This window comes from Lutra lutra, chromosome 3, assembly GCF_902655055.1.
Source record: "Lutra lutra chromosome 3, mLutLut1.2, whole genome shotgun sequence".
Lineage (NCBI taxonomy): Eukaryota > Metazoa > Chordata > Mammalia > Carnivora > Mustelidae > Lutra > Lutra lutra.
Genome location: NC_062280.1, coordinates 50,626,928 through 51,203,643, shown reverse-complemented (window position 1 = coordinate 51,203,643; position 576,716 = coordinate 50,626,928). Strand labels below are relative to the sequence as shown.

General features: G+C 40.7%; 4 protein-coding genes and 2 long non-coding RNA genes across 20 annotated transcripts in view; 3 read left to right on the top strand and 3 right to left on the bottom strand.

The window, feature by feature from the left end:
• The window catches only part of FMNL2 (formin like 2), a 320,685-nt gene extending 294,582 nt beyond the window's left edge, over positions 1-26,103 (bottom strand). For all 9 annotated transcript variants that reach the window (XM_047721719.1, XM_047721722.1, XM_047721718.1 and 6 more), the window contains exon 1: positions 25,983-26,103. In XM_047721719.1, the coding sequence (XP_047577675.1) occupies positions 25,983-26,099 (117 nt within the window). In that variant the 5' untranslated portion in view covers positions 26,100-26,103. The remainder of the gene's footprint in view (positions 1-25,982) is intronic.
• A 128,975-nt stretch (positions 26,104-155,078) lies between these two features.
• Positions 155,079-172,016, bottom strand: LOC125095386 (uncharacterized). The gene is made up of 3 exons (XR_007125863.1): positions 171,697-172,016; positions 171,267-171,335; positions 155,079-155,348 (listed from the first exon to the last, which is right to left on the bottom strand). It is a non-coding gene; the product is annotated as an uncharacterized LOC125095386 (long non-coding RNA).
• A 192-nt stretch (positions 172,017-172,208) lies between these two features.
• On the top strand, positions 172,209-224,533 carry STAM2 (signal transducing adaptor molecule 2). 2 transcript variants are annotated; one of them, XM_047721717.1, is made up of 15 exons: positions 172,209-172,377; positions 189,136-189,220; positions 191,534-191,609; positions 191,724-191,822; positions 192,776-192,922; positions 195,287-195,356; positions 195,950-196,136; positions 203,267-203,361; positions 205,783-205,862; positions 206,006-206,093; positions 207,082-207,136; positions 216,026-216,179; positions 218,727-218,896; positions 220,967-224,181; positions 224,397-224,533. In XM_047721717.1, the coding sequence occupies exons 1-14, from the start codon at positions 172,338-172,340 to the stop codon at positions 221,196-221,198; spliced, it is 1,578 nt and encodes a 525-aa protein (XP_047577673.1). In that variant the 5' UTR covers positions 172,209-172,337; the 3' UTR covers positions 221,199-224,181; positions 224,397-224,533. The 2 variants fall into 2 exon arrangements, with proteins under 2 accessions (XP_047577673.1, XP_047577672.1); XM_047721716.1 differs by having other exon boundaries at positions 205,780-205,862.
• Positions 224,534-230,663: 6,130 nt separating this feature from the next.
• LOC125095829 (uncharacterized) lies at positions 230,664-245,113 on the bottom strand. Its single transcript, XR_007125960.1, has 3 exons — positions 244,985-245,113; positions 242,631-242,712; positions 230,664-231,081 (listed from the first exon to the last, which is right to left on the bottom strand). It is a non-coding gene; the product is annotated as an uncharacterized LOC125095829 (long non-coding RNA).
• Positions 245,114-245,204: 91 nt separating this feature from the next.
• Positions 245,205-496,561, top strand: CACNB4 (calcium voltage-gated channel auxiliary subunit beta 4). 5 transcript variants are annotated; one of them, XM_047722363.1, is made up of 14 exons: positions 245,205-245,304; positions 245,831-245,914; positions 442,762-442,881; positions 444,739-444,861; positions 451,791-451,921; positions 454,474-454,550; positions 456,068-456,087; positions 456,311-456,391; positions 457,801-457,859; positions 466,432-466,541; positions 471,971-472,122; positions 474,067-474,162; positions 487,777-487,962; positions 490,383-496,561. In XM_047722363.1, the coding sequence occupies exons 1-14, from the start codon at positions 245,245-245,247 to the stop codon at positions 490,641-490,643; spliced, it is 1,560 nt and encodes a 519-aa protein (XP_047578319.1). In that variant the 5' UTR covers positions 245,205-245,244; the 3' UTR covers positions 490,644-496,561. The 5 variants fall into 5 exon arrangements, with proteins under 5 accessions (XP_047578319.1, XP_047578321.1, XP_047578323.1 ...); XM_047722365.1 differs by lacking the exon at positions 245,205-245,304 and adding an exon at positions 245,387-245,604; XM_047722367.1 differs by lacking the exons at positions 245,205-245,304; positions 245,831-245,914 and adding exons at positions 360,018-360,308; positions 362,246-362,405.
• A 4,856-nt stretch (positions 496,562-501,417) lies between these two features.
• Positions 501,418-533,100, top strand: ARL5A (ADP ribosylation factor like GTPase 5A). Of its 2 annotated transcripts, XM_047721714.1 has the most exons (6): positions 501,420-501,798; positions 514,843-514,903; positions 515,359-515,506; positions 517,260-517,343; positions 523,725-523,876; positions 526,754-531,462. In XM_047721714.1, exons 1-6 carry the CDS (start codon positions 501,753-501,755, stop codon positions 526,800-526,802), a joined length of 540 nt encoding a protein of 179 aa, XP_047577670.1. In that variant the 5' UTR covers positions 501,420-501,752; the 3' UTR covers positions 526,803-531,462. The 2 variants fall into 2 exon arrangements, with proteins under 2 accessions (XP_047577671.1, XP_047577670.1); XM_047721715.1 differs by lacking the exon at positions 517,260-517,343 and having other exon boundaries at positions 501,418-501,798; positions 526,754-533,100.
• Positions 533,101-576,716: the final 43,616 nt, after the last annotated feature.

Below are 576,716 nucleotides of genomic sequence, written 5' to 3'. Positions count from 1 at the left end.
TCCAACCTGTTTTACAAATTACCAGTGCTCTTGGGGATCCAAGAATACTCCAAGCAGCGATGCCTCCGATGCAGAAATTATCGCTTAAGAACTCTGTCAACTAAAATACAGAACATTTCAGTTGCAAAGGCATTCAAGGTGTAAAACAGGAACTGTTTAGTGTGGTAATTCACTTTTTTGTAGCCTAATTCTAAGGAGTCTCCAGCAATTAGTTATATTTTCATCACAAAATAAGAACATAAATCCCACTAACCACCTGGCAGTCCAGACTGACAATATACAGTAAGAGGGCAGCCTCCCACATGGAACAAGTAAAATAAAACCATTGCTGGAGCATTTAAACCAGGATACACCACATTTGGAGCTGCAGCTCTTCCAGAAGTAATGGTCTCTGTGCACGGACCACGCATCTTGTCAAGTACACTTTATTATGCCCAATCCTGGAATAGGCAGTGTCCAGCACAGAGTACGTGTTCAATAAATATGCTAACAAATGCAGTTCTTATCTTTATGGGAAAATTTCAGTACATCCAAAAATCTCAATCTATCTTCATCCTCTTGATGGTCTACCCAACTGGCCCGGTCTGTTGGCTATACCAACAATGTGCCAATTTCCCAGGCTCAAGTAAACACAGAATTATTCTCTTCTCTGACATTCTATTGGATCAAGGTTCTGAACATGGGATCTGCAGACCTCTCTGGTAGTTTAGTCTATGAACAGGTTTTGGAAATGCATGTTAATTTTTACAAGTAGAACTATATACCACCTCTGGAATGTCACTGTCTTTTCATCTTTGTAAATGCATACAATGCCCCAGCACATCACCATCCCCCCAAAAATCTTCACTGAATAAAAGAGTAAGTCACATGTTATGTGCTGGGCACATAGTAGGTATGCAATAGCCTATGTGGATTAAAAGGTTTTCAAAAATATTTGTACTTCACTTGATATCTCAATTCTCTAAGTCCTCATGGCTTAAATATATTACTTAAGGTTTATAAAAGGGATGTTCCAGACAAGGGAGAAAGAAGAAAACAAAAAACAAAAACCTGTTTTTAAGAACACTTTTTTTAAAAAAGATTTTATTTTTTTTTTAAGATTTTTTTTAATTTATTTATTTGACAGAGATCACAAGTAGGCAGAGAGGCAGGTAGAGAGACAGAGAGAGAAGATGAAGCAGGCTCCCTGCGGAACAGACAGCCCGATGCGGGGCTTGATCCCAGGACCCTGGGATCATGACCTGGGCCGAAGGCAGAGGCTTTAACCCACTGAGCCACCGAGGCACCCCAAAAAGATTTTATTTTTAAGCAATCTCCATACCCAACATGGGGCTCGAACTCAAAACCCTGAGATCTAGAGTAGCATGCTCCATTTGAGCCAGCACGGCACCCCTCAGGAACCCATTAATAACAAATCCCTCTGCAGGGAAGACAATTCTGACCTCTCAGTAACAACACAGCAAGCAGCCCAGATAAAAACTTGCTTGAATAAAGCTGGATTTATTTCAGATACTAAACAGAAACATTGTAGAAGAAACTTATTTATGTAAGATCAAAGTCTCAGACTAATTCCAAGATCTGAGTTAGTCTCTCCTAGTTGCACAATTCACCATTTTGCCATGAAAAGTACCCCAAACATATCTAAATAGATTAATTTATTGGAAATCCTAGTCATGGAGCCGCTTCAGAAATTCCGCCAAATTTGCTATTGCTACATTAGATTTTTCTTGAGATATGTTTTATGGTCCCCTCATGTTTGGTTTAAAAGTCTGGCTCTCTGGCTGATATCATGACAACATGGAATGGCAGAACAAGAAAGCCTGAAGACAAAACTACCAACATTTTCTCTCATTCACCCCTCAGGTAACCTACTGTTAAATAACTCCTCTGTAGGCCCTTGTAAGGAAAAAACAAACAATATTTGCTTACTGAATTTTAACCTTAATGTTTATGGATCTGGTAGAAATTCCTAAAGGATGTGAAAATTTCACTGAAAATGACCAAACATGGCCTGAATTTCTAAGGAACCCAGTGCTTACCCCTGCTTCTGCTTTCTGTGGCTGAACTCACCCTTCCACAATTAACACACGTAAGGGGAAGAAAAGCCCCCTGAGAGGACAAGTGTCTGAAGCTCCTCATGGGCAACTCATCAACACGCTCAAGCAAATAACCAAGAAAACCCAAGGCTATGAACTCCAATGTAAACAACTTCGAGAACAACAATTAAACCCAAGCTATTTGGGTCTGCTATGGCAAAACATTTAGTGTACAGTATTATCTATCAGATATCAGATACGAAATATTAAAAAGTCAGCCCACCTCTCTGACTTTTCAGAAGCAACCAAAGTGAGTATCACAAAAGCACTTCAGAAACCCTAAGAAACAAGGGAGACAGATGATCAAGTGCTGACATTTGGAGGTATCTTCCAAACAGAAGTCCTCAGAAGAAATTCCAAATAGGTCAAAACCCAAAAAACATATAATCCAGTTAAGAAATGGGCTGAAGACATGAAAAGACATTTCTCTAAAGAAGACATCCAAATGAAAAACAGACACATAAAAAAAAATGCTGAACACCACTCATCATCAGACAATTACAACTCAAAACCACGGTGAGATACCACCTCACACCAGTCAAAATGGCTAAAAGTAACTCAGGAAACAACAGATGCTGGCGAGGAAGCAGAGAAAGGGGAACCCTCATGCACTGTTGGTAGGAATGCAAACTGGGGCAGCCACTCTGGAGAACAGTATGGAGGTTCTTCAGAAAGTTAAAAATAGAGCTATCCTAGGATCCAGTAATTGCACTACTAGGTATTTATCCAAAGAATACTGAAGTGTTCATTCAAAGGGGCATATGGGGGAAAAAAAAAAAAAAACCAAAGGGGCATATGGACGCCAATGTTTACAGCAGCACTATCAACAATAGCCAAATTATGGAAAAGCCCACATGTCCATCAATTGATGAATTGATAAAGATGTAGTATATTTATACAATGCAATATTACTCAGCCATCAAAAAGAATGAAATCTTGCCATTTACAACAATGTGGATGGAACTAGAGGGTATTATGCTAAGCTAAATATGTCAGAGAAAGACAAATATATTATTTCATTCATATGTGGAACTTAAGAAACAAAACAGATGAACATATGGGAAGGAAAGGAAAAATAAGAAAAACAGAGGGAGGCAAACCGTAAGAGACTCTTAATTACAGAGAAACTGAGGGTTGCTGGAAGAGAGGTGAGTGGGGGATGGAAAAAAGGGTGATGAGCATTCAGGACACTTGCTGAGATGAGCACTGGGTGTTACAGATAAGTGATGAATCACTAAATTCTACTCAGAAAACCAATATTACACTATATGTTAAACAACTTGAATTTAAATAAAAATTTTTAAAACAAATTCCAAATGAAATAAGAGCCCTGTAACTCAGTTATCCTCCCATACTGAGATTCAAACAGAGATTTTCAGGAAATGAAATAACACATAACGAGTTGATCATCAAATTTTTTTTTAAGATTTGAGAGAGAGAGAGCACAAGCAGGCAGAGGAGAGGGAAAGGGACAAGCACGTGTGGAACCCAACACTCGGCTCAATCCCACAATCCTGAGACCATGACCTGAACCGAAATCAAAAAGTCAGACACTTAACTGACTGAGCCAACAAGGGGTTCCTAATATAATCAATTTTCACTTACTTACCAGTCAACATCTAGAAACAATACAAAAGGTTTTTAGAATTTAGAGGTTACAGCTTTATTGAAATAAAATTCAACCATTTAAAGGATACAAATCAATAGTTTTGGGTGTAATGATCACCACAGTCAGTTCAGAACATTTTTATCACCTCAACAAGAAATCCTGTACCCTTTAGCAATCACACGCCCCAATTCCCACCCAAGACTGCTCCTTCCCCCAGCCCTAAGCAGCCACTAATCAACTTCCTGTCCCTATAGATTTGCCTGGTACAGGCATTTCATATAAATGGAATCATGTATTATGTGGTCTCTTGTGACTAACTTCTTGGGTTTAGATAATGGGGTTTTTTTCCCTAAGTTCATCCATGCTGTTGTGCTTAACATTACTTCATTCTTTTTATGGCCAAATAAGATTTCAGTTTATGGATATACCACATTTCATTTACCTGCTCATCAGTTGATAAGACTAAGATTTGAGAGAGTGTGTGCATGTGCACACATGTAAGAGGGAGCACGGTGGGGGAGGGAGAAAGAGACTCTTAAGCAGGCTCCACATCCAGCGCAGAGGCTTAGGTGGGGCTCGACTCTTGACCCTGAGATTATGACCAGAGCCAAAGTCAAGAGTTAGATGCTTAACCACCTCAAATATCCAGGTGCCCTGAGACTGACTTTTAAAGGAAAAAATGCTAGAGTCAATAACTTACCTAGTGGGAGTTTTGTCAATAAGGGGGTTTCCTGAAGTCCCAACAGGCTCAGCCTGAGACACCATTAATCCTCACGGATGATTATGGAGGATTATAGCTCTGACTACTGTAAAGCCAGGGTGCTCAGTGCCTCCTGCACCACCAAAGAGAATCTACTACCAAACATAGAATTCATCAGAAGAGACCCTGGAGTCCCTTCCAGTCCAAGTTTCCTTGTCTATAAAATACCACAAATGATTGCACTAAGAATTAAATCTCCTTCAGGAGTTAGCTCATTTTACCTTTGTAACAGAAAAGCAAAATGAAGCCCTGGAAGAAAGTGATTTAAAGGTTACGGCAACAATTAAAAGTAAAATTAAAAGTCAAGCCTAATTCTCCTAATGCCCATTTGACTTTCACCACTGTGAACTGCCTCTTTAAACTGTATTCAACATGATCCTACGGAAATCATTTAGAATGTGGGCCAAGACTCCGCGACACAGATGTTCATCTTGGTGAAAAACTTTAAGAGGCACACAGAGTAGGCCATCCTGAGACTCAAAGCATACGGAACTAGTTAAATTAACTGTGAAATGCCCATCAATGTAACAGTGTGCAAGCACTCAGAAATTCTAGTTAAAGGAAAGATGTTCATGATGTAAACAGAGTGGAGAGTTGTGGGGGAGAAGGGAAAGAAAAAATGAAACAAGATGGGATCGGGAAGGAGACAAACCATAAGAGGCTCTTTTTTTTTAAGATTTTATTTATTTGACAAAGAGAGACACAGCGAGAGAGGGAACACAAGCAGTGGGAGAGGGAAAGGGAGAAGCAGGTTCCCTCCCAAGCAGGGAGCCCAATGTGGGGCTCGATCCTGGGACCCTGGGATCATGACCTGAGCCAAAGGCAGACCCTTAACAACTGAGCCATCCAAGTACCCCAACCATAAAAAACTCTTAATCTCACAAAACAAACTGAGGGTTGCTGGGGGGTACAGGGGTAGGAATAGGAGGGCTGGGTCATGGACATTGAGGAGGGTATGTGCTACAGTGATTGCTGTGAAATGTGTAAGACTAAGGATTCACAGACCTGTACCCCAGGGCAAATAATACAGTATATGTTAATAAGAATTTTAAAAATAAATAAATTTTTTTTAAAAAGAAAAGAAAACCAAACCGTGCTAGCAGAATACATACCAAAAGAGTTAACAGTGCTCATCTCTGGGCAACGGAATTAGAAACATTTACACTTTGGTTGTAAAAGGAATTTTCAAGAATAAATAAAAATTATTTAGGGTTAAGTCAATCCAGCCTTCCTGGTTCAATTGTAAATCAGAAACATAAACCCCGGAAGAGGAACAATTTTTTGAGAATTGTGATACTTTGTTAAGTCCACAGATTTAAGATTTAAGCACACAGAAACAAAATATCAAACCACCTTCCACTGTGAAAATATTTTAGTACTAAAGTCAAGAGGAGCAGATGTGGATCAAAATACACACACAGTAAATGAGACAACTTCCTGTAAAGTTATCAGAAAGTTTTAAGAAGTATACTTGAAACAAAGCAACAAGCCCCAGTAGTTACTCACAAACAGTTTAGAACAGACACCCCAAAAGGCTGCCCTGTGATTTTGGTTTCTCATTTCAGTAGAAGCATTCCACTGAGTAAAAATTAAGTTGAAGATATCAAGCAAAATTGCAAACAAAAATTTGCTAAAGTATGCTATTATTATCCAGATTCCCACCACATATGCAAAACCTCATACATCAGAAGACAGACATCAGAAGTCATCAAAGAATTAAGCACTGTTTCTTTTAAGTGTAGTATTTCCCAGATAAATGTTTTTCTAGAAGGGAAAAAAAAGAGACTATGGATCTAAATATATTAACATACCTGCTCCATTTAAGCTCTCTTTCTCAATATCCTCTTGAGTCTTGATTCTCCACATTTATTATGTAGTCAAAATTTTATAAAGCAAATGTTTCCAATCTTAGCATAACCACAAGGAATAGACATTGGCAACTCATCAAAGACCTAAGTAGTCTTAAGATCCAATCTGAAGAGTAAACAGTTTCTTCAGTTTGGGCCTTATGAGCAAAGGACTTTAAATGATATCTGACCAGGTGGCTTCAATACCGTATTACAAATAATTTCTGGAATTTAATCATCATAGAAGTGCATCTTCTCCATCTAAAAGAGAACCATATTTTAGAAGAATAAAACGGTATAGAAAATGGAGCACAACTGCCTTAACCAAGATGAGTATTGTTTTAAGAAAAAGTATCTTTCATTTCACTTTACAGACTTCACATATATTGGGCCCTGAATCTGAAATGTATTTTAGCATAGGCTGCAACCAAGAGTTTGGAAGACACGGATTCAAGGAGTAATGTGAACTCTCTGAGTGGGCCATGAATGTTAGCTTCCAGAAGATAAAGTCCAGTTCATATGCTAATAAGACAAAAGTGACCAAGTCTAACAAATGAGGCCGCGATTGCGCTCAGACACCTCATGGTGAACATCATGGTCGCTTCCCACACCTTTACTAGGAACGAGCAAGCTGTCTCCAAAGAACATCGCTGCTACTGGGGGCTTACAGAAGCCTTTCATTATGCTTCGGTTGCACTTTCTCCTTTCTGATGAGAAATTAACACAAAGAGTGCAATTCCATTTCAACAGGGAGCCCGCAGCTGGCACTGAAGGATGTCACCTTCGTAAGTGACAGTTACTGCAGGCCCGCCCCACCCTCACCCCCGACAACCCTACCCTCCACCTTCACCAAGGGACTAAGTGCCTAGCCGAGCAGTTGAATGAGGGCTATGGCGGTGAACGACCTAGTTCAAATCCTTCTCAACACTAATTATCCCACTAGTACTGCCTCGTTTTAAGAAATCGACGTAGTGCTCAGTCCGCACAAAGCCCTTAGAAAGTGGGAAGGTTTCTCAACTCTTGTCTTGTAAAAATAGCAGAACCCTCATCTGAGCGAGTAAACAAGGACAGAATATACAACTTTCCCCTTCCTCCAAAACTCCTCAGTCTTTGTAAATGGTGATGAAAATGGCTGAATACTAAGAATTCCTCTCACCAAATTAAAAGATGGATTCAATAATGAGTACTGAAGCCAAGATGGTGCCTTATGTCCAATCTCACCTCTGCCCCTGGTTTAAAACACACATACAACTTCATACTTACTTCCTGCTACACAATTCCCCAACTTCCTTCAGTACTTTTATCTGTAAAGACAGACCACCTATTAGGCCATTGCTACATGTATGAAGTTAAATGGTAAACTGAGGCACGTGTAGCCTAACAGTTCAGAATGGAAACTGAGGGGGCACCTAGTTGGCTCAGCCGGTTGGGCGGCTGCCTTCAGCTTGGGTCATGATCCCAGGGTCCTGGGATTGAGTCCCACATCGTGCTCCCTGCTCACCAGGGAGTTTGCTTCTCCCACTGCCCCTCTTCCCTGCTTGTGCTCGCTCTCTCTCTCTCTAATAAATAAATAAAATAAAGTTTAAAAAAAAAAAAAAGAATGGAAGCTGAGGTGCCAGGAAGCCTGAGTTCAAATCCTGTCACTTACCGTTTGTGTGAATTTAGACAAAGCTGACCAATTTCTTTGCGCCTCAGTTTCCTCTTCAGAAAGACTGAGTGACAGCATCTACTCTCTTAGGTTGTTACTAAGATGAAATGCATTAAAAGCTGTCTAGTCCAGCACAAAGGTAAGTCAATAAATATTAGCTGCTATTATTAAGCACTCCCCAAACGATCTCAACCTATACTCCTTTTAGTCAAAGATAAAGGTCAAAATGGATGGCAACCAGTTTTTTAGTTTATGGGTCTAAATCTTACAACCAAAAATATATGATAAGCTCCTGGATGAGAGCTCACTTCTATTACTCAGTCTCTAACACCACTAAGGTACTAAAAAATATGTAATTACTAATACATAGGCACAAATCTGAGCAGCCTAAGGGATGAGCGCACTAACACCAGCTACACCAGGCAAAAACCCACCTAAGGGATCACTGCAACAAGATTCACGCTAGTTGAAGATGGGTATACCCAGGACCCAGCAATCGTACTTCTAAGCATATCATCTTAAGAGGTTACACAGAGGGCGCCCGGGTGGCTCAGTTGTTAAGCATCTGCCTTCAGCTCAGGTCATGATCTCAGGGTCCTGGGATTAAGCCCCACGTTGGGCTCCTTGCTCAGCTGGAAGCCTGCTTCTCCCTCTCCCACTGCCCTTGCTTGTGTTGCCTCTCTCTCAGTCTCTGTCAAATAAATAAATAAAATCTTAAAAAAAAAAAAGAGGTTACACCTGTGCCTCAATTGACAAGGACTGTAGTCGTAATAATCATAGTAACATTAATGATATGCAAATAACCTTAAGTGTCTCTCAATAGGGTGATACTTGATTCTCATTCTTCAGTGGTCATGGTCTAGAAAGTCACAGCCAACACCTCGCGAATACGGAACCTAAAGGCTTGGGTTTCTGCAAATGTCTGGTCACATCATTACATAAAACGTTCATGGGTGTTTCTGTTGGAAGATACCTCACTTGATATCGCTCTTTGATCCATTAAAATTGAACTCCTAGCCCACCGCTAACTCGGTCCCAAACAAAGCTAATCTAACACACCTATTTCCTTCCTAAGGCACATTTCTGTCTGCTTGAGCTTAAGAATGCTAGAGAGCACCTCGGCACCACGCCTGGAAGCCACCTTGCATATTACGTGGCAGAATCCCCAGCAAGAGGTGCAAAAATGCGAAAAACATGGCACTAAATAGAATGCAAAAAGGTACTCGTTCACAGTGAGAGCTAAAACAAGAAAGCAGAGCGCCGCCTTGTTTGGCCTCGGCTGGGAGGTGGCGTATCGAGTGACTCAAATTTTTCACCACTCTTGGATCCACGAATGACCACAAAAGCACCCCAAGTACAGATTTGAGGGTACAAATAAACTATTGAGTAAGCAAATTCGCAAATCCAGGATCCACAAATAATGAGGACCAACTGTAAATAATTTACAGTACATGCATTCCAGGGCTTGGACTCACAAGCTAAATCACCTAAAGCTGTGTGCATCAACGTGACTACTTCTCAAACCAAAGCATCAAGATTCCAAAGTACACGTGGCCTGGGATACCGCTTCGATAAACTCAAACTGTAAATTATTTTTGCCAAATGTGCACAGGAGTGACATGGGCCAAGTCAGTGCCGTTCTCCTCAGAAGAGGGAAAGAAGGAAGTTGAGGACAGAGGAGCGTGGCCTGTCACACAGGACATTTTATTTTCTCTAGGTAGGTGGATCTTTCATCCAATTATTCCGTCACATTGGGACTGCTTTCTCAACAATACGTCCATTAGCGCTCCTTCTCAGTATTGGACATAAAGTTGTACGAAAGGAGATTTCTGCCTGAAATTACAGCACACATTTGGAGCGGTGACGCCAATCATGTAACAGCATGACAGGCTACAACTATGACAAGGGTCTGTTTGCACAGAAGGAAAGGACGTCTGTAAGAGAGGGAGATGAAAAGGACAGAGACAACAGGTCAAATTTTTATTTCTAGATACACCCTGGGTATCTGCTGCTCTTTTGAGGTGACAGGATTCTCTTCCCAGAAGGAATACAAGCAGCGCAGGGCAGGAAGACCCCAAAGCAAGCTTAGTCACATCAAGAGGAAAAACTCTGAGCCCTAAAAGAATTATTCCTAGGATACAAGAGAAGGTTGGGGAAGTGAAACTCTTGAGTCGAAACTAAAGTAAAAAGAGTTCCTATAGGGACGCCTGGGTGGCTCAGTCGGTTAAGCCACTGCCTTCGGCTCAGGTTGTGATCCCAGGGTCCTGGGATGGAGTCCCACATCGGGCTCCTTGCTCAGCAGGGAGCCTGCTTCTCTGCCTCTGCCTACCACTCTGCCTGTGTGTATGCACCTTCTCTCTCTGATAAATAAATAAAATTTTAAAAAAAATAATAATCATCTAAACCAAAGCTCAATTTAAAAAAAAAAAAGTTCCTATAACCAAAGGCTGGGTATGACCCACCAGGGTCTTATTTTCCCCCGGAATAAAGCAGTGGCATTCTTGGGGCAATGAAAAGGACATCAACTAACTCCTGATTCTGTTTCTGCTCAAGAAGAAACTTCAGGGTGTGTGAGGCTGTGATGTTTCATTTGCAAGTCTCTTCTTTGTTCATTTTTGGCAGTTATGATCACAAGAATTAGGAAAAGGTTTACCACCTCGCCAAAAATACCAATGCTGTGATTGATGTGTGATTCAAAAAAGCTGTCAAAAATGGATACTCGGAAAGGAATGAACCACATGGCTGGGCCAAGCATGCTAATATTTTTGTACCATGTTATAATCCTTTTCATCTGGACCTTCTCAGAGTTGGATTATTACTTCCTTTCATGCAATTCTAAGCTAAGGGCTACAATATACAGCACAAGAACCCTGACAGATTGAGTTCATACCTTCATTACTAAAATCCAAAAATTACAGCTATTTGATATGGAAATGGGACACCAAGAAAAACAGGCACACAGCCTCAGCCAATGACATTTAAAGACCCTCGAGGGTCTGAGAACAGAGAGAATTTTATTTCACACTAGTCTGACAGTTCTATCAAACATTCTTTTATCTAAGTTTTAAAAGTAGAATGCCACTTTAAAATTTAGGGCAAAAGTGACATTTATCAGCTGAGAGAAAAAGGAACAATTTTCCTCACTGGAAAGTGAGAAAAAAGAGAATGTAGGAAGTATCTTTAGAAAAGGTAGGCTCTTGGGATGCCTGGATGGCTCAGTAGGTTAAGCGTCTGCCTTCAGCTCAGGTCACAATCTTGGGGTCTTGGGATTAAGCCCCATATCGGGGTCCCTGCTCAGTGAGAGGTTGGCTTCTCTCTCTGCCCCTCATCCACTCATGCTCTCTCACTTTCAAAATCTTTAAAAAAAAAAAAAAAAACAGGCTCTCACTTCTAGATGGTGATAGTATATTGATCTGATTTGAGACTGGCCTATTTCATAAGCTCCACTTGGATTCAGCAAGACTGACTGTGTAGGATGCAACCCAAGTAAACCAATGAACATTCTAGAAAAAGGGGGGCCAGGGGGTAATTGGGGGAATTCAAACTATAATGACTTCATTACTTTGTTTCCTAGATCAAATGAGGTAGCATAGTATTCTTGATTTGAAACAAGGACGAAGCTTTTATTAAACAATGCTCGTATCTCAATCAGATACGACAGAAGGCCATTGATACACAAGTTACACAAATCCTTTTTTTGCCATTATGAGAATTCAGAATAAAATCCAAATGACTCCATCCATCCCAGAATGGAGCTGGAGCCAAACAAAACTTTAACAGCAATTTCTTCAGAGCCCAGATGGTCATGACCTTGAATGAATTTTCTCATGTGAAACTAGCTGCTTACTGGTCAAAGTGGTCCACTGCATGGTGGTTGTCTGCTCCAATTATGAAAATGCTAACACTTCCATTAGGCTCTGAAATGGAAGAGTCCGATGCCGTGCGTAAGAACAAATGAAGGGAAACCTCGCTACGATGGAGTTGAGGGGCCAGAAAGGGGAGCTCTCGGGAGGTACCATTCCACATCAATTACAGAAAGACTGCCACTTACATACCTCAACAGAAAAGCTGTCAACAGGAAAGAATCAACTAAGGACCCAACAGGAAAAAATGTACACTGTATCTCCTCCAGGAAATCAACCATCTCGACAACTCAGCCAATGAGAAACCTTGAACTCGGGCTTTTCTCCAATGGGACTGACATTCAAAACAACCCCACAGGACTTCCCCCCTCTCCATAAAATAGGGTTCCTCTCCTTTGCTTGTTGGACTTTCCTATGGTTTTGCTGTAGCTTTTATGTCCCAAATGGTAGTTCTCGATTCCCATTTTGCTGGCAAAATGACTGCTGCTTTATTTTTAAGGTTAACAACTGAAGTATCAGACTCCCTTCTTTCCAGATAACACAAAATATACAGGGGCCAGGGATCAGGATAAAATATCCAATTAGAAGGTACACATAATGGATAGGAAACATCCAAAAAAAAAAAAAATCAGTAAGCACAATCGTAGGGTGAGTTTAGCAAGCACAAGTCACCATCAGTTCAACTCTGGGTGCTGTTTCCATTTGAACTTGATGATGCTGTAACTAAAGCCCCATTAGAGTCCAAAGCTTAGCCCCTAAAGTCGGTGCTTTAATGACGTGAAATAGAAGAGGCGCAGAATAATCAGAACCACCACTTTATGTGAAGTGCTTACGGAATGTCACAACTTGACTGTACTAAGCAGTATCATTTAATATCCACAACAGCCCGAACAGGGAGCCCTTGAACTCATCCAATGGGCATGGCTACATAGACTTAGAAAGATCACAACCAGCAAGCAGCAAAATCCTGATTCAAACTCCAGTGTCCTTCCGAAGACTGTACTCAAGGGGCACCTGGGTGGCTCAGTGGGTTAAAGCCTCTGCCTTCGCTCAGGTCATGATCCCAGGGTCCTAGGATTGAGCCCCGCAGCAGAGAGCACGTTTCTCCCCCTCTCTCTCTGCCTGCCTCTCTGCCTACTTGTGATCTCTGTCTGTCAAATAAATAAAGACTATACTCAAGAAACAAGCATTCAGAAACAGTTCAGTTAAATGCCCGTTCCAGGTCCGAATGATCCAATGCCATCTCTTCCTATGAAAAGCTTTAGGTAAGACGGCAAGCTTTCTAGGCAAGTGAGTACAGCACCTGGCTCGGCTTCCGGTGCGTGCAGCCTACAAAAGCAAGCCTCACAGTCCACTACTCTTCAGGGCAGAATCTTCTACAACCTGAAATGTCGTCCCTGGGAATGAGTACTTTCTACTAGATTCTTCCAAGCGATTTGCACAAGCACACTTACAGTCACACCTATTGAATCTTTAAGCATTCAGAAACAGAGCAGAATTCGTTTTGCCTATACTTCATGAATTACAGCTTTCAGCCAAACTCATAAACTTGCCCAGACTCATCAGTTTATCTAAAATGTTCTAAGACTTTACCCTTATATAGCACAGTATCTATTATAGCACACGTGTATATGATAAATACCTTTATAGGTCCTATTATTTTCATTTTAACGTCTATCTCCCCCACTATGCAGCCAACTCTACAAAGGAAGAGATGATTTTTTTTCCTTTTGCATCCCAGCATCTACACAGTGCTTGGCGTGGAGCAAACAATTTGGTGAATGAATGGGATTATAAGAAATCTGCATATTAAAAATAAGCAAGCCCCGGCATCATGCTTACTAATTAACACAAGATAATAATGGTTGTTCCCAACACAAGGAAGCCCAAGTCTGTGGGTTATCACTGGGGGCTGATCAAAAGGCTTACTACACAGCCTTCAAGCTGTAACAACACAGCCATTTTACTAGGGACGTTTAAAAAAAAAAAAAAACAAAAAAACAAAGGTTCAGAGACAGTTGTCTGAAAGACAGCCTTCAAAAAGCCTTCAGAGGACAACTGTTACTAGAAAAAAGCCAATTTGATCGCAAGCTTACTTGGCCTTTACTATTTCAACAGTGGACAGTGGCTTATTCATCCGGTCTTATTTTATCTTTAATTTTTTTTTTTTTGAAGGATATGTATTGTTACTGTTGGTTCTGGGCAGATACCAACAAAATTAATACAGGCTAAAAAGACATTGAACTTACCCTCACAGGGCTTTCAATTTACTTGGAACCATTACATTTCTATTTATCATATTTATATCCTATGTTTATAATTGGGAATCAAAACAGTATGTTAGGCCCAGCTGTAGGGTCAACGAGGTTGACTTCCAGCTTCAATGCCTACTAGAAATGTATGTCCTCAGGCAAGTCCCTTAACTACACTGAGTTTCTCAGACGAAGCAGGGGTGACACCCACCCTCCGGGGCTGCTGAGCACCTTTTCATGTTTTTAAAGCGATTAAAGAAATGCCCAAGAGGAACCCTACCTTGTTTTTGCTGCTATACCTGCACCAAACCCACGTTTAACTTGAGGGCTGTCTTACAATTCTAGGAAACAAATTCACACACACAAGAAAGAAACACATTGACTGATATGGATCTAAAGGCTCCCTGTGATATGAACAGAGCAAACCCACAGGAAAGCAAGATGTTGGAATTCTCCCGCCATCCTCCAGTCACCGCCAGAGGTTCGAGAGTTAAAGGCAGAATGGCCTGAACGCCCAGGCATCTGCACGGAAGCTTTTCTTCTGCAGCTTCTTCCTCAGTTGAGCTCAGAGATTCTCCAGCTTGAACATGTATAGGAATTTTTTCCTACAGTTGTACACCCAGCACTGTACGTGCTGTACCTTCATGGCAACTTAGAGATTTCAGGGATAATTTTAGCTCTGTACGACTTTTCTTGTATTTTTAACTTCAGAATCAAAAAAACCTCCTAGATGTCCTTAAAATTAAAAGATAAATAAGATCAAGAAAAAAAAAATCCAAGCAACAAGCTAGGAGCAAGTTACAGCAAAAAACAATGACCACAGAAACAAAAACACAAGACAAAACGAAAAACACACCTCTCCGTCTCTTGCCTGACCCAGATCTAGCTTCAAGCAGATGAAATCAGCCATTACAAGTACCAGGCTTCAGAGGGTCTTTACTTACAAGGGATCTATCTGTTCATGCTAATCAAATAGTCCATTCTCAAACTGTTAGGTCCCATGGGTCTGGAACAGTGACAATACTGCAGTGACCACTGTGAGAAGTCATCTGATTTTAAGGAGCAGCAGGGTGGTGACCGTGCAAAGCCACTGCCAAGAAACTACTCTGAGTGGGGCTCCTGGGTGGCTCAGTCGTTAAGCATTTGCCTTTAGCTCAGGTCATAATCCCAGGGTCCTGGGATGGAGATCCACATTGGGCTCCCTGCTCTGTGGGGATCCTGCTTCTCCCCTCCCACTGCTTGTAATCCCTCTCTCGCTGTCTCTCTCATCAAATAAATAAAATCTTAAAAAAACAAAAAACAAAAAACCACACCACTTAGAATCACAAAAGTTCATTTGAAAGCACTTTGCAAACAGCAAAGCACCAAGATGCCCATATTCAGAATGTTGCTCCCTTAAACTTGCCTGATTCCAAACACAACATCTTACGGGACATCCTACTGGAAGAAAGCCCTACTCGACAGGGCTACTAACCTGATGACAGTACATCATGACACACTGATCTGGCTTACTGACAGTGAAAAACCACTGATTTTCTTGGCAATTTCACTGCCCTCTTCTCCTAATTCACCAGTTTTCCCGAAGGAGCCAAGTGAGGCATGATACCAACTTACTCTCTCCGAACTCCCAGTAATCTTGGGCACCTACTACACACAAGTGATACCGGGAATACCAGGATGAGTAAGAATCTGTTACAAAGTGTCATTTCAACACAACTGGCAAGTTATATGCAATTAACAGTCAGCCCAGTGTGGTCAGCTACTCAGTTCCTGCCCTGTTTCAGCTCACATCCTATGGTGCCCTGTCCTTCTCTGATCAAGTGAGTAACTGCTGACACTCTTCCCTGAGGCCAAGCGCTGTGCTAGAGAAGGAAAAGCACCAGGGCCTGTAAGACGTGGTCTTGGTCTTCCAGGAGCGCATGATGTGAACTGGCCAATAAAACAGACATAAACGATGGCGGAGAGTGTAATGAGTGGCTACAAAGCGCCACATAAAAGCATCCCTTTATTTTACAGTCACACCTCATACAACATGGTATTTAATCAAGGGCCTGATGAGTAAGAGAAATAATTCATACTACTCCTACAATAAAAAGATCAAAAAGAGGAGAGTGGTTTTTCCCACCTCCCCCCAGCTGATGCTGGCCTGCAGGGACACAGAGAAGAGGCAGGATTTCAGAAGAGCCTCGAAGGCTGGGTAGGATCTCAGTAAATGAGGAGCCAAGGGCGTCCCTGACATGCAGGAGAGTCACTGCGAGCCAAGGTGTAATGGAGGGAAAGTTCTGAGGACAGGGATCAAGCAAGGAACCAGAAGAGGAGAGGGGTCTGGCCAGACTGTGGATGGCTTTGATGAGAAGGCTGGGAGGGAGAAAGAAGGCAGGAGAATATGGAGGGGAACCCCTAACCACAAACAGAGCCAAAGAGCCTCTCAAGTTGGACTGATGTCTGGAATAACAGGATAGGGTTCTGATGGGAAAATGGAGCCAAAGGATGAAATCCATCATCTTATCCCTTTTAATACTTCGAAAGAATCATCAAGATAGATGGCAAAAGCTAAAGGCCAGAACTTAGGCTTGTGAGTGAATTAACATAATTTGTATCTGCAAGGGCAGAATTCCAAGTAGTGAAGCCCAAATTGCAAACGCTCCCCATTCATGCTTTACTCTAGGAATACAAATCAAAATGTTGTCTTCTCAGTATTATGAAAAACAGACGCTACACACACACACACACACACACACGATCCCATTAGGGTTATCAATGAGGAAGTATCTAAAAGCAACCGGAAGATACCACAATATCAATATTTCCTAATGGTCAGGCCTCCTTGGACGGAGGAAATCTCTCAAAGGAAACAGTGGAAACCTTCTGGTTAGAGTCACTTAAAGTAAGACCACAAGGCACGATCCTGTGGTCTACTTTCTTCCACGTTAAGTCTGACCACTTGGAAAGTTCATTCAGGTGAGTGACTGTAGCCAGGGTGGCAAGGAGCCAAGATGAACCATATATGAAGGAAAAACAGGGAAAGAGACTCCGATTCCTGATCCAGGGATTCCAACAGTGTGTTCAGGTTGAGAAAATCCATCAGTCTGTACACTTAATGCTCTGGACCCATTTCTGTTTGTCTATTATTCTTCAACAGAAAGATTTTTCTGAAGGACGGTTAGGAGCTACCATCCTCAAGAACAACCAGAAGATGTTTTTCCATTTCTCCATTACCCACAGAAAACTTAGAGGAAACCACTGGCATTTCTAATAATTACTGGTGAAATAACAAAAATATTGCTGTCTAAGGTTAGTGAAGGACTCCATTCAATGAGGAGTGGGAACTGGTAAATTCAGATGATCCGGAGATTTCTAAACCAAACAAATGCTTTCCAAAAAGCCAGCAATTATGAGACTCAAAACTCTTGAGTGTGAAGGGCGTTGGGAGAGGCTGCACCCTGGCGAGCTGAATGCTTCCACAGACCCAGAAGGCCACACAGCCTGAAACATTCCCTCCCAGTTTGCGAAGGGTGGCCTGATTAGTCAGCAAGGGAATTATGATTTTGTGATAAGGCCTGCGGACTCCCAATTCCAAGTGTGTAACATCCTGGTCCCAAAGCATTTGGACTGAATTGGCCTCCCAGGTTCACCAGGCAGAAGTCCCCATGGGTAACGAATCCCAATTAGTCAAGACAGCACACTATCACTAAGAGAGCGTTTCCTCAGAAAAACCACGAAGGCCGACCATATTGGGGACTGAAGGGGCCAGAAATGAAACTAACACACAGAACTACTCACCCGATTCTCCACCTTTGCATGGGGTCTCCCCAGCTTTCCTGAAGATGACACAGGGCGGTCCAGACCTCACTGAGCAATGCTGTCATGAAACAAAATGGTGTTCTACCAACTTCTATTAGTTTTCCTACTACTTCCCTCAACATTTAAAAAATAATAATAATAAATTCCTAAAGGTAGATGAGCTTATTTTCAATCTTTCTCCCACTGTGAAGCAGTCATCATCTTTACCTATCCCACCAAAATAAAGTTAAAAACCATTAATATTCTTTACTCTTCCCATATAAATCCAAACCTTCTCTTGTCCTGTTCCCAGTTACTACAAAGTTTTATCCAGTCATAAACTCAACTACCTACATTTCCTTGCAAGATTTATTTATATTTCTAGACGAAAATGAGACATTAATTGCTCCTATCCTCTCAATTCAAGAAACCACATATGCTGTCCTCAAATCCCAAACCACAAATGCTAAAGATTATGAATAAGAGGAATGTCTATTTGCTTTTAACTGCTTGCTAAAGGAATAACTAGACTCTTGCATTGAGAACAATCGGCTCATTCTTGACCTACCATCCTATTTATCTTTCTATTCTCAAAGCTAATTGCTTATATAAGCATGCCAATTTGCCCTGATTATAGGATTCTTAATAAATGAATGTTGTTTACATTTCACAAGTGTATTTGAATTTCACTCCGGGAAGCCAAGCTCATCAAGTCTTTGTAAGTGGTAAAACCAGAGATCAAAGCAGAGGCCTGCATTGAACCAACAAACAATTAGGCTTGAGAATAGAGGCCTAAGCAAAAATACAATTGATTTATTGATTTTTCTACTCCATAAGTACACCTTGGGGTCACTGTTCACTCTGGAGCTGTAGAACCTTCTCTGCAGATTTTCATTATGATTATACGATGATCATTTCTTAGTTAATAAGTCTAACATTCAACAGGCTTTGATCTATTTATCTGTGCTTCTCGTCTTGGTGCTTTTGGTTGCAGCAGACATCTTTAAGAGTTTGGCCTTTTACCTCTTCTCCACTTTCACTAATTTTCCCGCAATTTTTGGTACCATTTACACAATTCTTTTCCTACTCTATGGTATTCACCAACCCAAGTGTATTTTTTTGAGGCTCCCAGGTGAGGCCAATGGCACCAAGTTTGAGGACGACTGTTTCAGCTTGTCAATCCCTTTACTAACCTGCCTTAAATGAAGTGTTCAGCCAAACTCCCATGGAAGAAAAAGAAAAACAAGGAAAAGAAGTCAGGTTCATGAGCAAATCCCTCTCTTCAAGACAGGCCCTGCAGGTACCAGTCAAACCTCAGGGCCCAACACCAGGCACAGAGCCAAAAATGTAAACGATCCGACACCTTTCTCAAGGCCAACGAGTTTTTAGCATAGGCCAGGCACGAGGGCTATTTTACCACACAGAACTCGGTTAAGAGAGATTACCTCTGGAGACAGAGAGCAGGGTTTAAAGGCCTCAGCATGTCAGCTTCTGGGGCAAGGGACAGAGGGGCTAACAGCAACTCTTCAAAGAAAAACGTGGACTAAGGTTCTGTGTGAATTCAGTCACTGAAGTCAGTTACCGGCTGTCCAAGAACACCAGAAATCTGACTGGAGGAACACCTCTCGTGTGTCCCAGAACCAAAAAAGTCTGTGGCAAGGTGGATATCTATAAGCTCTGCCACCGGTCAGGATCTTTGTTGCGTGTTTTTAAGACCACAAGCAGAGCGTTCACTTCTACTGTCCACGACAAATACCATTCTACCTCAGGTAGGGATTCCCAGGCATCCTGGCCCACATCTGCAGACCGGCTCAATCCCAGCTCTCAGGCCTCCCCTCCTCCCTCGACACTGCTGCCAAATCACAGTCCACGGAAACTGCATACTCCTTAGTGTTCTAGTGGAAGAGAGGCTTCTGGAAAAGAGGACAGAGCAACTGGGGAGAGGAAGATCACCGGCAGCGTGAGCAGACAGGAGGAAAAGAGGTGAGAGGGGTCACTGCGGCCTACAGGATTCAAGCAGGTGAGAGCTGACAAGGTGTATTAAAGCCCTTCTACAGAAACCATGACCCCAAACCCGGCGGACACAGTCCTGGGATTTGGGGGAAGGGAGGAAACAGGCACCACTTTTTTTTTTTTTTCAAGATTGATTTTATTCATTCATTCATTTATTTTTTTGATAGATAGAGAGCAAAGCAGAAGGGAGAAACAGATGCCAACTCCCTGCCTAGCAGGTAGCCCGATGCGGGGCTCGATCCCAGGATTCTGGGATCATGACCTGAGCTGAAAGCAGAGGCTTAACTGACTGAGCCACCCAGGCATGGCCCTATTTGAGAGAAGAGCCAGCTTGTAACTCACACTCCCTCTTAAGCAATTCAGTCTGTTCTTGTCTAAGGATTCACTGCTTTGTCCCTAAGATTCTTTCCGTAATATTCTTGGTCCAGACCTGCACGCGGCAGGCTCACCTCAAGGAGGGCACCATGCAGGCCAGTAAAGCACCAGCCAAGTCTTGGGTTTGCAAAGAACCTCCAGTCACCAGTATTCCTCATACGACTTCTGTGTGAGCAGCTCTAACGGAGAGCGCACTCCTCACTTGACTGAGGATGCTAAATGTTAAAATACTTTTCCTAAAGCTTATATGACTTTTTGTCACTGACCCTGGAAACTGTATTCTCTAGACCACACAGAACACACCTACACAAGTTCCTGCACAAAGCTCTTCAAAATGCAAAGTCAGCTAATGGATCACAGTGCGGTATGTTCTGGAAATCTTACACTTTCAGGCGCTAGGATCTTAAAAAAAAAAAAAAAAATCTCTTTACTACCTTTAGCAGTTGTGTCAAATTGTATTTCAGTTTACTGGGGAAGAAAAATTAAGCACCAGAGGAAAAAGTTTCACTTGCTCAACCTGGTGCAGCAGATAGGATTCTAGAAACTAGGTTTCCTGCCTCCCAGACCAACGCTATTTGCTAAGCGAGAGGACACAAGCAAAAATAATTCGTATCACCTAAGGATGTGAGAGCATGCATACCTTTCCTTCCCAAAATCCATCTGTTTGTGTTTCTGCCAGTCTCTCACAGTAGCCAAACACTTATATTTAGATAACAGCCTTTGATCAGCTTCTATACTAGATATCCAAATGTACTGGCATTATGGGGGGGGGGGGTGGAATACACCCCAATAATAAGCATATAATCCCAAGATTGGTGAAATAAAGCTCAGAGGTTTAGTACCTAGGATGAGATTGTAATGGCTCAAAGTCACAACACCCCATCCCCTCCCCTTCTCTACCACCTTTCCCGAACAAGAGAAATGATGTGAGAAAAGTCAGCGAGCAGCTGACGACGACTGAAGCGCTCTCTCAGCCATCCATCTGTTCAGCAGACTTCATGGCAAGAGTTTTCCTTGGAAGTGGTTAAAAGGGAACACCACCTTACAGAGGGAAATAAATGTTCAAATTTGACTTTCCTTGTCCTTTCACAAGTAATTACATTTGGGGTACATGCATTGCACTGACAGATTGCTTCTTTCCTCTGATTTTGGAAATCCTAAATTCGCAACCAAGGTGGGTCAAGGCTACCTTGATAGAAAAAATTGAAGTGCACACTTGGACCTCATCACTAATACCATGCCTGAAAAATCGAACAGCCTAGTGAAAATGCCCTAATGTTTGACTTTGAATGTGAAACATCACGGGCACCTCACAGCAATCACTTCTAAGACATTTTTGCCAATTTTATACAGTCTGAAACTGGCATTTATCAGATTTAGAGATTTTTTTTTAGATGGTTTTACTGCTAGCTCTAAGCATTTTTTTTTTCCTTCCTAGTTCAAGGGCCCCAGAAGTGTAATAAAACATAGGGTGAGGGGGCAGAGGGGGGATTCAGAGATCCAAATCTGGGTTAAAAATCCTAGATCAGTTATTCAATAACTGTAGGAGTTTAGGCCAACTTAGCTCATTTTATCTCCTAGAATTCATGTGAGGATTACATGAATATGTAAGCAGAGGGTATACTCATAGTAGGTACTCAAAATGTTTCACTTCTTCCTAAAGCAGAATGACTACATTCACCCTCAGGGCAAGAAGGTGGGGGGGGGGGGGGGACAGGAAAGAAATTGACTCAAATTAATCACACACCAATGTAGTTCCCAGTATCAAACATATGATAATACTGCCCTACACCATCACTTTCTAATTGGTCTTGATTCTGTTTGCAGAGCAGCCTGATATCTGAGATCACACAGAGATACACCAGCTAAGATAGAGGGCTTAAAAGTATCCTTTCCTCCGACATTCCAAGAAAGAATCCTTGACAAAGGCACTGGGGGACTTACAATTTAGTTGCAGACTATGACTTCAAACCAAAAATTAATGAACGGCATGGAAGGCCCAACATAGAAAGAGGTATTCTCGGACAGACACCGTCAACGGTTCACCCCACCCCAAAATAAACTTCATAGCATCATCTTTGAAAATAAAGGACACAAGAGTGTGTGCGCATGCATATGTGTATTGCCAACGTTCAGGTAATGTTTAATGCACAGAGAGCCATGTGGATATTTTATTATAAATGTGTAGGACCCCAGGGACTCCTGGGTGGCTCAGCTGCCTTCGGCTCAGGTCATGATCCCAGGGTCCTGGGATCGAGTCCCATATCGGGCTCCTGGCTCAGTGGCAAGCCTGCTTCTCTCTCTGCCTGTGGTTCCCGGTGTTTGTGCATGTGTGCACGCATGCTCTCTCTTTCTCTCTGACAAGTAAGTAAAATCTTTAAAAAAAAAAAAAAAAAAAAAGAAGTGTAGGACTCCCAAAAATAAACACATGCCAATGTTACCGGAAATATGTGACATGTATTCATCCTAAAGGAATAAAACTAGATGAGTGAATTTATAATTTATGAAAGACTTCCATCAAACAGCATAACAAAAATATCACACACATGTGCACAAAGGCGTATCACCTTACAGCTTGAAAGGTAGCTACAAGGATGCCAATAGCTAAATGTATACAAGGAGTCAGTAGTGTTTTCCCATACATGTGTTTTCTAACTACTATAGCAATACAGAAGACAAGTTTAAGAAGGAGACTCTCCTTAGGAAAATTAAGCTCCTAAGATTTAGAACCAATTTGTACTAGTCTTTAATTGCAGAAGTTCAGTAATTTAAATCTATTTTTAAAAATGTTTTCCTGGGGCACTGGGTGGCTCAGTGGGTTAAAGCCTCTGCCTTCGGCTCAGGTCATGGTCTTAGGGTCCTGGGATGGAGCCCCTCATCAGGATCTCTGCTCAGCGGGGAGCCTGCTTCCTCCTCCCTCTCTGCCGGCCTCTCTACTTATGATCTGTCAAGTAAATAAATAAAATCTTTTTAAAAAGTTTTCCTATTAAAAAAAATCATTACTTTTTACAATTTACCCTTCCACTGATCTTAATTCTGCAATCTTTTACTCTCTTTCCCTTCATACAAATTAATTTTTTAGATTTATACCATTTAACTCATTTAGATTGATGAAGGGGTATGGGGATAGTCATTGAGTTGGTGTGGTCTCAAGAGTTTCCAGAAATAGATGGACTTCTGTCATTATAATTTTTATTTACTCTTCCCCAATGCTTTAAATATTCTAGAGCTTGAGGATGGAATGCTTTTCCACGCCTGAAATGTCTCATTAATTATTGATGTAAGCCATAATCACAATGAGGTGCCTGTACACTTTCCTGCACAGTTCTACTATCTGGTTTTCCTCCCAAAAAATATATATGATCCCTATTATAGACGAAAATAAAGCTAGCATCAATAATGCCAACATGATTCCCTTTGCCCCAGGGTAAAGAATTTCTCTACATATATACTTTAAAACTTGCCATCTAAAATTTGTCCTTCTAGCTTGATCTCCAGATTTAAACGGTTTGAGTTGATTTCTTAAGCAATTCATGAAGAAAAGCAAGGTTGAGAGCATCACGTGTGCAACTCCGGAAAAAAAAACAAAAACTGACCTTAAGAGAAATCACCTTCATTTCTAAGCCCAGAAAGAGGACTTCTTTCAACTCCTCTAGTAGGTTTCCAAAAAGCAGCTGGAGCTGACTAGGGAGAGTTACAGTAAACACCACATCAATGTCCAAATGCATCACTAACCAGAGGGACCCCAAGCTGAGATTTTTCCCAAAAGCTTTTTCTCTATTCAAAAAAGGTCAGCCTAATATTTTTTTGTTCTTGTTTTTTGTTTATTTTGAGAGGCTTAGAATATTATAAACAATTAAGAAAAGGACACATCCAATAATTGTGTATGACACACAGTAGAGCAGAAGAAACCACAACAACCAACCACTGCCCCAACGAGCTTGTGATGCAGAATCATAAATGTCTACATACTAAATTTGTGACTGCTAGACTTCATAATAACACAAATCCACCATGGTAATGATGAAACATTTTTCTAAAGATCAATTCAGATCATGTGTTATTAATCAGCAGAGTAACTAAAAGCTCATGCAAAACACACTATCCCAATCTAGCAGAACTCAATTGCATTATTGTTATCAGGTTTTCCTGTGTCACTGGCCCTTCCATTTCAAGTACACACACAAACACAACATCACAGGATGAAAAGACAGAATATCCAGAGCTAGGAGGTAAGAACCATGTGTCTGGAAGAAAGAGGATTTTGAATAAAAACGTTTGTCTCTGGGAACACAGGTCAAGTACGCACCCAGGCTGCCTTGAGAAGTAATTAAGCCTATGCCTTTCCTTTCAGTGTGTCCCATCTTGCACAACAGTGGGGAGCAGCTGTGGGAGATCAGAGAAAATGCAAAGCAAGACAGGCAGCCTCCTCTATCTCCCCACTGCTACACCAGACTTTCCCCGGGCCTTGAAAAAAGCTGGTGGCCTCTGTTCTTCCAAAGAGCATGAAGTTAACCTGCCATCCAGAACACTGGGCCCCCTCTCAAACGATCCCTTTAGAAAGGCCTGGAGAAAGGCAGTTTTAAATGTCCCTGTCTTCAAAGTTGGGAGGTTACACACCAAAAACCTGCAGCTGACACAAAACTGGCTGCCTTGAGCACAAGTTTCTCTCGTTACCTGGCCTCGTAGAGTTTAGAGGTAACTAGGAAAAGGTAGATGGACAAGTGTAAGGAAGAGGAACGCATAGGCTCTTGCCAGTTTCCCTCCCAACATCCCCTGAAGGAGGCTGGGTCACTAAAAATCGGAAGTCTGGGGACCAGCTGCAGTACAGACAGACTCTCGCTGGGTCGAGGGGGAGGCCGCCACACCCTCTTGAGCTCACAACACTGTCAAGCTCTAGCTGGGAGGGGTTCAGAAACTTAGTCCCAGCAGGAAAGGAGAGAAAGGAGTCTTCGGTGTCTTGGATTTGGGAAGCTAAAAAGCTAATCGCAGATTTCGGAAGGAGCCGGGAACTTGGCTGTGCGTGCTGGAGGAGGGAAGGGGTCGCCCTTGATGTCAGAACAGTTCGAAACACGTCCCCGCAAAACTGCACATTCTTGTGGTTTAAGATTTAAGACCGAAAGAAACGAGCTGAGGCAAGGCTTCTCTCGCGCCTGGGTTTCAGATGCCCCCCTCCCAGCTTAGGGACCCGGGCGCCGCGCAGCCCCGGATTTGCTTATCTTTCCCTTTCGGGCGTGCTCCCCTCCGCCAAGCCCCTCCGCCTCCAAGTTCGCCTTCGCTCGCCGCCGGCCACATGCACCCATCTGCCCTGGACCCCGCGAGGCAGCTGGTCCGCAGGGACTCGGGATTTGCGGGTTTGGGGTTTATTGTATTTTTAAACAAAAAGCCTCAGCGGCTCGCCGCCCCCTTCTTCCCGGCCCGCGCCACCTTTCCTTCACGCCCACGCCGCACCTCACGGGCACACGCGCTGCGAGGTGCTTCTCCCGCCAGACAATGGGCTCAGGGCCGGCCAGGCAGCCCGGCCCGAGCCCCCGGCCCCATCCCGGAACCCCGAGAGGGCGGAGCGCGGGGGCTAGAGGAGAACGAAGAAAAGTGAGGCTGGGGAGGCCACAAAGGGGAAGGTGGGCGCCTCCCCCCTTGGGACAGGAGCCTCGCTCCCGGCGCGGGGAGAAGAGGAGGGGGTGGAGGTCAGCGGCGTCCCCCACCCGGAGCCCCGGGGCCCCGCCGCGCACTCACCAGCACGATGGCAAACCGCTCCTCCAGTTCACCTGGCTCGGGCATCGGCAGCTTCAAAGGCACGTTGTGCGCCCTGAAATCGGTCTGCTGTGAATCCATGCTCCCCGCGTTGCCCATGTTGGCTGCACGCCGGGGCTGGGGGCTGCTCCGGGCCCCTAGCGTTCGCGTCGGAAATCAGAACAGCTCCCGGCGGCCGGCTCCCGCCCGCTGGCGCGACCTGCCCGGCTCCCCTCCCTCCGCTGCGCCCTGGCGAGTGTGCAGCGCGCACCGCTCCCTAGCAGCGCTCCTCGCCGAGCCGCCCCCCGGCCTCCCTCATGCTCTCGGCCGCCCCAGAGCCGTTCCGGCCTCTTTTCCTTGGGAGGGGTCGTCAGGGCGCTGGGCGCCTATCTGCATGTTGCTCCACCGGCACGCCGCCCCCTGCCTGCGCTCGCGGCCAGCGGGCGCGTGGTTCCTCGAACTCGGTGTTCCGCCGGGCCGCAGCCGCCGCTGACACTTCCAGCCCCGCGGCTGGCGAGCACAACGCTCGTTCGGCGAGCACCTCGAGCAGACAAATGCTGCTCGGCGCTCCCGACACAATGCCCCCCTCGCCCGGCCCCCGCCCCCGGCCCGGCTCCGCCCACTCGCCCCGTGGACTGCCGGGACGCGTAGTTTCTGTCCAGTGTCCGCTCGCCGAAACCACGCCCTCTCCGCAGGACCGAGCCTGGGTCAAGCTTCAGAGGCAATCTGCGCGCTTCGGGGGCGATGGTCTGTGACCCTTTAGAACTGCTTCAGTCCAACAGTAGAAATCACTACCTCGTCTACGTCGGTTCTGACATTTAATTCGGCACACTTGACAAGTAAATGATCCAATCAACCGGTGACTGAATGCAGGCATTCTGATTTAACTTTCAGAAGCTGGTTACCATTCAAAAGGCTCAAGTTTAACAGGTCCCCTGAAAAGCACTGGCAACGTCCTCTTTCATGAACTGGGAAATAGTGCTTGTTTTACTGTTCTTTCTTCCTTATGTAATGTACTCTTTTGTGTGATTGAAATGTTTTATAAACAAATATATGCTTTAATGGATTTTTGTAAGTATCCACGGTGAGTATATGCATATATGGTCAGACTCCAGGAGCTGAATGAGGATTCAATTCAAAATAAACACCTGTCGATAGCTATTACTTTTGGGTTACCAGGTGCCTTAATGGGAGAAAAAGAAGATTGCTTCTGCTCTGGAATACTTCACAATCTAGTGAAGGAGAAAATTTACACAAATAAGCATATTTCGTGTGAAATAGAAAGAAGGACAGGGTGTTTGGGAAGGCTTTGGAGGTGATCTTTGGCTGAAGGCTACCTCATTCCTCCATAACAGTCCCAGGTATTTTACAAAGAAACCTGGGCCCAATCTTATCTCTGGGATGCTTTCTAGACTATTACTACCCATTTTAAAAGAGTGGAAATAGAAACAATCTTGTAAGCAGCTTCAGCCAGGTGCTCAAGTTGTAGGTTTCAAGAGCATCCACTGGTTGACTTGTGACTGAACTCATAAGTCATCCTTTCTTAGCTTAAAGAATTTCTTTAATCTTGCTTTGTGTATCAAATTCACTTGGGGAGCTTGTTGTTAAAACTCCACACACCTTGGGCCCTACCTATTATCAGAATTTCCCCGAGGCAAGAGCTGGAGCATGGGCAGGTGTATTTTTAACAAGCTCCCCAGGTTATTTTGATTTGCAACCAGGGTTGTTACCATCTTGTTAAAAATCAACTGCTTCTGGAGAAGGTAACTCAACAAGACTAAACATCAAGGGCCACATTTCTTTTAGCTTTATAAGCCCCAAGATGTTCGATAACTACTTGTTGAATTGACAAGTGATTTTTCCAAAACCCTTTGAAGCAAATACACACAGAGACATATTGTGTGGGTATGATCTATTAAATAAACCATTTCTGGTCTTCTTTTTAAAAAGGGAGAGAGTATAAATAAATCCAAAATAAAAGTCTAAATAAATGCAGTCTGTATTCCAAAACTACACTGTATCAAAGTTAACAGTGTATTGCCAATCAAAGAAAGAATAACAGAGATATAGATACATATACACACACCCCAACTAGAGAAAATGAGTGAAAAAGAAAAGCAGTTAGTTCAAACCAAGCGAGACATTTCTGATCCACAAATGTATTTGTTTTCTTCCCAATCTCTAGACATACACTTTGGCTCTAATTGACACAAAATCAGCCCACCCAGGGGGTTGCCTGTCCGGATGGAAAAGCTGGAACTCTTTTCCACAGTTGAGAAATCCTTTTTTATTACACACTTGTAGTTCCCTCTGGCCATACTTCTGCCAGTAACCAGGACTTTTTCTCCCCTTAAGTCTTATCACATATAGTCTCTCTCATAATCCCACACTTTGAGAAGAGCCAAGGACAAAGTGTGCAAATCCATGAACCAAAAGAACTCAGGCATTTCAAGGTTTGTAATCTTTAATATTTGGTTTTTATTCATGAGTGTTATTTAGTATGTAGATAAACAACACGCTCCATTACATTACTAGGCTTCTGAAAGAATTTCTATCAAAAATCCCAGGACAATATTTGTTTGGGGTAGGATGTGGAGAGGGGAAGAAGAAGACATCACTTTAATTGTAACACTCTTACGTCTTCCCCATAAAATTAAAATCAGGTGATTGTTTTTAAATATGAATTTCATTTTCTGATTACTAATACATATGACTTATTATAGTTGATACTGTAAAAAGCAGGCAAAAAATAAACTTAAAATTCTCCATTCACCTTCCATGGAAATGAAATTTTAGAACTTTTTATTTCATGTACTTGGCATTTGCAAGCTATGCCAAGGATAGCTTGATCAGGAATTCCCCGATTACAATGCAATTGCTTGCAAAGAAGCTCTTCCATCACTCAAAACAAGTACTTCTACAAAGTCAGCTGAGTTTCTTTGGTATTTCCTCAAGTTTTAAACATAAGGAAGTGTTCTACAACTAAGTTCACTTAGCTTCTTAAAAGGGCACTGGTGCAACCCTAAGAAGAGTCTCCTTGTGTGTATAACTATAGGAAATGAGATAAGCTCCCCTGTGATGAGCAAAACCATCTACAGCCCTGAATCAAAACTGTGAAGTTGTAGTAGCTGAGACTTTAGAAGGATTGCTTTATGTCAATTTACATCCACAAGAGTCCTGAAAGATTCATATATCTAACCATATTTATATTTAAAATATTTATTGAGCATTTACTATAAGCCAGATACTGCTATTGATTTTAAACAAAGCTTAAACATGGTTTATTCCATTTCTAAACACAAGTAAGAATGGATTCAATAGTATATTTTCTCATTAAATAAAAAATCTGGAGAAAGGTGGATGCTGGTGTTGGTTCAGCAACTTAGTAAGGCTAGGACCAGTAACTATGTGATGGCTTGATCTTTCCACATACTTACAAAATAGCTGCTAGAGTGTCACAAATCAAGTATGTATTCAAGGCAAATCATGGAGAAGGGGTGATTTCAGCTATTCCTCATTTTCTAGAACCGAATGACACAGTCATTCCCTACTATGGGAAGAAGTGGGGAGTGGGATAAAACCTGGGGCTGGACACATTTCCTTTGCTGATAGAATCAAGATTCAGGTAAAGGGGATATGATAAGAAATAGGTAGGCAGCGACATCTTCTAATCCCTCCCTCATATATTTCATATTTTCGAATAATACTTTACATTTGCCTTCATATTTTACAAAATACTTTATATTTTTACAAAATACTTTTACTTGCTTTATCTTACTTCATCCTGTCCATACAACAACAAGGAATTTAAAGCTCAACAAAATAATTTTTCTCTAGTTTATAGAACAAGTGACATAGTTACAACTTAGGTATTTTGATTCCCAAATCAGTATCCTTCACTGCCTTAAAAAAAAAAAAAAAAAGTTCTTTAAAATTATCATTCACAGGTAGAAACATAACAAGACTTCTGCTTCTGATCAAGATAGAGTAATAGGGATCAGACTAAATGTGAACGTAATAAAATACCAGACAAAATACATTAAACAATGTCCCTCAAGTGTTATGTGTTGTAAAAAGAAGGACAGTGTATGCGGGGGCTTCAGAGATGATCTTGGTCTGTAACTATTAATTCCTCTGTAACAGTCTTGTTTCAGGTGTTTTACAAAGAAGATTGCCTCCTCTGGGAGGCGGTGAAGAAAAAGGATCCCTGAGAGATCAGGAATAAATGAAGCGTACCCTACAATCACCCCAGCTTACTGCCTGGAGAAATTTCTAGACCACCGTCCACAGAGAAGGACCCAGATTGGGCCTACTGGAGCCCCAGACTTGAGAAGGCAGAGGTGAGAGTTCAGTGAACCCAAAAAGGTCAGCGTTCTCAGGACAGGATAGGGGGCGGGAAACAGCTGTAAGAACTCCCAATGTCTGACGAGCTTCCCATTCCAGTATTCAGTTGAGTGCTGGTTAGTAAGGTGAGGAAAAAACTCAAAGCTGATCATTTTATAATAATAAATGAACTCATCAATAGAACATGACACCCAATAATAGTGCTTCAAAATACCTGAACTTCGGGGAGAAATACACAAATCCACAACTATGGTTATAGTTAAATACTCCTCTCTTAATATTTGTTCAAACAAGTAGACAGAAATCAGTAAGGGTGTAGAAAACTTAAAAAATACTATCAACAACATGATCTAATTGATATTTATAAACTACCTCACCCAATAACACAATACACAACTTTTCAAAAGCACAAGGCACATTTACCAGATTGACCTTATTCTGGACTATAAAAATTCTCAATAAATCTTCAATAAGTTTTAAAAGATTCCAATATTACAAATTTTGTTGTCTTGCTACAATGAAATTAAATTAGAAGAACACAAAAATATCTGAAAAAATCCTCAAATATTTAGGAAAAAAAACAAACTTCTGAAAAACCATGGATCAATTAGAAGATTAAAGGGAAAATTATGACATGAAAATTATGAATGAAAGAGAAAACACTGTATATTAAAATTTTGTGGATGCAGCCAAACAGTACTTAGAAATTTAGACCAGCAAGTGCCTATATAGGAAAAGAATAAAGGGCTCAAATTAGTGTCTTTAGTTTCTTCTACCTTAAGAAACTAGAAAAAAGAAGCAAGTGAAAACAAAACAAAGAGGAAGAAAGGAATAATAAAGACAAGAGCAAAAGTCAATGAAATAGAAAACAGGAAAAATAACAGAAAAAATGAAAACTAAAAGCTAGTTCTTGAGAAGGTCAAGAACTAGCTAGTCAGATTCATCAGGAAAAAAAGAAGACACAAATAACCAATATCACAAGTGACATGGAGACAACACTATGTAATTACACATATTAAAAAGGATAATCAGAGAACGTTTTGAACAACTTTATGTCAATAAATTCAATCATGTAGATGAAATGGACATATTCATTCCTTTAAAGACTCAAACTACCAAAACTGATTCAAGATGAAATAAATAACCAGAACAGTCATACCTATGAAAAAATTGAATATATATTTAAAATCTTTCCACAAAGAAAACTAGAAGCCTAAGGAGCTTCACTAGGAATTTCCCCAGTTGGGGCACCTGGATGGCTCAGTGGGTTAAATATCTGCCTTCAGCTCTGGTCATGATTCCGGGGTCTTGGGTCTGAGCCCTGCATCAGGCTCCTTGCTCAGTGGGGAGCCTGCTTCTCCCTCTGCCTCCAACTCCCCTTGCTTATACTCTCTCTCTCTCTCCTTCATATAAATAAATAAAATCAAGAAAGAAAGAGAGAGAGAGGAAGAAAGAAAGAAAGAAAGAAAGAAAGAAAGGGAAGAAGGAAGGAAGAAAGGGAGAAAGAGAGAAAGGGAGGAAGGAAGGAAGTTTCCCAATTACTTAAAGAAGAGAGAATACTAATTCTACCTAAACTATTCCAGAAAATTGAAAATGAATAAATATTTCCCAACTCATTCTGAAGGCCAACATTATCCTGATACCAAAACTGGTCAAAGACATTATAAGAAAGGAAAGTATAGCCAACATTCAGGAGGAATGTTGGTATAAAAATTCTGAACAAAATTTGAGTAATAATACATCATGACCAAGTGGGGTTTACCCCAGTAGTGCTAGATTGTTTTAGTATTTGAAAATCAATCAATGTAATTCCACGTTTTAACACACTAAAACAGAAAAACACATGATATCTCAAAAGATAGAGAATAAGCATTTGATAAAATCCAACATCCATTCCTGATAAAAACCCTCAGCTGATTAGAAATATCAAGGAACTTCCTTGATAAAAGTCATCTACCAAAAAACCTACTACCAATATCATACTTAACAGTAAGAGAATAAATGCTTTCTCCTAAAATCAGGAACAATGTTTAATTCAGCATTGTATGGGAGGTTCTAGCCAGTACAGAGAGAAAACAAACAAAAAGCTATCCAGTTTGGGGAAAAAAATGAAGCAGGAATAATGTTTAATTCAACATTGTATGGGAGGTTCTAGCCAGTGCAACAAGAGAGAAAACCAACAAAAAGTTTTCCAGTTTGGGGAAAAAAATGAAGCAAACGGTCTTTGTTCACAAATGACATGATCTTCTATGTAGAAATTCTTACAGAATTTATAAAATAGTTACTGAAACTAATGTGTGAGTTTGACAAGGATTCAGTTTACAAGACTGATATACAAAATTAAAATATAGGGGTGGATAAAATGGGTGAAGGGGAGTAGGAGGTACAAGTTTCCAGTTATAGAATGAGTAAGTCATGGGGATGAAAGTTATAGAGAATATAGTTGATGGCATTTTAATGGCATTGTATGGTGAAAAAATACACACACACACACACACACACACACACACTTTTGGAGGTGATGGGATATCATTAGCTTGATCACGGTGCTGGTTTCATGGGTATAAACTTTGTTAAACCTATTAAATTACAAACTATAACTATGTATAGTTTATTGTTGGTTAGTTATAGCTCTGTAAGGCTGTTACAAAAAATAAAAGTCAATTGTTTTCTCTCTCCTCATCCTTCAAGGAACTTAGACCATAAAACTCAAATCTCTCTTCCTACCTTCCATGTTAATGTTTATTATTTTAACTCCTCTTTATCTATTTACATTAGCCTTTAGTAGTAGCAATATTACTAGCATGGCAATCCTTAGGTTTACTAGTACGCTTACAAATTCATTTGCTTTTTGATTCCCTTTTTTTTCTTCTACATTTACATTTCATTTTTCAAAAGAACATTCTTTATTATTTCTCGCAATGAGAGTTTGTGAATGGCAAAATTATCTGGCAAAGTCTCATTTGTCCTGTCTTTTTTTTTTTTTTTTTTTGGCCCTCATTCTTGAAATATAGTTTATTTGGTTATAAATAAACATCAGGCTGAAATAAAAGAACATCAGACTGAAAGTTCTTTTCCTTCCTCATTCTAAAGATAGTAGTCCTTTGTCTCCCAGCCCTCATTGTCAGTGATGAGAAATCTGTCACTGTAATTTTCACTTACTGTCTAAAAATAGATATTGGAGGGGTCTCTGGCTGGCACATTCAGTTTAAGCAGCCGACTCTTCATTTCAGCTCAGGCCATGATCTCAGGGTCCTGGATTGAGTCCTATATATCAGGTTCTGTGCGCATCAGGGAGTCTGCTTGGGAGTCTCTCTCTCCCTCTCTCTCTGCCCCTCCCTGCTGCTTGCACACCACTCTATCTCTCTCTCAAATAAATAAATAAATCTTCTAAAAAAAATAGATATTATATCATTTTCCCTCTGGTTTCCTTATTGACTGAGATTTAAATTTCACTGATGAAATTACGGTAGAAGTTCTAGTTCTTTGTGAGTCTGCCTGTTCCTGCTTAGTTATCACTTTTTTAATCTTTCTTCAAATATTTCTGTTTGAGTACAGTTGACACACAATGTTACATTAGTTTCAGGTGTACAACTTAATGATTCAGCAAGTCTATGCTGTGCTCACCACAAGTGTAGCTCCCATCTGTCACCATACAACACTATCACAGTATCGTGGACTTTATTACTTGCTTGTTCCTTTTTAATACTGCTCTATTCCATCATTTCAAGAGATTTTTGGAAGAGGGAAAAACACAGATATGTATTCTGTTCACCATTTTGATAGGAACCTATCATTTGCTTCTTTTGCTTTGTTTTACTAGGCATTAGGAATTTTATTTTAACTATGTCTTAAATAGTGCCACCTTCATAATTTACAAAAAAAATAAACTTAATAGATTCTAGCATCTCCAACATTGTTCCAGAGAATTATTAACTATTCATAGGCTTTTGAATCGAAGCTCTTATCTTGCCTCTATCTCTGAGATTCTACCTCCTTTAGGCCCCTCTGTATACACCATGTCACACAAACATACCTTCAAATTTGGCAAAAATCCATCTGGTCACTTTTCTTTGAACAATTTTCTTTTTAAATAATTTCTACATCCAACATGGGGTTCAAACTCACAACTCCAAGATCAGGAGTCACATGCTCTTCTGACTGGGTTAACACCAGGCATCCCCATCTGGGTCATTTTTGAATGAGAGTAACACAGAAACTTAATTTCATTTACATAAGTTTAATACACATGTGTGAATATATATTGTAGATATATAAAGAACACACTGAAGCTTCTTTCAAAATAGCCAATATATTAAACAAGTATATCACTATAGAAATCAAAACACATGAAAGAAAGAAAGACCAACTAGAGGGAGGGTGGGAGGAAGGAAGGAAAGAGAGAGAGAAAGAAAGAAGAGAGAGGAGGGAAAGAAGGAAAGAGATAGAGAAAGAAAGGAAGGGAGGGAGGGAGGGAGGGAGAAAGAGAAAGGAAACGGAAAAGAAAAAGGAAAGGAAAGGTAAAGGAAAGGAGAGGGGCACGTGGGTGGCTCAGTCAGTTAAGCCCCTGATTCTTGGCTGTGGCTCAGGCCATGATCTCAGGGTCCTGAAACTGCCCCCCACCGTGAGCTCTGCACTCAGCATGGAGTCTGCTTCAGGTTCTTTCCCCTTCCCTCTGCTCCTCCCCTAAATCATGTGTGCTTTTCCTTGCTCTCATATTAATAATGAAATAAAAGCTTTAAAAAAAAAAAAAAGGAAGGAAGGAAGACAGGCATCACAAAATGTGGAGAGCATCATATGAAAAATCAAGTTCAGACTATTTCTTGCCATCCTCCCCCCTCTGTCACCGACTCTCTCTCTTCTTCCTGCATTCCTGTACTGATTGCCTCCTCCAAAATCCTCCTTCACAACCTACTTTAACAAATGACTGGATGGGGAGGTGTTAGCCTGTGATGCCAACAAAAATGGCAACAACAAAGAAATGTGCTGCTGACTTGAAGTGCCTGCTTTTCTTTCAGGGATTCCTCTTAACTGCCCGACTTCGACTTTGTGTTAACTGTCATCCGGGAGGCGAGGGTTCCTAAGCCAGGCTGCGTGGGAAGCCCAGGGAGCTCCATCCACACCTGCCTTCTCTGCAGATAAACACAGAACTCCCAGCCACTGCGGCTATCCATCTGGCACCTTTCAACAGCTTCCAAGTCTGAGAAAACAAACCCTTTAAAAAAAGGTTTTTTATAACAAGAAAGCCCAAAGGGGGCATTTTTGTTTCCGGCTGCAACCATTTCCACCAGAATAAACAACACAGGGAGATTAAGACAGAGAATGAGTCGGAGTAAAACCTAGTTCCACTGATAAATATTACACATATTGAATATCTAAGTTTATGATTTTATTTACTTTTCTCATTTGTCCTTTGGGAGAGTTAAGTTTTAGGGGAGAACCATACATTTCTTTCTGAACACAAGGAAAAAGGAGGCTTATCATCCTAGAAGAAGCGATCAGACTTCCCGAAACCTGTCCTTTCCTCCCTGTCTGGCTCAGCCCACATACATAAAACATTGCCCTTTTTGACCTTCAGAGAAGAATGTTCACAAACTCATGATTATTCTGCCTAGTGAATTTGAGTTCCTGGACTTCTATTTAAATACTAAGGGCTAGGGGCACCTGGGTGGCTCAGTGGTTAAAGCCTCTGCCTTCAGCTCAGGCTGATGTCGGGGTCCTGGGATCGAGCCCCGCATCGGGCTCTCTGCTCACAGCGGGGAGCCTGCCTCCTCCTCCTCTCTCTCTCTCTGCCTGCCTCTCTGCCTACTCATGATCTGTCTGTCAAATAAATTTAAAAAAAAAAAATCTTTAAAAAAAAAATAAAAAAAAAAATACTAAGGGCTAGTACCCTGGTAAAAACGAGTGCTCAGTGGACTAGATCCCTGCTTCTCTTGCTTACTGAGTGATTCTGGGAAAATTCATTAACCTCTTCAAGCCTCAGTTTCTACATTTATAAAATGAAAGTAAATATGCCACCAGTTAATTGTTAAGATTAAGGGAAATAACTTACGTACACCAATTATCAAGACTGGGCCTGATGTATGGTGAGAGGCTCAATAAGACACTTTCTTCCTTATGCTCTTTTCTTCTAGACGGTCATGGACTTAATCTTGGGCTTATTAATGAAGCAATAAAAATTTCTACAGTACCTGAATGGGTAAAGGGAAAATATGTAAATACGTGGTACTTGTTTTAGGTAACAGGAAGATATATTAATATAAAACAGCACATGCTTTGGTTTGCACCAGTGAGTGCTTTCTTTTCTTCCAACAATGAAGCTCGGTTCCGGTGATTCAGTATAATAGTAAATGAAAAATTTAGTGCCACGGTCAGAGGAATCCAAACAGTATTTCCCAAACCTGTATGATAATAGGATCCACGTGGGATGCTTATTGATCTTACAGATTCCCATGTGCCTTCCCTAGAATTCTAATTCAGTAGGTCCGGGTTGGGCCTGGGAATCTGTATGTTTAACACAAACCCCAGATGGTTCCTATTTTCAGCAAGTTTAGGAAACACTGATTAATTGCTTGGGACTCGGGAAATGACTCATCTGCAATTAAGCAATAATGCCTCTACTTAAGGAACAATGCCAAGTTATTTTAAAGCCATTGAATAATTATATACCCTGCTCAAAAAATTGAATTAGCTATTATTTCAATCAGAGGGATTGTTCCATTTGGAATACATTTATACAAAATTTTAAAGTTTTTAAAATGTCACTAGTTCTTCATATTTGCATTTGTTGTGTTTTTTAGGTTTTGGAGGAGGACAAAGCATCATTGTATAAATTGTCCATGACTTATCTAGGGACAGATTTGTCAGGTGTCCAAATTTTGAGGAGGAATTTTGGGTATGCGGTTTTCTTCTTGCCCTGAGACTCACATTTATATGCAAAACGAGGCTGAATAGATGCCAAAGATGACATTAGACACAGAAGAAATCAAATTGTCCAGAGCTACTGAATGTTACTCATACCATTTCGCATTTTGATTTTATCAAATTAGTTTTACTAACAGATGTTTATTGTATTATATCATTCTAATTGCAATCATTTTCCGTACACAATTAAGATCAAAGGGAAGTTCACTGGTGGAATAAAGGGGAGAGGGCTGGGTGGCTAATTAGCAGAACTGAAAGATCTCCCTCAGAGGATGAAGCCCTTTGCCTGCTCTGGAATCACTAGTTACAAACACCTGCAGAGCTCACGCTCTCTCAAGAGAACTGAACTCTGCTAACCTTATCAACTGTACTAGAAAAGTGCTTGCAATGGCGGGGGCCAGACAGACCTGTCTCAGGTCCAATTCACATTGCCTGGTTGCTTTGTTTTGCCAGGTTTAGGGAATGGAAGGAAACCATTCAAAATACTGAACTGAATCTGTGAGAAAGAATCAGTGGGAAAGGCATAGACGCAGTGGACATGTATTTTTTTGTCTGTCCAGCACTCCTTCTTAGAAAATCACCTTCTTCTAGGAACTGCTCTTCCCTCCCTTCTGTGCCATAATTAACAAAGGAGCCGCCATAGTTCTTTAGGTCTCTTGGGCACTGTTGACCTGCTGAAGGGTGGGATTCTGACTCCGGTTTGGCAAAAATCCTTCTCCCCCTCTTTTTGATATTTGGATTTTGGATTAAAAGTGTCCGGTTAGGGGGGCGCCTGGGTGGCTCAGTGGGTTAAGCCGCTGCCTTCGGCTCAGGTCATGATCTCAGGGTCCTGGGATCGAGCCCCACATCGGGCTCTCTGCTCAGCGGGGAGCCTGCTTCCTCCTCTCTCTCTGCCTGCCTCTCTGCCTGCTTGTGATCTCTCTCTGTCAAATAAATAAATAAAATCTTTTAAAAAAAAATTTTTAAAAAAAAAAGTGTCCGGTTACATTTTCTCAGGTGGCTGAAGCTGTAGGCTGTAAAGTTGAAATGTGGTTGATGACCGGGGTGACTGGTAAGTAGAGAGAAAAGAAGCAGATGGAACATGTAGAGGTAGAAGCTGGAGAGAAAGATCTGCCTGGAAATCCTGCTTGTACAGGAAGGAAGCAGTTGCTAAACTGAACACAGTTTGCAAAACTCTCTAAGAATTGGCTTCTTTATCTGCAAAATAAAGGCAATCCTAATAGTATTTATGGTTTAGTATTAAGTGGTTTTGGGGAGGAATAATTATGATAATCGATAGAAATCACCAAATACTGGCCTCAACACACATGGAAAGAGCTCAAGAAAGGTCAACCAGTAAGTGCCCCTAGACATGAGGTTAACAAAAGTAAACTACAGGAGTGGAACCCATATTCAAAGGACAAGATGTGACAAGATTTCCGGCACAGTTGATTAGAAAAATAGCCTCAAATAAAGTTGACATCTGACTACAATTTTAACCCAACTGTCAGAAAAACCTCAGGCATGGTGAAAAGTGGCAACCCCAAAGCAGGGTTAATAATGATAATAATTACAAATAAATAATTTGTCCTGAGTGCTAACTGTAGGCCAGCCAGGAAGCTGAGTGGTTTACATCCTTAATACTTACTGTCACGGGTTTGGTCTTATTCCTATCTTACCAATGAGCAAGTTGATGAATAATGTTGCCATCTGCCTTCAACGAAGACTATTCACCAAGAGCCCAGCATTCCCAGCACCTAGGGCCAGTGTATTTAAGAGAAGTGGCTATCTCTGGCTTCTGCCTGTCGCCTCTGTCCATCAGCCTGTCTTGGTTACTGGTCAGTTGCTAAGCCCATGACAGGGCCATTACCACACTGAAGGAGTGTGAACTCAAGCCAAAGAAGCATATTTCACTTTCCCAGGCCACTTTGCTCCTTGCTCTCTTAGAGTGAGTGTGCTCTGCGGTTCTATTTCAATTTTTCACTTTCCTCTTTGTATGGCTCCTCTGCTTCTGCTGGGAAGCCTCACCCTGAACTCCTTTCTTTCCCAATGGGAGGTCTGTACAGAACTTTCAGCTAAGACTGAATTATCATCTAAATCAGAGTCTATTTTTAGTCTTTGTTTTTTTAATCTGTAATTCTTTTCTTTTTTTTAAAGATTTTTATTTATTTATTTGACAGACAGAGATCACAAGTAGGCAGAGAGGCAGGCCGAGAGAGAAAGGGGGAAGCAGGCTCCCCACCGAGCAGAGAGCCTGCCCGATGCAGGGCTGGATCCCAGCACCCTGGGATCATGACCCGAGCCGAAGGCAGAGGCTTTAACCCACTGAGTCACCGAGGCTCCCCTTAATCTGTAATTCTTGACCGACTTTGGTTCCTATGGCTTTCTGTTTAGTCTCAATTATTGCTTTGCCCCGATTTGTGGGATTGTTGTATGTTCTAATTGGAATGCTTTGTTTGTCTAGCTTTAGCTGTTCCTGATCACAGCTTCCCAGAAAATGCCAGATATATCTCCTCCCTAAACCAGCATATTCTGATTCCTTGCCTCTGCCTTGGAGCTCTTCATTCTGATCTGTCATCTGGTATCTATGACCTCCAGAAATATGTATTTTTTATTTCCCCTACTAGCTTGTATGTCCTAGCTCTAGAATAATGTGCTTCACAGTGTGATTCTCAGTCCATATGCACTTGAATCATCTAGAGTGCTTTATTTTTATTTATTTTTTTAATTTTTTAAACATTTTATTTATTTGAGAGAGAGAGAGAGAGTAAGCATGAGTGGGGAGAGGGGGAGAGGGCAAGGGAGAAGCAGGTTCCTCCCTGAGCAGGGAGCCCGATGCGGGGTTCCATTCCAGGACCCCAAGATCATGACCTGAGTGGAAGGCAGAGGCTTAACATTCTGAGCCGCCCAGGCACCCCATGAGGGCTTTATGAAAATAAACGTTACTAGGTTCATCACCACAAATCAGAATTTCTAAGGTAAGTCCAAGAAGTATACAGTTTTTTAAGATTTTATTTTTAAGTAATCTCCACACCCAACGTCGGGGTGAATCCACAACGCAAAGATCGAGAGTCACCGTTCTACCAACTGAGCCAGCCAGGGACTCCTAGCGTGTTTTGTTTGTTTGTTTATTTGTTTAAGATTTTATTTATGGAGCACCTGGGTGGCTCAGTTAGTTAAGTGGCTGCCTTTGGCTCAGTTCATGATCCCAGGATCCTGAGATTGAATCCTACATAGGCTCCTTGCTCAGCAGGGAGTCTGTTTCTTCCTCTCCCTCTGCCCCTCCCCCTCGTTGATGCTCTCTCTCTCTCTCTGCACTCTCTCTCTCTCAAATAAATAAAATCTTTTTTTAAAAAAAGATTTTATTTATTTATTTGACAGAAAGAGAGAGAGCACAAGCAGGGGGAGCAGTAGGCAGAGAGAGAAGGAGAAGCGGGCTCCCCACTGACCAGGGAGCCCATGTGGAGCTCAATCTCAGAACCCTGGGAATCATGAACTGAGCCAAAGGCAGACACTTAACTGACGGAATCACCCAGGCGTCCCCCTCACATGCATTTCTCTTTTAAGATTTTATCTATTTATTTGACAGAGAGAGAGAGACAGGGAGAGAGGGAAGACAAGCAGGGGGAGCAGGAGAGGGAGAAGCATTCTTCTGGCTGAGCAGGGAGCCTGATGTGGGGCTCAATCCAGCACCCTGGGATCATGACCTGAGACGAAGGCAGACACTCAACGCTTGAACCATCGAGGTGCCCCCCTCACATGCTTTTTTTTTTTTAAGATTTTATTTATTTATTTGACAGAGAGAGAGATCACAAGTAGGCAGAGAGGCAGGCAGAGAGAAAGGGGGATGCAGGCTCCCTGCTGAGCAGGGAGCCCGATGTGGGGCTTGATCCCAGGACCCTGAGATCATGATCTGAGCGGAAGGCAGAGGCTTAACCCACTGAGCCACCCAGGCGCCCTCACATGCATTTTTAACAAGCTACCCAGGTGATTTTTTTTTTAAGATTTTATTTATTTATTTGACAGAGAGCATAAGCAGGAGGAACTGCAGGCAGAGGGAAAGGGAAAAGCAGGCTCCCTGCTGAGCAGGGAGCTGGACCCTGGGATCATGACCCCTGCATACAGCAGAGGGTCAACCAAGTGAGCCCCCCAGGTGCCCCTACCCAGGGGATTCTTATGCATACAGACCTTGGGACCCATTTTATTGTAAGAACAGATACTATAATCACAGATTTTTTTTTTTTTTTAATACTCCAGGTACTTCCAGTTCTGTGCTTAGCACCTGGAAGATTATCACTAATTGCTTCCTGGGTTAAAGAATGAATAAATCTAACTTTAGAAGGAAATCTAGCCATGTGAAATCTTCCCTACTCTAAGGAAATATTTGCAATTTTTATGAAATGTGCCCATAATACCAACTTCAATTAGTATAATCCTCATTCCTTCCTGGGTTAAACTGCTTAAATCTCCTTTGAATGTTACTTCTTCCTAAAATAATGTAATTTAAATTTACTTTGGTTGTGATGAAATATCGTATCAGACTGGTTCAAAACTCTCAAGGTGTTCTTTAACTCATCTTAGACCTCTTCCTGGGTAGAAGCTATTAGAGTTTTCTCCAATTATAACTGCAAGGAAATACCAAAATGATTTTATAAGCCAGGTAAATGTTGTTATAGGGACTACTAAATAGGTTTTAAAGTTTTAACATACTCAACAATTCAACAAATATTGACTGTACTTAAACATTCAGATTGCTATCACAAGCAGTGCGTACAAGGAAGCCAATGATTTTCTATTGCTCCCTGGGAGTATTAATTTTGACTTCTTTATTCAATTAGCTTTGAAAGCTCTTTTTGCTCCCTAGTTGCAGGCCATTTAATGCTGGGTGACTCAGGTAGACACTTTGGACTGCTGACTTTAAGAGACCTCTAGTTCACAGAGCTTCTGTCAGCATAACTCATTAACACTCAAGTTTCCCTCTTGTCTGTTTTTCTAACAGATGTCACCTTGATCTCTTTGCTAACCTTACTTTGACATTGAACAAGTGAAGAACGAAATGGAGCAAAGGTGACATATCTGTGAACTCTAAATATGTTATTGCTTTTAATCTTCACAGTGACCTTGTGAGGCAGACAGTTTTCTTTCACATTATAGAAGAGATAGTTAAAGCTAATAGTGATGCAGTGAACAAAGGCAAAAGAAATATAGAAAAAAAAATTAAATTTCCTTACAACTTACAGCCCACTGAGAAGTGGGCTTGAGACAGGCTAAGTGACCTTGCTCCAGGAACTTAACGGCCTCAATGTTAGTTCTTTGCTAGAGGGAAAGGCAACCTTAGTTTGACATTGGTCCAACCTCCAGGATCCTGTAAGTCTTCTTTAACATACAAACGTCACTTTGGAAACTTCATTTATCTCTACTCCCCCGTCCCATAACATAAGATATATATTAGCTATCATCCTCCAAACATATGGTCCACTGATATATGTCTGAATGGTCTCATGACTAAGGTTTTACTAGATAGACAGTAAATGATTTTATCCTAACAACTACTAGCCCCTCAGGGTCCTGAAAATCTTGCTTCCAAATTCCTCAGAGACTTCTGCTATTCCTAACCCCCTCCCAACTTGAAAGTATATAACAAGTCACCCCTCACAACCCCAGTGTGGCTTTTTCTGTGGTCCCATCCCTGTGCTTTAATGAGACTACCTTTTTTGCAACAAAGACGTCTCAAGAATTCTTTCTCGATTTCACACCGTAACCCTAAAAATTCATGTCAATAGTGGTTGTATAGCTGGACGAAGTTATATGGCTAAGTGGCAGATCCAGGACTCATTTCCCATTTCTTTGGTCCCCAGGCTCATCTACTTTCTACTGTATCATGTTGCTCTCTCATTTTATTTTGCGACCTCTCACACCTTTCTGCCCTCCACCAGGATGTAGGTTTTGCCTTTAGGCACGTGTTAGTCTCCTCACCCTGAATTGATCTCACACAGCAGTTTCCTAGCAATCAGATGTTCTATTGCTTCCCTGTTACTCAGCCACTTTGCTTCCTACCCTCTGTCAGCTTCTCCTTCATCGCCAGTCTTGCCCAAACATAGAGTACCACTTAAAGACACAAAGGAATAATGTAGTTTTCTCTGATGACTTCCATGTGTCCTGTTATGGATATGACATGAATATCAATTAAAAGCAGGTTTGGCTACCTATAACATAAAACCTAACTGCAGTGGCTAAACAAAAGTGGTTTATTTTCCTCATATAACAAGAAGTTTAGAGGTCAGTGTTTGCACGAAATGCTGTAGTGATTTCACAGTTAATGTCTCTGCAATTCTAGTGACCTTTCCCTTCCCTATGATGACAAGACAGCTGCTGTATCTCCAACCATTGCATCCACATTCAACATTAAATGAAAGGGGAAGGGACAGTGTCAGTGGTATTCCTCCTTATTTACCTAAAGCCCATCCTCCTACACAAACCCAAGAGACTTCCCCTAAGGCCATTTTAAGAGCATAGGGCACAAGTCCCACCTCCCAGCTGTTAAAAAGGCAGAAAATCAATTAATGTAATTCAGCACATCAATAAGCTAAAGAAGGAAAATCACATTAGCATATCACTGGAAAAAAACACTAACAAAATCAAACACTCATTCATGATAAAAATTCAGCAAACTAGGAACAGAGGAAATCTTCCTCAAATAAATAAGGATCATCATACACAAAAAACTCTAAAGCTAATATTATACCTAATAATGAGAAATAAGAAGCTTTCCTCCTAATCAGGAACAAGGCAAGATTGTCTCCTCTCACCACTGCTTTTCAAGGTTGTACTAAAAGTCCTAACTAATACAGTAAGACAAGAGAAGGAAATGAAAGGTATACAGACTGGAAAAGAAGAAATAAAGGTGCCTTTGTTTGTAAATGACATGACTGTCTTTGTAGAAAATAGGGAAGAATCAACAACAACAAAAAAACTCCAGGAACTCATAAGGGATTAGAGTAAAGTTCCAGGATACTAGGTTAATATACAAAAGTCTATTGCTTTCCTATATGCCAACATTGAACAAGTACACCATAAAATTTATGTATTTATATATATACTTACATTATATTATTATTATATTATTATATTATACCCCTGATAAAATATTTTTGTATAAATAATTAAATACTTAGGTATAAACAAAATATGTGTAGGTTTTATATATATTAAAAAAATACTATGAAACTTTGATGAGCAAAAGAAATGGAGAGATATTCCATATTCATGGATAGGAAGACTCAATACTATCATCATATCAATTCTTCCCAACTTGATCCATAGATTCAATACAATACCAATCAAAATCCCAGAAAGTTATTTCGTGAATATGAACAAACTGTTTCTAAAATTTATATGGAGAGGCAAAAGAATAAGACTAGCTACCACATATTGAAAGAGAAGAACAAAGTTTGAGACCTGACACTTCAAGATTTACTTCCAAGCTACAATGATCAAGATGATGTGATACGGGTGAAAGAATATATCAGAAGAAATAAATAGATGAGTGACACAGAACAGAGAGCACAGAAATAGAGCCACATAAATACAGTCAACTGATACTTGACCACAGAGCAAAAGCAATACAATACACAAAAAACAGTTTTTTCAAAAAATTATGCGGGAACAATTGGGCATCTCATGCAAAACAATAAATCTAGACAGGCTTTACATCTTTCATAGAAATTAACTCCGCATGGAATATAGACTTAAATATAAAATGTGAAAGTGTGGGGGCACCTGGCTGGCTCAGTCAGAAAAACATGCAACTCTTGATCTTGGGGTTGTCGTTTTGAGCCCCCTATTGGGTGTACAGATTACTTAAATAAATAAAACTTTAAAAGAAAATGCAAAAGTATAAAACACCTGGAAAATAACATAGGAGAAAATCTAGATAACCTCAGATACGGCAATAACTTTTTAGATACAGTACCAAAGAAATTTAATTGATGAAAGAAATAATTGATAAGCTGGACCTCATTAAAATTAAAAACTTTTACTCTGAGAAATATACTGTCAAGAAAATGACAGCATAATCAACAGACTGGGGGAAAATACTTACAAAAGACATACCTGATAAAGGACTTCTGCCAAAAGTATACAAATACTTAAAACTCAGCAATAACAAAATGAACTGTCCAATTAAAAAATGGGCAAAAGAGTCTAGGAGACACATCACCACAGAAGATATACAGATGGCCAGTAAGCATATGAAAAGATGTTCAATATCGTATGTCCTTAGGGAACTGCAAATTAAAAGAGTAACATACTATTATATACCTATCAGAATGGCTAAAACCCAAAAAACACTGACAACACCAAATGCTGGCAACAATGTAGAACAACAGAAACTCTCATTCATTGTTGTTGGGAATACAAAATGGTAAAGCCACTTTCAAAGACAGTTTCTTATAAAACCGAACATACTCTTACCATTCAGTCCAGCAATATTGCTCCTTGTTATTTACTCAAGTGAATTGAAAAATTAAATCCACACATATAAACAAATGAATGTTTATAAGAGCTTTATTCATGATTGCCAAAACTTAGAAGCAGCCAAGATGTCATTTAGTATACAAATGGATAGACAAACTGTTTTATATCCAGGCAGTTGAATATTATTTAGCATTAGAAGAAAAGACCTAAGGGGCGCCTGGGTGGCTCAGTGGGTTAAGCCGCTGCCTTCGGCTCAGGTCGTGGTCTCAGGGTCCTGGGATCGAGCCCCGCATCGGGCTCTCTGCTCAGCAGGAAGCCTGCTTCCTCCTCTCTCTCTGCCTGCCTCTCTGCCTGCTTGTGATCTCTCTCTGTCAAATAAATAAATAAAAATCTTTAAAAAAAAAAAAAAAAAAAAAAAAAAGAAGAAAAGACCTAAGAAAATAAAAATTTAAAAAAATGAAATGACTTATTGAGCCATGAAAAGACATGGAGGAGACTTAAGTGCATATTATTAAGTGAGATAAGCCAATCTGAAAAGGCTACTTATTGTATAATTCTAACTATATGACATTCTGGAAAAGGCAGACTATGGAGATAGTAGATTAGGGGTTGCCAAGGATTGGGAGGGGGCAGAGGGATGGATATGCAGAACATAGAAGATTTTTAGAGCAGTGAAACTACTTATACATTTGTCAAGTCCATAGAGCGTACTACACCAAGAAAGACCCCTGATGTAGACTATAGACTTTGGGTGATAAAAATGTATCAATATTGGTTCACTGAATGTAACAAATATACCACTGTGGTGTAGGATGTCAAGAGATGGAGAGGTGGTAGGTGTGCCGGGACAGAGGGTATATGGCAAGTCTTTGAACCTTCTGCTCGATTGTGCCATAAATCTAAAACTGTTCCAAAAAAAAAAAAAAAAAAAAAAGGAAAAAAGGGAAAAAAAAGCCTCTCCTCTCCCACACCCCAAAAAAAGGCAGAGAAAGGAGAAAATAGGGTTGTCATCAATTATTATTATTTTTGTCTGGGACTGTGAACATTGATGCTGTGAACTAAATTGAAGTGTCTTTTTGTTTTTTAATTACTACATTTATTTATTTATTTATTTATTTATTTATTTATTAAGTAGGCTCAGCACAGCATGGAGCCAATGCAAGGCTTGAACTCATGACCCTGAGATCAAGGTCTGAGCTGAGTTCAATGCTTAACTGACTGAGCCACCCAGGCAACCCCCTAAATTGAAGTTTTACTAGCAAGGTAGAAGTGAGGAAATTTCCTCCCTGATGGTATTTCCAAATTAAGATTTTTTCTGGATATAAATATGCTTCCTTACAATGTTATTGTAATTCCTTTTCTGTTTACTAGATGTGTGTTATGTCATTAGCAGTGTCTACTACCATACAAGTGCTTCCCGTGGTTTCCAACCTTAGTACTGAAAGAACAGCCAAGGGGCTTTGGCCTGGCCTCCCTGTCATCTGCTCTGAGCCACCCTCTGTCTTCTTCATTCTCTTGTGACTCAAGCTTTCTTGTTTACAAAATGGACAACCAGAGTTCCAGGTGCAGCTGTGGTCTTGGGACTTCAGCCACAAGCCAGAGCTGTAGGACAAGGGATTCAGTTGAAGCCCTTGTCTTTAATAGCACCAGGGTATAAAAACCTGTTTTTATCTTTGTTTGAATAAAATCTTTTAAGGAAGTGTAAACAAATGAATCAAATACCATCAGAGCTGCTTGCCTAAATCCAGGATAAGAGAGTGGAACAACTTGCCTAAACTCTTCTAGAACAATTAAAAGCCTTGGGTGGAAACTGCTAGGACATCACCTGCATGGCTTTCCACCCATGCCTCACTTTGGATCCAGCCACCCCTCCAGGGCACCCCCTGCATGGAGTACCAAAGGACATCTTGGCTGGCATCGACTCCAACTTCAACTCTTCTGCCAGGGTGCTGACTGTGTGGAGAGCTGGGACTGCCCCAGCCCACGCTCACTTCAGCTCCAGCCATCCTACCAGGACAGCTTCAGCATGGAGTGCTCCAGGACCCCAGCCCACAGCAGGCACAGCTCCACCCAGCCAGCCAAAGTCACCAGGCACACAACCTACACAAGGAATGACCATATCGAAGACCATTCCTTCAAGTTTAGAAGTAGCTGTTCCACCTAATTCATAGAAACAAACACAGAAAGTCAAGGAACATCAGGTAATAGAGGAATATGCTACAAATGAAAGAACAGGACATAACTTCAGGAAAGAAAAACTAAATGAAATGGAGATAAGCAATAGCCTGATAAAGAATTTAAAGAAATGATTATAAAGATCACTGAGATCATTCAAGGAGAGTGGAACTCAGAACTTCAACAAAGAGAAGTTATAAAAAAGATTCAATCAGAGTTGAAAAATACAATAACTGAAATGAAAAATATACTAAAGCAAATCAACAATAGATTAATAGGTACAGAAGAATGGATCAAAGATCTGGAAGAAAGGATAACAGAAAGCACATAAGCTGAATAGCAAAAAGGAAAAGAATGTTAAAAAATAAAGGTAGGTTAAGAGATCTCTTGGACAAGATCAAGCAAACAAAACATTCACATTATGGGGTGTAGGGAGGTCCCAGAAGAAGAAAAGGGGAAAAAAGTGCAGAAAACTTATTTAAAGAAATAACAGCTAAAAACTCCCTTAACCTGGGGAAGGAAATAGACATCCATTTTCAGGAAGCACAGAGAATTCTAAAGAAGAGGACCCCAAAGAGGTCCATATCAGGATACATAATAATTAAAATGTGAAAGATTGAGGCACCTGGGTGGCTCAGTGGGTTAAGTACCTGCCTTTGGCTTAGGTCATGATCTCAGGGTCCTGGGGTCAAGCCCTGCATCGGGCTCCCTGCTCAGTGGGGAATCTGCTTCTCCCTCTGTCTCTCCTCACCACTCATGCCCTCTCTCTGTCTCTCTCTCTCAGACAGATAAACAAAATCTTCAAAAATAAATAAATAAAATGTCAAAGATTAAAGACAAAAACAGCATTCTAAAAGCAGTAAGAGAAACAAAAATGTCCATACAAGAGAAACCATATAAGGCTGTCAGCTGATTTTTCAGCAAAAACTTAGCAGGCTAGACCAGAAGGGCATGATACAGTCAAAGTGCTGAAACAAAAAAACCCACAACCAGGAATATTCTACTGGACAAGGTTATCATTCAGAATAAAGAGTTTCCTAAACCGGGGTTCCTGGGTGGCTCAGTTGGTTAAGCACCTGCCTTTGGTTCAGGTCATAATTTCAGGATCTTGGGATTGAGCCCTCATTGGGCTCCCTGCTCAGCAGGGGTCTGCTGCTCTCTCTGCTCCTCCCCCACCCCTTGCTTGTGTTCTCTCTCAAAATAAATAAAAATCTTAAAGAAAAAAAAAAGAGAGTTTCCCAAACAAATGTTAAGGGAGTTCTTCATCACTGAACCAGCCTTACAAGAAATGTTAAAAGGACTTTTTTTTTTTAAATCCCCAGTCTATTTATAGTCTCTTTCTCAAATAGAATATAAATTCTACATTAGGGATTTGTCAGTTTTGTTCACTACTGTATCTCCAGTGCTCAGAACTTTTTTTTTATATTTATTTTTTTATTATTTTTTATAAACATATAATGTATTTTTATCCCCAGGAGTACAGGTCTGTGAATCGCCAGGTTTACACACTTCACAGCACTCACCATAGCACATACCCTCCCCAATGTCCATAACCCCACCCTCCTCTCCCGACCCCCCTCTCCCCGGCAACCCTCAGTTCGTTTTGTGAGATTAAGAGTCACTTATGGTTTGTCTAAAAGGACTGTAATTAGAAGAAAAAGAAAGAAAGAAAGAAATAAGGATGCCTGGGTCATTCAGTGAAATAAGCATCAGACTCTTGATTTCAGCTCAAGTTATGGTCTCAGGGTCACGAAATCAAGCCCCCTGTTAGGCTCTGCACAGGGTGTGGATACTTCCTAAGATTCTCTCTCCCACCCTGTCTCTCTACTCCTTCCCCCCAACCCCTACTCTTTCTCTCTCTCCAAAAAAGAAAAAAAAAATATGAATAGAAAGTTGTAAAAGATGACACATATACATAAACTATGGAAGGGAGAGTAAAACAGAAGTTATTTTAGAATGTGTTCAAATTAGGGTGCCTGGGTGGCTCAGCAGGTTAAGCATCTGCCTTCGGCTGAGGTCATGATCCCAGGGTCCTGGGATTAACCCCCTCATTGGGTTCTCTGCTCGGTGGGGAGGCTACTTCTCCCTCTGCTCTCCCTGCAGCTCATGCTCTCTTTCTTGCTTGCTTGTTCTCTCTCTCTCTCTCTCAGGTAAATAAATAAAATCTGGGGCACCTGGGTGATGTAGTCATTAAGCGTTTGCCTTCAGCTCAAGTCATGATCCCAGGGTCCTGGGATTGAGTCCCACGTCGGGCTCCTTGCTCAGCAGGGAGCCTGCTTCTCCTTCTCCCACTCCCCCTGCTTGTGTTCCCTCTCTCACTGTATCTTTCTTTGTCATAAATTAATAAAACCTTTTAAAAACAAGAAGAAAGAAAGATTTAAAGAAAAAATAAATAATAAAATCTTTTCTAAAAATTAAAAAAAATGTGTTCAAACTTAAGTGACCATCAACTTAATATAAAGTGCTATATACTTAGGATGTCATATATCAACCTCATGGTAATCACAAACCCAAAACCTTCAATAGATACATGAAAAAGAAAGAAAAAGAAAGCCAAGCATAGCACTCCAGAAAGTTATCAGTCACAAGGAAAGAAAGAGAAGAAGGAACAAAGAAGAACTACAAAAACAACTAGAAAACAATTAACAAAATGCCAATAAGTACATCCATATCAATAATTACTTAAAATCTAAATGGTCTAAATGTTCCAATCAAAAGATACGGGGTGGTGGAATCGATGACAAACCAAGACTCATCTATAAGCTGCCTACAAGAGAGTCATTTCAGATCCAAAGACAAATACAGGCTGAGAAGTGTGAGGATGAGGAAAGATATTCCATCCAAATGGAAGTAAAAAACAACAACAACAACAAAAACCAAATACAAAAACCAAAAAATCCAGGTAGCAATACTTAGACAAATAGACTCTAAAACAAACACTATAACAAGAGACAAAGAAGAGCATTCTATATTGGTTAAAGGATCAAGCCACCAAGAGAATGTAACAATTATAAATATTTATTCATCCCAAATAGGAGCACCCAAATATTTAAAGCAAATACTAACAGATATAAAAGGAGAAACTGATAGTAATACAATAATAGTAGGAAACATTAGCTCTCCACTTACATCAATGGATAGATCACTAGGCAGAAATCAGTAAGGAAATAGTGCCTTTTAGCAACACATTAGACTAGATGGACTTAATATCTATCTATCTATCTATCTATCTATCTATCTATCTATCTACCTGTCCATCTATCTATCACATTTATCCCCCAAACAACAGAATACCCATTCTTTTCAAGTTCCCATTGAACATTCTTCAAAATAGATCACGTGTTACTCCACAAAACATTTCTCAATAGACTAAAAGATTTAAGAAAATTGAAATCATATCATGTATCTTTTCTGAGCATGATGATATGACTAGAAATCAGTCACACCCCCCAAAAAAGTAGATAAGACACAAACGTGGAGTCTAAACAACATGCTGCTAAACAATTAATGGATCGATAAAGAAATCAAAAAGGAAATAAACAACTACGTGAAGACAAATGAAAATGAAACAGCAGTCTAAATTCTTTGGGATACAGTGAAAACGGTTCTAAGAGGGAAATTTATAGCAATACAAGCTTACCTCAAGAAATAAGAAAAACTGGGGACACCTGGGTGGGTCAGTTAGCTAAGCATCCGACTCTTGATCTCAGCTCAGGTCTTGATCTCTGGGTCGTGAGTTCAAACCCCACATTACTTTAGAAAAAAAAGAAAAAAGAAAAACTAAAATAAACAATCCAATCTTACACTTAAAGGGAATGAGAAAAAAAAATCATGGTTAGTAGAGGAAAGGAAATCCTAAAGATCAGAGCAGAAATAAATGAAATAGAGAGTAAAAATAAAAGAAAAGACATCAATGAAATGAAGAGCTGGTTTCTTTGAAAAGATAAACAAAATCAATAGACCTTTAGCCAGACTCATCAGGGAAAAAAGGAGAGAGGTGACAAATAAATAAAAGCAGAAATGAAAGAGAAGCAACAACTGACACTACAGAAATAAAAAAGATGGGCCTCCTGGATGACTCATTTGGTTAAGCATCTGCCTTTGGCTCAAGTCATGATCCCAGAGTCCTGGAATTGAGCCCCGCATTGGGCTCCCTGCTCAGTAGGGAGCCTGCTGCTCCCTCTTCCACTCCCCCTGCTTGTGCTCTTGCTCTCTCTCTCAAATAAATAAAATCTTTAAAAAAAAATAAAAAAGATTATGAGACTACTCTGAAAAACTATATGCCAACAAATTGTATACCTAGAAGAAATGAATAAATTTTTAGAAACATGATCTTCCCAAACTGATTCAGGAAGAAATAGAAAATCTGAACAGTCCAATTATAAGTAATGAAATTAAATTGGTAATCAAAAAATTCTTGAGAAAAAAAGTCTAGGAACAGATGGATTCACAGGTGAATTCTATCAAACATCCAAAGAAGAGTTAACACTTATTTTCTTCAAATTATTCCAAAAAATAGAAGAGGAAGGAAAGCTCCCAAATACATTCCATGAGGCCAGTATTACCCTGATACCAAAGCTGGTGAGCACAATACAAAAAAGAAAACTATAAGCCAATATCCCTGATGAACATAGATGCAAAAATACCCAACGACAACAACAACAAAAATACCCAACAAAATATTAATGAGCCATATTCAACAGTACACTAAAAGTATCATTCACCACAATCAAGTGGATTTTATTCTGGGGTTGCAAGGATGGTTCAGTATCTGCAAATCAATGACATACACTGCATTAACAAAATGAAGGATAAAAATCATATAGTCATCTCAATAGATACAGAAAAAGCACTTGTCAAAATTCAATATCTGTTCATGACAAAAACTCTCAATAAATTTGCTTTGAAGAAACATACCTCAAAAAATAAAGCCTATATATAACAAATTCACAGCTAACATCATACTCAATGGCGAAAAACTGAGAGTTTTTCCTCTAAGGTCAGGAACAAGACAAGGATGTCCTCTCTCACCACTTTTATTCAACATAGTCCTGGAAGTCCTAACCACAGCAATCAGACAACAAAAAGAAATAAAAGTCACCTAAATTGGTAAGGAGAAGTTAAACTATCACTATTTCAGATGACATAATAATCCACATGGAAAGCCCTAAAGACTCCACCAAAAACCAAAAAATTACTAGGAGTAATAAATGAATTCAGTAAAGTTTTTCAAAATACAAAATTAATACACAGAAATCTGTTGCATTTATATACACTAATAAAGAATTAACAGAAAGAGAAATTAAAAAAACAATTCCATTTATAATTATGCCAGAAAGAATAAAATACCTAGAAATGAATTTAACCAAGGAGGTGAAAGACCTGTATTCTAAAACTATACACATTGATGAAAGAAATTGAAGATGACACAAATGGAAATGAGCTGAAAGAATTAATATCATTAAAATGTCCTTACTACCCAAAATAATCTACAGATTCAATGCAATCCCTATTAAAATATCAACAGCATCTTCCACAGAACTAGAACCAATAATACTAAAATTTGTACAGAACCACTAAAGACCCCAAATAACCAAAGCAATCTTGAGAAAGAACAAACCTGGAGGTATCACAAACCCAGATTTCAAGATATATTACAAAACTATAGCAGTCAAAATAGTGTGGCACTGTCACAAAAGTAGATACATAGATCAATGGAAGAGTATAGAAAACTCTGAAATACACCTGTACTTTATGGTCAATTAATCTATGAGATAAGAATATACACTGGGGGACAGTCTCTTTAACACATGGTGTTGGGAAAACCGAGAGCTGCATGCAAAAGGATGAACCTGGACCACTTTCTCTCACTATATGAGAAAATAAACTCAAAATGGATTAAAAGCTTAAACATGAGACCTGAAACCACAAAACTCCTAGAAGAAAACATAGGCAATCATTCCTTTGACATCACCTTCAGGAATATTTCTCTAGATATGTCTCCTCAGGCAAAGAAAACAAAAGCAAAAATAAACTATTGAGATGACACCAAAATAAAAATCTTTTGTGTAGCAAGGGAAACCACCAACAAAATGCAAAGGCAAGCCGCTGAATGAGAGAAGATATTTGCAAATGATATATCTGATAAGGGGTTAGTATCCAAAACATATAAAGAACGTATACAACTCAACACCAAAAAGCTAACCAATCCAATTAAAAAATGACCGGAGGACGTTTTTCCAAAGAAGACATGCAGATGGCTAACAGACACAGGAGAAGATGTTCGAGGTCAATATTCATCAGGGAAATGTAAATCAAAACCACAGTGAGGTATTAACTTACACCTGTCAAAAAAGCTAGGATCAAAATACAAAAAAGAACAAGTATTGGCAAGGATGTAGAGAAAAAGGAATTCTTACACATTATTGGTGGGAATATAAATTAGTGTTAGCCACTGTGGAAAACAGTATGGAGGTTCCTCAAACACTTAAAGATAGAATCATCATAGGATGAAATAATTCCTCTACTGGGTCTTTACCCAAAGAGAATGAGAACACTAATTCAGAAAGATATGTGCACCCTTTTATTTATTGCAGCATTAGTTACAATAGCTAAGATATATAAACAACCCATATGTCCATCAACAGACGAATAAAGAAGATTCTATAAAGAATATAGAAATGAAATGGGATAGTACCCAATTCTAAAATAGAATGAGGTCTTGGCATTTGTGATAATACAGATGGACCTAGAGAGTATTATGTGAGGGGAAATAAGACAGAGAAAGACAAATGTCATATGATTTCATTTTATGTGGAATTAAAAAAACAAAAAACAAAACAAATGAAAAAACAAAAAGCAGAAACAGGCCCATTAGTACAACGAACAAACTGATGATTTCTAGAGGGGACGGGGTGGAGGGTGGGCAACATAGGTGAAGGGAAGTAGGAAATACAGGCTTGCAATTATGGAATGAATAAGTCACAAGGATAAAAGGTATAGCAGGGGGTCTGGATTCAGTTGTATCGTGGTGCCTGGTGACAGATGGGAGCTATACTTGTTGTGAGCATAGCATAATGCATAGACTTATTGAATCAGGATGTTGTACACCTGAAACTAATGTAACACTGTGTGCCAAGTATACTGGAATCTTTTAAAAATGTAAAAAAAAAATCTGAAACAAACAATACCAAATATTGATAAATATTAAACCCGAGTGACAAATTTTTTTAAAGATTTTATTTATTTATTTGACAGAGAGAGATCACAAGTAGGCAGAGAGGCAGGCGGAGAGAGAATAGGAGGAAGCCAGTTCCCTGCCGAGCAGAGAGCCCAATGTGGGGCTTAATCCCAGGACCCTGAAACCATGACCTGAGCTGAAGGCAGAGGCTTAACCCCCTGAGCCACCCAGGCACCTGACAAATTTTTTTTTAAAAGTGAGCTAACTGAAAATTTTGTGTTCTGTTGTTTGTAAAAATGAGCACAAAGATAGAAATCAACATCAAAATCTCTAAGACCAAATGCATATTAGTCCCAATAGCATTCTAATCAAGGTTTATTTTTTTTTCTTCTTTTTAAGTTTTTATTTTAATTTGGTATAGTTAACACACAGTGTAATAGTTTCAGGTGTACAATATAGTGATTCATCAATTCCATACAACACCTGGTTCTCATCATAAGTGCACTCCTTAATCCCCACCCCCCATTTAACCCATCCTCCCACCCACCTCCTCTCTGGGAACCACCAATGCTTATTTTTAAATAAAAAATTGAAAGGTCTTACTCCTCTCTTTATCACAACGAGAATCTTTTTCCACTCCTACCCTTTCTTGTTTCCTGTTTCCTGGACCCAAATAATTTATTATTTTTTTAGTACAATTACTGGTTTACTTGAACCAAGGATGTCAAAGAGTGACTGAAATAAATAATTCGATTATAATAAAAATGTTTTTTGTTGGAACTAAAGCCGTATCAGCACTGACTTTTAGTAAATGGTGCTTCCGTGGCCTGAGAGTTTCACAGATGTTGTCTCTGCCCTCTGAGAGTTAATCAAAGAATGACAAGCAATGTTGTTGGCATAGACTTATATACGGTGAGTATATTAAAATGTTCGTATGTATGAATTATATTCAGTTGAAGTCCGAACTTAAACCAATATCCTTTAAAAGGAGAGAACTGCAACACAGTAATTAATTAGCGTTTGTGCTTACTATAACAAAGCCCCTTCTTGTCTAAACCAAAGTCTTCTAGGTTTATTACAACAATCAGAGTAATGTGTTGGAATTTCACATGTGTATGTGTGCGTGAATAATGCGGGTCTTAACATTCCTTGGCCGAGTCCTATTCTTAGGTAGTTTTTCACAGAACGGCAGTTTTTACAAAAGCACAGTGTTTTCTCTTCAATGAAGAATCCCAAAAAGAATTCTAATCAATGGCAGACCTAATATCCCTTCTTTATTTGCCATCAGCCTAAGTTCAGGCTGTAACCTCTATGTTTTAATTGTGTTTAAACCAGTATGTAAACTGATATTGTCTCCCTCCTACCTGTGGCACAGAATGACCATTGCAAACTGGAACATTAGGCTCCCTTTCTGTCTTGCTTCTGTTTCCCACTTTCCTAAGTTTCGTTTCCTCATGCCTTTAGAAAGATACAGATGGAATTAAAGCCTCTTATGAAATGTCCTCCTTGGTGGTATGTCCTACTTAAGGATTTTTTGGATCATAAATATGCTTTCTCACAATGTTATTATAATCCTTAATGTATTAATTGTTTGTAATGAAAGTGCATTTCTTATTTAAAAAGAGCAAAATTATGCGTGTGCTGCTGTCAGAGGAATTCTTTGCAATGTGCAAGTCATTTTGTTCATTTATCCCATGGGCACTGATCGAGTGCTCATTATGTCCCAGCACTCTGGGACAGGAACCCTTATCCTCAGAAGTTCACGAAGCAGTAGAAGAAGTAGACTTATAAATGAAACACCATGGCATGTAGCCCTTGCCATGAGAGAGATCTCTCTAACACAGTAATGTAAACCCTGAGAAGGCACACGTGTGGTCTCCTAGGACATGCTATTTGAACAGAATTCTAAGGGTTGCTTAGCAAAACCCTCCTCCTGGCCATGATTTAGGGCCAGAGATCCACCGAGTTTCTATGCAATAGGGAGAACTCATCCAAATTCCAGTTCTAGTGGAAAACTGAGACACCAAACCTATTAGAGAAGCAAGAACTCAGAACAGGGGAAAGGTGGTAACTCTGTATAACACTATTCAACCATCCAACAACAAAAAATCATGTCGTCTATCATCAGCAGATGTTTATTGATTTCTGAGTATGTTTGCAGTAATGCTTATGTGCTAGAAATACAGCGTTGAACAAAAGAGATATAATTCTTCACCCTGATAGAACTTGTATGAGAAGGAAAATAATATTAAAGATTTGGGAAAATATCATGTGAAAGAAGCTGCTTATAGAATAGTATATATAGGGGCGCCTGGGTGGCTCAGTGGGTTAAAGCCTCTGCCTTCGGCTCAGGTCATGATCCCAGGGTCCTGGGATCGAGCCCCGCATCAGGCTCTCTGCTCAGTGGGGAGCCTGCTTCCTGCTCTCTCTCTCTCTCTGCCTGCCTCTCCGCCTACTGTGACCTCTGTCTGTCGAATAAATAAATAAAATCTTAAAAAAAAAAAAGAATAGTATATATATGGTATAATCTGGACTTTATTATATGGGAAAAGACTAAAAGATTACTTTATGTTAGCTTTTGTTGCCTACCAGACTACAAAACATCTTGGTTTAGGCAACAACCATTTATTTGGCTTGAGACTCAGTGGGTTTGTGCTCTGGACTGGGCTTACTGGTAGTTATTCTGCTGGTCTTGATTGGGTTCACCGAAGGATCTGCGTTCATCGGCTACTCAACTAGGCAACTCTCTTTCTGGGGACTTGCCGAGTGTCAGCTGATGTGACAGGGGCAACTAGGCATCAGTCCCTTGTCATTCAGAAGGTTCCCATAGGCTTATTTACAAGGTAGCAGTACATTCCAAGGGCAGCAAGAGAGGGTAATCACAATCATAAACTTTTCTCCAAGTCTCCAAGTCCAACATTTGCTATTGTCCCGTTAACCAAGCCCCTAGTCCGTGGTGAGAGAGGAAGACCCAAGGGTGACCCTCCAGGGAGGTATGAAAACATTTGGAGGCCTTGCTGCAACAATTTAGTACAGATATACACCAAAAAGTTGAGGGTGGTTGCCCGGGTAGTGAGATTACAATTTATGGTCTCTTGTCTGTTTCTCCTTTAATTTTTGACATTTCTTTTGGTAATCAGGAGAAGGAACTCGGAGGCCTATAATCAGAAGCTGAGGATGCCAGGCACTTGCAGCTTGAAGCTCAGTGACAATGCCCAGTGGTTAACACCGGCCACCATGTTTGGGCCCCTAGGAGTACATCATACCCCACTTAGCATGGCTGGACTGGGGAAGAGAGGCTTCAGCAAATTGTGTCTTTGTTCAGAAACAGAGTGTATTATCCTCTAGTCTGCATAGAAGAGAAATTAGAAGATTCAGTTTGGAGTGTAAGAGCAAACACAGGCAGGAGGAAAATGATGGAGGAGGCCCCCTTAGGCAAATTTGAACCCCCTATTGGAGTGGGATGAAATTGGGAAGGAAAGAAGAGAATTCTGTCTCTCTGATAATTTTGGAATTAGTGATTAGAATATTATATTCTGGTGAAAACTCAAACATGATTTTATTCAAAATCTTCATTACACCAGATTTCCAGAGAAGTGGCAAGACTTGACAGGCTTCCTGACATCTTATGGCAGAGGTAGAACTAGAACCGATGTCTCTTGAGGGCAAGTCTGGTGGTTTCTCCCTGTGGCACTGCTGCTCTGAAGACACCTGGTCCATTTGTGAACAACGGGATGGTGACTGGGGTCTCTCTCTTCCCCTCCACCCTCCCTCACACACATACACACACACACACACACACACACACACAGACTGTATTAAGATGATCCAAGTGTTACCATTAACGACGGCGACCATTGGCTACCATTTCTCATGCTGCGCCTTTAAGACTACACCTGGAGGTTATGAGATAAAATACACTAAGCAAGCAATTTGTAAAAGACTTACAGTTAATGAGCACTTGAAAAACATAGGTTGGATTGCCAAGTCAACACTGGTCTCAGGCCTGGGATTTTGCCAGGGGCAAATTATCTGCTACATCGATGGAACTCACTTGGCTTTGCTTGACTTGAGCCTATTAGTATGCTCAAGGCCTTTATCTTGAAAGGAGCATTGAGAATAGAAGTTTCTGTTGCTGCAGTGGATGTTTTATTATTTATCAAGTCCAATGCCATTCCTTTTTATCATGGTCAGAACCAGATATTTTGTCATAAAGGAATATACACAATTACTTCACAAAAATGAACCTGGCTTATTGCATCTATCTAAATATATCTGAGTTAAGGATGTGAGATGGAAGGAAACAAGAAAAAGAGGGAGAGACAGAAGAGCTACTACTCATATGTATCACAGTTTATGGGATTCCAAGAAGGTGTTCTGATTCGGGCCTCATGAAAACAGGTCCATGCAAAAATCAGAGAGACCTCTCTGCAAAGTGTGGGGATCTACCCTTTTCTACCACATACAGATGGAAGAATGAGTTAATGATTTCTGTGTGTCAGGCTAAAAATGACTCAGGCCCAATGATTTGGGTTTTTAACTGGGTAGCTTGAATTGTAAGGTGATTTTCTCACTTTATATTATCTCAGGTGTGGATCTGATGGTCTGCCTAATCGCACCCCTTTCCTTGCATTTGCACTGAAAGCCCACTCAGTCTTTATTTCTGCCACCATGGGTGGAGACTAACGGGAAGCATATCACCTATGTGGTGAAAAGACATGCAGAAAATGCTTTCTTGACTGTTGCCAATGATAAGACCAAAAACTCTAAAACGCGAGGCTACTTGACTATTCTCCACAGCCCCTGAATTGCTGTGAGCTATCTTTGTCTCCAGTCCCATTTGCATTTTCCCATGCTGGTCACACTGTGTGCGTGATTTGCTGAAGTTTCTGAGAGCTAAGGAATCTTTGATAAATGAGCATCTATTCTAGATGTAAGGCATTTGTTTGAAATAGGTTTGACTTTCGATTAATGTTGCATGGGGTTTAAAGATCTCTAACCAATGCTCTGTTTTGTTAAATAGAGCAGCCTTGAAAACGGATGAGGTTGCTGGACACTAGAATCTCTTTGACCTTTGGGCCCCCGAGCCATATCTAAAGTTGTAGCAAATGGGTAGAAACACAATCTGCAAGCTCTTGCTTTTCTATTCCACTCTCCTCTGACTGGTCTTGGAGACACTGGACTCCAAACCCCAACTGCGACAGTTTCTTTAGTATTATACCTATCCAGAATTGTTCTGACACAAATGGATGGATATTCCAAGGTTAAACTAATCTACTCTAGAGATATTCCTGAATTTATTCTATACATAAGTCATTAAAAAATAATTTGAATCATTTATTAACAGTTATTGACTATCTACTCTGAGCCGGGTTTCTGAGATTATAGAGCTAAGTAAATTAAGTCTTTCTCCTCAAGAAGTCCAAAGCCAAACACGGGAGACACATCTATAAACATTATATAAACATTAATATAACAGCTTGTCCTAAGTACAACAGTAAAATTGAGGGACAGTAGTAGAACAAAGGGGCAGTACTTAACTCTCTCCCGAGGCGAAATGCTCAGGGAAGGCCTCTAATGTCCCATTCAGTAGTGTAGGCCTAGCAGATTCTTTAAGGGCTCATGAGGATTATCTAAAGTACATGGAATTAAGGAATATTGGGCTGAAAAGTACCTTTTTTTTTTTTTAAGCGATTTTAGAGACAGCACGAGAGCGAGAGCAGGAGGGAGAGGGAGAGAGAATCTGAAGCAGTTCCCCACTGAGCACAGAGCCCAACTCAGGCTTGGTCCCACCCTTGCAAGATCATGACTTGAGCCAAAACCAAGACTTGGAGCCTTAACTGACTGAGCCACCCAGGCACCCTGGGCTGAAAAGTATCTTTAGAAACGACACTCTCTCTCTACATTTGGCCAAGACAGCTTTTATTTGCCATTCTCCCCAAACATACATCATTTGCAGAACCCTTTGTTCAAAAAACAGGAATGAGAGCGGTGTTAAAGGTACTAAAATACAAAAGTTTTTCCTTTCTTTGGTCTCTCTATTGATTTGTGATGTTATTTTTAGTAGCTATTTAATGTTTATCTAAGTAAAAAAGTTTTCTTCATTATTAGCATGAATTTTACTGTTTATATTTTTTCAATGCCAGCTTTAACCGTAAGAGCATTAACTCAGACACGGAATCACTGAAATTACACAGTTTTTGTCTCATGGCTCCTCTATGCATATGCATTTCATTCTTACCAAAATACTAGAAAAGGTCAACCAAACTAACTCAACTGTTTCCATTTCACTTCACGATATGGGCACATTCTACCAACATTCTTCTTTGCCTTACTGCTGAGTAAGGAACTGCCGAAAAGAAAAGGATCTATGGGCTGCCTTATCTTCTCCTTTCCTTCCGTATCGTCATTTCCAGTGTAAGTGGCTGGCTAAGACAGAGAAGGAACAAGAGTGAGAGAGGACATGATAGGGTTCCTTGTTTTTTGTGTTAAAATGCCATCACCTTCTTTGCACATTTGAAACAAACTGTGGTTCGAACAGAAGCATGGCCTCTTGGGGCTGTCAACACTGCCACTTACTCGGTCCTGGATGTAACACCTTCCGCTTGCTCTGAGTCTCACTACAGGTTTGCCAGAGTGCTGTGCTCCAGAATGAGTACGCCACTCCCAGGGTAGTGGGAGCGCCATATGCGCTAGGAGTATAAAGGAAGAGTGGATACACGTGTTGTGTATGTTTCCTCTGCTCACGTGCACGCTCCACTGTCCCATCGGACATCACTTATAAGACCCGAGTTCAAAGACAAAATCATAAAGACTTTCATGATACCAGCAGAATACCAAACCAAGAGCACAGCTCTGTCTAGAAAAAAGGTTAAAGCTGTATCCAGGCTCAAAATAGACATGTCGAATTCCTGCATATCAGGTTTATGATTTGCCACCATTGCAGCTTCTAGAAAAACTTCCTATGTTTAACCACGGTGATATATTGCTGATTGAGGTTACAGTTATTCCTCAACAATACTACAATGTTATTGCAAACATAATTTACACCAGAATATTGTGTTTTGTGCAGACAAGGGTAACCGAGCTTGGTCTTCTTCACTTAAAGTTTCAAAATCTAACAAGCCACAGTGACAAGAATAGATGTATAAAGTACGTAAGACAATAGTTTAATACTGAATAAAGTCTCTCAATAAATTCCTTACCTATGTAACGTCAGAGAGGTAAGTTTTCCAATTGTATAATAAAGAACAAGTCATTAAGTTTGCATATTTACTTTAATTTTTTTTAAAAGATTTTATTTATTTGACAGAGAAATCACAAGCAGGCAGAGAGGCAGGCAGAGAGAGAGGAGGAAGCAGGCTCCCCGCTGAGCAGAAAGCCCGATGCGGGGCTTGAACCCAGGACCTGGGATCATGACCTGAGCCGAAGGCAGCGGCTTAACCCACTGAGCCACCCAGGCGCCCCTAAGTTTGCATATTTAGAGGTCAAAACACATATCCTCTTTATATAACAAAAGGTTTATTTGTAAAATTGCAGTGGTAGAGTTGTTACTAAGTTTTTTATGCCTGTAACACAAAATGCTTTACCATTCATTTTTTGGGTTTTTTTTTCTTTTTGCTTGGTTTTTTGTTTGTTTGTTTCTTTTAAAATAGACTTTATTTGTAAGAATAGTTTTAGATTCACAGGAGAAATGAGCAGAAAGTACAGAGTTCCCATGAACCTCCTATCTTTGCAAGCCTTATTCTTTAATTATTTTTCAAAGCATCTTTAGAAAACAGGTGAGCCTCTTAACTATGACAATACTTTTGGAGAAACTATGGAACAGAATTTTATTGCTTTAGACCAGACGTATCTTAAAGATCGAGTTGGTGTTTCCTAAGCTTCAACCCCCTGAGTTCTATCTTACAGATTTGGTGATATTCACAAGTTATGCCTCGTTTATCAGTGTAGTGGTTTTTTCGTTGTTGTTGTTTTTTTTTGTTTGTTTGTTTGTTTTTTAACTGACTTACCTGTTAGAACACTTTGGTGGCTTAATTGGTTAAGCATCCAACTCTTGGTTTCAGCTTGGGTCATGATCTCAGGGTCGCGGGATGGAGCCCCCATGTCCAGCTCCAGGTTCAGCAGGAAGCCTGCCTGGGATTCTCATTCTCTCTCCCTCTGCTCCTCCCCCTGCTCATCCTCTCTATCTTATTTGAGAGAGAAAGAGAGAGAGAGAGCACAGAGGGAGAGGGAGAGGCAGACTCCCTGCTGAGCAGAGAGCCCGATGCCAGGCTCAATCCCAGGACCCTGAGATTATGACCTGAGCCAAAGGCAGATGCTTAACCGACTGAGCCACCCAGGTACCCAAATAAATCTTTTTCAAAAAATAAACTGACTCACCTTAATTTTATTTATTTATTTATTTTTGTTAAGATTTTTTTTTAAAGATTTTATTTATTTATTTGACAGAGAGAGATCACAAGCAGGCAGAGAGGCAGGCAGAGAGAGAGGAGGAAGCAGGCTCCCCGCTGAGCAGAGAGCCCGATGCGGGGCTCGATCCCAGGACTCTGAGATCATGACCTGAGCCGAAGGCAGCGGCTTAACCCACTGAGCCACCCAGGCGCCCCAAGATTTTTTTTTTTAAGTAATCTCTACATCTAACATGGGGCTGGAATTCACAACCCCAAGATCAAGATCGCAGACCCTACCAACTGAGCCAGCCAGACACCCCATAAATGTGTTAATTTTATTTTTTTTAAGATTTTATTTATTTATTTGACAGACAGAGATCACAAGCAGGCAGAGAGGCAGGCAGAGAGAGAGGAGGAAGCAGGCTCCCTGAGCAGAGAGCCTGATGCGGGGCTCGATCCCAGGACCCTGGGATCATGACCTGAGCCGAAGCCAGAGGCTTTAACCCACTGAGCCACCCAGGTGCCCCTATGTGTTAACTTTAAATAGAAACTTCCTCTATTCCATAATTAGGAAGGCAATTGTAAAAACTGATGCAGAACTGCAACGGTTACAGAGAAGTTTGTGCATGTACATGTGTATCACCTCAAATCAATTCGCAGAACTATGCCTGTCACAGTTTGGCAATATTGATTCAGTTCAGTATTCTTTTTTTTTTTAAAGATTTTATTCATTTATTTATTTGACAGACAGAGATCATAAGCAGGCAGAGAGGCAGGCAGAGAGAGAGGAGGAAGCAGGCTCCCTGCTGAGCAGAGAGCCCGATGCGGGGCTCGATCCCAGGACCCTGAGATCATGACCTGAGCCGAAGGCAGCGGCTTAACCCACTGAGCCACCCAGGCGCCCCTCAGTTCAGTATTCTTAGCAGTTTTTCTGCTACAATACTGATAAGAGGTGGCGTTCACAACAAGGCACTTCTCCATGGTTATATGTAACAATTTAAAGGCTTTCACATAGATCTGGCAGAACATGGGGCTGGCCTAGTCTCTACATCCACTACATGTCATTTTGCCTCATTTCTTCCACTGATCCTGACACCTCATTAATAGGCAGAGCAACCAAAGCTAGGGAAATCAGGGATCTGCCCAGTTTACACAGCCTGAAAGAAAGCCAGGTCCTCTCCTCTACCCTCCTATCCCAGAACTCTTTGTGGTTTACCACAGGAACTTCCCAACACGAAAACTGAGATAATCAAACGATAGGTTCATGGACATGACAGCAGGAGACTAAAACATAAAGTTGTAGTGTCCTCTTGCAAATGAGCACCAATATCCAAAAATTCAGCAGTGCCTCCTCAAACATCTACCCCTTGGACAGCAAGAAGATAGACCAGTGTTTCCCCAAGTCTGGGACATATGCATGAGACAATTTGGGGGAGTACAAAATGCAATTTTACAAAGCATAGACAGCCATTGTGAGGAAGCCACTCCCTTTTTGATTCTATTTTAATCTTTCTGACATCAGGAGAAAAATCTCTCATATCGTTAAAAACTTATCCTAACACTTGCTAATCTACTTTTTTTTAAACAATGAGAGAACAGGCATCACATTCAAGGCATTGATCAGGTATTTAACAAGATGGTACTTAATTAATGAACTCTTTTCAGTTTTATTATGTGTTTTGGTCTGATCAGGCTGCTATAACAAAATACCAGAGACGGGGTGCCTTGAACAATAGGCATTAATTTCTCACAGTCCTAGAGGCTGGAAAGTCCAAAATCAAGGTGCTGGCAGATTCAGTTCATGGTGAGGCCTTCTTCCTAGCTTGCAGAAAGCTTCCTTCTAGATGATTCCTCATATGAGACGGAGGGAGAGAGAGAGAGCGCGAGAGCAAGTGGGAGCTCTAGTGAGCAAGAGAGGACGAGCTCTGGTTTATTCCTCCCCTTCTAAGAACACTAATCCCACAACAGGAGCTCCACCTTCATGACCAAATCTCAAACCAATCACTTCCCAAAGGTCCCACCTCCAAGGATCATCATGATAGGGTTTAGAACTTCAACAAATGAATTTGGGGGGAACCCAAACATTTAGTCCATAACAATATGTTTTATGGTTACTTTCTGGTTATGATAGGTGACTCAAAAAGTTCTATTCAAAAAAAAAAAAAGGTCTATTTATGGTAGCATATACAACTTATCACTTAAATAATCTTATTTAAATAAAAAAGTGACATGATTTAAAGAAACTCTGAAATAACTAATAGTTCTGGTGACATCTAAATAGGTCAAAAAATGTGGAAATTGGGGCGCCTGGGTGTCTCAATGGGTTAAGCCTCTGCCTTCAGCTCAGGTCATGATCTCAGGGTCCTGGAATCCAGCCCCGCATCACATCGGGCTCTCTGCTCAGCAGGGAACCTGCTTACCCCCTCTCTCTGCCTGCTGCTCTGCCTACTTGTGATCTCTCCCTCTCTGACAAATAAATAAATAAAATCTTAAAAAAAAAAAAAAAGAAAAAATGTGGAAATTGCGTGGAAATGGCTGAGGCTTGAGAATCACTGGCAGAAGTAAACAGAATGAATATTGGTTTCTGCTGTGTGTTGAGTAGTCTCCCAAACATTAGGCATTTGTGATGAAGATGGGAAATTTTAACAAGTCAAACTAACCAGAGGCACTTTTTTTTTTCCTGGAAAATTTTTCACTGGGTAAGTATCATAGTTCATAGTAGTGGGGAAATAAATCACAATGTCACTCATTTCCATGAGCAGACTGGGGAAGGGGACAAGAAAACAAAAAGAAGGTAATTTCAATCCTGGCAAGGTTTCTGTGCCTTTGGAGGGAGGGACAGAAAGTGAATTGACCGCCACTGGGCAGAACATGTTGGTGGCTCTGGGTGTGGAATGGTGGAGTGGAGAAGGAACCAACTATGGGAAGAAAGATGCATTGCTTTGTCACTAATGGGAGGAACCTGATGGTAGGAACCCCCAAAAATGGGCAGAGAGGAGGGAAAAGATGTGGCTGCATCTTTTCATTACCCCCAACTTTAGTAATGTTTTCTGCTTAAAACACTTGATTATTTTGCTGTTGTTTATCAAGGTGGAAAGTAATTGTGTGTGTGGGGGGGGGCTAGATAATGATTGAAGAGTGCCTGTCATCTCCTATTTATGTATTTATTTGTCCCCAAATGTATTCATCACCTGTAAGGGGAAAAGTGCAGAAGTGCCAGGCACTGGGGACAGTAGGGGGCAAAGAGACATAGTTCTGCCATCATAGAATTTGCAACCAAGTGGTGTAATGGCCTTTAAAAAAATGCTGATACAAATGAATGCCATGAAAAACCAAAAGGCAGAACTGTGTGCTGTGAGACTGAGAAAGAGGATTTAATCAAGTACTGCCTCTTGCTGCTCAAATCCAGCTGGCCTCACCTCTATTCCAGTGACTGCTGTGGTAATCAGTTCCAGAGCCGGCTTCCACCGGGTCCTTCCAAATGCAATGCTCACCCCACCTACCCCAGCACCTCTGCTGGGCCCAGGATGTGGGCGACTCGGCTCCTGACCCCGGGCTTCTCTGACTTCACCGTGTGGCATGACTTCGAGAATCCACTGAACACTCACAGGTGTGCAGCCCCAACCGTGGGAGAGTCAAAGCCTTGTAGGGAACTACTGCGTAAATGCTTCCCTCGTACTGAAGTCTGTGGCAGGAAGCATCTAAGATCCATTTCAAAGGGTTCTCAGGAGGTCCTGTGAGAGCAGGCATCCAGTCATTCCCAGCAGCCGTCAACTCAGTGATGCATCTGTGTATTGTCTCCCCTCGATTTCATGATTCACTCCCCAACCCCAGCAGGGTGCTACACCAGCTCATCCAGGCAAAAGCCCATTGTCAAATCTTAGGAATTTTGCCGTTGAGTGGTAAACACAGGCATTATTTAAAATTAAATTATGTTTTTAAACAAGGGTAATAAATATTCAAGATTCCTAATTATTTCACTCCGTCTTATTATTATCTGTGCTCTTGAGGTTATTGACATCTATCACGCTGTTTGGTGGAAATACTGTGTAATGGGTGTGACACTGCATCTGTTCCCAAGTGCACATTCAGTGACATCATGTTAGTAGCTCGATATTAGCCCAGCAGAAGTATCTATACCGCAGAAATAGGCAAATGCTACAAATTAGAATTTGTTTTGTTAATTGCCTAGACTTTGGAAAATGATAGAGAAAATAGTAATAATGTAAATTTAACTTAGAAGTGTGTCAGGTCTCTAGCAATGACATTGTGAATGGCACATAAAACTGTGTTCTAAACGATTATTCAGTTTTGCAAAAAAGTCATTCATACAATTTATGAATGAATGAAACTGACACACACCTTTCATTTTTCTTTTTTTTTTTAAGATTTTATTTATTTATTTGACAGAGATCGCAAGTAAGCAGAGAGGCAGGCAGAGAGAGAGAGGAGGAAGAAGGCTCCCTCCTGAGCAGAAAGCCCGATGCGGGGCTTGATCCCAGGACTCCTCCGGCACCATGACCTGAGCCGAAGGCAGAGGCTTTAACCCACTGAGCCACCCAGGCGCCCCCATTTTTCTTATTAGTATAAATAAACAACATTCATATTGCAACTGTACTTTTTTGTCAATCACAAACATAGGTTGCTTATGGATATAAAAGTTCAGCAAAAATCAGCAAAAGCATTCTGTGAAAATCAATAAGCTATTTGGAATTTCCAAGAAATAGCACTGTACATTTCATTATAATTTGGAAATTTTGTCCTATACAGTAGTCCTCCCTTATCTGCAGGGGCTATGCTCCAAGACTCCCAGTGGATGTCAGAAACTGCAAATACTATTGAACCCTACATATACTATGTTTTTTCCTATACATATATACCTATGATACAGTTTAAATTCTAAGTTAGAGTAAGAGATTAAACAACAATAATAATAAAATAGAACAATTATAACAATATTCTGGAATAAATGTTGAGAATGTGGTCTGTCTCAAACTATCTTACCGTACAGTACTCACCCTTCTTCTCGTGATGCTGTGAGATGATAAAATGTCCACGTGATGAGAGGATGTGGGGTGAATGACATAGGCACTGTGACCAACCATTAGGCTGCCATTGACCTTATAACAATATCTCAGAAAGAGGATCATTTCCTTCTGACCATGCTTGACTACAGGTAACTGAAACTGTGGAAAGTAAAACCACAGATAAGGGGGGGGAATTACTGTACATTATCTATATCCATAAATATGTGAAATAAGCTTCTGCACATGTATGTATACACACATACATTTTTTCTGGAGAGCTGGTTGTTAAATATTCATCAGCTCCTTATCCATATGAAAGTCTTTATCTGAGACTATGCTTTGGACAGGGGGGTCCAAGGATAAGCATGTGAACTTGGAGCTTGATCAACTCACCAGTTAGATGGCAACGAGCATCCTGTTGCTGGGAGTGTGTTGACAACTGACGTGCAGGAGCATCACAGTTACTAAGACTGTAACATTCGGTGATGGGGGTGACATGCAGATGGAAAATGACCCACATAAACCCACTGGCTTATGGGGTAGGTTTAACACTGGAGGAATGATAAAGATTGTGGAACTTGCAGATCTTCGTTCTACCCCCTTGTTAGAGCTTTAGTTCCAGCTGAGAGGCCCAAAGGTATAGGAGATCCCAGGGATCAGGAGACTCGTCTGTTCAAGATTTCACTGTATTAAAAATAGAGTACTGTTTAGAGAACTTTAAACCTCATATAGCATAGAGCTGCCATCTGAACCACTTTCAACCAATGTCCCCACAGGAACCAACGGATAGATGGCCAAATGCATTTCATAAGATTCCCGGAAAGCTCTGTGTGCTCAAGCAACCAGCTGCCCATAACTGTGGTCAATTCAGTAATGCATCTTTGTGTTGACTCACCCTTCCTCTCTCTTTCACTCCCCTGTTCTCACTCCTGCTATACACTTAGAAGAGAGCCTTTGTTTCCAGCTCTGCTTTGGGGGAAACTTGAGTTACATGAGACCTGGGTCTTATTTAGATTGGGAACTGGAGACAGGTCAACAGACCCTGAAAGATCAGGTGACGGAGGCTGAGGGAGTAGAGGAGCATCCACATGAAGCAAATAATTTGTTTCAAAGTCCTACAGTGAGAAGGAGCTTGATCTGGTCCAGGAATGGAAAGAACAGTGAAGTTAGCCTAAAGAAAGCAACTGGAGAGAATGCATGAGATGAAGATGAAGGGTGGGCAGAACCTTGTATTTCTTCCTCACCATGAGAGGATTTTTTTGTCACTAGAAAAACATGATTACCTCAGTCCTGTAAGCGACCACATTTTTTTCTCCCTTATTCCTATTTGCAAAGTCTTCAAAATTAGTGTTGCAATAAGAGCAAAACGGTGACATTGAAGAAATCCTAGCTCGTATTTTTGGCTTTGCCATTGACTTAATGTGTTACCTCAGGCAATTGTAAAACCTCTTTTTTATAGGGTATGGAAACAATAAATATCTACATATGTATAATCCCCTATGCAAGATACAGTGTATTATTATCATCATCGCAAGCTATAAAGGAGGGCAGGTCATGGACATAGTCCATGTTTTGTAGATCAATGAGGTGAAACCTGGAAGCATTTTCAAAGACAAAAAGAGAACACGACAGTTCCACAAAATCCCACCTTTGCTCACAGCAAAATCACAGAATTAGCGATAGGATTTGGATACAACCATTCATATTAACCATCTCCTCAGAGTTCAAGCGATCCAGCCAAAGCCTCAAGAAGGGAAAGACTTTTTGATTTTTTTTCTTATGGATAAAGCCAAAACATGTAACAGAACAAGAATTTTCCCTCAAGGTATTCAATTATCTGATTGTTGTCAATATCAGAGGTGGGATAAGGAAAAAAAAAGAAAAGAATCAGCATAATAATGCTCTCTTTTTTTTTTCAAGATTTTATTTATTTATTTGACAGACAGAGATCCCAGGTAGGCAGAGAGGCAGGCAGAGAGAGAGGAAGGGAAGCAGGCTCCCTGCTGAGCAGAGAGCACCGATGTAGGGCTCTATCCCAGGATCCTGCGATCATGACCCGAGTTGAAGGCCAAGGCTTTAACCCACTGAACCAGTCAGGCACCCCTATAATGCTCTTTTTAAAGCAGTTTCTACCTACACAATGAGTATTAAGCAACTGGTAATGAGGGCCTTCAGCATGTATACCGCAGTGGTATCACTTTATTTTTTAAAAGCCTGCTATTATGGCTCAGATTTCAATAGTAGAAATTCATGTGGCCAGAAATATGATGCCAACAATTAATACCAGGAAGAAGGCCTGTTTTGGAAGATATTTCATATGCATTGGGTTATGTAATACAATAAGCTCACTTCTGTTCCAAGTCTTTGATCCCTTCCCTGGTAAGCACAGATTATTAAAAAAAACTTTTTGAATGTGCTCCGTTTAGACAGACCTCTACTTCTGAGCAAGCACTCACCTGTGATGAATAGCTTTATTTGTCATGATTAACACTGATCAATGTCTATCACACACCTGGAAACCAGAGCAGAAGCCTGGAAGGAGAATCTGGAGGTTTATATAAAGGTTCTCAAAGCATAATGCTTTTATATTTTTCCTTTTGGGCTAGACAAATGACAATTCTCTCACAGTCCTATAACTCACCAGCTAACACAAGATTTTGGTTTTGTTTTCTCTTTAGTTTTCAGCAGTTTGACCCAACCGCATCTTAGTGTGGATGTCCTGGAATTTATCCTGTTTGGAATTCACCAAGATTCTCGAATCTGTAGGTTTGTATCTTTTCCTAAGTTGGGGATGTTTTCAACCCCTCTTTTTCTGGGTACTTTTTCAGTCTGGCCTGCTTCTCTTCTTCCTCTGGGACACCAATGACATGAATGTTAGATCTTCTGTTAGGATTCTGTCGGGTTCCTAAAGCTCTTTTAATTTCAGTCTATTCTCTCTCTGTTGTTTAGTTTGGGTGAAGGGTACTGTTCTATCTTCAGGTTTCTTTTCTTTTTTTTTTTTTTTAAAGATTTTATTTATTTATTTGACAGAGAGAAATCACAAGCAGGCAGAGAGGCAGGCAGAGAGAGAGGAGGAAGCAGGCTCCCCACTGAGCAGAAAGCCCGATGCGGGGCTTGAACCCAGGACCTGGGATCATGACCTGAGCCGAAGGCAGCGGCTTAACCCACTGAGCCACCCAGGCGCCCCATATCTTCAGGTTTCTTGATTCCTCTGTCCCCTCTAGCTTGTTGTCGAGCTCCCCCACTGGCATTTTTATTTGGTTTATTGTATTTTTTAGTTCTAAATATGGTTCTAGTTTAGTTCTAGATGTGGTTCTGCCTTATATCTTCTAGCTCTTTGCTGAGCCTTTCTAATTCTTCAGAGACGCTACATTTTCATGTGTTTCAATTGTTCATTGAAGCATATCACAATGGATACTCTAAAATCCTTGTCAGATCATTCTAACATCTCAATTTCATCTCACTGTTGACATCTGCTGAGGTGGATTTTTTTTTCCCCATTCAATTTGAGATCTTCCTGGTTCTTGATATGACAAATGATTTTCAATTAAAATATGAATACTTGGGGTATTATGAGACTCTGGATCTTATTTAAATATTCTGTTTCAGCTGACTTTCTCTGACACTAATCTAGCAGGGGAAGGAAAGAGGGTAATGCTTCATTACTGGCAGGTGAAGGTAGAAGTCTGGGTACCACATTCAGTTTTATTACTGCAAGGTGGGGTAGTAGTTTCAGCTCCCCTCTGTGACCTCTCCTGACACCACAAGACATACCCCGTTAGCGCCTGGGCTATGGTGAAAAGTCCTAACTTCTCCCTAGACTTCCTCTGGATGTCACTCTAGTGAAGAGGAACAGGGGTATCTTGTTACTGTGTGGAAGTTAGACTTCCTAAGGGGTCTCCAGTGCTATTGCAAAGGAAGAAAGGACCTCCTTACCACCCAGCAGAGATGAAAGTCCCAGCTCCATATTTGTCATTCTGAAGCCACGATAGCTGGGGCATTGGCTAATTTACTACAGCCTGGCAATGGTGAAGTCTAGCCTTCCCACACAGTCTTCCTTTCCGTGGCATGGGCAGGTTAGGGTCATGGTTTTTTCTGTGGTTTCGTGCAATAGAGCAGTTATGTAAATTTTTTTTGACTTGCCAGAATACCCCTCTCCTGTTCTTTGGTTAGATCAGTGTTTTCTTGAGGCTTTTTTTTTTTTTTTAATATGCTCCATTGACATTTCCAGGTTACAAATTTCTTCAGCATCCAATGGGATATATAAAGGAAAAAACAAACAACCCAGGGAATTCACTATCATATCAGGTCCAAGATTTCTAGCCAGTCTGTTTTCTCTCTACTTTTGAGTCTTATTATGTTTTTGTTTTTGTTTTTTTTTAAGATTTTATTTATTATTTGACAGAGAGAGACACAGTGAGAGAGGGAACACAAGCAGGGGAGTGGGAGAGGGAGAAGCAGGCTTCCTGCTGAAGAGGGAGCCTGATGCGGGGCTCGATCCCAAAGACCCTGGGATCAGGACCTGAGCCAAAGGCAGATGCTTAATGACTGAGCCACCAAGGTTCCCCTACTATGTTTGTTTTATACTTAATGTCCAGAGGTTTTAGCTGCACTTAGTGAAAGGAAGGGGGAAAAATACGTTGATTCCATCTCTCTGAACTAGATGGGCTTTTTAAGAAACTGCCAAACTGTTTTCCAAAGTCATGGGTGAGAGTTCCTATCAATGGTGTCTGAGAGTTTCCAGTCACTCTAAAATCCCACAACACTTGGTATGATCAACTTTTTAATTTTTGCTATTCTAAAAGCAATGTAGTAGTATGTCATTATGGTTTTCATTTGTTACCCTTATGAAAAATTATGTTGGACATCTTTTATCATCCGTGTATTTTTTCATCCACATATTTTCTGTGATGAAGTATCTGTTCACAACTTGAAGTCACTTAAAAAATTGAGTTTTCTTATTACTGAACTTTGAGATACTCTTGTACGTTCTAGATTTCAATCTTTTCAGATTTCTGATTTGTGAATATTTTCCAGCAGCCTGTAGTTTATCTTTTAATTTTCTCAGCAGTGTCTGTCAAAGAGCAGAAATTCTTAATTCTGATGAAATCTCACTCATTGCATTTTCCTTTTTGTGTTGTTTAGGAAGCCTTTGCCTAACTCAAGATTACAAAAATTTTCTTCCATGTGTTTCTCTAGAAATTTCAGTTTTAGGTTTTACACTTAGGCCTATAGTCATATTCAAATATATTTTTGTATCTTGTATGAAGTCCTGATTAAAATAGATTGTTTGGGGGTGCCTGCGTGGCTCAGTCAGTTAAGAATCCAACTATCGATTTTGGGTCAGGTCATGATCTCAGGGTTGTGAGATAAAGGTCTACGTCAAGTTCTGTGCCGGACACGAAGCCTACATGGGATTCTCTTTCTGTCTCTCTCTCTCTGCCCCTTCTCTCTCTTTTTCCCCCTCTCTAAATAAATAAATAAATAAAGAGTAGATTGTTTGCATATGGGTTTCCAGTTATCCCAGAACCATTTGTTGAAAAGACTTGTTTTTCCTTTGAACTACCTTTGCCCCCTTGTCAAAGGTCAACTGACTATGTATGTCAGTCTATTTCTCTATTCTATATTGTTCCATTGATCTATTCAAATATCCTTATATCAATACCATGTTGTCTTGATTACTATTGTTTTATAATAAATCTTGCAATTGGGTATTATAAGTCCTCTGATTTTGTTGCCGGTTTACAAAGCTTTTTGTGGGGAGGGAGGTTGCGATTCTTGGTCTTTTATATTTCTTTTTGAATTTTAGAATCAACCTGTCAATTTCTTCAAACAATTCTGATAGTTTGATTGAGATTGCCTCAAATCTATAGACTAAATTGGGGAGAATTGATATCTTTATTTTTTTTTATTTCTTTTATTTATTTCAGAGAGAGAGAATGAATGAGAGGGAAAAGCAGACTCCCTGCTGTGCCGGGAGTCAAATGCAGGGCCTGAGCCGAAGGCAGATGCTTAACCAACTGAGAAACTCAGGGGCCCCGAGAATTGATATTTTTAAAATATTGACTATTTAATCTGTGAGAGTAGTATATCTCTCCATTTGCCATCTTTGCTAATTTCTCTCAGCAATGTTCTATCAGTTGTACATCTTTGTCAGAGTTATCCTCCTGTATTTTATATTTTGATGCTATCATAAGCAATAATTTTTATTTCAATGTTTGATTTTTTTATTGCTAGTATATAGAAATATAATTGATTTTATATATTGATTTTACAATCTTGCTAAAGTCATTTATTAATTCTAACAGTTTTTTTTTGTAGGTTCCATCAGATTTTTGACATAGAGATTCGTGGCATCTTATTAATAAAGATTTTTAGTTCTTCCTTCTATTTTAGATAACTTTTATTCCTTTACTTTCCTTCTAGACTAGCTAGAAACTTCAGTGCAATGGTGAATCGAAATGATGAGATCAGATGTCTTTGTCTTCTTCCTGATCTTAGCAAAAAGCACTTTGTCTTTTTACCCCCCCAATTTATTGAAAAATAATTGAAAAATATAATCTATATATCTGAAAGATACAATGTGATGATTTCATAAGTGTATACATTGTAGCATTACCAACATCAGCATTTGGTCTTTCATCATGAAGGATGATGTTTTCCATAGGATGTTGGTTTTCCATAGATGTCTTATATCAGGTTAAAGAAGTTCATTTCTTTTTTTTTTTTTTTAAAGATTTTATTTATTTATTTGACAGAGAGAGATCACAAGCAGGCAGAGAGGCAGGTAGAGAGAGAGGAGGAAGCAGGCTCCCCGCCGAGCAGAGAGCCCGATGCGGGGCTCGATCCCAGGACCCTGAGATCATGACCTGAGCCGAAGGCAGCGGCTTAACCCACTGAGCCACCCAGGCGCCCCAAGAAGTTCATTTCTTTTTCTAGTTTGCCAAGAGGTTTTATCATGAAAAGGTGTTGAATTCTGTCAAATACTTATTCTCCATATAGTGAGATGATTACATGTGTTTTCTTTTTGATTTATTACTGTGGTGAATGACTTTGATCATGTGTTAAATGTGTTAAATATACATTGCATTCATAAAACAGTTACCATCATAATATATTTATGATATCCCTGAAAAGTGTAGAAAAGTATTTATCATGTTTTATCAGAAATGCCCAAAACGTACTCTTTAGAACATTAGCTCTGTGGCATGTGATGGATGCTATGCGAAAAGAATGGATCAAATTAGTTCGGTAAATGGTAGGCTCAACAGATTTCTTTAGCACAGGAGTTTTAATATCCTAGTGTGAATTGCAAACCCATAAAAGAAGAGAGATGTTACACGCGAATTTCCACATACTTAATTGACTCTAGACTTGTATTTTCTTTTCTTTTTTTTTTTTAAGATTTTTATTTATTTTATTTGACAGACAGAGATCACAAGTAGGCAGAGAGGCAGGCAGAGAGAGAGAGGAGGAAGCAGGCTCCCTGCTGAACAGAGAGTCCGATGCGGGGCTTGATCCCAGGACCCTGGGATCATGACCTGAGCCGAAGGCAGAGGCTTTAACCCACTGAGCCACCCAGGTGCCCCATAGACTTGTATTTTCTTAAATCATGTCTCAAGACTCGATATAGTTTCACAAGACACACTCTGGAAAATGCAACTTTGTATTAGATGGATAGTATGTCTCTGATTCTCTGATTAGACCATGAGCTTGTCAATGGAAGCTGTCATACTGAACTCATATTTGTAACATCCAGTTTCTTCTTGGCATTCTTTCACTTATTCTTTTTTTTTTTTTTTTTTTTTGACAAATACTTGAACTCCTTTGTATGTTGGTTTCGATGCTTGAGGAAAAAAGAGATGAAAGATATGGTTTCTGCCCTCATAAAGCTCAAATTCAAAAAAAGCCCTCAGTTTATATTGGTTGAATCAGTACACAAATGAGAGAACTAATTTTCAAACATAATCAGAAGTCATAGAGCCATTTTTGGTGAAAAAAAGAGACAATACCTAAAACAAACTTTATTTCAAGAGTCTCAACGGTCTAGTAGATAATTAGATCATCTTCTCATTCCATATTCTAGCACAAAGAAATTGAAACATCCAAAATACCAGAGGAATTAATAGGCAATGTCATTTCTTTGTTACATATCTAAGTGAAAATGAAGGGAAATGCTGTTTGGGTTGTACCCTTTTGTTCTTTATGCTCCAATCTTGCCACCGAGGACAGTTGCCCAACTCTCTTTCAAATGAGAGTTACAATCTCTGCCTTTTGATTTTGACCCTTTGTTGAGGAAGGTTTCCCCAACACCAACATTGAATATGTAATCCTCTTATGTGTCTTCAAAGCATTTTGTTTTTAATCTATCAGTATCTCACAATTTTGTAGAGTTGCCTTTTTATGTTTTTGCATGGGTACTGGGCTCTATGAGGACAAGTCATGTGTTCATCTCTGTTCCCAGAATTCAGCTTCAAATACTGTCTGATACAAAGCAGGTCTTCAATGAAAATTTGCTGATTAAATCAACCCCTTTGATTTGGGTCTCTGTCTACATTTCCAGCCTCATCGCCTACCATTCTTTTCCTTGTACTTTTCCTTGCAGCAGCAAAATGTGTAGATCTCAGCACTGAGCTTTGCCCATGCTTCTCCTTTGACCTTGAATACCCTTCTCCTTCCATCCTTTACCCCTTGCCCATTTGCCTGGCTTCCTTGTACTGAGCCTTCAAGATTCAGTTCAGGATTGACTAGGAAGCCTTTAGAGAAGTACTCTTCTCCTGTGTTCCCTCTAACACTTTTCCACATTGAACTGTCATTATCTGCTTACTTGTTTCTATTAGTTTGTAGACTTCCCCAAAACAAGAACCATTTTACTAGTACTGGGTCCAGCATTTAGGAAATGGCCAGTAGATTGGATTTGTGGGGTCCAATCAATTAACCACACAAAAGGTCTTGTGATCCCTCTAGTTTCCTGAGAAACTTCAGCAAAATACTGAACACAAAAGCTCAGCATTTTCTGCATAGTGTATTTACTCCACTTGAAGCTGTATTATTGGTAGGATGATTGGGCATTCTTGAGGGTGCTAACTGCTAACACCCCGGGCTGTGTTGGCCAATATGGTAGTCACTAATCACGTATGACTGTTTAAAATTTAAATAAAATATAATTTAAGTAAAATTAAAATTTATTTCCTTAGTCACCCCAGATACATTGCAAGTGCTACTGGCTATTGTCTAATCACCTCAAAATGAACATGGCCATCAGTGCAGAATGTTTAGGACAACAGTGGTCTAGCCCCTAAGATCCAAAGGAAACAAAAACCAGTCTTTCAGTAATTGTTTAGGAAACAATTCAAGTTGTTTTGTAGACCTAATAATCAACACTGTTTTTCAGAGGGTATTTTAGAAGGTCAGTTTCTTGCTTCATGAACAGCCCAGGTGCTGAAGTTAAAGAAAATAATAAAAGCCTAAGAATTATATTTACAAAACAGTGAACCAAAATGACTGTGGAGCAAATTTAAATTGTTCCTGGGGCCTGAACATACAATCACTTTAGCATAATCTGCCAACCAAGTGTCACTCGTGGTATCAATCTACACTTTGTTTCTAATATCTAAAATGTGAAGCACCATAAATTCACTTAAGAAGGGTCTTTACAAATCTTGAGGGTTACTTGAATACTTGACACATAGAAGGTATTTAATACATGTTGGTTGAAAAAAAAAACTTTTTGGGGGGAACAATCCTGACTCATATATTCAGATGTCTTTTGCAATTAAACTCAAGGATGTTTGACATGTGATGACTCTTGGATTGTTTTTGGGAATTCTTTCCTGCTCAATTAGTTTGTAGGGCCAGAGCGCTGTTGAATTTGGTAATGCTAAAACTGAAAGCAAAGCCAAATTTGTAGTCTACCTGAAAGCGGGGAGGGGAAGTCTTGGCCACTGCTGTCCGTGTCATGACAACAATCAAAACCAGATATCTTTATGAATACTTTTATATTCAAGGCAACAGGTTAAGAGTTGGGGATACTGGAAATTATACCATACGCTCTGCTCTTAGAAAGTATGAAGCTTGAGACAGAACATTGGGAAATAAGATTCAATAATTTAAAGTTTTCTTACAGTGAATACCCCATTATCCTGCTGGACAGACTGTACGGGTATCTGTTTTTGATCACTCTGTCTGACTTTCTCCAGTGTCCAGTGGGTTTTGCAATTCTATCAAGTCTCTTTCTATGTCAACATCTGTAGCCAACCTCTCCTCTCTGTGCTTTCTGCCTCTAACTTAGTTCAAGTCCTAAGATTTAAGTCCATTTGAGACAAACTCCTAACTGATTGCCTGGCTGCTGCTTCTTCTGCTCCTGCATTTCCCTCCCACTACCACCATTTGTTTGATCATACAAAAGGGTAACCTGCTTAAAAATTGTTGGTGGCTCTCTATGTCCTATTGAACGGAAGGCATATTCCTAGACTAGATTGTCAAGGCCTATTTTTCCAGGCTTTTCCCCCCATTGTTGTCCTTCTCGTGATACTCTAGTCAACTTGGAATATTTGTTGTTCCTTAGGCATATACTATACCCTCCTGCTTGTGATCCTTCCCTGTGGGAATACTCTTCTCTTGCCCTCTCATGTCCCCAGCAAACTAAAAATTCACCTTCCATGATTTTGTCTAAACCTGATATAGTCTCTCTAACTCTATAATACGTCACTTAGAATATTTTTATGGCACTTCTCACATTCTGCCTTGTGCTCATCTCCCCCCACCCCTGCCCCACCAAAGAGCTTATTATTTTCATTTTTTTTAAAGATTTTATTTATTTATTTGACAGAGAGAGTTCACAAGTAGGCAGAGCAGCAGGCAGAGAGAGAGGGGGAAGCAGGCTCCCTGCTGAGCAGGGAGCACGATGCGGGGCTTGATCCCAGGACCCTGAGACCCATGACCTGAGCCGAAGGCAGAGGCTTAACCCACTGAGCCACCCAGGTGCTCCTTATTTTCATTTTTGATAAAGATTCTTACCAATATATAACATACATACAAAAAAGTACACAAGTTTTAACTAAATAGCTTGGTGATTCTCTTTCTAATTAAAAACACCTGTATTACAACCATGCAGAGGAACATCACAGGAACCCAGAAGTTTCCTTTAATCCTCTTCTCTGTCATTACTTACAAAGGTAATCACTATTCTGACTTCTAGCACCACAGATTAGTTTTAACTGCTTTTATACTTTATGGAATAGAATCATACAGTTTGGATTTTTTTTTTTAATTTTTAAAAACTTTTTTTATTCATTTGAGAGAGAGAGCACAAGCAGGGGAGAGGCAGAGAGAGAGGGAGAGGCAGACTCTCCACTGAACAGGGAGCCTAATGAGGGACTCGATCCCAGGACCCTGGGACGATGACCTGAGCCAAAGGCAGAAAATCAACCATCTGAGCCACCCAGGCATCCCTATAGTTTGGATTTTTTATGTCTGGCTTCTTTTACTCAATATTACTCTTTAGAAATTCATCCCTGTTTCTAGGTGTAGCAATAGTTAATTTTCATTGCTGTATTACATTTTATTGTATGAATACATCAGACTATATCCATTCTTCTTTCAAAGGCATATTGGGGTGGTTTCTAGTTTGAGGATATTATGAATAATGCTACTCTGAGCATTCCTGTCCCTATGTTTTGGTGCATATATTTAATATATATTTATATATATTTGATATATCTGGAGTCAAACTGATATGTAATAGGGAAGTGTTCATTCTGATGTAGTAGATACTATACCAAGTCAAACCCTGACTAGCAGTGGAAGAGAGCTCCAGTAGCTTCAGATCCTCAACAATTAAATGTTCAGTTAAATATTTTATTACCCATTCTGTTGGATATAAAGTGGTTTCCCATTGTGATTTTAATTTAAATTTCCTTATGACTAATGATGTGAAGCACACTTTTATTGGATATATCCTCTTTGGTGAAGTAACCAGTCAAGTCTTAATTTTCCTTGATGATTTGTAGGATCTCTTTATATATTCTGGGTATAAATCTTGTCAGATGTATATTCTGCAGAAAACCTTATCCCCAGTCTATGACTTGCCTGTGTGTGTGTGTGTGTGTGTGTGTGTGTGGCTTGTGTTTTTCCACATTTATGTCATCTTTTGACTGACATTTTTAATTTTAATGAAGTCCAACTGTGTACATCTTTTATATCACTAATTAGACTAGAAATTGTTAAAGACAGAGTCTGAGTCTTATTCTTCATTATATCTCTCAAAATTATGACTACAGTCATAATTACATAATATAGTATTACATGATATAGTAAGAATTTGATATTTATTGAACTGCACTGCAAAAAATGTGGTATATGTAATAAATTATTTAAAAGGACAGAATCAATATGGAATAGAATAACACAGCCAAATGAAACAATAGTAGGAATTAGGGATAAGCTGAACCATGACAGAGAAATGGCATTTCAGGCAACAAAAATAGTTATGTTTTAATTACAATGGTGAACAAAGAGGAGAAATTCATTGGCCCTTATTTTTCTGTAAAGAACTACTTATTGAGCTCCTTCTATGTGAAAATATAATACATAAATTATTTCATTGATCTCAGCAGCAATCGTACAAGTAGGAACAATTTCCCTCATTTTGAATATGAAGAAACTAAGGCTTAAAGTGGTTAGACAATTGGCCTTCTCAATGATCTTGGGATAACTGCAGAATTATTGACTGAAGCAAGCAATCTACTGCTCCCGCCAGTTAAACTGTAATTATTAAAAAGTCATTGTGTTTATTCCCAAACCTCTTTATGACACTTGTACTTGTTATAGTAATTTGTTAATTTCATTAAGGAGATAAATATGTATATAAACTTACAAAAATCAAATTGAATGCTTGTGAAAAATCTCAGGAAAGGCAAATCATTGAAAAGTCATTGCTATGTGGGGAACTTCCTGGGAAGATGGAGCCAAAGCTCATCTCATCCCTCAGATACACCTAGAAAATACCCACATCAGTCTAAATAACCTAGAAAAGGTCCTGAAGAATGGCAGAACAGACTCTCTACAGCTAAATGTATAGATTGGGCCACATCAAAAAGGTTAGGAAGTCCAGAGACGTGGTCAGTAACCAAATGACCCATAAGACTTCTGTGAGTGAGGGACACTGAAGGCACAAAGAAGGGAAAGGAAAAAACCCCACACCAGGTATACCAGACACAAGGGACCCACACTGAGAAGACAAATCCCCATAATACTTAGCTTTAAAACCTGGAGGGGCTTAACCTCCCAAGTCCTTACAATCAGTGGGGTTCAACACTTGGAACTTTAAAAATCAGCAGACTCAGATCTGGAAGAGCTAGAGGGTAATAGGAAACTGAGTCCCCACTCTTTTTTTTTTTTTAATTTATTTTTTATTTTCAGCGTAACAGTATTCATTGTTTTTGCACCACACCCAGTGCTCCATGCAATACGTGCCCTCTCCAATACCCACAACCTGGTTCCCCCAACCTCCCACCCCCCGCCCCTTCAGACCCCTCAGATTGTTTTTCAGAGTCCATAGTCTCTCATGGTTCACCTCCCCTTCCAATTTCCCTCAACTCCCTTCTCCTCTCTAACTCCCCTTGTCCTCCATGCTATTTGTTATGCTCCACAAATAAGTGAAACCATATGATAATTGACTCTCTCTGCTTGACTTATTTCACTCAGCATAATCTCTTCCAGTCCCGTCCATGTTGCTACAAAAGCTGGGTATTCATCCTTTCTGATGGAGGCATAATACTCCATAGTGTATATGGACCACATCTTCCTTATCCATTCGTCCATTGAAGGGCATCTTGGTTCTTTCCACAGTTTGGCGACCGTGGCCATTGCTGCTATAAACATTGGGGTACAGATGGCCCTTCTTTTCACTACACCATACACAAAGATAAACTCAAAATGGATAAAAGACCTCAACGTGAGACAGAAATCCATCAGAATCCTACAGGAGAACATAGGCAGTAATCTCTTCGATATCAGCCACAGCAACTTCTTTCAAGATATGTCTCCAAAGGCAAAGGAAACAAAAGCGAAAATGAACTTTTGGGACTTCATCAAAATCGAAAGCTTCTGCACAGCAAAGGAAACAGTCAACAAAACAAAGAGGCAACCCACTGAATGGGAGAAGATATTTGCAAATGACAGCAAAGACAAAAGGTTGATATCCAGGATCTATAAAGAACTCCTCAAACTCAACACACACAAAACAGACAATCATATAAAAAAAAAATGGGCAGAAGATATGAACAGACACTTCTCCAATGAGTCCCCACTCTTGAAGAGATAGCGTAATAAACAATCCTCCTGAGATAGAGCATAGAAGCTCTATGGTTTGAAAAATGCCTGGGGTATACAAGAAGATTCATTTACTAACTTCAGAACATGTACTGGAGGGGCAGGGATCTTTAGGAAGCTTGTCCAAGGGCGCCTGGGTGGCTCAGTGGGTTAAGCCGCTGCCTTCGGCTCAGGTCATGATCTCAGGGTCCTGGGATCGAGTCCCACATCGGGCTCTCTGCTCAGCAAGAAGCCTGCTTCCCTCCCTCTCTCTGCCTGCCTCTCCGTCTACTTGTGATCTCTCTCTGTCAAATAAATAAATAAAATCTTTAAAAAAAAAAAAAAAGGAAGCTTGTCCAAGAACAAAAGACCAGTGGACACAATTCCAACCCTCCACACCCCCCCAGGCTAGGTGCACAGACACCTGCAGGGGCCAGTGCAGTACCAGCTATCTCCACCTAGCTTGCTGGGGCACAGCCCATGCCCATGTTCTCTTGCAGACCCACTCCCTCCAATACACCTTCAGCAGGAGTCCACCCGAGTGTCTCACCACAGTGTAGCAGTATGCAAGCCACTCTGACACTTGTCAGCACCACTCCAAAGTGACTTCTGCCCCAGGGAGAGGGGAAGATAACCACATACACAAATTTAACTGCAGCCCCAGCAGTGGAGTGGGGGCAGACATCTGGTTTGACTGCAGGCCCTACCCACTAAAACCTCTCAGGGAACAACATGGGGAAGGTAACATGCAGTTCCATGTTACTGCATCTTGCCAGACACCTGCTCTGACCCAACCAAGCCCATGGACACTCCAGACTGGCCCATTAGCAACACAAGGACAAAACCCTGCCCACAACAGGCAAATAGAGGCATTGCAGATGACTGGGCTAAAGACAAACATGGCTTGGCCACAACAGTAGAGTGCACATTTCTGTACACTAATAATGAAGTACCAGAAAGAGAAATTAAGAAAACAATCCCATTTAAAATTGCACCAAAAATAATAACATATCTAGGAATAAACTTAACCAAGGAAGTGAAAGACCTGTATTCTGAAAACTATAAAACATGAAAGAATTAAAGAAAGAAATTGAAGATGGCACAAAAAAAAAATGGAAAGCTATTCCATGCTCATGGATTGAGAGAACAAATACTGTTAAAATGTTTATAGCACCCTAAAGTGGTTTTTTTGAGGTTTGGTTTTTCACAACCAAAACAAAACAAAACAAAACAAACAAACAAAAATGTTTATAGCACCCAAAGCAATCTACAAATTTAATGCAAACCCTATCAAAGTATCAACAGCATTTTTCACAGAACTAGAACAAATAATACTAAAATTTGTATGGTACTATAAAAGACCCTGAATAGCTAAAGCAATCTAGAAAAAGAAGAACATAACTGGAGATATCACAAGCCCAGATTTTATATATACTGCAAACCTATAGTATTCAAAACCATTCAAAAATTGACACAAAAATAGACAAAACAATCAATAGAACAGAATAGAGAGTGCAGAAATAAACTCATAGTTATAGGGTTAATTAATCTACAACAAAGCAGGCAAGAATATACACTGGGGAAAGACGGTCTCTTCAACAAATGGTATTGGGAAAACCTGGACAGGGGCGCCTGGGTGGCTCAGTGGGTTGGGCCGCTGCCTTCGGCTCAGGTCATGATCCCAGGTCCTGGGTTCGAGCCCCACATCGGGCTCTCTGCTCGGCGGGGAGCCTGCTTCCTCCTCTCTCTCAGCCTGCCTCTCTGCCTACTTGTGATTTCTCTCTGTCAGATAAATAAATAAAATCTTTAAAAAAAAAAAAAAAAAAGGGAAAACCTGGACAGCTACATGTGAAAGAATGAAACTGGACCATTTTCTTGCAGCATACACAAAAATAAGCTTAAAATGGATTAAGGACCCAAATGTGACACCTGAAACCATAAAACTCCCAGAAGAAAACATAAACACTAATTTCTCTGACATTGGCTATACAACCCTTTTCTAGCTATGTCTCCTCAGAGGGATACAAACCAGAAATAAACTGTTTGAACAACATCAAAATGAGAGCCTTCTGCACAGCACAGGAAACTACCAACACAACTAGAAGACAACCTACTGAATGGGAGAAGATATTTTCAAATGATATATCTGATACAGGGGTTAGTATCCAAACCATATGAAGAACTTATACAACTTAACACAAAAACCCACAAATAATCCAATTAAAAATGGGCAGAAGACATGAACAGACATTTCTCCAAAGAAGACATACACATGGCCAACGGATGCATGAAAAGATGCTCAACATCACTCATCATCAGGGAAATACAAATTGAAACTACAATGAGATACCATCTCCGGCCTGTCAGAATGGCTAAAATCAACGCACAAGAAACAACTGGTGAGGATGTGGAGAAAAAGGAACCCTTGTGCACTGTTGGTGGGAATGCAAACAGGTGCAGCAACTGTGGGAAACAGTGTGGAGGTTCCTCAAAAAATCAAAAATAGAACTACCCTAGGATCCAGTAATCACACTACTGGGTATTTATACAAAGAATACAAAAACACTAATTCAAAAGATATATGCATCCCTATGTTTATTGCAACATTATTTGTAATAGCCAAATTGTGGAAGCAGCCCATATGCCCATTGATAGATGAACGGATAAAGAAGATGGTATATATACATACTGGAATATTATTCTGCCATTAAAAGGAGTGAAATATTGCCAAATCTGCAACAACATGAACAGAGCTAAAGCAAAACAAGCCAGTCAGAGAAAGACAAATACCATATGATTTCACTCATATGTGGAATTTGGGAAACAAAACAAATGAACGAAGGGAAAGAAAGAGACAAACCAAAAAAACAGACTCTTAACCATAAGAGAACAAACTGTGGTTACCAGAGGGGAGATGGGTAGGGGAATAAGTGGAAGAGGTGAAGGGTATTGAGATTACACTCCCTGTGATGAGCACTGAGAAACAGAATTGTTGCATCACCACATTGTACACCTGAAACTAATATAACACTGAACATTAATTATACTGGATTTTTTAAATTGCAAATTAAAAAGAAAGAAAAGGAAAATAATGGTCATGTGAATTGAAGGAGTCTAAAAGATTGTGGAGCAATCTTTTTTTTTAATATTTTTATTTAATTTTTTTATTAACATATAATGTATTATTTGCCCTAGGGGTGCAGGTCTGTGGATCACCAGTCTTACACACTTCACAGCACCCACCATAGCACAGACCCTCTCCAATGTCCATAACTTAGCCACCCTATCCCTCCTCCCACACCCCCCCCCAGCAACTCTCAGTTCGTTTCCTGAAATTAAGCGTCTCTTATGGTTTGTCTCCCTCCCCAGTCTCATCTTGTTTCATTTTTTCCCCCAACAACATGGATGGAACTAGAAGGTATTATGTTAAGCGAAATAAGTCAATCAGAGAAAGATGATTATCATACGATCTTTCTGATATGAGGAATTTGAGAGGCAGGTGGGAGGTTATGGGGGAAGAGAGGGAAAAATCTGTGGAACAATCTTAAAAATCTAGACAGATTCTGCATTTATGATGCTTCCCAAGGGGCACCTGGGTGGCTCAGTGGGTTAAGCCTCTCTGCCTTTGGCTCAGGTCATGATCTCAGGGCCCTGGGATTGAGCCCCACATCAGGCTCTCTGCTCAGCAGGGAGCCTGCTTCCTCATCTCTCTCTCTTTCTCTTGCTGCCTCTCTGCCTACTTGTGATCTCTGTCTGTCAAATAAATAAATTAAAATCTTAAAAAAAAAAAAAAAGATGCTTCCCAAGTATATTGACATTCTTGCAGGTCTTTAAAAAAACTAAATATGGAACTATAAAACATTGATTATGGGTGCTGTTTATGAAAGGCAAATAAACAAAACAAAAACACTCTCCAAAACTCCATTCAGCAGACCAACACTGAAAGAAAAGATACTGGTAAACATCAAAAGATTGGCGGATGAATATGAGTTTCTATGTTTTATACAAAACAAAATGTTTTAGGATGTATATGCAACATTTTTTGGTGATTCTCCACTTTAATTGACTCTCCTGATTAGCTGATTCATAATCAGTCCTAACTCAACTCTAGTTAAAAGCTGCTGCTCACTTATATTTACAACAATACAAGGAAGAGTTCCTTGATCCGGGGCTCCTGGGAGGCTCAGTCATTGAGCGTCTGCCTTGACTCAGGTCATGATCCCAGGGTTCTGGGATTGAGCCCTGCATCAGGCTCCGGGCTCAGCTGAAGCCCTGCTTCTCCCTCTCCTACTCCCTCTGCTGTTTTCCCTCTCTTGCTGTGTCTTTCTCTGTCAGATAAATAAATAAAATCTTAAAAAAAAAAAAAAAAGAGTTCCTTGCTCAGCACATGACTGCACATAGTAAGAACTTGAAACTTTCACTAGTATTATTATTATCTGTATTTGGTGTAATTAGGATTAGTAATTGCTGCAAAGTGACTTCAACAAATAAGTGTTAAATGACAAATATTAACCACTCCAAATCACTCAAACCGGATGTGGATCTCAGCTTCTTGCCAAAATATAATAATGTTCATCAAGTCATTGGCTTTTCCCTTATCCAGTATTAAATTCTAGGAAAATTTTTATCGAACAGAGGAAGGATTGGTTTTTGTTTTGACCGTTTGTTTTTCTTAAATCTCATAAACTCTTTTTTTTTTTAAGATTTTATTTATTTATTTGAGAGAGAGAGAGACAGTGAGAGAGAGCATGAGCGAGGAGAAGGTCAGAGAGAGAAGCAGACTCCCCGTGGAGCTGGGAGCCCGATGCGGGACTCGATCCCAGCACTCTGGGATCATGACCTGAGCCAAAGGCAGTCGTCCAACCGAGCCACCCAGGCGTCCCAAATCTCATAAACTCTAGTGTGGCCTCGTTTACATCCGATCCCGGCAGACTTAATAGGGACGGGGGGGAACACCCCAATGCAAGCGACTCCAGCAGAAGCTACGGCCCAGGCATGTTTTTTAGGAATGCTGTTATAAGGACAACGTGTCTCATTACTTCCTCTCCTGACAGGTCCTTTTTAGTTATCGATGTCACTTGTTCCTTCCATCTTTGCCCAAACAAATACAACATTTCAACATTAAAAACACTTGAGAAGCAATGCCTGAATAGAGGAAGCAATGATTTAAAGACATAGACTGTACAAGCTACAACTCATTCCCTCATTTTGCTCATCATTAAGGATTTGGGAGACTTTTTTGTCACATCGGAACACTACTCAACTGCATTCAGGCCAGCTCCTAGGGCTCCAGGCAAGAAGAGCAGCAAGAGGAATGTGGACATCAGTGAGTATGTCCCTGCGTCAGTCCCCACTCATTCTCCTCCCTTATTTTACACCACTGCTCTCTGTACATTTTCTCACAGAGCTGGAGCTAGAGTTAATCTTTAAAATGTGTGATGACGTTGTCAATGTATGCTTTCGCTGGGGCATGTAATCGGAGAGTCAAGCATTTGTATGTGTTTCTGGCACTGAGGAACGTGGTAAGAACTTGGTATGCACTTGACATTGATGAACCTTGGAAACCCCGTGTTACTTTTTTTTTTTTTTAATGTTTTGTAACTTGCTTTATTCATTTAAAATCTATAAATATCTTTTTTAGGCCAAAAATAGACTAATACAACATCATTTTCACTGACTTCCCATTGCATCGATTTGTCACAATTAACCAACACCATATTATTTGACATTTAGGTTGTTTCAAACATCACTGCATGGTTGAAAATCATTTAAAAAGTCACTGCACTGTTCTTATAACTGAAACTTTTTGTACATTAATCGCTGCACATTTTTCAGGAGGAGAGTTAAAAGCCATGTACATAGCAAAGCCTTTTTGTGAGCATCTTCAAGTTTTCCATTTCTACCAGCAGTAATTGAGATTGCTCATTTTCTTACAACTTAAACTTTGTTACTTTTTTTTTAAAGATTTTTATTTATTTGTTTGACAGAGAGAGAAAGATCACAAGTAGGCAGAGAGGCAGAGAGAGAAAGAGGAGGAAGCAGGCTCCCCGCTGAGCAGAGAGCCCGATGTGGGGCTGGATCCCAGGACCCTGAGATCATGACCTGAGCCGAAGGCAGAGGCTTAACCCACTGAGCCACCCAGGTGCCTAACCTGTGTTACTTTTTAAAGCAGAAAGATAACCTAGCAGGTATTTACCAGAGGATTAGATCTCTAGACATTCTCACACAAACTTCTAACCAGATATGTAAGAGTATTATGGATGAGGCCCTGCTGGGAATCCTGCCTGCCACCTGTAAGCACACACATGGGCTCTCTGGTAGCACTCAGAGAACACAGAAAAGGGAAAGAACCATCAAATAACCAGGCCAGTTTCCTGGGCTCCTGATTGCTTTCTTCTCCAAGTGTTACTATCTCATACTCTAATACCTGACTATGCACCACCATATTCCCAACTTTGAGGGCATGTGAGGGAGGGTCTCTTATCCAGGCAGGCTGTGAGCTTCTGAAGGCAGGACAATGTCTTCTTTTCGCTTATAGCCTCCTTTGTGCCTAGCACAAAACTTAATAAAAGATTGATAGATGCTAAGAGGAGGATATAATAGATGAAAGAGATGATGACTGTACGCTGAATGCAAAAAGCATCAAAGACCATTTTGGCTCAGGTTACCAGCTATGTCACCTGCCAGGGTTTTGACCGGCCCATTGTAGAAGTCTTCATTCCCTGGAAGTTGTAGGTATGTCTGGACTACAGATTACCATAATGCGAAGTGAGAGCGGCTCTATAAATGTCCACCACAGTCAGAGTAGGGCCAACTGCCTATATCCTTCTTCAGAATCCAATTCATTTCATCAGGTTTTATTATCACCCAGGCAAGCTGCCAGTGGTACCAACTGAACGACCCAGGTCTGACATGAGGGGTTGAGTAGCTCCAATGTGGCCCGAAGACCTTTTTAACTGAAGGTCCATGAGCAGGGTGACAGTGAGAAAGCTGGCATCAGAGAGCTTAACACAGTGTCTAGGGCCTCAGGGTCAAAAACTTAATGCTGCATGATATACTAAAGCTCATGCTAACCAGAATGAGAGGATTGATGTTACCTTTTAAGCAGGAGAAGCTCAAACAAACCGGGTCAGCCTCACCCTGATTCCTCAAAATAATAACTAATGTTTATTGGACATTTAGCTATATGTGCTTGACACGCATATCTCATTGGAACCTTCTAAACTTTTTTTTTTGAACCTTCTAAACTTTATGAGCAAAATGTTACTTTCAGTCTCATTTGCCAAAGAGGAAATAGATGTGGATCAATTAATAACATGCCTAAGACTCTCTGCTCAGCAGGGAGCCTGCTTCCCCTCTCTCTCTGCCTGCCCCTCTGCCTACTTGTGATCTCTGTCTGTCAAATAAATTTTTTAAAAAACTAAAAAAAAAACAAAATAGCATGCCCAAGATCACATGGCTGGTTAGTAATGGTGCTGGCATTCAAACCCAGGCAGTCTGAATCTATGGCCAATTGTTCAGACAATTAGCTTTTTTGCCTCCCTGGTATTAATCTCTGGTGAATATAGAGGATTTTCTCATTTTTCTCTCTCCTGTCACCCTCACCATCAATAGTCTTTAATAAGAGGCAATTTCAAAAGGTTCTAGGTCTTCTACACTTAGCTGGACTTCTGAGCCTCTTAGAAGTGTTTTGACATTTCCTAAGAGTGAGATGGGGAGTTTTCCAAAGACCTTGGTCCATTTGCAGGGCACCACTCCTGTGCTTAGTTAACATCATTAAGAATATAAAGAACAAACCATAAGAGATTATTAATCTCAGGAAACAAACTGAAGGTTGCTGGGGGGTGGGGGGGGATAGGGTGGCTGGGTTATGGACATTGGGAAAGATATGTGCTACAGTGAGTGCTGTGAATTGTGTAAGACTGATGATTCACAGACCTATACTTCTGAAGCAAATAATACATTATATGTTAATTTTTTAAAAAGAATATAAAGCCCCTCTGACGATGGGCTCAGCCCTCCAGTTATATACAGCCTGGCAAACACAGGTTTCCTTGAATAACCGGAGAACAGGGCACTATATAATTACATGAAAACATGATATAGTTGTCTAGGAGAATGGGACAGTGAATGAGATAGGAAATATAAAAAGATGGCCAGGTAATATTAAGAACCCATTCAAGAGTAGCGTTCACATATTTAAAAGAGATTAGTCAGCATGGTGACATTTTCCAGTCATGCTCAGCTGTGTGAGTGCAGTTGTAGCCTAGGCAGAGCGTACAATACCTGGATTGGGGTTTTGCTAAGCAAGTGTCATAAGTACAGTTGAAATATATTCAAGGGAGTGATTATAGTGGTTGACCACAGAGGTCACTTGCACCAGGTAGAAAAGGAAGATGTGAGGGATGTGGGACAGGTATCAACGAATTGTAGATCCCGGCCAATGGAATCAGGATATAAGAAGGGCAACCAGAGTCCTGTGGAAGATCAGAAAAGGTACGAATCATCTGGGCCTAAAGAGTTGGGGGAGGTTTCCTTGAAAGTGGTAAGATTTAGTCTGAGAATAAAGAACAGATAGGAACTTAGATCAGTTAGTACGTTACTAATACTGCCAGAACAGGCAGTGTTGGCAAAGGATAGAAGATGGAAAACTGAAGGATATCTGAGCAAGGGCATGAAACCTGTGCAGAAGATAATGAATTTAGGAAATAGTAAGGAAACCAGCTCCACTAGGATATGAAGGTCAGGTTGTGGGGTGTAGCGCATAAAGGTTGATAATAAGTGTTGCTAGAAGGTGACTCAGGTACAGGGAGTATAAGGACTGTTTCCATCTCCCAGTTACTCCAAAACAAAACTGTATCCTTTATTCCTTTGTTTGCCAGTGATTATGAATAAGGTCTCTGCAATTTCAATGGCCAATATTGCCCTGGTTTTAAAACCTTGTCACATTATATCAGTAAATTCCCCTCTGCTTCCAACGCCTTTATTGGCTGCTTACGGTGAATTTATGTGTTTGCTTACAGTGTTCTGTATTGAATACATAATTTAGTGCAGCAGAGACCCAAGATATATTTTAAAGTTTCTAAAAACTTAACCAAAAGTGTCCAACTGAATAGGCTTAAACAGTGACCTAAAGATATCATTGCCATTCCTAATTAAAAACAACCACAAATTATTAAGCTTTATATAACCAAGCCAATTCTCCATGTTTCTACATCATTTACTCCTTCAACATTGGAGCACCAACTATAAGCCAAGAATCATGGTAGATAATAAAGATATAGAAAGAAAAGAAATAGCCTTTCCCAGACTAGCGTGTAAGACAAACAAGTGAAAAGGTACTACTAAGAAGATAAGTGCTACAACAGAAGTAAACACAGGGAGCAATGGGAAAGACTTCTTGCCCGGAAGTCTTTGCAGATGAGAAGCCAAAAAATGTTGGAAAGACATTGGCATTTCAGCTAAGCTCTGAAATTCCAGCAGCAGTCATTTAACCAGCTACAAATTGACAGAGGAGGGTTCCTGGGGGAGGAAGCAGCAAACGGAAAGGCTCAGATGAGAGAAACATTCTCCATGAGAGAGGAAGAAAACTCCCAAGTAATTCAGGATCTAGGAGCAGCAAGTAGGGGAGAGTAGGGGAGCTGCGGCAGGAGCAACAAACCTGGTCAGCAGCAACAAGCGTAGCCTCCTTTAAGCAAAGGAGGGACAGTGGAGAATACAGAATCAAAAGCTCATTCTTGTGGCTGGATAGAAAATGGACAAGGAAGTCAGTTAAGAGATTTTTGCAGTCATTCAGATGAGAAATGATAGGGCCTTGAACAAATGGGGCTATAGAGGAGTCAACCAACAACCATTTAGGAAGTGGACTCTATTAGGTGTGGTGACTGATTGATTATATAGGAACTAATGGAGAAGAGGAATCAAGAGATGTTTTCCATCTTCCAAAGATCTCCTAGGGGTACATAATCAATTTATTCCTTAGATCACTCTAGAAGTGTGGAATTCAAGTAAAAAGTTGAGTCATGAAGCTTCTTTTTTCTCCAGGGGAGGCTGAGTTTCCATGGGTTCGGGCTTTAGATTTGTAGTCCCCGGAAGAAAGTTTGGACACACCGTCTTTAAAAAACCAAAACCAAAAACAAACCTAAATCTATTTGTTAAAGTTATTCTTTTTATGATAATTAAAAATAAATTACTAAGCCATCTTATACAGCCACCTACGGAAGCTTTGTTTTCTGTTTGTCCAATCTTTAAAATGCCATGTGGCTGGAACTTACTCAGACACTCAGTACTGCCTTCCTTATCTGATCAGCATGAGGCAGAGTAGTAGCTCAGCTCCCTTTGTCAGCTTCAGAGGGATGAGGAAATAAAAATAAACAGAGCTGCCCAACATGCGTTTGATATGATGAAATCACATGTGTCCTCAAAACAAGAAATACTCTTTGCTATTTTGAAGGTTTGATTTTTTTTTTTAACTAAAAATTCATCCATATGTGCCCAGATTCTAAATGACAAAAGCCATTCATTTCAACTACTTCAAGTGAAATAGAGTCATTGTTTGAAGAAAAGATTATAGGATTATAGCTGTTAAGTCTTTTCCGCTGGGAGCTGACTGGCAGAGAGTAGTCCCTGTGTGGCTGAGCCACAAGGCTGGGTCACACCACGGCCTCAGGCCAGGGTGGGGCACACACACACACACACACACACACACACAGAGAGAGAGCTCAGAAATCATGAGAGACAAAGGAAAAGAGAAATCTGTCATTTAAAGAAAAAAAAAGAAAACCCCTAAAATTCCAACTTTTAGGTTCAAAGAGACAATGTGAGGTGTACAGAAGTGTGATAAGCTGCTTTGTGTCACATCACACTTCTCTTGTCACAGTTGCCATTTGAGTTGCTGACTCAGCTTCCCTTTGTCTCATTTTCTTTGCTAACCCCAGGCAAGATGCTGCGGGACTGGCAGAGTGACCTCTGTCTCAATGCCAAACGGATGACTAAAATAAACATAGAAAACCAAATCCTTGTCTCTGGATGCAAACACCCATTTTGTTCATTTGAGGCTTCTGACTTCCTTTTGGGACTGCTTTCTTGAGATGCCCAGAAGCGGCCTTCAAAGTCTCTTTCTTGTATGAATTTGCTTTTTAAAAAGTTATGTAAGCCATATGTTCAAGATTCTAGCAATAGTACTCATTACCGGCTGGGTTAAAGGCTGCATGGAGGCACAGTACAGAAAATAAAGAGCACATCAGTCTGAATCTCTTGAGGAATGGAAGCTGCTTTAAAATGTGTGCTCATAATTCCTTGCCTGATCCCTGGGTGGAGTGACTTAGTTTTAGTATTGTAGTCACCATTTTTCACATGTGGAAAGGAAACAGACCAGTTAAGTAAGACTGGCATAACATTTTTAAATATATTAGTGTTCACGGAGATTATTTGTTTTAATTATGATTAACCCTTTGACTTTTCCATGGAGTTTTCATGTTATTGCTTTTGCCTCATCCCACCATATTAGGCTAAGAATTAGGTACTTACTTAAGCCTTCCTGAGTTGTTGGGAAAATATTAAAGCCTAAGTAGTTCCACTGTATCAGTTAGGACTCTTGGTTGCAGGTGACAGAAACCCATCTCAAATTGGCTTAAGCAGAAAGGAAATTTATTGGCTTACATGACTGATAAGCCCAGGAGTATGCTAGCTTCCAGTACGGTTGGGTCAAGATGTGTAATAATGACATATGGAATCTTACTCTCTCTCTCTCTCCAAGTCATAGATTTGCTTTCCTTTATGTTGGCTTTCTTTTTGGATATGGTGACAAGATGACTATCAGCAGGCCCAGACTTGGCAACACCAGTAGAAAGAGATTCTATTTCTGGATAAGCCTTTTAGCTTTCATTGGCCTGACTTACGTCATGTGCCCAACCTTGAACCAACCACAGCGGTCAGAGGCTTGCAATACGGTCAGCCTGCTCTTACTGGAGCCCCACACTAATCATAAGGGCGGTTTGAGAAGATGCATAGTTTCCCAAAGAAAAAGTGCGTTACTGATACTGCCGTAACAGGCAGTGTTGGCAAGCTGTCCAAAGTCCAATTTCCCCTTCTTCCTTGCTAACTAAACCCTGATTATGTTTAGGTATTTACTCCCCTCCATGTGGCTATGGACTCCAGGTAAGGGGTTAGGGGGTCAGGAGATTGGCCAGGCACAGAGTGTCAGAGTCCAAGCCAGAACGAGGAAGGCATCCAGTACATAGGACAACTCTGACAGCGTGTTACAATCCTGTAGCAAGGCAGGCATCCACGCAAGAAAGGAGGTGGTGATGGCTTATAGGAAATTGGATCATACAGGGGAATTGAGCAAAGAAGTAATACATTACAAATAATTGGGGTCTGGTTTATCACTGTTGGAAAAGGGAGTTAAAGGTCTAGAAAAGGAAAAACTTGTGAACCTCATAGTAGTGGATTAGGATTAGAGGTATCATTGTGAATTTATAGTTTTTCAGCTTATATAGGTATATACAGAAATAAGTACTATTGTGTGTGTATGTATGTGCATACATATATATATGTATTACCTAATTCTGCTCATGAGAAGGGCCTAGGAATAGAAATACCTCATGGGAATGAGAATACCTAATGTCCAGGTGTTGTCTTCTAAATACCATAGTCCACTGAAAGGATCCAAGGTTCCTTATCAATGGCTGATTTCAGGTCTGGGCAAGAAAAATATGAGATGATCCTGGGATATCTTATAGTGGCAAAAAACAAGGAAGTCCTCAAAAAAGGATGAATACATCTAGAAAGGACAAAGGAACCAATGATCTGGGAAATTTGAGCAACAAGATAAATAATCTTAGGAAAGAATTATAACTCACTCAATAAAAACAAGAGCTCAAGTGCATACTAATATAATTAAACAAATGAGGAAGAAGAGAAAGTCCTTACAGTAGAATTCCAACCAATCAATGTGGAAGAATGATGAAAATAGGAAATCACCATTTGGCAAATGCCACAGTAATAACTATTTCAGGCAAGAATCATCAATGGATGCTAAAATTAGAATAAGAAAGCATAATAAACTGTATCCCAGCATAAAGATCTTCCTTGACTTGTTAGAGTTACATCGCAATAAACCCTTCATAATTTGAAATTATCATAAGCCAAAAATACACTTATGCACCCAATCTACCAAACATCATAGCTTGGTTTAGCCTACCTTAAACATTCTCAGACACTTACATTAGCCTACAGTTGGGAAAAATCATCTAACACAAAGGGTATTTTATAATACAGTGTTGAATATCTCATGTAACTTATTGAATACTGTACTGAAAGTAAAACCAAAACCAAACCAGAATGGTTGTATGGGTACAGAATGGTTATAAGAATATCATTTTTTTATCCCCAAGTTGTGCGGCTGACAGGAAGCTGTGTCTCCCTGCCTCTGCCCAGCGTCCCAAGATTGTTGTACACATATGACTATTCTAGAAAAAGATCAAAATTCATACTTTGAAGTACAGTTTATACTGAATGCATATCATTTTGGCATCCTCGTAAAATAAAAAAAAAAATTGTAAGTCAAGCCATTGTTAAGTCAGGGACCATCTGTAATCTCAGAGTACCTCTCACAAGTTATTTAGTAACTTTACAGTGGAAAAATCTGGCAGACATCACCTGAATCAAGTGACTAAAGTCAAAATCACCAAGATGGGGGATGGAAAGTAGATGAAATGGGTGAAAGTATTTAAAAGGCACATACTTCTAGTTATAAGATCAGTAAGCCCCAGAGATGCAATATACAGCATGGTGACTACAGTTAATAATACCACATTGTGTGTTTGAAAGTTACTAAGAGAGAAGATCTTAAAAGTTCTCCTCACAAGAAAAAAATTATAACTGTGGGTGGAAATGAATGTTAACTAGACTTACTATGGTGATCATTTCACAATACATACATATGTGAATCATTATGTTGTACACCTGAAACTAATATAATGTATGTCAATTATATCTCCATTTTTTAAAAGTTAAAATCACCAGTATTGGGGCAAATTGACATTATGTGCTTCTGGTATGATGCACCAAGAAGAACATCATGTCACTTCCATAGTACTTCGTCTATATTAAGTCTAATCATGAGAAAATGTCACACAAACCCACATGGAGAGATATCTGCAAAATAACTGGGAAGGACTCCTCAGAAATGTCGAGATCAGAAAAGTCAAAGAATATGGAACTGTTCTGGATTAAAGGAGGCTCCAGCCTGGATCTTGCATCAGAAAAGTTTCAGTCATCATAGCTGGAGAAATTTAAATAAGATCTACAGATTATCTTGGGCAAGTAAAATCTATTATTAAAATTAATTTTACCTCTTTTTAATTTTTTAACATGATTACTAGAAAATTTTAAATTATGTGTGTGGCTCCCGTTATATTTCTATTGACTAGCCCTGATCTAAATCTTTAATAGTTTCTTGGTACTCCATGTCACCCATTCTGAACAGCCTCCTAGTTAACCTACTGACTGCATTTGCCAGCAATCAGCGCTTGGGAATACACTCTGGAGACTTGTACTTAGGGCTTGGCAGTGAGGCAGTCCTCAGCAACCTCAGCAAGATAGAGTGCTTCAGAGGAATGAATCTCATTTAGTAGCCCTTGGAGCTATCTATCCTCTTTGTTGTGGTTATTTTTGTTGCACTCCTCTAGAAAAAAGATGGGGGTATCAGTGGGACTTCCAGCCCATAACTGAAGTCAGATAATCAGGGCTCTTGCTCATTTGCCTGATCTCTTTGTCCCACACAGTACTATCCTTGTGGAGAAAGAAGTCTTAGACAACTATTAAAACGTCCTTACCTATGATTTTTATCTTTCATTTTGTCAATGTGATGAATGACGTCAATTGATATGTGGATGTCGAACCATCCCCACATCCCTGAAATAAATCCCCCTTGATTGTGATGTATGATCCTTTTAATGCAGTGCTGGATTCAGTTTGCTAACATTTTATTGAGGTTTTTGTCACCTATGTTCATCAAAGAGACTGGCTGTAATTTTCTTTTTGTGTAGTGTCCTTGTCTGATTTTGATGGCAGGGTAACACTGGTCTGGTAAAATGTGTTTAGAAGCTTTCCTCCTCTTTCATTTTAGGTCTGTTAATATTTGTCTTATATATCTTGGTGCTTCTGTGTTTGGAGCATATACATTTATAAATTTATATCTTCTTGCTGGATTGACCCCTTTATCATTATCTAATGCCCTTATCTGCCTCTTATTATAATCTTTGTTTTAAAGTCTATTTCATCTGATATAGCTACACTGGCTTCATTTTCATTTCCTTTTGCATGGGGTATCTTTTTCCATCTCTTCACTTTTAGTCTGTGTGTGTCCTTACTTCTGAACTGAGTCTCAGTAGGCAGAATATAGATGGATCTTGTATTTTTATCCATCCAGCTGCTCTATGTCTTTTGATTGATAAAGTTAATCCATTTACATTTAAAGTGGTTGTTGATAAGTATATACTCTATGCAATTTTGTTTATTGTTTTCTGGCTGTTTTTGTAGTTCCTCTTGTTTCTTCTTTTTTTTTGTGGTTAGATGGCTTTCTCTAGTTTTATGTTTCCATTCTTTTCTCATTTTCTTTTGAGTATTTAAAGTTTTTCCTTGTGGTTACCATGAGGGTCACATAAATACCTTATGTAAATAGCAGTCTGTTTTTAAATTGATAGCAACTTAACCTAAAACACATTCCAAATTTTTACCTTTTTATTTCCTCCTTCATCCCCACATTTTATATACAAATGGTGATGGATGGTAACTGGACCTGTGGTGATGATCACTTTATAGCATATACAGATGTGAATTCCAAAGCCATATGCCTGAATCTTATATAATAATAACTTATTTTAAAAAGTTGTTACAGGGGCACCTGGGTGACTAAATTAGTTGGATGTCTGCCTTTGGCTCAGGTCATGATCCCAAAGTCTTGGGATAGAACCTGCATCAGGCTCCCTGCTTAGCTGGGAGTCTGCTTCTTCCCTCCCTCTGCCTGCCGTTGCCCCTACTCATGCTCTCTCTCTCAAATAAATAAATAAAATCTTTAAAAACAAGTAAAATTAAATATAAATAAATAAATAAAAAGTTGTTACTTCCACGATGACGGTAGAATCAAGGGAATGGTTCATGCTACTTTCCCCAGAAAAGAAAAGCCCTGCTGGTATACCTCAAAAAATGTACCAGCACTCCCTGGGTTAACAGTCTTTTCTGTGCTTTTGATGAATACACTCTCCATTAAATGTCTGAAAACCAAATTGTTGTGATCTTCAGAAGAAGTAAAAGCTTTCTAGATTTTATCATTTTGACAGGTAAAACCCATCTGCTACAATCAACAATTTTTTAGTATGTTAGTCTCACCACACAACTTTAGAAACACATCTTCCTTCTTTTTAAATTAATTTATTCTGATGTCAGTTTACTGAACAAAGATTCTGGCAATGTCTATGGTATGTTATAAAATTCTTATATGAAGTAGTAGTTTATGAGGCAAAAAACACTGGTCTAGCTGTAAACATCTCCAGGAAATCCCTTTACACTATATTTATGTGACCTTTGTGTCTAAGAACTAAAGGAACAATTAAAGAAGTATAATCCTTGTATTGTTAATTATGTCATACTTTGCAAAGAGGTCAATTAATAGACATCTACTACAAAGATTTTTGTACAACATGGTACAAAGAAGAAAACATATTTCAAAAGAAGCCCAGAGCTGTAACATTCATCACAGATCTTAGTTTGCTTGAGTCTATGTCCCACAGCAGTAGTGATTTGATATGCCAGGGCATTAGGAGTTATCAACCAAGGTACAACCCTTTCTTGAGTTTCTTTTTTTTTTTTAAAGGTTTTATTTATTTATTTGACAGAGAGAGATCACAAGTAGGCAGAGAGGCAGGCAGAGAGAGGGGGGGAAGCAGGCTCCCTGCTGAGCAGAGAGCCCCATGTGGGGCTCCATCCCAGGTCCCCGAGACCATGACCCAAGCCGAAGGCAGAGGCTTTAACCCACTGAGCCACCCAGGCACCCCTTTCTTGAATTTCTTAATTGTTATAGGAAAGAGGGAATTTGTACAGGGAAGGCGCTGATAAATCCATGCATGCATAAAGAATGACCAGACGTATAAATTACAATGGAAAATGAGAGTCAAGGTTTAGAAAAGATTTGGCAATTCTTTTGATGTTTCTATCAGTAGCCCTAGAGATTTATTTTCATTATCAAAAAGTGTTCATGAATGTTCATTGAATTTATGGTCTTATTCAAATTTGCTTCAACATGTAATGGGCCTTTGAATCATGTTTGTTTATTGTACATATTTTATGAACTTGATTAAAATACACACACAAAAACAAAAATAAAAAATCAATCACAAACCAAAGAGTTCATGACCGTTGATGAGGTATATCTTCAAAGTGTTTTCTCTGTACCTTAATATTATGATGAACTCAATGACCTCCTACTCAATTTGATCATTCGATGAAAGGCTTTGGGCTCTATTTATGCGCTATGGTATAGCCTGAATATTATCCTCCTTCTTACACCTGCATCTCTTCTACAGAAAAGGGAAAAAAAACTGGTCGTTTTCATTCAGAGATTTTCAGAACTCAAATTATTCAGATTTTGAAGCTAATGGTGACTAGCTAATGGCGTCCTCTTGGAATCCATTAGGTATTTACTTTTCTACTTAAGTCTGTGCCATACATTCCTGTTGGCTAAAATCTGACCACAAATTTCCCATGGTAATGTCTCCCATCTTTTTGCTCCAGTTAAAATTTATCGATCTCCTAATTTTACTACTGCCATAAAAGGAAATTTGTGTGTGACATTTTCTCCGTTGCAGCTGTCAAGAGCGTCTCTCTGTTTATTGAAACTCTGGAAAGTTTATTGAAATCTTGCTCCTGCCCTTTCTGTCCTTGTCTCTTTGGCACCACGGGTACAGAACACACTAGAACCATGACCGCCAGACCTCCCTAGGATTCTGGAGTGAGTTGCTGGCTGGGTTCAGCATTGATGGAAGCTCCAAGTGGAGCAAAATCACAGGGCCATGCCTCCACAGGTAAAGTTCATAGTTCACAAAGCCATTGTCTAAACCCAATCTCATTTTGGTCCAGAGGATACGGGACACATTGGTTTCTTTTTTGTGTGTTTCTCTATAACTAAGATCTATGTAATCTGATAAAATCTAGACAGACAATTTTGCCTGGTGAGATTTCTTTTAAATTGTGTTTGCCGGGAAATGTGCCAGACTGAAGTTCTTTCTCCCACAGTGGATTCAGTGCAGGCAGCGGCAAGCTGACCTTTCCCACCCTTTCCATTCATACGGTTCTACGGAGAAGACCCACTTTTATTCCTGGTGCTCATTCAGCCCTCAGCCTCTCTGCTGAGCCTACCAATTAGTGTTAATAATTGTGGCCAGAGTTTAAGGTCTGGAGATGGGAACACAACTGAGAGGATGGATTCTTTTCAAGACCTAGATTACTAAGGAGGCATCCAATACAACATTGAAGAGACAATTGCACAAGACTATATAATAGCTCAGGGGAGTTAGAGCTTCAAGTCTGGAAATTTTCTCTGTCAAAGGCTTTTCATGGTATATCAGTCAACTCATTTAATTTGCCTCAAATTTTATTTGCTGCAGTTGGAATAGCATAACAAGGTCAGGCATTTGTTTATGAAATTTCAACAACTGATTAGTTTTCCAAAAAATACTGACATTTAAAATTCTATCCTGAATCCGGATGAAAATTTTGAGAAGCTCACAGTCCATTCTATTTGTTCTCATCCTACCACTAAGATGTGTTTGGTAAAGAATGACCATAGATCAGTAATCTTTTACAAATGAGGAGTGTAAGGCCCAATAAGAGGAAATGATTTTTGCTTTAGGTTAGGTGAGCAGGAAGATGTCTGGAACTAGAATGTTTGGGGTGAAGGGAGCAAGGTAGAATCATTAAGTGCATGGGATTTAGCACTAACCTTGTCTGGATTCAAGGCTTTGCTGGCTGACTTTGGGCAACCTACTTAACTTCTCTATGCCCCAATTTCCCTTTCCAAAACAGAGCTAATAGGAGTTTCTCACTTACTGGTTTGCTCTGAAGACTAGATGAGCTAATACACGCCACATACCTAGAACAATATCTGATACATGCTGTGTAAGAGTTTACTAAACATAAAATGCAGTGGGATGGCAAAGACCTTCTGTTTTGCTCCTTATCTACTTACATGATCTTAAAAAAATGTTTCTTTGAGACTAATTTGTACAACATTCGGGATATTGGGTAACTACTGGAGACCCAGGGTAGGGTCTGGCTGCTTGTCAGATGCACCGTGGTGGAGTTGTGACTTGTAAAGCCTGTGGCATAGTCCCCCCCCACCAGAACTTATTGCTCACCATAATTACAACAGACTTTTCATCGCCTGGGGTTAATGGGTATCATTTCATCCTTTGGTCAGTGTTTTTGCTTCCAAAGATGGATTTGTATTTTTGAAATTTCAGTTCAAGAGGAAAATAATCTCTTCAGTTGGCACATATATTATGGAGATGTGACCATTATAGAGCTATAAAGAAGCATGCATACATGTTTAATGTGCAAATTACATGTGAGAGGTAACTCACAGGGGTCCAAACCTCCGGCTTTAAAACTCATAATGGAAACCAATGAAATATTTATGTGAGGAAGGCACAGACATCATATTTACATATGCCTATTCTACCATGAACAGGCAATTTACACACACATTCACACACACATTACATACATCTCTTTATATAAAATGTGACCCTCTTGCTTCCTTTGTACGTACAATGACAAATAGTCTTTCAAATGAAACATCACAGGAAAAAAATCGTGGAATTGCTAGGTCCTACTTGAAGAGTACAATCAGACTCTGAATCATACATCTAAATTCCAGTTGTATTTATCCTTATCTTCCTACATTTACATAGATGTGGCTTTGTTGGGTGATTACAACTGCATTTTTGAAACAGTATAAAAAGGTTCAGAGGTAGATGGGGTTACTTACATACGTATCTAATTCAGGAATTCTCACATGTCACTGCAGGCCACCAACAGCCCTCCTTGCAATGACAGGTGTGAATGGTGGGAATTTCAGAGTGTTCTGTGCATTTTTCCCAACATCTCAGGAGAGAGGGAGGATGTCCTGGTATGCAATAAGGAAAAAATTCTCCCTCATTCTTATGTTTCCCATGAAAAGATAAGCATAAGAGGAATGTTTCAGGGGCGCCTGGGTGGCTCAGTGGGTTAAAGTGTCTGCCTTTGGCTCAGGTCATGATCCCAGATTCCTGGGATCCAGCCCCGCATCGGGCTCTCTGCTCGGCGTGGGGCCTTCTTCCCCTTCTCTCTCTCTGCCTGCCTCTCTGCCTACTTGTGACCTCTGTCTGTCAAATAAATAAATAAGATCTTTAAAAATAAAAAAAGAAATTTAAAAAGAGGAATATTCCAGCCTCTCCCCATTTCCTCACTTACTAACTCATGAGAGAAATGATTTGTCTGATTGGTGAGTTTTAAAGAAGGACATGTTGGCTGGGCTGGCCCCTTTTGGGCTTTCTTGAGGAGCCAGGAATCTCACATTCTGGTTTGTTCTTCATGTTGTGATAACCCTAGTAGAAAGGGGATTTGGGGGGGCGCAGTTCAATCTGTAGGGAAGGTGGGACATGGGATTGTTGGCAATCTCTTTGGCCACAGATCTAAAGCTAGAGCTGAAAATCAGTAAAGGTGGCATTTTATTTATTTATTTTTAATTTTATTTATTTATTTATTTAACAGACAGAGATCACAAGTAGGCAAAGAGGCAGGCAGAGAGAGAGGAGGAAGCAGGCTCCCCACTGAGTAAAGAGCCCAATGCAGGGCTTGATCCCAGGATGCTGGGATCATGACCTGGGCCGAAGGCAGAGGCTTTAACCCACTGAGCCACCCAGGCGCCCCTAAAGGTGGCATTTTTTTTTTAAAGATTTTATTTATTTATTTGACAGACAGAGACCACAAGTAGGCAGAGAGGCAGGCAGAGAGAGAGGGGGAAGCAGGCTCCCCGCTGAGCAGAGAGCCAAATGCAGGGCTTGATCCCAGGACCCCGGGATCACGACCTGAGCCGAGGGCAGAGGCTTAACCCACTGAGCCACCCAGGTGCCCCTAAAGGTGGCATTTTAATCTTCATCTGTTTATCTCTGTTCCTTCATTCTTACATAGTTTGAATTCAGCAATCTCAGTTTGGATCCTTAAAATGCCCAACAATGCAGAACGATGCGTTAAGATCATGAAAGTTGCACATTTGATGCCTTCTTCACTCCCCTCTCCAATAATTCTGTCACGTAGTATGTTGATCAAAGGTTTCTTGGGTTAAGCAGTGAAGGGAATATAGTACAAATATTGGAATCCCGGGAAACAGAAGACACTGATACATGGCAGGGGATAGAAAGATAATTTGCAGTATGTCACTGAGTAATGCCTTTAACCTGGAGGAACTTTACCAAAATACAGTGATGGAAAAATCTGTAAGATTTTCAAGAAACTACCCTTTTGGGAGCCTCATAAAAATCCATAACACTGATGCCCATGGAAAGACTCTTCCAAGTATATCAGAGGTCTATCAAACTTAAGGAGAAGCAGTGAAGTTCACATCCTTGCAATAGCAAGGTCAAAGCTCCACAGTAATGACAAGGTCATACTCTGAGATAAAGACAGCAGAAGTAGGTGCTAATTAAAGTAACCAAGTGGCAGAAAGCAGCATTAAGTTGAAGGAGAAAAATTTGAACATGTTCTGGGAACCAGCCAAAGGATAGGAGAGAACTTGGAAGCCACTTCTGTTGGCATTAGAAGTCTTAGCCATATCCTTTTGATCTTTTTCCTTTGACTGGGGTAGCGTAAGGAAAAATAGTTATAGATTCAGCCTGTGAGGTACCTATTCTCCAAAGATGGTCTTCCAGTGAACCATGCCTCCCAATACTCATGCCTGTGTGTACCCCTGTTCTTGACTTCTACTGGTTATCACAGAATCAATAGAATGCTCTGAGATTGGTGCTGCATGGCTTCTAAGTAGGCTAGGTCAGAAGAAACCTTGAAGCTTCTACCTTGATCCTTTTGAATGCTCTCTCTAGGACAGCTACCGTATGACCTTTGATTTACCTGAGACTTTCATGCTGTAATAAAGCCCAAGCTAGCCACATGGAAAGGCTATGCAGAGAGATATGCCCAGGTAGTACCCAGCTCTTCAAGCCATCTCAGCCCAGACACCAAGCATGAGAGAAAAAAAACACTCTTGACATCTAGTTAAGTCCTCAGACAACTCCTGATCCAGCCAACATCCAACTTCAACTGCATTAGAGACCCCAAATCAGAATCACCCAGCTGAGTCCAATAAATGCACAGAATTAAGAGAGATAAGAATTTTAATCACATTTAAATAAGAATTTTAAATCACATTAAAAAAAAAAAGATTTATTTATCTATTTGAGAGAGAGTGAGAGAGCACGTGTGAGAGTGTGAACCGGGGGGAGGAACAGAGGGAGAGGAAGAGAGAATCCTCAAGCAGACTCCCCACTGATTACCAAGCTCAGTGCAGGGCTCAATCCCAGGACTCTGACATCATGACTTGAGGGGAAACAAGAGTTGACTGCTTAATTGAAGGAGCTACTCAGGACCCCAAGAAGAAATTATTTTAAAATCATTGATTGTTTGGGTAGTTATAGCAGCAGATAATTGACACAGCCTTCACAACATGGGATATGCAATTGTTTGTAGTAATATAACTGAACTGCCATAGCCAAGAAAGTTCCAGATGGGATTGCAATAAAGTTGGCATTTATGTTTTTACCTAAAGGGGGTATCCATTTGCAGTTTGGATTCCAAACATGGAAGTTGCTCTTCCCTCAAAAGGGAACAAAAGCAAAGAAACCATAAAACCGTCATTCCCATCTGTTGGTCAGAAAACAAAGAGCCCTCATTATTGACTGGCAAATAGAGTAACTCTTGGGAAAGTACGTGACCTGTGGAAGGTATTTACAGGGAATCTTTGAGAATTTAAAACTTTTTTTTTTTTAAGATTTTATTTATTTATTTGACAGAGAAAGAGATCACAAGTAGGCAGAGAGGCAGGCAGCGGTGGGCGGGGCGGGGCTGGGGGAGCAGGAGCAGAGAGCCGGATGCAGGGCTTGATCCCAGGACCCTGAGATCATGCCCCGACCTGAAGGCAGAGGCCCAACTCACTGAGCCACCCAGGCACCCCGAGAATTTAAGCCTTTTTTAAAAATACAAATGTTTAAATCCAATACATAAAATGAATGTGGCACAATTGCAGATGGAAAATAATAAAAAATCCTGCAAAAAATAGTAAGGCTCTGATATAAGAATACCCTCGCGCAGACCACACTGGGATAGAACGCAAACAAAAGAAAGACACAGGACATAACATTAAGTTCAAGAGCTTAAGTTTTGGAATCACAGATCAGCGTTTGAATTTTGTCACAACTACTTACCAGTAGTGTGATCTCAGTCTAGTAACTTAACTTCCATGAGTTCAAAATGGGTAATCTTAGTATAGGATAAAACCATAAATGAGTATTAAATGAAATGATAAATACAAAATGTTTATGACAATTTCTAGAACATAGTAAGTCCTTTTTTTCTTTCAGTGCTATGCACCACGCCCAGTGCTCCATGCAATACGTGTCCCCCTTAATACCCACCACCAGGCTCACCCATCCCCCGATCCCCCTCCTCTCCAAAACCCTCAGTTTGTTTCTCAGAGTCCACAGTCTCTCATGCTTTGTCTCCCCGACCAGTTTACCCCACTTCATTTTTCCTTTCCTTCTCCTAATGTCCTCCATGATATTCCTTATGCTGCACAAGTCATAGTAGGTCCTTAATACAAAGCAGCAATTGTGTTATTCTCAAATGATTTGAGTCATTTTTTGTATTTTTGCTTGAGTAACATAAAAGCCTATCCACCTAGTTAAGGGTTGTTACCAATTTCACTTTGTAGTGATTGTTACAATCTCACTTTGTACACTGTTGTATGAGCTTGTAAGTCTAGTAGTTGATGCTAGTGAAATAGCAAACCCCTGAAGTTTCAATGACTTAATGTAACAGTTTATTTCTTGCTCACTCAGCACCCAAAATGGACACTCCCCATGGGTGAGACTCTTCTCCAAGTGGTGAGTCAGGGAGCCATGTTTGTTCCGCTTTGTTATTTTGCCATCTTCAACATGTGACTTCAACATGGACCATATCCACTTAGATTGAACCACGCAGAGAAAGACTGTAGAGTATTATTCCATGTGGCAGTCTTCTAGGAACCTGGCTTGAAAGTGGCCCTTTTCAACTCTACTCTCATTTTATTGATTAGGAACTAGACACATGGCCAGACCTAACTACAAGGAGTTAGTAGTCTAGCTAAGAGCTCAGGAAATTTGGTAATCAGATAGCAATGTCAGCCACATAAAGTACAGAAACAAAATGACAAGCATATGATAGGAACCAAAAAGAAAAAAAAAAAGTATAACATATTCTGTGGCAAAATGTATATACTCTGCCTGGTAGGTGTTTTTCTTTTTTTTTTTTTTTAAAGATTTTATTTATTTATTTGAGAGAGAGACAGTGAGAGAGAGCATGAGCGAGGAGACGGTCAGAGAGAGAAGCAGACTCCCCGCGGAGCTGGGAGCCAGATGCCGGACTCGATCCCGGGACTCCAGGATCATTACCTGAGCCGAAGGCAGTCGTCCAACCAACTGAGCCACCCAGGCGTCCCTGGTAGGTGTTTTTCTACTCCTAATAATTTTATTCCTAATGTAAAGAATCCTCTAGATCAAGATGTAGATTTGTAGTCCTTAGCTGACTATCATTATCAAGATTCTGGTGCCTAGAGCCAAAAAAAGAAAAAAAAAATGGAGAGAGAGAGAAGAAAGTGACACTTTTAACAGATGGTTGCTTTAATGAGCTTTATTTCTGTTCAGGTGTCCTATATATTATATAAATTCCCAAGTTAAAGGCCACCTAAGTTTTCATGCAAAAAAAAATCCAAACTATATTTTTCTACATGTTTTAGGATTAGTGTCTCCTCAGCAACTAATTTATTGAAATTGAGATGCCATGTACACTTGAGTAGATCATTCATTTATTCATTCAGTACCTTCCCCACATTCAGAGATATAGAAGATATAAGAGAGAGACTAGAGAACACATTGATCTTAAACTGGTCACAGAACTGCAAGTTAGCCTAGATTATTTGGAGAACAATTTTAGGAAAATATAAGGTAGAATAGCCTGGTGTAAACATGATGACTTATTTTCTAGATCAAAATATCAGAATATAGGGGCGCCTGGGTGGCTCAGTGGGTTAAAGCCTCTGGCTTCGGCTCAGGTCACGATCCCAGGGTCCTGGGATCGAGCCCCGCATCGGGCTCTCTGCTCCGCAGGGAGCCTGCTTCCTCCTCTCTCTCTCTCTGCCTGCCTCTCTGCCTACTTGTGATCTCTGTCTGTCAAATAAATAAATAAAATCTTTAAAAAAAATATCAGAATATGTGGTCTGAGAATTTCTTGTTATTGATTGGTGAATTTGTTCATACGAAACTTCACGAACTTGTATTGAATTTGATGTTTCACTGACTACATGATGCAGTGACTTCCAGTTTAAAAGTTGGGGTCTTTTGTTTAAAGACACTCAGGCAGACTTGAGATTCTTCCACTCCATTTCTATCTCCTTAAGGGTAGTCTAAAAACCTCAGGGTACAATCAATCAATCAATCAATCAGACAAAACCTCAAGGTGTATATCACATAAGTAATGTCTTGGCATGGAGGAGAGGATGTGCTTGTCTTTGTGGGTCTCCCTTGAGTTGTTCATTTCACTCTTCTGTTCATTGGCCTCAGTAATTAAAGGGCTCCAGTGACCTTTTTCTCTTGGCTTCTGGGTCCAGCAAGGTGATTTTGCATTTTCACTAACACGGAGTCTGTCTAAGTCAGCTAGTTCAGGCCCCCAGGCCATCCACTTAGGTAGTTATTTTGCCATTTATGCAGCACAGTGGGCTTTGCAAATGCCCAGCTTATATCCTAGGAAGCCATGTAATGGTTCTTCTGCTCTGAGATTCAACTCTTGTCCAGTTTATTTGGAATTTCTTTCTCTCAGCCAGCTACCCCCACTCTACACTTTAGGACTTGGCCTAGGACACTGAGCTCTTTCTCAAAGACGATCCATGGAGAAACTTAGTTATAGACACTCAACTTCTTTCCTACCACCAGCAGGGGGAAGAAATGTACTTCCTATTCTATTTGTGAAGAGACTATTTTTACCATCATGGTGCCTTCTTGGCATTCTGGTTTTCATGTAGGCTGTTCTCTCTCTCTCACACTTGGCTCTTGATATTAAAAATAAAGGTTTTAGAATTAAAAACAATTCACAAAAAACCCACTTTTTCCTCTCTGACTCTGCTTCACTCCACTCAAAAGTACTTTGGCTTTCAGACTATTGCCTCTGTTATGTTTTTTTTTTTTTTTTCAAGTTAAAAGCTTAAAGCCAAGAATTTCATTAATTGGTCTCTGCGTCACTCTAATCTGGAGAAGAGTACATATAAAGTGTTCTTGGTGCTGCTTGAAACATGCAGAAAGGGCAGGGGTAAATGAGATTTTTATTTTCAAATACATGATTTAGTATAAAAATATTTTCTATTGCAGAATTATAAAATATTAGAAAAGAATGAAATAACATGGGTGCCTGGGTGGCTCAGTGGGTTAAGCCGCTGCCTTCAGCTCAGGTCATGATCTCAGGGTCCTGGGATGGAGTCCCGCATCGGGCTCTCTGCTCAGCAGGGAGCCTGCTTCCTCCTCTCTCTCTCTGCTTGCCTCTCTGTCTACTTGTGATCTCTCTCTGTCAAATAAATAAATAAAATCTTTAAAAAAAAAAAAGAATGAAATAACATGAAATTGGAACTGTCCTAGAAAATCCCAATTGTACGGTTGCCATAAATTGCATTGTACGTATGCAAATATTAACTGTTTGCAGAGTTCGCTGTTTGCAGAAAAACTGTTTGCAGGATTCACTGTTTGCAGAAAACTACCAGGGGTCAGAGAAAGCTATATGGTTAGCTACCCAGTTACTGGCAGCATGTAGCTGTGCCAATGGACAGATGGGCCTTTGTGCTCTCTTTAAATTCCATAAAGTGATGTGTTTGCATGTCTTAAGTATCATCCCTCTGATAATGAATCAATGGTTCTCAAATGTGGTGCCTCAGAAGAATAATCCAGAGAGCTCATTTAAAAATGCCTTTTGTTAAAATAGTACAGACTCCTGAACTCTCTCTAGAGATTGATTAAGCCAAAGGTTGGATCTACTGAGCAGTTTTAACAGGCACCCAGATAATCCCAATTTGGGGGAGGGTGTCCTCAGACCACACACACCTTGAGAAACATTGTCTCAGATCAAGGATGGGAAATGCCCATTTACTCAGCTGCCTTGTTGCGTACCCAGTAATCCCCCTAATTCAGCATCATCAATCATCATCCACACATGGATGGCTGTGATTCTGCGGCTTACCAGGGTTCACTTAGCGAGCCTACCTGCTGGGGCAGGTGGGTGCCACCCACACTCTCTCATGCAGAATCAGCATCTCAACACCACCTGTGATTCAAAGATTTGCCAGGCATGTTGGCCATCTGGACACACAGACTCACAGCAGGTAGTGATAGGATTGCCAACTAAATTGCCTATAGAGCAGCAAGCTTTTGTTCAGCAATTGGCCAGTTTCTGTGCCTCGACAGTGAGTTATCATTTTTAGAGATCTGATTTTTTTTTCCTCTATAGGAAGATATTTTCTCTTAATTCTCTCTTTACAAATAGCTGTTATATGTGAAATATTCTTGTTGCTACCAAGATACCCTGAAAATCAGACTGGATTCATTTGAATAGAAGGCATGATAGGAAGATTAAATTTGTCTTCACAACAAATGCAGAACAGTGAAGTGATGGGTGATTTATTATTGTTAATATTTGTTGCTATTACTGTTGCTGTGTTGCTGCTAGCATTTCTTAAAGGATCAAAATTCACTAGAACCATCTCATTTCTGAACATGTAGAAAAACATGAAATCTATTTTTTTCTTCCCATTTTATAACATCAACAATTCCCAAGACACTCAGAGGGTTTTTTTATTCCATCCTAAAGATGTTACATTTTACAAACATTCATCTAGGTGGAACAGATAGTGAGAGCTCAAGTGCTGACTCAAATTGGTTGTAATAATTGGAACCAGGAGAGCTTGTGGGCAATATACCGGACTGGAACACAAAAGGAAACCTGATAGAGCTTTGTGAAAATAAATAGTGCTTATTTTAAAGTGCCATACTGGGAGGGGAATTATTTACTATCACAAATTACAAGTTGTGAAATAAAACAAAATGGGAAAATGCAGGGAGCCTATCTGACTTCCTAGCAGTGAAACTTATTTAATAGTGAGGTATGTTCTGCCAAGAAATAAAAAATCCATACCAAAGAGGCATCGAAAACCAGCCTGAACAATGCACTAGAAAATGTATGGTGAAATCTTTTGGAAAGGAGGAATGGATGGACTGACTAAGCTTAATACCCTTCAGGATTCCATTAAATTCACTGCCCTTCAGCATTCTAGGACCAAATGTTCTAAGGTAAATCATTTCTTCCCATACATATGTCAGCACAGGACACTATTAAATTCAGAAATCTGAAGAAATTAATATAAAATTGCTGTCAAACATAGCGAAGGTGATAGAAAACATTCTAGGAATTTAGGCTCACTAGGGAGCCCACAATAAATCACTGGTCTTCAACCCTGTTAACCTCTACCTGACTTCCCTCTGCCTTCTTCCTCCAGCTTTCCATAGCTTGGCAGCATGTAGCTGTGCCAATGGACAGATGGGCCTTTGTGCTCTCTTTAAATTCCATAATGTGATGTGTTTGCATGTCTTAAGTATCATCCATCTGATAGGAAATTATTGCCTCTGTTACTTCTGCCTTGTTTCGGTCCTTCGGCTAATTCAAATGCCCTGCCCTTCTAACTCCTCCCACTCCCAATCTGATAGGATTTACTGTTTAGTCCATGATTAGGCTAGGGCCCTAGAGACTCAGTGACTACTGTTGCACCTGTGAGTTCCTTATCTACTATCTTGGATCCTTGCTCACTATTATTGCCATAAGTAAACAACCATGATTGAGCAGACCTTATGGCCAAGTTCCAATAATGACAACTACCTTTGCCAACACTTCCTACTGTCATCACCCATGGTCTTATTATGGCCTCGTACCTGTGGGATAAGGTGCTAAGCCCCTCCTCTAGGGTTTTCCAAGGCCCTTCTTCTTTTGTTTTAAATTTTATTTAGTTAACATACAGTGCAATATTGGTTTCAGGGTAGAAATCATTGATTCATCACTTACATACAATACCCAGTGCTCATCATAAGTCCAAGACCCTTCTTAACAGACAATATCTATTTCTTTGCAGGAACACAACTTTACTATGAGTCTGAGAGTCTGTTAGGGTACACTTACAGATATCTAGGTCCAAGTTTGATCAAATGAGTATGATCTTATTGGTCTTTGGTTTCAGATATATTTGTCCAAGGCTTTCAGTCCAAGCCTTTTCGGATTTGGGCCCTTTTCTGTTTCACTACCCAATGACTCTATCTTCTCTTCCTAGTTTCACTTTGTGAATAAACACTGAAGAAATAGTGGTTCTGTCAAGTTCTTTTTTTTTTTTTTTGAAGATTTTATTTATTTATTTGACACAGAGAGAAATCACAAGTAGGCAGAGAGGCAGGCAGAGGGGGAGGGGGGAAGCAGGCTCCCAGCTGAGCAGAGAGCCCGATGTGGGGCTCAATCCCAGGACCCTGAGATCATGACCTGAGCCGAAGGCAGAGGCTTTAACCCACTGAGCCACCCAGGCTCCCCCTCTGTCAAGTTCTTAAGGACTCATCAAGACCTCAGGTACACTTTGCTCAATGTCTTTTACACCATCAGGTCCTACTTTATTTCTAATCTTTTTACAAGATTTGGTTCTGTTCTAACTCTGTCTCATCCCTTTCCCTGATTCTTTTAATTCTCCTCTCTTTTATCTGCTCATTTGGAGGCCCAGAACCCACCTGTTTTTCACAGGCACCCAACGTCTCCCTACTGTGTATAGAGTATGGCTGCCAAAATAACATATGTAAGCACAGAAATTTCCAAACATGGAATACGAGATGTACAGTGTGTCACATGCAAACTAGAGAGTTAGATGGGAGGAAGTCATTCCTATAATTTAAAAAATTAATTTAGGACTTAAAAGTCTAGTCTGCACATGAGCTTACTATAATTGGATTTATCTCAAATGTAGGTGCTCACAAGGAAAAATGCAAGTGGCCATTTATTATAGTGGTGAAATTAAACAGAATGTTAACATGCAAGACTATTGGGGATGAGGGAAAATGATTAATTTTCATTTATGATTAATGGAAATGGAAAGTAGTATGCATTTGGGGAACAGCAATTTGGCAATATCTATTGAAATCTAAAAGGCACATACCTTTAACCCAACAATCTTACTTTAGCAAATATTTATTGAGAGCCTCGTCTATGTTATAAACTAAGAAGATCATATTGAACAAAACAACTCCTGACCCTCATGGAATGAGTATTTGTGAAGCAGACAGAAAAATTAATAAAAATCACCTAGGAGATTAATGTTACTAAACTACACTGTGATGTATGCTACGAAGGAAAAGTGCATTATACACGTACATTGGGAACCTGGTCATATGTGCAGGGTCAGGAAAGACTTCCCCAAGGAAGTGAGATCAAAGAGTAGGAGTACCTCGGGAAAAAGAAATGACTGTAGAAGTTAATGGGTTAAGAGAACGGGAAACATTCCAGACAGGGAGAACAGCACATCCAAGCATTTCTTCCATCTGTTCATTTCTCACCACATCCACCCCTACCACCCTAGTCCAACAGCTAAGCTCATTCCCGTAATAGGATTTTTGCATCCTCTGTCCCCTTTGCCTGAAATGCCCTTCCCCATGATCTCTGCATGTTGGCTACCTTTTCATTTAAATCCCAACTATAAGAGAGGCCTCTTTAGGGAGGATTCCCTGCTCACCCAATAAGGAAGAGCAAGTCAGTAACTCTCTCTTATAGCATGAGAGCATAACATAACAATGAACAATGATCGCTGTCTGATGTTTGTCTTGTTTATTATTTTTACTTTTTGTACGTCTTTTCTCATTCTATCCCTGTAGAATATAAGCCTGATTAGAAGAAGAAACCCTTCCTGCCTTTTTTCATTGATAAAACCCCAGAGTCTTGAGGTAAACAAATAAAGATATTCTGCAGATGAAGGGAGCATGGAAGAACATTGGATGAACAGAAAGAAGGTTTGGTGTGGGTGAAAGGCAAAAACAAAGAGGGAAGGCCAATGCGATGGAAGCTTGGCTAGAGCAAGGCAAGAATAAGCAGCCAAACTCAATTAGGAAGATTTTACAATGATAAGAGACAGTAGCAGCATGATTAATTGGGAGCAGTAGAGATAGGGAGAACTGGATGGACTGAAGAAATATTTAGAAGGTAAAACCATGCTTGATGATAAATGGTATATAAGGGTAATTATTTCTACCATGCAACCATTTGGAAGGCAGTATAGTTCACTAAGATAGAAAATACTGGGGTAGATGGGGTTTGATAGATTATGAATTTAGTTTTACATAAAATGTGTTTGTGGCAGAATTTATGCATCTTGGGTCATGAAGAAAGGAATGGAGTAGAAAATAAATCAAAAGTAATCTAAAAGTAACAAATGTGTTGCAAGCTACATGGCTCTGGAATACAGAGAGGTCTAATGTGAAGATATAAATACAGGTGCCATTCCTGTAATACATGGTGCATAAAGCCTTGGTCATTGATGAGATCCTCTAAAGATGGAACATAATATGCAAAGAGAAGAGTATCTAGGCTGAGTTCGAGGACCTTGCACTAAGGAAAATGTGGTAGCAAACTACATTGAGAAGGACCCACAAAACAGGTAGGAGAAAAGCAGAGAGCCTTCCAAGGAACAGAGAAGATGGTCAAGAAGGTATGAAGGAAAAGAAATGCCCCATTGGCTCTAAGAACACGCTGGTTAAGGGGAGCTTGGCAAGAGCTGGTCTACGGAGGAATCTGTCTTCCAGAAATGCTACGCAAGTCTGTAAAACCACGTGACATTCGTTAAAACAGTGATTTTAGTAGCATGAAAGCAAAACATCTACCTGAAAATAATTTGACTATCCATGGGGAATACCTACATAGATTACGATAGGCACTGTTATGCAATTCAGTCATTGAAAGTGAGAAAATCTATGTATAATGATTGATGATCTGGAAAGATATATAGATTTACAAATAAGGGGGACAAGCACATTATACACCAGTATGGCTAACCTGTTCTATTTTTTGCAAAACCTGCGTAGATAGATCAATATACTGTATAAAAGATGAAACTTGAAGAGTTTGTAGCACCACATGGTTAATGGGGGCTCTTTTGGGGAGTGCTGTTAAATGGTGAGAGCAGAAGGATAAGGGTGGGGGAAGCAGATGGTGGGGTTATAGGTGCTTTAACTTTTTGTATATCTCAAGTTAAGAAAAAAAAAACTGATCGTGTGCTAAACCTTCTCCTTACTTTGTGTAAAAATACATTTTTATAAAAACTTAACCCGATATAAAAGCTGAGTCTATAAAAGAATTGCTTTCAGAAATATGTCAGAGCAAATGGATAATATCACGACAGGCCAAGAAAGTTTAATTGACACATTCACTAATTGGAACCTCTTTTGAAGCACAGAACAATTATGTTTTTAAGTCAAATGCTAGACATACCCAACATGGTAGTCTTCCTTAATAGAAGGAAGACTTGGGGCACCTGGGTGGCTCAGTGGATTGGGCCGCTGCCTTCGGCTCAGGTCATGATCTCAGGGTCCTGGGATCGAGTCCCGCGTCGGGTTCTGTGCTCAGCGGGGAGCCTGCTTCCCTCCCTCTCTCTCTGCCTGCCTCTCTGTCTACTTGTGATCTCTCTCTGTCAAATAAATAAAATCTTAAAAAAAAAAAATAGAAGGAAGACTTGTGCTTTCTGTCTCTCTGTCACTCTCAAATAAATAAATAAAATCTTTTTTAAAAATCGGAATGAACGTATTACAGAACTTTCTTAAAATGCTAGAAAGGAATTTTAAATATATTTCTAAAATCTTTTCCACAAGAAGTTGCATTTAACTTCATAAATGGATCAAGTTGATAAAATGTATAAATCAGCCTGCTAAATTTGCATACTTTATAATTGAAGAGTAACTTATTAACGTGGGTCACTCTCCACAGTTAATTTCAAGCATCTGAAACCTGAAACAATCAGGAAGTAAGAAAGGCCTTTAAAAATATTTTTCTCTCATTACTCTAAAATTCACTAAGATTCCATCCTTTTTTAAAAATCATATGATGTTTATACTTCAAACACAATATAATTTATATTCATAATGTAGGAAGCACCATAGAAGCACATACAAAGAGTAGCTAGATTTTTTAAAAGACACAAAAGCAAATATTGATTTCTGAGAATACATGACACCTAATACCATCTTGAATGTATAAATTGTTTTGTTAGGTGTCCTTACACGTAGCTCTTGCAAGCCAAAGTGCTATCTCAAGCATGAAGTCTTAAACATTTGCTTTTGTGAAATTTTGTAATGTTTAGGAGTCAACACTAAAGCCTAATTTTATTTTTTTTTATTTTTAAAGATTTTATTTATTTATTTGACAGAGAGAGATCACAAGTAGATGGAGAGGCAAGCAGAGAGAGAGAGAGAGGGAAGCAGGCTCCCTGCCGAGCAGAGAGCCCGATGCGGGCCTCGATCCAAGGATCCTGAGATCATGACCTGAGCCGAAGGCAGCGGCTTAACCTACTGAGCCACCCAGGCGCCCTAAAGCCTAATTTTAAACACGCACATTGCATTTGTCTGTGAGTTGCTGAGCTGAAGCACTAAAAAAAATTTTTGGTCCATTATCCTGCCTTTACACAGTATCTGTCTAATCATCCCAAAGGTCTCAGATGCTATTTGATTTTTCAGTATCTCAGTTTATGATGATTTCCCAACTTCCCTTGTAAACTATTCCATTATTCCTGTCTTCAGATTTCCTTTCTCTCAGGATTCCCTTCTCTAGGGTCAACCAGGAGGAACAGTCAAGGAGGACTAAAAGGACTTCAGAATATTCATTTCTCCTTTTTAAAAAAAACCAGTCTTTTAGGGAATTTTACGGTCTGAAGTCAATCAAGAGAGAGTTGGCTTGAGCAGGAAGATCATATAGGGCTGCACTGGCGAGATGGTGCTTTCTCCTGTGAACACAAACAGGATCTCTGTATCTCAGGAGCCAGGCAGTCGATCCAAAGAGTGTGATTGGACAGAATCCTAGGGAAAGGTGGCTCCAAGTGTGCCGCATATCTGACTTAGGTAAGCACAAGCACCCTGCCCAAGGCTTTCCCTGCATCTTCTGGTCTCCCCAGTTTTCGCTAGGATCCCAGAGAGCTCCATACCGTGAGAAGCAAAGAAGGGGAAACACTCTGAAAGTGTAAAGCATTATAGAATTTTTTTAATTTATTTTTTATTAACATATAATGTATTATTTGCCCCAGGGGTACAGGTCTGTGAATCATCAGTCTTACACAATTCACAGCACTCACACTAGCACATACCCTTCCCAATGTCCGCAACCCAGCCACCCTCTCTCTACCCCCCCACCCTCAACAACCCTCAGTTTGTTTCATGTAAAACATTATAGAATCTTAATGGCTGTCTTGTTTATTACCATCCCCAGCTATCCCCCGACCTTCCACCCTTCCTCTCTGTGCACCTCATTCCACCACCACCTGATATACATTTATAAGCCCTTGGAGTTGGGAATACATTTCTAGAGGGTCCTGTTCTATGTCAATCAGATAAACCCCAGAAATGCAATTATTATCATATTAATATATCACCACACAGGTTTGCATTTTAAAAGGAAGTGTCTTGAGATAAAATCTTATCATTAAAACACCTTGGCAAGCCAGAGGGGAAGATAACTTGTTCAAAAAATGGGTCTCATTAGTATTTTACTCGTGGCAATGAGAAACTAAGGAAAGAAAGCATTCTTTTTGTCAAAAGCATTAACCTATCCATGAAAATGCCAGTATGTTGTTTGATGCTCAGAACTGGTTGATAAACTTAATGAGCACTTTCTTTCTAACTTCTGGTTTAGTATTTAATTCCTGTTACCTTTATTTTTATGTGAAAGAGAGCAAAGCTAGTTATATTGTTCTCGGTGCTAATAAAATTGTTGCTGAATCTCTGACAAAGAAAACAGATGGTCCTCTAAAGACTCATCAGACTGCTCTGTCTGCAGCCAGGTCTTGTCTCCTGGATCCTACAAGTTTTTCTGTTTGACGGAATCGACGACGTATATCATGGACATAGTAGAAATGCCAGATTGATTCTTTCAAGAAGGGCATTCTCTCACATTCATGTTACTTGTTCATTATAATTCACAATAGTCAGATGAGAGATTTCTGAGCTGACAATTAGTAGAATACATACATTCCAGCCCTAGATGTACCATCTAAAAGATCAGGGCAAACCGCTTGATATTTCTTAATGCAGATTCTAATCTGCTAAATCCAGGGTGCGGCTTGTGATTCTGCATTTCTAACAAATTCATTTGGTGATAAAGCTGGTTCTCAGGCCACACTTAAAGCAGCAAGGCCTTGGGGCTCGCGTATGGCTCAGTCGGTTAAGCATCCACCTTTGGCTCAGGTCATGATCCTGGGGTCCTGGGATCCAGCTCCATGTCGGGCTCCCTGCTCAGCAGTGAGTCTGCTTCTCCCTCTGCCCCTTCTCCCGCTTGTGTTCTGTCTCTCTCTCTCAAATGAATAAATAAATTCTTTAAAAAAAAAACAAAAACAGCAAGGCCTTAACATATTTCACTCATGTGTGTACATAATAGTAGTTGTACTTACTATACAATGCAACTATGTGAGTAAAATAACAGGTGAGAAGATGTCTGGAAAGTAAAGAAGTGTGTAAGTGGGAAGTTTTATTACTTAAGATAGCACCTTGTTTTTGAAACAAACCCAATAGGAAATTTAACTTTGCAAACTAGATTAATAATTAAGAAATAATTTACTTCTCTTGATGATTCTTTGTTTTATAAGAGATACTAGGGTATTTCTTCAATTATTGAGGTCCTCTAATATAACCAAGCTGATTCAACATTTAAACATTACATTTAGGGTGGCTTAGTTGTTAAACATCTGCTTCAGCTCAGGTCATGATCCCAGGGTCCTGGAATCGAGCCCCGAATCAGGCTCTCTGCTCAGCAGGAAGTCTGCTTCTCCCTCTCCCACTCCCCCTGTTTGTGTTCCCTCTCTTACTGTCTCTCTCTCTCTATCAAATAAATAAATAAAATCTTTTTAAAAATTACATTTAATGCATGGCTTCTCATGAGCACAAATATTGCATAAAACTCCATCCTTTTTTTATTTTTTACCATTTACCTGAATGGATAGATGGCAGCAGTAACACTTTGTGTATGTAAATACAGTACACATTTATTACTAGAGTGAAAGAATTAACACCGGACAGAATGAAGTCTATTACTTTAGAAAAATAGGGAGATTTTAGTGATTCACAAAGAGAGTGTCTCTTTATCAGTTGCAAATTTCTTTATATCATTTTTAAGTCTCTATGTAATCCAAACCAGAACTTATTGAGAAATATTTAAAATAAATAGTTCTAAATTGGTAAGTCATGTGAAGCCTAAATCTTTAAGTTGATGAAGAGAATGAGAGCACTGAATATATGTGGGGTAGGAGGGAAGGTGTGTGTGTGTGCGTGTGCGTGTGTGTGTGCATGCGTGCGAGCACCCACGCATATGTGGGTGACTGTGAGGACTAGTTTTTGCCATCACTAGTTCTTACAAATTTACATTGAGCCAATGAATCTAAAAATGGAAACAGTACACAGATCATTAAGACTGGTAAGCAGAGAAACTGGAAGAAAACCACAGATGTCTTGGATATTGAGGACTAGGAGTTGGCATGAAGAATTTATTAAATTATATCTAAGAATTATACCATCAGTTCAAGTGATTTTGCAACTTGGCCTACGAACAGAAAAACACAAATAAAAGTTAAAATGCCAATTCTTATTCAATTATTATATAGTGGAGAAAAGAAATGGTTTCCACAAGTGTAATTTAAGGAAGAAAAATGCATATAACTTTGCTGCCCTAATTGAGCTGAATAGCAAGAGCCTGACACTATTACCCCCTCCCTTTCCTGGTCAGTAATTGATCAGTTGGAAACATTTTAAAGTAAAACATGGTATTTTCTCTTCCTGATGTTAACGGCTCCTTGTTTATATAACAGTATGTGGCATTGATTATAAAGACATTTGTTGGATTCTAGTTTTATACTTATACATTTATAGGAACACAGCAAGGATTAGGGGATACTTTATTTATTTTCTCAATTTATGGGGTAGTAAAACCAGGAACAAAGAAAGGAGAGAATTCAGAGATTAGATGACAAGGTAGCGGCTTTGACTGAATCCAGCTCGGGAAGACAGTTAACTGTTTCCAAAAGTATTTGTAAGAGTCCTGGCCATAAACTGTGTGTTTGAGCCATAACTGTTGATACTAGAAGTTGTTTGAGGTACACGCATGTTCATAACGGTCCACTTCACAATAGTTAAAAGGCAGAAATAGCCCAAATGTCTGTCAATAGATGAATGGACAAACAAATTGTGGTATATACATACAATAAAATACTATTCAGCCAGAAAAGGAATGACATAATTACACATGCTACAACATAGCTAAGCCTCAAAAGAATATGCTAAGTGAGGGGCGCCTGGGTGGCTCAGTGGGTTAAGCCGCTGCCTTCGGCCCAGGTCATGATCTCAGAGTCCTGGGATCGAGCCCCGCATCGAGCCCCGCATCGAGCCCCGCATCGGGCTCTCTGCTCAGCAGGGAGCCTGCTTCCTCCTCTCTCTCTGCCTGCCTCTCTGCCTGCTTGTGATCTCTCTGTCAAATAAATAAATAAAATCTAAAAAAAAAAAAAGAATATGCTAAGTGAAAGAAGTCAGTCAAAAAAAGGTCATATAGTGTATGATTCAATTTATATGAAATATCCAGAATGAGTAAATCCATAGATACAGAAAGCATATTGGTGTTTACCATGGGTAGGGAGAGAGGACAATGGGACTGATAGCTTAGCAAACAGGAGTTTCTTTCTGGAGTAGTGAAACGTTTTAGAACTAAGGTAGAAATAGTGGTTGCACAACATTGTGAATATATTAAATGCACTGAATTGTTCACTTTTTTTTTTTAAAGATTTTATTTATTTATTTGACAGAGAGAGATCACAAGTAGACGGAGAGGCAGGCAGAGAGAGAGAGAGAGGGAAGCAGGCTTCTTGCTGAGCAGAGAGCCCGATGTGGGACTCGATCCCAGGACCCTGAGATCATGACCTGAGCCGAAGGCAGCGGCTTAACCCACTGAGCCACCCAGGCGCCCTGAATTGTTCACTTTTAAATGGCTAATTTTGTGTCACATAAAATTCAGTTTAATAAAATAGTTTGGGGGGGCGCCTGGGTGGCTCAGTAGGTTAAAGCCTCTGCCTTCAGCCGGATCATGATCCCAGGGTCCTGGGATCGAGCCCCGCGTCGGGCTCTCTGCTTGGCAGGGAGCCTGCTTCCCTTCCTCTCTCTCTGCCTACTTGTGATCTCTGTCTGTCAAATAAATAAATAAAATCTTTAAAAATAAATAAATAAAATAAAATAGTTTGGGAGTGAACGTAAATGTAAACGTAATGTAATTAACACTCAAAGCCTAGTCAGCCATAGTGCCTGGAAGATAGTAGGTGTTCAACAAACATTTGTTGAGTGGTGAATGAATAATAAGATTAGAGTTCTCTTGCCACATGGCCTCTTTTCAGAAGGATATCTTTCAGGTTTGGGGATTTTTTTTTTTTTACCCCTTCTAGAAACAGTGGAATCAAGAAATAGTATCAAAATCATAGAATTGAGAAGGCGATGAAATGTTAGATGACCAATAGTCTAACCTCATTATTTTACAAGACCTACGGATATGACTGGCCTTCTGAGATAACACAACCAATTAGTCTTGTTAGCAGACTGGAACAGGAGGCTCCAGATTTCCAGCTCATTTTGCTACCCCTCACTGCTTTAGCCACAACCCAAGATCCCTGAGAAGGGTGGAGCTTGGTGGAGGAGGAAACAGCCAGACAACGGCTGTAATGAAGTTAATGTACTCTTGTGGATCAGGACTCGGGCCATATTTGGGTGTGGAGGGAACACAGCTGTACTGAGAAGAAGAAAAACAAAGTGGGTGGTAAATAAAGTATCAAAAGTATAAGATGCAAATATCCAACAGTGGATGCAATTCTATTCCCAGGGAGCAAATATCTAGAATTGTAACTCTCTTTCATTAGGGAGGTAAATTTTTCTTGAAAGGAGAAAGATGAAGGTAGGTCTCATTTAAAGCCAAAGAAAATAAATACATGGACACCTCACATAGATTTATTACAACATTTAAGATTTGGGGGCACCTGGGTGGCTCAGTCGTTTAAGAGTCCTCCTTCAGCTCAGGTCATGATCCCAGGGTTCTGGGATCGAGCCCCACCTCAGGCTCCCCACTCAGCAGAGAGCCTGCTTCTCCCTCTCCCTCTGCCTGCTGTTCTTGCCTGCTTGTGCTCTCTATCTCTCTGTCAAATAAATAAATCAAATCTTTTTTAAAAATGTAAGATTTGGTAGAATTTTGGGATTAGGTTCTATTTCACAGGAAATCTACCAGTAGTGTTTATACTCATAGTTTTTAACAATGTAATTTGCTCAAAGGTGAATTCTTTTTTGATTTCTTATCTTGAAAGATACCACGTTAGAATTGCCATTTAAAAAAATCCATCATAACCAGACTTCCTATAAGATAGTTCAGTGGCAGAAGATCAAAGTTATCATTAAAAGGAATACTAGAAAATTTCTTTTTTTACACTGTCAAGAAAAAAAAAAAAGCAGACCAAGCTTTTAAAAAGTCTGTGTTAAGATGTGTGTGTATGTGTGTGTGTTGAAGTTCAGGGCTGATGGAAATGTGCCAAGGACTGTAATACTAAGAACTGGCTTACAGCCAAGTGCTTTTGGTTTTCAAGAAGGCGAGCACGAGCCAGAGAATGTTCTCAGTACTGGTGGGAGGTTATTTGAAGTTGAGGGGGTCAGCCTATTTGATGCCCAGGAGTGGAAAGAAACAATGGTTCTCTGATAATTAGGATAGTAATCCCAGCAGGGGAGCCCATCATCTTTGTTTCTCTGAGACAGAAATGTCTCCAGGCTATGTCTTAATCTCACAAGGGCTCTAACTTTGAGGAATCATGATATCTTTGTTAGTATGCCTCAAGCTCATTCTGCATTGCTTACGTAGCAAACTCCTTCTTCCATGAACAGACATAAAAGAAGGTGAAATTCTACAACTTGATTCTTGTTCAAGGCATCTTGTAAACCATAGCAGTAGTAACACTGCAAAGTCACTAAAATGAATGTGTATTTCTCGTCAGTATACTTAATCTATATTTAATTCTTTTCTATCTTTCAATTCCTTTCTCTTTTGACGTTTTTCTCTTTTTATATAACGTCAGTTGATTCTGTTTTCTATTTCCCCAAATCTTCCTTTCCTCTCTATTCTCATTATTAGAACAGTTTTTAAGAGTTGTTCCTTTAATGATACATACAATATGTTGTATCTTGGCACTTCCTAACTGTAAACATCAAATTCAAAGCTCAAGTTCCATTTTCAGGATTTTTTTTTTTAATGCCGTAAACACTCAGAGGGCACAAATCTGACTTTTCCTAGGCTTAACGTACCTATTTTTTTCTTTACTTATACCACTTAGAGTCCTGTTTCTGTGACTTTATTGAGCTGACGTTCCAGTGTTCTCTCTTCCCTGAAAAAAATTCAGTTTTACTATCAAAGATTCTTTTTGACAGCGACTAGGAAACTCACATTTTAGTGATTTACATATACTCCTAATTTAGTGATATTACTTGAATTGATCTATTTTTAACATTTAGTTTATCTCCAGTTTCTGCAAGTTCAGCCCTTACACTGGGCAAGACCCTTCACTGCTCATGTAGCCGTCGCCTAGGTCCTTGGGCATTACAGAACAAACACAATGGTGGCTGTTAGGAACTACTCACGTCTAGACTTTGCTCCTTGGAGCATAATTCCCTTGGTAGTTCAGCTGAGCTGAAGATCTCTAGTGGGATAAACTAAGTTTTCTATTGCAGATGCTTTTCTGACTCACAATAAACAACAAAATGTTGGGTGGAAAGATGCCATGACAGCAGAAATGAACGCTAGCGGGAAATACTGGAAAAGCAACCTCTTACCATCAACAAGTCCAGTAAACAATGAACAATAAGACGGCAAACACCACAGACTCACTGTACTTATTTAGAGAGGTTGTTGGGTTCTGTACATGCTTTACCCTGAGGTCTAGCTTTCTGGTGAGGCCCTTAATATGCCCAGGGAAACACTTGCGCTTTTTTTAGCTGAAAACTTTAGACATCAGTATTCTAATGAAGGATAATAAAAATACTTTGGATTTGCAGAAACTCTTTTCTACTGAGATCATATTGTTCTAATAGACAAGGACTCTATAGACAAGGATAAGATACTATGAGGAAAACTGAAAAGCCCAGAGAAGTAAATTGAGATGACAGTACAAGTCAGTAGCCAAGCTAGAACTGAAATTTAGGTCTTCACTTATTTCAGAGAGATGACAATTATTTGATGAATGTAGGCAATGCAGGCAACCAATAAAATGTCCTTTGTCCCCCAGATCATCCTGACCAGTCACTGGGGCCTTAAACAGTGCACATAAAAATAATTGGCTAGACAGAGATTCAGAACAAATACATGCAACCAACCCATGGGTAATCTCTGCGATATAGGGGGAAAAAACCCAACATATTTCATAAATATTTTGCTCTTAAGATTTGTATCCAAAAAATTTCATAAAAGCATAATTACATTAAAAGATATGAAGTTTATAAGCATAAGAGCCTGTTTATATTTTTTAAATGAAGATATCATAGTGGTTGTCATAATCACTTCATGCAGAGTATCACACAGCTTGTTGAAATTGCTACGTGTTTTCAATACTTATTTAGCTTTTAAGTTGAATATTCTCCCAATTATAGTGCCAGCTAAAGTATAATGAAAATAGCTTCTATGGGGTTATCCAAGACACTAATAGTGAAAAAGAACTGAAACTTAAGATAATAATAACATTTACAGAGAAGCAAAGGAGACGTTTATGTCATTATGTAAATGTATAACATAAGATAATCTTTCCTTAATTAACATAAATTGTAGACTGAGCAAATTACTAATTCAGTGTAAATGAGCTGGCTGCATAACTGGTTACTTGACATTCAGTTATTTTGCACATGTTTAATTCCATTTTATTTTTGGTTAAGAATAAAATGCATGAAATTTTAAATTTTTAAACAAACCCTTTAGGGAAAAATTGGCTTCTTAGAAATTATAATGGAAAGGTAAAATAGCCATAAATGAAAGACAAAACTTTAAAGAAGCACCAATGATTCAAATTTTGATTAAAATGAGGCCATGTCTTCTGAAGTATGTATCATTAAAATTTCTTGTTTAGTCAAATTTCTAATTATTAAATGAAGTCAATCTCAATTTTTTCTTTGACCCATAATTAACTTTAAAATTACAATTTTATCAGATCTTTAGTGGCTACCTTAATTATTACAACATGCAGTAGTGATTTATCAAAATCTGACATTTATTGGTACTTTTATCCTCTTTACCCTAAAATGCTTGAGCCTTAGAACAGTAACAATATTTTATCTCTTCTAACAATTATGCTATTTTTATGTACTTTTCTCCATATTTTAAAAAACAAAAGTCATTATTATTACTATTCATGGTGTAAATACTCATTTTGATTTACCCAAATGTTTACATCTTATTGTTTTCACTTCTATCTACATTTTCAATTAGGATCATTTTGTTTTTTCTACCAAGAAAAATATCCTGTAGTATTCCCATTAGTGCAGATATGCAAGTGACTAATCCTCAGTTTTTGTTTGTCTGAAAATATCTTTATATTCCCTTTATTATCGAAGAATATTTTCATCGTATATGGACTTCTTTCTAGCTTGGTACTTACTTTTAGTGCCTTATAGTTATCATTGTCTTCTATCTTCCATCGTTTCTGTTGAGAAGTTAGCTGTTAGCCCTTAGCTTAATTACTATCACTTTGAAAGCAATCTGTCTTCTTTTCCTCCAGCTGCTTCTTCCACATCCCTGGCTGATTTCTCATTTTCTTTCTCTTTAGCTTCCCTTTTCATAAATTCTTCTGTCATGAACCTACCTTTGGATTTCTTTGTGTTTATCCCATTTAGAAATTATAGGGATTCATACATTTTTAACTTATCTTTCATCAGTTTTTTGATAAGTCTCAGTTTATTTCTTCAAATACTGTCTCTTAGTCTATCTCACCTTCTTCAGGAATTCAATTATTTGTATAGCTTTTATTTTTCACACTCTATCCTCTACCTTTCAAGTATAATTTTCTATCCTTTGTGTTTCATTCTCAACGGTTCCTTTTACTCTGATGTGTCTAACTGGAGTCTTAGTTCCAGCTATTCATTTCCAGGATACTATTTGGTAATATTTTTGAGCTGTTGTTGTTGTTGTTTTGCTTTTTGTTTTTGGGGAGTTCCTCTTCTTTAATTGGCAAATGTCTCCAGAAGAAAAGTCACTATAAATTACAAGTATACCTTTTTGGATTTTCAGTTTCTCTCAAATATCATTCTAAAAGTCCTTCTGATTTTTTTATATTTTTAAGAAACAAAATTTTTTTTAGTTTTCTTTTCTCTATTTTTATTTGATTTGGTTTTGGCATTTTCCCAGTAGCTAGAGTTGTCCTCAGCAGGAGAATTAGCTCAAATTACTTAGTTGCTAATTAACAGAGGTAGAAGTTGATCCAGTAGTTGGATATATTTTTTTTTCCATGTCTTTTTTTTTTTAAGATTTTATTTATTTATTTGTCATAGAGAGAGAAGCGAGAGCGAGAGGCAGACAGAGTGGCAGGCAGAGGCAGAGGGAGAAGCAGGCTCCCCGCCAAGCAAGGAGCCCAATGCAGGACTCGATCCCAGGACGCTGGGATCATGACCTGAGCTGAAGGCAGCCGCCTAACCAACTGAGCCACCCAGGCGTCCCAAGGATATTTTAGATAGCTAAAGATAAATACATTAAGTTTTGGAGATTGCCAATCATCACCTCATCCTCAATCTAATATATTTCCCTAGAGACTGCCAATCACTCAGGAATGGAAGCTGATTTAGAGCCATCAAGACTGTGGTTCTGCTCTAAAATGGACACATTGGGAGTATTGGGAGTAGAATGTCATTTCTCATGAAGACTATGGATCGGGTATTCTGCACTATATCTATATGTTTGACTGACATTCTTTTTTTTTTTTTAAGATTTTATTTATTTATTTGACAGAGAGAGATCACAAGTAGATGGAGAGGCAGGCAGAGAGAGAGAGAAAGGGAAGCAAGCTCCCTGCTGAGCAGAGAGCCCGATGTGGGACTCGATCCCAGGACCCTGAGATCATGACCTGAGCCGAAGGCAGCGGCTTAATCCACTGAGCCACCCAGGCGCCCGGACTGACATTCTTTAGATTAAAACTGACTGCTAGATATGCATAGATTTTGCCTACATGTTTGCCTCATAAAATTAAAGTCTGATTTGATTGTTAATTTGCACAGGGGTTTCTCTGAAACCAGTGGTTCACTAAATGACGCGAAGGGAAAACTAAATAAGAAAACTATGGAAGATGATGGGGCGCCTGGGTGGCTCAGTGGGTTAAGCCTCTGCCTTCAGCTCGGGTCATGATCTCAGGGTCCTGGGATTGAGCCCCGCATCGGGCTCTCTGCTCGGCAGGGAGCCTGCTTCTCTCTCTCTCTCTCTGCCTGTCTCTCTGCCTACTTGTGATCTCTCTCTGTCAAATAAATAAATAAATAAAATCTTTAAAAAAAAAAAGAAAACTATGGAAGATGATTAACAGCTGATGATCTAAGAGAAGAACAAAATATGTTCTTTAGTTATAAAAGGATAGATTTTATTTAGTGGTAAAGAAAAAGTTGTGTACGATAAGGGCTAGGAATTAGTATTGGTTTCCAAATTTATGGAATTTTCATCTCTGAAAATGCTTAAATACAATAGATTCACATCCATGTAAATGGTTTTAGGAGACTCACATGAAGGTTTGGAGAAACTTTAAAAGTTTTAAAAATTGTTTCCTGAAGAATTTCCTTTAAAAAATAAGACTGTAACACAGAGAAAGCAGTTCAAAGCAGGAAATTTATATCAATAAATTGATAAAACCTGAAAAAATAAGAAAAAGCTCAAATAAATAATCTAAGCTTACACCTAAAGGAACTAGAAAAAGAACAACAAAGAAGCCCAAGGTTGGTAGAAGGAAGGACATAATAAAAATCAGAGCAGTAATAAATGAAATAGAGACTTAAAAAATAGAAAAGATCAGGGGTACCTGGGTGTCTCAATGGGTTAAAGCCTCTGCCTTCAGCTTGGGTCATGATCCCAGGGTCCTGGGATCGAGCTTCACATCGGGCTCACTGCTCAGCAGGAAGCCTGCTTCTCCCTCTCTCTCTGCCTGCCTCTCTGCCTACTTGCGATCTGTCTGTCAAATAAATAAATAAAATCTTTTTAAAAATTTGAAAATATCAATGTTACCAAGAGCTGGTTCTTTGAAAAGATAAATTGATAAAACTTTAGCCAGACTCATCAAGAAAAATGAAATAGGACACTAATAAATAAAATCATAAATGAAAGAGGAGAAATAACCAACATTGCAAAAGTACTAAAAAGTTATAAGAATACTACAAAAAAATTATACCCCAACAAATTGGATAACCTAGAAGAAATGGGCCAATTCTTAGAAACATATGATCTTTCAAAACTGAATCAGGAAGAAATAGGAAATCTGCACAGACCCATTACTAGTGACAGAATTGAATTATAGTTAAAAAACTGTAATCAGGTTGTAATTTTAAAAAACTGCAAACAAAAGCCCAGGACTGAATGGATTCACAAGTAAATCTATGTAACATTTAAAGGAGACTTAACACCTATTCTCAAACTATTCCAAAAAACTGAAAAGGAAGAAAAACACCAAATTCATTCTACAAGGCCAACATTACCCTGATACCAAAACCAGACAAAGGTACTATAAAGAAAAGAAAATTGCAGGTCAATAACACTATGAATATAGTTGCAAAAATCCTAACTAAAATATTATCCAACCACATTCAACAGTACATTAAAAGAATCATTCACTATGTCAAATGAGATTTATTCCAAGGATGCAAAGATGTTTCAATATCCACAAATTAGTCAATGTGATATACCATCTTAACCAAATGAAAGATAACTATATGATTATCTCAATAGGTGCAGAAAAAACATTTGACGAATTTCAACATCTGATAAAGACTCTCAACGAAGTGGTTGGAAGAAACATTCCTCAACATAAAAATGGCTATATCCGACAAGCCCGTAGCTTACATCCATGGTGAAAACTGAGAGCTTTTCCTATAAGGTTAGGAAGAAGACAAGGTTGTCCACTCTCATCACTTTTATTCAACATGGTGCCAGGATATATAGCCATAGCAATAGACAAGAAAAAGAAATAGAAGGCATTCAAATTGGGAAGGAAGAAGTAATACTGTCACTATTGGCAGATGACATAATACTACACATAGAAAACCCTAAAGACTCCACCAAAGAACTATGAAAATGAACGATTCGGTGAAACTGTAGAATACAAATTCAATACACAGAATTCTGTTACATTTCCATATATTACTAACAAAGTAGCAGAAGGAGAAATTAAAAAAAAAAATAAAACAAAAAAAAAAAACAAAAAGCAATTCCATTTATAACAGCACCAAAGAGAATAAAATACCTAGGAACAAACTTAACCATGGAGGTGAAAGACCTGTACTCTAAAAACTATTAAAGATGAAAAGAATTGAAGAAAGAAATTGAAGATAACACAAATGGAAAGATGTGCCTGCTCATGGATTGAAAAAATTTTTGTTAAAACATCCATACTACCCAAAGAAATCTACAGACTTGATGCAATCCCTATTAAAGTACCAATAGCATTTTACGTAGAACTAGAACAAATAATACTAAAATTTGTATGGAACTACAAAAGACCTTGAGTGGCCAAAGCAATCTTAAAAAAGAAAAAACAAAGCTGGATGTATTATAATTCCAGGTTTCACATATACTACAAAGCTATAATAATAAAAACAGTATGGTACTAGCCCAAAATAGACACATAGATCAAAGAACCAACTAGAGAGCCCAGAAATAAATCTATACATATATGTTCAATTAATATATGACAAAGGAGGCATGAATATACACTGGGGAAAAGACAGTCTCTTCAACAAATGGTGGTGGGAAAGCTAGAGAGCTACTTGCAAAAGAATGAAATTGGACCACTTTCTTACATCACACACAAAAATAAACCCCAAATAGCTTAAAGACCTAAATGTGAGACCTGAAACTATAAAACTCCTAGAAGAAAACATAGGCAGTAATTTCTTTGACATTGAATTTAACAATATTTTTCTAAATATGTCTCCTGAGGCAAGAAAGCAAAAGCACATCGGGGAAGGTATGTGCTATGGTGGGTGCTGTGAAATGTGTAAACCTGGAGATTCACAGACCTGTATCCCTGGGACTAATAATACATTATATGTTAATAAAAATTTTTTTTTAATTAAAAAAAAAACAAACTCCAGGCTCCCACCCTGAAGGGGGGATGCTGTTTTATATATAATGTTTTCTTATATACAGTTGGTCCTTAAACAACATGTGTTTGAACTGCATGCATCCATTTATATGTGAATGTTTACAATAAATACAATACAGTACTATATAAAAAAAGGAAAAGAAAGAAAGAAAAAAGCAACAATAAACTATAGGGACTATACCAAAATAAAAATCTTTTGTACAGTGAAGGAAACCATCAACCAAATGAAAAGGCAACCTAGTGAATGGAAGAAGATATTTCCAAATGATATATTGATAAAGGGTTAATATCCAAAATATACAAAGAACATATAAAACTCAACACCAACCCCCCCCAAAAAAACAACCAAACTCAACACCAAAAAATGGCCAGAAGACACAAATAGATAATTTTTTCAAAGAAGACATACAGATGCCTGATCCGTGAAAAAACATTCAACATCACTCATTATCAGGGAAATGTAAACTAAAAACTACAATGAGATATTATTTTATAGACATCAGAATGGTTAGAATCAAAAACAAGAAAGAATGAGTGTTAGCAGGGATGTGGAGAGAAAAGAACCCTTATACACTGTTGGTGGGAATGTAAATTGGTACAGCCACTGTGGAAAACAGTATGGAGATTCCTCAAAAAATTAAAAATAGAAATACCATATGATCTAATAATTCCACTACTAGGTATTTTACCCAAGAAAATGAAATCACTAATTTGAAAGGATATATGCACTTCTTTGTTTACAGCAGCATTACTTACAATAGCCAAGATATAGAAACAACCTAAGTATCCTTTATTAGAGGAATGGATAAAAAAGGTGTGATACACACATACACACACACACACACACTGGAATATTACACAGCCATAAAAAAGGATGAGAGCTTACATTTTGTGACAATACGGATAGACCTAGAGGGCATTATGCTAAGTGAAATAAGTCAGACAGAAAAAGGCAAATACCATATGATTTCACTTACATGTGGAATGTAAAAAAAACAAAACAAATAAGCAAGCAAGCAAACAAACAAAAAGCATAAACAGACTCCATAAATACAGAGAACACACTGGTGGTTGCCAGATGAAATGGAGGTGGATGGCTGGATAAAACATGTAAAGGGGAGTAGGAAACACAGGCTTCCAGTTAAGGAAAGAATAAATCATGGAGATAAAAGGTATAACATAGGGATGATATATTTGCATTACTGTAATTGCATTGTATGGTGACAGATGGCCACCACACTTATGGTGATCAGAGCATAACATATAGACTTATCCAATCAATATGCTGTATACCTGAAACTAATGTAACATTATGTGCCAACTCTGCTTGCATAAAAAAGCCACAAAATAATTTTTTTTCAAAAATAGTCAAGCTAATATATGACAAAGGAATGATAGAACTGATGTATCACCTTTCTACATCCCTCATGAACTAACAGATTTGAGTACTGAACATCAATTATTGATTTTATCCTAAAAAGAGAATCAACCAGACATTAGCTGTCTCCTGCCTGAAGTGTACAATGGCACACATAAAGTAGCCTAGCTAAATAAAATTGAACCTGAATCTGATCAAGCCTCCAGGTCAAACTACTAGATTTCAAGAAATATAAGTTACGGGGCGCCTGGGTGTCTCAGTGGGTTAAAGCCTCTGCCTTTGGCTCAAGTTGTGATCTCAGCGTCCAGGGATCCAGCCCCGCATCGGGCTCTCTGCTCCGCAGGGAGCCTGCTTCCTCCTCTCTCTCTGCCTGCCTCTCTGCCTACTTGTGATCTCTGTGTGTCAAATAAATAAATAAAATCTTAAAAAAAAAAGAAATATGAATTATACTGTCAAAGTTGGGAATTTCAGAGAGAATTTCTTTCTCTGAAAAAGTGTATATTTAACGCAGGGAAAGGATGGGGCACCTACTTGAGACCTATACCTACTACTTGGACCAATGTCTTGAAACAAGGGACGGGGGTGTTATAATTGTGTGCACACTATGTGTGCATTCTGTAGCCGGTGATGGTGGTGCTAAAATGTTTGGCAGCTATCCCAGAACTGCGCAGGTGGTGGAGGGGCATTTCCTTAAAGGAAATAAGGAAAAAAACAGGAGATGTCTACCACAAACAATATGGTGGAAAAACAAAACTTTTTACGTGTTCTACCTTATTATATGATGAAAGTGAGTAAAGGGAGAATTATTCAGTGATTTATCTGGGATAGCTGCTTAGCAGTTTGAAAAACAGTCATTATTTCTGACCAAACACCAAAATGAATTGTGGAAATCAGAGTTAATGGTGGAAATAATCAAATTATAGGAATCTAAAAAGAACTATGTTGGAATATTTTTCTGAACTCTCAATAGGAAATTCAAAGAATATGTCACAAAATATTACACATATTCCTTTCTTTTTTCTCTCTTCATAACTGATTTTAAAACAATAGTGTACGTATATATACATACACAATTGCTTTTAAATATATATATGCCTTTAAGGTATAGAAATGTTATACATTTGTCAATATATTTGAGAAATGAACTCTCACATTCACAATTAATTCACTTCCTGCAATGATGCCAAAGCAATTCAATAGGGAAAGAATAGTCTTTTCAGCGAACGGGGCTGGGACAACTGGACAGCCACATGCAGAAGAATGATTTTGATACCCTACCTCATATCATATAAATAAAGTCAAATGGATCAAAGACCTAAGTGTAAGAGCTAAAATAATACAACGTTAGAAGAAACTATGAGTAAATCTTCATGACATTGGATTCAGCAATGTTATTTTAGATATGACACCAAAAGGGATTCCCGTGTGGCTCAGTCGGTTAAATGTCTGCCTTCGTTCAGCTCAGGTCATGATTCCAGGGTTCTGGGATCAAGTCCCACAATGGGCTCCCTGCTCAGTGGAGAGCCTGCTTCTCCCTCTGCCTGCCTTGCCTGCCATTCCCCCTCCTTGTGCTCGCTCTCTCTCTCTCTCTCTGACAAATAAATCTTTACAAAAAGAAAAAAAGCAGTATTACAAAGTGGGAATAAATTCACCTATTATCTGGGGAACATACATATATATGAAGAAAGTAACCCGTTTTAGGAGTCAAAACAGAAGACCTGGGACTTGGAGTCTGTAATCAGAAGTCCTTGATCTCTGGGGAACGATCTCTATGGGGAGACCTGAACCAAGGCTCTTCTTCCAGGTCCCAGTTCATCGTCATGTGTATATGTCACTACAGTCACTAGCTAGTGCCCAAAATTGTTTACTGCTTCATTCTGAGGGCTTTATATCAGGAAGAGATTTTTTCGGAGAAGAGAATTTAGATAATATTGTGCTAACAAAGACTGAGAATTGCTTTCATTGAGAACATCAGTATGCTACATGATTCAACATCAACTATTATTTAAAAATTTTGTAAAACAACAGTGTCTAGACATTCCTATACTCTGGCAACCCACCTCTATTTTCCAGATAAAATGACGACTTAAATGTCTTTTAATTTATTTCATCTACAGTATTTTCATGGAGATTATTAGGAGAGACAAAACAGCAGCTGAAAGTGCGCTTTGACAAGAGCACTAAGCACATTGCAAAGTATGTACTCTGATAATAGTTTCTACTGGCTTCCTGATTCCCTTTCCCTCCTTTTACTGTGTAAACCTCCTTTGCCTTGCATCCATTTTAGGCTTTCTGCTCTCTGTTCTAAAGGAGAAATTCTGATAAATGAATTCATAGTAAGATGTTAGTGACCTGAAGTTGTCCCTCCAGATTTTTTTTTTTTTAAAGCTGTCCCAGGTACCTGGGTGGCTCAGTCCGTCAAGTGTCTAACTCTTGATTTTGTCTCAGGTTATGATCTCAGGGTTGTGAGATCAAGCCCTGAATCAGACTCTGCGCTGAGCGAGTAGCCTGCTTGAGGTTCTATCTCTCCCTCTGTTTCTGCCCCTCCACTGGCTTGCTTTCTCTCTCTCTCAAAATCAAATAAATAATAAATAATAAAAAAGCATAAAGGAAAAAATATGACTCTAGACTTAAATGGGGGAACATATTTCAGATAAAATCTTGACATATAAGTTCTGCTAAGTCAATTACTTAGTCACTCAGCATGATAAAAGAATCACAATTAAATAATAAACCCAACTATTTAATGGTAATTTTGATGTAGCTTTTAAGTACTTAACTAAGAAAATACCATCAGTCTAGAAATAAGTACAGCACAGAGATATGGTTAAAAGTAGAAAGAGGGACACCTGGGTGGCTCAATGGGTTGAGCCTCTGCCTTCGGCTCAGGTCATGATCCCAGGGTCCTGGGATTAAGCCTCGGATTGGGCTCTCTACTCAGCGGGGAGCCTGCTTCCCCCTTCTCTCTCTGCCTGCCTCTCTGCCTACTTGTGATCTCTGCCTGTCAAATAAATAAATAAATTATCTTAAAAAAAAATAAAGTAAAAGTAGAAAGAAAGTACATTGGTAACTCTTTTTCCACTTAGCAATCAAGACCAGGGTAAAAAGAAGCATCAATAGGTGAAGAGTTTCTTCACACTTATTTATTAAGAAGGAAATTGAAGACAATGTTGAATTTCTCTCGAAAATCAAAGCAGTCAAATCACAAGGAGTAGATCTGAAGAGAAAATAAATGAGGTTAGTGATCTGTGTTTTCCAATCTGGTGTGTGAAGTGGTTTCACGTGCCAGGTTTATTCTGAATGTCTACAATTACCGAAAAATTTTAAACAACTTTTCACATACTTATGAGCCAGGTCGGCTTCATCTTGGCAAAATTTCTAATTATTTCTATTGACATATCTTTCTTTTGGAGTATTTTTCTAATTGAGTCACAGGAATTATTTAAACATTTTGGATAAATCCTTTGTTGGTTACATGTGTTGCCGTTACCTTCTCCCAAGTTATGGTTTGTCTTTTCACTCTTTTTTTTTTTTTTTTTTAGATTTTATTTGTGTCTTTTCACTCTCTTAATGGTATCTTTTGATGAACAGAAATTCTAATTCTAAATTCTAAACTCTAATTCTAATTCTAAACTTGAATATAGTCAGTGCATTGTTTTTTATACTTTTCTGTCTTAAGAAATCTTTCCCCTACCATAATACAATAAAGATATTATCCAATATTGCCTTCTAAAATTTGGTGGTATTATTTTTCTATTAGGTCTTTGACCCATCTTTTTTGTATGTATGGCGTGAGGTAGGGGGTGCAATTTCATTCCCCCTTCTATGGTTTATAGAAATGCAATATATTAATATTGATGTATCTAGCAACTTGCTTAGTTTTTTAAATTAATTCTAATGATTAATCCATAGATTATGTTAGGTTTTTATATAGACAATCATATCTTGTCACCTACAAAAAAAAAGGGGGGGGCTTTTTTTCTTCCTTTTCATCTCTATTCTTTTTCTTTCTGCCTTTCTGTTTACCTGGAATATTCATTACACTATTGAATATAAATAGCTATTATGGCTATCCTTGCCTTTTTCCCAATACCAAGAGTAGGCTTTCACCATTTCATGAATAAAATCTCATAGGTGATTTTATACATACCTTTGTCAAATTTCAAAAGTTCTCTTTTATTCCTAGCTTTCTAAGAATTTTATCATGAATAAATGATGTTTCATCATACGAGCTTTCTCCTTTAAATTATTAAAGTGATCATTTAAACCTTGTATTTCTGGAATTAAACCCAATTTTGTGAGGATACATTATCTTTTTTTAGCTGGATTTGATTTGCTGATACTATGGTTAAGGGTTTTGCACTTCACTACATGAATGATGCCAACCTGTAAATTTTCATTCTCACACTGTCCCTTTAAGTTTTTCTTTTCTTCTCCTTAATTTGCTCCTTTTTCTAGCTTCGTAGGTGAAAACTTAGGTCATTGATTTCAGATGTCTTTTCACATATAAACATTCAACACTGTCAGTTAGGACAGAGTAGAAGGTAATGTTGTTTATAATTAGGTCTTTACTGATTTTTTTTCTAGTAATTTCATCAATTTCTGAGAGAAATCTCCAACTATAATTGTGGAGTTGTCGATTTGTCAACTTTTATTTATGAATTACATGTTCTGCTGGATTGCTTGATATTTCCACAGGTCCTTGTGGTTCTGTTCTTTTTACTTTTAACCCTTTCCCCTCTCTTCAGACTGAATCATTTCCACTAATTATCTTCAGTTTTTCTGACTCCTTCATCCATCGTGTTCACTCTACTATGACATCCATCCAGTTGAATTTTAATTTCACATATTGAATTCTCCAATTCTGGAAGTTCATTTTATTTGTTTAGAATTTCTATTTCTCTGTGGTGTTTTCCTATCCTTTCATTCCAATCATATTGTCCTTTACCTCACTGAGCATAACTATAATCGCTGCTTCAAAGTCTTTGACATTTCCAACATCTGGGTAATCTGGGATCTGCTGCTATTGATTATTTTTTTCTCCTACATCCTCTTAATTCTTTGACTGTCAAGAAAATGTGTGTTGTATCCTGGATATTATAAACGTTATGCTGTGGATTCTGGACTCTGGCTTCTTTCATATTTCTCCAAAGAGTAATGAGGTTCTCTTTTAGCAGGATACTCATGGGTTAGACTTACACCACAAGCTCTCTCTTGCCCATAGCCAGTGGAAGCTCAAATTCCAGATCAGATCTTTTTTTTTCCTTTCTTTTTTTAGGGGAACTGCTATAGTCTGCCCTGTGTATGTGTTGTTTAGAGGTCAGCCTTGGGTAGAGTGTACACAGAGGAATTTTGGTTTCCCTTTCTTAGGCTCTTTCTTGTCTGGAATTTTGGTCTCAGTCTCTGGAAGCTCTTGTTATACCAGGTTCTGTCCCTTGGCTGCTCAGGACAGAGAATGGCTGATTTTCTTATCAGAGTTCTAGCTGCTCATGCCATACTTCATCTATACAGTCTACACCTGGGGTCAAGCTATAAAACAAAATAGGAAATTCACCCCACACTGGTCATGTCTTTCAACTTTAATTTTTCCCAAATGTGTGCTGTCTTTTGTTCACTCTGCAGAGCTCCCAGGTAATTTTTATATTTTGTTATCTGGTTGGAATTTTGGCCTGTGAGGAGCTCACTATTCTGCGCTAGGAGAGAAACTTTTTCACATCTGAAGTTATAAAGTCATGTTTTAAGAAGAGATGTTAGCTAAATAGACACTTAAAATTTAAGGACAATTGACAGAAGTAACATGTGCCCTGGAAAGCTACACTACATTTACTGAAGAGAGGGTAAATGTGCTTTTTCCCATCATTGTGACTATGCAACAGCTGGCAAACCTATTCAGTCTTCTCAGGGTTGTTCCTAAAGGCAAGAAAGACTGTGAAGAAGCTGGGGATGATTCTGTCATATGCCTGTCAGATGTCCCTCACAGTATGGCTTATTCTAAATCACTTTCAGTATGGAGAACTCCTCTGATACAGTGCAGAACCTCTGGGTTTTCTCGGTCATCATGGTCACTGATGGCTTTATAATGTTGCAGCAACAATTTCCCAGCACAGATATCACTTTAATGGTGCTTTTTGGGGGGCAGGGGTCATTTACCTTAGAGAAACTTCAAAAGCACTCATTGTTGTATTTTTGTTTTGAAGGACAGAGGGTAAATTGCCGAAGGCTGTACACATCGCTGGTTAATGTGGGGTAGGGGAGCCAGGGCCCCTGGGGTACTGATGGCATGTTCAGGGGCATCTCATGATAGACCTTGTAGGATGTTGGACATACATTTAAATGCCAGACTTGTCAGAAACAGTATTTTTCTTTTCACTGTTCCCATGTTTACTAATAAGGTAATCTCAATAAAACTTGGTAAGCCTGAAAATGTTCTATAATCCTTAAACTGTTCTGTACATCTTATAGTAATAGTTATGGGTCAGAGATAATAATAGTTATGGGTTAGAGATAATGTTCATGACTGTGACGGTAGTTTGTGCCCCTTAGACTCCCAAATTGTGTGTGTGTGTGTGTGTTTAAATAACACACAGCTTCAGGTCATGTTTAAGTATTTTAAAGCACTATTTTTCAAAATGTGGCCCAAAGATCTTTTGCATTAAAATCCCCTGTGGTGTTGCCATGTAGGGATAGAGGGAATATACCTCAATATCATTAAAACCATGGACAAAAAACCCACAGCAAATATCATCCTCAATGGGGAAAATCTGAGAGCCTTTCCCCTAAGGTCAGGAACATGACAGGGATGGTCCACTCTCACCACTATTGTTCAACAGAGTACTGGAAATCCTCACCTCAGAAATCAAATAAAAAGAAATAAAAGGCATCCAAATTGGCAAAGAAGTCAAACTTTCACTCTTTATAGATGATATGATACTCTATGTAGAAAACCCAAAAGACCCCACCAAGAAATTGCTAGAACTGATACAGGAATTCATCAAAGTTGCCATATACAAAATCAATGCACAGAAGTCAGTTGTATTTCTATACACTAACAATGAGGCAGAAGAAAGATAAATCAAAGAATCAATCCCATTTACAAGTACACCAAAAACCATAAAATACCTAGGAATAAACCTAAGCAAAAAGGTAAAGGATCTGTACTCTGAAAACTATAGAACATTTATGAAAGAAATTGAGGAAGACACACACAAAAAAAATAGAAAAATACTTCATGCTCATGGATTGGAAGAACAAATATTGTTAAACTGTCTGTGCTACTCAAAACAATCTACATGTTCAATTCAATCCTTATCAAGATACCATCATTTTTCACAGAGCTGGAATAAACATCCCTAAAATTCATATGGAACCAGAAAAGACCCCAATAACCAAGGTAATGTTAAAAAAGAAAACCAAAGCTGGGGGCATCACAATTCCAGACTTCAAGCTCTATTGCAAAGCTGTAATCATCAAGACAGTATGGTATTGGCACCAAAACAGACACATAGATCAATGAAACACAGAATAGAGTCCAGAAATGGACCCTCAACTCTATGGCCAACTAATCTTCAACAAAGCAGGAAAGAATATCCAATGGAAAAAAAGACAGTCTCTTCAACAAATGGTGTTGGGAAAATTGGACAGCCATATGCAGAAGGATGAAACTGGACCACTTTCTTACACCATACATTAAAAAAAAACTCAAAACGGATGAAAAGATCTCAATGTGAGACAGGAATCTATCAAAATCCTTGAGGAGAACACAGGCAGAAACGTCTTTGACCTCAGCTACAGCAACTTCTTCCTAGAAATATTGCCAAAAGCAAGGGAAGCAAGGGTAAAAATGAAACTATTGGGATTTCATCAAGATCAAAATCTTTTGCAAAGGAAAGGAAACAGCAAAGGAAACAGTTAACAAAACCAAAAGACAACTGAGAGTGGAAGAAGATATTTGCAAATGATATAGCAGATAAAGGACTAGTATCCAAAATCTATAAAGAATTTACCAAACTCAACATCCAAAGACAAATAATCCAATCAAGAAATGGGCAGAAGACATGAACAGACATTTCTGCAAAGAAGACATCCAAATGGCCAACAGACACATGAAAAAGTTCTCCACATCACTTGGCATCAGGGAAATACAAATCAAAACCGCAGTGAGATACCACCTCACACCAGTGAGAATGACTAAAATTAACAAGTCAGGAAATGACAAATGTTATGAGGATGTGGAGAAAGGGGAACCCTCCTACACGGTTGGTGGGAATGTAGGCTGGTGCAGCCACTCTGGAAAACAGTATGGAGGTTCCTTGAAAAGTTGAAAATAGAGCTATCCTATGACCCAGGAATCGCACTACTGGGTATTTACCAGTAGTGATCCAAAGGGGCATATGCACCTGAACATTTATAGCAACAATGTTCCAAATAGCCAAACTATGGAAAGAACCTAGATGTCCATCAACAGATGAATGGATAAAGAAGATGTGGTGTATATAATACAATGGAATACTATGCAGCCATCAAAAGAAATGAAATCTTGCCATTTGCAATGACGTGGATGGAACTAGAGGGTATTATGTTGAGCGAAATAAGTCAGAGAAAGACAATTATCATATGATCTCTCTGATATGAGGAGTTTGAGAGTGTGGTGGGTCGTGGAGGGTAGGGAGGGAAAAAAAATGAAACAAGATGGGATCAGAAAGGTGTCAAACCATAAGAGACTCAATCTCACAAAACAGACTGAGGGTTGCTGGGGGGTTGGTGGGAGTGAGGGATAGGGTGGCTTGGTCATGGATACTGGGGAGGGTGTGTGCTATGGTGAGTGATGTTAAATGTGTAAGCTTGATGATTCACAGACCTGTACCCCTGGGGCAAATAATACATTATATGTAAATTAATTAATTAATTAAAATTGGGGGGAGTGCTTTAGCTTCCAACTATATTCAGAAATCTTTTTTTAGATTTGAGTGACCACACTATAGAGCCATCACAGAGATAGCTATAATGTCTATTGACATTATATGTCTTTGAGGCCCACAAAAAAGGAGTTCCCAAAGGTGTTTTATCTATTTTTTTTTAAGATTGTATTTATTTGAGAGTGTAAGCATTAGCAGGTGAAGGTGCAGAGGGAAAGGGAGAAGCAGGCTCTCCACTGAGCAAGGAGCCCAATGCGGGACTCGATCCCAGGACACCAAGATCATGACCTGAGCTGAAGGCCAACACTTAACTGACTGAACCACCCGGATGCCTCCAAAAGGTGTTCTAAACTGAATTTCCTCAGTGTCTGTCAGGTCCCTGGCAGGAAAGCCTGAGATAGGGATTCATGTGCAATTGATTTATTGAGAGGCAACTTTCCCAACACATTGTAGGAGAGTGAGGGTAACAAGACAGGGCAGGGGAAGAAGCCAGACAACGTTGTCATTGCAGGAGAGGTGTATCCTTGGATCCAGGATCACTCGAGCATGAAGCAAGTGTCAAGCACTTGCCTTAGAGGGTTTCCTGAGCACCTGCACAGTGATGGGTTAGCCAGGAGCCACCAGAGGCAGCCTCCCAGCTCTCCTAACCAACTCCGGCCAGCCAAGGGCCATCCTCCTCCAACGGGTGCAACTGGGAGCCAGCAGCAGCCAATATTCCCAGTGGGTGGGGGATGGGTGCACTACCCAGTAAGGCCAGCGGAGAGGACACTGAAGTCCTATGTCCCGCTCACTCAATGCCCGAGACGATTCTTCCTTTACGCTGCACTGACTCTGCTCTTGAGCCTCTGCTATCAGACTGCCTGGCAGCAAACCTCAGCTTCATCCCTCATTTGCGGGTCTTACCTTAGGCGCTTTGTACCTCAGGATTCTCATCTTTAAAATGCTATTTATAAGGCGCCTCCTTAGCCGCAGTAGGCAGCGCGTCAGTCTCATAAAATGCTGTTTATAAAGCTTAACTCCTAGAAGACCTTGGAGGAGATAATGAGATAACCCACACCAAGTGTTTTTGCATAGTGCCTGATATACGAGAATCACTCAATAAATTTTTGCAACTACTCGCCAAGTATCTTCATTCCCTTACTATAGTTCTCATTTAGACCTTGATTATGCCGTGTCTATGATTTTCCAGCAGCGTCCTGCCTGGTTTCTCTGACTCAGATGCCCCTTCCCTCCTCCAAAACACACCAAAAGGGGGCGCCTGGGTGGCTCAGTGGGTTAAGCCTCTGCCTTCGGCTCAAGTCATGATCTCAGGGTCCTGGAATCTGAGCCCCACAGCCGGCAGGGAGCCTGCTTCCCGCCCCCCACCCCTGCCCCCGCCACCCCGTGCCTGCCTCTCTGTCTACTTGTGATCTTGCTCTCTCCCTGTCAAATAAATAAATAAAATCTTTAGAAAACAAAACCAACCAAACAAAAAAGCACACCAAAAGGACACATATACCTTTCCCAAACTGCCCTGCACACATAAGCACCCATACAAGAGTTTTCCTCCTGAAAAGTTCCTTTCATCATATTCTCTCTCTATTTGAGACTCCATTATCTTTACAGTAAAAATCCCCATTTTAGCCTGCAATTAAGGTTGTTTCATAGCTTGGCCATTCATTGCCTCTCCAGTCTTATCTGCTGCTATTCATTTGCACCAGTGGTCTGAAAATTTGGGTCTCATGACCCCTTTTCATTCTTAAAAGTAGCTTATATCTATGGATAGTTACCACATTTGAAATGAAAACTGAGAAATGTTGGAAAGTTTTATTGGCTTGTTTAAAAATAGCAATAAGCACCTTATATGTTACCATAAATGTATTTTTTTCAAGATTTTATTTATTTATTTGACAGAGATCACAAGTAGGCAGAGAGGCAGGCAGAGGGGGAGAGGGGAACAGGCTCTCTGCTGAGCAGAGAGCCCGATTCGGGGCTGGATCGCAGGATCCTGGGATCATGACCTGAGCCAAAGGCAGAGGCTTAACCCACTGAGCCACCCAGGTGCCCCAATAAATGTATTTTTATCAAAACTAAATGTATTTTCCTAATTAAATAAATTTAGTATAAAGAATATCCCTTCCATTTTTGCAAAGTTTTTAAACTCTGGCTTAATAGAAGTCAGCTGTATTCTAATATTTGTTTCTACATTAAATACGTTGTTTTGGTCAAGTATATGAGGAAAAAATGGCCTTATGCAGATACGTAGTTGGAAAAGGAAGAAGTATTTTAAAAAGCTTTACAGATAGCTGAAGATATTCTTCTCTGAGACAATATCAATATTCAACAAGTGATAAAGTTTCTCAAAGATCAGCTACAATGAGTAATCTGAAATTAATGGTGTTTTCATCCTCCATTACATTAAAAATCCTTTGTGCTGGGCGCCTGGGTGGCTCAGTGGGTTAAAGCCTCTGCCTTCGGCTCAGGTCATGGTCCCAGGGTCCTGGGATCGAGGCCCGCATTGGGCTCTCTGCTTGGTGGGGAGCCTGCTTCCTCCTCTCTCTCTCTGACTGCCTCTCTGCCTACTTGTGATCTCTCTGTCAAATAAATAAATAAAATCTTTAAAAAAAAAAATCCTTTGTGCTATTTTTTGCACTCTGAGAGGATCTTTTACTAGGTGCATGATTTTCATTTCTCAGACGTCCCTGAGACCCTCAGTCTCAGGCACCCCAGAGTTCCTCAGACTGCACTCTGAGAACCCACTTCTGTATTAACCCTGTACATTCTGCATCTCTTGTTTTTAAAATGTACCCAGTTGTGTTTTCACAGGCCGTGTCTCTCACTAAGACAACCAGAGGCTGGTGTGTCCATGACCCTGCGGTCTGGTACATCTCAAATGGGTTACCAGAGGTCAGCATACCACTCTGGCTCCTTTAAAGTGCAGTCCTGGGAAAAGTAATGGGGAGAGTCTCTCTGTGGTTAGGGCTGGGTGACTGGTTCTCAGAAATCCCTAACTCTGTGCCTGTTAAGGGGGTCACTCTTCTTCATACGTCTAAGAAAAGCCAATCTGCATCACAGAATGTTGGGTCAATTCTGCTGTTTGCTTAGAGTAGAATAAAAATAAAAACAGTATGGATGAGAAAAAATTATAATGAAATATATCCAGGATTTTGTTCTTATTCAGGTATGTTAGTCCCACTGATCAAGAGATGACTGCCATGGAAAAGATGGTTGGTTACTTATGGTTCCTGAGGAGAGGAGGAGTGGCAAGCCACCGAGGGCCACAGGAAGCTGCAGAGTCAGGCAGAAGGCAGAAGAAGCGAGGGGGAAAAGGGGACAAAAGCCCCTGACAGCAGTTTTCGTGGAACGGAATGGAGGAGGCAGGGTAAGCAGCTGAGCAGGCCTAGGATCAGAGAGTTTGAATAATTTCTGTGGGCTTGGGGCTACAAGTGTGGTCTCTCTAGGTGTCTGCTAAATCTCCCTGGAGTGATTTAAGGTGGGGATAATGTCCTGGACTGCATGGGGGCTGATAAAACGAGGCAGGTGGGAGTAAGGGCCTGGGACTTGTTAGTTTTCGTATCAAAAGTGTGCTTGTCCTTCTCAGGCCTGGTGTTTGCTATCTATAGGAATTAACAACCCCCTGCAGGGGCTGGGGGAGAGGGGGTTTTCCCTCCTCAGGTTACAGGGCCTCACCATGTCAAAGCATTAAGAAATACAAAAAGGACACCGGGGTGGCTCACTTGGTTAAAGCGTCAGACTCTTGGTTTTGGCTTGGGTGGTGATCTTGGGGGTCCTGGGATCGAGCCCTACTTCGGGCTCCATGATCAGTGGGGAGTCGGATTCAGGATTCTCTCTCTCTCCCTCTGACTCTCCCCCCTGCTCTCTCTCTCAAATAAATAAATAAATCTTAAAGAAATACAAAAAATACAAACACCTGATGTTAATGTAACATCGTATATCAACTACACTTCAATAAATATATATATAATAAAAATTAAAATATGATCAATACACCGTTCAGGTTGGTTTACTTTCCCATAGTTTACCAGATATAGTCTGCCCCCAACCCTTTTCTTTATCCTCTTAACCCCTACATTTGTTTTACCCATTTGTATTTTCTCATTCATCATAATCGAGATCAAAGCTCCTCTCTACTTTGAAGTCTTCCCTGACAAATAATTTGGTATATTATCAATTGTACATTCCTCTGCAACACCACCGGAATTATTGTCCTATATTGTTATTTAATTCCCAGGGGTATAAGCGAAATCTCTCCAACTAGATTGTTAATCTCTTGAGATCAACACCCTCATTTTATACCGTTCGCATCTTTCAGACTGTCTACATTTACTCTGTGTACGTAAACCTGCAACACCCCCGCCGGGGCTGAGCCTCTACCCTTGTTGCTGTGGCTTGTCTCATCCTAGCTTGCCAGTATCTCATTTTCTCTGCTCCTATCTTCTTGCGGAATCTCCTCTCTACGGTCCTTCCCTTTGAACTGGACAGATGTCTACGACCGGTCCTTTGGTGCTGCCGTCACCTCCACTTCTCAGGTGGTCTGCACTTGTTTCTCAGAGCACATTTGCTTCTGGTCATTCTGGCTCTCGTCCATCTGCTGGGACCTTTCCTTAACTCTACTATGAGTTGTACGAAGAGTGAAACAAACATAAGGCTTGGATTATTGTAGATTTTATATAGATGTGTGTGGACCTATGGCTTTAAAGGCTTTTAAGTCACATTGTTTTCAGTAATTTGAAATTTTATACATGGTTTGTGTCATCAAAAACAACACTTTAACAAGCCTCTTCTGTGTTCCCCTTCTCCTGTGTCTTAAGAACTTTAAGATAATTCATGAAAAATATCTAACTACTTTGTTTTCTCTGTCTTGTCTGACATGTAATCTTTGCCTAAAGGAGTTGGAAAGCCATCTCAACCTTCTTTAATTTAGTTAAATGAGTCCTATTTGAAAGCTTATTCCAAAACAAAACCTCATAAATGTCATATCACTAAAATTAATATTATGATGGGGTCTTTAGAACTATATTTTCCTTTCTTTAGCTTTGACTCAATATCACAGCCTGATTTGTTCTACAGTTAGATTAGATATAGCCAGTAAACAACAACAAAATTTTTTATGTTTTTTCTTCCCTTTTTGAATTAAATTTTTATTATTATTTTTAAAGATTTACTCATTCATTTTTTAGAGCAAGAGCATGAGTGTGAGGGGCAGAAAGGAAGGGTCTTTCGTTTTTTTTCCTTCTCCCTCTGCCTCTCCTGCTCCTGTGCTCTCTCTTTTAAAGTAAACTGTGAACCCACTGTGGGGCTTGAACTCAAGACCGCAAAATTAAGAGTCACATGCTCTAATAAATAACTGAGCCAGACAGCTGCCCCAAACAGAAACATTTTTAAAAGTATTTGGGGACTAGCTAAAGAAAGAGATTTTCATTTGTTTTTGTTTAAACTTCCAGATTCCTTCATGAATTCAAAGATCATGAACATTTTATTTTCTAATGGGCAAGAAACATGTGTTGGGTTTTAGAGTTGGGTTTAGAGTGGGTTTTAAAGTTGGGTTTTAGAGTGGGTAAAGTCATTCATTTGTTACCCGAGGGTTTCATTTCCATTTTTCTGGTAACTGATTTGTATGGATTCTGCTAGTGTGCTAATGAATTTGAGACATGGTTATATCATTTAAGTAGAATATGGAAGATGTTAGTCTTCTGACTAAAGGTTATATAGTAATTTGGTAGTAGAGTAAGACTCCCATATAGGGTATTTAGAAGAATACAGCAATTTATTTGATTTTATGTGATATTTGTTTTCAGCATCTAAGATTTAACTCTAAAACACAGGAATGTTTTGTGGAAGAAAATTGTCTTCTATTTTCTCCTAACAACCCATTATGGATATATCACCTATGAATTGATCTTAATCTTCTTTGGAACCACTTAACTTTGAGGACTTTTCTAACCTGAATTTTAAGAAATTTTAATTTTAATTAAGTTATGCTCTTGTGTTAAATGTACCTCTTACAGGGGCGCCTGGGTGGCTCAGTGGGTTAAGCCGCTGCCTTCGGCTCAGGTCATGATCCCAGGTCCTGGGTTCGAGCCCCGCGTCGGGCTTTCTGCTCAGCAGGGAGCCTGCTTCCTCCTCTCTCTCTCTGCCTGCCTCTCTGCCTACTTGTGATTTCTCTCTGTCAAATAAATAAATAAAAATCTTTAAAAAAAAAAAATGTACCTCTTACAAACTACAAAGAAATCTTTCCCACTTCCCATACACTAGTATTTAGTTAGGCAGTATATTATCACTTTACCAATTCCTGTCATTGTTTTACATGTTTTTTGTTTTAAAATTGATTATGATGCTTACTGTTTATTAAGCTTTTATAATTAAATGAAATAATGCATGACCATGTTTTGAAAAATATGTGTGAGCTATGCATGTGTGGGCTACAGTTTATAAACTCTAATCCTATTCCTTCTTAACATCTATCTTTCTGAAGTTATAACCTTAGTCATTTGGCTGGTTTTCAGATACTAGGACCCAATATAGTTTATCATTCTGATGATGTGTTTCTGTTTTTTTCAAGAGTCATCCTAGTCTTTTTGAAGTACCACATAACTAGAACTATAAAAATATTTCCACAGCTTTTAGAGTATGGTTTTATAGAAAAGTAAGTAAACGTTTTCTGCATTATTTCTAAATGTCTTTTCTATTTAAAAAATATTAAATATCTTAAATACCTAAAAGTGTGGAGGGTGATCCACCACTACATTTGCTTGTCATGGAGTTTAATGTCACCTGATATTCATGGCACCTCCAATTTGGTCTCCTACCATGTTTAAATTTATTTATTATTCAGCTTTATTGAATAAAGCAATTTAAGATAATATAATGATAAATAGAGATGGTAAAATGTCTCCCCCTGCCAAAAAAAAAGCTCCTTTCAATTCTTCAAAGAATTATTATACTGATGCTATTATACTGATTTATTTATTATAAATGAATTTTATTATTTATTTTACTTTATTATTTATTATATTTAATTATACTACTTTATTATTTATTATATTTAATTATACTTCATTATACTGATGCTATGATACTTACAACTTCTTGCCTTACTCTTTTTTGGGGGGAGGGAGCAAAATCTTTATAGATTTCCCTATTTCTAGTCCAATTATTTCAGCTACTGAAGTTGTTAATATTCTACATTGGTTAAAATTTGCCAGTTCATTCTCACATTCATACATTTTCCCTGAATCTCGCTCCCAGATTAAGTGGGAGTGTGGTGATGCAAGGCTGGGTTAACGTGTGAGGGTAACAGATCCTGAGGTCCAGGAAGATCTGAAACACAAAGTCGGAACAAACTTGGCAGAGAGTCGAACCGGTGTGCATGGTTGCTGAGTTTGTTGCTAGCCAAAGTGGCAATGAGAAGGGGCACACAGAGTAAAGGATGGTGGGAATGAGGCACAGGCTGGGAATCAGATGCACTGAGTGGAACAAGCCGGTGCATAAGAGAAAGTAGGATGGAGGTGCCTACAAAGACTTTACATAGGGCTTGAGGACAGCCATGGGAGCTTCTAATGGGACCACTGAGGCCCTATTCCATGGATGGAATCAAAGTGGCTCAGGACATAGAGAATGCTTAAGGGCATTCATTCAACCCCCAGTTGTTTACACGTCCACCAAGCCAGGTGCAGGTGATACAAAGAATGTAAGTCTTGTTTTTGGTACATTAGAGAGGTATTATTTGATATAACATAAACCTGTTTGGGTGAAAACAAAACTTAAAGCTTTTTAAGAACATCTTGTCTCTACACTTAACCTGGGACCCATAAAATGTCTTATTAAATACGTGAAAATAGGAGCACCTGGGTGTCTCAGTTGGTTAAGTGTCTGCCTTGGACTCAGGTCATGGTCCTGGCATTGAGTCTTGAGTCAGACACCCTGCTCAGTGGAAAGTCTGCTTCTCCCTCTGCTGCTCCCCCTGCTTGTGCTCTCCCTCTCTCTGTCAAATAAATTCTTTTTTTTTAAATGTGAATGTACTTATAGAAAATATTGTGAATTCCTGCAGCAAATATGGTTTCTTATTCCTTATATAAATCATTGAAATGTTTCTTCAATGGATAATTGCCCTTGACTAGAAAGAATAGATAAACTTTGACTAAAGTGGAGCACCTGGGAGGCTCAGTGGGTTAAAGCCTCTGGCTTCAGCTCAGGTCATGATCCCAGGGTCCTGCGATGGAGCTCAGCCTGGAGCCTGCTTCCCCCTGCCTCTCTCTGCTTGCCTCTCTGCCTACTTGTGATCTCTGTCTATCAAATAAATAAATAAAATCTTCAAAAAAAAAAAAAAAACAACTTTGACTAAAGTAAGAACATGACAAGACAGGGGCACCTGGGTGGCTCAGTCATTACACGTCTGCCTACAGCTCAGGTCATAATCCCAGGATCCTGGGATTGAGCCCCGAGTTTCTCCCTGCTCAGTGGGAAGCCTGCTTCTCCTTCTCCCACTCCCCTAGTTTGTGTTTCCTCTCTCGCTGTGTCTCTCTCTGTCAAATAAATAAAATCTTAAAAAGAAAACAAACAAACAAACAAAACCATGGCAGGACATTTAGGGAAAGGTAACGTAAGCTGTGTGTATGTTGGTTTAGAAGGCATGTATTAATTATGGCCCAAAAAGGGATCTTAGAATTTTGTTGGTTTCCTAAAGCTATTAGTTCACATTTAGTATCCAGGAAGTTACTGGAAACTAAAAATAGAAATATAATCCTACCTGCTCTAAAACCATGTTACATCTCTACTTGGAATATTTCATTTCAAATAAGACTATAGTGATCACAATCAAAAAAGGGAGCCCAAACTGGACAGAAGATAAAGACAGATTTTTTTTAAAAAAAAATCGTTTACTTTAGAGAAAGAAAGATTTAAAAAGTTGGATCTTAAGCTAAAGCTGAGTACAAATACTGAATAAATTCCGAATACTAAAATTAGGCTGCATCTTTTAAAGTAAAAAGAGGTGAATTGTGGGATAAATGACTACTCCATAGCATTTGTTAATGTGGCTAGCTATTGCATCACAGCAATGTTTTATTTATTTATTTTTAGACTTTTATTTATTTATTTGAGAGAGAGCTAGATCGAGACAGCACATAAGCAGGGAAAGGGGCAAAAGAAGAGGGAGAGGAAGACTCCCCACTGAGCAGGGAGCCTGACTCCACTGGAGGTTCCATCCCAGGACCCTGGGATCATGACCTGAGCTGTAGGCGACGCTTAACCGATTGAGCCACCCAGGTGCCCCTACAGCAATGTTTTAAATCTCAATTATATGTTGTTATTTTACCTGATGTTAGTGCTGCCCAGATAACGGTTCTTCTGACTTGTACCTCTATACAGATTCATGGAATTCAACCATTATGGGCCCAATAAATATCGCTGAATGACTAGTACAAAATGAAATTAAGTATAAATAAATAATTTCTTTACATTAAAACTAAAAAGGAGACAATTCATTACATTCTCATGTTGAAGGTTAAATGAACATTATTTTTAAAAATAACACAAACTGGTTTATTGACATTCATTGACAAAATGAATTAGTCAACAAATACTTTCATTAAACTCAATGTATTATTCATATGACTTTTAAGGATAAATAGAAAGGGCAGTGTTTTTATTTATTAAGTATTATTTTTATGTAATCTCTATGCGCATGGGCCTCAAATTCACGACCCTGAGATCAACAGTCTCATGGTCCACTGACTGAGCCAGACAGGCGCCCTAGAAGGGCAATGTTTTTAATTTTGGCCAATTCAGTCATTGAGATTTGTTACCAAGTTTGCATCTAGGTTTTATGGTCAAAGTCAGCCCAGTTGATTCCACGAGTGATGCAATGTCGCCACCTACTGTGCAGAGTGTGGTAATGATAATGATAAAGGGAAAAATAAGTAAAGTTTTAAATAAACTACGAAGTACAAGCTCTATTACAAAGTTGTCACCATCAAGACAGCATGGTACTGGCACAAAAACAGACACATAGATCAATGGAACAGAATAGAGAGCCCAGAAATAGACCCTCAACTTTATGGTCAACTCATCTTCGACAAAGCAGGAAAGAATGTCCAATGGAAAAAAGACAGCCTCTTCAATAAATGGTGTTGGGAAAATTGGACAGCCACATGCAGAAAAATGAAATTGGATCATTTCCTTACACCACACACGAAAATAGACTCAAAATGGATGAAGGACCTCAATGTGAGAAAGGAACCCATCAAAATCCTTGAGGAGAACACAGGCAGCAACCTCTTCGACCTCAGCCGTAGCAACATCTTCCTAGGAACATCGCCAAAGGCAAGGGAAGCAAGGGCAAAAATGAACTATTGGGATTTCATCAAGATCAAAAGCTTTTGCACAGCAAAGGAAACAGTTAACAAAACCGAAAGACAACTGACAGAATGGGAGAAGATATTTGCAAATGACATATCAGATAAAGGGCTAGTGTCCAAAATCTATAAAGAACTTAGCAAACTCAACACCCAAAGAACAAATAATCCAATCAAGAAATGGGCAGAAGACAGGAACAGACATTTCTGCAAAGACGACATCCAGATGGCCAACAGACACATGAAAAAGTGCTCCACATCACTCGGCATCAGGAAATACAAATCAAAACCACAATGAGATACCACCTCACACCAGTCAGAATGGCTAAAATTAACAAGTCAGGAAATGACAGATGCTGGCAAGGATGCGGAGAAAGGGGAACCCTCCTACACTGTTGGTGGGAATGCAAGCTGGTGCAACCACTCTGGAAAACAGCATGGAGGTTCCTCAAAATGTTGAAAATAGAACTACCCTATGACCCAGCAATTGCACTACTGGGTATTTACCCTAAAGATACAAACGTAGTGATCCGAATGTTTATAGCAGCAATGTCCACAATAGCCAAACTCTGGAAAGAACCTAGATGTCCATCAACAGATGAATGGATAAAGAAGATGTGGTATATATACACAATGGAATACTATGCAGCTATCAAAAGAAATGAAATCTTGCCATTTGTGACGACATGGATGGAACTAGAGGGTATCATGCTTAGTGAAATAAGTCAATTGGAGAAAGACAACTATCATGTGATTTCCCTGATATGAGGGAGAGGAGATGCAACATGGGGGGTTAAGGGGGTAGGAGAAGAATAAATGAAACAAGATGGGATTGGGAGGGAGACAAACCATAAGTGACTCTTAATCTCACAAAACAAACTGAGGGTTGCTGGGGGGAGGGGGGTTGGGAGAGAGGGGTGGGGTTATGGACATTGGGGAGGGTATGTGCTATGGTGAGTGCTGTGAAGTGTGTAAACCTGGCGATTCACACACCTGTACCCCTGGGGATAAAAATATATGTTTATAAAAAATAAAAAATTTAAAAAATAAACTATGAAGTAAATATTAAGGTAATTTTTGGTGTAATTACATTACACCACTGTTCAATTGTATTGCCAGTAAACTGCACTACGTAGAAGCAATCAGTTCTGCTAGGAGTCTCATCAAGCTAGGCCTTTTTTGTAGCTGTGGACTTTTAAGGTAGACTTTCTGTCAGTATCTTTCCTTTTATTTTTTTAATTTAAGTACAGTTGACACACAATGTTACATTAGTTTCAGGTATACAACTTAGTGACTAGACAGGTTTATACATTATGTAACATTCTTCACAAGTGTAGCCACCATCTGGCCTGTTACATCACTGTTATATCACAACTGTATTCCTTATGCTGTGGGTTTTATTCTCGTGATTTCTACTATTACTGTATCACAATCAATTTCTCTCTTTGTGTCCATTAATATTTGCTTTCTGTGTTTAGGTGCTCCAGTGTTGGGTGTGTAGATACTTACAATTGCTATATTCTCTTGTTGGGTTCAGTCCTTGTCATTATGTAACAACTTTGTGTCTTTTTACAGTCTGTTCTAAAGTCTGTTTTGTCACATACAGGTGTTCTTATCCCAGTTTGTTTTTTTTTTTCCCCTTCCATTTGCCCAGCGAATATTTTTCCATCACTTTCCTTTCAGACTGTTCCGGTCTGGTCTTTTTTTTTTTTTTTTTTAAATTAATCTTTTTTTTTTAATTTATTTTCAGCATAACAGTATTCATTGTTTTTTGTACCACACCCAGTACTCCATGCAATCTGTGCCCTCTCTAATACCCACCACCTGGTTCCCCCAACCTCCCACCCTCCCACCTCTTCAAACCCTTCAGATTGTTTTTCAGAGTCCATAGTCTCTCATTGTTCACCTCCCCTTCCAATTTCCCCCAACTGCCTTCTCCTAACTCCCCATGTCCTCCATGCTATTTGTTATGCTCCACAAATAAGTGAAACCATATGATAATTGACTCTCTCTGCTTGACTTATTCCACTCAGCATAATCTCTTCCAGTCTGGTCTTTTAAGGTGGAGTGGGAGAGAGTGTCCCTGCAGCTCTTCGGTCCTTTAAAACCGAAGCTCTTTTTTTCCTGCCCCCCCCCCCCCATATCCCAGTGCTACCTGGGATGGTTTGGGTTTGTGGACCCTGGGCTTGCTGGGATTATAAGCTTCCTGTGAAGACCAGACCTGGCAGTTAAAGCACTGGGACCTGCCAGTTATGGCATCCAGACCTGCCCATTATGGTGCCCAGACCCTCACTGGGGTGGGTTGTTTTGTTTTGTATTTGACAGATAGAGATCACAAATAGGCAGAGAGGCAGGAAGAGAGAGAAGGGGGGGGGGAAGAAGCAGGCTCCCCGCTGAGCAGAGAGCCCCATGTGGGGCTTGATCCCAGGACCCTGGGTTCATGACCTGAGCCAAAGGCAGAGGCTTTAACGCACTGAGCCACCCAGGTGCCCCCTGGGATGGGTTTTTAAGGTAAGGTGGGAACAGAAACTGTCGTTCTCCAATCCCCCTGACCTGATGAGTTTTCCGGTAGGTCCTCCACCGCTTGGTGAAGTTCTAGTGTTGTCTTTTTTATGTACTAACTGCTCTTTTAAACCACTGCTTTTGTTTTTCTGTGACCAAGGACAGAGGGATCTGTTTCCAACTCAGTACTACCCCTCCCCACTGCTGTTCGCGGCATAAGGGGCGAGGGTTCCCCTTGTCACTGTGACTTGTTCTCTCTTGCTGTTCTATCTTTGGTTGTTCAGTAGCTGCTCAGTCAGCCCTCAGGTCTTCCTCAGGAGGAATTTTTCTATTACTAGGTGTATTTTGGTGAGTTCCATGGAGGAGGTGAGTTCTTCCTACATTGCCATCTTGGACTAGAAATCCTTAATACCTTTAAAACACATACATACATGTGCACACACACAATTTCCTGAATTTGTGCATCTTTTTCTCTTTTCCAACCCTTTTGACATGACTTTTAATGTTATCGTTTCCATTTGTCCTTTACTTTTCCGTAAGTTGATTTCCAATGTGATCTTTTGTCCAAACTGTCCATACAGTTTCTTTTTATTGTGCTAAGGATCCAATCTATCCAATTTGTGAGAGTTTAGTTTGAGATACATCTTATTTATTTTACTTATTTGACAGAAAGAACAAGATCACAAGTAAGCATAGAGGGAGATACATCTTGTCAATTACAATCAGAACCATTACCAACACCAAATTTGTTGGGCTAACTACCCTCCATTAGGCAACTAAAATACTTTAAATGTGTACATACCAAAATACTGTTGTTCTATTTAGCCAACACTTGCTATTTCTCTTTTGCCTATGTATTCCGTTAACTATTTTCATAAATGACCACTTCCATATGACTATAACTCACTTGCAGACAGTTATTATATCATTTCCATGCCCCTCCATTATCAATTCTTGCCCTACCACTTGTATTTTGCAAATAGTAGGCACCTAATGTCTACTATATAAAATGTGAAAAAACAATGTATCTGAAAGATGCTTTTATCCATTGTGAAGGAGAGGAGAAAATAAAGTAACACAAAGAAATGAAAAAAGCAGTAAGAATTTTATTGGGTATTTGGGCACTTCTTTGTTCTTTTCAGCCAACTACAGGAGAACAGTGGTGAGGACTGGAAGGTGAGAGGAAGGAATTAGAGAGGTAAAGGACAAGTAATCAATCAAACATAGGGCTAGTCAAGTGTGTCTTAGCTCAGGCTGCTGTAACAAAATACCAACAAAATAGACTGGTGGTTTATAAACAACAGAAATTTATTTCTCATAGTTCTGAAGGCTGGAAGTCTGGAATCAAGGTGTCATCATGGTCAGGTTCTGGTGAGTATCTCTTCTGGGTTACAGACTGCCATGTTCTTGTGGTATCCTCATATGACAAAAAGAGAGTGAGCTAGCTCTCTGGCTTCTTCTCTTATGGGCACTAATCTTATTCCGGAGGACTCCACTCTCATGACCTAGTTACCTTTCAAAGGCCCCACTTGCAAGTATCATTCTATTATGGGTTAGATTTCAAAGTATGAATTCGGGGAGGGGAGCACAAACATTCAGTCCTTAATGCAGTGTTTATAGTATTCTAAGTAATGGGCTAGTTTCTTGGGAGGGGAACAGGATTTGAAAACCACACAGACCCTTATATTGTGCTCTTGGGGAGTTACAACTATCATACTCAATAGGTTAAAAGAACATTATGTGCTAAATAGTGCAGGGCTGACCATGTGTTCAGTAATCATTTCATGGAAGTGGAAGGCATATGGATTGGGACCAACAGAGGAATGCTTCTGCAGAAGATGGGTTTTGAATCAGATCTTAAATTTCCAGATATGAAACAAAAAGAGGCAAAAGATGAAGATGGGTAAAAGAAGAAAGCATGCATTTTTGGAAAGCGGAATATCATAAAGCACATGTAATACTAACAAAATACACTTCTATTTCTCCTTCAGCTGGTTTTCATGGTATTATCTAGTGCTGCTGTAATATACCAGTCACTGGCCACATGTGGCTATTTAAGTTAAAATTAATTTAAATGAAATAAAACTTAAAATTATGTTCTTTAAGAACTAGCCAATTTCAAGGGCTCAATCAGTCACAGGTGGCTAGTGGTTACTGTATTGAAGACAGCAAATGTGAGACACATCCATCATTGCAAAAAGTTCTTTTGTAAGTGCTTCAATAAGTGCTTTTGGGGACTTACTATATGAGAAGCTCTCATGATCCCATTTACTCTTTATAGCAAACTTAGGAAGTATATACTTACAGATAAGAAAACCAAGGTTCCTAGAACTTAAGTACTTTCCCAAAGTCACATAGTAATTGGCAGGGCTGTGATTTGAAGTTTCAACTGACTTCAAAAACTGATGCATTTAAGCCACAGAAAATAAGGTTCCTGGGTAAGGAAAAGTGAGTTCTTCACCAGAGACAATGACATTCTAGACTGAACTGTTTGTGGCAGGAAAAAATCTGGTAGGTTCTTGAGTAAAGGAACAAAACCATAAAAATGGTTTTCAGGATCATTAAATTAGCTTATGTGCAGGGCTAGGCTAGGCATATGATGTTTTTAGAAGAAAAAAAAAGACACTTTCTGGGAGAGATGCAGTCTTATGGGCTTGTGACTTGATTAACAAAGCAGGAAGTAGATCCCAGCCCTTTTGTATCCTCTACATTTGGTGCCCTTTCTCAACAAGAATTGGAAGGCATGGTGGAAACAACAGTCTGGAATATAATGGAAGCAATGGAAGGAAGAAAGGGGGAAGGGAAAGGCAAACAAATTTTGAAAAAATAAGTTTAAAAATTAGGCTTAAAAAGTTGGAATAAGGGCGCCTGGGTGGCTCAGTGGGTTAAGCCGCTGCCTTCGGCTCAGGTCATGATCCCGGAGTCCTGGGATCGAGTCCCGCATCGGGCTCACTGCTCAGCAGGAAGCCTGCTTCCCTTCCTCTCTCTCTGCCTGCCTCTCTGCCTACTTGTGATCTCTCTCTGTCAAATAAATAAATAAAATCTTAAAAAAAAAAAAAAAGTTGGAATAAGGGATGCCTGGGTGGCTCAGTTGGTTAAGTGGCTGCCTTTGGCTCAGGTCATGATCCCAGTGTCCTGGGATCGAGTCCCACATCGGGCTCCTTGCTCGGCAGGGAACCTGCTTCTCCCTCTGCCTCTGCCTGCCTCTCTGTCTGCCTGTGCTCGCTCGCTCTCTCTCCCTCTGTCCCTGACAAATAAATAAATAAAATCTTTAAAAATTCACTTAAAAAAAAAAAGAGTTGGAATAATAGCAGATTTAGAGCGCACTTCAAAGTTTGCAGTACATTGGTCCAAAACACTGTGGTACTTATTCTCAAACAGAGGGAGGAAAAGATAGTCCAGTTTCTTCCAGTTTCTACTGTACCATCTAAGGAGCTTAGAAGCTGTTTCTTCCCAGAGTGGATAAAAATACAAAACCCCCCTATATGTTGCCTAAAGGAGACTCATTTCAGACCTAAAAACATCTCTAAATTGAAAGTGAGATGAATAAAGAAATATTTACCATGCAAATGCATGTCAAAGGAAAACCAAGGTAGCAATACCTATATCAGACAACATAGAATTTATTTATTTATTTATTTTCTAGTTTGTCTTTTTAAAAAATTTTATCTCATTTATTTGAGAGATAGAGAGAGAGAGCTGGAGCAGGGGAGAATCAGAGGGAGAGGGAGAAGCAGACTCCCTGCTGAGCAGGGAGCCCAAAGCAGGGCTCAATCGCAGGATCCTGGGATCAGGACCTGACCCGAAGGCAGATGCTTAACTGACTGAGCCATCCAAGCGCCCTTGTTTCAAGTTTTTATTTAAATTCTATTTAGTTAACATACAGTGTGATATTGGTTTCAGGAGTAGAATTTACTGATTCATCACTTACATATAACACCTAGTGTTCATCACAAGTGCCCTCCTTAATTCCCATCACCCATTTAGCTCATCCCCTACCCACCTCCCTTCCAGCAGCCCTCAGTTTATTTCCTATAGTTAAGAGTCTTGGAACAAAATATACTTTAAAATAAAGACTGTAACAAGAGGCAAAGAATAATACCATATAATAATAAAGGGGACAATCCAACAAGAAGATATAACAACTGCAAATATTTATGGACCCCACATGGGAATACCCAATACCAAAAACTGTTCATAACAAACATAAAGGAACTAATTAATAGCAACGCAATAATAGTAGGGGACTTTAATTTTTTTATTTAAATTCAATTAGCCAACATACGTATATCATTAGTTTCAGACGTAATAGTAGGGGACTTTAACACCCCACTTACACTGATCATCCAAACAGAAAATCAACATGGGGAGAGTGGCTTGGAATGACACACTGGACCAGATGGATTTAATGGATATATTCAGAACATTCCATCCTAAAACAGCAGAATATACATTCTTTTCAAGTGCATATGGGACATTCTCCAGAATAGGCCCCCTATTAGGCCAAAAAAACAAGTCTCAACAAATTCAAAAAGATTGAAGTCATTCCAGGGATGGCTGGGTGGCTCAGTCAGTTAAGCTGCTCCCTTCGGCTCAGGTCATGATCCCAGGATCCTGGGATTGAGTCCTGCATTGGGCTCCTTGCTCTGCAGGGAGCCTGCTTCTCTCTCTGCCTTTGTCTGCCACTCTGCCTGCTTGCTCTCTCGCGCGCTCTCTCTCTCTCTCTGACAAATAAATAAATAAATAAAATCTTGAAAAAAAAAGATTGAAGTCATTCCATACATCATTTCCAACCACACCAATATAAAACCAGAAACAAACCATCAGAAAAAAAACTGGAAAGAGACCAATACATGGAGGTTAGATAAGATGCTACTAAACAATGAATGGGTCAATCAAGAAATCAAAAATTACATGGAAATGCATGAAAATGAAAACACAATGATCCAAAATCTTTGGGATGCAGCAAAAGCAGATTTAAGAGGGAGTCTTACAGCAATACAGGTCTACCTCAAGAAGCAAAAAGCTCTCAAACTACCTAACCTTAAACCTCAAAGATCTAGAAAAAGAACAATACACAAAACCCCAAACCAGCAGAAGGAAGGAAATAGTAAGACTAGAGCAGAAATAAATGAAACAGAAACTAAAAATCAAAGGAACAGATCAGTGAGACCAGAAGCTGGTTCTTTAAAAAGATCAACAGGGGCGCCTGGGTGGCTCAGTGGGTTAAGGCCTCTGCTTTCGGCTTGGGTCATGATCCCGGGGTCCTGGGATCGAGCCCCACGTCGGGCTCTCTGCTCAGCAGGAGGCCTGCTTCTCTTCCTCTCTCTCTCTCTCTCTCTCTGCCTACTTGTGATCTCTGTCTGTCAAATAAATGAATAAAATCTTTAAAAAAAAAAAAAGATCAACAAAATTTATAAACCTCTAGTCAGACCCAGAGAGAAAGAAAGAGAGGACTCAAATAAACAAAATCAGAAATGAAAGAGGAAAAATAACAACTGATATTACAGAAATACAAAGGATTATAAGAGAATATGATGAAAAATTATATGCTAACAAATTGGACAAACTAGAAGAAATGGATACATTCCTAGATGTGTATAATACCCCAACTGAATCAGAAAGCAATAGAAAATTTGAACAGACATTACCAGCAATGAAATTCAATCAGCAATCAAAAAACTCCCAACAAACAGAAGCCCAGGACCAGACTGCTTCACAGGTGAATTGTGTCAAATATATAAAGAAGAAAGAAGAAACCTATTGTTTTTGGACTATTCCAAAAAAAAAGAAAAAAAAAAAAAAGGAAACCTTCCAAATTCATCCTATGAGGCCAGAATCACCCTGATACCAAAACCAGATAAAGACACCACAAAAAAGAACTACAGGCCAACATCTCTGATGAACATAGATGCAAACATCCTCAACAAGCTACTAGCAAACTGAATCCAACAATACATTTAAAACATCATTCACCACAATCAAGTGGAATTTACTCACAGGATGAAAGTTTGGTTCAATATTCTCAAATCAATCAACATGATACGTCTCATCATTAAAACGAAGGATAAAAATGAAATGATCATTTTGATAGATGTAGAAAAAGCACGTGACAAAGTACATCAATTCATGATTCAAAAAAAACCCTCTACAGGGGGTGCCTGCCTGGTTCAATTGGTAGAGCATGTGACTCTTGATCTTGGCCTCCCAAATTCAAGTGCTCCTTTGGAAGGTAGAGCTTACTTAACAACAAAACAAAGCAAAAGAAACAAACAAAAGTCTCAACAAAATAGATTTATAGGAGGCATACCTCAACATAATAAAGGCTATTGATGAAAAACCTATAGTAAATATCATACTCAATGGGGGAAATCTGCAAGCTTTCTCCTAAGGCCAGGAACAAGATAAGGATGTTCACTCCCACAATTTTTATTCACTTTCTTCAACAAGTACTGGAAGTCCTAGCCACAGCAGTCAGACCAGACTAAGGAAGAAGTAAACCTTTCACTATTTACAGATGACACGATACTACATATAGAAAACACTAAAGATTCTGCCAAAGAACTACTAGCGCTGATAAATGAATTCAGTAAAGCTGCAGGACACAAAATCATTGTTCAGAAATCTGTTGTATTTCCACACACTAATAATGAAGCAGCAGAAGGTGAAATTAAGAAAACAATCCCCTTTGCAATTCCACCAAAAATAATAAAAAACCTAGAAAAAAAGTTAACCGAAGAAGTGAAAGACTTGTATTCTGAAAGCTATAAAACAGTGAAAGAAATTGAAGATGACGCAAAGAAATGGAAAGAAATTCCATGCTTATGGATTGGAAGAACAGATATTGTTAAGATGTCTATACTGCCCAAAGCAATCTACACTTTAATACAATCCCTATCAAAACACCAACAGTGTTTCCCACAGAACTCAAGCAAACAATCCTAAAATTCAAATTCACCACAAAAGACCCTGAATAGCCAAAGCAATCTTGAAAAAGAAAAACAAAACTGGAGCTATTATCCAGACTTCAAGTTTTGAAACAGTACAAAACATTACAGTACTGGCACAAAGATAGACACATTGATCAATAGAACAGAATAGAAAACCCAGAAATAAACCCCAATTATATGGCCAATTAATCTTTGGCAAAGGAGGAAAGAATATGTAGTGGGAAAAAGATACTCTCTTCAACAAATGCTATTGGGAAAACCAGGCAGCTATATGCAAAAGTATAAGGCTGGACCACTTTCTTATACCATACACAAAAATGAAGTCAAAATAGATTAAAGACCTAAATGTGAGACCTGAAACCATAAAAATCTTAGAAGAAAACATAGGCAGTAATTTCTCTGATACTAACTTTAAAAACATTTTTCTAGATATGTCTCCTGAGGCAGGAAAACAAAAGCAAAAATAAGCTATTGGGACTACATCAAAATAAAAAGCTTCTTTCTGCACAGCAAAGAAAATAATCAACAAAATGAAAAGGCAACCTACTCAATGGGAGAATATATTTACAAATGACATATCTAATAAAGTGTTAGTATCCAAAATACATATAAAAGTGATACAACTCAACACACACACACAAAACAAATAATCCAATTCAAAAATGGGCAGAAGACATGAACAGACATTTCTCCAAAGAAGACATCCAGACGGCCAATATAGACAAGAAAAGATGCTCAGCATCACTCATTATCAGGAAAATGCAAATCAAAACCCCTGTGAAATATCACCTGATACCTGTCAGAACAGCTGGAATGAAAAACACAAGAAACAACAAGTGTGGGCATAATGTGGAGAAAAGGAACCCTAGTGCACTGTTTGTGGGAGCGCAAACTGGTGCAGCCACTATGGAAAACAGTATGACAATTCTTCAAAAAGTTAAAAATAGAACCAACCCATGATCCAGTAATCACACTAGGAAGTATTTATCCAAAAAATACAAAAACACTGATTCAAAGGAATACATGCACTCTCTGTTTATTGCAGTATTATTTACAATAGCCAGATTATGGAAGTAACCCAAATGTCCATCAGTAGATGCATGGATAAGTAAGATGTGGTGTATATATATACAATGGAATATTATTCAGCCATAAAAAAACAATGAAATCGGGCACCTGGGTGGCTCAGTGGGTTAAAGCCTCTGCCTTCGGCTCAGGTCATGATCCCAGGGTCCTGGGATCGAGCCCCACATCGGGCTCTCTGCTAGGCGGGGAGCCTGCTTCCCTTCTTCTCTCTCTGCCTACTTGTGATCTCTCTCTCTCTCTCTGTCAAATAAATAAACAAAATCTTAAAAAAAAAAACTTAAAAAAAACAATGAAATCTTCTATTTGAAACAACATAGATGGATCTAGACAGTATAATGCTAAGTGAAATCAGTGAGTCAGAGAAAAACAAATACCATATGATTTCGTTTATATGTGGAATTTAAGAAACAAAACAAACAAGCAAAGGATAGAGAGAGAGAGAAACCAAGAAACTGACTCTAACTATAGAGAACAAACTGATGGTTACCAGAGGGGAGATGGGTGAAGCAGGTGAAGGTGCTTAAGAATACACTAATCCTGATGCACTGAGTAATGCATGAACTGTTGAATCACTATGCTGTACTCCTGAAACTAAGATAACACTGTATGTTAACTATACTGGAATTAAAATTAAAAACTTAAGAAAAAAAAAAAAGAAATTGTCACTCCCATCCACATGACAAGGGAAAAAAGCTGAGCTGAAAATCAGCAATTCTTAAAGCCATCAGATAACTGAGGACACAGGGTAAACAGCTTGCCTCAAAACTCGAGACAGACAAGCAGATATAAAGAATCACAACTTACTGGAGCAGAAATTAGGAAAACTGGTGCTAGGGTAGGGAAAGCTAATCTGTCACTGAGGAATTACTGGAAGCTCAATGTGGACAAATATGAGGGTTAAAAACTTAAGAAGGAACTACGCAATGGGGAAAGGGCACACATTTTTGTGTGTTACCTCCAGGAGGCCTACCATGTTCCCACAGTGAAAATATGACAAAATGCCCTGGTGTTTCTGGCTGGAGGAGGGGACATGTGGCTGTTCTGAAAGAAGTCATGAGCAAGCATTCTCTTCTTAATGAAGCCTGACCTGCAGAGAAACTATTTTATGAGAGCCTAACCAACTAGAGTTTTACAAAAGCCTACCTAACTGGGGGAAGGGGAAATACCCAAATACCCTCTAGCCTTCCTGTCTTACCTAGAGAGGAAGGGGCAAACCCGTGAAGTTTGTGTGAAGGTCATAGCCCAGAGGCACAAGCTCAATAAAGACTGAGACTTAATCATAGGACTATAGAATTGTTCTCGCCCAGGACCTCACATGAAGAGGGCTCCAATAAAACAGTGGACTACAGTGGAAAGAACTATACACCTCAGACCTTATTTAAGAAGTCTTTTGGGGGGCACCTGGGTAGCTCAGTCAGTTAAGCATCTGCCTTCAGCTCAGGTCATGATTTCAGGGTACTAAGGATCGAGCCCCATATTGGGTTTCCCTGCTCAGCAGGGAATCTGCTTCTCCCTCTCCCTATGCCCCTCCTCCTTGCCCATGTTCTCTCTCTTTCTCTCTCTCTCAAATAAATAAATAATATATATATTAAAAAGAGAAGTCTCTCAAACAAAACAAAACAAAACCACTCAGGTGGTGGAGTGTTTGACTCCTGATCTCAGCTCAGGTCTTGATCACAGGGTCATGACTTCATGCCCTGCATTGGGCTCTACAATGGGTATAGAGCCTACTTTAAAGAAAAAAAAAAAAAAAGAGGAAGTCTCTCAAGTCCTTGATTTCAAACTATATTACAAACCTACGGTATCAAAACACTATGGTATTAGCATAAAAGCAGACATATACATCAATGGAATAGAATAAAGATATATGTATATATGTATACATACATTCAGAGAATAAAGAGTGCAGAAATAGACCCAAGTATATATGGTCAATTAATTTATAACAAAAGAGGTAAGAATATACAATGAGAAAAGGACAGCCTAGGGGCCCCTGGGTGGCTCAGTGGGTTAAGCCGCTGCCTTCGGCTCAGGTCATGATCTCAGAGTCCTGGGATCGAGCCCCGCATCGGGCTCTCTGCTCAGCAGGGAGCCTGCTTCCTCCTCTCTCTCTGCCTGCCTCTCTGCCTGCTTGTGATCTCTCTGTCAAATAAATAAATAAGGGCGCCTGGGTGGCTCAGTGGGTTAAGCTGCTGCCTTCGGCTCAGGTCATGATCTCAGGGTCCTGGGATCGAGTCCCGCATCGGGCTCTCTGCTCAGCAGGGAGCCTGCTTCCCTCTCTCTCTCTCTCTCTGCCTGCCTGTCTACTTGTGATCTCTCTCTGTCAAATAAATAAATAAAATCTTTAAAAATAAAAATAAATAAATAAATAAATAAAATCTTTAAAAAAAAAAAAGAAAAAGAAAAGGACAGCCTCATCAATAAATGGTACTGGGAAAACTGGACATCCACATGCAAAAGGATGAAACTGAACCACTATCTTACACCATATACAAAAATTAACTCAAAAGGGATTAAACACTTGAATTTAAGTCCAGAAACCATAAAACTCCTAGAAGAAGACTTAGGCAGAATGCTCCTTGACGTCACTCTTGGTGATATTTTCTGGATCTGACTCTAAGGGCAATGGCAACAATAGCAAAAAAAAACCCAAATGGTACTGCATTGAACTAAAAAGCTTCTGCACAGTAAAGGAAACCATCAACAAAATAGAAAGGTAGTCTACTGAATGGGAGAAGATAATTGCAAAGGATATATCTGATAAGCGATTAATACCCCAAAAATATATATACAATGAAATACTACTCAGCCATATCTGATAAGCGGTTAATATCCAAAATATATATATATATACAATGAAATACTACTCAGCCATAGAAACACAGCCACATGTTTGTGATGACATGGATGGACCTGGAGGGTATTACGCCAAGTGAAATAAGTCAGAAAGAGAAAGACAAATACCACAGATTTCATTTAAACATGGGATCTAGGGGCGCCTGGGTGGCTCAGTGGGTTAAGCCGCTGCCTTGGGCTCAGGTCATGATCTCAGAGTCCTGGGATCGAGCCCTGCATGGGGCTCTCTGCTCAGCAGGGAGCCTGCTTCCTCCTCTCTCTGCCTGCCTCTCTGCCTGCTTGTGATCTCTCTGTCAAATAAATAAATAAAATCTTTAAAAAAAATAAAAATAAAAAAAATAAACATGGGATCTAAAAAAGCAAAACAAACTAATATACAAAACAAAACTCAGAGAATAGATTGATTGGTAGTTGCAGGGGACAGGCAAGATAGGGTGAAAGGGATCAAGAGGTATAAAATTCCCATTACACAATAGGTAAGTCATGGGGATGTAATATACAGCATGATGACTATAATTAATAATATTGTACTGTAAATTTGAAAACTACAAAGAAAGCAAATCTTAAAATATTTCTCGTCACAAGAAAAAATGTTCTGGGGCACCTGGGTGGCTCAGTGGGTTAAAGCCTCTGCCTTCAGCTCAGGTCATGATCCCAGGGTCCTGAAATTGAGCCCCACATCGGGCTCTCTGCTCAGCAGGGAGCCTGCTTCCTCCTCTCTCTGCCTGCTTTTCTGCCTACTTGTGATCTCTGTCTGTCAAATAAATAAATAAAATCTTAAAAAAAAAAAAAGAAAAAATGTTCTAAATTTGTATGGTGACAGACATTAACTAGATTTATTATGGTGACTGTTTTGCAATGTATACAAATGTGGAAGCACTATGTTGTATACCTGAAACTAATATAATGTCATATGTCAATTATACATACATATATACATACATACATACATACACACATATATACATATCTAAAACTACTGATTCTGTCAGGAACCCAAAGACAATAGGGGAGACACAAACAAGGACATTAGAGGAAATTTAGTCTCTGATACCTACAGTTACAGCCAACAGTAAACACAGCCTAACCCCTAGCTAGATAAACAGGCATCAGAACTAAACTCAGATATGGCAGGGGTATTAGAATAATGATACCAGGATTTAAATTAATTATTTTAATATACTAAAGGTGCTAATGGAAAAAGTATACAACATGTAAGAACAGATGGGAAATTAGATGGTAACTACACGTCTAGTGGTGAGCATTTTGTAATGGATATACAGTTGATCCTTGAACAACATGAGTTGAACTGCACAGTACCACTTACATGCAGACTTTTCTACAGTACTATAAATGTATTTTCTTTTATGATTTTATTTTTTTTTAAAGATTTTATTTATTTGAGAGAAAGGGAGTAAGCGTGAGAGATAGAGCACAAGCCAAGGGGGAGAGGCGGAGGGAGAAGCAAACTCTCTGCTGAGCACAGAACCTGATATGGGGCTCAATCCCAGGATACTGGGACCATGACCTGAGCCAAAGGCAGATGCTTAACCAACTGGGCCACCCAGGTGCCCGTTTTATGATTTTATTAATAGCATTTTCTCTTCTCTAGCTTTATTGTCAGAATACAGTACATAATACATATAAAATTTAAAATATGTGTTAACTGTTTATGTTATTGTTAAGGCTTTTGGTCAACAGTAGGCGATTAGCAGCTAAGTTTTGGGGGATTCAAAAGTTATTTGTGGATTTTTGACTGTGCAGGCTGTTAGCACCCCCATTCCCCATGTTATTCAAGGGTCAACTGTAATTGTCAAATCACTGTATGTACACCTAAACCTAATATGCCATTTATACTTCAATTTAAAAGAAAGATCTACGGGGCGCCTGGGTGGCTCAGCGGGTTGAGCCGCTGCCTTCGGCTCAGGTCATGATCTCAGGGTCCTGGGATCGAGCCCCGCATCGGGCTCTCTGCTCAGCGGGGAGCCTGCTTCTTCCTCTCTCTCTCTGCCTGCTTCTCTGCCCGCTTGTGATCTCTGTCTGTCAAATGAATAAATAAAAAAAAAAAATCTAAAAAAAAAAATAAAATAAAAATTAAAAAAAGATCTAATGGGTAACGTAAGCAGAGAGATGGAAAACCTAAGAAAAAATCAAGAGGCAATACTAATTAATATTGAAAATACTGTAAAGGAAATAAGAATGTTTTTAATGCATTCATCAGTGGACTGGACATGGCTGAAGAATCTGTGAGTTTAAGAAATGTCTGACATCTCTGCCATATCTGAGTCTGGTTATGATGCTTGCTCTTTCTGCTGTTTCATGTTGGTTTTTGTCTTTCAGTATGCCTTGTAATTATTGGTTGAAAGCCAGACATGATATGCTTAGTAAAAGAAAAAAACTGAAGAAAATAGGTATGTAGTGAGAGATTTTACATTTGACCAGTTAGGGGTTAGGCTATGTTTTGCAAGACTTAATAAATCAGAAACTATGGAATGAGGTCCAGCAATTAGTGTTTTTAACAAGCCCTCCCACTGGTTCTCATGGATGCAAAATTTGAAAACTACTTCTGTACCATCATAATTACTAAGACCATGGTAAACTGGGGGAAAGTATAGGTAGAACGGCATGCACTGGCTTTTATAATAGCTCTAGCATTTGAGAAAGATAAGGACAATTATAAGAACTGTAGAGTTGGTTGGTTGTTCCTAATTATTATTAATGTGCTGCAGGAAGGAAATGACAAGCTCATGTTAGCCAGCTATCTATTCAAGGCATAACACGAAAGCTAGAAACCACCCATGGCAGCCTTTAAAGAGACTTTCAAAACCAAGGTTCCTTTGAGAAATGTTTCATTCTAAGACTGAGACAGAGAAAATACAAGGTGAGACTGAAGCATTGTGATACCAGAAAGTAAAGAAATGCTCAAAAAAAAAAAAAAAAATAGAGGCACATCAAAGGGATATGGAAGGTAAAGCTTAATTCCCTCCCTTCCCTTTGAGGATGGCCTAGACTCAGTAACCTGCTTCCTTGGAGTAGGGAAAGGGAAAAATATTAACTATAAAATGGAAGTGCTGAACAGTTACCACCACCAGAAATCATGCGAATATCATGTACCCCCTACAATGATGTGATGAGGACACCTTCTTTCCAAAACCCCGTAATACCCATCAAAGCATGAAAAAGTCATCAGACAAATCTAGATTCAGGGACAGTCTATAGGATATCTGATCAAGGCTATCAAGGTCATGAAAAGGCATGCCTCAAGGCTATCAAGGTCATGAAAAACAAGACTAAGAAATTGCTACAAATCAGAAGAGACTAGGGAGACATGACAACTAAATGAAATGTACTACCTTGGTATGCAGAAAAGAGTTAATAGGAATGCCTGGGTGCCTTAGTCAGTTGGGCATCTGCCTTCGGCTCTAGTCATGATCCTGGGGTCCTGGGATCAAGTTCTGCAACAGGCTCTTTGCCCAGTGTGGAGCCTACTTCTCCCTTTGCCCCTCCCCCAATCATGCCTGCTCTCTTTCTCACACACAAATAAATAAAATCTTTGAAAAAAAAAAAAAGAGTTAACAAAGCAGTCTTGAGATCGCTGTCCTTGGAAAGGCCTGTTTGCAAGGCTGGCCCTTGACTGGTGTCTGGGAACTTAGATTTTGGGAGAGTTCTCACAATTCCCTTATAAGAATGGTTCATGGTGCCTAAACTGTTCATACAAACAATACAGTTTAGTAAAAAACACTTTTTTGCTTTCCCTCTGAGAGTCTAGAAATTTGGGTGCTTGTTAGCTAGAAGGTACCTGTGTGACTAGCCCTTAACAGAAATCCTAGGCACTGAAACTGCAGTGAGCTTACTGGCAGACAACAGTTCTAGTTATCACAACTTGTTCCTAAAGAAATTAAACATGTCCTGTGTGATTTCACTGAGACAGGACTCTTGGAAGCTTGTACTTCTGGACTTTACCCCAGATTTTGCTGATTTTGTTTTGTATCCTTTCACTGTAATAAATCATAGTCATGGGGATGACTATATGCTGATTCCTGAGTCCTGGCAAATCATTAAACTTGGGGGTTGTCTCAGAGAACCTTGACACAGCTGGATTGGATCCTTGGGAAAAAAGAGGACATAATATAAACATTGGTAAAATCCAAATAAAGTTTGGAGTTTAGTTAATGGCAATGAGTCAATATTGGTTTTTTAGCTTTGCAAATATTTCATGGAACTATAAGATCTTAACAATGGGAGAAACAGAGTGAGGGGCAAGTGAGAACTCTGCACTATCTTTGTAACTTCTCTGTAAATCTAAAATTATTCCAAAATTTTAAAAAAATTAAAAAAAAACTCAAACAAAATGCTTTAGAAATTCATAAAAAAAAAGACTATACCGGGGCACCTAGGTGGCTCAGTGGGTTAAGGCCTCTGCCTTCGGCTCGGGTCATGATCCCAGGGTCCTGGGATCGAGCCCCACATCGGGCTCTCTGCTCAGCAGGGAGCCTGCTTCCTTCTCTCTCTGACTGCCTCTCTGCCTACTTGTAATCTCTGTCTGTCAAATAAATAAATAAAATCTTAAAAAAAAAAAGACTATACCATTCATGTACCATTCATCAGAAAGAGAGATTATCTAAACTAAAACACAAAGGAAAAAATGAAAGAGTGAGAGAGAATGCAAGAGCTTTATTTACTGTAGCCAGAGGGACAGATTGTAGTTTAAACAAAAAGAAATCAAACTCAGGTCCTGAGTGTGAGAAAAGTGAAATTAGAAGGTTGAATTCATAACCCACAGCATGTCTCCTAAATTAAAGACAGGGCTGGGAAGGGAGAATCATGAGACCTTGAGATCTAGGATGGAGATATCATGGTGGAAACTCTTGAGAACATTGAGCTGATAGATTTACCTCAATCCTTTGGACAAAGTACACTTGCCCTTGTTGTATAGTGACCTCCCTTTGAAAACCATGCAGTAGTCTCACCCGAGAAAAATGCCTTCCAAGATGCTAGATTCCCTTAAGATTTGCCACAACTATCTCCAGTGTTTCCAAGCCAATAACTAGGGTCAACTTCCATCATGGCCTTAGTGGGGAAGCACTGTCCCTGTTTTGGAATAAAAAAGATTATTCACCAAACACATACTGGCAGAATTGGAAGAACATACCTGGCTGGGGATGGATCTTGGTATATGTTCACGGAATGTGCCCTGAGGTAAGGATATTCTAGATCTGTTGAGTGTAAATCCAAAATAACCAAGAACTGAACTGAACTGAACTTGATAAGATTATTTTCTGTTATCAGGGAGCCCCTGTTATAGGGGCTCAAAAGACGTTATATCACAGAAAAATATAAAAGCTGTATTTCTTCACACGGCAGAATCTGTGAGCTGCCATTGATGTATCTTTTAATTCTTCAATAACTTCATCAGGGGAAGTTGCAATGAACAATCTCTGTATCCTCTTGTTTCTAACAGAATCTGGCTCTTAGGGACTATTAAGAAATTTGCTAATTGGACAAACTCACCAAGAGGCTGAGTACACACAGAGAAAGGTAAATACTTACAGATTCTTGAGTATGCTTGGCATTCAAGGTGAGAAGTGTCTTTAAAATGTGAATACTTGGGGCACCTGGGTGGCTCATCAGGTTAAAGCCCCTGCCTTCAGCTCAGGTCATGATCCCAGGGTCCTGGGATACAGCCCCACATCAGGCTCTCTGCTCAGCGGGGAGCCTGCTCCCCCCACCCACTCTCTCTTCCTGCCTCTCTGCCTACTTGTGATTTCTGTCTGTCAAATAAATAAAATAAAATCTTTAAAATGGGAATACCTTCCAAAGGCTAATCCTCAGCCCTTTGTTCTTAGTATGCTTCTAATGGCTTTCAAGCGCTGTAATAACCTGCTAAACTGTTCTGAGATTTTGCTACTTCAGACACATGTGCCCACTGATGTCCGATTACTATCCAGATACTTTTTTTTTTTAAACTATGTTACTCTGCTGCTCAAAATCTTTATATGAGTATTTAGGGCCTTATATGCTGAAATTAAAATATTTTAGCTTCTTGAAAGCTCTTCCCAATCTGTTTCCTCTTTATCTAGTCCTGTTTTCCATTCCAACTCTAAGTCTTAATCCTAGGAAGTCTCCAAACGTAATTTTTTGAAAACCATTTCCCTTCACCTGCAAATCTTTCTTATTTGTGTACCAGCTTCATAGAACATGCAATCACCTTTCTGAACTATTTTATGTGTAAGGGTTCTGTGGCTGCAAATGTTTCTATTTGACCCATTGTTAAAATGTGGAAATAATTCTTCACCTTTAAAAATTGTTGAAAAATTCCAAGTTCTTGTAGGGCCCACACTTCAAAAAATGACTCACATTTACTAGCAGCTGCCATCTTTGGATATGTGTTGTTCAGTTGGACAGTCATAACTACACTGGAAAAGTATTTACTGAGCACCTACCACTTGCCAGACACTCTTTTGGATGCTGGAGATAAAGCAGTGAACAAAACTGGTCACGGAGTTTCTATGCTAAAGAGGAGACAGAAAACATGACAGTTAAGTTTAGGAAGCGGTAACTGCTATAGATAAAGCAAGCAGGGGCCAGGGTTAAGAGGGATGGGGAAATTGTGGTTGGGAAGTGCACCTGCACTTCCTATTCACGTAAATAACCGGCTGGTTCCTACGGAAACTTCATCTGTGGCTCCTATCAGGATCGTTATACACGGTCTGGTCCTAAAGGACTGTCAGGAACTTGAAGGTAGGAAGTGTGTGCCTCATTTGTCTTTGGAATCCCAGAGTCGAGCAGTGTTTTCAGGGCGAAAACATGATGGAAAGCGAACAGTTAGGGAATCCCCACAGAGGATTAGTTACTTCGACCACTGATAGTTACTTCGACCACTGCTTTCCAGGGTGGTTATTCTAGCAGGGGTTAGAAGCCGAGACTCCATCCGTTCCCAGGGCAACGGGACTGTGACGCAACGCAGCCACTGGTCCGCCCTCGAGGGATTAGGCTGCAAGTTTAGGAACGAATTAAATGAGCGAGAATTAGATCCTCTGAACGCGGAACACCCCGCACGACCGCGCCCCTTCAGGGTCGTCGCCCGCACGGTGGCTTCCGGGCTTTTAGGGTCGCCCAGTTCTAGGAACGACAACTTCCGGCCCCAAAGGTCCCCTGCTCCGTGGCTTGCCGGGGTCCTAGCGATGGAAAGGTGGCCGCGGCGGCCGCCTGACCCCTCACGGAACACTGGGACAAGGGCTGCTGCCTTTTCCCGGGAGGCGGCGGCGACAGGAGCGCTGAGAGGATCCGCACGCCGGCGGAGCTCGTCCGGGAAAGAGAATTAGGCCGGAACGCGGCGTGGAGTGCGGACCTGGAGTGGCCGGTCAGGCGGGAGCCGGGCAGGTGCTGTGGCGGAAGTGCGAAGACGCGGTCGGAGCGGAGCCGTCTAGGAAGCGCCGGCCGCGGGTCACCCAACCTGGAACGGCGGCCGAGTTACAGCCAGACCGCAGCGATTAGGGCTCGGAGACGGCAAGATGCCTCTGTTCACCGCTAACCCCTTCGAGCAGGACGTGGGTAAGTGCTGGGCACGGGCTCGGACCGCTGCCGCTGTTTGTTGTGCTAGAAAGTGGGCGGCGGCGACTCCGAGGACTGGAAAGCCGAGCTAAGGGAGAGAAGGGGGCGGCGCCGCTGCCACGCCGCCCGGAGTTTTCAGGGGGATACCTTGACGCGTCACTAGCGGCCTGGAGAGTGCCTCTTGCACACCTGAGGTCGGAGTCCCGGATAGAAGATTGTTCCCCTCGCCGAGCGTAGGAATAGGGAAGAGCCTGTGGCTCGCCGGGGACTGGACCAAGTAAGCAATCGCGGAGTTGATGATACAAACTTCTGCTCCGTCTACAGTTGGTTCATCACCGCCCCCCCCCCGCCCCAACTTGTGGATGATGCAGCGGTGGAAAGACCCTCCTGTCTGAGGCAGCCCAACACAAGAGACCCCGACTTGCCTCCATTCAATAGGAAAACCCTCTTTCACCTCGCTCCTATACAAACGCGTCCAAGCTCTATTAGTTAGCACAGTTTCAGGATTTATTCACAATGGTGTGAAGTGTTACTCTCTATCCCTGGATGGCGCAAGTGCTCCGAGATGTTCTGTCTTAGGGTATGAAAAAGCCGTGGGATCTCAAAACAGTTTAGAACTGCTGTTTTATTTGTTGGAGTTGTAAGAGCGATGATGTTTTTAGTGACTGTGGAATGAGAGAAAAGATGATAGGATATGAAAACTTACTTTGGGCACTAGAAGAACAGTAAAATAAACTGACCTTCCCCTGAGTGATTCCTAAAGTCCCTGTATGGCGTAGTGGATCACAGTTTAATATTACGGTAGGAAAGGAGGCACTACTGTTCAAACAGAAAACGCTGCCGTGTATGGATTATTTCATTGGCAATGCCACCAGTCACAGCTTCAAGTACTTGTTAGTTCAAGTGTGATTGAAGTCACTATCCAAAAGACAGTTTGAGGATAAAAGAGCGAGTTTGATTGAGGCCCACCAGTAACAACATCTACTACTTTTTCTTCTTTTCCTTGAGGGGAGGTGGGGAAGAGAGAGAGACTATCTCAGGTAGGCTCTGTGCCCAACACAGCCTTGATCTCATGACTCTGAGATCATGACTCTGAGATCATGACTTGAGCTGAAATCAAAAGTCAGATGCTCAACCAACTGAGCCATCCAGGTGCCCCCCACTAATAACTTCTTTTAGACATGTGAATGGGTGGCACCTGAGTGACTCAGTCAGATGGGCCATCAGCTCAGGTCATGATTTCTGGGTCCTGGGTTCCAGCCCAGCATCCAGCTCCCCACTCAGTGGAAAGTCTGCTTCTTCCACTCCCTCTGTCCCTCCCCACTGCTCACTTGCTTTCTCTTTCAAATAAATAAATAAATATCTTTTTAAAAAAATAGACACGTGAATGGGATTAATAGAAAAAGTGGAATGAAATTATATGGAGTTTAAATTGCCCTTAAATCCATATCACAGAAGAAAAGTTATATGTTAACGTTTTTCAGAACAGAAATTTCCTTTTAATTTGAAATAGTTAAGTAATATAAGCAAGTTGTTATTTAACGTTGAGATGTCTAGAATATGTTCCTTTGCAGTGTCATTGCCTTTTCACTTTTTGTTTCAGTCTGATTTTTATTACCATTGGGGTTTTTTCTGGTCATTCTTCTGTTCACTTTTCATTCAAAAAACATCATTGAATGATTAGTGTGTGTATCTGTATTGTGTTAATTTCTGGGGATACAAAAATTTAATAGACTGAATTCTTGCCCTCGAGGAACTCTCAGTCTAATGGAGGATACATACGTATGTAAAATGATAATGTAATATAATGTAATAAATATATTGCTGGAAATACACAAGATGTCTTACATTCTTTCTCTTTAAAAATCATCTTCCCTGAAAAGACAACAAGGACTTTGAGGCACATGCTTTCTTTGTAAAGATGTTAACATTATCCTATCTCTCTCTCCCTCTCCTTTCTTTTTTTTTTTTTTTTTTTTTAAAGATTTTATTTATTTATTTGACAGAGAGATCACAAGTAGATGGAGAGGCAGGCAGAGAGAGAGAGAGGGAAGCAGGCTCCCTGCTGAGCAGAGAGCCTGATGCGGGACTCGATCCCAGGACCCTGAGATCATGACCTGAGCCGAAGGCAGAGGCTTAACCCACTGAGCCACCCAGGCGCCCTCTCCCTCTCCTTTCTTGACAGTAATTCTGCCTGCAGGAAGTAACCACCTCTAACTATATGTATATGGTCATTTTATAATTAAGGGTTTTTAAAGATGAGCGTTCCTTTTGTAGGTGCAGTTTCACTGGAGGTCGAGCATTCTTGTCTTGACATCATTCATGTTGGGAAGAAATTCTTCCCTCAGACTTTGAGAAAAAGCTGTAGTGGGTCAAGATGTCTACAGAGGCATTCCTAAGTTGTTGATGGTATATGACTTGTCAAATGGAAGCAAGCCAAAGCCTAGGAAGTAAGGATCTCCAACAGATTCCTGTTTTTTTCTTGGAGTCAGATCCTACAAACCCTGAAGGGTATGTTAGCTATGGCAATGTGAGCTCAAGTATTTTATTTGATTTCTTCAAATCTGGATTTTTGTTTTGTTCAGTAAAATTCCTTTGAAGCTGTGTCAAGCAAAAAAATAAAACATATCAGGGCACCTGGGTGGCTTAGTGGGTTAAAGACGCTGTCTCCGGCTCAGGTCATGATCCCAGGATCCTGGGATCCAGCCCCGAATCAGGCTCTCTGCTCAGCGGGGAGCCTGCTTCCCCTAACCCCCCGCCTGCCTCTCTGCCTACTTGTGATCTCTGTCAAATAAATAAATAAAGTCTTAAAAAATAAAATAAAATAAAATGTGAATACTTGGGGCACCTGGGTGGCTCAGTGGGTTAAAGCACCTGCCTTCGGCTCAGGTCATGATCTCAGCATCCTGGGATAGAGTCCCGCATCAGGCTTTCTGCTCAGCCAGGAGCCTGCTTCCCCCCATCCCACCCCGCCCCTGCCTGCTTCTCTGCCTACTTGTGATTTCTCTCTGTCAAATAAATAAATAAAATCTTAAAAAAAATAAAACAAAACATATCCACATACCTCTCACCATCCTCCCCTACCTCCACATCTTAAAGTGGTTGTATAGGGTTCTTGAGGTGGAGCTTGGTTGGGACAGCCATTCTGAGAGATTTCAAGGGAAGGTGAAATATGAGGGACAGAGCTACAGTAGGAAGACTGAGAAGATAATATTAAAAAGGAAGATGTCATTTTCTTATATTTTATGCCAGTTTTTCCAGTGTCATTACATTGCTTCCCAGGTCACGACTTGGTTTTTCTCTCCCCAACTCTAGCTCAGTTGTGACTTGCACATCTTTTTTCTCTCTACTCAAGCCAGACAACCTTTTTTGCCGGGGGGGGGGGGGTATTTTCTGCCTTTGTGCCATTTTCTATTTACTGATATCCTTTTTCTTTTTTCAACAACCTTAGTATTGCCTTCCTTATAGATATACTAACTTATGCCCCACAAAGCTGAGCTCAAATTCTACCTCTATAAAACACTTAATGACACAGTGGATTGAAGTGTGAAGTTTTATCTTGAAAGGAGACTTCTTAAAAAAGAAAAGATTTATTTGAGTTTGTGAGAGAGGAGGTGGAGGGGTAGAGGGGGAGGGAGAGAGAGAGAACCCGAAGCAGTCTCCACACCCAGTGCGGAGCTCAGCTTGGGGGCTCAGTCTCACTACCTGAGATCATGACCCGAGCTGAAATCAAGAGTTGAATGCTTAACCAACTGAGCTACCCAGGTGTCCCGAAAGGCATTTTTTTTTTTTTAAGATTTTCTTTATTTATTTGACAGACCAAGATCACAAGTAGGCAGAGAGGCAGGCAAAGAGAGCAGGGAAGCATGTTCCCTGCTGAGCAGAGCCGGACGTGGGGCTCCATCCCAGGACCCTGGGATCATGACCTGAGCCGAAAGCAGAGGCTTTAACCCACTGAGCCACCCAGGCTCCCCTCTTAAGACAATTCTTGAACACAGTGAGGTTGCTATAAATTTTGCAAAAAATTAGTTGAATTTTTTGGTTATGGATGAGAGTGATCACTTTAATAGTTAATTTCTTTCTGTATTTTGTTTATAACCTTAAGTCTTCACATTCTTAACATTTTAATTGATGTATTTTAACATAAAGTACAGGATATGATATAAAGTCCTTTTCCTATTAGCCAACTCTGTCAAGCCTGATATTGCCACACTTTTTTTTTTTTTTTAAGAAAACATTCAAGATAGAGTTGAAATTCTTTGGAACATTTAGCAGCTATTCTTTTCCTGTTTTATTCCTAATCCTATTCTTTCTCAGTGTTAAACATTCTCCATTATAATACAAATAACACATACACAAATACACTATATGTATTTTTTTGCATGTTTTTAAACTTCATAAAAAATATTGTCATTCTTTGTCATTTGTATCTTGTCATTCAGCATTTTTGTGAATTATTTCTGTTGATATTTGTAGCTCTAGTTCATTAATTTTTAACAGTTGTGTGGTATTCCACCATATTAATACACCACATTATTTGTTAATTCTCTTATCGATGGACATGAAGTTTTTTTCAAGGTTTTTGCCATAGACAACAGTGTGTGAAACTTCTTACCCAGGTTTTCTTGTTTACATGAGTGAGAGATTCCCTAGGAGTTATATCTTGAAGTAAAATTCCTTACTTAAAGTATAGGTAGTGCAGGGGCGCCTGTGGGTTAAAGCCTCTGCCTTCGGCTCAGGTCATGATCCCAGCGTCCTGGGATTGAGCCCCACATTGGGCTCCTTGCTCAGCGGGGAGCCTGCTTCCTCCTCTCTCTCTGCCTGTCTCTCTGCCTGCTTGTGATCTCTTGTCTGTCAAATAAATAAATAAATAAACCTTAAGAAAAAAATTTAAAAAAAAAGTATAGGTAGTGCAAACTTGCAAATTATTAGTGCAGAACTGCCTTTCCAAGTGCTTGTGGGAGATTTTACCCCCACCAGCAGTGGCAGTAAAGTTCTTTCTTGTTCACCATCCTTATGAACACTGGGTGTCATATTTTTAAATCTATGCCAAGTCGATGAGTGTGAAATAGGGCAGTTTTCATTTCAGCTTCATTGCTAGTCAAGTTGAGCATCTTTTTACTCATTTCTTGGTTATTTTGTATTCTTTTTCTGTAAGTTACCTGCTTGTTACTTTTACTTATTACTCCATTGGATTATTTTGTTTTACTGAATTTTAGAGTTCCTTGTACATTCTCTACTAATCTGTTGGTTGTGTGAATTGCAGGTATGTATCTCAGTTGTTTTTTATAAAGAAATTTAAGAATTTTAAAAATATTCATTTGAGAGAGTGAGCGCAGGAGTGTGCAATACACAGGCTCATGCAGGGGTGCGGGAGGGGAGGCACAGAGGGAGAGGAAGAAGCTGACTCCCTGCTGAGCAAGTGGCGCTCAGTTCCAGGATTGAGAGACCATGACCTGAGCTGAAGGCAGACGCTTGAACAAGTAAGCCACCCGGGCGTCCCAACAAAATTTAAGTTTTAATTCATTGATACTGTCTTTCTTGATTTCATTTTTCTCATTTTAAGAAAGGCTTCTCTATCCTGAAGTTATAAGGATCTTGTCATATTTTTTTCTGAAAGATTTTTCATTTTGATTTTTACAGTTAGGTCTTTAATCCACCTGGACTTGATATTTGTGCAAGGTTTGAGGAGGAATTTGATTGGATAATCAGCTGTAGTAGACAATAATTTATTGTCTAATTACTACCTACTGAATTGTCTGTCCTTTCCCGATGATTTCGGGACACTTTCATACAGTATATTCCTTATATGAAGCCTGTGTCTGTGCTTTCAGTCCTTCTACACTGTTCTCTGTCTAGTCTGCCAGCAATACCACATTTAAATATCAGTGGCCTTGGACAAGTTCCCCTGTTTTGTTTTTCTTCATTTTCATAGTCTTAGCTGTTTTTAGACTTTGTTCTTTCATACAAGTTTATGGATCAGAGTGGTATAATCATAAAAGGGAATCTCTTTTATGCTCTTTTAGCATTTAAGATAAAGGCATTGTAATTTATATTTTTGTTTCCTGTGAACTGATGATGTTGATAATTAAAAGTAGATATTTTTATTCCTTTTAATAATAATTAGTTCTAAGCTTACTTAGATTATAGTTTGGGGGCGCCTGGGTGGCTCAGTGGGTTAAAGCCTCTGCCTTCAGCTCAGGTCATGATCTCGGGGTCCTGGGATCGAGCCCCGCGTCGGGCTCTCTGCTCAGCAGCGAGCCTGCTTCCTCCTCTCTCTCTCTCTCTGCCTGCCTTTCTGCCTGCTTGTGATCTCTGTCTGTCAAATAAATAAATAAAATCTTAAAAAAAAAAAAGATTATAGTTTGAAAATAAGGCAAGAGGGCAAGAGGATTAAATATGCAAGATAATACTGTAGCTGTGTTCTTGGGTGGATGTGTCTCTATGCTGCTTTTTTTTGGTTTAAATGAAAGAACCTTACAGGTATTCTGAGTGTTAAAAGAGTAGACCTTGTTTATAGTATGTAGTATAGAACATCAAACTCCAGTGACTTGACAACTTATAATTCTAACCATCATTTTTTTCTTTCCTTGGTTACCTTGCCTCCCCAGATCTAAACTACTCCTTCTCCCCTCCTTTTGGCTTTTCACTTTGTCTTTTACAAAGTTGTTTTTTTTTTTTTTTTTTTTTTTTTATTTATTTGAGAGAGATAGTGAGAGAGAGAATTAGAGGCGAGAAGGTCAGAGGGAGAAGCAGACTCCCTGTGGAGCTGGGAGCCTGATGCGGGACTCGATCCCAGGTCTCCGGGATCACAACCTGAGCTGGGGCACCTGGGTGGCTCAGTGGGTTAAGCCGCTGCCTTCGGCTCAGGTCATGATCCCAGGTCCTGGGTTTGAGCCCCACATCGGGCTTTCTGCTCAGCAGGGAGCCTACTTCCTCCTCTCTCTCTGCCTGCCTCTCTGCTTACTTGTGATTTCTCTCTGTCAAATAAATAAATAAAATCTTTAAAAAAAAAAAAAAAGAGGGTCTGTCACTCTTCTGTATTCTACCAGATCAAGAAGCTCTTAAATAGATTATATTTTTAGATGATGTGGAGGTAGATTAGATGATACTAGATGATCCTTTTCTTTTAGATAGGACTTGAATTTACATTTGTCCTATTCAGTATGTGTAAAATATTCGTACATAGGGAAACTGAAAACTAACTTGTTGGGAAGAGTTACTTAAGCAGTTTTGAACAAAAATTGCACTCAAGCAGCAGTTTGTTTAATACTCAAACTAGGGAGGAAACCCTGAATCAGATGTCCCACATTGAAGTCCGTGTTTATTAGTTGTATGTCCTTATGCTAGTTACTTTTCTGTGTCTGTTTCCTCATCTCTAAAATGGAGAATCCTTACTTCAGTTGATTGAAGTGTAAGTGGTTTGGCATATATAAAATGTTTGAAGCTATTACTTACTGTTGTTCTTAATTAAATTATTACCTACCATTCAGTACTCAGAGCTGTAAGTTGATTTTCATTTTAGAAGATAATGAACAGTATGAAACAAAGAAGATAATGAACAGTGTATTTTAAGGTAGAATTTGCATTACTGCTTTCCCCAGAGTAAACTGAAGATTCGCATCAATGAAATATACCCAAACAAACCAAAACATTAAATGAGGAGGGAGGAGTAAATGAGAAAATGTACGTTAAACCCAGATATCCTAGAATGCTAGAAGTTTGGTTGTTATTAAGTCAGAGAAAGAGGTGAAATATTTATTATCTATTGGGTTGAATTTTTGAATATAAATATTTTAGTCAAATTTACACAAAAGTTGTGTGGTCTAGAAACTTAATAACAAGTATATCATTATTTTTATTTATTTATTTATTTATTTATTTTTAAAAGATTTTATTTATTTATTTGACAGACAGGGATCACAAGTAGGCAGAGAGGTAGGCAGAGAGAGAGGAAGGCAAGCAGGCTCCCTGCCAAGCAGAGAGCCCGATGCGATGCGGGCCGATCCCAGGAGCCTGGGATCATGACCCAAGCCAAAGGCAGAGGCTTTAACCCACTGAGGCACCTAGGCGCACCAGTATATATCATCATTTTAATCATTAAACAAGTATGACTTATTTATAAACTAGAAAAATTTGGCTCACCTACATTTTCAATAATTATTTAGTTCATAATGAATTGGTCCAAAGAAAGAACATTTTTATATCTTTAGTAAAAGCTGTCAGCTGTGGTTTCTTGTTAGATACCAAAAATGAATTCTATTTACTTACTTTCCATTTTCTAGTTTATTTCTGCTATTGAAAAAAATTTTTTTCCGGTTTTCTCCTCTACTCCTACTATAATTTAAGGTATAAAAATAATTGGTGTTTTTCTTATTAATATATAAAAGACAATTTTTCCTCTAAGATCTAAGCATTGCTTTAGTCATATCTCAAGATGTTAATATGTTGGGACACCTGGGTGGCTCATTTATTTAAGCGTCTGCCTTTGGCTCAGGTCATGATCTCGGGGTGCTGGGATTGAATCCCACATGGGGCTGCTTGTTCAGTGGGGAGCCTGTTTCTCCCTCTGTCTGCTGCTTCCCCTGCTTGGGTGTACATGTGTGCTCTCTTTCTCTCTTACAAATAAATAAATGAAATCTTTGAAAAAATTTTAAAAGATACTTATATGTTGTATGCTAATTACAACAAATTTGTATATTGCCCTCTGTTATAATCTTAATTATTTATATGTCCCGACTGTAAATTTCCATGTGGTTGGGTATTATACTTGGTCTAATTAAAAACAAAACAAAACAAAACATTGTATGTATGTATGTATGTATGTATTTTTTTAGAGATTATTTATTTATTTATTTGACAGAGAGAGATCACAAGTAGGCAGATAGGCAGGCAGAGAGAGAGGGGGAAGCAGGCTCCCCGCTGAGCAGAAAGCCTGATGCGGGGCTCAATCCCAGGACTCTGACACCATGACCTAAGCTGAAGGCAGAGACTTAACCCTCTGAGCCACCCAGGCACCCCAAAAACATTGTATTTAGAGAATATACTGTGTATATTGTCCTAGATTATTTCCAGGTTTTGATAGTTCATGCACATTTGAGGAAGGATTTAAACTCTGCTTTAATGTACAGATAGTCCTCTCTTTGTATAGTTCCAATTTGTGTGCATTTAGTTATCATGTTTTAGTTAAGTAACACCAAACCCCCAATAAGAAGTCTTACAGTACTCTGAGCATAGAACCCAGCCGAGAATACCTGGATTTTAACTATAGGACTATGAGGTAATAATGGATGGTGTTTTAAACTACTAACTTGAAGTAATTTGTTACATAGCAAGTTTAAAAAGTTAGTATTATACTGAGACTGTCCAGTTAAAATTTTTTTGTTCTTCAAATTTGAGAACTGCTATTGATTTTTCTTTACATTCACTGTTTCTCCAGTCTCCAGTCTGTTTTTAAGCCCATCTAGTGAATTTTTTAGTTGATAATCTGACTTTTTAGTTCTAGAAATTGTAATTTTATAGTTCCCTTTTCTCTGCTGAGTACTCACCATCTATTTATTTATTATGACAGTCTTTTGCTTTAAGTTCCTGGTAATACCTGCTATAAAGTACCTTTTTTGTGTGTGTGTGCTAATTCTTATATTTGAAGTTTGCTGTTTTCTATCAATTACTTATATTTTACTGGTGATTTTTCATATTATGCCGTTCATATAATTCTTTTTAAGGAGGCTAGATTATGTTGTCTTTGTTTAAAGAGTGTTAAATTTTGTTCTGTCAGGTAATTTTTTTTTAAAAGATTTTATTTATTTATTTGACAGACAGAGATTACAAGTAGGCAGAGAGGTAGGCAGAGAGAGAGGAAGGAAAGCAGGCTCCCTGCCAAGCAGAGAGCCTGATGTGGGGCTCACTCCCAGGACCCTGGGATCATGACCTAAGCCAAAGGCAGGGGCTTTAACCCACTGAGCCACCCAGGTGCCCCTCTGTTAGGTAATTTTGTTATGGGAGGATCTTTTAGGTTTTCGTTAGGTTTGGTTTTCTTTGTGAAGCAGGCCTATTTTGATCTTGAACTAAATTACAGGGACCCTTACTCACTTTTTGTGTTTTAGTTCAATGCCCGAAATGTTCTCTCTACTCTAGTTGGGTGGAGTATTAGTTCACTTGGGCTTCTGTAACAAAAAACCTTGAACTAGGTGAATTCAACAACAAATTTTTCTTCTTATGGTTGTGGAGACTGGAAGTCCAGGAGCAAGGTGCCAGCAGGGTTGGTGTCTGATGAAATGTCTCTTTCCTTGGGTTGCAGATGGCTGCCTTTTCACCGTGTGCTCACATAACCTCTTCTTTGTGCTTGCATGGAGAGATGGTGAGATATAGTGAGCTCCATGTTGTCTCTTCCTATTAGGATACTAATCCTCTTGAATCAGGGTTCCATCCCTATGATATCTTTTAACCTTTAGATAAAGGCTCAGTCTCCAGATATAACAACACTGTAGGTTGAGTCTTGAATATCTGAATTTTGTGGGGATATAACTGTTCAGTCCATAATAAGCAGGAACTCCAAAGACTTCCTGCACTGCCAAACCTTTCAGCCCCATCGTAGGTGATCTCTGCTAGATTTCATAGAGACTCAAGTAGCCTGCCTAGCCCTTGACCAAGGACCCATGTCAAATCCCAGAACTTTGGTGCTCAGAAATATGGTCTTTTTATCCCAGCTGCTCTGCTTGGGCTAGCTCCCCTTGTGTTGAGACAGGAAAGTGTTCCCAAGCAAAAGCTTGGGCCATCATGGGGCCTTCATATTTCCCTTCCCTCAAAGATCTCAGACCTGCACTACCTGTTATTCATTTCCTGAGCACAGTTGCCTCATATATTGTGGCCTGTTTTGTACTTGGTTTTGGTAGAATAACAAATCTGGTTGCAGATACTCTGCTGTGGTTGGAAGCAGATCAGTCATGACTTTATTTCCAAAGTAGGAGGAGAATTATAGATTTCTTATAAGCATTTTTCTTTTATATAATTAACTTTTAAAAATTACTGGTAGAGCCTATTTCATTAAAAGTTTTATGGGTAGACTTGAATTCTTTTTGAAGTTGTATGCTGAACATAATCCGCTGTGTAGAGGGGGCGCCTTTTTGTGCTTTATAGGTATTGATAGACTGAATATGATATTGTTAGAATCTTTGTGAAATATTTCAGTGTATTGAGTCTCTTTATATGTAGTAATCAAAACCTGGTGATGAAACATTATGACTTACACCCACCAAACCCTGTAAATTAAGCATTTAGGCCCCAGGAGGGCTTTTAGAACTCTCCCCTCCTCTATGCATTTGACACAGCATAATGTGAGGTATGGCCCCAACACTGGGCAGAGCGACAATGCTGTACAAGAATGATTCCTTAATTATAATATTTAAAATTTTTTCCAGGAGTTTAAAATACTCCTAAGTACATAATTTAACTGTTACTTAGTTCGCTTGAAAAATGAAATCCTTTTTGGCAGGCCATTATAAAGTCTTCAGATTTTACACTTTTTTAAAAGAGTAATTGCAAATCCTGTATTTGTAGGCATAAACTATGCTGGATAGAGCATTCAAATCAGGATTTTTCCATTTTCTATAAAAATTAAATCAAGCAAAAAATATCGTTTAGATGTTTTTCAAATTGCTGGAAGCCTTTTTGATATGTATTAAATAGCTTTCACATTTAATTGTATCACAGGCTGAAATTGAAAAAATAGTCATTAAAAGTTCAGTTTTATCAGTAATAGGTTATTAGATGGTATAAAATCAGACTCAACTCTTTGTACTCATGCATATGGTGTTCTGACAAAATTTGGTAAATGATGATGCTGGGTTCTGAGATCAGAGAGGAAATGATAAATTTTTAAAATTGGAACTACTGACAAATAATTAGTAAAAATATTTTTCTGTCCCTACTTCATTCCATATGCCAAATGAAATTCCAGAGAGACTAAAGATTTACCTATAAAAGAGAAATAATACATATGCAAAAGATAATATAGGTGAATATTTAATCTTCAGGTAGTTCTGAATACTGTACCAGATGAGACTATAGAAAGGATGATAGATCTGTACAGCAAAAACAAAACCTTATCAAAAACAGGAAGAACTTTAAAGCAAAGAAAAGATGAGCCTAAAGTTGGCAAGTCATATGTAATACATGGGATTGCTCTTCAGACTCTAGATCAAAGTTACCTATATATCACAGCACAAGAAGCCCTTTGCTTCCCTCTTGAGACATTCCCTCCCTGACTGACAACGTCTGTCTCTTGGTTGAGAGTCCCAAAGGTATCGTCATTCCTCTTCAGGAAGCAAGCAGGGAACTGGAACCTCATAAAGCCCTCTAGTGCTATTGCCTTTTGTTGCCACATGATGTTGCTAGTGAAGTTGGATCCTGTGCAGCCCGTTTGGGTGTTTGCTTAGTAAACTTGTTGGTCCAGAAGCTCTTGCTGGTCCAAAACTTTGTACAGACTTTAGTGGGACTACATGGGGCATCGTTGTGCCCAGGGTAATAGGATATGGAGGAGTAACCATCATTCATTTATTCATCGAAGCACTGTTTGCTGAGTACCTGTGTGGTCCAGATACTGGTCTATGCACAAGAAATAATAGTAGGGGCGCCTGGGTTGCTCAGTGGGTTAAGCCGCTGCCTTCGGCTCAGGTCATGATCTCAGGGTCCTGGGATCGAGTCCCACATCGGGCTCTCTGCTCAGCAAGAAGCCTGCTTCCCTCTCTCTCTCTCTCTCTGCCTGCCTCTCCGTCTACTTGTGATCTCTCTCTGTCAAATAAATAAATAAAATCTTTTAAAAAAAAAAGAAATAATAGTAAAACAAATAGTAAAACAAAAACAAATAGTAAAACAAAACAAAAAATTCCTGCCTTCATGGAGCTTATGTTCATTCTGGGCATTGAGGAGAGAAAGGTAGGACAGAGACATTCAGTAGACAAAGTATTTATGCTATGCAACATCTGCAGAAGGGCCTCTGCATGAAATCCTGACCTCTTTTAATTATGTTACGTTTATTCTGTGGGGGCATCAATATGTATAATTCCAGTGAGTATAACAGAGAGGCTGAGGGATTTAAAATCACGGTGTATTGATAACTTCACACTATCTTGTAGAGGTACTTTGTGGCTACTCTCTATATAATGGTACAGCAGGCAGTTATTAAAAAGTATTGGTATAGGTGTATATTTATGAACATAGATGTTTATGTAAGTGGAAATGCAGGTTAGCAAGTGATACATCTAGGATGATGACAAGTATTGGGGGAAATTTTTCTCTACCTCTGAGTAGAGGTAGAGAAATTTCTCTTTCTTGAGAAAGAAATTCTGTTAGTGTTACCCTGAGTCTGCTCTGGCACCTTTAAATCACTTCATTTTTGATGTAATGACTTACATGATTGGTAAATTTGAGAGCATTTAGCCCTACGGATGCGCTTCATTGACATGTAGGAGCTAGCTAGTCTTTCCACAGCATTTGAGTGATTTTCATCTCCTCCTCTATCTTGTAAGCTACTCAGAGGCTTACCTATGCAGGGAGAGGTCAGCCCCTGTCTAGTGCTGAAGCATGCCCACCTCGGAAGTTCACTGTCAGCAAGCCCATTTGTCTAGTACACCTACAGCTTCTATTAGTAAGAGCAGTCATATTTTATTTGTTTTCTCAATTTGTTCATAACTTTGGCAGAGAAGGAATTAGCAGCTTTTGGGTGCTCTCTTCGGAGGTACCTCATATATGATTCTGTTTTATTTGGTTTTATGTGTATTTTTAGTAGTTTTCCATATACGTGTAGAAAAAGGTCTAGAGGGGCGCCTGGGTGGCTCAGTGGGTTAAAGCCTCTGCCTTCAGCTCAGGTCATGATCTCGGGGTCCTGGGATCAAGTCCCGCATCGGGATCTCTGCTCAGCAGGGAGCCTGCTTCCTCCTCTCTCTGCCTTCCTCTCTGCCTACTTCTGATCTGTCTCTGTCAAAGAAATAAATAAAATCTTTAAAAAAAAAAAGTCTAGAAAGATAAGCATTATAGTTTCAAAAGAAGTTGGTAGAATTAGGAGTGGGGTTTTTTTGTTGGTACTTTGGAATTCAATTAATTTATTAGATGTGTAATTAAGATATAGTTAAGTATTTTATTTTTTTTTATTTTTTTTTAAAGATTTTATTTATTTATTTTGACAGAGATCACAAGCAGGCAGAGGCAGGCAGAGAGAGAGGGAAGCAGGCTCCCCACTGAGCAGAGAGCCCGATGCGGGTCTCGATCCCAGGACCCTGAGATCATGACCTGAGCAGAAGGCAGCGGCTTTAACCCACTGAGCCAGCCAGGCGCCCCTAGTTAAGTATTTTAAACCTGTAAAATATATAGCATAGTCTGGACTTCCGTGTAGAAGAATTGGGCATCTTTGTATAAGAGAAAAAGCTGGACCTGCGTAGATGTTTCCACCTCATAGCATGGTGCTTGAGTCTAGAACTTATGGTAGGCAAAAATATATTACTTTTCTAAAATCTCTGGCTTGTCATTTCAACACATATGTCACAATAATTGCTTTCCATTCACTAATAGTTTGAAGCAATTTGCATGATTTTTAGAAGTGAGTTCTAGCATTTAACTGAGGTTAACTGGATTTTGTATTTCTCTTTCCTACTTGCAAAGTTTAGTTTGCTAAGCCTTTTTATTTTGTGGCTTCTTTTATTATTCCTTGCTTTTAAAAAAGGAATAGCTCTAAATTTCTACCATCCTTCCTGCTTCTCAGTGTGATAGGCCTATATGAATATAATACTCAGATTTGGCCATATTTGAAATTATGAATTTATTAAAAAGGGAAAAGATTAAACAGTGTTTCTAAAGTGATAAAAAAAAAGTATTTCTTGACTTCAGAATTTTATAAAAGTTCGTAGAGTAGGGACATCTGGGTGGCTCAGTCAGTTAAGTGTCTGCTGTCAGCCCAGGTCATGATGCCAGAGGTGTGGAATTGAGTCCTGCATTGCACTCCCTGCTCAGCAGGCGGGGAGCCTGCTTCTCCCTCTGCCTGCCACGCCCCTTGCTTGTGCTTGTTCTCTCTCTCTGACAAATAAATAAAATCTTTAAAAAAAAAAAAAAGGAGAGGAAAAATGCGACATAATTCAGTCACTATAGTCTCATCATGCTTTTTAAAAAATTTACTTTTTAGTTTTTATTTCAGTTAGGAAATATTTCATACCACAAAAACATGCTGAGAATAAAGTAATCTCTAGATATTCCATGCCCAACGTAATAAAACAAAACTTTATAAATACAAGTAAGTCCCTGTATACCTCCATTCTACCTCCAGTTTGATGTTTTCCATTATTATGCATATATTAATATTTCTACCACCTATAAAAGTGTCATGAATATTGGGTATTTTTGAGTATTTTCAAACTTAATATGATACATTAATACAGAGTGAGAATGTAAAATGGAACAGCTGCTTTAGAAAACTGTTTGCCAGTTCCTAAAAAAATTAAGCATAGAATTACCACACATCTCAGCACTTTTCTTAGTTAGATATATACCAAAGAAAGAAGTGTGTACCATATAAAACTTGTACACAAATGTTCATAGCAGCATTGGATTATTCATATTAGCCAAAAAGTTAAAAAACGAAATAAAACCAAACAACGACCAAATGTTCAGCTGGTGAATGGATAAATAAAATGAGGTGTATCTACGATAATATTGTTCAGCAATAAAATTAACTGAAGTACTGATACATGAGTCAACGTGGATGAACTTGAAAACATTCTGCTAGATAAAAGAAGCTAGTCACAAAAAGCCATATATTCTATGATTCTCTCTATATGAGAAGTCCAGATTAGGCAAATTTATAGAAATGGAAAGCAGATTCATGGTTGTCTAGGGAAAGGGTTATGGGGGGACATTGGGCTGTAACTGCCAGTGGGTATGGATTTCTTTTTAGGGTGATGAAATGTTCTAGAATTAGATAATGGTGGTAGTTGTACAAGTCTGTGAATATGCTAAAAAAAATGAAATTGTACACTTTAAATGGGTGAATTGTATTGGGATGTGAATTATATCAGTAAAGCTATTTAGCAAGTTTATGTGATTGTTTTGTATTCTCCTATTAGCTTTTTAAATTCAGTATAAGCCAAATCACTGTATTTTGCGATTTATATATTTTTGTACATTTAGTTCTGTATAACTCCTTTCACATTACACTATATGAATTTACTGTATTTTATTAATCCATTTTCCTTTTTTGCCTTCAAAAGCAATGCTTTTGTGAACAGTCTAATCCATATTTCCTTATACGACAATATATTTTTATTTTATTTTATTTTTTATTTTATTTATTTATTTATTTTTTAAGTTCAACATGGGGTTAAACTCACAGCCCCAAGATCAGGACCTGAGCTGGTATCAAGAGTCAGACACTTAATTGACTGAGCCACCCAGGCGTTCCAGTGATGATACATTATTAAGGCTTTATTCCAAACTAGAATTTGATAGGATTAGGGATGATTTGTAATTTATTTAGTGTTATTTAACTATTTAGAACACGTTTTATTGGTGTACCTTAGAATATTTAATTCATATAATAATAGTTCTACAATTTAAAGTTGAAAGTAGTAAAAGTACTCTGTCTTCTGAAGTTCTTCAATGGTTCTTTTGTATTTGGCAAAAGAAAAGGGCTTCTTAACTACTGTGCCTTTCTTGGTATTTTACTGTTAAATACAACATGTCTTAATTTTTGTGTATGCTGATATTTTATAGAAAAAGCCACAAATGAATACAACACTACAGAAGATTGGAGTCTTATCATGGACATATGTGACAAAGTTGGAAGCACTCCTAATGGGTAAGATTCCCAGCAATGCCCAGCACATGCCTAGGAGCTTAATAACCTGTGTCTCTTTTTCTGGTGTAACTTTGAAAGGAAAATGAAATTTTACTATTACTTTTGGGGGACAAAAGTTAAGAGATCCTGGTGGCCAGATTTATGGGACAAGCCTTATCCTGAAAGAACAAGGGGAAAAGAGTTCAGCTGAAAACCTGAGATATCTAAAGCTTTGATGAGGTGTGGACATATGTTAACAATGAATAGACTAGTTATTTAGGGAATTCCCCTGTGACTTAGACATGTATGGGAGCCTTTTAATAATGAAATATATAAATATAATAATGTAGTACATAATAGACTGGAGAAGCCCTTCAATAATGGTAGGTAAATATAATAACATCATTATGAAAAAGTGAACATAAAAAAGGGTGCTTTTGAGGGAGAATGCAGCAATTAAGCTGAACTGATTATACTTTAGAAGACTGGTAAAAGCATTTAATGTTACAACTTCTGAAGGTACCTTCATACATGTTTATACTACACCTTTGAAGACTATATATTTTGCGGGTTATGTTTTTAAGATAAGAATTTACTATCTGTGAACACTAAACCTGTCTTGAAGAAACGAGAAGATAATTTATATGACATAGTTTTTTGTGTTGATATTTTGGAAATTATTTGACTCTTAAAAAATTTTTATTTAGATTCAACTAATTAACATATAATGTATTACTAATTAGTTTCAGAGGTAGAGGTCAGTGATTCATCTGTCTTACATAATACTCAGTGCTCATTAATCATGAGCCCTCCTCAGTGTCCATCACCCAGTTACCGCATCCTTCATCCCCTTCCCCTCCAGCAACCCTTTTGTTTCCTATGATTAAGAGTCTCTTATGCTTTATATCTCTGTCTGATTTTGCCTTGTTTTATTATTTCCTCTCTTCTCCTATGATCTTCTATTTTGTTTCTTAAATTCCACATATGAGTGAGATCATATGGTAATTGTCTTTCTCTGATTGATTTATTTCACTTAGCTTACTACCCTCTAGTTCCATCACGTCATTGCAAATGAAAAAATTTTCATTTTTTGGTGGCTGAGTAGTATTCTGTTATAAATATATACACCACATCTTCTTTATCCATTCATCTGTTGATGGACATCTGGGTTCTTTCCATAGTTTGGCCATTGTGGACATTGCTACTATAAATATTAGAGCGCAGGTGTCTCTTTGGATCACTACATTTCTGTCTTTGGGGTAGATACCCAGTAGTGCAATTGCTGAGTCACAGAATAGCTCTACTTTCAGCTTTTTGAGGAACGTCTATACTGTTTTCCAGAGTGGCTGCATCAGTTTGCATTCCCACCAACCGTGTAAGAGAGTTCCCCTTTTTCTATATCCTTGCCAACATCTTTTGTTTCCTGATTTGTTAATTTTAGCGATTCTGACTATTGTAAGGTGGTATCTTATTGTGGTTTTGATTTGTCTTTCCCTCATGCCGAGTGATGTTGAACATTTTTTCATGTGTCTGTTGGCCATTTGTATGTCTTTGGAGTAATGTTTGTTCATGTCTTCTGCCCATTTCTGGATTTTTTTGTTTTTTGGGTATTGAGTTTAATAAGTTCTTTATAGATTTTGGGTATTAGCCCTTTATCTGTTAAGACATTTGGAAATATCTTCTCCCATTTGGTAGGCTGCCTTTTAGTTTTGTTGACCGTTTCCTTGTTCTGCAAAAGCTTTTTATCTTGATGAGGTCCCCAATTGTTCATTTTTGCCTTTGTTTCCCTTGCCTCCACCAATGTGTCTATCAAGAAGTTGCTGCCTCTGAGGTCAAAGAGGTTGCTGCCTGTGTTCTCTCTCTCTCTTTTTTTAAAAGATTTTATTTATTTATTTGACAGACAGAGATCACAAGTAGGCAGAGAAGCAGGCAGAGAGAGGGGGGAAGCAGGCTCCCCACGAAGCAGAGAGCCCGATGTGGGTCTCAATCCCAGGACCCCGGGATCATGACCTGAGCTGAGGGCAGAGGCTTTAACCCACTGAGCCACCCAGGCGCCCTCCCTGTGTTCTCTTTTAAGGGAAATTATTTGGCTCTTGATTTTGGAATATACAGCCTTTGCAACAAGCACCTCCTTTTTTTTTTTTTAAAGAGTTCCATAGTTCTATGAACAAAATATGTGGAATCATTTTACAGATGTATTCCTTTAATGAAGTGAAGTTTGCAGGATTTTGTTCTTAAGTTTAAAGTTATTTGGTAATAGAATGCCTTATATTTTTAGTGTTTAAGTTGAAATTCTGAATAAATACTTAATATTCTTCATTTTTTTTCCCTTAGAGCAAAAGATTGCTTAAAGGCCATAATGAAGAGAGTAAATCATAAGGTTCCTCATGTTGCTCTGCAGGCATTAACTGTAAGTAAAAGTCATGTTATTATTTGACCCAAATTTTAAATGTGTATTTATTTTAGTAAGTTAAGTAAGATAATATCTCAACATTTGTATATTGATTTTTATTTTAATTAATAGCTTCTTGGGGCTTGTGTGGCAAACTGTGGAAAGATATTTCATTTAGAAGTATGTTCCCGTGATTTTGCAACAGAAGTACGTGCTGTGATAAAAAATAAGGTAAATTTTAAAAAGAGAAGAAATTTAAGTCATTAAAAGTACATATACTGTCTGTGATTTTAATCATTTTAACTATATATAGCATTAATGAAGTTGTATTATGAATGAAATCACTTTTAGCTAAGTTTGAAATGAAATAAATTTCCTGTTCTAAAATTTGGTATTTTCATTCGTAGCACCAAAAACTGTTTTCCTTTGCAAAGCATATATACCAGTGATAATAGCTCATCTTTATTTAGAGTTAGTAAGCAGTCACTGCTTTTGAAATTTTACATATACCATCTTGTTTAATGCTCTTAATAATCCTTAGAGGTTAGATTCTCTTACCATTCCTGATTTATAAATGCAGAAGCTGAGGCTTAGAGATAAGTTCAGTAACTTATCCCAGGTCATGCAGCTAGCAAATGGCACAGCTAAAGTTCAGATCCAGATTTCTTGAACTTCAGAGTCCAAACCAACTACTAACCTATACTGATTCACACTAAAGATGGCAAGGAAAGAGGACCTTTATTTTAGAGCTGGGTTGCGGGGAGGTCTTCACAATAAAGTTTCTGGTGCTGATTTCTTTGGGACAGAAACTCTGAAGCTTCTCTTGCTATTAGTGGCAAAAATCCAGAAATTTTAGTTTAATTGATACAAAAAAACTTAATCTAATATTGAGCATATTTTTTAAAAATAGAAGAAATAACTTCTGAGTATAAAAGATCATCATTGTAGTGAAAATTAGAAATTGATGTTTAAAAGGGTAATTTTATAAGAAACAACTCTATCTTAAAATGAAAATAGGTATTTATGAAGCACTCATCTAGGCTAGGGATTGCTGAACTTTAGTTGATGTTTATATAATTAAAGAGAATTTTAGTGGCAATAATCTGTTAAATAATTCAAGTACTTACTTTTAACCATTACCTTAACCACGGTTGTATTTCTTTTCTTTGCATTGCCTTTAAAAGGCTCATCCTAAGGTATGTGAAAAACTGAAGTCTTTGATGGTAGAGTGGTCAGAAGAATTTCAGAAGGATCCTCAGTTTAGTCTAATATCTGCAACTATTAAATCTATGAAAGAAGAAGGAATTACTTTTCCTCCAGCAGGTTCTCAGGTAAGAGATTCATTTAGATCCATGATTGACCTTACACTATTTTGAAGGTATATATTTTATATAAAAGCTAGGCAAGGTCGGGACGCCTGGGTGGCTCAGTTGGTTAAGCAGCTGCCTTCGGCTCAGGTCATGATCCCAGCGTCCTGGGATCGAGTCCCACATCGGGCTCCTTGCTTGGCAGGGAGCCTGCTTCTCCCTCTGCCTCTGCCTGCCACTCTGTCTGCCTGTGCTCACTCTCGCTTCTCTCTCTATGACAAATAAATAAATAAAATCTTTATTAAAAAAAAAAAAAAAAAAAGCTAGGCAAGGTCTGTCTTAATCATCCTTTCCCACCTCTACTCTCCAGGTGCCTATCTGAGATAGTGCCTTACATTTAGTAGGTGTTCTAATTTTTGAGTGAATGTGTCTTCTATATATCAGAACTTTAAGAATTGAATCAGCCAGGGGCACCTGGGTGGCTCAGTGGGTTAAAGCCTCTGCCTTCGGCTCAGGTCATGATCCCAGGGTCCTGGGATCGAGCCCCGCATCGGGCTCTCTGCTCTGCAGGGAGCCTGCTTCCTCCTCTCTCTCTCTCTCTGCCTGCCTCTCTGCCTACTTGTGATCTCTGTCAAATAAATAAATAAAATCTTAAAAAAAAAAAAAGAATTGAATCAGCCATAAATAATCTGTTTAATGCTGCTCTAAGTCTAGAGTCATGCAAAAGGCATAGATGTATGAGGGAGCCTTTATGTTTAAGAAATTTATAGTAAATTTGGAAGGTAGCTATATACATGTGAAAAATAAATTGTAAGTGACACATACAGATGAGGGAGGGGTAACAAAGACTAGATGCGAGAAGAGAGAGGTTAATACAGCCTGGGATGGTAAAGAGGTAGAATTTTTAGACTGGAATGCATTTCAGTAGATAGTAGGGAAGAGGTCCTATCAGGGAAGGAATGATGTGGACAAATTCATGGAATTGAGAAAGCTCAAGACCTGTTTGTTGAAGAGTAAATTTGCCTGGAGTGAACAGTTCGCATACAGATGAGTGGAACTATAAGACTTGAAATTTATTTTAGGAGATAGGGAAAAGCTTTAGTAGGACAGGGGTGTAGGTAGGGATAATGAGTCACAGAGTAGGCTATTTAAGTATGAGAGAAGAACACTGTCTTGAGTTTGCTGTAGTGCCTCTTGCCTTCCACTTAATATTAGGATATGGGCTAGGGAAAGAAACTAAGAGGAGGAGAACTGTATATTTTATTTTAATTTAGACTGTGACTGAACAGAATCTTTAGAGTTGACCAGAACTAAGGATTCAAGGGGGCATTTGGGGACAAAAATCTTACATGTTATGAAAGGAAGCATTTTTCTGCTCTGTCTTCTGCATGTCAAAAACCTATGTCTAAAGAACTGGTTGATGGTTCAGAATCCTGGACATCTCTGTCTTCCATGCCTTTATTTATTTAGTTAGTTAGTTATTTTTAAAGATTTTATCTATTTGAGAGAGAGAGCGCGCACACAGGAGCTGGGGGAGATGGAAAAGCAGACTTCCCACTGAGCAGGGAGCCCAACGCAGGGCTCCATCCCAGGAGTCTGGGATCGTGACCTGAATGGAAGACAGACACTTAACCAGCTGAGCCACCCAGGTGCCCCTCTTCTGTGCCTTTAAATTTAAGCGTGACCTTCCTAAGTCCTCTGCTGTGCCCAGAGAAGCACCATGGTTCAAGTACAATGAGTATTAAATAACAGCTTAACATGTATTCCTAGAACTGCAACTGTTATCTCTGTCCACCGTCTCTCTTCAGTAATTATCATGGCTTCTTGGGGCCCCTGGGTGGCTCAGTGGGTTAAAGCCTCTGCTTTCGGCTCAGGTCATGATCCCAGAGTCCTGGGATCGAGCCCCACATTGGGCTCTCTGCTCAACAAGGAGCCTGCTTTCCTTCCTCTCTCTCTGCCTGCCTCTCTGCCTACCTGTGATCTCTGTCAAATAAATTAAAAAAAAAAAAATTATCATGGCTTCTTGCTGCTGCTTCTCGTGGAGCTTGATGCCCCTCCCTGAATAAGAGACCTTGGGCAGTTGAGATCAGGGAAGTACAGTCAGGAGAGATTCATATTTAAGTACTTTCTCTATGACATGTTCTGTGTTAGATGTTAAGATGGAGGCAAAGTGTAAGCCAGTCCATGCCTTTTGTGAGTTTATAGTGTTTTCTTGAGAACTCCGATGTTTTATTTTAGTATTTGAAAACTGCTACTTAAAATTTTTACAAAGAACTTCACTTTTAAAAGAAACTCGTCAGTTTTTTAAAAATTAGCATGTGCGAGTAATTATAGAGCTTGTGTTTTCTTTGGAACGGCGGCTGTGTTCATTTTACTCATACATTACAGACTGCCTCAGCTGCCACCCGGAATGGTGCATCATCGAACAAAAGCAGAGAAGATGAAGAAATAGCAAGAGGTAAATGCTCAAGCACGTATAATTTAGTGTTGCTTAGAACATCCTTGCTAGAACAATTTATTTAAATAAAAATTATAATCAAGCTGGGTATACTTTTAGTATTTTACCTCAAATTTAGTAGGCTCTGAAAAGCAAGGAAAACAATCAGTGTGATAAAAGATTGATTTAATTCATAATCCCTGTCAGTAATATGTATTTAATGTCCTACCTTTGGAGAGATTTCATTTCACCTTTTCTTTAATGCCAAAGTTATGAGTCAAGCACAGAAATATGTTCACGGCTTGTCCTATATGGAAAGCTACCCATATTATAATGTCACAATCTGTTTGCTATAAAAATAATAGCTGCTGTATATGACAGACTGTGATAATATGGAATGAGCAAAAACTTTATTTTAAAAAATGTCATGATTTTCTGCCCTGTCCTCCCACATTCCAAGAAAGTTAACTATGTAGAATTTAATTGGAGAAATAAAATATTAACTTCATTTATTCTTATTAAGTATTACATTATTAAACATTTCTTTTTAAACTTTAAAAAATCAGAATTAATTCTGGCTCTCTTGTTTTTTACATTTCATTTTTTCAAATTAGCTATTGAATTATCATTGCAAGAGCAGAAGCAGCAGCATGCAGAAACAAAATCCTTATATCCCTCTGCAGAAATTCAGTTAAATAATAAAGTCGTAAGGAAAGTGAGAGCTTTATATGATTTTGAAGCCGTTGAGGACAATGAACTCACCTTTAAACATGGTGAAATTATTATTGTTTTGGATGACAGGTAAGTTTTATATCTTTATTTCTGGAATATTTTGAAGTTATTAAGTATAATATTCTTTAGAATCCTATATATTCAGGTTTTTGACTTTGGTGTATCTAAATCATAATAGAGTCTTTTCATACCTTAATTTTTTTTTCTAAAATAGAAGTTAGACTAGGTAATATGCGTTCTTTATTGTTTTATATCTTAGATAAAAGATGTATTAAATAATATTGTTGCTTATCATAGTTGTGAAGCTTAAATATTCATTCATCTGAATCCCTTTACATTGGGAGTTGTGTATATCAAAATTACTGGGAAAGAAAACAACTTTAGGAAGAAATACACCCATATTACTTTTTTTTTTTTTTTCCTTCTTAAGAGCGGGAGAGAGAGGAGGGGCAAAGGGAGGAGAGCATGTGAGAATCTCAAGCAAACTCCATGCCCAGCTCAAACCCTGATGCCGGGCTTGAGTTCACAACCCCGGGATCATGACATGAGCTGAAACCAAGAGCTGGATGCTTAACCTGACTGAGCCACCCAGGTGCCCCAGCTATATTATCTGATAAAAGCAACCAAAAGCTATTCTCAGTTCTTCCCAAATTCTTAACGCTACTATACTCTCCCTCACAATTCTCTATCGTTTAAAGAATAGATCTGTTTTATATCTGAAGCTAATATAATATTGTATGTCAGCTACACTTCAACATTTATTTATTTTTTTTTAATATTTTATTTATTTGTTTGACATAGAGATCGCAAGTAGGCAGAGAGGCAGGCAGAGAGAGAGGAGGAAGCAGGCTCCTTGCTGAGCAGAGAGCCTGATGTGGGGCTCGATCCCAGAACCCTGGGTCATGACCTGAGCGGAAGGCAGAGGCTTTAACCCACTGAGCCACCCAGGTGCCCCTACACTTCAACTTTTAAAAAAAGGATAGATCTGTCTTTATTGGGCCTAATTCTGTTTTTTACTTTGCTTTTAAAAGAAGTTGCTGAAATTTAGCAAGGGTGATACCTAACAGCCTGTTGCTGTGAACAGAGATTGCAGATGCATTTGATGTCTGTTATAAATAACTTAATAAGGATATATTAGTCTAGGGCATTTTTAAATGAGTAGATATACAAAATGGTTTTACTTTCCCACAGTAAATAGTTATTGAGAATATGTTATGTAATAGGCTCTATTTATATAAAAATTGAATGAGGACACAGTTCTGTCTTATAAAATCTAGACTAAAGGGAGTTAAAATCTCTATAGATACTTGTATGAAATGCAGATTGCAAATGCCATTAAAGAGGTAATGTTGGGGTCCAGAAGAGACCAGCTTTGTACCAGGTACAAGCATCTGGGAAAGAAGGCTTAACCAGAGGGTTCATTTTAGGTGAACGTTGGTTTTGACAGAATAGGAAAAATTTTGCAAGAAATCAAGAATAGGAAAAAGAAGGTCTCCTAGGAGTCAAGAAAGTAATCACTTTTCTTCTTTAAATGTTTTTTTTTTCTTTTTAAATAATCATTTGGAGTGGAACACATGATCCCTGAATGAAAGTAAATAAATATTAAGGTGCAGAAATAGTGTGGGCTCTGAACACAGTCTGAAAGGTCAGGCTTCTTAGCGTATGTGTTTTAGTTGGAATATTTGCAAAAGAACTTAGATTTATACTTCAGGTACTACTATACAACTAGAAATTAAATTTGTAAAATAAATAGAGACTAAACTACGAGTAGTTTTTGCTCTAAGATTCAAATTTTGAGTGTTTTATTTAATGAGAAAATATTCTAAAATAAATTGCTGTTTGGGGCACCTGGGTGGTGCAGTTGGTTGAGCATCTGATTCTTGATTTCAGCTCAGGTTGTGATCTCAGGGTCATGAGGTCCAGCCCCAAGTCAGGCTCTGCTCCGTCGGAGTCTGCTTCAGATTCTCTCTTCCTCTCCCTCTGTCCCTCCCACTCATGTGCATGCTTGTTCCCTCTCACGCATGCACTCTGTCTCTTTGAAATAAATAAGTCTTTAAAAAATAAATTGCTGCTTACAAGGTAGAGTCCTGAGTAATGACACAGGTGCTTTATCACTTATCTTCAGCAGCCCTGTACTACCCTGTGCTGTGATAACTCAGTTCTCTTTTTCTTTTGTGCCTGTTGTGAGTCTTTCATACAGGCCGTATCCCTTCACATCACTGGATGTTCACGTGGCGTTACACTCTTAAACTGCAGTCTGTAGGCTTGCGGTGAGGGAAGGGTTATGTTGCTGGGCTGCATGTGTCTTTTCACACATGTTGAAGCTCAAAGTCATTGAACAACTTAGACTCTTACAAAATTATTTTCAGTTGAGACTTAGCACTGCAAAAGAGAACCTTTTTCTTTATAACTTCTAAGAGAATTCAACATGAATATACTAGAATATGTAGGTTGATTGCTGGCATTTTAATGATAGAATACCCCAATCTGAAAGTTGCTATAGACACGTTTATTAACACCTATAGGTTAAATGTTGTCATTCTGGGTGGTGGATTATCACTGGCAAGATTTCTAAGCACAAATGCAAACTGGGATCCTAACATTAAATGGTAGTCTTTGGTTAAAAGGAGGTTCGTCTCGATGATCCTATTCGTTGTTTTCGTATTGCTGTGAAAATGAAAGCACAAATTAAAATTTTCATAGATAGAACTTAAAGTCCCTGGAAGATACATCATTCTTGGACTTCAGCTTAAGAAACAGAGCTAATAGAAGAGGGACACATCTCTTCTTTACAGAAGATACCAAAAAGGGCTGCCTGGGTGGCTCGGTGGGTTGGGGCCTCTGCCTTCGGCTCGGGTCATGATCCTGGAGTTCTGGGATCGAGCCCCACATCGGGCGCTCTGCTTGGCGGGGAGCCTGCTTCCTCCTCTCTCTCTGTCTGCCTCTCTGCCTAGCTGTAATCTCTGTCAAATAAATAAATAAAATCTTAAAAAAAAAAAAAAAAGAAGAAGAAGAAACCAAAAGAAAATCTTTTCACTTTTTACATTTTTAGCTTTATCTCACCACTTCTTGTTTGTTCTTTATGTGCTCTTCCAAATAATCAAGTAGGATTGGTTGCCTAAATTAAATAATAGGTATTTTAAGGAAATGACCCTCCCCACAAGATTACCAAGATTTCCACGCTTACTATTTGTATGTTTGTGGTTTTTTCACATGATCATCATATCCGTAAAAAAGGCATCAATTATCTTTAGCCATTGTCATTATAAAAGTCAGCAAAGGGGCACCTGGGTGACTCAGTCGGTTAAGCATACAGTTCATGATTTCGGCTCAGGTCATGATCTCATGGGTCATGGTATTGAGTCCCATGTCAGGGTCCGCACTTAGTGGGGAGTCTACCTGGGATTCTCCCTCTCTCTCTCTCTCTCTTAGATAAATAAATCTTAAAAAACAAAAGTCAGCAAATAAGTTGTTTTATTTGAGAAGTTAATGGCCTAAAGGGGAGACTCAGGTTTTCATTTATTTTGAGACCTGAAATGAGCCAGGATAACTTTGTTTCTTTTTAGTGTGCAAAGTTTTCTGTTTATATTTTAATTTTCTTGTTTATTTATGATGGCAACAGGGCAGATGTCATTTATATTTCCAAAGCCCTAATTTCTTTTTCTTCCTGGCAAATGCCTGTTTAATCCAAAACCCGTGTAGATTTCACGTCTTCTGAGAAGCCTTTACTCTCTGTTATTAGTTTCCAGTAGTCAGGAGTTCTTTCTCTATGCTGCTATAGCTCCCTGAACATAATAGCATTGCTCATACTGTACTGTAATCACATCTCTACATATGTCTCTCCTGCTACATGATTCTGAAGAGGGTCGGCACTTCCTTGGGTGGGAGGAAGGGGGAAGGCAAAAACAAATCCCAGAAGGTAAAGCAAAGTAACATGTTCTTAGTAACAGGAGAGTTGAAAAATACTGCACTAGATTTTCATTCTTGAAGGCATAAACTCTCTCCATTAGCTTTGTAACTTCAGTGCTTAACCTGATGTTACTTGTCCCTCTTTGGTAGGTTTTCATAAGTGTTTGGTGTATAATCAATCAATTGATAGTAAAGTTTCTGTCTTTATCACTTTTCACTCAGCCTTGATTTTTTTTCTTAATATAAAAAGCTCTAAGTGTAAATGCTGCATATAATTATCAAATAATTTATGTAAAACTATAGTGCTGAATTACTTGATTTAGAAGTTTAAAATTGAACAGTATTTTGTGTCATTAACATTCCACAGAATGAACAGATTGTCAGTGGAGGGAATATAGAGCTGAATTAGGGCTAGGAAGGAGTCGTCATGCTTTAACATGGCCTTTGGTTATTTTGCCTACTTTTGGAGTTCGTAGTAGTGGTTGGGAGGGAAATGATCCTACATTAGTAGGACCACTAGAGAAGGCTACACATAAAATCGTCGATAGATTCAAATAAAATCCACATGTCCATTTCACAGGTTTGGCTTTTCTGGTTTTATATAAAATTTCCTCTGAGTTCAACTGTCCTTTTTAAAATGGGATGCTTAATTTAAAAAGCATGTAAGAGAATTCCTCATTTTATATAGACATCAGCAGACATGATAGATATGTATTAGACATCTATATATTAGAATTGTCAGTACATCAATTATTTTCTGATTTTAAGAATTTGGGTGATAAATAGCTCACATCTTTGTGGTACTTTTTAAATGAAATGGTATTTCAGAGTCCTAGGAGTTAATTCATCCTCAAGTTTCATTTTTAGGAATGTCTACTCAGTAAGTCAAATTTTTGGAGAGGAATAGACAAAATTATCATTTCTACATTCTATGATTGTTCATATAGAAAGTTCAAGGGAATCAGTGGACAAATTAGTAAAATTGGTAAGAGTTCATTAGGGTTGTTTTTTTTTTTTTTTCATCTCATCAGGGTTGTTGGATATAAGCTCAACAAAAATCAGTGGGTACTTTAATCGCAGCTATTTAGAAAATGTAATAGAAAAAAAATTGCCATTCAAAATAGTAATAAAAATTATAAATGATCTAGGGCTAAATCTAATAAAGAAATGGGAGGACTTTATGGAGAAAGTTAAGAAATTCCTTGAAAGATATGAAGAAATACAACTTCTTTTTTTTTTTTAAGATTTATTTTTTTGAGAGAGAGAGAGAGAGAGAGAGAGCACAAGTTGGAGAGGCGGAGGGAAAGAGAGAGAAAATCCCAAGCAGAGTCTGTGCTGAGTGCAGAGCCCATTTCGAGGCTTGATCCTGGGACCCTGAGATCACGACCTGAGCTGAAACCGAGTCAGAGGCTCAACGACTGTGCCACGCAGGCACCCCTATGACATATTAAATATAAATGGAGAGAGACACATATTCAGGGTAAAGAAAACTTTAATGTTGTAAAGATTTCATTTTCCCCATATTAAGACATAAATTCAGTGCATTTCTAATTAAAATCCCAATAGGACTTTTTTCAGAGACCTTGAACACGTTTTAATTTTAACATTAATATGGAAATATGAAAGGGCACTTTCCCTGCCAAGTATCAAGGCATATTAATAAGCTGTAGTAAATAAATATATAGATAGTTCAACAGAATGGAATCTAGATCCATCTGCTCATGAACAGATAGCAGCCTGCTGTTTGAAAGATAGGATATCATAAATCAGTAAAAAAAACGATGTACTATGCAATAAATTTGGGGGATGAATGGCTGGGGTGAATGACTCTTTATAGAGTACAAATAAAACTTTGACTCAGTTTCACATAGTACATATGGCTTCATTCCAAATGGATTAAAGAGTGGAGTGGGGTGCCTGGATTAAGCTTCCAGCTCTTGGATTCTGCTCAGGTCACGATCTCAGGATTGTGAGATCGAGCTCTGTCCATGCTCAGCTCAGAGTCTGCTTGAGATTCTCTCTCCCTCTCCCTCTGCCCCTCCCTGCACTTAACATACACTCTCTAAAATAAATTAATCTTTTTTTTTAAGATTTAATTTATTTGATAGGGAGAGAGAATACAAGCAGGCAGAGGGAGAGGGAGAAGCAGGCTCCCCATGAGCAGGGAACCCAATGTGGGGCTCAGTTCCAGGACCCTGGGATCATGACCTGAGCTTAAGGTAGCCGCTTAACCAACCAAGCCACCAAGGCGTGCGTAAAATAAGTGAATCTTTAAGGAAAAAAAAAAAAATTTAAACATAGGGAAGAGATAAGAAAGAAAACCAAAGCTACTAAGTGTATTGGAAAACAGAATTGGGAGTTCAGGCATAGAGAACGATTTCTTTTAAGAAAGCTATATAAACCATAAAAGATTGCTAAATTTGATTACATGGAACAAAAAACACCATGCAGTAAAAGAAACTATAAACATATGTTAAAAGACAAGTGACAGTTTGAGAGAAGGTATTTGCATAATTCGGACAAACAGTTGCTATCCAGAATATATAAAGAACTCCTACAGATCCATGAAAAGAAATAGCCCCATGGAAAAGAAAGGTAGACAGAAAAAATGAATGAACAGTTTATAGAAGAGGCTGTCTGAATGGCCAGCAAAACGTGTGGATGCCCTGGAAGTGCAAATGAGCGTAGCCTTGAGAGATGATTTCTCTCCTGTCTGATACCAAGTGTGGCTTGGACAGTTAACAAGCGTGAGGGAAAATGACATTCTCACATGCTGCTGAGGGAAGGAGGATGGTGTATGACCATAACCACTTGGGAGACTATTTGGCACTATTTGGTAAAATGGAAAATATTTTTATCCTGAGACCCAGCAAGTCCACATCTGTGGGTAGGCCTAAAGAATTGTTGCTTGTGTACCCCAGAATCTAGAATGATCATTACACCAGTCTTTATAAGGTGAAAGAATTTAAGTGCCCATCTGTATGGGGATGGATAAATCAAATATGCTGTATTCGGATGAGGGATCTTTAAAAGGGATAAACAAGATATGAAAGTATTAGCATATAAAGTGTAAAAATCTATAATGATTAATGTATCTATAGACTTTTCTGTAGGTATATGTAAACAAATAAAAAATACACTTGCAGGAAGACTACATACCAGCTTTATGGTAATAGTTTGGTAGGCTAGATGTGGGGTTGGGACTTGGGGTTGTTGATAAAGGGGACTTGATTGTGACCTGTAATGTAAAATGTAGAGGAACAAGTGACATTTTTGTACTATATTTTCAGTGATGCCAATTGGTGGAAAGGAGAAAATCACAGAGGAATAGGACTCTTCCCATCTAATTTTGTAACAACTAATTTAAACATAGAGTCTGAGGCAGGTAAGTTAAATTTTAGGGAAGGTTAAATCTATTTAAGTTTTTTACACTTGAGTTTAATCGTTCAGTTTATTTTTGTTGTTTTTTAAGTTATTTCTATGCCCATCTTGGGGCTTGAACTCACAACCCTGAGATCAAGAGTCATATGCTCGGGACGCCTGGGTGGCTCAGTTGGTTAAGCAGCTGCCTTCGGCTCAGGTCATGATCCCAGCGTCCTGGGATCGAGTCCCGCATCGGGCTCCTTGCTCATCAGGGAGCCTGCTTCTCCCTCTGCCTCTGCCTGCCATTCTGTCTGCCTGTGCTTGCTTTCTCTCCCTCTCTCTCTCTGACAAATAAATAAATAAAATCTTTAATAAAAAAAAAAAAAAAAAGAGTCATATGCTCTACCAACTGAGCCAACCAGGTGCCCTGGTTCAATTTTGAATATAAAGTAGATTGACATTTAACTTTGTTTTAAATTATTTGTAGACAATACAGTTTAATTTCTTAAAAATTAAGGGGTTAACTTACTCCAAGTCAATTCCATTATTTTTTCAACTCTGAGAATTAATGTACATAGTTATATGTAAGGCATAAAATAATCTGTGATGACCATGCAGATATTTAATTCAACCTGATTATGGTTTAAGAGGTAGTTTGTGTGTTCAGTATAAAGAATACTGATTTTATTCATCACTGAACCACAGTATCAAGGGGAGTAGGTGGCAGGGTGGGGGCTGGTTGACAAGTGCCAAGTATGATTACAAGGGTTAGGAGTACTCCTAAATTTTAAATTTTTCTTCACCTTGATTTGATTCTAGGGAACATGCAGTAATAAAGCAGGGTAATTAAGACAGTGGGTTCCTGCTTCAGATCTTCTGCTGTCAACCATGCAGAGAAAGCTTCCATTTGTTATTCAAGCAGGAAGATGGGGGTTGCTGAGTGTAAAGAACAGCTAATAGTATTACTAACGGAGCTCATGATCAGAAATAATGCAGTTCAGTGGTGTCTGAGTACTCCTTTATCAGGTATTACGCAAAGTCAGTGGCTTGCACTATTTCATTTAATCCTCATAACTGTGAGATAGGTATGTTTTTTACCCATTTACAGATAAGGAAACTGAAGCTGGGGGGTTATATGACTAGTAGGTGATAGAGCCATGATTCTGAAGTCAGCCAGTCTGCTCTTAGATGTACTTACACTGACTCACTGCAGGACATGTCCGTGCTAGATTGTATTATCAGTGTTAAAGAAAGAACTTGAATCGTGAAGGCTGTGTGCATTACGTGTAACATCATCTTTGTATGAGTGGAGCAATGGCATTCCATTAAAGTAAACTTGAGAGACTTGAAGACTCATGTAAAGACTAAGTACTTTCCCAGTATTTATGCTTTTTATTCCTCTAGTCTGAATCTCTAAGTAGTTGTGAAAATTGAAGACGCTGTTTTTAATAACTTCAGAAGACCATCCTCGGGGGATTCTATATAGAAATTTCCCCTTGGCATAGGCTAGAGCACCTGAGCTGTAGTTTTAAAAATAAAAACTAATCTAGGTTTTCAGTGTATCCTTATGTTATGTTGAGGTCTGCTCCTTAGGCTGTCTTTGAAAGTTAGCCAAATATTTGAGGTAAGTGGCTAATTGATGGGACTTAAAAATCCTTTGGTTATAGAGATTTTTTTCCCCTGAGGGGTGTGCATTTTATTGGGAACCTTAAGTACTCTTCAGCCAGAACACAATGTCTTCATTCAAAGCTCTCACATGTCCTACATGAGATTTTTGGGTTAGAGGCAAGGTAGACTTTTATTATAATTTTATTTTTATCAAAATTTACTTTATTAAAATATAGTTCATTACAGCAACACTCCAGTGAACATTTAAGTTGTGTTCTAGATGTATACATTTATAAATTATCTTTCAACCTTCTCACTATGAAAGGGGGGGGTTGTTTTCTTTGGCTTTAAAACTTATCAAAGTTAGGTTGAAATTGAGTATTTCTTTGTTCATTTGGGAAATACATTTTTATAGCAAGGAAAGTATAGAAGGAGCTCATATAGTTAACTCTGAATTTTGCTGTTCAGATTACGCTCTACTGTCTTGTGTATTCATCCTAGTGGTAACCCTCAGTTTTTCAGAAAATGCCTATAATGACAGTTCCCGTTAATATTGCTCACTTGTTCCAGTAGAAGGTAAGTTCCATCAGGGCAGAGATTCTTGTCTGTTATACTCAACTGATGTATTTCCAATGCCTGGCTCATAGTAAGGGCTAATAAATGTTTGTGGTATGAGTGAATGAACGTATGTAATAACGTGTATTAATTATGAGATGTGATGACTAAAGGGTTTCCTTTTTTTTCTTATGGATAATCACAGGCTACTTACATATTAGTAACTAAAATACCAAAGTACATGCTGAGGAACTTAAAGTTTACTTTGTTTCCATAGCAGCTGTGGACAAATTGAATGTAATTGATGATGAGGAGGAGGAAATTAAGAAATCAGAGCCTGAGCCTGTTTATATAGATGAGGTAGAGTTTTTCTTTTGTTTAATAGTTAAACTATCAATACTTTTAAAAAACGTATTATCCTTGAGAATGCTTGGTAAGAGTAATTTTTATGTTCATTGAAATGAAAGCTTTTCAGTTTCTAAATGTGCATTTACTTTTTTTAGGATAAGATGGATAGAGCCCTGCAGGTACTCCAGAGTATAGATCCAACAGATTCAAAACCAGACTCCCAAGACCTCTTGGATTTAGAAGGTATTTAGTGAGCGTTAGCCCTAATTTAATGTCTTTTACTATTTTAGCAATTTATAATGTCTTAAATGTCTTCTGCCTTGTATTTGCTTCTAGAAATTAAGAGATCTCTGTTGGGAAGCAGACTAGTGTAATAAAATAGTAAACATATAACTTGGAAGATGTTGTTACAAACCTGCCTAACATGTTCAGGAAGGAAGCCTTTATTTTTCTCTAAGCCCGCTAGTGATACTGTCTGAAGAGAGTTGGAATTCAGAAAAGGACAGAATTAAGAATAAGACCATACGAAATTAATTGAGTCAAAGTTTTAGAAATTCTTAACTGATAATTCTCTTGATTTTAAAGGGCGAAATTATACGTGATCGGTGTTAACTTTGTAATGTAGTCATTTGATGCCTGCTGATGTGTCTTTTTAATCCACAAGAAATTTGAAGTAAAAGAAATGTTTTTTCATGCTTTTTTTTTTAATCTTTTGGGAGAAAAATATCTGATAAATGGATAAGTCTTAAATCTTTTTATAGAATAAACTCTGGTTATGAATATAGGATACTGTGCTATCCATTTTATCAGTGTTTACATTTGGAAATAACACAGAATGTTTAATTTTAAAATGGCTTAAGCACTTGAGAAATGTTCATTTGTAATCTGTACACAATTATATATTTGATACACTGTGACTCAAGTTCATTTACTTGGCTAATAGTTTTCTAGGTTTTGAGGTGGATCCAAAATTCACAGTTGTAAACTTAGTACTTCAGAGAACATGGTCAGATTTCTCTTTTGATTTTGATTTTGCCTTTGGTCAGATATATTAACATTGGTGCTGAGTATTATTAAAATTAAGTCTTTTATAGTCCTTCTTCTAGCATAAACTTCATTTTTGTATATTATGCATGGTATTGTGTATTGGTGTGTTCCGTTGTTAAAAATTGTCAAAATTGATTTAAACTGGTTTAAGTTTCAAGGTTCAAAATTATTTTTGTGTTTACAGATATCTGCCAACAGATGGGTCCAATGATAGATGAAAAACTTGAGGAGATTGATAGGTGAGATTTTTTTGTGCAGGGCATAACATGTATGGTTTTCTTCCTTCCTTTCTTTCCTTCTTTTTTTTTTGTTTTTGTTTTCTTTGCTCTAAAATATATACTTTATTATTTTTTACAAAAACCATACTTTTGAAAGATTCCTACAAGATGAAGTTAAGACAAATTACATTTTTTTGTGTATAAGCATTGGTTTAGGAAATGTGTATAGAAACTGGTGACTTTTCATGGCTCTAAACAAGAAACATCATAATTCAGTCAGTAAACAACCTTCTCAATTACAAATCTATGAATGTTATTAAAATGCAGAGAATAGTAAAGTTCCATGTCACACTACTACTGAAAAAAAAAAAGAACAAAACTCAGGTTTCATTTCTAATATACTTTGGAATTTTTTTAGTAATGCCTGTCTTCCTTCCTTCCTTCCTTTTCTTTCTTTCCTCCTAAGATTTTATTTATTTGTTTGAGAGAGAGCATGCACATGATCTGGAGGGAGAAGAAGGGAGATTCTGAGGCACACTCTATACTAAGCAAAAAACCCTACATGGGGCTCAGTCTTGCAACAGCAAGATCATGACCTGAGTTGAAACCAAGGGTCAGATGCTTAAGCCACCCAGGCACCCCAACAAGAATAGTTTTCTTGTGGATTACTTGTTTTTTGGCAAAACTTTAAAGGGTTTTGTGAACTGTTCAATCTGTTGAAATTGTCTCTCAGTTTCCAAAACTCTTACAAACTGGTATTTTTTATTTTGGTAGCATTTTTCCCCCTGTGGCAGTATGGTATTGCCTAGAATGATGGGCTCATGCTCTTATGGTACTAGTCTTCGTTTTCTTACTTGGGCTGGAACTGAGGGATAATGAGTACTGAGGATTAAGCTGAATAGAACACAGAATGAAGACTGGGTCTTGTTAGGTGATGAGAAGTAGTATTTGTAAAACTTTCAAATGAAATTTCCCTTGTGTTTGTGAAGCTAAATCCAAACACATACCTCTCCTTGTTTTTCTTCTTGTATTTCTGTATTTCTCTTGTCCTTTTAATTTCCTTATCCCACATAGTCTTACTCTTCCTTAGAAAAAGCAGCAACACTGAAGGATAGACTCAGCATTTTGAACTTTTCATTTCTTTTTGTCTTTTCTGGTTCTTCAGCTTTCTGTTTGAAGCTGTAGTGAATGGAAGACAAGGATAAGGCTTTAGTGTTCCATCATCATCCCTTTCTAGATTCTGTTTGTTGAACTATGGTATCAGACGTCACAAGAAGATGGAGCACCTGGGCGGCTCAGTCGGTTAAGCATTTGTGTTGGGCTCAGATTATGATCCTGGGGTCCTGGGATCAAGTTCTTCGTCGGGCTCCCTGCTCAGTGGGGAGTCTGCTTCTCCCTCTCCTGCTTCTGCTCCCCCTGCTTGTTCTCTCTCTGTCTTGCACTCTGTCAAATAAAAGAAAATCTTAAAAAAAATTTTTAAAAACCCTGCACAAGAAGAACAGGAATTACTTTACTTACCTGCCTTTATCAGAGAAGGGTAGTAATCTCAAGATTTTTTTCTAGTCACTGAAGATTATAACCTTTTTCTATAAGATGTTTTTAATAAATCCTTTATATTTTCTACATAAACGAGAAACAAATCCCTGTCAAAAATTAATGAAATAGGGTTGCTGGGTGGCTTAGTTGTTAAGCATCTGCCTTTAGCTCAGGTCGTGATCTTAAGGTCCTGAGATCAAGCCCCTCATCGGGCTCCCTCCTCACAGGACGCCTGGTTCTCCCTCTCCCACTTACCCTGCTGGTGTTCCTGCTGTCACTGTCTCTCTCTCTGTCAAAAAAATAAATCTTTGGGTGGGGGTAAGAATGTCAAGATGTTTTTTAAAAAAAAGTTAATGAAATGATGGTGGTAGTTTCATTTTTCTTATTTTGGAGAAAGCATTAAATATCTACATATCTATCTACTGTGGTTTCAGTGCAAGAATATTAATGGTCAGTAAGTATTCAAACTGGAAATGATTAGAAAGAAAAAGGTCAGTATTACCTTAGGGCTAGGAGTAGAATAACTATAAACCTTTCTGTATCTTAAAAATAGTCCATATACTTTAACCCAGCAAATTCAGGCCCATACTAAATACATAAGGATATATGCAAAGATTTACCTCTTAGAAGATTCCTCGCAGTATTATTTATAACAACAAAATTGGATTTATAATAGCAAAGTTGGAAGTAACTAAAACGTCTTTCAGTGTAAGATTGATTTCAAAAATAAAATTACACATCTATACATTATACAGTAAAAAGCATTGTCATTGATAAATGTCTGTTGACATGGAAGGGGCGCCTGGGTGGCTCAGTCATTAAGCATTTGCCTTTGGCTCAGGTCATGATCCCAGGGTCCTGGGGATCTAGCCCCAGAGGCTCCCTGCTCAGCAGGAGGCCTACTTCTCCCTCTTCCACTCCCCATGCTTGTATTCTCTCTATCACTGTCTTCTCTCTCTCTGTCAAATAAATAAAATCTTTTAAAAAATAATAATAAAAATAGGGGCACCTGGCTGGCTCAGTGGGTTAAAGCCTCTGCCTTTGGCTAGGGTCATGATCCCAGGATCCTGGGATCGAGCCCCAAATCGGGCTCTTTGCTCAGCAGGGAGCCTGCTTCCTCCTCTCTCTCTCTCTCTCTCTCTCTGCCTGCTCCTTTGCCTGCTTGTGATCTCTATCTGTCAAATAAATAAATAAAATCTTTTTAAAAAATTAAAAAATAATTTAAAATAATAATAAAAATAAGTATTGACATGGAAAAATATCATACTATGTAATGCAAAAGCAGAGGATATTGGCAGTATAATCTTATTTTTGTTGATAAGAAGAATATCTTCAAAGAAATAGATCTAGCACAGTTAAAAATCAGAGTGACCATTTCTGATATGAGTTTTTTGAGTCACAGCTCACCTGCTCGTTCAATTTCAGTTTCTGAATAGGCCAGTTGGCTTTTTCTGTTCCATGGCCACTGACTACAGATACAGCTTCTATTCTGGAAAATACTTGCTGTTCTTCAGCAATTTTTTTTTAATTTTTATTTATTTACTTATTTATTTATTTTTATTTTTTATAAACATATAATATATTTTTATCCCCAGGGGTACAGGTCTGTGAATCGCCAGGTTTACACACTTCACAGCACTCACCATAGCACATACCCTCCCCAATGTCCATAACCCCACCCCCCCAACCCCCCTCCCCCCATCAACCCTCAGTTTGTTTTGTGAGATTGAGAGTCACTTATGGTTTGTCTCCCTCCCAATCCCATCTTGTTTCATTTACTCTTCTACCCCCTTAACCCCCCATGTTGCATCTCCTCTCCCTCATATCAGGGAGATCATATGATAGTTGTCTTTCTCCGATTGACTTATCTCGCTAAGCATGATACCCTCTAGTTCCATCCACGTCGTCGCAAATGGCAAGATTTCATTTCTTTTGATGGCTGCATAGTATTCCATTGTGTATATATACCACATCTTCTTTATCCATTCGTCTGTTGATGGACATCTAGGTTCTTTCCATAGTTTGGCTATTGTAGACATTGCTGCTATAAACATTCGGGTGCACGTGCCCCTTCGGATCACTACGTTTGTATCTTTAGGGTAAATACCCAGCAGTGCAATTGCTGGGTCATAGGGTAGTTCTGTTTTCAACATTTTGAGGAACCTCCATGCTGTTTTCCAGAGTGGTTGCACCAGCTTGCATTCCCACCAACAGTGTAGGAGGGTTCCCCTTTCTCCGCATCCTCGCCAGCATCTGTCATTTCCTGACTTGTTAATTTTAGCCATTCTGACTGGTGTGAGGTGATATCTCATGGTGGTTTTGATTTGTATTTCCCTGATGCCGAGTGATATGGAGCACTTTTTCATGTGTCTGTTGGCCATCTGGATGTCTTCTTTGCAGAAATGTCTGTTCATGTCCTCTGCCCATTTCTTGATTGGATTATTTGTTCTTTGGCTGTTGAGTTTGCTAAGTTCTTATAGATTTTGGACACTAGCCCTTTATCTGATATGTCATTTGCAAATATCTTCTCCCATTCTGTCAGTTGACTTTTGGTTTTGTTAACTGTTTCCTTTGCTGTGCAAAAGCTTTTGATCTTGATAAAATCCCAGTAGTTCATTTTTGCCCTTGCTTCCCTTGCCTTTGGCGATGTTCCTAGGAAGATGTTGCTGCGGCTGAGGTCAAAGAGGTTGTTGCCTGTGTTCTCCTCAAGGATTTTGATAGGTTCCTTTCTCACATTGAGGTCCTTCATCCATTTTGAGTCTATTTTTGTGTGTGGGTGAGGAAGTGGTCCAATTTCATTTTTCTGCATGTGGCTGTCCAATTTTCCCAACACCATTTATTGAAGAGGCTGTCTTTTTTCCATTGGACATTCTTTCCTGCTTTGTCGAAGATGAGTTGACCATAGAGTTGAGGGTCTATTTCTGGGCTCTCTATTCTGTTCCATTGATCTATGTGTCTGTTTTTGTGCCAGTACCATGCTGTCTTGATGATGACAGCTTTGTAATAGAGCTTGAATTCCGGAATTGTGATGCCACCAACTTTGGCTTTCTTTTTCAATATTCCTTTGGCTATTCGAGGTCTTTTCTGGTTCCATATAAATTTTAGGATTATTTGTTCCATTTCTTTGAAAAAATGGATGGTACTTTGATAGGAATTGCATTAAATGTGTAGATTGCTTTAGGTTGCATAGACATTTTCACAGTATTTATTCTTCCAATCCAGGAGCATGGAACATTTTTCCATTTCTTTGTGTCTTCCTCAATTTCTTTCATGAGTACTTTATAGTTTTCTGTGTATAGATTCTTAGTCTCTTTGGTTGGGTTTATTCCTAGGTATCTTATAGTTTTGGGTGCAATTGTAAATGGGATTGACTCCTTAATTTCTCTTTCTTCTGTCTTCTTGTTGGTGTAGAGAAATGCAACTGATTTCTGTGCATTGATTTTATATCCTGACACTTTACTGAATTCCTATACAAGTTCTAGCAGTTTGGGAGTGGAGTCTTTTGGATTTTCCACATATAGTATCATATCATCTGCAAAGAGTGATAGTTTGACTTCTTCTTTGCCAATTTGGATGCCTTTAATTTCCTTTTGTTGTCTGATTGCTGAGGCTAGGACTTCTAGTACTATGTTGAATAGCAGTGGTGATAATGGACATCCCTGCCGTGTTCCTCACCTTAGCGGAAAAGCTTTCAGTTTTTCTCCATTGAGAATGATATTTGCGGTGGGTTTTTCATAGATGGCTGATAATATTGAGGTATGTGCCCTCTATCCCTACACTTTGAAGAGTTTTGATCAGGAAGGGATGCTGTACTTTGTCAAATGCTTTTTCAGCATCTATGGAGAATATCATATGATTCTTGTTCTTTCTTTTATTAATGTGTTGTATCACATTGATTGATTTGAGGATGTTGAACCAACCTTGCAGCCCTGGAATAAATCCCACTTGGTCGTGGTGAATAATCCTTTTAATGTACTGTTGAATCCTATTGGCTAGTATTTTGGTGAGAATTTTTGCATCTGTGTTCATCAAGGATATTGGTCTGTAGTTCTCTTTTTTGATGGGATCCTTGTCTGGTTTTGGGATCAAGGTGATGCTGGCCTCATAAAATGAGTTTGGAAGTTTTCCTTCCATTTCTATTTTTTGGAACAGTTTCAGGAGAATAGGAATTAGTTCTTCTTTATTTATTTTTTTTTTAAAGATTTTATTTATTTATTTGACAGACAGAGATCATAAGTAGGCAGAGAGGCAGGCAGAGAGAGAGGAGGAAGCAGGCTCCCCGCTGAGCAGAGAGCCCGATGCGGGGCTTGATCCCAGGACCCTGGGATCATGACCTGAGCCGAAGGCAGAGGCTTTAACCCACTGAGCCACCCAGGTGCCCCTAATTAGTTCTTCTTTAAATGTTTGGTAGAATTCCCCCCGGGAAGCCGTCTGGCCCTGGGCTTTTGTTTGTTTGGAGATTTTTGATGACTTCAGTCTCCTTACTGGTTATGGGTCTGTTCAGGCTTTCTATTTCCTCCTGGTTCAGTTGTGGTAGTTTATATGTCTCTAGGAATGCATCCATTTCTTCCAGATTGTCAAATTTGTTGGTGTAGAGTTGCTCATAGCATGTTCTGATAATTGTCTGTATTTCTTTGGTGTTATTTGTGATCTCTCCTCTTTCATTCATGATTTTATTTATTTGGGTCCTTTCTCTTTTCTTTTTGATAAGTCTGGCCAGGGGTTTATCAATCTTATTAATTCTTTCAAAGAACCAGCTCCTAGTTTCGTTGACTTCAGCAAATTTTTATTGACTATTTACCTTTGTCAGGCATTCAGAAATGAATAAAATACCATTTTTTTTCCTTGAATGTATCATCATCAGTTTGTTTTTCCTAGGGGCGCCTAGGTGGCTCAGCCTGTTAAAGCATCTGCCTTTGGCTCAGGTCATGATCCCAGGGTCCTGGGATCAGGCCCTGCATTGGGCTCCCTGCTCAGCAGGAAGCCTGTTTCTCCCTCTCCCACTCCCCCTGCTTGTGTTCCCTCGCTTGGTATCTCTCTGTCAAGTAAATAAATAAAATCTTTAAAAATTTTTTTGTTTTTCCTAATAAGAAAAACAACTTTACTGTCAGAAAAAGAAATATTACGTTTATTTTCTGCCATTGTTTGGAATGAGATTTTTTTTTAAAGATTTTATTTATTTATCTGAGAGAGAGCAGGAGGAGTGGGGAGGGGAAGAGGGAGAGGGAGAAGCAGGCACCCTGCTGAGCAGGGAGCCCAGGTGGGGCTTAATCCCAGAACCGCGGGATCATGGCCCAAGCTGAAGGCAGATGCTTAACCGACTGAGCCACCCAGGTGCCCCTGGAATGAGATTTTTTAACATTTATCACACTAAGAAATTATACTGGGCAGACACGTAAAGTGACTCCAAAAACGTTATATAGATGTACTGAAGAGAGATCCATGGTCTGAACTTAACAATGTTCCAGCTTACTCTTTTTTTTTTAGAGAGTTGCAGGACTGGATCTCACCATCCTGAGATCATGACCTGAGCCAAAATCAAGAGTCAGATGTTTAGGGCGCCTGGGTGGCTCAGTGGGTTAAGCCGCTGCCTTCGGCTCAGGTCATGATCTCAGGGTCCTGGGATCGAGTCCCGAATCGGGCTCTCTGCTCGGCAGGGAGCCTGCTTCCTCCTTTCTCTCTCTGCTTGCCTCTCTGTCTACTTGTGATCTCTCTCTGTCAAATAAATAAATAAAATCTTTAAAAAAAAAAAAAAAAAGAGTCAGATGTTTAACCAATTGAGCCCTTGTTCCAGACATTCTAAGCTTATTTCCTATTGCCCTCCAAAAATCGTTTTCTCCCACCTTGATCAAATTGCCTTAATTCTGTCTTAATTCACACTGTCCCACTGACCTGACCTACTCTTCCTTTTTGGCTTGGGCCTATCTATCCTTCCTCAGGTACAAGTTTAAGTCCCAGCTTCTCCATAAAGACTTCTCAATCTACCACTCCCCAAATTAGTCTGCTTTTCTAAACTCTTCTGTTCCTTACCTTTTTCATATAATTTTGAATTCAATTATATGCCATCTTACATTGCTTGCTATTTTCCATGTGCTTAGCTTTGTCCCCCCAGTAGATTGTAGTCTCTTTGAAGGAGAAAATTACATCTTCTCCATTTTCTTTGTGCTAGTATTGTGTTTGGGCACAGTTAGTAAAAATTTTTTGTTTTGGGGTTGTGTCCCAAATCTTTGAAGGTGATTCCTGTGTTCTTCTGGTGTTTCATCAGTATTCTGGGTATGTGGACCAAATGCCTATGGTTAATTCTTAGTCACACCTTTATCAGCATGGACACTAATTTCTGAAGCTTTCTGTGTGGCGTACAAATGATACTCTGAAAATAGTTTGACTTGCTTTATATAGTCACACCGGAAAGAGAGGAAATAGTACCTTTTTATTGGTTTCAGACATAACATTATAAAGGAAACATTATAGAGGAAAGGTGATAAGTCTTGATAGGATTCAGTCCAGGTCATTTATTTGGTAGTCCTGTGTCTGGTCATCCGCCTCTGTTGCTTGTCTTTTGATCCTCTCTGTGCGTATATAAAAAGCTATATTTAATATACAGGCCGTGGGTGCCCCACGAAGTGCCCTCTAACTTGTATGAACTTGTCAGTTGCAGTGGAAGTTCTTTATTACTCCCCAGGGGAACAAACAAAATTGTACCAAGTCAGAAGGATTTGCACTGGGGTTCCTTGGGCAAATTTGAAAAATGCCGTTATCTGGATTGCTTATACAGCAGAGTATCTGATTTCACTCACTTTCTCAAAAGAAACCAGCAAACAAGAGCAATAGGGACTAGTTTATATATACATTGTTTTTATTTGCATTTTCAAGCATAATTAGATTTTTTTCATTTGATTCTCTATATAAGCAAATGAAAATCATGTGATTTTGTTTGTGAGTGTGTTTTTATTTCAGTCATATCATGCTTCAAAGCAGGCTACTGACTTGCCTTGAGTACTTCTTCTACTTAGATTTTAATTAAGGCTTGGGTTCTTCCAAAATTGAGAAATTATTTTGCTTAGTAATTGAGTTTTAACAGAAGCCTATAATATGTGAAACAGAATTGTCCTAGCACCAAAATTACGAATTGAGTGAATTTTTATGAGGTATAGAACGGACTTTTCCTAATATTATGAAGTCCTCTCAGCCTAGTTATTACAAGAATTAAGGAATTCCTCCTTCCATTTTCCCATGGTGGATGTTCTTTCGTTGTATATAAAGAACCTTTTAAAATAAGAATAGAAAATGTGCTAAATTTAAAAAGTAATTTATGTTCCTAAATACATGCTTAAAAGCATTGAAGAATCTTAAAGTGCTTTTCTTCTCTATCAGGAAGCATTCAGAATTGTCTGAATTGAATGTAAAAGTCTTGGAAGCCCTGGAACTATATAACAAGTTGGTGAATGAAGCACCGGTATATCCACTTTATTCAAAGCTCCATCCTCCGGCACATTACCCCCCTTCATCAGCCAGGGTTCCAATGCAGGTGAGCATATTTTTTAGAACATTTTTCAAAATTAGACAAAAGTTTTAAAGAAAATGTTTTAAAGTTTAGTATTAAAATTTCTATGGTCCATGTATAAAATCATAAAATTCATCTTCGATGGTCCAAAAAGTATGGGCTAAACAATTAGTGTTCACCAGGACAAATGAGATACAGGTATTTTATAACTAATTTTAGTTCATTTTTAACATGAACAAAGAGACCATTAAATAGATGATGGGAGTCCTGGTTTTTCATTTGCTTTTGTAAATGTAAAGCAAAAATCCCTTAAGTAAAAAGTTCAAGTCCTCTGATTTAGGACAGTGCCTGACCTACCAGAAGTTCCCTAGCTGAGGCACCAATGCTATTTCTGTTTCTCAAAAACCAAGAGGTAACATTTCTTTGAAAAATTTCTCTCAACATTTCTTTGACTTACATGATGAGTAAAAGGCTTATTAGTGAACTTCTTTTGTCCTCTGGTCATGCTGTATATTTTTTCTTTGATGCACAACTTAAATGTTAAAAAGTCACGCGCAGGAAGGACGTGATGAAGGCCTTTCAGTGCAGGGTCCAGAAGCCATTAATAAACAGCTTCTTCTCCTAGGACTGTACACCTTGTTGTGCTTCCTGCTGAATGAATACTTATATTTATCACTAGCAAGTATTTTGAAACCTTTTTTAAATTTCAGCCAGTTAGCAATTGAATTCAGAATGGATTTGGATGAACAAAATTCATGTTAATTTATGAGAACTGATATATAAAGGAGCATGTGAAGGAGACACCAAGGAGAAAAGATAGAATGTGGGTGCATAAGCTAGATGACTTGACACGCCATAATTGTTAAGTAAAAATGAAGAGTTTCTATGGTAACTGTCACATCAGACAAGATGCATTTATCAAATATGCTGTGTCACAAACTTTTGAAAGTGGAGAAAAGAATCATTGCATATGAGGGTAGAAAGGATTTCTGGGTGCAAAAGATAGCTGGAGTTTATTCAGTATTGCTTTTGTTTTCAATGAGTTTATTTGCTGCTGCTGTGAAAGTGGAACAAAATAGAAGTGTCTCCATCATTGTATGATAGAACTGTGTTATATTTGTTCTTTGTGTGTGTCTGAAGGGTTATTTATCATTCCTGTGTCAGGTTTTTATGTTTAGTTGCATACTGTTTATAATCTGTTTTGGTAAGCATAACTCAGGTTTCTAAAAAGTTAGCTTTCTATCTGTTTGATTCTTCACATACCTTCTATCTATACTGTTCATGTATAATAGCACTTAAAATATTCCTATTCTAAGTAATCTCTATACCCAGCACAGGGCTTGAACTCACAGCCCTGAGATCAAGAGTCGCAGTCACCACCGACTGAGCCACCAGGTGCCCCCAAAGGTCCTATTCTAATTAGAAAAAATTTCTTACTGAAAATGTTGGAGTAACACACCCTGAGTTAAATCTGTGAAGTCTACTCAGGAACCCTGCACTGTGGAAGAGGTCCATTCCCAGGCTCAGTCTGTTGTCAGTGGGTTGGTATGTGTTGGCCAAGGAGGCGATATGATTGCAGCTACATTAAAGTTGATTTGGCACTTCCAGCCTGCTAAATTTTCATGTCCATGCTCTTTTTTTCTTTTCTTTTAAGATTTTACTTATTTATTTGCCAGAGAGAGAGAGAGAACACAAGCAGGGGGAGTGGCAGAGGGAGAGGGAGAAGCAGGCTTCCCACTGAGCAGGGAACCCAACTTGGGGCTCCATCTTAGGACCCTGGGATCATGACCTGAGCTGAGGGCAGACACTTTAACTGACTGAGCCACCCAGGCGCCCTTCCATGGTCTTTGCTTTGCACATAGCTTTGTTTAAAACTGGAGTGATGATAGTTACTGTATGATACTTAGTTATTAAGTATGTGCACTGTTATACTGGTAGGCAGGTGGAGATAATACCATAAGCATTAGGTAGGGCACATAAAACATCCAAAGAAATTTAGACCATTTTGCTGTTTCCTGAGGATACATCTCATTTACCTAAATATCTTCTTTACTTTTTTCCTATTTGTTGTGAAGGCAGAAAATAAAGGAGACATTGCCAGAGAGGGTCTGCGCCCTGCCCTGATACCATTTATTCTTACTCTTCCAAGTTTCATTCTTAAGAGTTGAATAAGTCATCCTGGGATAGGGGTGAAGAGGGTTGTCATTGGGTTGGTGACTTGAAGTGATAATGGGCTGTCCTTCAAGGGAGTATGTAGTTTCCTGGGGGATCTGCAGCAAGACATGTTCTTGAGTAATAGGCAACCTGGATGGATTCCAGCCTGCTGCTTAAAAATATGTCATCTCCTGCAAAGTAAAAGAACAATCAAGTAAATCATAAATTTCCATAGGTTTGGCACTGTGATTTGGAAGTTCTCCACTTTTTGTACTAGGGTGGATAGGTTGGTAGAACCAGATTGTGCTCTAAATAACTATAACATTTTATTTCATTTAAGGCTTTTAAAGTATTAAATATATTGTTAGATAGATGTTTGGGAAATCAGTGAATCAACCTTTTCTCTTTGTTTAATAGACATACCCCGTTCAGTCACATGGTGGAAACTATATGGGTCAAGGCATTCACCAAGTCACTGTTCCCCAAAGCTATAGCATAGGACCAGATCCGATTGGTCCACTGAGATCTGTGCCTCCAAATGTCAATTCCTCTGTGACAACACAGCCTGCACAGACTCCATATTTAAGGTAAGTTTTTGGGACCTGTGTTAATTTTGTAATTGTATACGTTAAATTTTCACCGAATTTCATAATGAGAATAAACTGACTTTTCTTTTTATAATAATAATAATTGAGGGACGCCTGGGTGGCTCAGTTGGTTGGACGACTGCCTTCGGCTCAGGTCGTGATCCTGGAGTTCCGGGATCGAGTCCCGCATCAGGCTCCCGGCTCCGCGGGGAGTCCGCTTCTCTCTCTGACCTTCTCCTCGCTCATGCTCTCTCTCACTGTCTCTCTCTCAAATAAATAAATAAAATCTTAAAAAAAAAAAAAATAATAATAATAATTGAGATAAAGTTGTAGAACTTCTCATTCCTAATGCCATGAAGTCAGAATGCTTTTGGCTTTACTATCCCTACTAAAATGGTTGCCCAGACATGGCTTATAGTCTGGGTCTCTGGGACAAACTAAAGCTAACTGTCCCTTATAAGGACAAGCCCATGATATACTTAGCATTCTTTTTTTTTTTTTTTTTTTTTTATACTTAGCATTCTTAATCAGCCTAGCAGAGCAGTCCCAGGCATATGTATCTGCATGCACTCCTGAATATCAGAAAACTTTACTTTGACTCCCAAGTGCCTTTGAGCTGTGGAATTTGTGGTCTCTTTTTTTTTTTTTTTTTTTTTTTTTTTTGAGAGCGAGAGAGCATTGTTGGGGAGGGATAGAGGGAGAAACAGAATCTCAGGCACACTCCATGCTGGACTTGTGGGCTTGGAGCCAAACGTGGGTCTCCATCTCATGACCCTGACCCTGAGATCATGACCTGAGCCTAAATCAAGAGTCTGATGCTTAACTGACGGAGCTACCCAGGCACTCCTGTGACCCAGTTGTTTATACTAACACTTCTGTTCTGAAAATGATGTTTAAATATTGCTTTTTATTAACTGGTTAGCAATACGAAATGTTCCTTCAATGTAGTCATGATAGATGATATTTAAGATCTCTTTCCACTCAAATTCCATGAATGTAAATTTTAGGTAGTATCCAAAAATTAAGTAAACCTGTTCCCATTGGTATTTAGTTCAGTTAAAATGTAAAATTTTGTTACTCTGTTTGACACTAGAAGTTATGCAGAAAAAAATTGAAGGAGTATAGACATTAATTCTCATAATAAACAGTGTATTTGGTATAATTTGAAATTAATGCCTTTTTAAAAAAAAAATGTATGTTTAGGGGTGCCTGAATGGCTCCGTGGGTTAAAGCCTCTGCCTTCGGCTTAGGTCATGATCCCAGGGTCCTGGAATTAAGCCCTGCATTGGGCTTTCTGCTCAGCAGGGAGCCTGCTTCCTCCTCTCTCTCTGCCTGCCTCTCTGCCTACTTTTGATGTCTGTCTGTCAAATAAATAAAATCTTTTAAAAAAAAAAAGTATGTTATAGTAATTATAGGAATAAGCAGGAGTTCTGCAATTTGGTGTGATTTTTCAACTTGTTTTTTTTGTTTGTTTGTTTGTTTTGATCTAGTGTTAGTAAGTAAGCTATATAGGTCAAGAATATCTTGAGGGTAAATTCAGGGTCCTGTGTGGATTACACTGTTCTCCCTTCCTTTATTATTTTTATGTAGAGATTCAGGTTCAGTTACCAGGGACTTTGAAAGTGCCACTGTCGAAGGAAAGTGTAGAACATGTGAGGAAAAGAGGCGGTCTCCTCCTAGGAGAAGGGAGAATACGGTCCACAGGTGTACTTTGGAGGGTTCTGTGCTCATTGTAGCTGGCCAAGGATACCCCTTTGAGAAACACAGTCTGCATCTCCTCAAAGATTTTTAAATATTTGCAGTAAGAGGTTTTGGAGAAAACAAAATTAAATAGGCCTTAGAATCTTATAATTTTGTTTTGTTTTGTTTTTTTGTTTTTTTGAGTACTTTCTTCTTAGCAAATATAAAGATTATATTAACAGTGTTGAATAGTTGGAGTAATTAAATTATAATCAGAACAGCAGTTATATAAACTTAAAAAGATAGGCATTTTTATTGTCTCATGATGATTTACCATGACCTAGATAGTGCAAAGTAAATATGGTTTTCTTTTAAATATTTTGTTTGTAGCACTGGACAAGACACTGTTTCCAACCCTGCTTACATGAACCAGAACTCTAACCTTCAGTCAGCTGCTGGTACTGCTGCTTACACACAGCAGATGGGGATGTCTGTGGATATGTCATCTTACCAGAACGCTACTTCTTCCAGTTTGCCACAACTGGCCGGCTTTCCAGTGGCAGTTCCAGCTCATTCAGTCGCACAGCAGCAAACAAATTACCATCAGCAGCCTCTTCTTTAGAACAAACCAGGCATTTTCTTGAAAGCCTTCATATGCGTATTACTTGACCCTTGTGATTCTAATCTAAAAATATTAAAAGAAAAAAAATTTTTTTTCTCAACTCAAAAGAACCATGAATAAATAAAGCACAAAAACTTATCTTACTGTGCTAGGCCATGAAGGGCTTTTTCAGTCCAATTTGTTTGAAGTGCAACTTCTGATCAGAGGCAGCTTCAGGTAGCTTCCAGTTAATTTTGTCTTACTTTCAAATCTCGACACCCAATAAGTAGCCTTATGATACTAAACAGCATGAGCTAGGAGTATGAAGTTTTTGCTTTAAAGATACCACTGTTTATCCCTAAAACATCATGGTAACTGGGAGAGCACCAAAACCTTTGAGTTTTTTTTTTTTTTTGGTCTGCTTATTTTTTTCAGTGTCCGCCACAAACTATTATTTTAAAAAAGGCAAACTTCTTTTTGGGTGAGCATTTAGCTTGCCAGCATATTTCCCTTTGGCTCCTTAAATTGCAGTTGTGTTTGCAGTACTATCAGTTTTCCTCTCTGTTCTGTTGAGTAATAATTAGCATATAATTGTCTCTAGAAGCAAGAGCAATTTGGAAGGAACAAAAATGTTTTCTGTTATTAACGTGAAGACTGTAGAAATGCAGATGTGCAATAAAGCGTTTAGCTACTCCGTCTTGGCGGCTATGGGCTAAGGAATGCCCCATAAAACATTTCCATTCCCTGAAGACAAATGTTTTTCTTACAAGGCTCCCTTGTATTTAGATTGCCACTAATGACCTTCTAAAGTGACTTTGGCCATTCTCTAATGAAGATAATAAGGTCCCCTTGTTTTCCTTCCTGAAGTGTGGTGTGCAGAGATGCTGCATTTTCTTTTTACGGATTACTTGTCAATTTGACCCATGAGACATTCCTAGTAATTTGATGTGATATATCCCAAGCATGAATAATAAGTGTGTTTTTATGGATGTGTTGTTCAAGTTCCATTGCTATGCCAGGCTATTGAGAAATTTGGCCATTCCTTTCAGAGATAATTCTAAGCCTGTGGGATTGATAGGGAAACTATCAGGACAGTTTTTCTGAAGTCTGCATTTTATAAGTTTGCAGTGCTAGTAGATTCCATATACTATAGGAATTATGTAGTAAACCAGTAGGGATTGTTTTCTCCTAAAAATACATACACTACTGCATCATCTACCAACTTGTTAGATAATGCAAAATAGAAGATGGCGAATATATATGCTTACAGATACACGGTACTTAGACTGGGAGAAACAAAGGACATAAGTGAAGTTACTTGTCTGGGAGCAAGATTTCTAAATTGTTTTTTAAAGAGAACCCTTAATCTTTCTGCTAAGAATCCATTTGAAGACAGTGCTCTGAAAATTTTTGTCATTTATCTATTTACAGAAATTTAATTACAAGTATGTTCTTTTTCCAAAGAAACTGTGTCCTAGAATAAAATAGTCTATATACTACTTGGTCTACATTTAAAGAAAAAACAACAGTATTTGAAAGCCCAGTTTCTATCATTGTCTTATTTCAGGTATAAGTAACTGAAAAAGTTTTAACCTTGAATGTCTCATATTCTTTTTTTCACCCAGTATTTTCCTTCCGTGTGAATTCAGTTATATATTTACAAAAAATGCTAAAAGGGTACCTTATTTTTTGGAAACGAATCTTCTGTTCTTTAAAGAAAAAACATAAAAAGCATTTATAAAGCTGCTCTTGATAATGTTGGCATATATATATCAAAAATCTTACATCTTTTCCTCCCAAACAGTATTTAATAAGGTTATTTTAATGTTTGTGTAAATATTTTATGTATAATTGTGATCGGAATTGTAAAAGCTTAACTTGGTTAAGTCTTTGAACTAGTATAAATACTGCACACCTGCTAAATTGGGATCAGCCAATTAAGTTCACCAAATGTAGTTTTGGAATAATATAACATGCGACATGTATATAAATCGTGTATATTGGCATTTATCTGTGAAATTTTATACATCCAGAAGTTTCTTCTCCCTCTTAAAAACAATTTTATTTTGGCCACACTGTAATGAATTTTGTGTTGCAGGTTGTCAGTAGTATAAAATGTTATTAAAATCTGTGTACTAAGATGGTATTTTTCGTGTTAATAGGAAATAACAGGGTTGTTAATTTTCTTTCTTTTCCATGATCTTATGGGTTGTATTTATTTTAAGACCTCTTTATAATTAAATATTTTCTGCCAAAGGAATTGTCTAATATCAGATTTCTACACTGGGTTCATACTTGCTGTTTTATAAAAAAAATAAAAATGACTTCTATTTCATATGAAATCTCGATACATTAGAAAAATTTTCTGAAAATTTATAATAAAATTACTTTTCATCAATGTAGAAAGAATTTCCCTTGGGTGTTAAAATACAGGAAGTGGATTATGTTCTTGTAGTTTGGAAAATGTACAGTCTGCCGACATTGTCTTATAATTTGGTAATCTACAAAATTACCTGAACATTAAATAATTATACTACTTATCAATTAGGATTTGAAATTATTTGCAAATACATTGTCCTCTGATGTTATTTCAAAGAGTTGATACTTGACCACATAACAAATTTTCACTGTATGTTTTACAGAGGATTTATAAAGTTTCACCTTCCAGATTTTTTAAACATTTATTTTGAATGTTAAAAATATTATGGCTTAGGTATTTTAAAAATTTCTCTTAGAAATTGTAAGTGTCTAGTCTTTTGGCTTCTGGGGAGGATTTACTGAATTGTTATGATGAGAAAGCTCAAGTTATTTTTGTAAGTATAAATTATAAATAATATAGCACCAATCTATCATTCTTTGTTTCTGTGAGAAGACATTTTTCTTATTTACTTATATCAGTCTTAGTCAATAAATAAAGGGAGGACTCAATTCTTGAGATTTAATTTTTTTGTTGTTAGTACAATTTAGTTTCTTTTGGAGATTAAAGATTTAGATTTTTTTAAAAGTTTTTTCGTAGAGGGGCACCTGGGTGGCTCAGTGGGTTAAGCCCGCTGCCTTCGGCTCGGGTCGTGGTCTCAGGGTCCTGGGATGGAGCCCCGCATCGGGCTCTCTGCTTAGCAGGGAGCCTGCTTCCTCCTCTCTCTCTGCCTGCCTCTCTGCCTGCTTGTGATCTCTCTCTGTCAAATAAATAAATAAAAATCTTAAAAAAAAAAAAAAAAGTTTTTTCCCAGAAGAATTATTCTAATTTTACCAAGCTAAATTTGAGTTAGAGTTTTCTAAAAACCTTACTGTGTCAAAAAGAGAAATTATGTTGCTTCTTACAAAGTGTAGTGAGAGGAATCGTGTTCCCCGCCCCCCAAAAATTCATGTTTGCCTAGATTGTCAGGATGTGACCTTATTTGGAAAAAGACTTTGCAGATGTAATTAAGGATCTTGAGGTGAGATCATCCTAGATTTAAGGTGTCCTTTTAAAAGAGAATACACACACTGGGATGCCTGGGTGGCTCAGTGGGTTAAGCCGCTGCCTTCGGCTCAGGTCATGATCCCAGCGTCCTGGGATCGAGTCCCACATCGGGCTCCTTGTTCTGTAGGGAGCCTGCTTCTCCCTCTGCCTCTGCCTGCCACTCTGTCTGCCTGTGCGCTCTCTCTCTCTCTCTCTCTGACAAATAAATAAATAAAATCTTAAAAAAAAAAAAAAAAAAGAATACACACAGGTACACAGAGAGCGGGGCCTGTAAAGATAGAGACAGAACCTGGAGTGAAGGTGCCACAAATCAGAAATGGCCGGGGGCCACCAGAAGCTGGAAAAAGCATGGAAGGATTCTCCTCCAGAGCCATCAAAGAGATCACAGCCCAGCTGATACCTTGATTTCAGATTTCTGGCCTCTAAACCTGAGAGAGAAGACATTGATGTTGTTTCAACCCTAGGAAACGAATAAACATGGATAAAAGTGTACAGCAAACTCCTGAGTACCAACCATTTCAAACTTTTATAAAATTGGTTAACTTGTTAGGAGAATTCGGAGACAAATGTCTGTAGTCCAGAAGTAGCAGTCTTATCTTTTCTAAGTTCTACTGAAATTGCATGGATTAATGAAGTAAGATCCCTGTCGATTCCATCATCCCATTTTTACTTTTTTTTTTTTTTTTTTACATCACATCTCAATAATTTCCTATGCCTGAGAAGTTAACAGGATGGCAATTTATGCCTTTTTTTTTTTTAAAGATTTTTTATTTATTTATTTGACAGACAGAGATCACAAGTAGACAGAGAGGCAGGCAGAGAGAGAGAGGGAAGCAGGCTCCCTGCTGAGCAGAGAGCCCGATGTGGGACTCGATCCCAGGACCCTGAGATCATGACCCGAGCGGAAGGCAGCGGCCTAACCCACTGAGCCACCCAGGCGCCCTTTTTTTTTTTTTTCTTTTTTTCTTTCTTTTTTTTTTTTTTTTAAGAATTTATGCCTTTTCTATCCAGTCTTCTATCTTCTGTCTACCCACTCTTCTGTAGTGGGTATTGACTGGAGAAATGTTTAAAGGCAGGCAGAGAAACAGAAGAAACAAAACTGGTGGATGGGTATTTCCACAAAGGCTACTGAAGAATGGAGTTTGCTTTTCTTATTTTACACCATTTGCTGTCCTGAAGGAAAATAAAGGCTTTCCAATACCTATTCAGCAGGTCTTTGACCTCTGCTGATTGCCTGTTGGTCTAGGGAGCTGGCTACCTTTTTTAAAATACTGAAGTGAACTCACATAAAACTAGCTGTTTTAAAGTGAACAACTCAGTAGCATTTATTACATTTACAATGTACAACCACTACCTCTAGTTCCAAAATTGACCTTTTGTGTCTGCTCTTACTTACCATATATTTTTTGAGCTTTAACTCCACATATACCACAGTGTGTGTGTGTATGCCTTCGCATATGTGTGTATTTCATATTACCACAGTTTATCCATTCATATGTTGGATACTTGGGTTGTTTTCATCTTTTGGTTATGTGAATAGTACTGCTAAGAAGGTGTGTATATGTATTTGAGTACTAGTTTTCAGTTCCTTTGGCTATATATAAGGGTGGAATTAGTGGATCAAATGACAATTATATGTTTAATTTCTTGAGGAATTACCAAATCCCGCAGCTGAGCAATTTTTATATTCCTGCCAACAATGCAGAAAGATTCCAATTTATGTCCTCACCAGCACTTATTTCTAATTTTAAGAAATTCTAGCCATCTTTGTATATATGAAGTAGTACCTTGTGATTTTTATTTCCATTTCCCTAATGATAAATAACATTGAGTGTCGTTCATGTGCCTTTTGGCCACTGTATATCTCTTTGGAGAAATATCTGCATAAATCCTTTGCTCGTTTTTTAACTGGGTTGCCTTTTGTTGCACTGTAAGAATTCTTTATGTTCTGGATACTAGACCTTCAAAAGATGCATGACTTCAAATATATTCTCCCATTCTGTAGGTTGTCATTTCACTTTCTTGATATTCTTTGATTAACAAAAGTTTTTAACTTTGATGATATCCAGTTTACCTATTTTTTCCTTTGTTGCTCCTGCTTTTGGTATCCTATCTAAGAGTCTGTTGCAAATCCAAGACATAAAGATTTTCTCCTGTTCTAAGAGTTCTATGGTTTGAGCTCTTACAATTACGTTGTTGATTGATTTTTTTTTAAGATTTTTTTTTATTTATTATTTATTTGAGAGATATCACAAGTAGACAGAGAGGCAGGCAGAGAGAGAGAGGGAAGCAGGCTCCCTGTCAAGCAGAGAGCCCGATGCGGGACTTGATCCCAGGACCCCGAGATCATGACCTGAGCCGAAGGCAGTGGCTTAACCCACTGAGCCACCCAGGCGCCCCGTCGTTGATTGATTTTTTTAGTTCATTTTTGTACATGGTATGAGGTAGGAATCTAGCTTCATTTTTTTGCATATGGATATCCAGTTGTCCCAACACCAGTTGTTGGAGAGACTGCTTTCACCAGCTGCTTTTGGACACCACTACAACCCACCCTTCGGTAGTCAGTAGCCACAGCTGCAATGCACCTGCTCCACAGCTAGAGAGTTTGCAGTCTAAAAGGTAACAGCCTTGTTCTCATCTCTTGTCATATACCTAAAGAGGAGTCCATGCCATCTAGTTAGGATAGAGCTCCCCAAGGTGAGCAGATAGGGTAGGTGTCAATGTAGTGATGGTTTCTAGGGGTCAGAGTCTCTTCTCCCTCCAAGTAACTTCAGACAAGTATGTGAAAAATGCATTGTCCAGATAGCAAAATGAGACTTAGAACCCCAGCCAAAAATAATATTTATCATATTTCCTTTCTGGGAAACTCTCCCCTCACAATTTTCACCCATATGTTATTGGTCAGAAATGTCCCCAAAAGCTACCATTAGCAGCAAGTGAGTCTGGAAAGTGAGTATTTTGCTTTCTAGCCTCTAGAGAAGATAGGGAAGAAGATGATTGGGAATGAGTGTAGAGTGGGCTGTACTATAATCTGCCACAGGGACAGACATGTCCAAGTGTGTTTACAACCTGCTGTTATTATTTTTGTGCCTAGTAAATAAATTCAAAGTTAAGTTCGTCTGTTATTCCATGGTCAAATAAGCTCTTGTTAAGATTCACTAATATGAGGGGCGCCTGGGTGGCTTAGTTGGTTGAGCATCTGCCTTCGGCTCTGGTCATGATCTTGGGGTCCTGGTTTTGAGCACCCCTCTAGCAGAGAGTATGCTTCCCTCTCTCCATCTGCTGCTCCCCAACACTTATACTCTCTCTAATAAATGGGTAGTCTTTAAACAAAATAAAGATTCTCTAATATGAGCATGTTAGGTCCCCAATGTTGGGTCCCCCAATAATGGGTCCGTGATTAAAGGAGCGAGACTGATACAAAGCGAAGGTCAGCAAAGCTTTATTTCACGCCAAGCATCGAGAATCAAACAACCGGCCGGGGCCACGCCTCTTACAGAGAACTCGACCCCTCCCTGCCTCACAGACTAACTTTTATAGAGCAAAGGCCATGCAGTTGAGCCTGGCCACACACAGGTAGCCAATGAGATTGCAATACACAGAGAAAGCTGCACAGTCATGCTAGGTCACACACGGGTGGCCAATTGAAATACAATTCACCCCATAGTAGCTATTTGAATTAGCCTATCACCTTAGTCAGAATGGATGCCCAAAAGGCACACCAAGGGCGGGGCCCACACTCCTTGGTAGCTAGGAGACAGTATGGGCCCCCACTGATTGAATGTCTCCACCTGACCTGACCCACCCTTGTATTTGGGCTTTGTTACCTGGGACTGGTTTCCCGGACTTGCTTTTAAGTAAGTTCCCCTGAGGGGGCGGGCAGGGTCAATTTAAGTTTTACTGCATAAACAACAAAATGGCAGTTCAACCGGGGTGGGGCCACTCTGAGTAGGCCCTTACAAGCATACCATAGTTTCAGTCAATAAAGGCTAGATTTAATATATTTACATCTGTCCTAATGGTTAAAACTAGGACTTTTTTTCTAACCTCATCAGAAATTTTAAAAAAAAGACTCTGGAAATGGGGATGGGGATAAAAGCTCCAACTGCTCCTGTCTCTTCTGTTTAGAAACATGAAAAAATTAAAGATGTATTAGCATTCAATAATGTAATTATTATATGGTGGGGATGCTAGGACTTGAATTTCCAAGCCTGAATTGTATTTGTGGCTTTGCCATGCACTAATTGTATAATGTCAGACATTGCACTTTGACTTGATTGAAAACCATTTTCATATTCATGGTCACTGAATTCTAACACTCGTTAGGTAGAGCGGTAAGTGAAGAGGGTACGGTCACACAGCTAGTAGTGGCCAAGCTGGGATTATAAACCAGGTTGTATCTGATGCTCAAATATGTGCTTTTCTCCACTACATGGGTGTGACTCACGCCTAGAAATAATTTGTGTGCTGTGTTTGTCAGGTAACAACTGTAACAACTTCATTTCCCACACATTACTGAGATAGATGGGGTCCCAAGGGCTCACATGGTTACAAAATGCCTTCAGATGTGAGAATGCTCATGTGAGAAAGAGCATGATAGTGGCTGCATCTGTCTAATGTATGCACTGTAGTACAATTAGTTCTGTCGTAAGGGGAGGGGCTGTGGCTGATAAGACCACAGCCGGCTGTAAACAGACTGGCTCTTTATGAGACTCTGTGTGGAGGAGGGGTCAAACATGAGGGAAAACGGGAGCGCAAGGAAGTGCAGAGTTCTGTGTTTTCTTTTTCAAGATTTTATTTATTTGACAGACAGCGAGAGAGAGAACACAAGCAGGGGTAGTGGGAGAGGGAGAAGCAGGCTTCCCGCTGAGCAGGGAGCCGGATGCGGGGGCTTGATCCCAGGACCTTGGGATCATGACCTGAGCCAAAAGTAGGTAATTAATGACTGAGCCACCCAGGCGTCCTGAGTTCTGTGTTTTCTGACCAGAAAAGAGCAAAATTCAAGGGATTTCTAAGGAAAACAGGTGACAACTAGTTGAAGCTGATTTGAATGAGAGTGGTTCTGAGTTGAAGCCTATAAACCCGGAAAGCCTAAAGCCATCAAAACTGTCAGAACCCTGGGGCGCCTGGGTGGCTCAGTGGGTTAAGCCGCTGCCTTCGGCTCAGGTCATGATCTCAGGGTCTTGGGATCGAGCCCCGCGTCGGGCTCTCTGCTCGAAGCAGGGAGTCTGCTTCCTCCTCTCTCTCTGCCTGCCTCTCTGCCTGCTTGTGATCTCTCTCTGTCAAATAAATAAATAAAATCTTAAAAAAAAAAAAAAACAAAACTGTCAGAACCCTAAAAACACAGACTGATTTCTCCAAGAACGAAAGTTACTGAAAGCTTCAGCCTGAGCTCGGGTTTCAGTTACATTCTGTATAGGGACCAAACACTTTTTTTTTTTTAATATTTTATTTATTTATTTGAGAGAGAGAGAGAGAGAGAGCACAAGCCGGGGAGGGTCTGAGGGAAAGGGACAAGTAGCCTCCTCACTGAGCAGGGAGCCTGACGCAGGGCTCAATTCCAGGACCCATGAGGTCATGACTTGAGCCAAAACCAAGAGCCAGACACTTAACTGACAGAGATGCCCAGGCGCCCCAAGGCCAAACTCTTCAGAATCACATCACTAGGTAGGGCCTTCACGGTCTCACCCTTGTCAGCCCTTCTAACCTCTTCCACTTTCTTATATGCACACTGGATTCCAACCCCCAAACCCTAAGTTATTTGGGTGCCAATTTGGCTTTTTCATACCTGTGCTTGGCTCTGTTTCTTTGCCCGAAATTCTTTTTTTTTTTTTTTTTTTAAGATTTTATTTACTTATTTGAGAGAAAGAGAGGTCAGCAGGAGAATCAGACTCCCTGCCGAGCAAGGAGCCCGATGTGGGACTTGATCCCGGGACTCCAGGATCATGACCTGAGCTGAAGGCAGTTGCTTAACCAACTGAGCCACCCAGGTGCCCCCGAAATTCTTTTGTCCATTGGATAAATTGTCTTTTCAAGTGTCAGCCTTTGCATGTTGCACTGATTCTAGCCCCCAGACAATGCTGCCCTACAGTAGCCTCTTGTAACTATGTCATAGTGGTTGCCACCTTGCACAGGATGATCTGTCCCTGTGTATGTTGATCTGTCTCTGTCAGATACTGTCATTTGGCTCATTCAACATGCATTCCCAACCACCTTCCTCTATATGGAAACCATATATTCCTCTACATGGAAGTCAGTAAACAAGATGCTTTCCAGAACAGCAAGCTCATTTCTCCAGCCTTAGCCCAAGGGTTGCAGCAGAGGCAGAAGCACAGTGAACATTTCTTTCTGACTTGTGGCAGGAAAGTGTACATCACAGACCCTTGCAATGGTCTGGAGGAAGGCCAAATCGTCGTGAAAAGTATTCAATAAGGGAGTCAACTAGAAAGGGGAAAGAAAGGTGACAGCCAGACACTGGGGCAGGTGACATCAGCAAGAGACACTGCAAGACAATATGGAGCTGAAGGAAAAAGCAAATTCTATTTGCTTTTTCAGGATATCTCAATCTGCATGTCCCACACTTCATATTTATACCAGTTGTGAGCCGCCGCTGTAGGTTTATTCAAGGTCTCTTCCACCTTTAAGTGTCTGTAAGCCTATGTTCCTCACTGGGGACAGAATGTGAATATTATTTGGAATCTGATTTACATCGTTCAATCCCTTTCTGTGAACTTTAAAAAGAATTCTTCCTTTAAACATTATAGAAAGAATTAGCCTAATTTACAAGCCATCAAAACTGTCAGAATAAGGGGTGCCTGGGTGGTTCAGGGGGTTAAAGCCTCTGCATTCGGCTCAGGTCATGATCCCGGGGTCCTGGATGGAGCCCTGCATCGGGCTCTCTGCTCTGCTCAGCGGGGAGCCTGCTTCCTCCTCTCTCTCTGCCTGCCTCTCTGTCTGCTTGTGATCTCTGTTAAATAAATAAATAAAAAATCTTAAAAAAAAAACTGTCAGAATGAAAATGAAGGACAGGGATCAGATTTTGTAGCTGTCTAGTTAAGTAAAGTATCCTTCAAAGCAATGGGCTATATTGTTATTTGTCTTTTTTTTTTTATTTGTTTTTTGGTTTGGGGGGCGAAGGGCAGAGGGAGAGAGAGAATCTCAAGCGGGCTCCATGTCCAGGGCAGAGCCTGAGGCGTGGCTCAATCTCAGGACCCTGAGATCATAAGCTTAGCCGAAATCAAGAGTCAGACATGTCACCAACTGAACCACCCAAGCACTCCTGTTTGTTGGGTTTTACTTACCCTCCTTTCCTATAAGAGAATTGTAACTATCTATCTGTCCATGCCCTTGACTCTCTTTAGAGTGTTCTGTTCCCACTTGGTGATTTTCATATTGATTTGGTCTTTGAATGATTAATTGATTTTTTTTTTATTTTTTAAAGATTTTATTTATTTATTTGACAGAGAAAGAGCACAAGCAGGGGGAACAGCAGGCAGAGGGAGAGGAAGAAGCAGACTCCCCACTGAGCAGGGAGACCGATGTGGGGCTCAATCCCAGGACCCTGGGATCAGGACCTGAGCCGGAGGCAGATGCTTAACTGACTGAGACACCCGGGCACCCTTGGTCTTTGATTTAGAGTTCTTTTGGCTCTGCCAACTTCTAGACTTTCCTTGTTTTTGATGACTTTGACAGTTTTGAGGAGTACCATTCATATATTTTGTAGACTGTCCCTCTATTAGGATTTGTATGGTGTCTTCTCATGATTAGTTAGAGGTTTGGGGGAGGAAGGTCACAAAGGTAAAGCACCCTTCTCACGTGGTATCAAGGGTATGTATTATCAACCTGACATCACTGTTGATGTTCATCTTTATCACGTGACTAAGGTAGTGTTTATTAAGTTTCTCCAATTCCTCCATTCCATGCTGTACTCTTTGGAAGAAGTCCCTAATGTGCAGCCTACACTTAAGAAGGGGGAATTATGCTTTCCTTCCTTAAGTGTGGAATAACCACATAAATTATGTACAATTCATCCACATGAGAATCTTGTCTCTTCTCTTTCATTTATTTATTTATTCAGTCATTTACTTTTGTCACTAAGAGCTCATGGAAACTTATTTTACACTGGGATGTATTCCAGTACTACTTCATTCTATTGCTCAAATTGTTCCAACTTTGGGCCTGGGGGGCCCTTTCAGTTTGTTCCTGTGTCCCCTTGACATCCCTCAGTCATTGCGCTTTTTGTTTTGTTTTGAAACATTCTTTACACTCTGGCAGTGTAAGATACTCTGGGCTCATCTTGTGTATTTCCTGTCCAGACTTAGAATCAGCCACTGGTTGCTTTTATTAGAGGATGGTATTAGAGACCAAGACCTGAGTATTAGATGTATTTGTTGTTACTGACATGTTGTAATTTCTAGGTCCTAGCTGAGAGCAAGAAAATATGTCTGTAGACTAACCTGCACATATACACACAAATTTATAAATATTTCTCTGTGTAGCTATCTATATCTATATTAAGCTACATCTGAATTTATGCTGCTGTTTCTTTTTTAATTAAGTAATTTTAAATTTAAATGTAAGTAATTAGCATAGAATGTATTACTGGTTTCAGAGGTAGAGGTCAGTAATTCAACTGTCTTTTATAACACCCAGTGCTCATTACATCACATGCCCTCCTTAATGTCCAGCACCCAGCTCTCCACTCCCCTCCAGCAACCCTCACACACTGATGTTTCTAACTCGAATCCATTACCACATGGATCATCCTAGCCTTCTTGCCTTACTCACCTGTAACTGTCCTCTCCAACAGTAGAAAACCTGGCTCCCACCATCTGCCATTGATTTACTTAATTGTTCAATTCCAGGATACATGTATCTTGACTTCAGAATTGTTAATCCAGGGGCACCTGGGTGGCTCAGTGGTTTGGGCCGCTGCCTTCGGCTCGGGTCATGATCTCAGGGTCTGGGATCGAGTCCCGTGTCGGGCTCTCTGCTCAGCAGGGAGCCTGCTTCCCTCTCTCTCTCTCTGCCTGCCTCTCTGTCTACTTGTGATCTCTCTCTCTGTCAAATAAATAAATAAATAATATTAAAAAAAACAAAAAACAGAATTGTTAATCCATACCTCAGGCAGCAACTTTATCAGAGGCCATAGAGTACTCATGTACAGTTCCTTTTGTCTTTAGTCACAGACCCCACTCATTTCTAAAGATACTTAGGGGGCTCCTGGGTGGCTCAGTGGGTTAAGCCTCTGCCTTTGGCATGGGTCATGATCTCAGGGGCCTGGGATAGAGCCCCACATCGGGCTTTTTGCTTGTTGGGGAGCCTGCTTCTCTCTCTCTCTCTGCCTGTGTCTCTGCCAACTTGTGATCTCTCTCTCTCTCTCTGTCAAATAAATAAATAAAATCTTTTTTAAAAATTAAAAAAAAATAAAAATACTTAAGCCACCATCCTCCCCCGCCCAATCTCCTTCAAGGAGATTGTTTCCTATATCTGTAATAGAGTTAAATGCTTTTGTTACATTCTGCATTCCATCCTGGAACCTCCCAACTTCCTATATGACTTTTTAAAGATTTGCACACATTAAGGCTTAAGTTTGTGCTGGAAAGTTCTACAGGTTTTAGCAGATGCATAGCGTCATATATCCACCGTTAGAGTATCATGCAGAATAATTTCACCACCCTAAAAAAAAAAACCCTGCTATGCTTCTCATAATCAACACTCCCCCTCCTGAGCCTCTGACCTTTTACTGTTTTTACAGCTTTGACTCTTCTAGAATCTCACAAAAATGATTAAATCTCACAAAAAGATTAAAAAATCTTAAAGTATAGCTTCAGACTGACTGGCTTCCTTCACTTAGCAATATGCATTTAAGGTGTATCCGTATCTTTTTTTTTCTTTTTAAAGATTTTATTTATTTGACAGAGAGAGATCACAAGTAGGCACAGAGAGAGAGAGAGAGTAGAGAGAGGAGGAAGCAGGCTCCCTGCCGAGCAGAAAGCCTGATACGAGACTCTATCCCAGAATTCTGAGATCACAACCTGAGCCGAAGGCAGAGGCTTAACCCACTGAACCACCCCAGGCACCGGTGTATCCGTATCTTTTTATGGCTTGCTAACTCATTCTTTTTGTCACTGAGTAGCATTCCATTGTACAATTATACCACACTGTATCCATTCACCTATTGAAGGACATCTTGGTTACTTACAGTTTTGGGCAATTATGAATAAAACTAATATAAATGTATACACATATACATTTATATAATGCATAAAAATATATAAAAATATAAATGTATACACATTTTGTGAGATGGTTTTTGGGTGGTGTAAGTTTTCACATCCATCATGTAAATACCTAGGACAATGATTGCTGACTTGTATGGAAAGACTATGTTGTTTATTAAGAAACTGACCAGGGGCGCCTGGGTGGCTCAGTGGGTTAAAGCCTCTGCCTTCGGCTTGGGTTATGATGCCAGGGTTCTGGGATCGAGTCCCATATTGGGCTCTCTGCTCAGTGGGGAGCCTGCTTCTGCCTCTCTCTCTGCCTAGTTGTGATCTCTGTCTGCCAAATAAATAAATAAAATCTTAAATAATAATAATAATAAAAAGTAAAATTTCAAAAATCTGATCCTTTTTTTTTTTTTTTAAAGATTTTATTTATTTGTCAGAGAGAGAGGAGAGCGAGCGAGCACAGGCAGACAGAATGGCAGGCAGAGGCAGAGGGAGAAGCAGGCTCCCCGCCAAGCAAGGAGCCCGATGCGGGACTCGATCCCAGGACGCTGGGATCATGACCTGAGCCGAAGGCAGCCGCTTAACCAACTGAGCCACCCAGGTGTCCCAAAAATCTGGTCCTCTTTATAAAAAAAAAAAAAAAGAAACTGACCAACTGTCTTCCAAAGTGGCTGTACCATTTAGAATTCCCATCACTAATGAATATGAATTTCTGTTGCTTCTAATACTAACAACTGGTATTATCAGCTTAAAAGAAAAACTTTTGCCATTCTGATAGGAGTGTAACAGTATCGTATTGTTTTATTTGTGTTCCCTTGATGATAAATGATGTTAAGCATCTTTTCACATGTTTATTTGCTATCTATGTATCTTTTTTGGTAAGGTGTCTGTTCAAACATTTTCTCAATTTTTAACTGGGTTGTTTGTTTTCTTATTGCTGAGTTTTGAGTTATTTTTATATTTTGTTCACAAGTTCTTTTTTTTTTTAAGTTTTTTTTTTTTTTTTTTTTTTTTTTTAAGTAATCACTGTATCTAATGTGGGGCTTGAACTCAGGATCCCAAGATCAGGTACTACACGCGCCACTGACTGGAGCCAGCCAGGTGCCCCTTTGTTTACAAGTTATTTATTTATGTATTTATTTATTTTTATTGTATTACGTTAGTCACCATACATCATTAGTTTTTAATGTAGTATTCCAAGATTCATTGTTTACATATAACACCCAGTGTTCCAGGCAATACATGCCCTCCTTAATACCCATCCCTGGGCCAACTCATTATTCTCCCCTCCCTCTCCCCTCCAAAACCCTCAGTTTGTTTCTTGGAGTCCACAGTTTCTCATGGCTCCTCTCCCTCTCCGATTTCTCCCCACTTCACTTTTCCTTTCCTTCTCCTAATGTCCTCTATGTTATTCCTTATGTTCCACAAGTAAGTGAAACTATATGATAATTGACTTTCTCTGCTTGACTTATTTCACTCAGCATAATCTCCTCTGTTTATAAGTTCCTTATCAGATTTGTGTCTTACAAATATTTTTCTTCCAGTCTATGACTTGTCTTTCATTATCTTCACAAAGTCTTTCACAGAGCAAAAATTTTAATTTTAATAAAGCCCAACATACCAGTTTTACTTTCTTGGATCATGCTTGCATCTAAAACCTCATCTCCAGGGGCGCCTGGGTGGCTCAGTGGGTTAAGCCGCTGCCTTCGGCTCAGGTCATGATCTCAGAGTCCTGGGATCGAGCCCCGCATCGGGCTCTCTGCTCAGCGGGGAGCCTGCTTCCTCCTCTCTCTCTGCCTGCCTCTCTGCCTGCTTGTGATCTCTCTGTCAAATAAATAAAAATAAAATCTTTAAAAAAAAAAAAAATAAAAAAAAAATAAAACCTCATCTCCAAATCCAAAGTCCTGTAGGTTTTCTCTGAGAAGTTTTTATAGTTTTGCATTTCACACATAGATTTATGATCCATTTTGAATTACTTTTTTATAAGGTCTGAAGATTTTTTAAAATAACTTTTTCCCCCTCAAGTATAATTTAAATTTTCTGAAAAACCTCAAACATCCTTTGTAATTTTAAACAATATCCAAACATTTAAAATACATAGGATAAAAATGCTTCTAATTAAGTGTTTTTCTTGGTGAAATATTTGTACTATATGGGCGCCTGGGTGGCTCAGTGGGTTAAGCCTCTGCCTTTCGTTCAGGTCATGATCTCAGGGTTCTGGGATTGAACCCTGCATCTCACTCTCTGTTCAGCAGGGAGCTTGCTTCCCCTTCTCTCACTCTCTGCCTGCCTCTCTGCCTACTTGCAATCTCTCTCTCTGTCCAATAAATAAATAAAAATCTTTTAAAAAAATAAAAGAAAAGAAAAACATTTATAGGCACCTAGGTGGCTCAGTGGGTTAAGCCTCTGCCTTCGGCTCAGGTCATGATGTCAGGATCCTGGGATGGAGCCCTGCATTGGGCCCTCTGCTCAGCAGGGAGCCTGCTTCCCTCCCTCTCTCTGTCTGCTTCTCTGCCTACGTGTGAGCTCTCTCTCTGTGTCAAATACATAAAATATTAAAAAAAAAGAAATATTTGTACTATATGAAAGTATATCAATTAAAATGTGCCCTCTCCCTACATATATAGAGAGTGTATGTGTATACACATACACATTATTTTACACAAATGTGATCATTGGTTCTAAAACTATTTTTTTCACTTAATATACTTTAGATGTCTAAATCTGTGCCTATACTCGCACCTCTCTTTAATAGCCATGGTTTTATTTATTTAGTTAGTTATTTTTAAAAATAAGTGGTAGACCTGGGAAATCAACTCCATTCACTTTATTTTGTAATTTTGTAATTTTTAAAAATTCCAATAGAATTAACATACAGTATTAAATTAGTTTCAGGTGTACAATATAGTGATTGAACAGTTGTATAGGCTACTTGATGCTCATCATGGTAAGTGTACTCTTAATCTTCATCTCTTAGTTAACCCATTCCCTGCACCCACCTCCCCTCTAGTAACCATCTGTTTGTTCTCTTTTCTCCTTTGTTCTTTTGTTTTGATTCTTCCGCACATGGGTGAAATCATACGGTATTTGTCTTTCTCTGACTGGTTTATTTTGCTGAACATTATACTCTAGATCTATGTTGTTGCAAATAGCGATTTCATTCTTTTTTTTTTTAATGTCTGAATAATATCCCATTGCATATATACCACATCGTCTTTATCCACTCATCTATTTTTATTTATTTATTTAAAGACTTTTCTCCACATGCTTGACAACACCTGTTGTTTCTTGCGTTTTTAATTTTAGCCATTCTGGCAGGTGTGAGACTATATCTCATTGTGGTTTTCATTTGCAATTCCCTGATGATGAATGATGTTGAGCATCTTTTCATCTGTCTGTTGATCATCTGTATGTCTTCTTTGGAGAAATGTCCATTCATGTTTTCTGCCCATTTTAAAATCTGATTATTATTATCATTATTTGGTGTTGAGTTGTAAAAGTTCTTTATATATTTTGGATACTAACCCTTTATTGGATATAGCATTCGTAAATATTTTCTCCTATTCAGTAGATTATCTTTCAGTTTTGTTGATTGTTTCCTTTGCTGTGCAGAGCTTTTTATTTTGATGTAATCACAATAGTTTATCTTTGCTTTTCTTTCCCTTGCCTCAGGAGACATATCTAGAAAAATGTTGTTGCATCCAATGTAAGAGAAATTACTGTCTGCGCTCTATTCTAGGATTTTTATGGTTTTAGTTCTCCCATTTAGGTTCGTATAAAAATAACAGCTTTATTGAGAGACTCCAAATACCATACAGTTAAAGTATACTCTTCAGTGGTTTTTAGCATATTCACAATATGTGCAACCATTACTATAATCAATTTTAGAACATTTTCTTCACCTCAAAAAGAAGCCTTGTATTTTTTTCCTTTTTTTTAACTTAAAAATTTTTTCTTTCTTTTCCCCCCCAACTTTCTATTTCAATTCTAGTTAGTTAATGTATGGTATAATATTGACTTCAGGAGTGAAATTTAGTGATTCCTCACTTCCATACAACCCCCAGTGCTCATCATAAGAGCCCTCCTTAACACCCATCCCCCATCTAGCCCATCCCCCACCCACCTCCCTCCACAAACCCTCAGTCTGAAGGAGCCCTGTACACTTAGCTATCACCTCAATAATTCCCAGCCTTCCTAGCCCTAAGAAGCTACTAATCTACTTTTATTTTATTTTATTTTATTTTTTTTTTAAAGATTTTATTTATTTATTTATTTGACAGAGAGAGATCACAAGTAGACGGAGAGGCAGGCAGAGAGAGAGAGAGGGAAGCAGGCTCCCCGCTGAGCAGAGAGCCCGATGCGGGACTCGATCCCAGGACCCCGAGATCATGACCTGAGCCGAAGGCAGCGGCTTAACCCACTGAGCCACCCAGGCGCCCAATTTTATTTTATTTTTTTTTTAAGATTTTATTTATTTATTTGACAGAGAGAAATCACAAGTAGGCAGAGAGGCAGGCAGAGAGAGAGGAGGAAGCAGGCTCCCCGCTGAGCAGAAAGCCCGATGTGGGGCTTGAACCCAGGACCTGGGATCATGACCTGAGCCGAAGGCAGTGGCTTAACCCACTGAGCCACCCAGGCGCCCCATACTAATCTACTTTTAGTCTCTAAAAATATCCCCATTCTGGACATTGGATATAAGTGGAATCATACAATATATAACCTTTTGTGACTGCTTTCTTTCACTTAGCATAATATTTTCAAGGCTCACCCATGTTGTAGCATGTACCGGTGCTTCATTCCTTTTTATTGCAGAACAATATTCCATTGATAGATATGCCACACTTTTTTTTTTTTAAGATTTTATTTATTTGACAGACAGAGATCACAACTAGGCAGAGATGCAGGCAGAGAGAGAGGAGGAAGCAGGCTCCCCACTGAGCAGAGAGCCCAATGCGGCTTGATCCCAGGACCCTGGGATGATGACCTGAGCCGAAGGCAGAGGCTTTAACCCACTGAGCTACCCAGGCGCCCCTATACCACACTTTTTAAAAACCATTCATCAGCTGGTACACATTTGGGTTGCTTATGGTTGGGCAATTATGAATAATGCTGAACATTCTTGTGCAAGTTTTTCCATGGACATACTCATTGATTTGTCTTAGCTACACACCTGCGAGTAGCTTGCTGCATCATATGGTAACTCAGTGTTTTACTTTTTGAAGAACTGTCAAAAGTGTTTTCCACGGTGGCTGTACTGTTTCATAATCCCATAAGCAGTGTAATATAGTTCCAATTTCTTTGTGTCTTTGCCAACACTTGTTTTGATTATAGCTATCCTAGTGGATGTAAAGTGGTATCTCGTGATTTTGATTTTCATTCCCCTGATGACTAATGATGTCAAGCATTGTTTCATGAGCTTATCAGTCATTTGGATATCTTTTTTGGAGAAATGTTAATTCGGATTTTTGCCCATTTAAAAAAAAGATTTTATTTATTTGACAGAGGGAGGGATCACAAGTAGGCAGAGAGGCAGGCAGAGTGAGGGGGGAAGCAGGCTCCCTGCTGAGCGGAGAGCCAATGTGGGGCTCCATCCCAAGGACCCCGGGATCATGACCCGAGCTGAAGGCAGAGGCTTAACCCACTGAGCCACCCAGGTGCCCCTGCCCATTCTTTTTATTTTTATTTTTATTTTTTTTAAATTTTATAAACATATATTTTTATCCCCAGGGGTACAGGTCTGTGAATCGCCAGGTTTACACACTTCACAGCACTCACCATAGCACATACCCTCCCCAATATCCATAACCCCACCCCCCCTCTCCCAATCCCCCTCCCCCCATCAACCCTCAGTTTGTTTTGTGAGATTAAGAGTCACTTATGGTTTCTCTCCCTCCCAATCCCATCTTGTTTCATTTATTCTTCTCCTACCCCCTCAACCCCCCATGTTGCCCCTGCCCATTCTTTTTTTTTTTTTTTTAAGATTTTATTTATTTATTTGACAGAGAGAAATCACAAGTAAGCAGAGAGGCAGGCAGAGAGAGAGGAGGAAGCAGGCTCCCAGCTGAGCAGAAAGCCCGATGCGGGGCTCGAACCCAGGACCTGGGATCATGACCTGAGCCGAAGGCAGCGGCTTAACCCACTGAGCCACCCAGGCGCCCCAGCCCCTGCCCATTCTTTATTACTTAATTAATTAGAGTGCTCAAGGGTATGGATGGGATGGGGTGGGGTAGGGGCAGGGGGGAGGGAGAGAGAGAATCTCCAGCAGATGATTAGCTGAGTGTAGAGGTCCATGCTTGGCTTAATCCCACTACCCCAATATCAAGACCTGAGCCAAAACCAAGACTCAGATGCTTAAATGACTAAGCCACCCAGCAGGCACCCTTCTTTGCCCATTTTTAAAATTGGATTTTTTTTATTACTGAGTTGTAAGATTTCCTTACATAATATTATAGATAGGAGTCCCTCATCTGTTATACACTTTGCAAATATTTTCTCCCATTCTGTGGGTTGCCTTCACTTTCTTTCTTTTTTTTTTTTCCCCCCAAAGATTTTATTTATTTATTTGACAGAGAGAGAGATCACAAGTAGGCAGAGAGGCAGGCAGAGAGAGAAGGGGAAGCAGGCTCCCTACTGAGCAGAGAGCTCGATGCAGGGCTCAATCCCAGGACTCTGAGATCATGACCTGAGTCAAAGGCAGAGGCTTAACCCACTGAGCCACCCAAGCACCCCTGCCTTCACTTTCTTTTTTTTTTTTTTTTTTTTTTTTTTAAAGATTTTATTTATTTATTTGTCATAGAGAGAGAAGCGAGAGTGAGCACAGGCAGACAGAGTGGCAGGCAGAGGCAGAGGGAGAAGCAGGCTCCCTGCCAAGCAAGGAGCCCAATGCGGGACTCGATCCCAGGACGCTGGGATCATGACCTGAGCCGAAGGCAGCTGCCCAACCAACTGAGCCACCCAGGCGTCCCTGCCTTCACTTTCTTGATAGTGTTTTTAATTCTGATGAAGTCCTATCTACCTATCTATCTATTTATTTATACTTTTGGTGTCATATCTAAGAATCCACTGCCAAATCTGAGTCATGAAGACTTACCCTTACATTTCCTTCCAATAGTTTTACATTTTTACCTCTTTCATATCCATCCTTGGTCCATTTTGAGTTAATTCTTGTATGTATATGAAGTAAGGGTCCAACATCATTCTTTCAGGTCTGGTGCTGGGGGCAGGGACAATGGTGTACCTCTCTTTGAGTGACACCCCCACTTTAGGAGCTGAGCACTTGGTAGGGAGAGGCAAGCATTCCCGATCTCCAGGCTTGCCTCTATGTGAGCAGTCAGGGTCCCAGTATTCTCAGTGGCACCATGCCAAAGGTAGAGTCTCCATCCCACGAGTGGGGGGTCTGGGCCAAAGCAGGGAGCCCATTCCTCTCCGCTGTATTTGATGGGAATTTAACCTCAGCAACAAGGATGTGGGGTAGGATGATAAATGCTGATGTTCTGTCCCTCCAAGGAAGAGAACCCTCCCACTGGAGCTGATGGGAGAGGAAAGGCTGTGTTCCAGGGTGCACCAGTGTGGAATGGAGTTTCTCTGTCGCTGAGCGGGATGGAAGCAGGGGAGGAGGGAGTGGATCCTGGTCAAATACCACAGACTTTCACTTTTCTGTCTGAGTTTTAGTGAATTTTCTTGAATAAATGTTTCTTTATTTGTTGTGTACCCTTAGGAGCATTCCAGAGATTTAAATTAAAGAAAAATAGCCATCTTCACCAGTGTTGCTGGAGGGTAGATGCAGAGAGCTCCTCACTGTCAAGCTGCTATAGGTTCTTTTTTCGTAACTCAAAGTCAGTGACTGTGGGCAGTGGAAAACAAGAAATCACAAATTTTGGTGCCCACATAATAACTCATTCTCTCTATATATTGATGAAATATCAGCTATTAAAATGGCTCGGAGCTAAAAATGGACTGAGTCGATGGCAACTAAAGCAAGGAGTTCTGCATTGGCAGACATACCACTACTCATAAACTTTAGAAAATATCTACTATATGTAAGGTATAAAAACACAAGATAAGGGGCACCTGGGTGGCTCAGTGGATTGGGCCGCTGCCTTCGGCTCAGGTCATGATCCCAGGTCCTGGGTTTGAGCCCCACGTCGGGCTCTCTGCTCAGCTAGGCGCCTGCTTCCTCCTCTCTCTCTGCCTGCTTCTCTGCTAACTTGTGATTTCTCTCTGTCAAATAAATAAATAAAATCTTTAAAAAAAAAAAAACACAAGATAAAAAGCTAAACATCCATTTTGGAAATTAGGCAATTTTCATAAAAAGAGAATAAACCAAGGCAGTCTATACTAAATGTCCAGGGAATAAGTACTCCAGTTTTTCATAGGCATGGAAACTCTCCAGGACTGGAGTGATCAGGGTGGGTTTGTGTGTAGGAAGCATCGGCAGGAGTAAGTTTGGGAGAAAAGGTAGGATTCCACTGGGTGGGTGGTCTGGAGGGAGGACACATTCCAAGGCAGAAGCGCTGAAGTGGGATTGCATTTGGTCGCTGAAGTGGGATTGAATTTGGTCTGTTTGAGCAATAATGAATAGACCTGCCTGCTTGCTGGAAGGTTTGTACAAAGATTTAAGTGAGAAATGGAGTGGTGACCAGAAAAGCAGCGGGGAGAGGAGAGGCTTGGTTGTTGGACCCTGTCTTGCCGGCTGCTGAGAGCAAGGAGTGCTTTTTAGAGAAAAATGACTTTGCCCAAGAGATTTTAGGAAAATGACTTTGCCTGGTGTGTGTAGTTGGAATGAAGTGTGTGTGTGTGCGTGTGTGTGTGTGCACAAGCTCGCACAGGCAGAGAGCCCTGAGGCAAAAAGACTATTAGACTGTTACAAAGAAATGAAGGTGTGGATTAAGTGAAGAAGGCAGGAATGGAAAGGAAGTGTTTGGTGGGTGATAAAATATAAATCAGGACCTCGATAAGCAGCCAATTGTTAAGACAAACATGGCAGTTTCCATCAAAAATAATACTAGATGGGCGCCTGGGTGGCTCAGTGGGTTAAGCCGCTGCCTTCAGCTCGAGTCATGATCTCAGGGTCCTGGGATCGAGTCCCGCGTCGGGCTCTCTGCTCAGCAGGGAGCCTGCTTCCCTCTCTCTCTCTCTCTGCCTGCCTCTCTGTCTACTTGTGATCTCTCTCTGTCAAATAAATAAATGGAATCTTAAAAATAATAATAATAATACTAGAATGTGAGGTGACATGGGCTGATTTAGCAGTTTGAGATACTATGTACATTTTTTTGACGGGTCTCTATAAACTATAGACTATAGTTTATATATAAGCTATATATAAACTATAAACGGGTCTCCTTAGTTTTGAATTCTCATATATTTTTCTTCCCTCTTAGTACTTCAAATTCCTCTTCTCCACAGTTTGCATTTAATTTGACTTCAAATTAATCCCTTGTATGTGCGGGAGGAAACCAAGCGTTGCAACAATGCCACGGGTTGTGTACGGTTTTAAGGATGAGTTTCCTCCCTTGAAAACAGCTATCCGCGTAGAAATGGGAGGCACGTGGCCAACTCTTGCTTTTTAGCAGGTCGAACATGACCTTCAAAACTCCCTAGGACACCCTAATCTCCTGCGGGGCTGCATCTCCCGTCAGACTCAGGCTGGCAGGGTCTCCCGCGGCCGCCTGGATGTGTACGGCTCGGGGGTTGTGAAGCTATAGTTGACAAAACAATACAAAAACACGCACAGAAAACAAACTACAAACCCACATGCCTTACCACAGTGGGCTGATGAGTGAAGTTGCGGAAGGAAGGTTCTGCTCTTGCCCTTTTAAAATTCCAGTGCACCAAACACACACGCGCTCACACACACAGACACACACACGCCGGTCCGCTCTTCTCACTCCCTGCCACACTGCAGCAGCATCCCTCCCCAAGTCCTGATTCATGAACCGTGCCACCTTTGTCTCATTTGAAACTGTGCAGACTATTTTAATCCTCCCACCCCCATCCCAGATTTTCCCCCTCCCTTCATCCTCTAGAAAGCTCTGATGTAAGGCGCTCGCTGGGGGGGGAGCGCTTCTCCGATCAGCGCGGGTAGGCGAGATCCCCAGAAGCCCCCTCCGCAGGACCTCCGTCTGCGGGGGCCGCTGCTCGGGACCCCGCTGCGGAAGCGCCTAGGTCCCTTTAAGGTGCCGCGCTCTCCGAAGTGCGGGCAGGGAGCCCTGAGCCGGTGCGGGTCCCGCAGCCCCGCGAAGTCCTGCCGCCCTCCTCTCCGCCGGCTCGCGAGCCTCCCGGGCCTGCCCGCCCGCCGCGCACCGCCCACCGCCCCCCGCGCACCGCCCACCGCGCACCGCGCGCCGTGCACCGACCCGCCATGCGGCCCTGAACCATGTCCTCCTCCTACGCCAAGAACGGGCCGGCGGACGCGCCGCACTCCCCAACCTCTCAGGTACCGCCCCCTCCTCCCCCCACCCTCCTTCCCCCGCCCCGGCGGCCCGAGAGCGCCCCGCCTTCCAGCTGGCCGCGCGGGGCCCCCAGTCCTGGGAGTCTGTCGCCCCGCGCTGCCACCCCTCCTCCGCGTCCCTCTCTCCTCCAGCTCCTCCTCTGTGTTCTCCTCCCCTTCCTCCTCCTCCTCCTCCACCTCCTCACCTCGTCGGTCTCAGCCCTCCCTCTCTGGAGCCCGCAGCCTTCCCCAGCCGATGCCGGGGACTCGGACCCCGCACCCCAAGAGTCTTTGTTAATGGATGTGGTGGGTGCTCGCGGGCTGCTCTTCCCGGGCATCTTTTCAGCCGTCGAGGCTTGTGCTGGGTGGGTGGGGGTGGGGGCTGTATGTGGGGACCACGGAGGAGACCGGGGTGCGGGCTCTGGGAGACCCCGGCGAGCTGGTCCGCTGGCGGACTCTAGCCCGGGGTGGTCGCCCGGCTCCACGTTTCCGTCCTCACCGGCTTCTCTCTGGCTCCGTGTGTCGAGTCCAGGTGGCCCGAGGCACCACGACCCGGAGGAGCAGGTTGAAAAGATCCGATGGCAGCACCACTTCGACAAGCTTCATCCTCAGACAGGTAGGAGGCGGACTCGGGGCGGCGGCGGGGGGTGTGGGCAGGCTGGGGAGAAGGCCCGGTGCGCCGCGCTGGGGTCCGCGAGCCGAGCGCTGCCCCCACGAGCCGGAGCGGCGAGTCGCGTCCCTGCGGGCATCTCTCCGGCCGGGGCGGCGCGCTGCCGCTGCGTCCTTCTCCCGCAGCCCCCCGCGCCCCCAGTCTTCGCGGCCGGGAGGCTCCGCGCCGCTCTGCAAGTTCGTGCGTGCGGACGCGAGTTGCTGGAGACCTGGCTTAGGGCAGCGATACTGAATTTGACTGAAAAGTGTTTCTAGTTGCACTTTCTGTGTGTGGAGACACGTCTTCAAGTCGTATGCTTGAGTTTGAGTAACCAGTAACCACATGGTTGACTTGGCGGACAGTCCGTGGTCTCTGCGATTTCTGCCCTATTTCGAACACTTCTCTGTCTAGGTCTTGAGAGAGTCCCGCGAGCTCTGGTCAAATGAAAGATACTTTGAGCACAAAGTTTGGTGTCACTTGGGACCTATTCTTTGCTTCGGTTAACGAGGCAAGGACTGCCCAGATCTGGTTAAGTCGGAATAAGCCAAGGCAGGCACTCAGTCCCGGGGTCTGGGTGGTACTACACTTCGTGTTTGTTTTCTTAGTGATGGTTTCCTTCCGCGTGCTTCTGGTGAGTGTTGTGTGTGCTGACGGTCGCCGCTTACACGGAATGCTTAGATCTCTTTCACCTTGACACGGGAGATGGGTCCTTAGTTTTTGTACTGCCCATGTGCCGCAAATGAAAGCATCTCTCCACAGCTGCTGGGTGCTAGCGAGATCACGAAAAAAGTGAATCACCTTGATCTTTCTTTGGAACAGAAACTGTGGAGGTGTGTGCTTTAGGAAACCTTTGGTCGTCGCCCCAAGACGCCTTTATCCCGGGCTGTGTTGTGGGCTGCTGGAGTGACCTTGGGAAGTTCTTTTCCCTCTAGGTCACTCAGAGCATTGTGTAATGTGTTCTTAACCAATGACGGCAGCAGTGGTGTGTTTCCTTAGTGAATATCATCAATTTAAACAGATTATACATGACAAATGGGTTTTAGATTCAAAATTGGACTCAGACTTCTCCTAAAGAGTTCCTAAAACCTATTTAGATAATATTTATTATGCAGATACTAATTTTCTGTAAACAAATTATTACTACTATTTAATTCAGTGAACACCAAGCATTTGCATTATTAAAATAAATATATTTTGGATCCTGAATTCATCCTAAAAGTGCATTCTATCCCCTTTGCAATGCTTGCTTAGGTCATTTGTGTATTTGATAAGCAAGACATTCCTCATCTTTAAAACATTTTTGACTTATGTGACTGAGATCTTGTTGATGTTTATTTTGTAGGTGCCTATTTTTGGTAGTGACTTTTTGTTGTGAATTCTTAGAAATACTTATTATACAGCAGTGTAGTCCCTGAACTGACTAAAACTTTTGAGTTCATCTACACTATCACTTCACTAATGCTTTACTCTTCTAACCACAAACAAAACAATCTATATTTTTTTAATATTCCTATTCTTTCCTCAATTTACTCCGATAAATGATTGAGATTAATGCATGTATAAGTTCTTGTTAAGAGTGTTGTTATGTATTGTCTTAAAAATGTAAAATATTGCATGCTAATAATTTTGGGAGTTATTTAAACAATGTAGATTTTTATTTTTTATTTTTATTTTTAAAGATTTTATTTATTTATTTGATAGAGAGCACAAGCAGGGGGAGCTATAGGCAGAGAGAGATGCAGGCTCCCCACTGATCAGGGAGCCGGATGTGGGGCTTGATCCTAGGACCCTGGGATCATGACTTGATCCAAAGGCAGACACTCAATTGGCTTAACCTACTGAGCCACCCAGACACCCCAAACAGTGCACATTTTTAGAATAAATATATTTCATTAGTTTTTCTGAAAGTGGGATTTGTTGATTTAATAAAATGGTCTAATTTAAATTCAGGAGTTATCTGTATTTGCATTATATACACAACCTTCCTATTTTTTTCTATGTAAAAATAATGCATCATTTTTGTGAGCACTTACAGTTCAGTAAGTATCTTACACATGATCTTGTTTAAATGGCATAATGTAGACTTCTATAGTGGCTACAATAACTGGGATTTTTGTTTCTTTGACAAGAGATGAAAAGTTATTGCAATATTAGAATTTAACAGTATTTTTTGAAGTAAAATTGAAGAGTTTTCACCTGAGTGCCAAAAAAACATTTTTTTAAAAAGCACAACAGCGGGGTGCCTGGGTGGCTCAGTGGGTTAAAGCCTCTGCCTTCGGCTCAAGTCATAATCCCAGGGTCCGGGGATTGAGCCCTGCATCGGGCTCTCTGCTCCGTGGGGAGCCTGCTTCCCTCTATCTCTCTGCCTGCCTCTCTTCTTACTTGTGATCTCTGTCTGTCAAATATATAAATAAAAAATCTTTAAAAAAAAGCACAGTAGCTGTTTATGTTATTAGAGCCTCATTATTTGTAGAATGACCAGTGACTTACTGTTTTTGAATTCTTGATACACTGGAGTGATGGAATTTCTTGGTGATATTTTAGTCGGTGTGGTGCCTTCTCACATGAAGAAGATAGTGGGAATGCCAGCAAAATAGTGCTGCTCATTTCTGGTGTCACATTATTTGTAAAATTAGGGAAAGTGTTCCCCTCACAAAAAAAATATGTCAAATCAGATGGCTAAGATGGGGCTGGTGGTGAAGAACAGCGGACAGTTGGCAAATTCACCTAGCAAACTGTTTTTTCTTTAAACTGGTGAAAAGTTTTTGTGTTTGTGTGTGTGCACATGTGAGTTTGCCTGAAGACAAGCAACCTGAGAAAATGAGCCTACTGTCCTCTGTGGACTACTGCTCACAGAGCCCTTTAGGCGTCTTTGACCTTGTTTCGTGGGCTCCTAGATTGCTGGCCTCCACAATCAAGGAGGGATGGAGATTTTGGAATGAGTCCAGGGAACAACTACATGGCTTCTTTGAGGAAAGGTGAGAAGATGAAGTCTTTTGCCACTGAAAGAATAGAGAGCTGGGTGACCCAGTAATGATCTTCAAAGTGTACACCAAAGGCATTCTTTGGAAATGTGATGGACGGTTCTCCGTCTCCACTGAGGATGAAACTCAAGAACTGCTACAGTCAGGAAAGGAACAATGTTTTACAGCAAGGCTTTCTTAATTAAGAAGGTTGCTATCATTGGAATGGCTTTCCAAATGAGTCTGTAGAATTTTCTCCTAGGAGATCACTTCTGACAGACTATTTGTGAGTGGACTATTTAGTCATGCTTTATTTATTTATTTATTTATTTATTTATTATTTATCTGATTTATTTATTTATTAAGATTTTATTTATTTATTTGACAGACAGAGATCACAAGTGGGCAGAGAGGCAGGCAGAGAGACAGAGGAGAAAGCAGGCTCCCTGCTGAGCAGAGAGCCCAATGCAGGGCTCGATCCCAGGACCCTGAGATGATGACCTGAGCCAAAGGCAGTTGCTTAACCAACTGAGCCACCCAGGCGCCCCGATTTATTTATTTATTTTTAAATATTTTATTGAGAGAGAGAGTGAGCGAGCAAGTGAGAGAGCGAGCATGCACACAAGCGGAGGGCAGAGGGAGAAGCAGACGCCCCTGCTGAGCAAAGAGCTGGATTTGGGGCTCGATCCCAGAGGACCCTGGCATCCTGACCTGAGCAGGAAAGCAGATGCTTAAACGACTGAACCACCCCGGGACCCCTATTTATTTATGTTTTAAAGTTTTAGGAAACATTTATTAAACAATTTCTATGTGTCCAGCACTGTGCTAGATACTATGAAAGAGGAATGAAAAGATCAATGAGACAGAGCCCCGAGACCCAAAGGATTTTGTAATCTACTTATAGAGACATAGATGTGTACACATAATGTAGCAAGGAATGAGGGTGTGTGCGCTGCATATTGAAGTACTCTGGGTGTCATTGTACATAGAGTTTGTGTGACGGAGTCCTCCAGTTTACTCCCATTTTTCAAAGTGATCAAAATATGATTGGTTTGTTGATCTTTCCTTGTTAAGGCTGCCCTTATGAGGACTGCAAGTCTTACAAGGCCTGGCCCCTCCTAGTTTCCAGCCTCATATTGAACCATGATCTTTTAGCTTTGGACGTAGATCTTGAACACACCATCTTTCCTTCTGCCATAGGCTCTTTGTACATGCTGAACCTTCTGTGTGGAAGGCTCTTGTTCTCTCGTCTGCCTACTTAACTTGTAATCTTCCTTGAAACCTAAGTTTTGTCTTTACTTCCTTTTTTTTTTTCTTTTTAAAGATTTTTTATTTTTAAGTAATCTCTACCCTCAAGGTTGGGCTCGAACTCAGAACCCTGAGATCAAGAGTTGCATGCTCCACCAACTGAGCCTGCCAGACACCCCTAGTCTTCACTTATTTTTCTCATCTGTCTGATTATGCCAGTTCCTTAACCACCTACCTCATTCCAGAATGCATTTTGCCAGTTCTCAATAATTAGATTTCTGTTAAAGTCTGTCCCCTCATTCAGATAATAAGCAGGGCCAGGTCTGCATTTGGTCTCCTTTGTATCCTCAGCATTTAGCGTAGTAGGTGTTCAATAAATATTTATTTGAATGAACGAAGGAACGGATGGATGGAGAACCAGCTTTATATTTTAGGCATGAGGTTCCGCTCTAACATTAAACTCTGTGTTTAATGGGTAGAAATTGCCTTCTAACAAAACTTCCCCAAATTTAGCAGCTTAAAGCAACAGCAGTTTTTTGTTTTGTTTTGTTTTGTTTTGTTTTGTTGTTTTTTTTTAATTTCAGTGTGCGGACCAGTGTGTGGTATTATCCGGGCACTGGCATGGCTGAAAGATCTAAAATAGCCTCACACGTGTGGTTGGCAGTTGGTGCTGGCTGCTGGCTGAGAACTCGACTAGGGCTTTTGGCAGGGGGCTCAGTCTTCCTCCACCTGGGCTCCCAGCATGGTTGCTTGAACTTCCTTACAACATGGTGGCTGGGTTCCAAGAAGGAGCATCCCAGGAAGTAAAGGGTGAAGCTGCAGGTTTTGTAAAACCTACTGTTAAAAGCTACATGACATTGCTTCTGCTACAGTCTCTAAATCAAAACAAAGGGCTAGCTCAGTTTCAAAGGGAAAGGAAATAGACTCTCTTTTGGTGGTGTAGCAAGGTCACCTTACAAAAGAGCATGTTATTATTGCAGTCATCTTTGGAACCATCTACTTTAGATCACAGAACCTTGGGCTTTTTTAAGTATGCTAATCAAATGATCGTGATCATAATTCAGTAAACCCACACTGTATTTAGAGATTGAAAACATATTTAGTTACTAAGTTGGTACTATAATAAAACAAGCTGGCAAAAAGTTCTTTGGGTTATAATTCAGAGACACATTTCTCCAATAAAATGCAGATTCATCAACAGAAGGTGTATGCTTTGTGCATAGCTCTAAGAATAATCATATGCTTAGAGGCGTGTATATATGCAAAATTCATCCATAAACTTAGAATTACAAAATTTTAGAACAGGAAGACATTGCAAAGGGAAAGTACGTCAGTTCCTCATTTTCAGATGAATGAGGAGACCCAAGGACATAAAGGCTGTACTGACATCACATCAGTAGTTCTAGAACCAAGTCAGGGGCAGGGGATCTTACTCAGATTCTCCAGTTTTTCCGTTACAACACACTTCATCCCTGAAATATCAAGACAGACATACAAACACAGAAATGTGGACACATGAAAGGACATATGGAGCTTATTCCTCTTAGATCCTAGAATAGTATTTTTTTTTTAATTTTTTTTATTTTTTAAAGAGAGAGAGTATAGCACAGAGGAGCAGATGGCAGAGGAGAGAAAGGATCCCAAGCAGGCTCCACGCTCACTGAAGAGCTTGGTGGAGGGCTCAATGTCATGACCCTGAGATCACAACCCAAGTTGAACTGAAGAGTCTATCCTTTAAGTGAGAGAGCCAACCAGGAGCCCCTGAACCTGGAAGTATTCTTTTTTTTTTTTTTTTTTTAATTTTTATTTATTTATTTATTTGACGGAGAGAGAGAGAGACAGCGAGAGCAGGAACACAAGCAGAGGGAGTGGGAGAGGGAAAGCAGGCTTCTTGCCGAGCAGGGAGCCTGATATGGGGCTCGATCCCAGAACTCTGGGATCATGACTTGAGCCAAAGGCAGGTGCTTAATGACTGAGCCCCCCAGGCACCCCCTGGAAGTATTCTTAATTTGTATGGTTATTGTGAAGAACAAAGCAACAACTAGAGAATCTTGAGATTGTAGTTTTCCCCCTAATTTTACATTAAGATGGAATTTTGGTTTGGATGGTTCATGGAAGTCTGTTTAGTAGTCATTATATTAGCCAGAGTCTACCCAGGAAACAAAACTCCTTGGGATTTTACAACTGAGGGACTTGAATGTAGAGACATGTTAAACAGGTGATGGGTGAGTTTGGAAGCTAACCCTTTAGGTTAGCAACAGCTGGAAGCCACCGCGACCTCTAGGTTAGCAGGAAAAGGAAGCTATTCCTGGAGCCCAAGGGCCAGAGTCACCTGGTAGATGCTGGAGCCCCTGGTGTACTGTTTTGTGGGAGCAAGAAACAAGGAGAAAGCAAGAAAGCAAGGAGAAAGAGGACATCATCTTACACTTGTTAGGATGGCTACAATAAAAAAGAGAAAAAATAGCAAGTGTTCGTGAGGATGTAGAGAAGTGGACACCCTGGTGCACTGTTGGTGGGAGTGTAAATTGGTGCAGCTACTGTTGAAAACAGCGTAGAGATCCTCAAAAAATTAAAATTAGAACTATCATATGATTGATCAATCCCAGTTCTGGCTATTTATCTGAAGAAAATGAAAACACAAGCTTGAAAAGATATATGCAGCCCATGTTCATTGCAGCCAATGTTTACCGTAGCCAGGGCATGGCAAGAACCTAAGTGTTCATTGACGGATGAGTGTATTAAGAAGTTGTGGGGTGTGTGTATAGAGGAGTGTGTGTGTGTGTGTGTGTGTGTATAATTCAGCCATGAGAGAATGAAATCTTGCTATTTGTGATAACATAGATGGACCTTAAAGGCATTATGCTAAGTGAAAGAAATCAAATAATAAGATAAATACTGTATGATCTCACCTGCATGTAGAATCTAAAAAGCCTCACCAAACCAAAAAAAAAAAAAAAAAAAACACACAAAAAACAAAAAACAAAAAAAAAAACCCCAAAAACAAAAATTGAGCTTATAGATACAGAGAACAGATTAATGGTTGCCAGATGCAGGGGTAGGGGAATAGGGGAAATGGGTGAAGGGGTCACAGGTACAAGCTTTCAATTATAAAATAAGTCATGGTGGGTGTAATGTACAGCAGGGGGACTGTAGTTAATAATCTATTGTGCATTTGAAAGTTGGTTAGAGAATAGATCTTGAAAGTTCTCATCAAAAGAAAAAATGTGTTACTAATTATGGTGATGGGTGTTAACTAGACTTGTGATTATTTTGCAATATATGGAAATATTGAATCGTTACATTGTACACCCAAAACAAATACATGATCTTTGTCAATTATACTTCAATTAAATAAAGAGAGAGAGAGACAGGATATATAGCTTCTACTAAAGAAGCCACTTGAGGGCAGAGAAAGGGGAGGAATACTCTGTCCCCCCATACCCCCCTGGCCAGCTAGTCCCCCATTCTCCTGATGCACCAGCCCTTGGCTGAGCCCAGCTGAAAGCTGGCTGACCGGGAGCCTGGGAAGCAGCCTGCAGACCCTTGGCCCTCTTGAGATAGAAAGCAGCACAGAGGAGGGGGAGAATGATACTGAGGGAAGTGGGACAGGACCAGCACAACCATTATATTGTAGCTGCATGAGAATAGTAATGATTCATTTTCATTAACAGAATTAGAAGTTTACTTGCTCTGTAAGTAAACTTCCTGGCCAAGTGGGATAATACAGTTACAGTGAACTTGAGGGGAAAGTTCACACCTGTTTCCTGTGTGAATTTTATCTGGAATGCGTTTTCCCAAATTGAGACCAAGAAAGAACTCTGCCTTTCGTGGCAAACTGCTTTGTTTTCGCGCTTGGGCTTGAATACATGGAACTGAATTTATGACATTTCTTACTGAGAAATCCAGTTCCTGGGCAGCTAACCCGTGAACTAGTCCCTTGTGCTCTTCTCCAAGCCCCTGTTCTTGGCACAGAGAGTTCCCTAAAGTCTCATTTTTGTAGAATAAAGAACTATTTATCCTTCAGTTTAGGATGGTGAGATTTTATTGAAACTTAGATGATTCTGATTGAAATTTTAATCTTTCTAGAAAGTTATAGGATGCGGTGTGGATCCTTAAGCTGGAAAGGACCTTGGTGTTAACCATGGCCTTCTCTCTTTAATGACTCCAGTGCTGCCTCAGACACTGCCATCCCTGGGTGTTAAGGAGCAGAGACTCCTTGTTCATTCATCAAGGGAAAAAGCAGGGGTGGCACTGAAGAGAATGTGGTTAAGTCACACCATGTGGTGTAGCTAGTTGTAGAAACCAGTCCCTCTGCTTCTGCGGAGTCAGTAGCTGAGCCCAGGCAATCTAGTTCTGAGCCATCTTTTCTGGCTGATGCTGTAGCATTAGCCCAACTCCTCACCTTCCTCCTAGTTTGGCCATTTCTTGGTGTTATTTCTGCAGCTTGGACTCCGAGAAAGCATCGTCCCTAACCAAGGACAGCAGGCTTGCAGTTCACTCACATTCACTGACGACTTGAAGAAATGTCGGCAGGCACATGCGCGGAGGGGCATGTGGGCCCCGTTCTACTGTCTGGCCTCTGCGTGCTTTGTTTCAGGCAACACTTTGGAGCAGAGTGTTCCCTAGAACAGTGCTGTCCTCCGTGTCGCTTGCTCTTTGCTGGACCTTCCTTCCCAGCAGGCGTGTGTGCCCCGAGAATGGGTTACAGGCCTCAGCAACATGGGTCCTCGGAGTCTGTCCTTCAGCAGGGTGTGCCCGGGATGGGCCCAGAGCCCCTGGATGGTTTTCACTCCCCTTGAGCCCAGGGCGTTGTGTCACTATCTCCTCTGTGGGGCTGTGCAGAGCATTTCCTTCACCCTCCCCCGTCACACAAGGTCTTTACCTCTCCAGGTTCGAGTACAGCAAAGTGCTGAGTCCCCAAAGGGAGCTAGGCTCTTAGCCCCAAAGAACCCCTACAGAAACCCATTCTGCCCTGCATCACAGTTGCCTGTCCTTGTCCTTCGTGACCCAGGAGAACGTTGAGGTAAAATACAGCACCCTTCGTTCTAGAAGAGTTGTTCCGAACTTGATTACATAGGGACACATCAGCAATTGTACGTGGCTTTAACCACATAAACTGGGGCAGGGCGTGGGGGTGGGACTAGAGCTAGAAGCCGAAATGAATGCCAAGGCTGAATTATTCAGTTTTCAGGGAGTACTTTTAGGGCTTTCAGGTAACGATAATGACGAGCTGTGTGCTATGGCAACCTGCTTTCAGAGCCAGAGAAGGCTGATGTTTCAGGAACGCCTGGCTGGAGTATAGATCGGGCTTTGAAATTCCTTGATGACAGCTCTCATTTTCACTGGAGTAAACATGCCTGTCTGCAGGCTTCCCTACTTTCTTGAACGTGTCCTTTCTTGTTACACACATGCACAGAGAAGAGGTGGTCCCTCGACTCTGAAGGAATGCCATTCAGCATTTGTGTTTTATGTCCCGAAAGCATTAATTAGACGGGGGCTGTACAGCTTCTGCGACATTTCCCTGTAATCATTTGGATGGCAGACCGGGCCGATTTTGTTTCTCAGTTTATATTCTTTGTTGGTGGAGGCATCTTTGTCCAGGGCTGCAGTTTAATAGCTGTGGTAGTAGTCTTTGAGAGGAAATATTTTGTAAACGTAAACCTGAGAAGAATCTGCATTTTTTTGGGTTGTCAAAATCACTAGAAATGGTGACTTTTTATAGTGCTCACTATATCATATTATAATACTAATTTTAAACTCCTTAGGAAGACTTTTTTGCAATTTCTCTTTTAGCACTGGAAAGACCAGCAGTAATGGAAATGCAGAGTAGCTTAACATGTAGATGGATTTATCATACCCTTCTCCTTTCTTCTCGAATAGCCCAGTGCTGGTGTCAACAACTCGCCATGCTGGTTGTGTTTTCCCATCACACAGGTGGGTAAAATGATCGCTGTTAGGGTTAGGGTGTTCAAAGGTATGACTTTCTTATTTGGCCTCTGTGTGTGTGTGTGTGTGTGTGTGTGTGTGTGTGTGTCTGTAACAGAGAGGAGGAAGTCATTTTTTCAGGAATTTAGAGGATGTACTCTGTTATCATCATAATCTCATTTTAGAACATTTTCATCACCCCCAAAAGAGACCTTGTACTCATTATCAGTCCTTCTCCACACTCCTCCCCAACCTTAATCTACTAGTCTCTACGTCTATAGATTTGCTTATTCTGAACATTTCATATAACTGGAATAATACAATAAAATGTGATCTTTGTGATTTGCTTCTGGGTTTTTTTTTTTTTTTTTTCCATTTACTTATGCTCTACAGCAGGCTGAGGGTTTCAAGTTAGAGCCCCTGGTCCACATGTGCAGCTGTTGGTCTACCTGTATAAAGGGACTTGGCTTTCCTTAAGCCTATGTTTCAGAGAGCTTTTCAAGTCATGGTAGAACATATTTATATTCATTGTAGAGCTACAGTCTTAGGTCATAAAGATGAATTTTGTGGGGAGCCAACTATTTGACCTGCATGGAAGTCAAATCCCTGACCTTGGCCTCCTTGTCATCAGGATTGAACAAAATTGAGTGACTCTCATCTATAGAAGGGGCTTTCTATAATAGGATGAGATCCCTGAGATTAAAAAAGGGAGCAACAAAAGTAGTTACTGCCTTCATTTTCAATAATTTTTCATCATAGAAGTGTCTTGGATATTTATAATCCAAAGTACTTTAAAAAATTTTATCTAGATGCTTATAATAAATCAGCTCTGGTAGTTATAATGTTTTTTTCCTTGGGAGATACAATTAAGGAGAAAGCAGAGTGTCGAGTCCCAAGTTAAGTACAATATTTATGGGAATTACTGGGTATATAAAACTGAACTCTCTATGTGGCAGGTGCTGCTCAATTATATTTGAGCACTTCCCTAGGGGACAAAAGTCAATTATCAACACAGTCGTGTGGGAGAGAAATAGGTCAGCTGCAAATATTCTCTGCTAATTTCAGAAAGCTTGAGGGGTGATTTAGTTTGGGGAACATTTTTTATTCGTTTGGTCTCTGTGCCATAGGGAGACCTTCTGGTAGGAAAGGCTCAGTGTTTCATTTGGTATTGGTTGCCATACTCATTTACTTTAACATAAATATTTCTTTTGGTCCTATAAAATGAAAATTAAACCAAATAATGCCAGTAAAAATGATGTCAAATACACACTGGAAGAGTAATTGTACCATAGGTGTTATTATTACTATTGCTATTTCTACATTAGTAGCCATCTTCAGGGTTTAAACTAATCCAATAAAATGCAAATTTCATATTTCCAAGTATTTTGTTTTCTTTTTCTTTTTCTTTTTTTTTAAAGATTTTATTTATTTATCTAACAGAGAGAGATCACAAGCAGGCAGAGAGGCAGACAGAGAGAGAGGAGGAAGCAGGCTCCCTGCTGAGCAGAGAGCCCGATACGGGGCTCGATCCCAGGATCCCGAGATCATGACCTGAGCCGAAGGCAGCGGCCTAACCCACTGAGCCACCCAGGCGCCCCTTGTTTTCTATTTCTATATAAGAAGAGTAAAAAATGTTAATTGTGGGAAAAAAAAGAAAAAGGAAGGACATTGGGTTTTTAAAAGATTATGTTTATTTATATTTTTATTGTGGTAAAATATACATAATGGGAAATTTACCATTTTAGCGAATCTTAAATATATAGTTTGGTGTCATTAAGTACTTTCACTAGTGTAATTTTTTTTTAGTGGATGTGCAGATTTAAAATGTAAGCAGGCAAAACCTAAATATATCCAACTTATAAATGTGCTAAAAACATCCACCTGGATAGGCCTCCCACCATGACTGTGGCCTTGTTTAAAGTGCGGGCAGCAACAGAAAACAGCCCTTGGTGTTTCACAGAGCTCTGGCTTCTGAAGTTGGGAAGAACCAGGAAGCAGTCCAGAGGCAGGATGTGGCCTGGAAACTCCTGGGACCGTTGGGTGGGCTTAGGAAGCTGGGGCAAGCTGGGGCAAGCTGGGGCAAGGAGCCTGGGCAGGCTGGGAGGGTGGGGTTTTGCCCCCGAATACCTGTTTTTTTTTTTGTTTGTTTGTTTTTAAAATTTTTATTCTTTTTCTTATCTTTCTCTCTTTCTTTCTTCTTTTTTTTTTTTTAAAGATTTTATTTATTTATTTGTCATAGAGAGAGAAGCGAGAGTGAGCACAGGCAGACAGAGTGGCAGGCAGAGGCAGAGGGAGAAGCAGGCTCGCTGCCAAGCAAGGAGCCCGATGTGGGACTCGATCCCAGGACGCTGGGATCATGACCTGAGCCGAAGGCAGCTGCTTAACCAACTGAGCCACCCAGGCGTCCCTCTTCTTTTGTTTTTGTTTTTATTTATTTGACAAAATTACAGCAAGAGAGGGAACACAAGCAGGGGGAGTGGGAGAGGGAGAAGCAAGCTTTATGCTGAGCAGAGAGCCTGATGAAGGGTTCGATTCCAGGATCCTGGGATCATGACCTGAGCTGAAGGCAGACACTTAATGACTGAGCCACCCAGGCGCCTCCCAATACCTGTTTTAACACGCCCGAATGCTTTTCTTCTTCCTCTGCTGTCTGAGGTCCAGTTTCAAATGATTTAGGTTAATGAGCATCCTATTTGAAACACATGCTTGTTCCCAGAAGTCTTCAGGGGTTCTAGTCATTCACACAGTATTGTAGCTTGACTTACTGTTTACAAACAGGCTCATCTTCCCATCCTTTAAAGGTGTGCCACTACAGAACAGACATGCTCCCCAGTGATGACTCCCTGAGTCTATCCTTTCTCACAGTCTTCCCCACTTTCCCATCTAAACTTGCCCCTTTCTGCCCTTGTTCCTAGCACAGACCCCCAGACTTGGACTCAAACCATGCTTTCTCCCCTCTGCCCATTCAGTCATGCCATTCCTTCTCCTTGAGGAAGGTCTCACCATTTTCATATGATGATGATCTTTCCATCTGTCAAACCCCTCTAGAACCTTTCTCCACAAAGCTCCGTAATATGGCTCTAGATTGCCTTCTCTTGGAACTTTTTTTTTTAAAGATTTTAAATTATTTATTCCAGAGTGTGAGTAGGGGAAGGGGTGGTGGGGAGAGAGAGAGAGAGAGAATCTTAAGCGGATTCCCTGTCGAGCATGGAGCCTGATGTAGGGCTCTATCCCATGACCCATGATATTATGACCTGAGCTGAAACCAAGAGTCAGATGCCTGACCAACTGGGCTACCCAGGCACCCTTCGCTGGCCTTCTGTTTTGACTGTTCACTAGATTCTCCTTTGGGTAAGCTGGATGTCCACATACCCCACCAACCTGTGGGGCTGTATGGACAGGTACCACATGGGACAAGAGGAAGAAGGAGCCGAAGTTGTAAGGAATCAGCATTAATAATCCGCATTTCACTTGTTCACCTTTCCTACCTGTAGGGAGACATAGGTCCTCAACATCTGCCTCCTAATATCTTGTGCATTATTTCTTTGAGTCCAGTGGGTGCTCACAGCTCTGTCCCTCATTATGTCTGCTGCGACAGCTTTTGAGGAAGGCTTCTCCTGCTGCATTCACTCTGCCTCTTCTGTGAGAATACTGCTTTCTGCCAACTAGGAAGCTCCTTCTCAGGCAAAACACACAAGGTGACACACAGCATTATGTTCTTCAGCCTCTCTGGATCAGCTGTATTGCAGACCTCCTCAGCTCTGGGTCACACTCTGTCTCCTGGGCACTTGAGTAGCACTTCCTGTGCCCTGAATGTCCAAGAATCCCTTGTAAAGCCTGCATCCCTCTGTAGGGTCCTGCAGGGGAACAAGCATTATTCTGAATCTGCCCCAGGACTGTACATGGAACTTGGTTCTGTTAGCAGCTCTCATGCTTTGTTGACCTGTGCAAATTGTTGTACATGCAGACAAACTTCGAATCCCTTTTTAGGGTCTTCTATAACATACTCATAATAAGTGATGTAGTTTTCTTTATTTTTGCTTTATGAATTTGTATTTGAGTGTGAGTAGAAGGAGGAAGAAAGGGGAAGGTGATGTTGGGGACTGAGTGTCTTTGGGAGTTAGCGCAGGTCTGGGTAGGGTATCAGAATGGAGACCTTTGGAGAGAAGGAGGGTCCTGGATGCCTGAGAAGAAAGACAGTAACCCATGGGAAAGGGTTTCAGAAAGGGAGATGAATGGGGATCAAACTGGGTCGAATTTAAGCTTTGTTTTGGAATGTATCTGTTAGGACTCTTTTAGTCACAAATAAACAGGAACTCAGCACAAATCGGCCAAGGCAACATACAGAATTATTGGCTCATGCAAGTGAAAAGTCCAGAGGTGGGTGTGACTGGCTTCATGTATGGATCGTTCCAGAAGTTCATGACTTCCTCAGGACTCCCTTTCTTTGCAGTTCTTCCAACACCGCATGCCTTTCTCTGCTCACCTCTGTGTGCTGGCTTGGACCTCAGCCTAGCCCCTATTGTGGTGGCAGCAGTGGCTCAGGCTCTCCCATCCATCCCCTGCCCTGTTCAGAGGAGCAGAGAGCCTCTCTTAGGATAGCTCCAGCAGGAAGGAAAAGGGTTTTTGTTGGCTTGTTTCTTCAGAGCACTACCCTCCCCTGAAACATGGTCCACAGCGCATGCACACATACACGTTTTGTGAATCTTATTGGCCTGAAATAGCACATGAACTAACATTGTGGGCTGAAGTCAGTAGTTGGTACCTCCTAGGGATGAGATTGGGGTTACCCCATCATGGCTAAGCACTGAGACCAGTTTCCTAAGGGAATTTTGAGAGCTAGTGGTGGAGAGGAAGATGGATACTGCAAAAACAATTAGCAGACATTTACTCAAGGAAGGACTTTTTATGCAGACCCAGGCAAGATGATCTGAATTTCTTCCTTCTCCTGCTCCTCCTTCCTCTTTTACCATGTTTTAACCATGTCATGGATTAAAATGTAATTTTAAAAAATTGTTGCATACATAAACCCTAAAATTTACCATATTAACCATTTTTCTGTGTATGGTCCAGTGACTTTAAGAATATCTCTGTTGTTGCCACCAGCTATCCTAAATACAATTTTGTAGGTGATCTGGAGTCTTTCTGTTGTAACATTGTTTCTTTTTTTTAAAAGATTTTATTTATTTATTTGACAGACAGAGATGACAAGCAGGCAGAGAGGCAGGCAGAGAGAGAGAGAGAGAGAGGGGAGAAGCAGGCTCCCTGCTGAACAGAGAGCCTGATGCGGGGCTCGATTCCAGGACCCTGGGATCATGACCTGAGCCGAAGGCCGAGGCTTTAACCCACTGAGCCACCCAAGCGCCCCTGTAACATTGTTTCTTAATGAGAAAATATATACCAAGTTTCAAATAACTGACTCAACAGTGAATTTCTGGGACACAAGTATTAATTCAGGAATGACTACTGAATGAATATTTCCCAGGAACTCCATTTTTCTGTTAGCAAAATAGGGGTTTAAGTGGGGAGGGCTAGTGACCTCTGAGGTTCCTTTAAGCTCTAGTATTATAGGACTTTATGTCTGTGTCTGCATATGTGTGTGGTCAACTCATACATTGTGCTAGAAACCACTGTATTTTGTGGTTTTTGCATCTTTCCTGGGTCGCCTAGCTGCTGAGATGAACTCATAAAATGTTAGGGTCATTCGATATAAAATATTATTGAAAGTATTAGATGACGATATCCTTTTTAGAGGGTAATAAAGAGATGATGTGGAGAAGCTTACAAGAGGAAAGATAATTTGGAATAGAGCTGGAATTTATAACTCTTTCAAGCATATGCATGAGGCATGAAAGGATATGTGGAGAATAGAGCGGGTTGTCAAGAATGAAGTATTTGTGTAATGTGGTAAGATGGTTGGCAGATGTGCATCCTGGAGGCTATTAAGAGGAAATCAGCTGAGCAGTGGGGTAGCTCCTGCTGCTATGATTATTACAGCAACCAGGAAGAGCAAGTAGCTAATGGGGATCTAAATCTATAATAAAGAATAACAAAAGCTGCCAAATTGAAACTTTGCTGAAGGTGGGTGGAACCGCAAGATTGATTTATATCATTCGAAAACAGCATTAGGAGCTTTCAGTATCAACTTTCCTGCTTATCCCTCGTTTCTCAGGGGCATAGTCAGCATGGGTTCCCATTTTCTGATAAATAAGACAGGAATGTCTGTTTTTAAGTGATATTAACTATTTAATAAGTAGATTACGGTGGATATTTTTATAACAGATCTCATGTGTTGAATTGCTTGGGTACATTCCTGCACTTAACTATTTTCTTTCTCTTTTCTCTTCCAGTCAGTGACACATGCTCCTTATTTATTATTTAAAGATATATTTATATCCTGCCTTGTTCTAGAAATGACTACATTAGCTTGTATGATATCACAAGCCAATAAAATCAACTAAGGAGAAAATAAGGGTAAGAATGTATGCTGAGTCCATAAAATGTATGCCAAGAAAACTCCAGTCACTTACTAGTTGGGAGCCTCCGGTTTGACTCTGAACTTTCTGGGAACTGCCTAAAGAAGAGAGCAAGATCAGTTACAGGATTTACAATGTCTTACGGTAAAAATAAAGTTGTTCTTTAGGAAAAACTCACATACTTCCTGCACCGAGACTAGAGAGAGAAAGTTCTCCCATGTTTTCATAGACTCAACACTGTGTAAGACAGTCAGTTAAACCATGAAGTGATACTTGGTCATAATTCTGGAGTTGTTTGTTAAAATTATCCTTCCATGTAGAGATGATGTTCCTCATCACGCTGGAGTACTGTTCAATAAAAGCAACTGTGTGGGAGCCATTGATATATGGTCCCCAAGTGTCTGTGATTCTCAGCCTTGGCTGCATATTAGATCACCAGGTAAATATGTAAAATATGTAAAATATGTAAAAATCCAGTACAGCCCCAGCTGTACTCCAGCTTGATTAAATTAGGGTTTCGGAGGCATCAGTGTTTTTCCAAACTCCCCAGGTAATGGATGCTGCTCTTTGATCTCATGTAATCCAGGAGATTTTAGAGCAGCTGTTTTCAACCAGGATAGGTCAGGTAATGCTGCAATAATAAAAGCCTCCCCACGGGGCTCCTGGGTGTTTCAGTGGGTTAAGCCTCTGCCTTCAGTTCAGGTCATGATACCAGCATCCTGGGATAGAGCCCTGCATTGGGCTCTCTGCTCAGCGGGGAGCCTGCTTCCTCCACTCTCTCTGTCTGCCTCTCCACTTACTTGTGATCTCTGTCAAATAAATAAATAAATAATAAAAAAACAAAACCAAAAAACCTCCCCCAAACAAAAACTACAGCAACAACACTTTTGTGCACTCACACCCCATCTATCTCCTGAGTTGGCTGGGGGGCTTCCTTGCTGTTGTTCTCACTCCGGTAGAGCAGCCATTCCCTGGCACATTTCAGTTTGCTGCAGAAGAGGGAATGAGAGACACAGTGGATCATACATTGGCTATTGAAGATGCTAAGCTACTTTACCGCTGAAACAAAAAGATATAATGTATATTTCTTTGTCACTTACCAGTCCAGAGGTAGGTGGGCAGTTCAGAGTGGTAAATAGCTCTATTCCAAGAGATCATTGTTCCAAGGACCCAGGCTGGGGGCAGGCTCTGTCATTCTCAACATCTAGATTCCATCTCTGGGTCCAGCGTGACTGCTCCAGTAATCACTGTTTCCTACGCAGCTCAAAGGGGAAAGAAGAGAATAAGCATTTCATTTTTAAAGGAATGACCTAGAAGTTAAACATATTTCTTGCGCTCCAAACCCATTTGCCTGAACTTTGTCGTGAGGCTACATCTGCCTTCAAAGGAGACTGAGAAATGTGGTCTCCAGCGGAGTAGCCATGTGAAGGCTAAAAATTGTGATGGCTCTATTTCTGGTAGGAAAGAGAGGATGGGTATTGGGGCCAGTTAGGCAGACTCTGCCGTGTCACAATAGTGGTTTGCAAAGTTTGGCTTTAACATAAAGATTTCTTCAAATGAAATTGTGGATGTTATCTTTGGTGATGTAGTCAGCATACTTGAAGGTGTTTTGATGGGAGGGACTACATCTGGATCACCCTCCCAGTCTCCTCATCATGCTGTCTGCACAGTTCACCGTGAAGGACGTATGGACATAGTCCTACAGATGAACCAATGGCTCGCATGTGCTGCAGGCTGTCCCTCTGAAATATTGTTCTTCATGGAAGAATTTTGGGATGATATTGAAATGGTGGGTCTGAATAATCCTTGCAGTCAGTTCTATCTCTGAAAGCCGCCACAAATCCGTCCACTTCTCTCTATCTCTCTTGCCACCAGCCTAGTTTCTAGGGTGAGCCTCCAGCATCTTTCTTCAGGTCTGCTGGAAGTCTCCCTGCTTCCATTCACCACCACATCCACTCTTCTTTGCACAACTTCCAGAGCTGTCCTTTCAAAAAGGACATCAGGTCATGGCATTCCCCTCTTTTAAACCCTCCAAATGGATTTCAGTTGTGTGAGAGTGTGATCTAAATTCCTTATTGTTTGCAAGGCTCTGTAATGATAGAACTCCTGCCAGACTCCTATTTCAGCTGCCACACCCCTGCTTACTATCTCCACTCCCCCTGCAGCCCCTTCCCCCAGCCCAAGGCCTTCTTTGTGTTCTTTGAATAAGCCAAGTTTTTTTTTTCTTTTTTAAGATTTTATTTATTTGACAAAGAGAGTGTGCATGTGAGCACAAGCAGGTGGAGCGACGGGCAGAGGGAGAGGGAGAAGCAGATTCCTTGCTGAGCAAAGAGCCTGACATGGGGCTCAATCCCAGGACCCTAGGATCATGCTCTGAGCCGAAGGCAGACGCTTAACTGACTGAGCCACCCAGGCGCCCCTGAATAAACCAGGGTTAATCCTGTCTCTGGGCCTTTACATCTCTCTCCTTTTTTGTCTTGGGATGCTTTTCCCCCAGCTCTGTACATGGCTGCTTCCTTCTCCCATCTGAACCCAAGCATTACCGTCTTAGACCTCCTCTGCCTGCTCATTGAAGGCAGGCCCCCCCTTGTGCTTACTTGCTATCACATTCCTTTACTATCAGAAATAACCTTAGTTGCATCTTCTTTTTACTTATTCATTCCCATCAATCTTTATAGGAACATAAGCACCAAAAAGGCAGGGAACTAGTATGTCCTTGTCATTGTGCATTCCACATAAACAAAATAGGCATCTGACACAGTATGAGTGTTTAATAAATATTGATTCGTAAATGAACAGAATGATAGTGATTCAGTACCTGGGTAAGAACCAGAGTAGGGCCTAGTATTTGTTGTTCGTTAAGTGAGACATTGTGCTAAGGATAGTCTTGCTGTTCTCTTTTAAGACTTGAGCTATCTAAGAAGAACATGTTCCTGAAAAGGAGGTTTAGAGGGGATCCATGGACTGAGGGTCTTCTCAGAAAGTGGTTGGAAGTTTTCTCAAAAACACACAGACGGGGGCGCCTGGGTGGCTCAGTGGGTTAAATCCTCTGCCTTCAGCTCAGGTCATGATCCCAGGGTCCTGGGATCGAGCCCCACATCCGGCTCTCTGCTTGGTGGGGAGTCTGCTTCCCCACCTCTCTCTCTGCCTGCCTCTCTGCCTACTTGTGATCTCTCTCTCTGTCAAATAAATAATAAAATCTTAAAAAAAAACACAAACACACAGACGGCTGTTTGTGGACCCACAGTGTCAAGCTCAAAGACATAGCTGCAGTGTTTTTGGCTTGGAAAAAAAATCAAAGCAGGTGTGGTCCCGTGGCACCTTGGCCCCTACCATGGCACCCTGAGCTTTGGACTGTTCCCTTTCTAATCTTCTTCCCCAGTAGACTTCACAGTGAAATGTATGCCCCAAGTACTGGATTGCAAGACTTGATGTCAGAGATATTGGTTACAGTTTGGTGACACGCAGGTCAGCAACAGCTTTACTCTCTTGGTGGTTTCCTTTGGATGCTGCATCCTGGATTTGCTTCAGGACAGTTTCTGCCTGCACGGAGGGCATCGAAGAAGCCTCTTGATCAGCACTGACTGACGAGCACGTGGCCTCAGCTGTTCCTCACCTTATGGCTGATGCTTTGGTCTGGGGCTGCAGACTGGATATGCCTGAGTCCTGCTGACCAGTCCTTTCATCCCAGACTTCCTCAGGGGGCAGCAGGATGTGCTGGACTCTAGAACTTGAGCCAGAGTTAGGAAAGCTGAGACAGGTGTCTGTGCATATGGCCGAGGGGGGTATGGCTCAGTGCCTGCAGAGAGACAAGCTGGCAGCGTGACCAGACCTGAGGGGAAGCTCTCAGTCAGGCCAGAGGTCAAATATGGGGAAATCAGCAGAGCCATCGGGAGGGGTAAGTGAACACTGCGGCTGTCCTTCACATCTGCTAGCATTCCATGTGAATTGCTCTCCCCTCCACTGCTTTTTCTGGTGAACTCCTACTTCTTTTCTTCACGGCTGCATAAACGTCACATCCTCTGTACAGTCTTCTCTTACATCCCCGGGCAGACTTAGTTGTTTCCCTCCTCCCCCTCCTCCTCCTCCTTCTTCTCTCTTCTCCCCCTTCTCCCTCCTCCTCCTCCTCCTTCTCCCCCCCCCTTCTTCTTCCCTTTCTTCCTCCTCTTCTTCTTCCCTTTCTTCCTACTCTTCTTCTTCACTTTCTTCCTCCTCTTCTTCTCCCTCTTCCTCTTCTTCTTCTTCTTCCTCTTCTTCTTTTTTTTTTTTTTATTAAAGATTTTATTTATTTATTTGTCAGAGAGAGAGAGAGCAAGCACAGGCAGACAGAGTGGCAGGCAGAGGGAGAAGCAGGCTCCCTACAGAACAAGGAGCCCGATGTGGGACTAGATCCCAGGACGACTCCTCCTCCTCCCCCTCCTCTCCCCTCCCCCCCCTCCTCTCCCCCCCTATGTCAGGGAGAGAGCACATAAGTAGAGGGAGCAGCAAGCCAAGGAAGAAGCAGACTCCCCACTAAGAAAGGAGCCCAATGCAGGGCTTGATCCCAGGACCCTGGGATCATAACCAGAGCCAAAGACAGATGCTTAACTGACTGAACCACCCAGGAGTCTCCAGAATTAGTTTCTTCCTCCCCTAGTACATTTGAAGCATTACTCATATTGTTTTGAAATGATGTGTTTACAGGTCTCTCCCACTACCAGTGAACCCCCTCAAGGACTTGACTCTATCTTAATTTTCTTCAGAGATGCAACCAGCAGAGCTGTTAATAGAATCAGCTGTGGAGTCAGGTGGACTGGAATGTGAGTCCAGGCTCCATCGGCTTCTAGGCGTATGACCTTGGGCAAGTCATATTGACTGTGAGGCTCATTTTCCTTCCCCATGAAATGGGGACCACAGTATCTGCCTCATAGGGTGTTATGAGAATTTTGAGAAATGAAATAGTATAGGTGTATCTTGGGTACAAATTATTTCATTTAAAAGCACTACCTACTGTTGCTGTTCTGCTTCTGAGGCAGGGTGGGGGCTGTAATTTGTATCAGTACTGCCCCCTTCTACTTTCAGAGACTGGTGAGGAAGGCTGAAATTTCAGAGCCTCTACCTGTTGCTTTGTGGTTGTGGAGAGAACATCTTAGAGGGGTGGTTATGTGGATCGCAGGGCTGGTGGTGGTGATGGTGGTTGTGACGGTGGAGGTGGTGGTATTGGCCATAAGATGGCAGTGTTGGTGCCGTAGGCATGGCTAGTGGTAGCGATGCTGCTAATCGTGATGGTGGTAGTTGTGGTGGGGCTGAAGGTGGTCAATGTTGGGAGCTCCGAGGGCTTTGGGAATGTGCTAGTTTCTGGCGATTCCTCTGGGCTCCTCACTTCTGTTGCTCAGACAGCTCCTAGGGTGATTGCCCACACAGCTTTGTGTTCTCTTGTCTTGTTGCCATTTTCTTCTGCCTGCCTGCTTTATTCTAACTCTGTCCACATTCGTGTTCTTGGGGTTCGTCACCTGGCTTAGCTCTTGACTCTCCCCGTACACTAGCTTTGGGGTTGGTTTCCTGGATCTAGCGTAGACTCCCATCCCACCTGCCTCCACAGAATCTTGTCTTTGGTCCTAGATCCCTGCTCTTCACCCTGGAGCCAGAGACACGCCCGCAGTAGATTAGTCCTTTGAGTTGCTTGTCAAATGAGAGATTTTATTTTATTTATTAAAAAAGATTTTATTTATTTATTTGACAGAGAGATCACAGGTAGGCAGAAAGGCAGGCAGAGGAAGAGGGGGAAGCAGGTCCCCGCTAAGCAGAGAGCCCGACATGGGACTCGATCCCAGGATCCTGAGATCATGACCTGAGCCGAAGGCAGAGGCTTAACCCACTGAGCCACCCAGGCGCCCCCAAATGAGAGATTTTAATGCTTGAAGACTACATTTCTTGGTGAAGGGGACATCCCAAGTTTTGGGAGCCCCTGTTGGAGAATACAGCTGTAATGGACTTTCTTTTAAACAGTGACAGCAGATTGACAAATATGCCCACAATTACCTCTTTTATTCTGTTTCAAAATGTATCTGTAATTATTTTCAGAGTTTCTATTATCCTGCACTCCATTCTAATCTCTTTAACATTCTTTAACCTGTTTGCTTTTTAATCTTTTTAAATTATTTATTTTTAAAAAAGATTTTGTTTATTTATTTGACAGAGAGAGATCACAAGTAGGCAGAGAGGCAGGCAGAGAGAGGGGGAAAGCAGACTTCCTGCTGAGCAGAGAGCTCAATGCAGGGCTCGATCCGAGGACCCTGAGAACAGGACCTGAGCCGAAGGCAGAGGCTTAACCCACTGAGCCACCCAGGTGCCCCAACCTGTTTGCTTTTTTAGTTATATATTTAGCAATTCATTTGTTTACATTTCTGTATCAGCTTGTTCAAAATTCATAATAATTTCATTCTTCTGCTAATTTAATGCCAGACTTGGTGATGGCACTAGAATCTGGGGGCGGTGGCTGAATTCTCATGGAAACATAGTACAAGCATGATTGCCAGTTTACTACACTGGGGAAAGAAACAGCATTGAGCTAATGTCCTCTCCACTTCAATGGAGAGGATACTTCCAAGTGTGTTGGATTTGGTGCAGGAGTAGGGGGTAAAGGGGTGGGGTGGGTGCATTTTTTGGACCTTCCATAACAAGAAGGAAGGTCGCTTTCTTAAGGAAATCATTATGCAGAAGTGATATTTGCATTTACTGATGGCTGACATTCTCAGTTCTCCTGGCCTTACTCTTTTTCTGCCAATTGCATGAAGAAGATACATATAGATTTCTTTCAAGGACCAATAATGTTTGTGATACATTGTTCTGTGAGTACTTTTCCCTATTACTTTGTAAAAACCCTTAAATTGGCACAAAATTCTAGTCTAGTAGAAAGAGCACAATATTATGGCGAAAGCCGAAGGACAAGGTCTAATTTAACCCTTTCCTAAATCTAAGGTATGTCACTTAATCTTCCTTTAGTTTCCACCTCCATATAATGGAAGTAATAACTGTTGTACTTCATCGCAAGACTTTGTAAACCTTGATGAGAGATATTATCTGTGAAAAAGGTTTACAGCATTAAAAAGTTTCTATTGCTATTTTTATATTTGACTTGTGATACTTATCATAAGGCAAAAATGTTCTTTAACCAGGAATTTTGCTGTTTAGGAAAATAAATTCACCTATCACAGATACTTACGAAGATAATTAGACTTTCAAATCAACTCACATACACAGTTTCCCTAAAATTTCATATTCATTAAGCCCTTCTCATGACATTGGATTTCTCAGGTTGTCGTGGAGCTGTGAAAGGAAATCCAGCTTGGTGACAGACACTCTCCAGATTTCTGCTACCACACTGTGCTCTCTTAGTCTTGAATGTTGCTCCTGTTCCTGTTCCCCTGTGAAGGCTCAGCTCCAAAGTTTCATCTTTGGTGTCTTCATCTAATTGCTCCCGGCAGAATTTCTGTCATCTTAGGGCGTCTTGTTCTTATCACTAAACTGCCCCTCTGAGTTACTGTCCGCTAATTGTAAATTACACCTGTGCATAAGCTGCGTTTTTTTTTTTTTAAAGATTTTATTTATTTGCCAGAGAGAGAGGGAGAGCGAGCGAGCACAGGCGGACAGAATGGCAGGCAGAGGCAGAGGGAGAAGCAGGCTCCCCGCCAAGCAAGGAGCCCGATGTGGGACTCGATCCCAGGATGCTGGGATCATGACCTGAGCCGAAGGCAGAGGCTTAACCCACTGAGCCACCCAGGCGTCCCCATAAGCTGCATTTTTGTTGCTCTTTACCACGGCATGATTCCCAGCGTCTGGAAATGTGCTTGGCACACGTCGCGGGTGCTCAGCAAACCCTTACTGAATGAATAAATGGGTGAATGAATGAAGATAAGCCACCTCCTTCAGTCTCTTACGGACACAAACTGCTTTATGATAGTTCTTGTGTCTTCATCCCAGGCAGGGGTTCATGCCTACTAGGTTTACAAGTTGCTGTGGGAACAAATTTCTGAATTACGCACACATATCTAAAAAACAGAAGAGAGGGCGCCTGGGTGGCTCAGTGGGTTAAGCCGCTGCCTTCGGCTCAGGTCATGATCTCAGGGTCCTGGGATCGAGTCCCACATCGGGCTCTCTGCTCAGCAAGAAGCCTGCTTCCCTCTCTCTGTCTCTCTGCCTGCCTCTCCGTCTACTTGTGATCTCTCTCTGTCAAATAAATAAATAAAAAATCTTAAAAAAAAAAAAGTTTAAAAAACAGAAGAGAAAGGCTAAATATTATAAGGTCCTAAAGATGCCGTTGTACCTTCACACCATAATTGTTTAAAGTGCCTGATTTTTGTTTTATAAAAACCTGTGAGCATTTTTAAAAAATCAAATTAACCAAATCATAGGCTTCCTTGGATTAGATTTTATTTTTTTTTAAAGATTTTATTTATTTATTTGACAGAGAGATCACAAGCAGGCAGAGAGAGAGGAGGAAGCAGGCTCCCTGCTGAGCAGAGAGCCCGATGCGGGGCTCGATCCCAGGACCCTGAGATCATGACCTGAGCTGAAGGCAGCGGCTTAACCCACTGAGCCACCCAGGCGCCCCTGGATTAGATTTTAATACACATTCTTAATTTTTTTCCCTGAGAAATGGTGTAAACATTAGCACAGAACATGCCAAAATATGTTTTACATCTTTGGTATTCTGATGTATGGATATTAATAGTTTCCCCTTAATGAGAATTACTGCAAATTCATGGTTAGTATCAAAATAATGATAGCCCAAGTTTTTGCAAATGGCCCTTTGCCAGACTTTCTGTAGCTCTCTCCCCCCTACTGTGTTTGAGGAAGTCTTTCTCATAGTAAGGCTTTTAAAATTCTACTTACAAAATTTTATATCCTTTTCAGCAGATGGGCTGACCGGCTTACAGTCTCCATGGTAACAAGGTTTCTGTATTTTTCCCCCCTTTTAAAATAGCCTAAAGTCACAGAAGGGAATTTAGATATTAATAGCATAAGAAATTTCAGTGTGAACAACAGTTATTAAATATGCAGCTTTTGATTACTTGTTTCTTGATCCATAATCACTTATGGTATATAGCAACTATGATTAAGCAGGTATGAATATAATTTTAATACTCATGCAGATTAGAATATGGCACTTGGCTTGCTGAAATAATTAACTGTTGGACAACCTGTTTAAATTAGCCTCTACTTCCCAATTTCCTTTTACCTAGCCAAATGAGATTACATACTGTCCTCCAATTAGGAGTCAACAACATAGTAATAATGGATTAAATTATTTTAACATCCATGCAGAAGTCAAAACCAAGGCTCTTTTGTTGCTGTGCAGTTTCTGTGGACAGTCATTTTTATGTTAAGCATATGTGTGCTGTTTATGCTAAATATAGAAAAAGCATGAATGGTTTCTGGGGCATAGCCCATGTTGGCTTGATTGGGTTTTGGTATCTTTGACTGACATGCAAAAAGCATTGCAGCCCCAAATCCAGCTAGTGCATAAATAATTCTCTAAGCCTAGTATGTTAGAGAATCATGAAAAGATATTTTTAAAAGAGGGGTATAATCAGCTTGCTGAAATTCTGGCATTTTCCCAAGAAGTGCCCTATGTCTGATACAGCATGGTTGGGCCTTGCACAGAAAAATTGATTCTTATTTTGGGGGCTACTGATAAGTATTTGTTTTTTGAGAAGTCATGACATATTCTTGCTTGTTTAGCTGCAAATGTTGGCATAGATGGTTATTCTTTCAAAAGGAAGATCTAAAATAAAGGATACATTTTTCTCTAAAACAGCAGAAATGTGTTAAGCATATCTAGAGTGCCCGCCCCTATGGTGGGCTCTTTTTATTATGTTATTGGAGCTAAAATCCTATTACAAGAATGTCTGAGAGTTTCATTTAAGTATCCACTAAAACCTTCTCCCCCCTGTTTTCCACTGTCCTATCTCTGTACTCACTTTCTTTGCTGTAGCCAATCAGGCTGAGGTATAAAGGACCCTGTGTGGAGGGTATGTGGGTTCGTAGCGTTTGATCCCCCTGAAAAAGAAAAGAAGGATAGATAGAGATTCAGTGGGAGGTTGGTTCGAGGTGGGTACGTGCCCTCCTTAAGCGATTGGGTTTTGTTTTATCCAAAGTTCCTCTGAAGGCTTTGGTGCCCGTGGTTTATCTGGGAAATGATTTCAGGGAGCAGGAGTGGAGAGAGTGAAAGCCATTATCAGGATGTTTTCACACATTGACCAGCGCTCGGAGCAACTTGTGATTGATGACACCAAGCCCCCTTAAGGAGCCTTGTGAGATGCATGTCAGAACTCTATGTCCTGGACAACAAAAGGGGGAAGCATTGCCAGCTTTTGCCCCTCCTTGATCCAGGGTGGCCCCTCTGGCATTGGCTCTCTCCTCCTACCAGACTGCATGTGTGTGAGTTCAAGTATCCTGCTCCTCATGGTCCAAGGAGCCCAGGGCCAGGAAGCTGAAAGCCCATGGACAGGGCGAGGCCAGGCCCTGTCAGATCACACTCGTGGGAAGCAGGTCACAAGCCTGGGCAGAGCCGATCTCTGCAGCGGTGATGGGAGGAAGGGATGGCAACTAGAGGGGGTGAAGTGGCACCTTAAAGGCACCAGTGTGCATCCCCAAGATATTGGTTCATTTCTTACTGCCTTGGGGAAGGGAGAATTCTTTTCTGTGCCTTCCCAGGAAGCATAGGTGGTGGGTTTTTCAGTCTCAAGAAGTGAGTTCATGTTCATAGTCTTATCTTCCTGATTCTCCTGATCCATTCCTCACTTTGGCTTCTCCACCTTATTCCCAGCAAGCCGCTGTCCTGTCCAAGCTTCCTGGCGCTCTTCCAGTTACGATGTTGATGTCCTGGGGTCCTTGCGAGGCCTTTGAAGCTGGAGTCGTAGGAGAGTGCTCCCATGTTAATCAGTTATTCTTTTTTTTTTTTTTTAAGATTTTATTTATTTATTTGACAGAGAGAGATCACAAGTAGACGGAGAGGCAGGCAGAGAGAGAGAGAGAGAGGGAAGCAGGCTCCCTGCTGAGCAGAAGAGCCCGATGTGGGGCTCGATCCCGGGACCCTGAGATCATGACCTGAGCCAAAGGCAGCGGCTTAACCCCCTGAGCCACCCAGGCACCCCTTAATCAGTTATTCTTTATCGAGCCTGGTATTTGGCACTCCCTAGTCTAAAACCCTTAGGATCCACTCCAAATTATCTTCCTCCGGCTCCTGCTGATAACCTGTTACTTTGATGAATGAGAAGTTTATTTCTACAACAGGAACTGTGTTTCCCTGCTCGGGCTGTGCTGAGATTGGACTCTTAAGTTATTGGTTCATAAGAGACAAGGAGATGATGGGGCAGCAGATCCCCCAAAAAGGACAATTACCTTGTTGGGCACCTACCTTACTTGAGGACTTCGCAGGGTCTCGGGGCGGGGGGGTGGGGTGGGCGGGGCAGCTCTCCTCAAGCAAGAAGAACTGAGCTGCTGCTAACAGCCAGGAGGATGCAGGGAGTTAAGTTTCTTTTGCTCATCCACCCAGATGTCCAGATTCTGGGTGATATAGTCACCTGCTTTCCTATCAGGGCCCTGGCTTGGACAGAAGATGCACTAAGATTGTCTCCGTTGCAGGTCCCTGGCTTTACAGTTAGTGCCCAAGCCTGATTTTCAGCACTGTGTGTCTTGTGGCTGCAGGAGATGAAGGTCAGCCTAAAGGCTGCCACAGAAACATGGTGTGCCTCGTGTGAATGGTTGACTGACCTGGATGTGTAATTTTAATTTTATCTCTTCAAGCTTCCAAAGCAGTTAACAAAAGCTAAACCACTTTGTGATTGTTGTTGTTGACCCCATATCATTCAGGTACCACAACTATGTCTCAGTTCAGTGCTTTGTAGTCCGCACCTCATCCCAGTCCACCCCATGTGAGAGCCAGTAAGATGCTACTGCACGCCTGAGATTATCATCACGCTGCTTGCCGCCCGCAGTGGGGTGAGTAATCGAGAGGGTCTGCTTTCCAAACCCACTTCCCTAGTAACACTTGTAGCTTAGGTGCCCAAGAAAGCAGAGCCTGAGACAAATGCTTGCATGCAGGTAATTTATTCGGGATGTGGTCCCCGTTGGAGTAGAGGACCTAGGAAGGGAAAAGGAAAGCAGACAAGCCAAAAGCAAGCAAACATTGTCAAGCTGACCACTGCTGTGGGCAGTAGGTGCTTGATCCTTGGTGCTTTGAGGAGCCTTATAAAATGCATCTCAGAACTGTCTGCCTGGAGGCTGAAATGAAGAAGCATGTCCCATTGGCTTCTGTCCCTCTTGGGTCAAGAGTGGCCCAAAGGTGATGACTTTCCTGTAGGTGCATGGAGTTGGGCTGCAAATGCATGAGTATGGAGTAGATAACTATGTGCCCCAAAGCCTTGGTTGGAATTAGAAAGCTTTGGAGCAGGAGGCGAAGGGTGTTTGGAGCGGGAGAGGAAGACAGAGGCTTGGTGCTATCAGATGACACCTGCTTGAATCTGCTTGAATCTCTCATGGGCCCGATCCCCTCAGCAAGCACTGGAGTAAGATGTGGGGCTGAGAAGGGTCAGTGAGGGAGCTGATAAAGGCTTTATCCCACCTGATTGATCCATTGACTAAATGGATTCATTTATTATGTTCATTAACAATATCCCTTTTCTTTTCATTTTCTGTTTTTCTCATGTGAATATGTTTAACTTTTGTAATAGTGAATAATGTTACTTAAAATATTACTTCTTCTAAAAAAATAAAATATATATCATCGGGGCACCTGGGTGGCTCAGTGAGTTAAGCGTCTGCCTCGGATTGAGTCCCGCAGCGGGCTCCCTGCTCAGCAGGGGGTCTGCTTCTCCCCCTCCCTCTGCTTGCTGCTCCCCTGCTTGTTCTCTCTCTCTCTCTGTTAAATAAATAAACAAAATCTTAAAATAAAATAAATACTGTAGTCTTAATGTGAGGATATGTAGGACTGCCTGGGGGAGAGGACAAGTGAAGAGAGGAGAGATTAAATTGTTGCATGCTGTTACTTCCCAAGTGGAATGTAAGGAAGTCAAACGTTATAGCAAAGAGCCTGAAAATTGCAGTGTGTCAAGTCCTTGAAGACCTGGTCAGAACAGCTCATTGCTAAGACTCCTCTTTCTAGCACTCTCCCTTTCCCTCTTACTTAGGAGGATTATCTGTGTGTGTTTTTTTTTTTTTTTTTAAAGATTTTATTTATTTATTTGACAGAGAGAGATCACAAGTAGATGGAGAGGCAGGCAGAGAGAGAGAGAGGGAAGCAGGCTTCCTGCTGAGCAGAGAGCCCGACGCGGGACTCGATCCCAGGACCCTGAGATCATGACCTGAGCCGAAGGCAGCGGCTCAACCCACTGAGCCACCCAGGCGCCCCAATCTGTGTGTTTTTAACAGACCTAACCAAACCTTCAAAATACATGTTATCAGCCAACGACCTTAGTGGAAGTGAAACTCGTGGAAAATCTGTAGATAACCCCTCTCAAAATTGTCACTATCTTGTGGATCAAGGTTGGAGGACAGATATGCAAGTCAAGAAAGTTTACCACACAAGCAAGAGTGTACATGAAATTGTCTACCCTGTGCTAGGCAGCTGGCCCCAAAAGGAGAAGTAAAAACCAGCCCTTGCCCATGAGAACAGTTCCTTCAGTTGGACCTGATTTCAGAAGAATACTGCTGTGCAACAGCTGGTTGGGGACTGGAGAGTCAAGCTTTTGGGCTTAATATAGAGTTTGTTCATGAATTCCCTGTATGACCTATATGCTTATGTAGACTACATTTTTTGGATTTCATGACCATGTATATAGATAGAATTTCTTGGATTTTATGATCTAGTTTCTTTGCTTGAGTATATTTTCAAGCCAGTGTTGGTGTAACTGTCATAGCCAATTATTATAAAGATGTCTGTTTTCTTTTATGCATATCTGTTATTTGAAGAATACATGCATGTACTCCTTTAAAGTTTATTATGAACGCTATACTCCATATATGAAAGTGTAACTTTAAAAGAATAAAGAGTAGAAATATAAATGCAAATATTTTCTTCCTGCACCTCAATGGATGTTTTCCACACCAGCTGGAGTGCCCAAAGTCCACTTTGGGGACCCTCGACTCAGATATCTGTGGCTGCATTCACATACTACACCAGGGATAAACCTTAGGGGTGTTTGCATTCATTTACTTGCCAATAGACATAACCAGACCAAAACCAACCTGGGTATAGTTACATATTAAAGACTGTCTTCTTGGGGTGCCTGGGTGGCTCAGTGGGTTAAGCCTCTGCCTTCAGCTCAGGTCATGATCTCAGGGTCCTGGGATCGAGCCCCACTTCGGGCTCTCTGCTCAGCTAGGAGCCTGCTTTCCCCTCTCCCTCTGCCTGCCTCTCTGCCTACTTGTGATCTCTCTTTCTCTGCCAAATAAATAAATAAAGGCTTAAAAAAAAATAAAAGACCATCTTCTTAACATCTCAGACTCTGCCATTCAGAAGACCGTGATTATATTGTCTGTTGAGAACTGCAGTGAATCTAGAACCGAGGGGGCAGCCCAAGTTTGCAGATGGGTTTTGTTTGGTTCATCATTCAGAGAAAAATAATTTTGAATGAGTGCCAAGATTTGAAAGTTGGAGGGATTTTGTATAAAAATCTGAATTTTCAACTTTTCTTTAAAAAAATATGAGAACCTGCAAAACGAGGTCCTTATTCTTTCGGGGAGACGATTGTCTGGGGATACTCCTTTAGGTAGGCATTTGTTCTCTTGGTCCTTACTAACTCCATCTCCCCACTTCCCACTGTCTAACACCTTGCATGCTTCACTCAGTTATGCCGTATGTCTTGTGTGGAATTTAAGTTGTTTCTTTTGATCTAAATTTTGCAAATGGTTAACATTAACAAAGGTTTCTTGAAATTATACAATGAGCATAAAACCTATTCAAGCCTCATTCTGTAAGGAGAGCTGTCTACCTGGTTTATGCCCTCAGAGCCCCAGAATCTGATTTTGTGCCCCAGTTGGAATTGGCTTGGTATAGTGTGGTTTATTACAGTCTACTGGTTACAGCACAGCCACTGGAATGAGACTGCCTGGGTTCCGGTTTTGGCTCTACTATTTCCTAACTGAGAGCTCATGCGTGTTGCTTAACCACCCCTGCCTCAGTTCCTTCATCTATAAAATGGAGATAGTAACAAACGGACAGATGTCAAGTAACTGGCTGGTAACAGAGCTTAGCATGTAGTAAGTGTTGGTTGGCTGTTATAATATCTTTAATTTACCAATTCCTTTGATGATTATGAGGAGGCTTGTAACTGTCTGACAATATCTAAACTCGTTGAGACTAAACTACAATGTGGAATGGTCTATACACAGTTTACTGAACAGTTAACTAATCATAAATATGTATGCAATAAATTACCCATAGCATTCTGGTGTGTCTGATATTAAATCCAAACCCTTCTCGATGAGTTCCTTACTGTGGAGTAGTTTGGACATTGTTTCTGTTCTGGTCCATCTGGAATGAGTCTCCACATATCTGTAGATCCTCTCCTGGGTGGCTGGCTGGCCCGCACCCTCACGCTGATCTAAGTCCAAAGGGGCACTTCCTTGTCCCAAAGCAAATATGCTAATTTCAGAGAAGTGCCAGCCTTTCTGTCTAAAATTGCTCACAGTTCACACCTTGCATCCTGCCTTCTGCTCTGTTTCCTTCCTAATTTGTCATTGCACAGGTCTGAGCAAAGCCAGACTTTAAGGAAGTTCTGTCTCCTCCCCTATGTCCTTTGCCAAATGCTTGCAGTGTGTCTTGCTATGCTGCTCCAAGTTCAGTGCTCCCTGAAGAGCCTCCTTCACTATTCAGTGATGAGGAGATGATCGATTCTGTGGCATGTCCAATCCCGCTTAGCCACAAGGGGTCTTCTGTTTCAGTGGCCCATTCTGGTTATGTACCACTGTTGCTGGCTTCAGGAATGCATGGATCTGTCAGAAACACTTTCTTCTGAGTATTTCTTTGTTGTGCTTAAAGCGAACTCCCCTTAACAGCTGATAATATAGATAAAGGGACTGGCTCAAAACTAAAGTAAAATGACTTGAAAGAGCGGTCAGTGAAGCACTGGTCAGTGGGGATCGCAGCTCCACAGGGTCATCAAGGCCTCTGGCTGGGCAGATGGGGACTTCGTGTGCCCTGCCCAGCATCTTGACTGCCTGAATACTGTTTTTCTTAGACTCTTGGTTTGGCTTTTTCTTTCCACTTGTCTTGATGCATTTAGAGTTCCATATAGTGGCCTGTGCTTATTTGCAGGACCAATGAAAGGAATAGTTAACTAAAATTGTCAGAAGTTTTTCCAAATAAGACAACATGGAAAATGAATTTATCTGGTAGTCTTTGGTATTTGCTGAGAAAGAATTACAGTACTCAGGATATCAGAATATCTGCAAAACATTCTTGATCGTTATTTTTGTGACCATTATTTGACATGACCAGGAGCATCTGGAACCATTCATCACCTTTGCTTTGGGAGGCAGAAACCCTGACCTCTGCATCTGGCTCTTTTAATTTACTTTGTATATGACTTGAACAAGTCATTTAATACCTTTAAAATGGACTTAATAAGCTCTTTCTGCTGCATAAAGTTTTGGGAGGCTCAAATGAATCTGCTTATTTAAAATTGCTTTTAAAATTAAAGTGTGATAGATTATGTTGGGTGCTTTTATATTCCAGAATGTTAATTTAGCAGATAGATATTCGATTGGTAGTCCACGTTTGCTAAGCTGGGATAACATTAATTGAGTCTCTTCTCTGTTTTTAAACACTCTTAAATATTTTAATTAAAAAGAAATACATGCTTGCTACAAAATATCTGAGAAATATAGAAAAGTATAAAGATCACCAATAGTGTAGTAACTGTTGGTATTAACACTTGGGGGTATATCCTTCCATGTTTCCTCTATGTATGTATAGGTAAATATAGTCAAGTGCATTTTTTACAAAAATTTACATACATTTACATACCTACATTACATTACCTTTTTACGAACATTTACATTGTTACTCTTCATACAAGACAACATTGTAGACGCTTTCTGAGCTAACTAATAAGATCTAGTTCATCTCTTTTAATGCACTGTGTGAATGTGTCATGATTTACTTGCCCCTGTTGCTGCATAGTTGGTTTTCCAATTTTTCACTTTTAAAAATAATGCTGATGTTTTACTCTCTTATTCTAAATTTCTACACTTGGAATTTCTGAGTAATTTTTTTCTAAGCCCCAGATCTAACAAACTCCCGCATGAGTTATAGAATATCTAGTGATGTAGAACACATTTTCTTTTTTAAAGATTTTATTTATTTATTTGAGAGGGAGACAGTGAAAGAGAGCATGAGCGAGGAGAAGGTCAGAGGGAGAAGCAGACTCCCCATGGAGCTGGGAGCCCAATGTGGGACTCGATCCCGGGACCCCGGGATCATGACCCGAGCCGAAGGCAGCCACCCAGGTGTCCCGAACACATGTTTTTTAAAAGCATTTAATTAATACACTTGAGCCCCACAGCATGCTCTAATACTGGATTTATCAGAGTAATAGTTTTTCTTGAACCAATTTAAAGAGTTCTAGCTATTTGAAATATCTGAGGATCTTATTATTATTATTTTTTAAGATTTTATTTATTTATTTGACAGAGAGAAATCACAAGTAAGCAGAGAGGCAGGCAGAGAGAGAGGAGGAAGCAGGCTCCCTGCTGAGCAGAAAGCCCGATGTGGGGCTCGAACCCAGGACCTGGGATCATGACCTGAGCCGAAGGCAGCGGCTTAACCCACTGAGCCACCCAGGCGCCCCTCTGAGGATCTTATTATAGTGTGTTTTACTTGTTGCCAAGCACAGTGGTTCTCTTGGTTTAATAATGCATTAGTAATTACTTTCAAATGTAGATCTTTTAGTGTAATGCTATGTAATGAATACACATTTAGCAATTATTTACTGAGTCCTGACTGTTTAATCAACTTTGTATAGTGCACGGGGGATGTAAAGATGAATGAAACTCAGTCACTTTTCTTGAAAAAACTGAGTCTTGTGGGGGAGAAATACATGTACATAAATAACTATAAAACATCATGATAAATTTTATTTTATTTATTATATTATACCCTTAGAAAAATAAAGGGTCCTTTCTTTACTGCCTGCCTTAGGCAGGAATTAGGGAGAAAAAAGGTACCTTCTCAGTGTGCTTTGTTAGGACCTATCAGGGGCAGATAATTTCAAAATCTATTTCCTATGTCTGTGTATTTTAGATATTTATTATATTGTATTTAGATATTTATTATATTTATTATTTTACTATTTATATTTTTATTATATATTTTATATTTATCATATTTTTATTGTATTTAGATATTTATTATAGATAATTTGGGTTGTTTTGCATGAGATAGAAGATGTCATGGAGGATGAAGGGGAGAGGCTGAATAACTCAGTGGAGTGGCTAAATGATATAAACTAACAGTTTTCAGCTTCATATTTTTAGCATTTCTGTGATGTAGAACCTCTCTGTCTTTTGAACCATGAGTTAAGTCTTCCATACACACAGCAGTCCCCAGCTGAATGGGGCTGTTTATTTATTAGGTTCTTGTGTTAGTTATCTGTTGTTGCATAAACAGCACACATTTGTTAGTCTTATTTTCAGGAGCTCAGGGAGTCTCAGCGTGGCTTAGCTGGGACCCCCGCTTTACCTGCATTGCAGGATCACTCAAGGTGTCATCCAGGGCCAGGGACTCATCTGAGGAATCCGTGGGCAAGGATCTGCTTCTGAGCTCATTTACATAGATGGTGGTAGATTCAGTTCCTCGCCGTCTGTCAGACTGAGGGTCTCAGTGGTTTGCTGCCTGTTGACTGGAGACTAACTCCAGTTCCTTGCTACATGGGCCTCTCCAGTCAGTGAAAGGGCGTCTGCTCGCAAGACCAAATTACAGTATTTTGTTACCCAATCACAAAGTGACATCCTTCCATGTTGTTCCATTCTACTGATTCGAAGCATGTTGCTCACGGAGAGTGAATTGTGCAAGACAGGGATACCAGGGGGGCAGGGATCATTAGTAGCCATCTAATGGGTTGCTCACCACACTTTTCAGTGGAAATCAGCAGGAGGAGTTGAGGTCCATATTTGTTGATGCAGGAAATCGTCACAAGACTCATCGCCCAAACTGAGAACTCAGTGGAGATAAAAACAGAAGTGACAGGATCTGCAGGGATGGAACACCACTCTCCCTTATCCTCTGGGAATTTCAGAAATCTTGGATGGGTATTAAATTTTCCACAGAATGTGGAATTGTGGTGCAAGCCAGTGGTAACTAGAGCATAAAGGGCAGGGTGAGTCCAGCTGCCATCTGGGTTATAATAATAATAGAATTATGAAGAAAATACTGAGCCTCTCACACAGGGTTACATCTGTTAATTGCCTGGTGAAGCTGGGAAGACTTCACCAGGGACACAACACCCTCTGGGTCTTCACTCAGGAGTAGGAGTCTGCTCTGTGGAGAAGGACGAATGTGCATATGAGAGCAAAGGAGGTTTTGGGGATCCAGTGGTTTTGGTAAATAGAGGAATTTCATAAGGTGTGAGTGTGGGAAACCTGGGAGAGCATTAGAGCCGATGAGCTGGAGAAGCATTTGGGAACCTGAAACTTCTGACTTCTGAGAATTTCTGATATCTGAAAACCCTCACCCATATTGATGAGACAACTGATGTAATCAGATTTTTGAACAGGGCCCCTCTGGGTGTGGCGTGGTGGGTCATCAAAGGGGGTGGTGGTGGAAGTGAGTAATTATATCAGGACACGAGGCTTTAATTTCCTACCCTGCCATGTGCCTTGACTTCTCTTTGTCACTCTTTGCCCAGTTTCTGTTTCCTCCCTCCTTCCTCATCAGGGTTAGAGCATTTTAGAGGTTGGAGTTTCTCAATGAAAATTATTTGTCTTTGTAACAACTTATTTTTTTTTTTTAAGATTATTTATTTGACAGAGAGAGAGAGAGAGATCACAAGTAGGCAGAGAGGTAGGCAGAGAGATGGGGAAGCAGGCTCCCTGCTGAGCAGAGAGCCCAATGTGGGGCTTGATTCCAGGACCCTGAGATCATGACCTGAGCTGAAGGCAGAGGCTTAACCCACTGAGCCACCCAGGTGCCCCTGTAACAACTTCTTAATTGTCTTATCTGAGAATGGCAGTGGCACGGGGTTGGGGGTGGGGATCCCCTTCCTTCCTACCCTTCACAGCTATTTTAAGTTGTAATTAAAAATTCTGAAAGCCCCCAGAAGTCTAAAAGCCCTACACAGATGCGTGAGTGTTCTATAATAATCATAGTCATAATCAGAGAGCAGCAGGACTCAGTGGGGTACGAAAACCCACTCATGTCTAGCATTGCCTGTGGTCGGCTGTGACTGCATATGAGGGAGGTGGGCCAAGGAGAGGCCCTGCTGCTATAATGGAAACAAAAGCAATGCTTGGGATTGAGCAACACAAGCTGAAAAAAACCTTATTTAAAAAGGAATTGAATCTTACGATGTGACACCAAAGCACAAGTAACCAAAGAAAAAAACAGATAATTCAGACTTCATCAAAATTAAGAACTTTTGTGGGCGCCTGGGTGGCTCAGTGGGTTAAGCCGCTGCCTTCGGCTCAGGTCATGATCCCAGGGTCCTGGGATTGAGTCCCGCATCGTGCTCTCTGCTCAGCAGGGAGCCTGCTTCCCCCTCTCTCTGCCTGCCTCTGTCTGCTGTGATCTCTCTCTGTCAAATAAATAAATAAAATCTTTAAAAAAAAAAATTAAGAACTTTTGTGCTTCAAAGGACACTATTAAGAAAGTGAGAAAACAATACATTAAATGGAAGCAAATATTTGTAAATCATATATCTGATAAGGGACTTGTCTCTAGAATATAGGAAGAACCCTTTCAACTCAATGAGAAGATAATAACCTACTTCAAGATACACAAAGGATCTGAAAAGACATTTCTCCAAAAAAGATATATGGGTGGCCAATAATCACACAAATCAATACCATTAATTATTAGGGAAATAGGAATCAAAACTACAATGAGATACTGCTTTATACCCACCAGGATGGCTGTAATAAAAAAGATAATTTTTGGCAAGAATATAGAAAATAATGCGGAAAATGCTGGGAGGAAAGTAAAATGGTCTACCATCTCAGAAAATAGTTTGGTAGCTCTTCGAAAGGTTACATTTAGAGTTAAATTTAGATTTACCTTATAACCTAGCAATTCCATTCCTAGGTGTATACCTAAGAGAAATGAAAGCGTATGTCCACACAAAAATCTATACAAGAATGTTTATTGCAGCCTTATTCCTAATAGCCAAAGTGGAAACAATCCAAATGTCTGTCAGAGAGGAGGGAGAAAGAGGGCGAGTGAAATAAAATATGGTATGTGCATTAATGGAATGTTATGTGGCAATACAAAAGAATTAAGTATTTATGCATGCTGCCGTATGAATGAACCTTGAGAACATTATGTTGAGTGGAAGAAACCAAGGAAGACCCTCTTCCCACCCCATGTTTTGTCCGATTCCATTTAGATGAAAAGTCCAGAATAGGCAACTCTACAGAGATGGAAAGATAAGTGGTGGCTCAGGGATGGGAGGGATGGGGGTCAGGGAGGGAGTGCTAAAGGGAATGGAGTTTCTTTTTGGGGCAGTGGAAACATTCTCCAGTATGGTGATGGTTACCCAACTCTGGGAATATACTAAACCCATTGTATCATACACTTTAAATGCGTGACTTGAGGGGCGCCTGGGTGGCTCAGTGGTTAAGACCTCTGCCTTCGGCTGAGGTCATGATCTCAGGGTCCTGGGATCAAGTCCCGCATTGGGCTCTCTGCTCAGCAGGGAGCCTGCCTCCTCCTCCTGTCTCTCTCTGCCTGCCTCTTTGCCTACTTGTGATCTGTCAAAAAAAAAAAAAAATCTTTAAATGCGTGACTTGAATGGCATGTGAATGACATCACAATAAAGCTGTTACCAAAGGAAAAAAAAGGAAAGAAAGAAAAGAAAGTGATAGTAGAAAGCCAGAGGGGGAGCTGCGACGGCACCGGCGCCGTTGAGCAGAGACAGGGGTGGTCAAAGGAAACAACTTTAGAAGGTGGACTTCCTCAGCAATCTCCTGTCTTCGCATCATGTGATTCTGTGTGCTTTTTTAAAGAAAAAGTGGATATGCCTGCAGTGTTCTTTTCCTCGCTGTGCTAGACCTGGCCTCATTTCTTGTTAAAAAAACACTGAGCACTGGTGGAGCCTTAACCGTCTGAGCGATATTAACTTCCCATCTGGCTGTTACTCTCCAGGAAGTCTCTTTTTGTTTGATTGTGGCTGATGAGAGGTTTTGTTCATGTTCCATTTGTGCTGATTTGCTCATTTAGAGTGAATCTAGTGTGTGATGTGCCCTCCTCCCACTGTCCAACATTCCAGAACGCTCTCCCTCAAAGGCTGTGTTCTCTACATAAATAGCAAATGGTGCTCTCTCTGATCGGCTCGTGTGGGATAAGGATTGGGGGAAGGTGAAGGTTGTAGCTGGGTGCGGGAGAGCCCTGGACCTTTCCTGGTGTCTGAGTGCAGGGCAGCAGGCTCAGCACCGTGCGTCCCTTTGGAAAGTCACTTTCCTGGCTCGGCTGTGATGAACTGTATTTCACCAAGGAATCTGTGGCCTTCATCCAACTTGCCCCGTCCTGGAGTGGGACCAGCTCGGTCAAGATATGTCCACACAGCACAGGCAGGCTCCTACTGGGGTTCTGCAGGCCAGATTAAGATAAATGAAGCCATAGTGCATCTTTGTATTGTGGCCTGGCCATTTCAGACACAACTGCCTTGCAGTCAAGTCGACACATTTGGCCTTCACCAGGAGCTCCTCACCTGAGGTTGATGGACAGTCGTTTGTAAACATCGTCCAGAGTCAAGTCCTATAAAAGGAAACACGATAAAGTTGGAACTTAGCAGGGGGAAGCTTCATCCTTCAGGACACAGTTTGACTTTCTTTCTATAGATCTGAATCTTTTGAGGAGATGGAATCTAGGGCTGTGGCTGGTAACCTACTTCCTTCTTCTGATGAAGAAGGTCAGGGAGAGAGAGGGAGAAAGAGGGAAAGAAGGAGGGAGGGGAAGAAAGGAAGGAGGTAGGGACAGAGAGGGAGAGAGAGAAGCAAGAGAGCCACAGGGAAAGTACCATCGTAAAGAGTAAACAGAAATGAAGGGACCTGAGTATAAAACAGGGAGAAAGAAGGAGAAATCAGCTTGTAAAATAAGAGGGAAAGGGAATGTAAATGGGGGAGAGAGGTTATAGAGTATGAACAGAACCAGTTAGGACAGGTAAACATGTAGGAAGTGCTGAAAAATATAAATATAAAAAAAATATAATTATATAAAATTTAAATATAAAAATTTTTATTTTTAAAAAAAATTTTTAGAAGATTTTTATTTATTTATTTGACAGAGAGAAGATCACAAGTAGAGGGAGCAGCAGCAGAGAGAAAGGAGGAAGCAGGCACTCTGCTGAGCAGAGAGCCCGATGCGGGGCTCAATCCCAGGACCCTGAGATCATAACCTGAGCTAAAGGCAGAGGCTTAACCCACTGAGCCACCCAGGTGCCCCTAAAATTTTTTATATAAAATATAACATATAAAAATATAAAATATAAAAATATAAAAAGCTACATCTTACGACTTCTTTATGTCCTCAGAATTGCATCTGATTAGTGCTGGCCTTCGGCTCCCCAACTTTTCTTAAAAACCTAGCTCATGCCTCTCTTATGCATTCTGTGCTCTTACCTGAGAGGATTCTGTTGCTTTCTTGGCTGCTCTTCCGCTGTCTTCTACCTACCTACCCCATTCCTGTGCCCCTGCCCAAGCACTGGGTCCCTAAAATCATGTTCTAGATCTAGAAGTACCTTCAGAGAAGGTCTAAAAGATTTGGCTTTTTCATTTTACAGCTGAGGAAAAAGAAATCCAGAAAAATTAAATGACTTATCTAAGGTCAGATAGTGATCCGGTTGCCAAGCTGAACTAGGATGCAGAGCTTCTATCCCATGGACACCTGGGGGCTCTGGGTGGGCCCCTTCTCTGTGCAGAGAGCTGTCTTCCTGTCGCTTCCAGGAGAGATCTGGTGGGCTCGGGAGAGGATGGGATGGAAGGCTGGCCGAGGAAGAGCTAGCTTTGTCAGCTTCTCTCATAGTTGGGAGACAGAGGTTATTTCTGGTTACTTCTTATTTTCTTCTTTCCTTCATTGAGCTTGGACTTTGAAATGGAGGCCAGTTGGTTTCCACTTGGACTAATTCTCACCCATTCTAATTTGGGTCCAGCTTGGTGCCTGCTGATGGACCCTCCTGGACCTAACATATGGTCTCTGGAGAGGAAGAGGGTGGGGAAATGGAGAGGATTGTTCAGATTGAAGTTTCTGCTGGTGGTGGTGGAGGGGGCAGTGCCTGGAGACATTTTTGGTTTTCGCATCTAGAGGGTGCTACCCGTGTCTAGTGGGTAGAGGTCAGGAATCCTGCCGAGTATCCTACAATGCACGGATGACCCCCCACAGCAGAGTTACTTATCCGGCCCACAGGTTTAATAGTGCTGAGGTTGAGCAACTCTGCTTGACCTAATCTTTTCTTAACAGAAGCTCAATACCCGTGGCCTGGGATAGACAGAGACACTTTTCCTAACGGAGTGGAAGCACCTGGGGACAGTTTAGTCCAGATATCTGGGGGCTCGGGCAAGCTGCCTGAGATGTTAAGCTGACTAGCATTTCTGGGTTAATTAATTTAATTAAAAAAGTCAAAGTTTGATGAAAAGCAGGCAGAATTCTCATCTCCTTTTGAGATGCCTACAGCCCAGTAGGCGTATTTTAACTGTTCCCATCAGAGGCCTCTGCCCAGGGTGACATCTTAAAAAGGCAGAAATAAGGGCTCACTTAAGATGCAGGCCTCTGGTAGTGGAAGTGTGGCCCTGAATGGGCTTAGCTGACAGTCAAGAAGGGAAGCGAGGTAAGATTGAAATGTGAGAGACAGATTTCTCAAAGGGCAAAAGAGACTGTCCTGTTTGCCATAGTCAAGTTGAAACCAGCTCTTGCTGAAGAAGTTATGGAGGGAAGAGAATCACGTTAGCTATTGTCCCGTGAAATTGCTCTAGGCCAAAGGTGTTTTTCTGTAACTTAACTTCTTTTTACCTTGTTGAGCCACAAACTGTGTTTGTGTTCCTAACATTCCTTCGTCCTCCGGGAAGGAGTTGTTTCTGCCTATGGTCAGAAACCCTGAGAAAATGGGTGCTCGGTGACCTGGGATGTTTTCACCTTCCCTGAATGGATGGGCAGGCCCAGGGAAATAAGAAATAGACTGTCGCAGAATCACTTTCCAGGTAGAAAGTTGCCTTTTTCCTTCTTGACAGCTCATTTCTTTTTCCATTTTATTAAAAACTCTAACTCAAGTTGATCCTAGTTACACAGGATTTATTTTTTCCCTGTCATGATAGAAGTTGTCACTAAAGAGTTTCCCATCCTTTCATTGATTCACAGTTCCTCTGGAGAACAAGAGATGTTCATGCCTAACCTGTCTACATTCGAGTTGATTTATCAGAACCTTTTACCCCTTCTATTCCTCTGTTGCAAAAAAAGAAAAAAAAAAAATCCTTCCAACTGTTAATTACCTGTGGGTTTTTTTTTTTTTCCTTTCCTATAAATCTGCAAATGTTCAGTGAATCCCTGTTAGCTGCAAGTCACTTACGTAGACTGCAGATCTTCCGTTATGAGGACACCGATCCCGACTCTCTTGGAACCAGGAGGGAGAATTTCTGGGACCGGAGTTCCCAGGATGTGCTCCAGTGGGGTATGTGAAGGAGGGGGAAAGAGGTTACCTCTAAGTCTTTGAGCTTTACCTTGGATCCTCTTTCCCAATCCTTATCTTTCCTTATTGTAGTAAAATTTACGATTTTAACCATTCCTAAGTATACAATAAAGTGGCATCAAGCACATTCGCGTTGTTGTGCAACCGTCACCACCATCCCTTTCAACAATGACTCTACCGACCTCCTCCCTCAAGCCCCTGCTAACCACCGTTTACTCTCTGTCTCTGTGAATTTGACCTTTCTAGGTTCCTAGTGTGCATGGACTTACACAATATTTGCCCTCGTGTGTCTGGTTTGTTTCAGTTAGCACAGTGTTTTCAAGGTTCCTCCTTACTGTAACATGTATTAGAATTTAGTTCCTTTTTAAGGCAGAGCAGTTTCCCATGGTAGGTATCCGCCACATTTAGTTTATCCATCCATCTGCAGAGGGACATTGGGGTTCCCACCTTTTGGCTCTTGTGAGTAATGCTGCTATGAACATTAGTCTATTCCCAGTCCTTTTCTTTTAAAGCACATTAAATAAAACCTCATCTGCTCTGTTAAAGCACTGAAAAGAAGTTGGCAAATAATACCTCTCCAATATCCGTGTATATCCATATGTGTATCTAGTTATATGTTCTGGGAATAGTTACATGGTGGGAAATGATTTTTCTGGCCTGAAGTCCTGAGCTGGAACAATACCATTTTATACACTTGCTTCACATTCTTCCCTCTCTCTGCTGTGTCCCTCCCTTCCTCTTTCTGCCACCATCTCTCCCTCTACCTCCCTCCTCCCAAGATTTTATTTATTTGTTAGAGAGAGAGTGAGCACAAGCAGATGGAGGGTGGGAGGGAGAGGGAGGAGCAGGCTCCCTGCTGAGCAGGAAATATGACCTGGGGCTCTATCCCAGGATGCTGGGCTCCTGACCTGAGCCAAACAAAGACACTTAAACAACTGAGCTACCCAGGTACCCTGCTCCCCATCTCTTCTTTCTCTTAATGCAGTTCCATTTAGCAAACTTGTATTTTTTTTTTAGCATGATTTTAAATATTTTATTCTAAGTAAATCTTACATTTGGTAGCCCCAAATGATGGGGTATAAGTAAAGAGCCCAAATATTTATCAGATTAGAAATGGAAGACAATTTCTCTGGAGCTGAGATACCATGTAGAGGTCCATGAAGAAAACAACAAAACAATATAATATACAGTTTATATTTTAATATAATATATACCAATATAGCATGGGTAACTTGCTAAAGGCAGATAACTTTTTAAGTCTAATATTACACATGTTTTCAAAGATAAAAATTTAGGTATTACAACATAAAAATAGAACATTGAGCAGAACTGCATTCAGTGCTACATCTTTATAATTTCTCTGAATGAGCCAAAGAAAGATTTTTTCAAACTACTTGTTATCAGGCCATATTATATCTGTATAGTATCTTTGTATAATAAAAATTCTGAGAATAAAGACATAAATTAATTCTATATTTGAAGTTTCTCCTAATAAAATATTAAAATCATTACATTATCAAGTACTACATCATAACCAAAATTATGTCTAATAAGGAATTACCAAAACAAAAATCTCCTCAGAATCTCTTCTATTTTTTTTCCAACTCATGCATTTGATTTTTGCTGATTAGCAAACTTGCATTATTGGGAACTTTATAGATGCAAGGTGTTCTGGGAGTATTGAAGAATAGAACTTACCTTGGGTTGTTCCTAGTCTCTTACTGTAGACAAGGCCCATGATACCCATGCTGCAAGCCAGGCCATGAGCCTCCTGTGGTGGCCAGGCTTTCCAAGGGCCGGCAGACATGAGGGCAGATGGGTTCCTGCCAAAGGAAATGTCCAGAGCAAGGATGTGGGATGGTAAGTGTTGGCAATGCTTCATTTGAAGTTGATTTTATTGTATGTGGCCTTTTGCATGTTTTCCGTTACTACAATGTACTTTTTCAGTCCTCTACCTGAGGGCAATACTGATTTCTTCTAAACTCTGTGTGGTAGATTTGATACAGGAAGTGTCCCTTCAGTAATTTTGTTTTAAAAGGAGTGCATTTGTGTTTGATGTAATCTTAACAGATAGTCTCCATGGTTCAAAGAGAGGAGCACATTTTGTTTCTAGTATATTTTACATCAGTAATTTATTTCAATCTTCTTTCTACAGTTCTGTTGTTGCTCTTGTTTTTAAAATAAGTCTGATTGAATCCAATGTTTACAAATGGAAAAGGAGGCGCCTCAATTTAGTTTAACATTTGAAGAATGGATGTTGTTCAGTTGAACAGTTTAATATACTTTAATATTTGAAGAATAAAGAAATTTCTCTTGATTTATTTAATAAAAGAAACAGGTGATTCCTAGATATTTTTCCACAAATATGCAAAAACCCCAGCTGTGTGTATTATCTTTATAAGTATATTCTATCAGAATATATGTACATACCATACATATATATGCGTGCGCACGCACACACGCACACACACACACACACACACACACACATACACTTTTCATTCTAAGTGTGAAGCTGTAGAAATATTAACCACACTTTTTCAACCAGAAGGAACAACCGAAGATGTAGAATACCATTTTTTCTCCCTCTTAATCATCCTCCAGTGATTATCTGCTATTAGCAGATGGCCAACAATATGAGCAATAAATAACGTAGTAAATTTAGCTGGTGTTTCTGGTCGATAGTTCTGCCAGTCTAGCTCCTTGGACCTCGGCCTGACTTGGAAGAGTGAGTTTCTGGTCTGTAGGACTCACTCAGGAAATCAGAGAGGTTGCAGGCCTTTCTCTAAGCAAACGGGTCTGAGAAATAAGAGTCCGGTGCTCTGGAAAACCATAGACATGTTTTCCCCCAGACAGGGCCTGGGGAGGAGCAGATGGGAGGAGAGGAAACAGAATTAGACAGCATTCCTACGGTTGTCAGGGAGCAGGAACAGATGCTGCTTGAGACCTTGTAGGTGACCCCAGAAGAAGTAGTAGGAGGATCCTAAAAGCATCTTTGCCTCACCACCCTAGAGCAAGTAGTTTGGGAGCTTGTCTCTTACAGAGTCATTGACCCGGCCTTGGATGTGGGGGAGATAGAGTGCTGCTTCTGGAAGCAGCAGTTGGTCCAACCATCCCTGTATTGGGGAGAGGTTTGGCTACAGGAGTGGTGCACTAAACAGTTTACATAGATTACTCATTCATCCATGCATTCAGCTAATATTTATTGAGCACCTATTATGTGCCAGGCATTACTCCAAGTGCTGGCCATGATGGAGTGAGCAAGACAGAGGCTTTGTATGGACTTTATGTTCCCACAGATTTTTAAAATTTGATACATGTGTGTATTGTGAAATGATTACCACAATGAGGCTAGTTGACACACTCATCACCTCAGATAATTATAATATATATATATATATATATATTTTTTTTTTACAAATGTTTATGATAAGAACTTTAAGACTTACTCTCTTAGCAACTTCCAAGTATATAACATAGTATTGTTAATTATAGTACCCATGCTGAATATTAGGTCCGTAAGACATATTCATCTTTCTGATGGAATCAATTGGAGAATTAGTGCTAAGATCTGGCCTTCTAACTTCTGGGTGAATATTCCTTCTAATAACACCGGACAAAACACTATCTTTGAATCACTTGCAAAATATCTCCCTTTTTGATGGTGTTGGAGGAGCAAAGAGAAGTCCTACCCAGAGCTGTTTCTTGGTTCAGTCATTTTCAGAAAATCAGAGGGTTTCTGAAGGGGAAGTATTTCCAGTGATAGATCTCTAAGCGTTGTGGCCATGGCCAGATTCGCCCAGATTCTTCTTTCTTTCTGCAGGGTCTCCGTGGCCGTCCCCTATGTGAACCCTGACCTTCCATGATAGTGATTTTAGTAAAGTCTCTCATATCCAGCAATAGAATCCCTGCTGCCCCACTCTGGCCAATTGCCTACTTTTTTTTTTTTTTTTTAAAGATTTTATTTATTTATTTATTTGACAGAGAGAGAGAGAGAGATCCCAAGCAGGCAGAGAGGCAGGCAGAGAGAGAGGAGGAAGCAGGCTCCCTGCTGAGCAGAGAGCCCGATGCGGGGCTCCATCCCAGGACCCTGAGACCACGACCCGAGCCGAAGGCAGCGGCCCAACCCACTGAGCCACCCAGGCGCCCCCAATTGCCTACTTTTATGTTTCTCTCACTGTTACATTAATTCTGTTTTTTTGTTTTTTGTTTTGTTTTGTTTTTACTGGATTTAATCACTCGTGGCACATTTAAATAGAAATTTATAGTCCCCATTACAGACTGCCCTTTGCCTTATTCCAGAAATGTTTCCCTTGAGTATTCAGTTTATGCAGCTAAAAAATGATGATGTCTTATAAATTCAGGGTTTATTAAATAGATTCTTGAGCCTAGGAACATAAACGTATCTGTGCACAGAGAATTCTGCAGCGAAGACTTCCAGAGGGGAAAAAACAAAATAGTTTGGGACTAGCTAATGAGACAGGGAAAAGTCACCTGTCTTTCTTAGTGTTTCAGAATCCTTATGTTGGATGCCAAGAGTTTGTTGAAAAACCAGAGGGCTTTCTGTGAGGTTGAAATCCTTGTTGTGCTCCTTTCATGGAGGTCACAGATTCTGCCCCAGCTGCCTGGGGGCCTCTACCCTGAAAGGCTGAGATTGGTGGTTGTCATCACCCCTCCACTGCCAGGGGTCTTTAGGACGTTACTGGAACAGACCACCATGGGGATTGGAGCGTAATGCAGTTTTGCTTATGTGGACATTTTCTCACTAGGAAATTGTCCTGCAAATCCCAGTTTGCTTTACAAAAAATGTCATTTGGTGATGGCAACGTGCCCATTTACGTGTGAGGAAAGGGCCCGATTCTTAGGTAAGGTGGAAACATTTTCGAATCTTCAGAAGTTCATTCTTAATTTAATTAGCAGAAGGAAATATCCGCGAAATATGAGACCTTGGGTAGACATGGTGTCATAGGCTTTGGTTCCGCTCTCATCTGAGCCAGACTCAATTATAGGGATATAAAAATTTGAAGGTTCTAGATGTTACTGAGTTCTTTTTAAAATGTAGGAGTTAAATACTGTGAAATAGGAAATTCATGAACTTTCTGATAGAGCAGATATATAAAATTCTACTTTTTAACTAGTATATGGGTTAGACTTCTTGGTATTTTTGAGACTTAAAAAAATCTTTCAGCTAATTTATTCAGAATAACCCATAAATGAGAGACATAACCATTTAGCTGCAGTGAAAATGGGGAGGGGGTCATCATTTATTAGCCAGTCTAATTTTTGTAGAAATAGAATATGAAATTAGAATTCATTCATGGATAAAGTATATTCATTTCCCTAATACCATTAAGAGACTTTAATCTTTGTCAGCAATTTATGCCCAAAGTTTGCACAAGCCTAAATATCTTCATTTTATTCTCTGTTCTTAATCCTTTATTTTAAATTCTTTTCCGAAATAGATGTTATTTTAAGTATCTTCAGTTTCAGCACTCACTTCACGTCTCCAGCTAGGTTTCTGAGCATTCATTTAGTTTTCTCAGAGCTTTCCTCTGCTTGCCCAGTGTCCTAAAGGACTTTCTGGATCTCTGTGAGCAACCCTGGTCCCACTCTGCTCCCTTGCTCTACGTGCCTGCCATGGCCACAGTTATCAGTCTGATGTTTTCATTAAGAGATAGAAGCATAAAACAAAGCTATTCTCAGCAAAGAGCAAACAGTAACTTTGGAAAGGTAAGACAGAACCTGTGTAAAAACAATTAGGAATATCCTCGGGCCCTATATGCTCTTTGGCTAGTGAATAGAATGAAAAAGTGGAAGCTTTCTGTAAAAAGCTGGTCAAGGAAAGATTTGGGTTCAACATCAAGGAATAGTAAGTTTTTTAAATGGGTAGAGAAATAAAAAAACTATGTTTCTTTTTTTTTTTAATGCAAGAAAACGTTAGCTTATACAGCTAAATCTTTAAAAAATGTGATTTAATTGCTCCCGTATAAACGAAATAAGAGATGTCCGTTCTGGATTGGCTTCTTATCTTCCCTCGGTACCTGTCCAGAGCTCTCACAAAGGCGCTGGCAGGGAGGCATCTCTGGGGAACTGTCATCATGTTCTCTTGAGGTGCGGACACTGAGGCCTGGCAAGAGACTGGGCGTTTCTTTCCTACCCTTGAGGGGGACAGGGGCAGGAGACAGAGGCCTGGGCTGCTGTCTCTGTCTACCACAAACACACCGTGGGACCTCTCAGGACCTCTGTGCCTGTCTGTGAGGCACCAACCTCCCACCCTTCTACTCACATCACATTCTGTGAATCTTTGAAAATGACTGAACTTGCAGCCTGTCCTGTCTTCGATGGCCTCTTTTGTGGAGAAAGATTCAGGGAGAAAGGAAAGCCTCAGCCTCTGATGTTAGTTTGCTGCAGGAGACCCTGGACTAAGGTCAAGGGCCGGGCAGAGGCAAGGCAGCCTTCCCTCTCCTTTGTCTCTGACTGCGCCCTCACCTCCATCCACTTCTGTCTCTGAGTCAGAGTCAGGTCCCGAGGTGGAAGTCCCAAGTGCTCATCACCTCTGCGGAGCACGCTCACTCATTACCCGCAATCAGGCAGCTCTCCAGCTTCTAGCCGGCCATTAGCCAAACCCCTGTTGTCCTCAGGAGAAGCCAGAAGGGGGATATGCAGTCTGAATTTGGCACATTGGGTCAAAGGCAGACAGCAGAACTTGGAAAGGGGCTGGGAAGGACTGTTCCACTATCTCCAGCGTGCACACGCTCTGGTGTGAGAATTAACAAACCCCAAGATTACAGGCCCACCAACCTCTTGTCTTACGTGGCTATTTGTTCTGTGTTCCCCTCGCAGGTGAACATCCTCAATGTTTCAAAGAATTTAGGAGCTTTGCCCTCTGCAGGATTTATGCGAGCAGCCAGCTCTCCCACCTTCCACCCCCAAACACAGCATGGTAGATCAAGTAGGTTCCTGACACGCGATTTTTTGGGTGGTGTTGGGGGGACCCCTCTGATCCTCCCCACTTTTTCCTGCCAGCCTGAGCAATGAGCAGATTCCCTGGGCCCTGCATTTTGTCACAGCCTCTTTGGGGGTCATTGGCTTTTGCATCCAGTGGCTGAAGCCTGACTCTGTCTTCCCTGCAGGTTGGGGTGCTGCCAGCTCCCTGCTGTAGCATTTGGCAGGGAGCTCCGAGGATGAGGGGCGAGCAGTGATACTGCAGGCCTGCTAAGGTCCTGGCTGCAGGATGGCCTCTCTGGCTGACTTTCATCCAACGGAGAGAAGAAGGACCTCTCTGGCAAAGCACCTCCTCCCTTCAGGTCTCCAGGGGAAGCTATGGCCGCTCCCATAGCATTTCTTTCCCTTCCTGCCATCTCGAGAAAAGAAAGTCATCCTAAGTGCTGTGCCCCCACTTAGGAGGGGTGAGGTGCTTTTGGTCAAAGCAAGGACAATGAGAAACATGAAGGTTCATGAGGAGTCAGAGGGTCGCGTGGCGTTGTTCATGGAATACTTGAAAACGTGTTAGCTGGTATTTCTTTTCTTGCTTTGAAATACCTAAATCAAAAAGTCATATATGCCGGCATTTGCAGAACTAGGCTTTCTATGGACTCAAGAACAGCAGGATTCCTTGTAATGTCTGCAGATATATTTCCTTAGCAAAGATTGAGGTTTGGGCCCAAGCAGGATTTATTTTTCTTGGAATGACACATTTTGTAGATCAGTGGGATACAGAATACCATGCAAGCACCTTCTCGGGTTCATACCTACAGGAGAGAGCCTCATTACGTTATTAGATATAGTGTTACTGCAAGATACATCTTAAGAGTGTTCTTCAAAGAGGGTGAAGAGGGTATTATCCTTATTCATACCTGAACCAAGATTCTCAGACATGACTCATTGAGAAGATAACAGGACGGAAGCTCAGGGAAGAAGACCCTAAGTAGGCTCTGGGAAACCTACTCTTTGTCCCCCAAGAATTAAACAGTCAGGGTTAGCAGGTGTGCAGGATGGTCTTGGAGCGCCATCTTGTGGTAAGGCTAGCATCACTGTTTTGAGATAGAACCACAAAAAAGGATTCTGCCCAGGTTCTTTAGTTTTTGTTTTGTTTTGTCTTTTTTGCCTTTTTTTTTTTGCCAACAGTTAATGATAGTGGCTTTTTTTTTTAAAAGCATCTAAAGCAGTTCCTTGTGCACTAAGTTAATATTTGTCAAAAGCAACTTTTGAAGGGATTTCTTATTGTGACCAAGGATACTTGCTCTATGTTGTAACCGAAGGCATAGCCAAGGCTCTGTTTGATGTTTTGCCTTTCAGCCATGGTCAGTCCATAGGCCACTGGGTCCACAGTAAGCTAGAAACTCTAAACATAGTCTAAGTGGGCTAAAGTATCCTGGGTTTATCACTTCCTGTGCTCTAGAAACTACTTCTAGAAGTTGACAACCTCATGAAATCTGTCCTTCATCACATTTAACCTTATTTTCATTGGTATGATGGGGTTGAAATATTTTCTGGAGAATTTGAAATACTCTTGAAGTTGTAAACTTAGAAATGCTTGAGGGAACAAGCTTGAGGGAAAATTTTATTTTTCTTTTTAAAAATTGAGGTATAACTAACATACAATGTTACAGTAGTTTTAGGTCTACAACATAATGATTCGATATATGCATATATTGCAAAATTATCAACACCATGAGTCTAGTTAACACCTGTCATCATACATCATCACATAATTTTTTTCTTATCCTGAGCACTTGTAAGATTCACTTTCTTAGCAACTTTCAAATATTTAATACAGTATTAGTAACTATATTTGCTATGCTGTACATTGCATCCCATTACTTTTTATTTTGTAAGTAGAAGTTTGTACTTTTTGACCCCCTTCACCCATTCCATATCACCCACTCCCTGCCTCTGGTAACTACCAACCTGTTCTCTATATCCATGAGCTTGGTTTTTTAAAAACTTTATTTTTATTTTTTAATAGATTCCACATATAAGTGAGATCATATGATGTTTGTCTTTGATTTATTTCACTTAGCATAATGCCCTCAAGGTCCATCCGTGTTGTTGCCAATGGCAAGATATCAACATTTCTTTATTCATTCATCCATTGGTGGATGCTGAGGTTGGTTCTGTATCTTGGCTACTGTAAATAATGCTGCAATGAACCTGAGGGTTCAGAGATCTTTTCCAGTTAGTCTTTTCCTTTTCTTCAGATAAATACCCAGATGTGGAATTGCTGAATGATATGGTAGTTGTGTTTTTAATTTTTTCAGGAACTTCCATACTGGGAATTTTTATTGATTAAGCTGAGGCAAAGTAATCTTGTGATTTATCTAACAAAGATATTCTTTCTTTCTTTCTTTCTTTCTTTCTTTCTTTCTTTCTTTCTTTCTTTCTTTCTTTTTTTAACAAGGACAGTCTTAATCCGTATTAGGTTCACTCTAACATTCTAGTATTTTTGGAATTCAGATAATTTTTGGGAGTAGGGGTACCTGTGTGTCTCAGTCGGTTAAGTGTCCGACTCTTGGTTTTGGCTCAGGTCATGATCTCAGGGTGGTGGGATCGCCCATGTCAGGCTCCAGGCTCAGCCTGGAGTTGGCTTGAGAGTCTCTCCCTCTGCTCCTCCCACTGTGTGTGTGTGTGTGTGTGTGTGCATGCGCTCGTTCTAACATAAATAAATCTTTAAAAAATAATTTTTGGAACAAGGACGGGAATAAATATACAAAATAAAGAGTCCATTTAAGAGCATTCTTGCCTCCCGTGAGGCCTTTGGACATTGCTTGTTGGTATGGTGGAGACAACGTTGGACATTGATTTCTCATTGGAAACGAGACTTCCCTTCTTCCTTCCCAGAGGTCTGGGATGTTAGAGGGCATTGGATTATAAAACAGACCAGTCAGTTTAGGATTAGCTCAGGACGTGGGAAATTTGTTCATTTAACAACAGGGCCATTTGTCAAGCCCTGACAACACTTTGTCACTGCGTTCCCAGGACTTCCAGCCACCTAAGTGGTTCCTTGGGTCAGCTCCTCTGTCCCGGCCCTGCTGTCGATCCATTTAGGACAGGAGGTCAAAACCAGCTAGTCCCATTTCAGCAGCACCACGCAGTGGTTAGTAGACAATAAGAGGACCAGGGGGAACTCTTTTCCCCATATTCTCTTTTCCTTACTCTTGAAGGTTAGCTGTGTTTGGAAGGACGTTGTGCCAGCTCCATTGAATATAGAAAGCAGCAACTCTATATATGATGTGATCCCCTGGTCTTTCAAAGCAGACTGTGAACACCTAGAGAGCAAATATAAAGTCCACACCCTTCTACCTCATATGCAAAGCATTAAGTAAAAATAGGCATTTATGTGATGCTTTTCATGACAGGAGGCTTTTCTGTGGGGAGGCTGCCTGAGGTGGCCCCGTTTTGTTGGTCATGGGGCTTAAAATAAAGAAGAGGGAAGGCCAGAGGAGGCTGGGAGGTCAGCTTGTTGTCCTTGCTCTCAGTTCCCCTGCAGGGTGGTCTCATCCTGTCCTTGGTGTCCCCACTGCTGCAGGCCCATGTGACTGCCCTGATGGAGGCTTCGGGAGCGTTCAGTCCATTGAGTGTTGCCGTCCCCATCCCACTCTCCATTCCACCTCCCTCGCAGAGCTCTGCTGCCCCGCATGGACGTATTAAGACCTACTTTTTGGGTGACCTGACTTCTGTTGGGATTTTAGCTTGAAATGAAGCTTAAATGCACTGACCCTGTGTGTTCTGATAATTTCATAGCCCTGTTGGGGACAGTAATGACTCAGAATGTCACTCAGAGTCCATCTTGCTCCTAAGCCTGACAGGTTTTATTTGGAAGAGCGGCCTCTTAGGGAGAGAGAAGCACTTTTTTTTTTTTTTTTCTTTTTCTTCCTGCTTAAGGAGCTGATGAACCTTATTTTTAATTCCAGGTGTAAGGAAACAGGAATTAAAAATAGTGTTTGACCCAGACACACTGAGCAATAAAAAGTTCTTGCTTCTCTCAGTGTTGCTGATTACCTGCACCTTGTGAACAAGGAAGAGAAAGTTCTGTTACCTAAAAACAGAAGGAGTGAATAATTCTATTTGGGGAAGTTTGAAATATCAGAAGGATTAGAGTTCTTGCAAAAGGGCAAAAGCTTATACTTTTCATTTTTCTCCTTAATGCATGTGACTTTTTTGCCTTGAGGCCCTCCTCCCTACTTCCTTCTGCCCCCACTAGCTAAATGTTGTGTCAGATCATTTAGAACTTTCTAAATAGGAGAGAAAAAAAAATTCTTCCAAGTTTGGCTCCTCTGTCCTTTGAGATTGTACCGTCTGTGGAGGAGAATTTATAAAAAGACGGGAGGTTTGAGTTCCTGTTACTTTTGGAAATGATATTTACCCAGATCGCACTGAATCTGCCTCGCCCTAGATGGCAGATGCCGACAGGGAGCACTGTCACGTGCTGGAAAGGCAGCTGGAGGCTGTGCGAGGACCTCAGGAGACCCCGAGAGACCCCCCCCCCCCCCCCCCCCCCCCCCCCGGGAGGCTGCCCTGCTCCTCAGGGTGTTGGGCCTAGCTCTTGGCACCCTCCCTGTTGTTCTCAGCCACTTTAAAGGGCCGGCAGCCCATCCGCAACACGTGGGGGGTGCAACCCGAGAGTTTGAGTGCACCGGCAAGGAGACATCTGCGTAGACATCTGCCCTTTTGCGAAAGCATTCGTCTGTGTCGCTCTTCATCCTCATTCCCTCCATTCTCCCTGGTTGTTATTTAACCAGCCACATGGGCCCCTTTCTGGTCCTCAGACACACCCAGCTCATCCCCTGCGTGGCCTGGTCTTTGCCTGGCTCCCTCCTCCGCACGCAAGCCTGAAGGAAAGGAGGCCTTTCTGCATCAGCCTTGTCGGTCGTTTTTCTGTTTCCTGTCTTCATCGCATTTTCGGTTCCAGGAATGGTCTTAGACACCTGTAAGAGCAGACTGGCATCACACCCCTCGGGTGTATCTCAGTGCTGCCGCTTACGTGCTGGATTTCTTCTGTGGGCCCTTCCCCGTCTGCCTGCTGCTCTCTTCCACCTGGTTCTGGGCCCATCCCTGGGTTTCTCCCCTCAGGCCTGCCCCCTCTACTTGTGGTTGGGCCAGCCAGTCAGGGAGGCAGGAGGAGGGCAGAGGCCTTTGCAGAGCCTGGCTTTGTCCCGGGCTTGGCATCTGCACCCCTCTCGGGAAGGCCATACCCCGGCCGAGAGGCGCTGTCCATCAGCCACCCTCTCTGGCTCCTGTACCTGCTCCCTCACCTCACTCCCTCAGAGTGGGGTAGACCTGGCCTGCTCTGTGCCCTGGGGTTCTGCACTACCTTGCTGGTTTCCTTTAACACTTCTCCTACCTATGAGAAAAGAACCTTTATTAAACTCCCTTGGAATCACTCAGTTTGAGAATGCCATTTAGTTTCCAAAGAGGGGTATAACTTGCAGCTATGTGAACACGACGTAGTTAATTAACCTCTCTGCCTCAATTGCTACATTGGTGAAATGCACCTACAATAGAACCTTCTTCATAGTGTCATTGTAGGAGTAAATGGGTTAATATGTGCGAATGCTTAGTGCTGTGTCCTGACACGTGGCAAATACCATAACCATTTGCTATTTTAATCGCTGCTGTTGTAATAATTGTAATTGTTATTTTGTGCTTGTTGACCGTGTATTCCCTCCATTGTCCCTGCTAGAAGGCCTGGGGGCAGAGGCTGTGTCTTGCCGCCTTCCTGGGTTCTAGAACAATGCCTGCTCCATAAGGCATTCACATGTGTTTGTGTTTGTATGCTCTCTCTCTCCACAGAAATATGGATAGATCTGTTTTTAAACTGGCTGTCAGATAACCACAAAGCTGTATTCCATAATAAAGTTCAAGTCAACTTGGCATCTGTCAAGTTTTATTATGGTAAAAGTTAAAAATCAGTTACTGATTATAAATGAACTTTAACTGAATCCATAATCTTAAAAACTCTTTAAACACTTTTAAAGTATCAACTTTATTAATTTTAAATTTGTTAATTTTCAATTTAGTAAAAAATGCTTCCCAATTTATGCAAGTTTCCCAATGTCTTAATCAAACTTTTTATTTAGTCAGACTCTGGCTACCACCTTGGAAAAAATAAATAAAGCTAAAAGCATGTTTTTAGGGGGAAGGTTTCTCTTTGGGGTTTAACATAAACCCATCAATGAGGAAATACAACAACTTAAAAGGTTGCACAAAAACAGACACACAGATCAATGAACAGAACAGAGAACCCAGAAATGGACCCTCAACTCAGCGGTCAACTAATCTTCAGCAAAACAAGAAATAGTATCCAATGGATAAAAGACAGTCTCTTGGGGCACCTGGGTGGCTCAGTTGGTTAAAATCTCTGCCTTCGGTTCAGGTCACGATCCCAGGGTCCAGTGATCGAGCCCCGCATCAGCCTCTCTGGTCAGCGGGAGCCCGCTTCCTCCTCTCTCTCTGCCTGCCTCTCTGCCTACTTGTGATCTCTGCCTGTCAAATAAATAAAATCTTAAAAAAAAATTCTTTTTTTTTTTTTAAAGATTTTATTTATTTATTTATTTGTCAGAGAAGAGAGGGAGAGAGAGCGAGCTCAGGCAGACAGAGTGGCAGGCAGAGGCAGAGGGAGAAGCAGGCTCCCTGCTGAGCAAGGAGCCCGATGTGGGACTCGATCCCAGGACGCTGGGATCATGACCTGAGCCGAAGGCAGCTGCTTAACCAACTGAGCCACCCAGGCGTCCCTTAAAAAAAAATTCTTTAAAAAAAAAAAAAAAAAGACAGTCTCTTTAACAAATGGTGTCAGGAGAATTGGACAGCAACATGCAGAAAAATGAAATTGGGCCACTTTCTTACACCATACACAAAAATAAATTCAAAATGGATGCAAGACCTAAATGTGGGACAGGAATCCATCAAAATCCTAGAGAACACAAGCAGCAACCTCTTTGACCTTGGCTGCAGCAACTTCTTTCTAGACACGTTGCCAGAAGCAAGGAAAACAAATGCAAAAATGAACTGTTGGGACTTTATCAAGATGAAAGCTTTTGCACAGCAAAGGAAACAATCACCGAGACTGAAAGGCAGCTGAAGGAATGGGAGAAGATATTTGCAAATGACGTATCAGATAAAAGGCGAGTATCCAAAATCTATGAAGAGCTTATCAAACTCAACACCCAAAAAACATAATCCAGTTAAGAAATGGGCGGATGACTTGAATAAACCTTTTTCCAAAGAAGACATGCAGATGGCCAACAGACACATGAAAAGATGCTCAACATCACTCACTATCAGGGAAATACAAATCAAAATTACAATGAGATACCACTTCACACCAGTCTGAATGGCTAAAATCAACACAAGAAATAACAGGTGTTGGCAAAGATGGGGGAGAAAGGGCAACCCTTTTGCACTTTTGGTGGGAATGCAAACTGGTGCCGCCACTCTGGAAAACAGTGTGGAGGTTCCTCAAAAACTTAAAAATAGAGCTACCCTATGACCTAGCAATTGCACTACTAGGTATTTACCCAAAGGATACAAAAATAGAGATTCCAAAGTGTATATGCACAGTAGCCAAACTATGGAAAGAGCCCAATTAGTCATTGACGGATGACTGGATAAAGAGGTGATATCTACATGCCGTGGACTACTACTCAGCCATCAAAAAAATGAAATCTTGCCATTTGCAACAATAGGGGTGGAGCTGGAGTGCATTATGCTAGTGAAATAAGTCAGAGAAAGACAGACACCAAATGATCTCTCCCATATGTAGACTTTTAGAAAGAAAACAGATGAACATGTGGGAAGGAGGGAAAGAAAAGGAGAGAGGGAAACAAACCATGAGTGACTCTTAATGGTAGAGTACAAACAGGGTTGATGGAGGGAGGTGGGCAGGAGATGGGCTAGATTGGTGGTGGGCATTGAGGAGGGCACTAGTGATGAGCACTGGGTGTTGTACGTAAGTGAAGAATCCCTGAATTCTAGTCCTGAAACCAATATTACACTGTGTTAACTAAAGTTTTAAAAAGTAATACAATAAAAATTAGCTGAATTGCACATTTTCAGAGAAGGGGCACCTAGCTGGCTCAGTCAAAAGAGCATGCAACTTTTGATCTTGAGGTCGTGAGTTCAAGCCCCACATTGGTAGAGAGATTACTTACAAATAAATACATGAATAAACTTAAAAAAAACAACAACCCAGACACGCAAATTTTCAGAGGTTTTGATTGCTTTTGTGTCCTTTGAGTGTCTTGGTATCACTTAATGGCGGTGGCAATTGGATTATTTAGTAAAGGTACAGAATCAATCCTTAAAATTTGGGGGGCCCAAAAGCCCTCTTGGTATTTAGCAGGAGAAATAAGGCTTTCTGCAGCTGTGGTTTTTGTCTAGAGCATTTACTGGACTGTGGAGTGTACGTGGGGAGGGGGTAAGGAGGGTGAAGAGGACCTGACATGAAAGAAATAGGAACCACACACTCCTCCCTTCCAGCACTTTACGGTCTTGCCCTACCTGTGCAAAAGGAAGAGGCTTGAGGCCATTGAGAGATGAGATGAATATTTAATATATATTCATATGTATATATATGTCCTTCATATATGAATTCAGTCCGTTTATACATAGGGACTGCAAAAAAAACAGTACCTTACATTTGTTGATTTTTTCTGGGAAGTTTATCTTAGGAAACATCATGTAGCCTGTGGTAGCAACACTGGTCCTTTCTCCCACAGCAGTCAGTGCTCTGTTATACCAGGTTCAAAGAAACTCTGGGACTGCTTCCAGTGAAGACAAATTGACAAATTTCGTCCCCACAGTGGTCTCTTCAGCAGGATTTCTGTGTGACAGAAGGGGAGGCCGGTCCTGAAAGCTTGCTCTGATGGGATTTAGCAAAGCTGGGTAGTGTAACAGCTCCAGAATGAGCCTTCTCGGGTTCCCCCGTCCAAGTGCCATCTCCTGCTGTCTGTGCCTCTGTTTCCTCATCTGGAGAAGGGGGTGAGAGTGGCCCTCCCTCACAGGGTTGGAAGGATTAAATGAATTAATAATGTGCCAGAGAGAGTTCTGTGCTTGTTGGTATTATTTGACCCGGTCATTAATCTTTCCGTAGAAATACCAAAACCTTCTGGAGGTGGAAGGGTGGAAGGTCCATTGAGCTCGTTGACGAGACCAATTCATTAAGTGAAAAAAAAAAAGCTTAGATTTTAAAAATTCTCTATAATGAAAAATGAGGTTTTAAAAAATTTTTTAGGGGCGCCTGGGTGGCTCAGGGGGTTAAAGCCTCTGCCTTCTGCTCAGGTCATGATCTCAGGGTTCTGGGATTGAGCCCCACATCGGGCTCTCTGTTCCACAGAGAGCCTGCTTCCTCCTCTCTCTCTCTGCCTGCCTCTTTGCCTACTTGTGATCTCTGTCAAATAAATAAATAAAATCTTAAAAAAAATTTTTTTAATTAAAAAAATTGTTGTATTTCAGTTAACATATAATGTATGATGGGTTTCAGAAGTATAGGTCTGTGGAAAAATGAAGTTTCATCAAGGTATCTCAGTAGTGTGTGATTAAACAAACCCAAGTCTTTATTTGCAGTCCCTGTAGCATTTGTAATTCATTACAGCATTCTTAAAATCACGACCCGCTGAGTTAGAGGTGCCATCTTTAGGCGTTGATGGATTAAATGAGTTGCAAGTTTAGCAAGTCAGTGTTGGTCTATGGGGGCTGCAAAGTACCGCTCGGTCCCAGGGAGCCTTATGGGAAAGAAAGGTAAACTGAGCGTCGGGAAAGCTGGCTTCTGCCCCTTGCTGCCTGTGTGGTTTGAGTCCATGCTCTCCCTCCCTCGGTGTATTCCTTAAATGTGACGAAGATCCCGGACTAGTGGAAAGAGGATCCCTTCCAGCTCTCACAGTGTTTGGATCTATATTCTGAAACCATCTGCTGGGCAGTTTGAACAGAATGACTGAAAAATCAGACTTGGTCGTGGGCCTCCCGTTCCATTTTCTTCTCTGGGTCTTTGCCTCATTTTCTGCACCTTGAGGGATGCAGGTGCTTGAATCATCAAGGCTGTGCTTCACTCTGCTCTTTTCCTGCACATGAAATGAAGGAGCTGAACCTCCCCTAATTGAGTCTTAGTTAAAGCACGGCTTGGGGTGCAAAGCTTTAAGCCCCTGGCTTTGCAAGACTGTCTTCATGGGGTTTACCTTTTAGACTGCTGGATGTTGATAGAAAGGGCAGATTTTTAGTAATGGAGGGAGATAGCCATTTTAAAAAGTGGATTGTTATTGAGCATTCTTTTCTTTCCCTATGACCTTGTTCTCTGCCATTAGCCTCTTGTCTCCTTCAGGGTTTCCCATTCTCCACGGACTCTCCTCTAGTCCCTGGAAGGCTGGTAGGGCTGAAACCTGAGGACGGGGAGCCACCAGGAAGGGTGAGTCGGAGGTAACAAGACCAGGTAAGGAGACCTGGGCTTGTCTGTGATCCGTCTCCTGCCCAGTCCCTTTAGGAAAGCCCTTGGGCGTCTCCCTCAGGTTAGGCGGTCCTGGAGGCCACATGGCACACCTGTCTGTAGTGGGAGGTCACTTACCCTGCGTCCACTCTCATCCTCATTGTCCGGTGTTTCCAGTTTCTGGAATGTCCTCCTACCTTCCTGAAATGCACGTCCCATGTAGCATAGGGCTGCGGTTTAAGTCACAGTTCACCCTTAGACTTTTATCCTGTCCTTACTTCATTACCACGACACCTTAGACTCATTATGCGCTTGGATTTAATCATTTGTGAAGTGTCCTTGATGGGGTGACCATCTTGGGGCCTTGGCGGTCCAGGACATGGGAGGGATATTAGTTGCTAAAACCGAGACAGTTCCAAGGCCGACCGGGGTGGTTGGTTATCCTTTCTTTAGGTTCTCTTTTTCTTTCTGGCAGTGGGTTTCTCAATACATAGTAATTTCTTCATCTTTAAATATCTTGTTACCCCGTGGTGATACCTTTCTGGTTCCTGGGGACTGCTATACCCTGTCTTCCCTCGTTACTCCCTCGTAGGGCCCAGACCTGAGGCCTCGCGGCAAATGAGCCGTCTTCCCCAGATGTTGTTCAACCCGAGTCTCAATCCCACAAGTTGCCTCTGAAAGAAAATGAGGCGTCTTGAACTTAAACTTGGGTTTGAAGGGTCTCTACCCTTTTCTGTGATTTCCTTTTTACCATGATATGTGCCTTTGCTGTCATGTGACCAATACAGTCCCTCTCCACCGCCGTAATCTCTCCCTCCCAGATGGGATGTCCTTTCCCAAACAAGTTGGGTTTTTCTCCTCAAGGCTGCTTAGTGCCATCCTCTCTGAACAGGCAGCTTCCCTGGCTTCCCATCTCTAGCCCTCATGGGTGCGTTTTTATGTATTTTTTCTTGCTGATACCCACTTCTGTGAGTTCCCTGTTGCTTATTAGAGTTTAAACACCAAATGCAGGGATCTTCTTTTTTCCTATGACTCCCCCAAAGCTCCCTGCAAGCTGTTCAACATGTGGTTGAGCATGAAATATTTTTGACCAACAGATTGCTCATTTGGTCTCGGTCTTGGTCAGATGCCAAGGAGATCCAATTAAAATAATACTCTGTAAAAAGACAAATAGAAATGATCTGGTTATCTGTATTGCATCATGGCCATGAAATGATTGCAATGATATCTGGAAATTACATGGGTTACATATTGAGAGGGTCGGTTGCAGTGAGGCTGGTCTGTAGACCACGGGCCACCCTTGAACCGGTCAGGTTCAAGTGCTTGTCCATTATGAAGTGTTTGTCCATTGCCATTTATATGTTTTGGTTGGCTTTAATTTTGTAATGCAGGTTTTCTGGTGGTGCTCTCTGATCATCTGAAGATTTTCATAACAGTTAACCTATCAGTAACTGTTTGGTTTAGCATTTGCCATGGGAATCCCTTAAATTCCCAGGCTTATCTGGTTGTTTTTTTTTTTTTTTTTTTTTTTTTTTTTTTTTACACGTTTAAAGGGGATCATGTGCCATACCCTCATGTGCCCTTCGCTCATGCCCTCACTTGATGTGGGTCTCAGCTCAGAGGACCTATTTCTTGTCATTGCACTGGTGGGGCAGGGAGGATCCAAAATGTGGTTCTGATGTCAAAACTGGTGATGCGCCATTGATGATGCGTGAAGAGAAAGGAATTAATCTCTCACAAATAGTGGTCTCTGGGGGAGCAGGCAGACTCCCAGGCAGGTCTGAAAATGGCTTACGAGAGCAAGGAGGGGCAACCGGCTTTGGCTTTTACAGTGGTTAGGGGTTTGGGCTGAGGTGGGGATGTGTGCTTTGGGCTTCCCAGCACAGTCAAAGGAGACAGCACATGGCTTTTCTACCCGCTTTACCTGAGGTGGGGCAAGACGGGCAGGAGGAGGCATGGGACTTGAAAGCTTTCAGCACCCAAACACCAAAAATGGAGACAGCTCCTTTATTACAGCTCTTCTTAGAGAGGCTTTCTCTGATCACCACTTGGCATACCTGATTTTATATTAAAAATTTATCTGATTGTTGTTTCCCCCGCTAGATATAAGGGCTTTTTGTCTGATTTGCTCAGTGCCCAACTCCTAGGGACAAGAACTATGCCAAGCGGTGGGCAGCTTTCAATGTGTCTCTGCTGAAAGCAGACTGTGGTGTGGTCACATCCTACCCCTGGTGACTGGCCGTATCCCTGACTCTCCCTCTGTGGCATTCTTCTTTATTCTTGCCTGTCTGTGGCTCCCAACTCATTAAGTGGCCTCTCCCTTCCCTCCTCAAGTTCATCTACATGGACATCGTTGTCACAGTGACATGTGTTTCCCTAACGATTTGGAGAAGTGATTAATCTTGGGATTAGCAATTATCCTCAGTGTCTTCTGGTGGTTAAGAGTCTACACTTTGGGATGAGATATATTTGGGCTTATCTCTGGACTGCTTAATAGTTGCATAATATTGACAGTTGTGTAACTCAACAATTCTGTGTTCTTTTTCTCACATGTAACAGAGACCAAAATAGAAGTTAGCTCTTAAGCTGGGTTTGAGGCTTAAATGAGTTAATCCATGGAAGCTCATTATAGTGCCTGGCGTATGGAAAATACTTGGTAAATATTAATGATTATAATTATTGGTCTTCTTATTCGTTCATTCAATTCCTAGTTATCAAGAGATTACTATAAGACAGGCACCATTCTAGGGGCTCCTGGGTGGCTCAGTCAGTTAAGCGTCTGACTCTTGATTTCAGCTCAGGTCTTGATCTCAGGGTCATGCATTCAAAGAAAAAAAAAAAGAGAAAAGAAAAGAAAAAGGTACCATTCTAGATGCTGGGGATCAGTAGGGAGTAAGCAAAATGGACCCAAATCCCTGCCCTCATGGAATTTAAATTCCAGTAGGAAAGACTGAAAATAAGTTAAATAGGAAAAACACATACTATGTTAGCGTGTGGGAAATGCAACGAAGAAAAATACAGTCAGAAAAGCGTTGCAGTTTTATATAGTGTTGTTAGGAAAAGACTTCAGTAAGATGACATTTAAGTAAAGACCCAAAGGAGATGTGAGAAGGAGGCCAATGGTTAAATAGGAAAAGGGTGCTCTAAACAAAGGTTGTAGCAAGTGTGAAGGCGCCCTGAGGCAGAATTGTGCCTGGTGTGTTTGAGGAGCAAAAAGGGCAAGAAGCTTGTGATCTAAAAGGTCACAGGGAGCCAACTCTTGTTGTGCTCTGCCTTTTGCTCCTAGTGAGAGGGGAAGATCTTGGGAAGTTGGGAGCAGCAGGTTACATGTCCTCTGGTATGGGTTTAACAGGATTTCTCAGGCTACTGATTTAAGAGTAGGTTTAAGGGGGGAAGAAAAGGGCAGAAGCAGAGACACCAGTCAGGAGGCTGTAGCAATAATTCAGGTAGGAGATGATGGTGGCTTGGACTGGGGAGGTAGAAGAGGTGAGAAGTGTCTATATTCTGGGTATATTTTGAAGGTAAAGTCAGTAGGATTTGCTGATGGATTGAATGTGGGGAGTGAGAAAAAGGAGCCTTATTTTTGATGACTGAAGGTTTTGGCCTGAGCAAGTGGAAGGATGGGGTTGCCCTTTTTGGAAGATTAGGAGAACAACAGTTTTGGTGGGGTAAGAGAGTATATCAGGAACTCTGTTTTGGGCATGTTAGATGTGGGATGCCTATTAAAAAATCCAAATTTGTTATGTGAGTCTGGAGTTTGGGGAAAGGTTAAGGATAGATATATACATTTTGGAGGCATTGAATGTGGCACCAACCTCAGGTACCAGTTGGCCCACCTTTCATGTCTGCCATTAGGCAGTCCCTGTGAGCTCAAACTCACCTCAAGTGCAAAGTGCCTGTCTTTCCACTTTCTGTTGCTTGGCATTCTCTGAACTTCATTGCAGCCCAGAAGTGCAAGGAAGTTAATGCCTCCAAGGAAACCCTCCATAAATGGGAAGTGAAGCAAGTAGATAAATGCTTTAGGATCCTGGGGGAGGGTGGGTTCTGTACACTTCTCAGGAGGCCCAGCAGAATCCAGGCCAGAACAATGACTCTGAAAATGCACATTATATTGGCTTTTCCTTACCCTTTCTCTTATTCTCCCTACTCCCTCAATTAATGGGATCATGTTCTAGATAACCTCCCTGCACCCAGGTTCTTGGCGTAGGCTCTGCTTTCAGATGAACTTTGAAAACTAAGAGATCAGTTTGTACAAAGTATTTAAAGCCATGAAACTGGATGATGAGATCTCCCAGACTGAGTGTGGACAGGAAGAGAAGAGTCTGGAAACTGAGCCTTGGGGCATTCCAGCATTTAGAGCAGTGATCCTCAGTCCTGGGAGAACATCTAAATTGCCTGGGGATGATCTAAAAGCCCACGTGTGCCTGGGCATGGGGGGCGGGGGGCTCCCCTGAATAATTATATCAGGATCACTAGGAGCGGGGCTCCGGCATCTATCTCACTCTTTAAAAAGCTTCCTGGGTGACTCCAATCTACAGGGAGGGTTGAGAGCCCCTGGTTTAGAGGTTGGGGAGGTGAGGATCCAGCAAAGGACTAAGAAGTGGTCAGGAAAGTGGGGGAGATGCATGGAAGTGAAAGGAAGACAGCATTCCAAGGAGAAAGGAATGGTAATTGTGTCAAATGTTAGTGGGTTAAGTTAGATGAGCCCGAGATTCACGGATGGATTTAATCGCATGGAGGCCATTGGTGACCTCAGTGAGACCAGTGTTTATAGAGTGCTGGTCCAAAAAGCCTTACTAGAGTGGATTCAACAAGGAGGGGAGTTTGTTACTGCAACTCTAGGAAACAAACTACAACTCCCATGTTTTTTGTGAAAATTAGTGGCAAACTAAAGTAGCCCCATAAAGATAAGGCCACCAATAACACAGGAATGTCATCAATAAGGTTCTGAGCCACTTTAGCAAGCTGAGAATCATGGTCAACCAGAGATGGAGGGATGGATGGAAGCTGGGGAGGGAGAAAGAGAGAGAGAGAGAGAATGAGAAGATAGGAGAGGGGCTTTAGTTAACATGAGCAACTCTTCAGGGACTGTGGCAGGAAAAGGGAGTGGAGAAATGTGGAGTTACTTGCAGAGAGAAATGGGGCCAAGAGAGGGTTTTTATGATAGCGTGTGGCTATGTTGATGCTGGTGAGGAGAATCCAGTGGCTGGTGCAGGAGAGAAGACACAATTGCTGGAGCCCTGTCCTTTGGTCAGACCCAGGGTCAGGAGCTTGGGCCGTTTGTTCACCGTTGGAGAAGAGGCAAAGCACTTGACCTGTTGCATTGGAAGTGTAGATGTGGAGGTTTGCTTCTGATGGCTCCTGGGAGTCTCTTCTGGGCAGTCTTGCCAAGGTTTGGCTCGTGGCAGCCCGCCTGCGTCAGCACCTGCGGCGAGTGCCCTTCTCAAGTTCTAGCCTCACATCCTCCTCTTTACTAAGCAAGAGATAGATGGAACAAGCCTTCCTGCTCTAAACACATGGATGTACATTTTTTCTGCAATGCTCTAGGCTCAGCTATGATCACATGAAAACTATAAACCAAAGTGCACGTAAGAAAAATGCACCGTTTTGCGGTGTAACAAGTGTGACCAGTGAGACAATGCTGACCATTTTCTGAAATCTTATTTAAAAAACCACATGGGGGCACAATTCCTTTAAAACTACAGTGTATCTGATTCTGATGATTGAAATCGTGGCCTCTTTGCAGTTTAATTTCCTGAAGTTTATTTTCCTATTAAACAAGAGACTCCTGTGTCTCAATAACAGAATGTTTTCTGCACCTCACAGAGCATTTGAAACGTTCCAGAGACCCAGATTTTTAATTTAATCTGGTCCTGGAGCAATCTTTTCCTGTTACAGCCACTTCTCTCGCCCTGATGACTCAATGCCTGTTTTTCTCATTTCTGCTTTTTTCCTTTTTTTACAATACAGGCTGCGGGCTGGGAACAAAACAGTTCATGATCATATCTGGAATAAGGTAGATTGAAGTAGACAGTTTGGGAGAATTTGGTGAGAAAGTCCTCGTCTCTCTTGGTTCCCACCTCACCATTCCTGGCTCCCAGCTCTGTAGCTGCACTGTTGCACTTGCGATGGTAGGAAAGAGAAAAGGTTTTTTTTTTTTTTTTTTTTTTTTAAAGATTTTTTTATTTATTCATTTGACAGAGAGAAATCACAAGTAAGCAGAGAGGCAGGCAGAGAGAGAGGAGGAAGCAGGCTCCCTGCTGAGCAGAAAGCCCGATGTGGGGCTTGAACCCAGGACCTGGGATCATGACCTGAGCCGAAGGCAGCGGCCTAACCCACTGAGCCACCCAGGCGCCCCAAGAGAAAAGGTTTTTGAACAATTTCCTGTTTTCAGTGAAGTGAGCATTCCTAACTTGTACAAATGAAAGTCAAGATTTTGGAGGTGGGGTAAGATTGGAAGTAAAAATCAGAGCTTGCTTACCTGTCTGGCAGCATAGGAGCTAATGGCTGTGAATAATTAGTGCAAATGACAAATTGATTGAAAGTTAATATTGGGTTTTAGATTTCTGGTTTTGTGATTTCTTTTCTTTTGAAGATTTTATTTATTTGACAGAGACAGAGACAGTGAGAGCAGGAGCACAAGCAGGGGGAGTGGGAGAGGGAAAGCAGGCTTCCTGCCCAGCAGGGAGCCAGACGTGGGGCTCGATCCCAGGATGCTGGGATCATGACCTGAGCTGAAGGCAAACACTTAACGACTGAGCCACCCAGGAGCCCCTGGTTTTGTGATTTTTAGATGAGCACTGCCTTGCGCTTGGCTCCCATGACAGAGTGTGCGTTGTGCAGCACTCTGCAGGTGTGTAATGGTATGCCTGTGGGCAAAGATACCACGATGCCTGTCATGGTTGGTATGCTCAATTAATAAGCAATGATTGAGGCAATATTTCTGACCTCTCTATTTCACAGTTCAAAGCTTAAAATAGCATATAATCTTTTAATGCCATTTTAAGACTGTCCAAGAAGAAAATTGGAATGTTCCTTATGTAAAGACCTTATGGAAGTTGCTTAAATAGAAAACGGGCAAGAAAGTAGAAGTAGCTGTCATAAGCTATGTCATTACAAAACCCGTGTCTACAAATATTCGTTTTTAGCTATTTTGTGTTTTTCTCAATTTCCTTGAACTGGGAAGGAGTTGGTTCTTAAACTAGACATGTCAGTGTATTCCTGACATTTTATGTACAGCTGTCACAGTCCATTTATTGTGCCGCTTCATCTTGGAGGTCACTTGTCACCATGGCAAACAGGTGTGTATGTGTATAGGGCAGTTTAACTTACCTGTGCTTTTTAAGGTTCTCTTCTTGGCTTTGTGATCACAGAAGTGCTTTCAGTTCTTTAAGTCGGACCCTTCAGTTGTTCTTTGGTACTGTTCTCCTTCCAAGCCCGTAGTGGCTTTTATCTAGAGTCCATTGTCTTTTCATTTTTTTGGTCCAAACTTATTTTCTTGGACCTCCACAGCGTTTCCAAGTGTCAACACTGTCAACAGAAACTCAAGCAACCTCAAAACAGCCCTGAATTCCTTTGCCTTCATCACCTGGGTCTTAGCGATCACAGTTGTGAGGTCCGTACATGATTCAGTAGATGAGTCATGGAAACAGTGCTGGAGGTGATGAGATGCTGTAGATCCCAACAGAGCATTGAGCTTTCTGTAATTCTTTGGCTTGATGTTACTCCGTTAAAGCAGAATCATACCAAATGTTGAATTGCGTGACTCTGTAAGGAGCACTGAAGCAAAGGTGGAGGTTGCCGATCATTAGAACAAAGTCCATGCTTTCATATCACAAATCAAGCATACTAACAGAATACAGATCTATGGCATGCCACCATTTCTTTAGAAAGGAATATTGCACTTCTTCTCTAACTTAATAAAACCAGAAGGTCTGGGGAAAATTGTAGCAATAGATGTAATTCTTGATTACTGCTCATGTTTTTATATTGCATTTGGACTGAATTAACTGCTTTTTGCAAAACACTCAAACACTTTGCTTTTGTATGATTTGAGCCGCTGATTGTGCACTTCATAAAATAGTTATTGCTGTCAAATGTCCTCCACCATTTCTCCATAATGCCTGTGGACCATGCTGTTCATCTCCACCATTCACCAAGTGTACCAGCGGGTGAAAACTAACCTAACTGGGTTCATTAGTAGGAGTTAAAATAAGCGAGGCAATTTGAGTGGTGTATATTGGGATGCAGAGGTGGTTAGAGGGGAGAGGCGCACATAATAATCAGATTGCCGAAGAGCTTGTCTCCATTTTCTGCGTCTGGCTCATGAGGTCACCACAGTTGCGATGGAGCTTGTCCATAATCGTGACATGTTTTGGAACATTGCCTACTGGATCAAAATGATGTGTTTGAAGATAAGGAGCTTATACTTCTTGAATGTACACAACCTTAACTTTAAATCCATATTCTACTCGAGAGAATCTCTTCAGGAAGAAGACAAAATGTAAAAAGCCAGTGTTCAGTAAGGGAAAGGAATTAGCTGTATCTTTTCTTTAAAAGGTGAAAATTGAAGAAAGAGTAAGAAAGGAAATCAGGTTACTTTCAACTTTTTAGCTTTCTTTCTTTCAAGACTCAATGTAAAGTTCCATGTGAGTTGTCTCTAATTCTGTGAAGTCTTTAAAAAGCGTGATATTTTTACATTTGATAAAACATCACTGATTCATAAATGAATATATGAGAAGGGGAAATAGGCACTGTTTTAATATTTTAAAAGGGTGTCAAATATTCTCCTAAATTTTGACAACATTCTCAAAAGAACAGTATTTTCATATTAGGAGACTTTTTACCTTGCTTTTACTGATAGCCTTTTGACATTTCTAGGTGAGTCAAATGTTAAGGGAGGATGGGTTGAAGCAATTAATACCCCTGTGTTCATTAAGTCCCACTTTGGCTATCTGAAGGGTAACATTTCTCTTTTTTGAACCCTTTAACCCTTTAACTACCAATCTAAATTTTATTTTATTTGAAGGCATTCTAAAATGGATTATGTATTTTTCCTCTTACTTAAAAGAAGGTACAGAACGTCATTAGGAAAACATTGTTTTAAGGTCTCAGAGTTATTTTGTGCATTTTGAGGACAAGCCACAAATGTAGGTGGTAGATTAAATCTATGCATTTATAGAAAACACATTTTAGGTGCCCCAGTTTGGGCTTTTGACTCCTTCCAGTACTATTTTAGACAAGGAAATGCCCTATGCTTTCTTTCCCCAATTCATTCTACTTTCCCCAAAATGTCTTTGGGGAGGCCAAAGACAAAATGGTCTGTTGATTTCATTACCCAAGAAATCACAACTAATTGGTCACTTAGAAGTGTCCTTCCAAACAAGACCGTTTTCCTCTTTGAAATGGTTCTTGTTCAACAAGAAGCAGTGAGTGGTATTGAAACATTGTCACTATGTGTTAGACATCATAGTGGCTAAGACTTGTGTCACTGGGTGTTTCTAAGATATTTCACTGGCCAGAGTTCATCTTTTTACCTAGTTTCATTTTTCATGCCATATCCAAATGTTTTTCTTCTGATACTCTTTATTTCCCACCTTATTCCTGTGTGAGATTTGGAATCCCACTTGACCTCTTTTTTTTTTTTTTAAAGATTTTATTTATTTATTTGACAGACAGAGATCACAAGTAGACGGAGAGGCAGGCAGAGAGAGAGGAGGAAGCAGGCTCCCCGCTGAGCAGAGAGCCTGATGCGGGACTCAATCCCAGGACTCTGAGATCATGACCTGAGCCGAAGGCAGCGGCTTAACCCACTGAGCCACCCAGGCGCCCCCCAACTTGACCTCTTTGAAAGCTCTTTCATTATTGCTCCTGGGTTAGGCCTCTTGTACAAGCTTCCATTGTCTCTAGTATAATGTATGTATTATGGCTTAACCTTTCTCTTTACTATTATACATAAAGGGAGGCACTCTGTTTTCTCCTTGCCTTTGGAATCAAGAGGAATATACACCAGGGGCAACCAGAATACTTATAACATTGGAAGGTTACCATCACAAGGACAGTTTCTGGGGCCATTTCTAGCTTCTATTCTTATTAACTTTTCAAAACAATGGGGATATAGCTTGCTCTCTCTGTTCCTGAGTCCTGGCCAGTTCTTACCTGGGAGCCCCAAAGATGAGACACCATAGGAGGGTAAGAAAAATGCCACCACCATCGTGATTTTGCCAAAATCCAAATGGACATAGAAATGCCTGTTAAGCTACCATGGCCCTGGCATCTCACATGAACGCTGTTGGGTGCATCTCAGTCTGAAAAGGCTCTCCTTTTTCCGAAAGGGTGTGGGGCTCAATTACTAGAACTAGGACTTCTAAGCTCTAGAGACTTTGACTTGAGGATGGACATGAATCAGTACTCTGGGCTGCAGGAATAAGGATCTTGAGTTGAGACAAGTAGAAGCACAGTGAGGAGTATCTCCATTCTTGCACAAGAACATATACACATGTGCGTGCACATATATTTAGTGGTCATTTAACTATATTTGGTCCGCTTGTAATTTTAACCTTCTTAAACCATTATTAGCAATATTATTTTGCTGGGGAGCTACAATCTTCGTATTATCAGAAAAGCTCTTCATTCATTTATCTGTTTATCTGTTCATCCTTCCAAACACTCACCTATTTATTTATCCATCCCTCTATCCCTCTACTCCTTCATCCATCTTTCCCTTCATCCATTTCTATCTCTGTCCATCCATCTGTCCTCTCATCAGTCTGTCTCTCCATCCATCCATCCATCCATCCATCCATTCATCTGCCCATCCACTCATCCATCCATCCATTCATGCATTAAACATGTACTGAGGAACTATGTTATGTCATTGCTGCTAAATATAGGGAACTCAAAAATCTGAGAATAATTTTCCTTCATTTTGTTGTCTCTCTTGTCTGCCTGTCTGCCGCACATATACATCTAACTTTTTGAATCAGTTCTAATTAGTCGTCAGGAGTAGAAGCGGAATAAGAAAGAGGCTTGTATATAAAATCATATTCCCAAAGCAATGAGATAGCCAGTATGATCTGAAATAACTTCTATCATCCAATTTTACCAAAGGAAAGGAGTCTGGTTGAAAATTACCATCTGGGTGAGTGTCCTGAAAAGCCTGCACTAGTCTACGGCCATACCACCCTGAACGCGCCCGATCTCGTCTGAAAAGCCTGCAATCTAGTAAGAAATACTCCCAAGTGCCAGCACTAACACAATACTAGTCTTTGTTCAACATCAGTGTCTGGTCATTGTGCCATTGCCAATGCAACATACATTCTTCAAGAGGTAGAGGACAAAACACATCGTGGTGTGTGTACCCCCCATCCGCCAAACCCAGGTCCTAATCACCAGCCAGCTCTTTTCCCCTTGGCTTCACTAACCCCCACCAATAAATTGCTTAACATCTTTCTAGCCCAATAGAGAGAGAATGGTCATGCCAGCTTTTAAGTACGCTGATTTTTACTTTCATTGGTTTTAAGTGGCAAGTTTCCTCAAATATTTGATATCATTGTCCTTTGAAAATAGTATACAGAATACAATAAAGCATTAACTCCCCTTGCTTTTTGTTTTTGGATGACCTGACATCAGGAATATACATTTTTACCATGTTCTGAAAAACAGACCTTCCTCCAGAACACCAGTGCTCCCAAGCTTCTTTGAATGTGCTTTAAACATTTCCCCCTGCCTGTTCTTTGCTTCCTTTCTTTCTACCTGCCTTCATTCATTACTGCCAGTATTTCTGCCTTACTTTCCCTTTTACTTTTGCTTCTAATCTTTTCTGATCTTAAAACTAGGTAACTGGGGCGCCTGGGTGGCTCAGTGGGTTAAGCTGCTGCCTTCGGCTCGGGTCATGATCTCAGGGTCCTGGGATCGAGTCCCGCATCGGGCTCTCTGCTCAGCAGGGAGCCTGCTTCCCTTCCTCTCTCTCTGCCTGCCTCTCTGCCTACTTGTGATCTCTGTCTGTCAAATAAATAAATAAAATCTTTAAAAAAAAAAACTAGGTAACTGTATGCTTTTTAGAAATAAATAGATTCTGATCAAAGTCTTGAGGAGAGGGGCGCCTGGGTGGCTCAGTGGGTTAAGCCTCTGCCTTCGGCTCAGGTCATGATCTCGGGGTCCTGGGATCGAGTCCCACATCGGGCTTTCTGCTCGGCAGGGAGCCTGCTTCCTCCTCTCTTTCTCTCTCTGCTTGCCTCTATGCCTACTTGTGATCTCTCTCTGTCAAATAAATAAATAAAATCTTTAAAAAAAAAAAAAGTCTTGAGGAGAATGCTAAGGAATAAAGTACAAGAGATTTATTGTTTTAAGACTTTCATTTTTTGCTTTCCTATCCACAGAGGTTTTTTGTTTTTGTTTTTTTTCCTTAAGGCAATCTTCTGTTTCTCAGCTTTCCTTTCAGTAGGTGACATTGTCTCATCTATCCTTAGCTGTTCCTCAGCTGAATTCAGTGAGGTCAGTGTTTTTCAAAATGTGACCTGCAAAACACCTCCGCCAGAATCACTAGGAATGCTATTAAAATGCAGGTGCTCTGGTCCCACCCCCTGAATGTTGAATCAGAGTTGGGGGGGGCGCGGGGTGCCCAAGAATATGCATTTTCATTAAGCTGCCCCAGCTAGTTGTATGCTCTAGAGCTTGAGAGCTATTAGAATGGGTGCTATGCCTGTGTTTTTTTTTTTTTTTTTTTTTTTTTTTAAGATTTTGTTTATTTGACAGACAGAGATCACAAGTAGGCAGAGAGGCAGGCAGAGAGAGAGGGGGAAGCGGGCTCCCTGCTGTGAGCAGAGAGCCCGATGCGGGGCTGGATCCCAGGACCCTGGGATCATGACCTGAGCTGAAGGCAGAGGCTTTAACCCATTGAGCCACCCAGGCGCCCCTATGCCTGTGTTCTTAACCTGAGCTAAGCTTGCCTTGTAGCTGCACATTTCTGAGATGTTAGAGAAGCAGAAGAGCCTAGTGGTCAAAAGTGCAGACTCTGGAGCCTTTCTCCCTGGTCCCAGTTCTACCTCTAACCACTACATAATGTTGAGCAATCTCTGCAAATGGATTGTGCCTCAGTTTCCCTATCTATAAAAAGGAGGTGATAATGGTACCTACCTTATAAGGTTGTGACATTAATATAAAAATAGAATTAAAAACAGCACACAATAGAGGCGCCTGGTGGCTCAGTCGGTTAAGCAGCTGCCTTCGGCTCAGGTCATGATCCCAGGGTCTTGGGATCGAGCCCCACATCGGGCTCCCTGCTCAGCAGGGAGCCCGCTTCTCCCTCTCCCTCTGCCTGCTGCTCTGCTTACTTGTACTCTCTATCTCTGTGTCAAATAAATAAAACCTTTTTAAAAAACAGCGCACAGGGGCGCCTGGGTGGCTCAGTGGGTTAAAGCCTCTGCCTTAAGCTCAGGTCATGATCCCAGGGTCCTGGGATCGAGCCCCGCATCGGGCTCTCTGCTCAGCAGGGAGCCTGCTTCCTCCTCTCTCTCTGCCTGCCTCTCTGCCTACTTGTGATCTCTGTCTGTCAAATAAATAAATAAAATCTTTAAAAAACAGTGCACAATAAATGTTAGCTATTATTGCTACCCATTTTTGTCAAGTGGTTGTATCATAGCTTTTGTGGTTTTTCTGAAGCACATGATTGCTGCTCTACATAAAAATATTCTCCCTGTCCACCCTTGTGCCTGAACACACATACAGAGACGTGCATGCCTGGTACCACCAATGATGTATTATGACCTGGTTTCAAAGGGCGTAACTCATCACGGTCGTGTTAAGTTACTCTTCTTTCTTGGGAAGCAAAATATGTAAGTTTGAAGGAGTATCATTTTTTTTTTAAAGGTTTTATTTATTTATTTGACAGACAGAGATCACAAGTAGGCAGAGAGGCAGGCAGAGAGAGAGGAGGAAGCAGGCTCCCCGCTGAGCAGAGAGCCCAATGCGGGGCTCGATCCCAGGACCCTGGAATCATGACCTGAGCCGAAGGCAGAGGCTTTAACCCACTGAGCCACCCAGGCGCCCCGAAGGAGTATCATTTTCATGCATCTTATTTTTTATAGATGTTTTAGCCTCAAATTGTGAGATTCATCTAAGGATTCAAACCAGAGTCGTGACTTTGTTTTAAGTTGAGATGGTGAGCTAGGGTTCTTCTATGTGCACCAAATTATGCAGCAATGATGAGGGAGTCCCATCCAGAATTCCACTGGTTTCCGTGGCAACCTGAATTCAAAATAGGATCTTAGAATCCTCTTCAGTTGGGGGGGGAGCAAGTTTCATTCCTTCTATAGTTATGGAATATGTAGTTTGTGCAAAACATTTCCTAAGTGGAACTTTTGTCTTTTTCCTTATTCTTGCCATTAGTAATTTTAATGTTGTTGTAGTACTACATTGCTAAATTCTTCTGGTATCTGAATGGGAGTCTCAAGGCTCCCTAAAGTGCTCATTTTGCTATGAATAACTAATGTTTTTCTTTGTTGCTCATAACAGATGCACTATGTATTTTTGACTTTTCTGACTAATACTGTAGTAATTAGTGAGAGGAGAGAGCGACTGTTACAGAGTTCCCAGGTTAGCAAGTCAACCTATTTTTAGTGGCAACTAAAAAGCTTTTGAGTAAATGCCTAATTTTTGAAAAAGACGTATTTTCGCATGTGTCTGTCTCAACGTTTCTAAAATTGGAGGTCGCGATCACGATCGCAAAGACCCGTGCCTTTGCAGGCGCTGACTAACTGATTTGGCAATTACCCATATCGCGGGTAGGACCAGCGAGGTTTGGCCGCGCTGATGAACACACCGCAAAGCCTCAGTGACTTACGACAACAAGTGTTTCTTTCTCATTTGTGCTTCCTGCCCATTGCAGGTTTGTTATAGTTCCTCTATGCCTGCCGCTCTGGGAGCCGGGTTAGTACAGAACAGCCCCTATGTGGCACTTTGTCCGTTCTGTGGTAGAGAGACAAGAGCATGGTCGCACTTAAAGCTTCTATCCAGAAGCGACACACATTTCTGTTTACAACGTATTGTCTGGGCCTGAATCCGCAGGTTGGGGACACAGAATCCCTGTGCCCCACAGTGAATATGGTATCCCCTGTGGTAGTAAAATTCATCACACCAGGGACAGCAGAGCTTGGCGATAATATATATATATATATATTTTTTTTAGGGGTGTTGATGGTGAGAGAGATGGTATAATCACAGATTTTTTGAGTGTGGTGAAATGATCTGAGAGGAATTTGTTACTTACTGAAATCCTTGCAGCCATGCAGTGGCTGAATGGACACTAAAACCAAGTCTCTCTGTGCCAAGTCTAGCCTTCTTTTCTCTCTAAAATGAGGAGATTTGGTTGCATGGTTTTGACGAATGAGCTCTTTGTACCTGATAGCAGTGTATTCAGCCTTGGGTTAAAGCACTTTCTCTTCCATTTGTTTTTGTCCTTTTGATTAATGTTACTTCGGATAATCAAATTAAATTAAACATTTTAATTTCTGATAGTGGAACCCAGCAACTGCATAAATGTTTTTGTAATTGGTTCTTGGAGGCACAGGACCTTTAAGAAGTGAAAATGGCCAATAAGACATTTTTCCAGTAGTAGTTTTTCCATATTGATTTGGAGTTATGATTCTTTGGGTTGCACCCAAATCATCAGAAAGAAGAAGGATCTGGAAAGAGACATGTACTGGGCCCAGAAGGACTTCTTTGAACCACAGGGCATTGCTTGTTGGCATGTGTGGACTCTGTACCTCATTAACATTGACGCCAAGGGGCGCTTAGGAACTGAGACTGATATGTTAGGCTCACTGTTGACAGGAGGAATTGATGATGTTTGCCACATCCCATAGTCTCACAGGATAGTGTAGCGTTTTTCCACTGGTTAGGGAAGGTCTGGCTGGCTTAGCCGGTGAACTTCCCTACAGAACAGATGGGGAGACACGTGGAAGGGAGTAGTGGCCCAGGAGGCTTGAAGCAGTCTATAGTGGGTAGTGAAGTGAGGAAGTCTGCAATAGTTCTGCTGTGAAGTTTCTGTCCTTTTGAAGGAAATAATCAGGCTATCCTATAATGCATAATAGGAGGGCAAACCTCCTTGCTGCAGAATTCTGAGTCTTTATGATTACAGGCTGACATTTGCCGCATTCTTGCCGATTCCACGCTAACAGTTGCATGAAGAGATTCAAAGAGGATGTCTTCAGTATGCTGGGGGAAGGGTATTATGCCCAGTGTATGCTTTCCTGAGGGGCCTGGTGCTTGATAGGGCCTCCTCTTTAGGGCCTCTCTGGTATGTGACACTCCAGGAATTCCATCACGGCGGCTCACCAAGGCCTGTGGAAATGGACCCCTTCAGGACCAGGCCTGAAGAGTTTCGTACATGTGCTTATTCTCTGCAGCCTGACTTTTTTTTCTCACTGATTTTTCTGTGGTACTGCTGCTTGAGGACATTTAATATTCATAATGATGTCCTCTAAGGGCAGACAAAGACTTCAACACATTTGGTGTGAATTAGACATATTTTATGAAAACATGTGGTCCTTACATGGCCTGTGTATATTCTGTGTAAGTGGACTATATGGTAAAACTCTGTATAAGGATAACTAAGTCCCAAGTTTTAGAGTTAGAAGGGATCTTAAAGTCTATCTGAAATTCTGTATCACTGTTCCTGTAGATCATTTGTGGCCTCTTGCCTGTTGGGATGCAGACCTCACTGCTCCATAAGACAGTGACTCTTCTGAAATAATTCTGCATTCTTCTTTTTTTTGAACGTACATCTGTCTCCCTCTAGTTCTGGCCTTCTTTTGCCCTAGCGCTGCTTTCTTTGATCACCCAGAATGTCTATCTTCTTTCCTACACAGTAGTTCTTGAAATGTGTCTCCCTGCTTCAGGGCTGAGTTTCTCTCACCATTTCTCACAGAAGATGTTTTAATTTCCCTTCTCTTTGGTTGCTGTCCTTGGGCTGTGTTCCCTTGGGTCCGTAGGCCCCATTTTACAGTGCAAGTTCTGGAATCAATGTGGGATTCCAGCTCTGGCCAAACCACTCTGCCTGGGCAGAGTGATCCTAATGGAAACAGCATGAGCTCGGCCATTGGATGCACTTGGGCTCAGAATCCAGCTCTGCCATACTCTGGCTTTGGGACCCGTGTGCCATATTCTGATCTTCGAGTCTTGAGTTTATCCATCTTGTTAAATGGAGACTATAATTCCGTCATCCAGAGGGTACTGTGAACAATAAATGGATGACATATTTGAAGTATCGAGCATCAGTGACGTCATGTGATCTGTTTTTAGTAAATGCTTTTCCCCCATTGTTTTGGGTGTTATATTTTTATTAATTCAGGATAATACTGTTAGTTTTTTGATAGCCATATCATTCCTGTGCCACACTGAACTTACAGTGATCGCAAGTTCTTTTTTTTTTTTTAAGATTTTATTTATTTATTGAGGGATGAGAGAGAGAGAGAGAGAGAGCTCAAGCACACACAAGGGGAGAGGCAGAGGAAGAGGGAGAGCAGGCTCTTCCCTGAGCAGGGAGCCTGATGCAGGACATGATCCCAGGACCCTGGGATCATGACCTGAGCTGAAGGCAGATGCTTAACCGACTGAGCCACCTAAGTGCCCATGTTATTTATTTTTTTTAAGTAAGCTCTACACTCAATGGGGGCTTGAATTCATGACCCTGAGATCAAGAGTCACATGTTCCTCTGACTGAGTCAGCCAGACATCCCATTGTGGCACATTATTTAAATATGGTATAGAGAAGAAATGCCCACTGTAATGTATAGGAATAATGTTTTATTTGTCATTGTACTAATTGGTTTACTGCAGATTGATTTTTTTTTTAAAGATTCATTTATTTATTGTGGGGGAGGGGGCAGAGGGAGTGGAAGAGAATCTCAAACAGACTCCTTTTTGAGTGCAGAGCCCCACACGGGGCTCCATCCCATGACCCCGAGATCATGACCTGAGCCGAAACCAAGAGTTCTAGGCTTAACTGACCGAACCACCCAGGCACCCCATACTGTGGATTGGTTTTTATGGTGTTTACTTCCCTAAGGTCAATATTTTGATATAAACAAAATATGACCTATTCTGTGAAGAAGCTTATTTGAGGAGCTAGAAGAGAAAGAAGTCATTTTCCTAGAAAGAATGGAAAGGGTCGGTGCAGTGCCTGAACTTAGTAGCCTGTCAGTAAAACTTAGTCCCTGTAGCTCTTGACTTTAGTTACTGACTTGACGTCAGTGGTTTCTTCTAAGAATTGACATGACTGAGATTTTTCATCTCAAGAAAGCACATTTCCACCCAGCAAAGGCAGATAAGATAGTGCTGGGATAGTTCTTAGTGTGTACGATGTCCTGTCCCAGGCCCAGCAGAGAGGCGCTGGACCTCTGTCAGAGTCAAAGGCAAGCAGCTTCTGACTGTCCTTCCTCTTGGCTGCGAAGATGTCCCTTTGACAACATAAGGCCGTGGAGGCTCCAGCAATCCCATAATAGGAAATTAATGACACAAACGTTACTTCCTGTACTTCCGCAGCTGTCATTTTGATGCCCTGCTTCCCTCTTTTTTTTTTTTTTTTGAATCATAGTGTGCTTTTCTTAATTGGCTTCCAAATAATAAAAACCTATTTAGTTGGGTTAGTTCTTCTTCTTCTCCCCCACCACCACATCTTTTCTCCCTCCCCTCTCTCCTTCCTTTCTTTCAGTTCTTCGCCCATCCCTGCTGGGTGCAACTTTTCATTAATTTCAGGACAGTTTTAAATTTGAATTCCTCTGATGCAGGAGGCATTCAGGAGAGTGTTTTTTTTTTTTTTTTTTATAATGTTTTTTTTTTTAAGATTTTTTTTATTTATTTATTTGACAGACAGAGATCACAAGTAGGCAGAGAGGCAGGCAGAGAGAGAGGAAGGAAGCAGGCTCCCTGCTGAGCAGAGAGCCCGACGCGGGGCTCGATCCCAGGACCCTGGGATCATGACCTGAGCCGAAGGCAGCGGCTTTAACCCACTGAGCCACCCAGGCGCCCCTGGGAGAGTGTTTTTAATTCTAAGTACTTAAGACTTTGGAAGGTATGCTTTTTCATGTATTTTTAATTTTGTTGCTCCAGCTGCCTCCCTCTTTTAAATAAATTTTATTTTATTTACTTATTTTTAAATATTTAATTGAGAGAGAGCATGTGAAAGGGGGGTAGTGGCAGAGGAAGAGGGAGAAGCAGACTCCCCACTGAGCAGGGAGCCCTGAGTGGGTCTCCATTTCAGGACCCTGGGATCATGACCTGAGCTGAAAGCAGACAGTTAACTGACTGAGCCACCCAGGCGCCCCTAAACTTTTTATTTTAGAGTAAGTAGTTTTAGATTTACAGAAGAAGTGTGACGGTAGCACAGAGAATTCGCATATCCCCCACACCCTATTTCCCCTGTTACTACCATCTTGCATTACTATGGTTCATTTGTCACAATGTATCCATATATGATAATGAACTGAAGTCTGTACTTTATTCAATTTTTTTTTTTATTCCCCCCAATGACCTTTCTCTGTCCCAGGATCCTACCCAGGATTGCACCTGCCATTTCATCATGTTTCCTTTGCTCCTCTTGGCTTTTGAGTTTTCTCTGCCCTATTTTTCAACCTGCTTTGAACTACTTTCAAGAGATTTTCTTTCACAGTTGTGATCAGTGCTTGATGCTGAGTTGTTAACAGGGCTGTTGATTTTCCTCATGAACCCCCCAGGCAGCACACGTTTGTAAAGCACCAGCAGGATGAGGGATTGAAACCTGTGGACAGAATGAAGGTCTGTTGCCTTTACCCATCATAGTGAGGCTCCGCCCCTCATGTGCTTGGTAGGGGGCGGGAAGGCAGGAGATTGTGTTAGATTCTGGTTTGGTAGTTTCAGGGCACAGCCACAGCGTCTCCGTTTTTAACAAGCTCCCAGGTGGGCCCAGGCCGCAGGGGATCACACTGGGAGGATCACGACCCCAGACTTGTGCATAGAGAAATTGTCCAAGACAGTCTCTGCCACCAAGAAGCTGTGATGCTGTGAGGGGGAAAAAATTAAACCGCAGAACGGAGTGAAAAGTAAAGTGCGAAATGGAGATTAAGGCGATAGATGGTAGACCCTTCACACCATTAAGGTGGCTACTGTGAGAAGAACCAACCAACCAACCTAAAACAACACATGGTGAGGATATAGAGGAAATCTGTGTGTATTGTCTGCAGGAATGTAAAATGGGGCAGCTGTTGTGGTAAACGGCATAGAAGTTCCTCAAAAATTGACATGTAGAGTCGCCATATGATTCAGCAGTTCCACTTCTGGCCAGATACCCCAAAGAACTGAAAGCAGGGACTTGACCAGGTGGGTTTGTCCACCCGTGTTCACAGCTGCATGGCTCACAACAGCTGGAAGGTGGAAGCAACCCAATTGTCTATCAACAGTTGGGTGGACAAACAAAATGTGGGGTGTACATACATGGGGACGGTAGTCAGCCTTCTAGAGGAAGACAGTTCCAACACACGCTATGACACGTGTGAACCTTGAGGACATTATGCTCCATGAAATAAGCCAGTCCTGAGAGGACAAATTCTACACGATTCCACTCTCATGAGGTGCCTAGAGTAGCCAGATTCAGAGACAAAAAGTAGAAGGCTGGTTGCCCGAGCCCGGGAACGAGGAGGGAATGGTGAGCTAGTATTTCATGGGTACTGAGTTTCAGTTTGGGGAAGATGAAGAAGTTCCTGAAATAGGCGGCGGAGACGGTTGCACAATGGTGTGGATATAATTGATGGCACCGAACTGTATACTTAAAAGTGGTGACAAGCAGGGCACGTGAGTGGTCCAGTGGGTTAAGCGTCTTCCTTCGGCTCAGGGTCCATCTCCCTGCTCAGCGGGGAGTCTGCCTCTCCCTCTCCCTCTGTGATCGCTCTTGCTCTCAAGCTCTCTCAAATAAATGAATAAATATATTTTAAAAAATGGTGACAAGAAAATGGTCAGAAGAAAAAAGTTGTAACTGTGTGGTGATGCATGTTATCTAGACTTTTTCTGATCATTTCACAATATCTACAGATACTGAATCATTATGTTATAGGACTGAAACTGGTGTGTTGCATGTCAATGATCTCTTAATTTTAAAAATGGTTAAAATGGTAAATGTTTATGTAATGTATATTTTACCATCATTTAAAAAATGTTGAGAGGGGCACCTGGGTGGCTCAGTGGATTAAGCCTCTGCCTTCAGCTCGGGTCATGATCTCAGGGTTCTGGGATTGAGCCCCACATCAGGCTCTCTGCTCGGGGTGGCAGGGAGCCTGCTTCCCCTTCTCTCTCTCTGCCTGTCTCTCAGCCTGCTTGTGATCTTTGTCTGTCAAATAAATAAATAAAATCTTTGAAAAAAAATTTTTTTTAAAATGTTGAGAAAAAGTCACATGCACCAGAAGCACACGAGGTGGTAGAGTTACAGGTGAGAAAAACAAAGTGGTGACAGTAGGGCCTCATTTGTGGAGCACACGTTATGTGCCAGGTGCAAAGTACTTAGTCCTTTCGCCTACAACCACCACCCTAGGAAGCTGATTAGCCCTCCTTATAGGTGTCAAAACAAAGAAAAGGAAGAGATTATTGAAAGCTATTTCACTAAGGGAAGCCTCCAAAGTGTTGGTGGAATGGAAGGTGGGCCTGGAGGAGAGACAGGATTTTGGTGGAAAGAGTCTGGGAGGGAGCATTCTAGATAGATAATAGGAACCGGCTAAGGACAGATAGACTGGACGGGTATCCAGCTAGCCGGATTGTGGCTGGCGTGAAGGGGTCATTGGAATAGGACATGATGAGAAGGGCAGACCACGAAGGGCCTTCAGTTCTAGGATAAGAGATGTGGTCTTTCTTTTAGTTTCTGAGCAGGGGGAACCAAACTGGGGTGTTTTCAGAGCCAGCAGCCAACATAAATGGGAGAAGTGGCTTAGTGCAAGGTGCCAGGGAGTGGTATAGACTGTGGCAAACTGAATAGACCACATCCTGCCTAAGACATTCAGCTTTTGCACATAAACCCAGAGTAGTGAGGCACTGTTGGGCTTTCAGGCAGGTGTTAGGTAACATCGAACTCAGTGGGAGGTCCCCACATCCCTGCAGGTAGGAGGGGGATGTCAGGAACATGCAAGACCACATGATACTCCAGGCCCATCTTTTTAGCTGAGTCAACAGTACTACAAAATTGTGGGTAAAAATTAATGTGGTTTTGTTAAGTGTTTAAAGATATTTTTATGTTATGATAAAGACAAATGGAATACCTTAGAATAATTATGTAGCCAACCAATTGTTATGTTCCAAATTTTTTTTTATGTTCCAAATTTTTTAAATACATTCTGTCGATGAAAATAATGGGAAGCTAATACTAATTGAACACTTGCTATGTGGCAGGTGCCCTTCTGAGCACTTTGCATATATTATGTCCTTCCATCCTTGTCACAGACCACAATCTCCGTATTGTTCTTATTCCTATTTATAGATGAAGAAAGATAGAGGTGTGAAGAGGTGATTGTGGCAGAAATCTAGGATACAATGGTTGCCACAGTTGTACTTAAAATTAACTCTGAGTTTCCTCAAAGTTATCTTTGATTTCTTTTTCATGGCACTGTCGTCCGAGAGTAATTTACTTACGGGCCACTAGATGTCACTAGCCAGCGCTCCTTAAAAAACAGACAAGGAACCCCATGACTCCCCATGACTTGAAGAAAACAGGAAAAAAAAAACCAAAAAAACACATAACCGCTGGTATTTGCGGTGTTCCTGTTGGAAAATGCTGACATGACCCAGTTGCCATGGCACCTCTGTTTCCTTCCCTCCTGCACCCTCAGTCCAGCCCAGCTAGCTGGGTGCTGTGAGACCCCAGCCTTGCTGCTGGGTTGTGTAATTTCAGGAAAGCAGAAGGGACTCTCATTTCATAAGTCAGTTGCCTCCTGTGTGAAGGGGGTGCAGGATGGGCTGGGAGGGTTTTGTTTTTTGTTGTTACTGTGTGTGTGTGTGTGTGTGCATGCATGTCTGTAAGAGACAGAGAGAGACTGAGTTGTGTTTTTTCCCATTTTGAATAACTTGGGACTAGGGCTTTCAGTTATGAACTTCTCCACCACAGTGTTTGCACAGAGTAGAAGTGTGACAAACACCTGCTATTCAAGGACACAGAAGGGCAGGAGTGGGGCTTGTGCACAAGCCACCAGCAAGTGAGAGGAGGATCTGGAGAGAAAATAGGGAGGGTCCAGAGCCTCTCAGGGGCAGTGGGTGGTGGAGGAGATGAGGGGAATGTGCCAGGGGCTCATTCAGAGGGAAAGGAAGGGATGGAGTCAGGGGCACCATGCCCTCCTTGTAGGTGCCCAGGCAACACTGATTCAGGATACAGCTACAGAACTTAACCTTCTTCGGTGCCTACAAAGATTTGTCAAGAATGAGCAAATCAGGGACTCCTGGGTGGCTCAGTTGGTTGAGCATCCGACTCTTGGTTTCAGCTTGGGTCATGATCTGGAATTGTGGGATTGAGCCCTGTGTGGCCTCTGCGCTCAGCTTGGAGTCTGCTTGTCCCTCTCCTCCCTCTGCTCCCCTCCCCAATAAATAAATAAATAAATAAATAAATAAATAAATAAAATCTTTTTAAAAAAAGCATGAGCAAATCAAATATGTAAGATTTATTTTTAAAGTCTTTCTTCCTTGAACCCAGCATTCTTCAGCTAATTTTGAAGTCTTTCTTCTCTACTCTAAACTTCTGGAGATTTCTCTGTATTTATATCTCAATACGGTTAATGGAATGATGAGTCACATTTTTATCCCAGTTCATTTGAGGCGGGAAAAATGAACAGAAGGTTCTCTAAAACACAGTGTTTATATAAAATAGAGCCGAGAAGGGGGAAAAACTGCTGGGAGAAAAAATGTAAAGTTTGTACTGAAATGTGTCTCCTTTCTTTTGGAGAGGAGGTCAGAATATAATAGTCATGTCAGGAGCTGTTTTGAAAAATGGGGCTGCATAAGTTATGAGAACAGCTGCAGAGATCTTTTTTAAAAAATCTGGCTAATAAAGCAAATAGTACGGCTGATTGTCTTTAAATTATAGGAGGAGAGGGGCGCCTGGGTGGCTCAGTGGATTAAGCCGCTGCCTTCGGCTCAGGTCATGATCTCGGGGTCCTGGGATCGAGTCCCGCATCGGGCTCTCTGCTCAGCAGGGTGCCTGCTTCCCTCTCTCTCTCTCTGCCTGCCTCTCCATCTATTTGCGATCTCTCTCTGTCAAATAAATAAATAAAATCTTTAAAAAAAAATTATAGGAGGAGAATGTCATTATCACTCAGAACTTTATATTTTATGTGGGTCCTGGAGGTTGAAGTTCATTTTCACAGAAATGGAAAGCATGTTCTGCATTATGGTCATTGATAAGATGTGTTTGGAAATTTTAGAACATAGGGAAGCTTGGCTGGTTCAGTCAGTGGAGCATGTGACTCTTGATCCCAGGGTTGTAAATTTGAGCCCCACGTTCAGTGTAGAGATCACTTAAAAATAAATTAAAAAAACTAAAAATAATTTGGAACAAAATAATTGATGCTTTCAAGAAGCTTTTGCACCTTTATTAATTCAACAGACTTCCTACTAATCACACAAAATATAAAGGCTAATTTGTATCACATAGGAATGCTATTGATTAACCTTCCCTCTTTACTATATGTAACTGAAAATGCTTCCATGTGAGTCCTGAGTCATCACCAAAACCACACAGGACAGCTGCATGTTCATTTGGTTGCTGCTACATTTATTTAATAATGGTAATAATTGCCATGCGACGCCTTTGAATCCCGCTTTATTGTACGTGGCGACATTTAATTCTTACAGCGTCCCTGTATGGTATGAGGTACACATTGTTAATTATATTTGATAGGTGATAGGTGAACAAACCATGGCTCAGAGAGGTTAATTAACTTGCCAAGGCCACAATGAGTAGGTTGCTTAGGTGATATAATTGTTTGCAGAAGAATTCTTACTAAAATAAATAGATCCCATTATTAGACTTGTGCTCTGGGGAAGTACCTGCAGAATCTTCCACGGCCGATATTTAGAGCATAGTCACGGTCTAAGCTCGGTGTTATTTGTTGTGTATAGATCCAGAGAAGAAGCCAAAGCAGGTCCATCTTATTTCTGCCAGGTCCACATTATAGGATGTTAAAAAAAATCGTCTTCCTAAAAGAAATCTTATTTGTAATTTGTTGACTCAAGCAGTGCTATCTTTTTGCTTTGTTTTTAAGCAAAGGGAAGAGGGAGAAGCGCTTTCATAGTGAAATACCTTCTCTTTAAAATAGTGCTGCACTGGGAGTTAGCCACTTGGGAGACTGTGAAAGAGTTTTGTTCGTAAAGATTCCTGGGACTTGCAGAGAGTGAAGGTGTAGGCACGCCTGTGATGGTGGCTGAGGCAAGCAGAGACAGGCGGTGGCCGTCCTGTGGCAGTGGTCCACAGTCTGTGCGGGCTTCAGTGCATCATGCACCCCTCCTTGGAGAGCGGGGCATTGGCAGTGTCTTTAGGATCTTTGCCTGGCAGGACAGCACACGCCAACTCTCAAAAACACCTCTCACAAAGCTCCTTAGTATCTTTTGCATTATCATTCCACCCGATTTGAAAAGCTCCCCGTGACCCTTCCCATGGGCTCACCTTCTCTTCCACAGCCCATCCCACGCTCCTTCCTTGAAATCTCAGCCTGATGGAAAATTCGTCCTCCACAAACACGTATGCGGGTCTGACTCACTTTGTAACTGACTGGATACTGCCTTGCCTCATGATGGCTTTTTCAGGAGCATGCAGGTTTCATCTCCCCGACGTGAGCGTCAAGTTCCGGAGGGCAGGAACTGGGTGTCGAAGCCCCTTCTTCCACCTCCTCCCGGCACCCAGCCCTGGGCCAGGTCCCGCTTGCCGAGAGGAGGGCCTCTGGGGATTAAGAACACGTCCTCTGGGCCTGATTTCTTGGGTTTCCATGCTGACCGCTGCTTCCTGACTGTAACCTTTGGCAACTCAGCCTCTTTCTCTAGAAAATGGAAATCTTAATGGTATCTACCTTGTGGGGTTGTTGAGAGGTTTCAGTGAGGTGTGGTGTGAAAAGTGCTTAGAACAGTACCTGGTGCCCAGTAAATAGGAGAGAAGCCTGTTACTGTTATTTTTCGGGAAATGTCTGCAGGTGGGAGACTGGAGGCCCATGAAGAGGCCTCCAGTGAGAATGGAGGGGCTGGCTCTGGGCCTCGTGCACCTTTCCCCACACTCTCTGCGTGGCCACAGGTGTCTGGCCTGCTTCAGCTCAGGCCCCTTCACCACTCACTTGCTAGGAGGGGAGAGTAGATGCAGCGTGCTGTTGCTGAGAGAGTTCCAAGGTAGAGCGGAAGGGAGCTGGTGCACACACTGGAAGATGAAGGGGAGGTATGAGGGGAGTTAAGGATGCCTTTCAGGTTTCTGGCTTGGATGTCAAGGTGGACAGTGATGTTACTCACTGAGAAAGGGATCTGGGAATGGAACTGATTAGAGGGGCAGATAAGGAGCTCAGTTATGGACGTGCTGAGTGGGCAGCGTCTGGGGTGCACCCAAATGAAGCCACCCAAAATGACACCGACAGATAACATGTAGCAAAAGAATATTATGTTCCCCTGTCACTGTTCAAGTGCTTCACTGGTTCTAATCCACTTGGTCTCACAACCACGTTATGAAGGAGGTTCTATTGTTATTCTCATTTAGCCACCGTTGTGTACAGAGCCTGTATCTGTTGTCTTAGAGGAAGACGAGTCTGGCCGTGTAGACGTGGTAAAGCCCCAGCAGTGATGGTGCTGCTCCGAGGGAGACCGTCGAGTGAGGTGCGTGTTCGCTGACAGAAACGCATTTGCTGGCCTCAGTGAACATCATCTTGGAAGATACAGGATCAACATAAGGAATGACTGGGAGGAAAGGTCAAGTGACAGCACAACACTTGCTGTGGATTCAATGTTTGTGTCCCCCCCCGCCCCCCGCCGCCAGAATCCATATGTTGAAGCCCTGATACCCAGTGGGAAGGTATTTAGAGATCAGGCCTTTGGGGTTGATGTCACGAGGGTCGAGCCCTCACAATGGGATTTGTACCCTTATGAGAAGAGACCGGTGAGAGAAGACCTCTCAGCCGTTGGAGGCCACAGCAAGAAGGTAGCTGTGCTCGAGCCAGAAGAGGGCTCCCACCAGAGCCCTGATCATGGACTTTTAGAATCCAAACTGTGAGAAAGAAATGCTTGCTGTTTAAGTCACCCAGTCTGGTATTTTGTGGCAGCCTGAGCCAATTAATACAATACTTTTCTTTAAATCTCCAGAAAAGGCTACAGGATTGATGACACAGTGATCTGATACAACACTGATGTTGCCCACGTCAGTCAACAAGGTTTGTTTGAACTGCTTTCAAATTCTGTAAATTAACACTCTTGTGAAGGAAGGAAGTAATAAGTGTTATTATTGAGGGTACATGGGAAGAAATGCATATGGGAATAGAATCCTCGCTAGACACTCCCCACCAAGCGTTTTATTTAACAAAGCACCTGCTGAAGGAGGGTTTAGATTGCAAAGTACCGGTTATGTTCTGGAGTTGGGTTAGCAATTTTTAATTTAGGGTGGCATAGCCTGGTACCGAAACAAAATGGAGTGGCTGCTAATGATTTATTCTGCTCTCTACTTGCTGCCTTAATTACACCAAGAAGTTGAACTCCGTGGCTCTTAGCTCTGACTTTGCTTCAGAATCGCTGGAGGGGCTTTAAGAAACAACGCACGTGGGCCCCACTCCTGTAAATTTTGGTTCCGTAAATCAGGGTGGGGTAGAGGAGCCGACAATGGCTTTTTAGTTTTGTTTGTTTTCTGGACCAGTGCGTTTCTAAAATAGGTGTGCGTTTGTTAAGATGATGAAGTGACGTAAGTATCTCATTGTATCCCACAATCTCATTGAAATTCTTTCCCCCAAAAAGATATAAAGGGGAAAAAGAGCCATTATAGAGCTGGCAAACAGGAAGGGGAGCAATCAGTGGCTCAGAAATGTTGAGGCTTTTCTGGAAGATACCAGCAGATGGGATTGGATTTAAAAGGGTAACAAAATTGAAAACTCAAAAGAATCTGGAGTGACTTGGTAGGTAAACGCCACGGGGCCCTGGAGCTGGGAAGAAATGCCACTGCGCCATCTAGTGGTGGCCAGGGGCAGACCTGGGAGTGATTGATTGTCAAGGTAATTAATTAAGACACCCTGTTCCCACCTGCTTTCTCATGCTGAGCAGCTGGTGGCAGCGTTTGTCCCCAGGCTAGAGCTGCAAGAACAGTTCTCTGAATAAAAATCGGACCCTGTCTTGTGGTGAGAGTCCCCAGCATTGGCACTGAGGTGACAGAAGCAGAAGGTAACTGGACTTTGAGGGGAGCTCGTCCTCCTTTGGTGGAGGGGTTGGTCACTTGCTTTACTGCCCCACTCACACACCCAGTGGGGAGCCTGGCAGACGGCTGGTCTGCCCACTTCTGTGCCGATTCTCACAGACTCGGCTAGGCAGTGCAGGAATTCAGGGGAGAGGCCAGCTGTACAAATAGATCTTCTGGGGTGTGTGCTGAATAAACCACATCCTGATCCAGATTTGGCATGAGCAGCCAGTGATTAGCCATATCCATCGCTGATTCTCTCAGATGGGTTCCTCAGTGCCTCTGTTTGCTTGTCTGTGGAGGGGAGATGACACAGTGAGAGAGGGGATAACGGGCACTGTTGATTTCTACACAGTCCTCAGTTACCTTCACATCTATGATCTGAGCCTTAAAACAACTCAGAAGGTATTGGTACTTTTGTTCCCACATTACAAATAGGCAACTGAGGGTCGGAGGAATGAAGGGACTTTGTGACATTCATACAGATAATATGTGGCCGAGTTGGGGTACTGAAGTAAGTTTGGGGAATCAGGTTATGTTCTCTTTTCCCTTATCACATAGTTGCCAACTTACTCCATTTCACCTGCTTGGTAACCACTCATTTCTAGAAGACAGACAGACCGAGGGGTCTGTAGGTAGTATTTGTTACATGCGGCAACATAATAGACTAATGAAGCAGTGAAATATTGAGACGTATTCTCAAATGATGGCTCTTATGGCAGTAGGGAAAGGACAGTTCCATATATTGAAAGGGGGATTCTGTAGCAATTTGATTGTAGATGGATAGAGTGTGCTTGAGTTTCCTGAAGCTGCTGTAATGAATTACCACACACTTGGTGGCATAGACCTGCAGACATTTATTTTCTCACAAGTTCTGGAAGGTACAGTCTGAAGTCAAGGTGTCGGGAGGGTCAACTTCCTGTGAAGGCTCTAGGGGAGATTGCATACCTTGGCTCTCCTTGCTCCTGGTGGCTGTTGGCACTTCTTGACTTCCTGTCTGCTGAGTGCATCACTCCAATCTCTGCCTCCATCTTCACATCACCTCCTCCCCTGTGTCTGTGTCTTCTCCTCTTCTCTTTCTTGTAAGGACACCTGTCACTGGATTTAGGGTCCCCCTGGATAAGAGAGAATGATCTCATCTGAACATCCTTAGCTTAATTGCATCTTCAAAGATCCTTTTCCAAATGAGGTCACATCTAGAGAGTCCAGGGATTTGGATATGGACAGATCTTATGGGGGGGGCACCATTTCAACCTACTACAGAGTGTAAACATTTTACTTATCTATTTTTTTTTCCACAGTAAAGTCAAAATCCCTTGGTTTTTCATACCTGTGATGTATATTTATACATCCATCAGAACACCTCACCTCTGGAGACGAGATCCGTTGCTATTTTTTTCTTAAACATCAACAGGTAACAGCTGCCAGCTTGAAAACCAGAGCTTTTCTTGAGCTGTGCCTGTTTGTCGTGACATTTCCTATGACTCTGTTTTTCTTTAGGCTCCTAGGCAAGATATTTGGGTTTTTAGTCTTGGAAACTGCTGTTCAGAAGAGAGGCAATCAAGCAAAAGAAAATAAGGAAACTGTTCCGTGATTTCTGTATTCTTTAGTGGTGGGATGGAATGGCGGCTTTACTCAGCTCCAAATTGGAAAGAAAGGTGAAAGCCTCGGGAAGGAAATGGATATCAGACTTTTTTTTTTTTTTTTTTTTGGTCACTCACATTCAGTTTGCAGAAGACAAAAACTGAAAGCCAGAAGGATTATATAAGGCCACTTGGCAAGTTGTAGGCTGACCCAGCATTAACATTTGGAGCTTCTGAGTTCTCTGCTCATATCCCCTGAATCGCAGTGCATCTCCTGGGGTTCTTACTCCATTAATCTTTGGTTGTCTGGGTAGTATATGAGGGTCTTAACGTTCACAGCCAAACACACACACACACACACACACACACACACACACACACACACACACGGGGAGCCAAGCCTTGAATTTGTTTTGTTTGAGCCTCTTTCAATAAATGGGTGGAAAAAACAAATGCTGTGATTGTATTGCTCAGACTCTGTCTAAACTGGCTAAAGGTATGGTGTCTGCAAGCAAATGGATTTTTCCCCCATACCGATATCTACCATTCACAATGCCTTCTTTGAATCCAAGGGAATTGTCTGAAATTGTTTATATGGTTGTTTATATGGTTGAGTCAGTTTATATGGTTGTTTGTTTATATGGTTTATATGGTTGTTTGAGAGAAGCAACAACAGAAGACAGCCTTTCTTCCTAGTAAGGACTTACTCCAAGCATTCATCTAAAAGCATATTTTCCCTTTGCAGACTTCAGACTGCTTTGAACTTGTTTGCAAGGTCAACCCTGCAATGATTTGGTAGAAACAAAGCTATTTGGGGAGCTGGAATAAATGTTTAAGTAAACGTGGCCAAGGAAAACTTTGCTTCTTCTCAGGAGCAGTTAGTTGATAGCTCTAGCAGGTACTGGTGGGGGGTGTTAAAGGGCCAGAGTCCCAGGCCATGTTGCTGGGCCCCACAGACTGGTAGATGACAGGCTTAAATGAAGCATCTCCATCAGTGGTGTTGTGCTTTGAGTCATTTTGCCTATACATTTAGCACCTTGTTTTTCCTGCTAATTCTAATTCAGTCTAATGTGTTCAACACCTCGGATGCTAAACACATTACTGAACAATTGCAAACCACAGATCACATACTCAAAAAGGTCACACATGATATGTTTTCTTTGATCTTATAACTGTGTTGGCCTTGTGGTTTATTGTCATTGCCTGGGGGAGTTTTCAAGGCATATTTTCCCCTGTGTCATCTAAAGGACAAGAACACTCCTAGTATGTATCTAAGGGGATAGGTAGGTTGGTAGTTAACGTTGGTGTTTCTGCTTGCCAACCTTTTGGAGGTACTCAGTGGGCCAGTAATAATCTGGAATATGTCTTACTAAGTATAAACTGAAAATCTTAAAAACTGAAGTTTCTGCAATTTCTCTAATTCCTGGCTTGTTTGCGTATGGGTAAGTCTAAGTTTGTTTTCTGTTTTCACTTGGGTGCAGAAGTCATTGCAAGAATTTGCAAGGCTAGTAGAAATCAGTGGGCTAAAAGGAATCTGGCTTTGTATGTATGTATCCACTAGATAATAGGCTGGGCAGGCAATAACACTAGAGTAGGATCCCATGGGGCATCTAGAAAAGGGACCCTTTTCCAGATTAGTAAAAAAAAATTTTTTTAACCCAGATTAGTAAAAGTTAAACCTCAGTGTGAGGATATTAGGCACATTAGACCGTTATTCTCCAAATGTGTTTCTTTGCATTTATCCATTTCAGCTTTAAATGTGGTCTCCGACCTCCGCCCCTTTGTTCAGAGCAGTGGCCACCGGAACTGTCCTGTCACCTCCTATGGTTTGTTCGCCTCCCCTGGCCTGTAGATTTCTCCCTGCTGCGTTATTTCATCCTTGCTTTTCCGCTGCTGCCTTATGCTCCTGGTCTGACTCAACTTTCATTGGCTCCCATGAATATCATCTCTCCTGGGCCCCAGGCTCCTAGTTCCTGTCCCTGAAAGTAGGTCTGGGCTTCCTGGGTCAAACAAAAATGGTATCTACAAATTACTTTGTCTCCAAGAGTGTTTCTAGATATAGTTAGTGATCAAAAATGTGTTTCCTAACAAGAGGAAAGCTTGTGGGTAAAGCCTTGATAGTTAAAAAAGATGTTAAGGGGGTGCCTGGGTGGCTCAGTCAGTTGAGCGTCTGACTCTTGATTTTAGCTCAAGTCATGCTCTCAGGGTCAGTGATTTAGAACCCCATGTCGGGCTCTGTGCTCACTATAGAGCCTGCTAGAGATTCTTTCCCCCTTCCTCTGCTCCTCTCCCTGCCTCTCTCTCTCTCCCCCACCCCTGACCCCCGCCAGGAAAAAAAAAAAAAAGATGTTAAGGAAACATGGTTCAGCATCTCTGACCCTGACCTTATCTGACTTGTTTTCTTGTCCTTTCTTCCCATACCTCCCAAAAAAGGATACCAGAGTTCAGAACCTTGTGAGATCCACTCAGTTTCAGCCCTGTCAGTGGGTGCGAGGAAAACAATAATTACTGAATTTAGCAGCCTATGAAGGTGTCGTTTTGACAGTACTGAGAACTGAAGTTTTCTGTTTGCATTGCTTGCAAAACCATTTGCAATTTAGGAAGTGGAATATTTCCAAAGCTGCTTTAGTGACATGGCTTGACCTTGATTTTGGAGGAGTAAAAGTCAGTGAGAGGATGTGAAATGCTCAGCTTGTGCTTAGACTGAGTGCACATAGCAGCAGGTTTTCTAGGGGTGGCAGAATGGGTCCCAGTTGAAATACGGGAAGAAAGGGGGTTAAGAGTTGCATCTTTGATTGATGCAGTGGCTAGGGTCTGGCTGCAACTTTATTTGCTCCCCCGGGACCCAGTCTGCATTCACACCTGTCAAGGACTAATATAATGACACGTGAAACAACTATGCTGTTTACAGAAAAAGCTAGATGTTTATGATGCTAAGTAAAAGCCCTCCAGAGTAGGTATCCACCTAGTGGTTCCTGCCCAGGGGTTATTGTATTTTCTCTCCGTAGTTATGTACTTGACAATCTCCCAAAGCCAAAGTTGCCCTTACATTTCATTCTTAGTTACTTGTAAGATAAACTAATAATGCAGGGAGGTAGCACACACCGTTATAATAATAATAATATCTTATTATTATTATTATTATTAAAATTCCCAGGGAATGGGACAAATGAAGAGAAAGTGCTTTTTCAAAACAGTGTGGCTTGCCCCATTGCATAAAGAATCTTAGACACACATATACTTACAGCTGGTGCTTTGGGGGCCTTGTGCCACATCTCCTCTCTGCACCTTGGATTTCCGCTGCAGCCGTGGTGGACCGTCCTGGTGCACCATGCCTCAGGGCTTCCTTCTGAAGCCTCTGGAGTTGACTCAGTCCTTGCAGCAGCTAGTCCTTACATGCAGGGGCGTTACCCTGTTAGGCAGTGGGTTAGAAGATTTGATGATTATTGTCCTAACTGTATATCTTCAGTGGAGCTGTTTGAAGGACGTTTTACTATGTTGCTTGGAAGCCCTCAGTGGGATTGAGCCCCAGTTACTTGAGGAATGTGTTGTTCTTCATCGGCTCTCTTCCTTCCTTGACTCAGTCTCCTGTCTTCCTCCTTCCTGAGACCACCTCCTAAAATCCTTTATCTTAGGTTTTGCTCTGGGGGAAGCCAGGTTAAGATGGCCCTCACGGGATGATGAAGAAATCATTAGAAGCATCTCCTTTTAAATCCCTGCTGATAAAGATTGTATTTCCTGATTTTTTTTAGAATTTGGAAGCCAGAAAAATGGAAAGATGGTTATTTGTTTTTTGTTTTTTTTTAAAAGATTTTATTTATTTATTTGACAGAGATTACAAGTAGGCAGGGAGGCAGTCAAAGAGAGGAGGAAACAGGCTCCCTGCTGAGCAGAGAGCCCAATGTGGGGCTTAATCCCAGGACCCTGGGATCCTGACCTGAGCTGAAGGCAGAGGCTTTAACCCACTGAGCCACCCAGGCGCCCCTGTTTTTTTTTTTTTTTTTTTTTTTTAATGGTCATGTCCAAAAAAGATTCTCAGATGCTCTGCATTCAGATGGGTATGACTTTAGAAAGTTAAAAGCACATTCTTCACACTCCCTTTCCAATTATTCCCATGTCATTTAGCACATTATAAGAGTTTGGCACCTAATGGCTGCTCCCAGAGCCACATACATAGAATTATAATATGAGATGAGGAAAAGTCATCTGGTCAACCCCTCTGCCTTCAGCCAGGACAGGAGTTAAACTCAGTTGTCTTGTGAGAGACCAACATGAAAAGATACTTCACAGTGAGCTTAACAACCATGAAGATGAGCTTCTGGGAAGAGACATTCCCTTGGCCAGATCTCAGCCAATCTGGAATTTTGGCCTTATTTGTTACTGATTATGATTATGATAAGGGCTAACTTGGGTCTCCAGCATGGATCCCTAAGCTCATGGTCCTAAAGCTTAAATCAGAGCTGAACTCCAAGTTAGGAAGTGATGAGCAGCTCAATCCCATTGCTCTTTCTAAAGAGATTTAGTCAATGCTATTTGGATGGGAGCATGTTAGAGATAATCTGGATTTCCTCATGATTGGGGTTCTGTCAGATATTTTCTGGTATAACCAAATGTCTAAAGATACATAGGACTCAGACATGCAGTTTTTGGAAGAACCTTAGTATAATTTGCATCCCATATGTAATTCATTGCAAATATATTTCCACTAGATTATGTCATTTTATATAGCTATGCAATTTCCCAACTCCCAATTGCAAAACATCATTCTAAAATGACTGTTTATTTATTTTTTAAAAGATTTTATTTATTTATTTCACAGAGAGAGAGATCACAAGTAGGCAGAGAAGCAGGCAGAGAGGAGGAAGCAGGCAGACAGAGGGGGAAGCAGGCTCCCTGTTGAGCAGAGAGCCAGACGTGGGGCTCGATCCCAGGACCCTGAGATCATGACCCGAGCTGAAGGCAGAGGCTTAAACCACTGAGCCACCCAGGTGCCCCTAAAATGACTGTTTAAACAAATATTAGCAAGATTGTAAATGGACTCACTTGTCATTTTATCAAACTAATTTTTGAAAATTCCCCTCACATCCTCTGTTATGTGTCTCTGCACATGGTCATCTCTTTCCAGTGCTGTTGACTGATTACCTCCTTGTTTGCTTGCTCCATTGAAATTATGCCTTTGTCAGGATGAATGTCATGACATTGGTGTTTTAGGTATAATCAGAGGGTCAAGGGGATTAGAATGTGTTTTCTTGAAACTCCTTGACCAGTGACAAGGTTGATCCCAGAATTTGTAGAACTCTTTCATGTATTAACAAAAATTGGGGAGCCCATTCTATCTAGTAGGCACTGCAGTAGAATCAACAGTGCAACAAGGTCCAGTCCCTGTTCCTCCTGGAACACCTGTTCTCACATGACTGTGGATGCTAAGTGCTGTGCTGTGGTGGCAACTGGACCTGGGACATCTTGCAGCAGGGATCTTATAATCTGACTGGAGCAGAGGGTGCAAGAGATGAGGCTGGTTGCATCAGGTTGTGGTTTATACTTTACCCGTGAAAGATTTTGAATTCTATTCCAAAGAAAGGGAGGTGTTATCGATGTTGTTTAAGCAGAGCATCATAAGATTTATAGAGTATTTTGGTATTAAAATGGAAAGATGTTGGACTTGAGAAGTGGGCACAGCTGGAGGCAGGAAGGCCAGTAAGGAGGCTGTCACAATAATGCAGGCGAAATATTAGGAGAGCCTGAATCCCTAGGGATTGAGAAAAGAGGAGGAATTCAAAAGGTGTTGGGAATAATAACAGAATATGGGATTCAGTGGACAGAGGGAAGGGAAGAGTCAAGAATGATCTTTAAATCTCCAAATCAGACAACTGGGGGCAGTGCCATTCTGTTTTATGGCACAGGGACTTGGAACTCCAGAATTAAGTTTGACCTGAGCATACTTATTTATGAATTATTGGAAGATGGGAGGTGGTTGAAGTGAAGGGAGAACTGGAGGTAGAATTCTGGAAAATTGGGGAGGTGGCCAGAGAGTTGCCAACAAAAGGGAGGTCTAAAGTGTCCAAGGTCATGAAAGATTAAATTCTTTTAGCTACAGTGACAAAAAGGTCATTGCTGACCTTGGTGAGAACAGTTTGAGTCAGAGATGAGGATAAAGGGCACATTTTGAAGACTGAATAGTGTAGGATAAATTAAGATAAAGAGCGTAGATATACTCTTTGAATGTCAGCTATGAAGGAAAAATGAAAATAGAGTGTAGTGGGGAGAGGCAAGGAGAGGGAAGGTTGTTCTTCACAACATTTGTGTTAAGTAACAGCCAGGAGAGAGGTGTGGGTTGAAGTTACAGTCTAGAGAGTGTATGGAACCAGGTTCATAATAAGGCCCAAGAAATTGGGGTTCTGAACACAGATGAAGAGATCAACTTTAGAAGGATTGGAATGGAAAGAGGTCCAATTTGTGGGATGGAACAGGAAATTCAGGAATGTTGCTATATTCTCCACCTGGGGAGTTAGGGTGTGAGATAATCTGTTAACAGCAAAAGAAGAGGTATGAGGTAGGAGTTTCAGACTGATGAAGATTTGTGTGGACTGAGGAGAAACTGACGATAGTTACAGAAGGAGTGCTGGACAGTTGTTATGGACCAAGTCTTTGTGTCCCCCACATATTCACATTTTGAAGCGCTAATTCCCAATGTGATGACATTTGGAGGTGGGGCTTCTAGAGGGTAGTTGGGTTTAGATGAGGTGATGAGAGTGGAGACTCTGTGATGAGGTTAGTGCCCTTATAAGGAGAGGAAGAGACACCAGATCTTGCTCTCTTGGCCATGTGAGAATATGGCAAGGAGGTGGCCATATGCAAACAAGGTAGAGGCTTCTCACCAGACACCAGATCTACTGGCACCTTGATCTTTGACTTCTCACCCTCCAACACTATGAGAAATAAATGTTTGCTGTTTAAGCCACCCAATATATCGTATTTTGTTATAGTAGTCCAAGTGGACTAAGAGGTAGTGTTGAGAGACCAGTGGAGGTCATAAGGCTGCATCTGCATAATTTTGATTTAAAAAAATCAGGGGCTCCTGGGTGACTCAGTCAGTTAAGCCTCTGACTCTTGGTTTTGGCTCAGGTCATGATCTCAGGGTTGTGAGATAGAGCCCCAAGTTGGGCTCCGTGCTCTGCACAGAATCTGCTTGAGATTCTCTCTCAGCCTTTCCCTCTGCCCTTCCCCCCCTCAAATAAATAAATAAATCTAAAAAAAAAAAAAAAAAAAAGCAGACCTGTTGACCCACTCTGGTGTAGGGTGGAGAAAGTTTTTAGATTTCATCCTGCGTAGGTGAAGTGAACTTAGGAAAGGCAGATGGACTGGGTGCAGTGTTCAGGGTCTAGAGAGCTCAGCAGGGCAGAGAGCAAGTGGATGTGAATAATGGAGAGACACTTGTAGAGGAATAAACAGAAGAGGCAGTGTCCTTGGGGAGGGAGCCTGGCTTATCTGTCCCTTTGCTTTCATTGTCCACTTTGACTTTTTTTTTTTTTTAGAAAAAAAGAGACAGTGACATTAATTTATAGCCAGTCACTTGCAACAATTTCCCAATCAGATTTTACTTTACTTTAATTTCTAGATTATTTTAACAGTGTATCCTCATCTCAAACTTAGGATCTTTTGAAAAAATTCTATTTGATTTGGTAATAAATTATTTGGTAATAACAAGGGAATATAAAAATTACTTCATGAGATCAAATTTTCAAATGGGGGATACAATCTCTAATGAATATATGCAAAGACATTTATCAGGCAAATTTATGCAGATGTATAAATTCCTCAAGAATGAACACCAGAAAAATGATACGTAATGATTGAGATAGTATCATTGGCAATGGAAGTATACAAAAGGAAGACATTTAAATTGGTGGATCTCATGGAAACGGTGATTCACTCTCCTGTGCATAGATTCTAAGTTATCTGAGTTAACAGCATTTGTAATGGCACTAAATTTAGAAAAATTAAAAAAAAATGAAGAGGAGGGAAAGTGCTGGCATGGTGATTTACAGTGACACACAGCTAAAAGACTAGGTGTGAACGTGTGACCTTGTGATTACACTTTTGTATATATGTCCTGGCTTTCTAATTCCAGTCACCAAGTTTAGTGCATTTGCTAATGCTTTTTTTTCCTTTTACATAGTTCAAAACATCAACAAAAGTCCCTTTATTTTGGATGCTTATTATATTCAGTGTCCTCCCAAGATTTTCTGTCCTGAGGCTTTTTTGAGGGTGATGTCCATGGCAGGAACAATCCAAAGGCAGGCAAAAGAGCCCCTGGAGAGAGATGAACAGAATGAAACAGAGTGTTCACTTTGCTTCTCCGAACTCAACCAAGCACCCCCCTGAGCTGCAGTAGTAAACCATAAAAAATATTCATTGCCATACAAAGATTTAATTTTTGAAGTTCAAATAGCCTATCTGTCATTGTCAATTAATTTGTACCAAGAGCCCAAGGTGGTTGGCATGATAATGCTGATGCTTGGGGGGAATTTATCTGTAGAACAGATGAAATAATTCATCTGGACTCATATTTTACCTAATTTTGAAAATCTGCCCGTTCCTTGTTTCAGAACATCAGAGTGAGTTTTCCACTGAAAGATTTGTCAAGGATATGAGTTTAGTCATCACATTCTGACCCAACAGAGTAAGTACTACTAGTTCTTAGCACTTTAGCTGGAGCTTCCCTTCCATCTCTTTCTTCCAGATGGTCTCTCTGTGGTGATATGAGATGACCACTTATAGCACCTATGAAGGAAAGAAATAATCTCTCAAACAATTTTTTGAGAACTTCTTGTGCTGATGATTTATTACTGTTCAATTTGGTATCCCCAGTAGGGGATTATGCTAAAGGTGACACTGAGGTCCAGGCAATGCTAGGAGAATCTGATTGGGTCGGGCTGTTCTTATACTAGTACATTCCAGCTAAATGGGAGTTACTAGAGTTGACATGGAGGGCACTTTCTTTGTGACATCAAATCTTTTTTCCCCTCATATTTTCTCCCATGATAGTGTTAGCTAACCTAGCTCTGAGAGTACGATCAGGCACTTTCTAATCCCAGGTTATATTAGGTTATGACTATGGTTAGCCACGTGACACCAGTATCCATAGCCACAGACTCTCTCCATTCCGGTGCTTAATAGTGTTCAAGGAGAGTAATTGGTTGTTTAGAGATGGTAGTGGAATTGGGGTAGGTCTAAGTATTAGCTGAGATTTCATATTTTGGTAAACATCACCATAAATCAATAAATAATACGAACTCTTATCCCTGGCCTGTAGAATACAGTCAGAAGCTCTCCTTGAGTTGGAAGAAGTGCCATTTTGGAAATACACACCAGCCGTTTATCCTATCTACTGTGAAAATAACTTCTGCCAAGTGCTGGGTGTATAAACACAAGGTACATCAGTATTTAGATTACTTACTTCTCATGTGAAACAAGATCATTCTTAGAAATAGAGAGTAAGAGATATGGGCAATGTTATGTCCCCCAAAGTGGATGTCACAGAGTAAGTAAGTTGCTTTGTGGATGTAAGGTCAGCACCACAGAATAAAATGATCTTATGGGGCATACACTCTTCATCACATGCCTGAGGAACTGCATGCAGTAGCTCATTTACTTGACAGGTGTGATATTTGACTGTTGCAGTTCTAGTCTGGTGGTCCTCTCATTCAGTTGCCTACTAAAATGGCAGTGGGATTTTTAGAAAGTATAGATGATGGAACCTCTACTGAGCTTGGGTTTCTAGAGTGAAATCCCACGGGTGATTCTGATCTTCTGCCGTTGCTGATAGCCATTGCCCTTGATGCCATATTCGTAAGACTCCCAGAAGAAACTGGAGACAAGAACATCACAGTCTCTATTTTTGTTTTTGTTTTTAAGATTTTATTTATTTATTTGATAGAGATCACAAGTAGGCAGAGAGGCAGACAGAGAGAGAGGGGGATGCAGGTTCTCGGCTGAGCAAAGAGCCCGATGTGGGGCTCGATCCCAGGACCCTGGGATCATGACCTGAGCTGAAGGCAGAGACCTAACCCACTGAGCCACCCTGGCGCCCCATCACAGTCTCTGTTATTCAGAGGTGGAAATTCATCACTCAGAGAAAGTAGATTTTCTGTGCTTATGAAAATATGCAGTGTTGCTAAAATATTAGTTTATTAGCAAATATGTATGTTCATTAGTAAAAACTACAAATTAAAGTGGCAGTGAGATGCCACTTTTTGCACATCAAATTAAGATTTAAAAAATTTGACCCCTAGGTACCCCCGCTCCTTGTTCCATGGCTAGTGATAGGGCTAAGAACTAGCATTTCACATTTAACTAATAGGTATGTAAACTGGTAGAAATCTTTCTGTACAACATTTGGCATTGTGATCAGAAGGCTGAAATTGTTCATACACTCTGACCCAAGAATATCTGGGAGTCAGCCCAAGAAAATAATCTGAATTGCAGATGACTATAATTCCAACATTATTTATAAGAGCAAAACAGTAGGAACTGTGTATTATATTCATAATATGCAATATTATGTAATTGTAACAAATTATGAGGAGTTTTTGGGAATGTGGGAGAAAATATTTGTTTTTGTTTTTTTTTTAAGATTTTATTTATTTATTTGACAGAGAGAGATCACAAATAGGCAGAGAGGCAGGCAGAGAGAGAGGGGGAAGCAGGCTCCCTGCTGAGCAGACAGCCCGATGCGGGACTCTATCCCAGGACCCTGGGATCATGACCTGAGCCAAAGGCAGAGGCCTTAACCCACTGAGCCACCCAGGCGTCCTGAAAATATTTGTTTTGTTAAGAGAATACAAAAGGTTACATGGAATGTGTTTATTTATTTATTTATTTGAGTGGGTGGGGAGGGGCAGAGGGGAAGGGAGTTAGAGAATCTTAAGTCAGTTCCCCACCCGGAGTAGAGGCTGATGCAGGGCTCGATCTCATAACCCTGAGATCATGGCCTAAACTAAAATCAAGAGTGGGACACTTAACAAACTGAGCCACCCAGGCACCCTAGGAACATGTTTTAAATGTGAAACAAAATGCATACAGAGAAAAACACTGAAATAATAATAGTAATCATATTTTAACAGTAAGACTACAGATTTTTCTTCTTGTCTTTGTACTTTTCTGAATTTTGTTACAAATTTTCTACAATATCACTTTCTAGAAGAGTATATTTACTCAGAAAAAACAAATATACTCCTTGGAAATGTTTGAAAAACAAAAATTTTTTGTTTGGCATTGGAAGATCTGATCACAAAGTGTAGAGTTGATCTGTAAAGGGAAGATTTGTGGGAAATTTTAGTAGACTAGAAAAATGCTTAAGATGTTTCAAGCATAAGAAACTGGATCGTAAATGCATGTTTTGGGGAAAGTGAGTGTGTGGATGAAATAATGCTCAAGTAAGGATAAGAAAGAAATAGAGATGGCAGTAAACAAGAAGGTGGAGGGCAAATATAATGAAAAATATATTTATTCTCTCCATTTATAGTTTCAGAGTTATGTGAATTTAGGAAATTTCCCCATGATTTCTAACGTTTCAGATCATTCTGTTTGCTTTATATTCATCAAGTGTAAGGTTCAAAATGAAGTAAACAGAACCAACAAGAGTGGAATGTGGAAGTAAATAGATGACCTCTACTGCTTGATCATCCTTTCTCTTACTGGAAATTTCTTCTCCAACTTTCGGTAGTTGATTTGCTTGATGGTACATAAGGTAATGATTTCCAAAATTGCTGTTGGTTAATGTCTTAATATTTTAGTAGATAATCTTTTTTTTTTTTTAAAGATTTTATTTATTTATTTGAAACAGAGAGAGAGATCACAAGTATGCAGAGAGGCAGGCATAGAGAGAGAGAGGAGAAAGCAGGCTCCCCGCTGAGCAGAGAGCCCGATGCGGGGCTCGATCCCAGGACCCTGAGATCATTACCTCAGCCGAAGGCAGAGGCTTCAACCAACTGAGCCACCCAGGTGCCCCTAGATAATCTTTTTTTAAAAGTAAACCTGTATTAGCTGAGGCCCAAAGGCCATCTGCCTGACATTGTCTTTTAGTTCAAGACTTTGATGGCAAGCTTTAAAGTTGGAAAAAGCTCATAACTTCTTGTTAAGTTAGGCAAATCTTACTAATAGTACTCCTTCTCCTAATGCCTGTTGATAGTACTTTGAAAGCAATGTGTTTATGAACCCTCCCCCTCCGTTTTCTGGAATCAACTATTAGTGTCTATTTATATCTCTTTCGTTGTATTGTTGTCAACATTGTTGACAAAGTCCTTCCGTGTTTATGTGATCCGTAGGTTTCAATGGATGGTTAGAGGAGCCCAAGACACCCAGGAAACCTTATGATTTGACTTTATTTCCAGACCGACTAGTTACTGGTTTACCATCTTGTAGTGTTTTATATTTATTTAGAGCTGATTGGGTATTCAAGAGTAACTTAGAGGAACTATTAGGAATATTTTTTTTTAAGCTACTCCTCATGAAAAATTGTAATATTATTGCCTTTCCCAGTTTAGGAGAACAGATTTCTGAGGTACACAAGACCAGAGGGCCAAGTAGTATTTACAGCTTTGGCTGTTCACACATGCTTCAGAAATGCAGTGAGTTTTATGTGCTGTGATGTACATGGCACCTAAATATTTATTTAGATATTGCTAGTTTTTAAAGTTTAGGTATTTACTTTTTTAGTAATCTCTACACCCGACATGGGGCTCAAACTCATGACCCGAAGATTAAGAGTCTCGTGCTCTTTCAGGCACCAACTCGGAAGCCTCTGGATATTGCTATTTTTAATTTTCAATCTATCTTTCCTAAATATTTGAGAAATCACCTTCTGTTATTAGGAAAAATACACTACCAAGCAACTTTGCAAAGGCCAGCAGTGTGTGTGTGTGTTTCCGAAGTCTTTATGCTTAGGTTCTTTATGCTTTTGAATTTTTGAGACAAGCCTACAGATATAAGGAATTATTAGTTTTTTCATTCTCCTCAGTTTTCTATCAGTACAAAGGTACATACATTATTTTTGCTATTTGTCCCAAATTTGTATTATTTTCTATGAAGATGACTGTTGTTTTTTTTTGAATATTTGGTGTAAGAATCACTTCTGAGAATTGGAATTTAGATCAAGTAGCTCAGCTTGTTTCCGTTTGTGCCTCTTGGGGAAAGGCTTTTGACTTAGTGCTCCAACTAATTTTCCATCCAGTACTGCAAAGGAAATGACCAAACAGATTGGGAACTAAGAGAAATTATACTGAAAATTCAAATCTTCATGAGGAAATCTTTGTGGACTTTGCTAAAAGGTGGTGAATAATTTTCTCTTTGTAGTGATATACTTGAATTCAAAAACTCAGTAAGACTGAAAAAATTTTTTAAGATTTTATTTTTTGACAGAGATAAAGAGAGAGAGCACAAGGGTCGGGGGGAGGGGCAGAGGGAGAAGCAGACCCCTTGCTGAGCAGGGAGCCTGACTTGGGGCTTGATCCCAGGGTTCTGAGCAGAAGGCAGATGTTTAACCGACTGAGCCACCCAGGCTCCCCAAGTTGAAAATTTCTTAAAAAATTATTTGGGCTTTGAAAAAGCAGTATGCTTTTTTTTTTTTTTTTCCCAATTTATGTGTATTTAGTTTACCAGCATTTTGTTTTTGTCCCTAATCTTTGGTTTCAGAAAATAAATAGGCTTATTGTGGCTAAAAACTAATATAATAATGTTCTGGCTTTAATGGGGATGGAGGGAGTGGGTGGGATTTGTTGTAGTTGACCACCATTTTGGTTTTGTCAGCATTTTGTGAAAAAAGAGTTAGGAGAAATGAGGTGCCTTTTTCTAAGCCCAGTTCTGGACATCTTTTTCTGGTTGCCTTGTTCCTGTTCTAGTAGCATCTATATTTTAGTTACTTTTGTACTTGGGATTAGGTAACCTAAACTGATTCAACAAAGGGATCTCCAAGTAAAGATGCCTAAATAAGATGGAGGTGTCCTTCTCTTTCACCTCACAGTGCAGGGGAGCAGTCCAGGACAGCAGAGGTAGGACTTGCCACAGTTCTTTTACTGACTCAAGCTTCTCCAGCCTTATTACTCTCATCCTCCATCTGTGTGGTGGAAATTGGCTCACCAGCAGCACATCTAAAGGAATGAGGAAGAGAGTACGTGGTGGACAATCAGTATCCTTTAAAGGACATGTGTAAGTTGTGATGTGTCAGAATATGTGATGTATAAGTTGGGTGCGTTACTTTCACTTACATTCTGTTGGCAAGATCAGATGACATGTAGCTGGAAGAGAGGCTGTGAAATGTAGTTTCTAGAGTTGTAGTTGTAGTTGGAGAGTCATATGCCTTGCTAAAATTGGGGGTGGAATGCGGTTAATTGCTAAAAGGAAGAATTGGAGAATGGATACTATGGCTTTTAGTCATCTTGGTCCCATAGAATAATAGAGAAGTCACCAGTGTGCAACAAAACCACCACTTTCCTTACTGCTCACTGAGTAAACTATTGACCTGAAGCCCAAGACCAGTCCATGGCCTGAGATAATCGTACTCAAGTCCAGCAGTATTTAAAAGTTCTAGGTCTATTGCAGGTGGGATCTAGAATGAGCATTGCTACTCTAAGCTTAGTATTTGGGTGTCAGTCAGATTTTTCTACTCCCGTGTATGTATGCTTAGTGTCTGAGGCTGCATGAGATATGATAGAACTTGAGACCATGGTCCCCTCAGGGCTATGTCGTATTGTGGAGGTCATCTTATATCATACTTGCTTACTCAGCTTTTCCCAGTGTAGTCACCGAACTTGTATTTTCCAGGTATTGTTGTAGGTACTAGATCAGACAGGGGTCTAACTCTTATTTACAAGATGAAAAAGACATAGTTCCTGCCCTTGAAAGATACATGGTCTGGCACTTTTTTCCCAGAGGAAAATAGGTATTTCTTCAAAAATATGTTCTGAGGCAACAAAGTTTTAGGAAACATCCCAGGACCCGAACACTACTATTCATCTGTCATATACCAATATCCCCTTTGCTGACCTAAGTCCATCTCAGACCTGAGTTCCTGACTCTCCTTTCCATTTTTGTGGCTTGTTTTCTAAATCCACAACAGCCTTAAAATTGGCCGCACAGATTCCTGGCTCATCCCCTTCTCTTTTGACTCCCTTAAGATCTCAAACATCTGGGACGCCTGGGTGGCTCAGTTGGTTAAGCAGCTGCCTTCGGCTCAGGTCATGATCCCAGCGTCCTGGGATCGAGTCCCACATCGGGCTCCTTGCTCATCAGGGAGCCTGCTTCTCCCTCTGCCTCTGCCTGCCATTCTGTCTGCCTGTGCTTGCTCTCTCTCCCTCTCTCTCTCTGACAAATAAATAAATAAAATCTTTAAAAAAAAAAAAAAAGATCTCAAACATCTTCTCACCTAGTCTGCATGGGTTATGATGGAGACCTTGTCATTAGAGCTCAAAATGAGGATTTTCTTTTCATGTGTTTTATTCAGTTCCTGCAACCAGTATTTATGGAGAATGTTTTATGGCATGAAGCATTTGGGTACAAAACTGAGTAAGACATGGTTCTTGTTCTTTGATTGTTCATCCTGTAGTGGAAAAAGCAGGTTTACTGGACAGAGTACACTGTCATGTAGTAGGCCCATTGGCAAAAGTAGAGGAGGACAGAGTATAGAGGAAGGAGTGTTTAATGTCTAAGGGAGTTGGGGAAGGTCTTCATGACATTTACATTGGATCTTAAAGAACGAATTCGCCAAATACAAGAAGTCGGGTGTGGGGTGTGGCATAGTGGAGGAGCCCTCCCAGACAATGTGAGTGTCATGTGCAAGGGTTTGAAGGTATGAACGATCATGGAGTCTTTTCTGGTTCACCTTCACCTCCCACCCTCAGATAATCAGCACATCGTAAACTGTTTTCTTTGAAATAAAGATATTGTTAAAATAACACCTATATGTCATACCTAGGTTATTTAGTGTGTAAGAATCTAAATCTGAACAGGACTGCTCTCCCAGTCAGGGCACGAAGACGATTTTGTGTGGACTCTCTAGGGATGCTCAGGTTCTGAGTTTTCTTATCTTCAGAATATATTCACATTTCATTTTGTAAGCTTTTTGTTTGTTTGTTTGTCAGTACACTGTTTTGGTAGCCAAAACACAGAAGCAGCCAAGGAGTTCAGGGCCATCATGAATTATTCACATATTGATTGAAAACCATCTATGTGCAAGGCTCTGTGATAGGCAGTGAAAATCTAATGGTAAGTTAGAAGCTACATGATTCCTCTTTGCATGAATCTCCCATTCTGGAGAAAGGTATTAATTCATCAGTCTCACTAATGCGTGTTCATGGAGGGTGAGGTGGGAGAAGGTGTAGGGTTCCAGGCAAAGGGCTCAGGATAGACAAAGCAGGGTGGTGGGAGGGAGTGTGATGTGTCCAGGAAGACCAGGCTGGCCATAGGGAAGAAAGTGAAGGAGACGGGGTGCCAAATGAGGGATTCCAGAAGAGAAATTTCGAGGCTGGGCAAGACCAGGTTAAAGATTCGGGTCTTAAGGACAACAGGAAGCCTTAAAAAATTTCAGATAGGGGGCACCTGACTGGCTCAGTGGGTTAAAGCCTCTCCCTTCAGCTCAGATCGTGATCCCAGGGTCCTGGGATCGAGTCCCACATCGGGCTCTCTGCTCAGCGAGCTTCCTGCCGGCTTCCCCGCCCACCCCCGACCTGCCTCTCTGCCTACTTGTGATCTCTGTCAAAAAAATAAAGTCTTAAAAAAAATTTTTTTTCAGATAGGATCTGACACAAACGGATTTTTGTTTGGAGGACATATTAGGGTATCCAGTATACATTTGTGGATGTTTATTTGATGGCCAAATGGATCTATACATAAACTGTGTTATCAAATCAGAGAGAAAAACTCCTTCTGGGAGGCAAGAACACAAATTTCTACCTAAAAGTAGTAACAATATAGAAAATAAAACTTCACAAATTTTACTCAAAAAAATAAAACCAAAAAACAAAACCCTCAACTAATGTTTACCCACATTGCAAATTAGGAACCGTGGGAAAGTCTGTGCAGTAGGTTGATGACTGATTCATTTCTGCCCTGCCGCATGGGTGAGATGGAGCCCATCCTGCCCACTTTTCTGCTCTCACCCCTGCTGGAGCTTTGCAGATAAAGGAATCGGATTACTGTCCAGCTGTGATGGCAGCCATCTCCTTGGCTCAGTTTCTGTCTTCGGGATCTCTGGTATTGGTACGGCCCATCCCTCAGTCAGCTTCCCAGAGGTTGCAGTCCCATCCTGCTGATACTCGGGTTACCAGCTTTCCAGCAGTTCAGAGCAGGCAGCAGCTGGGAAGCTCTAATTGTGAAATTAGCATGAATAATATTAGCTAACTGATGTATTGGTGACAGTGAGTGACCAGCTGGACAGATCTGCTCAGTTTGTTTTGGAGAAATGTGGAAGATAAAGTTACATCACGTGAATGAAAATTGTGGCTATATGGAATGTTTTTGCCGAGAGATTGCCATTTTTTTTAACAGAAATTTTGGGAGGTGAGAGACATCTGAGTAATATGCCAATCACAGGGAGGGATCTGTCACTTTCTGTCGAGTTGAATAGGCCAGGGGAATTTTCTACCTTACTTACACTCACTCTTTTATGAATTATGAAGTATTACTTTTTCCTGGAGCCATCAAGAATGGCAGGGAGGAAGGGAGCTAGTCTATATATTCATTCTTACTTTGAGTGTCTCTTGGGTTTTCTGTCTCTGACTTTTTATCCCTGCCTCTCTCTGTGTGTCTTTCTCATGCTGGTTTTGCCTCCTTAGTAAGAACCAGTAGTGGCACGCAGTACAGGATTTTCATGGAGACCTTCTCTCGCAGTGGTCAGTGACAGGCTGAGGCAGTCCAAGAGTGGCTGGTGGGGGGGGATGGAGGTGAGAATTCTAGTCTGGCAAGAGGCCAGGCCATTGGGAAGGCCAGTGTGAGAGTGCTTCGTGTCCAGGAGTGTGGGTATCTCGTGGGCTGGGGCTCATGGGAAAAATGGGGAGTTCAGCGTGGCGGCCGAAGGGTCGAGGTGTTGTCAGGCTGATGAGGCCTGGGTGTGCGTGCCAGCTTCAGCATAAGGAGAAGGCAGCCTGACCAGATGAAGCTGGTAGGCAGCCGGGAGGAGGCTGGCATGAAGTTAAGTAGGGCAACAGGAGGCAGGATGCTGATTTCAGCTCTGCTGGCTGAAACCGGGGACCCAGGTGGGGATAGAGAGGGCCAGGCCCGCATCCGGGTCAGGTGTGAGGAATCCCACCCCAGAGGCAAAGAGCACCAGGGCTGTAGGCCAGGGCTTCAAGAAGCAGCTGATGCTCATGGGGCACCGAGTGTGCCCCGGCCACTGTCTGAGCACTGTCTTCTATCAAGGCTCCTAATCTGTGTGATGACCTTAGGAGAACCCTCATTTAATACATGGGGAAGTAGAGGCGCAGATAGGCAATGAGCTTGCTGAGTGTTATCCAGCTGGGAAGTGGCATGGCAGGGACACATGGGCAGCCTGGCTTAGGAGTCCCTGATCCTAGCTGCCCTGTTCCAAAGCATTCGTCCAACACTCTGCTTGGGAATACTGTTCACATGAATGGCAGTGTGGCTGGGGGGGCCTCGGAGCTAGGTGAGGTAGATGGCCTTGACTCCATACTACTTCTCTTAAAAAAGAAAAGGCCAATTCTTTCTGCCTTGTGATGTGCCAAAGTGCCAGGCACTTTCCATGTGCCCTTCATATATTACCTCATTAAGTTCTGAACTATTATTATCTCCATGTTTAAGACGAGACTCAGAGAGACTCCAGGGTCTGTCTCCCTAGGTCATAAAGTCTCAATTCACTCCGAAAACTACTAACAGGGAGATTGATTGTAGTGTTTTGTTTTATTTTGTTTCGTTTTCATTCGTTTGCTCTGTGGGTACCACCTGTCTGCAGCACATCAGGGAGGAAAGAGGGGTTATGATGTTAATGCTCGTTTGCACTGCAGCACATTCTAGAGGCGAAGGACTGGATTTATACTTGCAGAGCAGAAGAGGGAGAAAATCATCCAGCACACTGTGTTCACTTAGTAAAAGTTAAACAAAAAAAGCGAACATCCCCAAGGCTCAATTGGCACATAAAGGCCTTGAGCTTGTGCTCTAGCCCATAGAGCCAGTGAGAATCTAGACTCTGTTCCTTTGTTTTTTCCCTGACCTCTTAGAGTCCTGCTGTAGAACGTATAACTAAACTGGCTTAGAAGAGTTAAATTCTGGAGAAATCTGGATAGAAAACCCGAGAGCAAATTCCCTTTTGCTTCCAAATCTATGTCAACTGTCTTGATCATGGCTGTCTAGAACTCCAAGCTAATCTGCACTGGCTCTTGGCTTTTCTCTCTCTCTTCCCCTCCCTTCCCAAACAAGTAGAAAGGAGAAATGCTTGTCCTTTGTGTTCCACTGCCAATTCCATGGGTTTGTTGGATCACAAAGACCAGCCCAGGTAAGGAAAAGGAATTCCGTGTCCCTAAGTTTGAAACGAACAAAAAACCAAACTCTTCCCCTGAGATACCGAAGAGAGCTTTCCTAATTTTTTGAGGACAGTAACATTTTGTCCACTGTTGAGACATTTGTCAAGTCGTAAGAACTACCTCCATACCAAGAATCATGGGGACTTCACAAAACAGAATTACACAGGCAATGCCTTTTCATAAAGTCTTTTGACTTGAAACTGTTGATGGTAACAAGAGGGGACTTGAATGGAATTGGGTGGGACGCACATTCAACAGAATGGCCTCAAAATGGAGACAGCCTTTTTTGGGGCTCTGCAGTTTTGGAAGCTCCTCAGTAGGAAAGGTAGGTGTGTTACTGGAAGCACCAACACGAGATGAGCTGCAAGGTTCTCAGATTCATTCTCACTGTAGCCTGATGTAGGAGAAGTAGACCGGGGGTGGGGTGGCTTCTCTTTCATCTGCTCCACCAGTCACTTAACTGGAGATTCTTGAAGTCAAAACCAAGGGGATGCCAGTCCCTCAGCTAGTTTTTACCCCTTTCTGCAGTGAGAATTGAAATTTAGCCCCAGAATTAGACCTGCTGGAATCGCAAGGCCCTTTTATCAAAAGTTAGGGACTTGGGAGGATCTGAAACAGCCCAGGAGGCTCCCAGGGACCTCCCACTACTTCTCAGCTTTACAGATTCTCAGTTCAGAGAATCTTGGATAGAGATGGTCAGTTCCAAATTCCCTTCAGTTATGAGTTCATTTTTCTAGAAACTCCTCAGAGTGCCTAAATGAATCTTTCCACAGCGTTCCTCAGAACTCTGGGATTAGCCTGAGGACTGGAGTGAAGCCTTTAAGTGGCTTGCAGTTGCAACACTTATTCTGTGTGGATCTAAATCCTAGGGGCCGACTCCGAGTCTAGCATTGACTTTTCTCTTGTCAGTTTATGGGTGACCAAATGACTTGTGATGAGACTGTTTTTAGAAAGAAAGTAGGAAGAGATAGGGGTTTCCCATCAAAGTGACCTTCTGTTTTCACCAAATTCCTCCTGGGATCATGCCCACTGCTTCTCCTCCTCCCTTTTCTTGAAAACCCCATCAAGAAGGGAGTGGGGAGCGGGTTAAGCTGCTGCCTTTGGCTCAGGTCATGATCTCAGGATCCTGGGATCGAGCCCCACATCGGGCTCTCTGCTTGGCAAGCAGCCTGCTTCCTCCTCTCTCTCTCTGCCTGTCTCTCTGCCTACTTATGATCTCTCTCTTTCAAGTAAATAAATAAATAAATAAATAAATAAATAAATAAATAAATAAATAAAGGGAGTGGGGAGGGCATCAAGAAGGGAATGGGGAAGAGCATCTGGCTGTTTCAGTTGGTAGAGCTTGTGGCTCCTGATCTCGGGGTTGTAGAATTGAGCCCTACATTGAGTGTAGACATTACTTAAAAATAAAAATAAAATTTTTTTAAGAAAAGATTTTATCTATTTATTTGAGAGAGATAGAGATTGCTCACACGCATGAGCAGGGGTAGGAGGACCAGAGGGAGAGTGACAAGCAGACACCGTACTGAGTGTGGGGCTTGCACAACATGGGGCTCCATCTCACAACTCTGAGATCATGACCTGAGCTGAAACCAAGGGTTGGATGCTCAACTGGCTGAGCCGCCCAGTTGCCCCACAAAATCAATCAATCTTCTCTCCCTTCCTTCTTTCCTTCCTCCCCGCCTCCATTCCTCCCTTCCTCCCTCCGTTCCTTCCTTTCTTCCTTCTTTCCTTCCTTCCTCTCTCTCTCTCTTTCTTTCTTTCAATTTTATTTATTTATTTGAAAGAGACCAAGATAATGACAGGGATAGTGAGAGAGAGCATAAGTAGGGGGGAGAGGGAGAAGCAGGCTCCCCTCTGAGCAGGGAGGCCAATGCAGACTTGATCCCAAGACCCTGGATCATGACCCAGGCCAAAGGCAGATGCTGAATTCACTGTGCCACTCATGCGCCCCCCATAAAATCTTGAAAAAAAAAAAAAAAAGAAAGAAAGAAGGGAGGGGGAAGGAACACTCCAGTATAAAAAATTACAGCTTTCAGTGCAGTAATTTATCCATTCTGTGTGTTAAAATGAGGCCTGGATCAGGTGACCTCTGAGGTTCCCACAACTCTAATAGTTTTTGGTTCTGATTCCAGCATTTTTTTTAGTGTCCTGGGCGGCAGACCAAGCCAGCCTGCAACTGTCTGACATCTGTTCTTAGTCCTGCAGGGGTTGGATTTAGGGTTGCAGGGAGTGACTGTAGGATGCTCTGTTTTGTCCAGTGCCTCCCTCCTGATGTCTCACTTGCTAACTGCAGGAATTAGTCTAACCCTGAATGAGGCTCTGCTCCTTAATAACTTTCTTTGGACCCACGCATCAGCTGCCAGGAGCACCCCATGGCCAAGAAATGGAGGAGAGGAATGGAGCTATGTCCAGATTTCCCGGTAGGGAGCAATTTCTCTCATCTGGGTGAATTATAGAAGTGGTCTTCCTCTGGTCTTGCCCCTAATTTAGTTGCCTCTTTAAAGATATTCAGGAAATATCCACACTGTCAACTGATGTGGTAAAATAAGGAAAAGATCTAGAAAATCTTAAGGAGAGAAAAGACCCTCTTGCCTCAATTTTCTAGAGATTCTGGTTAAAGTATCATATGGCTATAGTTAATTATAATAACAGAATTTGATACAAGAATTTGAGGCTCCAGATCCTTTGACACAGCCCTCTTGCTTTATGGAGGGGAGAGCTGAGGGTCAGCCTGGCAAGCGACTAGCTCCAGGACACACATGTGTCAGCAGGGAGCGCGGATGCTGGGTTTCTTTCTCTGGAATCCTGCCAGTTGCCCCCATCCTCCTCTGCTGTCCTCCCTCTGGGTAGGCACAGATGACCTCCTATATGAATCCTACCATTTTGGGCTTCTGAAAGACGGATGAGTCCCTTTGCTATCTTTTATATTTCAAAGTGACTAAGTATTAGTTCCGTTTGCAAGACGTGCAGCTGGGATTGAAAGACATCATGGGGTCCGTGCAGACCTGGGAGAATTGTGCTCTGCCTAGCAGTTGTAGCGCTTCTGTTGCTTTTATGTGACTCAGGTTTCTTCCTTCCTATGCTTTTCAGAGGTACGAGCTAGAAGGACAGGCCCCATTTCCTAGGTCCATGGCCAGCCGGTTACTCCTGGGCTGCGCTCCCGTGAACTGCAGCCGGTGCCTCCCACCTGACAAGGCAGGGTTGTCATTGATAAGTGTTTATGGCGCACTTTGGATTTCAAAGTTTTTTCTCGGAGTTATTTCTACCCCAGTTTGGCAGGTGAGGAAACTAAAGCCCGTAGAAGTGGTGACTGGTTCAGCATCATCCAGCCAACGAATGGTGAAGCGGATACTGAGATTCAGAGCCCCTGAGTTTCCGGGTCGTTGCTTACCTCAGTGAGTCATGCAGCTTCTCTAGATGACGTTCTTTGCCCATCACCAACTTCTTTTTTCCAAATCTAGCTGGCTTCTTGCAGCGTGAGCTCCCCTGTTTCAAAGCTGCAGAACCTTACTGGTTGACCAGAAAGCAGTATTGAGGTACACTCCAGTGGGGGACCGGTCCTAAGTCAAACTGAGTCATAGTGTGGGGGGAGCAGAGGGAGGGAGTGGACTTTTTTTTGCTTGGGTTTTGGGAAATGATCAGTGCTGTTTTAGGAACATTAAAGGTCCAAGTATTGGAAAGGGGATGAAGGCTTTAAGTGAAAACACTAGCTGTCACAGATTCAAAATGTCAAACTAAAAAGACAATAAATATTTTGCATCTAAATAAAAGCCTTGGGGGTGCCTGGGTGGCTCAGTGGCTTAAGCCTCTGCCTTCCGCTCGCTTGGGTCATGATCTCAGGGTCCTGGGATCGAGCCCCGCATCAGGCTCTCTGCTCATCGGGGAGCCTGCTTCCCCGTCTCTCTCTGCCTGCATCTCTGCCTACTTGTGATTTTTGTCTCTCTCTGTCAAATAGATAGATAAAATCTTTTTATAAATAAATAAATAAATAAATAAATAAATAAATAAATAAATAAATAAATAAAAACCTCGGAGAGGCTTTGGGCTTCTTTTTCAAACTTCACTAATTGGGTCACAGAGGTCTTTTCTGGCTGGTGGGGGCAGAGAGACTTCAGTGAGAACACTGAAAACTTTTACAGTAGAAATTCCCTCAAGAAATCTTACCATCTGTTTATCATATCCATTTTTCCTTTACCTTGGTGGGTTTCTTTTTTTATTATTTTTTTTAATTTTAAATGACTTATTGCCCATTTGACTTCATTTGCCTCTGTTAAGCACAGATGCTGGATGGAAGTTCGTACCTGTTTGCCTGTCTTTGTACAATATTCCCTGAAAATAAGATTTCTCCTTTGCCCCCCGTCCTCCCCCCCACCCATTGTGAATTTAATTAAGAAGGGTGAGCAGTTGTGTTTAATGTGTTGGAGAGTCTGCCTTTCCAGACCTTCCAGGCAGCCTGTCAGATCCTGGTAAGTGTGGATTGCAGAACCACACAGTGCAGGCGAGACAGGAAGCAGCGCTCGCTGGGTAGGATGCTCTGAGGCGCCCTCCACTCTCCGAGGGAACACTCTTCAGCTGACTGAAGCAGGGAAGGCGAGCCAATCACAGGCGGCTTTCCTAGCTCAGTCACCAGTCTGTGGCTGAGGAAGGGTTTTGCTTTTTTATGCTCTGTATTGGGAAGGCAGATAAAATGCCAGGGCTGGACTGCCTCTGGGGATAACCTCAGCCTGTGTGATGTGAATGAATAGCCTCTTGCCTAGTAAATCCCCAGGAATTGATAAGGCAAGCGCGGTTCTTCCAACAGGCCTTTTCTATCTTTTAGCTGTAGCTGTGGCTTCTGTAGCAATTTTATTTTTGCCTTGAAAGAGGTGCTCTGGATTATCAGACCTCCATGTATGACAATTTGTACCTGCATGGAATTGAAGACTCGGAGGCTGTAAGTATTTTCAGAGATAGCTCATTCCCTCTCCCCTCCTCTTCCTCCTCCCACTAACCCCCACCCCCAACCCCATTTCTTAGGCAACGCAGGAAACATGGAGCTGAAAGCCAACATCATTCGGGGGCTTGCTGGCTGCTGTGTGAATGTTCTCTGTATAGTTCAGAGTGAACTGAAAATTATGTTTTATTATATAATTTCTTGTCAAGCAAGAAGGAAATCAGGGTGCTAGCCAGGGCATCTAAGAGTGTAAGCTGTTTGGGATCTATACCTTACTCAGTCCACGTTTGATCTCACAAGGGGTAACTGCTCCTTGTAGACTGGCTTAAACTCTGCGGAAAGTGTCTGTGTTTTCCAGTAGAAGGGTTCAGAGAAAAGGCTCATTCATTATATAATACACATTGTTGATGGAGCCAACATGAATGGAAGTTGCTCAGCTGTAGCTCTATTATGTGCTTTCTGGTCAAAGAGTGGAGCAGATCCTCTGCTTCTTTGTTAAGGAAATCAGATGCAAAGGTTGTGGTCATCTAACAGCCCAGTGCAGAGGCAGAGAGAGGCCAGCGTTTCTCTACTCTACCCTGGAAGACCGAAGTAGGCTCACGTGTCTTTTGGCTGAGAAAACTGGACTCCTTTCCCTCCGTAGGTCAGGCTCATGTAATCTATTAAAATCGGGATGAAAATGGTTCTCCGAGATCCCTAAAATCATACCACCAAGAATGTTAGCTTTGGAATATAGGGTCCAGCTGATGACTTAGTCTTGTTCTCACTATGTGCTAGTGGTAGTTCCTGATTTGTCATCAATGATAGAAAAACCTTGCAAGGTAAAATGATTTGGGGTGGCTGATGGGACCTGCTGTGGGGAGTCTGAATTTTAGGAGTGCAGTGCCATACACGCTGCTACATTTGAAACAGGAATGTGTTATATAAGATTCCCTGGCGAAACACTCAATAAACAGACTATAACAACAAGAACAACAAAGCCCTAGGGTCCACGTCAGTGCAGACGTATGTATCAAACAGTGCGCTCTCTATGAAAGGTAGAAATCCTCTGTTCTGATAACGCATTCCATTTTTCCTTCCCGTCTGTGTGTTAGCTCTGACTCTAACTCTGTTCTGCAAAGTCTGCCCAGCGTGCTCGTAAATTATCACACGGCCAGCTGATTGCAAGGGACTGTAGTTTGAAACCCTGGTGGCTCCAATCGAGAAAGCCCACACTTGCGAGTGGGGTGGAAGAATGGAAAATGCACCTATAGGAGTTCAGTAACCAGCTTCCCCGAGGGGCTCTTCAGGAGGCCCCTTCTCTCCTGCCCCTTCTCTCTACACTCAGTGATGAAACGTGTGATGCCTTAGTGAATTGTAACTTTTATTTGCGACCATCGATTTTCACTCAGGCACTGTATTGCACTTACGTGGATGGGAGATATTTCCGAATCACCAGTTGTTTTAGAAACCGGCCGGCATGAGCAGAGTCGGCTAGGAACTAATGTATCCAGCACCTTGTTCTCTAGAACTGTGTAAATTTCAGATGCACTGGTTCGGAGGGGAGCCATTATAAGTACGAAAACATTTTTTTTTTCCTCCTTTTGGTCCAGCCTCCCAGGACGGCCGAGCTTTGCCGTGGGGTGGGAAGTGCAGAGCGCAGTGCTTTTGACTCGGGCGGTAGCTGATGGCGGGTTAGTGCGAGGTACTGCAGTGCTGGGCTCCCGGTGACTCAGTGGTGACCAGCAGCCTGGGATCCTTGGGGATCTGCGGAGGCCAGGAAGCTGGGCAAGCCAAGGGACCAAGAGCGGCGTCCGGCCGGTCCTTACTTGGAAGTACGGGAGGCTTTCGGTGGGGTGGGATGGACAGTGCGTCCCTGCAAGCCGAGGGGAAGGCAGAGGTGTTTGGAGGGGTGAACCGCCTCAGAATCCTCATTCGAGTTTATTTGTTTTTATAAGGAAGAATAATGTGATGTGTTACCCACGATGGTGTGACCAAAGCTTCAAGCCAGTGGAGAAGACTAGGCCTAAGTAGCTGACCTGGTGCAGTGACAGATAAAGCCACACCTGGAGTACCACATCCTCAGCAGTCTTTCTCAGTGCTAAGGCATTTATGGCTGTAAGTGTCGGGGCTCGCCCAGCCTGGAGCAGCGCTCCTGGAGCAGGGCTGCTGGATAGGTGTGGAGAGGCTTTTCTCAGATGACCAGCTGCAGTCCAAGAATACACAGGCACTGAAAGCTGAGCACGGCACTTTCTCGGGGGGGTCGGGGTGCCGTCCGCCTATGTCCCTCCGCTCTGTGCTGTTGCAAACGTCTCTGCGGGGTGTGTGGGGGTTTCACACGGGATAAGTGATTGTATTCAGCGTGTTCACACAGTAAGTCTGTAATAAGATCATCTTGCCGAGGGACTGATGAAATTTTATTCTGAGTAAGGATAAAGTGTTATTATACACTGTTAGCACCTCATGTCCCCGCAGTAGGAGAGAGATTTGGGTCCTGTTATGCAAGGTTTTCCTTGAGATTCTGGTCCAGGGATAGATATTATCCTCCTAATAGCCTAGCTTTTCACTCGTCACCTCGGCATTTCACATACTGTATGTATAAAGAGAGAGGGACAAGGGCCATGGGGGAACACACCTGAGTCTGGGCGTTTTAGACTCTTGAGTTCTATGGAGCCTTTTGGGACAGGTCCATTTTCTTCTCTGGTTTCTAGGAGAGTCGTTGATTGATTCAGGATGTAAGGAAGTGCAAGAGACGATTCAGTGCCCTACAGCAAGGCTCTGCATGGGAATGAGAGATTTCACGCAGAACATCACGTTACTCCTTTTGTTACCTTGACATGTGGATTGTGGAATGTGTGCTTCTGAATGAGTCCATACCCAGACCAGGCCAGGTGCTAGAGATGGTGCCCACAGACTCGTACTATGTTGTCTTCTGTGTAAAGCTTGCCTTATTCCATCTTCACTACCTGCCCTTGGTCTTAATACAGGTCCAGGTGGCCACGATGCTTTTCAGTGACAGAGCCTCCAGGATATACTATGTGTTTGTTTGTTTGTTTGTTTATCTGATTCATGATAGATTTTGGTAGATCTCCTCCTTGATATACATGTTTTACAAGTGGATTCATGGTATATGTTGGCGTTCGTGAAATCACGAGTAGATTTCTTTTTTCATTCAGCAGGCTTATTACACAGACCATAGCAGGGATGTTCTTACGGGGAGAAGTGGAAGAAGCAGATAAGTAGAAAAAGTTACCTAAACATCCACCGCGGGATAATCACTGTTAACATACTGACTGTGTCTTTTCAGACTCTACCTGCACATCCATGTGAATATATCATTCTAAGCCTGCCCCTGTGTATGGCATCCTGTGCTGTGAAATGGTGTTCTCAGCTGATCAAAGATGCCGCACACTAGAACCAGACTGGCCTGTGCAAGAGGTGCTTTGCACAATTTAAAGCTCCTGCATGGAGGGGCGCCTGGGTGGCTCAGTGGGTTAAAGCTCCTGCATGGACTTTCTGGAGTTTCAAGTGATTTAAATGAAATACAGATTCCTAGAGTATTTTGCAAAGTGAAGCCCGGGCTGTTCGCACGTAGAATTAATCGTTGATTTCTTTGACACAGTCACTTCCATCTTTGATGCTAATGTTCTAACATGCTTTGAGGGAGGGACCTGATCTTTCTCAGTGAAAAAGAGAATCAGAGCATAACCCAAGGCATTTACTAGAGAGGAAGAGATATTCTTGGACGTGTTTCCAATCATAGAAAGGAGCCTAATGTATTTACTAATACTGTGAGAAATCTTACTGGTGTGAAAGTTAGAGTGAAGGTAATTTTTTAAAACTATAATGTGTATATGGGGCGCCTGGGTGGCTCAGAGGGTTAAGCTGCTGCCTTTGGCTCAGGTCATGATCTCAGGGTCCTGGGATCGAGCCCCGCATCAGGCTCTCTGCTCAGCGGAAAGCCTGCTTTCCCCTTTCTCTCTGCCTGCCTCTCTGCCTACTTGTGATCTCTCTCTGTCTGTCAAATAAATATAATGTGTGTGTAATATCTGTATGGGCATATAAAAGCACTTCTTTAAATTTATATGTATCTATACATTATTGTAAGTATAGCTATATGTTAATTGTCTAAACTATTCATTTTCTATAAGCTGCACAACTATGTACATTGGCCTAAATGTCTGTGTACCCATAGTTGTACATCTACTGTGCACTCTGGTGCATTAATATATAGATATGCTCCATGCTTTGCTAATTGATGGTTAATGCTAAGTAGGAAATTTCTGCCATATAGCTTTTGGAGGAGGAAAATTAGCTGCATTTGACATAAAGGAAGATACCCAAGAGGGTTGAAAGACACACATCCACAAGGGAATAAAGAATTGCTACTGTCAAGGATATAATGAAGTTTTTTTTTTTTTAATATGAGGATATGTCCTTGTGCTTGCTAGGAAGGAGGATCAACTTCAAACAGAAGGCTTTGTGGGTTTAGGGACCTTGGGAAAAACACTGTAGGGATACTAAGGTTTAGATTCCTTTTGGGAATGAGAAGACTAGAGGTCTTTATGGTTTGGGAGATCAGAGGACCTTTTGGGGTCAGGAAAGTCTTTCTGGTCTATTTCTAGAGAACGAGACCTGTTCTCTTAAAGACTCCAAGGTCTGTCTGTTGGCATCCCTGGCCGGAGAGGAAAATCAAATGCTGCTCATGGTTTGTGTAAGCATTTGAGGAAATCCACTTGTTTGACTGCACTCAGTGATTCTGGTATTTGTTCAGACTCTCAGTGACTGATGAACAGAAACTTCTGTACCATCAATTTTTAGCAATGACGGTTTTCTAAAATGTACATTGAAATGACTTCTAGATGTAATTTTCATTGGGCTAAAGAGAGAAACTCCTTACATCTGATCAGAACCATGAATTTCTCTCTCCAGGGTCATCAGTCTGGCTATTTTCTTTGTCATTTCCAGGTGACAGGGGGCTGTGTTAGGATCAGTTCCCCACCTTTTCTCTGGGACTTAGGCATCTTCTTTCCTGCTGGTGTTCTTCTCTCTGTTAGATTATGATGAGTCAGTCAGGATTTTAGAATATAGTCCTGTGACTCCATATGTGCTTAGTGAACATTACATTTTTCTGTGGTACAAGATATTCTGTAGGAAGGTCAGCAATAACTAGGATTATTTTGGGATAAAGGTGGGCAGGCATCCTTGCCTTAGCCCTTCCGTTCCTATCAGAGTTTAGTGCAGACCTTATTTCTATGTGGGTGGTTCTCTCATTATTTCGATCACCAAATCCCTTTCGTATCCCTTACCTGGGGAAACTGAGCCATCAGAAGAGCACAAGAAGACAGCTGTTCCCATTTTCCGTTCTCTCTCTTCCCTCCCCCACTAGTCCTTGACCGTGATCATCACGTCATGAGTGCAGATCTCCCTGAAGCTGAGTTAAACATTAGACCAAGAAAGTTCTGTAGATGTAGACTGTGCAGCTGATCTAAATCAAGCTGATTTACTTGCCTTTTTACTGTGCTTGCATCAGGCCTCGTTGACTTCAAAAACAGCTCTAACCCGCCCCCCTGCTAAGGACACCGGCATGTGATCTTACTTGAGACAGAGCCCCAGAGGCCACTGCTTAGTGTGTAAACTCAAGGGAGTTTGCAGTTCATAGAACATCATGGCAAGCGGAGTGGGAGTTGTAGATTTTTATGCCCTGAGTTTTGAACTTTTTAAGATTCTGAGCATGTGAGTCTAAGATAGAACTGTGCAGCCATTTTTACAGTACTCCTGGGTGTGCCAAAAGGAAGGTGTCTCAGATGGCTCCCATGAGAGTTTGCAAGATCTAAATAGATCAGTACTTGGTCCCGCTCTACATTTGTGTATTCTTTTATAACATAAATGTATAGTTTTAGCAGTAAATATTTTTCTCTCGTCTTCAATGGAGCCATTCTGTCAGTACTTCCTTTATCCCATATATATACATATATATATATATATATTTCTCCCCCCTTTGCATCTGTTCCATAAATAGTCGGTGGAGCACGAGACTCTTGATCTTTGGATTGTGGGTGTGGGCCCCACACTGGATATAGAGATTACTTAAAAATAAGAAAAAAATTTTTTTTAAAAAAGAAACAGTGAAAAGTCTTAAACTTTAAACAGGGTGTTTTGAATTTGTTTTCAGCCCTCTTGTTCAGGGGCACTGATGGAAGGGGTACATCCTAACGTGTATCTTGGCAGCTGTCAGTTGCTTGACTGTGTAGTTTGGGAATAACTAAGTGTTAATCCTATTATTCCTATTTTAATCCTATTATTCTTGAGTCTTTCTTCTCTTTTTAGCCTGAGCGTCATATAACATAAAATGATTCTGACCTTCTGTGTTATTTCTCTATTAGCAGATTTGTTGAGTAGTTTGGTGAATTTAAAAGGGTTGTGGTTAAAATGGTTTCTCAATCTTTTTTTTTTTTTTTAAGATTTTATTTATTTATTTGACAGAGAGAAATCACAAGTAGGCAGAGAGGCAGGCAGAGAGAGAGGAGGAAGCAGGCTCCCTGCTGAGCAGAGAGCCCGATGTGGGGCTTGAACCCAGGACCTGGGATCATGACCTGAGCCGAAGGCAGCGGCTTAACCCACTGAGCCACCCAGGCGCCCCAATCTCAATCTTTTTTGAAATTACTTTTTGTACTTTGTATTATGAAACAAAAATGTAGTGTAATAATGCTGGGATTTAAAGCAGAGACTCGGGGCACCTGGGTGGCTCAGTGGGTTAAAGCCTCTGCCTTTGGCTCAGGTCATGATCCCAGGGTCCTGGGATCGAGCCCCGCATCAGACTCTCTGCTCACTGGGGAGACTGCTTCCTCCTCTCTCTCTGCCTGCCTCTCTGCCTACTTCTGATTTCTGTCTGTCAAATAAATAAATAAATAAATCTTAAAAAAATAAAAAAATAAAGCAGAGACTCCACGCAAGGTTTCTGGGGATGATGTCCTGGCTCCCCACTTCCCAGTTTGTGGTTTTGGGTACATTTCTTAGACTTTGTGTGCCTCAGTTTCCACATTACTGAAGTGTTCATAATAATGAAACCTACATCTTGGGTGGTTTTGAAGATTACATAAAGTAATATGTGTAAAGCCCATAAAACGTTTAAGTGTTTTCTGCTGTTATTATTATACATACCATGAATATACTTATGTATTTGGCACGCTCCTTTCTCTGCAGGTTTGATATTCCCATCAAATCCTTTGGTTTATTTTCAGAGCATTTGCATGGTTTTTGACAGTGCTTTCCAAAAATATGATAGTGGTTGTCAAGTGAAAGAATGTACTGATGTCCTAAGGCCTTCTGATTAGTTTGTTGTATTTTGTTTCAGAGAAAGGGGGGGTAGACTCTAATTGAAAGAATGCCAGGTGTTGGAAGACTTGGTCTTTGCCACTTATTAGTAGGGACCTTGGTCAAGTCATTTGATCCCTCCGATTCTCAATTTTCCCTCCTGTAAAATGAAAGCACTTGGTTAGATGATTTCTAAGGTTTCTCTACATCTAAAATTCTATTCTGTTTGTCGATAAGCTATTTCTTCAGTTTGGATACAAATGCCACCACATGCCATTTGCTTTTCGAAATGATCAGTTGCTGTGGTGTTTTGTGCATACTGAATAAGGTCTCCGTATTTGGTCCCTGAGTCTGAATGTTTGGCCTTTTCAGAATCTTTGAAGGAGGAAAGTGTGTATGGTGCACATCTTTGAGAGGACTAGATTTTTTTTAAAGATTTTATTTATTTATTTGACACAGAGAGAGAACACAGGCATGGGGAGCGGCAGGCAGAGGGAGAAGCAAGCTCCCTGTTGAGCAGGGAGCCCGATGTTGGACTCGATCCCAGAACCCTGAGATCATGACCTGAGCTGCAGGCAGATACTCAACCAACTGAGCCACTCAGGTGCCCCAGGACTAGATTTTTGAAAGGGGGGATGTTTTATTTAAGATTTTTGACCCTAAAGCAAAAAGGGATGCTTTGTCTATGGATCATTTGGTTGCCGATACCCACGGTGCACTTCCAACCCACAGTGATTTGAGCTGGAAGCACTTGAGTTTTATCTCTAAGAAGAAAAAATCAGAAGCAAATCCTTTCTGAGAAGTAAGCTTCTCCAAACTCTTATTGATAAGTGAGGAGAGATATTTCTGCTTTAAATGATCTCTATCTTTCCTTCTTGGCTAAGTTGTCTTAGCTATTACAAGGAGACGGTTGACAAGAAAAAAGTTTAAATAATTGTTTTATGATTGTTATGTTGCTTAATCATCAAGAATGTTTATTGTTTGCTGTTTTCTTGCTTTACAAGATTTTCTTCAGCTCATCATTATTATCCTTTGGGGTGTCCTAAAAACAATAATCAATCAATTAGAAAACGCCAGGGATAAAATAAATTCTAGGACACATTCATTATTTTTTAAAAAGTCATTCATTACTTTTAAAAGGAGTCACTGTGCCTGATCTGTTTAATTTTCTTCTCTGATAAAATGAAAGGCCAGAGGATAGAAGAAAAGGGGCAATCCTTACCACAGTCCAACCTCTCAAATATTCCCTTCAATATTGTTTGAACGAAATAAGAGTTGGAAGCAACTATCTCTCATAAAGGTAGAAAAATGTGGTGAATATCATGCTAAAATATCTGGAAAGCAAATGAGTTTCCCGGTTTATTTCCAGAGTCATTATCAATAGCTTAATATCATTTAATTTTAATTGATATCCCAGAGATGAATGTCTTGGGCTTATTTGATTCAATGGCTCTATTGATCCAAGGGAAAGAATTAAGAATTTATTTATCAGATTTTCTCACAATTATTTCACTTTTTAAAAAAAGATTTTATTTTATTTATTTTTTTGAGAGAAAAAGAGAGGGAAAGAGTGGCGGGGAGGGGAAGGAGAAGAAAATGAAGAGGGACAAGCAGATGCCCCATTGAGCACAGAGCCAGATACAGAGCTCAATCTCATGACCCTGAGATCATGACCTGATCCGAAATCCAGAGTTGGATCCTTAACTGACAGAGCCCCCAGGCATCCCTAAGTCATCTCACATTTGATCATATTGTTAATGCTTAGAATGCAGGAATGGAATTAAGGTAAAGTTGATAAGGTAGGGAGACACAGCACATGTCTTATTTGCCATGCTGCACTTTTGTGAACGGTGAGGCCACTGCAGGGTAGAGTAAAGAATAAAACCAAACAGATGGAAAAGGGCGAGGTGGATAATTGATTTTAAAAAGAAAAGACTGCTTTGATGGTCATGTTTAATTATTAGTGAACTGAAAACCAACAGTTTAGTATACAAAACCTCTTCCTAGATGTGCATCTTCCTAGAGTGCCTATGTTATTATTTTTTTAAATATTGTAAGAATTTCTCAAGTCTTATAATGCATTTTATTAATCCTGAGGCACACATTCCCCGCCTTCCACCCCCAACATTTTGCTATACCTAAAATGGGGCTACGTCTTAAAGCTGATAGCTCTATTGGCAGTTTTTTTCCCCTTAGTGGTACATAATCTAATGTTGAGTTTTAAAATCATTGGTATGATTTTAAATGGTATGAAATGAGGTTTTAGGGGGAAATATGTAAATAATATAAAACTGTATAGGATGAAAAATTGGTTTTCCTTAACAAACTCCCAAGCTATTCCCCTCTCCACAGGTAGCTGTTTTTAACAATTCAGTGGATATCCACTCAGAGTTTTTTTTCCTCTTCATTGACAAACATGGATATTTAGAAAAACTTACTTAAAAATGCACATCTCATATTTGTAATTTTAAAAAGCATGAATAAGAACATAATAAATATTGTCCTGTGACTTTTTTTTTTCTTCACCAGAAAATGTACCACGGATGTTTTTTCCATATCAGTTTATTCTTTTTCACAAACTGGGTGACATAATGACTGTGTGGTGTGGATTTGCCATAACGAATTTAGCCCACTGATAGATACAGAATATTTCCTGTTTTTCAATCCTGTAGATAAATGCTACAGTTAACATTCTTATATAGAAATCTACACATGGAACATTTCTCCAGAATAGCCTTCTGGAAGTGGAATTGCTGAGTTAAATGATTAGCACATTTAGAAATATATACATATATATGTATATATGATTTATATATGTATATGATGCGTAAGATATATGTATGTGTGTGTGTGTATATATATATATACATATATATATTTATATGGCTTGGTGTGTGTTGTAAAATATTTTACATTAAAACAAACATCCTTTTGGGGCGCCTGGGTGGCTCAGTGGGTTAAGCCGCTGCCTTCGGCTCAGGTCATGATCCCAGGTCCTGGGTTCGAGCCCCGCATCGGGCTTTCTGCTCAGCAGGGAGCCTGCTTCCTCCTCTCTCTCTGCCTGCCTCTCTGCTTACTTGTGATTTCTCTCTGTCAAATAAATAAATAAAATCTTTAAAAAAACAAACAAACATCCTTTTGTGATTGAGACTAAAAGAAATTAGCTCAAAATGAAATATAAGACTTTGAGGAAGTTTCTTGGTTGTGGGAAGCAGCTTTAGGCTATGGCCTCCAGGTTTCATAAGAAGAATTTTTTCTACTCTCTATTGTAAGAATTGGGTTTTTGAAAACCCACAAAAACTTGTGAAGTTCATCCCTCTTTATTTTATAAATGGAAAAACTGAGGCCCAAAGAGGTTAGGCAACTTGTGCAGAATGACCCAGATAATTTATGGTGGAACTGGACCTAGAACTCTCCTCAAATCTCTAACCAGAGCCCTGTTCTTTTCATGATGCCAAATGCAAGGGTTTATAACCTAAAAAACTGGAATAACCCATTGAAGGCTGGTAGAGTTGTATTATTTGCATGACAGCTTACAAAGCAGTTGGGAGTCGGGAGAATTTCCTAAACAGGGAACAAATTGCTCTCTGACCCCAGTGGTGAGACCTTTATCTACTTGGAATCCAGATTAGAGTCCCAATTTCTTTTAAGCTTTCTTGTTTGATATTGCTTTCTGGTATGATTCAAAGTCCCCAGTTTGATGGATTGAAATGACAACACATCCATAAAACTTAAAAGAACATAAAAGCTCAGTGAATGTCAGAAAGAGGTTTTGTGTTTTAGGGAAATGTTAGAATTCTCATTATTTGTATGCAGGTCTTTTTTTTTTTTTTTTAAGATTTTATTTTTTTATTTGACAGACAGAGATCACAAGTAGGCAGAGAGGCAGGCAGAGAGAGAGGAGGAAGCAGGCTCCCCGCTGAGTAGAGAGCCCGATGCGGGGCTTGATCCCAGGACTCTGGGATCATGACCTGAGCCGAAGGCAGAGGCTTTAACCCGCTGAGCCACCCAGGCGCCCCTGTATGCAGGTCTTGATGGCAGTTGCACATGGTTGCTACATTTGGCCTTAGCCAAGAGTACCGAAGTTCCATTTTTGTTGTTTTTCTCATTTTTAATTCATCTCCATGAGCTTCCAATTCAGGGAAACATTTGTATGATTTAGTAGTGATATTTTTAAAAGTAAAAGGGATAGGAATATTTGTAAAAGGTCAAAAGGACTCCAAGTTATGAGTGGGGTTCCATCAGAATCAATCAGAATCCCTACAAAAAACAGCATCCTCGAATTAGGATAACTTGAGAGGTTTACCAAATAGCAGAGGTCGGGGCACCTGGGTGGCTCCGTGGGTCAAGCCTCTGCCTTCAGCTCAGATCATGATCCCAGGGTCCTGGGATCGAGCCCCGCATCGGGCTCTCCACTCAGCAGGGAGCCTGCTTCCTCCTCTCTCTCTCTCTGCCTGCCTCTCTGCCTACTTGTGATCTCTCTCTCTCTCTGTCAAATAATAAAAAATAATAATAATAATAAAATCTCTCAAATAGCAGAAGTGTAGGTAGGGTAGAAGGAAGCCCCCAAGGGATACCACAGGACTCCCAGGGCTGGTAACTGCAGAACTGTTACCACCGTTAGACCCAACTGGATCGAGAAAGGGCAAAGGCATGGTTATGGGAACCTGGGAGGGCTGAATTCTGTCAAGAAGGCTACCTTGAGATGGATGCAGTCTTCCTTGGGGGGAGCAATATAAGCAGCCTACAGGCATACCACAGGAAGGAAGCCAAGGGATGTATACTCCATTATCATTCTTTTCCCTTACTCTGATCTGTGCTAGGGTTCTGGTTGGTTAAGCACAACCAGAAGCCAGAGAGCAGAGCTTATAGGTCAGCACCACAGTGCAAAAGCAGAGTGGGCTGTGGATTGGATGTGGGGTGACCTGGAGAGGTAAATGGATGTTGGTTTCACCCACATCACTGATGGGCCCTATCTGACTTATATTGGTGTCAGTAGATGATAGATGAACCCATGCAATATGAAGGCATTCCTAGAACACTCTTCTGAAGATGTTAGTGAAGTTCTGAAGGAGCTGCTGTTGGTCATTTTCCACTGGGCATGTGTTAGCTTTCATATGTCACTAGTTCCACTACAAATGGTGACCTGGATTTTAATTCCTGTATTGTTTTTTAAAATTTATTTGTATATTTTTAGAGATTATTTGTTTGAGAGAGAGAGAGCAGGGAGAGGAGCAGAGGGAGAGAGACAAGCAGACTCCACGCTGAGTGCAGAGCCTGATCAGGGGCTCAATCCAATGATCTCAAAATTATGACCTGAACCAAAATCAAGAGTTGGATGCTCAACTGATTGAGCTATTCAGGTGCCCCTGTACTGTTTTTTAAAATTATTATTAAGATTTGGAGTACTTCCACAAGGTCTAGAAATGGGATAAAATAAAGGGTTTAAATGTTAGTGTTGTGGAGAAAGCTTGAGAAGCTAAGCTATGTGGGCTTCCATGATTGCCTTCAAATATGCAAAGGTCTCTGCTGATACTGGGCAGATAGAGAAGACCATGTAACAGACCAGCCTGTGGCTCAGCTGTGCTCCACTGTCATGACCAGACTAAAATAATTCTTGGGATTTCTCCTAAAGTCATATAGTGATTCCCACTACAGAAAACAGTGGGAGGATTGGTGGGAGTAAGGATTAATGTCATGAGATTTTACAGTTCTGACAACAGCCTCCTTACTAAAAGATAAATGGACTATGTGGGAGCAGGAAAGTCAAGAGGAGTGTCTCCTCTACAGTGTTGGAAGCAGAACTTGTTTTGGAAAGTGAATGAAGCCCTTGGAAAATATTAACTTGGAGGTCAGACCTTGCCATTTTTTAGTAAAGCTAAGCAGACCTTGGGTGTTTCTGTTAAAAAGTCAGTGTTGACTGGTTGCTGGTTAAACAGTGTGTAAAATTTGTAAGAATCCATTGAACTGTACACATAGGATACGTGCAAGTTTCTGTATATGTGTTCTATACTTCAATTAGAAATTTGGGGAGTCACTTTTGGGAAAGCAAATGTTACTTAGTGGGATTCTGGGAGCTGGGATTAAGATTAGGAAGGATATAATAAAGGTTCTTGCTTCTGATGGTTAGAACTTGCAAAGTGTAGAAGGCAGTAGATTCATACTCTATGTGCTGGAGTCCTGAGTTAGAGCACTAATTCTTGACCAGCGGGGTAAGGATGGGACACATGAGTCGTCACTGGGAGTGGGAAACCATATCCTTCCAGTGCCCGGACCGGAAGGCTCTCTCGTTGGTTGATCCTGATCTTGGCCTTTTGCTTCATACCCTCTCTGGGACAGGTCAGTATAGTGGTGGTTACACACCTGTGTATGGCAGCTACCTCACTTCTCTGAAAACCATGATTTTTAAGGTGAGGAGGACTCTGGGAAGTAGATTTTCTACTCGCCTCTCTGCTGGGTCAGAGCCAAGCTGTTCTCAGGGGTGAGAGCTGGTCCTTCTGCTTGCAGAACCGTGCCAGTGCCTCAGTGGAGAGCCAGTTCTGGTGACAGGGAATAAAATGATGATTGCTAGGAGTCTTGGTTGAGGTTTATTGAACTAAGGCTCAGATGTTTGCTCCTGGAAGACTGTGTTTTTGGAACGTGGATGTACACAGTCAGTAGAGAAGTACTGAGTAAGTCTCTAAGTATATGTAAGGAGTGAGATTAAAGCCAAGCTAGCATACATATTATATGCACACTGCTTGAATGTTTTCATTTTCAAAATCTACCTGCTTATAAAATAACATATGTTATTTTTAGAGATTGGTTTCTTATTTTTATAACTCTAATTCTAAATTATTATTAGCATGGAGCGCAGTCTTGCAAGAAGGGCAAGGTGGGTCTTATAACTGAAGTACACTATTACCATTTGTTGTTATAGATGCTTTCATTAGTGGTAATATGTGAACAGTGTGTCTGTGAGAGAGAGAGAGAGAAAAACTCCTTGGATCAAAGCTATAATATAAAGAACTATGCAAGATACAACTCTGAGGATTGAATAGTATATTGATAAATATGTATGGTTTTGCCCTGGTTTTGAAATATATACTGATAAAAGGTAACTAAAAAGAGGGCGCCTGGGTGGCTCAGTGGTTTAAGCCGCTGCCTTCGGCTCAGGTCATGATCTCAGGGTCCTGGGATCGAGTCCCACATCGGGCTCTCTGCTCAGCAGGGAGCCTGCTTCCCTCCGTCTCTCTGCCTGCCTCTCTGTCTACTTGTGATCTCTCTCTGTCAAATAAATAAATAAAATCTTTAAAAAAAAAAAAAGGTAACTAAAAAGAGGTTGTTCATGCTACATTCCAAACTTAGTATAAATTATCCAAGGATTGAATAGTATTAGGATTGAATTAGGATTGAATAGTATATTGATAAATATGTATTGTTTTGCCCTGGTTTTGAAATACACACTGATATCAAGGTAACTAAAAAGAGATTGTTCATGCTACATTCCAAACTTAGTATAAATTATCCGAAAAACATTTAAAAGAAGGAAAAATAGAGAAGAATATAAATAAGGTAGAAAAAGGACAAGGAAATGCATAACCTAGATTCTGTGAAAGTTTTGATTCATATCCCTTTTAACTAAAATATGTTCTGGCTGTAAGATGTGCAACTAGTTGTTAGATTTTTCACTGGAGTGTTGCATTTACATAGAGAAGCTGGCTTTCAAATGCCAGCCAGCAGCCAACTCAAATACTGAAGATTTGTCTAACTCAGTGACTAGTTTAGTAAGAAGATATCTTGAGGACTTTGAGGGGGAGGGCACACATCAGATACCTTGTTCTGGAAATTCAGCCAGAATTCCCTCAGTTGTGATCTATCTGATTCTTAGAGAAATATTTGAGTTTTCAGTTCTGAATCTAGGGTTTGCAAAGATGCTGTGAGCACAAAACTTCACTTTTGCATACTTAATGGAAAATGGATAGTTTCAAAGCTGCAGAATGACTTCCTAGAGGAAACTTGAGGATATTTAGTAGACTCTGGCTATAAACTATGAGCATTTCTGAGAAGTGTAAGAGGTGCCCATTATCCCATAAGCATTTAGGGAGAAATGTTCACGGAAACATTTCTTGATATACTGGTTGAACCTTCCTCTGGGTCCTGAGTCTCCAAGGAAGTTTTGGGCCTTTCTGCTATGCTGAGGACAGATCAGACGCTGACAGGCATTCCTCCTCATTGTACCTATTTTTCAGTTTCAAGGAGCCTTTTTTTTTTTTTTTTGGTAGTTCACACATGGTGTTTGGCAGAGCACAGTATGAGGGAAATTATTTGCAGTAGGTAATTAGGAGCTGTTGAAAGATTTTTAAACTGGAGTGGTGTGATCAGATACCTATCGGTCAGAGTGGAAGATGGATTTGAGGAGGGAGAATTCAGGCAGGGAGTCCAATTAGAAAGCTGTTGAAATAGTGCAGGTGTGAGGTGGCGTAGGCCTCAAGTAGGGCAGTAGCAGTGGGAATAGAGAGGAGGAGGTGAACTGAGAAATATTTAAGTCATCAATGCAGCAGGTTTCATGACTAATTAGCTTAGGAAGGGAAGGGAGTCTGGAACGAGCCCCTCCACGTCTGGCTTGGGTGGTGGACGGGGTGCTGGTGCCGCTGAGATTGGCAAACTAGGCCATTTCTTCTGATGTCTTTTGAACCGACCCAGGGGAGCTCAGTTAGAAGCAGGGTCCAGGTTCTGAAGTTTTCAATCCTTTAGCTGTTGGTCTTGATTCCTGGCTAAGAAAACTGCTGGCTTCATCCCAAGGTCATGAAGTAGTTTTGTTCTAGACAGCCTCAGTGACAAGAAACTGGCTGTAGAGTAATTATGTTCTAGCTCTATGCTTCCTGGCCCCGTATACATCTTCCTGTACCCTACCATGCGTATTGGAAAACCATAGAGGAAACATGCTCTCCGTCTTGAGGAACTTTGCAGCAAAGAATCTTCAAGTTGATTTTTTTTTTTTTAAGATTTTATTTATTTGTCAGAGAGAGAGGGAGAGAGAGCGAGCACAGGCAGACAGAATGGCAGGCAGAGGCAGAGGGAGAAGCAGGCTCCCTGCTGAGCAAGGAGCCTGATGTGGGACTCGATCCCAGGACGCTGGGATCATGACCTGAGCCGAAGGCAGCTGCTTAACCAACTGAGCCACCCAGGCGTCCCTTCAAGTTGATTTTTAATCATCCTTTTTCTCAATAAATGAGTATTATTCCAAGTAGCAACTAGATTATAAAAAAGGGCATTTGGGATATTGCTTAGATCCTAATCGGAAAAAAAAAACCTATTAAAAAAATCTTATTGTCTTATATGTTTCTTTTTCTATTAAGGAGTAGAAGGTCATATTATTTTTCCAGAGTATCTCTATCTTTAATCTTGGTAGATGACTTCTAACCATTAATTAATTAATTTTTATTAACATATAATGTATTATTTGCCCCAGGGGTACAGGTCTGTGAATCATCAGGCTTACACATTTCACAGCACTCACCATAGCACATACTTTCCCCAGTGTCCATACCCAGCCACCCTCTCCCTACCCCCCCACCCCTCAGCAACCCTCTGTTTCATGAGATTAAGAGCCTCTTACGGTTTGTCTCCTTCCCGATCCCATCTTTCTAACCATTAATTTGATATGCCCCTTGATATATATGAAAAAAATGATCCCCTAGACAAATAAGTTTGGTAATAACCACATTCTATGTCCCTTTCTCAAAGATTCCCAGCACACAATAGAGCCCTAAAGTCTTTTAACATTTTGTAATAAAGAAACCAATTAAATTTCGTTTAACCCAAAGATATCGTAAACTTACTGGATCTCAGAACCCATTTCCTCCACCTGCCCACCCCGCCCCCGAGGAATACCTATTAACTTCTTGAAGAGCTAGCATGCTGCAGAATTCAGTGGAGGAAATGCTGTTCAGGTTATTTATGTCAGCCTTATTTCCTGGAAACATTCTCAGTTTAAATTGGGTGGATTTTGTGGACTGGAATGGACTTTACATTAGAAAAATATATGGGGGGCCTTTTCAGAGACTTTGATTCAGTTGGTTTGGGATGGGGCTTAGGCTTTGTACTATCGCTCTACCCTTGCAAGATGGTTTCCATGTAGGTCTTTCAGCAGTTTGGTGACAACACACAGTACTTACAGTGTCCATTTTCTTTTAGGTCCCCATTAAATGTCCTATTGCCTTCTGAAATGGCAAGTACTTGGAAGTAAGAATGACTTTCTTACTCATATACATATACATACATATATATGTATATGTATAATGGACTATTGCTCGGGCATCAAAAAGAACAAAATCTTACCCTCTGCAGTGACAAGATGACGTGGATGGAGCTAGAGTGTATTATGCTAAGTGAAATAAGTCACAGAAAGACAGATACCATATGATCTCACTCATATGTGGAATTTAAGAAGGAAAACAGTTAAACATGGGAAGGGGGGAAAGGAGAGAGGGAAACAAACTGTAAGAGACTCTTTTTTTTTTTTAAAGATTTTATTTATTTATTTGACAGAGAGAGATCACAAGTAGACAGAGAGGAAGGCAGAGAGAGAGAGAGAGAGGGAAGCAGGCCTCCTGCTGAGCAGAGAGCCCGATGTGGGACTCGATCCCAGGACCCCGATATCATGACCCGAGCCGAAGGCAGCGGCTTAACCCACTGAGCCACCCAGGCGCCCCTGTAAGAGACTCTTAATGATAGAGAACAGACTGAGGGTTGATGGAGGGAGGTGGGGGTGGGGAATGGGCTGGATGGGTGATGGGCATTAAAGAGGGCACTTGTGATGGGCACTGGGTGTTGTATATAAGTGACTATTCACTGAATTTTACTCCTGAAACCAATATTGCACTGTATGTTAGCTAAAATTTAAACTAAAAAGATAAATAATAGCCTTATTGAGCTATAACTTACATACCATACAATTCACCCATTTAAAGTGTACAGTTCAGTGGTTTTAGTATATTTGCAGAATTGTGCACAGTCAATTTCAGAACATTTTAATCACACCAGAGATAAATCGCTCACACATTAGCAGTCATTCCCATTTCCCGCCAACATTCTCAGCCCTGGGCTGTCTCTGTGGATTGACCTGTTCTGGATATTTTGTACCTGTGGAATCCGTCATACAATATGTGGCCTTTTGTGACTGGCTTCTTTTGCTTAACATAGTGTTTTCAGGCTTGTTATAACATGTATCAGCATTTCCTTTCTTTTTATTGCCACATAATATTCTGTTGTATGGATATAACATTTTATTTATCTACTTGTTGGTGGAAATTTGGGTTGTTCTCACTTTCTGGCAGTTATGAATAATGTTGCTATGAACATTGGTGACAAGTTTTTGTGTGTTCATGGAACTTAACAGTTTCTTGACCACCTTAAAATGTAAGCCATTTTTAATCATTTGAGATACACTAAAGATCTATGGAAGAATTGTATGAGTATGGAAGGGTTGTATGAGTCAACAGTGCTTGATCTCAAGTACAAGAACTGTGCACACCATCCCGTCCTTTCGGAGAGCTCTTTTCTGCACCCCTCTTTACAGCTTTTGTACTGTACAAGGTCCAGCTCTTATTCTACTTTGTGAGGCTGTTCCCAGCATTTCCAAATCTGAATTCAAATAGCAACATCTACCCTGCTCACTGGGCATTAACCTCCTGGCACCGTGTATGGCTGGTTCACTGTTCCATGTGTCCATGTCTTATCTCTACAAACATAGAGTGCTGGAAGACTAGGACCAAGTCCCTTCATTCTTTTGTGCCTCCCTTGCTTTAACCCCAGCTACACCAGGGGTAAGAGAGAAATTGATACTGAATCAGTGAATGGGTGCCATAGCTCAAAGCTTCCATGACATTGATGTTCTCAGTGCCTAGTAAAATAGGACTGGATTGCGCCAACCAGTGAGGAAATGACGAGAGTCATCAATTAAACCAGGTGCAGCTCTGAAATAGTGAGGGGCTCATTGAAAGAGCTGCTGACTTGTCACAGAAAATGCTGAAAGGCATTCTGTATAGAAATAATCCTATCTGAACATCACATATGCTCTTCATTTCTTTGCGAGGACATGTTCAGGGACATTGTCTTGAAAATAAGATCCTTGCAACTTCCTCTCTTTTATTTCCAAGCTCAGATCATAATTTAGCAACTCTATCATTATCAGAGCCATTATGTCTGTGATGGTCAAATCCGAAATTTCTATGACTTCACAAATGAGGTCAGTTGAGTGAGCCCCGCATAAATGGACCTTCTTATGTTAATCTATAAATCCAAATGAAAATGAATAAAAGTTACAGGAAATCCAACAGAAAGTTAGAATAATTTTAAATAGAACAAAGAGATTTTAGTTTTTCCTGCACTTGGCAATGAAAATTTGAACCATTTTCCTATAAAATCCACTCCTCGGGTATTTCTCTATAGATGAGAGTATTAAACAAATTATCCCATTTCTTTTTTTACATGTTGATTATGAAAAGGTCCTTGGAAATAATTCTGCTGAAATAAAATGATTCTACCAGTTTATAGCCTTATTTTTTGTGTGACATTGGCAAGAACTCTAGGGACTAGGGTGACAGCTGTTAGTCATTGCTACCCTGGGACTTACTACTTTGGGCCATCCTGATTGAGGTGAAACAATGGTATTCCTTCAGCAGGATGTGTCCTTGGCTCCTCAGGCTCATTCATGTAGAGACAAGGTCATCTGGGCGACCAGCTTCCTTAAGTTCTTACTGTGCAAAATTAAGGCATCACCTTAGTCTTAGACCCATCTATCGGTGCCCTTTGCTCAGGGCCAGTAAGTAAATCAGAGTGTTACTAAAGAATTATTTACAGACATGCTTTTTTTGTGAGCATCTAAACAAAGAGGTAGTACCTATGCATATCTGACAGTGTACTAGGGTAGTACCTCTTTTTTTTTTTTTTTAAGATTTTATTTATTTATCTGACAGATAGAGATCACAAGTAGGCAGAGAGGCAGGCAGAGAGAGAGGAGGAAGCAGGCTCCCCGCTGAGCAGAGAGCCCGATGCGGGGCTCGATCCCAGGACTCTGAGATCATGACCTGAGCCGAAGGCAGCGGCTTAACCCACTGAGCCACCCAGGTGCCCCAGGGTAGTACCTCTTGTTAGAGGAATAAAAAATAGATGTGCCCAGTATGAAAATGCTTAATGAAGTCAAGAGGACCAGATTTATGTACATGAAACAACAAGGAGGGACCATAAAATAATGCGTTGAGCTTTATTTTTGCAAAAAGAATTGGATTCATCACGTGGTTGCGATTTATAAACTGTTGGGATTTGGTCAAATAGTTTACCTCCCTAAGTCTATCTCCTTATTCGTATGACGAGGATAATAATATCCTTACATGGCTATTGTGGTGATGAAATCAATTTGGAGAACATATGTAAAGAGCTAAACAAAGTTCCTTGACACAGAGTATCTTAATGAAGTTTAAATATTATTATTATTAATTAGAAGACAGCTTAGGGTGATTGAAATCAGGTTTAGGAGGTTTGGTACAGAGTCTAAACCCAAAAAGAATTGGGAATCATTGAAAGGCTTTGGAGGCATGGGACTCATCTGTATAATTTCCTAAAAGGGATACCATTTAAGTAGACCACTATAACCATGATAATAGTTACCATGCGTTGTGGGCCAGAATTGTTCTAAGTGCTCTACATGGATTCCTTCCATTAATTTTCACAACTACCTTATGATGCAGATACTTTTGCCATTCATTTTCTAGGCATAGAAAATGTTCAGTGATTTGTCCAAGGTCATGGTAAACGGTAGAGCCAGGATTCGAATCCAAGTGTCTGACTCAGAGCCTCTTTCTGAAATGGGGAAGCGAGGGGTTAGGGTGGTTAGATGGATGTTTTGCGGGGGTGGGGGTCATGCAGGTCAATGAAGAAACAGAACAACAGAAGAAAGAATAAGCAAGCACTGGCAGACCTATACGGAGGGAAACATGGTAGTGATTGGCCATGGCCTTGGGACCCAAGCATCCTGACTGATCTGTAGGCAGCAGGGAGGTGGAGCCCCTCAAGGAGAGCTTCCTTTGCTCCTGAAGGAGTCCTGGGAACATGGTGGTCTCACGCTGCTGCATCTCTTCCTTGTTTGACTTCCTAGTGATGATGCTTGAGCCTCTTAATGTACATTTCCTGTGTCAGGACAGAATCTTTCATCTCAGCTGAGACGTCTTTTCATTTTCTTAAGTTTAGGGCAAAAATTGCATTGCAGTACCCCGTGTAATATGCAGTTTCTGCTCTAAACATAACCCTGTCCTCTCTTCTCCATGAGCCATGCACTTACTCAGCCATGGATGCGTTCAACCAGATCTGCAGCCTTGAAGACTGTGCTTGCAAAACGCTGAGCAAAGCCAGCAGCCGTTTTTCATCCTTCTCACACAATTCCCTGAAATTTACCCTCTATTCCTAGGAATATAAATGTTTCAAGTGTTTTTGAGAGCAATGCCAGAATGTGAATCAACTACATCACTAAACATGCTGTTAGCGCAGCTGACACCCACCCTCCCCATAGCAATCCTTTTTTCAATGAAGACATCAGGCATTGATTTGCATTCTGGTGCACACTCTTATCTCCTTTGGGGGTAGCCTTGAAGTCTTGGGCGAGCTGCTTTGGAGGTCCTTTTTTTCGGAGCAAATTATTAGTTTTAAATATACCTTGTGCACATTTACACTTCCTATGGGCTTTCTTTTTAAGTGTCTGGGAAACAGGATCCTTTTTGCCATCCTCCCGGGAGATCACCTGTCTACAGAAGCGAGGTGTGGTGAGGGGACAGGAGAGAGAGGAGGCTCCCAGGCAAGGGGGACCTTCAAAGATCTTTTCCATTTTCCAGCCCGTGGTTGCCCTCGTCTGGGTTACACTTAGAGCTGTAAGAGGGGTCTGTGTTTTACAGAAACAGTGACGCCCAGAATCCTATTTCTGCCTTCCTCTTCCAAAGAACGGTCACTTTCCGTTGAAGGCTTACTATGAACCCTGGGTTATTTGAGGGCTGGTCCATGTGTTACTTGCATAGCACACAGATGGGGCCTACCTGGTGTCCATTCTGCTTGGATTGCTTATTTCAGTACTTATTCTGGTTAGCTGGCCTTGATATCATACCAGTCATCAAACAATGAATATCGCCCTGCACTTTCTGAATATGTCTGGTTAGCTGGCCTTGATATCATACCAGTCATCAAACAATGAATATCACCCTGCACTTTCTGAATATGTCACATGACATTTGTCATTTAGTTCTCCCAAGAGCAGGTGAGATAGGTTTTATCATCCCTATTTTACAGATGAAGAAACTGAGGCCAGAGAGAGGTAATAACTTCTGGCGGTCACACAGTATCCACATACGTAGCCAGAGCCTCTGGGCCCTCCTAGTGTGCAATGCTGTTCTCCAAGCTCTAGAGAGTCCTTTTTCAGTTCTCAGTGAGCCCAAGTCATGTGGTGCTGCTTTGTTTACTAGACAAGGTCTCAGAATGCCTCCTTCCCAAAGGCAGGAGGAGGGAGGTTAATTGGCTTCCTTGGGCACAGCACCCCAGCTTCCTCATGAGTTTTTTCTCATAGGGAGTAACAGAGGCACAGCCAGAGCAGAAGCCAAACTGTAGTCCACAGGCATCTGTCGAGCCTCTCACTGCGGCCTGCTGCCCGTGTTTCTGCAGTGGGGCTTAGCGTTCTTCCCTTGCATGGACTTCATCTCGTTGTCCTGATTCGTGATACGCATTACATTCTCTTCAACAATCAGACTCCGCCATTTGAAGGAGCAAACTGGAACCTGTGCTCGTTGACCTCCCTGGTGCTGCCAGCTCCTCTGAACTCTCAGCGTCCATAAGAGAAATTGAAAAATTTGTCCCCTGTGCTGGGTGCCAGCTCCGGAGGGCCTGCTCTGGCCAACTCCAGCCTATAACACTTTAGTCACCAGGAGTCTGATTAGAGGGGAAGAAGGTAGAAGAGGAGGGAGAGTGACATTGGGGCATTGGGTTCAAAACAGTTTTTTAAAAATTGAGGTGAAATTCATGTACTATAAAATTTACCATTTTAAGGTGAACAATTTTGGCATGTAGTCCATTCATAATCTCATGGAGCCACCACGTCTGTCTAGTTGCAGAGCATTTTCATCATTCCAGAGAAAACCTAGTATCCATCAAGCAATTACTCCCCACTCCTCCTCCCTCTTCCCTCCCTAAGCATCCAGTCTTTCTGTTCCTGTGGACCTACTTATTCGGATATGTCATATGCATGGAGCCATACGATATGTGACCTGGCTTCTTTCACTTCGGCATAACGTTTCTGAGACTCATCCATATTGTATCAGTAGTTCGTTTTTATGGCTAAATAATATTCCATCATATGGATATACCACGTTCATCTGTTGATGGACGTTTGGGCAATTTCCCCCTTTTGTTGCTAGGAACATTTTCATGTAAGTATTTGTTTGAATGCCTCTTTTCAGTTCTAGATCCAGAAGTGGGTCAAAGGGTAATTCTGTGTTTAGCTTTTGAGGAACTGCCATGCTGTCTTCCACAGGGTCATTACTTTTGATGAGAAGTTTAGGGAAGACATCATGAAGACAGAAAAGAACATATGACTCTGTCACTGCAGAAAGTCTATGCATCTTAAAATCAGGCCAAAAACACGCAGTAGGATGTCTTCTAGAGATCAGTATTGAGCAATAAAAAATAGAACTGTATACCCATGGAATAGAGAGTTTCTTATGTCTCTGCAGTCCATCTCCCACTGGGATTATTGAGATGACCTTTTCCCTGGTTGCTCTCCCTCTGCTGTTGTCCATTTCCAGTACTTCCCTTGGAATGGTTCTCAGAATTATCTGTTAAAATGCAAACCTCTCAGAATTATCTGTTAAAATGCAAACCTCATTTGTTACTCGCCTGGTTAAAATCCTTAAATGGTTCACCACGGCCTTCAGAATACATTGCAGATTCCTTCCTGGGCATGTCAGGACCTCGACCCACTGGCCCCTGCTGGGGTCTTTAGCTTCAGCTTCCCCCTCCCTCCCACTTGGCCTTACACTTGGCCACACCCCCTACTTGTGGGTCCCCAAGTGGGCAAGCCCTCACATCCCTTTCTGCCTCCACACATGTTCTCTCCTTCGCCCACAGGGCTAACGGTCAATTCTCCTCACGCTCAAACACCTTATCCTGCCAGAGTCCCTCATGATTCTCCAGTTTGAACTTTTGATACTCTCCACTGTATTTTAATTGCTTCCTTAGGTGTTTTACTAGGCTCTGTGAGGACAGGGACTGTTAACTCCGTTTAGTTTATCATGTGTCTCAAACACCTGCAGCAGTGCTTGGCACGAATGAGCTCTCAAAATAGATGTCGGAACAAAACTAGGGAAGGCAGGGTGTTAGCTAGGTCACAGATGCCTAGCCTCAAAAAACTGCATTCATTTATTCTATAAATTTCAAGCTTACTACATAAGAACATGTGCTTACATATTGCAGGGGGTAGTGGGGGAGCAGTAGGGAGGCTGGAGACGTGAAGGGCTTCCGGTCGTGGAGTGAATGTCTCTCTGGTCTCACCCCATTCCATGCCCATCGTGCACGGTGGCCAGGGGGCAGAGGAACTGGTATTTTCCAAATCTCTGAGGGTACAATACACTTGGCAGGAATAGCTGCTTTCATTAGTCCTATCATTTTTCATCTGTTTTTAGGACCTTTGGGTCAGAGCACATAAAGGGACATTCGAGATCAAAGTGGGAGTGGCTGTCCTCTGCTCAGCCTAAGCGTCTGCTCTTTGCTTACAAAAAGCACACATTACATAATTTGTACTTTGCAAGCAGCTGCTAGGTGATGCCCCTACCTTCTGGCTCTGCAGCCAGATAGGAAAGGCTCACTTAGGAAATGGTGGCGTGGGTCTAGGAAGGCTTTTTAATTTCAGGTCTCTGCAGAGAAAATGACAGCAGGTTCATTCCTGATTTCTCATAAGGGACTTTTAAACAGCGATCCAAATGTGATAAATGCACTAATGACACTATTATCCGTACCCACATTGTTTTATGTGTGCCCCGGACTGAAGGCCCAAGAAAGCCTCCTGGTGAACTACTCGTCTCCTAGAGGCCTGAGCTCCTAAGTGGAGCATAGGAATCCTTCACCCACCTCTGGCCTCCACAGCCAGGAAAAGACTCCTCCATATACCACTTCTCCGCTTTCATTGGCGTTTTTTTCCCTTTTAAGCCTACTGCTGCTTGTTTTTGTAAATCAGGGACAAGTCAACCAACAATTAGGCATTCTCATAACGTGATTAAAATCGGATCTCCTATGTCTCTCTGCTGGGCTCTGTGTTAGGGCAGATGTGTGCAGAAAGTGCAGGGTGGGCTCAGAGAAGGAGAGCAGAGCTGGCAAATACTCCCAATTAGAAGCCTCTACTACCAGAGCCAGAAGACCTCATAACTTTTTGCAAATCGGAGAACCTTCTCCTTAAGGGAGCCCTGCAGTAAATGTTTCCAGAAGCACCTTTGAAAAGTGCATCAACATTTCGAGGCCACTCAGGAACCGTTTCTAAAGTTGTTTAGTTTATGTATGACTCAGAACCCCTGCAGCAGTGATTCTTAAGGTATGGTCCTCAAACCACAGTGGAATCACCTGGGAAGCTGGTTAGGAAGGCAGCTTCTGGAACTCCATTCAGGATCCACTAGGGGCAGCAAGGAGCACCCTCTTTAAAAAGCCCAGGAACCACAGTCTTGCTGGTTTAGAGAGCAGCGCACGTTCAAAGGCAAGCTCCAGGCATCTCTTGGCACACCTCCAGAGCCCCTTCCCTGTTGACTCACCTGGGTGACCCCGTCATCCAGGATGACACGAACCAGCAGCACAGCTTCTGCTGCCGGCTGTAGTGAGCACTTCTGGAGATCGGATTGAATCCATTCTTTTCAGCCGCATTGCTTTTTCCGATGACTGCTCTTTTCTTCACAATCACCACACACACAATGTTTTTCATCCAGTGTCTCTCTTTGGGGGATTGGACTGAAATCAAATCTCAGGCTGTGAGCACATGTCACACCAGGATTTGTGGCACGGGGCACCAGGGTTTATTCGGATTTTGTTTTCTCAAGGGCTCAGAATCACCACGGTCCTTCAGAGGCATAATCTCATTTTCCATAAGGATCCAGGGAAGGGGTTCTTGCAACTATGCTAAAGTACCCTCCACCTAAGGATGGTTTCTGATTAAACAGAGAACGAGAAACAGCATATCTCTGGGGCTGTTGTCTTCTTCTTTCTTTCTCTCCTCCTTGCTTGGCATGCCTGCCCCCTTTCTGCCTCCTTCTGCCCACTGCCTGATGCCCTCCTAGAGCACGAGGCTATCCAGGATATCCCCTGAAGCTCCCATCTTTTTCTGACTGCTGATTGCCTATCAGAACTTACTATCCTGTGGCTACTGTTCTCAGCATTTTGCTAGCTAAGTCAAAGATCTAGTTGTAAAATGTTAAACAGTGCTGATGGTTTAAGCTGGCCCAGCCTCTCTCTGATGACATTTGCATCTTAGTAGCAATCTCAATGAAGTGAACTTGTAGGAATTTGAGGCCCCTTAGGTTGAGCCCATCCCAGTTTGCCTGGGATTAACCTGCAGGTCCCAGGCACATCGCAGGTGCGTCCCAGGCAAACCAGGAAGACTGTTCTCTGAAGCCTCATCGGGGAGCTGTTTTATAACAACAACAACAGCATTAGCAGTAATACTAGCTAATATTTATATGGTGCTTTGTGCCAGGTGCTAATTCTAAATTCTTCACCTGTATTAACTCATTTATTCCTTTTGACAAATCTATGGATGTAGACTATCATTATCCCCATTCTGCAGATGGGGAAACTGAGGTACAGACACATATACCCAAGTTCATGCAGGAGAGGAGGCTTTCTTGAATTCCTTAAGTTCCCAGCCACATGTCTGCTTGCTCCACCTCTGCGGAAGACCACCTGTAAGAGGTAGTACTTGGATAAAATTGCCTTTGAAACCTGAGTATTTTCTGTTAATTCTCTGTGCCTTTCCTTTTGATGAATTTTCAGTTTGGTGGGAAAGTTGAAAAATTGTTTGAACACACAAATTCATCAAGGCCCCTGCAGAAAATTACGTGGTGCTTGGAGTCTGGGTTTCTCTGTTAGAAGAACTTCCAATAAATATTGAATTCAGCCTCCGCTTGTTGACCGCAGAAGCAAGATCTAAAGGAGGCCTGTGATGGGGCGCCTGGGTGGCTCAGTCGGTTCAGCTGCTGCCTTCAGCTCAGGTCATGATCCCAGGGTCCTGGGATCGAATCCTACATCAGGCTTCTTGCTCAGCAGGGAGCCTGCTTCTCTCTCTGACTCTGCCTGCTTGTGCGCACGCTCTTTCTCTCTTTCTGAGAAATAAATAAGTAAATAAAATCTTTTAAAAAATAATGAAATAGGCCTGTGATCTGGGTGTTCATCTGCTTGGCTTGTCATGACAAAATACCACTTAAACAAGGGAAATTTATTTTCTTCCAGTTCTAGAGGCTGAAGTCCAAAGTCAGGGTACCTTATTTGGTTGGTTGTTTCTAGTTAGACCTCTCAGACTGGCTTATAAATAGCCACCTGCTCCCTGTGTCCTCACATGGCATTTTCTCTGTCCAGGGACATTCCTGCTCTGTCTTCTTCTTCCTCTAAGGACACTAGTCCTGTTGGATTAAGGCTCCACACTTAGGGCTTCAGTTAACCTTATTTCCCTCATTATTAAAACCTTTCTCTCCAAATATATAAGGGGTTAGGGCTTCAACATGTGATTTTGTGGGGGGGGGAATGCAACTCACTGCATAACAATCTCTAAGACAGAACTTCTGACTCTAGGGTTTGGTTTTGTCACTGGTTTGCCTCACGAGTAACAGATAGTTCTAAAACTTCTTAAACTGGTAGTTCTGTACAGTAAGCAGATAAAATGTTTCTGTTCAGTGGAGAACATGGTATAGTCTATCTCGGGCTCATCTTGCTTATGCTTAGGGTCCCCAAATACATAACTCAGACTGAGGGTTGTTACCGTTGAGTACATATGTATTTGTCTAACCGGTGCTTACGGCCATCTGACATATAAAATGGTTATTGTGGATGAATATTCTATGGGGAGCAGAGGTATTGTAGAGTGACAGAATGGTTGTCTTGTCCACTGTAAACTGCTGCTTCCACTGCTGGTGGTCTTGGCACATCTGATCTTGGACCAAGAACAGCTGTGTTTGGCACAGCTGCCCCCCCTGCCTGGGATATCTTACTTCATAGTATTCGTGACACACGTTGTCCAGGGTCTCCTGCTCCTCTAGTCCCTCCTCTGTTACCTTTGCTCCCTTTTCTTCCACCGTGAAATCTTTTGCACTTACTCTTTCCTAAGATTTATTTTAGACCTTGATCTTTTCTCTTCTCTTGTTTTATTCCTGGAGGAGATCATCTGTTTCATAGCTTCAACCATCATCTTCATTCTAATGTCTCCAGTCTTCAGCTCTGTCTGTGATTTATCATCCAGTCTCTAGTATGACAGCTCCAACTGTCTACCAGATAGCTCCACTTGAGTATCGTATCCCTTCAGTTCCTGTACCCCGAGTAAGCTTCGCCTTTACTCCATGTCTCATAAGTAGCTGGTGACTAAATCCTGGCAGCTTTCCATGCATTATGTAGTACCCCATTTCCTTCTTATTCCTGTTAATATGGACCCACTCTAGATCCTGCTGGCTTACAGTTGGATTACTGCCACAACCCCATTTCTATCTGTGTGTGTGTGTGTGTGTGTGTATTTTTTTTTAAGGGAGGGATCTGTGTGGGGGAGGGGAAGAGGGAGAGAGACAATCCCAAGCAGGCTCCACACCCAGCTTGGAGCCTGATGCAGGGCTCCATCTCACATTCTTGGGATCATGACCTGAGCTAAAATCAAGATTTGGATGCTTCAGCACCTGAGCCACCCAGGCACCCCCCCCCCCCCACAGCCTCAGTTCTGATTTCCTGGATTCCAGTGTTTCTCCTTTCCATTCCGTGTGCTCCTTCCTGTCTTCACATAGTGCTTTTACCGTGTTTTCCTCCAGATCAGACCTGAGCAACTCTAAGTTTCACCTCTACCTCATTCCTTATCTTTGAATCATGGAAGCTCAGCACTGAAAGGGACCTTAGAAAGTCTAATCCGGCATCTGATGATCAGTGTCCCACACAAACCCATCACTCAAGAGCAATTTTAACACTCAGTGACAGCTCCATGTGCAAGCACATTTCCTTTTCACACACTTTAATTGCCAGAAAAGTCTTTTTCAAATAAGGTAAAATGAGAGACTCTATAATAATTGCCCACTGGGGGATGCCTGGGTGGCTCAGTCGGTTAAGTGTTGGACTCCTGGTTTGGGCTCAGGTCATGATCTCAGGGTGAGATTGAGCCCTGCATCAGACTCCAAGCTCCAGGCTCAGCATAGAGTCTGCTTAAGTTTCTCTCTCTCTCTCCCTTTAAAATAAACAAACAGGTCTTTGAAAGAATAATTGTCCATTGGTCTTAGTTCTGCGCTTTTTGGGTCTACCTACCTTTAAGTATTTGCACATGGTTACCATATAGGGTTTTCCCCGAATGATTACATACAGCAAAAATCCTTGGCCCTCCTGATTCTTTTCTGGAGGCTCTCCTGGTTAATACAGCACCTCCTAACATGGGATGCTTAGAACTGAACCCTGTATTGGTTTTTTGGGGGGACTGACATGGTTAATATGAATTCAATAGTCAGCTAAAACCACAAACTCTTAATTATGTGTACTGTTTTTAAGTCAGGCGTCTCATAACTGTACTTGGATAGGCTTCCATGCCCTGAATTAAATACATTTATCTGTATTAAATTTTATCTTGTCCAATGTGGCCATCATTTCCGCCAGAAGAATTCTTTATGGATTTTCCATCTGTCATCCTATGTGTGAGTGTTCTCTCCCAGTGTCATGGTCAGCCATAAATTTGATCATCAATGCCCCTTGTATCTTCAGCCAATTTTCTCATGATGACATTTTGGGCGGGACAGGTTTCAGAACCAGCAGCACAGTACTGGGAACCATCCTCCTGCCCGATATTTGAGATATTGGTAGGCATCCAGCATTCAGACACTTGCTCATTCATCTCCCTGTAACACAGTCTGTGTTTCTCCATATTGTGAGTTACTTTGTTCAGTGGCTTGATGAACCCCAAATAGCGTTTCCTGTAATCGTATCACAAAGGAAGAGCATGGATATTAGGGAGGATTCCTTGCTATCCAGCATTCACGCCATACTCAGGGTGATTTTGGGGCCTTTTCAAAATTTTTTCTGCCTAAAAACTCTCTCTTTTCACCTTTTCATTATATTCATAATTCTCTCTTTCATGGCCAGAACAGTTCTACTCCCTCCAGGAAGCCAGCACTCATCTCCTTCTCATTAATTCCTGGCATTCATTTCGGCTCTGTAACACAATTTAACCCCTAACCTTAAGGTGCTTTGCACTGTGCATTTCGTAGTATTATATTTTATGCCCACGAATCCTATACTTGGGAAGTATTTGTTGGATTAATGAAGGTTATTTTTGTTGTCTTGATCAGACCCTAACCATAAACTTCTTTAAAAAAAAAAAAAAGATTTTATTTATCTATTTGACAGAGAGATCACAAGTAGGCAGAGAGGCAGGCAGAGAGAGAGGAGGAAGCAGGCTCCCTGCTGAGCAGAGAGCCCGATGTGGGGCTCAGTCCCAGGACCCTGAGATCATGACCCAAGCTGAAGGCAGAGGCTTTAACCCACTAAGCCACCCAGGCACCCCCCAACCATAAACTTCTTGAGGGGAGGTGCTAGTCTTATGATTCTTTTTCTCATTTTTTTTTTTTCATTGAGGGAAAATTCACATAACATAAAATCAACCCTTTTAAAGTGAATAATTCAGTGCTTCTTTGGGACTGTCAAAATGGACTAAGAAGGAGGTTGAAGAAAGTCTCTTTCCAAATTGCTCCTGGTCTGGTTTCGTTCATTTTATATATTTCTGTGGAGGTACTAAATGGAAACCTACTTTCTAAGTGCTAGTTGCTCATCCAGAAGAATTCTTTGTCTCGTAAATAATAGCATGGGAGAGCCTAATACTTTAAGAATAAGGCTTCCTTCAGTCCACAACTTAGAGTTTCCAAAAATAAAACACTGGCTATGTTTATAAATCCATTTCAGAGAATCTGGGTAATTACTCATTAGTCACAGCACACTTATGGAGGAAACCAATAGATTATTACATCAGGTTATTGTTAGCAAATGGCCTTTTGAGCATTTCTGTATGCCCAGTTCTGTGCCAAAAGATGGGTGCTACCACTATGGGGACAATAATGAAATAATACCTTCACACATCCCTCTTTCTTCAGAATCCTACTACCCTGAGAAACACAAGCATTTCGCAAAGGTATTTTATCCCTACTTTAAATAGTTAATACCACAGAGCTCTCTCCTTGTCTTCTTTAATTTTTATAGTTGTCAAAAGGATTTCTACTATAAGGTTGAGTCGGATGGTAGTAGTGTTATACCCATTTTACAGATGAAGAAATTGAGGCTCAGATAGGCTATCTTGCCTGCGGCCCAGTAGTTAGTAAATGCTGAACCTGAGACTTAAATTTCAGCCTGTACCTCTCAAATCTTTGGATGCCCCGGAGATACTCCCACCCACTTAGATTTGTCCCAAGTCCTAAAGAATCAGTGATCAGAAATCTGGCCCCCTACTCCAGAATCCTGTTTGGGGGAAGCAGTTAGCTGAGACTTTCCATTCCCTCAGCATTTATCCCTTTTCTGCCTTTTCACCTGTGTTCATGCCATTTCTCTTTTCCGGTCCCATTTATACATTTTCTATCCACATCCTACTCAAATTCAGAGGCTTCTTTTTGAAGAGATTCTTGAGATTCTAGAATCTGTGTCATGCTGTATGGTTTGAGGTCAGCTTCTCGTGTTTCACACCTCTTGTGTATAGCATAACGACTCAGAACACTATTTACTAATGTCACGTTAAATAGAGACAGTCTTAGGAAGAAACTGGATTCTTTTCCTTATTAATTTGCTTTTTGCTTGTGCATATGTATGTATATACACACACACACAAACACGTTAATGATTGCCAATCATGTAGATAAACTAGGAATCATTACTTGGGTAAATTTTATTAAGCTGGAACAATTTTTTTTTTCCTGGATCGATTTTAAAACTAACAAGATTATAATTTAGGAGTAAGACATTACCTGATAGAAAATTTGATTTAATTCTCAGCTCACCTTATCTAAGAGGCTAGGCTTTTTTATTTATTTTTATTTATTTTTAAGATTTTATTTATTTATTTGACAGACAGAGATCACAAGTAGGCAGAGAGGCAGGCAGAGAGGGAGAGGAAGAGAAGCAGGCCTGTGCTGAGCAGAGAGCCTGATGCGGGGCTCGATCCCAGGACCCTGAGATCATGACCTGAGCCAAAAGCATAGGCTTTAACCCACTGAGCCACCCAGGTGCCCCCTAGGCTTTTTTATTTTAAGGAATGAATTGACATGAATGAATTTTTTCACTTATTTGCTTAATATTTTTATGGTATTTTAAAATTAATATTATTGTTATTATTATTGTTGTTACTATTTTATGAAGAACTTCTATGTCATAACATGGTGAGTTTCACCATTGTCTTGACCCATCAATTTTTGGGGGGTAGTGGAGGGTGCTGCTAAGTGTCCTGGGCCACTGAGAAGAGGGCTATTCACACAGAGCAGTTTGGAAGGCTCTCAGCAAATTGTTGCTCATGGGTAGTCACTTTGGTGGGCTAATTCCCAGGTGAGGTGCCCACAGCTATGAATGGAAGTGCCTCACATGCCAGAGAGAAGAGTTCAGCCTAAGGGACCCACAGTGATGACATAACTTGTCATGAATAATCCCTTGCTGGAGACTTCCAGACTTGGTCATTCGTTGAAGGAAAGTCCTGGGCCCTCAGACCTAACCCCCTTCTCTGAGGCACTCTGCAGAAGCCTCAAGGTCATGCCCTGACCTATCTCCCTCTCCCCACAACTCTCAAAATCCAGGTGACCGTCATCTAGTTTCCTTTGGCCACTCCTTGAATATCTTCCATTTGGTTCTCAAGGGTACTTAGTTCCCTCAACCAAATCCACTGCTTCAAAATAAGTGTTTTGGCTTTCAAAGCTCTTGTTTCTCCTGTAAATATTTTTAAAAATCTGTTTTTGAAGTCAGAAGTAAGGGTAGACTTTTTTTTTTTTTTCACTGCATTGTTGCTCTTTCGATGCTAGTTTTAATTTTAATTCCCCTTGAAGCAATATGGACCCACTGAGGGAAAGGGTTCCAATGACGAAGGGCAAAAAATTAAAAAAAAAAAGTTTAGTATCTTCTCATTATATATTAGATACATTGGATTTTCTTTTTCTTTCTTTCTTTCTTCCTTTTTTTATTTTTGTTTTTTGAAAGCAAGAGCAAGAGAGCACAAGCAAGGGGCAGGGAATTGCCAAGGAAGAGGGACAGAGAGCATCTCAAGGGGGCTCAGCACTCCGCGCAGAGCTGGACACAGGGCTCAATCTCACAACCTTGAGATGACCTGAGCCAAAATGGAGAGTCCAGTGCTCAACTGAGTGAGCTACCCAGGCACCCAAAGTATTTTGGATTTTCTTAAGAGTAATGTTGGGAAGTATATAGGGAAAGTATTATGTCTGTTTTATAGACAAAGAAATGAGGTGTGAGGAGATCTGACAAAAGTCTCAAAGTACATCCAAGCTGAGAAAGAATCTGTTTCCTGGCCCCGGTCCAGCTTTTCTCTTACCAGAGAGCATTGCCAGTTCTAATCCTTGACTTTTTCCATTGTACTTACCATAGTGCTGGACATCTGAGGCTGTTGTTTATAATTAGGTTACTGTCTCTTCCTCCAGATTCTCCAGATGAAAGAGAATTCCAAATTATTCTTATTTTTGTGTGTGGGAGAGGAAGAGTTCATCCCTACTCATACTTCAAATGTCTTTCCTAAAAAAGTCCTTTTATTTCACTGACATTCTGACATCTGAGTAAAATTCTGAAATGATAGGAAAGGACTTAATTATAGAAATCCAATGTAAAGTGAAAGTAAAAACGGATTAATTTCTAAGCACCAATGATACCCTTTGCCCATCCATACCTAAGGGGGCAGGTTCCATTCCTTGATAGTGCTATCTCTGCACTCAGACATGACACTACTCGGAAAGACACAGGTGAAAGGAAAACTTTGTCCCAGAGGGTTTAGTATAGCCAGTCAGAGGCTGGTTAAGTTGGGTCCAAGATTTCAAAATGCTCTATCTTGTAGTCCTTCTAAAAAGAAGATGCAAATTAGGGCACCTGGGTGGCTCAGTTGGTTAAGCATCTGACTCTTGGTTTCTGCTTAGGTCACGATCTCAGGGTCATGCGATGGAGCCCTGCAGTGGCTCCACACTCAGCGGGGGTCTGCTTCCCCGTCCATCTGCCTTTATCCCTCCTCCACCTCAGGCACACTCTCTCTCTCCTCTCTAAAACAAATAAATAAAATCTTTAAAAAAATAAAAAGAAGATGCAAATATATAGCTACAAAAGAGGAAGTAAAGCGTTAAGAATGGTTTGAACAGCCTCCCCAAACTTTTCAGGTAGGCAGGTGTATTCTGTATACCTATATCTGCAAAGTTGACAGAGTTGTTCAGGTCACCATATTAGCACATTAGGATACTTCAAGAGAGGACCTCAGACAAAACTTTCACTCTCCTTATGAACTCATATTTGCAGAGACTGTGCTAGAATTTCTTTAAATCAAAGGCAGAATGTTTATTGTTCACCATTTCTGGTACATCATGGATTCAGAGGACATGACAGCTATCTTCAAATATTTGAATGACTGTCACATGTGTCTAGCTTATTCTGTGGGAGCTCAGGTATTGGATTAGAATTCATGGACAAAAATCTCAGGGAGGCAGATTTTTATAATACATAAGAGTAAAATTTCAGAACTTTGTGAAAATCGAGTGGGTGTCTTCCCCAGCCCTGCTGGTGTTCAAGCAGAGATTAAAAGACAGTTTAGTATTTTTTTATTTTCGTGGAATTTGATTCTTAAATTGTCAAGTGAACTAGATGCTCTCTAAGATGCCATCCAACTTTGAAATGAGGTGATCCTGTATGTCAGTTGGAAGTTAGACTTTGACATTTGACCATTACATCAGTGGCCAATTAGCAATCATCAAGTATGGCACCATGATGATAAAAGATGCCATTGTTCATTGCAAATTCTGCAAGTCACCATATATCCACTATCTGCAGAAAAGTGTACCATGAGCAACTCCTGACATAGCTTCCCCAGACCACAGATGCCAAGATGATGCATTGATTCCTTAGAAGACCGACAAGTTTTTTTTTTTCCCTGATTTCTGATTTGATACCATTCCATAATACCTTGTTTATCTCCTCCATACTATGCAAAAATACATAGTAAATAGAAATTAGCTGAGAAAGTTTTCCTTCCTTTTGGGAGGACCTCACATCTCAGATAATTCTATTACCCTCCTCTTTCAATCTCCACGTTCATAACCAACTCTTGGGTAGCTGGGAAGTGAGTTAATAGTTGAAAAGCCTTACTTAATGTAGCCTCCCAGAGGTCTTTGCATTTTTATAAGGAGTGCTAGATGATCAAGGCAAAATGGATCAAACCTCTTAACACTTGAAAGAATAACTCACTAACAGTGAAAATTAATCCTGGGACTGGCAGAAAGAGATTTTGTGGAGAGGGGAAGGACTGGAAGGGAGAATATCCTTCCTGTCATGTAAGTCAATATCTAACCTAGCCACTTACAAGGCCTCCTCTGATTGGAATTTACTGAAATGTGTTAATTTTAGTGAGTTCCAATAGGAAACTCTATGTATGTGGAACAGAACTTATTCGTTGCTGAAATTGGGTTAAAAGATAATTTGCGCCTTTTCCATGCCCACCACATGTTTCCTTTGACAATTCCTCTTCTGATCCCTACAAAGAAAACCTTATTCAATGAGACTTATAAAGACGCCAAATGCACTCTCATGAAATGACCTCCGTAAATCAACTGAAGCGTCTTCGGTGATTTATGCTTTGAGAGCCCAGAGAACATTTGTAATCTTGAAACACAGCAGGGCTTTCAGAGGTTTCTAGTGCCAGTTCTTCTGATTCATATTAGACCACAGTGTATTTGCCCACAGGAGGAGAACTGAATTCACACCTGATGATGTAATCGGCATCTCGTTTCCTAATGGTCCAGGCCCTAAGGACTTCCCAACCACATATTACTCAGAGAAACGGATAGAAGGAGGAGAGGGCTTCACTTTTAAGTGTCAGACCTGCTCCCAGGAAGGCTGCTTTTCATCCCAGAAGAAGGCAGTTGACACATAAATGACCACAGAATCAAATACCACAGGACGTCCCAGGCACAGAACACGTTAATTCACTGAGCTGAAATTAAACAGCACGATTCATCTTTAATGGTTATTTTCACAACAGGACCCAAAGCCTTTCACTATTCTTTGTGGAATGAGAACCACTTAAACAAAATCATTTGCACAAAATTTCTTTGGAGGTCAGACTACCATTTCATGTGTCTTTGGCCAAGGTCTGTGGCCAAGATGCCCTGAAGAAATGAGCAGAAGCAGAATGCACTGTGATCCCTGAATGTCCATTAGAGCCTGAACATGACTTTTATTGCTAGGAAGCCACAGTCTTCTGTGTTATAAACAGAGTTGGCTGCTTCCCAGAATCCTTCAGTCAAGGTTTACTAACTGCATGCTGTCTGAACTTCCATCCTTTGCAAAATTAACGTGGGCTTTCTGGCACTCTGCAAAAGCTGTTTATGTTTCTGTTCAAATAGCACAGAAAAACTCATGAATTGTACTTTATTCCACAACTTTAGTTTGTTATGGACCAGATTGCTTAATTGACCAAATTTGGGGAATCTTTATTTTTTAATTTTTTAAGTTTTTCATTTTATTTTAAAGATTGATTTATTTATATCGTTGGGGAGGAGCAGAGGGAGAGAGAGAATCTCAAGCAGACTCCCCGCCGAGTGTGGAGTCTGACCTGGAGCTGATCTCACAACTCTGAGATCATAACCAGAGCTGAAATCAAGAATCGGACACTTAACCAACTGAGCCACCCAGGCACCCCAAATTTTGGGCATCTTAAGATGAAGCTGATATAGTTTTGATATTGTTTTGTTTTTCATAGCTGGCTTAAGAGTTCACACAGTACCATCTGTAAACTAAAAAATGGGGCTCGAAAAGACTATCTGTAACAAGAGGGATGATAACAATAAAACTGACAACCTCTCATGGGTTGTGGGTTTATGTAAAATCCATGAAAAGCACAATGTTTAATAATTAGTCATCAAAAGTGCTAGCTATCATTATAGAACAAGATGGTCAGGTGTTTTCCTGTCTGATTGGAGACAACATGTGTCCACAGAGCAATTGGAGGATATAATGCCATTGATACTCAGTTGTGTTCATATATACCAAGACAAACACTGAGACACTGAGATTTCTAAGTCACGTTGTTGGATACTACATTTGTTTCTCGAGACAAAGACACCATGTGTCTTTTGTCCTTACCATGACAAAGTACCACACGGTGAGTGGCTTAGACTAACAGAAATTGATTGTGTTTGTAGTTCTGAGGGCCAGAAGTCTGAAATCTGTGATGCTTCCACACTAACATCTGTGGCATTTGTAATAACTACATTTTAATGGCAACAGGAAAAAGAAAAGGTATATATATATTTTTTCTTTTACAAAATTACCACATTTTAATTTGATTACCGTTCTAAAGATAATATTGCCAAAGAAAGTCACATTCTGATCCACTGGAGTTTAGGACCTCAATGTCTCTTTTTGGGAGGACACAATTCAACCCATATCAGATATATATTCTCTAGGGTTATCTATAACCTCGAGCTCACTGGCACAGGTCCCTCACTGATGGTGTTATCGACTCTCATGAATTGGCTGTTTCAGACTTGGAGTTCATGTCACACCTATAAAGTTATGTGTGGTAGAAATTTGTCATTCCCACAGATACTTTCAAGATGTATACTTGTTCAGTGGCCAATTTTACTTCATTTTATGATATTTTTCTCCTTTATTTCATAATTTAAAAAATTATGAAAGTAATATGTGCTTATTGTAACAACCCAGTGATGTATAGAAGTAGAAATTGGCCATCTCTCCCAACTTTCTTCCATTTTCACCATCTCTAATAGTAAAGTCGATATTAGTAACTTAGTGTCTATCTTTCCATTTATTTCTTCACATTCAGTCACATACAATATACCTTGTCATTTTTGGGGTTGGATTTACTTTTACAGAAAGTTAGATTGTGTCCTATTTACCATTTTACTTGCATCCAAATCATAGAGTGAAAGCTGTGTCTCTTTTTAATAGTTGCATAATATATGGGTATATTATAGGGTTTTTTCTGCTAATTTTTAAAATTTATCGATGGAAATTCAGATTGCCACTTCCCCCTTTAAATTGTAGGAAATGTTGAGGAGGGGTGGAAATCATTCCTTTGTCTCCCTACTGTGCAATCTGACAAACAATTATTTTTATTTATTTATTTTTTTAAAGATTTTATTTATTTATTTGACACAGAGAGAGAGAGAGAGGTCACAAGTAAGCAGAGGAGCAGGCAGAGCGAGAGGGGGAAGCAGGCTCCCTGCTGAGCAGAGAGCCCGATGCGGGCCTCGATCCCAGGACCCTGAGATCATGACCTGAGCCGAAAGCAGAGGCTTAGCCCCCAGAGCCACCCAGGTGCCCGACAAACAATTATTTTTAAAGGAACAAAAAACCCCACAAAACCCCAGGTTTTATCAATATAAGAATACCTGTTTCATGCAGCGGTGAAACTCTGCCACTTTGGTGCCTTGTGCTTTCAGGAAAGTGACAAAGGGAGTGCCGGGCACCAGTGAGAAGTGTGAAATGTGATTTTGGAAGCATCTTTGAGATTTGTAATTTAATGATGCCTGAGTTTCACAGGTTTGGTGCTGCTGTGTTCTTCTCATGGCCTGAAAATAAGCCTTCATGTGTCACGTACTATGTATGTCATCACCGGCTAGACTGGACAGGCAGGCTCTTCAGGAAAATTAATTAGAAGCTGAAGCTGATGTCAACTGCCACTTTAGGCCATCTCAAGGCTTAGTGTGTCCACAGAGTATCAGTCAGTATCAGGCTCCCAGACATTGTGTTTTAGTCACCTAGTGAGCAAGATTCCTAAACTGGTTCCATTGTCAGAGCAACCAGATGCAGACCTCATAGCAGGTCCTGGTCGGTGGCCAACTCGTGAACTGCGGTGACCCAGTTCACCTGGGTCAGTTCACCTGGGTCAGTTGAGAGTTCAACTGTAGCAAGTGACTTTATAGGTTTATATATTTTAACTAAGGAGGAGTGGAGCGTGGCTGAAACGGGGAAGGGTGAAGTATGGGGTATTTGGATGTGGTACTGGCATGCTTTCGCCTTCTTTTTAAAAGCTCATGATAAAACAAATGCCAAATAGTACAGAAGAGTACGAAATGACAAGTAAAAAACCTGAGGTTCCATAATTTTAATCCCCAGAGGTGGCTGCTCACATTTTCTTGTGTAATATATATGTTTTGTTATACACACACACACACACACACACACACACACACACACATATCTCAAGATGAGTTGTGAAATGAAAAAAGCAAATTATAGAACAATGTATATAGTATTATGCTATCTGTCCTACATGATAAACTGTAATGTGACTATTACATACATTTATAGTGTATGTAAAGACACATAAATTATATGCGTCATATTATATTTGTGTATATATGTATGTATGTATAGAATGTTCTAGGACTTTCTCTTCCACTAAATAATATACTTTTAACATATTTCCATGTCAGTACATCTAGACCTAACCATTCTCCTCACTTACTGCTTAGCAGTCCTGGTTAGGTTGTGCTGTAATGTCTTACCTCCTGATGAGCATTTATGCAGTTTTGAGCATTTTGATATTCTATCCAGTACTACAAATAATACCCTTATAGTACTATTTTTGTGCAGTCATGTGTATTCCATTTTATGCCGACAGATCTATTAATTATTTTTATGACTTCTGAAATTTGGGTCATGCTTTAATACTCCTCACATGAAAAAAGTGTTAAAGTTGTATATACTTTATCCTAAAATCGTTTTAACTTAATTTTTTTTCGGTTTGTCTTTAATCCATATGATATTTTAGGGGAATATGAATAATGCAAGAATGCAATCTAACCACTTCCCTCAAAGCCAGCCAGATATCCTAACATCTTTTTTTTTTTAAGATTGTATTTTATTTTATTTTTTTATTTATTTGACAGATCACAAGGAGGCAGAGAGGCAGGCAGAGAGAGACAGGAGGAGGCAGGCTTCCTGCTGAGCAGAGAGCCCGATGCGGGACTCGATCCCAGGACCCTGAGATCATGACCTGAGCCGAAGGCAGAGGCTTTAACCACTGAGCCACCCAGGCGTCCCTAAGATTTTATTTTTAAGTCACCTTTACACCCAACATGGGGCTCAAAGAAATGCATGCTTTACTGACTGAGCCAGCCAGGCGCCCCCTAATATAATTTATTTATTAATCTACCATGTTTGCCCACCCCACCCCAGTTTTGGAGGACATCATTTACTATGTACAAAACATCCATAAACATTGAGGGCTTTTTCTGAACTCTGTATTTATGTATTTATTCAATATTGTCTTTGCCTGACAATCTTCCTGGCATATCTCACAAGTTTATTTTTCCATGTGAATTTGGGGATGATTTTGTCAAATTTCTCTCCAAAGAGTTCCATTAGCGTTTTTTAAAAGATTTTATTTATTTATTTGAGAGAGAGAGAGAGAGAGGAGGAACAAAGGGAGGGGAGAAGCAGATTCCACATTGAGCACAGGGCCCAGTGTGGGGCTCTATCACATCACACTGAAATCCTGACCTGAGCCAAAATCAAGGGTGGTAGGTTTAACCAACTGAGCCACCCAAGTGCCCCTTCTTTGTATTTTGATTATGATTACATTACATTTAATGTAGGAGAAATTACATCTTCACAATTTGACTCTTTTCACCCCAGAGCAATTCATGCCCTTCTGTGTAATTTTCTTGTATGATCATTGCTGAAGATTTATGCTTTTCATCAGATAGGGCCTGGTTTTTTTCCCTAAGTGTTATACCTATTTTGTTTTTAATCCTAAATAGGAAGTTTTTCTCTTTGTTATCTATTGGGTTATCATTTGCATAAGGAGGACTATTGTTTTTTATATGCTAATATAGTGACTAACAATTTACTCAACTTTCATTTTGTTCACACTAGTTTTTTTTTTTTTTTTTAAGATTTTGTTTATTTATTTGACAGACAGAGATCACAAGTAGGCACAGAGGCAGGCAGAGAGAGAGGAGGAAGCAGGCTCCCTGCTGAACAAAGAGCCTGAGGCGGGGCTCCATCCCAGGATACTGGGATCTCGACCCAAGCCGAAGGCAGAGGCTTTAACCCACTGAGCCATCCAGGCGCCCCACATACTAGTTATTTTAATTGATCCTCTTGAATTTTTCAGGTATGCAATCATATTGCCGGCAAATAATGGTAATTGTTGCCTCTTGCTTTCAACTGTGTAGCTTTATTTTCTGTCTTGATGATAAAAAATTACTTGTATGCTATTATGGAACAGATATACAATAGTATCTTTTATTTTCTAATTCACGTAGGTTAGTGTTTTCAAACTGTAGGTGACAAAGCATTTGTGGGTCATTAAATCCATTTAATATATTATGACTTGCACTTTTGAAACCAGAAATAAGGTAGAATAAGAATAGAAAACTATTCAAGAGTATTCTCTACAGTATGAATTAAGGATCTGTGGGTTCAGTTGCAGGTATGTGCGTGCACATGTTTGCTGGGCCACAGTGAAATTAGTATCTTTCTGTAGATTATGGTAAAAAAAAAAAATGTGTGAAATACTCCCATATAGCTAACTGCCAGAGGAAAAGGAAAAGTATGTGTAAGTTCTACAGAGAAAATCATTTATACGTGCTTTGAGATACTGTGTCTCTTTTACAAATTGAATGTTGGTAGCAGCCCTGCACTGAACAAGTCCATCAGCCCCGTTTTTCCAACAGCATTTGCTCCCTTCGTGTGCTCTCTGTCACATTGTGGTAATTCTCACAGTGTTTCAAACTTTCTCTTTATTATTGTTATATTTGTTGTGGTGATGTGTGATCCATGATCTTTGATGTTCCTACTGTAGTTGTGTTGGGGTGCCATGAATCATGCCCACATAAGATGGGAAACTTAATAAATGTGTGTGTTCTGACTGCTCCACCAACCTGCTCTTGCCTCAGGGCCGCCCTATTCCCTGAGACACAACAGTAGTGCGGTTAGGCCAATTAATGACCCTGTAATGGCCTCTAAGCATTCAGGGGAAAGGAAGAGTCACAGGCCTCTTAATTTAAATGAAAAACTAGAAATGATGAAGCTTAGCGAGGAAGGCATTTCCGAAGTCAAGCTAGGCCAAAAGCTAGGGCTCTTGTGTCAAACAGTTAGCCAAGATGTGTCTGCAAAGAAGTTGTTCTTGGAGGAAATTACAGGGTTATTCCAGTGAACACACAAATGATAAGAAAGCAAAATAGCCTCATGGCTGATATGGAGAAAGTTTTAGTGGTGTAGATCTTCCGGATAGAAGATCAAACCAGCTGTGACATTCCCTAAACTGCAAGCCTGATCCAGAACGAGGCCCAAACTCTCCTCAGTTCTGTGAAGACTAAGAGAGATGAGGAAGCTACAGAAGAAGGTCTGAAGGTCGCAGAGGTTGGTTCATGTTATTTGAGGGAAGAAGTCATCTCCGTAACATGAAAGTGCAAGGGGAAGCAGTAGGAGCTGATGCAGAAGCTGCAGCAAGTTATCCAGAAGATCTAGCTTAGATAATCTATGAACGTGGCCACAATAACAGGTTTTCAGTGTAGATGAAGCAGCCTTCTGTTGGGAGAAGATGCCATCTAGGACTTCCACAGCTAGAGAGGGGAAGTCAGCGCCTGTCTTCAAAGGACGGCTGACTCTTGTTTGGAGCTAATGCAGCTGGTGACTTTAAGTTGAAGCCAATGCTCATTGACTGTTCTGAAAATCCTAGAGTCCTTCAGAATTACTCTGTCCTTCTTAAGTCCTTCAGCTTACTCTGCTCTGCTTCTGCCCTATAATTGGAGCAACCATTCTTACAACATGGTTTAAAGAATATTTTAAGCCCCTTGTTGAGACCTACTGCTCAGAAAAAAAGGATTTCTTTCAAAATATTACTGCTCACTGATGGTGCAGCTCATCCAAGAGCTCTGATGGAGATGTGGGAGATTCAGGTTTTCATGGCCACTAACACAGCATTCATTCTGTAGCCTATGAATCAAGGAGTCATTTTGACTTAAAAGTCTTATTATTTAAGAAATACATTTCTTGGGGCGCCTGGGTGGCTCAGTGGGTTAAGCCGCTGCCTTCAGCTCAGGTCATGATCTCGGAGTCCTGGGATCGAGCCCTGCATCGGGCTCTCTGCTCTCTCGGGGAGCCTGCTTCCTCCTCTCTCTCTGCCTGCCTCTCTGCCTGCTTGTGATCTCTCTGTCAAAAAAAAAAAAAAAAAAAAGAAATACATTTCTTGCCCATGGAGAGTGATTTCTCTGATGGATTTGGCAAGGTAAATTGAAAATCTTCTGGAAAGGATTTGCCATTCTAGATGTCATTAAGAACATTTGTGGTTCATGGGAAGAGGTCAAAATATCAACATGGATGGGCATTTGGAAGAAGTTGATTCCAACCCTCATGGATGATGTTGAGGGGTTCAAGACTCAGCAAAGTAAGTAACTGCAGGTGTGGTGGAAATAGCAAGAAAATTAGAAATAGATGTGACTGAATAAAAGTATTCCTATGATTTGGCAAATAAAGTGTAGGAATTGCAAATTCACACTTGATATTTCAGCTACCTGGCTGGCCATTTAGGCAACTCAGTTTCTCAAGGAGGCAGAAATAACTGAGATATAATCAGGGTGTATTCTGTAAGAGTCATCGCACCTACGCATTTGTGGACTGCCTCCCAAGGACAATAGGATGTCCTAAGAGACGTGGGAATAAATGAGGTGTGGTTCCTGTCCTCACAGGGCTGCTTTTGGTTCTCTTACATTATAGTTACTCAGATACTTATATGTAGATATGTACAGTTTAGCACACAACATAGAAAGGGATCCAAAAGGGGACATCAGGCAGATCTAATATTCCCATTTGTAATTTGAACATCGTTCAGTCATAAAAATGTTCTTTTTAAAGATTAGGTAATAAGTGGCTCTCATTTACTTGTGTACCTTTTATCCAGATAGCTGTGCATGGTATCTCTGATGTACTCAGGTTCTGAAGCAGGGACCTGTTCTGAGCAGGTCAGGCCCAGAGCAGTGGGGGCTGATACATCTCCATTCTGTGCTCACCCCTTCACCTGACCAAGTCATCTTCTGCTATGGCAGACTCTGCTCCAGTTTCTGCTCACTCAAGACTTGTGCCTCCTCACAAACAGCTCCATGTGTCTCCACTGGACAGCCTTCCAGCTTCTGCTTCCGAGACCACCTGCCTGATAATTTCTTTTCTCTTGTGTTTGCCTCCCAGGAAAGCAGGAGACATGAAAAGGCAGAAAGAGGAAGTGGGTTTGATTGGCCTTGTTCACCTCCTTTGTATCAGAGCTCTTCTTTTTCTAGCCATTGGCTACTCTCTGCAATCTTGCCACTCTCCTGCTTTGTCTTTACTCACACAACCCAGTATATCTGACTCTCCAACTACTCAGCATCTGCATCCCCGCAGCTGCGTGAGACTGGAGTAAAGCACACAATTGGGATGACTCACTTGAAATTTGTCATCATTACCCTCAAGCAAGTCCCGATACTAGTCACCAGTCATACTGCATTGTATTAGTCCATTCAGTTTCCCACCCTTCTGGACAATCATTTCATTTATACCTTCTGCTCCTTCCTCAAACCTCATGCACCTCCTCCCCTACCCCACTCTCAGCTGATGACTTTGCTGCTCATTTTAATTCGATGATGAGAGCAATCAGAAGAGAGTTCCCATAGAGTCTTGTTAGCATCTCTTCCCCTCTACCTGCTATTCACCCATATTCTCTGCCTTCTCTTCTATAACTGCACAAATAGCATATGTTCCCAGCTTGGGCTCACCCCTCCTCTTGTGAATTAGATCCAGCTCCTCTTGCCTACTCAGGAGCATTGCTTTAGCAGTTCCCCCTACCCCCTTCCTGCATTGCCATTTCATCCCTCTCTATTGAATCATTCTCATCTGCAATGCAAATACCTTTGTATTTCTCCATGTTAGAACATGCCCTTGATGCTTCCTCCCCCTCCTATTATTCATTTCTCCCTTCTATTTTCAGCAGGCATTCTTAACTTTTTGTGTTATGAATATGTTTAAAGGTCTGGTGAAGTCTATGGACTCCTCAGAATAATGTTTTTAAATGCTAAAAATAAAACAGGAATTCAAGAGAAACAAATTATATTGGAATATAGATATCAAAATAACTTTCGGTTCTTGTGAAATGGTAGCATGTTATTCTTTATTAGTTAGATAATATATTTAAAATATAGGCAAGCTAAAGTTTAATTTTGTTTTTTAAAGACATCTCGCTACAAAGGTTCTCTTCAATCATAGCTCTTGCATCTTGTACCTCTGTTAGAAAAAGTTGTACTACTCCCTCTTACAGGAGTTAAGGATTTTCATTTCATCTGTCAGATTTCATCCTTTTAAACAGTGTAAATCATTCATCTCCTTCCATGAATTGGCCAACAAGCAATTATGGCTAGAAAAGGAATACTGGGGGCACCTGGGTGGCTCAGTGGTTAAGCCTCTGCCTTCAGCTCAGGTCATGATCTCAGGGTCCTGGGATCGAGTCCCACATCGGGCTCTCTGCTCTGCAGGGAGCCTGCTTCCTCCTCTCTCTCTCTCTCTGCTTGCCTCTCTGCCCACTTGTGATCTCTCTCTGTCAAATAAATAAAATCTTAAAAAAAAGAAAAGAAAAGAAAAGAAAAGGAATACTGAAAAGCAACAAAGTGTCTGGGTCACCACTTGAGAATACATCCTTCCACTACCTGACTGCTGAACTTCTGGGCACGTTTGCTAAGGGTTGGCCAGCCGAGTTTGTAGGAACACTATTAGAGACCTAGCCATGGGTCTAATACTTACAAGCATCTGAAATAGTGCTGATCATAATGTTTGGAGATATCTGTAACAACTGTAAATGTGATATGAAACTATCCATGAATTCTAGATGTGGTGACAAAGAAACAGACACTGCTGATTTTACATTAATAATCGAAGAAAATGAGAGTACAGCAAAATTCCCTTTCAGAGTTATCCTACTCTTCGCTTTCTACTTCTCATTTCCCTTTCTCTTTTGAGTCTACTCTAGTCAGGCTTTTGCCCCCAGAATCCACTGAAATTGCTTTTATCAAGGTCACCAGTGATTTCTGTATTATTATAGACAATGATCTTCCTTGCCCTATCAGCAGTATTTGAGACAATTGATCATTATTTCTTCTCGCTATGCTTTTCTTCACTTGACTTCAAGGATATATCCTCTCTTGGTTTTCTTCCTGCCTTTCTAACCAGTAGTTCTCTGATTTCTTTACTGGCTCCTCATCTCCTGCCTGCTTAATCTTGGCATGACTCTGGACATAATCCTTAGTTATCTTTTGTTTCTATCTGAAGGCATTATTTAGTTCATCTCATCCAGCTGTGAGCCGTAAATACTCATTGTGTTCTGGTGTTGCCATCTGACAATGATGACTCCGGGCCTGACCTGTCTGCTGAAGTCTACCCTACTCTTTCCAGTTGCCTCCTCCTTATCTCCACCTGGTTGCCTAATAGGCCAGCAAATACGTTGTGTCCGAATCTGGGTTCCCGTGTTCTTCCCAAACCTACTTTTCTTGCAGTCTTCTTATCTCAGCAAGCAGTAGCTCCCTTCTTCTGGTTGCTTTGGTCAAACACCCTGGAATCAGGTTGAACACGTCTTTCAAAGCAGAAAGCACAGTCTATCAGCAACTCTTGCTCCTTCTAACTTCACGGTATCCTGGGTGTCGCCATTTTCCTCTACCTCACTGTTGCTGTCCTGGCACAAGCTTCCACGGCCTTTCCCCTGGAACACTGTATCGTCTTCACCCTCTCCCCATTCCTGTTTTCTGCCCCTAAAGCTTGAAGTTCACAAATGTTACCAGCATCCCATTCACTCCACTCCTCTGAATTCAGAAGAAATATGCAGAGTTCCCTAACCATATTCAAAACTCATTTCAGTTTTAGGTATTGATAATGTACACAGTTCCAAAATGATGGACATTCTCCCATGAGTGACTTATGAAATTTATTCAGCAGCAACATCATTAACCTGATAGAATGTTAAATGTAGCTCTGCAGGTTTGATATTAAGGCAGTTTAAAAAGCTTGGCACCTCACCTGTAGGAGTTCATTTTAAAAGGGTGCTCAGAAGGATGTGTAGGTGGCTCATTGTTAAGCATCGGACTCTTGGTTTCGGCTCAGGTCGTGATCTCAGGGTTGTGAGCATGAGACCCATGCTGGGCTCTACACTCAGCAGAGTCTGCTTGAGATTCTTTCCCTCTCCCTCTCCTCGGACCCTCTCCACACACGCTCATGCTCTCTCTCAAGTAAGTAAGTAAGTAAGTAAATAAATAAATAAATAAGTAAAATCTTTAAAATAAAGGGTATTCAGAAATTGCTTCAAATGTTCAAATAAAATTATGACCTAGGTCCCCAAATTATGTTATTTTTGTCATGTGACTGCTAAATACACAAAATGTGTTTGCTAAAAGCCACATCGTTCTAGTGTTCAGTCTCTGGAATATAATTAGAAAATAATAAAATGCCTCAGGTAGCTTGGAGTGCGGGGGAACTTTCTTAGCAATTTAGTCATTTGGTCAATAAATACTACTGGAATAGCTTTTATATGCCAAGCAGTCCACTGGGTGCGGGGGATACAAATATGAATAAAATCCAGTGAATATCCTTAGAGCGATCAACAGCAAACGGGGGAGGCAAGGAGTAAACAGTAGGTATCGTGCAATGTGATATGTACCATAATAGAGGTGGTAGGTATTTCGTACAACAATAGCACAAAGGATGGAATGATCAGGTTTGTTTAAATCAGAAAGGAAGTTTCAATCCTGGGGCATTGTCTGGGATTCCTTAAAGAATGATATGATCAATGCTGTTCTAGGGCTTAGAATTCTAAAGGTGAAAGATGAATGTCGTATGTATTGTAAACACCTTAGGTTGGAGAAATGCCTGTTTGAAATGTTTGAGAAAGTGGGATCTATTGCAAAACCTCCTAAAGTAGGTATATTCCAGAACTTTCTCTTATTCATTCAGAGATTGGTAAAGCTTCTTAGGATTCCTACCTTATATGTAATTTACCTCCATCATGTTACAGCTTTTCTCCACGGGAAATATGTGTGTGTGTGTAAATTTTAGGAGGTTTTAGAACAGATTTTACACACACACACACACACACATGCATATATATAAATGTATATAATATATAACTTTAAGTGTAAATGTGTTTATATGAACTAAATAGAAATATATCAGAGATTTATATTTAAAAACCAGCCCTCATGAGTAGAGATCAGATGGAAACTTAAGAAAAATTATTAGAGGGGTGCCTGGGTAGCTCAGTGGGTTGAGCCTCTGCCTTCGGCTCAGGTCATAATCTCAGGGCCCTGGGATCGAGCCCTGCCTCGGGCTCTTTGCTCCGCAGGAGCCTACTTCCCCCTCTGTCTCTGCCTGCCTTTCTGCCTACTTGTGATCTCCCTTTCTCCGTCAAATAAATAAATAAAATCTTTAAAAAAAGATTTGTTTAGGAAAAAAAAGAGAAATTATTAGAAATTTCAGAATTATAACAGATGGCCTACATTCAGTGTTAAATTGTCACTTGCTCCCATCTTAGTTTACAAATAATGGGGTGCATTGAGCCAGGAATTAATCTCCTAGTCCTCTTCATATCACATATAAGAAAACGGAGGCCAATTTGGGGATGAGGAACTTTCCTAGAGTTACCCCACTGATCTGTAAGAGCACTGGGGATAGAATCCAAGTATCCTGTCTCATTCCTGGGCTGCTTCTGCTGCTTAATTAATGTGATGTCATTGTCTGACACACAGAAGCTTTTCCCATCAAGATTCTGGTAGGCCAATCTGAGATTGTTTAGCCAAGTATAAATATTTTGCACTTGAAGAATGGAATCAGCTAGAGGCCATCCACTGGCCTCCCATGAGGCTCCCCCTCACATAATGGGTACAACAGAAAGGGCACACCAATAGCTCTAAGCAGTCCACAGGCAAGGAAGGGATCATACGGGATCAGCACAGGAACAAAGCACAGGAGAAGTTTAGGGTCTGGACAGCGACACATTCCAAATCAGGTGAGCTCGTGAGAGATCCAAACTCTGTATAGAAGAGCAAGATGAGATGTCAGAGTTTCTAAGGACAGGAAGGAGTTGGGAGGGCAAAGTAAGGTAAAGCTTTAATGGCAAAGCCGTCAAATGGGTCCTCTGGACGTGTGGGAGTTGGACTAGGACTCAGAATGGAAACAGCCTCCACCAGGGAAAGCTATGGGTTCCACATATGACCTGCAGTGTGTTTGGTTGAGAATAATTATTTTTTAAAAATTACTTGTGAGGGGTGCCTGAGTGACTCAGTGGGTTAAAGCCTCTGCCTTGGGCTCAGGTCATGATCTCAGGGTCCTGGGATCAAGTCCCGCATCGGGCTCTCTGCTCAGCAGGGAGCCTGCTTCTCTCTCTGCCTGTCTCTCTGCCTACGTGTGATCTCTCTCTGTCAAAAAAAATAAATAAAATCTTAAAAAAAAATTACTTGTGATACTTTTAGGCAGATCACGTGCTCTCCATCACCATAGTCCTAGCTGTTTTCTGTCTCACAGCCACATGGACAGGCACTTACTAAGCCTACATTGCTGTTTCTTTAGGGGTCCAGATATTGCACAGCCGGTTAGGGAGCAAGCGCCCGTTCGTTTACACAGTCTGACAATCCTCATAGGTTCACAAATAGAAATGTGGAGAAATTCCAATGTGAATTTATTGACTAGACTCAATCCTTAAAAATCAACTCAGTACTTTATGAAACTGACTTACATAGTTCAGAAGGTTTCAAAATAATGATATGAACATAGCACATAGAATTTACAACTGCCCTTGTAAAAGAAATTTTTTTTTTGAAAGTTCTTGATTGTCAGGAAACTCCAGATTGTATATGCCAAAGATTCAACGCCTGAAATGTCATGTATCTTAAAAACCCCTTCCCCACACAGGGCAAATTTCATATAAATACCTTGTGGGAGGTAGAATAGTCGCTGCTCAAAGATGTCCACATACTAATCCCCAGAAGCTGTGAATGTGTTAGGGTACATGGCAAAGAAGAATTCAGGTAGCATTATCAGCTAACCTTGAGATGAGGAGATTATCCTGGGTTATTCCAGCAGAATCAATGTAATCGCTAGGGTCCTTATAGATGGAAGAAGGGTACAGAAGAGATAGAATCAGAGTTGACAGAACAAGGAGGGTTCAACCAGACATTACTCACTTGGACTATGAGCCAAGAAATATGGGTGGTCTTTAGAAGCCAGAAAAGGCAAGGAAATGGATTCTCCCCTTGGGCCTCTGCAGTGGATTCTCCCCTTGGGCCTCTGCAGTGGATTCTCCTGAAGGGGCTCCAGGAGGAATGTTCCCTGACCAATACCTTCATTTCAGGCAAGTGTGACCCATTTGGTCATTCTGACTTCTAGAACTGTAAGATAATTCGTGTTGGCTTAAGCTATGGAGTTTGTGGTCGTTTGTTACAGGAGAAATATGGAACTAATACACTCCTGGATGAGAAAAGTGTAAATGAGAAATGACTAGATCTATATGGCTTTCCCACTATCATTTATGCTTTTTAAACCAAGACTCACCATCTGATTGTTATGATCTGGCTTTTGCAACAAACATCATCCTTTGATGATGAAGCTGTGACTTGTTTCCAAAGGGCAGTGTTTGTGAAGCCCTTTTGCACTTCTAAACCAATCAAGTGAGTATAAGTGGCAAAAGCTATAGATTCTAAGCCCGGTTCTCAAAATCTTGAAGACCTGTCCTAACTAGCCACTTAGCATTGTTTCACTTGTCAGTTGCGATCGTTATCATAAAACATAGTTTTGTGTTTATTTAAAAAAAAATTTTTTTTTAAAGATTTTATTTATTTGACAGACAGAGGTCACAAGTAGGCAGAGAGGCAGGCAGAGAGAGCGGGGTGGGGGGGAAGCAGGCTCCCTGCTGAGCAGAGCACCAATGCGGGGCTCGATCCCAGGACCCTGGGATCATGACCTGAGTTGAAGGCAGAGGCTTTAACCCACTGAGCCACCAAGGCGTCCCTAGTTTCATGTTTAGATGAAAATTCTTCTTTGGTAAATAGAGAATGAAATTATAAATTACATTGGACTGGTAATATGTCTGAGCCTACTACAAAGACACTAGACTGGTAGAGTAAAAAAGGAATATAACATGAAGTCTTTCTACAGTTATTCTATGAATTAATATTCACAAAAGAAGGATGCATTCTGACATCTAATAATTTCTAAATTGGTGTGACGCTTAATGAATTGCCATAAGACTACCAGACGTATAGGAAGACCTAGTTGCCAGGAATTCAATTTGGAAATCACAATCATTGCAAAATGGCTTTAAAGCTGGATTTTTGAGTGTTTGTCATGACAGAAATAAAAATGAGTCAGGAATTCAGCCCTGTCTTGCCTGAACTTTTCAAGGCATATTCTGGTTTTTAGTTATATGAGGAAAAAATTCAGTCTGGGTAGGTTTTTGTTTATTTGTTTTTGTTTTTGTTTTTTTTTTTTCCAGACTTAAGATGTGCCTCTATTATGGTGGATCTGGTCTTAATGTTTTCTTTAGGTCCTGGTTCTTCAAAGTATGCCTGGAGGACTGATGTACAAGTTAGGGAGGAAGCAAATGGGAAAGAGGAAGAAGGGAAGAGGTAAGCGGTAAGCCAAGTAAGGAGCTTACGGTACAAAATTTAAGGAGGTGCTTACTCTCTGTGCACATTGCCAACCTACACTTGCATGAACCTGAGGGTGGTGCCTCCTTAAGCCAGAGGTGCCCAGGACACAAATGTAAGGAGGCACTCACTCCGTATCATGCATATGCCAAGTTGGCACTTGCACCATTTTGATGGTGAGTGCCTCCTGACATTTTGCTACCAAGGTACCTCATTTGCCCCAGTAGTCTCTCCTTAAAGGCGAGGGCATGGCCGATGATGGCTGCAATGATAGATATAAGCCTGTCTCTACTTGGAAGTCAGGTTTGTCCTGGGATTCTTCATGTATTCCAGACCACCCCTCTTTAGCAAAGCCTAAATTGCTAAGCAGAATTCCCAGAAGTCTTACCTTAGTATGGCCCCAGATCAATGTAGACGTGAGCATGATCTCTCCTTTGAACCAGACTTCCTGAGGTTACCCTAGTTCAGGGTCTAGGATTACCTGTCAAGAGAGCTTGACCCTGCAGTTGGCTCCAATCTAAAATGCACCTTCCATGTCTTACAGAACTTTAGGGAACAGGATTCATTCAGTTCTCTTATATGCCATTGGATTTCAGGAAACTCTCCAGTCAATGATTATTTGAATCTACTTTGTGCAAATAGAAATATTTTAAGTTTCATGAAATCTATACAAAGTTGGAGTGGTAAACTATAGGTGTAGTTAACATGATGTTTATATCTCTGGACATGCTGCCATTGCCAATGTTGTCTTGTATGCAAGGGATCACTTGTAGGAATGCTGATACTGATAATACACAGTGAAGATACAATATGGGTTTTATTTAGAGAATAAATAATAAGCAGACTTAACAGAATGCATGCAATCCTTTGAACTCTCCTCCCACAGCTTAGGCCAGGTGTGAATGTCTGCAGGTGCCATAGCTCTGGTAGAGAGTGTTCTCTGTATGATAGGTTCAGTGGCGGGGGGCACATCCGTGTGATTGTGAAACAGTGGAAGCTCTCTGGTCAGGGAAGTGACCTTATTAGAAAGGGAAAGCCTCTGGAGCCTAGTGGTTGGTATCAGCTTATTTTCTGTTGAGCTGAGCCAGCTTTCTGTGCAGCTGGCCAAAGAGGGAAGGAGATGAGTCTCTGAAGCCATCCATATTTGTCTCTTGCTAAGGTTTACTGTTCTCTTTGCCTGATCGTGAGCAGTTTGAGACGAAAGACAGAGTCATACAGATCTTTGCAACTCCCCTGGTGCCCTGCCTGTAGTTGAGTGCTTAATATATACTTGTCGTTGGAATGAATGAAATAATAGACTTTAGTTGATGCTGAATAAATGATGTATTAAAAAAATACATAAAAAAATACACACTTTTGTAGCAAATGGAAAGCACACTGTGCCTCTCCAATGGCAAACCACATATTTTGGCAGGGAAAAAAACAGTACATATGGTTGGGGGTGGCTGTTGTATGTTCTTAATGGGGAAATTGGTAGCATTCTTTCTCCCCTAACCCTTTTCACTTTTGTTTCAAAATGTTTGTTTCTGCCGTATTGAGAGGAGGAGTTAAGACAAAAGATCTCTTTTAGTTATCAGTGCATTGAAGTTTCCAGCCAGCTTTCTCTTTAATGCCCTTTTAGTCCTCACAGAGAAGGCATATGGAGGGGACAAGTGTGGGGGTAAACAATAGCGTTCATTTTGGAAATGCTCATTCGGTATTCCTTATAACAGTGACAGTCATCTTCATTATCCTCATTCTAGCTCATGTATTTGTGAACATTTGCTCTGTGTTCTGCAGGGTACTGACATGTAGTCCTTAGCACTATGTGGTGGTTACTCTTGACTAAACCCATGACCAGCACATTCATCTCAGAGTCCTTCCAGGTGTTTGTTGTATAGTTATACTCCTTATACTCCAGCTGGAGCTGTCATGTTATAGGAACCCCGCTGAGATCCAGTCACTCGGGTGTCGCTGCGTCTTTCCAAAGCCTTCCAAGTCAGCAGTTGTCTTTTCATCTGTGATGGTTTCAGTCTTTTATAGGAGAGAGCTACATCCTCGTCTGGATATTCAAGGAATGTGTTATCCAAACTCTAGCTTCATAAATATTGGCTAATTTTGTTACTAGTTTCCCTACATCCCACCTTTCTTCTCATTGAAATATTTATTGAAAAGTGAAGCTGTAGCTGGTTGGCTGGTAAATAATTTTCCTGTTAATCAGAAAAACACAGGGGCCCTGAGTGGCTCAGTCAGTTGAGCGTCTGACTCTTTTTTTTTTTTTTTTTTTTAAAGATTTTATTTATTTATTTGACAGAGAGAGATCACAAGTAGACGGAGAGGCAGGCAGAGAGAGAGAGAGAGGGAAGCAGGCTTCTCGCTGAGCAGAGAGCCCGATGTGGGACTCGATCCCAGGACCCTGAGATCATGACCTGAGCCGAAGGCAGCGGCTTAACCCACTGAGCCACCCAGGCGCCCGAGCGTCTGACTCTTGATTTTGGCTCAGGTCATAATCTCAGGGTCGTGAGATCAAGCCCCACATCTGGCTTTGTGCTCAGCAGGGAGTCTGCCTAAGATTCTCCGTCTCCCTTTCCCTCTGCCACTTACCCCTACCCCCGCCCATTCACACTCTCTCTCTCTGAAATAAAGTCTTAAAAAAAAAAAAAAAGAAAACATAAACATGTTTCTAAATATGTCTGCTTAATTTTGAAAAAATAAACTGATCATTGAGGGTGGAACTGATGATTCTAAGCCAGAGTTTCTTGATTTAAAAAAAAAAAAAAAGTGTATGGTTTGAAAGATTTGGACATAAACAAATACCCATGAAACAGTCACCACAATCAAGACCATAGACATATCACTCACCTCCAAAAGCTTCCTATTATCCTTTTGTGGGTTTTTTTTTACCCCCTATGGTAAAAACACTTAACATGAGACTACCCTTTTAAATTTTTTTAGCATACAATATAGTACTCCTGTCAGCTGTAGGCACGCCATAATATGGCAGATCTCTGTAACTTATTCATCTGAGAATAAACCGAAATTTTGTATCTCTTGAGCCATTCCCATTTCCCCCTCCCCATCCTGACTGCTGCAACCACCATTCTTCTCTCTGTTTCTGTGAGTCTATTTTAGATACCTCATATAAGTGGAATTAGGTCATATTTGCCCTTCTGTGTCTGGTTTATTTCACATACTTTACCTCCAGGTTTAACATGTTGTTGCAAATAGCAGGATTTCCTTTTTTTATAAGGCTCAATAATATTCCACTACATGTATACACCACATCTTCTGTATCCATTTGTCTGTCGATGGACACAGGGGTGGGTTCCATATCTTGGCTATTAGGAATAGTGCTGCTGTGAACCTGGAAGTGCAGGTATGTCTTTGAGAACCTAATTTCAGTTATTTTGGATAAATTCAGAAGTGGAATTGCTGGATGATCTGGTAGTTCTATTTTTAATGTTTCGAGAAATACCCATACTGTTTTCTGTGGCACAAGCCAGAGTTTCTGAAGCTCAGCGCTGTTGACATCTTGGAGCAGATAATTCTTTGCTGTGGGAGCCTGTCCTATTCCTCCTTAGAAGTTTCACAGCGTCCCTGGCTTCAAACCAGTAAATGTCAGTAGCAACCCTTTCCCCAAGAGTGTGATGATCAAAATGATCTCTGGACATTACTAACTGTCCTCTGGGGGTGCAAAATTCCCCGCATTGGGAACCACTGTTCTAAGCCCATAGTCGGAAAAGCTTGACCTTGCACCAGAACAGAAATCTGCTGTTTCCTCTTGAGGCTCTGCAGGCAGGTTGTATGCAGTGCAATATTTTGGCTTTCTTTGTTAGATATGAGCAGTCACTGAGGATTGCATATTCCTTAGATAAATATAAATGTGCCTAATTCATTCTCTTCAACAATTTATCATCAAAATAAGATTTAAGGGTTTTTTAGTTGACTGTTTTAAAACTAGTGGTAGAGTTTCATGTTGAATGTTTTATTCCATAACAGGTCTTTTTCAATGGAAAGCTTTTAAAATAGGCTGAATAATTTTGTGCTTGAGGCGCTTTTGTTCTTCTAAGTGTTCATATAAATACAGAGTAAACTGGTTCAATTTATATCTTTCTTAATCTCTCTTATATTTCTAATTGTTTTTCTCTATAACAAAGAGGGGTTATATCAAGAAATCATGTAGGAGGCTCTTTTTATGCTTTGAAAAGGAAGTAAGAAAAGGTAATCATAGTAAGAGACCTGAAAACCTTAAAAAAAAAAAAAAAAAAGACCAAGGAATAATTAAGTCAGGGTAAAACTTAGTTTTCTTTCTTCCTAAATATATCCAGACATCATTTTTTAAGCATTAATATCTCTTCCCTTAAAAAAAAAAAAACCTTAACAAAACCCTTTATGTTGCCATTTTTGCTTTTCACTTAATTAAAGAAAATGGGAAAATATATAAAATACAAACTTATTTAAGTAAAGTCTCAAAACTGTGAGGGAACTTGAGAAAATAGGGCATGAAATTTTATAGTCTGTGTCAGGAACTTAGTTCTGCACCTCATCACTCTTACCGTCTTGATCAAAAAATGTACTTTTATGTCTCACTTAAATCTCTCAGGTTGCAATGAGGCAATGGTTCCTACCACTCTGCCCTCACTGCAAAACTGCTTTTCTTCAGCCCTTGAGTTTGAGCCATTCACATTCTTAAAGCACATTATTTAAAATCTTCCCTTGGCTTTCTGTCTCCAGATTATTCGATCCAATTTTTTTGGGTGGCGGGGGGCATCATCTGTCATTACCTACAACCCTCCACATGCTTCCTTCAGAATCTTCACTTTCCTTTGCCATGCAGATCCTTGAAACCAGGCAGAGCTGAAGATGCTGGGTAAGGTATCCTGACGGGCGTTAAGCTACTGTTCTGACTAGAATAGAATCCTCTCTTCTTTACCATCAAGCAAAAAGTTCAGGTTCTCTTTGCCTTAAAAACAGTCCCTGCGTGGTGTCTGCTTTCAAACTTTCCAAACTGCTCAAGTTCACCACCTCTACCTAAATATACTGCTCTCTATCTTATAAGGCCTGGGAACACGGAAATTAGCTGCAAATGAGCTTATTTTCTGCCGTTAATGCCCTGTGGACCTTGAAAGTCCTCTTTGCTGAAATTGGGCTCTCCTGGTTCCTTTGTGCTTTTTCCTACTGTGCTCTTCCTCCCTGGCCTCCCTGCCAGGGTTTGGGTTTTGACAGCCACAAAGGCCCATCCCATCCGTGCGGTCTCTTAGTGAGGCTTTTTTCTAACCCCCGGCACCAAGCTAAGCCTCCAGACAAAAAAGCCTCTTGAAGAATATTTGAGAACTTTTGATCCATGTGTGATCCCTTTGAAAATCCAACTCCGGATGCTCTTTGTTACCAGTTATCTTCTCTGCTGTCATCTCTACTCTACCTCAGTTTCTTTTATTTAGAAACTGTGTGCTGACCTGATTGAAATATTCTTAGCCCACATGAGTGAACAGCTGCGTCCAGCAATTGAAGCAGGACAGCCCCTGCTGTGCTCTTCCTGGCTGAGAGCAGGGAGGGAGGCTGCCAGCCCGTCCGCCACACATGAGGTGGAGGAAACAGGAAGAAGGGCTGTGATGTTTAATCAATCTTTGAAGCAGTTTTCCCTAGTCAAAATCAAGGTGATACATGATTTAGAAAAGCGTATACTAAATGGAGTATGGTATCCTGAATTGGATACCGGAAGAGGAAAAAAAAAGACATTAGTGGGAAACTGGTAACATCTGATGATAGTTGGAGTTTTGTTAATGATGATGGACCAAGGTTAGCTTCTTAGTTTTGACAAACAACCGCGGCTATAGAAGATGGGAATGTTAGGGGAACCTGGGTGAAGGGTATGTGAGCACTCTGTATACTATCTTTGCAACTTTTCTGTAAATCTGGAATTATTCCAAAATAAAAAGTGTATTTTAGAGGGCCACACCTCAGCCCTAGACCTGCCTCATACCCTCACACTTTCATACACACTGGCTAGAGTTGGGGAAATTGAGGCAGGAGACCGACCACACTGTACTAGGACTCATAACAGTTTCCCTCGGCCACTTGGCATTCCTTTCCTGCTAAGACCACTTTTATTTTTTGAGTCTTTCCATGAATTAAGAATAATGAAATGGAGGGGCAGCTGGGTGGCTTAGTTGGTTAAGTGATGACTCTGGTTTCAGCTCAGGTCTGAACTCATGGTTGTGAGATTGAGCCCTGCGTCGGGCCCTGTACTCTCCGGGGAGTCTGCTTGAGATTCTTTTTCTCCCTCTACCCATCCTCCTGCTCTCTGTCTCTCTTTCTCAAATAAAAAATAGATCTTTAAAGAATAAATGGGAAATTGTCGTAAAAAGTTTATTTTATTTTTTTCTTTTATCAACACTATTTTTTTTATTATTAACATATAATGTATTATTTGTTTCAGGGGTATTGGTCTGTGATTCATCATTCTTATACAATACACAGCGCTCAAAGCATACTTTTCTCAGGGCACCTGGGTGGCTCAGTCGGTTAAGCGTCTGACTCGGTCTCTGCTCTGGTCATGATCTCAGGGTTTACGATGGAGCCCCACCCATCTCGGGTTCTAAAAGCAGGCGCAGGGTTTTCTTGAGATTCTTTCCCTAGCCTTCTGTCCCTCCCCCTGCTTGTGCACACGCGCGCTCTCTCTCTCAAGCAAAAAAATAAATGAAAGCATATTTTTCTCTAAAATAATCTGCATTGTTTGCTTCTAATTCTTTGATGGGCAGTATATTAAGGACCCGATTCAAGAAAAAAATGTTAACATAAAATACAGCATTAGCATGTAGGAAAGAATTGTAAAGGCTATAACTCATCCATATCCCTAATGAAAATATCTGATCATATATTAGTGGTCTTTCCTGTGCTATTTTTTCCACCTTCTGTTCTCTGCTTATTGATAAATTACTCATTTGCTTGCTCTCTCATTCAGTAAACACTTAAAAAACCAGGTACTGGGGCGCCTGGGTGGTTCAGTGGGTTAAGCCGCTGCCTTTGGCTCAGGTCATGACTCAGGGTCCTGGGATCGAGTCCCGTGTCAGGCTCTTTGCTCAGCAGGGAGCCTGCTTCCCTCTCTCTCTCTCTCTGCCTGCCTCTCCATCTACTTGTGATCTCTCTGTGTCAAATAAATAAATAAAATCTTAAAAAAAAAAAAAAAAACAGGTACTGAGCTTAACCCTGAGGATAAGAAAAAGCAGAAAAAAAGCATGGTTCCTGCCTGTAAAGAATGGATAAGCTAGTGGGGAATAAACCTGCAGAGAGATAATTATTAAATGGTGTGGGTGCTTTGTATCTTCCCTTGATTTCCCATCAATTATAGTGGCTCAGGCATTTCCTGAAAATATGGCTAAGCCTGAAGGAGTTGGTGTTGCCATGAAAAGAGTTGTTGGCTTTGTAGTTCAGAATGATTATTCTTAGCCTCCTCCCCTCTGCCCTACTAGCTGGAAACAGTGGTTTATTTTTAGTGTTTATATAGCTAATAATGCTCAGTAATGATTGTGCTTAAACAGTGATGTATAAGACAATTATTTTTATTTCTGAAAAAGTGAAAATCTTTTGCTTTTATTCATAGAGTAACCAATGTCTTTGATTGCTTCTTATTTTAAAAACTCATGTGATAAAATGGGAGAAATTATTGTTATTTTTTAAGTAGGCTCCACAACCAGCATGGAGCCCAACTCAGGGCTTGAACTCACGACCTTGAGATCAAGACCTGACCTGAAATCAAAGAGTCCAATGTTTAACCAACTGAACCACACAGAAAGTTATCTAAGGCTTCTTTTTAAAACGTTCTTGTACTGTGGATCACTGATTTGAACTGAAGATTTCTAAGAACAAAAATGTATCTGAGTAGCTCTTTTTTGATACAGAGTCCCTAACCTTTTTGAGGAAAAAAGCCAATTTTATATTCTGAATTTGTTATAATTCCTGAAGGCTTTTGAGTAGGTAGATGATAGCATGGTGTGTGTGTGTGTGTGTGTGTGTGTGTGAGAGAGAGAGAGAGAGAGAGAGAGAGAGAGAGAGAAACACTGTTCAGTGAAACAATGAAACACTGAACAATGTAGTTGCTTATGCAGAGCTAGAAGGAAACCAAGGTAGGGTTTTGGCTAAACACTTTTTTTTTTTTAAGATTATATTTATTTATTTGACAGACAGAGATCACAAGTAGGCAGAGAGGCAGGCAGAGAGAGGAAGGGAAGCAGGCTCCCTGCTGAGCAGAGAGCCCAATGTGGGGCTTGATCCCAGGACCCTGGGATCATGACCTGAGCCGAAGGCAGAGGTTTTAACCCACTGAGCCACCCAGGCGCCCCATAAACACTTTTTTTTCTTAAAGGGGATTTGACTGTATGGGGTTTACACCCACTGAGTTGAGTATGAACTTGATGTAAGATGTTGAGTATTCTTTCTGTCTGTGAAGATTCATTATGTAATTACTTCGGACAGGAAGTGGCCCGTTCTTGTTTCCAGTCCTCTGGAAATCTAGCCCTCCCGGCACTAGACTTTTGGCTGCTTTCTTCAGATCTTCTAACCACCATTTGATCACCTTTTTCTTGCTGAGGCTGTGTCAGTGGTTTTCCCTAGATGTGAAGAGTATTTCTTGGCTAAAGCTGCCCTAGAATAAGGCAGCTGATGCTTGAAGAGAGAAACTAAACCTGATATTTACTCTGTATCGCAGGGTACAATGTAGAAATTTGTAGCCATTATATCCATTGTTGTTTTCTTTAGGTCTGTGAATTAAAGAGAGCAAGCCATCCCCCAAGACCTATAAACACTTGGCTTTGACAGACTGTCTACTTCTTAAGCCTATATGAACTGGTCTTCCTTGCTGCAGACAGAGTTGCATTTTTAGCTTGGACGATGTGTGTTAGGTGGAAATAAAGTACATTTTGCATTATCTGTAGCATATGAGAAACTGTAAATTGATTAGACAGTGTATTAGCAAATGGAGTGTCAATGGGTGATGAACACTTGGCTGGTGAGAAGCCCAGTTTGGGGGAAGAAGATGATGAGATATGGTGGCTGAGCTTTTTTCCTCCTTCTTTGGAGAATGGGTTGACTATTTTAGGTTCATCTGCAGGCCCATATTACATGTAATATATATGTATGCATACATATATATTATATTACATTTAATAGCTCAGCATCCTGGCAGCCTCTTGAATCATGCTGGGAGCCTGATAGCCAAAATGAGCTGGATCACGTTCCCACTTCATTGTATGATTGCAGACTATGAGGGAAAATGATAGTATTCTCCTTTTTCTTTTTGGAAAAGCCTGCATTACACTTCAGAATGTGCCATTGCCAGACACTGTCTAGGTTTCAAGTGCAGTCCCTGTCTTCCTACCCAGCTAGCAAATGGGAAGCTGAAGAAATATATTTCCTTCAATTTCAGGTGTTAAGACGTTGCCTATTATGACTGTCTTTATATTGAATGGCTTAGCGTTCAGTGATTTAGGGGGTGTATCTGGATTTCTTTTTTTTTTTCCCACCTGGTCAGTGGAAGAAAACAGGAGACTGAATGGCATCATATTTATTAAGACCGTAACTGGTGGGGCAACTGGAGTTAACATACTCCAGTTTGTAAATTACTCAGTTGTCTGTCAATAACGGACTGTTTATTACTCCATTTTGACTGGCTGAGGAGTAACAGTGGCTTCATTTCAGCAGATAAATACTGAGAATTTGAATCCTTAGTAAAATTAATGACAGCTGGAGGAATTCCCAGCTGTACATGTAACTGGAAATGCTTAACTACCCAATTGATCATGAATGGATGGATTCAGTAGAACACAAAATACAATCTGTTTTTGCAGGCGTGGCTTTGAAAAATTGCAGGCAAGCATTTTTCTCTACCAAATGCAATTCTGAGTGCCTAGTAAAAAAAAGAAAAAAAGAAAGAAACGAAAAAGAAAAAAAGAAAAAAGGAAAGCCATACATTCTTTTTTAAAGAGCAATGCAAAGAAATGTCAGTCCCTTTCTCCCGTTGCCCCTCCCTCTCTTTCTCTCTCCCTCGATCCCTCTCTTCCTTTCTACCTACCTACAAATATTTGTTACACACCTGCCAAGTCCATGTTAGAGGCACAAAAACGAAAAAGATGCAGTACTCACGCTAATTATTGTCAAAAAGCTAAAACAGCAATATACAAACAATTATAACACAATGGATCGATGAAATGGAGTTTGCCACATGGACAGAAAAAAAGGACCTTCTTGAATAAGAGTCAAGACCCTGTACGAGGCAAGTTGATCTCAGAGCACTTCCCCCTCCTTATTCAACAGGTATTTTCTGGTGCCTACCATGTGCCACATACTGTGAATTAAGTATGTCTGAAAAACACAAGAAGCATATTATGACCAGAGCATGTTGGAGGAGAAAGATGAAAGATGAACCAGAGTGGTGGCAGGGACAATTTTAAGATACCATTTTTAATAATGTTGCCCCAATTTTGTTACTTTTTGCAAAATAAGTGAACAGGCGTTTTAAAATTTTGTTTTAACTTGATGTTGATGAAATAAAGAGTAATGGTGCAAAGATTTTGAGTTGATTTAATATTCTTATGCCCAATCTTAGTTAAATGCAAAGAAACATACTATTGATGACTGTAGTTAACAATACTGTATTGCTATTTGAAAGTTGCTGAGAGAGTACGTCTTAAAAGTCCTCGGCACAAGAAAAAAATATAACTGTGTGGTGATGGATGTTAACTGGACTTATTGTGGTGATCATTTTGCAACATATACAAATATTGAGCCATTATTTTGTATACCTGAAGCTAATATAATATTATATGTTGATTGTACCTCAATTTAAAGAAGGAAACATAGTGGATGAATCACAAATGCAGCATTCACGGCAGAAGTAGGCCAACCCACAGAACAGCAAACTGCTAATTTCTCACTTGGAAACTTCCAAATGGCTAGCAGGAACCTGGGCAGACAACAAGAGAGGAATTAAAAAACCTCCAGTCTGAAAAGAGACACTAGTAATGATTATTTTAATTAGATATCAGCCACCAAGGGCTCAAAAGAACTATCTTTGTACAAAATGGAGGAAAGTTTCACTCATCAGAAATGGTAGAATAAAATTTGGTGAAAACCATGGTAGGTTTTTTTTTTTTTTTATTCTACTCTCACCTCATTCTACAGTTTTTGAGATAACTTAAATATAAAGCCAAAAAAAGTTAGTAAGCAAAGATTAGGGTCATTGAAGATACAAATTAAGAGAAGATCTGTATTAAGAGGAAAGTTAGAACTTAAATCTGACTTCTGGTAGCTGAAGCAAAAAACAAAATATGATCAATTGTAGGCTTCTCATCCACCCAGAGAAAATATCTCAGCACAAATGACGACTTAACTTTTATTGTCTAGAACCCAAGATTCTGGTATTTGTGAAGAACTGTTCTTCACGTAGTCATCTGAGGTGTAAGTTGGTCATAGACTCAGCCTCATATATTTTGGGAGCGTTTTCACTGGGAGAACTTTCCAGGGTGTTCATGGGGCATCCTTGCTGTGGGGTTTTTTGTTTTTTGTTTTTTTTTTTAAAGATTTTATTTATTTATTTGACAGAGAGAGATCACAAGTAGACGGAGAGGCAGGCAGAGAGAGAGGGAAGCAGGCTCCCCGCTGAGCAGAGAGCCCGATGCGGGACTCGATCCCAGGACCCTGAGATCATGACCTGAGCCGAAGGCAGCGGCTTAACCCACTGAGCCACCCAGGCGCCCCTGCTGTGGGGTTTTTATGCAAGTGTAGATCAGCATCCTATCAACAGATGAGTGATCATGTTACCCCACCAAGAGTGCGGCCAACTTCAGCGGCATCCAGTTTATTCTCAAGAGAACTACTCCTTGACAGAGTGCGTCGTGATTTATTTTCTAGTCAAGTTTAGGTGTTCTGCCCGCGTGAGCTTCATTTTTCCTTCACATTCAGCATACTTTACAGCATTTTGTGCTAAATGGTAATGGGTTCTATTATGTTTCCAATTTAGAATGGAGTAATAGAATTTGCAGAAAAAATTGGTTATCGGGAATTCGCTCAGTAAAGCATTAAGATGGGAAAGGATTGTTTCTCAAATTTTTATTCTTGAAATTAAGATAAGCCTCAGCCTCCACCCAGTAAGGCATTTTGCCTGTTCATCATTGTTGATTTTTGTGCTCTCTCTCATTACAAAGAACTCCTGGAATAAGGACAAAACAACATTTCAATAGCAATGTCCCAAAGTCAATCCACATTCCTTTTTTAATCTTCATGATCTTTTTTAGGAGGAAGGATTATTTACTGATTTTATAATATTGCCTTGAACCTATACAGCTTAAGTTGGGAAACTTTTCACAAAATATGAAATGAAAAATGAGGATTTATTGGTCCTGTTAGATGAAGAGCTCAATATATTTTAAAACTTTCCCACCTCTACTACATTTTTTCTCTCATCAGCTCTGATTTCATTTCTCCTCGTCTCTGCTGAACAGAAGATAGACAAAATGTTGACAGTTTGTTGATAGAACACAGTTGAAAACAAACATACAGTGAAAAATATTGGTCTTCAAGTTGAAAATGATTAAATTAAAAGATTTTTTTTTTCACCTCCTTTATCACCTTTAGGCAGCACTAAGACAGTGCCCACTCATGCTAACTGGTCAGTAAATTATATCCTGCTGACCCTTGTCATTTCTTTATTGAATCTTTGTTCTTGCGTGATTTTGTTGTTGTTGCTGTTACTAATGAAGTAACATGCAAGCCAGCTTAAAACCATATTTTTCCTGATTATGTTTCTTCTTTTGTAATTATTCATCAAGTGCTCTCTTGCTGTTTTTATTTACTATATGTAGCATTATATATATTTTTTAACTTATTTAAATTCAATTAGTTAACATATAGTGTATCATTAGTTTCAGAGACAGAGTTCAGTAATTCATCAGTTGCATACAACACCCAGTATTCTTTACATCACATGCTTTCCTTAATACCCATCACCCAGTTACCCCATCCCAGCATTTTAGATAATTAATAAATGTTTTAGAGAAGTTACAGTAAAAAAGAGCATGAAATTTGGAGCCAGATGAGTCTGTTTGCTTCTCCCATTTCACTTTTTAGCTGTGCAACTCTAGGAAAATGTATGAGTATAGCCCAGTGTGTGTGTGTGTGTGTACATACATGAATATGTATTTGTAGAAAGAGATTTCTCCGCCTAGTGGAAGGCACATCAGAATCACACCCATGGCTCTGTGGACATCTCCAGACTCCCAAATCCTCTGTCCTTTCTTCCTGGAAGGATCTCCAAGAAAGAATTCTTAAATTTTCAGACATCCAGAGCTTGCTGCAAAGAACTCAACAGCAAGAAGACTGGATTCACTGTAGGGAAACCAAGACTTCAAGGGTATTTGCTTAGTGGCCTTTGACTAAGCCTCTGATGGGTATCCTAAGGAGATAGGCCATTGAAACCGATTGTCTCGTGGAGCCAGACCATCTCATCAAACCCCTTGTTTATGTAAAACCCAGAGATTTGAGGTACCAGCTCTCACAGAACCACCTCTTCCTTCAGAAAGAAGCCATCCCAGGGGAGACGCCCACGGGGAGAAAGAAGCCTCCAAAGGGGGTTGAGGCTCCTCCAGGGCCCTGGCCTCCGCACAGGGCCAGGATATCTCCTAGGACAAGTTCCATGTAGAGCCGAGCCTCCATGAAGAGCCTGGTACCCCATGGAAACAGAAGCCAAGCCAACCCCATCCTGATAACCTCACTTAATCTTAATTACTTCCATAAAGTCTCTATGGCTAAATACAGTCACTTTGGGGCTTGGGGCTTTACCGTGTGAATTTTGCGGGAATTCAAACATACAATCTATAACAGCAAATTAATGTGTCCCTCTAAAACAGACTTTCTTCACTTACGAAGAGTATGCTGACACAAACATGATGAAGGTACTAGGTATCAAATAAGGTGATTTTGAAAAGTTGCTAGAATAGAGGAGGTAATCCATAGTACCTGTTATTTTTTATAATTTATTTTTTCATACATTTTTGGTAAAAATTTCCTATGCTGATGTTTACTGTTTAACTGGGTGATTTTTTTGAAAAAGATTTTATTTATTTATTTGAGAGAGAGGGAGAGAGCATGAGCAGGGTGGGTGGAGGGGAAGCTGCTGAGGGAGAGGGAAAAGCAGATTCCCTGCAGATCAAAGAGCCCCACCGTCATGACCCTGGCTAAGGGCAGATGCTCCACCCGCTGAGCCATCCAGGCGCCCCTGGGAGATTTGTTTTTAACTGAAATCTAGTTGACACACAGTGTGACATCAGTTTCAGGTGTACGCCCTAGTGATTCCACAACTCTTTATGTCAGGCTCTGATCACCACAGGGTAACTACCATGTGTCTAAACTTTCACTCCACAGTTTTATTTCCAGATACTTCTCAACATGAACCTCTGAACTTCTCATTCCCCAACACTTGGGCTTTTGTTCACAATGCCTCTGCCTTTTCTTGAATGCCTCGAAACATTTCCCTGACCCCAGCTGTCCTTAAGATGCAGCAAACCCTGCCTTGTCCGTGAGGCTTCCTTGGCTCTGCCACCTCAGACCGACCTCTGCCTTCTTGCAACTCCAAAGTCAGTGGTCCTAATTGTTTGGGTTTGTCTAATAACATAGTTCTGGCACCAAATTACTCTATTTCATGAACACATATCTCATCTCCTCAACTGGATTATCAACTGTTTAAGTTTAAGAAACATGCCTTTTGGGGCGCCTGGGTGGCTCAGTGGGTTGATCTGCTGCCTTCGGCTCGGGTCATGATCTCAGGGTCCTGGGATCGAGCCCCACATCGGGCTCTCTGCTCAGCAGGGAGCCTGCTTCCCTCTCTCTCTCTCCTGCCTCTCCGTCTACTTGTGATCTCTCTCTGTCAAATAAATAAATAAAAATCTTTAAAAAAAAAAAAAAAAGAAACATGCCTTTTATCCTGCACAACTCCAACCACAGTACTGACTATGGCAGTTGTCACAATTCATTCTTCTCCCAAGATTTCCTTTATTTCCCTGCCCCTTGGCTTTGTTGTCTGCCCCATCTGGAATGCCCCTTCCTGATGTCTTTTGCTGTACAGCCTATCCTGGTGGCCCTGCTTAACATGGATCTTCTGTTCCCGCAAACAGAATTAATCTGCTGTCTCCTAGTCACAAATTGTATTTGTATGTTTGTTCAAGTCCTTCTCATGCTTTCCTCCATAATGTGCTCATTTGCATAACTGTCTTCCCTGTCTTATGAGCCCCTGTTATGCAGGGACCACATCTGATTCATCTTTATGTATCAGTTGCTCTTAGCACATGGGTCTTATATATACTGGTTTTTCAGCAAGTGCTTGTCACTCTGAATCCCATATTAGATGGTAAACAATCAGACATGACTTAGCATTGTTAGACCCCTGTGAGTATGGTAGGTGTATGAAGGGCCACTATCCTCTTGAGGTGCCCAGAACCTGGAGACAGTTACTAGTTAGATCCACCCGCTTCATGTAAATATTTTTTAACGACATTTGAAAGGATTGTTTTGTTTGAAACTTAATAAAGACTGTAAAATACTATTAGTGACCAAAGCGAGTCTGTGAAGTTAGAACCAGGCAATTAAGCATAATTTCACTACTGTGTGTGCAGCAGGAGTTTCTGCAAGACTGTTGGGTACTCACCTCAGGCCCTTGTCGCTCACTGGGCATTGGTGGTTCACTTATGCTGGAAGATGTATGGAAAATATCTCTGGGCCCTCTTTTTTCCAGGGCCCGTGTGCATCATTGTTCACTGGTCCAGTGCTATTGTTTCTAGTGAAACAGTGAAGGCCACCTTCACTGAAATATTACTTTGACATCTGGAACCGTTTCATTCAAGAAGCAGAGAACTCGTGGTGTATGGGTCTGCAATTGCCCTGAGTTCTCCATTAAGGGACCAAGTCTCCCTGAACTGAATTTCTTGGACGTGTCCCTTCTCTTTCCACTGCGCAGTGCGTAGGTGCACACAGCACCGGAGAGATGGAAGTGCCTGTCTCTTCCACATCAACTCACCCAGTGCTGGCTGTGGGTCTCAGGGTCATCCTCTTCTGCACTGTGCGTCTCTCTGAGCTTTGTTGTGGCCGCCCGGAAGGAGTCTCCTGTCGCCTGCAGTAGTTGGGGGGAGGAGAAGAGCTTTCAGGATGAGCCCAGTGAGGAGAAGGCTTTCCCACTGATTGGACATCCTGTCCCTGAGGTTTTGATGGGAATCCCCTACTTCTCGTCTCAGGCCTTGTCTTCACCTGGGCTTGGGTTCTGCTCTGTGACCACTGTTGCCCCTAACAACAGAGACTATAAGACTGTGGTACTCAGATGCTTGTTCATTTAGTTCATAGCTAGCAGTTTGAATTATGCATGTATATGGTTCATGAATTTTCCCCCATCTATTAAGATGCAGAATGAGAGTGATAACAAAAGGCCTCTTTTATTTTCTTTTTAAGATTTTTGCTTATTTATTTGAGAGAGAGAGAGAACACACAAGCAAGGAGGGGCAGAAGGAGAGGAAGCAGGCTCCCCATTGAGCAGGAAGCCCAACCCAGGGCTCCATCCCAGGACACTGGGATCATGACCTGAGCTGGAGGGCAAACGCTTAACCAACTGAGCCACCCACAAAAGGCCTATTTTAAATAAAATTACCACAACTTTAAAATATAGCATATATTTCAAGGAGGCAAAAAGGGTGAGGAAATAGGGTGAAAAAAAGCAAAATGTAGTTATGGTAAAGCAGCTGCTGCCTTATATTCTTCAGTGAAATGATGGAAGGTATATTCTGTGGCCAGAGACTTTATATTCTGCTTTTGCAAGGGAAAAGAGTCTTATCTCTTGGAAGTAGCTTGTTAAACCCATTTAGGAGTCTAAGTTTCTGATGGATTGGTTGCTTTTGTTGCGAGGGCTGGCCCTGAAACCTGACGTGTGGGTGCCTTAGCAGAGGACAGAACTATGCTCTGTGACTGGTGACTGCCCCAGCTCTGGCCATCTTGAAGTGGGTGCTGGAGTCTTAGGGAAAGAGGGCCCCCACATCTGCCCAGCCAGAGGGCACGTCGCTTGGAGCTGCCATGTGCTCAGAGTGGAGAGTGGGTCAAGGGTAACATTCCTACATGCAAAGGACAGTCTCATCTTAGCCATGCTGCTCTCTGACAAAAACCCCAAACTATCTTCAGGTTATACTCGAAGAGGGAATGCCTCCCGAGTAAACACAGCTTTGGCAGGCAGAGAAAATATGGAGGAATAAAACCAACCTGATTTCTAAATTTCATTTTAGCCAACACCTTTGTTTCCATAAAAGTTCTTACTAGAGCATTTAATTCCTCCTTAGCTTGATTAATTGAAGCTTTCAATCGCTATCCATTTTTTATTAATGTATAATTACCGTGCAGTGTTATATTAGTTTCTGGTGTACAATATAATGAGTCAACAATTCTATCCATTACACAGTGCTCATCATGGTAAGTGCACTTAATCCCCTTCATCTGTCTCACCCATCCCTTCGCCTACCTCCTCTCTGGCAACCACTACTTAGTTCTCTGTATCTAAGATCTGTTTTTTTGTTTGTCTCTGGTTCTTTGTTTGTTCTTTGTTGTGTTTCTTAAATTCCACATGTAAGTGAAATCCTATGTTATTTGTCTTTGTCTGTCTGACCTATTTCACTTAGTGAAATACACTTTAGGTCCATCCATTTTATTTATCCAAAGAAAACAAAACCACCAATTTTAAAAGATACATGCACCCCCATATTTATTGCAGCATTATTTACAACAGCCAAGATATGGAAGTAACCCAAGTGTTCAACAATAGATGGATGGATAAAGAAGATATGAGACATCTATCTATCCATCCATATCAATATAGATAGGTATATATATATAAAAGGGAATATTACCCAATCGTGAAAGAGAATGTAACCTTACCATTAGCAATCTATTTGCTAGAGAGGGGTTAAGAACAGCAAGTTGGGCTCACCAGAGAAGCAAAGGGCCAGGAACAGTCTATCAGCTGAACTGCACTGGCTCACTTGAGTGATTGCTCTGCGGAGTGCTTCCACTGTTTGCTCTGAGTGCATAATCTTCAAAGCAGGTGCATGAGTTGGGTTGATTTGCTGCTTTTCAGAAAGGAAGCTAAGCACAGAAGGATTAAATATCTTGTCCAGAAGCAAACATCTAGTGACTGGCTGCCTTAGAATTCCAACTGGGGCAGTCAAGCTTCAAAGCCCAGGTCTGAACTGCTCTTTTCTATTCCAGCTCTCATCTCAATAATCACTCCCTCTCCTTAGGTTTCCTAATGAAAAATAAAAGCGATCAGGATAAATTAAATGATAGTATCGCTCCCAGATTCATTTCCATCAGTAATTTCATCTCTTAACTTGTTTTTTGTTTGTTGATTGGTCCAAAAAGTTTCTAATAAAAAGGGAGCAGTTTTTCTCTCTAATCACTCCGGATATATTAATGAGCTAATGGATAGGCCTGAAGGAGGAGGAGAGAAAGCGCACAGGTTGGATGGTCACATCCTAAGTAATAGTTGATTATATGTATTCTGACGTCAATGCAAACGAACACTCCATCCCCAGTTACTTGAAGACCTGATGCCTGGCACTATAAAGACATCTTCAAGAACAGAGCTCAGAGGAATCTTAGTGGTCATTGAAGTGATGCTCTTGCTTGTAAGGCATCTTGGTCTTACTAGCTGATAGCTAGGTGACTTAGAGCGTGCAGCTTGACCTGCCAGGAAGGCCTCAAAAGAACTTTGGATAGAAATCGAGAGAATATACTAGAGAGAACAGAACATCCTAGTAATTGTCAATTCATCTTAAATGCAGGATGTGAAAGAAATTGATTCCACTTTTGTGCCTCCAACCTTGATGATCTGCTCACCCAGCAGTGCCTACCAGCACCTCAGCTGGGCCGAGTTATTAGCTATTAGCACGGACTTTAGAGTCAGTCACACCAAAGTTCACCACACTTCACCAGCTGGCACAAGCTTGGGCATGTTATCGGTGACTCTAAGCCTTGTTTACTTCAATGCCGAAAATGAACTCTGTCTCTTAAAGTTTTTATGGTGATTAAATTAGATAACATCTGTAAAGTGCTGTTTTATTCTGATTAAAGCCTCATTTCCTGGTTCCAAAGGTTGAGCTAAGAATAAGTCTTTTTCCTCTACCTAATGGGCTCCAACTCAGAATTATCAGATGGGAGTCAAAAAACAAGCCTTGCTTTCCATCTCCTCCCGCTCCTAACGCACTGAGGAGGAAGCGTACTACCCCAGGGCAAGGGTGTGAGCTTTGGCTACTCCACCTTCCAAATGGGGTTGGTCCTCGTGGATGAGGAGGGTTGGACCTGTAGAGTTGCTATCAAGGCCACAAAGAGCAGAGGGACCGCAAGTGGGTAAGGAACATGGCGGTCTAGCGTACAAGGCCCATGACATTAAGCTGCTGGAGGATTCCCTCTTTTGTGGAGGTAACCAGGGGTTGATACAGCTCTGACCTAATCAGTCCCTGTCTTATAATCCAAAAATAGCATTTGTACCTACATTTCAACTACTCCCCTAAGTTACAGCAGGTTGTTTTTAACTTAAGACATACAGGCTTTACACACTTAGGAGATGTGCTGGTAACCAAAGAGAAAAACTCATACCAGTCTAGCCTTCGCTGGGATTTCCAAGAGATATTCTTTCCCAAGATCACAATTAATAAAAGGGCTTAGCCCTCACCATAGTACATACATATGGACATCATAAGTGCTTCATAAATGATAGTGGTTATAATTGTTTTGGATATTATAATGATTACTAATATTTAATGTTGCCTCTCCAAATTATCATTTAAGGTTAATGCATTTTTTCATCCAGTAAGTAGCTCTGAGCTCCTCTGGGGTACAAGGCTTTGTGCCGTGCACTCTGAGGACAACAAAAGCTGGTAAGACATGGTCCCTGCCTGAAATGAAGTACATGCTTCACTCTGGATTCTGTTACATCTGCAGCTGCCTGGGGGAAGCATTTCTGCTCCCAATGATACACCTGGATTCCCTTAGCTGTCAGTACACATTCGCTCAATGAGAAACTTAAATGAATAAAAAATATCTCCAGGGGCGCCTGGGTGGCTCAGTGGGTTAAGCCGCTGCCTTCAGCTCAGGTCATGATCTCAGGGTCCTGGGATCGAGTCCCGCTTCGGGCTCTCTGCTCAGCAGGGAGCCTGCTTCCCCCTCTCTCTCTCTCTCTGCCTGCCTCTCTGTCTACTTGTGATCTCTCTCTGTCAAATAAACAAATAAAATCTTTTAAAAAATATATATCTCCAGCGAATGAAAGGTAATTTTTCATCGATTTCTGAGGCTCCAGAAATAATATACAGGTGAGGTATAAGTCCTTTCCACATTTGCTTCTTATCTTCTAAATCAACCTATATTATCCTTCCCTTTATATGCCAGAGGAAAGGTCTTTTTTTTTTTTTTTCTTCTAAGATGTAAGTGATTGCCTGAAGCTACTTTTAGGAGAAACGTATTTACTATCATTATCTCTAACATGACTCTCAAAAATCAACCACAAAAGTCGTGTTTTGTGGCTACTTTTTGCAGACCAACTCTGAGGCATCATGAGAAGGAAGCACTTCTCAGCTGCTTTTCCAGAAGGGCCGTAGAAGTCCACATTTACAAGAAGCTATTAGTTCCCTCATCTGTATGCAGGTCTGCGTCTATCAGCAGCGTATCCAGGATTTCCTGAGCAAATACTGTCATTTCCTTTTTAACATCTCAGCTGAAACTTGAATGAAGACATGCCCTGCTTTCTGCTGGCAGGGGCCAGGGTGGGGGAGGCGGGGTGGAGGGGTGGTCAGTCAGGTGTAGCAGCCAGGGCGCTCACCTGTGTGTCACGTGGTTTGGTCAGAAGCTCTCAGCACGCTCTGACCCGGCAGGGCAGGTTCCTGGGGTGGCTGCTCATTGTCCCATGATGTAATTAAGCTCCATCATCTCACTGGGCCTACCTTCAGGGTACAGTTTCCTACTGGATGCAACAAAACAAAACAAAATCCGAAAAAACCCGATCGTGACTTTTTCAACTTATATTCCCTCTCAGTCTCACAGAAGCATTTTGATTGACTGCTAATTGTGGTCACTGATGTCACACTTCTTACAAGATCACGCACGGATTATCAGCCATTTCTGCCAGAGAGCATCCATATGAAGTAATGCCTGTCTTTTGTTCTTCCCCCAGTATATGAAGCAGAACCGTAAGAAATTGCGGTTCTTCGAGTACCCCCAATATGAAAAGAGTCTGCCGCCTGGTTGCCACCATCACCAGTGATTAATTGGGAATCTGCACTTAGCCCACATTTCACCTTCTATCCCACAGCACCTAATGGCTCTGGCTGATACAGACTTCCCGTCCATCTCCATCTGGGTCTTTCTCTCACTTCCCTCTTGGTGCTTGTGACGTCAGTTGACATTCTTTTGTTATTAGTCTACCTCCATTAATGGGTCTTCTTGGCAACTGAAAGAAATAGCGGTCTGAAATGAGGCAGATATGGCCATTGTCAAACGAGTCAACATAACAAGAAGGGTGAGGCTGGTGAGGTTTTCTAAATGAATATTACTTCCTTTTAAATAAACTGTTATAAACAATGAATTTTGGAACACTGAAAAAAAATAAAAATTAAAAAAGGAAAAAAATATAATGTTATGTGAAACAGTTATAATAGAACCCATTAATTTGGATTCCACTAATGAGATAATTCAGACAAAGCTGGCACTCTTAACTGTAAGGTTGTATACAGTTATAATTTAATTACAAGAAATAGCCTGTAAATAAGTAGTGCAAACACAGTTGGAGGAGTGACCATTGAAGGTACTTCAAGGTACTGTGAGGTACCTTAAAATTTCCTACCGGTAACTAAAATGCTGTGTCAAAATCGTATCATTAAAGCAGAAGCTCAGAGAAACCCACAAATTAAAACCTTGATAATCTAGTGATTCCGTATGGAGTTAGCAAGCATGTCTTTTGAAAAGCAGCCTGCAGTTCACCCTCCATGATCTCAGATTGCCATTTCTTTACCTACATCCGTCATTCCAAATTAGGGAAGTGTTAGTATATGATCAGTGTTAAACTATTATAAAATGTGGTTTTGCTTTACTGAAGGTAACTAAAATGTTTGACATAAGTTTTTGCGTCTGACATTGTAGAGGAAATTTTTTTAAAAGATTCTACCCACACTCCTGCCCGTTGCATAGCGCTATGCGGTAATGGCGTAGAGGAATATTCTTACTGCCTACCTTGAGCTTTGGGTGCCTCATCTGTAAAATGAGGATAATCATAGCCTACTTCATAGGGTTGATGGGATGATATAAAGTCCGTAAATTAATAACTCACATTGGTGCCAGGTAGGCTGGGTTCAAGGACCCAGAGAGGGGTTCCCACAGGACCAGCCAAGAAGGTCCCTGGTTTCATGCAGGATGGAAATCAAACGGTGAGCCAGGAGGAAGTGAAGGCAGAGTTTGTTGAAGATACAAACATAGAGAGAGAAATACAGACAGAGGATCCTGGGAGGCTTGAAAAGGAAAGAAGCATTAGTCTCATCTCTGTTTGGGGTCTGGGTTTTTATCAGCACTGTGGTCTGGTGCGTGTGTCCTCTTAAGCATCCAGGAGCTGGCCAGAACAAGATCAGAGTCCAGGTGTCCTTTGTAAGTCACTCATTCCCTGAAGCCACGGGTCTGGGCATCGAGGTGTACAGAGTCAGTGGTCTTGGAGAATGTTTATGATGATCCTGCCTGGTCACTGCTTAGACGTTATCTATTGTACTGGAAGACTCCAAAGATAGCAATATCTCTTTGTCCCTTACCCGAAGGAAGTATGTCATTTGCATTACAAGACAAGTGTCGAGTGTGATGGGGGTGCAGGCCCTGGAAAAGCCATGAAGGAAAAAAAAAGGCAAAGGGTCCCTTCGGTTTCCCTGTCTTGACGTAAAAGGGTCGAACAAGCATTGATTCTCTTCCCTTTCCCTTAATGGCCTTTTCTGAGCATACTGCTTTGCTGCCCTTGACTGCTCTTTGAAGACCCCAAATGAAGGTTATATTAATGGTTAGGGTTGACCTTTGTCTTCGGTCCAGTAGAAGGGGGCCACAGAGCTGCCTCACCTCATTATTTCACCCAGCCTCCTAATTACAAGAAATGGCACAAGGTACCTTAAAGCAGAGTTAAATTGTCATTTCTAAGGTATAGTTTCGTAAGTTCCTTGTTTGGCTAAAGTGCTGGTAATCCACACACTATTCAGCACTCTGGATTAAGGCAATAAAAACGACGATTCTTAAAACAAACAAACAGCAAACTCATGTTACAGGGCTGGGATTGCTAACATTTAACATTACACGCAGTAAGCACAAACCTTGGTCAGTGAACCAACCATCCTAGAACTTAAAATCATGGAATAAAGAATAGATAGATTTTGATGGGAGCAGGAGTGTCTTTCTTTCAACAAAACTGAGCGTCTGCACCAGACATTGCCTTGGAGACCAGCCTGGACCCTGCAAGCCTGGGTGCCCTAACAAAAGCTCCGGTGAAGGGGGCGAGGGAGAAGAAATTATCTGTAAGGAAGTGGGGCTGGACTTTAAACATAAAGATTGCCTACGAGCCCTTTTGCTTATGGCAGCCTTGTGAGTGGGCTATTCACCCATCTACCCTGGGAAATCTGGGACAGTAATCAAGAAAGGGTTTGTTCCTTCTGCAGTGTGGAAGAGTGTGTTAAGTCATTGCAACCTTGGTGGAGAGAAGCCCAAATCTATTGGGAGTGATATGTTTCTCTGGATATTCCATCATCACTCAGTCCACTTAGTGCAACTATTAGTACCGAATTTAGGGCGCCTGGGTGGCTCATTCATTAAGCATCTGCCTTCGGCTCAGGTCATGATCCCAGGGTCCTGGGATCAAGCCCCACAGCAGGCTCCCTGCTCTGAGGGAGGCCTGCTTCTCCATCTCATACTCCCCCGCTTGTGTTCCCTCTCTCACTGTGCATTTTATTTATAACTTAAAATAAAATAAAATAAAATCTTTAAAAAAACAAAATAAAATAAAATACTACATTTACACCAAGTTGGACATTGACTTGTCTGATCTGGAAGTGAAACTGACATTTGGAATGTCTGCTCCTGCACGGTTCACTATGGTAGCCACTAGTTATTTGTGGGCATTTAAATTTAAAATATTTGAAGTAAAATAAAATGTTAAGCTTTTGAACATTAGATGAAAAATTCAGTTCTTCCATCTCACTAGTCACGTTTCAAGTGCTCCATAACCACCTGTGACTCGTGGCTACCATATTGAATTTCACCCATAAAGAGAATAGCCATCTCTTGGATGGCAGTGGTTTAGTATATGCCATTATTATGCTTGTACACTATGTTGTACTATGGTGTCTAATAATTCTCCTGAATAACCTTGAAGGGTTTCATTCCCATTTTTAGAATGAGGAAAGGCTCTCAGATGGTTCAGCATTTCCCTCTCACGCAGTAGTCTCTGCAGGTCCTGACCAGAGGTTAGTGTTCAGTGAATGGACAGCTGAGCTAGCAAGTGAGAGGCCCAAGGCTGTCTGAGCCGGAAGCCCAAAAGTTCCAGCAAGACCAAGTTCTGTTCTGCTATTAATGCATTTTAAAAATCAAACACTTGGGGGCACCTGGGTGGCCCAGTCAGTTATCTGCCTGCAACTCGGGTCGTGATCCCAGAGTCTGGGATCGGGCCCTGTGTCCGGCTCTCTGCTCAGTGGGGAATCTGCTTCTCCCTTTCCCTCTGCCTCTCTCCCCGGCTTGTACTCTTCCTCTTGCTCTCTCTAATAAATAAATAAAATCTTAAAAATAAATAAAATAAAACATTTGTGAACTCTCTCTTCTCCATATTCTACTTTCATAATACTAAAATACTCACAAAACACAATAATAAAATACAAATAATAGAATACAAATACCAAAATTCCTCATGAAAAGAGAAAGTATATTCCAGTTTCAAAAGGACAAGTTCAGAAAGTGGATGGGCAGGTTGTGCTGTGGGATTAGACAGGGACTGGGGTTGGCATAGGTCTCTTTGGAGGTGGTAGAAATACTCTAATATTAGATTGTGGTGTAAATTGTGTTCTGTAAGTTGTTAAGAATCATTAAATTGTACACTTAAAACGTGTGAATTTAATGGTATATAAATTATGCCTCGGTAATGCTGTTTCAAAAAAAAAAAACAAAAACATGAAAAACAACAAGATGTAAATCCTAAAACCCTGAGACAGCCAAAAATTTAATGCTGACAAACTGCCAGAATTTTAGTGAGTCAAAGATTAGTTCCTGGCATTCTCTGAATTTCCCTAATGGTGGTAAAAGGAGTGATGTTCCATCTCAAACCAAACACTGGGAAACTCTACAAGGTGAATATTATTATCCTCATCTCTCAGCAGATGAAATGGAGACTCAGGAAGTTAAAATACTTTGCCCAAGATCCACAGCCTGGAAAAACTAGCCAGAGTGTCAAAAGCAGCACTGTATGGCCCCCGCCAGCCCGTGGCTGCTCTCTCCCCGTGTCATGGCCCCTCTCTGGGAATGAGAAGAAGCCCCTCCATTTTGTTTGGCTCAGCATCACTTTCCTTCTTCCAGGACAATAATAAACTGATTTTCTAGTGTTTCCATCAGTGTTTTGTATTTTGTACTCAAGATTCATGAAAGGCATGAATCTGTTTTCAATATTGAAGAAAGGCAGAAAATGGGTCTGAGCCTTATGTTAATGGAAAGATTCAGGTTTCTTTTTTTTTTTTTTTTTAGGATTTATTTATTTATTTTGACAGAGCATGAGTGACGGAAGAGGAGCAATGGGGAGGGAGAGAATCCTCAAGCAGACTCCTTGTTGAGCACAGAGCCCAATGCGGGGCTCCATCTCAGGACCCCCTGATCATGACCTGAGCCGAAAGCAAGGCTTGGTCACCTAACCAACTGAGCCATCCAGGCGTCCCTCTTTCTTTTGATGTTCACTGGGATGCACTATGTTTTGGTTTTTAAAATGATATCCCTGAAGGATGCCTGGGTGGCTCAGTCATTAAGCTTCTGCCTTGGGCTCGGGTCATAATCCCAGAGTCCTGTGATCAAGCTCTACATCCGGCTCCCTGCTAAGGGTGCCCCTTACCCAGCCCTCATGCTCTCTCTTACTCTGTTTCTCTCAAATAAATAAATGAAATCTTTTTTAAAAAATGACATCCATGCATACACATACACATCTGTCTATGCACATATGTACATAAATTATTATATTTAACATGAAGAGACTTGCAGCAGCTGCTTCCACTTCTCTCCTGATTTAGTTGGTTCATTGGAGACCAAGATGTGACTTGTCATGGTGTCTGCTTAGGAACTTTTGCAGCTAGCCTCTGTCATGCCTCTTGTAGGTTTGGCTCACCTGATAAGCTGGCTAGCTCACTCATCGCCCATTTTATGATGTAGAATTCCAGAAAAGGGAAATCTGGTGGGGCTGCATTTTCCAGCTTTTGCCAGAGCTAGTAAACTTTGCATGTTCACTTATATCCTCTTGGCATCCTGCATTGTTCGTTTCTTGCCAGTTCCCTGTGCCTGATCATAAATGTGTAACCAGCTCTCTGGCAGCCCCCGTCCAACCCTCAGTTTTACTAAGCCTGCTATATAGCCCCTTCCCTTCCAGATCCTTCGTCCGGTCTGGCCCAGGCAGTCTCCTCTTGCTGCTCTGTGACTCTGTTGTTCTCTTCTCTGAGCTCTTTGTATATATCCCAGGTCCTTTTTGTTTTTTTTTCCTTCTTTCTCCTGGGATATGTCTATACTCTCTTCAACCCAGTTGAAACAAAACAAAACAAATAAATACAAACAAGAAACCATTTCTTTGCCAAGCCAGCAGAACATGTCCATGAGCCAAACTGGGGCTCCTGATGGTACACTTGTATTTCCCCCAGAACCCTGAAAGACAGTGATTTCCATATTCAAAGAAATGTAGATGGCATTGAAAAAAAGAAAGAAGAAGAAACACCAGAGTAAGTGCCAAAATGATGTAACCCTGGGATTATGAAAACAAACATCCTAGTGCTCTAAAACAGGAAAGTAAACAGAAGTTTCTGCTTTTACATTTTGGCAATAGTAGAACTTATTACGTATTTTGAAATGTTCACAGAATCTTGTTCACATTTCAAAATCAAGTTCACTCACAGGAATCCTTTGAGTTGCTTCTCGTGTGCTGAGAGATGATGGAATGAAAAGCCGTGAAGGTAGTGTTGGGAAGGATGAAAAGCCATGAAGGTAGTGTTGGGAAGGAGCCATGTCTTCGGGTCAACAGTAGACTGTCGTCTTTAGTCATTTGCCTCACTGCTCCTCACAGCCTGCTTCTGAACTGCAGTCCTCAGCCTCCCACCACATGTTTGCAAAACACAGCAAGTGCTCCTTCTTTACTTCAATGCGGCACAGTCAAGTTCGGTCCAGACCTCTTCACGCAGCCAGACGAGTATCTTGAAATGATCTACAGCACTTATCACACGGCAGCAAAGCATCGCCTAGAACAAACTCAAAACTATTCTCATATATATATTAGAAACATTGTTTTCTTTCCCTCTTACTCTGGTTTGTTTGCAGGAATACCTACATTTGGATAAAAACTGTGTTCTAAGAGAACTCACTGAAAGGACTTCGAAGTCGCTTTTTCTTTCAGCAATGAGGGATCTATAGATAGTCAGTCACCCTGCACTCATGCATTTTGTAGGTCCAGATTTTTCCCCAGTACTGTTGCACATAGGAATTTGGTTGTCGTTTGTTTAACAAACCCATTTCCTCTATAAAGGGCACTTCCAGAAGTGCCACTTAAGTGCATGGATTTGGGCACATTGCAGTTATCACACAGTGTAATTATTTGGCAGTGTATAAGTGCGTAAAATCAACAAATTGTACACCTCAAACATACACTGTGTTATATAGGTCAATTATATCTCAGTAAAGCTGGGAAAAAAACATAGTGTTTTCTTGGCAACAAATACAATGAGAAAAATGGGTATTTTTCGAGATGGGCTGTTGTGTATATATTTGAGTTGAACAAATGATTAGAGTCTTTTTTTTTTTTTTTATCAATGTAAAGCTGTCAGGACTAGGAAACAGGGATGTGAATGGCCACTTATATGTGCTTACCATGTGCCACATCCTGGAGTAAATATTTTAATATATCAAGGGCAGCTCGGTGTAGGGTTTCAAGCTGCTAGTTCTAGGGTTAGACTGCCCAAGTTTGAATGGAAGCTTCTACACTGTTCCCAGGATTCGGAGAGACGAGAGGTGTGCATAGCAGCTAGCTCTGTACTGGTACGATAGTGAGGACTAAGTCAATTAGCTGTTCATTATGTCTTATTCCATTTAATTCTTTGAAGTAAGCAGTGTCCCCATTGTGCATATGAAGACACTGAGTCTGGAGTGGCCGAAGTAACTTGCATAGTTTTCTAAAGTAAGTTGCAGAGGAAGAATTAAGAACCAGGGGTTCTATTGGGTGTCCTGATAAAACCTCTCACCAGGAGTTACTGTCCTAGGCCACCAGGAAAATCTATGCTAACCCTAACATTTCTAAGTTTAGGAAAACTTTCAAAGGATCCATTTTGGCAGTCAACCATTCTTAGAGTTCTTTTCTGCAGTGGATAGTAGGTTCTCAACTATATGGATAGGTCTGTGCTTTTCAAAATCTGTGTGTGATGTATGAAACATACCAAATACACCAGTTCTATCAGTAACAGTGCTGTGTAAATGTCATCATCTATGCAAATACCAACTTGTAATGCCAGCTTAAGGATATCATAAGGGCAATGTTCCTTTAGCAACCAGAGGGCGGACTTAAAAGACTTTTTTTTAAACTTTTTTTTTTTTTAAGATTTTATTTGTTTATTTGACAGAGAGAGAGAGATCACAAGGCAGAGAGGCAGGCAGAGGCGGGGGGGGGGAGCAAACTCCCCACCAAGCAGAGAGCCCGATACGGGGCTCGACCCCAGGACCCCAAGATCATGACCCGAGCCGAAGGCAGAGGCTCAACCCTCTGAGCCACCCAGATGCCCCCTTTTTTAACTTTTTAACTAGGTGCTATAGTTTTCATCTCTTCTTATGCCGTGAATACCGAGTGATGCTGAGCACCCCCAGTACCTTGGCCACATCTGTCAGGCTGGATTTCAGTATTGTTTAAATAGGTCTTCTAGGTGTGTGCTTCCATTGAGAACATCCTTGTTTTCATCTTTAAGGTTCATGGCTTGGTGGCCATAGTGACCAGGTGTGGCTCTTGTGGGACAATGACTAAAGTTTTATTTTGTTTTGCTTTGAGAGGGAGAGAGAGGGGACAAGAGGCAGAGAAGATGGAGACAGAGAATCTTAAGTCCAGCCCCCTGTGGAGCCCGACACGGGGCTCAATCTCACAACCTTGAGATCATGACATTAGCCAAAATCTAAAGTTGGACACTTAGCTGGCTGAGCGCCAGGCATGCCAAGGACTGGAGTTTTAATAGTGAAAGATACTAGATACTAGAACTAGAAACTCATTTACTAATGAAGGATTCTACTTTGCTGTGTTGAAATCTTAGATAATTCTGTCTTCTGTAGCCCAAAATATGGGTAGAGTTTAGCTCTTATCATAGGCTGAATCTCTTTTTCCTTTAGACGTATATATAAAGGGGAGAATGGAATGAAACTTCCAGTTCACAAATGAATAGGGGCTTAACATAAAGATAGCATAAAACAAGAAGCATTGGAACTGAATATCACATAATTTTCATGACAGTTCACTTCCTAGCACTTAATCTAGTCCAAATAGTTTCCTTTACAGTATTGCTACCTTCTGAATTACTAAGATGATTAACCATATTCTGCCGTCTGAACGTATGTCTGCAGCAAAGGCGCAGAGTGCGTGCACCAAACCCCACGCAAATGAGAACTCACTCCAGGACGCTGGTATGGATGGGACGCTCGCAGGAGCTCCCCATCGCCACATTGAAACCACTCTGGGTTTTCCTTTCCAGGGTTCCGCGGATTCCTACACGAGCAGGCCGTCTGACTCCGATGTCTCTTTGGAAGAGGATCGGGAAGCGATTCGGCAGGAGAGAGAACAACAAGCCGCGATCCAGCTGGAGAGAGCAAAGGTGATTTTCTGGCCCCTCGTTGATTCCAAAGCGGCCTGTTGCTCAGCAGGCATCAGCGGCTCGTCCCCTGCCACAGATTTCTCAGGAACAATCATTTTATCATCATTCTGATAAGGCACCAGATTGTAAGGTTCCCTGACCCATTCACCCCCTAAGAGAGGTTAATAACATTCCCGGGGGGCCATTTCCTGAGACCCTGACCCCTCACCCTTTGCGTTCGGTTTGGTGGCGAATTATTGGGCATCTTCCGACTTCACGGTGGTGGCTGATTTTAAGCTTGCCCCTCCCAGTGCTGGCAGAGAGCCCCGTCGGGCACTGGTTGCTCTACCTGTTCCTGACCACTCATTCTCTGGGCCATCAGCCTTCATTTCTGGCTGCACATGCTGGACTGTTGTTCCGTGGGGTCTCTCTACAGCTCCCCTTTTGGTTTCGGTCTCCTACCTCAAATTCAGCATGAAGTTTGGAGCTTTGAACAACTATTAGTATTTCAGCAAACATGAGCCAACAAAGGTGTTGCCAAAAATAGAACTTTAGATATTCCACCACGGGCGAGCCCCCCCACCCCCCTAGAAATTTCTGTACCCACAGGAGGCAATAAAGAGCAAACTATATTTTTAAATCTTAGAACTGGAAGAGTCACTAGAGGTCTCCTGTTCTATGCCTTTCAAACTTTTTGTTTGTTTGTTTTAGCATAGACTCCTTTTGCCAAATGAAGTTCCATGTAAAATATAAGACGGGTTGTGGCCAGCCTCTGTTCCTTGACCTCCAGGACAGACTCCTAAGGCGTAATGATCCAGTCTTTCTAACTTTTAGAAGAAAAACTGAAGCTCAAGTGATATGAATTCCTTCCTTTTTCTGTTTTTACAGTAAACTCATTGTACGAGCAGTAAGAGGGGAATGATGCCAATAACAAGGCATCTTCATTCACTGTGACACGTGCTATCTGTGCTCGGTGGGCTGGAGAGGGTGTGGGGCCGTGCTTGTGAAGGGACATGGCTAGGACTCTAACCAGGGTCTTGCCTCAACTCTTGCTCCCCAGTCATGTTCTCAGAATGAATAAATGAGCCACTAACAAAACAATCCAGGATTGCAGGAACCTTGTGTTCTCACTTCAGCTAATTTTTTTTTTTTTTTTTTTAGTTTTCTTTCAGAGTGTTTTGTGGCCTTTGTGGTCACTCAGATGGCAGCCACAGTACTGTTGGCTTAGGCTGCTGGTTTGCTTAGCCTCTGCAAGGACGCACCCACCCAAGAGCGCTTTGCTGGGGAGGAATTTGCCTAAAAGAGTTTCGGAACGAGCTTTTGTTACCCAGGGAGAAGATGGTGCTCCTCCTTCTGGTCTGCCCCTAACTGACCTTTCTTTTTCCTGGCAGGACAAGGTATTCATTTTGAGTAGAATTCCACAGGATTTCAGATCTGAGGCTATCTCAAAAAAAAATATTTATTTTGCTCCTGCCAACACCTTTTAATTTAAGACCTAGCACACATTTCCTGTATCCCAAGGGGTGTCTGTTATCATTTAAAATAACAAACAGAAGTTTCAGGAGTAGAGGACAAAGCAGACAGCCCCCGCCTGTCTTTCCATCCCTCCCCAGCCCTTTAGAGCAGGTTTCTTGGTTTGGGATGTTCGAAAGCAGCCCAGGAGGGGGAAATGTTTGGGCTGATTGGGTTGAATCATTTTAGAGTCATTGCTGCAGATTTCTCTACGCAGCCAGGAACTGTGAAACCCATTTGAGACACCTCTTTGGAAAGTGGTTTCCCTTCCTGCCTGGTACTATCAATTATCTAATTGTATTTTCCAATATGAAAAATCCCACTCTGTCTCCTTCCTCTGTCCTTATGCCGTGTGTCTGCCCCCAGTCCAAGCCTGTAGCGTTTGCCGTGAAGACGAACGTGAGCTACTGTGGCGCCTTGGACGAGGATGTGCCCGTTCCGAGCACGGCCATCTCCTTCGACGCCAAGGACTTCCTCCACATTAAAGAGGTAAATGTAGGACTCTCTGCGTCCCTTAACCTGCCACTAGCCGAGAGCCGGGATCAGCTCTGAGCCAGACTGAACGGAGAGGAGCCCTGAGCAGCTGTCAGTGTGTTAGCTTATTTAATTTGCCAGGCTTTCCAAATCCATGCGTTCTCACTGAGATTTAGAGAACTGAGATCATTGCTTGCATGATCACTCATTGAAAACGTTGGATCACCGTTATCATAGGTTGGATTTGGGACAGATCTCTGGTCCCCTGGTCACCATCTCATCACCTTGCACGACTGCAGAACCACAGGTCTATGGATCCCACTTAGGGAAACGTTAATATGGCGGCATGGCATCTACCCATGAGGGACCATTTACAAGGGATATTGTAATTATAAACATCTCTGCTGTAATCCTGTGGACCTTGACCTTGGAACCAACGCTTGAGAGTATAATTAATAATTAAAGTGTTAAAGCTAGAAAGAGGGCAGAGGACTTTGGGAAACAGAAAGCTTAAGGGATCGAGAGGTACAGAGAGGACTTGAGGACTTGCAACTTGAAAGGTGGAATGATGACACAGAAACTTTGATTTAGTCAACCTAAATTGAAATCCTACTTCATCTCAGACATTGTGCTTGGCATCGAGAGATCAGAGATGAAGGCACACGTTCCCCACTGCCAGGGAGCTCTGAGTCTGGTGGAAAACATTTGCAGGTGCCTAGTTTCTGCCCTGGATGACAAGTTCTGTAGTAGTAAAATTGAATAGGTATCATGGGAACCTGAAGGAAAAGCAGGAAGGGCCACCTGGCTGGCCAAAGGAAGAGGGGGGCGGGGCAGGAGCTCTACAGAAATGGTGAAACCTGAGGGAGTTCAGGCTGGGTGGGTGTGGGGATGGATCTGATGGAAGGGACAGCCAGGACCAGTGCAACGTGGCTCGAGGGCAGGAAGTAGGGAGTAGTACAGGGGATGAGCCAGGTCACCGAGGCAGGGGCCTGATAAGAAAGGACCTCTTTGACCCTGACAAGAAGTCTGGACTTTATCACCAGGCAGTGGGCTGGAGAGGAATTTTAAATAATGGGCAGGTGCCACGAGGATTGTGTCTTAGCATACTGACTCTGATGGTCAGGAGAGTGTTGCAGAGGCTGGCCTGAGATTGCAGCAGAGAGGCTGGAGAGAGGGAGCAGCTTGGAGGGAGAGTGAAGAGGCAGACAGGCAAGATTGGGAGATTTCATATGCTGGGGGTGATATTGGGGAAAGTGAAATAGAGAGAAAGGAAGGATGGAGAAAGGCCAGTTTTATAGCTCACTAGAAAGGGTAGAGGGTTGTCAGTTTTCAAAATGAAGAAATCAGGGAGTCGCTCTGGGGATGAGAGGATGGGTAGATGAAGAAGGCAGAGAGGGGAGAAGCTTTGTTGCAAGGTGGATGTGGTTGTGAATTGGCTTTCAGGTACACTGTGTCTGGGGTGCTGTGAAACCCCTGTGAAGACACTTATTAGGCCTTTACCCACATAATCTGGAGGCTAGAGGAGAGGAATTGCAATTTGCTCTTCCTAAAAGCTTTGAGTTGAAAATTAGAATGCATTATGGCTGGAAAAAGGTAGTATAGAATCGAGGAAGTGCTTTTAAATTTTTATTTGCTTTTTTATTTTTTAAGATAGGAGTGATTTCAGCATGTTATCCGTGCTGACATGTTGAACCTAGTGAACTCTATTGGAAGGATCACTGATTGAGTGAAGGGCTGCGGTAGAGGGGAAGGATGGTATCTGGAGGATGGGCACAAGAATGGGGCCGAGTCAGGAGTACAGTCTTGCCTGCTTTGTTCTGCACAGAAGTTTCCGATGGGGCTGGAGGCATACACTGGCAGGTAGGCATGCCCCCATGCCCCTCAAAAAAAGAGAATGGGACAGTAAAGTGAAATCTGAAGCAGTGTGGTCAGTAAAAGCAATCACTGCACATCTCTGAAATACCTTATCCCCAGTCTAAAATGAGGTGCACGTGGTAAATATACAGCAGTTTTGCAAATCATTGTCTTTGAAGCCCTGCAAGCTGCATTGGCATTAGTGACACTGAGGCATATACATAGTTTTAACACTTTAGCCACTTGATAGCAAGTAGGTCAAACATCGGGATGTCTACAGATGTCTGTCTATACATTGTGCCCATGTGAGCTGGGTGAAGTTCTATCCGCTGTGTTCCTTTGTTCAAGTACTCCTTCAAGATACCGTTCTTGAACACTTGTGTTCAAGTTTGTGCCAGGCCGTGGCAGATGTTGTCTGATAGCTATAAACAGATTCTCTCTGTTTATAGCAGACAGATTCTCTCCCCTCATGGACTGAAATTCTTGTGGGGAGACAGATCACGAACAAATAAATAATTCCAAATTGTGAATGCTTTGGGGGGAAAATGAAGCAGATGCTAAAAAATTTAAAACATAGGGATGAAGGTGTTATATATACTTTTAAATACGGGGTGATCAAACAAGGCCTTTTGAACAATGTGACCTTTAAGTAGACACCTGAAAGATGAAGAGGAGCCAACCTTAAAAAGAGCAAGAGGGGGTGCCTGGGTGGCTCAGTGGGTTAAAGCCTCTGCCTTCGGCTCAGGTGGTGATCCCAGGGTCCTGGGATCGAGCCCTGCATTGGGCTCTCTGCTCAGTGGGGAGCCTGCTTCCTCCTCTCTCTGCCTACTTGTGATCGCTGTCTGTCAAATAAATAAATAAAATCTAAAAAAAAAAAAGAGCAAGAGGAGGTCTTCAAGGGAGAGGAAACACCATGTGCAAAGGCCCTGCGATAGGAGAAAAGCTTGGTATAATCAGTTAACTAGAAGAAGGCCATATGGCTATAATGCAGTGAGCCAGGGACCTAGTAGCAGGACACAGTCATAGAAGTAAGGAGGACACAGGTCAAAGAGGACCTTAAAGTGACGATGAGACTTTAGATTTTATTCTGAGTGTAATAAGAAGCCATTGAAGACTTTAAAAGCAAAGGAGTGGGATGAATTTATTATTTTTTTAAAGGCTACTCTGATTGTTGTAGAGACCATGGATTGGGGTGGGATAAGTATGGAATCAGGGAGACCATTAGAACCATTCTGATGGAATTGAACCAACATGGCAGCAGCAAGATGGAAAGAAGTAGACAAATTTGAGACCTATTGCATGCTTTAGTGAAGGGCAGTGGTGGTGGACCAGGTCAAGAAACTAAGAGTGGGGGAGAAATCACACATGACCAGGGAAATCAAGGTTTGTGAACTGAGCAATGGAGATGGAGAAGACTAAGGTGGGAAAAGGACAGATGGAAGGGGACATCTCAAAGGACATAATCAGGTAGAAATTAGATATAAGAATCTGGAACTTTGAGGAAAGGGTTGGGCCAAAGATGTCAATTTAGGTCATCAGTTTATAAGTGGCATTTAAAGCTGTGATAATGATCGATGTCACCTAAAGAGGGAGGAGAGGGAGAAGAGAAGGCACCCTGACATCAAACCTGAAGGGATTCCGTCCTGCAGAGGTGGGCTACATGAAGTGACTCAACAAGTAAGGAGAGGGAACAGGAGAAACCGGAGATATAGGAGGAAAACCAGGACAGAACAATGCGTGGGCATCAAGAGAGGAGTGTGTCCCAAAGGAGGAAGCAGTCAGCTGTGGCAAATGCTGTGACATGTCCCCTAAGATGAGCAGTGAGAAATGGACATTGGGTTGGCAACACGGTGGTCAATGGCACGGAAGTCATTGGGACAATTGTCTGGAAGCCAAGTGAAGGGGGAATGAGGAGAGAAGGGGAGTTAGGAATGTTTAGCAAGCATAGAGTATGCTTTCAAGGAGGTTGACACTGACCAGGTAGTAGACTGAGGAGGATATGGAGTCAAAGGTTTTCTTTTAAGACAGGAGCTCATGGAGCACCTACACATGCTGATACTAACAGACGGAGAGAGGGAGAGGTTGATGGGAAAGGAAAGATAGGCAAAGGAGTATAGTTTTTGAGTAGGCAAAAAGGGTGGGATCCAGACTCTCAAGTTGCGGGGGGAGTGAGATTTTTTATAGGAAGGGGACCACTTACTCATCGTAACGTGCAGAGAGAGGATGGGTGCAGACACCCACGGTTCAGAGCCTTGCTAACAGGAAGCTGGGGTAGCATTGACTTGATGGTTTCCACGTTCTAAAAGTGCATGAGGTGAGGATATCCACATTTGCCTGGTGGGCGAGGACATGGAGCCTGAAACATGTGTCCCACCATCTGAACGGTTAAGTGGATTATCTCACCATTTCCATCAAAAATGACCAAACCCTATTCATTAGTCGGTAACACCCATTGTTTCCAAGGAGAAGCAGAACTTTAAAAGGTAAGAGAAGCTCTCACATATTTTATGCACACCCCCTCACACCCACATTCCAGCCTTGCTGTATATTATTGCTTTCCTCCATTCCATCAATATTCCCAACTTGTCCTCTTGGTTGCTTTTTGATTTATACGTTCCTTGCTCAGTGACTTTCTCTTCAAGACCAGCAGTTTGATGTATGGAATTGAGCTGGTAATCCGGCATAGGTTAGAGTCACTTGTTTTCAGATCTTGAAATACCTGCTAAGAACACATCTTAGAGCTTAGAACACATCTAAGTTCTCTTAGCACTTAGCACTTGGAGAAAGTGCTAATCATGTTAGGGAAATGGAATGAGAAGAAATGGAGCAACGCTGAGGTGACCGTCCCAGAACCCCTCGCTCACGCTTCTGGAGCGTCGCTCAAGGAACGCACTTCTGTAGTCTTGTCGCCTCTCATCTCATCTGTAATCCAGACTATCTCTAGTGCACGGCTTTAAGCACTTTTTCAGTAATGAGAAGCTTAAACGCAGAGAAAAACGGCCGCTCTGCTTATCACATTCACCAAATGACACGAGTGTGGAGCTCTTGAATCTATGTGGCAACTTCTGGTGGCTCAGAGAACTTTTTCATTTACGTGGAGCCAGATACTCACTGAACTTTAGCTGCTTCCTACGAGGAAGCTAAAACAGATTGGCAGGTTGCCATGAACCATTTCTAGAAGCCCTTTGAGGTCGCTTGGGTACCGTTTAATAAATGAGTGTTCCCGCAGGCTAACTTACGGTTCAGGAAGTAACTTAGACCCTAGGACACTCTGACTCATAGCCTGCTTTGTCCCCACCACACGAAGATTTACATTCCAGACCTGTGCACCAAAGATTCTAAAAGGGCCTCCTTGCCTTTTGTTGATTCCAGAATAAACAGGCCTATTATTTCAAGCTTGTTATCCTGAAATACAGAATGGAAAGATAGGAAGAATCAAGACTTTGATTGTGCAAGATTTTATATTAGGTCAACTCACATTTCTTTCTTTTCTTTTCTTAAGAATTTATTTATTTATTTGTCAGAGAGAGAGAAATAGAGAGAGAGAACAAGCAGGGGAAGCAAGGGGAGTGGCAGCCTGAGGGAGAGGGAGAAGCAGGCTCCCGGCTAAGCGGGGAGGACTCCATCCTAGGACCCTGGGATCAGGACCTGAGCTGAAGGCAGATGCTAAACCCACTGAGCTGCCTAGGTGTCCCCCTCAACCCACATTCCTAAAGTGCCATCTCACACTATGTACCATGCATGCCTCATGCAGGAGCTGTGTGCATATAAAGGCCAGATCTCTAAGCCATCCCATTTTGCTTTTGAGTATGAGGCTGATGTTGCAAATTACTCACGGCTATGTAGAGTTTCATGCTGCAGTGAGTTAATGAAACCATCCATTTCTCCTTCACAATGTGTCAGCGTCATAAATTTCACTTTTCTCTGAGCTAAGCAAAGTGTACTACATATAGTTTTTCATTTTGAAAAATAAACCAGATACTTTTGGGATCAAACAGAGAGGGAGCCTTGCCCAACACAACACTGATGAAGACAGAGTTTTGGGCACTATCTCTGGAGGATATGAACAATAGGACTGATACCTGCTTTCTAAAAATCACCTACCTGAAACCTGAAACCTTCCCTTGAGGCAGGTGGCTTGGATTAAATATGCCTTCTGATCTAGGCTTTGGCAAATCCGTAATTACAAATACAACTTTGCTCACCCACTAAATAGGATCGTGTTCACAGAGCCTTACCTTCTACTGGTGGAAGCCTTTGTGTGGGTTAATTTTCTTATTTTACGTGTCATGGAACTTTCCATGTAAATGGAAATCCTGGTGTTCCTGTTGGACTTCAGGCCAATTGGAGATTATTTAAAAAACTCCACATATATACAATATGCTTAGCCTTTGTAAGAGTAGACTTCTTTTTTATCAGGTAATGAGATGGATCTGAATTTGTAAACCTATGTTTAGAAGATTACAGTTCTCTAATGAGAGTAGATTACAGACAATATCACAGAATCTTTACCTGAAAGCTTTTGACAGTAACAGACAGTTGAATGTATTTCATCTCAGATTTGTCTGTCTTGTTCTCCAGGGTTCCAATTACATTGATGCATAGTTATCCCTCCAAAATCTATTTCTTAAGAATTGGTTGGGGCTTCTTCATAAGGACTAAAGGAATCCAAAGGTTAGGACCCAACTTTAGTTCAGGGATTGGCAAACTGTTACGTGCAAGCTGATTCTAGCCCGAAGTCTTTTTGATAAAGAAAATGTTAGCTGAAACACAGCACGCTCACTTGCTTACGCATTATCTACGGGCTTGTGCATGTGACAATAGTAGACTTAAGAAGCTGCAACAGAGACCATGAGGCCTGCAAAACCTAAAATATTTACTATCTGGGCCTTTAGGTGAAAAGTTTGCAGACTTTGGCTTTAGTCTATGGACACTTAGACATATATAACATAGTATGATATAATATAAATTGTGTTTATATGCAATATAGTATATTATAAACAGTGGCTCTTCTGGTCCTCAGAAATTAATTAATGGGATGTGAAGATAAGTGAATCACTACTGATAGCAGTTTTATATCTGTATTCCAGAAATATAACAATGATTGGTGGATAGGAAGGCTGGTGAAAGAGGGCTGTGAGATTGGCTTCATCCCTAGTCCTCTTAGACTGGAGAACATACGGATTCAGCAAGAACAAAAAAGGGGACGTTTTCACGGAGGGTAAGCCTCCTTCGTTTCTATGCACTTATTTTGGGGAGGTGGGTAGAAGAATAAGATGATGTTTTCAAGTTTGCTTATTAGCTTAAAAATGTATGCTTTCTGAGGAAAGGTACTTTCCTGGGTATGAGGTGTTTCTGAAATTGACACAGAGGAGTTTCAGAGAGTTCACTCTGAAATGCTCGAGCCTCAAATCATGGGCATCAACATGAATTCCACAGTGAAGACTTTTCTGTGGCCTCAGCAAATCTTCCTTGGAAATGAAGCTCTCCTCCACGAGAGTCATATGGGGCCTTTGTCAGTGCAGGTGGGAACCTGGCCTGACCTGGCATCAGGGCCCTTCCTGGTTAACTCTCACAGAGACCACCCCCCTCAAGTGGGCAAGGAATACAATGGTACCCATGCTACTGTCCCAGGACTAGAAACCCCTTTCTCCACTCAGAGCATATGTTATCTCTTGGTTAAGGGATGGAGACACCATCTAACTTTGGATGAATCAACCTCTAATGAACTAATGAAACAGCCACAAAAATCTCAGAGTGCTGGTGTTCGTAGGTCCCAGGGATACATGCAAAACCTGAGAAAAGAGAAATCAGAATCATACCGAGCCTGCGTATATTGTGAGCCTACACTGAAGCATGAATTTGACCTGTGTTACCATTTTTTGAAAGGTCTAATATAGAACCAGTTGTTTCTCTTGACTCTCAACTTCCTTTTTCTATTGGATCCTTTTCTGCTTCAGAAATTCCTCTGTTCTTTAGGGACCCTTTTGCCTTTGTCTTAAAGGGAACTTCTTAAACAGTGATAAGACAGCCCAAAAGTACAGTTAGCCCCACTTCTTTTTTATTTTAATTCTTTATTTTTAAATTTTTTTTAAGTGGACTCCACACTCAGCATGGAGCCCAGTGCGGGGCTTAAACTCATAACCCTGAGATCAAGACCTGAGCTGAGATCAAGAGGCACTTAACTGACTGATCCATTCAGGTGCCCCAGCCTAACTTTTAATTACCAATCTTTTTTAGTATATAACATGCCTACAATATTATTAATTATTAATTCCTATTTCCTCCTCTTGACTCTTAATCTCCATTGCTGCTTCTTAAACAAATCAGGAACACAACTTCCTACCCCAGGACCTTTGCACTTCCTAATTTCTTCTTACTGGAACCTTTTTCTTCATAGTTCCACCAGCTCACTCCTTCATCTGCTTCAGATCTTTGTTAAATATCACCTTTCCAGCCACCATCTTTAAAATTGTACCCATTTCCCTTCCTTTACTTCCTATCTTTCTCCTGATTTAATTTTCTCCTTTGCACTTAATATTTTTAGAAATACTATGTATTTACCTGTTCATCTATTTGATAGTGATATCTCTTACTAAAATCTGTCTCTGTAAGGAAGGGATTTTGTCTTTTCCCCCACTGTTATATTCCTGGATTTTAGAACAATGGATACTCAAAAAATATTTGTTGAATGAAATAATAAATATATTATTACCATTTATTACCATTTCCAAAGTTGCTATTTTATTTTTTATTATTATTATTATTATTATTATTATTTTATAATGTTATTATATACTGGGGAGCCTCGGTGGCTCAGTCAGTTAAATGTCTGACTCTTGATTTTGGCTCAGGTGATGATCTTGGGGTCGTGAGATCAAGGCCAGCGTTGGGAGCCTGCTTGAGATTCTCTCTCTCCCTCTGCCCCTACCCCTGCTCCTGCTCTCTCTTGTCTAAAATAAATGAATAAAATATTTAAAAACAATAATGTTATTATGTACTCTTGAACTAAAAGAATAAAACCAAGAGCTCACAGACATGTTCTTCTTTTTTCTTTACACCAACCCTATGAGGTATAACTTCTATAGATAGGAAAACTAAGGCTCAAAGACATGAAATTTGATATGCCAAGGTCTCGCAACTAGTAAATGGCAAAACCAGGATAAGAAATGAGATTGTTCTGACCTAGGGACCATACTCTCAAGCACTGAGAGGGAAGAACACTGGGGAAGTAGGAAGGTAGGCTCCCAAGGGCCTCTTTGGGTTCCTGGGAAGGCTCCAAAACCACCTGAGGAGACCAATGGAACACTCTTCCATTCTAGGTGACAAATAATATTATTATATTATTGCCATCTTTTCTTAATTCTGACTCCCATATAATCACTTTTTAAAAAGAAATGCTTCTTCTGGCTCTCAAGCTTGTTTTGAGCTGTGTTTGATATTCAACTGGTGCAGCCAACTGGTGACCAGTATTAGTTAAGCATTGGTTCACAGGAGTAGTTCTACTCTTGATTTTTGTGCCCAATTTCTGCACTAAAAAACTAAGAGAGATATTTTTGCAAAGTGTTTCCAGGTCCCATTTAGTTCCCCACCTTCTCTGAGAAATAGGTCAAAGAAAACATTTGGACAGATTCTCGAAGTTCTTCTCCAAAGCAGGATTTGATGTGCTTTGAATTATTTAGTAGGATTTAGGCCAAAGAAAGCTTTGTACTCTCAGGTTCTATTTGTAAGGAATCTGGAGAATGAGTCCTAAGTTCCTTTTCTATATCCTAGGAAATCCAGTGGAAACTCTTCTTCAAGTCTAGGAGAAATGGTATCAGGGACATTTCGAGCAACACCCACATCAACAGGTGAGGGTTTTAGTTTAACTCTTTTTAATGGAACGCTTTTCTATCATAGTATTTGAACATAGAGAAAGTATTTTTACCAATTTGGAAATTATTTTGAGTCTTGATTTAAAAGAGTCTTCTACTTAATATTTCATTGCTCATTTGCTTTCTATAGTAATTTGATTCTATTTAAAGGGTACTTATGATACTAAAAATTCAGATCATTATAATCTAATTTTGAAAAATCTTATTTACCCCCCAGAGCCAGTAACTATCCATTGTGCAATTTAATCTGAAGGAAGTTCATTATTCCACCCAAGAACCTAACAGGCATTAAGATGGTGAAGGCCAATTAAAAAGGAAAAAAAAAAGTTGTAGACTCTCAAGAAAATGCTCTGTTCCAGTCTTCACAGGGAACTTTAGGATGGTACAGTCTGGGTTTTAGAGATTGGGAGGTTTGAAGCAGAGAATGGGCCCGGACGACCTCATTTCTATTTGGACAGCAGATAACCGAGCCCTGGAATTAATGGAAATGAAGGGACAGTGGTGACCCAGTCAGGAGTTGTTACATATATGGTAATTAGGAAGGTATTCAAGCAGGTAGAATTTTTTTTCTACCACATTCCCTGACTCCTGTAGTCAAATTGATGCTGGCCCAGAATTGATGCTGCGTTAGGGCATCTGGTATCACCAACTCAGAAGGACAAGTTCAAGGTCCATCCTGGCCTACCATAACTGCAGTACAGGTGATTGGCTCTGGAGTAGTTCTGAGTACTGGGTTCTTGGTGTGGATCCTTCCTGATCTCCCAGTCTCTGAACTGAACTAGGTCTCTGGTTGTCCCCAAATGGACTGGACCTTCTTGGATGACCACCAAACTAGTTGAATCAGATATCAAAATATTTTGCCTCATCCCCATTTGTTGGACATTTAGGTCATTGCAGCTTTGCACTATTACAAACAAGAAAGAACAGGAATAAGCGGTTATAAATTTATTTGAAATTAACAACAACATAGTAGGAAAAATGTGTCAATATCCTAGAAAGTGGGCAGAAAATTTACAAACATATAAAGGACTGCAAAATTTTCTCATGGTTCATCAAAATGACAAATCCAAAAATAACTAGTGATTGAAATGAGGATCATTTTTACCCAAATTGTTATTCTTAGTTCCTTTTTATGAAATTTTATTTGTCCACGTTGTTCTCAGCTACATTGTGTGCTGTGTCCAGCAGGGAACATCCTACGGCCCATGGCTGGCCCAGAACTTCCGGTGTTGTTATGAAGTCCACCCTCCATACCCAACATGAAATCAGGATGAGGTCATTTGCACAAGAAGGAAATTGTCTCATTTTTCTCATTTTTCTTCAAAATTGTCTTGTCCAGAATGAAATAATAGAGTAGTGCTCTGCAGAGTGGGTAATTGTGAGATGATGAGAATTATAGGGACAAATCAGTACATTCTTCCATCTTTTAAAATCATGTACTATCATTTACAGAGATTACGTATTTTGATATGGCTCTCATTGTTGTCTTTTAGCAAAACAGAAGCAAAAAGTGGTAAGTTGTGTTTCTTTTTAAATCTACTGCTAAGGTTTCTATCCATACATGCCTGCATTGCTCCATTTCAGTGACCCAAATGGCTATAGAATAAGGGATGAGCCTCCTTGGTGGGGACCTGTGGTAACCATTTCTCGTTTGACCTGAGAATTATGAAAGCTGTGGCTGTTGAGGAGGTGTGCTGAGCCATACCTTGTCACGCCTGTCAAATCATCTTTTTCAGACGGAGCACATTCCTCCTTACGATGTTGTGCCATCCATGCGTCCAGTGGTGTTGGTGGGGCCGTCACTGAAGGGTTATGAGGTACAAATACCAGTCTGTTATGTTTCAGTTGTTGACCAAGACACTAGGAGACAGCTGCTGGGCGCTTGGCCCTCCAGGGTCTGCTCACATAATGGTACTGAAGGAGGCAGCTCCCCTCCTGTGAAGACGTGTGGAGCAGTGTGGGGCTTTTGTGACCCTTTGCTCTTGCTTCCTTCTCTGGCACACTTCTCACTTTATATGTATCTTTTTGTTTAGAGATACATCCCTTAAAACGTCTATAATGGAAAGTTCTGGTCAGCTGTTTGCCCTGCATTAAATTCAAAGTGAAGGAAATTATCTGTCTCAACCATTCCCATTACTGTTAGAAATAACCAATTATGGGGGCACCTGGCTGGCTCAGTGGTAGAGCATGCAATTCTTGATCTCAGGGTCATGAGTTCAAGCCCCACGTTGGGCATAGAGCTTACTTAAAAAAAAATAAAAAACAAAGAAATAACGGAGTATAAACATCACAAGAGAACACGTGCTAGCAAACCTAAACCCCCAAAGCACCAACAAATCTAACCTTGCTGGGTGTTCAAGATGATGGTCTATCCCACAAAATATTTCTCTGCTTATTTATTTTAAGGACACAGAAGGAAAAAACCTCCACTGAAAGTATTAATGAACTTGTTTAGAGATTAAACATCACCACGTAAAAAGAAAAGAGTAAGGACTTAGATGCCCTACATTTCAGATGTTGCCATTCTGACTCTGCTAGCATAGATAAGAATGGGTGGGGTGGAACATTAAAATCTGAAGGTGGGCAACCTCCAGGGTACCATTCCCACTGAGCTAGGACAATATCTGGCCCATAGTAGTTTCTTAATGCTCACTGATGGAATGAATTAATGAATCTCTTTAAGGCAGATCTAAGAATCCAGCTCCCTTCTCCTTCCCCCTGCCTGTCTCCCTCCCTCTTCTCCCCTTCCTTTTTCCCTCTCAGTGGAGAACGTCAGAGGAAAAGCAGGAGAGTGATCTGTAGAAATGGAAGATTTCTACCAGCAATGGGGTGGCGGAGTCCAGGGCTGGCCAGAGTTGCTCTGCTCCACGTTGGAAGCAAGTGCCACTCAGGGGAGACAAGGACGAGCAACAAAGCCAGCCCATTGTGGTCTCTTGGCAGCAGTTCTGTCACCCAAGAAGGGAAGGGGGTCAGCCTTGGGTCTAGTGAACACTGCTGGTTCATTCCTCAACACCCTAGAGGACAGCCATGGGGGAAATTTGAGTAACTGGAAGTGGTTAAGCATGAAAATACCTCCCACTGTAACCTATCCTTTGGAGACAACAGGCTGTGTAAGGTCTTTGCTCAAAGTGCCCTTTCCTCCCACCTCTCTCACCTCTGACTTCTCTCTCTCTGTCTCTGTCTCTGCGTGTGTTTGCCTCATTCTTTTTTTCTCACCTCTGCAAAGGTAACAGACATGATGCAGAAAGCCCTCTTTGATTTCCTGAAGCACAGGTTTGATGGGAGGTGAGACATACAGATGTTTTTGTATTTTTATTTTCCTTTAACTGAACATGTATGATATAAATTGATTTGTGGATCTGTTTCCAGTGATTGCAGAAGTTCTCTAATTAAAACTTAACTCAGTATTCAGGGAAGAATACAATGAAAGAATTCTGAAGATATGAAGTTATGAAGTATAGAATTGAATCCCCAAGGGAGAAAGGACCTTGAGAAGGAAAATAATCCATTTGTTTTATATTAAATGTATGTGTTTGTCTTTATTTCCTTGATTGTCAGTGAATTCATACCAAACTTGTTTTGTGAAAAATATTAACGAAAATACAGACTATTTCTGATAAGTGTGGTGGCTCACTGGTGAAGCTGGTAGTAATACTTGGCAACTGTGCCTGCATGTGTTTGTGTGTGTGCACATACGAAGGTATAAAGTACTGAGTTTCCTCACTAGAAAAGTACAAGAAGTGTTTTCACCATAAGCTTCCCAGAGTGACTATTTGTAGGGAATAATACTTGTTTGGATGCTTAGTTCTGGGTTTATTTTACCAATAAATCACCTCGTATTTTATTGGTTTATTTTGTATGTACCCTATGATTAACACAGCTCAGTCTTTAGCCCTCAAATAATCTTATCATTTAAGTTTTGTGAAAAATGTCTGAAACAGTTTCTGTGTTTTGCAGAGAAATGGTAAAAAGCCCGTCTTGACTCAATACTAAGTACTGAGCTCCTTCACAATGCAGAATGCACTCCTTGTAAAATAACCACATTGCAAATTCTGAAGACTTACTAGAAATGAAGAAAATGTACATAGTGTGTACTGAGAAGTACGGGTACATGCATCCAACTTACCAAATACTTTTAAAAATAGCTTCAAATAGGTTTTTTAAAAATATGGTATTTTAAGGAGAAAAGTAAACCTAATAATGCTTTAAGCACAAACTGTATATATTTGTCAAAGGAAAAGCCTTCTGGGTAATTGTGTTTAAAATATTCATTAGTTTCTGGGACTACATACAAAGAAACTGAAATTTTGGTTCCAATCGTTGAGATTTTGGTTCAAGGAATGAGAATGCTTCAGTGCCGTTATGTGAATGGCCGGGTACATTAGTAGAATGCCAGGCTGCCTTCATAAATAGACCCCAAAATGTGTAATGATTCAGACCCAGTGGGAGCTTAACTGTTGCTCATTTACCAGTTTGAAGCAGGCGTTCCTCAGCTAGGCAGAGGGGGTTAACTCGGGAGGGGAGGATGGACAGAAAGTTTGTCCCACCCATCATTTGGTGTCCTTGGCCTGAGGGTGGTCTCTCCAGTCAGTGGGTGGGAAGAGGTGCCCGCCAGCCTGGAGTTGACGCACACGGATTCTCACTTTTTATTGGTCAGAACCCGGTCATGTGGCCATGCTGAGTTGCAAAGTAGGCTGGGAAATGTAGTCTAACTATGTGGCCAGGAGGAGGAGGAAATAGATTTTGTTGAACAGTCTCTGCCACATTCATCTAGTGGACACAAAGCACTTACTAAGAAAGCCATGGGTTTAACCTGTTCTTCCTCCTCCCCCCCTCTTTTTTTAAAAGAAAATAGGCAGAGGATGAAAGAGTTTCAAATGAAACAATAAAAAGCACTAAATATTAGAGTTGGAAGGAAATATAAGAGTTCTTTTATTGTCATCGCTTTTCTTTTTTTAAGTTAACATAGAATGTATTGTTTGCCCCAGGGGTACAAGTCTGTGATTCATCAGTCTTACGCACTTCGCAGCACTCCCCATAGCACATACCCTCCCCAGTGTCCATCACCCAGCGACCCTCTCCATCCCATCCCCTTCCCCTCCAGCAACGCTCAGTTTGCTTCCTGAGATTAAAAGTCTCTTACGGTTTGTCTCCCTCTCTGGTTTCATCTTGTTTCATTTTTTCCTCCCTTCCCCTATGATCCTCTGTCTTGTTTCTCAAATTCCTCATATCAGTGAGATCATATGTAATCTCTTTTCTTCAGCAACCACAAACAGATGGATAAACTGCTTTGGTTTGAGCATGTTTGGTAATTGGGGTTTCACTTCTTGAAAAAGCATTGCAAAGAGCGGCTGAACTCTGATTCTTTAACTTGATAGCAGTAGCCTTGGTCTTGCTCGCTAATGACTGGGCCATAACCCTTACCTTCATGCAGCAATCTGTGCGTTGGAGGCAGCTAACATGCATGGCTTCATCTCCTTTGTTATTGGCCACACACACACACACACACACACACTCATACTTTCTCTACCTATGCTTAAAGTTGTGTGGTTTTAACCTGTGGTGTCTTTATCTCAGGAAGTTCTGAGCAGTGCCTCATGAGGCGACCCCATAGTAGCCCTCCAGCTGAACAAATTCCTTCCCATAACACAGCCTGTTTGCATCATGTTGTTTCTGTCACCGCATAGCATCCTTATAAACAACAATATTTTTAACGGTCTGAAAGGTAGGACCTATGGGAATAGAAGGAGGGAACTATTAAAATTTAACAAAGAGAAAGTGAGTGGCTTGATTGTTTTCAAGAATGAAGCATCTGAGGTTTTTCTTCAATTTTCAGGCCCAGAAAGAGGACGTGCATTTGATGGTAACAGGAGAGATTTGTTCTGAGTCAGCTAGAGTTGCTGCATCAAGCATTTACACACACTATTGAAGACGGTTTTAGTAGAAATAGAATTAAAATGTCAATGCCAAGTGTTCCATACGGTCTGATGGCACAGCCGAGGATCTGGAGATAGGGGGATGATTCAAACAGCCGCAAAAGGAATAGCCAGAGAGAGAGACTCGGCACTGGAGAGCTCTGATTTATGGCAGTGTTTGGAAAAGATAGAGGGTAAAGTTGGGAGGAGCAGAGTGGACTTGCTTTCAAATAATAAGAGGCCAGTGTAACAGAAAAAAGCAGTAATGAATTCATTAGCCTGAAGAATGTAGAGACTGTGATAAGGAAGAAGCAACAGGCTTGTAGCCTCACCCTCCCTCCAACACATCTGCTGTGTGGGAAATAACCTTACATTCTGAGCTATGAAAATCTGCCGTATTATGTTTTACCAATTAATAAAGGGAGAGAAAACAACAAATAGTCTTTAACTGAAATCAGCCAAGAGAACAATTACACAGAAGTCTTTAGCACAGTGATACAGCATAAACAGTATGTTCTGGTGGAAACCTACTCCATGTTTAATTGGCTGTGATGGTTAGACCAAAGAGTCAAGGGAAAGTCTTATTTTTCAGAAAGAGCCAAAAAGGGATCCACTGGCTAAGAGGCTCTGTTCAGTACTCTTTTTCAGATCCTGGTTTGAAAATAAGTCAACAAATTGGATCCAAGTCCAACAGCTTGATGGTTACAAAATCATAGACTTACACCCTTTTTTTAATACCTCAAATTATTTAAGTCTGTTGAGAGCTACTGATTACAGGTTTATTGCTGTAGCTGCTACTATAGGGCTTACCTGTGATATATGTAAGAAAAACGAAAAGCATAGGACAAACTAGTGCCTGGGGGGTCTTTGTCCATGTGGATATCCACACGTATTGGCAGTTCCTAGGCACAGTCATAAATTGGGTGAGCCTAACCAGCTGGCGCAGTGGCGTCAGCCTGCTGAACACCCAGGACACAACGTGACGTGGAGCTTTTCGCTCTTCATTTGACACCACCAGCGTTCACGGGGGATCATCCTTCAGGAAGAGGTTTGTTCAGCTGGTTGAATATACCATTCATAGTCTGAACAACAGGCAGTCAAACCAACTGCCATTTGTGGTCCTAGGCTAATCATTTCAAATTCCAATGAAATTATTGCTTTATGCATTTTTTTTTAAAGATTTTATTTATTTATTTGACAGAGAGAGATCACAAGTAGACGGAGAGGCAGGCAGAGAGAGAGAGAGAGGGAAGCAGGCTCCCTGCTGAGCAGAGAGCCCGATGCGGGCCTCGATCCCAGGACCCTGAGATCATGACCTGAGCCGAAGGCAGCGGCTTAACCCACTGAGCCACCCAGGCGCCCTGCTTTATGCATTTTGACTGCTAAGTCATCTTTATGGCAGTTGTGCAACACTTTGTAACAGACATGATCATGGCCAAAAATCTTAAACGAACATCCTGTAGCCTGTATAGAGAAGATCTAAGGTTAAAGGAAGTTGTTGGCCAAAGGCTACTCAAAGGAAAAAAAGGGTTTAAGAAAGAATTTGAAGAAAACAGGCTGAAGATACAACTTCAGAGACTCAGAGAGGTAGTATTTATTTACAAACAGCAGTGGGCACCCTTGATGATATCACACAGCACCCAAGGCATGGCAGAATGAAAACAACTTGTAACTGCAGTCAACAAATGGAAAAAAACACCATAGCACCTTCTGTTTCAAAATCAGTATCACCCTCTTATCATCTCCTTCTACCATTTTCTCTTTAAATGCAAACTCATCAGGGGTCAAACACTGGAGACATGTAATTGAACACTTGAATGCCAAACATGAATATTTAAATTAGCAGATCGTGATTATAACCTGTCTGACCTGATTCTCTCACCCCCAAAGTATATATAAATTTCATGGATTCTGGGGATAGGAGAGTTCATGGTCAACTGCTAATTTCTAAGGATAGAATATAAAGAAACTGTCCTCTTTTAGTCTTTAAATCTCCAATAACTATCTTATGAACATTATGTATGTGCCAATCAACATAGGACATTATGAATAATTATTTAGCAAAGCACTTTTATATATTACCTTGTTTGCTCCCACTGACAGTCCCCTGAGAAAGTTTGGCAAAGCCGTCATCACCATTGTATTGATTAGGATACTGATGCTCGAAAGATGACATGACTTGTTTATGGTCACCCAGCAAGAAGAGCAAGATCCAGGGCACCTGGGTGGCTCAGTGGGTTAAGCCTCTGCCTTCGGCTCAGGTCATGATCTCAGGGTCCTGGGATCAAGTCCCGCATCGGGCTCTCTGCTCAGCAGGGAGCCTGCTTCCCCCTCTCTTCTGCCTGCCTCTCTGCCTACTTGTGATTTCTCTGTGTGTGTGTCAAATAAATAAAATCTTAAAAAAAAAAAAAAAAGAGAGAAGAGCCAGGGAGAACACTCAGATCTGTGTAGGCTCTCCATCCCAATTCTCTTGACAGTGTACTGTTTCTGTTCTTTGGCATGGTCTTCTCTATGAATACTAGCAGTTTTTTTTGTTTTGTTTTGTTTTGTTTTTAAATAATGCCCTAGAAGCATTGCATATTAGATGTAGCAAAGATAGAGTATAGAAGGACCTGGTAGCTGTTCTGAATGAACATGGAAGTACTAATTGTTTTGAATGAATGAGTTATAACTAAAAGTAGCATCTTTTGCAGAAAACTAATACTCATTGGTCATGATGGATGACAGCAATTATGATGAATTCCAAAACAGAAATAAAGAATAAATGGAATTCAGATTTGCTTAGATTCAGAGAACAGTTTTTGCTAGTTTTCAGTGACATTTGCTACTACCAGTTCGCTGAGGAACTGAACTTCTGTTAGTGTTTACCTACCAGTCAGCAATCACTGACACTGTCACGGAAAAGTTTCTTAGGGAACTTTTAAAAGATCTATCTCAAATAAGATGCATGGAAGTACTGAAAGACACTGGGGGGAATGAGTACGGCAAGAAAAGAAGTAGAAAGGGCATCGTTCTAAGAAAAAATAATAGTAAATATATAACTAGTATACAAAATATATTTTTAAAGTATATAAAACTTTAAAAAGTATATAAACTTCAATTGTATTGCTAGGAAGCCTTTTACAAAAAATAGTTTGGATTTGGTGTCTGATTTTGGTAATAGTAAGCATCTTTGTATGCAAAATAGAAGCCTCTCTTTTGTCTTATTGAAAGGTTTCTGGGGCAGTGTCTATCTTGTCCTGAGCTCTTCCATGCATGCATGTGTACTGTTACTAAGAAATAACTTGTAATAATACTTGCCAAGTGGCCGAATCTTGTTTTCTACTCAGGTTGCGATCTCAGTGGGGGTCTTGGGATCGAGCCCCGCAATGGGCTCCATACTTGGTGGGGAATCCATTTGGGGATTCTCTCTCTCCCGCTCCCCGCCACCCCCCTCCCCAGTCTCTAAAATAAATAAATAAATCCTTTTAAAAGATATATTTGAAAAATAACTTAGATTAACAAATTTGTTGGTGTTTTGTTGACAAATAAAACAAGAAAAAGAACCTTATTGCCCATACCTTTCCCTATTTGTGAAATACATGAAGCAGTTTTTTTTTTTCTGTGTATGTGTGTATTATTGTTTGTCTGCTTTTTTGTAGAACTTGTAAAAACTCTTAAAACTCTGTGTGTGTTTGAAAATAGCTTCGTAAACATGTTTAAAATCCAGAAAAAATAAGAGTATGCACCTGTTGGTAATCCTTTGAAATTTTAAGAAACAAAGGTTACTCTTTGGCTTATAGAGAACTAGCAAACTTGATCTCCCTTATGCAGAACAAACATTTTAGGCCCTCCAAAAGTCTTTATTCTAGAAAGTTGAATTCTGTTCCTAAATTAACCCACTTCTCTCCAGTCATAGATTTGATTTGCTCTGGAACTTGACTCCATGTTTCTAACCAGCAACTGTATTCTTAAAACAACAGACAAACAGAAACACAAAAATAAACAAGCAAACCCTATCTGTAAATTAAAGAGCTGGGAGCACAGGACTGCCCATGAGATTCCATACCTCAGGTTGCAAAGGCCAACTGAGTAATGGAGACTGAGACATGAGATTCACTTGACTTTAACCTCACTGAAATCCTGACCACCTCTCTGCACATGGCCAAGGTCGACTGCGTCTGCCCTTGACGATTTGGCTTGCATCTGGGCATGCAGGGTTGCTAGAGAAGAAAACTGAAACTAAGAGACTTATGAGTCAGGTGGCTAAGTACTGCCTGGTGTTTGGGGGCCTGGGTTTTAGGCCTTCTTAGCCTCTCACTAATCATGTGGAACTTCCCCTCTGTGTTTCAGTTTTCTTGGCAAAATGAAGAAGTTGTACTTGACCCGTGTTTTCCAATGTCTTTTAGCAGCTGAACAGCTTTTTACAATGAAATCATATATAAAGCCCCAGTGTAGAAAACAGAAAGGCATAGGTGTTTGCCTGGCATGGGCAGAGGGAACTCTGGCCCTCTGCCAGCTCAGCTTCCCTTCAGTGTTCTCAGTGACCTGGGGTATTTCACAGAACCCTTGGTTTCTGCAGAAGATAATTTGAAGATGCCTCAAATAATTTATTAGTGCTTAAAAATTCTAAAAAATTTAAAACGTACCATCTACAGCTTATAAATACAATATAATGACCTAAGAAGGTGCTTTGCGTTAAAATGACATCCGAACTTTTGTACAGCCTGTTGCTTTAAACAAGCTATTTCCAGTCATTTGTGAAAAGGAGTATTTTAAATTTTCCTTAAGACTTTGGGTCACTGAAGTCAGGTAAAGGGTCTCCTAAGAGGGCTGATGGTATACCAAAACAGGTGTGAGATGACAGGTGGCTCAGCTATTGTTTACAACTCTCCCCTGCCCCAACCCCCAAAGGAATATAAAAACGAAGGAGAACGGCTGCACTGAGCACAAAGGGAAAGGACACTACTCTTTTGTCTCCTTTCCAGAACTCTGCCAAGCTCTGAAAATGAGAGTGGAGAAAGGTCCGTGGTGGCAGTGGTGGCTCAGAGTGGCATTCTTTGCATTCTCCAGATAGATAATCATCTGAAATTGATCGATGCCAGTTTAAAGTAAAGAATTGTAAAACTGTAAATTCCAGAGATCCTTATGGGATCAATCATATGCAGATAGACGCCTCTTTGTTCATTTGTGGTGTCTGTGCTTTATTCTTTTGCGTAACTGCAGGAAACTCTCTGACTTACCAGAATCCTTGCACAATTCTCATATTGCCCTCAATTCTAGTGTCTCACGACTCCCCACTTTATGCATTCAAAGTCTTAAGCAAATATACTGAAGAATCTTGTGCATGCAGATGAGAAACCATATTTTCCATATTCTTAGAAATGAAAGGTTTCTTTGGGGCTGGGGGGAAATGCTTCTTGTATCATGATGTAACTGTTGAGCACCAGGAATGCAACATCGCTACCAACTGGTTGAGTGTCGCTGATGAAAATGAAGAGGGCTTTCCCTTTGGCCAGCAGCATTGATATGCCTGGGTAGAGCATTCATAGTTCCTGGAGGTCTTGTTCAAGAGCAAATCAAACGTGAATTGAAAGGAAACTGTATTGCTGCTTCCCAAAAAGAGCATGGTTTATTCATATGTTTTGATTCCCTCCTGGTTTGGTGTGCATTATGAAGAGAATTTGGCAAGGTAGGTAATAGTGAAGGAAGAGCTGCATTTTTAACAACAGGTTTTTGTTTGGGTTTGGGTTTTGGTTAAATAGTCAAAACCTTCTTCCATTCTACCCAGCTTATATTTTAATACCTGCCAAAGCCTGTTTAAAATACTTGTGGCCAATGTTTATTATACTGTGGTTGTAGTGCCGTATGTAGAGTGGTTATTAAGTACTGTGGTTATAAATCACTTGAGAGCCCCACGACCTTTTTTACTGGCTTGTTCTGTTCTGTGTTCCTATTCATAGGATATCAATAACAAGAGTGACAGCTGACATTTCTCTTGCTAAGAGGTCTGTCCTAAATAATCCCAGCAAGAGAGCAATAATTGAACGTTCGAACACTCGGTCCAGCTTAGGTAAGATGTTCAAATATGGTACTTGTCCAAGCTATACTTTCAGAGCGGGATGGCACATGTTTCGTTTGTGAATGTCTTTTCCAGTTTGCTCCCCATTCAGAATGGGGAAGTGCCGATTAACTGAAGAGAATGCTATCCATGGAAAAGAAGGGAATGGGGTCCTACAGCAGCCAGAGCCTCTGCTCTCAGCTCTAGTCAATTAGTTCATTAGTAGTCTGGTGGGAAGAATCCTCATTGGGCTCTCCTGGTGTGTTACTGCCTAACCACACAAAACCACTCACCTCCACTCTGCCCCAGCTTCTCAATGAGGCTAATGGTATCTGTCATACCTGAGTCACATCTGACATGAAAAGAAATGAGATGTTCAACCTTCTCGGATCTTTAATAGAAAGCTAGATAATAGGGTCTTTGTGAATAATCCCATCTTTAAGTGGAAATAGCCTTGAGCATTAAATGTGTCTTTCCTGGAGCACAGTCAGAAAGCATTCTGAAATTCACCATGATGGAGAAGGGGAAAATGCCCTATTGTTACAAGAAAGCAGGACGCTTGTCTCAAGGAGTCAAAGAATGAGTCTCAGAGGTACAAAAGTTGTGAAGTGAAGGTGAGAACAGAAAGGAGAGGGGGAAAACTCTCTAAAGTGAGAGAGGTCCTGAATGGGTTGCCACTGGGGGTTTTCAGTAGTGGTCTTTTATTGAGAACTGACTGGGGAACTTGAATCTTGACGTCTCTATCACTGCTGGCACTATGTTTACTTTTTCTTTGAAGTTTGCTAATTTTCAGTGGCCCAGCTGTAGCTGTTACAGAGATATTTCTGACATTTAAGACAAATGAGGTAGACTCATTAGTCTCGTTATATTCCCTCATTTCTGGTTTTGTACGCCTCAGCATTTTCCACATCTGGGATTTCTGTGAGCCTGAACACATAGCCCCCATGTCAGCCTAGTCACATAGTTCCCTGCCTATCTCTCCTTACCTAGCCCCACCTGTCCCTTACTCAGTATATGCTTAGCTACTTTATAAAGCCATGTGTGAATGGGGCAGTGGAAGATGGAATCACCATCCACAGAAACAAGTCCATGCTGCTGGGAAATCACAACGTTCATCTCAAAGCCTGTGTTGTGCTTTTTGTGATTGCCAAGAGTGGTATAGTCCACTTGTAACTTTCTATGAGTCTCTCTTGCATTCACATTCTGCGGGCAGTTTGTTTTAATTCCCCCTTCCTCGTGGGCAGGGTAGTAAAGATAGGGGTCTTCTATGTTCACAACATCTTAAACTACTGAGATGATGATAGAAAACAAACAAACAAAAAAATCCAGGATAGCTTGCACACCCAAACAACCCAACAAGAGTTTGTTGGAGCCTGAATCTTGACCCTGAGCCAAGAAGTGCACAGATTAGAAAGAGGCTACAAAGTATCATCTCTATATTCCTGGCATGGGATTGGCACAGGATAATTGTTCAATAAATATTGGTTGGCTGGTTGCTTTAGGAAAGAATGTTAAACATACCAGTGGAATAGTTGTCTGTCCTTGTGAGGGCAGGATCCAGGACATCAATGGTTCTTTCCTTAGCTCAGCGTTTAGATCCATCACATACAGAGTAAAACACTCTTAAAGACACAGTATTTTGACCTTAACGAAGTAACGATGCAAGAGTTGATGATGATGAATCATATTAGGTGACTGACTGAAGTTAAATGTTGTGGGAGAAAAGGATGCCAAATTAGATTGAAGATTTCTTAAACAAGCATCCACTGTCTGTTCTCCTATCTTCCACTGTCCTTTTCACTCCACAAAGTGCCTTTGACTTTTAATTACTCCTTCCTCTGATGTATAATGAGAGGTTTAAAAACACTTAAGTGCATACATGAGGTTGCTGACTCAAACCATCTACCCTAACCAAGGGTCTCATGGATATTCCTAGAAGTCATTCGGCATAATCCAGTCACATGTTTCAGTCAGTGGAGTGGAGCTGGCGTAAATAGTGAGGACAAAACAAGGTGAATGTCAGTTTACTGACTTTTCCCTTTGCTTTGCAAATTCATATACCTACAACCATTAGAATTAATTTAATGGCCATCTGTTATAATAACCACTTCGTGAGCCACCTATGTCCATTCACCTGCTTGTTAGTGCATATGTTTATTGTTATGTGCCACGCATTATGCTAGACTGTGGAAGTACAAACATAACTAAGAAAAAGTATCTTACCCATAAGCCACTGGGAAGAAGGGGCAGATGGTTAAATGCTGTTTGACAATGGAATTAGGAGCCAAGAGCTAGGGGTATAAAGAAAGAAGGGTAGGGAGTAAGAGGTGTCAGAGAAGACTTTGAAGAAGTTATATTTGAGCTGGTCCTTCAAGGCAGACAAGAATGTGCAAAGATGTCAACATGTAAAAAACATTGCTGGATAGATAATCGAGTAGACTGTGCAGAGAATGCTTAGAAAAGGGGAGTGGGTGCCCTGGTTTGGGAGCAACAGGGGAAGAGACTGTAAACGTAGGCTGAGGTCAGTGTGTTAGGGCTCTAAGTATGCCTTGCTAAAGAAACCTCCAAAGTAGACTCTATGAAATGTGAATTGTAAATTCAATTACATCCAAAATGTTTTCCGCAGTCAAATTTGGAAATTTGGATTAAACAGTTGGCCATCTTTACTGCAAGACTTCCGAGAGCCATTAAAATAGAAAGGGCAATGCATGTTTGAAATTCCAAAAGAAACTAATAGAGCCTGCGATATTTTGCAAAAAACTAACTAACTAAATAAATAAATAAAAATAAAATAAAAATCTCTTTTTCCCCTTAGGATATCTTAAGGGATTAGTGTTTGAGGATACTCACTTTGGGAAATATTGCCCTGAACCCAAAGGAGCCGTTGGAGTAGTTTAAACATTTGGATATAGGAAAGGTCACAGGTGACAGAGATGCTTGAGAGAGATGGGTCTAGACTGGTCATGGTCAAGTTATAGAAGTGTTCATTGAGGTTCTTCCAGCATCATAGTCCATGACTTCTCAGAGCCCCATTTGTCTGGAATAAGATCATGAGGAAACGTCCATTGGAATCCTCTGAGAATCAGCATGGGAAGTCAAGATTGCTGGGTTTGCTTTTTTTTTTTTTTTTTTTTTTTTTTTTTTTTTTTTTTTTAAGAAAATGGGCTATGTAGATATAAATGCTGTTCTCTTTCTTAGTCTATGTATTGAATTCCAAATATATATTATCCAAATATGGACTCACTCTGGTATATAGTATGGCCTCTGCAGCCTTCTGGCTTGCTTGCCCAAGCACTTCTCCACTCATGCTAGAATGTCCATTGCCTAAGAGTTTTGTGTTGGCTAAGCCTTGGATGTGCTTGCCCTCTGCACAGGTCAGAAACCATGTTTACCTCATTGCTTATGCAGAGTAAATAAGGCTAGGTATTTCTGTAGTATTTACACAGTGTGCCTTAAGGGTTCTTTGTACGAGAGCAGCCATTTTGCCTCACTACCTTTTTGCTTCTCCAGGAAACACTGTATTCAGATTTCAAACTTAAAGTAATGCAGACTTGTTCTACAATAGTCTTGGCCAGGAGTTAAACTAGTGGCAATTTAATGACAACAACAAATGGAGAACATGTTCCAATAGCCAGAGGCTGAAATCTGCTACCCTACAAATACACTTTATTTACTGAGCTTCTCTCATAAGAAAAACCGTTTTTAACTGTTTTTGACACATGAGAAAAAAAGGGAAAGGTATGTTATTATTATTAACAAATGTAGTGTGTGATTTCAGAAGAATTTTGCAAATGAGCCTAATTGTCCAAATTCTTTACATAAATGTCTTGGGAGCTAGTCACTTTTCAAAGCAGTATAAAATCTTTCAGACCATTGGGATTGGATCATATGAAAAATAATAGTTATGTTCATTCTTGAAATTCCTATTTCTAATACAAATCATGCATTAAACATCAGAGATTTTGTGGGAAGAATTGTAGGCTATTATGCAAAGCCCATGAAAGTAGAATTACAAGATAGTCTTGAGCATTCATACTCCGGCACACCCTTGTTAAGGAAGGGAGGATTTTTTGGTGGGTGATGTGAACTTGAATATATACTGGGTAAACAAAACAAATTGTGGCTTTCTGGTAGAAAACCTTTTCAATGAGTGTATTTAGAGCAGCATCACCTCTTTCCTAGACCATATTTGAAGTGATTTATGTTAGGTAACTTTGTCTACTCTGTGTAATTTAAACAAGATTACAACATTGCTAGGTCATGCCTATAATATATAAGCCAAAAATAAAAATAAGTAAAAAGCAAAACAAGATCATCTCTCTGAAAATTAAGTAGTCTAATTCAGACTTTGGACATGACCCAATAAATCAGATAATTTATAAAATATATATGAAAAAGTTTTTTTCTGTTTTAGAAAGCCAAATTTTGTTTCTATCGATAATCTGCTTTGTTTTAAAAATAGCTGGATTGCTTCAGACATGGAGAATAACTAGATTTTTTTTTATTTCACCGGATTTGTGCAGGGATTCAGGTCACTTGGCCATTAGAGACAGTTGGATAGCTTTTCATTCTCAAGACATTTCAGCATTTATAATATAATTGCCTTAGGTTTTTTTTTCTTTAATACTGAAAATTATTCCCTAGAACAAGTGTACCAGCCCTAATACTTGAATTAAGACATAGCCATATGTTAGTTGTAAGAGTAGACCCGACATTTAACCCTGGATGAAAAATATGCATGTCATTCAACACAGATGAGTTGTGGGATTTTTAAAAAACATAGTTACAGAATATTAATATATAAATTGTTGATTGGTTGAAATATTTCCGTGTAATTTGCTTTCCATGTGATGTTGCTCTACACATGTATTTCAAGTCTTTCCTAAATGTGGTTTCAGCTTTCATAGATAAAGTAAAAGTTCTTTAGGGGCACCTGGGTGGCTGAGTGGGTTAAGCCTCTGCCTTCAGCTCAGGTCATGATCTCAGGGTCTTGGGATCAAGCCTGGCATTGGGCTCTCTGCTCAGTAGGGAGTCTGCTTCTCCCTCTCTCTCTCTGCCTGCCTCTCTGCCTCTTTGTGATCTCTCTCTCTCTCTCTCTGTCAAATAAATAAATAAAATCTTAAAAAAAAAAAAGTTCTTTAGAACAAAGCAACAGTCGTAAACCACCTAGCTATATAAAGAGCTAAATTTCAAGGCAAGTGTAAGAAGTGAGTTAAAAGAGCCATCTCAATTTTTTCACCAAATTTTTTGTTTTATGCAAAACTCAAAACTCAATCCACCTCTCTCTCTTTGGAAAAGATCTTAAGTGAATAGAAATATGAAATTCAAAACATTCTGTTTCGCAAGGTAGACAAACATCTGAAAGGGGTACTATGTTTTTAAATGTAAGAATTAATTAATAAAAATAACTATGTCCTGTTACATATTTTTTCTCCTTTTAGCGGAAGTACAAAGTGAAATTGAAAGAATCTTTGAGTTGGCGAGATCTTTGCAACTGGTTGTTCTTGACGCAGACACCATCAATCACCCAGCGCAACTTATAAAGACTTCTTTAGCACCAATTATTGTTCATGTAAAAGTCTCATCTCCAAAGGTAATTAGCTCATTTCTGCCTTACGGATTAGAAGCTCATTTCCTTTGGAATATTGTTTGCTCTGTGCTTTGTTGTTAGTGGGTAAGGAGAATATCTTATTGAGATGCCTTTAATGGGCAGTTTTTAATTCCCACAGTCTGTCCAAGTTCTAGAAATTCTAGGATAGCAAATAAAGAATAGCCACTGGTTTAAAGAAGGTCACTCTCTATTGTGGTTCACCAGACAGGCAGTTATGCAAGAATACAATAGAAATAAAAAATTAAGAAAGGTATGGAAAAGGAAGTATGGCTTTTCAGAGACTTTATGTTATATCTAGGTTAATTTCTTGGGCAATATTGATTCTTGTAGCACCTATATTCTCTCCCTGACTGAGCAAGTACATAGTTCAGGAAAGGTATATACATTTATCATATATAAAGCCAAACATCACTGTATAAAATCTCTTATGGAAAAATTATAGACATTATATATGTGCTCAGGTTGGGTCTCCAGGGAGTAAGGTATTCTGTGATTAAACACAGTGGGATATCTGCCCTGTGTCTTTATGCCACAAAGGTAGATAAAAATAAAAGTGAGACAGCCTCAAATTGGTCTCTTTTGATTAGGCTTTCTTTCTTTCATTTTTAAGAAGTGATGATATTCTAGAAAGTTAATGTGAAATAGATATCCTAGGGAGGTGTTACCTTAATAATTAGTTTATTTTCAGTGCCTCCAAGAGTGCAGTTTAGCGCTATGTGTAATTCAACTTCCAACCAGAGCAGTAGTCGCCTCTCACAGATGGAGAATGTCTAAAGAAGCTGTGTCCTTCCCCAGCCCTCAGCCTTCCATCTTTGCAGGCATTCATTCTGCACGGGATAGACTTGGGAATCCTGACCAAACCAGGACCTTTTGGGAACCATTAGAATGGATTGAATCTGCCTTGACCACCTCGAGGTCTCTTTGGCCCCGCACTGAGGGGGATTCAGATACCCTTCATTGCAGCGGAATAGATTTCAACCTCTTTTGTCCACTGCCCCAGTCACCATGGGGTCATTAAGTGTAGGAACAGGGTCTCCTGTGGACATACACGCTGAGGTGTCATAGAGCCTCACCGACCAGTACTATTTTAGAGGTGAGGGCCCTATTTCAGCTTAAAAAAAAAAAAAAATGGAAGGGAGAGGGAGTATATGGCAAGTGCAGTTATAGCCATGCCCGAATGACACAGGTAATCACTGGTTTATAGGTAGCAATATGCCAGTGCAAATGTTTTGCCTAGATTTCTAATGTGAAATCTTGTTAATGTAAACTGGAACACCTCAATAATTATCAGTGACCAAAAGGACCAGATATATAAATGACTGATATTTATCTGATATTAAGATAGTGATCTAAAATATTATTTCACTGAATTTGGACATAAATGACCTGGTACAGATCAGTTCCTCCACTTTTGCAGGGCTCTAATTTCTCTGGGTAGGGGCACCTGGGTGGCTTAGTCAGTTTAGTGTCTGCCTTCAACTCGGGTCACGACCTCAGGGTCCTGGGATTGAGCCCCAGTGTCAGGCTTCCTGTTCAGTGCAGAGTCTGCTTTTCCCTCGCCCTCTCCCACTCCCCCTGCTGTGCTCTCTCTCTCTCTCTGTCAAATAAATAAATACACTCTTTAAAAAATGTTTAAAAGTAAATAAATAAATAAATAAATAAATAAATAAAATCTCTGGGTAAAATCTAGGGCAGGAACTTGAGATCCCTCCAGGACCCCACACGGAGAGAGAATAGGATGTACATATCAAAGCCTCTGCAAGTGAGAGCCAGTGTAAGTGGGTGATGTCATTACAGAGTTTATATATATCATTTTTCATATTGTATTTCATCTCTATTAATACTCAGGGCTAGCCAGACTATATTAAAAAGCCTTGGTTTATTCATTTTTCTTTTAACTCATTGATTCATGTCTTCTTCTATCAGGTTTTACAGCGGTTGATTAAGTCTAGAGGAAAGTCCCAAAGCAAACACTTAAATGTTCAACTGGTGGCAGCTGATAAACTTGCACAATGTCCCCCAGTAAGTACCATCATTTTTTTGCGTTCGTCATTCTTGCTGGGACAGGAGGGGCTGGCGTGTTTTTTGTTTTCCCATTACCATTGTCGTTTTGTTCTAGAATGATGGTGATGATCTGCTGTCATAAACATAAAGGGTTTTTCGCACACACTGCTGCTGTCCTGTTGGCTACACTCAGGCATCCGGAACTGGGACATCAGTTCTGCCGTGTAAGAAGAACTGAACCTAGTGTCCAGTGTCCCATCGCTTGCCTGCTGCCTGATAACCATGCAAATACTCGGCAGACTACTTAATCCAGTCATGGGGACACGTTTATGAAAAGAGAAAAGCAAATAAAACATACTAATTTGACTTTCCTTTAATTTTTCTGCCAGAAAATTCCAGTAGGCAGAAAAGATGTGACCTTGAAGGTTGAGAATTTATGGGAACTAGAAGAGCCCTACGGTTATAGCAGATGAAGAGGTCAGGGTTAAGTAAGATGAAAAATTATATTATAGCAACGTATGTCCTGGTGCCATTGCCAGAAAGCAGCTACTGAGTGGAAGCCAAGAAAATGGCAGGGATTTGGGTGGGGGGAGGTGCTGACTGTTCTCCCGTGGGTCACCAGTGGCTGATCTGTGTCTACCACTCAGCTGATTTACTACTTCTGTGCCTGTGTTTCTCTAAAGAAAATAACTGTCTTTCCTACTGATTTAATTTACTAAGTTTTTAAATATATACTTGTGTAAGGATCATTTATGCCCTGTGGAAGCATAAAATCTAATTCAGATGTTTAGAGAGACAATACAGCATAGCTGTTAAAAGCATGGACTCTGAAGCCAGATTGCCCATGTTCAGATCCACACTGGTTTTGTAATCTTGAGCAAGTACTTTCCTCACTGGGTTGGTGTAAGGTTTCAATGAGTGAGTATGCAGTAAAGCTCTTAGGACAGGGGTGCCTGGGTGGCTCAGTGGGTTAAAGCCTCTGTCTTCAGCTCAGGTCATGATCCCAGGGTCCTGGGATCAAGGCCCACATTGGGCTCTCTGCTTGGCAGGGAGCCTGCTTCCCCCCCTCTCTCTGCCTATCTCTCTGCCTACTTGTGATCTCTGTCTCTCAAATAAAAAAATAAAATCTTAAAAAAAAAAAAAAAAAAAAAAAAAAGCTCTTAGGACAGAGCCTGGCATGGAATAAGCACCACCTAGGTGTTTCTGTTAAAATTATCAGATATACTTTGCATTCTGCCATAGCTAACCTGTCAGGCTCTGTAAGGATGTGTTCCTGTCTGGTTCACTGTTATATCTCAGTCCTTCATTATGATAGGCTCACAATAAATATTAATTGACTAAGTGAATGAGTGAAAGGCAGTAAGAGTAGGATGCATCCTTTTATTGGATGCTTATTAGGCCAGAAGCGAAGCTAGATGCTTTACATAGCTTATCTCTAATCTTCACTGTTACCTAGTAAGGTAATTATACTTATTTTGTATTATCCCCATTTTGTAGATGAGGCTACTGAAGGGAGAGAGGTGAAATGACTTTCCTAAGGTCACACAGCAAATTAGAACTAGATTAGATTTATCTGGCCCCAAAGCCAGTGTCCTGTCCTCACAGTCCCACCTACCTGTACACATACCTGGTTAGCTGCCCCACAGATAATTTGGATAGGCTGGAGTCTGGAGTGTTATGTTAAGAAGTCTAACTTCACATTGCCTACGAAGTCCACTTACAAAATGGAATGTGTAATTCAAACCCTGTGTGTAAATACAAGAATGTACTACCCAGCCCCTGACTCTACAGTCCTTACCAGCTAATGGAAGTTAGCCCTTACTGAGCAGATACCAAACGCTAGGAGTATGCTATTATTTCCAATTTTTAGAAGAGTCTTATAAAGAGAGTTGTGTCAGTTTGGGTCTTCTGGGAAGGAGACACCTAAATGGAATTAGAAGTGCAACTTATTGGAGGAAATACCTATGAAAGACTAAACACAGAGAAAGAGGACAGAACAGGCTAGTAGAGCCTTCCGACCAGACCAGACTAGTCTCATGAAAGGAATGGAGGAAGGAGGGAGAAATGGATAGCAGGAGCCTCAGACTGATATGTAACTTTTCTTACAAGTTTGTCACATGTTGGACAGAACTGTTCAGGCTCTAGTCCCCATGCTGCGCTCAGGCACTGGCTAGGAGCAGCCTGTGGAGAGGACGGCGTTGGCTTGGGCCAATGCTTCGGTCATTCCAGAAGATGCCACAGTACCCCCATCTCCCCGCACCATGCTATCTGCTAACTGCACTCATGACTGCGGGTTTTCCAGGATATCTGATCATAGACCTCTATGACCACCCTTGTAGATAACATCATCCTTACTTCCTAGAAGGGAAAGCTAAGTCCCTGATTAGGAAAGTTGTTGGAGGTAACAATTAGGAAATGAGCCCCAGATTCAACCCTAGGTCTGTCACACTCCAACAAACCTCCACGCGCTGTGCCCTTCCACCTCTACAGAGCTGGTGAGTCTTTGGCCCCCAACTTGGCTGTGAAGAGACATCTCCAGGACAGAACAAAGTCGTCAAATGGTAATGGGGGTTGTTAAGGAAATTGAGGGAGTTGAAGCCGAGAGTTCCAGTTCGGGCAACCATTGGCCAAGTCCATGTGGTCCTTCAGGATGGATGTTCTGCTGTATCAGACCTCATCTGGGGCAGAGAATCTTGGTAAGGGAGGAGACAGGGAAGTCCCTGCTTTCTGACCTTTGCAAGAGATTCCTTTCTTTTCTGTGTCTGAGGGAAAGGAGGTCTCTCCTCCCTCTTTTCCCCTCTTGTTGCTATTAATGGAACTTCCTATTTGCTTTTGTTATGTCTACAAGCATCCCCACCTTCCTTTGTTTCCTGAGTCAGTTAGCAAAATCTCCTCAACCAATGTAGGCTTTTGGGAAACAAAACCCAGAAAGGGAAAGGGAGAGCTGGCAATTTCCTGCCACAGTGTGCCCCCACCCCTCACCCCCACCCCCCCACTCCCCACTTCCCACCCCCTCCAGACAAGGAAGCCCAGATCCTGCCACCTGCATGAGTGGTAGGAAAGAAAGGGGGGAAAATACAAAAGGAAAAATTCAGATTAATATCTCAAAATTCGTTGGCACATCTGTCTTCACAGATGGAGAGGGATCTACATCGCGCAGGCGGCCTAGTTCTGTGAAGTGCCTGAGGTGGCCACAAGATCTGTGGGAGTTTTGGGTGCGGATCTGGGTGGACTGGAGAGTAGTTAGGCCTGTCTGATTTCATTGGACAGAGTGAGAAGATTCACCCACCAGAGTGGGCTCTATGAGCAATTGTTGGAGTTGTGGGAGGAATCTCCTCTGGTGAAGGCTGAAGACTATGGTATCCGAGACCCTTCTCAACTGTAAGACTGACTCTATCTAGATTTTGGAAGTGATCAGTGTAGAGATGTTGGTAAAATCATGAAGGCTGTGGAGCCCCAGGAAGAGGAAAGTATTAAAATAAAGCAGAAAATATATCAAGTGATATCCTTATTGTTTCAAAATGTCCTAGGTACTTCTAAGGAATGATCCGTGGGCTTGGCTGAGGACATGGCATCCATGTCACTGTATGGTTAAATCAGACAAACTCAAAATATCTGGTCATCTCAGTGTTGTGTGGCTCACCTACAAGTACTAAAATACATTCAGCAAACATTATTTAAGTGTTAGGCCTGGGCTCCTTGGGTGGCTCAGTCGGTTAGGCGTCTGCCTTCAGCCCAGTTATGATCTCAGGATCCTGGGATGGAGCTGCTTGATGGTGTCCCTGCTCAGCAGGGAGCCTGCTTCTCCCTCTCCCTCTGCTCCTCCCCTTTGGGGATTCAAAGGCATGTTCCTGCCTTCAAGGACTGCATAATCTTTTTTTTTTTTTTTTTAAGATTTTATTTATTTATTTGACAGAGAGAGACAGAGAAAGAGGGAACACAGGCAAGGGGAGTGGGAGAGGGAGAAGTAGGCTTCCTGCTGAGCAGGGAGCCTGACATGGGGCTTAATCCCAGGACCCTGGGATCATGACCTGAGCTAAGGCAGAACTTTAATGACTAAGCCACCCAAGCACCCCAGGACTGCATAATCTAAACAGAGTTAAACACAGAGAACCAACTAGTAGTTGTCAGAGGGGAGGTAGTTGAGGGGGCAGATGAAATAGGTGAAGGAGGTTAAGAGGTACAAACTTCCCTTTATAAATAAGTAAGTCACAGGGATGAAAAGTACAGCCTAGGCAATATAGTCAATAATTTGTAAAAAACTTTATCTGGTGACAGATGGTAACTATGCTTTCTGTGAGCATTCTGTAATGTGTATAATCGTTGAATCAGTATGTACAGCCCCTGAAACTGATATAATATTATATGTCAATTATACTTCAGTTTTTCAAAAAAAAGATTATAGTTGGGTAAGTCAACTTTTTTTTTCTTAAATTTTTAAGATTTTATTTATTTATTTGACAGACAGAGATCACAAGTAGGCATAGAGGTGGGTGGGGGGGGGGGCGGGGGAAGGGAGGAAGCAGGTTCCCTGCTGAGCAGAGAGCCGATGTGGGGCTGGATCCCAGGACCCTGGGATCATGACCTGAGCCAAAGGCAGAGGCTTAACCCACTGAGCCACCCAGACACCCGGCTAAGTCAACTCTTAGCAAACAATTTGGTAGATCCTAAATATGCTTACAGATACTACTTTATAAATCTCTTATAGTTTCGAAGAGTGGTTTAGATCAGGGTTTCTCTACTTCAGCACTATTGACATTTTGGGTTGGATAATTCTTTGTTATGGGAGCCTGTTCTATGTACTGTATGATGGTGAGCAACATTCCAGGCCGATGACAACTTTCATATTGGGACAACCAAAAATGTCTCCAGACATTGCCAAATGTCCCCTAGGGGGAAAAAAAAAATCACTCCTGGTTTACTAGTTTAGGTTAATATAGACACAGATTTTGGTAAATAACATTATAAGTCTTAAGTGATATCTTGAGATACATTTTAGGTGAATTAAACTTGTTTCTTTGATCTGTCTATAAGAATGAGTTTATTAACATTTTTTCCCTAATAATTATTAAATTACTTGCGGCCTATTTAAACTGATGCATTTTAGCTGCTGAGAGAGTTGATAATTGAGTAGTTGTGTATATAATGTAACATGTTACCTCTGAAATAGCTGGAACCAAGAAAATATATGTGCCTACTTAAATGCAAATAATACTGTGACATGTCAAGATTTATCCATATGTCAGAAATCTCAAAACAGCCTCATGCACTGGGAAGACAGCCTTGCTCTATTATATCTCAGCAGCAAATTCCTGTTTTATGTAATTGATCAGATAACTTGAAATATTAAACAAGCAGTTGGATAAGTAAGGTTACTTAATATTTAATTTAATATTTTCTAAACACTGTTTACATTATTAAGCATGTTCATTTGATATTGTTTGAATAGCATTTGTAATGTCAAGAAGGAATTTTATACTCTCTGTTGGCACATGTGAAAAAATCCTTGGATTATAAAAACTAATAGTAATCTAAAAATGTGCCTGCATTTGTCCCTGCTTTACTTTAAGACCATAATTACAATTGTCACTGAAAGACTGGTGATCACTGTGTCATTTTAGTTCCTCTAGGAGAATTTACAGCTTGCTTAATTGGCCACTGCATCTCCAATCTGAAAAGTCAGCAGATTATACTGGCAGAGTCACACATTGCTAAGAAATTAAAAGCAGCAGTCTTTAGAAAAGGAAATCTAAAAGAGTACTGAAAAAAGCTAGCTCTCTGTCACCAGAAAAAATGAATCCAAGACCCAGGGATTGTTGAAGCCAAAAAGAACCCTGAAGAGCACCCAGTGTAGTATTTCCTGGAATGTGTTCTTCCCAGTATGGGCTCCATGTGATGCCAGCAGGTGCTATGGGGAGAGAGCTCTGATACCATCGTGTCTGAGAAAACACCATGTAAACACAGATAAACTGGTTTCTCTACTACAGGAGCCTTAATATGCTAATGAGCATTGTGTATCTCCATCAGGATAGTGGACAGTGTTTCCTAGATTTTGTCTACAGAACCATTTTCCACAGAGCATCCTGTGGATTTAGTGTTTCATGGAACACTTCTAGGGAAGGACTGACCCAGTCCAACCACCTCATTTTTCAAATGAGGGAACTGAGACCAAGAGAGGTAAACTGGCTTTCCAAAGAACGTACGCCTTGGCCAAAGTCAGCATAAGATGGTGAATGGCAGCAAACTGGTTATCATATATTCTGGAAAGAGAAGCATGGGTTTCATACGTAAAGCTTCTTTTAAGAGAAGGGTCAGCAGGGGCTCGTGGGTGGCTCAGTGGGTTAACTCGGATCATGATCTCAGGGTCCTGGGATCAAGCCCCGCATCAGGCTCTATGCTCAGCAGGGAGCCTGCTTCCTCCTCTCTCTCTGCCTGCCTCTCTGCCTACTTGTGATCTCTGTCTGTCAAATAAATAAATAAAATCTTTTGGGAAAGAAAAAAAAAAAAAGGAAGGGTCAGCAAACTTTTTCAGTATGGGCCAGAAAGTAAATATTTTAGGTTTTGTGGGTCATGTGGTCTTCACAAGACTAACCAACTCCCCTTTGGTAGCAGGAAAGCAGCCACACAAAATATGTAAGTGAATGGGAGTGTTCCAGTCAAACTTGGTTTATAGGAGCTGGAGGCGGGCCCCATGTTGCCAGCCCACCAAAGTTGCCACCCTTGTTCTAGGACAAAGTTTTGGTTATCTGTGACTGTGCAATAAACTTCCCTCAAACTTAGTGACTCAGGCAATGAGGACTTGGTAGTATTTGGCTGGTAGCTGACATGGTGGCTTAGCAGGGATGACTAGAAGGCTGGGCTTAGCCAGCTCCTCTTTCTCTCCATGTGGTCTCAGGGCCTTTCCATGGCTTCTCTCTGACAGGGATTCAGACTTCTTACACGGCAGCTCCCAGGGCTCCAAGAGCCAAGTATTCCAATCTCCTAGGCTTAGATACTGGCCTTAGATAATGAATGGTACAGCATTCTGCTAGGCAAAGGAGTTCCAAGAACTCCCCAGACTCAAGGAGAGAGGACATAAACCCTCCATCTCAGGGGAGGGAATGTCAGAGAATCTGTGGCCATGTTTCATTTGCCACAGACAGTTGTATTCTGGAAGAAGGAAGACTTTGCTTCCTTGCCAGCTCTGGATTCACAGAAAACAAACAAACAAACAACAACAACAACAACAACAACAACAACAACAACAAAACGGGTGAGATGCAGACAGAAAAGGAGCCAATGAGGCTAGGACCCATTTTTTTTTTTTTTTTAAATATGACCAGCCTAAATTTTTAATTGGAATATCCATCTATACAGTATATTGTGAGATTTCATGTTGCTTCTACCAGGTATTAGTACCCTTTTCCTTTTCAGAGAAATAGAAAATAGTACCTTTTAAGAAGACCAACGTTCGGGGCGCCTGGGTGGCTCAGTGGGTTAAGCCGCTGCCTTCAGCCCAGGTCATGATCTCGGGGTCCTGGGATCGAGTCCCACATCGGGCTCTCTGCTCGGCGGGGAGCCTGCTTCCCCCTCTCTCTCTGCCTGCCTCTCTGTCTACTTGTGATCTCTGTCTGTCAAATAAATAAATAAAATCTTTAAAAAAAAAAAAAAAAAGAAGACCAACGTTCATCAAATCGCCCCAGTACTGTGGTAATAAGAGCCTCATAATACATGGTGAGAAAAGCAGACGGGCAGACAATTGAATATATAAAGGAAATATAATCCCTTAATCCTACTTAGTTACAAGCTGGCTTGTGTTACCATAAAATGACCCTGTGGCTCTTTGTGCTGCGTCATTTTTTTTGAGCTTGCAAAATGACATTGGTCGCTCTCTCTGCAAGAGGGGGATCTCATCTCCTCCCAGAGTCACGCAAATCTCTAACGTTACAGTAACCATAGGCGTTCTCTTCTGTCACCCTTTATTTTGCATTGCTGAATTGACTCAGATTTATTCTAGTAAACATAAGAACTCTGAAGTGAATGATAGTGCCCAGTATCCCGACCGTATTGCTATCACGGTAGTAATTTTCCACTGTTCTTTCCCAGCCGTTTTATGTAAATTATTTAGAACCGTGTGGATTCACCCGTCTATTTAAAGTAACTGTCTCCAGTGGTGCTTTCATTATTCCAGGGCCTCTGGGCGTCCACAGTTTAATTCATAATAGTGCTTTTGAAAAAGAGAGTAATCAGTTTGAGAGGTTTCTCATGAAGCAAGGCTGCATGGGATCTAGTTTCTCTCAATCCAAAGACTACTCTTGTGCGGGGATCTTAGCCACCCAACATGGATAACACTGACTTAGGTCCCCACCAATTTAGCATTCCCACCAGAGCTATGATTTAAAGCATTGGGTTAATTTGAGCTTAACAAAAATACTGGGTGCCACTTCTACAGACAGTAACACTGGGAGATGTTGTAGTTTTTGAAGAAGAAGAATGGCCAGGATGGAGGGGCGTGGTGAGGAAATGTGCGTGGGTTTATGAGGAACCTCACAGATTGTTAAGAGAGAAACTACAAGAGATCAAAGTTACTGATACTCTTTGCTTTCATGTTTTGCCCCCGAAATTAGTGGCAGGAATTCTTTCTGGTTGTCTTTTCCCATTCAGCTTCTTGAAGTTGGAAACTGAGATGAGCTGCTAGAGCCCACAATATTGATAGGCTTTCTTTTATCCCCTGTAAGACCTCCTAAGTCTTTCCAAGATTCTTTTAATTTAGCATCTAATTTCCCATCACTAGTTGACCAGTGAGTTAAGTAATCAGGACTTCAAAAGCCTTGATAATATCAAGAATGCACTTGTGATATGAAAGAAACATCAGTTGGTTATTTTATAATTGGCATTACATATGTGCCATTCAGCCATTTTATTTTCCAGAATCATATCTGCTAGTCACTTTTTTTTAATGGTAACAGATTCAGGATCTCTGTATTCTAGGAGCAAAGAAATAAAAAGTGTACTTACCCCTATTATTTCTTTTTTTCTCTTAGAAATAGGAAATAGGCACCACCTAAGGTTTTATCTATGCACAATAAATAAATGTAAAGTGTTGCACATCCCATGGGAGAGTTTATATGTATTTAATCTCTTGCCTAGCAAGTCTTCTGTAATGCACCAACTTTAAAAAAAAAAAGTTAAAATTAAATTGCAAAATTAATTTCTAAGTTTTATGAACTTTTTATTAGGAAATATTCAATGGCAATATCCTAGATAAAACATATTACAAATTATATGTTAGGTTTCATGAGACCCTCCCCTCTATGCTAGAAAGGATGGATTTCATAGTCATAAAGAAAGACTTGTGTCCACTTTGTCTCAGCATCTCCCCCACAAAGGAAGGTAAAAGAAACAGAACCTACTCCAATTCTTGATGTAGGAACTGAGAAGTGCTTTATCTTCTGTAAAAACTAGGGTGACCAGCTGTCCCGCTTCCCCTCAGATTGTCCAGATTCAGACACTGATAGTCCCAAGCACCCAAAAACACTCAGTCCCAGGCAGATCAGGATAGTTGCCTTGATTCAGGTACCTTCCCTGGGAAACTTTGTGTGGCTCTGTGAATGGACAACCGGACAGATCTTAATGTTAAGTACTTAAGATTTTCTTAAAAGATATGTCAGATCTTCCTTTCCACTGAATTCAGCATCAGTCTTTGCTTTTCCTGGTTCCTGTCATCTCGTTCTCTGAACCACTGGGTGAGCTGGAGGCCTGGTTTTCACTCTTCTTACATTTATAATGCTTTAGTATTTCATTTCCCCCAAAAAGCTTATGCAGAAAAGGCACCTGCTGTCCCTGGTTTTCCAAGAGTTTGTTTTGACTCCTCTGCTCATGGTGTATTTACTTCAGCAGCCGCATTCTTTCCGCCCACCTCAGCTAAAGGAAAGATCCCATCACAGTATGCCAGAGGCGTCTGCTGTGGAAGAACTTGGCAAACACCTATCTCAGGCATTCACCAAGGGCATGGTATCATTGAGTGGGTCCCTCTTCACTGCCTGTGACCGTCCCCTTACCCACACCCTCTGTTACTGATTAAATAGCTATCTGAATCCATATCCCATGCTGGAAGTCTCACGTGTGGCACAGTAAGGAACTAATTAGACTTAGACTTGAACCTTTAAATTTTTGAAAACTCGGCAAAGCTTATTTGCATAACTCATGGGGCTGCTTCTCTTTGAATTTCATGTATCATTTCTTAAAAAAATGTATGCCCTCATACTCACATTCTAACACTCTGGTCTTATCAGCTGTGTTATTTCCTAAACAGTTGAAAAGAAAAATTGTCACAGATATACAGGCTGTGAAATTCTTCTTCATTGAAAATAAGACGCATATGTCAGTATTCATTCAGAAGCTGAAATTTGCTTTGCTTGGTGCTTTTGAAAGTGTAAAAGCAGTTTCAAATCATCTTCATCATATAGCTGTCTTTTTAGCAGGTGCAAAAATACCATTTCCTAGAAATGATTGAGGCTTGAGCAAACAGCCATGTGCTGATAGATACAAATTCTGTCCATTGGCAAAGAGGAGTACTTTATTAAAATGACTCGTAATAAAGTGTATGTTTAATTTTATCTGCAGTGTGACAGTGTAACATGTGGAACAGTGAAGTGGATAGAAACCTTATTCAAATGATACCCTTTAGTGGGGGCTGCTGACCTGGTTTTTTTTCTTTCCGGGCTTAGTTGTCCTGACTCCCATAGTCTGGACCCTCAGTCCAGGGGTCCTCAGAAGGTTCTTTCACTTGGGACTTTATGAAAGCAAAAAAAATGAGTTTTTGAGACCCCACGTCTTTGAGAACCCACCTTATAGAATGAGACCTATGTAAGTAAAGTAGACAGTAATGTAAATGAAATGATGTAAACCACAGACTCCAAATCACACACAGTTTAGAATTTGTGGACAGTTTTAGTGTGCAGTGGCTGAGAGTAGACGTTTGTTCCTGGGCTGCCCAGTGTCATCTTTCTTCCTGGGTCATCTTTCTGAGTCTGCGTGCACTCTTTGGGGGTGGGGGTGGGGGTGGGTGGGCTGTTCTCCTCCCACTCAAGTTGCAGTGCTGTCCGAGAATGCAAGTTCGTATCAGAGCGTTAGGGAAAGTTCTCAGACTTGACATTTGTACCTACTGATGGGTTACATTAATGGGAAGGGGGCTTTTAATAGTCAGAGGCAGAAATTCCCTTGAGTTACTTTCGTGGAACAGGGGATTTATGGTAAGGATATATGTTGACTGACACTAGGAACCAGCTGTTTTCCCATTCTCTCGTGGGCCACATGGTCTTTTTCTCCTGTTGATTCTTCTCTTTATCTGTTTTCTTCTCTTCCCTCTACAGATAGAATTCTCTGACTTACTTATCATTTCCCCTCCCTCATAGTTCAACTCTCACCTGTGTCTATGGGCCTCGTTCTAAATTCCGAGCTTAAAGCTGCAGCTCTGAACATCGCTGGCTCAGTCTCTCTATTTTCTGAATGAAAGTCCCAGTATGACTTGGAGTATTATGGATTTTAATACTTGTGTCTCCCACTAGAAGAGGAGAGTTTCTTGAGCATAGGGATGATATATGTATCCTTTGCCACTGAGTGCTTACAATGCCTAGCACAAAATAGGTACTGAGTAAATATGTTATGAATAAATAAAATATGCAAAGAACTATCTGAAATTGACTAATAAGAGGAAAGGTTTCTTTTTTTGAGGGTGAAGGGCCAGAGGAAGAGAAAGAATCTTTTTTTTTTTTCCTTAAGATTTTTATTTATTTGAGAGAGAGTGAGGAAAGAGAAAGAGCATGAGATGGGGGAGGGTCAGAGGGAGAAGCAGACTCCCTCCTAAACAAGAGAGCCCAATGTGGGACTTGATTCTAGGACTCCAGGATCATGACCTGAGCCGAAGCCAGTTGCTTAACCAACTGAGTCACCCCGGTGCCCGAGAGAGAGAATCTTAAGCAGATTCCATGCCCGGTGCAGAGCCCGACATAGGGTTCATTCTCATGACCCAGTGATCATGACCTGAGCTGAAATCAGGAGTCATTTATTTGCTCAGCTGACAGAGCCACCCAGGCACCTGGGGAAAGGTTTCTACATGAGCTGAATTGGCTGAGTCCTCTCAAACGCTAGTCGGTTTGGACTGAAGTCACCTAAATTCTTTGCCTAATTACTAAACATTTGCCACTGTTAAATATTTCTCCCTGACTTTCAAACTGCTCTGCAAATTAAGGTCAAAATGTTCAGTAGGGATCAATGTGATGAAAACATTCAAATAGTAAATGTTGGGAAAGAGATCATTGCCATGGTGACTTCTGCTTGAGGGAAGCCTCGCACCAACCAGAGTGAGTCAGCTAACCTATCACCAACTCATAGTTGTCCAGTTGCCACGAACCTACAGTCCAGCCACAGTATCTGTGCTGATGGCAGTAACCCTGTATTTGATTCATTAGTGGAAGGTTCTTATTTTGGCAAAATGAGCTTGTAAAAGTACGTAGATAGTGGCAGAGGTGGTACGAGAGGGAAGGTGTGAATCCAGCTGTTGGAAGCTGGAAGTGTGTTTTCCCTAAGCTATGGGATGGCTTTTCTCCTTTCGAGGGGCCACAGTTTTCTGACTGTCCATCCTGTGTGTGTTCCCAGCCACACTGCTGTGATGCTGAAGTGCCATTTTGCTGCCTTGTGGGGGAAAACACTTCCTGATTAGAGGCTAGATGTTGGACAAAGCCCTTACTGACAGAAACACAGATACCAGACACTCCTTCCTCCACACGATTAAATACTTGTGGGCCTTGTTCTTTTTTAATTGTTTCACACAGCGATCTTTTGGTAGCAGAAATCACCCTAATGTGGTTTTCTGGCATTAATCCTAAACCTTCTTTCCATATTGTTTTTATCATGAGATAGAAAACATTTTCACAGGCATTCTGAAAATTTATCTTAGTCAATGTTATTCCCTTCAGTGTAGTTACTTTGGAAGATGAAATGTTTATTCCAATGATATGGTCATTGCCGAGAATGTTTTAGAACTCCTCTTTCAATGCCATTAACTTGCTTCTCTTGTATTCTCAAGTAAGTGTCATTGAACTCCTTAGGGATCTATGGATAGATATGAATGTGTTTTTGCTATATTCTACATATGATGCTGATACAGTCATCTCATCTTTTACTTCTAAACAGTGAAAGATCTGGACATTTAATGAGCACTTCTGTTTTCGTGTCAATGTCCACATTTGCACTTGGTTAACTGTGGAGCACCTCACTTGACTTTAATTTTAGAAACTGCCAGTCCAGCCTCTCAAAAGTGATATTTGCTCTTAGATGTTAGAAATGCTATTATCTGGGGGTGCCTAGGTGGCTCAGTCATTGGTCATCTGCCTGCAGCTCAGGTCATGATCCCAGAGTCCTGGGATCGAGCCCCACGTCTGGCTCACTGCTCTGTGGGAAGCCTGGTTCTTCCTCTCCCACTCTCCCTGCTTGTGTTCCCTCTCTCGCTGTATCACTCTCTGTCAAATAAATAAATAAAATCTTAAAAAAAAAAAAGAAATGCTATTATCTACATTTAGTGGATTTTAGGTTTCATTGCCTAAAACCTGAAGCATAAGTAGAATGGATTTTTTTTCTTATCATCTGCAGGAGATGTTTGATGTTATACTGGATGAAAATCAGTTGGAGGACGCGTGTGAACATCTGGGAGAGTACCTTGAAGCTTATTGGCGTGCTACCCACACTACCAGTAGCACCCCCATGACCCCTCTGCTTGGAAGGAATTTGGGCTCAACTGCGCTCTCACCATATCCCACAGCAATTTCCGGGTTACAGGTATTGTCACTTTCTACCCATGTTTTTTATAGCCTTAGGTTGAAGATTCTACAGGGAACCTGATTGGGATGAAGACTGGATAATCGTTAATGTGAAGAGGGAAACATGGGTGGGCATTATATATATATATATAAAAATCTAAAATTTTACCTCACCATGGTCTACCCTAGGCCGAGTTACCCACAGTGGCCCTTTCCATAGAACTTTGCTCTCTGTTAATGTACATTAACTTTTACTCAGACAAATTAATCCCTCCTGTGTCTAAACTCTGCCAGGACACTCACTCCTACACAGTGCAACTGTCCATTACTTCTCCAGGTCACTTCTTAAAGATTATACATTGGTGGCAGGGTAAGGCACCATGGCAAGCTAAGTCAAGTGTTTTGGAACAGATGGGCCTTTTGACTGCCCTTAATTAGTCCTGCCCTCCCAGACTGCCAGGCCTGTCCCCTAGCTTGCTCAGTACAGAACGTGGACACGAGCAGAGCCACTCTGTTCAGAAACGGTGACAGATCCCTGAGTTTTCTTGGGGGTATGTGGGCGTCCATCTTGGCCAGTGGCGATGGCAGGTGTCCTTTAAGGAAAGTTGGGGATAAGTGCAGGAGAAGGAGGTTTTTTCTTCTGCTCTTCTAGTGCTGCACTCAGGGCTGGGCGTGAGGAGCTAGAGACAGTATGACACAAAGGGACTTTTGCCTTCCTACATCATTTGCTATTTATCATTTATCAAGCACCTGCGGGAATGTAGCCTAACCCATAGCTGGCTAAGGAACTTATAGTCTGTTGAGCCGTCTTGTATCGTGACTAGTTTTATATTCATGGGCTATAATAATCATAACTGGAGATCACATAGACTTAACTCTGAGAGAAAGGGCACTTTCTAAAATGCTATTCTAAACCATATTACTTTGCTGCAAAATTTCATCTTTGTAAGCAAAAACCTGCCCTACAAATGAATAGGTTTTGAGGCTGGAAATGAACAGGGGAAATGTGCTCGTGTAATATGTGTAATACGTGGGACTGTCTCCTGCATGGTTTCACTGCCTCTGTGCTAATCCAAGTGTAGACATCTCCACTGACTAGTTTGGATTGGCTCCGAATTAGACTCGGTGGGATGAGAAATGGATGCACAAAGCAATATGCTTCTGTAGTGTAGGTTAAGCAAAATGTGCTTTGTTTATGGACAGAACACTCCGGACTCATCACCTCTAAGACATCCACCTGCAGTGGTTCTCCCAGTTTCACTTGAATTAACATGATACTCTTTGTCCTGGACCCTATCTCTCTTAGTGATCATGGGTATTTAATTGCTAGACTCTGGCTGGGGTTAAAGGCACAGGCTATGCCTGCTGAATGATTTTCCCACTGTGTGAAGGTGTCACTTAGAGGAACTGGATCTGGTCCTTGGTCTCATCAGGATCCTGTTTCTTTTTTATTTTTTAAAAAATGTATTTATTTATTTATTTGAGAGAGAGCGTGAGAGGGGAGAAGCAGACTCCCCGTGGAGCTGGGAGCCCGATGTGGGACTCGATCCCAGGACTCCAAGATCATGACCTGAGCCAAAGGCAGTTGCTTAACCAACTGAGCCACCCAGGTATCTGGGATCCTGATCCTTAACTGAGGTGACCTAAGTAGAGAGACACAGCTATGATACATGCTTTCCCGTGATTTGAAGAAAAATGTTGAGTAACGGTTTCTGAGCCATCAAATAAGTGTTTGACAGTATCAATTTCAGTTAATGATATTAAAAGAATTTAGTTTATATCTGATGGTAATTTTTGTGGGACATTTCAGTTGAGGAAGCAAGAATTGTAAATATCGGTTAGCCAGCTTTAGAATTATTGTATACTCCTTTGGAAAAAATATTGCTGAGAGCCTTAACATTTATGTATGATGAAGAAATAAACACATTAGTTTATGGACAGCACAAATCCTAATTTCATGAATTTTTTTTAAAGGTATGAGGAACATTCAGCTAGATAAAGGTGAAGTGTGTGACTTCAGGAGGAGAAGGATTTTATCAGTTCAAGAGAAATAAAATAGCAAATGCTATTCTGAACTTTAACTTATTTCCCAATAGTAAAGTGATCCTCATTTTTGCAGTAGAAGTGGAGTTATTAGGTCTTCCTAGATGCATTAAGTTCCATTCAGCAGTTAACTGTCAATTGTCTATTTTTAATAGGAAGCATAATCAGATAGCATTATGTAATTAAATTAATAAACTATTTGCATTTTAGTATCTTTGCATGTTGTGCCCCAAATAAAACAGACCAGATCTTTTGAGTAGATCATTTGTGCATCAAAATGTTTTATTAAATCAGTTAGCATTTTGTTGTGCAGACTCTACTGCTGTACATACATTTACATATTCTAGATGAATGAAACGGACATTATGTAATCAATGAACTATCTGCTATTTTTAGAGTCAGCGTATGAGGCACAGCAACCACTCCACGGAGAACTCTCCAATTGAAAGACGAAGTCTAATGACTGCTGATGAAAATTATCACAATGAAAGGGCTCGGAAGAGTAGGAACCGCTTGTCTTCCAGTTCCCAGCATAGCCGAGATCATTACCCTCTTGTGGAAGAAGATTATCCTGACTCATACCAGGACACTTACAAACCCCATAGGAACCGAGGATCTCCTGGGGGATATAGCCATGACTCCCGACATAGGCTTTGAGTCTGCAGAAGCAAACAAAAAATTCATCTGTTGACAATTTGCCATAGCACTGCTAGGATAAACCAATCATCTTAACTTGGCAAGTACAGCACAGTATTTACTGTGCTTATGGGCTGTTGTCATTTGATGCTAAGTAAGGGGCAAAAAAAAAAAAGTACATGATGCCCTTAAGTCTAGATGGTTATTAGATGCCCAATCATATAGATATTTTTAAGCTCAGCATTTACATAACAGTACCTTTTGTTTTCTTCATTAGATTTAGACACATCAATTTGTAATTTTAGGGTACTTACCAAGGCACATATAAAATAATTTCCCATGCTGGAAATTCCAAATGACCAGTTCCAGTTGGAACCAATTTATAAACCAATTCCTGTTGGAATTTGGGCAAATCGACTAGAAAGTCTACTTGAGCATGTTGCAGTCAATTTAAAAATTTGAAAAAAAAAAAGCCACAAAAAACCCAAAAACCTAATTAATAAGAAAATCAAAATACCAAAAGAAGCCAACACCAAGTATGGTATTTATTTGCTGGAAGCTAAATTTACACGTAAAGTTGGAATGTATAAACATTTTAACATATGTTAATGTTGACAGAATGGCTTTTCAAACTTACCAGAAGTATTGATAGTGCCAAAAAAAAAAAGCCCACCTCAAATTAATGCAGAAATTTTACACTCTCCTCAGATTTTAATATTTTTGTTTCTTTCCTGGCACAGCTATTGTATTCAAAGTGTTTTGCCTTTTGTTTAGTCACCACTGTTAGCTTGTTTGAAGTTGGCAGAAAAAAAACTCAAAATTTCTTTAGCAGTGAGAGAGAATAATATAGAGAAACCCAATCATAGCTGGTAATGGGAAACGGAAAACCGGGTGTTGTTTCCCCTTTCCTTGCTCTGAGCGCAACTATATACATCCAGGAATCTGGAGTCAGACAGTAAGGATGGGCGCAGATCCTCCCGAGTGCGAAGCTAAACATCTCCAGATGGGAATTCATCTTTCCAACTTCCCACAAACATGGGCCAGTATTTCCTGCCAGCACAATTGCATATCTTTCCATTGCTTCATTCAGTCTCTGTCTTTGAATATGTGAATGTTCTAGCCCTTCCCCAAATTCTTTATAGTCATGCTAAGAACTTTTGTTTTACATGGAAACACTCAATTTTGATATTGAAAGCTGCTTTTATGCAAAATGATGAAATGAAAAATGTGAAAACAAATGATGAATTTAAAAGCTTGCAATAAAAAACTCAATAGATTCAGAGTATATTTGTTCACTAAAATTACAGCATTTTTTATTGTCAAGTATTATAAAGAATTTGGAGATTGAGCTGCCTTATTTCTAATGAACACTCCTCTTCACCTGTTGAGTCTTGACAGTTTTTCCAGTGGCTAAAATTACAGAGTTGGTGACCTTCTATCTTATATTATCAAGGAAGCCTTAGATTCACTATGATCCAAGGAATTATTGAAATTGACCCTTTTATACAATACACAAATATCTTTCAGGAAAGACTCTTGTTTCTAAAAGTCCACAATGCGTGCATTTTTCTAAAGCCCCAGTAGGACAAGGCATAAAAATCCCTTTCTACCAGTACATGTCATGAAGCCTATATTTGGAAAATAATAATAATTGATTTCTATTACCTTATTTTCCTACCATGCCTTTCACTATTTAGGCTTTCAAAACATACACCCATTAAATAATTTTCCTGACCATGAAAATAAATTCCATATTCTTGATCAGTTATACATATTTTGAACCCCATCATGACCTCCCACGTTCCCTCCCCTCCTGTTCCCTGGGCATACTCCATTTTGAACCTGTTTAGCTATGACGAGGATGCCTATAATTATGTAAGTTATCTCACATATTTGATACAATTGAATATAGGGGCTCAGTAAATTCTAAAAGTTAACATGTGATATTGGCTTGCGAGTTTCTTTTGTCATCTAGTGACGCTTACAGAACTTTCAGTTAAGACATTTAAAAGAGCTGTATCCTTTAGACACTTTACTAAGCATTTAACCTGCCATTACTGAATACTTTGTTAGAGCACAGAAGAGCATTTTTCCAGCAAACGAAAATATACTTATTACATGTACAGCACATATTTGCATGAGAAAGAGAACATTAGCCAAAACATTTTTCTATATGCTTTACTGGTTTCTTGTTTGTGCGCATTAAAGTATTTAATTGCAAAGAGTGCACCAAGGTGATAAATTTAGGCTAGACAGCTGTTCAGCTTTTTCTGTAGTAGCATTAGCAATCTGGTCACTTAACTACTTTAAGATATTTACACTTTATGGCAGGTAGCTGCAACAGCATTTACATATATTTCCTAGTCAGCGAGATTACCATATTCTTTCAATTTTTAAAAAAATCACTTGTTTTTAAAGTCTCTCAAAGCCTTGTTTCTAAGTCTTCCATGTCATGCTGATGAAGAGAGAGGTCCATTCAATATCTGTGCACAAAACCAATTGTCATTTACCATCAAGGGTCTGTACCTGTTTTGCTTTGCATTCTTATTCAAAAGCTAACAGTCTTGGAAAGGGTATAATGTATATTTTCTTGATGGGTATATTTAAAATTTTACTTTGATTTGGCATATTCTTTTCCACTCCTTTTGTAATAAGTTTATCTTCTCCAAGTAAATAAGAGATATACATTTTCCTTTTTTTTAAGTGTTAGAGTTTACTGTGTAAATGATACTAAAAATACAGATATATACTAAATGAAAGTTTTATTTTTGCCAAGCATATCAAGCAACTTTGAAAAAATACGTATTCCACAAAATACTTTGTTTTTAACTGATTTTATTTCAAAATAGCAAATGATAAGCGGGAGAAACAAAACAATGTTTTGAGGCTGTTTTACCTTGTATAAATCACACATTCTGTAACTTCAGTATATGTAATATCAGAATATGTAAATTACATATTCTGTAATTTCAGTCTGCGAACATGTAACACTGTAGACTCACGTTGACAATGTGAAAATGTAGTTCTGAGAAAAAAGAGAATACAATTTGTCAGTCCTGATGTTAATTCTCAAGGCTATAACGTGACTCCAGTATTATAATCAACAATGTTATCTTGTTTACTCCAATATTTAAAGCAACACTTGGAAATGTTTATAAATGACTGATGATTCTCTCTTATATTTATACAGTTCTATTGGAAAGCAAATTGAAATTAACAATTTGGACTGATAGCCTTTCCTAATAAGAGAGTCTTAATTATGTGACAATATGTCATTGCACTTAGTCCTTAATGAAATGAATTTTTTAAACATAAGACAAATTATAAGAAAAGTATTTGTTCCCTTTGAATAATTTGTTAATTACTTTAATTATTATTGTTGTTGTTTGCAAAATGTATTTTTGGAATGTTAACCTCTTTTCATACCTGCATACTTGAACTTGTCTTTTGTGTGGGGGCCTTAAAATTCATAATAGGAAGCTAGGGCACTGAAAGGGAGGGAGAGAAGGAAATTACACCAAAAGATAGTTTGCAAATTTAAACCCTGAATGAACATATCATAATATGTTGTTGAGACCCAGGATGTCAGTCAAGAATGTTTCTAGGTAACCTTAGTTTGCATGCCAATGTATTTTTTTAGTTATACAATTTTATTTTGGTATTTGCTAAAAAATAAAAATGATGTAATGCCACTGTAGGAATTGCCCTATATATTAATATTTGTACTACCTCTTCTCTAGAGAAGACAATCTGTCTTTAAAGAGAAAAACACTTTTCAATAAGTAGTGATCAAACTTATTACTCTTACTGCTAACCTAGCTGCAAAACTAAATGCATAAATTCTTAAAATATACTTTCCCTTTAAATTTTAGACTGTTTCCAAAATACTCTTGTCACCCTTCATTTCTTCCATGTTAGTGAAGTTTTCTTTGAATTGGTTCAGAGTTTATCAGGACACAAGGTTAATTTAAGAAAACAGTCATCATAGGGAACGAAACAAATTGCAAGGGAGTTGCCTTTGTGTGCAGTTTGTTATAATACCTAGCTCTAAGCCTAAAGAGTAGATCCAGAAACTTGATATTTCAGTGCAGCTGGTTTGAAAATTCAAATTTTATTGATCCTTAATGTCTCCTGTGGACAGTTAGCCATTTCCTACATAAGCATATGTATTATCTTGGACTCCCATGTCACTGAAGCAAACTTCATATAAATGTTCTAAATAAATGGGAATGTACCCCTTATTTCTTTTATATTTCTGCCTTTGTGTTTCATGACAATGTTGCATGTTGTTTTCTTTTTAATTATATAAAATTCATCTTTGAATGACTATATGAATGAAAACATTATAGCAAATTATGTAATAAAATTTGTTTTCTTAGTTCCTCATATCTTTAAATATTGTTAATACTCTGTTACTAAGTGTCCAAAGGGCAGAGAACAGGCCACCTCTTTTACATAATTATGATCAAACCAGTCAATACAATACTTGTCCTCAGACAACAAGGATAACTTTTTTGTTGTTAACTTAAACAGTCGAGTTAGTCAAATAGTAGAACTGGTTTATATGGGCAGAGAGCTACAGCAAAAATTACTTTTTAAAGTTTTCTTCTTTTATTAAAATGAACTTTCTCAAATTAAATACATCCTCTTATAGCAACTCTTTTATCTACTTGTGGATTTAATCCCAAATGCTTCCTGTAATTGAGGGACAGTATGAGAAGACTAGAAAATATATCATCAGATAAGCTTGAACAAGGGCTGTAACTCCCACTTACCCTAAGAAACTTACAAATAAGAGTGAATAGCAAGAGTGTTGGAGAGTCATAGATACATATGAAACTTTCCTTTGTTCCTTTTGAAGTATGTAAAATGTTTGCAGAAAGATGGTAGAAAATGTTACTAATGAATTTAGAGTGGTCTGGGGAGTATACTGATGCATCCTCTTTGAAAATTATAAGGAGTTAAAAGGAGAACTATGTAAGAACCCAAAGTGGCTTGCCTCTAGCTTTTCAACACTCTGTAAGTGTTCTTGGTTGTGTTTTGAACACTCAAATTTCTCAATAAATGGCTGTGTCTTTATTTATGTATTGCCCTACTTGCATGCCATTTTCACACACTTTTACCTGAAGTCGGTGTGAATTCTGTATGCATAAGGGATGTATCGAAGAAGCAGGATCATTAATGCTATATTGTTGTATACTATTTTTCATATGCCTTACGATATTTTCTGGGACGTTATTAAAATGAAAGCATTTTATTGCCAAAATAAATCTATGTTGTTACTTCTTATCTGCATTAGCAGTAGAAAAATAAATAATGTAGCAAAACATCTATTGTATAGTACAAAATGATAAAAGATATATATTTTGCCAATAATATGAAAATAGATTGAGGAGAAAGAAGCACATTTGTTATAGCACAAACTTACAACAAAATCCACTGTTAAATTTGGCAGTCGTATTTTTTAAAAGTATATAGATTTAATTCTAAGTTTTATCAGATTTATTTCATCTACCATCTTTTTAACTTGCTGCTTGATACTTTTCCAGCAATTTACTTCATAGCCTTGCAATCTGTTGATGTAATTTATTTTACTTTATTCCCTTGCATAAAACTTATTAAACGTTATTTTGTGATAAGACTCATACTATATTTACTGTTCTTATTTCTGCTCCTTCAGTAACAACTACAAAAACTAATGGTACATGAGCTTATAAGGCTCCTCTTAATTTTGGACATGTTTGAAATGCTTTATATTTTTCACAGCCTAAAGTCAGAATGATAAATAAAGATGTCCCAACAGCAACATAAAAGTAAAGTATTTAGGGATTCTTTCATTTGTTTTGTACTGAATACTATTTTGAAACATAAGTTAAAGCTATTAGCTACTTTTTTTTTTTTTGAAGGGGTGGCGGGAGGGAAAACCGTAACTTTATTAATACTAAAAATAAATAAGGCAAGCTGATGTGCAAGGATTTTTACCAGTTATTCTGAGGGCTGTTGATATCCCAAGCTATTGCTATATCTCCAGGCACAAAGTGGAAAAAAAATATTGCCTTTGTCAAATAATTTTTTCCTTTCTTTAAATTTTAGTTATTTATTTTAATAATTTACACCCTTTCATTTTTCTTATATAGGTAAATGTGTAGCATTCTACAAGGCATGCTGGGTAAAATATACTATGCAAATGTGTACAGTGCTGCATGTTTTGTTCTCCCTCTGCTTTAGTGGCTTTAAAGAAAAAAAGTGTTGTTATTTTTGTGAACAAAAACATTTAACAAAGAAAATGCAGAGTGCATGCATAGAGTATCCTAATTTCTATGGATTTGTTTTATGGAATTTAAATGTGTACAAACAACTGCATTAATTTTTTCTTTTGTAAAATAAATGAGAAAATACCGAAACCAGCGTTATACTCTGCTTTATATTATTCTAGAGATACTTATATTATTTTAGAGGTATGTTCCTATACCTGTGCAGGGAAAAAAAGTCTAAACATTTGCTCTCACAGCCCAGACTCAATTTAGTGATGATTTCCTGAATACTCTGCTAGGTACTATGGATTGTTGCAAAAGAGTACCATATCAGGAAGAGTGTGTAAATTAAAGACTCACACCCAAAACAGAATATATTAAGATATATGTGCAAATAGGATCGAATACAATATAGAAAAATAAGCTAGATAAACTAGAAATCCCTAAATGATGAATGTAGGAGTTATCAGACGTTCCCAAAGGTATCCTGTACCCATAAGCATTCCATGGATGGCATATAACTTATGACTTGGTATTTCATGTGCTCAGTGTCAGGTGACCATGCTATCACTTGATTGACATTTGACTTTTTTCTCTCTGCAGTGCACAAGAAGTTCAAAAGAAACGTGTACTGTGTTGATTATTATCCTTGAATTAACTTTATGCGGTGACTATCGCAGCCAAGTTATTTCACAAACATTATCTCATTTAATCCATCTGGCCATCCTGGAAGATAGGGCAGAGATTATTAGACCCAACTACAAATGAGGAAACCAAAGATCGTTGTAACTTTTTTCTGCAAAGCACTCTTACCTAAAAATACATATATCAAATGCTTTTAAGCTGGCATATGAAACAATGCTGGGAATACAGTAAATGTTGACTGAATGAATGGTACTTTTGTTATTGGAGAAATATTATATAGGGCTGTCCTGTCGAGGCATTTCAACCCACAATCTGAAACTCCCAAATGGAAGAATTGCCGCTCACTGCAAGGGACTCCTTCAACCTGGCCATATGCCTGAAGCCACCTCTCTGGTCATCAACACACCTCTTCTACTAGGATGGGTTGTGGAGAAACATCTTGTTATCCTGTCCTATAACACGCAGAGTAGTATAGCGGTTAGACTGTAGGCTGTAGCTCTTGCCACTGTTCAAAGCCTAGAGCGGGCAGTAACCAGCTTTTTGCTTGGGGCAATCACTTAATTTGCCTGAACTTCAATCTGTTTTTGTAGAGCAATTTTCCTTGTGGTTACAGGTCACATTCTCTTGTTTCTTTGTATGTCCAGTAATTTTGTTATTGGATTCGCTATATTGTAAATTTTCCATTGTGGATGACTTGATCTCTAAAGAATGCTGGACTGATTTTGACAGGCAGTTGTAGATGAGTTTGAGCCTCTCACGATTTGTTTTGAAGCTCCTTTAGGACTGGTCTAGAGTAGGACTTTTTTCTTAGTCCCCTTCTAAGGTCTCCGGGCTAAAAACTGAATGTCCCATTTCTGTAGTGCGTACTCTTCACTCTGACTGAAGGGAACTCCAAATGATTCCTGGTCCTTAGTGAGCTCTAGGAATTATGATGTTTCACAGCTCCCTGGTATTTATTTTTTTCTTAGAAATTGCCATTGGCCAGCCTCATGAGGTTTCTGGACAGGTACAGGTTGATATGCAGCCAAAGAGTCAATGGCTCAAACCAAGTGGGTTTCTGGAGCTTTTCTCTGTAGAGCTCCCTCCTCTCAGCTGCTCTGCTTCACAAATTCTAGCTACCTTGATCTCTTCCAGCACTGATTCAACTCAAGGAGACTGCCATGCTTGACTCAATTTGAGTTCCCACCCCCTCTGTCCCTGGCTAGGAATTGCCTCCAGGCAGAAAATCCAGGTAATGGCTAGACTCATCTCATGCGTGTCTCTTATCAGGGATCACAATCCTGTGCTCTGTGTTGTCCAATATCTGAGAACAGTTGGTTTCTATATTTTATCCAGTTTCTTATTAGTGATAGGAGGGCAAGTCTAGACCATCTACTCTCGAGGACCATCTAGACCTCGAAGCAGAAGTCTCTTTTTTTTTTTTTTAAAGATTTTATTTATTTATTTGACAGAGATCACAAGTAGGCTGAGAGGCAGGCAGAGAGAGAGAGAGGAGGAAGCAGGCTCCCTGCTGAGCAGAGAGCCCGATGTGGGGCTCCATCCCAGGACCCTGGGATCATGACCTGAGCTGAGGCAGAGGCTTTAACCCACTGAGCCACCCTGGCGCCCCGAAGCAGAAGTCTCTTTAATGACTTTTTTTTTTTTTAAGATTTTATTTATTTATTTGACAGAGAACGCAAGTAGGCAGAGAGGCAGGCAGAGAGAGAGAGAGAGAGAGAAGCAGGCTCTGCACTGAGCAGAGAGCCCGATGCGGAGCTCGATCCCAGGACCCTGGGACCATGACCTGAGCCGAAGGCAGAGGCTTTAACCCACTGAGCCACCCAGGCGCCCCTCTTTAATGACATTTTGCACACTACTATAATCATGGATAAATTAGTCTTTAAAAAATTTTTTTATAAGTAGTTTATTTTCACAAATAGCTTTGTACCACTCAACAAACATTTCCAATTATTTCCATAGTAGTTCCATATTTGTATTCCATACATAGATTCTATACTTGGACAATATTGCATTAGGCAAATTCCCCTTTTATTCTTTTACCTTTTTTTGAGAGACACTTAGAAAATAATCTGGGAGACCAAGCCCTAACTTTGCAAGTTAATATGGATATGACAACCATTTAATAAGTGGACAGAGATATGTGGGGAGTTTGCAAAATGTCTTAGAGCTGCTAAAATCACCACCTGCAGTGTGCAAGAATGGAAATATTAAAGAGTTGATGTAAATTAGTTATGCAAACAATACCTTTGCTCTTCTAAAAGCCTAGAGAGTACTTTATTATGTAAATATAAACATAACATAAAATAGATTAATATAGTAATTTTCTTTCCCTTTATATGACCCCTCTAACTCTGGCTTTTCAACTGTAAGCCCCCAAAAATCAAAGGACTTTTTCTTGCACAGTTGTTCAAAAAGAGACACGTTTTAGTCATCAATATTGCCCTTTGCTTTACAGGTACAAATTTTCTAGCTCAGTTAAGAAGAACTATAGACTCTCAGGGCCTTACTTGTATTTTCCTATATATCGAGATAAGATACTTTATGGCTAGTAGATGTGGGGTGAAAAGACGTCAGCTTTTGAGGTCGGAGTGTTAGAACAATCCAAAATGCCTTTTACAGCTTCCTCACTTCTTTCTCTACCTTTTTAACCAAGATTTAGGAGACCAGAAGGGATGGAGCCGTTCAGATTTCTTTGTGAAAGTGAAGTAAACACCTTAGTCTTCCCCCCACCCACCTTTTGTCTTTAACAAGACTAGAGACTAATTACCAGATTATCAGATGACGTTGTCATCGGATGACCTAGAATCAAAGCAAGACCTTAGAGACAAACCCACTGCTTCTCCGTTTGCGAAAATAGAAGCCTAGCCAAAAAGCACCACATGGAAGTAGAACTCTGGTATCACGGAACCTAATGATTCACTGTTCTAGTTTTCAACTAGATATCCCATAGCAGAAGGTTGATTAAATACACCGTGACACTTGCCTAGCATGGGACATAGCGATTCTAGGTGTACAGGCAAGAAGACTGGAAGGGCAAAGAGAGTATTTGACCAGGTGTTTAACCAGTTTGGAATAATGGAAATTGCAGCTGGAAAGGCTAGTTGGGGCCGTATTCTGGAGAAAAAAGATTTTCTTTTTTTTAAACCTTTTTAAAAAAATATATATTTTTATTTATTTATTTGACAGAGATCACAAGCAGGCAGAGAGAGGAGGAAGCAGGCTCCCCGCTGAGCAGAGAGCCCGATGCGGGCCCGATCCCAGGACTCCGGGATCGTGACACGAGGCGAAGGCAGAGGCTTAACCCACTGAGCCACCCATGTGCCCCGAAAAAAGATTTTCTAAGGTATTTGGACTCTTCTGCTCAAACAGTTTTAGTGTTTTTTAATATAGGAGGACTTGATCAAAATCGTGGTTTGGGGCAAGATGGACTTGAAAGTGGAGGGAGATGGGAAAGGGAAGAACCCTGAGGTAGAGAGACTTCCGTAAGGCGACTGCTCTAAGTGGTAGTGTAGAGAACGCCACTGGCTTCAGCTGAGGTCCGGCACAGGCGGTTGGAGACGCGTGAAGCTTCCCTCACAGAACCCCACCCCTTGCAGGGCAAGAAGTGGAACTTCTGGTGTAGTGCGTAGGAAAGACCGTGGATGGGCATTAGGCACTCAACGTATTTACATTATGGCTCTGCCGAGGAAATGCCGGGGAAAAGCTGGCGAGGACGTTAAAACAAGCAGGCAAGAGGGATCTGTCATTACCGCAGGCCGAACTACCTGGATCCCCGCGCTCACTCCCGCAGCCTACAGGTCGCCTCGGTACACAAATACAAGAGACCTAAGCGGGCGCCGTTCCCCAGGCTCCGCCCCTCTGGCCGCGCGCCTGCGCCCTCGCGTCCCAGCCGTCTCGCCTCTCTCCTCCCCCGCCCGCGTGGTCGCCGCCGCCGCAGCCGCCCGAGAGGAGCTGGGGGAGGACGGTGGCCCGCGAGGCTCGTCGCAGACAACGCGGCGGCGATGTCCGCGAGCCAGGCGAGTGCCGCGGCGGCAGCGGCGGGGCCTCGCACGCGGCAGGGCGGCCTGGGCTTCGGCCTCCCTCCGGTTCCCAGGAAGCGAACTGGCGGCCAGCGCGGGAGCAGCAGCAGTAGCAGAGGCGGAGGCTCCGGCGCGTCTGTTGCCTCCCCTTCAGCCTGAGCCGGGGGAGGCCAGGCGGCCCGGGTGGCTGGAGGGGGGTCCGCTGCCCAAGAATGGGAATTCTCTTCACCAGGATATGGAGACTCTTCAATCACCAGGGTGAGAGGCGCGGGCCGAGGGCGTACGGGTGGGGGAGAGGGTCAGCCCTGGCGGGCGGGGTGTGTTTGGTGGGGGCGGGAGGGTCTCCGAATACTTCCGGATTGTGGGCGGTGCGGTCGCGCCCGGGGTCCGCGGAGGGTCGGGGCAGCGTGGATGCGGGCCCTGGGTCTGTTCAGTTCCCACTCCCGAGTTCGGGAGTGGTTTTTGTTTGTTTTGCTTTGTTTTTATCTTAAGGGCTCTTCTTGAAAAATCCATTCTGCAAATGCACCCATTGCTCCGATTTCTATTGGAGTCGAAAGGGTTTCTTGCCCCATGTCGGACGTCCCTGAGTGGAACGGCCTGTCCTGTCCTGTAGCTCTCTGTCCTCCAGCAGTTGGGCTTGGAAACCACGGAGAAATGCTGGCTCTCGGGTGAATGTTATAGGTCATGGCCCGAGCCGCAACACTGAGCGACGGAGGGTTTGCAGAATGCGGAAAACATGAGGAATCGCTCTTGTCGAATACACCTCAGTTTATGAGCCCTCCCTTTACCTCCATTCCCCCCTCTCCCCCCGCCACCCCGCTTTGGGGAGACTAATGCATCCTGATTGGTGATGGACCGCGCTCCTTTTTCCATGTTTATATTTGTGTGTAAGGTTAAGCTCAAGATTATATTTGTGTTGATTATTTAAGTAGAGGCTCTTTGCGGGGGCTGGATTAAAAATGTTGAAGTGTTAAACCGGAACCATTTGGAAACTTTCCATATGAAATATTTGTTAATATAGGTAACTAGCAAGTCACCTATATTATATAGGGATGCTTAAGTTCATCAGAACTCAAACACTGCCTCAAAATGCCTATCAGGTTTATTAGAATTTGTTACAAAATTTGTGTCTAGAACTGAGGAAAGAGGATAGAACTTTAACAGAAGACTCCATAGTCATTGAGATACAGTATAGTTAGTCATGTCCATTTGTTTCTTTTCTAGTCAAGTTGGGTGATTCATCATTTTTGCTGTGAGTAACTTAGTTTGCTTTTCTCTCAGGTAAGCAGGTATTGGTGTCACATCCTAAAGTTTTCCAATAAAGACTTAAATGAGTGGTGGCATCTGTTATGTACAAGATATCCTCACTTCTCCTTCATGATCCAGCTGCTCCTATAAGGTGATGGGAGAGGAGCTGAACTAAACTTGTGTATGATTAAAAAAAAAAAAAAAAAAAGTGGTGTAGATCACATGATACTCCGTGGAAGAGCAGTATTTCAAATGATTTTTCTGATATGGGGATTTTTCATAGAGAAAACCAGTTTTAAATGGCACTGTTTCTGGCTAGCTTTTTTTGTTGGAAGAGGGGAAGTGAACTCCAGTTGTTTATTTGGGTCTAGATGTTCTCAATGTAGAAGAACACCAGGGATCTTGACTCAGTGACTGTGGAGCCTCAAATCTTGAAAAGGTAATCTCTAGGTCTCAAGAATGAAAACCTAACATGGCTGTGAAATTGGCGGTGGGAATAGTAGATAGGATCTATTCTAGTTTTAAGCTCCATAATCTTTGCATTATTTTTAACAAAGCTAGTATTTCAGTCTATCAAATTTATGAAATTTATATCGCCTGTCAGTTGAACTCTAGTCCTGCAAGAAGAATGAGGTATCTCCACTTTCTGTTTCGGGTCAGTGATAAAATTATTTGTGTTTGTAACTTAAGAAGGAATTAAAGCTTTGCCAAAAGCTCCTTGTAGGTAGGTAAATAATGAGGATGTTACTGCATCGTTACTACTAAAAATTGCTAATAACAGTGTCTTGTTGCCTGTATTTTGTGGTTATTTTTGACTGGACACTTATATCAGTGTTGGGAAATAAATAGAGGAACTAATGGAGTTAAGTTTTAGAAATTTAGATGTCAAAATATTGTGAAAATGTGAATAAACTATTCTAAATGATGTGGTTCTCATCAGTAGGGTCACTTTTCAAAATATTCACTATTAAATCTAATGTCAGATACTTGGTGGTCTTTTTGTTTCTTTTAACTTGGAAATCTCATATATTTTATATATGTCATATATTTTTTTTTTTTATTTTTTTTTTTAAAGATTTTATTTATTTATTTGACAGAGAGTGATCACAAGTAGACGGAGAGGAAGGCAGAGAGAGAGAGAGAGGGGGAAGCAGGCTTCTTGCTGAGCAGAGAGCCCGATGTGGGACTCGATCCCAGGACCCTGAGATCATGACCTGAGCCGAAGGCAGCGGCTTAACCCACTGAGCCACCCAGGCGCCCCTATATGTCATATATTTCATATATATATCTCATATATTTTATATATGTCAGATGTATCTTGGATGCTTTTATTTTACCTTCAGAAGATACATAGCACAATCCTATGTCCTTTTCACATAAACTCTTGGAAGGAAGAATTTAGGGGATTGCAGAATTGGCCATACTGATGAAACTTAAACCATACCATATCTCTTTTTTCTAAAACACCTTTAGAATAATTTTAGGTTTAGTGTAGCTTGGTCAAGTGCACAGTGAAAGCTAATTTTGCATACTGCTCAAACTTGAAAAACCAGAGGTCGCCTCTAGGTAATGTTTGAATTCAGTAGATTATAAACTTTGTCCTAGATGCTGTTATATGCATTATTTAAAGAAAAAAAATGTTTCAATGTTCTTAGTAGCTATTTTTTTCCCCTCAAAAGAGGAAAATGAGGTTCTAATGATTTTTTTTCTGGGCCACATGCCTGGTAAATGCCAAATTAAAACACTGAAGAAACATGTTGCAGATAATTGGTCTTATTAAAGAAGAGATTGGTGGGGCACCTGGGTGGTTGGGTTGGTTAAGTGTCTGACTCTTGATTTCAGCTCAGGTCATGATCTCAGGGTTGTGAGATGGAGCCCAGTATAGGGCTCTGTGCTGGACATGGAGCCTGCCTAAGATTGTCTCTCCTTCGGCCCCCTCCCTGAAAAAAAAAAAATAGATTGGTATAATCTTTTTCTTCGATTTTTTTCCCCCCTGTTGTTTCTTGGTTACTAAACTCTAAGTCTTTATTACATTAGGGCTTTGAAGAGTTGCCGGTTGTATCTTTTATTTATTCATTTATTTATAAATAATTATTTATAAATAATTTGTTATTTATAAATAATTTATATTATTTATTTTAAAGATTTTATTTATCTGATAGCGAGCACAAGTAGGCAGAGCGATGGGCAGAGGAAGGAGAAGCAGGCTCCCCACTGAGCAGAGGGCCAGATGAGGGGCTTCATCCCAAGACCCTGAGATCACGACCTGAGCAGAAGGCAGATGCTTAACCAACTGAGCCACCCAGGCACCCCACCACTCATGTCTTTTAATATAGAAGGGCTTGTGATCTGTGGTTTATTAAATATTTTTGAGCACCTGTCTGTGCCAGGAATTTTTGTAGGTGGTGAGGATAAAACAGGGAACAAAACACACAAATCCTCCTTAGCTTTCTGGAGTGTTCATTCTAGTGTGGGGAGACAGAAAATAAGCCAACTTCAACTCTGTAGAAGATAATTGCTGGCTTATGCACGGTTAGGGTCTAAGTGTTTTGCAGAGTTTAGTTGATTTAGTCTTTACAGCAACTGTATGAGAAAGATTTCTCCCCATTTTACAGAGACGAACTTTAGGTAACTTGTTTAAGGCTCTGCGGTTAAAAGAGATAGACCTGGGATTTTAACGAAGGTCATCTAGTGCCGTAGTTAGTATTCTTTAATAACAAACAAACAAAAACTGTCTTTGTATGAAAAGGATTCACTTTAGCTAAGCTTAGGTGAACTATGAACAAGTTGTGAAATTTCCTTATTGATAGCTTGTATTATTCTTCTGACTGGTTCTTAGGAAGGGAGTAAGTTATAAATGAATGTTGATGAAGCTGTCTGTGCTGCTGGAGCCTGGGGCTGGGAAAGCCACTCTGCTGCTGCTGTTTTTTATTGTATGGAGTTCAGATATGTCAGTAGCCGAAGGGATGGACTATGACAATAAAATTTAGCTCCAGAATCATCCTTCTTGCATGCTCTGTGGATATGGGACTGGATCCCTCAAATCTTTTTCTGTCGCCAGCTGGCACAATATTAAGCTTTATGAGTAGATGGTATTGGAGGGACATCGCGGGAGGAAAGAGTTTTTCTTCCTGGGTACAGTGCGCTTTCAGCAGGTTCTGCCCTGCTTTAGGAGCGTTGAACACCTTCTCTAGTGGCTGGCTCCTGCACCTTGTGTTTAGCAGCTGCCAGCAATTTCTAGCACCCACTTCAGTTGAGTTCAGCACGGAGGCCCTCCAGTAAAATACCTCTCACTGAAGTTTTCCCCAACACCCTAGAGGGAGAATTTCCAGCGAGATCTACAGGCAAGTCCCCACAGCTACTTCTTGCGCCATTCAGTGAGCCACAGCCAGGCCCCAACAAGGTCCGCATCTCAGTCTTGGGAGGTGGGGGGAAGCTCCATTTCAGCTGGATTCTCCTTGTATCTGTCAGTCCCATACTCTTTATTTTTATTAGCCAATCCCTCATTACTTTGATCCTCTTTAATAGTTAATTTCTGTACATTGAACTTTGCAAGTTCAGATTATTGTGTGGTTTCTCTTTCCTGATTGCATCTCTAATTTTGTCATGTGATTGCTTTCCATTCGGCAACCTCTTAGTGCGAAAGAGTTGTTTTTTTCCTGAAACTTCACTGCCAAATAGCAAGTTAGTTTTCAAACTTTTTTGTTGATGATACTTTCCGATTTTGAAAATGGAATTTTTAACACAAAATGACTTGATCAAATATTTCCAATCTTTGTATCTTCCAGATCTGATTTATTTCTTCCTACTGTATTAAGCACATGTTTTATTCCAGACTCTGCTAGGGACTGGGAGGATGATAGAGAACATGACAAATGGATTTTTTTGCTCTGTGTAAGATAAAATTAGGGTTTCATATAGTTTGGATATGAGGTGAAAATCAAGAATCAGAATGGCTCTCAATTTCTTATCTGCCTTAGTATTTGTGGTTTTTGACTTTGGTGTGATTCACAGAGATAGAAAACATCCAGGTTGACAGTGACATCTTTTCATTTAGTTTACTGACTGGTAGTTGGAGGAATATATATATTGACTTTTGGAACCTGGCAATGAATGCAACTGGTGGGCTGCCTGGGTGAGTCAAAAAGAAATGAAACAGAGAAACAAGGAACATTTTCATGACAAAATAGTAAAGTATTGATTGGGAAACTGAAGCCTAAATAAGATAATTCAGAATTCTTTCTAAGCATTGTAACAGTGGGTAGTTGTTTGGCCTTATCTGAGTATAATTTTAAGAATGCTGTGGCATAGTCTAAAAGAAAAATAATACTAAACACTAAACCTGTAATGAATCACACACATCAAAGAATTGGAATAGCCAAAAGTTTGGTTACATTTGCCCCTAATAACATTATCTCTTAGTATGCATGTCCTATTTTAGGTTTTGTAGAGTATTTGTTTTGGAGTGCCTTATAAGACTTTTTGGCTGCAAATTTAGGTTTTGTATAGAATTCTGTTCCATCATGGTAATGGGAGGAATAGGCTGGAGTGGCGAAGGAGCCTAAGGGTTTCCAAAGGAAGTTGATACAATATTAGAAAAGTCGGAAAAATCTAACCCTGTTGTTGATAATAAACTGGCTTTTTTTTTTTTTAATTTTTTTTTTTTTTAAGATTTTGTTTATTTGACAGAGAGAGATCACAAGTAGGCAGAGAGGCAGGCAGAGAGAGAGGAAGGAAGCAGGCACCCCGCTGAGCAGAGAGCCCGATGTGGGGCTGGATCCCAAGACCCTGAGATCATGACCTGAGCCAAAGGCAGTGGCTTAACCCACTGAGCCACCCAGGCGCCCCATAAACTGGCTTTTTAACATGAGGTTGGCACCTTTATCTTTGAGCCTATTACACACCTTAACTGACTGAGCCACGCAGGCTCCCCTCTTTTCTGTTAAAAATATTTTAACTATTTTTAAAAACCTTATATGTTCAGTACATTAGTTTGCATTCCTTTGATGGACTGTACAGTGTCTAGAGTTTGGTGGAATGTTTGCATGTTTATGCATTTTTGGTGACAAATGAATTTTATTGAATTTGTAAAATGAAATACAGGAAAGGTTTCCAGTTTGTAGAATGGTATGACCTGCTTTATTACTTCCCCTGTCACCGTCTTTGATCCTCTTTTCTCCTGTTTTCCAGCATGCCAGACAATTCTCATCTTGTACCATCCACCATACCTTTTCTCCCCAGTGTGCTTTCTTTATTTCTAGGCACTACTGAAGAAAGACTTAGAGCTGTTTAAATCTTTATCCATCACGGGTTATGTTACCTAATTTCAGCTTACTGGTTGTCTAGTTGATTCTATACAGTGGCTGTAAAAACTCCATCCTGTCCTCAGCAGGCGACTAACTTGTGTTACGAGAAAATGGAATCCTCTGGTATGAGTCTTTTCTGCCAGGTGCTTTTTTCCCTCAGTTTGTCAATATCTGTGTGTTATTGCATAGTAGTTGTGCTCACAGCAGTTTTATCTTGTTTATCCTGTTCATCTTATGGTCAGGTATGATAAAGACTCTTTTTGGGGTGCCTGGGTGACTCAGTCAGTTAAGCATCTGCCTTCTGCTCAGGTCATGATCTTACGGTCCTCGGGCTGGAGCCCTGCATCAGGCTCCCTGGTGGGGAGTCTGCTTCTCCTCTCCCTTTGCTTCCCCTCTCCCCGTGCTTGCTCGAACCTGTGCACTCTCACTCTCCCTCTTCCTTTCTGTCAAATAAATAAATAAATAAATAATCTTTCTGTAGTTTTTTTTGGGGGGGGGGTCCTAGTTACCCCTTCCTTATACAAGTAGTAGGAAAGTACTGTATTTGGAATCAGGAAGTAAGTCCTATCCGGGATGGCTAAACTAAGGAGACTGCTTTAAAAAACAAAACCAGGTGAGTTTTCACCTTAAAAGCTGTCATTTTAGAAGGCCGGAGAGTTTTTCTACTGTTACGTCTGCTATTACTCAAAATACATATTGAAACAGCTTTTAGAATTTCCTTAGAGACAAATCTTTAAATTGTTCTTATCATTTAGGGATCATACCTCATTTATCAGCAACAAGATAGCACCTGTTTTTGCTTTTACTTTATTATGGCTGAAATAATAATCAAGTGGCTCCGGTCTTCCTTTATTTTTTTTTATTTATTTATTTTTTTTTTAAGATTTTATTGATTTGACAGAGAGAGATCACAAGCAGGCAGAGAGGCAGGCAGAGTGAGAGGGAGAAGCAGGCTCCCCGCCGAGCAGAGAGCCCGACGCGGGGCTCGATCCCAGGACCCCGAGATCATGACCTGAGCCGAAGGCAGAGGCTCTAACCCGCTGAGCCACCCAGGCGCCCCCGGTCTTCCTTTAAAATCAAAATCATCTTCAGCAGTTAAAGGGTTCTGCCACCACTGGGAATGCTCCAAAACAGTGTACCTCAGGCTCTGAGAGCAGTCACAAAAGAAGAGTAGCAAAATATTTTGAAAAATGGTAGCATAGTTAGAATAACAGTTTAACCTCTCTAAGTGATTAAGGACTTTGTAAGAGACAGTGTGCTTTTTTGTATTTGGGGTCTCTATATGTGTTATTTGTACACAATTTTTTTAGTCACTCTTTATAGTTTTTTATCATAGATTCTTGCCTATATTTGTATTATTTGGTTTTGCTCCTATTTTGTACTTTGTAGAATGATTTTTTTAAAAAAAATTATTTATTTATTTGTTAGAGAGAGCAAGCGCGAGCACAAGCAGGGGGAGTGGCAGGCAGAGAGAGGGAGAAGCGGGACTCCATCCCAGGACCCTAGGATCATGACCTGAGCCAAAGACAGTTGATTAACTGACTGAGCCACCCAGACATCCCTAGAATGCTATTTCTCACATTGGTCAGAGTAATTGTATTTTCTTCCTGAGCATTGGCAAGTCTGTCTGAATTTAGTCCTGTAGCCAATACAAAGGGGGTTACAAAATGGTATTCCTGAAACTGAAAATAGCTGACATTTTGAGAACGATATATTTTTTAAAGATTTACTTACTTGAGAGAGAGCTATGGTGAGGGGGCAGAGGGAGAGAATCTCAAACTGACTCCCTGCTGAGTGCCCCTGAAAATGATATTATTAAAAATTAGTATTCAAGTAGGAAGCTAAAAGCTTTTATCCAAGTCAGAGTTTAGGGTAGGGCATGATGTGAATTCCGCTTGATTAAAATGTTCATAGTGCTTATATTAATAGACCTGAAAAAGCGATAGGCCATCAAAAGAAGAATGCTTAACTTGGGGACATAGAAAAATAGAGTTAAGAACTGCCATCCCATTTGAAAACTTTTCAGGTGGGCACGTAGTGGCTCCATCTCTTAAGCATCTGGCTTTTGATTTCAGCACAGGTCATGATCTCAGGGTTGTGACATCCTGATTGAGCTCTGCAGTGGGCTCTGCGCTCAGCAGGGTCTCTGCTTAAGGATTCTTTCTCTCCCTCTCCCTCTGCCCCCACTCCCCTGTGTGCTTGTTTGTTGGCTCTATCTAAAATAAATAAGTAAATCCTTTTTAAAAATAGATAAATCTTAAAACTTTCCAGGTGAAAAGATGCCTTGCTTAAAAAATTCAGTAGTCTTGGGGCACCTTGGTGGCTCATTCATTGTGTCTGCCTTCAGCTCAGGTCATGATTCCAGGGTCCTGGGATCAAGCTGGGAGCCTGCTTCACCTTCTCCCTCCGTCTGCTGCTCCCCCTACTTGTGCGCTCTCTCTCTCTCTCTCTCTGTGTCAAATAAATAAATAAAATTTAAAAAAAAAAAAAAAAGATTTCAGTAGTCTGGCCCTGATGCAAGTATGGCCCTAATGTGAAGGTGGGTTTATCTACTCATTGTAGCCTCTAAAATACTGCCTTTGATGGGGTTCTGTGTTCTCCAAGTAGTCTGATTTTAATTCAGCCACTCTATTACTTTTCCTTAAACTGCACTTGTTACGTAGTTATGAACATTTGGTCTCATTGTATGTTACTCATTTTGGTGTTCTTGTTTACATATTAGTCACCTCTGTGAATTGCCTTCTCTGAGTCCTATCTACTCCAAGTAGCAGGGTTGAGTTTGTGGACCTGGGAGATGAAGGACCGTACACGAGGCAAATTCACCAGAGAAATGTCAGCTGATGAGGCCTTTTGGAGGTTATTCAACTGAACTTACCTTAGCATGCCCTCTATATGTTATTAACCCTTCATTTAAAATAAGTATCGTCTTTGTATTTGATCATTTTCTCTGTTCCTTTACCCTAGTCATCTCTAAAGATTAAATAGTGGGACCTGCATTTTTTTTTTAAGTCAGGTGAGGCTGCTTTATTTTTATTTTTTTTAAAGATTTAAAAAATCTTTAAAAAAGATTTTATTTTATTTGACAGAGATCACAAGTAGGCAGAGAGGCAGGCAGAGAGAGAGGGGGAAGCAGGCTCCCTGCCAAGCAGAGAATTGGATGCGGGGCTCAACCCCAGGACCCTGGGTCCATGACCTGAGCCAAAGGCAGAGGTTTTAACCCACTTAGCCACCCAGGCACCCCAGGACCTGCATCTTTAAAATTATTTTTAAGTACCTATATGAGGGAAATGTGGTTATGTCCTTTAGAACCCTGCTGGTTGTAAGCTGCTTGCCCTTTCTTAGAAGAGTGATTGGATAAAATGGACTGTATTAGAATTTTCTATTTATTTGATCTTCTATTTTTGTATAATGGGAGGAATTCCCCTCTGTGGTAAATGACAACTATTTGGAAAACCTCTACCATCTGATTGAAAAGGCTTTTCCTAATGATATCCTTACTGTGACATGTTATAATCCTCAACTTATTTATTAATTATATTTCTAATCCTCATTATTTTATAGGATGAACATGAATGAATTCAACATTTATTGAGTACCTTGTACCAGGAAAAGTTGTAGTTACTGGATTATAAAGATGATTAGCATGGGATCTATACTCTTGAAGGCTGCCTCATTAAGCTTTGAAGATTAGTGTATGTGTAAATAATTATGACAAGTGCTATGTTAGAGGTATTGTGGAAAAGCATGAGAAAGTGATTTTTTGGGGAAAACAAAATTTAAAAGATTATTGGAATTCCCTGGAAGGAGAAGTAAAAAAGGTAACTCCAGCTCAGGGAAAAACTGAGTAGAGGTAGAAAAATGTTTGCTGTGAAGATGATGTGTGGCTTATGTGGGGAGAATGGCTTGAATTTCAGGTTAGATACCTGCTGGTAGTGGTGAGAGATAAAGCTGAAGCCTGCTCATTTATGACTGTCTTATATTTACTAGGCTGAGAACCTGTGCCTTGTCTTCCTGTCAGAATGGAGAACTGTCATTTATTTTTTATTAGAAGGAGAGAGGGCGTATGCAATTTGGGGGATGTGGCAGAGGGAGAGAGAGAATCTTAAGCACGAGACAGGCTCCAGAGGGGGCTCAATCTCATGACCCTGAGATCCTGACCTGAGCTGAAATCAAGAGTCAGACACTTGAATTTACTGAACCACCCACACGTCCCCCACAGAGCTATCATTTAACTAAAGTGGTGTTAACCAGCTTTGTAGCGTAGAACAAATAGCAACAGTAGAAAGGTGGATTGGAGACAGTCCACCTAGGGAAGGTGGGGTTTTTTTTTTTTAAGATTTTATTTATTTATTTGACAGAGATCAGAAGTAGGCAGAGAGGCAGGCAGAGAGAGAGAGAGGAGGAAGCAGGCTCCCCGTAGAGCAGAGAGCCTGATTCGGGGCTCGATCCCAGGACCCCGGGATCATGACCTGAACCGAAGGCAGAGGCTTTATCCCACTGAGCCACCCAGGTGCCCCAAGGGAAGGTTTTATAGTAAGAAATGAGGACTATGGCTAGCACTGTCAGAAGGTTCAGGATATGTTTTTGAGGGGGAATATATAGAACTTGGTGACAGATTAGATGTTGGGGTTGAGGGAAAGACTGGATAAACTCCAGGGGCAGCTGAATTCGTGGTTATGCCATTAAATGAATTAGGTATGATAGAATTAGAAAAAGATTTGAATGTTGGGTTTTGGATATGTTGAGTGGCACCATGTCTGTCCCCTAGGTAGGTTAGAGTTGAGGAGAGATTTGAAAACATGGATTAGGAACCATCTTTCTTAGTGGTTGGCACTGCACATGTGCTATCTTGATCATTATACAACACGGAAAGATAGGTATTGTTGTCCCTGTTTTGTTTTGTTTTTTTTTAAAGATTTTATTTATTTATTTGACAGACTGAGATCACAAGTAGGTAGAGAGGCAGGCAGAGAGAGAGAGAGGAAGGGAAGCAGGCTCTCCATTGAGCAGAGAGCCCGACGCGGGGCTCGATCCCAGGACCCTGGGATCATGACCCGAGCCGAAGGCAGAGGCTTCAACCCACTGAGCCACCCAGGCACCCCTGTTGTCCCTGTTTTATAGTGAGGAAACTTAGGGTTAGAGAAGTAAGTTTCCCAAGGTCGCGTAATTACAGATACTTTTCCATAGTGCTATGCTAACCACTGCTATGTAACAAACCACTCCTAAATGTTGTGACTTAAAGCAGTAATTTTTAATTATCCCATATGGTTCTATCATTTAATTGAGCTCAGCTAGGAAGTTCTAGTTTGGAATTCTCATTTGGTTGCAGTTGGCAGCGGAACTAGAGTCATATATAGCTTGACCTGGCTGCATATCCAAGATGGTTTCTTTGTGTATCTGGCATCTCATCTGGAAAGGCTGGAACAGCTAGGGGCAACCATGGGGTGATCTCTCCCCACAAAGTCAGGCCACACAATTAGTAGGCTTTCTCATCTATATAGTGGTTTGGGGATAGTAGGACTTGTTACATGGTGTCTGGTTTACTCCAGAGGAAGTTGTCCAAAAGAGCCAGGCTGTAGCTGCAAGGTTTGTAATGATGTAGACTTGGAAGTCACGCAGCATCACATCTGTTACATTCTGTTGGTTAAAAATGAGTCACAGGACCCCTCACATTCACAGTGGGTCAGGAGCGAGGGAACACTGTACCGGGGGCATGAATATCCAGAGTCCATCTTTGGAAATGAACTTCTTCCACACAGTGCTATCTTTGGAATAGTGTTTAGATAGAGTGGAAATAGATGGGTCCTGAGAATGCCTTGCTAAAATGTGAAGAGAATGCAAGGAGACAGCTCTGGGAAACAAATGGTTTTGTTTTGTTTTTTGTTTTTTTTTTTAAAGATTTTTATGTATTTATTTGACAGACAGAGATCACATGTAGGCAGAGAGGCAGGCAGGGTAGGGGGAAGCAGGTTCCTTGCTGAGCAGAGAGCCCGATGTGGGGCTCGATCCCAGCACCCTGGGATCATGACCTGAGCTGAAGGCAGAGGCTTTAACCCACTGAGCCACCCAGGCGCCCCACAAATGTTTTTGAAGAAAGACCCAAGGAAGAGGTGTCAGTGAGGAAAAAAAAAAAATACCAAGAGATGGAGGGAGAGAATTTAGAGAAAGTGGTGCCATAGAGGCCAAGGAGGAGGATAGTCACTGCCACCATAACCCTTCATCCTTAGATTTGGTTGTTATGTTAGAATAGCTATATTAAATGTATTCAGATAGTTTTTGATCACCTGTGATGGGACCTGGCCTTCTGCTACCAGATTTAAAGGCTGACATTTTTTTTTTCTTTCTCATTTATCCCACCTCACATATAAACATATATGAGTTGATGCCTAAATTTCACAGTTAGAACTTAAACGGTGTAGTCTAGTGTGAAACATTTACACTTTCAGTCATTTGTAAATTATGATTACATTTGGGATACTTTAGTGAGAGTAGACTTCCATATACTAGAAAGAATACAGTGTTTCTGGCTTCCTAGGGAAGTGAGAGTTCTCTGTGTAGAATGAGAGCGTAGGACAGTGAAATTAATGGCACACTTCTGCTGGTCTTGCTAGGATATTCTTTTGAGTTCCAGAAAGGTAAGAAGTGTCATGCACTGAACTATAACATAACTGGAAAGAAAGGATAGAATGGGAAGTTTAAAAGTTTTATGCTTTTAATTAATAAATAGCTGGTGTTTTCTTTATTTCAGAGCACAAAGTTATCATTGTTGGGCTGGATAATGCAGGGAAAACTACCATCCTTTACCAATTGTAAGTATTCACTACTTTAAAATTTTTATTTTATTGTTCACAGTTATTTTTCTGCCTGGGTGATAACTTGATTAATAAAAGCAATAAAAAAGTTATGTGGAACCTAAATTAATTCTGTAAGAAGGCAGTTTGACTATAAACCAGGAGCCAGATTTAAGTAACTGTTTCAAGAGAACTAGGAATTTATATGACCTTTGAGTATGTTCACTTTTTTTGCTTGTGGAAAGTAGAGAAATACTGTTTATGTAGTTTCTGGGAATGAATCTAGAGTATTTAAGATAGTTCACTACCTGGTCCCATCTCTCTTTAAACCCTTAACTCACGAGTTAGCAGAAAAGGGCTATTTGGGTATAGAAAAGGAAAAATTCATGCTCATTTATCCCTTGATTGAAAAATGCTCAAACATTCTTGCCTCTTTGCTAATTGTAATATATTTGTACTTTTTTTCCCCTCAGTTCTATGAATGAAGTTGTACATACATCACCCACAATAGGAAGTAACGTAGAAGAAATAGTGATTAATAATACACGTTTTCTAATGTGGGATATTGGTGGCCAAGAATCTCTTCGGTCTTCTTGGAACACTTACTATACTAACACAGAGGTAAGGTTTCTTAATGTACTAAAGCTTCTAGGAGCAGAATGCTTGGGAAACAACATCTAGGTGTGAACTCTTAGGTTAATCTCTTTGAAATATCCTAGTATGGTAATAAAAGTTGAATTTAAACATAGTGGAATCTTTGATTCCCTGTTTCAGGGTTATTATATACCTACTGCCATTGAACTTCTGTAGGGAAAATTGGAATGAGGGGGTGATTGGTTAGTCTGATTATATATTAATCCCACAACTTATCTGAAGTAGTTGTTTTTACAGTGAGTACCATCTCATAGTTCTCCATTTCACTTCTCTCTTCCTGTTTATTTTTGTAGGCATAGAGAAAATCCTAGTTAAATTAGAGGGTACTGGAGGATTGAATCCTGGCCAAACTTTAACTGCGTATGTTTCTTAATGAAGCACAGTTGCACATGAAATAATTCTTTTTCTTTTTGGTTATAAAGCAGTTTAGACGTGATCATATGTTTTTATTTATATGTTATTTCCCAAGTGGAAATTTCAGATCTGTGACATTTGAGAGCTTTACTATATCGATCTTACAAATTGAAAGGCTCTGATAGTTATTTTTATAGTGCAGATTATAAGGTAATAAAACTCCAAATGTATATTAAGATGAATATTATGTCATTAAGACCTATTAAGTGCCTTTAATGAGTTGATCCCTTAAAACTTCACTAAGCCTTTGATCATGTTTTTTTGGAAAAGGAAAGATACATGTGGTTAGTACTTCTGTGTGTAATGCTGCAGATATTAAACTTAGGACAACATCTTAAAAATTAAGTTTTATTAAAATGCCTTGGAATAGAGCTGGTTTTATATTAACAAAGCCACATATCAGTAAGTATCAAGTGAGAATAGAGGGAAGGTAACTGTTCTCATCTGCCGTATGGTTAATGAAATCTGAAGAGTAGAAAAGACCCTGAAAATTAACAGTGGTTTATCTGGAAAAGAAGAGCTAGCTCTGAAAAATAAATAGTGCATGTTAATTTTAAGCAGTCAGAGTTAACTTGATGGCATCACTTGTGCCAACATAAAATGACTGTTTCTGCTCCCTTTTCCCTTGTGATTTTTGGTGCTCGTGGAGGGGAGGAAGAGGTGCAGTGTGGCTCAGTCCTGCCCGGCTCCATTAGGAGTCTTAATTGCATCTTCTGACAGCGTTCCCATCATCAGTTCAGGAAAGAGTTGTGCTTGCAGGCAGCAGGTGCCGTTCACATAAAGAAGAGAGCAGGGTTTTAGGTACGGGTTTATTCTTTCCAATCTGTTGATTTTTAAAAATTGATCTGTCACATTACTCCTATATCATGCCCTTTTTTAGCATTTCAAATTGATATTGATAAATACCTGTAGAAATATTTAAAATTTAGCATCATAATGTATTTTTTTCATATTGACTTGGGTGCACATAGATGGATGTAGGCTCATTACCATTCAGGATATTAATTTAGAATGCAAACGTGTTATATATATATTTGTTAGACTATTAACAATACCCTAATAGAGTGTTACCATCGTATTCTCTTTTCTCTTATTTTCTCTTAAAAATTAGCAAATAATATTTGAATTAGAAATGGATCAAACCTTTAGGCTTCACAATGTATAGTAGGTGTCTCTGGTTTTCCAGTAATACCATACCATAAGATTCTAATTCCTTGATATTTGTGGTCTATAAATCAAATAAGTACTTTATAAATTTTATAAATATTAAATTATGTAATCACTGATTTTTTTGTGATTATTTTAGTTTGTAATAGTTGTTGTGGACAGTACAGACAGAGAAAGGATTTCTGTAACTAGAGAAGAACTCTATAAAATGTTAGCCCATGAGGTAAGTAGGATTCCGGCTTACATGTGTGTTGTGTTGGGAAGAGAGTGCTTCTCTCTTTCCTTTTTTCTCTTTTCTTTTCTTCCCTCCCTCCCTCCCTCCCTCCCTTCCTTCCTTCCTTTCTTTCATAATTACTTATTTAGGTAACCTCTACACCCTGTGTGGAGCTTGAACTCACAGCCCCAAGATCAAAAGTTGCACGCTCTTCCGACTGAGCACAGCCAGTTGTGCTCCTGTGTGTAGTATTTCTGTCACATTTGTTCTTTCTACTTTGTCATGACAGTACTACTCCAATTTTTATTTGTTTATTTTTTAAATAAATTTGAAACAATATTTTGAAACAATATTTTTAAAGTACTGTGCCCAACATGGGGCTTAAATACATGACCCCAAGATTAACAATCACATGTTCTACCAACTCAGCCAGCTAGGCACCCCTATTTCAAATTTTTCAAGAGTTACTTACCGGGGCGCCTGGGTGGCTCAGAGGGTTAAGCGTCTGCCCTCGGCTCAGGTCATGATCTCGGGGTCTTGGGATCAAGCCCTGCATCGGGCTCTCTGCTCGGTGGGGAGCCTGCTTCCCCCCCTCTCTTCTCTGCCTGCCTCTCTGCCTACTTGTGATCTCTGTCAAATAAATAAATAAAATCTTAAAAAAAAAAAAGAGTTACTTACCTGCTGGCCATTCCTGCTTTATAATTTTGATGCTTGCCAAAGCGTGTATCTGGAAACAACGGAAAGATTGTGGAATCAATTGTAGAATTTTATTTCTTCTTTCCTGGATTAATTTGGTCTAGAAGTTTTTCTGGGTGAAAAGATCTAAATTGGATTGCATTTTGCATTTTATATAGATTAATTATACAGAAGGTTATCACTGGAAATTAATTAAAAAAAAAAGATTTTGTCAGAGAGAGAGAATGCGCACAAGCAGGTGGGGCAGCAGGCAGAGGGAGAAGCTGGCTTCCCGCTGAGCAGGGAGCCCGATGTAGAACTAGATCCCAGCTCTGGGATCATGACCTGAGCCAAAGGCAGATGCTTAACCCACTGAGCACCCAGGGTCCCAGAAAATGGGATTTTAAGATACTTTATTTGTTTGAGAGAGGGAGAAAGAGAAGAGAGCACGTGCACATGATGGAAGGAGCGGTAGAGGGCATGGGAGAGGGAGAAGCAGACTCCCTGCTGACATGGGGCTTGATCCCAGGATCCCAAGATCATGACCTGAGCGGAAAGTAGATGCTTAACCGACTGAGTCACCCAGGTGCCCTGGAATTGAGATTTTAAAATCTCGTGGGCACTTAGGAAGTCTTGATTGTAACTCAGTTATCAGACTAATACTTAAATGTTGTTGCTCTTAGGTTTCTCTGATACTGTCCCTTTGACTAAAGAAAACTATTTGACTAGCCACATTTTCTTAGTCTTTGAGAAATATTACTGGTAGCATAATTTAAAAATTAAATACACTAATATAGTTGGTACTGATAATATTAACTATAAAATCATATAATACTGTGGTAGCAATTGATTTTTTTTTGTATGCCTTTCGTTACAGGTGTTACTTTCTCAACTCAGGTGGAAATAGAAAAATTAGTATTTAGATATATATGTAATTTTTAATTTTAATGGAATTGTAACAAAGCTTAAGAAAATTGGGATATCTTTTTGGAGTGCCTGGGTGGCACATTCAGTTAAGCATCTAACTCTTGGTTTCTGCTCAGGTTATGATCTTTGGGTTGTGAGATCGAGCCCCATGTTGGGCTCTGCCCTTGGTGTGGAGTCTTCTTAGGATTCTTTATCCCACTGCCCCGTCCCCCCCTCAAGTAAATAAATAAACTTGAAAAAAAAACTAGATATCTTTGTAATGACGTTTCTTTCTTTTTTTTTTTTTAGATTTTATTTATTAATTTTTTTTTTTTTTTAAATAGAGGGAGAGAGTGAGTGTGTGTGAGTAGGGGAGAAGGGCAGAGAGAGAGGGAAAGAGAAAGCCCAAGCAGGTTCCAACTGTCAGCTTAGAGCCTGATGTGGGCTTAATCTCATGATTCTGAGATTATGACCTGATCCCAAATCAAGAGTTGATATCATAACCAACTGAGCCACCCAGGCGCCCCTGAAGTTCCTGTTTTCTGTGCGGGGATCATGCCCGCCGTGATGCAGTGTCCCATTTTGGATTGATTCTGGCCTCTGTATTAAACCCCTTGGATTTTTTTTTTTTTTTTAAGTACACGTTGCTAATCATGCATTTAAAAGTTTTTATTCTAGTTTGGGAAATAAAAAGCTATGAAATAGGTAGAAAACTAAGGTTGTTTTTTTTTTTAAATTTTCCCTTTGTATTTCATAATAGAGGGGTTATTGTTGTGTACACCAAAGGGTTATTATTGTTTTATGAAGACTTATGAAAAAGCAAAATAAGACACAAATGTATTTGTCTTTTGGCTGTTTTTTTACTACCTTAATCAGGTAGCCTCCTCCTATGATTCTTACTCTAATTTGCCAATATGTAGCAGGATCAAAGAGCCCAGTAGTAGGACTCAAACAAAGTTATTGAATTTTACTAGCTGGGGGTATTAACTTGAGCTGGTCACTTAATTTCATCTGTTATGGATGTTACTCATCTTTTATGGATTAGTACACGGAGGCCCAGAAAATTAGTGGCTTGATTTTTAAGAGCCAAGAGCCAAGATTTGAATTTAAGCATTCTCATAATTCGGGCCCTTTGTTAAGAAATAAGGCCTCATTGGAAAGTGAGAGACTGAATGGGGAGATTGCCAGAGAAGAAAGGAATTATGGACAAATTTGGGAGCTAGATTAAGGCATCTACTAGGGTCAGGAAGAGCCAAATCGGCAGTTTTGGAAGAGCAAATGGATGGATCAAAGAATGAGAATGTGAGTGAAAAATATTGACATGGATTTAATCAGGTGTTTCATATATACTGTAGTAACCAACAAATCTTACTATCATCACTAATAATGCTTTACGTGTATTACTGGATATGAAACTATAAAATGATTTTAAATATTTCTGAATGCTTCCTTTTTTTAAAGATTTTATTTATTTATCAGAGAGAGCATGAGCACAAATGTGGCAGGAGGGGGTGCAGAGGGAGAAGCAGACTCTGCACTGAGCAGGGAACCCAATGCAGGGCCCCATTCCAGGACCCTGAGATCATTACCTGAGCTGAAGGCAGACGTTTAACCCACCCAGGTTCCCCCTGAAAGCCTCATCTTAAATGAAATGCAAAACTTTGAAGCTCATGAATTTTGAGATAGTCCCAAACACAAAAGTATAGATGAAGTTTTATTTGGAGTGACTCAACCTCTAGGAATTATCTTCACAAATGAAACTTTGAGAAACAAACTGACAGTTGCATATGGCATATGGAAGATGGGAAGTAAATGTCTCTTGCTTGTGCTGCTGTTCATCTTCTTGACTAAATGAAAAAATATTTTTAGACTCTTAACAATAATCTGTAATAGGTAGCAGAAAGTTCTTCAAAGTTTGGCTGATGTATAAAAATCACCACTGTTCCCCTTGTACTTTGATCTCTTACTAAGTCAAGTTGATGAGCAGCCCTAATCTAGTATATCTCTCTTTTTTTAAATTTGTATTAACATAAAATGTATTAATTGCCCCAAGGGTACAGGTCTGTGACTCATCAGGGTTACACACTTCACAGCGCTCACCATACAATCCATTGTGTATCTTTTCTATTGTTAAAATGATGGATAATTGGTCCTGAGGTTATTCAATAAAAAGTAAAAGAAGATTTTCATCTCTTCCTAAATACTCAGAAATAAGGAAAATAGCTTTTTTTTTTTAAAAACAAGAACCCTAAATTTAAAACATTAAGCCAGTGAAATCTAGAAAAATTAGATACAGTATGGGTTTTATTTTGAGACCTTTCAATAAATAGCTTTATTTTTTATATTTTCCAATTTTCAGTCTAGGTGCTTCTCCAAATTTCATCACCAGGAGTGATTAGTATAGATTACATGCAAGTAAAATAGCTTAAACAATGTGTTCTAACTTGTGCCAGGTATTTCTAATGTCAGAAATGTGCTCTTTGAACATGCCAGCATTAGCCATCCTGACCTATATAAGATTTCAGCATACTCTAGCAAGAGATACTGAAACTGGGAAGATAGGAAGATAGGAATTCCATTCCATGGAAAGTCCACCTACTCAGTGATTCAGTCACATATCAACTATTGATAAGTGTTCTGTTTTCCAGTTAGGATAGGAAAGAAGTATTTGATCCTTGATAATGAAATACAGTAGATGTACTGGCTATAGCCCATCTCCTCAACTTTTTACCTTTTATGTGGACAGGTGAACTGAACAGAGGTGAAATAAACTGAATACAAAATCTTAAAATTCTAGAGTATCCCCCTCTGACCATGCTTTTCAGGTAACAGTCATTAACTGTGGTAGCATAGCTGCCATCCTGCAGAGGGCGCTGTAACTAAAAGTCTATCTTGATTGTCATATAAGACATTTTGCATAATTCCTTTTAACCAAATAAAAAATGTATTACTTATATTTTTATTGACATCAGAAAAAAAATCAAAGAAATTTTTGAAGCTCTGTTCTCACAGAGTAAAATAATGTGGAGCAGTGTCAATTTCTATATACTAAAGACTTTATTGTTTTAAACACATATACACATGATTGAAATAAAAATATTCTATAAAAATCCCTAAGAAGAATGATGTCATTCAACACAGTTGAGAAAACTTGCAAGCCCAGCACTAAAACTTTAGTTTTCTCAGTCTCTCTTTGTGTGTGTGTATGTATACAATTTTATGAAAGTTTAATCTACCAGTTGAATGTGTCCATCATGGGTTCTTAATTCAGGATCCATGAATGGAATTTAGGGTATCTCTTAACACCCTTTAACATCATATATAAATCTTATATGTATCTTTTTATGAGAAAAAGGTCCATAATTTTCAATAGATTATCAAGGAAGCCCCTGGCTTTAAAAATGGGAAAGGGGAAGTGCCTAGGTGGCTCAGTGGGTTAAAAATGGGAACGGGAAGGGTAGGGTAGAGTAAAAGGAGATGAATAACCATTGGACTGCTTTGTGAGTAAAACATTAAACCAGTCACTTTGGTAAAGATGACCCTCATTTTCCAGGCAGTAACTGAACTTTATTTTTATTTATTTTTTTTAAAAGATTTTATTTATTTATTTGACAGAGATCACAAGTAGGCAGAGAGAGAGAGGTGGAGGCAGGCTCCCCGCGGAGCAGAGAGCCCGACGCGGGGCTCAATCCCAGAACACTGGGATCACGACCCGAGCTGAAGGCAGAGGCTCAACCCACTGAGCCACCCAGGCGCCCCAGTAACTGAACTTTAACTGACTGTTTGTTACCCAAAGCCAGATACTGACCTGGAGTGTTTTTCATGTAGTAGTTCATTCATCCAAACCACATCCCCAGGAGGTAGGTGGTGGTCTCAGGATTATATTATAAATGAGGGGCAGCAGTTATACTGGGAAAATCTCAGTTCATACCTGGTTCTGTTATTCAGTAGCTATATGACCTTGTATGAGTTACTCACTGCTGGGTCTTAGTTTTCCTCATCTGTAAAATGGGAATCTTACAGGCATCTTACTAGGATTTAAGAGATTTTGTTTGGAAAATGGTTAATGTAAAATGGTTAATGGTGTCTTATTCAGATTAGATAATAAACATTAGTTATGAGGAACAAATTCAGAAAAATTAAAGAATTTGCCTCAGAGGCAAAGCCTAGAAGTGCTAAAACTATCTAATTAGGAAACTTGATAAACTTAATGCCAATTCAAAAGTGCCCTATTGAATATTCAAATCTAAGAAATCTTCATGAATAAAGATAGAGGACCTAGGTCTCAGAAGAATAGGATGGGTTTAGGATAGTACCTTCCAGCTGAGAATTAAAGTCTAAGGCCCTCAGGCATATACTGTATAAAATGAATTAGTTTGTTTCCTACACACCTGGAAGGTACTAGCTTTAGGTGTGGGTACCTAAAGAAAAGATTGAGGTAGAATTTTGAAAAACTCTTGATTGCCATGCAAAAAAGTAGCTCTTAGCTATGGAAACTTAGTTTTGGGTTAGGGAGGGGATAAATACATATTTGAAGATACGACTGTTAGCTATAGCACTTAGGATCATTAAAAAAATGTAATTTAGGGCTGTAAGAAATATGTCAATCCTTAAAAATACAGAAGTGTGTATTTAAAGTGAGTTTAGTTTTAAGTTTACTGTCCATCTATCAGCATAAGAGCCGTGAGATGCTTTTATGTCAACTAGTTGTGGAATTCTAGGTTAAAAGATCAAAAGTATTCAGTTAGTTAAGTTGGAAAATCTATAAATAAAATGCACTGGCCTTTACAATTTTGTTTGCTCCTGTAGGACCTACGGAAAGCTGGATTGCTGATTTTTGCTAATAAACAAGATGTTAAAGAATGCATGACTGTAGCAGAAATCTCCCAGTTTTTGAAACTAACTTCTATTAAAGATCACCAGTGGCATATCCAGGCATGCTGTGCTCTTACTGGCGAGGGGTAAGAGGTCTTCTTTTTGGAAAACATATTTAGTTTAGAAACATGTATTTCTTCTTTAAATGAATAAATATTTAAGGCTACCATGTATAAAACAATGTAAGGGAGAGATGTGACACATAGTCCTTACTTGTAATTAGAGAGTTTCTAGCTTGGTTCTGTAAAGAATAAAATATAAAACATATACGTAATACATGTAAACATACTGAACTAATCCATGTGAACAAAGAGAGGACAGAATGGCTGTCAGAATTCAGAGGAATAGGAGTGTCATGGAGAGCTGGACAAGTCAGGAAACTGTTCTGGTACTGGTGGTGGATCTTAACACTGTAAAGCCCTGTGCCTTGAGTGCTTTCCATACAGTGTATCATTTAGTTGTGGTAACAGTCCTGTGGACTGATTGGTTTTAATTTACATTTTATCCATAAAGAAGCTGAACTAGAAAAGGATTCAAGTGTGAGACTAATTTGGGGATACTCATTTTGCCACAGTGTAGTCAGGAGGGGGTTTTTGGACTTTAAAAAAGGGAGCGGGGCTGAAATTGGAGAGAGTTTGGCACAAAGGTTCCTGGTTTGGGAGAGAAAGGTAGATGCCTACAATAGAATTTTGCCCTAGTCTAATGCCCAGAGATGAAAGGATTTCAAGAAAGAAGTGGTTTGTCAATATTGTCAAATATAAGGTCAAGGATCAGGAGGAGGGAGAGAAGGCTATTAAGAGGGAATAAAGGAGGTTAGAAATAGGATAAAAAGCTGTAAAAGAGGTGAGCAAGTTAAGGTTTTCGTTGTAGTTGTATTTCCAAAATATGGTGGATCTATGTATTTAAAAGCAATGAAAAATAATTAAATGGGAGATGAAGATTCTAATTAGAGGTCTTGAATTTGATATAGGAAAGAGCAGAAGCTCGGGGCACAGATAGATAACTTTAGTAACTTATTATATTAGTTCACCTTCACCACATGTTCTTGAGGAGGAGAATTTCTCCCACCTCAGCTACCTCATCTGTTTCTGCCCCAAGCTTCTGGTCTTGCCTAACATCAGAAGAACCTCAACCCCAAATTTAAGACCTCTGTGAAGAATCCCTCATACATGTATTTAAAAGTGGAGAAAAAAGAATTAAATTGGAGATGAAGCTGAATCTTAGTGAAATAGAAGTCTCTGTTACCTGATTACAGACATTTGATAGAACATAGAACCTCAAAAAAGCAAATGTGTTGTTTAAAAAAAAAAAAGGTCACAGGTAATACCCATTGTCCACATACTCATTTAGGTAAAAATACCTTATCCATTACATATCTTTGTCAAATAGTTGGATACATGTTGATATAGGTATATCTTTATATGTTATATTTATATGTCTACCAAAGGCCTTTAAGCAAAAGCACTGATTTTAATACTAAATTAGACAACAAAAAAGATCATGTAGGAATGGCAAAAGATTTGACTTAAATACTTGGAGTAATTGCGTGGAAATAGATCATTAGTTGGGATAGATACAAACCCTGGCAGGTGCATTTTTTAAAAGAGGAGATCAATGGATGATGTTAATATCTTTCTAATTTTTTATTTATGTGGGCTTCCCTCTCCAGTAGTCATCAAGTGGAAATGTTTGGTTTTGGAGAAAATACTTCCCACCTTGATCTAAGCTCTAGGTTTTAGTATTGGTTGGCATTTTGACTCCCACTTCTGCTGTTTGCAACTGTCTTTTAAGCCTGGATTCCCTCTTGTAGTATGGGAAGGCTTCTGCTTTCAGGATTGTAAAGATTAAGATCATGGGTATTAAGTGCTTAGCACAGTTTCTAGTTTGCTGTTAGGTAACTGTTATTCATTTAACACGTTGGACTTAATTTATTTGCCTATTATTTTGCACCATTTCCTATCAGTAGTTTAAAAGTAAGGAATCTAGTAACAGTAGGGAAAGTATGAGCCAACATCAAAACAACCATTTCTTTACCTCATTGTCTTTTCTTCTTTTTTTTCTTCTTTTACATTTTTAGATTCATACTGCCACAATAATCTAAGTTCTGATGTTTTTAAATTAAATAGTAGTGTAGTTTATCATATCTATAAAAGCTCCTCATAGAGAATAGTTACTATTTTGTGACAGTCTTTTGTTTTGTTTTAATATGTACAACATTTTCCTCTCTCTAAACATTCAGTTTTATTATCATAGTGAAATCTCTTTATGTTTTGTGCTATTCTCAATTACAAATTGTTCACTAGCAACTGGTATTAAGAGATTTTATTCCCTTCAGATTTGTAAAATACATAGATGTAACATACATATTATTATATGTATACTTTCTTTTACCACCTCATCTATATATTTGGTTTAACATCCTGCTACTTTCATTTCATTTACATCATGAACATTTTCTTGTACTGTAAAATTGTCTTTGAAAGGAAGTTTTTAATATTTCATGATATCAGTGTTCTATAATTTAATTTTTTTCTCTATTTCTGGGTGTTTAAATTTTACTTTTACCTATTAAAAATGCTTTGAAAAACAGTCTTATACATCAGCCTTTCCTTGTTTCTTAGAGTTTTTTAGAATATATTTCTAGAAGTAGAAAAAAGGTATTGATATTTTAAGTATTTCTGATACATATTGCCAAATTACTTTCTGTGGGTATTCATTATGTAATTATTGAGTTCCTTTTATCTCTCAGGCAGTGGTCTAGGCCCTAGAGACATGACAAAACCCGAAAAGCATGGATGTACTACTCTGTATGAGAGTATGGCTTCACCACAATAACACCAGCATTGAATATTACTGATTTCTTAATCTTTGTTATTTAGGAAAATGAAAAATGATACCTCTTAGTTTGTTGTTCCTAGCTTTTTAATTGAGAATTTAATCAGATGATTTCATATTCTTCATAGATTATGCCAAGGACTTGAATGGATGATGTCACGACTTAAGATTAGATGATCTCTACTGACCTCTCCTCATAGACTTTGTATAAACGAAGTGCTGGACTTTACCTGAAAGCTGCAAAAATTAATGGTTTAGATATATTTATAATAAACTGATTTAAACTTTTTCTATCAGAAGAAAAATTAAGACCACTTATTTGAAAACAAAGATGAAGTCTCACTTTCCAATCTGCTTTTTCATTAGTTCCTTCCAAAGCAAGGTCTTTAAAGCTGTGATTGCCATTTTTCTCATAATGAATCCTCTCAGGACATTGTGTAGCCTGTGGTAAGTACAAAGGGAGAAGAAGACATTTTTCATTTTAAGAGCTTTATTATCAGTATAACCCTCCCTAGTTGAATGTGTATTCTCTTCGTGTTCCATTAAGTCAAAATACAAATCACAGATACTCAGTTTGCAGTACTTTAAAATGTAATGTTAATTATGAGAAGTATTTTGCATAAGGTTGTGTGTATTGTGTATATACCTCAAATTCAAGTTTATGGCTTTGATTATGTTCTAAAGAAAAGCAAAGAACGCAAAAAGTAATAATATCCTTAGTTAATGACCATAATGAGATGAGTACTGGCATTGCTGTTAAGTGCCATTTTGTGCTTTCCCCCTGTGTTCTCTGTATTGTACTAACCAACCCCCAAAATCATTGGGCTGCTCTTAAAAAAAAGAAAAGAAAGAAAAGTAGAAAGCTCAACAGTGTGTACCAATTTTTTGTTGATCAAATTATATACACGAAAGCATGTAATCCAGCTGAGTGGAGTATCTGCAAATTTTTGGCTTAATATTATGAATGGACAGAATTACACATTGAGCAATTATCAGATTGGTTCCTTTATTGGATCTATGGCATCTAAATTACTGAGAAAATTGTTAATCCATTAATCAGTCAATCATTAATTGTGATTAAAATTATCAAGTGATTTTTTTTTTCCCAACGTTAATGGGAAGCTGTTGTGTAAAATGTCTGCCCAGAGAAGTATCACTCTATAAATATTAATCAAATAGTTTACCTATAGTCTTCTTAAGTATTGAATTATATGTCAAGCATTTAAAGTGAGTTTGAGATGAAAAGTAAAGCTTATTTTCTAAGCAACAAATTATTTCTTAATTTGAAAATTTCTCATTTTAGGAATTAGGATAGTTTGAGATTTTTGTTTCTACGTGTTTCCTTTTATCTTCCTAACACCACATGAATGCATTGACAATTATAAAATACAAACTTTTATGCTTTTAAGAATTTGGTTTAAAAGTTGAACAACATGATACACATTTTTACAGAGAAGTAACTTGGCCCCAAATATGTTTGCTTAGGATATTTTTTGGTTTTTTTTTCACTGAAAATGGAAAAATACAATGGTTGAAGGTATTTCTGTTGTAATTTCTGTTGTATCCTAAATGTGTTAAAACGTATTTTTGGGTGCTCTCTTTGTGTATGTTTCATGCCCTGAAAATCTGAAGGCTGATCCAAACTGGCATGTTGTAGAATATTGAAGAAAAGAAGTAACTACATTTAATACCAGCCTTTTAGATTTCATGCAGATTTTGATGAGGAATCATAGTATATATACCACAAACATTGACAAAACTTGGAAAGTTTCTTTCTGTAATATATAATATACTCAATATCTAAATCCAAGTCAGGCATGGGAGATCAGTGTTTAACAGTGGATGTGTTGTGTGTTATATTACAATGTTCATAATGCAGGTATAACATTTTAATATTTGTCAACTTGCTTTTACAAAAGTAAATTCTAAATTACTAAGCTTTATTCATATGTTCTTACACTTTTTCAAATCACTATTAGTAATTACTTGTTTTATATTAAAAACTCCCATAAAAACCTAAATCTGTTTTGCAGATGTTGCATTTTCATCAGAGATAAATATTCTGTAAAGTAGTCCAGCAAATTCACATCTACCCTTTTTATCTTTTCATTTGAATAATCACAGCTTAGTCCCGTGGGTTGCTGCTGCCTCGGTTCAGCACTATGTCAGCAAGCGCCCTTCTCAGCAGGGTGCTGGCTAGACTTTATTCTTAGTTGAATGTTTAAAGTGTGCACTACATTGTTAACAGTTGGTTTAGTGTGGGGGTGACTGACATGGCATCACGAGAATGCATGAAATCTTATACCACATTTATAAAACGTGATTTTTTTGTTACATTCTCCCTTTCTAGGTTAAACATTAGAAATAAGGTAGTCCTTATATACTTGTACATAAAACCAAAATTACAATGAGAAAAAATTTTAATTCATGTATGACTATACATCAAGATAATTTTAACAGTATTATTTCCAAATACGATGGAGAGCCTCATGAGTAGTCATATTGGCAATTTATATGTAGTTTCAGTAGAATTAAGCAAAGGGCAGTGTTTTTGGTTTTTAATATGCTATTTTGGGTGCAAACAGTCGTCTTATTTAGAGTCATTGTGCTCACCTCTGAAAAGAACAAAGCTTCGTACCTCTATACCTGTGGCTGGATTTGAATATCCTTGTTTGTTACTAACTTTGAAACTCATATAATTATTCTTGATAATCTTGGTAAAAGTAACCATATGCTATAAGCATTTAAATATGTTTAATTTTGTGATAATAGCATTTACAAAGTATATCTTACACATTATATTGAGGAGTCTAGTTTGAAAATTTTCTGTTCTCTCTTCTTTGGCTCTTAAAATGGGCAAAGAATACAGTGAAGGCAGGTGGTTTGGGCGACAGTGGGAAGTGGGTATGACATTTTGCCTTAAGAATAAAAAAAGCGCTTTAGCACTGCTGACTGGCATTTTTAATGCAGATAGTTAAAGTGATTTTAGAAGTGTGGTGTGAAATAGAAGAGTTTCTGTTCTCTGGCCTTTATGAAGTGCCTAATAGATAATTAACAGAAAAGTACAGGGAGCTTGAGGAAAGGCAGGAAGTCCCTGAGATATTCTTTTCTTTTTTGTCTGAGTGTATAAAATTAAGATGCCTAGAAATTGGATTCTGTTGTCCTCTGTCTTGTAGGTAGTTACATTTCTTGGCTCTGACCACAGCAACCACATACAGTACAGACAACCTCAAAATCTGTATTAGTGTAAATAGAAAAACTGTAAACAACTTTCTAGTTTTCTCTGCAGGCATTTTTGGGAATGTATCTGTAGTGTGTTCTACTTTGTATCTAGAGGATAGCAGTACATCCCAGATTTTTCTGTCGACTTTGGGGTGGTCATCTCTCAATTACCCAGTTGTATCCTGGCATCAGTCCCTCTTTCAGAGCTGGGTAGAGACAAGGTCTCTTTGCATGACTTATCTTTGACCCTTCCCAACTGTCCAGATATCTTGAACTTCTTGCTGCAGATCAGCTTTGCCATTGCTCAGCCATCCCTTGCTCCCGTGTATCTTCATTCACCATCAGTGAAGGTACGTTACTCAGTCCTGGAGGTATTCTAAACTTTGCCTAATAGCCGTCATTCCCCAAACCACCAGTTTCTAAGTAGGTTCTCTAGTTCTTTGCTGTCTCCCCACCACTGGCTTGATTTCTCAATTTGTACTTTGCTCATTAAAGATTATTGTCAGGATTGTTGAGTACATCAGAAAACTGGCTTGCTGTGCATACAGTATATAAATGCCAGTAGTAAAATCCTTAATACTATATTTAACTTTTAATGCTTCTCAATTTTAGCTTCCTATGCTGAAAAGTAGATTCAGAAAGATAAGAGAACTACCTAGACTTTGCCAGCTCCTTAAGCTGCTAGTTAGGAATGAAAGGGGTGAAGTTATGTTTATGTTATCTTCCCATTACCAACAATGGATTATGTTTCGGAGGATACCTGTGCAAACAACATGAGTTAGAAAAAGATGCCAAACCAAATTTATATGTAGTGTTTTACCCCAAAGACATCCTTAAAGCCTATAGCCCACCTTCTATTTTTTTCCTCATGGTTACTTAACACAAATAAACATTACATGTCTAAAGGAATTAGTAATGAGAAGCCTATCTTTACAAAATAAACCTGTTGAAAGACCTCAAAATCATCAACCATCATGTGTTGATTGTGTATAGCTGTAGATACAATATAGACATTACTAATTTAAAGTTGCCTCTATACAGAAATAGAACTTCACTCTCATGCTCCCTCAAAGAATGTGAGATAGTTTTAAGACCATATTGGTGAAATAAAGGAAAAAAAAATTAAACTTTGGATGCTAAAAAAAAATGACTATTTCTATTAAACCCTGAAGTGTGTAGAATTGTGAGGAAATTGTAACAGGATACAGTCGGGTTAATTATGCAATTTTTAAAATCTATTGTCTAGTAGTTACGTATTGTTCTAAAAACTAACTTTATGGTCTTTCCTGCTGGATCTGCTGTTCTTTGAAAGAAGATTCCCATAGTCTACACTCAAGAAGTGCCTAAAATTGATTTTTGTGGGATTTTAAGTCCATCTAATAAATTATATGTGTTTTCTGTTGTATTATATGTGCTTGGTATACTGATGACAAAGCACTGAGGATTTCTAAGTCACAGTTTGTGCTTTATTTGAGTAAAAAACAACAAACCTAGATAACAAACCATATTTTAAGAAACATGAGCAAAACCATTTTTTCTCTTTCCCAATAAAAATGTTCTGTTGCCCTTCTGCTAATGTAGAGGCTGGAAAACTGAACCCTATTTCTTTTTTTTTTTTAAATAGTTTTCACTCGCAGAAAATTACATTGTGTGTTTTAAAACCTTAGTGAAAGTTCATTGCTTATTTAAGAGTAGTCTCTTAACTCTCCTCATACTTAGTGGTTAGTAAATTTGATCATATTGTTTAGATCTTGATCATTTCGTGTGTGTGCATGCCCAAATCCTTCCTCTTTGTTTAGATTCTACTTATAAACGAAAATATTTGATAGACTCCTATTATGTTTCTCATATTTCCCTTCTTCCCTCTCTCCCTCCCTTCTTTTTTTTCCGGTCATAGAGTGTGACTCTAAATTCTGGGGGCAGAGACTTGACTATATTTTCAGTGATTTATAATTATATTGTGTTTATATTTCAAATCATCTTGCATGGAAAGTGAAATGTGTACATGATTTTAAATAATTTGTATACTGTTCTCCAAAATTTCTTACATTGGTGGTATACAGAATTACTCTAATTATTTTTGCTTAAACTAGTCATTTAGATTGGAGTAGCCTTTACTTATATTATGGCCCTCTATGGTTTTTTTGAGAGGAGGTGATACCTGCAGAGCACTTTTAAAAATTTTTTCTGGGTTAATGTTCAAGATAACATTGAGGAGGAAGCTATAATTATGTCTAAGCAGGGCTCTTTTGGTTGCTAGAGATGAGAAAAATGTATACTAATTTTAATTTGTGCTTAAAATACATTTTACTAACAGTATTGATTTTAAATATGACAAATTCTTGTAGATCGTCTTCCTTCCTTATTGTATTTTCCTAGAGAAGCCTACATGAAAATGTGTTCCAAGTCGTCTATTTGTGTAACTACCCCTCCCAAATTAACTTCTATGTGTATTGACATCATTGAAGCCACATTTAAAACAAAAAGGAATTAGAAAAACTTTCGGAAGTTCTTAGGTTGGTTGTATTGGAATTTTTAATATGATAAAAGGTTTTAAGTCAAGCTTTGTATGCACGAAGAGGCAGAAAAATCTGTCTTCTCTCTATCTTTTTTAGAACTAATGTTTCTTGTATCCTAAGAAAATTTTACACTCAAGGAATATTCCTAAAAGTAAGGATCTTGGAGCACTTGGGTGCTTTTATAGTTCATCGCTGCTTATGTGTTAGATACCTAGGGAAATAATGTTTCAGGTCTTTCTTGACAGGAGAGCTTCATGGATGGCTGGAGGGTATTTCTGGTTTTGCTGAGGTTCGGAGAGAATGGCAGATTGGAAGAGGGACCTCTCCATTGGTAAAGCAGTCTTATTAGCTGCTTTGCAGATGATGTGTTACTTCGTTATACTTAAAACAGTGTTCTTATGTCCATAACTCACTAAACTGTCAAGCTCCAGAAATGGAAGGCATTGGTCAGGTGACCAGTGGTAGGACCTTGTTTATTATGAAATTAAGGACTCCTGTCAAGATATGTTTGGGGGTGGGGGATGAAAAATAAGGTTTTACTGGTGAATTTCCATGTTTAATATGTATATTAACTTTTTTTTAAAGTTGCATGTTAACCTGGGATAAAGTGTTGTCTCTGCTTTATGCTTTGAGTAAAAAGGAAAAAAAAAAAGATGGGTTAAATTGTTACTATTATGTACTATTACATACACCTTTCCTTTTAGAAGGGGTTAATTATAATTATTATTCACACATCTGTGTTGTCAGTGTTTTTATTCTGATTTATTCTCTAAATGTGTTTAGTCTTAGTAATTGTAGCTTTATTTACTGGCCAGGGCTGAGATCTGCTAGGGCAGTTGAAAAGATATGAGAGCTGCATTATGCAAATGACAAAAAGATTGTCCTCACCTTCTTTAGGAACCTTTTTATGGAACTTACATAATAAATAGAGAGCTTTCTATCTTTTTCTTTTTCTTTTTTTTTTTTTTTAAGATTTTATTTATTTATTTGACAGACAGATCACAAGTAGGCAGAGAGGCAGGCAGAGAGAGAGAAGGAAGCAGGCTCCCTGCCGAGCAGAGAGTCCAACTCCACTCGGGGCTTAATCCAGGACCTTGAGACTATGACCCAAGCCGAAGGCAGAGGCTTTAACCCACTGAGCCATCCAAGTGCCCCCTTCTGTCTTTTTCTTCTGGATGTTTGAATTGGACACGAGTCAGTTAAATAGTGACCACTTTATGTAACTAGTTTGTCTTAAAATGTGGGGAAAGTCCGGTCATTTAAAGTGAGTATTATTAGAGTGAACTTTCATGTGAATGGTTGATAGTAAACGAGAAAAATTAAGAAAAAAAAAATTGGGAAAGAGGAATCACCCCTATACACACACTTACTTGAATATTGTCTGTCTCCCCTCCACTGGAATATAAGCCCCAGGACAGCCAGTGACTGTGTTGTGTTTACCAATTTTTCTCTCTCCATGCTGAGCACAGTGCTGAGTATATAACAGGTGTTCTATTTATATATGTTGATAAATGAATGAATGAGAACTAACAATATTTTTGTGATATCCCCCTGCTGCCATGGATAGGTTTTTCGTAACTTACGTAATTATAGCATCCTGACAGATTTAATTCTTTTTTTTTATTGTTATGTTAGTCACCATTAGTTTTTGATGCAGTGTTCTAAGACTCATTGTTTATGCACCACACCCAGTGCTCCATGCAATATGTACCCTCCTTAATACCCACCACCAGGTTCACCCATCCCCCCAACCCTTCCCCTCTAAAACCCTCAGTTTCTTTCTCAGAGTCATTTAATTCTGCCTTATTTCAAAAAGGATTCAAGGTGACTATGTTTTTCTCACTAGTTCCTGTGGTAGGAATCAAGATTTATTTCCTTAAAAATGGCCTAAAAACATCATGCAGTGCAATAAGTGGTGTATACAAGTTTTATTTATTTGAAATTTGTGTGGATCTGTATCTAGGAATGTCAGGAACATACAGAGTTTATTGTAAGCATTTGTAGACATTGAAATGATAAATGGTACAAAACTCTTTTGGAAAAAAATCTGTCGTCTCTTGATGTTTATGCCCTTTTTTCATTTTTCACATCTGGAATATCCCTCTTTTACTTCTAAGTCACCTTTGTCCCATGAAAATAATGAGATTTTCACAACTTAAAATAGCCTCTGACATTCCTTTTAAGTGTGTCCTTTATGACTGGTACCAGCCTTTGTAATTCTGTGACTTTGACCTGCCTAAGTGACCAGTTATTTACATCACTACATGCCCTGCATTTTAGCAAATCATTCTCTATTAGCATGGATGAGATCATTTTGAGGCAGTCCCAATGTTTGGGTGCTTCCAGGTGTTGGATTCCCAAATAATATTTTACTATATTTTCATTTTTTTCTTGTACAAGGAACATTGTGAAGGACATAGTCTACTGAAAGCTTTTTTTTCATAGTTAAGAGTATTTTTTTCATAGCAGTATTTCTTTTGGCTAGAATTTCAGAAGTGCAGCTACTGGATTATGTATGTTGGGGTTTGAGAGAGTGCCTATTCATATTTAATATTTGGGTTTTTTATAAACCCTTTCCACTTTCATAACAGGATAAAAATGTTGTCCTATTTTGTACTTAATTGTTTATTGATACTATTTTTCTATGTATTTTAGTTTCTTCTGCTTCGTTCACTTATTAGTAGAATCTTAAGGTTTTTTTCTTATAAATCTATTAAATAATAAATACATTAGTACTTAATGATGATTTTACAGAAATTACATAGAAATACATATTTCTTTGAAAACCCAAAAAGAGATAATAAAAAGAAAATTAAAATCATCCATTGTCCCACCATTCTAAGAAGACCAGTATTGATACTTTGGGATGGATATGTGTATGTATATTTGAGTGTATGTTTTCAATATAGAGTTCTAAATGCCCTGAAGCTTTCCCACAATATACTATAGACATTTTTCATATATAAAAATTACTTTAATGATGTATTTGCTGTTTGGGTTGTCCCAATTTATTTAGCCAGTCTTCTGTTGATATACATTAACTTGTTACTTATTTCTTGCTATTAAAAACAATACTGCAATTAATACTTGAATTTACTTTTCATTCAGTCTACAAGTTGAATTTCTGCGTCAGTGTATGTACTTTTAAAGGACATCCAATTGTCTTCCCCAAAGTTTCCCCACATTCTGTTCAGTTCTTCGCTCACACACATGGCCATCTTTATATTAAAACACTTTACACTACATTACCCTGTTCTCACTGTTCACAGGCTGCCACCGCTTTACCCAGGCATTTCCAGGTTGTGCGTGTGTATTCGCTGGTTTCCCCAATCAGCCAAATGCAGGTTTCTGTGATCTTTAGCCTTTAATCTGTTGTGCAAAGCTTACTTGTTAACCTCGCCTTAATGTGTCCAATGTGTGCTAATCATTGCTTCCTTTTTGGAATAATAGAAGGGAAAAACCTATTAAAAAATACACTTCCAACTGACCTTTTTTAATATTAGGGAAAGATACTCTCCAACACTTCCTTTCATCTAGCATTAGATGACCTGTCTTCCTCCTCAGTAATGTTTTCCCAAAAGCATGTCGTCTACAACTGTCGGCCTTCAATGCTAGTCCTTTTACTTTTCTGTTAAAGGTTCTTTGTCTTACAGAAAGTTTATATTCAGTTTAATAATACAGACTGTACTCTCTGAATTGTCACTGAATTCCCATTTCATCATTATCTTTGTAAGAAAATGGCTTTTGATCGACAAGTTTTTAAGTTTCAGGAGCACATCTTTGTATATTTCAAGTAATACCTGTTTCTTTTTTTTTAAGTTTCATCCCCGGGCAAAGAGTGATACCTCACCTGTGTAATTACATTTCTTTGGTTACAACTGAGTTTGAACTCTTCGTAGATTTTTGGTCATTCTATTTTATATAAAATTTTCAGTGTCCTTTGTACATTTTGCTACTGGCTTTGTGAAAGTTTAAAGAATATTAATCTTTTGCCGTGTGTCATTAAACTTTTTATTTTGTTTTGTGGTATCTTAAATTGGTCTCATAAGAAGTCAAAATTTTAGTTAAATAGGTTAGCCTTTCTTTATGGCCTATGTCTCTTGTTCAGAATTTTTGTGTGGAGAAGATGGAAAATACCACAGTTGATGGTTGCAGGATATTTTTATCTGTCCTCCTAGTGGATCATAGTGACTGTTTCTTTTTTCCCCTTAGTAAACAGTATACCGTTAACGTGATGGGATTGATAGAGAGCTGGTTGGCTATTTGAGCTGTTGGAATACACATCCTACATTTTGTTCAAGTGTGTATAGGTTTTGATTTTCTGCATACCCTGCCTAAGCCCTACATTGAATACAGTTCAGATGTAAAAATAAGTGTTGGAAGTTTCTGTTAAATCATTCAAAAAATATATTCAGTGTCCATCTGTTTCACCAACATGCTAAGGAATTTGTTAAATTTTATGATGAAACATGTGCCATTAAAATTTTTTTTTTACAAAGAGACTTTATTAACATGGGGAAATGATTGTGATGTGAAATGGGGGGAAAAAGCACAATATCTCAACTATGGAAAGTAAGTATAGAAAAAAGAAAGGAAGAAAGTAACATTACAGATTGTTGTAAGCCAATAGCATTATGGTTGATATTTTTCTGATCTTTTGTGCTTTTGTGTATGTAAATATTCTCTATCAAGCATACTACATTAATAATTAGAAAACAGTGTTGGGGGCGCCTGGGTGGCTCAGTGGGTTAAGCCGCTGCCTTCGGCTCAGGTCATGATCCCAGGTCCTGGGTTCGAGCCTCACATCGGGCTTTCTGCTCGGCAGGAAGCCTGCTTCCTCCTCTCTCTCTCTGCCTGCCTCTCTGCCTACTTGTGATTTCTCTCTGTCAAATAAATAAATAAAATCTTTAAAAAAAAAAAAAAAAAAAAAAAGAAAACAGTGTTGGATATTTTTGTTTGTTTTTAGAATCATTTTAATTGGGAAGGAATACAAAAATGGTTTTTAATTTATGAGTAAATGAGATGCTCTTGGGTTTTGTTTCTTGTTCCTCCTTTAATACTACATTTGGGGGAATTATGAAGAGAGATCAAGATGATTAATAAAAATCAATTAGCTAATGCAGTGCCAGTCGCAAACTCAGTGCAAGGCTGAATGATTTTGATAGCATTTTCATCAGTCATTGTGGATATAGAAAGATTAACTACTCTTCCAGTTTATTACTTGGTATTTCACTGCTTTTGAAGAATGCTTGAGCATATCTTTACTCAGATGGTTATTTTGAAGAAGATACAAGCAAAATGCAGTAAGAATTAGAAGAAAGGTGTCCTTTCCAGGGGGGATTCAAGAAGGCTTCATATAAACAGGATGGTATCGTAAACTAGACCTGGACTGGACTTAAAGCCTCGTATTGTATGCCTGGCTTTATGCATGTTGGCATGTTTTAAGACCTCAACTTCATCGGTTTTCAAAACCTTTTTAGCAATGAACCCTTTTCTCACAGGGTTCATTGTTCTGTGGAACCCTTGTATAAAAAACAAAGTTGATGTTTTATTTCAGTGCAGTTTCTGTTAGATGCCATGATCTTTACTGGTCAAAAACAAAAACAGTGTAATTAAAATTAAATTTAATTAAAAATTTACACTTATTTTTAAATTGATTAGTGTTTCACATTAATCAACTTTTGAAAGTCAGAAAATAATTGACAAAAAGATTGATTTCCTATAGATAGAAATGACAAATTTGAAGTTAATGTCTTACAGTGCATATAAGTGGTGCTAACATTTTAGCTTTATGTTAATAAAACTTTAACTGGTTTTTTAGGGAGAGTGGTAGTCATTTTTTCAAGAAAATGTAAGATCTTTTTCAGATTATAAAATCACCTGCCTATTTTTGTACTTAAAAAGTTATTTACAGTTTAATGGACTGCTTTACTAATATTTGTCAGATGGAACCTTTAATAAAAGATGTGAGTTGATTTTCTACAACATGTTTTCTGCGGTGAACATGGCTCACAAATATTTTCCTCTTTTCTGTTATTATTTGATTAAATAAGTCATTTGATTAGACAGAATGATTTGTTACCCCTTAAAATGAATGTTAGAGCCCATCCATGAAAAAGCAAAATTGATACATGAATAAAGGTCAGAAGGGAATGACACCAAATGGTTAACAGTGGCTTTTTTTTTTTTTAAGATTTTATTTATTTATTTGACAGAGACACAGCAAGATAGAGAAGAGAAGCAGGGGGAGTGGGAGAGGGAGAAGCAATCTTCCCACTGAGCAGGGAGCTGGATGTGGGGTTTGATCCCAGGATTGTGACCTGAACAGAAGGTAGATCCTTAACGACTGAGCCACCCAGGTGCCCCTAACAGTGGGTTTTCTAAGGAATGAGATTATGAGAACACAGTCTGAGTTTTATACTAGGTATAAAAATAACTTTGTTATAACAAATTTTTTAAATTTAATAATTATTTGAATAGTTACAATTAGCATGAAATTAATTATAGTAAATAGTATGTTAATTATATTATTGATAGTAAGTTGGGATGCAAAAGTATAAGAAATACAAGTATACCTAATGAATAATGAATATAAACAAATATAATTTTCTACTTAGTATCAAAATTAATACACTGAAAATTAGAATACAAGCTAACACTTTAAATGTTAATTGTAAATGTATTAAAATTAAAACTGCTTTTACTTTAAAAGGGGATTCAGGTAATTCGTTATAAACTTTCTTTTGATTTTAAGCTGCCAACTGATACAGTGCAGAAGTGATAACTTTCTGAATACTATTACTATAAACAAACATCTCTTGGGTTCCTGCGATGTGAAAAGGAGCCAAATGTGATGATTGTGGTCTTATTCAAGGACAGAGTGCTGATGATATCATTTCCATAGACAGTACAATGCTGCAGCTGGCTCTTGTCAGTCTAGGAAGAGAGCTCACTTAAAAAAAGACCATGAAGTAATTTGCAATTCAGGGGCAATATTTTAAAGGAAGTGAGCTGGAAATCTACTTGTTAAAAAGAAACCTTGTAGAGTTTTCTTTTCTTTAGTATTTTTGTCTCTTTAAACTGTAACTCAGGAAAAGGGGACAGTGTTCAGAATTTTGCTTTTTGGAAAAGTTCTTTAGTGTAAGACCTTGGAGGGGGGAGGTTATATAGGTGTTTATTCAAACCAACATTGCTAATTTCATTTAAGACATTTAAGAACTATGTTTCAGAGATAGTTTTCTGTCCCCTCACAGTGTCAGGCTGACAGGCATATTAGTACACAAGTCCCAGTGGCTTGTAAGCAGAGTCCGTATTCTCACCTTACGTGGCCCAAGGGAAACACAAATGAAGTAGCACTCAGGGGACCTGGTCAAAAATCCTTTAAGTACATAGCTAATTTTCTTAGGATAATATTTTAGCTACAAATTATTTTCTGATACTGTATCGATATTCTCACCCCCTTTTCTAGTGCCCCAAATTGTGTCCTTTGGCTTCCTATATACAATAGCAAAATAAAATTAAACAGATATCTGTACCTGTCATGTCTTAGAAACTGTACATCATGGACGTAGAGTATGAAATAATGTATGTTCCAAGGTGGTTTAATCTGGGGAGGGGGAGGGCGAGATCTCTGAATAAATGACTTATGCAGTATTAGAAACTTAACAGATACAAGGATTTCTGCTTTTAGGCTTAAAATTTCCAAGTTATATACTCTTGGAATGCCCCAAAGACCTGTAAGAAGCAAATCTGTTCCAGAGCATCTCTTCCTTTTATTAGCTGCTAAGCTAACAAGCTTGGTTCTTCCTGAAATATTTTTTCATATTTTGCCTACTGCCTTTTTCATCCCTGCATCGTGGGCATTTCGCAAGACATGCCGCCACTCTTCTGCTTGAAATCATCTAAGGTCTTACCAAACCTCCTCCTTCTCCATCCTTGACTTTTTGTTCTTTATTTAGACTTAGGTCACCTACTGACTCATGTTCCCTATGTGGTTGTTCAGATGATGTCTGAAATGTGATGTGTACATCAGAAAGAACTCACCCTCCCTTACCAACCACCTCCTGTTTCCTTCTTCCCACTTTCCCCAGATTGGAGCACCATTGATCTTCTCATCCTGCTAAGTAACAGCCTCCTTAAATGAAATGGCCTCTTCTTAATGGCCTCTTCCTCCCTCTCCTCCTGCAACCTTTGTTACCACTAAGTTTCTTTCCTTCTTTTAAAATCCCAACCAACAAAGTTTTGGAAGGCTTCTAAATTGAACTCATGAAACTACTCTTGAGTTCGCTCTTTCAAAATACCACTCAAGTGATTTAATCAGTTAAAGTGTTAACAAAATTGCTGGTATAACACATACTTTTAAATGACAGATTTAGTAGAACAATAGCAACATTATTTCAAATGTAGAATTTCTGGTAATTACACAGTTAATGTCCTGAATGAACATTTGTCTTGAATTCCCTGACCACTCAACAATAATGGGATTAAAACAACTCTAAGGTGGTGTTTGAAAGTAAATGGATAGGGAACAGCTCTGAGTTAAACTTTTTAACATACATTTAGAGATTTTCTAGTCATCCAAACTTTTATTCTCCTCCTTCAAATACTGGAACAACCTAGGGGCACCTGGGTGGCTCAGTTGTTAAGGTTAAGCATCTAACTTCTGCTCAGGTCATGATCTCAGGGTCCTGGGATTGCCCTGCATTGGGTTCTGCACTCAGTGGGGAGTATGCTTGTCTCTCTCCCTCTGCCCCTCTCCCCTGCTCATGCTTGCTCTCTCAAATAAATCAACAAAATCTTTAAAAAAAAATTTAGAATAACCTTAATAAGCTTATTGAATCTTTTTGTGTATAAGAACCAGAAATCCCATAAAAGGATCAGATGCTTCTGAATTCAACTGGCTAATTTTCCACAGATTTGCCTATAAACCAATTCTTTTATTTCTGGTATTCTTCTTAACAACTTCTCTTTGCAACAAAAGAAGCTGGAGATTCCTTGAAGTTGTTTATTTTTCCCATAATTGTGCAGGGCAGGTGTTCCAGTTTGAAGGCCAGGTCCTTCCCTCTTGTGGCTCCACCATCTGGAAGGTCTCCCTGTCACCTACATCAATCCTGAAGAAGACCAGAGAACATGGAGGAGGCATGTCTGCTTCTTAAAGGGCTCAGCCCTAGAAGTAGAATGCCTTACTTCCTTTCACCTTCCATGGGCAAGAGCTAGCCATGTGGCCACTCCCAAGATGCAAGAGAGGCCGGGAAGTGGGGCATCCACTTCTTTGTTACCCCCGTATCAAAATGGGAAGTATGGGGTTTGGTTTGCTCTCCTATCTTGGACATTTGGACAAGATACTATGATTATAATACCACAGAGAATACCTTTAATTCAGGTAACTCCGAGTGGGGGACAGATCAAGAGAAGCTTTTGGGAGGAGACGGCATTTGAGCTGTCTTGAAAGAAGCATGTAAACTAACCAGGTGAAGAAAAGATAAAAGATTTTAGGCAGAGAAAACACAAGCAAAAGGTAAGGAAGTATGAAGGAATATGGCCTAGTGGGACAAAAGTAGTATAATGTAGGTGGATTGTATCTTGGAACCATGATAAAAATGTGAGCCAGGAGATGTGGCAAAGACTCTCTGAGTCCAAAGGCAAAATTAGGTATTCAAGAGATTTTTTTTGATGTATAATCCACAAGGTATGGAATGAGATGTGACCTCGAAGGGGAGCAATAGACAGGTCCCTGAGGGTCTAAAACACCACGTGGCAGGCAGAGGGAGTAGCAAGTGCAAAGCCTCAGATGGGAGGGGGTTGGCATGTTGGAGGAAAACAAAGGCTTAAGGCCGGAGCGTATGTGGACGAGCTGAGGTCTGAGAGGTCGGGAGAGGCCACATCACCGAGGGCCCTTGTAAACCATAAGGAAAGTTTGGATTTTCTTGTATATCCGGTAGAGAGTTAACTGGAAATTTTTTAGTAGGGAGTGAGCTCTTTGTACAATAAGCCTACACTAAGGACACATGTATTTATTCAGTCATAATGAATATATTCTCCCCCAAAATAGAGTTTTCTAAGTGGTATATGTCAATGTAGTATACTAGTGTGGAACTTAAAATTTTAGAATGCCATTGATATGTTTATTTGAATTAATATTCTCAGCTGTCTCATGGTGAGAGAGGCAAGTTCACATACAACAAGAATAGGCAAAGACAACAGATACAGGAAGAGGAGGGAACGGGAAAATGCTGAATGTTGCTCTTTTTTTTTTTTTTTCTTTTTTTCAAACGAAGCATTTTGGGTATGTTTTTGCAAAAGCCAAGCCAAAATTCAGTGTTGGGGGAAGTCCCCTGTAGGAAAGTTTCCCTCGTGTAAGATAATGGCATCATTTCTCCCAAAGGCTGCGCCCTGATTTTCTTGGTGATACACACAAACAAAACTCCTGCTTCTACATAGGAATCTGGGAAATGATAATCAGAAAATGCTCTTTTCACAAGCACCTTTATTAGACCCAAGGAATAGTTTTAGAAAAGGGGAAAGTGTCAGGTTCTAGAGCAAACTTTGACACAGTCACCTGTAGAATGCGATGTGAGGGGCATTTCTGCAAGGATTCCCCATTCAACATGCCTCCCTGCAACCCCTCACTAATCCCAAGAACTTTCCAAAGGGCTTGGTATTAACAAGTCATTCTGTTAGTTGGGGTGAGATTTTTATCTCTTGGGGTATAGGGGGGAATATCCTTACCTGACATGGTAGATACACTAGTAACTGAATAATAGAAATCCCATCTTCTGCAGTGTCTCCCAAAGCACTAACTCAGCACACTGGCAGTGCTCCTCATCCAAGTAGCACAACACTTCAGTGGACAAGTCAGGTCATCTCCACTTTCCTCTCTCTATCCCCAGCAGACAAAACCCTGCCTCATAATGGGGAAAAAAAAAAGGCTATTGGGTATGAACTTCTTGATTTTCCTGCCCTCTTACCCACGTATTTCTCTTCCTCTGCCAGTCTTTGAGAATTTGTTTCCTCTTCTCATGGAGACTGATTCAAGGCTCCTTACATAACTGTACTCTTGGTTCCATATCCTCTTGCATTAATTCTTTGTTTGCTTCCTTCATTCCAAAACATTTTCTTGAACACCTGATAATGTGCATGCCACTGTGCTCAATGCTGGGAATATATATGCGAAAAGATGGTCATGGTCAATTTTAACAAGAGGAACCTTTATTGGATTTTAGATCTCTTTTTCTTAAATGGCACCATCTCTACAATCTAAAACCACATCTAATTCTCTTCCTATTACAAACAAATAGAAAATAATGTCTCTTGACTTCATGCCCTCTTGTTACTACTTATCACTTTATCACTTTCCTCCCTTATCAGCCATGCTTCTCGAGAAAATATCATACTATAGTTATTTCTAAAATTTAAGTTCACATGAACTATTTTTAAACTTGATTCGTATTTGTACCCTATAAAAAAATAAATTCAAATGGGATATAGACCTAATTATAAAACTCAAAATACATGGGATATAGACCTAATTAAAACTCAAAATTGGATATAGACCTAACTATAAAACTTAAAACTGGGGCACTTGCATCTAACTTTTGGTTTCGGTTCAGGTCATGATTTCAAGCCCTACATCAGGCTCTGCACTCAGCATGGAGTCTGTGTGAGAGATTCTCCCTCTCCCTCTGCCCCCTCCCCACTCTTGCACTCTCATTCTAGAAAATAAACAAAGCCTCTTTTTAAAAAAAGAAAAAACTTACTAAAAGCCAGTGGTTTGTATGATATGTGAATTATATCTCAATAAAGTTGTTTTAGAATTAGGTAATAAAAAAAAGAAAAAACTTAAAAATATTGAACTTCATAAGAAAACCCAGAAGAAAATCTTTGTCACCTTGGGATAGGCAAATATTTGTTAAATATACTAACAAAATATGTGCCACAAAAGAAAAAATTTTACAGGGGCGCCTGGGTGGCTCAGTGGGTTAAAGCCTCTGCCTTCGGCTCAGGTCATGATTCCAGGATCCTGGGATCGAGCCCCGCATCAGGCTCTCTGCTCAGCAGGGAGCCTGCTTCCTCCTCTCTCTCTCTCTCTGCTTCTCTGCCTACTTGTGATCTCTGTCTGTCAAAATAAATAAATAAATAATATATCTTTTTTTTTTTTAAGATTTTATTTATTTATTTGACAGAGATCACAAGTAGGCAGAGAGGCAGGCAGAGAGAGAGAGAGAGAGAGAGAGAAGATGAAGCAGGCTCCCTGCGGAGCAGATAGCCCGATGCGGGGCTTGATCCCAAGACCCTGGGATCATGACCTGGGCCGAAGGCAGAGGCTTTAACCCACTGAGCCACCGAGGCGCCCCAAATTATAAATCTTTAAAAAAAAAAAAAAAAGAAAAGAAAAAATTTTACAGGTTGGGCTTCATCAAAATGAAGAACTGTTCTTTGAAAAACACTGGTAAGGAAAAGAAAGATAAGCCACATACCGGGACATGATATATATAAATCACATATCTTATAAAAAACTTGTATCCTGAATACATAACTCAAAACTCAGCAACAAAAAAACAACTCAATTAACAAATAGGCAAAAGATCTGAACACATTTCACTAAAGTAGACATACAGAATGACACGTAAACACGAAAAGGTGTTCAACAGCATTAGTCATTAGGAAAACAAAACCACAAGGAGTTCCCATTACATACCCACTAGAATTGCTAAAATTGAAAGGACTGACTAAACCAGGTGTTGGTAAGGATGAGGAAGAACTGGAACTCTTATATTGCTAGTCGGAATATAAAATAGCACAACCACTTTGGAAAACAGTTGATCCGTTTCTCAGAAAGTCAACCCTACGCTTTATTATATGACTTAGATATTTCACTACTAGGCATTTTACCCAAGTGAAAACAAATGAAACAAAACATATGCCCATACAAAGACTTGGACACAAATGTTCAGAGCAGCTTTATTTGTGAGAGTCCAAACCTGGAAACAACCCAAATGCCCCTCCTCAGATGCATGGATAAACAAATCGTCTATAGCCATACAGTGGACTACTACTTGGCAAGAAAAAGGAATAAACTTGCTGCATAAACCAACAAGCATGGATCTCAAAATTATGCTTGGTGTATGCCAGGCTAAAAAGAGTCCATGCTCCATGATTCCATTTCTATAAATGGTCAGTAGCTGTCTGGGACTGGAGGAAGTATAGGAAGTGGGATTATAAAGAAGTAGGATTATAAAGTGGCATGAGGGAACATCATGGGATGATGGATATGTTCATTTTTATAGTGATGACAATTTCATGAGCGTACTCCGACATATGTCAGAACTCATCAAATGTGTGCCCTTTAATATGTGCGATGCACTATATGTCAATTATACCTCAACAAAGATATTTTCTAAAAGGCTACATAATGTTCAAATTCCATTAATACGATATTTTGCAAAAGCACAATTATAGGTACAAAAATTGGCATGGGGGACATTTTGGGAATGATGAAACTGTTCTACGTTTTGATAGTGTTGTCCGCATGACAATATGCATTTGTCAGAATTCATAGGGTTGTACACTAAAGAGGGGAAATTTTACTCTATATAAATCATGCCTTAAATTTAAAAATAGAAAATGAAATAATTCAATGAACAAGTGTTTTTATTAAAATTCCAGGTAGTAGTACACATTTAAATCGAGTTTATTTTTATAGATGTTTATTACTTATACATTTAAACCAAAATATATGTACAAATAAAAATTTAAAAACTCAAGTCAATACACATAAAGTAGTTGGTATAGTGCATGCCATAAAATAATAATAAATGTTGATATTATACGTCCTTGTCCTCTTACTACTGTCACCACCACCACCACAATCTTTGCTAGTATTTTTCCTTTCTATTTCCCATTAAGATTCAAGGATAGCCTTGCTTAATTGGAGGAGGTACTCCGAACTGTGACCATTCTCTTCTTAAGCCCACTTAAAATTCAAGAAATAGCCATGTGGCATAATTTCACCTGGGATCTCCATAGGCAACGATTGCTTTTTATTTAAAGTTAAGTGGAATAAATTTGAATGACTTCCAAGCTCCTGGGCAAGCAAAATTTGTCCTTGATAGAAAAAAAACGACTACCACATAATTCTTAGGAGGAAAAATGGTACTGAATTGGAATGTATTTTTGACTATACAGATTCCACAAAATTTGTTCTCTACTGAATCTCTAGTCATCTAGGTGAAAGGTGGATTTCCAAGAAGGAGGGGAGTACGTAGTGGTGCTGTGTGGAGAAAAATGACCTTGCCCTTAGACCTTGCCTCTGTAGGGGAGTCGTAGGCTGGTGGTGGCCAGCCAGCTAGCTTTCCAGCTGGACTCAGTGTTGAATCTTCATCCCTTACTGGTTGTACGATTGGGAACAGATTATTCTCTTAGCCAGCTCTTGTAGCTTTGCTTTTGTTCACAAATGGGAATAACACCTACTTTATACGAGGATTCAGTAAGGTCATACAAGTGTGGAGGAAAGAAAACGTGATTTAAAAACCTAATTTCAGGGGTGCCTGGGTGGCTCAGTGGTTAAAGCCTCTGCTTTTGGCTCAGGTCAAGATCCCAGGGTCCTGGGATCGAGCCTCGCATCGGGCTCTCTGCTCAGCAGGGAGCCTGCCTCCTCCTCCTCTCTCTCTCTGCCTGCCTCTCTGCCTACTTGTGATCTGTCTGTCAAATAAATAAAAATCTTTAAAAAAATAAATAAATAAAAAATTAAAAAAAAAATAACCTAATTTCAGATGCTCCTTCTGATGTATCCTTTTGATTAGGAACCGATGTTGATGGGCTATTTATGTCTGAGAGGCAAAGCCGCACACCCATGTGGATGGGAGAGGGAGAGATTAAGTGGGTAGTAAAGGTAACCTGCTCTAAGTAGTGAAGTGATGGGACTTAAAATTTTCTCCCTGAAACCCGAGAAAAGGAGTTTGCACCCTGGAACTAGAGGGAAAAGATATGGGGGACAAGCCCAGAGTGCTCTTTGCAATAGGCAGAGTGGATCATCAAGTGAGGTTGAGGTTGGCTTTTTCTTTGGTTCTCCGGCTTTTTGTTACCCTTCCCCAGGTCTGTGACAAAGCTTTACAGCTTCCTTAGACTGTATTAGCACTGCTTGGGGGACTTGAGAGAAGGTCATGTTCAGGGCAAGCTGAGGTAGCCCACAGAATGGCAATAGACAAGTTCTAGAGCACGGAGCAGAAGCAAGAGGTGAGAGGAGCCACCAGGAGAGTGGTCCTCAGACGTATTAAGGATGGAGCTAGACTCTCCTATCTGTTAGTATATTTGTATTTTATTGTCTCTGTATTCCTGTGATCCCAGAGAGCCAAAGGACCTAGGGGAAAATGAAATGCACTCTCTCCTTCTCCCCCTTAGTACAAGATGCTTCCAGCTCAAGCCTGCACTATTGCTTTGCCTCTGAACTAGCTTCTCTGCATTTTCTGTTGTCCCTTCCAATCCATTCTTTATACAATTGCCAGAACATATTTAAGGCAAAATGGATGAATCTTAAATGTTTTCATTGGCTTCCTAATTCTGCCTCAACTCAAGTCACTGCTACTTCCTTTGACCTGTGATGTCTGCATTCTCTGCCTCCGCTTCCCTGAGCAGCCTCACATGGTACCCAGTGGCCTCCTCCGCTACCAGTGCTCTAGGACCCTCAGGGTGTGAACTTGCTCTTCTCTATTCCTGAAGTCCTCCTCCTCCTGTTCTGCTCATGTCTGGCTCACCCCACTTTCAGGTCCCAACACCTATGTCATCTCTTTAGTGAGACCTTTCCAGTTCACTCTAGATAAATAGATCTTACCCTCTGGCTCTGGTTATTGTCCAACGCCTTGCCTGTTTCTTCATCACACTTAATCGGGTTTTGCAATTATTCATCTTTTTGCTTTTTCATTTACTGTCTTCATGAGGACAAAGGCCTTGATTTTTTTCATAAACCCCACAATACACCCAGCACCTGGTTTAGTACCTGAAACTTAGTAAGCACTCGATAAATACTTAAAGGATTAATGAATGAATACGTATCCGAAGTAACGGCGTCCAATAGAAATACAATGTGAGCCACAGCTGTAATTTCGAAGTGTATAGTAGCCACATGAGAGCATGTAAAAAGAAACCGTAAAATTAACAAAGCATTTTATTTACCCAGTATATGCAAAATCTTATCATTGCAACATGTAATCAATATCAAAATTATTAATGAGATATTTTACTTTTTTTTTTAGATTTTATTTATTTATTTGACAGAGAGAAATCACAAGTAGGCAGAGAAGCAGGCAGAGAGAGAGGAGGAAGCAGGCTCCCTGCTGAGCAGAAAGCCCGATGTGGGGCTCGAACCCAGGACCTGGGATCATGACCTGAGCGAAGGCAGCGGCTTAATCCACTGAGCCACCCAGGTGCCCCTAGATATTTTACATTTTTTGTACTAAGTTTTCAGAACCTGTTGTGTATTTTTACACTTACAGCAGATCTCCATTTGAACTGGCCATATTTCAAGTGCTTAATAGCCAGATGTGGCTATTCGTCCTATATGGATGGCATGCTAGCTCCTAATATATGGTAGCTGTTAGATAAAAATGATGCAGAGCTTCAGAGGAAGAAAGGCCTATTTTAAGAGCTGTAGGGAAGAGCTGTGCCCACTGGCCAAGTCAACAGGATGGGGCTCACTCACCTGCTAACGTCTGGATCTGCAGGGAGACCATGAGTGCCTGGATGGATGAGTAAGACAACGGATCCAGAGTGAAGCGGACATCTGTGCCAAAGCCCTTGCCTTCTAAGATACCCGTGGAGAGCAGAGGACAGCAAAAGAGCAACGGGCTTCTTGCATGAGTGGGAGGAGAGAGTGGGCAGCAGGCTTTGCTGGGAAGGCCTCCGCCAGTAGAATGTCTCAAGATGGAATCCATCCAGACGCCATCAAAGATCTTGCAGAAACATACTGTTCCTGGGATTTGTTGGTGGCAGAATATATAATGTGGATTTTATTTTCTTCTACAAAATTCCTTCCACTAATTTGTGGCCAGCATGCTTCCAGTTAGGATGTTGGAACTAGATAACCAGGCTGTCTACTGAAAAGAGTTTTATCCAGGTTTCTGGGCAGGAAACTGTCCCCTACAAAGTAACTTTTAGATTTAAGCCGCTCACTAAATAATTCACCATCATATCTGCGGCACGGTGCTCTGGGAAGAAATCCGTTATGTATATTTAAAACTCAGTTTCGGTACTAGGAGAGTAGAAGGTGTGTAGTGCAGAGAGACAAGCCGCATACTCTGGTATCCAAAGCAAAAACCTGTCTCCCACCCATATTTGACTAATGATTCTGTTTCATGGCTCAGTGCCTTGTCTCCTGTCGCTGCGAATTCCTGGAGCAGAAGGACAAAAGAGCAATTACTGTCTAGCCACCAAACCCATCTCCTTGCTCTTGAGAAGCAATCGGAGTGGTGAATTCTGACTCATTTTGCAGGGAGAGTTCCCAGAAGCATCGGCGGAGCATCTGACAGCAGGGCTGATTTTAGAATATTTAAGGGAGAATTCCACACTGCAGACACAAGAATCCAGGCCGCAGCTCAGAGTGAACAACTTGAACATTTTGATCTCTCCAGAAAATGAAGACCCTTCCCCCCAAATTTCAAAGAACATCTGTCAGTAATAATTTTGTTGGAGACCTATTACTTACAGAAGGTACAGTACTTCTGGTGAGAGATTTCCAAGGCAGGAGTGAGTAAGGAAGGTAAGGGGTCCCAAGGAAGATTTCCCCAGCACCAAGATCACTGCTAACTTGATAAAATATCAGCTGCTATTTGACAACAAACAGAAACAGCATGAAAATACAACTGTTCCTTTCAGACTGTATTAATAGAAAAATCGGGTAAACAAGAAAGATTAGTACAAGAATGTTCTACCAAGCAGATCCAATTTCTCTAAGGAAATGTTAATCCCTCTTCACTACAGGCTTTCACATTAAAATAAAATGAGTCATTATTGTATCACGGATTATTTTAAGAGATTTTATCAAGGTTAACAGGTGTAGAGTCAAATGAGTCTTTTAATTTCTTTTTTCCCCTTCAAATATTCCTAAAGAACATTACAGATATATTTTTAATGAGATAAAAACATTAAAATACACTTAAAGATTCTTATGGGCTCCTCACCCATTTCATTCCTCTTTTTCCAGTAAACTTAAACTCTATTATTATGTCTCAGTTCCTTGCATGTTTTTCTACTTGCTATATATGTACGTATCTATGGATGAAATACAGTATTGCTTTTGCATATTTTAAGTTTTAAATAAATGGTAGCCACTGCTAATAGCTTGCGTCTTGCAGAAATTTCTATGAATATATAAGCATGTATACACACTCTCTCCTTTCTGCACCTAGTGTTTTTCACTTAATGGATCTTAGGTAACTTTTGATTTTCACCCAAATAGATTAGTTTAACAGCTCTAAGTATCCCATATTAGATGTACCTTAATTTATTATCCTAATTTCTTATTGATGGGCACCTAAGTTGTTTACTTTCTTCTATTGCAAAAAAGTGACATCTAAGTTGTTTACTTTCCTCTGTTGTATTACAAATATTGCTGAAGATATTTCTATGTACTCATAAAAGTTTATCTGTGACCCAAATTTCAAAGGGTGTGTTCATTTTAAAGTTTGATAGACATAACTAATTTGCTCTTCAAAGCATGAGAGTGCTTGTTTTCGTATATTCTGGGTTTTATCAAATGATTTAATGTTAGGCATTAAAAATAGCATTTTATTGCTTCAATTTGTATTTCCTTAACTATGTGTGAGATTATAAATTGTTTTCATTTATTGACCCTTTATATATTTTTTTCCTTTGAACTGCCTATTCACAGCCTTTTCTCATTTTTTTACTGAATTTCTTTTTCAAATTGCTATGAGTGTTTTTGTATATTAGGGAAATTAACCCCAGTCTCATAAGTATTACACCCTTTTTTTAAAACCAATTTATTTTCTTTTGACTTTGTTTATGGTATTAAGTTACAAGGCCCTACAGAATTTGATTCTTTTTAACTTTTCTTTCCTTAATCTAGACCGAGCTCTTGCCACTCAAAGATTTCCTACTGAACAATACGGAACCAAAGCAGGGCATTGCAAATAAACTTGCCTCATAACACTGAGGAATCCCAGACTCTGGCATGGTTCATACAGGTACCAGCATTCATCTGACAGGAACGTTATGTGGAAGATAGGGAGATTGGATTAGAAGGTCCTAGAGTTCCTTCCAATTCTCAATAAGGTCCACAGTATTTGGAAGTTTTTTGGAGTCATAATTCAAAGTCTTTCAGAATGAGCATTTTTAATCCCCTTCGTGGTCTGTGGTTTCTCACGTTTATTTTAGGGGAGTTTTCCTTTTTGGCTGTGATTTAAACCCATGTGACCCTCTGGAAAGAAAAGAGGTTGGAGACGTAGCTGGGCTATCGCCAACATCCCCCATTCCCAGCATACACACACACACACACACACACACACACACACACACACATACCTGCCCTTGAAAGCCCCAGCCCCAACCCTGGTATAGGTGGGGAATGGGGAGGAGGTTGGTGTCATGTGTGAGGTGCCCGTAGGTAGTTGTGGGATCACCTTTTGACCAGCAGGAACACAGGGTAGCCCCCTTCGCAGCGCACATGCAGTGTGTTTGCCCACTGCTTCTTGAAGTCGGACACGTCCCCTGCTGTTGTTTACACCATGACACTCAATAAATAGGAAATGGTGGTAGTCATTAGTTGGGTGCCTCAAAAAACAACCTCTTGAGTGAAATTAGCATCAAGGGACTCCAAACAACTGTCACGTCTCAGGCGCCTTCGAGCAAGCTTGCTATTTGGTAGCCAATGACCTTTCAGTGAGAGCCCACTCCTGAGTGTTACTGGAGGAGAACCAACCGCTTTCCCACAGTGCACAGGGGTGGCTTCGACAGCTGTGTTTGCCCAACTGTTTGAGGTCACTTCTCTATTTAGTCCATGGACTAGATCTGAGAAAAGAAAACACAAAGCAACAAACTCTAAACTGTAACCATGACACAGCCATGAAAATGGCTTGTTTGGTTTGATATTAGGAATGCTCCATAGAGGCCAGGCTGGAGGCTGAAAAGTGTGGCTAAGCCGAAGATTTGGGGTACCCATTTCTAAATTAAGGCCTTCCAAAGTCTGGATTAGTTTAGCATGAAAATTCTTCAGACCTGGCCTTCCTCCGTGGGGCCGCTGACCAGTGGGAGGCTAGCGACGGGAGTGAAGGTCTTCCAACATGCTGGTACACTATAGCAACGTGGGACCCAGAGTGTTTCTGGAGAATAGCCTTCTAGTTCTGCCTCTACTCTGGCCAAGACATTTTATTTCTAGACTTAGTTTATGTCAGTTTGCCCATCTACATAATGGGAGTGTCAGACTTCATTAGATGACCCCTAACGCCTTCTCTGGCCTCTCATTTTAAGAGTTCCATCAACTTTACAAAGTTAAATAGAGACCAGAAACTATCCAGGAGACCTTAACTTCTTCCATAAATCGGGCATATAAACATGGTTTGAAATGTCTTTTGTGAATTTTATATAAATTTTTCCACTTGCTGAATCACATTTCTTAGACTTTGTACCCTGAAGAGAGTTAGGAAGATGATAGGATTTCATGATTCCATTCATTGGAGCAGAGGGAGTCTGACAAGTTGGAACCATAATAGATACTGATATCAGTGTTATCACTGATAAAAGAAATAAATATGTCTTGAATACTCACAATAACTGAGGAACTTAGTGTACCAGGAACTTGGTTAAAGACAAAATCAGCTTTGGGGTGCCTGGCTGGCTCACTCAATAGAACATGTGACTCTTGATCTCAAGGTCATGCGTTCAAGTACCACATTGGGCATGGAGAATACATAAAATAAAAATTTTTTTAAAAAATTAAGAAACAAACACAAAAAACTAAATCAGCCCAACAGGCTCTTCGTCACAGTAGAGGTAAATTTTAAATAACAAGGTGAAACAGAGGGATTAGTATTGTGTGGATTTCAGTTGAAAATGAGATCAGATGCTTTGTGGATGTGGAGAGCCCTGACAGGAGTCTTCTAAAAAAAAAGTTTTTTTTTAAATTTATCTGTTTGTTTGTCAGAGGGGGCACAAGCAGGGGGAGCAGCAGGCAGAAGGAGAAGCAAGCTCCCCGCTGAGCAAGGAGCCCGAGGCAGGGCTCAATCCCAGGACCCCCAGGATCATGACCTGAGCCAAAGGCAGATGCTTAACCGACTGAGCCACCCAGGCGCTCCCTGACAGGCATCTTGAAGGAGACCTCAGTGCACTGAAGAGGATGTGGGAGCTGCTCCAAGTCAGAAGGACATGATGAGTAATGGCACACAAGTGCCATGTTTTTGAGACAGTGAGCAGATGAACTTCTAAAAAGCAGGACCAGGAAAAGCAAGTGGGACAGTAGTTTCAACTAGATGGGGTTCAAGGTGTTGGCAGACACAGCTAGTTGCCTACCCTAATATCTTCTCTTCTTTCTTAGTAACCTAACCCCAAATTTATCTGAGCTTCTTGCTGCTCAGAATTAAAGATTACATGTTCCAACTTTTTGGCACTTAAGTGTGGTCACGTGGATGAGTTCTGGCCAGTGAAATATAAGCAGAAAAGTTCTGGGGGACTCTGGGAAAGTACATGATTGAATTCCCCTTTCTTCCTGCGATGTGGAATGCAGATCAGATGGCTGGAGATCTAGCAGCCACCCTAGACCAGGAGGATGACTTGAGAATGGATATCACATGTTGAAGTTTATAGAGAAGAAAAGGAGGAGGCTGGGTTATTAGTAATCCTTGGAAGCTGCGTACTAGCCCAAGACTGCTTATCTTTAGACTTGTTTTACATGAGAGAGAATTTCAAAGCACAGTTATGTAGTGTGTGTGTGTGTGTGTGTGTGTGTGTGTATCTCCTATTTGAAGAAGAACCAGATTGTGGTAAAGTATAGGATTCCAGAAAAAATTGTTTGGATATAATCCTTTAGAAACTAGGAAACCCTGTAGATTTTTTTTTTAAAGATTTTATTTATTTATTTGACAGATAGAGATCACAAGTAGACGGAGAGGCAGGCAGAGAGAGAGAGAGAGAGAGAGAGGGAAGCAGGCTCCCTCCTGAGCAGAGAGCCCGATGCGGGACTCGATCCCAGGACCCCGAGATCATGACCTGAGCCGAAGGCAGCGGCTTAACCCACTGAGCCACCCAGGCGCCCGAAACCCTGTAGATTTTAAATCAATCTATAAACTATATTCTGGGCATCTCGTGTACATCAGGCACTGTGCTAAATGTTGGAAGGATGTTGCACTGACTTTCTGAAGATCACAATACAGCAATGCTTTTATCTAAATTAAAGTACAGCTTCTGCTGCAGTAAGGTACCCGTATACTTTGGCTCAGCATATACCATTAGAAAAAAAAATAGCCTTGATTATGCTTTTACTGCCCAAGAGCCCCTAGAATATGCCAAATTCATGAGAATGTTCCTTTGAGGTGGGGATGCTGGAGCATTTGAAGCATTTAAGCATTAATATCTTGAACAGTTGCTTAAAAAATAAACTGGGAGCAAATTTAAGAATGGCCCTTACCTTTGCCTCAACCCACATGCCCTAAGCACTGATCAAAAGTGGGGTTGCTGGGGCGCCTGGGTGGCTCAGTGGGTTGGGCTGCTGCCTTCGGCTCGGGTCATGATCTCGGGGTCCTGGGATCGAGTCCCACATTGGGCTCTCTGCTCGGCAGGGAAACCTGCTTCCCTTCCTCTCTCTCTGCCTGCCTCTCTGCCTACTTGTGATCTCTCTCTGTCAAGTAAATAAATAAAATCTTTAAAAAAAAAAAAAAGTGGAGTTGCTGCCTCAAAGCTGATTTGCTAACTAGCTTTCAGGTGAGGCCTATGCTGCTGGCCCGCACACCACACTTTCAATAGCAGGTGTCTAGAAAATGTAATTAACCCTAATGGAGTGCTTTTATTCAGCTTCTCCTGGACCCTGTGCCGCTAGGATGATACCCAAGGCACAGTAAAGAAAACACTGATGACCATGGAATATTTGTGCTGCTCTAAGGCTAAGAGTGTGACAACTGCAGGATGGCAATCCATTCTACTTTTAACTACTCTTTGCAGTAGTGATTTAATTTTTTTTTTGACTAGTTAACGTACAATGCTGCATTAGTTTCCCGTCTAGCACATAGTTTCAAGTGATCAACTCTATACATGTTGCTATGCTTCCAAGTGTAAGTACCGTAGCACTTTCTAGTAAAGTTCATGATGAAGATGGTGTTAATGATGTTAGGAAAAATCATGATAACTTTTTTTGAGTATTTACCATGTGCCAGATACCATGAAAAATATTATCTGATTTAATGCTAGCAGTAAATCTGTACCCTAAGTACTTATAGTCTCCATATTTCACATGAGGAAACTGACTCTTGGAGAAATTCAGTGACTTTCCCAAGGTCAAGGCAAAGTTCACAGTAACAATGGCAAATATTTCCCTGTTCCTTTAAGGTTAGTGAGTCTTCTCTATCACCTCGGCCAGGTGCAAGCTGCATCAAAGGTGCTGAGTAGAGATTATTAGGCTAATGGTAGGATTTATCTGGCTATTTCAGAGAGAAGGACATCAATTTCGACTCCCTGGGTTTTGAGGACATTTTGATGGTGCCCTTCAAGCTTGCTATCTGTAGTGATGTTCTTTTTAAATATATCTGAGAGAGAGAGCTAAAATGAGAACTACATATAACTCACCTTTGAAAAGCAAACCTATACTCCTTGTTTTAAATCTATCTTCTTTCTTTTTTTTTTTTAAAGATTTTATTTATTTGACAGACAGAGATTACAAGTAGGCAGAGAGGCAGTCAGAGAGAGAAGGAAGCAGGCTCCCTGCTGAGCAGAGAGCCCAATGTGGGGCTCGATCCCAGGACCCTGGGATCATGACCTGAGCCGAAGGCAGAGGCTTTAACCCACTGAGCCACCCTGGTGCCCCTATCTTCTTTCTTAAAGATTCAAAATGAGTGCATTTGGGATACGAAGATACAAGGATTCCTCCTGAACCACGGATGAGTCATAGTGACTTTAAGAACTGATGATTCAGCACAGTGATTCAACAAACGATGACAGTAAGCAAGTGAACCATTCAAGATGTCTTAGCGCTCGGGATTGGAAGGCCCATGGGGAGCGGAGTCCCCCCAGTGTTCCTAATCAGACGTTGTACAACCGTCTTCCGGGTTCTTTGAGCTACAAGACCTGCTTCCTCACCACGCAGGCTACTCCTTTTGCAGAAAGCTGTCGTGATTGGAATGTCTCTCTCTCTATGAAGCCCAAATCACCGCCTCTGTATTCTCCTGCCCTCCCTTGAGCTTTATTCTGCCCTTGGGAGCCGGTCAGTTTCTGTCTAACTCCCCTTCCATATAAAACTAACATATGACTCTGTTTCCAAGTTCCAGCTTTGCGTTTTCTACCTCTGATCAAAAAATAACACTGTGTGTGTGTGTGTGTGTGTGTGTGTGTGTGTGTGTGTGTGTGTGTGTGTGTCTGTGTGTGTTGGGGAAAGGAAGGTGAATAGATGGAAGTCAGGTGACTATTCAAGCAGCTTCTGGCTGACTCTGGCGCCTGCACATGCATGTTTGCATCCACCTCTGCTAAGTGCTAACTGGGCTTGTTAATTCTGAAGGCGGTTTTGCCCGGTGAGCTCCAGCCCAGAACATCAACCCTTCTTTCTGCTGCTGCTAAGTTATCACATGAGGGAGCATGAGAGTGACTCCTGGGAAAGGCAGGTACCTTTGAGTTTGTCTCAGTCTTTGGAACCCTCAGAGGATGGGCATCCAGATGAGCCATTGTTCCAGAAAGCACCCCCTCCACCCACAGACCTCCCTTAACCCTCCGGCACATGTACCCGAAACCCTGACTCAGAGGTAGGGCCACTGCAGCAATGCTGATGAAGGAGACTCAGCAGCTTGTTAAGAATCTGGGGGGCCACGGACATGTCCTCCAGTGACAGCAACAGCCAAAGGAGGCCCGGAGGCCCGTAGAGGAAGTTCAGTGCGGGAGCCCACCTGAGCATGTGAGAAAGGGGCTCTGGTGTCAGCACTGCAGCTAGCTAGCACAATTCCATACCTTCTCTGGTGGCCTGTGTCTCCATCTGTCCAATCTGAGTACGAATGACGGCCCTGCAGTCTTTAGCACCTGAAGTTTGCTACGTAGCTCTTCCCTTCCTTCCTTTCTCAGCTCTATCTTTGAATGCTGAGGCAGGGAACCACTTACTAAATATCATTGACTTGCAATTTCCCTTGCAGTCCATTGGAAACAAAAGAAGGAGAGACGGGGACACAGAGAGAAACAGAGAGAAATCTCAGATCTGAGAGAATGGGGGCCCCCGGACTATGTAGACCCAGACTCTGCTGCTAACTGGCTGTGTGGCCTTAGGGGAAACCATTCTACCCTTCTGGGCAGGCTCCTCATTTCTACCATGAATGTCACCAACAAGGAAGTAATTTCTGCTGTTTTATAGTACACAAAATTCTGACCCATTCTCACTCATTCAAGATTACTGCATACCTTTCACATGCCAGGAACAACCCTGAGGTCCCTGCTTTCCAGGTGACTGTGTCCTGGGGAGAGATGATAAACAGACAAATCCATGGCAAAGGTCAGATGGGGATAAGCACCATGAAAGGAAACAAAGCAGGGCAATGTGATGGTGACGGATGAGGCTGGTGGGTGCTGGCCACCGTGGGAGGCTAGTGCTGTTTGAGCAGAGAGCTTAATGATGGGAGGAAGGGAGCCCAGACTATCTGGGGGAAGAATGTTCCAGGCAGGAAGCCATAGCAGGTCTGAAGCCTGGAGCTTCCAGCAAGCAGACCAAGGGATTAGAGCCCACTCAGTGCAGGAGAGGTGAGCCTAGGGGGACAGGTGGGAGGCAGATGGACGAGACAGGAGGGCTTTCATTCTGTGTCCATTCTCAGAACAGTAGTTCAGTCTGTGTGTGACCCATTTTCCCGGTGGTGAGAGGGGAGAGGTGGGAGTTGTCTGAGAGGAGGAAGGGCAAGTAGGCATGGTAGGGCTTCTTGGGAGAACTTGGGGTTTGATGACTGAAGGAAGGAGGCTGGAAAGGGGACGCCTTCCAGTTCATCTCATATTTTCAAACTCTGAACTCACGATGTAGAACAATGAGAGAACAATGAGAGAAATTCCTGTGTATTTTCCTCCTTGAGTGAGAACATAGAGATGATTGATGTCAATGCCTATGCTTTGCCTCTTGGCTTACTTTTAAAATATTTGCAAAAGCTGAATAATTATGTATTGTGCAGAGATCGTTCTCATATTATCTTCCAAAACTGTTATTTGATAAAACTGTTTGAAAGCAAAGTAGAAGAAAAAGCCACAAGATCCCTGGCCTTGGTTTCTCCTGAGGGAGGGGTGGTGTGGCATGGCCATGGGGGCTGGTATATGTGGACATCTACTTTCCAAAAGAGGTACAGGCAAGTTCAAGTCCTCTAAAACAAATGAAAGAAATAATAAAACGTAAACTGATAAATGAATGAGCAGAGCCAGCCTGGGACTGGATCTCCAAGTCTGAAGCAAAGGGCAAATACAAACAGTCCGCATGCCTCAGCTACTCCTCTCCAGCACCTTCCTAGAAGTCTATCAGCGAGGGATGGCTCAAGATGGCAAGCAGCAGGAAGGAGAGAAGCAGTCAGCAGACCAATCCCAACTCCCAAATTTGCCCCACAGAATCTGGGAGACTTGGATCAGAACTTACTTCGAACAAGAAATAGTGGCCCTCTGGCCATCTCTCAAAAGTTTGCTAGGGACATCCAGCCCAAACATCACAACGAAAACGCTTCCCAAAGTGACTAATGTGGACCACACTGCGCAGGGATCCCACTTCCTGACTCAGAACCTTCCAGATGCATAATGTAGACCAACAGGATCTGCTTTGGCCATGTATTCCTTTTTTTTGTTTTGTTTTGTTTTGTTTTTTAAGATATTATTTACTTATTAGAGAGAGAGAGAGCACAAGCAGGGGGTACAGGGAGAGGGGAGAAACAGGCTCCCTGCTGAGCAAGGAGTCCAACGTGGGGCTTGAACACAGAACCCTGGGATCATGACCCAAGCCAAAGGCCGGCACTTAACCAACTGAGCCACCCAGATGCCCCCTGCCATGTATTCCTAGCCGTTTCCTTGCTGATCTCCTCTGTCTCTCCCTTCCAGCCTCCTTAGCTTGGCTTCTGCTGGAATAGGTCAGGCCCATTTCTTGCTCAGGGCCTTTGGATTTGCTGTGTCCTCTGCCTAAAATGGTCTCCCTCAGATGCTCACATGGTCCACTCTCTCCTTTCACGGAGGGCCTGTTCTAACTTGACCCCATCACAGAACTTCTGGGTCTCCCCCAGACAGCTGGCCTGGCAGCCCTTCCTGTTCCTGTTAGAAGGTTGACCTGGATCTACTAGGTCTCCCTCACTCAAATATAAATTCAGGAGGGCAGAGACTTCATCCTTTAGTCATTGTCACACCCGTGTCACAGTTTCTAGCACAGAGGTCACACTTGATAAATATTTGCTGGATGAATGCTTTGAGTTGTGGGGCAGAGTCCTGCTTGCTGGCCCATCCAGTGTCTCAGTACAAGCTTGTTCCTGTGCCTACAAATACCATTTGCATTGACCGTAGCCCCTGTTTGTGGGTGTGTGTGTGTACATGCATGCATTTGAGTGTTAAGAATAGTTCCAATAAAAAAAAAAAGAATACAAAACAAGTTGTCAAACAATATAAGCAAATAAAATATAAACAATAAAAAAAAAAAGAATAGTTCCAATAAATTGCTACTGTTTTTTAGACTTTTGAAAATTGTAAAATTAGGTGTGTTTGCAAGTCCAGCAGCCCATTTGGCCAGCAAATAGAGGAAAACTAAAACTTCGGCCTCGAAGGCTTGTGCTAGTGCTCAGGGAGGGAGGTTGGCATGCCTTCCTGCTGTCTCATCCTGCTGGCACATAGAGGGGATGCTGTTTAGGACATGCCTGGCCTCTGGGCAGTGCTGAGGACAGATTGCAAAGAGATCCTGGTAGTAATGGGAGCTATGACACATTGACTCAGCTCTCTCTGGAGCCTTTATAACTCCCACGCAGCCCCAAGACCTCTGTGGCTTCCCTTACATTAGGTTGGGAGGGTTTGATTTCTTTTTCGTTTGGTTTCTCTCTTCATATGAAGTGTTTAAAGGTCATGAAAGGACCTCAAAACCTCTGAGGTCTCTCCACCTGGCTTCCTCTCCCTTCCCTGGGGGGAGGAACCCAGGCTGACTAAATCCCGGGAGGCAGCATCAGGCGAGGGGCGGCACCTGTGTGGCGTTCCTACAGCTCTCACTGAGGAGGTCTTTGAGGTCGGGCTTGTACTCATAAGCACAGACCTCATTTAGCACCTGCTATTCCAAAATGCACTAAAGCACATACATTTTAAATCCCTGAGGTCATTCAATAACTCTTTACTGAATGCCTGCTATCATGCATTAAGACAGAAAATCAAATTCTGCCTTCCTTTTTCAAGAGCTAAATTCCAGTATGTAAAGGAGGGGAGAACGCAGCCTATGGTAAGCTGGTGCTGAGGGAACCCCCAGGGAACTCTACAACCACTGGAGTTCCAAAGACTGAGGTCAGAAAAGGTCTGGGCAAGAGTCATTTAAATGTGAAAAAAAAAAAAAAAAGGAAAAGAAAAGATCTAGATGAAGAGTTGATTTTAGGTAACATGCCTCTCATTTTTTTGTTTTTTAAAGATTTATTTATTTATTTATTTGAAAGAGTGTGTGTGCGAGCAGGGGGAGGGGCAGAGGGAGAGGACCTCAAGCAGGCTCCCCGCTGAGTGTGGATCCCAGACACCGGGCTTAATGTAGGGGATGTGGGACTCCATGTGGGCTCGATCCCAGAACCCTGAGATCATGACCTGAGCCGAAACCAAGAGTCAGAGGTTTAACTGACTGAGCCACCCAGGTGCCCCACATGTCCCCAATTTAAACCGGGCTGACCCTCTGGCAAACTACTGACATTCTCACTGCTTGGTGGGTAGACAGACCTAAGCGTTGACTGAGAGAAGAAGGACTTAACACTCACCAAGTTTTGCATCTAAAACACTTGTGCACCCAAGTATGCATCTAGGTGAGTTAGAGCCCTCTAGATTTTCTGGCATCGTATTGTTCGAACTGTAGTAGGCTGTCACGATTCCGACCGTTGAACTTGAGGTTTACTGTGATGTGGTCAGTTTAGACAGTGGCAGGAAATATTTTCCTTTTTGGCAACTGATTTGAAGGTTAGCTGCCCTGAGCGCTCAGGTTTTCTGGATCTTTTTCTCAGGCAATATGGGAAACAGATGGTGAGCACAGAGTCATTCTCTTTCCCATCTGACCATCTGGGCAACTATTGCGTTTGACCGGATGGTTCCGATGTTCAAGTCACGATGCTTCTCTGTTAGAAATAACTCAATTTGCATCTAAGGATAAATAACAAAATACAACTTTTTCTAAGTGAGGTGTAAATTGGATATCTTTGAAGTAATACATTTTGAAGAATTTAAAGTGTCCAGCACTTCTGAAAACACATTACCTTTAATGAGCTGATTTTTGTTTCACCATTCTTTTCCTTCTGTTACAAATTCCGTCTTTATGTAACTGACATGCTTGATGATAACATGATTATTTCCAGCCAGACAGATGCACATGCAATAATCATTGTAGTAGCCTCACTGGAAACGTCATCATGCATAAATCAAATGGTGTTGACACCAACCTCAGAAATTTACACACATGTCCACACACATGGACATGTGTGTATGTGTTCACACATACATGCGCTTAACGTATGGAGAGGGAGAAACACTAAATTACTGTTTACATCACCCAAATCTATACTTAACACTGAAGTGATACTCATTTTTAATTTTTAGGAGTTGTTTCCCAGGCAAATCAGTAAGGCATGCCCACTGTTTATAACTTACTTTTAAATAGACCCAAAGATGGGAGCACCTGGGTGGCTTAGTGGGTTAAAGCCTCTGCCTTCGGCTCAGGTCATGATCCCAGGGTCCTGGGATCGAGCCCCGCATTGGACTCTCTGCTCATCAGGGATCCTGTTTCCTCCTCTCTCTGCCTGCCTCTCTGCCTACTTGTGATCTCTGTCAAATAAATAAATAAAATCTTTAAAAAATAAAAAAAAATAAAAAATAAAAAAAATACAAAGACCCAAAGGCCAAGTGTGTAGCTCAGGGCTGCTCAGACATTAGGTAAAGGCTGTGTGTCCTAGATCCCACAGTGTCCTTCAGGCCCATTTGCTGTCCCCCTGGTTTCTCACAGGTGGCACCTGGCACAGTTGCATACTTAAGAAGTCGGAGAGTAGTTCAGTACTTGAGGGCTGGAGTCTGGAGCTCGACCAGCAGGCAAATCCTAGAGGTTCTTCAAGATGTATTTGTTCATTCAAGCGAGCAATGATTGAGCAAATGCTGTATTCTGAATTACAGGTGAATACGTACCACCGCTGTTCAGAGCCTAGTGAGGGAGGACACCAGCCAGGCCGGGGACCCTGTTCTCACAGAGGCTGTGGAAACAGAGGGAAGATCTAACCTGGGGTGATAGTTTCCTAGGGCTGCTGTAACAAATTACTACAAACCAGGTAGTTTAAAACAACAGAAATTTATTGTCCCTGGGTTCTGGAGGCTGGAGGTGGGAAATCCCAGTGTGAGCAGGACCCTGTTCCCTCTGAAACCTGTAGGGGAGAATCCTGTCTTGCCTTTTGTTTGCCGGCAAGTGCGGCTTCCGTGAGTTGTTGAGGCTGCCCTTGAGTCTCTGACCCTGTCTTCATGGTGTCACCAACTCCTCTGCGCCTCTCTTCACGCCGTGTTCTCCTTCAGGTGTCTCCTCTTCTCCGAAGGTCACCAGTCACACCGCACAGAGGGCCTGCCCTGTTCCGGGACCACCTCATCTTCACTGATGACATCTTCATGGACCGTAGTTCCAAAGAAGGTCACTTTCTCTGCTCCTGGGAGTTAGAACTTCAACTTCATACATTTTGGGGGGACATAATTCCACCCCGAACACTATTTCATTTTGCAAAATCAATACAAAACCTCAGGAGATGACCATGCCTAGCCTGTTCCACTCTGTTCTTGAAAATTCCTGATCTATTAAAAAATAATTTTTAGGGGCACCTGGGTGGCTCCGTCACTTAAGTGTCTGCCTTTGACTCAGGTCATGATCTCAGGGTCCTGAGATTGAGCCCTGTGTTGGACTCCCTGCTCAGTCGGAAGCATACCTCTCCCTCTGCCTGCTGCTCCCCCTGCTTGTGCTCTTTCTCTCTCTCTGTCAAATAAATAAAATCTTTTAAAAAAAAATAATAATTTTTAGAAAATGTCGTAGCAGGATTGGCAACGTTATAAACCTGGTAGAACACTAAATGTTTTCAGTCAACAAATGAATTTATAACACAAACTAGAGTGTAATATAATTCTGTTATTCACAAGATGATGACAGAATTTACTTAAAAATCTTTATAGTATATTCTGGAAAGTGGGATCCAAGTGTTAAGTTTCCTGATGAACCGGGGTTTATTTTAATCCCATCGGTTTGTCTTGGTCAGCGATTGTGTAACCTCATTAGACATAACTTCAGAAGCCTACTCTTGAGGCTTTGTCGAGACTAGGCCTTGGCCCGAAGCTCCCCACAGAGAGCATGCCCCGCCTTGGGAAAGAAGCCATGTTTTTCATTGAAGTGTGCCCAGTTCCTTCCCCTCTATCTGCTGAGCCACGCTGCTCTGTCACAGCCCTGCTCACACCCTCGTGCCCCTGACTCACAGCTGAGCCTCCTGCTGGGTCCTTGTCTACATCCTGCCTGCTCTTCGCCAGGGGACCAACATGCTCAGTCCTGCCTACGGGCAGTTGCTATTTGCAGCGGTCACCTCCCTGGTCAACACTGTGCTGACCCTGGGTCCTAAGCCGGTTTGGTCTTGTTCGGTGACCCAAAGAAGGCTCAAGGGCTCAAGACAATTTTCTTCTTTTTTTCCTTGTAAGATTTTATTTATTTGACAGAGAGAGAGAGAGGGAGAGTGAGACAGGGAACACAAGCAGGGGGAGTGGGAAAGGGAGAAGCAGACTAGGGAGTAGGGAGCCAGATGCCGGTCTTGATCCCAGAACCCTGGGATCACGACCTGAGCCAAAGGCAGACGCTTAACGAATGAGCCACTCAGGTACCCCTCAAGACAATTTTCTAAGTGCACAAGCATTCTCCCAAGACACTGCGATTGCTCCCATAATATATTCCCCACCTTTTGATGGAGAGGGATGGCTTTGCCCGACCACACTGCTGCTGCCCCAGAGAAATGGTAGTAATAACCAACAAACAGTTATTGAACACTTCCCATGGATTAGGCACTGTGCTCAACTTTCCACATGAAGTCTCTCATTTAGCCAACAAAAAAACCTGAGGAGGCTGGTACAGGTATCAAACTCATGTTCTAGGTAAGGGATCCAAGGCACAAAGTAGGTGGGCTACTTGCCCAAGATCACACTGTTGGTATCTTTGCAGAGCCACTCGCATGCATCTGCTCTGACCCAGGGACAAGACCATTTAGCAGTCTAGCCAGCTATGAAGGATGATGGATAGATGACCAGTGAATGTGTAGATGAATGGATGGGCAACAAAGCGATAGACTGACCGCCGCTCAGTGAGCACAGCTGGCCTGCCCTTCAGATAATGACCTAAGTCATATACATGCTTGGAGGCGGTAGCACATAAGGGTTGAGAGTTTGGGCTCTGGGGTGACACTAACTGTCTGTGAAGCCCAACTCCATCACTTCCAAGCTGTGTCACCATGGGCAAATTTTTTCCATGTCTGCTTGCCTCAGTTTTCTCTTACATAATAATGGGGAGATTATCACAGTATCTTTCTCATAGAGTGTTAAAAGGATTAAATAGAATGATGCCTTTTAAATGCTCAGGTTAGGGCCAGGTAAATAATAAATGCTCTCTAATACTGGCTAATGTAACTCTTACAATTATTGAACAACAATACTTTTTTCTTGTACTTTGAAGCTTTCAAAGCTTATTAAAAGCACTTTCTCATTTGAGGGGCACCTGGCTGGCTCAGATGGAAGAGCGTGGGACTCTTGATCTTGCAGTTGTGAGTTTGAGTCCCACATCAAGTACAGAAATTACTTAAATAAATAAGTGAACCTAAAAAAGAAATTTTTTTTTCTCATTTGAGCCTCAACCAGCCCTATGTGATAGAGAAGGCAAGCATTTATCTCCAGTCCATAGGGAGAGAATTCATCTCAAAGAGTTTAGGTACATGAAAAATCCTAGAGCCAAAGATAATAAATGCAGGAAGGGCTGGAAGCCCCAAGGCCTGACTGGGCCCTGAGGGATAAGACCTTCCCTCTTCTTTTCACTGATGGAGCCCTCATACCTTTAGGCTCTAGATGCCCCAAGATTTGATGTTGCCTTGAAGGTTATGCTTTACATGCCTGTGGGTTTTTTTGTTTTTGTTTTTGTTTTTAAGATTTTTAAAAATTTATTTGACAGAGAGAGATCACAAGTAGGCAGAGAGGCAGGCAGAGAGAGGGGGAAGCAGGCTCCCTGCTGAGCAGAGAGCCCAATGCGAGGCTCAATCCCAGGACCCTAGGATCATGACCTGAGCTAAAGGCAGAGGCTTTAAGCCACTGAGCCACCCAGGCGCCCCGCCTGTGGTTTTTTTAGATGAGCACTGGAGGGGCCATGAAGACCCTTAGGGATGGACCTGTGTGAGAGAGATTTCAGTCCTTGAGGGAATGAGTGGAGGGGAGGCTCTAGCTTCCTTGTTGAGTCTTGTTGAGTCTGTGGTCTAGAAAATTAGGCAGGCAGGTGCCCATGTTCCCCAGTGGCCTTGCATGCAGATCCTAAGGCCCTCATATTTACATTTAGACGGTGGGCTGCCAGGGACGCATTTGAGGCGCTTGGGGATGTGACAGACTTGCATTTCACACATGCAAATCTAGTGGCTGCTGGAGAACAGGTGGGAGGCCTGCAGTGGGGAGGCTGCATGGATAATTCAGGTGAGTAATGCTGACTGCAGGCAACGGAGGAGAAAAGAGGTTGACGTGAAGGTAGCACAGACAGTTTAAACAGACTGAGTGGATGTGGAAGGTGAATGGGAACTGGAGTAGGAGATTTCCACAGCCAGACTTGGAGGGGGAGGGAGGGCGTGACAGGAAATACTTCCTACAATAGTAGTTCTCAAACCTCAGCATTCTCAAATTTTGTGGAATACTTGGAAGGCTTGTGAAAGTAGAGAAGCTATGCCTTACCCAAGAGTATCTGATTCCAGAGGCTGGAGCAAGTCTCCACATTTACATTTCTAGCAAGTTCCTGGGTGATCCTAATGCTGCCGGTCCTGGGACCATGCTTTGAGAACCACCGCCCCGGAGAATAATACAGTTGCATGTTGACATAACTTCTAGGAAAGATTTAGACATCGAGTAGCTGAGAAGATGGAGGACAGAACTTCAGGTGGGCTGAAAGGTATTGGCAAGATGATAATACGAGACCATGACTTGCCCACCGAGTGGCCTCTTGAGAACCTAAGCGTGGTGGAGGTGAGACTTTCTTTTATAACCAGGCCCCTTCGCGACATCACCTGTTCTGGAGAACATCCCTTCCTCACGTTGTGAAATAACCTTCGGATATTAACAAGTCTTAGCGTGGTTTTCGCAAATGCAGATGCCCGGGAAGGATTTAAAAATGAAAGTACTTTAAGAAGGGCAGGCAACTCCAGGAGAGAAAGGCATGTTAGGCAGGGAAGGGAAAGCACAGCTACTCGGCCACAGGTCAGCTGGAACTGGTGCAAAGCACATGCCTCCAAATTGACCCAGGGAACTGGCATATTTGTACAAAAATTCCCGACAGTCGGTGGTATCTGGTGACAGAGGTGGTGTGGTCATTCTCGGGCACTTCTGGTCTCAGCTTGCTGGGCAGTCGGCTTTCCCTAGTCCTGATGAGAAGAGCCTCCGGCCCAGAGATGAAGATGCTGCTTTGGAAGTGGAATATAGTCAGAGGCAACGGGAGAGATTGGATCCCGACAGAACACCACTTCCAGCTAAAGACCGATGACAGTCACTGATAAGGCTCCTGGTCTGCCCCTGTAGGCAACGTGGCAAAGCAATAACGATTCTGTGTTCATTTCCATCTAGCGCATCTGGAGAAGGAGAAAGCCAATAAGGTGAATTAGGTGGAGTAGGAGGGAGTATTCCTTTTGGTTTTCTAAGGATGCCAAGTATTTGGCCTTGGAGAATAGTACGTTTTAGAGTTAATATTTGCTACTTATTCCTTTTTTTTTTTTTTTTAAACTTTTTTTTTTTTTTTAAGATTTTATTTATTTATTTGACAGAGAGAAATCACAAGTAGGCAGAGAGGCAGGCAGAGAGAGAGGAGGAAGCAGGCTCCCTGCTGAGCAGAAAGCCCGATGTGGGGCTCGAACCCAGGACCTGGGATCATGACCTGAGCCGAAGGCAGCGGCTTAACCCACTGAGCCACCCAGGCGCCCCTCCTTTTTTTTTTTTTTTTTAAGGATTTTATTTATTTATTTGACAGACAGAGATCACAAGTAGGCAGAGAGGCAGGCAGAGAGAGAGGAGGAAGCAGGCTCCCTGCTGAGCAGAGAGCCCGATGCGGGGCTCGTTCCCAGGACTCTGGGATCATGACCTGAGCTGAGGGCAGAGGCTTAACCCACTGAGCCACCCACACGCACCTGTAGGACTATTCTTTACCTATTTTGTATCTGCAGAAATATTCTCTGCTTATTTCAAAAAGTAGAACTAAGTTACAAACTGCTAATAGGGTTAGGATTTTGAGTTGGATATTCACTTGAGATGAACACATTACTCGTTTATCTCGCAGTTTCTCACTATTACTTTTTCCTGAAAATACCATGACTTGGGTAATTCTTTATTCTTTCCTGAAAATCCTATATTCCTGGGCATCTAAAGTAGATTTGCATTTTACTTTCAGTCCCTCCCAGTCTCTACGGCCTTGGATTTGTTTTGAGATCAATTGGAATGATATTTTGTCATGATTCAGAGTTAAGCAAAATGACAAAGAAACCAAATATCTCTGCTACTTGGTAAGCTCCTGGGATGCTTGAATGAGGCATACCCATAACCAATCAAGAAATGTACTAATCACACTGAAGGATTTTTTTTAAGTGCTTTTCATAAAACAAAACAAAACAAAACAAAAAACCCCGAAAGAGCAGTAGGAATATCCTAGGTTAAAAGTCAGTATTAACCCCAATGGCTCCTGGGATAGCTCAAATGTACATTAAAATGCCTCTTGGGTGTTTTCCTTTACAGAGAAATTACTAAGTATTGTTTAGCTTTAAGCTTTTTAAAAATAAAAATCAGGACTGTCATTTCTATTTGTTAAATTAAAATATATCATTGCTTTATACTGTAATGTAATGGCTTAAAAATAGTATAACATATTTTTCCTTGGAGGTCAAATTGGTCTTGTTTGAAAGTTACTCCATGTCAGTCTTCAGCTATAAATTCATCCTGAGACCCAAGATATGGGACATCTATTTATGGAGGATTAGCTGTGGTGACCGTCACCCAGCAGCCCAGCCTGGCAGCGGAGAGGTCAAGGTCTGAAGTGAACCTCACACATGGGCAGATATTTCATGCTGTGATAGAGCTGAAAGGATCACACAGCTCACTCATTTTATAGAGGAGGAAAATGCATCCCAAAGCAGGGGAGTGATTTCCAAGATTATTGGAAGATTATTATTCCGAGATTTCCACATTATTCCGTTGTAAACTGAATGGCACACGGGTCGGAGATAGAGAAGAGGGTAAACAGACTCTCTTCCTGGCCTTGGGTGCCAGTTTCTTTCTGTGTCCATCCCAGGCATTTGGGTTTGGACCAAGGCAGATCTGGAGTTGACACTTGGGACAAGTGTTAATGTAGGGATTCGTGGACTGTTTTTTATGGGATGAAATTGACTGATGTTATTCAAAGATGTTGTTCTGTGGTTATGTAAGTTTTAGACATGCAGTGTGAAACAAAAGAAGCCAGCCACTTTGGGCTCTGTTTTTTGGGGCCATCAAAACTGAATGTGCCTGCCAATCGCAGAGAAGGTTAGCGTACTCTGCATCTCCCACACTTGTCGGCAATGGAACCCTCTTCTCATGGGCCAAGTTGTGAGACTAATGATTCTCAAGAACTCATACTGGGGAAAGCCAGTCCCAATTCCCTTGTTTACTTATGAGGAAAGGAAGCCAGAAAGAGGCTTTATGGGGCCAGGCCTTCATTTTGGAAAATAACTGTCCTTTGGTTTAACCAAGTCCCAGATCATGCCGGCTCTGGGCAGCTGTCTAGTGAAATAATAATTCCAAAAGTATACCAAACTAGGCTTCGGTTTGAATCTGGGCTTATCTGTTTAATTCAGGCTGCTAGTGCCATCTTGGTTTTCCCTACGGTCTATCTTAGATCACCAGAGATGAGAGAACCGGCCTAGTTTTTGGTGACTTTCAAACCAATTACATTCAACAGGTCTGCTAGACTGTGCAGTCTGTGAGGAACTGAATTTCAACAATAGGCTTGCACTCCAGGAATCTTCCTGGGATTAAATTAGGCTTGGAAACAACGGGACAATGGTCTTCTATTTACTTGCCCATATTTGCCATATTGTCAAACATTATAACTCCTAAGGTAATGTGACTGGCCATGAAAATGACAAACCCTCTCATTTTCACTTTCTTCCTTGGAAAACAATCTGTTCTGGCCTCCGTGACAGAAAGATGAGTTAGGTATTAGTTCAAACTGTGTCAAGAGAGTTAAGAATATCCAGACTGTTCATTACTCATGCAGAGCATTAAGTACCACTTAATACATTTTTTAAAAAAGAAAAAAAGAACTATTTAATAAATCATTGTCTGAGGTTGGACTAGGTGGGTTGGCCTGTCATACATAGGACCTGATAAAATGCCACCTCCTCCACAGAGCCTTCTCTTGTCAGCTAGAAGTGACACAACAGCTTCCTCCCTTAGACCTGCTCATAGGAAGACTAATGACCATGGACATGTATATTCAATTTTAAAATTTGTCATCGGAGCTAGAGGAGGCTTCTCTGTTATAAATTGTGTGGCTGCCTCTATGTTCATATTTACATACACATGTGTATATACATAAATACATGTAAGGAATCATTTCTGAACATTAGGCCTTCTTTTTAACAGCAACGTAAGGACTTAAATAATCTGGCTGGTATTTGGGAAGTCTTTTTCTTGGGGAAACACACACTCACACACACACATACACACATATGTATGCATGCATGTACACATTATATATATAATATGTGTATGAGGGGACAGTTAGGGGTACTTGGCCTTACAAATCACACAAGACAGTCAGCTTTGCTGGTTTATCCTTATAGCTCAAATTGGAAGCTCCCTAGAAATCAGCAGTTGAAGGCTGGCTGTTTTGGAGACCCCATTCGTTTGTGAAGTAGCTGGAGATGGGCAATCAGCTACAGATCCTGATAACTGACTCCATGGAAACTGAATAACTGAACATAGTGGGTTCAAAGAACAATTTTGGATGAGGCTGTGGAGAGGAGGGAATGGAAGCGAAGCACAGAAAATCCTTGGCTGTTCTCATTTCAGGGCAAAGATGGAGAGGGCAGAGTCCTCAGAGTCAGGACTCTCTGGCAATGAAACTTAATGAAGAGCTCACATAGAAAATAAGCTGATGTCCAAGTCCTACAAGAAATCAGGGAAGGGGGTCAGAGGGTAATTTAACATTTTAAATCTCCCTCTTCCGGGGGTCGGGAGAGGGCAGTGGGGTCATGGACCTTGGGGAGGGTATGTACTATGGTGAGTGCTGTGAGGTGTGTAAACCTGGAAATTCACGGACCTGTACCCCTGGGGCTAATAATACATTATATGTTAATAAAAAAATAAAAAATTAATAAAAAATAAATCTCCCTTTTCCATGTTTCTGTATTTTTCACGGGGTCTGACTTTAGGCAACATCAGGAGGAGAAGGTGTAGGGGTATTTAAAAAGATGAGTGTGCAACATGGGTGAAACTCACTGTGCTCGACATGGATTTTGGAAAGCAGAGGACACCTGGATGGTTTGATAATTTGAGAAAGCTCTTATTCACACCGATATATCCCCGCTGTGTTACTGGATCTGCGTGTTCCACTATTGAATATGTTTAAGTTCATACTGTATAATGTGTTGTTGATGTATTTCTACTCTGCCAATGTGTGACTTAATGCTCTACACTATATAGAAGAGAGAAGCAATTTGACATATCAGTGTCTAATCATTTTCTACTGCTTAGCCAGGCACCATAGCATAGCTTCTACTCTGTATTCTTCTGTTACATCTCTACATGAACCTTACTTGGCCTAAACCAGACAAATCTTCATTCCCCAAATACGCCACACACCTTCCCACCTCTACGTGATTGCTCATACTATCTATAATCCTAGAATGCCCTTCCTCCTTTCATTTCCAGCTCTTCAGGTCCTATCCAAAATTTGCTCAAAATGTTATGTCCATGTTTTGGAGTCAAGATGACTGGCTGAGCACCCACATTTATTACCTTTCTCAAAATCCTAATGAATTTCATGAAAAAGTTAATAATAGTAAAAAATGATAAACCAATAATAACAAAAAAGAAACTTGATAAATAGTGTCTATTAGAAATTCTATACAAAATCTCATTTATAGTGAAAATAAAGGCTTTAGTATGCCTAGGAATTCACTTGTACTGCTTAGTGGGCAAGATCTGTAAAACGAAAACCATAAAACTTTGTTGATTGAGGTAAACAAGGGTCTGGATGGGAAGATTAAATTATGAAAGTTATCAATTCTTGCAAAATAAATCCACAAATTCAATACAAACATAGAGAAAAAATCCAAGGATAATTTTCATGAAACTTGATAAGCTGATTCTTAGTACTTTTAAGGGAACAGAAGCATAAATAGCCAAATGAATTTTAGAAGAATGAGGGCAGCTTGCCCTACAGATATCAAAGCATACTAAAGAGCTATAATAATTAAAACTGCATTATACTGAGGAAGAGCCAAGTAGATTAACTGAACAAGAGACTACACTTTTTAGGGAAATTGATAAGCCATTTCTAAGATTTTTACGGAAAATTTATCATTAGGGAAATGCCATTCAAAACCACAATGAGATATCACCTCAAACCTATCAGAATGCCTAAAATAAAGACAAGAAATAACAAGTATTGGCAAGAAGGTGGAGAAGAAGGAACCCTCATGCACTGTTGGTAGGAATGCAAATTGGCACAGCCACTGTAGAAAACTTGGAGAAAACACACACACAATGGATATTACTCAGTCATAAAAAAGAATGAGATTTTGCCATTTGCCATAACGTGGACGGATCTAGAGGGTATGATGCTGAGTGAAATAAGTCAGTCAGCGAAAGACAAAAACCATATGATTTCACTTGTATTTGGATTTTAAGGAACAAAACAGATAACCCTTCCCCCCTTAAATACAGAGAACAAACTGGTGGTTACCAAAGGAGAAGTAGATGGGGGGCGAGGTAAAATAAGTAATAGGGATCAGGAGTATACTTACCGTTGTTTTTTGTTTTAATTTTTTTTAAAGATTTTATTTATTTATTTGTCAGAGAGAGAGAGAGGGAGAGAGAGCAAGCACAGGCAGACAGAATGGCAGGCAGAGGCAGAGGGAGAAGCAGGCTCCCCAATGAGTAAGGAGCCCGATGCGGGACTCGATCCCAGGACGCCGGGATCATGACCTGAGCCGAAGGCAGCTGCTTAACCAACTGAGCCACCCAGGCGTCCCTGTTTTAATTTTTAAAGAGATTTTATTTATTTGTCAGAGAGAGAGAGAGCACAAGCAGAGGGAGAGGCAGGCAGAGGGACAAGCAGGCTCCCCACTGAGCAAGGAGCCGAATGAGGGACTCAATCTCAGGACCCAGGGATCGTGACCTGAGCCGAAGGCAGATGCTTAACTGACTGAGCCACCCAGTCGTCTCAAGAGTACACTTATTGTGAAGATCCCTGAGTAATGTATAGAATTGTTGAATCTATATTGCACACTTAAAATTAATGCAATATTATATGTTAATTGTACTTCAAAAAGAATTTAAAATTTGTATCAAATATCAAAGACAAGAAGAGCCAAAACTCTCTTAAAAAAATAAAAAAAAAAGTTGGGAGGACTTGCTTTTCCAGACATCAAGGCAGATCATAAAGCTATAGAATTAATACAGTGTGGTATTGGTACAGAGATAGACAAATAGGCCAGTGGATAGAGCAGGGAATCCAGAAAAAACTCATACATATCAGGAAAAGATTGATAGCAGAGGAGGAATTTCACCCAGTGGGAAAACAAAGGAATTTTTTAAAAATGGTGTTGGTAAAATTGGCTATCCACATGCAAAAAAATAAAATTAAATCTCTTATTCATACCATATCCAAAACCATAATAATTTCCAGGTAGACTAAAGACTTAAATGTGAAGGGCAAAACTCCTAGCTTTTAGAAGAATATATAGGAATGTATCTTCATGATCTTGGGGTAGAAGGATTTTTATTCTCCTAGTCATGAAGGAGAATATAGATGAAGTTGACTTCCCGAAAATTAAGAACTCCTGTTCATTACATGCCAGTACAAAAACAATAAAAAGACAAGCAAAGAGAGGGGGAAGATATTTACAACACATATGAATTATCAAAGGACTATTATCCAGAATAAAGAGAGTTTATAGATCAATGAGGAAAAGGCCAACAACTTAACAGAAAAATGGGCAAGAGAATTAAACAGACACTTCTCAAAATACAATAGAACACCCAAATATCTAATAAGCATATGAAAAGGAGTTTAACATTACTTGTAAGTCACAGAAATGCAAATTAAAACCGCTAGATTATCCTATTACACACCTATGAGGCAGACAAAATTTAGAAAGCTTCATCTCAAGGGGTAGCCAAATTAGGAGCACACATGACTGATGAGAATATAAATTGGTACCAATACTGGAAAACAGGTAGCATGATTTATTAAAGTTGAAGATGAGCATACTCCTTGACTCATAATTTCCACTCCTACTTATATACTCCCATCATTTAATTGTTCATGACCACCAGAATCCATGTGCAAAATGTTTTTTTTTTTAAGATTTTATTTATTTATTTGAGAGAGAGAGAGACAGCCAGAGAGGGAACACAAGCAAAGGGAGCAGGAGAGGGAGAAGCAGACTCCCTGCTGAACAGAGAGCTCGATGCGGGGCTCCATCCCATGACTCTGAGATCATGACCTGAGCCGAAGTCAGAGGCTTAATGACTGAGCCACGCAGGGGTCCCATTTCATCTTGTTCTTAAATGACAAAAGCTAGAAATACACAATTCCGCATCAACAGTAGAATGGATAAATGGAAGTATAGTCATACAATGGAATCTTCTACAATAATAACAATCAACAAACATGATATTAAGTGAAAAGTGAAGTTATAAAAATTGCACAAAGCATGAATCTATTACATAAAACTTAAAAACAGACAAAACTAAACTATATTGTTTAGGAATGCATTCAGGTGTGGTAAAACTAAAAATTAAAATGAGGAAATTAGTACCATCAAGGTCAGGATAGAAATTACCTTTCTGTACTTGAGTGGTAGTCATATGGATACTTACTTTACTATCATTTGCTAAACTGTACACATAAGATATATTGTTTTTTATATATCTTATATATATAATATATAAGATATATATGTATATCTTGCATATCTATGTATATAAGATATGTATATATAGATATATAAGATATACATAGATATCTATGTACATGTATATCTTTGTATATATATAAGATATTTATGTATATCTTATATGTATCTTTATAGTTTATAGTTTATAAACTATTATACCTCATAATCAAATAAAGTAAAAAAGAAAATTTTTTAAAAAAGAAAAAAGAAAAGGAAAAACCCAGAAAGTAATAAGAAAACAAGAAAAAACACAAAAGACTCTGGAAACTGACATGCATACTGATTCAATATGTGCTAAAAGTGGCATTTCAAATTAAAATTCCAAATTCAATTTATTCAATAAGCAGTGTCAAAACTGGAAAGAAGGGATTGCCAAATATGGCTGCAAACAGCTGTAAAACATCTCTATGGCCACAGACACCACAAACAACTTGGAAAAATATTCACAACATCTACAAGACACAAATGGCTAATATTCATAATATTAAGAATGCTTATAAATCAATGTAAAAGGGGAGAAAAAGCAGGAAATATATAGAATGAAAGCTACAAAGGATCACTAAACTTGAAAAAATAATAAATTTTATTAGAATTTGGTAAAGTACAAAATAGAAAAAAATAATATATAATATTCAGGGTAATTTAAAATAATCACAATATAATCATTTGTAAAATTAGATACTAAACTCATTAAGCTATAAAATAATTACAGACTATAAGAACTAAGGAAGTAATTAAAGGCTAAGTCTCCTTCTAGATTTACCATTCCTTTTTTTTTTTTTAAGATTTTATTTATTTATTTGGCAGATAGAGATCACAAGCAGGCAGAGATGCAGGCAGAGAGAGAAGGGGAAGCAGGCTCCCCGCTGAACAGAGAGCCCAATGTGGGGCTCGATCCTAAGACCCTGAGATCAGGACCTGAGCTGAAGGTAGAGGCTTAACCCACTAAGCCACCCAGGCGCCCCAGCTTTACCATTCTTAATGTACAACTTACCCGCATAGTCTCAAGATGGTTGCTCTGTCTCCAGACATTACATCTGTGTTCCAGGCATAGAGAAGGGAAGAATGGCAAGAGCAAAATAGTACATGCCAGTGGAATCTGACCCTGCCCATAAGTAAAATTATACCTTCCCCAGAAGCCTTATTCCCTAGAATTATACTTAAATCTTACCAGCAAAACTATGGCACAGTTTACTTCTAACTCTTAGGGATTTGAGGAGAAGTGTATTTTTTAAATGAGGATTTTTTTGTGCCAAACTAAACTGTGGTTTTGTTAATAAGCAAGGAGTGGCATATATACTGCTTAGTCAACTGGTGGTGCTGTGGGAAGGAAGCACCCAGAACAGTGCTTGGTACATTGTACATATTCAATAAACATTAGTTAAAGGAATGGGATTTTTTATATTATAAAATCCATAATCCCCAGGATGACAGGGAGGGGGGTCAAGATGAGAGCCAAGCACCAGCTACAGAAGAAACCAGTGCAGATGGAACGGGAGCCTCCCCGAGATCTAGAGTGGATGCGACAATGAAATGCT

Bases quoted from the DNA above. Each gene is read 5' to 3' on its own strand.
- STAM2 (XM_047721716.1), top strand. From the start codon at position 172,338: ATGCCTCTGTTCACCGCTAACCCCTTCGAGCAGGACGTGG. The intron at 189,221-191,533 runs GTAAGATTCCCA...TTTTTCCCTTAG, and splicing joins GTTGGAAGCACTCCTAATGG to AGCAAAAGATTGCTTAAAGG. The intron at 195,357-195,949 runs GTAAATGCTCAA...TTTTCAAATTAG, and splicing joins AGATGAAGAAATAGCAAGAG to CTATTGAATTATCATTGCAA.
- CACNB4 (XM_047722363.1), top strand. From the start codon at position 245,245: ATGTCCTCCTCCTACGCCAAGAACGGGCCGGCGGACGCGCCGCACTCC. The intron at 245,305-245,830 runs GTACCGCCCCCT...TGTCGAGTCCAG, and splicing joins CGCACTCCCCAACCTCTCAG to GTGGCCCGAGGCACCACGAC. The intron at 456,392-457,800 runs GTACAAATACCA...ACCTCTGCAAAG, and splicing joins CGTCACTGAAGGGTTATGAG to GTAACAGACATGATGCAGAA.
- ARL5A (XM_047721714.1), top strand. From the start codon at position 501,753: ATGGGAATTCTCTTCACCAGGATATGGAGACTCTTCAATCACCAGG. The intron at 515,507-517,259 runs GTAAGGTTTCTT...TGATTATTTTAG, and splicing joins CTTACTATACTAACACAGAG to TTTGTAATAGTTGTTGTGGA. The intron at 517,344-523,724 runs GTAAGTAGGATT...TTGCTCCTGTAG, and splicing joins ATAAAATGTTAGCCCATGAG to GACCTACGGAAAGCTGGATT.